Genomic DNA, 504,691 nt, shown 5'->3' with positions numbered 1-504,691 from the left:
GAAAATGACTAAAGAAAAAGGGGTAGCTGAAGAAGTAACTACTGAAAAAGAGCCTCAAGCCTAAGAAAATACCAGTGATAGGAAAAATCCATTGTATCCACTAGGGTTTACTCCACCTTATGCTCAAACCTCTCATTAAATGCATCCACAAATGACACAGCCTGAAAGGTAACCACATGCTTAGTTTAATTTACCTCCCTTCACGGTTCAACCACATAGTCAAAGACATGTTGATTTAAATATTGGAACAAGTCATGTTGAACCCATTATGGTCTTAGATTTAGATAATCCAAAAGAACAGGAGAAACTAAAAAAAGGCATGCCTGAACAATATGAAAATACAAAGGTACAGTAAAAGTTAGATCTCTTAGAAAAAAAGCTGCGAGCTATTGAAGGTGTACATATTTTTGGCATAATTGATGCCAGTGAACTTAGTTTGGTTCCAGATTTGGTAATCTTACCAAAGTTTAAAGTACCAGAATTTAAAAAATATGATAGAACCGAATGCCTTCAGGCACATATCACTATGTTTGTCAAAAAATGATTGGGCATACAAACAATAACAAGTTGCTTATCCATTATTTTTAGGATAGTCTTACAGAATCTGCTGTTGATGGTATATTCAATTAGACAGGAGTTATATTCATTCATGAAAAGATCTGGTCAAAGAATTTGTTACTCAATACAAACATGTAACAGACATAGCTCCAGATAAGTTGTCCTTGCAAAACATGAAAAAAAAAACTAATGAAAATTTTAAAAAATATGCCCAGAGATGGTGAGATGTTACCGTTCAAGTTCAACCTCCTCTCACCAAGAAAGAAACAACTATTATGTTCATCAATACTCTTCGAGCACCATACTATAATAGGTTCATTGGTCATGCCATGAAAAATTTTACTGATATGGTGATTACGAGAGAGATAATAAAAAATGTCATTAAAAATGGAAAGATTGATGGAGGTAATGTTTCTAGATAAAAAAAAAAGACCATCTAAGAAAAAAGAAGCAGAAGTTCAAGTTGTCACCATTAAAAAACTAAAGCCAAGACTTTTTATCCCTTACCATTCATATCTTGTATACCAATCTTCTTACCCAACCATTTCTAATATTTTCCAAAACCCATACCATTACCAACCAATGCAAACCCAGACACTTATTTTTCAAGCCAATGTTCACCCCCGAGCACCTTCACCATGACTTTTCCTTTAGGCAAATACCATAAATTTTAATAAAAAAAAACCTCAAAATAATCGAGAGCAGCAACGATTTGATCCAATTCCTATGACATACATAAAATTGTTCCCTCAGTTATTCCAAAAATACTTATAGCTCAACAGCTTACAAAGCCTTTGAAACCTCTATATCCGAAGTGGTATGATCCTGAAGCTTCATGCGATTATCATTATGAAATTCAAGGTCACTCCGTAAAAAATTGTATAGCTTTCAAACGTAGGGTGCAAAGCTTGATTGATAACAAAATTTTAAATTTCACAACTAAGGCTGAACCAAGTGTGGAGGCCAATCCGTTACCTAATCATGGTGAATGATCAATAAATATTTTAAATAATGAGACAACTCAAAATATTAAAAGAGAAGTAAGCGAGTTCAAAACCCCTATGGATGAAATATTTGCTACCTTTGTGAAAATAAATATGATTCATCCAATACCTGAAAACTCAAATGATGGAATTTTTTATATAATTCAGATCACACTTGTGAATTCCATATGAGGATGGTTGGTCATTCATTTCAAGATTGTAAAGTATTTCAATAGGAGTTACAGAGAATAATGAATTCTTTCTTGGTTGAATTTTATGAAAAACATGAAGAAAGTTTAGTGAATATTGTGACGAAAAACTTGTCTAAAAATAGGCCTTATCGAATGAATTTGAGCATGTTACCATATTCTATAAAGAAAAATCAAGTTTTAAGGTTAATAAGCTAGTTCATATGAATTTTGAGCCTGTCACGATCTTTTATGATGAAAAATTAATGCTAAAATTGACGAACTAGTTTATACAACTATGCCAAAGGTGATAATTTAAGTCCTTAGCCCATTCATATACAAATAAGATAAAGCAATCCCTTGGAAATATGATTGTAATATCATATCACAAGGTTTGGATAATGGTTTTCTTCAATATGGCTCATATGATGCAAGTACAGTAAACATAACTAATGTTAAGGGCATAACTCAAAGTGAGCGTTATTATACCCCAAAAACACTTGAAAGAGTACACAAAAAAAAAGAAACGAGCTTAGAAAAAGAAGATAAATTACCCAACGATTAAGAGACTCACCTAGTCTTAGATTGAGAATGTAAAAATTCGATTACAAAAAAAAAGGCTTGTGAGTTTTTGACATTAAGCACAATGAATATAGTGTGGTGGAGCAATTAAATCGCTTACCAGCTCAGATTTTTATGCTCTTATTATTGTTAAATTTTGAACCTCATAGAAATGCTTTGTTCAAAGTACTCAACAAGGCTTATGTAACTCATAATATATCTTTGGAGAAACTTGATCGCATAGTGAGAAATATCACAGTGGGAAATTATATATCATTTAGTGATGATAAAATTTCACCTGGTGGTAGAGGTGATGCTAAGGCCTTACATATCTGCATAAGATACAAAGATCATACACTGACAAATATGCTCATTGATAATGGATCTACTTTGAATGTCATGCCTATAACTACACTATCTAGATTGTCAATTGACATGTCTTACACGAAAATGAGTCATATGCTTTTGATGGGACTCATCGTGAAGTGATAGGTGATATTGAGCTACCAATCCAAATTGGATTATGTACTTTTGATATAATCTTTCAAGTCATGGATATCGCTCCTTCTTATAGTTATCTTTTGGGAAAACCATTGATTCACATGGTAGGAGCTGTTTCTTTCATTCTGCATCAAAAGGTAAAATTCATAATTGATGAAAAAGTGATCATTATTGCTGGTGAAAAAGACATGTTGGTGACTAAACCTTCTACTGCATTATATGTTGAAGTAACTGAGAAATATGTAACCTATATGAGTGAAGAATCAAAAGTGCCTATTTCATGTCTATCCAAAGTTTTCAAAATGGTACTTAAAAAAATGATAAGGAAATGACAACAAGTGTGGCTAACTTACAGGGGATACAATGACAATGGATGATGCCTAAGAAAGATGATCGATTTGGACTGAGGTACAAGCTAGCTCGAAAAGGAAGAATAAAGTTCATAGAATAAAACAAAAGGTTGGCTCATTTTTTAAGGTAAAAAGTAAAAATTGAAAGCCTATCTTTTTTTCCCCTTTTACGAGACTTTCATCTCAGCTGGTTATATCCATCCAGATGTAGCGGGCAACATAAAAAAAGAGTTCACACCATCGTTAGAAGATATCTTCGTTGAATTTTTAATACAAATGATGGGTGAAAAAAAGAAGAATGAAGATCCAAGCTGTCCATGGGTTTATCTTACTCATCCTGATGTAGAACTAAAAAATTGGCATGTTGAGGAGCTACCTATTATTTTTAAATTTCTCCAAAGTAATGTGTTGAACCTAATCTAAATGCTTTTGTTAAAAGCATTAAATGTCTTATGTGTGTTTGTTTCCTTATTTTCAATTGAATAAATGACAAATGTAGCATATTTGTCCATTTCTTTTGCCTCTTTCATTTCAATTCCTTGCATTCTATACATCTTTCTACATTTCGTCCATTTCATTTATTTTTAGGTATCTGAATAATGAATATGAAGATCATCATGACAATATTCTAGGATTTGATTTTAAAAATTTTATTTATATTGGTGAACTAGATGATGAAGAGAATGTGAAATACCATGCAATATTCTCAGAATTATTAAAATTAGTGGAACAAGAAGAGAAGCAAATCATGCCTCATCAAGAAGCCACTGAAGTTATTAATTTGAGGGATGAAAAAACTAAAAAAGAGGTTAAGATTGGTACTTCAATGTCATCACTAATAAAGTAAAAGTTGATAAAGTTACTACATAAATATGTAGATGTATTTACTTGGTTGTATCAAGATATGCCGAGGCTGGATACTAAAATTGTAGTGCATAAGCTATCGCTAAAACTTGAGTGCAAACCAATTAAATAGAAGCTGAGAAAGATGAAACCTGAAATGTTACTGAAAATAAAAGAAGAAGTGAAAAAGTAATTTGATGTGGGATTCTTAGAAATGGCCAAACATCCCAAATGGGTGGCAAATATAGGCTCAGTACCTAAGAAAGATGGTAAAGTAAAAATGTGTATTGATTATCAAGATTTGAATAGAGCAAGTCCAAAAGATAATTTTTTATTACCTCATATTGATACTTTAGTGGATAATACCATTAAGTATTCTCTATTTTCATTCATGGATGGATTTTCAGGCTATAATCAAATTAAGATGGCACAAGAAGATAATGAAAAGACTACTTTTATAACAGTATCAGAAATATTTTGCTATAAAGTCATGCCCTTTGATTTGAAAAATATCGGGATAACTTATCAAAGAGCCATGATAACTCTATTCTATGATATGATGCATAAAGAAATAGAGGTGTATGTAGATGACATGATTGCCAAATCTCGTGAAGAAAAAAATCATGTAACTAATCTCAGAATGCTATTTAATCGATTAAGAAAATTTTAGCTCAAGCTCAATCCAGCTAAATGCATTTTTGGTGTAACCTCAAAAAAATTACTGAGATTTATTATAAGTAAAAGAGGAACAAAGATGGATCCAGATAAGATACATGTCATCCAAAAGCTACCACCTCCGCGCACATAAAAAGAAGTAAGGAGATTTTTAGGGAGATTGAATTATATTGCTCATTTCATTTCTCAACTTACAACCAAATGTGATCCCATATTTAAGATTATTCAAAAACACGGGTCAGGAGAATGGGATAAAGATTATCAAATGACGTTTGAAAAAATTAAAGAATACTTATCAAACCCGATAGTATTAATGTCGCTTGTCCCTGAAAGACCTCTTATCTTGTATTTAACAGTACATAAAAAATCAATGGGATGTATTTTGGGGCAACATAATAAAACAGGAAGAAAAGAACATGTCATTTATTACCTAAGTAAAAAGTTTACTGATTACAAGTCAAAATATTCACCATTGGAAAAGATATGTTACGCACTAGCTTGGACGGCTCATCGACTCAGACAATACATATTGTATCATACCACTTGACTTATTACAAAATTAGACCCAATCAAGTATATTTTTGAAAAGTCTTCATTGTTAGGAAGAATAGCAAGATGACAACTGTTACTTTCTGAATATGACATTTTATATGTGTCTCAAAAGATAATTAAAAGAAGTGCTATTGCTGAATTTCTTGCAAAACATGCTTATAAATATTATGTGTCTGTGATATTTGATTTTTCAGATGAAGACTTAATGTCTGTAATGCACATAGATAAAGAAGAGCATAATGAAAGTATATGAAAGATGTATTTTGATGTTGCATCAAATGTTTTGGGGCATGGAGTTGGAATAGTTTTGATATCTCTAAAAAGGGATTACTACCCAATCACTGCGAAACTAAATTTTGATTGCACTAATAACGTGACAGAATATGAAGCATGTATTTTGGGTCTTCAAACTGCTCTTGAAAAGAAGGCCTATACTTTAAAAGTTTATGGAGACTCTACCTTGGTCATATACCAATTGCCAGGAGAATGAAAAACCAGAGACTCAAAATTGATTTTATACCAAAAGTACATATCAAAATTGATCAAAAAATTTGAGAATATTTGGTTTCATCATTTACCTCTAAAAGAGAATCAGATGGCTGATGCTTTGACTACATTGGCAGCAATGTTCAAATTAAATGAAAATACTGAAATCTAACCCATCAAATTAAGTTTGCGAGAGAAACCTATTCACTGTTTAAATGTTGATGAAAGAGTTGATGAAAAACTATGATATTTTGACATCTTACAATATGTTAAATATCAACAGTACCTAGGCACATATCAGAGAATGATAAGAGAACTTTGAGAAGATTGGCAATGGGTTTATTTCTAGATGAAAAAATTTTATATAAGAGAAGTCGAAACAAACATTATTGAGGTGTGTGAATGCTGCTGAAGCCAAAAGTTATTAGAAAAAATTCATTGAGGTGTTTATGAAACTCTTGCAAATAGTCACATGATGACTAAGCAAATAATAAGAGCAGGATACTATTGGTTAACAATGGAAAAAGATTACATTAACTATGCTAAAAAATATCACAAATGTCAAATTTATGTAGACAATATTCAAGTTCCTCCAACATCCTTGCATGTTATGTCAACACGTTGGCCTTTCTCTATGTGTAGAATGGATGTGATAGGGCCTGTTGCACCAAAAGCCTCAAATGGACATCGATTCATTTTAGTGGTAATTGATTACTTCACAAAGTGGGTAGAGGCAGCTTTATATGCTAATGTGACAAGAATGGTGGTTTATAAGTTCATCAAGAAAGAGATCATATGTCGATATAGCCTTTCAGAAAGGATCATTTCGGATAATGCTCTTAATTTGAATAATAAAATGATGACTGAGGTCTGTGCTTAGTTTAAAATTAACCACCATAAATCAGCACCTTATCATCCAAAGATAAATGGGGTAGTTGAAGCGACCAATAAAAAATATAAAGAGAATTATTGAAAAGATGACAGATGTATATAAAGATTGGCATGAAAAGCTATCATTTACATTACATGCTTATTGAACTTCGATTTGCACATCTACAGGAGCTACACCATTTTCATTGGTATATGGGATGGAGGCAATGTTGCCCATTGAATTTGAAATTTCTTCCTTGCGCATTCTCATTGAAGTTGAGTTAGAAGAAGCTGAGTGAGTTCGCGCTCGATATAAACAATTGAATCTCATTGAAGAAAAGAGATTAGTTACACTTTACCATGGCCAACTATATCAAATAAGAATGATGCAAGCTCATGACAAGAAAGTTCACCCACAACAATTTTGAGAGGGAGAATTAATATTGAAGAAGATTTTTCCTAACCAATAAGATCCTCGAAAAAAGTAGACTCCTAATTGGGAAGGCCTATATGTGGTGAAAAAAGTTTTTTCTGATGGGGCACTGATCTTGGCAATAATGGATGGAAATGATCTGCCAAATTCAGTCAATGTCGATGTAGTAAAAAAGTATTATGCTTAAAAAAATTAAAAAAAGTCAAATGAATTGAAAAGATATCTAAGTTAAAAACCTGAAAGAGCAGTTTAGATAAAAATAAAAGAGGATAATGAATGAAGTGGCTCAATTCTCAATATGTGCCAGAAGATTTCAATGGTTTTGGACTAGTTTGGTTTGTTGCATTTTTGAAAAGTCAAGGGCACCAATCAAAAGTCTTTAGAAAATAATCCACGATGAATTAGTTCATGATGTTATGAATATTTGTTATGTGATTACTTATTGTCCTTGTTATATCCTTTTTGATAATGCATGAAACACTTTTCCTTTTTACCGAAATAAAATATCATTTTGTTTATCCTTCATTTTATCCCTCTCATTAAAAAAAGAAATATGTAATGTGCTATAATTGTTTGAAATTCAAAAGATGATGAAGGAATAACAACGACCATAAAAGACACACACATTATTTTGAAAAAGATTTAAAATGATAAGCAAAATAGTAAGGAACAAAGGTTAATGGGAAAAGTGGCCTATAAGTCATAAAGTGGTTGACATGGAATATGAGATATAAAGAGAAATCTTTTTATTTGAATTTAATCAACTGCTAATATGCATAGGATTCAAAAGAAGAAGAAAGGAAACAAACTTTGAGAAATTTTGAAGATTAAAAGAAAATGACAACGAAAAAAAGAGAGAAATAATATAGTCTTTTCATTTGCATAGTAAGTGCATTTGCATCATGATCATCATTTATTGTATGGCATTGCAAAAACATGAAAATGTCATTCACGCATTCATGTGACACGATAGAGGTATGGATCTAAGATAATTCAAAACCAACAAAAAAAAAGTCAAAAATAGGAAAGATGTGAACCCTCTATTTAGAGAAATCTTTCAAATACCATTGCCTTTCAGATTTTAACATTTAAAGTTTATTGCCTTTGGTTAAAGGAGCCTTTTAACATTTAAAGTTTGTTGCTTATGGTCAGAGGAGCCTTTTAACATTTAAAGTTTGTTGCCTCTGGTCAGAAGAGCCTTTTTGAATTTAAAGTTTGTTGCCTCTGATCAGAAAAGCTTTTTAATTTTAAGAGCCTCTGGTCAGAGGATTCTATCAAAATTAGGCATGATTTGTAAACCAAATGGCATAATCTATAAGTCCTCTTAGATCTTTAATTTAAAGTTTGTTGCCTTTAGTTAAAAGAGCCATTTAAAGTTCGTTGCCTCTGGTCAGAAGAACCTTTTAACATTTAAAGTTTATTGCCTTTGGTTAAATGAGCCATTTAAAGTTCGTTGCCTTTGGTTAGAGGAGCCTTTAGAATTTGAAGTATGTTGCCTTTGGTTAAAGGAGCTTTTTGGATTTAAAGTTTGTTGCCTTTGTTTAAAGAAGCTTTTTGGATTTAAAGTTTGTTGCCTATGGTGAGATGAGCCTTTTGAATTTAAAGTTTGTTGCCTTTAGTAAGAGGGACCTTTTGAATTTAAAATTTGTTGCGTTTGGCTGAAGGAGCTTTTTGGATTTAAAATTTGTTATCTCTGGTGAGATGAGCCTTTTAAATCTAAAATTCATTGCCTTTGGTTAAATGGGCTTTTGAATTTAAAGTTCATTGCCTCTAGTGAGATAAGCTTTTTAAATTTAAAATTTTTATTGCCTCTGTTTAGAGGAGCCTTTCAAATTTTCTTTCAAAAAAAAAAATTTATATTCAATATTTCATTTTTTGTATGTGTTTACTTGAACAAAATTAGTGTATTTTTGTCTTTACTTTATTCATGATTCTCAGAAACAAGCAAAGAAGGGTAGTTATAGACACCAATTTTGTTTTTTTTAATTTTATTATTATTTAAATATAATTTGTTTATATTATTATTATTATTATTATTAATCTTTAAAACAAAAGGAAAAAAAAAAGGCAAAAAAAAGTAATCTTAAAACTTACCAAAATTTTTTAAGATTTTATCGAAGAGTCGGGATAATTTTAAAATTTGTTTAATAAATTTCGAGAACTCACCAAAGAGTCGGGATGTTCCTAAAATTTATTTTTAAAATAAATAATTAAAATCTTATGACAAAGTTTTGAGAATTTTGTGAATGATTAATTTTCTTGAAATATTTTCTAAATAATGATTTTTTATAAATTTCACCAAAGTGTTGGAGAATAATAATAATAATAATAATAATAATAATAAATAATAATGTTAATTTTGTAACAGAAAAAAATGTTTTAAAATAAATTTTAAAAAATTAAACTTAAATAAAAAAATAACGTTATTAAAATTATAGGATTACACATGTTTAAATGGTATTGTTATTTAAACAGGTGATATGAAGGTGTTAATATCTTCCTCACTTGTAACCGTATTCTTGAACTTAGTTTTGATTTCGCAGACGTAAACTTTTTTTAGTAAGTTTTAATTAATTTTAAGATTTTTATTAAAAGACGATATTTTTTGTGGCCAATCACATTCTATAAAAAGATTGATGGTAACTCCGAAAATTTTTATCATGTTTAATGATCGAGTTCTCCTGAACATAAAATCATTATGACATGAATAATTTAAAAGAGTTAACAGGTATTAAGATATGTATATATACATATATTTAAAAATGAATGTATTGATATAATAAATATAAAAATACATTGTCGAGGGTATTTTGAAATATGATAAGTTGGAAGTAATTCGGACTAGCAGCAAAAGAGTACAATCAAAAGGCGTTAAAATTTAGTTTTCGAAATGTATTTCGAAAATCAAGTCAATAAACTATATAAGATTGAGATTAAGAAAGAAGATGATGAATTGCAAAAAATATGAAAAAAAACTTAAAGGACAACAATTTTAGAATATATTAGATACATGTGAGGCATGGGACAATAATATGACGTAAGTAGGTAATAATTGATGGGAAGTTTACATGAAATTCAAGGAAAGTTTACATGAGCTAAAATAAATTGTATTTAATAATTTTATACAAATTAAAATAACGTGAGATAAATTATTGATGATACGTTAGTGAATATGTTAGAGTTAGTGAATATGTTAGAAAGATAGTTAAAATGAATTACATTTAATTATTTTATACAAATTGGCATATTTTGAAATAATTTATTGATGAATCGTTAGTTGATATGTCAGGCGAGTTGTCTCCCCATAAAGAAGCAGCTCCAGTTGTGTGGTGGCAAAGAACCTGGTTATCCATCTTCTTTTATTGTGACGTAAAATCGAGAATGTGTTAATTTGATGAATATGAAAATTAAAGAAATTAGGCGTAACACATGTAATTATATTTGATTCATTAAATTTAAATTACGTATGAAATAATAATCCTTGTTATATATACCACATAAACCATCTATTGACTTCCATTATCATTACTTGTTAAAGTCAGCACACTACGCACCGTCCAAAGACAAGTTTTAGGACCATAAAATCCAGTGATTAACATGTTGCGTGTCTAACTTTAATTCTTTGGCTGCTAATTTTACTATTACTCCACTAATCTCCATTTCTTAAACATTTTTTTTTGGGTGGAAAAACGATTAACCATTTTTTAAACATTCGTCACTATTATTTTCATCATTAGCGACACTTTTTCAATTGAGTTTTGTAAAATTTCCTTCCTGTTTTGGCCAAGGTTATCTTATAATCTTATTTAGAGTCAAAAAATTTTTTATTTTGAAGATAAATGTCGTATTTTATTCGTCCTAAAACACGGAAATCATATCCTGCTTTCGAGTCATCTTTGAATAAGTGATTCAATTACCAATAAATTTTAAATTTAAAATAAAATAAAATTTGTCAATTTGTACACAGAAAATTTTATGACGTCAACATGTTGGAATTATTTTAGTAACCTAAAACGCACAGCATCCAGTATTGCAAGTGAGAAAACCTTATTTGGTCCAAACTCTTTCTAGCCATACTTACTATTGTTACGCCCCGACGAGATAGACTATTGACCTTTAGATTAATTAGTATAATATTGGAATCGATATTTAAAGGTTAGAAATTTAGAAAAATTTATGTGTAATTTTTTTAATTAAATAAATTTAAAATTTAAAAATAAATTAAAATAAAAAAATTCTGACCATTTGAATCATTCTAAAAAAATTTCAAAATTTCAATTCATTAATAATTATCCTTTTTTTTTTTTTTTTTCAATTGGGGCTTCTCGCAGTCTCTAGTGAAAGTGAAGAAGCAGTAAGTTTGGAAAAGGATCTTCATGGCCTACAATTTGAAAGACAGATTTGCCCTAAATCATTGAACATATAATGTCGATCATTCAAAGGGTGGTTTAGACATTTTATAATATTACTGATAACTAATTGCCCAAGACCTATATGGGAAGCTCAGAGTCCAAATTTAGCAGCAGTGAGTTACCATTACGTCCCATATTATTCGGTATGTATTGATTTTTATAGAGTTAAAAAATAATAATTTTAATAAATTTAATATTATAATTTTAAAAAATTTAAATTAGAAAAATAAAAATTTTAAATATTAAATATTAAATATTAAATATTAAAAAAATGACATATTTTAAAAATACTCTAAAAAAAAAAAAAGAACTGCGAAAATATTAAATTAAATGGACAGAGGTAAACATCGTGAATGAAGCAAAAGATCAGAGCTGGTACAGGCTTTTTCTTTTTTTCTTTTTTTGAAAAATAGGCAACATTTGGGGAAGCGTGTACCATCTTGGGCTGTTTTTCCTCGAGTACTAAGAGAAACTTTTTTATTTTTATTTTTTAATTTAAATATTATTTTTTGTTTCCCAATATTTGTCTGGATGTATAACTTTCTTATCAAATATACATTATAAGATCACACAAAAATTGACAAATTTTTTAAAAGGTTTTTTCTCAACTAAGAGCACCCAATAGTTCAAATTTAAAAATTTTTAAAGTGAGAGTCTCCAATTAGATCAATGTATGTAAAACATATTGATTCTAATTTTTTTAGGGGTAAATATGAAGAAACTTAAAAGGAAGGAGGGAGAAATTTGAAAATTTAAGAATATTTTATTTGAATAAAAAAATTTAGTATTATAATTTTATTTAAAATCTTTTAGAGTTGGATAATTAATTTAAATTTTGATTGATTCATAATCGAATTGAATTAAATTTCATAAAAGAGATAAATTTTTTTAAATTTATTTTTTTATTCATAAAATTCAAAATTAAAATTTTATTAAAAAAATCGAATTCTTTACTAATCAAATTAACGTCGTAGCACTATAATTTGTCTTCAATAACATATGAAATATGAAGTTACTTTAGCAAAATGTTGCCTTTTTGCAGTTTAATAATTTTTGTTAATTAATATAATTTTATTTTATATTATTTATGTTTATTTTTATCATACTTTTTAAGAATTATTATAAAATAAGGCAAAAAGTGATAAAATCAGCAATAAAAAGGAACATAAATGTTAAATAAGTCAAGAGTTTTTCATGCCAACTACATTAGAAGAAATTTATAAGAAAATTATTAGATACACTATCAAAATTTTAAATTTTATTAACAAAATTAATAAAATGACTCATACTCATTAAGGAATAATAAAAAATAAAAAATTCAAATTACACATATGACATTTATAAATTTATTTAAAAAACAGGTGAAAAGCACATATTGTTTATAAATTAAAAAAAATTATTTACATAAGTCTGTCACTATTTCTTTATCATACTATCAACCAAACTTTTATAAGACGTAGATAATAATTCTTTTTTAAAATAAAGCATTATTAACATGATATCATATATGTTACATAATCAATAGACTTCCAATCAATTTTCTTATAAATGCTAAGATAATTTTATGCTTAAATTTTTATTTCAAAATTTTTTAAACAAATTTCTTATTTCATTACTACTACTATTTTGGGGTGAGCTATCAATTTTCTACCTCTGAATTTGTATGTAAAATGCTTGATTTGCAGTAACAGTTTGATGAAATAACTACAGTTACCCACCATGATATAAACTGAGAGATAGTTTCCCATTAGATGTATCCAGTTGTGGAGCCATCTCTCTCATCCTCACCTCACATGTCCCATCAACTTTTTTGTCTATGGGGAGATTCCAAACTTTTTATTTTCTTTTTTATTTTCCTTTGCTTTATTTGTTTTTTCTTTCATTTTCTCAATCTAATTTTTTTTTCTTTTTTTACATTTTTCTATTTTTTAAATCAAATTTTCATCCACTTGTTGGCTTGTTTTTTTCTTCTATAAAATCAGCCTCCATTCAGTTAAGGAACTCTTCTACTTTTTCTTCCCTTCTCTTATCAGTCCTTTAGCATATTTTCCAGATTCCCCTTGTTAGAATTTTTTCTTTTTTCCTTTTTTTTTTTTATATGTATCTTGAGTTCCAGCTTTCAACCCAAGCTGTTTTCATGTTCTTCTCTTTGATCCAAAACCAAGTTATGGGGTTTTCTTGTTGAAGTCAAAGTTGAGTTCTTTTGGGTTCAAAGTTCATTACCTACCATTAAAAATCTTTCCTTTTTATCTTATTTTTCTTTTGGAGCTGCTAGGTTGGTGTTCTTGAGACCGTCTCAAGAAGTATTAAAGTCTTTTTTTTTTTAATTTCCAAGGAGAGGTTTTTTAACAGCAATATCTTCATGCTTAATCTATTGTTCTTGATGTTTGAGATTCATGTCTCCAATTCTCAGTGAAATATTTTTTTCCGGGTTTATGATCAATTCCACATTCTTTCGCAGAACCCATCTTGTTCAATCATTCTCAGTTGTTTTCCTCTACTGGTTGTATTACGTTTCATGATTTTGGCTTTAATTTCTACTACATAGTGTATAATCTATAAATAAATTTACTACTACTATCTATCTGCCTTATTTATCATTATTAGGAGTGTTTTTATTTTACTTTGGGTCCTGCTATTATTATAATTATCTCTTTCTTGAATCTTGATTTACTCACTGTGTGTTAAAAAAAAGTTTAAAAAATCTGCCCAAAGTGTCTGCAATTTCCACGGCTCCCTCCAGTGTTACATCTTCAGGGTCATCAACTTTGATAACAAACTCAGGGTCTGAGGAGGATTTGCAGGCATTGATGGATGAAAGGAAAAGGAAGAGAATGATATCAAACAGAGAATCAGCAAGGAGGTCCAGGATGAGGAAGCAGAAGCATTTGGATGATCTCATGGTTCAGGTAACTCAGCTGCGGAAAGAGAATCATCAGTTCATTACAAGTATAAACATCACCACGCAGCTTTACGTGAATGTTGAGGCTGAGAACTCAGTGCTTAGAGCTCAAGTCAATGAGCTTAGCCACAGATTACAGTCTTTGAATGAGATCATCAGTTTCCTGAATGGAAGTAATGGTGGTAATTTTGATGCTGAAGATTCAACAAACTTTGCTTTCACTGAGCCTGCTGACAGCTTCCTTAACCCATTCAATTTGGCCTACTTGAATCAGCCTATCATGGCCTCTGCGGATAACATGTTTTAATATTAAACTCCATGAGCTTATTGGAATTCAATCGAAGGGAGTAAAATCTAAAAAAAAAAAGATCAAGAGAGAAGAGAGTCCTTTTAATTTTTAGTCTTTTTGTGTTCGTTCAGAGTCACTTTTAAGATATGATTACCGGTGGGCAGTGGTGATATATAAGGGCAAAGTGTAGGACAGTTGGGGTTGTTGGTTTGTAAATGGGGTTTAACTATAATTATGTGATGTAAGCTTTGTATTAGCTTATGGGCAGTTTCTACTTCTGGTGTGAAAGCTCTTGTAGTTGACATCAGTTCTTTTGTTTGACCTGATATCAAGAAAATATCAAAGAGCTTAGAATAATGGCCACAACTTTTAATTTGTTTTCTTTATTTTGCTTCTTTTTTCTTCACCTGATAATAGTTGAATATTGTTTGCGTCCAAAAAAATAATTACCGCACCAATCTTGTTACCTCGTTTTACATGAATGGATTTGACAATTTTGAACAGGAAGGAAGTCTATGGTTGTGGATGGTGACCCCTTTCTTTTTCTGATTAATTGAACAGAGAAAACCTTGATTGCTTTTTAAGGATTTGTAAACTAATGGAATTTCAATTGCTCTAGTTGCTTTCACACTTCAACCCTTGGTTGACATATGATAAAATGAGCATTATTTGCTACGTTGCTCATAAAATCAAATGATTTGGAAGGGCAGTAGAAATGAATTTCATTGCGATGGAATGCTGTTTTAACATTGAATCCATCATATTTTCCAAATTAAACTATAACAAAGAGTGATGTTTATGCCCATCTCTTCGAAATCTGTCATCTCATGCCTTACTTGTAAACTTAAGAGTGAGAGTTAATAATTAAAAAAGACAAAATTGAAAACTCCTAAAAGTGCAGAAATTGAATGAAGATTTAAGTAACAGAAACACGTTTTCACACTTGGACAAGATCGATGGAGATGCGTTTGCAGGGTTTAACTCTTTGTGGAAGGAGCAATTCCAAACATGTCCAGTGTCATGAGTCACTTTTGTATAGGGTCATGATCGAGATTTAGGTTACCACGAGCCACTCATATATAGGGTCATGATCGGGTAAATTTTTTGTGCTAGAAAAAGTGTCCCCATTTCAAACATTATAACGGTTACTGGTAGTATAACTCTAAAAGTTCTAAGGCTCTTTAGGGGGTGAGCCGACAGCATAATGTTGGGCTGTCTCACCGGGTGCTATGCGAGCTTAGGCCACCCACCAAGGGCTGCCCCCTGGCCTTGGTGATGGTGGGAGGTCCCAATGTATGATTTTCGTTTATAATATAATTCACCCCGATTGAATGCCCGATTGTTACCTCGATGTGTTTCTTTCTTTCTCGATGTGAATGTGCCTTGTTATGTGTGTATGCTTGAGATTGACCTCGATATATTGTGTCTTATTGTGAATGCTTGAGACTAACCATGGTTTATGGTTATTTGTTCAGATCTCGATCTATTGAAGGCTGACTTGGGTGGAAGCGTCCATTCAAGTGCCACACGGGCTAGTGCTTGTTGAGGGAAAGCTTAGTCCGTGACACGTGGTATCAGAGCACGATTGAGAAGTGCTAGAGAAATGGATGAGATAGCCACAAGTGGTGGACCGGATCATCAGCAGAGAATTGAGGAACTAGAGGCCGCGGTGGCCGCAATGAAAACTCATATGGTGACAAAAGACCGAGTGAGAGAGATCGAGACAACCCAGCGAGAGTTGTCCGAGACTCTCCACAATGTGAGCGAAGAGGCTAGAGATGCCTTGAACATTCTCTAAAAGGAGTTTGAGGAGCTCAGGGCCCAGGTGAGCATCCTACAAATGGCTGTGGCCAGATCGGGTTTGAGCTCAATGGACAGGGGACAAAGGCCCAAGGTGCCGGAGCCTCGATGCTATGAGGGGGCAAGGGATGCTAAGGAACTTGAGAATTTCTTGTTTGACATGGAACAATACTTTCGAGCTATATACACAAGTTCAGAGGAAGACAAGGTGACAATGGCATCGATGTACCTCGCAGGGGATGCCAAGTTGTGGTGGCGCTCCAAGTTTATCAATGACGAGTGCCTGATTAAGACTTGGACGGATCTGAAGCGAGAACTAAAAAACCAATTTTTTTCGGAAAATGTGGAGTATATGGCTCGAAAGAGACTTCGAGAGTTGGTGCAAACCGGAACGGTGCGAGAGTTCGTAAGGAACTTTTCTACCCTGATGCTAGATATTCGAGACATGTTCGAAAAAGACAAGATGTTCTATTTTCTTGAGGGCCTCAAGCCGTGGGCGAGGACAGAGCTACAAAGACAGAAAGTGCAAGATGTGGCCACGGCCATGACTGCAACGGAACGTCTTCATGATTACAATGATGGCTCTTTAAAACGAAAAAATCCTCCATCAACTGGCAGTAGCTTTAACCTTGAGAGTGGGGGAAATATGACTAGGTTGGACCGACCCTTCAGTGGGGGATCAGATAGGAGGTCCTTTGGGAGAGATAGCACCCAGCCCAAGATAAACAACGCAGGGATTTTTAGGCCTAGACAACCGCTAGCTTACTTTTTTTGTAAGGGGCCGCATCGAGTGGCTGAATGCTCGCACCGAGGAGCCCTTAATGCCTTAAGGACCTCATCCCAAGAGTCCGCAAAAGTGCCAGAGAACGTTGAAGAAGCTGAAGAGGAGCCAGCCAGGATGGGCTCAATAAGGTTCCTCAGTGCCCTTCGCACCCAATTGAACACTATAAAGAAAGAGCAAAGTAGAGGCTTGATGTACGTGAACTTGACGATTAATGGGAAAGCCACCAAGGCCATGGTGGATACGGGTGCAACCGACACTTTCATCACACCAGAAGAAGCAAAAAGGTGTGGTCTTCAGATTAGTAAAGACTGTGGGCGAATGAAAGCGGTCAATTCACCAGCCTTTACGATCAGTAGAAGCTCAAAAAGTGTGACAACCCAATTAGGGCCATGGAAAGGGAAGGTAGACTTCACAGTCTCCCCTATGGATGACTTTGATGTCGTTCTCGGATTGGACTTCATGACATTGGCTCAGGCGATCCCTATCCTTGCTGCTAGTTGCTTGTTGTTCTTAGGAGAACACCCATGTGTGGTGCCAGCCAATATCTTACCAAAGAGTGGGAAGAAAATGATTTCGACTTTATAATTCAAGAAAGGGGTAAAGAGAGAGGAACCCTCGTTTGTGGCCATGCCGATCTACAAAGAAGGGTCGAAAGTAGAACCAATACCCGATGGCATCAAAAAAGTGTTGAAAGAATTCGGAGAGGTGATGCCAGAGATGTTGCCTAAGGTTCTACCCCCTCGACGAGCAGTGGACCACGAAATTGAGCTCCTCCCAGGAGCAAAACCCCCTGCTAGAGCTCCCTATCACATGGCCTCGCCAGAGTTGATCGAGCTAAGAAAACAGTTAGATGAGCTTCTACAAATCGGGTTCATCCGACCATCAAAGGCTCCTTTCGGAGCGTCAGTGCTATTCCAAAAGAAGCATGATGGAGTTTGTGCTTATGTGTTGACTACAGGGCACTGAACAAAGTCACCGTAGGAAACAAATATCCTATCCCGCTTATAGCCGACTTATTTGATCAATTGAGCTGGGCCAAGTACTTCTCCAAACTGGACCTGAGATCTGGATACCATCAGGTCAGAATCATTGAGGGAGATGAGCCAAAGATCACTTGTGTAACACGGTATGGTGCATTTGAATTTCTTGTTATGCCCTTTGGACTAACCAATGCTCCTGCCACATTTTGTACATTAATGAATCAGGTGTTCTATGACTACCTTGACAAATTTGTAGTCATTTATTTAGACGATATGTGGTGTACAGCTCCACCTTGGAAGAACATCAAGAACACCTACACCGGGTTTTTGAAAGGCTGCAGGACCACCAGTTATATGTAAAAAGGGAGAAATACGCGTTTGCTCAGACCCAAATCCACTTTTTCGATCACATTGTCGAACGTGGCCACATTCGAGTGGACATGGAAAAGGTTAGGGCCATTAAAGAGTGGACTACACCAAAGAATGTTAGTGAACTTCGCTCATTTTTGGGACTAGCCAACTATTATAGAAGGTTTATGGAAAGGTACTCTCACAAGACCACGGCCCTCACGGAGTTATTGAAGAAGGAGCATAAATGGTGTTGGACCAACGAGTGCCAAGAGGCATTTGAGAGATTGAAAGATGCTATTATGAAAGATCTCATCTTAGCTCTCCCCGATATTGAAAAACCTTTTGAAGTTCAGACGGATGCATCAGATTTTACTATTGGAGGTGTGCTTTTACAACAACATCACCCAATAGCATTTGAAAGTAGGAAGCTAAGCGAAGCGGAGAGGAAATATACGACCTAGGAAAAAGAGCTCCTGGCGGTGGTTCATTGCTTGAGGGCTTGGCGACATTACTTGTTGGGTTCACACTCTGTCGTGAAGACGGACAACGTAATCGTTAGCCACTTTCTCACCCAACCAAGGCTTACGGTGAAACAAGCTAGGTGGCAGGAATTTTTAGCGGAGTTCGACTTTCACCTTGAGCATATCGCTGGAAAGACCAATCAAGTGGCGGATGCATTGAGCAGACGACCAGAGTTGGCGGCCCTCAGAAGAATGGCCTCAATGGCAACCAGTATAGCCACTACGGACATTCATAAGTTGATTGGAGATCATCTAGGGAATGACCCGCAAGCCTGTGCCATCTTGAAGCTAGTGGAAGAAGGGAAATCCAAATACTTCTGGCAAGAAAATGGTGTCTTGTGGACCAAGGGGCCTCGAGTGTTTGTGTCGAGAGCAGGAGGGCTGAGACAGATGCTAATGAGGGAATGCCATGACACCCCATGGGGGGGACACCCAGGCTGGCAACGCACTTTAGCGTTACTGAAACAAGGATACTATTGGCCCTACATGCGACAAGATGTGATGGACTACACGAAGACTTGCCTCATTTGCCAACAAGATAAAATCGAAAAGAAGAAACCTACGGGCATGCTGGAACCATTATCGGTACCCACCAAACCGTGGGAAAGCATCTCCCTCGATTTCATTTCGAGCTTACCCAAGGTTGGGGATCTTGGAACTATCTTGGTGGTAATTGATCGGTTCTCCAAGTATGCTATATTTATCCCCGCTCACAAGTATTGTACAGCAGAAGACACAGCTCGACTATTGTTCAAACATGTGGTCAAATATTGGGGCCTCCCTCAAAACATCGTCAGTGATAGAGATCCGAGATTCACGGGGTCCTTTTGGAGGGAACTTTTCAAGATTTTGGGGTCCCAACTCAACATCTCTTCGAGCTACCATTCTCAGATCGATGGCCAAATGGAACGTTTCAATGGATTGTTGGAGGAATACTTGAGGCACTTTGTCCAAGCCAACCAAAAAGACTAGCCTTCATTGTTGGACGTTGCTCAACTCTGCTTCAATTTCAACAAGAGCTCTTCCACTAATAAGAGCCCATTTGAGGTGGTCACTGGACAACTACCAAGGCTACCCTACACTTTCCTTGGAACAATATGGAGGAAAGAATCCGAGAGCTTTCAACTTCAGCAAGGAGTGGAAACAAAATACAGAGATTGCACAAGCTTACCTGGAAAAGGCATCAAAGCGGATGAAGAAATGGGCAGACAAGAATCGCAGAGCTTAGCAATTCCAAGTTGGTGATTTGGTTTTGGTCCGACTAGTTCCTGAACAAATCAGGTTCTTAAAAAAGAGAGATCGTAGACTGGTGCGCAAATATGAAGGTCCAGTAAGGGTCATTTCGAAGGTGGGGAACGCTTCTTACAAAATCAACCCACCGAAGTGGATGAAGGTGCACCCAGTATTTCATGTAAGCAACCTGAAGCCTTTCCATGCAGATCCTACAGATATTAGCCGAAGGGAGCCAACCAGAGTCGCCATCACCATGAAGCCACCCTCAGAGCGTCGAGTCGAAGAGATCTTAGCCGACAGGGAAACCAAGATATCTCGAAGACTAGTTCGGGAATACTTAGTGAAGTGGGAGGGCTTAGGACTAGAAGAAACCAGTTGGGAGAGAGAACACGACCTCCAGAGATTTCAGAGGAAGATTGGAGAATTTCAAGCCAGTAAGTCGACGAGGACGTCGATAGAATAGGTGGGGGAGGATGTCATGAGCCACCTTTGTATAGGGCTATGACCGGGACTTAGGTTGCCATGAGCCACCCATGTATAGGGCCATGGCTGGGTAGATCCCTTGTGCTAGAAAAAATGTCCCCATTTCAAACATTGTAACGGTTACTGGTAGCATAGCTCTAAAAGTTCTAAGGCTCTTTAGGGGGGGTGAGCCGGCAGCGTAGTGTTGGGCTGTCTCACCGGGTGCTATGCGAGCTTAGGCCACCCACCAAGGGCTGCCCCCTGGCCCTGGTGATGGTGGGAGGTCCCGATGTATGATTCCCGTTTATAATATAATTCACCCCGATTGTTGCCTCGATGTGTTTCTTTCTTTCTCGATGTGAATGTGCCTTGTTGTGTGTGTATGCTTGAGATTGACCTCGATATATTGTATCTTATTGTGAATGCTTGAGACTAACCATGGTTTATGGTTATTTGTTCAGATCTCGATCTATTGAAAGCTGACTTGGGTGAAAATGTCCATTCAAGTGTCACATGGGCTAGTGCTTGTTGAGAGAAAGCTTAGTTCGTAACATCCAGCCTGTTATGTCTCTCTCGTGTCCTTGAAAGCCACTTTGGTCAAAACCAACATTAAGACTTAGAATAGTTTCAGCTCCTACACCTATTTCTGCTTCTGCACATGGCAAATAAAACCAGAAGAAACTTGAAAGCTCGAGCTCTCTGATTCTTCTATTCATTTGACCACTATTTTTTTTTTTTTGAAATATATATATATATATATATATATATACACACACACACACACCAATGTTTGAACATAGTTTAATTTTGTAGCTGCAATTTGTTATCAAATCTGTACTCAAAATTTCATTTCCAGTGAATGTTAATTGCCATTTTTCATGTTCAAATCCTGGGGTCATTACAAATTATAAAGTCTAGTTGTAGTTATTTATTGTCATTGTGAGTGATCACAATTGTTCAATGCTTGTGGCCAATAGAAGTGAGATTTGTTAGTAAAATGTTAAGCTTTTAATTTCAATAATCAAGGTTCAATCTTTAACAGCATCATGCATAAAAAAAAAAGTTCAATGCTCGTAGAAAGAGAAGCAAAGGGAAAAACAAGAGACATCCCATGGGATTGGAGCACAAAAAGAAAGATAAAAGAAGAGAAAATAGTATTTAAAAAGCTTATTAAATACATCAAAATATAGGTAAAGCTATAGCAGAGTGATGGAAAGATGGATTTAAAGTTAAAAAAAAAAGGTAATGGAATGAAAAGTAAAGAAAAGGAGACATGATTTCTTAAGGGAGGTTATAATAGTGGGAGTACTCTTCTTGCATTTGTGAAACCCAGTCGCATGGGCTGGGGACAATGTCTTCAGTACGAGTACTTAATCACATGATATCTGAATAGACTAATATTAATTCTCCGAGATTTGCCTGTTCTCTTATCTCAAAATTAACAATGGTCTTTCTTTGGATTTCCCATAAAAGGAAAGGCTAACACATTAACAGGAAAACTTGGTAAGCAGAAATGAAAAGAATTATAAAGAAGAATCTAGAGTTTAATGCCGGTTGATCATGCTATCACTAACATTTCGTAAATTTGATATTCAACTCTTAGTACTTACAATTATTTTCATAAAGAAAAGATGAAGCAAAAGTGTTAAGTCTTAAAAAAGAAAGCAGAATGGATACTTTGTTTCAAATTGTGGACAATGCATAATGGAAGCCTTTCTTCCATTTAGATTAGATGCCTTGCCAACCAATGATCCTTAACTTGTACAAACAGACAGCAAGCCACAGGAGGAAAAAGGAAATTTGAGCTAAGCACTTGCCTCATATAAATGGAGAAAAAGCCAAAAGGAAATTAACTTGGCTTATGGGCTCCATTATTTGAACCTGATTTTTATAGAGAAAAATAGAGGCTCTAATTTTCTTAGATTCCCATAACTTTTTGCATTTCCCATTTCAAAAAAATTGGGAACCAACAAAACAAAATAATTGAACATGATCTCTCTCTTTTTCCAAGGACATTTGTCAAATATGGCCCATTTTTGTCTTTTAATACCACAAATTTTCTTCCGTAAAATTGCAAAAACATTGAAAGGGGACAAAGGGTTACAATTATTTAGTCACGATCTAATGTTTTTAGCTAGCAATTGTAACCATGTTAGGCAATCAATAATCAAAACAAAACACAAGAAAAAAAAAATAAAAGAAAAAATAAGCAACCCTTTGAACATGACATTATCACATTTGAGTCAAGGTCGAATTCAAACCATGCCACCTACTCTTTTAACAAATGCTGCTACTACTACTACTATTATAAGTCTATATAACACTTGACACAAGTAAGATGGTGAACTTAAGTAATTAATTTCAAATATCCGAGTATTTAATTAATAATTGATACATGATCTGCTTAAAAAATAAGATTCGATTCTATTTAATTTAGATATAATGATCATATTTTGTTAAAAAAATAATAATAATCACATATCAAATAAATAAATATGTCTTGGTATTAATATTTACCTTACTAAATAAATAAATTAAGACCTAATTATAGGAGAGCAAAGCTTGTTAAAATGGAGAGAGGATGACTAGATTCAAACCCAAACCCTTGTGTCTTTCTAAGACTTTTTTATTATTAGGCTAAAAAGTGGAAGACAATCAACCATTAAGATTATAAAATTTGCTTCCTTGTTTTATTTCATATTAGGGAAACCAGACAAAATTAGGTGAAAAAAATTAAAAGATTACCACATCGATCTTTATTGCACCAATGGATTCTCAACACGTGATGTGAAGACGATGATATTTATTATGGATGTAACATCATTTCTTTGTTATATTCCACTAAGTATAAGAAGTGCAAAACTGCATATAATAATAAAGTCAAAGAAAAGTTATGAAAAGCAGCTAAGAATTGAATATTTTGTTTGTAAACTTTAGTTAAATTTAATTTTTATTATAAATAATTTTTTATGGACGATATATAAATTTAATATAAATTTTGATTGAGATTACATCTTATCCTAATCCTAAAATAAAATAATTTCTTTTCATCCAAATCTTTTTATTCCCAAAAATGTTTAAAGAAAAAAAAGTTGGCGCATTTAGACATGGTGGTCTGGTTTCCATTTCTAATCTAATTAAACCCTGATAAAGAAAAAAAATTTGTACTTGCACATTAAATCAGAGACCCGTAGCTTTAAAGAGGGAACAAGGATGATGAAATCTATATTCTAAGGCTTTATCGCCTTAATATTAATTTAAAAATTAATGTTACGAATTATTTATAAATTATAATAAAATATTATTTTAATGACAAAAGAAAGGGCCATAAATGAATTAACTCTTATTAGTTGGGCATGAACGGTGCGTTTGTAAATGACATTCTAATTAAATATTAAATATATCATTGAGAACTAATAAGTAGTTAGTTCAATTAGTTAAGTTCGTCTTTTTTTATAAAAATGTATTGGATTCGAATCTTATCGGTGATCACTTGTTGGGATCATCTTAAATGCACGACCTGTAATTATTTGTCTTAAGCTATCAGGTACGACATATTTTACTTGACCTGTGAGATTGAACAATTTATTTACTTTCGGATTATTTTCTTACAAAAAAAAAAAAGAATATATCAATAAGAGGAGGGAAGAGATAAAGAGAAATCGGTCTTGGATTTTAAGTTTTAACCACATTTTTTGCAAAAAATCATTCCTTATTTAGCATTGGGAATATTAGCTTCTTAATGGCTTTAGTGGAAAATAGAATTTCAATCAAGCATAAAAATGATATCGAATTGCTTGATAATAGATAATATTCTGTTCTCTTACAAAGAGTGCGGCCCCATTTTTTTTTAATATAAAACACATGAATGATGAACCTCCCAATATTCTTCGATTCTTCACCTAACATGCATTCAACGCAATTGCACAGCCATGAGTTTTGATGTAGACATAAAACAGAAAAATATGCTGACCATCCATATTCAAAGGCTCCCCGGGCATTGGCTGTTAGATATTATTTTTTTCAATTTTCTTTAGGTTACGAATGTAATGTTTAATTATTTAATTGGTTAAAGTTTATCATTTTCAATGAAGAGATCTTGGATTCAAATCTTATCGATTGTTATTAATTGAGATCATCTCGAATGCACAATTTATAACTACTTATCTTAATCTGTCAGATACGATATATCTTACATTTATTTAGAGGATTGAATAATTTATCTATCTCGAATTTTTTTTTACCTAAAAAAAGATTATAATGTTTAATTTAATTGATTTATATAATTATATTTAAAAAATAAATTTTAACAAATTTAAAATTTAAATCTTTAACATTTACAATTATTTTTCGAGTTTACTTATTTTCAAGCTTTAACATCATTGTAAAAACAAATCCGCTTGATACTTTTAAACGAGTCATATGTGACATGCGAAAACTATTCCATTGTTTAATAATGTAAATTAATTACCACACAGCTTCAAATTCACCAAGTATTCAATAATTAGTAATTATTCATTTAAATATGTGATTAAGATTAATTAAACCATTGTTTCTCATTTTTAAGAGGAATTAAGATTTAAAATTCCAATTTCATCTCTCTTGAATGTTTCTATAAGTAAAATTTGACCAAAAATCAGAATCATTATTTAATTTTTATTATGATAGTACCATTATACCACAATAACTGAGTCAATATGCATGGTCTGCAACTTCTGTTACAGACTGCCACATTGTCAATCATTTTTAATTGATGCATTCTCTTGTCTTTATGTTACCATTTTTTTTATATTAAAAAGAATTAATGTTTTTGTTCATAAAAATTTCATTAATTTATCAATATTGGTATTCAAAATTTATGCGTAAAATTTAAAAATATTATGAGACAGTGTATTAAATATCTTAGTACTAAAAAAACAATGAAGGAGATCTTAAATATATTTTTGTTTTAACCTCCTGAAAATTTTCTCACAACCAGCTGCGTTTGACCATGTAATCTTAGATCTAATCATGGGTCCGCTGGGCCCTTCATGCTGTTATAGCCCAATGGAAGCTCTGAGATAACTAGACATGGGTCTTTGCTAATGCTCCAATGGAAGCTGGCTTTTGGAAGGGAAGAGCCACAGGCCCATAACATTCAGAGCCTGTCTCGTTTATATTTGTTAGACCCATAATCATTAATCAGGCTGCCATTCAGACTGTTTAGGGGTGATAGGGTTCGATTTGGTTTCGGGACAAAAATTTGATGAATAAATTTGTGTAACGTTAATCTAAACCTCGGATAAGAAGTTTTCCATGGCAGTCTGCCATAATGAGTTCTAACATGGCCAAGGAACGCGTATGGCTGGGCTGGCCCGTCGAAGCTTCCTTTCAAGCTTCTCTTTCCTCCAGAAAGTACAACGCTGTTGTTCTGTCCATTCCGACGCGACATGTTCACAATTGCTTAGCACAGGAAGCGATGTGGTTTCAGACAACATGGGACGTCGTTACTTAACATTTTATTGGCTGACACATTTGTAAACGTGTATTAAAAGACCCATGTACCGCCACGTAGTCTTCTTTATATATCTCTTTAAATTGAGATTGCCAAAATATAAATCTGCCTTTAGTTTAGGTTGTTTCTTTTCTGGTTGGTGGCTGATTTCCTGGTTCATAGCGATCTTCAGCTTCTTTACAAATCATCAACCATTCCTTAACCAGTTCATCTCACTTTCCATAACATGTGAGTTCAAGATTCTTCTTTTTTTTTTCTTTTCTTTTTAAATATGAATTTATAATGCGTATTTCCCCCTGAAATTTAGAGATCTGAATTGATTCTTATGCCATATATTTCTTGGTTTTAATCGCTGAAAGATTCATTTATTTTCATTTTTTGTGGATACCCATTTTGTTTAAACTCTAAGCTTTTCCGTTTTTGAGAAATTTCTCATTAGTTTTTTATCTTGTTTTTGTTGTTGTTTTGTTTATCATGAAACTGATTGGTTGTATTCGGGTGCCTAATTCTAATGCTAAAAGCAGTGCCAAGAGAATACCAATGGTGAAAGACACAGCATATTATGATGTATTGGGTATCAATGTTGATGCATCTGCAGCTGAAATCAAGAAGGCTTATTACCTCAAAGTAAGTTTCTCATGTTATCTCCATCATGTTTAGATTTGTGGGTTTCTTGAAATATGTAAAATTTCAGAAACGGATATGAGATTGATGCTGTACTTGAAGGGAAAAGAGTTTATCCCTTTGTCTGACAAGAATTAGGGTTGCATTTGTTTTTAGAAAGTACTTTTCTTTTATTCTTGTTTATGTTGTTTTATAAACATTTTTCAGCAATGCCTTGAAGTATAAATGAACTATATTCTGGTTGTAGGATCTGTAATCATAAAAAAAATGCATCTATGTTTGATAAGGTTGGCCTTATTGGTTGGACTCTTTTTGGATGAAAAAGTTTTCCTTTGAATGAGTTTTATAATGGGTTTGTGTTGAAACTGTAACAAGAATATGAGATTTGGGTAATGAAATTTGTTATGTATTATTGTTATATGATTCTATTATGTGGTATTTTTCAGGCAAGGCTAGTTCACCCTGATAAAAATCCTGGAGATCCAAAAGCTGCCGAAAATTTTCAGGTAAGCTATCAGATTTAACACTTTTGACTAGTTTAGTCAATTCTGAAAATATAGTTTTGTAGATTCATAGAAAAGTCTCCTAAAGGGAAATAGAAGAGCCAGCAGGCCTCATTAGGAACTGAATCCATAGCTCTACCACTGGTTTTTAAATACTTTAAAGCAGTATTTGTATTGAATTTGCCCATACATGTTTCTCAAGTCATCTTAACTGTTCAAATTGAAAGCCATAGTAATGAAACCATAGTTTTCATCTTCATTTCATGTCTTGTATTTGGTACTTATTGTCAGTGTTTGATATATGTGAAGGCACTTGGTGAGGCTTATCAGGTTCTAAGTGATCATGAAAAGCGTGAAGCATACGACAAATATGGAAAAGCAGGAGTACAACCGTAAGTTTATATGCTTTTAAGTATGATTTTGAAAGTTCTGTTTATATAAAAGATAGTTATGTACCTCACAGTTAAATATTGCTTAGGACTTAGGAGTACATGTTTTTGAATATACAAAAAGACTTATTCACATACACATTGACAGTCCTAATTCTTAAACAATGTTTCCCTTTTTGTATGTTTGATTTTTAACTGATGAATTTATTCTATGAAACATCATGAAGACTATGAAAAAGCTATTAAGTTGAAGTTGAATAATATTTTGATTTCTTGTTTTAATCAAAGTGCTAAATTAGAAATAGGCTACCAAATTATAGCTATTTTTATGGGAAAATAAGTTTAAATGTAAAAGTAAAAATAATGGGATCATTATTTTGGTTCAGCCCTGAAAGTCTCAGGCTGCCAAATACAAGTGCATAGTTTTTAAGTCTTGTGCAGAGCCCTTCATTTAAGGGAAAAATGTTGCAGTTTTATCTGTTTAGGTCTCCCATGTTTTTCAAAGTTAAGCATAGTAGAGATGGAGATGCCAATAGTGCATGAAGAAAAGCACAAGGAAAAATGAAAGCTGGACCAGATATCCAGTTGAAGATAAGAGTGATTCTACTAGAAATAAGACAAGAGGACTACTATTCAAAATGGTCTGGATATTTTCAATGTAGACCTACGAAATAACCCCATGCAATGGATTCCGAAAGAAGTAGCAGAATTGACAAAGTTGAGAATAAATATGTTATTGATGGATTTAATTACCCAGACATAAAGGGGATATTGATCGACATAGAGTAAAATGGTTTAAAAGAATTTATGCAGCCAACATTAAGTCCAGATCAATGTTCATCTAAGTTGTGTTTGCTTCTCCCCTTTCTCAAAAATCTTACCTCTAGTATAGTTAAATACCGGTACAACTACCAAAACCTATAAAGGGAGAAAAAGAAAAGAAGAAAAATAGATTATCATGTTACTCCAAACAAGTTATGTTCATCCATAAAATTATCTTAGACACTAATTCGCTAGGATGTTATATTCATCAGGTTTACAAGCAAGCTTTATTACCTTCGTAGCGGTTAATTACTTTACCTTTTTTTTGTGACAGGGACTCCATGTTGGATCCTTCTGCTGTGTTTGGGATGCTTTTTGGAAGTGAATTCTTTGAGGAATATGTTGGCCAACTAGCACTGGCTTCTTTGTCATCTGTTGAAATTGAAGATGATTCACTAGATAAGGAAGCTTGTATGCAGAAACTTCAGGAAAAGATGAAGGTAAAAACCTTTTTCAGAAGTTTTATTTCACGTCTAAATGTTTTTCTTTCAATTACACTTATTTTCCTTTTTCCTTTTTAATGATGCAGGCACTTCAGAAAGAAAGGGAAGAAAAGCTCATCACAATACTGAAAAATCGCCTTCAGCCATTTGTTGAAGGTCAAACTGATGAGTTCAGTAATTGGGCAAATTCAGAAGCACGGCGACTTTCAAAAGCTGGTAAGCTTTTTCTTATATTCTCCTAAACTAATAATAGTAGAAAGGTTATTTTATACTTTAGAGGTATTTACTATAGATGTCTTCCATAGTCCTTGTGAATTTACATGATGCTGATTCAAATATTTTTGAGTAAGAGGTCTGTCAGTTTTCAAAATCTGTTTGGATATTAGTCTTGTTGAATTCCAGTTAAATTTAAAGTTAGCCTGATGGCTTAGTCCGGCCCAATCAATACTAGTAATAGTTTAAGACCAATGGTTAAAAAAACCATGCATTTATCTTATAAGTTATCACTTGTATGATATTATTTTTTGTAACTTATTTAGCTTACTACCATACAAGACTACAGGTTCAGGGATTTAGTACCTCTCTAAAACATTTTCAGTTTCTCATTCTTTGCCAAAATGCTTCACCCGTTGTAGTCACTGACTTATTCCTAAGAACGAGAAAACCAATGCAGTATAAACTTTTCAATTTTTTTACTAAAGAGACAAAAAAAAAGGAAGAACAAGATGCAACATTTTATTAGATTTGATTTAAGTACTTTTAGACCAAAATTTACTCTCATATTTGCTTGATAAACATGCTAGATAACTACTGCTTTCATTTTGCTTCCTAGTTATTATTATTGCCATTAATTTGTGTTTTCCACCACTTTCAGCTTTTGGTGAAGCTATGCTACATACTATTGGGTACATTTACACAAGGAAAGCTGCAAAGGAACTTGGAAAAGACAAGCGTTATATGAAGGTACCCTTTTTAGCAGAATGGGTGCGTGATAAAGGGCACCGCATAAAATCTCAAGTAATGGCAGCTTCAGGTACAACATTCCGCAATTAAAGATCTAGATCTTGTTTAATGACATTCAGGGCCTTTCCATTTTAATTGAACTACGAAATTTCAAATGAACCCAGCTTGTATGTGCATCTCCTTGTAGGTGCTGTTAGTTTAATCCAGATACAAGATGAGCTGAAGAAAGCGAACCAAGGAGAAAGCAATGAAGAGAACATAATGAAAGCCCTTGAAGATAAAAAGGATGCCATGCTTCAATCCCTTTGGCAGATCAATGTGGTTGATATTGAATCAACTTTATCTCATGTCTGCTTAGCAGTGAGTAAAAACATTTTCTTCCTTAACTTTATCAGTGTGGTTCATACCTAAAAGCAATGCACTTGTGGTGTCTTTTGCGTGTGTTTTATGTGGGTATGGGTATTTATGGGTAGGTAAGGAAAGATGATTGTCTGCAATGAATTTTGTCAGGATGGGTTCCTCCAATTTCATATGGAGGGCTCAGGGCTTTTATAATAATTCCATCTCGACAAACCTACTATTATGAGCAAGACAGCAAGTATCGATAGATTTAGCTAACTTTATAGCTTGAAATTGTTGAGATTAGAAGATAGAGATGGAGCTGGAGCTGGTAACTGAACTTATTTTGTTTGCTCTGCTTTAAATGATTTACAGTAACATCCATTAAAACTAAGAACACAAAATTTTTTCGCTTTCCCTCTATTGGTATAATGATGACCCCAATGAAGTTATTGACATTTTTTCTTCACGCTGCAATTAAAATGTTTTAACCCACTTATATAACCTTTTAGAGGAGCTGCCAAGCATGCCTTGTTTGGGTTGCTTTGTAGCTCTTTTTGTCTTTCTGTATTCAATTTGAATTAGCTACAAAGATATATTCTCCTGCAGATGCCAAGTGACTTGAGCTTTATTGCATAAACTTGCTAGTGTTATTTTAACTCACTTTATCTTGATTAAAGAATTTAAATAATGTTTGTTATCCAGGTACTTAAAGACCCTAGTGTATCCAAGGATGTTCTGCTTTTACGGGCAAAAGGGTTGAGAAAACTTGGAGCAATTTTTCAAGTAAGTATGACTTTCCCTTCCACAAATTAAAAAACCCTACAGTCATTCCAATGAGTCTCGTAATTCAGCTTGATTTTGAGTTTTGTTTCAAATGGCATATGTGTCACGGGCTGGCACAGGGTACCAGGAATATGTAATTATTTTTCATTAATATTTTTGGTTCATAATCACCTAGGAATTTATGTTCCATTTTCAATTTCTCAGGGAGCAAAAGCTGCTTATAGTAGAGAAAACAGCCTGCGACGTGAAAATGACAAAGCAATAAGTGGTGGTTCCTCGTCATAGTCATCTTGATACTCCATGGATGTTCACTTCGTTGTTGATGTATGTGGTGTGTTAAAAGTAGTTGGCTTTTATTCTTGTACAATATGTTGAATTTATTGAGGGTATTAATTCAATAGAATATCGAATTTTAGACAAGAATTAAGGTGGGAATCTTTGTGTATTCATCACTGCAGGCTTCAGAAGCATGTCAAAATCTGCCAGTAAGTTTTCCTGAGACAAGTTCAATGAGCCTAAAACCATACTACACAAGCTTGTAACTTACTATTCGCTGATCAATTTCATAATGTAAACTTGCTCAGATGTGTGAATATTCGATCCTCTACCAAATTTCAGTTCTTCCAGGGCATTTTTGCACTTTAACTTTGATGCTCAGGTATACAAGTTGCCCCTACATTACAAAGCTCATCTAGCTGCAAGTAGGTGGAAGAATAATTATATCAAAGGCACAATTGGCACCGATTCCCTGCCAACCTTTTGCAATCACAATGCAATAGTTAAAAAAGACATTATCAGCAAATCTCTGGACATTTGTTTAATTATCATGGAAAGATGAACCAATCTTCCTTTCCAAAAGATTATTTGTCATCATCTGCAACAATGAGCAAGACTTAGGCCACTAGCATGTTCTATGGTTCATCAAAGTCACGAACTCCACTTTTTACCCATTAATAAAAAGTTTGATACATTTTGATAAGATTCAAGTTTACCCTCCGGGAGAATATAAAGAATATATCTTTCCCAAATAACAAGCCTACAGATGAAATAACAGCATAAACATATCTGATATCACACTCAGAATCCATTAAAAGCAGCATGCTAAGATTATGACGTATACATAAACCCATTCTACCTCCTTTGCTAATGTTAATTCAAGCAACTAATAATAATATTATTGTTGTGCCAACCATTTACTAATCAAACTTGATCCATAGCCAATTATTAAGAGGGGAGGAGGGATGTACTTAATCCAGGGGAGGATATGTCCCAAGTCCTAACCCCACCTTATTTAGAAAAGAGAACAACAAAGACAAAAGAGCATATTAAAAATCACACAGTGCCTCTTTTCTCTTTATTCTCCACCACTGTCCTTTCGGTTGTATTTGGTGCGTTGTCACTGTCGTTAAGGATAATTGAAACCACTAGTTTTCCACAAAATGTTTTTTTAATGGCAAACTAATTAATCCTTTAGGCACGGCCCAAGGCTAGGAGGCCCCTCCCCCAAAACCCTGGCCAGACATTTTTCCCATGTTTCCCCTTGTAGCCCTCCTGATAGTTTCACAATTAAACTCAAAATGTCCCTCTTTTAATCCATAATATTTAGGATCACTTTTGGATTTCTAAAATGGATAAAGTTTTTCTTAATCCTGATTTTTATTTTTTTAATTTAAAGTTTTCATTCTGTGTAATAATATTATTTTATAATTATTAAATTATATTACAATACGATAAAAGAGAATTCATGGAACTGTTAAAGAGAACTTAAATACCTAAATAAATTTATGAAGGACAAAGAAGAAAAATAAATACTGGCAATTAATATGATCATCAATGAATTAATCTTTGGTATAATTTAAGAAAAGGGAAGGGTGTTTTGATGATTTCCACTAGGTGTCACACTCTCTACTGTTACTTTAATTAACTATATAATCCCACTAACTTGTGAGACTAAGTGCCCCAACAAAAGAAAAGCGGTCTCCTTCACCTGTTCTTTGCTTTTGAATATCTAAACTTAGATAAATAATAAAGTAGCATTCTTCGCAATAAAATACAATCGATTTGTTGATTCATCTCTAAGGCCGCTTTTAGTAATTATAATGATGTTTGGGATATAGATAGATAGCCCTCATTTGCTTCATATACATATATATATTCTCTATCAGAAAATCGCTTTGAAAGATTAGTAAAAAATAAATTTACTTAAACATGCATTTCAAGAAGATTGTTCTACTTTTCCTCCTGGTTTCAGCTTTTCTTTTATCAACTTCTCTGGCAGGTGCGTTCTTCTATGTCTTTTGCTGCAGCTTTAATCTGGTGCAAACTCATGCACGCTTTGTCGACCAATGTTGAAGCTTTTAGTAGACAAGAACGAGTAAAATAAATTAAAGCAGCTGCTTTGTAAGATTAGTTAATGACCTATGTCGTGAATCTAAACCAAATAGCAAGTTCAACCTTTGATTTCAGTGTAAACATGCCTGCCAATTTTCATAGAACAAAAAGTTTCTATATAGCCTTGTTTAGGGTTTAAGATGCAAATAAATATTTTGCATGTTAAATGACATGTTTCATACTGGGATAGATTCAACATTTACATGCTGAAATTGGCTCTTGCAGGTCGACGATCCAAGTTCCTGAAGATGTTGTCTGAGGAAGGTGATGATGCAGCTTTTGAGGTTTGTGCATTTGATCTATCCATCCTCAAATATATATATATATATATATATATATATATGAAACTCTCTCATTTACTAGTAGATGGTATCGTAGTTTGGGTTATTCACTCTGTGGCCGTTTTCACCAACTTTTTAGAGGAAGAGGAAGTTGGCAATGGAAAGAAATACTACTCTTGAAAAACTAATTGCTTCTGCTTGAAGAATCGGTGACCAAAAATTATGGCATGCACCAGTTGATTATGGATGGTAAACATGGTCCAGTTATCATTGTTGTTGCTAGCTCTCGTCGTTGTTTTCTCCTTAATTTATCTTTGATTTGAAAGCTTAACCAGCTGCTTCCAGGGTTGCTAGCACTACCAGAATTTGTCAACACAGATGGACAGTAGATTACCGATCAAACAAATAAAAAAAAAAAAATCCTTTAACCAAATTAAGTCCTCAAGTCCAAGAAGAAAATACAACAAAATAAACCTAACTCTTTAACCAAAGTCCACATGTCCACAGTAAATCAAAATCAAATTACTGTTTTCTTCTCTCACAAGAATGGAGGTTTTACCTGCTCAAAAATATTAACCAATCCCATCCCTCCTTCTCTCTTAATCACCCTCCAGGGCATATTAATTTTCATTTTGGTTGTTTCATTTTATGATTTTTTTTTTTTCAAATAACAGGACGGTGGAGAAGCAACTGATCATGTCCATGAAAGGGTGCTTAGGGTAAACGCCAAAGACTATGGAAGTTATGATCCACCACCAGCTCTTGTCAAGCCTCCCTTCAAGCTCATACCTAATTGATGAAGACCTTGACTGCTTCATCATATATAGTAGTACTTAAATAAATGAAGCAATATTATAATTATCATCTACTCTCTCTATATGTAGTATATTATTATAGTACTAAGTTTTGAAGCTTAAATAATTATTATTAAATTTTAAAATTTAATTTAATTAATTTATATAATTATCTTTAAGATGTGATATTCAATAAGTCTGAAATTCGAATTTTAATATATGTAACGCTTCTCTCTATACTAAAATTACAGCTTCTTATGTGTAATAAAATTTACTTATATATATATATATATGCTTTATGTATAATTTTCTTATTAGAACAAATTAAGATACCAATATATCTTGTTTGTGTCATCTTTATAATGTGATATGTATGTGAAGCCATTTTAATTTCGAAGTCGCACTGCTTTTTTAATGTAAACTGTGTATGCGGATATTGAATTTTTTTATTAAAAATGAATTAAAATAAGTTTATTTTATCTAATAATTAAACGAATTTTTCCGAATGCTTCAAAGTTCCACCACGGTCTAAAACATATTTTATTTAAAATGTCAAATTTGTCCCGAAGTTTATGTCATTGTTTGGCCAAATGTGAGGATATATTTGGTACCCAAAATAGAAAATTTGTCATAAATATATTTGACTTCACCTGCTCATTAATCATTAGGTATCCTCATACATCGAAAAGAAAAGCACTCGAGCTTGCAGTGATAAAACTGGCTTTAATTACTTTTTATCCTAGTAATGTTGAAAGGTTCAAAGCTAAATTAGCTGGCTTATTTGGAAGTTTAATTAGATAATAACAAAAAAAAATTTTTGAAACTAATACATTTTGACTTTAAAAAATCACTTTTACTTTTAAGTTTGCACTCAATCATCTATCTTAATATAGAAATAAGGAAAAAACGATAAAATTAATTTTGATAAAATTAAAAATAATATTAAAAATTAAAAAAATAATGCAGTCCAAGCCAGTGGGAAAGAATCTTGAAATTATGAGTGAGAATAACAATAATAAGGACTTTTTAAACAAATTTTTTTTATTTTTTATTTTTTACCAATAATTTTTTTTTAGTTGAAAATGATAATTAAATAAAACATTTTTCATGATGGTACTTTCGTTTCGTGTGACGCGAAAAGCACGAGAATGCGTACTACGCACTCCGCGTACCTCGTAAGAAACCACCGTTTCTGTTTGTTCGCTCTCTTTTCCAAACAAATTTAAAAAAAAAAAAAATCTCAATTAACCGCACAAATTTTCTTTTTTATTATACTCCCAAGGCATCTGGGGTAAAAAAAAAAAAAAACCTCCTAAGGTACAAGTTAATATAAGCACGGAATCACTTGCTCTAAAAAGTATCACTCGACCCAGCACAAATTCCGTCAAAAGAACGGCATTAAGGATTAAGCCAAACGGATTTTAACGACGTTAATAAAACCGTCTAAAACGACTTCACTCCGCCCCTCTTTCTCCCTCCCCTGAAACAAAAGAGAAAAAAAAAAGAAAGAGCAGCATATTAGTCTCCTCTCCCTTTTTTAACCTCTTTCTCTCAAAACACTCGGCTTTCTATTTCCAATACGCCGTCGTATTTCGGATCTCAAGCAGGTACGTTTCGATTGCCTCAGGTTCTGATTTTACCTGTTCCGATGTGGAAGAGTTGTTTGGTAGTCATGCTATCTAAATTCATCAAAATTTTAAATTTCGTTTTTTTTTTTGCTCCTGGAACATTTATATTTTAGATTTTAATTTTGATTTAATATATATTTTTTGCTATGGTTATTTTGACCGTGAGTTACTGTTATTTAGGGATTTATTTCGGATCTCTTTTTGACCTTTATAGTGATTTCGATTTTTGTTCGTTTTACTATATTTAGGTTTTTGAATTTTTTTCCCAATTAAAAATATATATGGACACACACTTATTCAGTCCATAGAGACTAGTAAATTGATGGTTGGGGCTTTTTTTTTTTTTTTGCTATTTTTATATTTTGGTAAACTGTTTTTATATTACACTGTTTTTGTTTTCTCTTGAGTTTTGAGTGAGTTGGTGTGGATACTGAGAGTGTTATTCTGAGCCTATAAACTCTCTCACTTTGTCTTTCAACTTAGCTTTTAGCTGATTAAAGCTCATTTTAGCCAAATAATGGTAATTTCTTTCTTTCTTTTTTTTTTTTTTAAAGGTTTTTTGGTTGGTGTTTTGGTTAATTTCGGTTTCTTTTCTTTTTTTTTTTAATTTTAATTTTAATTTAGTAAGGATTAGAGTTAGGTTTTATAGTCAAGTGCGAATTTTGTTAGTATTTTTTATTTTCTATTATCTATTTTATCAATAAGCTTATTGATTCTTTGATTTTTTTTTTTTAAACTTAGTAAGCAAAGAATACATGGCTGGTGGCTTTACTTCTAGGGTAATGCTGATGGTAATGTTGGTTGAGTTTGTTTTCCAGATCATGTGAATGATGGTTGTTTGAATACTGTTAGAGAATTAGTTTTTAGTGTGGTGGATCATGGGGGCTGCTTGTTGTGTTGCTGCTGGAGACAAAACTATAGTAAATGGATCAGGTAGTGAGGTTTTACATAGGAATATAAGGTATTCACCGACGTGGAGTGTTCATTGGGATAATCGAGGGCATGTAGCAGGTGAAGACACTTCTATAAGTTGGTTTTCGGATGCAATTAATCAGAATGATGGATCAGAGATCAAATATGAATCGGCATGTGCATCAGTGGATCGAAGCCTGTCTGAGAGTTTTCAGTCTCGTACATGGCAAAAGTCCCCAACTTCTGAAGGAACTGATGGACAAGTGAGAACTCCCGCTTCAGGTAAACTCCTGGGATGCTGGAACTAGTGTGAATCATACTGTATTTGGAAATGTTGAAGTTAGTTTTGAACGTTAAGCTATTTTGCCTGTTATTACTTTACCATAAGGACGCATAGCTGAATTAGATAGATAATAACTTGCAGTGAATGAAAAAGTATTAGGAATATAGACATAAAAAGGTGCTTCTGACCAAAATTCAGAACATTGCTGAGCTCAGGCCCTTATATGTCGGGAAGGGAGCAATAATATACAAATTCAGTTAAAATGTGAAAATTTTCTGAGTCTTTCTTTTTGCAATGTGGACCATTATTACTGTAATTTTCTTAGGTTACATTGCTTGGTAATATCCGGAAAATCTTGTTTAGTTAAGGAGTTGCCTACATAACAGGATTACCCTCTATCGGTTGGACAATCATGGGCCAATCAACCTTAAGAGGTCATTGCTTCTGGCCTTTCTTTGTTCTTCTCCGAGCAATCTTTTGCTTCTTGGATGGTCCCACACTACCTTATTTTACACAAACAGTGCGATTAGTCTGTGAATGCTTTATCTTAATTCAGTTTGTTTTTGTCGTGGAGTTTTATAAAGAATGCAATACAATTTTTCCAACAATTGTATGGTATGGGGTCTAAACACTAGAGGGTTTGTTCTTTTTTTAAGAGGGGGGGGGGGTGATTGACGAGGCCTGAGGTTTTTCACGTCTCTTTGTTTGTGTTAATCTAATGGTAAAATGAAACAGGTCGTCTGTTAAATGTTGGCTATGTCATTCTATCATTTTTGTTGGTTTGCCAACCTTTACATATGAGAAAGATCCTCTTAATAAAAGGGTGTAAGAAAGGTCCTCTTAGAGTTCTATCTAATGTTCTTTTACATATATTATGCAGATCAATCTATTTCAAGAAATGTCTCTATTGATGTGAACTTAGTGCAGGTAAAGCTCTTTCCTGTAGGCAGTTTCGTACCTGCTTCCAACTCTGTGATATCTTCCCCTTTATATGGCTTCTTTTGAGAAATCTGGATTGTGTTTCAGGTGAAGGAATCGGTAGAATCCCCTGCAGCCCCATCTCCCTCAAAGTTATCACTTTCTTTGCCATCTGCCTCCTCAGCAACATCGCCTTTGTCATCCCGGGGTCATGTGCATCCTACCAGTTCAACTACAACAAGGTGGCTTCTCAGATCTCCTGGACATCATCTATTGCGTCAAGTATCTGATAACCGAATTTTGGGGTCAAAGTCACCTAATAGATACTCGGTCGGTGAGGAAAGGCTAGTGATGCCTTCATGGAGCAATGAATCAACTGGGGGCTCTTTGGGTGGTTCTTCTGACGGTTGGTCTATGCATGCCTCTTCTGAACTCATGGCTACATCTCGTAGGGAAAGGTGGTCTTTTGATAATGAGACATGGGGTTTTCATCATGAGAAGATAAGCAAATCCAGTGGCCAAACCTCAGCATCCCCCTCTGTTGATCTGCAAACATGTGGTGTTTGCTCAAAGCTGTTATCTGAAAAATCTTTGTGGAGCAGTCAGAAGATTATTATTAGCAATGAGCTTTCTGTTGTTGCTGTTCTAACTTGTGGGCATGTTTACCATGCTGAATGTTTGGAAAATATGACCCCTGAAATTGACAAGTATGACCCTGCTTGCCCAATATGTAGTTTGAGAGAGAAGAAGGCACATAAATTATCTGAGAAAACATTTAAAGCAGAAATGGATTTTAAGGCTAAAATCAACAAAAGATCAAGGAGCCGGGTTGTTGATAGTGATATGGACGGTGATCCTGTCGTATTTAATCATCTGAAAAGTTGTGGACATGAAGGGAAGGCCTCCAGTTCAAGCTTGAAAAATTCCTTAGGCAGGCCTTTCCTGCGGAAACACTTTTCTTTTGGATCAAAGAGCTGTAATTCCCCTTCAGAGAATCACTCTACCAGGAAAAAAGGATTTTTCTGGACCAAATCTAGCAAGATGTGAACTTCGGGTCTGCTGTTAGGAGGTTAGTATCTCTTTGACTGGGGAAAAGATCCTCTTTAAGTAGTGGAGGTTTCCAGTAATTTATCTAATGGTCAATAATGCACATTCACCTTATTCCATGGTTGAAATTTAATGATTTTAAATTGAACATGAAAATAAACAAAAATTAATTGAAAAAGTAAAATGATTTGAACAAATATCAATTATAGATTTAGGTGAAGATGCATTATTGACCCTTAAATAAAAGTTTTCACTGTTTTTTAAGTATTGGAGAGGATCTTTTCTTGACTGATGTACTACTTTTTTCAGTACAAGCCTGAAAAGATTCAGTTTTCCTTTCACTAGATTTACAAAATAAAACTGCCTTCTTAGCTCATTTTCACAATAGTGACCACAATCTGTCTTTGCTTCTGATTGCTAGGAATGGAATTTAATCGATTTTGATACCTCAAAATAACCAAAAGCTCGTTATATAAATGTTTGAATCTTTGGTCTCTTGGGACTTAGTATGACAGTGATTTGTTATTTTTCTACCATACAGATTCTGGTTTTGTTCTGCTCTGCTATCCTGTTGGATAGGGATTCCACATGATGTGCAGGATGTCAATCTTGAATTCTTGACATCACTCTGAAGTTCTGACACGATTTTCTTGTGGGACTCACACTGTAAAGAAGAAGATGGAAATTATAGGTGAAAGAATAGCTCATCATGAAGAAAAGTTTAAAAGAACGAAAAATATATAACATAACATTGGTGATCTTATTCTTATTGTGTACTGATTGATCTGTTTCTTGCTTGGATTCATACACGAATTGATTCATATGAAATTCTGTATGGCTAATTGATTCTGGATCTTCCCAGAAGGCAACTATCTTTGTCTTTAGGGCTTTTAGTATATTTATCCATTTCATTCAACGTGCTTCAAGGCGAGACATGGATTTGTTTTGCTGAACAACTAGGTGATGAAAATGTTTGATCTATTTGGACTTTTTAGGTAATGTCGGCATTTTTGAAGTTGCTATCTCCTGCATTGGTTAAAAATTGTGCAAGCATTATTGTTGTTGTTTATTATTTTGATTTGAGCCAATTGTGGAGGTAAATTATAGTAACCGATAAACATTTGGGCGTCGGCCATCAATCATTAACCTATTTACCCAAAGAGGCGAAGACTAGACGTGCCATGCAATTTGTTTTTACCAAGCAACGATAGCTCAACGGCAGTGGTAAGTGTTCATGCGTCACTTTTTATAATTATTTTTATTTTAATTTTTTTTATGTTGTTGCCGTCTTTTTCATTTTTATTTTTTAATTATATAAATTTTAAGAAAAAAATTGAGGTATTTACGTGTCATTTTCATTTAACTTTATTTTTTTATTTAGTTAAATTTTATAGTAAAAAAACTAATAAATAAATATGATAAAATAAAAAAAAATTTAACTTGGAGCAATACATGAGTATTTATTTAATCAATATATAAATTACTAAAAAGTGTATTAAAGGGTATAAAAATTGTATAAAAATATTATAAAAAATAATATTGAAAGATACATAAATTTTAAAAGATTACCAAAACTATAGCAAAAAAGATCAAAATTAATAGAAGATTACTAAAACTATATAAAAAATTATCAAAATAATATCAAAAGTTTTCAAATATTTATTTCTTAAATATTCATATATATTAAAAATTATCAAAATTTTATAAAAAATTATCAATATTAATATAAATATTACAAAAATGTATTAATAGCTATTAATAATGTATTAAGGGTTTTCAAAACAATATTAAAAATTATCACAATTATATTAATAAATACAAAAAATATATATAAAAATTTACTAAAATTATATCAAAGGCATAGTTTGTTATAACGAGCATTTTAGCATCTAGGCGTGCGTATAAAAGAATAATATTTTTGAATTGAGTGAAGATACACATTTTCTGTTTTTTTTACAAAAATAAAAATAAAAATAAAAAACAGGTTTGTTTTAATTAATCAAACTCACACTAAAGCTTTCGGTGCATGTTTCTCCTTGCACTTTCCCAGCAGGATTTTGTTCTTCCAGTACACTTTGACAGTTTTTTTTTCTCCAAACAGAAATAACAACTTTATAGAGAAAGTGGTAGTCTGATATCCTTTTCGACTTTCAGTTGATATTTTTTTTCTCCAATTTTTTTTTTTTATATATATAACTATTTTGGTAATTTTAAAAGAAAAGAAACAGTTAACCAAGAGGGGGGAAGGGAGGGGCATCCAACGGTGCAAAACTCGTCAGCCTCCGCTCCTCGAAGCATACGCCTCTCATTCTTCCACTTCACTCTCTTTCTCTTAGCGGTCTCCCGCCGTGAAAATCCTCTCTTTCTCTTTTCTGCATTCCACTTCCCGCCTATTTATAAACCCCTTTTCCCTTCCAAATGTTCTCCCAATCTCAATCTCAATAACAATCCCATTTCCTCCTTTCTACTCCCTCCAAATCCCTCCCTTTCTCTCACTCTTCTATCCTCCCCAAAAAGAGTCCCTTCCTCTCATTTCCTTCCTTCAAAAGCCCCCAAATTTCTCTCCAGACAAAACCCATGATTTCCTACTCCAAACTTTCTAATCATACCGACACTCCCTCATTAAACGACACCGACCTCGACCTGTTTGCCGAGGTCGGCAACAAGCTTGTCGATGCCGCCGGTGAAGTCATTCGCCATTATTTTCGGAAGAAATTCGAGATTCTTGATAAAGGTGATTTGACTAAGTCTTTTAGCAATTTGATTCCTCAAAATTTAATTTAAACTTAAAAAATGTGTAATTATGTTGATGTTATTGAATAGGTCCTGTGACAATTGCTGATCAAGCAGCTGAGGAATCTATGGTTTCGATTGTATTGGAGAATTTTCCCTCTCATGCAATGTGAGTTTTGGGTCTTTGTATTATCGTTTCAATGGTTGATTTTCATTTGGAGTCGTAAAGATTTGTTTTTTATTTCCTGTTGCTGAGGATTATCAGAATTGTAATTGTAGTTATGGGGAGGAAAAAGGCTGGAGATGTAAAGAGAAATCTGCAGAATATGTTTGGATTTTAGACCCAATAGATGGCACTAAAAATTTCATTACTGGTATTTTTTTTTCTTTCGTTCTGTTTTTATTCAAATTATTATGGTAGTTTCATTGTTGAATTTTTGCTTAAAGTGAGTTTATGTTTCTTAATTTCCAGGAAAACCAGTGTTTGGTACTCTCATTGCTTTGGTGAAGAAAGGTAAACCGGTAAGTTTCAATTATACCCTCTGTAGTACTCTGTGGCTTATGCTAATAGTTGTTGATTTGTGGGGAAAGTGATGCCTTCCCTCTCCCATGAGGGAGCAATCTTAGCTTGCTCAGCAGTAACTGAAGGTTATTAGTAATGAAAGCCCCGTCATCATAATAAAACCAGTTTTGCAATATTGTCCTTTGAGCTTGCACAAAGCGGAATCATATGACTTTGTATCAAGTGCGTTTGATGATTTTAATTTTACCAGTTGACATGAATATGTTGTCCACTTTAGCTATACTTTTCTGCTGTTTTTTATCCGTTAACCATCTGTCTAAGAATACAATATCTATCAGTTCTTAAATTTGTTTTTGATAGTTTGTGCCTTCAGTTGAGAACATCCTCCAATCTTCAACCATGCCTGCCTCTTGTATAAGAGTTGAAGGATCTAATTTGACCTTCAGTTATGACTGCATCATAAGTTCCATTTAATTAAATTTTTTTTTTAATCTTTTCTATGTTTTCAGATTCTTGGTATAATTGACCAGCCTATTCTTAGAGAAAGATGGATTGGAATAAGTGGAAGGAAAAGTACATTGAACGGACAAGAAGTGGCTACACGAGCTTGTGCAGAATTGTCACAAGCATATTTGTATATTTTCCTCAACTTTGACTAGTTTTTCTTTAACAAAGTTATGTTCTGAGGTTTATATGATAGAGTTTTCTGGCAAAACCTGAGTCTCTAGTAGGTTCCTTTTTGGCTTGCAATGTTTGTGTGTGTTTGAGGTGGTGGGAGGGGGATACAGAGAGGTTGGGGTTAGTTTTTACAGCTCTCAAATCCAATGGCTAGAATGTGAAAAGTTGATGATTTCAACTGAAAACTCAAAAGGTTGGGGATACTAATTGTGTTACAGGAAGTAAACCGAGTGATCCCAATTTAAAGTATTTTGGCATTTATCACTAGAGTAATAACTACATGCATGCAAGTCCTCTTTATAGTAGTAAGCTGATATCTTTTTACCTTCTTTTCTCTTGCCTTTTTAACTTTTTCTTTATTTGTTTAGGTACACCACAAGTCCACATCTGTTCAGTGGAGATGCTGAAGAGGTCTTTGCCCCGTGTTAGAGATAAGGTCGTATATTTCTATTTCAAGTGGATTGTATAAGGTGTTGTGTAAATTTTCCCATTAGTTGATATAAGATAAATTTTCAAAGGACTCCTATCCTCTGACGTATTTATTTGATTCTTATCACTTTACGCCTTTAAAACTTTTGGATTTTCTGCTAATATGTGTCAAAAAATTTAAAATATTTAAGATAATCAAGGGGAAAAGCCTAGGTATGAAGAATGAAATCTAATATACAAAATCAAAGACTTTGAAGAATCAGGTTTTGATTCTTTTGGCTTGGTTTTCAATATTCTTACAACACAATTGAAGATACCAAAATTTTCCTTTCATTTTTACATTATGCTGGGTGTTGCATGTTTGCTTTTATAAAGTTGTTTTATAATAGCTCAGTCTTGATTGTTTGCTCGATTTCTGTATTTTCAAAAAATTTAGTTTTATTTATCTATGTTGATCTTTGTTTTTTTCTCGACTCGGGTTTGCTTATCGTAGTTCTCAGTTTGCTTCCTTTCGACTTCTGTTTTCAACAGGTGAAAGTGCCGTTATATGGCTGTGACTGCTATGCCTATGCTCTCTTGGCTTCTGGTTCTGTGGATCTTGTCATTGAGTCTGGTCTCCGGATATGCATTTCTTATTATGTACAGAGTAAATACCAGTTAAAAGATAAGGGACTGCAATGCCTATGCTCTCTTGGCTTGTTGTATTGACATAAAGAGAGCACTACTGATTGCATTACTAAGATTGTAATCTGGTATGTTTTTCTAATTAAGATTGTAACCTCTTTGTCAGCCATACGATTTCCTTGCACTTGTACCCGTTATAGAAGCTGCTGGGGGTGTTATTACTGACTGGAAAGGCCATCAGCTCGACTGGAAAGCTTCTTCAGATTCACGTGCAACAAGTATGCCCATGCTCTTGAAATGTTGGATTAAGTAGTTATTATTAAAGGTAACATTTCCAAAGTTTTGCGGGTAGGACATTGCTGATCTAGTGTTTTTGTCTTCTAGGCTTTAACGTAGTGGCAGCTGGAGACAAACAAATTCACCGACAAGCTTTAGATATCCCGCAACGGCGGTGAAGTTTTCTTTTGTGTATAACTCTTTAACTTCCATACAGATTGTAAATTTCTTGAGCTCCTTTGTTTAGTTCTCGCATCATTTCGAGTACAATGGCACAAGAAACCAACTAATGAGATGAACTGAAAGAAGCTGGTGATTAAAAATAATTAAAGTGGGGTTGCATTTATCATTTTCTTATCTTGTATATCAAGACAATATTTGTTGAAGGCAAAATTTTTGTTTTGATATATGTGTAAAGACTACTATGAATCCAAAATAAAATTGCAAAGAAACCAGCTGTGACAGTTTTGCCTTCATCATCCTTTATTGCCTTTTTGCATTTTCTGTAACCGATCTACGCATGGGCTACAAGTTTGCTGTAACTGTCCATTTTCTCCACATGAAAACTTTCCATATATCTGAATAAATGAATAAAAGTTCAATTTTCTCTATTTTAGTTTTTTGGGAAAGCAGTGACAGAATCCCACCTTTTTCTGAGAAAAATTATTAGACTTACCATTTATTGCAGCTCTGAGTCTCATTAATTACTCCAATGTTTTTGTAAACCCTAGTTTCAGTTTTTCACCAATCTCCTCCATTTTGATCTCCCTCTTTCCTCCTCAAATTTCCTAGTTACTAATACTTCCAGCCATGGCTACAGAAAATCGAAACGGAGTTGTGATGGGTATTCCAGCAGATTACTTCCGACCACGACCATGTAACGAAGAACCCATCATTATTACTACTGCCCCAGAGCCATTGCCATGCAACAATCCTGTGCAACAATCCTGATCGAAAGCTACATCTATGTATGAAATGGCTTGTTCTCACTTTCTTTGTACTCTTCGTGCTTTTCATCTACCTTTCTTTCCCCGGCTTCTACTTAAAGAACGGGGCTCCAATTATTCAGATTGAATCCATCACTCCTTCCAAAATTGCCTCTTTCAACAACAATACCATTTTCACCGACTGGCTTCTAGCTTTCTCTTTAGAGAACCCGAACAAGTACGTTTCCATTCGTTACAAGAAGATTCAGGTTTCTGCTTCAGACAGGGACAAACGTCTCTCTTCCGGCAATGTGGATTACTTTTATCAGGATAAAAGGGAAGTGGGACGCATGAACGTGGAGATTCTTGGGTTGGTATTCAATTTGGAGGAGAAAATAAATGAGGCTGGTGAGATGGTGTTTACTTTGAAGCTGGACGCTGTGGTTTGGCTTGAAAAAAAATATATGAAAAATCATTGGCAACTGTTAGAAGCCAATTGTGGGGATGTTAGAATTCGGCCATCGATGAGCCTAACGTTGGATGGATCAGGTCGGTGTAATGTTAATCTCCAATGAATGTTTAATTACTTTCCATTGCTTTCTTGCGATCAAAATTCATCCAGTTAAGAATATTAGAAAATGCCTCTAAACTAAAATGTTTTGGGCCATTGGGGACAACAGAATGCTTTATGGATTTTGCCTTTGTATGTAAAACTCCATTTCCTATCTCTATTCATATTGATCTGATTTTGATTTAATTTACTAAAAAAATATATAATAAAAAAAGGGTAGCCATTGTCCGAGTAACATTGCTCATTTTGGAGTAGAAAATTTTCCCCTACTATTTTTTGTGATGGCATTTCCTATTTCTAAGCCAGAGTTCACCACAGCTAACGTTTTAAGCTTTTAATCAGCATACTTCGAAAGCTGCCTCAAGCCTTCAAGGGAAATGGGAAATAAGGAGGGAAAGAGAGGAAGTTTGGTTGAACATTGACCATGTCCAAAGCTCTTGTAAACCTTTATTTTGTTGGCAATTGCTAAAAATGGAGGCCGGAGCAACAAATTCTCAACGAAACAAAAAAATCCTTCCCCGCAAACATTGCCTCATAATTGGGAATGCAAAGTCCAATTCTGCTGTCATTTCCTTTCCTCCACTGATATTCAAGAAAATAAAAGTAACAAACCCTGTTTTCAGATATAACACCATTACCCTTTTTCTCCGAAGATCCTTTGTTGGCTCATTTCTGAGCATCCCTCTCATCCAGGAGGGATGGAGATAGAAAAGAAACCAAAAACATATCAAACCAACTTTTTTCTATCCTCCTTTTTGTCATCTTCTTCATCGATGGCTATCCTCCTGGTGATCTTCTACACCCTCATTTCTTGCCCCACCATTTTTGCCTTGCCGATCAGCAGCGGTTCCTTCACTCCCCTTGATAACATTCTCATTGATTGTGGTGCCAACTCTCCACCCACACTCCCTGATGGAAGAGTCTTCAAAACTGACCAACAAGCCTCTGAGTTCTTGCAAACCAAGGAAGATGTTCAAGTATCTGTCCCCTCCGCTGATGTTCCTTCACCTTTATATCTAACCGCGAGGGTATTTGCCCAAGAAACCGCCTATACATTCCAGTTAAAACGACCTGGTTTTCATTGGGTGCGTCTCTATTTCTTTTCAATAAAAGATAACCGGTTTGATCTTCAACAATCAACATTCTCCGTCTCCGCAAATCAGTATGTTCTCCTTCACAACTTCAAGGCTTACAATAACACTATACCTATCCTCAAGGAATACCTCCTTAACATGACTGATCCTACATTTACCCTCAAGTTTTCTCCTATGAAGAATTCAGTTGCTTTTATAAATGCCATTGAGGTTGTTTCAGCACCGGATAGCTTGATTGCCGATGAAGGCACTTCCCTTTTCCCTGTTAACAACTTTCCTGGCCTGTCCAATTATGGTTACCATGTCGTATACAGGCTTAACATTGGGGGACCTCTGATCATCTCACAGAACGACACGCTAGGACGGACTTGGATACCTGACACTGACTATCTTCGAGACAAAAAATTAGCTAAGAGTGCCTCTGCTTCCACAACTTCTATCAAATACCCTGAGACTTTAACACCACTGATTGCACCAGCAACAGTTTATTCATCTCTTATTCAGATGGCTGATGCAAAAACAGTGAAACCAAACTTCAATGTCACATGGCAGTTAGAAGTTGATACAGCTTTTGATTACATGATTCGGATGCATTTTTGTGACATTGTTAGCAAGTCACTCAATGACCTGTATTTCAATGTATACATTAATGGTAAAATGGCCATTTCCGGATTGGACTTGTCAAGCCTAACTGGGGGGTTGGCTGTTCCATACTACAAAGATATTGTGGTGAATGCTTCCCTCTTCAGCAATGGACTAACGGTTCAGATTGGTCCGTTGAATCAGGATACGGGATTGACTAATGCAATTCTTAATGGCTTGGAGGTCTTGAAAATGAGCAACTCTGTTGATAGTTTGGATGGGGAATTTGGTGCTGATGGAAGGGTAGGCATAGCCAACAAGGGCACAGTGGCTGCAGTCGGTTTTGCCATGATGTTTGGTGCCTTTGTGGGTCTTGGTGCAATGGTTATTAGATGGAAGAGGAGACCCCAAGATTGGCAAAAGAGGAATAGCTTTTCTTCTTGGCTGCTTCCGCTCCATGCCGGAGACACTAGCTTCTTGAGCAAGAGCTCTGCTGGTTCTAACAAGAGCAACTTTTGCTCATCGACCCTAGGCTTAGGCCGTTATTTCTCTCTGGCGGAGTTGCAAGAAGCAACCAAGAACTTTGATTCAAGTGCTATAATTGGTGTTGGCGGATTTGGCAATGTCTATATAGGTGTGATCGATGATGGGACCAAAGTTGCTGTCAAGAGAGGGAACCCACAATCTGAACAAGGTATCACAGAGTTCCAGACAGAAATCCAGATGTTGTCAAAGCTAAGGCATAGGCACTTGGTGTCACTGATTGGTTACTGTGATGAGAACAATGAAATGATCCTGGTTTATGAGTACATGTCCAATGGACCTTTCAGGGATCACTTGTATGGAAAAGACTTGCTACCATTATCATGGAAGCAAAGGCTCGAGATCAGTATCGGAGCTGCTCGTGGACTTCACTACCTTCACACTGGTACAGCGCAAGGGATTATTCACCGTGATGTTAAGACCACCAATATTTTGCTTGATGATGCCTTTGTTGCTAAGGTTGCCGATTTTGGGCTGTCAAAAGACACACCTATGGGACAGAATCATGTTAGCACTGCAGTGAAAGGCAGCTTTGGTTACTTGGACCCTGAGTACTTCAGGAGGCAACAATTGACAGAAAAATCAGATGTTTACTCATTTGGGGTGGTTCTGCTTGAAACCTTGTGTGCAAGACCTGCCATTAACCCACAATTGCCAAGAGAACAGGTTAACTTGGCTGAATGGGCAATGCAATGGAAGAGGAAGGGCTTGCTTGAAAAGATTATTGATCCTCAGCTTGTGGGTAGCATCAATCCTGAATCAATGAAAAAGTTTGCTGAGGCTGCAGAGAAGTGCTTGGCAGAATATGGTGTTGACAGACCTTCAATGGGAGATGTTTTGTGGAACTTGGAGTATGCCTTGCAGCTGCAAGAATCATTCTCAGAAGGAAAATCAGAGGATGAGACTAAGTCGTCTAACACTGCCAATGCATCCCCTTCTATTGTGGTTCCATCCAGCAGTCCTCCATTTGATAATAACCATCCAGCTTCTCATCCAGAAGACAATAAAGGTCCAGCTGAAGTTCAAGCCATTGGTGAACACTCAGGAACTGCAATGTTTGCACAATTTCAAGCGCTGAATGGTAGGTAATACAGCTGCTTGATAAGTGGAATATAATCCTACCATTTGTGAAGGCCTTGGGCAGGCATTTCTTTTCTCTCATAAAATATGCGCTTGCCTATGTAACAACTATTTCACCTCTCTTTCCTTCTTTGTTGTGTGGGGTATTCAATTTCATAGTCAAAGATACGTATACCAAAATATACGGTATGATTAATGTACTGGTGTCAAATGATAAATGCATACAGTACCATTAATCTTATGTGTCAATTAATTCTATCATATGAAAGATCAATAGCAGTTTGCAATTTTGTATAGTGTTTTAGCATAGTAGTGTAAGTTTTTGAATTCAGTTTACCAACAATTTCAATAAGAATTGGTTCAAGTTGCAATTGTGTCAATGTTTAGTTGTATGAGACCAGACAGATATGCCAATTGCAAGTAGCAATTTTAACATTTGGATTGCATGGTAAGTTTAGACAAACAAATCTATCTTCTAACCTCCAAAAGAACACTTTCTTTTTACTTTTTGGAGGGTGTGCTTCTGTCTAAGAATCAAGTTTTTTCAGATTAATTAGAAGTTAACATATTGACTTAAACTGCTGTGAAATCAGACATCTAGAGATTTGAGACTTTAAGAATATTGGTTGATCATACTCATATCAGGTCATTCCTGCTAAAGCGATCAAGTTCTTTATAATTGTATGAAAATAATATTTATATTCATTTACTTAGTTTTATTGTTTAGATCTTCACTTCTGTAATCACATGATTTAACCACTTGACATCCAGCTAACCATAGCTGCAACATCCATAGGACATAAGAGCAGTTACACTATATGTTTGGCCTGACTTTAGCCGTATCTGAAGCAACTTAATCATCATTGTTAAGAAGATGGAATTTATACAAGTTTACAGTAGTGTCATGAATCAAAATCAAGGATACTATGTTTCATTAAGTATTTCTACCGAGATAGCAAAACAAAGAGAGGTTGGTTCCTCCGTTTTAAGATGCAAGATTGAGATGATTATCGCTCAGGACACCAAACATTTCTGAGCATTAAGCCGCTGTATAAATGGCCGAAAAATAATAGTAATTCAGAAATCTCCTTCAATTTCCTTGCTTTGTGATTAAAATAGGATTATATGGAAGGAAAAGGAAAAAAAACAAGGTATGGCCAAAATGGTGGTGGATTCTATTTTAGGTAATGGCCAAAATGGTCATGATGCTCGATGTCCTGATCAAAAGCCTCAATTGAAGTAGGAATCTGAATATATTAAGGATCCAAATGGGTTTCAGCTATTGCCTTCAACTTTTTCTTTGAATCATTTTTGCATAAAATCATATCCTTAATTCAAAAACCAATTGCCAGCCACAAATAGGTTTAACACTAAGCATTTGAGACAAACAAATTGCACTAAATATTCATTCTCCACCATCACCACCATTGAAACCGACAATGGAATGGGTAACATTGATTCTCCACCACCATTAAATAATGAAAGTTAATAGGTAGTATAAAAGAATGTGTGGGCGTTATAACGTAGAAAAAAAAAAATGTGAGAGATGCCTTTAACCTTTTGAATGAACAAGAGGGAGTTTAGATAAGGATGTGGATATCAATTTGTATCTATCTTTTTCCTAAACCGAAAAGGAAATGCAAAGCAATCCATATTTGTAGAAACATAAATGAATTTCTATCCATGACGTGTGAGCTCTTATCCCCATTACTACAACATGACCGTTACGTTCCCTTCATAACTATTTCCCATACACAAACTTCCATATAAATCTCCAGCAGTTAGACATTCTATTTTGATTCTGAAGCAACAACTACTCTCTCTTTTTTCTACATTCTATAATGGAGAGTCAAACTGACATGGGAGCTTTTGACATGGGAGGCTTGAGGAGCAACCTTCCCCAAAAGAAAGGGTTTGATTCATTTGTGCTCTGCTTATCATGTTCTTTTTATCATTGGAAGAAAAAAAATGCAAATAAATGTTTGATGATTCAATTATTCAACATAATAGATATTGTTTGTTCTTCAGCGGGAGAGGGTTGTCAAGGTATTACTCAGGTAAAGCTAGATCATTTGTGTGCATTGCTGATGTTCGCTCCGTCGAGGATCTAAAGAAACAAGAACATCCTGATGCTAAGAAAAGGAAGAAATATTCAAAATCAAAGATGAAGGAGATGCAGCTTTATACACCTTATCCATGTCGAAGAGTATCCAGTAGCACTCATTGTGCTTCACCTTGCATTGGCGTGTAAAAACAATCAAATTTACACCGTCTGCTATCAGATTGTATGGATCATGAGTTATATTTATCTTAATCAAAATCTAAGAGAGAGTATTTAGATTTGAATTATATCTGCAGAACGCAAGAAAAGTAGATTTGAATACAAAAACTTTGTGATGGTAATAATTAAGATGTAACTTTCTTCTTGACATGATCAAATATATTTTCATGCCAGATAAATTAGGCAATACATTTGAACCATTGCTTCAGGCTGGAGGTCGCATGACACGACCATGAGAGGTATTGCTTCATGCTGTTTATCAAAGAATCCATCTGAGAGATTTTTTGAAATCAGAGGAAGCAATTGCCACTTAGTTCTATTACTAATTTCATTTCACATTGATGTTCAAAGAAACCCGAAAACATGCAATGTTACAACCCTCGGTTAAATCTAAAAAACTAGGAGGAATACACATTGTTGCTACACTTATAAACCACAAAAAGGGAATAGACATAACAATTAGTAATATCTAATCAAACAAAATACTACACTCTGTCCTAACATAACAATTATGGCCTCCAAAAGAATCACCATTTAACCTAATGATACAAAATCAGAGGTAAGATGCTGTCCACAATCATGACAAGTCAAATGTACTACAACCTTTTCTTCTTGGTGAGTGATTCCCAATCATCAGATATGATGAGTTCATCATCCTCGTCATCAACATCAATCTTTTCGAGTTGATTGTGATATCTACTTTCATCAGAAAGGCCTGAATGATCAGGAGTGGTGCTTTTGGAAACCTCAGACAGTTTTCTTTTCTTCCCGGTAACATTTTCAGTCCCCTCTGAAGTTTCCTGAATTTCAACATCCTTCTCACCCTCCATAATCTCTTCTGGCAAAGCATTGGATGTACTTTCACCATTTCCAAGAGGCTTATTATTGTCCTTATCAACAGGAGCTTCAACCCATCCAGAGAGAAGCATTCCATCAGGTTCCTTCTCTTCATCAAATTCTTCCCTGTGAGCATAGAGAAAATATTTTAAATTGGTCCTCGTATTTGAGGACAGATGTCCCCAACCCAGGATAACAATTGATGCAACTCCTATTGACAATACAAACATCATGTACAACATTCACAAGCTGGCCATATTCCAAACAAAGAAAAGCAAATTAGAGAAGGCATTCAAAATAAAGGAAGTACATATCAAGCCACAACTTGGAGATCAGCCCTTACTCATCATGATTTAATAATGAAAAGATAATAAGTCTAATCATATAATTAGACTAAAACGGATTTTAATTTAGTAGATAAGTTCGCCAAAAGTTTTTTATGCTTTAACCATGGGTATAGTACAAATGCCAAGAGCAAAAGATGAAACAACTATGCACACAAGTACACCAAAGAAGAAGACAGGCTAAAAAAAAATTTAATTTGATGAAGCCGGTCTAACATTCATCATATATTCTTAAAGCGCATAATAGAAAAGGATTTTTAAATATTATGGTTATCAACATAAAGACAAACCTATGCTTGATATTGATAATGCATGAAAACTCCTGTTGAAGATCCTCTATAGTAAGCACAGTCCCACTAGTAACTGGAGAAGGAAGCTCAGATAAGGCCTGTGAAGAACAATAACTCACAATTATCACACTATCTTTCATGCTAAAAAGTAAAAGAACAATACCTGTGATTTCAAGACTTGAACCCACAAACAATTAATTGCACACAGGCAACCAAATTCATATTATGGATTTTATTTAAAAGCAATGAAGGGGAGAAAAATTTTACTTTGTCAAGGTTTGCAGCATAAATTGCTACCATATCCTCTTCAAGATCTTCACCAACTTCATAAAGAATACTTGCCCCTAGCATAATTAGCGGAAAGTTCATGCCAAGTTTGGCTTTAACAATCTTTTCAACAAAATCCCGCAACTTAGAACAATGAGTATTAACCTCAAGCGATAGTGGTGTCTGTTTTCAAGATATTAAATGTAAGCAAGTATGATTTGAAATATTTCCAAAGAAATTCCATTCATACATGCATTTTAGATATACCTCTGAACAAACATAGCAAGACTTGTTAGGTTCATACGGTTCCACAGGCATCAGAAGCAACTTTTTTGAAGGATGTTCCAGACAATATGTCATCCTGCATAAGCATCAAAATCAGATTAGAACTGACATACAGTACAATTATCATAAGAAGCAATTTGCTTATGAAGCAAGAAGACAACAATCCTTTCTTAAATAATCAAAAGAAAACAAATTCAATAAAGAAAAAAGAAAGTGAATTAAACCTGTAATTGCTGCTATCCTTTTTTAAAACCTTAATAGCTTCTATCACGATCAACCCAGCTATGATAGCATTTGTTGTTGCAACAGCATGCACAATATTACCAGCAATTCCTTTAGCTTCAAAAAGACTATGTAAAGGAATGTCAAAAGAAGAAGCCCTAATATTTGCAGCAGCAGTAACAAATTCCACAGCCAACTGATCATCTTTATCAAAAGTCAGGTTCCCTATTTCCTGTCAAATGGTAAAAATAAATCAGTATAACTTGGTAGAAAGTGATGATCAATCAGTTTTTCAAAAGCAAGAGATTAAAACTGACCTCTTCTCTCTTCAAGAAAAATAATCTCAAAGATTCGAGGAAAACTCTTGAATTTTCTGCAAGGCCCCATACGTCCTGAGGATTCTTCAAGCCCAGAGATGCCATGGCAGAGACATCATCGGTTGCACAACCATTTTTAGTGTTGCCATTCTCTTTAGTTAGTTTCTCAGGCAGGACATCCTTAATATATATAGGCCGTGGTTTGTTACGGTTTTTCCATGTTTCTTCAGTAGATAGAGCCACTTTTATGTTATGACCAAATACATGATCATATATTCTTCTTCCATATTGTTCAATATCTTTATCTTTTCCACATTCAAATACATCTTCTGAATGTTCAGATGAGTTTGCATCATCATTAGAGCGCAAATTCAAATCATTTTCCTGATTCTTGTCCCCAAACAACTTTGCAAAAAGCAGGTCCTTTGCCCACACAATACAATGAACAAACTACAATTCAAACAATATGATTAGAACTTGTGGCATAGCAGTTTTCTTAACAACAACAACTAGACTTCAAATCATCACAATTTCAGTGACTACTGGTTGCTCAAAGCCAATAGAAGCAAATGAAATCCCACCCTACCCCCATCCAAAAGAAAATCTCTCAGCAACGAATGATTACCTTTGACGGAGTGCTTGTAATTGTACAGACAGGATATGTCTTTGGGGCAGGTTTTGGCTGACATTCATAGCACTCTGTTTTTCCCTTCAAATGTACAGTAACCTGCATTCAGGAGACTTATAATCAAACAATATGGTCATCATAAAAAACATGCAGACAACTTAATAACATAAAAGTTATGCCGAAGCCAAAAAAAAAAAAAAAAAAGAGGAGTAAAACCAGAACATAATCTTATAGTGTCCATGAGAGACAGAGAGATCTTGATAAGCCAAAGAAACACAAAAGTTCAAGTTTTTCAAGTCAAATAACCAACAAATTAGGAAGTCTAACATAGGCAAGACTTATAAGAAACCTTAAACCTTCGGAACCCAAAGCAATCATAAGATTAAGTTACTAAACAAGTAAAGATAGAAGGGAAGCAAATACATGCACATGTTAAAGTAGAAGCAAAGGAACCCTTCAATTTTTTTTCTAAATTAAATTGCTTAATGCACTTGCTTAAATTAGTCAAATTTGAATTATGCACCACGGAAAACAGTAATGTTTTCCGCAAATGGAAGAAAATAAAACAAAAAGCTTTTCAATCATATTTTAGAGGTGCATCTCTGCAATGATAATATGACTATAGGACCCATTTGGCTAAAAATTTTATGAAGCCTTCAATAACACTTACCAAGGGAAACATACTCTGTCCAAACAGAAACTCAAGATGATACGTGTATATAGGATAGAACAGGACACCTGCCCTAAAAGTGAGTTCCTTCAATAAGTAATTATTTTCATAAAATAGAGGAACTTAACATTATTGGTTGTACATCATGTAAGATCAAAGCAAATTGAGTGGATTTCTACTAGCACGAACTAAGAAAATTAGGTGAAGCATGAAAATGAGCAATCCAGACATGCAACCTAGCTACAAGATAAGAATAAAATATAACTGCCTAAAGACATGTAAAAACCTAAATTACCTGTCCGAGGAACCCTGTGGTCCCACTTTCAACCAATGGGACATCAGCTGCCAAGCAAAGACGGTTTACATGGCGCCTTGCATCTAAGTTATCCAGCCCATTCAGAACAACATCAAATTCTTTAAAGAAATCAACATTGAAGCGAGAATCCTTAACATTTGCATGGTATGATGTAATGCTTATGTTGGGCCTAAATCTTAAGACTGCATCTCGAGCAACCTAATAAAAACATTGATAAAATACAAATCATCAACTTATAACTACCAATGCAAGAAAACAAGGAAAAATGTTTGTAAATGTGCTTGCCTTGGCTTTAGGCTGCCCAACATGGGATTGACGAAACAAAAATTGTCTGTTCAGGTTGCTGACTTCTATAGTGTCCATGTCAATCTACAAGCAGATAAATGTAATTGCATGATTAAATAATTTCCAAAAAAGGTACCAGTTATTGAAGCTAAGTTAGTTACCCAACAACAAAAAAAATCAGTTCAAACCAACATCATCAAATTGACCTCAAAACACATAATGAATAACATAACAAATGAAACAAACATTTTTACAACCATCAAATTCCAAGTAAAACAATAACACCCAAGTACCATCCTTAGCAACACCATCACCACCACCACCTATAGAATTGATAGCCCCCCTTTCACTGATAACTAACACCCAACACATCAATAACTTACTATCAACACCTTCTTAGAAATATGCATCTAACTTCTGTATCATCATAAACAAACACCACTGTAAAAAAATCAGCAGTACCATCACTACCAATCAAGCCAACCTAAGGGCAACATCATACTACCACCACTCTAAACGTTTACTATCTCCCGCCATTTTGATGTTATGCTTCCCAGCATAATTACCTCTACACAGCTACAATTTTCACTGTCCTATTACATGCACCAAAGCACCATATACTCCACCTTGATTTCCACTATCACCGATACCAATCAATTGCATCTTGCCAATTCCTTCTGAAACATGCATCCATAAATATCCAGTAAACTAACTAAACCTCTAGGACTAATCAGCGCCATCAGCCACAGAGACAAAAAAAAAAAATCACTTGACAACATTTTATGATTAGTATTTCACTAATTATTATCAAATTATAGACATAGCTCCATTTCCATAAAAAAACAAAGACGAAGGTAAAAAAAATTTCAGACCAATTAAATAATCCCCGTGAATTTTTCTAAAAACTAATTTCTGCCATAGCAAACACAAATAATCATCACCCTAAGTCCAAAAAAAGGAAAAATATATATATAAAAAAAAAAACAAGGTTTTAACGTGAACACATAATTAGACTGTTTAAACCCTAGCGCAAACTCCAGTTAGACAAAAATTTAAAAACAAAAAAAAAGTATAACCCAGAAAAAGAAAACCCTACTCATCACTAAACAATGGGTAAAGTGAAAACAGGGAAAATAAAAATAAAATTCATTTTTAAGAAATTAAAAAAAAAAAAAAGGCAATTGACTTACTATATGAATATCTTGAAACCCAGAAAGAGCAAGAGTCTTGAGAAGCTCACAGCCAATCCCTCCAGCCCCTACCATAAGAACTCTCGCCACCTACAATTTTTATTTAAAAGTTAAATCATAGTTAAACTAAATGCTTATTTTTGTTTTTGGTATATTTATTTCGTACCTTAATGGCGGATAACTGTTCTTGAGAAGCCATCCCGGAAGTCAAGCCAGAGAGAAAGCAAGAGGAAGAATAAGAAGAGAGAAGCAACGAAGAGTAAAATACAAGACCAACCGACTTATTTAATCATGTGCGATCCCTGCATTAATCAGAAGTGATATTTATTGTACAAATATATAAAAAGTATGATTTTATTAAAATATTTTAATTTTTAAGTTTAAAAGTCTCAATATCATTTACCGATCCTTATTAGTAAATAATTTACAAATTTAAAAAAAAATTTATAAATTCTCTTATAAATTAGCCTTTATGAGATAGATAATTTTTCTAAAAAAAAGTCTCAACATGATTTATGCATTATTTTTATTTTTATTTAATATTTTTGTAAATTACATAATAAAAACATATTGTTTTTTTTTTTTTTTTTATAGAATCAAGGGGAAAGAAAGGAGGGAGATGTTTTCATGGGTGTGGTAGGGAATCGAACACGGTACGTGAAACAATATTTTAGGGAATCCAAATGGCCGCCATTAGAAGGAGGCGGCTAATTGAGTCACCAAATATATATAAAATAAAAAATAAAAAAATAGGCAAAATCAAACCTGTAGAATCGGTAAAAAATAGGTACACACCTGTATGATCGGTAAAAAAGCCAAACGTTACAGTAATACTGATGGCTACAGCATAACCCAAAAAGACAAAAAAAAAATTTCTACGGTGCTCTGCTGCTCTTACAGATTCTCTTTCTCTAACTCGGCTGTTGAGGCAGAGAGAAAAATCACTGAAACTGAAAGCTAGCGCATTTTTTTTTTGTTCATTTCTTCAATTAGAGCAGCAAAAATTGTGAGTAATTTAATTTTAATCTCTGCTTTAAGGGCTCGAAACTCTGATTCTAGAGTTTTAGTTCCTGTTTATATTTCAAGGTCATTCCTCTTATTTTGCTTTTTTTTTTTTTTCTTAGCTGCAGCGTTTGACCGAATAGAGCCTCCCCTGCCCATTTTGCCAACAAATTACGGAATCTCAAACGGTATTTACATGTTTAATTACCAAGTTTTATTAATACGTTTGAACGCATTTTCTTTTTAAATTATTTTAATGATACAATTTAATCTTTTGGTATATGATCTTCATTCTTATTCTGTTTATCTGTTTGCCTGGAATGTCAAATTGCTTTTTTGAAATTGTAATTTGTTTCATCTAATTGTATAAACGGCTAAAATATAAATTTGAGAAAAAAAAGTATTAATATTGACTTAATATTTGGTTTGTTTGGCTTTTGTTTTAGATTTTTCCTTTTTATTGTCTTCTGATAATGTTGTTTTTCTATTTGTTTATAGAGTTCTATTCTAAAGGTTGTAAAAGGACTCAAATTTTGAGTGAGTCTAAAGATTATGACATTGCCATCTCTGCTGCAAATCCTCAGGATGAAACTGGAAAGAAGAAACCAAGGTCTCTCTCTGAATGCTATCAGTTATTGCGACCCCTTTTCATATGCTAAATGCTTGAAACCTTTAATACTGGTGTTAATTATGGAAGTGTTACAAAAGAATTAGAAGGCCTTATTTCTAGGAATACGCAGTTGGTAAGCAAGGTACTTGCTTTGCATCCTTGTCTTTCAAATGTGTTAGCAGATATGGAAAAGAGCCCAAGGAAAGATGTTTTAAAGATGCCGGAATAATTTTATAGACTTGGAGGATGACTCTGTTGGAAATAGCTAGAAACATTGGCAAGAAACATTAGAACACACAAATGACCATTTACACACCAAGGAACGAGAACACTGATGTGTTACAATCCCTTGCAGAAGTGCAAACAACTCAAAAAGTAGTACCTTCGGGAACTCTCTATCAAAATGATGTTAAAAAAGGTATTTAACATATTGGACCTTGTTCGACCAAAGTTTCTTAGGTGGACAATTCAAAATCAGTCATTAAGTGGATAATGAGCAAGGTGCATATATCTGGAGTGAAGAAGCAGTTCAAAGCTGGAGCAGATGCTGCTTTTTATGATTTGGTGGAGCACACACTGCAGAAGGATGAAAACTTTGAGAGGAAAGTCTCAGTCATACATGATCTACGTGAGATGACCAGCAAAGTTCTTCATTACTACAAGGAGATTCCTTGGATGAGCTTCCTGGATTTGTTGATTTCACTGTTGTACTCAGTCTTAGTTAGGCTGAAGGACGAAGTTCAGAAGTTAAAAAGGTTTCTAAGGAAGTTCAAGATTTCATCTGTTGGTAGTGCTGTTTATCTAAGACCGAAACTGAATTCTTTCTCTGAGAATTCTGTCACAGCAGATGATAGGATGGATTCTTATTAGACAAACTAGATGTCAAAGAGGGAGTCAAAGCAAAATATTTTCTTAATATGTTAAATTTATCTGAGTCAGCTGGTGGGAAGCCCCTTGTTTTAAGTCAGTATCTCATCCCCTTGAATCTTTTAGAGAGATAGTCCGTGAAAATGAAGGGTTGGCATCCTGGAATTGATATTTTTTCAATCACAGATGAATCAAGTACTGATCATTGGGACTAGTCTATGGAATGCTTCAACAACTCTCCTGATGAGTTTTCTTTGGATCTATTAAGGCTTGTGGAGAGGGAATTTCTTTGGTGGGGGCATCCTGAATTGTAATCTTGGATGTTCATCTTAATCCATCCGTGACCCGCCAACCAATAGGCTGTGCATTTTGCCCTGGCCAAAAGAAGAAAGTGTATGCATATAGATTGATTGCGGGTGATTCTCCTGAAGAGGAGGATCATGGTACTTGTTTCAAGAAGGAATTAATTACAAAGATGTGATTTGAGTGGAACAAGTATTGTGGTAACCGAGGTTTTTATATGGAGACTGTTAGTGTGAATGAGTGCAATGATCTCTTTTTGGAAAGTCCCTTGTTAAGGGAAGATATTAGGGTTCTGTACAGAAGGTTAGTCTTTTTATTCAACGCCATTCTCATTTATGTTCTCTTGGTTCTTGCATTCCAACTTCTATTCCCATATTTTTCAGGTGGATGCTGGGACCATGGACCCTGGCTGTCATGGGCACAAGAACAGGATTGGGCTGTTTCCTTGTTATGCACAAGTAATTTCTCTTTTTTTTTTTTTTTTTTTTGTAGTCATTCAGTCCCTTGATATGTTTACTGGTTTAGAAACATCTGAAAGCAGTGTAGGCAGGTTGCTTGAAAGCAATATTAAGTCAATTCAATGCTATAGAAATGACCTTTTTTTGACAGTTCTTGGTGACTTTTCCCTTCCCTGGAGCTGACGAGGCTTTTATAACATCTGTAATGGAGCCAGGAAACATCAAGTAGATGCTTACTTCAGTACATAAAAGTTTTGTGTACTAGTTTTATAATGTGTTAATCTGCAAGTCTTTTTAGAAGCAGTTTTCTCTTACTATTTATAAGAACCCTCCTCACATCCCATGTAGGCATGTAAATTCTGCTTTCTGAAAATTCTGGTTGACTAAGGGTCTTTTTAATTCCATATAAGCTCTAATGTTAAGATATACAATTTATGTGTGGAATTTCCTGGTTTTGGGTTAGTTGTGATATTTTTCGTGCATTTTCCTGTTTGACTGCCTGCTTTCACCTGTTCCATCTGGTGTTATTTGCTATATTGATGAACTGATACAATCAAGGATGAATGCAGTTGGGTCTGAGTGTTTGATGAGCTTAACCTCTATTTCCAGGAGTAGCCATAAAGGCTCATTTGTCATCCAAACTAGGCAAATTTGAATAAACTTCTAGTCTTTTCCTTCAATTTGTTTTTCCAAGTTTGGGTTAGAAATCATACAGGAAATTTGATCATGGGTTATTGGCTTATTGCAGGTATTTGCCGAGTGCCAAATGCTTCGAGCTGATTGAGTAGCCCAGCCCAGCCCAGCCTGAACCATCTCTATGTAACTTCCTTTCAACTTCTAACCAAAAATATGGATTAGAAATCAGATTGTCTCATGATTTAAAAAAAAAAATCCTATAACTTTCTAATTCTATCTGTAAAATTTAGTTTAAGAATTTCACCGATCATATATTAGATAACTTTTTTTGAAATAAAAATCCTTAACAAGTTCAATAGAAGAGGGGCATCAACTATTATCATGTATAATTTCTAGCCATGTCATGAAAATTATGCATTATCTTTTATCTCCACAACAGAATGAAGAATTTCAGGTTTTCCATAACAAAAAATGTTTTCTAGAAATAAAATGGCTTTTTAGAAAGAGATTAAGGGCTCAAGTCACTATTTGCCTTCAATTACACCTGCTCTCATAGTCTTCAACTAGAAGGAAAAGACTCAGTGATTTGTTAAATCTTGGAGACTGGTTTGAGTGTAAAACTGAAATAAAAATATTTTTTTAATTATGACAGTTGATTATCATGTTTCATTTTATTTTCATCATTATATTTATATTTAAACATATATTTTTATCATTAATTTTAATCTTATTATTATAATAATTTTTTTTAATATCATTAAAATTAATCTTCAATCAGACAAGTAATAAAGTATAGGGTAGATTAAAATAAAAAAAATAAAAAAAAAACCAATTCAAACAATACAAATGTAAGCCTAAAAACCCCAACAATACAAATGTGGGTACTTAACAATAAATAGGGGAGTTTCAATTTACAACTTTGGCAGCTTTTTTATATCGCGTGTGTAAGGATATAATCGATCAAGTTCGAGTTAATACAGTATCAAGTTCGAGTTTGAGCTCAAGCTTGACTTAAAATTCGAGACTCGAAACCTCGCTCGAACTCAATCGAGTTTTTTTTTTTTGGCTCGAGCTTAACTCGATTAAGCTTGATTAACATATAAATATAAGTTCGATTCTTATATTCGACAAAAGTTCAATTATTTTTACTTGAACTCGAATTCGAGATTTTTATTAATTAAAATATAAAAGCTTAATTAGGCTCACAAATTACTCGAACTAGGTATAAGCATACTTGAACTTGGTTCGATCGATAAGTCGAGTTACATGAACTCGAGCTCAACTCGATAATAATCGAGTTGAATTCGAGTTTTATTTTATTCGAATCTGAATAACTTGCGAGTACTAATATATCATTTACCTCTAATCATGTTAACCCTAACTCCCTCTTAAGGAAACCAACAGCCAAGTTGCTAACCCAGGCCAAGGCAGGAGATTTCTTCATTCGCAAGCAAATGCCAAGACCAGTAGCAGAAGCTGAAAAGTTCACTCTTTTAGCAGCATAAAAACGTTACATTTCCCCTGCATATCTCCTTAAGCCACAACAGAAGAGCAAACACGAAGAACAGAGCAACCTCAACCTTTTTGCCAAGTCATTTGTCTTAGCAAAATATGATTCGTTTTATATCTTTCTCATCAAAAACAAAACAAAGCAAAGACATTTACTTTGTTTTTAACCTTTATAGTTTAAAAGAAGTGCACTTTTTTCTTCAGTTTTTTTAGCTATAAACTAATCCTATGGACCCCAAAATCGAACAGAGCTCGTTTGCGGCCAAGTCTAGTATGTTTCAAATCTTTTTTCTACTGTTTTGGTATATTCTTTAAGGCTATATTTTCTGTTCTTTTTGTGGAAAAAGCTTGTCGAAGTGAAACTTCTCACAAAAATGTTGCTCTTTATCGTTTTCCATAGAAGCTAACTTGTTTTTTTAACTTGCATTCTCGATGGGTTTTTCCCCCATGTTAGGATGGCATTCTGGCAACTAGGATATAACATGAAAAAAAATGCATAGCTATCATCTTTTTTTCTTTTTTGGGTTACAAGTTACAACCTTGGTAGCTATCTGAAACTGAGAGCTCTGATACTGGTAACAAGATAAATGAAAAAGGATAAGCCTGGAAATGGGTTAAAACTTAAAGCATATGCTTAATTGTTTCCGAATTCATTCTACTATTGAGAATGAACTTTTAAATGAAAATGTTCTATCATAGCCTGCAGGAGGCGCATTGGCTTAGGTAGTGTACAAAAATTTGGACACCCAAAAACGTCAAAGGCCTCTATTTTTCTTGAGACATCAGTTTTAGTGACATGGTTATCATGTTTTTTTCAACCTCATCGTTTACTGTCTTAAATTCTTAATTAGTCGATGTTGTTAGATTCTTGGTAATATAATAGGTCATTTATATGGCAATGCATAATTTTGATGTTGAGAACAGATGCTTATATGGAGGGGTATAAGAAGAGGAAGAGAATCCTTAAAGAAGGAGAAAATTGTGCTAGCTATTCCTTTTCTGGGAACACAGATTGGGAACAGAAAGAGAAGATAAAAAGAGAAGCATCAATAGTTGTTGATTCTTTTGATCCATTTGCCATCCCCAATTTGTTCTGAGCTTTAGATATGAGTAAGTTTGGTAGTGTGACAGATGAAATTGTGGCCCTTCGCGCTATGAAGTTAAGACAGCTGAATCATAGTTCCCAAATGAATCCTACACGGTCATTTGTGTGTTCAGAGGTGGAAAACACTAAGAGGAGGAAGAGATTTTCTGAATTTGACAGAACAACAGGACACTCAACCAGCATATCAGAATGTCATTAATAAGCAGTTATCTCCTCCTGTGCATGCGGCTGTTGTTGATCAGTGGTTTAATCATCAAACAAGTGAAACTCTCAGTGATCAGTCAGCAACTCAGCCAGCACAAGATATAATTCATTTGGAGGATGACCATACTGGAAATGATGATAAAAAAGTAACAATCCCCATTGTAATCATCGACTCAGATGATGAGGATAATAGGATTGAGAGGCCTTCTCGTCAGTGCCATAAATGTGAAGTAACAATCCCCATTGTAATCATCGACTCAGATGATGATACTTGCTTTCTCTCTTTGACTCAGTCTAAGGATCACCCCTGCATTTTCCAGGGTTGAGTATGTTTTATAGTTATGATTTAGTTGCTAATCATTCCACTAAACGCTCTTCCACCACCGTCACCAAAAAGAAAAGAAAAGAAAAAGCACAGAAGCTGAAATTCATAAATTTCACCTATTGAATTGCCCAGGATTATCATGTTGAGATAGATCTGACCACCTGGATGATGAGTTTTGGAGAAGAGAAGGGAGTAATCAAGAATGAGTTTTATGTTTTAAAGTTACTGATTGATTGGAATAACTGCAAATAGAACGAATAGTAGTTGCTGAATTAATATTTAATACATATAGAAGAACATTGGAAATGACTGTTCCATAATTGAGGTCAAAGATAGAATGTTGTATGGGGCATTAAAATGAAAAGGAACATGTATACTCTTGCTTTCAAATTTCCATCCTCTTTAATTCAATGTTCTTATTTATTACATTTATAGATTTGCAATACTGATCACTGTTATCACCTTCAGGTTGATATTGAAGATGATATGGGAAGAAAGCCTTCTGAAAGTGTTGATCAGGTTACTTGTTGTTCAGAGAGAAAAGCCTCAGAAAAAGTGGAAACTGTCTTGAATATTGATGTTTGGTCATCTAAATACTCATACATTGAAATTGACAACAATATGATGATTAAAGAAGACAATGATCAGATTGATATTGCAGATGACATGGGAAGCAAGCTTTCTGAAAGTGTTGATCAGGTTACCAGTTGTTCAGAGAGAAAAACTTCAGAAGAAGTAGTGGAACTGCCCCTAATATTGATGTTAGGTCAGCTAAAAACACATACATTGAAGCTGATGATAATGTGATGATTAAAGAAGACAATGATCAGGCTATTTGTTGTTCAGAGAGAAAAGTTTCAGAAGAAGAAGTGGAAAATGTACCTAATATTGATGTTAGGTCAGCTAAAAACACATATATGGAAACTGATAATAGTATGATGATTAAAGAAGACAGTGATCAGATTGATACTGCAGATGACATGGGAAGCAGCAAACCTTCTGAAAATGTCATTGAGATGGATAAACATGTTGATCACGTTGAGAGAGAATCTTTAGGTGAAAAATTGGAAAATTGTCCTGATATTGTGGTCATGACGGATAAAAGCATGTATATTGGAACCAATAATGATCTGGTGATTGAGGACAACAATCAAACTGTTACTGCAAATGATGTTCTGGAAGATATTTGGAATGAGATGGCATTTGCATTAGAAGGCTCTAAGGTATTAACATTAGAATTGATTATTTAGAGTGACAATAGCAGCTTTCTTGTCATGTACCAGGAACTACCGTTTATAGGTTGTCTCAAGTCTCTTTCTTTTGATACTTTGGGCAATGGTTTCTGTAAATGTTTAAGAAGAAATTATTAGAATATCCTGCATAAATTCTCAGGTAAGGAACTGAATCAGTCTTGCAACAAATATCCCTAGTAAGAGAAAATTTAGTCTTGAAGAGATGAAAGTCTTTTTCTGGTAGATTTGACAGTGTCACAGTCTTATAGACGAAAACACACACCATTTTCTTTTGCAGCATTTCAGATGGCAAAATGTTTTAAATATATGTGTAACATACTATGTGTCAAATTTTTGTAAGGGAAGAATAGATTTATCCTGAATATTGTACCATAGTCCAAATTTCCCATGGCAGATTTTCTTTATAGTTGGCTAAATGTTATGCTGCTTTTACTAGGATATTGCTCCAGTTCCTATAGCAGTGAACATTCAAAAGAAGATGAAGACTGTGACCATTCATTTGTACTTAAGGATGATCTTGGATATCTTTGTCGCATCTGTGGAGTCATAGAGAGAGGTATTGAGACCATAATTGACGTCCAATACAGTAAGGTAAGTTTCTTTGGCTTCATTATTTTTCTTTCAATGTCCAGATGTTAAGATGAAAAAAAAATTGTGTGTAATTTTTTATGTTCATCAAGATCACTTTGTTTGAGAAATTTAGATGATTGAACTTGGATTTGCTGTGTATATGTTGTCCATGTAATTGAAAGTCTGGGAAGCATATCTGTCTGTGCTAGTTCTCTTACAAGATATTTATTTCCACATTTGAGCTTTCTCTTCCTTGATACTCAGGTCAAAAGGACACGAATTTACATATCAGAACCTCAAAATATGAGTTACAGAGGGTTGAATAGTATTCTTCCTAGTGGAGTTAACTCTTTTGGAGATCATTCAATGCTGACTGAAATCTGTGTTCATCCAAGGCATCAGATGCAAATGAAGCCTCACCAAGTGGATGGCTTTAATTTTCTTTGTAGCAACCTGCTGGCTGATTATCCAGGGGGTTGTATCCTGGCCCATGTGTCACGGACCTAAGGAAGAGTCCTGAATCCCACATCAAACATAATAGGAGGGTCCCTGGGGTATAAAAGGGTTCACACCACCTCCGTCTTGTGAGGCGCCTTTTGTAGGACAAAATCGTGAGGTCAGGGGGGCCAGAGCGGACAATACCTCACAAGGGTGTGAACTGTGGCAGGAAAGCTGATCCGAGATGCCGGAAGGGTGAATGCTCGGGTCCCGGAGCCGCGCGGGTCGGAGCTTAAGTTTCGACCCGTGACAAGTGGTATCAAAGCCAACCATAAACCGTTCGATCCACGCCAAGCACCTCAAGGGAGACAGGCAGGGTAGTCAGCCTCCGTGACGAGGGCGTCACGAGGTTGGGTGCGGGAGAATGTCACGGATCTAAGGAAGAGTCTTGAATCCCACATCGAACATAATAGGAGGGTCCCTCGGGTATAAAAGGGTTCACACCACTTCCGTCTTGTAAGGCGCCTTTTGTAGGACAAAACCGTGAGGCCAGGGGGTCAGAGCGGACAATACCTCACAAGAGTGTGAACCGTGGCAGGAAAGCTGATCCGGGATGCCGGAAGGGTGAATACCCGGGTCCTGGAGTCACGCGGGTCGGAGCTTAAGTCTCGACCCGTGACACATGCACCTGGTTCCAGGAAGACCTTCATGATTATAAGTTTTATACAGAGTTTCCTAGCCAAGTATCCATAAGGCAGACCATTGGTTGTACTACCTAAAGGCATCTTGGCAACTTGGAAGAAAGAGTTTCAAACATGGCAAATTGAGGATATCCCCTTACTTGATTTTTACATTTCCAAAGCCGAGAACCGATAGCAGCAGCTTGATGTATTGCTGCAATGGGAAAAGCAAAAAAGCATTCTGTTTTTAGGGTATAAGCAGTTTTCTGCAATTGTCTGTGACAATAGAAGCTGTAAAGTGGCAGCTGATTGTCAAGATAAATTGCTAAAAGTTCCCACCTTTCTTATTTTAGATGAAGGTCACACTCCAAGGAATGATGAAACTGATGTACTTCAATCACTTGCAAAAGTGCGAATGCCTCGAAAAGTGGTTCTTTCAGGAACTCTTTACCAAAATCATGTGAAGGAGGTATTCAATATTTTGAATCTAGTTCGCCTAAAGTTTCTGAAATTTAAGACTTCTAGAGCTGCTGTTTCTCGCATCATGAGCAAGGTACAGATATCAGGTGCAAGAAAGCACTTAAAAGCTGGAAATTATTTAGCATTTTTTGACTTGGTAGAGTATACATTACAGAAGGATGAAAATTTCGAAAGGAAAGTGGCTGTCATTCGAGATCTCCGTGAGATGACCAGCAATGTGCTACATTATTACAAGGGAGATTGTCTTGATGAGTTACCTGGTCTTATTGATTTCACTGTTGTGCTAAACTTGAGTGCAAAACAAAAAGAAGTTCAAAAGTTGAAGAAGTCGTGTAAGTTTTCACAAATCGTAGATGGGAGTGCTTTGTATGTGCACCCTCAGTTGAAATACTTTTCAGAGCAGAATCCAGCAGTTGGAGATAGAAATTCATCTGTAATTAATGAGAGGATAGATCAGATGTTAGAAAAAGTTGACGTGAGACATGGAGTGAAAATGAAGTTCTTTCTTAATATACTTGGTTTATGTGAATCCACTGGTGAAAAGCTCCTGGTTTTCAGTCAGTTTATCTTGCCCTTGAAACTTTTGGAAAGAGCATCAACGAAGAGCAAAGGTTGGAATCCAGGAAAAGAAATATTTTTTATAAGAGGTGATTCAACTTCTGAGCAGAGAGAGTGGTCCATGCAACGGTTTAACAGTTCTCCAGATGCTAAAGTCTTCTTGGGTTCTATCAAGGCAGGTGGGGAAGGAATCTCTTTGGTGGGAGCATCACGCATCCTGATATTGGATGTTCACGTTAATCCATCAGTGACCTGGAAGGCAATAGGACGAGCATTTCGACCAGGGCAAAAGAGAAAAGTATATACCTATAGATTGGTTGCTGCTGATTCACCTGAGAAGGAGAACTACCTTACCTGCTTCAGAAAGGAGCTCGTTTCAAAGATGTGGTTTGAGTGGAGTGATAGCTGTCAATTTCAAGACTTTGGAGTGAACACAGTTGATTTGGACAAGTGTGATGATCTGTTCTTAGAAAGTCCAGTGCTTCAGGAAGATATAAAGGTTCTATACAAAATGTTAATGTTTTTCATTTCTCTTTCAAATTCATTAAGCTATGTAGTGTGCAAAGTTATACTGAAATTTGTTCTATTCTACAATTTTCATGTGAATCCTGACAATGTAGCCCCTGAGGTATCAGTTTAGATGTAGGTAACTCCTTGAATCTTTTTTTCATTGGTAGCAGAGGCTTGAAAGGGAAAGTATCAATGATGAAATAGTTTACGTGGAAAAAATTAAAAAATAAAATTGTGTGAAAAATTAAGAGTAAAATTGAATATATATTGAAAAATTGCTCATTCAAAATTATACAAACATTTTATATTTATATACAATTAATTAGTGGGTAAATTAAAAAATTAATTTTTTTTAAAATTGATCTTATAATTGAAAGATTGTTTATCATAATTTTTTATCCTTAATTTTAAGAATACAAATATTTAATTTTAGATATACAAATATAAATATACAAATTACAAGATTACAATCAGTTGTAAATAAATTTTTCTTACACTCTCTCTCAAGTTGGTAAATAGGTGTTTTTCATTCTCAGCTTGAAAATAATTTATTGAAATGTTGCACTACTGAGACCTTTAGTTAACACATCTGTAAGTTAACCTTTGATTAATACATATAGTGTACAAATCAACCTACTGTCTAGTTTGTTGACCCTTGGTTGATAAATATGGTGTCCAAATCAACTCACTGTGTAATTTTTTCTTTATGAAATGTTGGTTTACTTGAATGTGTTTTGTTTTGTTATATTGCACAAGATTATGTGCAGTGCTTATTGTAGACTTGTTATCACAAGAGTCTCATTAGTCCATCCCATTTAATTTTTAAATCTTTTAAGATAATTTTTAACCATAGTAATTCATAAATTCCTTGAATCATTGCTCTGAACTATGCTTTAGTATTCGATCTTGCCATCACATTCTGTTTTTTACTCCTTCAAGTCACAAGATTACCACCAAGAAAAATGTAGTAACCTGAGGTGGATCTTCTATCAGTTACTGAACTTACATAATTCGTATCTATATATGCCTCTAAAACCAATCCAAATTTTTTTTGAACAAAATACCTCTTCCAGGTTTACCCTTCAAATAATACAATACAAGGTAGATAGCCAACAGGTGCATTTCTTTAGGATTATACATAAATTGACTTATCATACTCACAGCATATACTATATCAAGTCTAGTATGTGAGAGATAAATGACTTTTTCAACTAATCTTTGGTACATCTCTCTATCTACAATAGTATTTTCATTTGCGTTTTCAAATTTATAATTAGGATCTATAGGGGTATTTACAAGTTTACATGCGAGCTTTTCAGTTTCTTTTAAAAGATTCATCACATATTTCTGTTGTGAGATGAAAAAATCATGTCATGAGTGAGCTACTTCAATTCCTAGGAAGTACTTCAATCTTTTTAGCTCTTTTATCTTGAATTCTCTAGCGAAATACTATTTTAGAGATTCTCTCTCTTTTTCATCATCTCCAGTTATAATTATATCATCAACATACACTAATAGAGTTGTGACTCTTCCTGAATCAGAGTGCTTGATAAATAATGTGTTATCTCTTTGACTCTGCTTATATCTCATTGCTAGCATCAATTTGACAAATCTCTCAAAACAAGCCCTAAAAGATTGTTTAATGCCATATAAAGCCTTTTTAAGTTTACATACTTTATTTGCTTTTAGATGATCTCCAAATCCTAATGGAACCTTCATATATATTTTTTCTTTCAAATCACCATATAGAAAAGCATTATTTACATCAAATTGTTGAAGCTACCAATTGTAATATACAGCCAATGATAACAAAATCTTAACTATATTTATCTTGGCAACCGATGCAAAAGTTTCCTAATAATCCACTCCATAAGTTTGAGTGTAGCATTTACCCACCAACCTGACTTTATACATTTCAACAGTACCATCTGCCTTGTATTTTGCAATGAAAACCCATTTACACTTAATTGAATTTTTTTCTTTTAGGTAACTCCATCAGTTCTCATGTCTTATTTTTCTCTAAGACTTTCATTTTTATTTTCATGGCTTGCCTTCATTTCTTACTGGATAATGCCTCGGATAATGTAGTTGAAATAGAAATAGTGTTTATGTTTATAAAAAAAATTTTGTGAGATGGTGAGAATTTTTCAAATGACACAAAATTAAAGATTGAGTATAGTGGACACTTAGTACATTCATTGGTTCCTTTCCTAATGGCAATAGGTAAAACATAATCTCTAATTATAGTTTTACGAGATTTATGCTCATTTTAATAAATAGAGTCAAAGGTTATAGTTACCTCATTTCTAAAGTTAGGATTAAGTTCTTGAACTTGCACTAGTTCAGGATTTGAAACTTTTTTTCTTAAGTATACATGTAATTCCTTCATAGAATCAAGATTAATATTATCTTTTGTCACATCTTCTGTGTTTAATTCAATGTTTAACTTGGACTTAGAAGAAACAAGTTTAAACTTAAAAAAATTAATAGGTGAAAATGTTGAAGAGAATGACAAGTCAAGCAAAAAGAAGACTTTATCCTTATCTTCCATGAATAAAGTCTTCATTTGAAGATAAGGTTGAGTAAAAAATGATTTACTTTCTTCAAAAGTAACATTTACAGATACATAAAATTTTTTGGTAGGAGAATGATAATACTAATACCTTTTTTAAGTTGATGAATATCCCACAAAAATGTATTTAATTGCTCTAAGTTCCAACTTTCTCATATTATGACTGTGAATATGAACAAATGATATACAACCAAATATCTTAAATGTGAGGTTATTTGTGGTATTAAAGTTTGAATAAAATTGTGAGAATAGTTTCATATGAGTTTTAAATCTCAAAACTTTTGAAGGTAATCGATTTATAATGTATATGACAGTGAGAACAGTAGGGTTGACAACGGATCAAGTCGGGACAGATTTTTGCTCACTTCGAACCTGACCCAAAATTTTTTTTATACCCGATCCGATTTTATATAAACAATACCCGATCGATCGAAAATTAATAAAATATTTTTTAATATAAAATATTATTTTTTAAATATAAATATATAAATATATAAATATATATTAAAAATAAAAAAATAAATTTTTTATATAATATCGGGCCAGGTCAGGTTTGTCTAAAACTCGAATCCGACTTTTCTTTAATAATACTCGACCCGACCTGAAATCCAATTTTCAAAAAAAAAAATCGACCCGAGGTAGGGTCGGGTCGAATCAGAACCCGTCGGTTGCGGGTTGAGCTGCCAACCCTAGAGAACAACTTCTTCCAGTAAGATTTGGATACGTTTGCTTGAAAAGTAAAACTCAAGTTGTGGCTAGTAAATTGTTATTTTTTCTCTCAACCACTCCGTTCTATTGCAGAATATTAACACAATATAACTCATAGATAAATCTCTCCTTTTAAAAATAGGTAGATAAACTCTGGCTGCAATAGTCCTTGCATTATTAGACTTAAATCTCTTAATTTTCGCTCCAAATTGGTTTTGGATCATATTTTTAAAGTTTTAAAACACATTATTTACATCTAATTTGAATTTAAGTAAAAATATCTAAAAGACTCTGATACAATCATCTATGAAAGAAATAAATCACCTTGCACCAAAAATATTATGAATTGTAAAAGTACCCCATATGTCACTACAAATCAAGTAAAAAAGTAAAACTTCTTTTATTACTAACCGAAAAAGAGCAAAGATGGAAGAAACCTTTCACATGACAAATTATAAAAGGGCAACAGAAGAAAATCTTGACTCTGATACTATGGAGAAAAAACTAAGAAATAAAACTGCATAAAAAAACTAAGAGTAAAACTGAATGTATATTGAAAAACTACTCATTCAAAATTATATAAGCACCTTAAGTTTATATACAACTAACTAATGAGTAAATTAGAAAATTAAATCTTCCTAAAATCGATCATATAATTAAGGGATTATCTATCATAATTTTATGTCTTTAATTATAGTGATACAAATACTTAATTCTAGATATGCAAATATAAATATATAGATTACAATATTACAATCAACTGTAAATAAATATTTTCTTTCAGTTTATATTTGATATTTTGTGATATTTGGATCTTTCACTTAATATTTTGGATGTAAAAATTCGGAAGTAGCTATATAGTTTTGTGCAACTGTGATCTATATGATCACAAGGTTTGTTTATTAGCAAAAATCAAGACCAAAATAATACAATATGATCTTCATTCTTGTTGATCTTTGATGGACAAGAAGCCTCACCCTGCGGGCCTCCAAATTGTGTTCGGCAGATAAGTGTTCAAGTTTTTTGAGTTGTTAATAGCCCTTCTTCGAGCACTTACTGAACTCTTAAGTCAATTTTAAAAGCAGTGACAGGTTAGTGGTACACGGCTGGAGACTTGGATGATCAACATCATCAAGAATGGCCGATTGGAAGATTACACTTTGAAAGCAGGAACCTGAAGCTTTCTAGAAAGCTGAGAGAACATGCTGGAGTTTGAACCTTGTAAAAATGTTGACCAAGTATCCTGAGTTTTTTTTTTTTTTTGGCCAATCCTCAATCAGCATGCCCATTGTAAGGGCCCTATCTTGCAGAAGAGGAAATTGGAACTTGAATGAAATTGGTTGTAACATCATAATGCCAACGAACCGTCACAAAAATAGCTACTGACTTAGTCAGTTCAGTCACCAGTGAAAGAAGAGGCAGCCATAAACGAGGCCCTAAGAATTGTCACTTTCTTTAATACCGAGGCATCCAATATCCATATGAAGTTTCTGAACATGCGGAAAGTTTGATTCTTCCTTTTTTTTCAAATTATAACACTCAAAAAGGTAGAAAAAATTAGAGAAACAGGATAGCCATTCGGATTCAGTTCTTGTCATTAGAAAGTTGGGAAAATAGTAAAAATTACAGAGTTAAGGAGCAGAAGTTGCATCAGTCATAGTTGAGTGAATTTGCACCTGTAAAATGTTAATGTGTCACCTGGATAGAACAAGCCAATTCCTACTTTTATTTCAAATCATGAGTGTTTTTTTCTTCAATACTGAAGCTGCAATTAATTGTACATTTTTCCTTCACATAATGAACAAAAATTATTATCTTTACAAATATGCTAACCCTCCAATCAATTTCTTGATATATTACAACTGTGTTTTATACTTTTCATATTCAGAGGTCTAATATTTCCAATACCTAGGCAACCAAGGTGAACGTTCAGAGGAGTTGAGAACCTGGCTCTCGCTCTCCTGTTTCTTCTCTCCATAAGAGAAGAATATGAACATTAACCAATTTAAATCTTCAGTAAAGCACATTTCATGCTACAAAATCATGTAACAAATGAGGGGAACTGAACCTGTGCTGCCGGTTACCAGGATTTATGCATTCAAAATCTGCTGTTTCGGTTCCCACAGAAGATGCTGCAGGATTGTATGTGTCGTCTCCTCTCATTGCAACAAAATTTTGATGGCCTCCACCTGACATAGGTACACTACCACCCTCACAATGCTGCAATCCTAAAGTGAGAGAGACACCAGTTCCCCTTCCAAACCTCCCCAATTCTGACATGTGGTAAGCAGCAGCTGCCATAAACTGATCACCACCACCATCAGAATGACGAATTGCATCAGGGAAGCGGTTAGAATCATCCAAATTGGGACGCCGCTCCTCCCTTAGCTTCAGTAATGCATACTCAGTTTCAGCTTCTCCACGTGTGACATTTAGGAAACCAGCTCCAGTAGTTGATCCTGCCATATCTACATCAGGAACATGGTCGGATTTGGAATCTATCAACTGTCCAGTGCTACATCTCTCTGTGGCTGATGAACTCCCACTTTGTTGCACATCTTCACCTCTGTCCTCAGAGGTCCTTGAATCACCTTTTGTTGCTTTGACTGCATTTTCAGAAGAAGAATTTGAGTCCATTCCTGCATCCACAAATTCTTCCTTGTACATCTCTTCAACCATAGGCTTCCAGAGACGCACCCGTGCATTTATAAACCAATTGGAAACCTGAGTAGATGCAAATGTGCTTTAAGGCAACAATAATGAAACATATAGAAATGATACCACCATTTGAGGATATTGTATAAAGAGATGCTGTCACACACTGACCAATGTTAAAAACTCAAGCAGTACAAGGTACACAACATTAATTTATTATATTCTAGCCATTAGTAACTTGCAAGTAGAGCATGTGCTAAGGATTAAAAGGCTACTGAATTTCTCACGGCTATACAGCTGGGCAGAATAGGTTTAATAAAATCTATCGACTTCCTCAATTTGGAAGAATTGGGGCCCATGTTTTGCAAAAGAGGTTGCTTTAGCCCTACTCGTTAAAAACTACTTGTACCATATATCCAGCATTTTAAGCCACTGCTTCCACCACTGATTTTAACCTTTATAACACTTTCCCAGCCAAGTTTCAAGTGAACACTCCTTACACCTAACAATTTGCTATAATCCAAAATTAGAAAGCACTGTTAATCACATCTGTTCCATCCTATGTTAGTAAGATCATTACTTTGTGATTACCTGACTTCTTGTCAAACCTGCTTGTCTTGCTAGCATGATCTTATCAGAATCCTTTGGGTAGCTGGAGCACAAGAAAAATAACAATAAGCACAACTTAGGCATAGAGATCTTTTTGAAAGAAAAATATTTGAGAAATCAGTAAGGAGGGAGTATTATGTCAAACTTACGGATGAAGAAAATGCTCAAACAGCCAAGCACGAAGTATTGAAACAGAACTTTCAGGCAGGCCCCTCTGAGGCCTCCATGCATGTTGTTGCATCATACCAAGCTGCTGAAGAGCTCTCTGTTGCCGGAGCTGCTGATCCACATAACGCAGACGAGTAATTCCTACTCCTTTACCGTTTTCTGAACTATCCTGCTCCCCAAGACTTTTACGGGTTGCCCGAATTTGACCATTAATTGCATCACGCAAGCATCGAAAATGGCGGGATATAGTCTGCAGCGCAAGTGCTGTGTAAGGCTTAGCAGCTCCACACCCTGCTATAACATCAAATGATGACACTACAATCTGCATCTGATAATAATACTGTTTATACCTTCTATCAACCTGCAGCAACATCCATCAGCATTAGACACAATCAGAAAGAAAAGCAATAAAGATATAAACAAGAGAATAGGCCTAACAGCATTGACCTTTCAAGACGACTTTATCTTTATACATGAATTTGCTTACATAATAATGGAGAGATTTATGTACATACATTAACAACGAGAACAATGATGCCACATGAGATGCTAGTGATTTAATCACATGTACCAACTGACATAACAACATTCATAAAAGAAATTTTTATGGCAAAGAATATAGATATCAATGTCATTTCAGTTGCACCAATCAATCAAACAACAGAAAAGAACAAAGTTCAGCTTATCAATGCTTCTTTGTGAAACCAGGATGAAAAGGATCCAATAGCTCCTAGGCCTCAGGCTGCAAGAGTTTCTCTGAAAAGCTACCATAAAATGTAGGAAGCTGAAGTGGACATTAGGTAACAAGTCAGGATGTCCTTCAGCAACTATAACCAATTAACCATCCAAATATAAGTTGCAATTCTCAGTTTATTAATATCCTTGGGGTCAAGACAAATCTCACGCCTTGTAACCCAGGGAATAAAAAAGGAAAACAAACATGGGATTTTTCTCCCTTGAACCTTACTAAGTTTGATGAAAAATTTTACGCTCATCTCTCCTAGAGAGAAGAAACCAAGTTTCCTTTTAGATGCTGGACATTTATAGCTTACATAAGATGGAGATCAGAAAGCACCTAAACTCATGCACATGTGTGTGCGTGCACATAAACATGAAGAGAGGGGACGGGAGGTAGAGTTTGTGCACTCCTCAATTAATTGAATTGAAAACTTTTTCTGATCTCAACTTTAGAGAATTGTAGTTTTATAAATTCTGTCACAAATTAATAAATAAAGTGACACCAATAGGAAACAGCCAGACATTACATCAAATAAAATTCATTTTGCAGTGTAAAAGACATGCGCAAGAGAATGTGTTTCCCTTGGCAAGAGATGAGAAAAAACTACAATCAAGTGATCTGACTCTTACCTCATCCAACATGGACAACAGCTTTGTTAACTTGCTTTGTAGTTCTTGTTTTTCAGCGTGTGAAAGCTCGTTTGGAGAGTTATTGGAGGATTCTTGCTGGTTTGAAGGTACATTCTTTGATCCCCCATCATCTTCCTTGAAACTCTTCATCCGGTTGTCTTGTGAGCTTTGGTTTTTCTCTCCATCAGCCTGCTTTAAAGCCTTTCGAACATTAACAACTTCATCAAGCAGTTGCTGAGCTGCCTTGAGATATTTGGAATTAGGAATAGTTCTTGCAACACTCGGCATTCCATATGCAGATAAATCCCCTTTATTTGAATCTTGGTTACCTCCAGAAAAACCAGGTGGCAAATATTCAGCATTTCTCAACTGTTCATCTCTAGAAGAGCTATTCCTGCTGCCACCCTCCCCAGTAAGTGATGGATTAGGACTCAAGAATGAAGCAAAACCTGAATTGGGATTTCGATAGGGGATAGAAGGTATTTGAATTCCAGAGGGAATTTGAGTTCCAAGGCTTAGGGATAATCCTTGACCTTGCAGGTTTTGACCACCGTGAAGGATGCTGGTAGTACCAACCATTGGATGCATAACTAGAATTTCATTTCTACCATCCCTCCAAGCACCAAAATCATGTTGCCCAACTCGTGAGCCACCAACATTTGACAAGATTTCTTGCTGCTGTGAAGTTGAATCTGAAGCTTCCACATCTTGAATCTCAATGCTGTTATTTTGCTGCTGAGAATTCCCAGCAAATGCATCTGTGTATGACACAGAATTCATATACATCATTGTATTACCAGGAAGAACTGGTGCCTCTGGATATGAACCAGGCATCGATTCTCTTAAATAGATCATTGGAGCAGTATCCCTTTGATTATTGGATCCAGTGTAATATGTAGCCATATTCCTCTCAATCTTTAAACTTTCCTGTCCGCCCGTTCAAGTCAGATTACATAGTCACGCTTCGAACTGAAAGTAGACAATTCACATGAGTTCCATTATAAACAATTTTGAACATTAGTAAATAGAGTTATATAGAATTCAAAACTGAAGTAGAAATATCTTATAAGCAATAATGCACACCATGTTCTCACCCAAATACATAATCTCAGAACATATACAACAGAATAGAATATTTCATATAACCATATGATTGATATCCGAGTTTGTAAACGGCAGAGGCTAAGCTGCTTGACAATCTATAATTATCAGTTTCTAACTTTCTATTACAAATAGAAGCTTTAGAAGTGAACTAAGGACTTTAAAACTTAAATAGTCTGCACTGCAGGAAACAACACTGAAAACTTTAAACAGAAAATTACAGAAGAATCAGATATAGAGTATATTCTCTATGCATGAGCTCATCATATTTTCTGAGATAGAAAATTTTATAGATAACCAAAAACTACGAAATCTACAATCACTTTAAAAAATACCATGAATGTTCAAACAAAAACTAAAACCACAGGAAACATGATCAAAAAGAAGAAGTCTGAGAGCCATCAATTATTTATCAACCATCTAACAAGGAAAAAAGAATGAAAAACAAAAAAAAAAAAAGAAAAAAGACCCAAGAAACAAGACAAACCCAGAATCTGTAAATCCCAATAAATAACTTTCTTATGATGATCATCTTGTCCAGGCATAAAAGAGAAAAGAGAAAGATAGTGGAGAGAGATTCTTGGGGAAAAAAAAGAACAAAAAAAGAATTTAAAAGACAACATCTTCATCTCTTTGGGTTAAGAAAATGAAAGATAAAGTCAAAAATTATATACATATGAATAAAAAATACCTGAAAACCAGTAACAGTTGTGGGAGTTGTGGGGAACAAGAATTCTCAAAGACACTACCCGATCCGCTGATGGTAACAAAATCCTTAAGAAACCAAACACTTAGTGATCCCAAGAACCCAGAACAACAACAACAACCCAATACTTCACTTTTCATCGAAATTTTTTCACATACCAAACAAAAAAATATAAAAGCAAAATAAACCCAAACTTCAAAAAAACTTCATTTTTTTTTTGCTCAAAGAGAGAGAGAGAGAGAGAGAGAGAGAGGGAAAGAAGAAAAAGACAATGAATGAACTATATCACTTTTTTTCCTCCTTTTTTACTAATCATATATTCTTTATCCATCATTTGCATCAAAAGCCACGTGAGAGATTCACACACAAACTTGAATCCAATAACTCTCTCTCCCCCTCTTTCCCTTCCAAAGATGACAGCTTTCTCTCTTCTAACTATTTACCTCTTTTTGGAGATAAAAGAAGAAATAAAAGAACTTTTTGCTTTTTGAGGTTATTTGCTTTGAAACCCAGTTGTAGTAGGTGGTACTACTTGACCCCCTTGTCTCTTTTTTTGCTTCTTGTTTCAAATTCTTCCTCTTCTTCTTCTTCGGGTGTTGTTGAGCATATGTTTGGTTAAGGAGTTCTATCTCTAACTACCAGTTGGTGGACCTAAAACCCTCCCTTAAACCTCCTCTTTCATCACCATCTCTCTCTATCTCTCTCTCTCTCTCTCTCAATCCCCTTTGTTGTCTCTCTCATCCTTCAGCATTGAAGCTCTGGTTTTTCTTTTGCTGCAATATCCACCATATAACCCCATATTCTATTGTATTCTGTTTTTTTTTATTATTATTATTTACTCTACTACTAGTTTTTCTATACTCTTTTTATTTATTTATTTATTTATTTATTTATTTATTTATTTATTTATTTATTAAATGGGAAAGGCGCACCAGTAGGTGCCCTTATCACTGCAGTTGTCCTTTTCTTCTAATTTAATGTTTAGTTTAGACTCCATGGTTCTCTACTTTTCTTTATTTATACTTTTATCCCCTTTATTTTTTATTATTGCATCATTGGCACCATAAGTTTTAATCCTCTCAAATATGTAAATTAGGTTAGTTGTGTTATAATATTTAACTTCTTTCCTCGTTGATAAGGATATTAAATTTTTTCGCTTCAATTTATTTTTGCTTCTTTTAATTATCTCCACCTAATTAAAAAATTTTCAGACCAAAGAAAAACCTATTAAATATTTAACCTCAAATTTTAATTTATTCTAATCTAGAAAATTTTTTTATTATAATTATAATTTTTATTGATATATGAGATTTCATTTTAAAAAATCCAGATAATCAATATGTAAATTTTTTTCCTAATCTATTTGACTTGCCTTTTTTAAAAAAATGATTTCCCGTGAAAAAATGCATTAGGTGAAATTGAATGGATGAGAACTAAAGATTCGAAAAAGTGGTGTGTGCCCTTTAAAAAAGGTAACATTCAAGTTTTTTTTTTTTTTTACATGAATGCAAAAAAAAATGGGATAATAATAAATATAAATATTGGCCACAATATTTTATTTTTTTTATTAAATTCAAATAACTTTTTAAATAAACATGTGAAACTTCTTAAATAAGTTGATAGAAGTCAAAAGACATAAAAAAATTTCCAAATTTTTCCATAAGTTTGAAATTTAAAACCAATAATTTTTTATTAAAAAAATTAAATATGATTAAAATGTGATGATTTTATCATTAGTTGTGGTGGTTTTGTCTAACTTGATTTAAAGGAACCAAGGATAGGTTAGCCGTACAATTTAGGGTGATTAGATTTGTCAAATCAAAATAGTAGAAATTAAAATGTAGGCTTAAATTCAGTTATAAATAAGCTAAACTTCATATACCAAACATTTTATGTTAATTATCTCTACTCTAGGAATCCTTACATTTCTATACCTACTATGACAAAAATAAAGGGAGACATATGTTGGGTTTTTCACGAAAAATCCACCAAAAATTTCTCATAGTTTTCAATTCGCTGACCACCAAAAAAAAATAATCACTTGTCTTTATTTTTTAATTTTATGATTATTTAAAAAAAATCACAACATGAGAACAAATAAAGAAATTGTAAATATTAAATTTTAAAAATATTTGTATGAATTAATTAAATTACATTCTGTATTTCTAATCTTTTTTTATGGTATATAGTTTTGAAAATAGACCCAATTATTTTGTAATTGGAAACAAAAAATAGTATAAATGTATAAAATGAGGCAAATTTTGAAAGATTGATAATGGGTAACATAATTTGTAAGGTAAGGCAATTATAATATAGGTATTATGGACCCCATGCAGTTCCAATTGCTATTGTTTTTTTTTTTTTTTCCTTTTTATTGGCTGACTTAAGGAAAATAAACTAATTTAGATTGCCTCCATCATATAGTTAAGAAACAAAGATTAATAGAAAGTTGGTCCATTTCACTATTTTATGCAATTTATATTGCTATAAAGTTTGAGTTGTATACTTTATAGGCATTCAAAGTTCATAGGAGAAGAGGGCTCAAACTTAATTGAAGTATCATTTCATGAAGTAAACTCATGTGAGTAAAGATTCAATGACTTGAATGATTTAAATAAGCTTGGATTTTTTCTAATTATTAATAAAAAATTTATTAAAGTTTATTAAAATTTAATTACTTGAATACTACAAATTAATGACTAAAAATATACTATATTTGTATAGGAAATGTGAACCGATACTCAATGATAATGATTAAAATAACATATAAAAATAGATATGCAATTAATGCCTTTTTTTATTTTTAATTAATCAATAAAATCCTTTAAATTTTATTAAGACATTAGTTAATGAAAGGCTAAAATAATAAAAAAAATATCGAACTTTGCCAATTTTTTAAAATTAATTTTTATAATTTTATTATATCAAAATAAGTTTTTCTTTTTTATTTTATATCCAAAAAAACCTATGAACTTTAATTTATATAAAAAACCTTTAATATTTAATTTTTATCTAAATAAGTATTTAATATAAATTAATCTTTTATTTAAAATAATAACTTATTTTGATACAAATTAAAAAATAAAAAAATAAAAATTTATTTAAATAAAATGATAAAAATCATGAATTTTTTTATATTTTAACCTTAATAAAATTCATTAAATTAATCGTTGCAACAATCATTCATTAAGATTTTTGGTTTTTAATAAATTATTTATTTTATAAATAATTGGGATACCGTGTCCCAACTCCCACGTTTTTCTCTCTCATCACTCCAAAAAGCCTAATTAAACTCATTGTTTAGCTTAGAAGACAAACCAAACCAACAGACAATAATTGTGGCTTAAAAACAAAGATCAAACGTAAACCAAACCTTACTAGTAGCTGAATGTGAGCGGGGCATTTTAGTAATAAAAGGAAAATCATAGGACTAAACTGACAAAAGGCCAAAAAAAGCTGCCCACAAGAGAAGAATAGCTTTGACGTTTGGGCGCAGGGAGGGAGAGAGAGAGAGAAAAGAGATGTCGTTGGGATTGGCGAAAAGAGCAAAGGAAAAAATCTAACGTCAAATAAGTGGACAGATGTGATTGGTTGGAGGAAGCAGGATTCCACTTTCAATACGTATGATTCAGTGTTTTTATTTTATTTTATTTTTCGTTGTTTTATCTGACACAAAACGGTCAAACCTGCCAACTATCATTGTTGTTTTTGTTTTGTTTTGTATTTGATTAAACAAAAAGAGTGTATACGCTTGAACAAAATCACATTAAGTGATATTTAAAAAAATTGTAATTAATTTGTTTCGTATAATCTGATCAAAGTAATAAACATTAAATATATAATTATTTTAATTAATATTTTAACTATTCTCATCCGATATCTATTAGCATCATTAATCAAACTCTTAAAAAGTGATAAATATGAAATAATCACTTAAAAATTCTAATAATTTATGAATCGTAATTATTTCATTATGTTTTGATAAATATTTGATCATTTTGTGTGGTGATGATTTTAAATCACAAAAAGCGATAAAATCATCATTTTTTAAAGTGATTTTATTTTCATTTGAATTGATAAAAAAAAAAATTTCCATCTGATATATAAAATAAAAAATATATAAATTAAATTTTTTTTTCAAAATTTTATTTATTTTATATTATACATATTTATATATTTAAAATAATATTAATTGTAATAAATTCAAAAATAATTCATGTGCTTTCTCTTAATTTTTTTAATGTTGTATATATAATACAATAATTTTTTATTTTGTTATGGTTTAAAAATTTAATTTTATATTCTAATTCAAATATTTTTTACATAATTTATATTATAAAATTTATTTTAATTAATTAATATATATTTAATTATTTTCTTATGAATTAAATAAAATACTACTAATATTTTTTAAATTACTATCTTTAAGCAATATAGAAATCATTAACTTATATAACTATTATTGTTTGATTTTTAGTATTTTCAATCAAAATAATATTTGATTTTTAGTATTATCAAACTCAGTGAGCTTTAATTCATAAGAATTAATGATTATTAATCAAATAAAATAATTTTAAATCATGAGTGATAATATCATCTTAGTAATCAGATCACATCGGTAATTAAATTATCATAGTGATATTGAAAATAATACCAAACAAAATCTTATATAAATTAAAAATGATTATAGATCACCAATGAAATTTATTTTTTTTTCTTCCAAAGAATGTAATTAATTAGCATATTTTAAAAATAATTAATAAATTAGTATAATAAATAAAAAGTACATAATAATATTTTATCTATTAGTCAAATTTAAAATTTCATTAACCATGTATATAATAAAGGTTTTATTTTTTAGTAGATATCAATTTACATTAGCATAAGTTATATTTTTATTATCTTTTGACCAAAATTAAACTTATGATTTATTTGGATTAAAATAATAGTTTTAATGAAAGACTAAAAAAAATGTAAAATTTTATGATAGTGTAAATGAGTCTCTTTTATAATATAATAAAGGTTTTATTAATGAGTGCTTTTAAGTTACTTTTTAAGGTTATTATATTAAGTAGTTTTTTTTTTTTTTTTTTTCAATGCATTAAACTTGGTTGAGTGGTTAGATTGTTCATTCAATTATACTTACATATCACATTATGTAATGCAAAGTGACATAAAGCCAATTTCAGTCACATTTCTTGTAAGTTCATGATCATCAACTTCCAACATCCATGCCTTGTTTAGGAAACATTGGCCCTGCCTACATTTTGTATGATTGGACTTACATTTGTAAAACAAATATCACTTTCTTAACTCCCTTTCAAATAGTTAATTAAAAAAAATAAAATTATTTGTGCACAAGATTAAAAAATATTTTTAGAGCAATTTGTATTAAAAACTAATTTTTAAAAAAATTAAAGATAGTATGACTCGATAATCATTTGAACTCTGTAATATTTTTATTCCAGTTAATCAAATTTTTAATATTTTATTTCAACTAAATTAAACCCTTAATTTGATGAAATTTAGTCACGTGATAAAATTGAATTAATAAATCTTTGATATATAGTTTTATTGGACCATTAAAGGGACCTTTAACAAAAAGATGAAGAGAAAACAAAAAGAAAAAAATTATTTTATTTAAAATTTACATATATTAATTAGGCAAAATTTAAAACTTTCATATATTTTATCGATGTCATATAAAATTTTATTTTAATTGACAAAAAAATTATCAATGTTGAATTTTTCATCAAAATAAAAGTTTAATTGAATGCAAATAAATATTAAAGAAATTGATTGATTGCGGTAAAAAATAAAATACTTGAATTATTTTTTTAATTCTAATTTATAAGGTTTTTATACTCTTTTATTTTATTTTATTTTATTTTATTTTTTAAATTTAAACCTAACATCACTTTGTAGGATAAAGGCTATACTAAGTAATATTAAGTGGTCATTCCATTTTGACAATAAATCAATGAAGTATTTGGTAGAAGTAAATTAAACTCTAGTAGGATTACTGGTAGCTAGATAATAAATTCTTTGAAATTAATCCATCATTCATTAAACCAAGAGTTTTATGTATAATAATGGAAGAAAAAACATTTACTTTATGGAACAGAAAAAAAAGAAGTGAGGTAAAATAAGCAACAGTTGACAAATTATTTTTAAATCTAGAAAGAATTTTGGTCACTTCTTAAATAATACTTTGTCGAAATAATATATTATAATATTTGTTAGCTCAAAGATTTGGAATAAACCCATAGGGGGTGAATTAGTTTTAATGAAGTTTTCAAAAATAATATTTAATAAGCACAAATTTTGCTAAACAATTAAACACAATAATTGAAAGTAAATAAAATATAGAGATAGAAAAAATAACACCGCGATTTATAGAGGTTCGGTCATTCTTTAGGCACCTACGTCATCTCCCTTAATCTCTCTTGTCAAGGAGTTCAATCTACTATAAGTGTTGAAGATTACAACCAAGCTTCTCTAAGCTTTACAAACTCAACACAATATACTCTTAAGGCTTATCCTCCCCCTTAAGCTTACAAACTCATAAAACAGAAAAATGAAGTGTTTTGCAAACTCTAAGAACCTCACAAAGGTTGAGTGTTTGCTAAGTTGAAGTACACAAAGGTATAAACAAGAGAATGATGAATGAACAACAAAAATAGTTTGGATACAATAAATACAAAGATATAGACTTTTCAACTCTAAAAACTATTGATTATTTGATAAAATGAAAATATTGCTTATTGACTATTGCTCTCTTGATTCCTTTGTCTTCTTGGTGTGTTGAAGTGCCTCATTTATAGAAAAATTGATGAACTAACCGTTGGGGAAGCTTGGAGTGAAGAAATGCCCGTTGAAAGCATGAAAAAGTAGCCGTTAGAGCATTCTAGGCAATAACCGATCGATCCCTTCCATGAAGGGATTGATTGGTTCATGTTCTGAACCATTTTTCACTTGAAAATTGCCTAACCAATCGATCCCTTATGTGGGGGGATTGATTCCTTTTCTGAAAATTCAGTCCTGGGGCATTCTGGTTGAAAACCAATCGATCTTTTCTAGAAGGGATCGATCTTATCCATGCTGGGTGATAGTTTCATATTTTGTACTCCACTCACTAATTTGATTATAACTTGAGTTATACAAATCCAAATTACAAACTGTTTAAAGATTTAGAAACTATACTTATAGGGCTTTCTATTCATATAAAGTTCATCACCTAATTCACTGTGTATGAATTATAGTCAATTTTTAAAGTTACCCTATGTGCAGTTTTTCTGATAACTATAGAGTGTCTAGTAAAAATTCAAAATCTTTTTTGTAAAAAATTTGGATTTTGATTTTGTTTAATTCATTAGAAAGTAGACTCAAAGAGCTTTCCAACCATATAAAATTCAAATATTAAAACATTATGAATTAATACAAAAAAATAAAACAAATTCAATGTTGGAAAATTGTGTTATTATAAAATAGCTTTCTTAAGTTAATCTATTTTTCGAAACCAATATTGTCAAATTTGTATTAAGTTCAAAATGAATAAGTTCACTTTAAAAACAACAATTGGACTTTCATTTAAGTTCAAATAAATAATCTTTAAAAGTAAATTTGGTTTGAGAAATATGAAAAAAAAAAAAAGGTTTGTTTAAGCTTTGAAAATCATATTATTTATTTAGTATCAAAATATAAAACTTAAGAATATGTGCTAAATAAATCTTTTTCAAAATCTTGATTAAATTTATTTAACTTTAATGTTTTGTCATTTCAAAATAAGAATCGATTAAAAGCCAACGATCTTATTCCTTAATTAATACGAAATTTGCATTTGAATTTTTTTTGCAAAAGATACTATACTTTGAAGATAAAAAGATTATAAATATTAAAAATTAAATATAAATTTTGTTAAATATTATTTCATAAAAATTACATAAATCAATTAATTTAAATTTAAATTCATACATCTTAGAATTTTAAAAAAAATGATAAAATGAAAATTTGTCAATGAAAACCGAAGACTTTTGAAGATTCTCAGATTTTTTAATTTTGTATTTATTTTATGGTAGCAGGAAAGAAGAGTGCTCGATAAATCAATTAAACCATATTCTTATCTAATAATAAGCTTTTTAAAATCCCACTGAATGTCCATTGATCGTTACTTAAGCTTTTTGCACCAAACCTTGATTAATAAATTCAAGAGGGACCATCTAGCAAATTCTCACAGAGAAATTATTTTAATATTTTTAAAATATAAATCCAACTGCACTTAACAATTTAATTTTTTTAATATCTAATTCTAAACCAATTATACAATTTTGTTATTATTCAACTAATTCAAAATCATAGTGATTTTTAAAAACAAAATTGCCGACTGTAATCTCGCTTATATTAGCTTAATTAGTCGGTAATCCTCAATTAACAATTAGGATATATGTCCCAAAACTAGTTCAAGTTTATCTTTCTTTGACAAGTAGGCAGAACATGGAATTGACACGTGCACAAGTGGTCGATCAGTGGATGATATCAGCGATGATAATAGAGAATAATGCGGGTGGCCCCCACCAGAGACGCAAAGTCTAGGAGGCTTTTTTGTCGTTCCGCCATGCATTTTGTTTGGTCAGTGAAATAATAAAAATGAAATGGGCCGCCCCTCCTTTTCCTCTTTTTTTTTTTTTTTTTTTTTTGTTTTAACCTTAACCTCAAAGTTGGGCAGTTCTGCTTTAACTTGGCGTAGGTTTTGCGTTACTTAAACTTAAAAACAGAAAAAAATATAATTAAATAAAGGCAAACTGAGTCCGCTTTTGTTTGTAGCTCCTACCTACTGTCAAGCAGTAATTACTTATTTATTGTTTTATTATTTAGGATTTTGATCTTAACTTTTTAACCTCAAAGATTTTAAAGAGTTTTTACTCTACAAAAGTTTAGCATAAATAATAATAACAAAGTTTGGAGCCTGCAATAGAACGCTAAGGTTTTTTATAAAGAAAATGGCGGTGTAAAGAAATTAAAAACAAATTATTAACGTTAGTGATCAAATCATATTAAAAATTCATCTCCTTAAAAAAATGGATGAATTATCGTGATTAAACTTCCTATTAAATTTAAGAAATATAATTTTATTTATCATAGTTTTTAAATTTTACAAAATTAATAAGATAAAACATATCTTTTAAAGTTTGTTGTAATGGAAAATTTTGAAATTTTAAATAAATTTGGAAGGAATGAATTTTAAAATATATATTTTTTAATTCTTAATTTATCCTTAAATCATTTTTAGCCGGCTACATATTTGTCTGAAAAAGATATTATAAACTTAAATTTTCTTAATCCTGTAATCTTTAAATGCTAATTTCAATAAAATTTATCATTTTAAATTGTTAATATTTGTAATTATTTTGTTTGAATAAATATTTATAAAAATAGTTTATTGGAATTTATGTAATAAAAATAATAATAATAGAAGAATATTGATATTAAAAATAATATTTATTTCTATATATACGAATAAATAAAATATACAATATGAGCATCAGTTGTATAAATATAAAATATTGTTAATAATATAAAAATAAAAAATATATTAAAGTTAAATAAAATAATATTTTCTTTTTTGATTTTATATTTTATAATAGGCTAAGTACCATGAGGAGATGAAGGATTTGGATAAATTTTAAAAAACTACCTCTTTAGGTTAAATTTTCAGGAGAAATTTGAGCACTTTAAGATTGTGTTTGAATAAAAAATTTTAGGGAGAGATTTCATTTGTAAAAAGATTTTTTAAAATGTTAAAATAAAATTATTTATTTTGGTAAAATAAAAAATTTTTCTTACGATTTTGCTTAAAATTTGAAATTCTCTATTATTTTTATTCAAACAAGTAAATTCAATTTGATATTTATGAAAACCTTGATTAAAATATAGTTTCTCTTCTAATTTCCTTATCCTAATACATCTATAGGATATATTTTAAAAAATAAAACATATATTAATCTTTTAATTTTGCTTGTAAAATTAAAAAAATTAAACTTAAAAATGTATCAAATGCTAACTCAAAATTTAACGTGAAATCTTTGTAATGAATTTTTGTGACTGAATTTATTACATCCTAGCAACCTAACTTTCATATGTGCAAACTTTGTTAGTTACAAAGACAGTCGATTTTGCAAAATTTAATACGAGCATTATTACTATTGCTAGGACTATGTTTTTACCTCTCTGCATTTATTTTCCTTAAATGTGGCTTTTCTCTCACCCTACTTATCTCATAAAATTACGTCATTTACTGGTTTTTTTACTTTTATTTAGAATTTTCTTTTCACGAAATTGCCTAAATTAATTAAAAGAAGAAAATTCCTGTCCCAGTTTCTTCATGGACCACACAATGAACGTAACAGCTCAGTACTATGGGTTTCATTAAAGTCTTATAGGATGGCATTAGCCTAGCGCCAGCTGCTGCTGTAAGCCTTAATGCGAGCTATCAGAGAAGAGAGCCATTTGTTTCTTTCACTTTTATGAGCAATGTTCTATTTTATAGCAGGAAAAAGGAAAAAAATGGAAAAATGGAAAAATATAAGAAGTCCATTAAATGTTTTATCTAAATGGTAGTTTGAACAAGTAAGAGTAGAAGATTTTGTAATGAAGAAACCCTAGTTATAATAAACTATGAATTATTCTTGGTCACAAGAGATTTTCTCGCTGAAAAAAGGATAGAATTGCAGCGGTAACTTGTTCAGCTTTCTCTTGCTGGATAAAATGGTGTCCATCGATGACAACAACTTCAAGGTCAGTGACAAGGCTCCTAAATTCTTCTCCTTGAATATAGTGTTTTGTTCCAAATGATTCAAACCCTGTATCCTTGTTACCAACTATGAATTTTGTAGGCACAGTAATTTTTGATCCTTGCCATGGTCCAAGAAGCTCCCAGTTCCTAAGTTCATACCAGGGAATGAAAATTTGGAAAATAGTGCAGGCCAGGAAATTAAGTTTAATATGTAAACTGAATTGTGCCTCTAAAAAGGAAAAAAAAAAGGTTTTTCTGTATGATCTTACATGTCCATGGCACGGTAGTAGTTCAGGGCACCAGTAAAACCAGATTTTTGGAATTTGATTGCCTGCAATTCAAGGTCTTCCTGGGTTATCCAATCAGGCAAGGAATGTGGGGTCTCAAGAAAATCTATAATTTCAACACCAGGAGGAGCAGCTAGAAGATCAGGGGCGTTGATGAACAAAAACTTCTTAAGTATCGTCAAGGAGTCGTATTTTGAGAATGATTTTTCAGCTCTTCCTGGCTCCTATATATAATAAAAGAAACACCCACGTCTGTTATGGCAGATTATTATGGTTCAAAAAGATCCAGGTGCAAAGAACTTTTCCATATATGCTTTGGTTTTACCTGGAACTGGGAAATGTAGAAACCTTCTCCAAATGTTTCAGTCATGAACTTGATCGGTTTGATTTTTGGTGAGCGTGGGAAGTAAGGCACGCTTAAATTTACCAGGGCTTTAACTCTATCTGGCCTGAAGAGGCAAAGGTGCCATGCAACTTGTGCACCCCAATCATGTCCCACCACAAATGCCTGTCCAGAGAGACCACATAGCTTTGTTTGTTGCGTTAGTGCAAAAAATGGAATATTCGCATTTTTCTTTCTTCATGGAACACAGCAGGATCTTTTTCCTGGTAAAAAAAGAAAGAACATAAATTAAAATGAAATTTGCACCTGTTTTATGCCAAGCTCATCAAGAAGGCCAATTAAATCTCCAACAAGATGGAGAACTGTGAAAGAGGCTGGGTTTTCGGGGCAGTCCGAGTCACCATAGCCTCTCATATCTGGCGCAACAACATGAAAGCCATGGTCAACCAAATGATTCATCTGATACTTCCAGGAGGACCACAGCTGAGGAAAACCATGAATAAGGAGTACAACAGGTCCTTCTTCTCCTTTCTCTGCTATATGCATCCAAATTCCATTGGTCCAGACCCTTCTATGTTTAATATCACTCATGATTTCTCCTACTTATTTTCTTTCATAGAACTTCATTTCCTTTCGTAGTACAGCTGTTTGATGATTTAGAGCCGTGGAGGCTTGGACTTTTCAATGCCGGTAGGTATTGATAATGACTTATTCACCTGGAAGGAAAGTTCAAAATATTTGGCCTGATAAATTAAAAAACGCCTCTAAATTTTATTATTTTATTTAAATGAATTTTCATAATTTTTATTATACTTAAATAAGTAATTGACGTTTAATTTGCATACAAATAAATATTTAAACTTTAATTTGTATTTTAATAAACCCTTAATTTTTAGTTTATATCTTAGTAAGTCCATAACTTTTAATTTAAACCTAAATAAGCTCTCACTGCAAATAAATCTTTTCTTTGACATAAAAATTTATTTGAATATAAATAAAAAATAGGTTTATATAGATACAACAAAAGTATAATGATTTACTTTAAAAAATAAAATAGTTTCAAAACTTTTTTGGTATTTTAGCCTATACAAAATTATTGGCATAAGGGTAAAAAAAACTCTCAAACAAAAATTCATTAATCATTAAAATTTTGATATTTTATTACAATTAATTAAATCTTGAATATTTTATTTCTAATAAGTTAAGTCCTTAAATATCTATTTTCTCTTAATTAAAAATTTTTTAATTTTACAAATGAAATTAACACTCTATCAATTGTTTTATCTTTTAATTATTATATTTTTATTTTATATTATATCTTAAGAGATACGTATAATTCTATTAATTTTTTTGTGAAATTTAAAAATTTTATTTTTCGTGAATGTGATAATTTCTTTTTAATATACGTCTTTAGAAAACAAAAGCTAATAATTTTTTTCTGGTGTGAGATAAGATTTGATAATTGATTTGAAGAGAGGAAATGACAAATGAGTGCACTAAAATGATAAAAAAAAAACAATTATACCAGTTTTTTTTTTTTAAATTATATTGCTAATAATTTTAAAAATTTTAAATAGTTGGATCAAATTTTAGGGGAGTGGCGGTGCATCAAAATTAGGCCCATAAATTCATGGACCGAAGCGTATTTTGGGCCTTAATCCATAAGGGAGCCCTACACCAACAAACCTAATCCATTTTCATTCCCGACCCGTATCAAATTATAAACCCCACACGCTCCTACGTTCTAAGAGCGGAGGATTTTAGGATTTTAGGTTCCAAATTTCATTCACCGGCTCAGCATCCAAAACCATCAATGGGGAAAAACAAGAGATCGGAGAAGAGACCCGAATCCGAACACTCACCTTCCACTGTCTTCGTCACGAACTTGCCCTACTCTTTTACAAACTCTCAGGTATTTTCCATTATAGAAAATTAGATTGAGGAATGATTCTTAAGTTCTTTTATATATAGAAAATCAGTAGTAGTAATTTTTATTTAAATGTTTGAATTTTTTTTTCCAGCTTGAAGAAACATTCAGCGATGTCGGTCCAATCAGGCGTTGCTTTATGGTTACAAAGAAGGGTAAGTGACTTACTAAGTGCTTTGAGGGTTGAGGCACGCAATTTAATTTTTCGTAATGATTTTAATCATTGGTTCGTAAGAATACTGATATGTTCTTTATATTGTTCATAGGCTCAACTGAGCATCGTGGTTTTGCTTTCGTTCAATTGTAAGTTATTGAGGTTCATTTTTATCTTTTTTTTTTCTTATATTTTGTTTTACAAGCTTTATTAATTTGAAGGGTTGGGCTCAATTTTCATGCTTTGTTTGGGGATAAACTTTTTCCTTTACCTTTTGTTTAGTATTTTCATCTCTTTTTGCAGTGCTGTTATCGAAGATGCAAACCGTGCTATTGAGTTGAAGAATGCTTCTTCTGTTGGAGGTCGGAAAATTGGAGTTAAACATGCTATGCACCGTGCTTCATTGGAACAGCGACGGTCAAAGGCAACCCAAGGTTTTTATATTTCAAAATAGTTCTGGAATTATATGTACATGTTCACACAAATGCTAATTAGTGGCTGTCTCAGATGACACGACAAAGACACAGACAAAGAATGACGAGGATGGTGTTACCTCAATTGTAGACGAGCATGGTTCAAACCTGCCAAAATTAGGTTGCAAAAGCTTTTATATTATCTAATTTTAGTCATTTGTTGTTAATTCTCATTAGTGACTTGTTTCATTTCCTGATTTTTATTTGATATTTTGACTGTAAATATAGAGAAACCTGTGCAACCTAGAAAAGCAGCAACACTTTGTGCTGATCTAACTGATAAAGAGAATTGTTCAGAAAAGCAGAGGTACTGAATTCTTTTGCCAATCTTTGTGATAAAATACTCTTTCTGGTCTATAATTCCCAATAATGGAATTAAATATAGATCCTTAACATCATTGTCTAGTTCGTGGCAGTCAATTTTGAATTAGTTTTCACTCATAAAATGAATCTTTAGAGTGCTTTATGTTCTTTTTTCAGATCATATTAGAGACACTTGTTTTCTCATGCACTTTCAATTACTGTTTGACAATAATGATAATCACTTTCTGACGCATCAAGGCTTGACTTTTCTGTTCCCTTGTCAATGTTATGAAGGGTTGCTAGGACTGTTATATTTGGTGGTCTTCGTAATACTGAGATGGCAGAAGATGTTCACCGACGTGCAAAGGAGAGTGGCACAGTCTGTGCTGTAACTTATCCTCTTCCAAGAGACGAGCTGGAACATCATGGTAAGTGAAAAAGTTGTCCCCTATGAAACCTGGAAAATGAAAGCTCAGTAATAGACTAATGTTATATAAAGAGCTCTTTGGATAGTTTGATAGGGAACTGAAAAAATTCCTAATTTCTACATTGTCGGTGTGCAATATGTTCTTTATAGACATATTATCAGTTTAAATAGCTTGTGATATAAGCAAGCTGGTTGTAACATGTGTACTTGATATAAGCATCTAATGCATTTTGTATATGTCTTTGGCATGTGCATACACCATTGCTGTAATGGCTTTCCATGCATACTTGGATGCTTTCATTGCCTGATTATATTCATTCACTAGTAATCTATTAAGTTGCAGTATTTTGGTGCTTCCAAATTCTTCATAGTTATATTTTGTTAAGACATATGACATGGTTTCTGGATTGAAAATTGACTGATAATCCAAGTCTTTGTTTGAGGATTACTTTAATTGTTGTTGATAATAGCAAACCATAAAATGCAAAATTTACTAGGTCTTGCACAAGATGGATGCAAAATGGATGCTTCAGCTGTGCTTTTCACAAGTGTCAAATCAGCTCATGTTGCTGTGGCAATGCTGCACCAGCAAGAGATACATGGAGGCGTTGTGTGGGCACGCCAACTGGGTGGCGAGGTAAAGTAACCCTGATGAAGCAGTCATGCTTCAACTGGTACTTATTTATATATTAATGATTTACTAATGTAATTCTTTAAGTTCATTTTCTGAGTTCATACTTTTAACTATTTATGCTTGAGATGATTTTATTATTTCTCTCTTTTACTTGTGGTCCAGGGCTCCAAGACTCAAAAGTGGAAACTAATTATCAGAAATCTTCCTTTCAAGGTTGTTTGATACTAATAGAGTATTACCCCTACACTTGATTTTACTGGTTGAGACTTGAAAGCCCTTGACTTCTAAAGTAGTTTACCTTACATTGTTGCAGGCTAAATTGAATGAGATAAAGGATATGTTTTCAGCAGCAGGGTTTGTCTGGGATGTATTTATTCCACATAATTCTGAAACTGGGTATCTTCTCATGATACAGAGTCAATTAAATTTTGCATTTTTTCATTCATGTAATGGTTTTGTCCTTTTTTTCCAGGTTAGCTAAGGGTTTTGCTTTTGTCAAATTCACAAGCAAACAGGATGCAGAAAATGTACTCTTTCTGGGTTGTCCTTTAGTCCAAGATATGAAGCTTTAGAGTTTTTTGTTACCTGTTTTTACATTATTTTTCATTTTCAGGCCATTCGAAAGTTCAATGGGCAAATGTTTGGTAAGAGACCCATAGCTGTTGACTGGGCTGTTCCTAAGAAACTTTACAGTGGTGGTGCTAATGCTCCCGTTGCTTCAGATGATGGTTTGAGTCCTAACTGAATTTCGTCTACTCAAGGATGCTTATTATCTTGTTTTCTCTGAGCCTTTGTCCGTATCGCCCTGAGCTGAATTAACTTTATGGATCAATCATCCATATCAATTATCTAATAAAGAAGTTATATTTCTTATGGTTATAGAATGGGAGAAGATGAACATATGAGAGTAGAGAATTGTTGAAAAGTATTAAACTATGTTCTTCCTTAATTATTTTAGGAAATTAATTGCACATATGCAATAAGTTTCTTCTGCCATGAATGGTTTTTTGATAGTTTGTTATTATTGACTATCTGAATGGTGATTAATTCTCTGCATTTTCAAGTCACATATATGTATGTTTGTGTATCACACACACAATAGGGATTTTTGATTTTTGAGTTTTGTATATCAAATATATAGTGATGTTCCTGATATATGTTGAAGTTGGTGCTTTTCCTTCATGGTAATTGATGTTTTTTTATTTTGTCACTCCTCTTCTATACTTGACTTTTTATATTTCATGCCATTTTCTTGATAATTTCTTCTTTTATTTTTGCATTTAAGTTTGTAATGGGATATGTATCTCATTTCTATTGTTTTACAGGGCAGCTGAATGAAAGAGACGATGAAAGTGATAGTAGTAGCATTGATATGGAGCATGAAGGTGGGAATGGTGATAGTGATGGTGATATTGCTTCAGATGATTCAAATATATCAGAGACAGAAAGAACACCAAAAGCAGTTGATTTTGATAAGGAAGTAGACATTGCAAGAAAAGTTCTGAATAGCTTGGTGACATCCTCTTTTAAAGATTCTCTTTCTCTCCATGATGATGCCATTATGCCCAAGAGGGATGACAAGTTGAATGTAGATGAAACCACTAACGTGCTAAATAACTTACACAGTGAATCTGCAGTAGAATCAGATATGACTAAACCTGAAAAATCCAGCAAAAATAAACAAACAAATGTTAAACAGATGGATGGAGAAGATGAATTGCGAAGAACAATTTTCATAAGCAACCTTCCATTTGATATTGATAATAAAGAAGTGACAGAAAGGTTTTCTGGATTTGGGCAAGTGCAATCCTTTCTTCCAGTCCTTCATCCAGTTACCAAGTAAGGATTCAATCCAGTTTAAAATGTTTTGTTCCCTTACTCCTTTAAGTTAGTAAATACTTGTGATTTTTTTGCTCCCCTGGCAGGCGACCGAGAGGAACTGGTTTTATCAAGTTTAAAACAATAGATGCAGCTACTGCAGCAATTTCAGCAGCAAACACTGCATCTGGTTTGGGTATTTTTCTCAAAGGTAGACAACTCAAAGTGTTGAAGGCTTTGGATCGGAAATCAGCACATGATAAGGAATTGGAGAAAGCCAAAGTTGAAGAGCATGACCATCGTAACCTTTACTTGGCAAAGGTTGCTTTTCTTGACAAATAACTAAATTTCCATTGATTTAATGTGTTTGTAGTATAGCCTTGACATTCTTGTTTTTATGACTTAATAGGAAGGTCTTATAGTTGAGGGAACTCCTGCTGCTAAAGATGTTTCAGCTAGTGATATGGAAAGACGCAAAATGTAAGAATTTTTTATTGGTTTTATCTTAGTTGGATACTTAGCATCAATTGGTTCTGCCTATAGTGTTGCAATGCAAATGTGTGCTATTATTTTGACTGCATAGTAGTTAACGGGTCTCTGGTTTGGCCAGGAATGGTTTAAATGGCTACTCAAAACAGAACAAGTATGCAAGGGATAAAGTCAGTTAGATGTTGTTTTCTGAATGTTTTTATTTTTGTTTTTAATATGGAAAAATGTTGTCACAGTTTTCTTCTCCCTTGTAGAGTCCTCTTTGTTTATGAAAGAATGCGCAAAGTTTGTTGCAAAATCCTTAATTTGACCTAGCTTTAACTCTTGAAATCAACTTAATAGTGGAAGGAATTTTTTATGGTCCTTTTGATTGTCTTTTGAAATTTGACTTTACTATTATTCTAAAGCTTTTTGGACGCCCTGCAGGTTGCATGAAAAAAAGATGACCAAGCTTCAATCTCCAAATTTCCATGTTTCAAAGACAAGACTTGTTATATATAATTTGCCAAAGTCTTTGACTGAAAAAGAATTGAAACAACTTTGTATTGATGCAGTTACCTCACGAGCTACAAAGCAAACACCTGTAATACGACAGGTTAGATAAAGTTGTTAATCCGTTATTATAAAAAGTTTTTTTCTTTTAATTCTTTCTATAATTTTCCACATATGTAGAGTACTCTCTTAACTCTGATATGACTTATGCAGATTAAGTTCTTGAAAACTGTGAAGAAGGGAAAGCTTGTTGTTAAGAATCAGTCACGTGGGGTTGCCTTTGTTGAGTTTACAGAACATCAGCATGCACTTGTGGCCCTGAGGGTTCTTAATAATAACCCTGGTAATGCGCTTCATTGGTATTTTTCATGTGCACGATTGGCTTTAATTTCAACACAAGATTTATCCTGTTTTTGCTTCTAGCTTGCATGCATTGAAGGGTGGTTTAACCATAACATATTGGGAAAAAAGTTACTTTGAAGTGCATTGTTTCTTTTCTATTCTAATCCAAAATTTTCATTGGTTATTTATAGAAACTTTTGGTCCCGAGCATCGTCCAATAGTGGAGTTTGCTGTTGATAATGTGCAGACATTGAAGCTGCGGAAAGCTAAGTTACAAGCCCAGAAGCAGAATGCTAGTGATGATTTGAACAATGCACAGCAAAATGCTGAATCACAATCATTTGATGCTCACCCTATCAAATCCAGAAAACGGAAATCTAGAGATAAGAAAAGGGCAACGAAAAATTCAGAGTTGAAAAAGACTGAGATGGAAGACACAGTTGCCACTGGAGAAGGCCAAGCATATAAGAAGCCAAAGCACAATCCAGCGGGTGAAAAGACAAAACCCTCTTCTTCCAAAGAAATGTTGGAAGGCTCCAATCAGAAGTTGAAAGGATCAAATTGTAAAGCCAAAGATCGCAAAGGTGGCCTGAAGCCTTCTGTTGGAAGTTCAGATAAGGTTGAAACAAATGTTAATGATACCGGCAAATTAAAGTTGAAGGAGGTGGAAGCAGTTTTGCAGCAAAAAGAGAGGTCGCGACAAGAACAGGCAAAGCGGCAGGAGGGAGAGACAAATTCGAAAAGAAAAAGGCCAAAAAGGAATAAAGATCCAGCAGGGCGAGATGTGGTAGACAAACTTGATATGCTAATCGAACAGTACAGATCTAAATTCTCACAGCCCAAATCTGAAACATCTGGTGCTGAAAAGCAAGGTTCTAAAAAGCTTAGAAGGTGGTTTCAAGCTTAATTTCCTGTTATCAGGTTTTAGCTAGTTTTGTAGCATATCTCGACAGATCCATCTTTAGAAAAATGAGAATTTCTTGAGGCAATTGATGTTAACGCAATTGCTATAAGTTTTGTACATTGTTAAAATTAACAATTCTGTGCACTTGTAACATATAGGTAACAATTTCATGCTATTCTGTTTGTTGTTAGTTGTTACATACATACAATTGAGATGAATCCGGCATTTTATGACAACTTTAGTAAAAAAGGCGAGAGCATGTTATCGAGTTAGTGTTTGTCTAGGCGACTCGTTTTCTCTTAAATATTCTTCACAATTAGTTTGAACTTGGATGGCCAAAGGGCAATATGTTTTTTTTTTTTTTTTGAAATAATATTAGGCACTTTGTTAAATCAAAATGCAATTGGTATCGATCGCATTTTCACAAGTTTACTCACTTTTGGTTAATATCTACATTTGGCGCACACATTCCCTAACGATAAACAAAAGAATATCAAATCTAATCCACTATGAACCTGAACATTCTTTTAGGATAAACAAAAGAATATCAAATCTTATCCACTATAATTGTAGGAAGCTCTCCCTGCCACTTTATCTTGAAAGGGCAAGACATGCAGCCAGGAAGAAGATAATGAACAAAAATCAAAATCTTTTTCTTTTCTATTATCTGTATACACCCCACAGGTTGCAAATTATAGAGAAAAAAAAAGTGTATAAAAGGCAATAACACAACCATCATTTTTAGATGGGTGGTTGAGATCATGAGATGCATGACTGATGGCTCCATTCACAATAAAGAATTAATTGAAAAGTGACCTTTATAAATTTATTCTTTTCTTTCTCCTTCCACTAGCTGAAAATTCTCTAGTTATCTTATAACTTACTCAACACATGAAATAAATTAGTTAATTATATGCCCTCTTTTATTATTTAATTAAAAAATAATGCCTCCATTTATGAGCTCTCTATAATGGTGACTAATAAGGAAAGTTTTGAATGTATGGAAGGTGAGAATTATATTCTCCTTAAGTCAATCATAACCATAAATTGAACTGAATATATATAAGCTCGTTTTAATAGAAAACATGAATGATTATTAGAAAAGATTAGTATATGTACGAGTAATTATAATTTTTTTTAAAGATGCTTCAAAAAATCAACACTTTACCATTAAAAAGGCCTAAAAAGGAAGGTACTGGATAAAATTTAAGAATCCCAAATCACTCAACAAAAAAAATATATACAAAAATTGATGTGATCATATATTTAATAGCAGGTGATCATATTAGTTTATTGAAACCTTTAGTTGAAAACTTGGAATGGTTTAGTTGATTTATTCCTTCATCATGACATTTAGTTAAGGATTGAATAAAATGTCCACTTGTCTTCCATATATATAACTCTGTTAAGGTGAAGAAGGATTGCAATATTGCCACTCACATGGGGCGAATTAAGGTGGGTCACCCATGACTCCATTGTTTCAAAAAAGCGGCAAAAATTTAGCTCTAAATGCCCATTTTCTGTCAGTTACTCTTTTTCTTTTAACGTTTTCATTTGACTTCATTGCTCTAATGAAATCAGAAGAGATAGATTGTCAAAAAAAGAGTTTGTCAAGGCACATGCTGTTGCTCTTGTTTTCACTTTTCTCCTGTCTGGTACATGCCGTATTGTTTTATATGAACTTGATTTCAATGGAGAAACTGTAAAAACATGCAAAAGAATTTGACAACTGCACTACCAAAATGTTAAAAGAAACATTTTCTGTGGACAAAAGTTTTGTGTAGAAGTTAGAACATTGCCTCCTCATGAATGCTTTTTTCTTCTATTTTGTCAATGTTGCCGCGCGCCACCCCCCCGAGCCAGCTGTATGGTATTCGTTTTCAACATATACATTATTGGCAGTGAAAGAAACTATAATGTGGAGAAACTAAAAAAGATGATAAATGGGACAGAACAAAACAATTCTGAACTCAAAATCTTTTGATTCCCTTGTATATGATAGTTTTCACTTAGTTTCCCTTCCTGTAAAATGATTCAAGACAAAAATGGATTCTGTTGTCTAGTGAAACAGTAATCATTACTATATAAAAAACTGTTCCTCCTTGTCAAATTCTTTGTTTCCTCACACTTCACACATTGTTTGCTTACCTTTCAAACCTCTCTTTCTTGCTTTCTCTTTTGGAAAAAATGGAAACTAACCCGGCTTCCCACTGGTTTTTTCTATGCATCGCAATGTTGTTTCTAAGTGTTCAGGTGACCTATTGCAGTGTTACCTATGACAGAAAGGCTCTTATCATTGATGGGCAGAGGAGAATTCTCTTTTCTGGCTCTATACATTATCCTAGAAGCACCCCTCAGGTACATTATTTTCTCAGAATTTCATCTTGTCCCGCAATTTTCTTGGGAAAATATTGATCTTGTAGAACAACTTTGAGGCAACTTCAGATAATGAAACGATGTGAATGTAATGCAGATGTGGGAAGGTCTGATACAGAAAGCTAAAGATGGTGGTTTGGATGCTATTGACACCTATGTCTTTTGGAACCTCCATGAACCTTCTCCTGGCAATGTAGCTTGTTTCTCTCAAAGTTCCCTCTTGTAAAACTTTCTTGCTTTTTCCTTATGAATTTCCATTTTTCTTTTTTGGGTGTTAGTATAATTTTGAAGGGAGAAATGATTTGGTTCAGTTCATCAAATTGGTCAAAAAAGCTGGACTGTACGTTCATCTTCGCATTGGGCCTTATATTTGTGGAGAATGGAATTTTGGGTAATGAAAATTTTTCCATGGTGAAGGCAACCTTATAAGAGATGTTCATTTTCTATATTTCATTGATGTTGTTCTTTTGTCCTTTCCCCAGAGGTTTTCCTGTTTGGTTGAAGTATGTTGCTGGAATTAGCTTCAGAACAGATAATGAGCCTTTCAAGGTAAAGAAGTGTCATAAGTAGAGTAAAATGACAAAAAAAAAAAAACAAAAAAAAAAGATAAGAAATGCAAACTTTCATGTGATCCATTTCAGAATTGATCTTTATTGGCTTTGGAATTTTTGGTGTTTCAGCAAGCAATGCAAAAATTTACCCAAAAAATCGTCCAAATGATGAAGGATGAAAAGTTGTTTGGGTTTCAAGGTGGCCCCATCATCCTCTCTCAGGTATGGCTTAGGTTATGTTCCCTTTGATTTTTAATATAATGCTGAAGTTTTGCAAACCATAAAATGAGACAGCCATTTTGCATCAAAACTTGTTTCTGTAAACGTTCTGTTTGTTCGCAGATCGAAAATGAATATGAACCTGAAAGCAAGTCATTTGGACCTGCTGGTCAAGCTTACGTTAAATGGGCTGCAAAGATGGCTGTTGGGCTGGAAACTGGTGTCCCATGGGTTATGTGCAAGGAATATGATGCCCCTGATCCTGTGGTAAGCAAAATAGACAGCCATCGACATTGTACTTGAAAGCTTCATTCATCTTAAGCCTCGCAGTACGAGAAAAAGTTTTCAAGTTTCTTTTGAAATCCTGGTGACAGATAAACACATGCAACGGTTTTTATTGTGACTATTTCTCTCCAAACAAGCCTTACAAACCCACATTATGGACTGAGGCATGGACTGGCTGGTAAATTTCGCAACCATCAGTCATCAATCAAAATGGGGTTCTTTTCTTCTGTATTTTTCTACTACAAGCTTACTAGGTGGTCCCCCTGTTTAAGTAGGTTTTCAGACTTTGGTGGCCCAAATTACCGCAGGCCAGTTGAGGATATAGCATTTGCGGTTGCCAGATTCATTCAAACGGGTGGCTCCTTTGTCAATTACTACATGGTCTGTTTGCAACTTTGATTTCCCCACATAGTTGATACTGTTGGAAAGTTGCAGCACATTATTGGATAACCTTCATGATACATTTTAGTTAAAATGTAGTTTGAAACTGACTCGCATGTGCTATTTTCCAAACAAAGGAGAAGAGAAAATGAAATTCCCTTTATTCCGTTTTCAATTCCCTGAAAATCATGAGGAACATAGTGAAGTTTGCATCTGGCAAAGTTTAATTAAAATTGCACCAAGCATTTAAAGCTCTAATTTTCTTTACTATTAAAAGGAATATTCCTGCGGTATAACTAAAGTGTATACTTTTCTCCAGTACCATGGTGGTACCAACTTCGGAAGAACTGCCGGAGGCCCTTTCATTACTACCAGTTATGACTATGATGCTCCGATTGATGAATATGGTAAGAGTTCTAATAAAAAATTTTGCACCCCAAATGATCTCTGAACCCGAATCATCCTGTTCGCCATCTCTATTTCAAACCAAGCATTTTGACATGTAACTACTGGTATATTGTAATTTGACAGGCTTGATCAGGCAACCTAAGCATGATCATTTGAAGGAACTCCACAAGGCTATTCGGTTGTGTGAAAAAGCTTTGCTGACTGCTGATCCTAACGTCGTAGCTTTAGGAAGCTATGAGCAGGTGCCTGGACATTCAGTCTAGAATCTTTTTCTGCTTCTTGAACAAGTATACTTGTTAAAGTCTTGCTAGAAAATCAAACTCAATGGTAACTATTCTCAGGCACATGTTTTCTCTTCCAAGTCAGGCGGCTGTGCTGCATTTCTTTCGAACTATAATACACAGTCAGATGCAAGGGTGACTTTTAATAATATGCACTATGATCTTCCCCGTTGGTCCATCAGCATCCTTCCAGATTGCCAAAATGTTGTTTTCAACACTGCCAAAGTAAGTGATCGGACAAAAGTCTTATATTCTATTTTGATTGGTCTACTATCTTAGTTTCTTTTCGGTTTCATTTAATGTGATGAGATGATAAACCAGATACCATCTGTCTTTCCAGGTTGGAATTAGAACATCTCAAGTGCAAATGCTGCCGACAAATGTGAAGTTGCAATCATGGGAGACAATCAATGAAGATGTATATTCAATGGAGGGTGAGTCACCAATGACAGTCAAGGGTCTCCTGGAGCAATTAAACATCACGAGAGACACCAGTGATTATCTCTGGTACACAACCAGGTAAGATTTGAATGAATGTTTGATATCTCAAATAAAGTCAAATATTTCCAATTATTGATTAGGTGATTTTTCCAGTGTCCAAATAAATTCAGCCGAATCATTTCTTCATAGAGGTAAACTCCCCACCCTCAGTGTGCAATCAGCAGGGCATGGCATGCATGTTTTTATCAATGGACAACTTTCAGGTACATTATCAAGTTTATCATTCCTGAACTAATGCTCTTGGGTTGAGTTACTGAAAAGCTTTCCTGCTGTTTAAAACTTACAGGATCAGCCTTTGGGACTCGGCAAAACAGGAGGTTTACTTTTACAGAAGATATAAACCTGCGCCCTGGAATGAATAAAATTTCAATTCTCAGTATAGCGGTTGGATTGCCTGTTGGTTCTCTGAATTCCATTTTAATCATAGACTAATTCTGACCATATTAAAATATATGTGCATGAGAAAAAGATAGGAGTTATATTTAACCTGGTATGTGCTAGTGTCACAATCCTGAAGTGAAGTAAGGAATCTCACATCGGTTGAGTACTAGAGTTGATCTTGAGATATAAGGGTTCACACTGTTTTCTCCTTGTGAGGCAACTTTTGTAGGACAAAATCGTGAGGCTAGAAGGGCTAGAGCGGACAATACTTCGTAAAGGTATGAACTGTGACCATTAGATTGATCCGAGACGTCGGATGAGTTCATGCCCCCAGTCACCGTCCTCGTTGGAGTGGGAGAAGATGTCATAATCTTGAAGTGAAACCAAGAATCCCACATTGATTGAGTACTAGAGTTGATTTTGAGATATAAGAGTTCACACCGCCTCTTCCTTATGAGGCGTCTTTTATAAGATAAGAGCAGATAATACCTCAAAAGAGTGTGAACTGTGACTGTTAAATTGATATGGGATGTTGAGTCCATACCCCAGGTCCTGAAGCTATACGGGTCTAGAGGTTGAGTCTCGGCCCGTGATACTAGTGTCATGCTAAGCCCTCTAAGGGGGTAAAAAGGATACTTCAATCTCACATCGGACATGAAAGATGAGTCACTAGGGTATAAAAACATTGATACTGCACACCTTGATAAGTGTTTTGAATAAAGAGTCACGTCGAACATGAAAGATGAGTCACTAGGGTATAAAAATAGTCACTAAGGTATAAAAACATTGATACTGCACACCTTGATAAGTGTTTTGAAGAAAGAGGGTAATGGGCATGTGACAAGTAGTATTAGAGCAGGCCTTGGACTGTTCGACGCACGCAAAGCGGCTCTGCACACCTTGATAAGTGTTCGACGCCCGATGAGTCAATGCCTCCAATCCTGGAGCCGTGCGGGTCTGGAGGTTAAGTCTCGATCTGTGACAAGTGATATTTGAGCCAGTTTTGAAGGTATTAGCGATGTGCCATCGAAGACTGTAGATCTTCGTTGGAGTGTGGGAAGATGTCACGATCTTGAAGTGAAACCAAGAATCTCACATCGGCTGAGTACTAGAGTTGATTTTGGGATATAAGGGTGTACATCGCCTCCTCCTTATGAGACGTCTTTTGTAGGATAAGAGCAGATAATACTTCACAAGGGTGTGAACTGTGATCATTAAATTGATCTGGGATATCGAATGAGTCCATGCCCCGGGTCCTAGAGCCGCACGGGTTTGAAGGTTGAGTCTCAGCCCGTGACACTAGTGTCATGCTAAATGTTCTAAGGGGGTAAGAAGGATACTTGAATCCCACATCAGACATGAAATATGAGTCACTAGGGTATAAAAATAGTCACTAAGGTATAAAAACATTGACACTGCACACCTTGATAAGTGTTTTGAGGGAAAAGGGTAATGAGCATGTGACAAGTAGTATTGAGCAGGCCTTGGACTGTTCGACTCACGCAAAGCGGCTCTGCACACCTTAATAAGTGTTCGATGCTGGATGAGTTCATGCCCCCAGTCCTGGAGCCACGCAGGCTTGGAGGTTGAGTCTCGACCTGTGAGAAAAAAAAATTGGGTAAAAAAAAAAGCCATTTTGAAGTTTTATCAACAATTTTCTTGTGTAGGCGGGGATCCGATATTTTTTGAATCCTTGTGTAAGGAATTACAAAAGAAATTCTTTCAGCAAAGATGTGAATTAGGAAGGATTGGTCGATGAAATATGAACCAGAGACTGAATCTTAATATACCTCAGAACAATACATTTTTGTTATCGCGAGATATATTGGCAGCTGCGGATCATTTGATTGGAATGAAATTTGGAATGGGTACACTTGACGATATGAATAATTTGAAAAATAAGCGTATTCGTTCTGTAACGGATCTCTTACAAGATCAATTCAAATTGGCTTTGGTTCATTTAAAAAATGTAGTTAGAGGAACTATACGCGAAGTAATTAGGCATAAATTGATACCGACTTCTCAGAATTTGGTAACTTCGACTCCATTAACAACCACTTATGAATCCTTTTTCGGATTACACCCATTGTCAGGTATTAGCGATATGCCATTGAAAACGGTGGATCCTCGTTGGAGTGGGGGAAGATGTTTGAAGTGAAACCAAGAATCCCACATCGGTTGAGTACTAAAGTTGATTTTAGGATATAAGAGTTCACACCGCTTCTTTCTTATGAGGCATCTTTTATAGGATAAGAGCGGATAATACCTCATAAGGGTGTGAACTGTTTCCGTTAAATTGATCTGAGACGTCGGATGAGTCCATGCCTCGGATCTTAGAGTCACATGGGTCTGGAGGTTGAGTCTCGGCTCGTGACACTAGTGTCATGCTAAGCGCTCTAAAGGGATAAGAAAGATACTTTAATCCCACATCAGACATGAAAGATGAGTCACTAGGGTATAAAAATAGTCACTAAGGTATAAAAACATTGACACTGCACACATTGTTAAGTGTTTTGAGGGAAGAGGTTGGATGTGGGAGAATGTTATGCCAAATTCTCTAAGAGAGGAAAGGTAGGTACTCCAATCTCACATTGAATATGGACATGAAAAGAGGATTATGAATTATAAAAATGTTGATGCTGCATATCTTAATAAGTTAATTTTGAAGGAAGAAGGTAATGATCATGTGACACTAGCATGTAGTTAAAAGACAATAATGGGAGACAGATAATTCAAAGATCTAACAATTAGGCTGAGGTTTTAAGCATTAGAATCCAATTTTCGCCATATAAATCTTTTGACTGATTTCATCTTCAAAATTTTCTGTTGTTGAAGAATATTGGTCCGCATTTTGAGACATGGAACACAGGAGTCCTAGGACCAGTTGTTCTTCATGGGCTAGATGAAGGACAAAGGGACTTAACCTGGCAGAAATGGTCATATAAGGTTGACCAATTTCTCTTTTGTGCTTTCATGGTTTTCCAATAACTTTCTTCCTCGTGATTGATTCCCTTGCACATACAGGTTGGCCTTAAGGGAGAAGCCAATAATCTAGGTTCTCCAAATTCTATCCCATCAATTGATTGGATCAAAGGATCCTTTGCAGCTCAGAAACAACATCCATTAACCTGGTATAAGGTAAGGAAACGGATATGAAGTTATAATATATATATATATATATATATATCTGTTCATTGAAAATGTAGCTTAACCAAACCCTTACAGCCCACGCAATTATAAATACGAAACTATGAATTGAACCTCCAGGCATTTTTTGATGCTCCGGAAGGAGATGATCCCTTAGCTTTGGACATGAGTAGCATGGGAAAAGGCCAAGCATGGATCAATGGACAGAGCATAGGCCGATATTGGACTGCTTCAGCAAATGGTAATTGCAGTGAATGCAGCTATGTTGGTTCATTTCGTCAGACCAAGTGTCATTTTGGTTGCGGCAATCCAACTCAGCAATGGTACAAACTCTGAGAAGTCAACATTCATGAATGAATGATTGAAATGAGAACTAGTTAACTGTCTTCCAAACGTGTCATGTTTTCAGGTACCATGTTCCCAGATCCTGGTTGAAGTCAACACAAAATTTATTGGTGGTTTTTGAAGAAACTTGGGGAGATGCATCAAAGATTTCACTTGTAAAACGATTGGTAACAAATAACTAACTTTAAACATTAGGTAGCTTCTCATTTAAAGTGCCTATAAGCTCTGATGATGCTATATGACATGTTTATCCCAAAAAGAAAAGAGTGAAGCAGATAAGAATAAGGATGATGACATTCGCATCATGTCAATGGAATTTAATGCCAAAGTAGGACATTGGCCATTTGTGCTATCACCATATGTAATAAGGTTGATGGCTTCCAACTTTTATTCTTGTGGGATGAAAATTTTCCAGTTTTTTCCCTTGAATTAATGGGCAACTTTTGGGGTCTCCCCATTCCTTTGTACCTAAGAATTGCATTAGAGCAAATTAGCTTTAATGATTGTCTTTAAAAAAAAATAATTAATAAATTTAAATTTCAAATCCTAGCTTTTTTTTTAATTCTGGTTTTTTATGTACAAAAAAAAAAAAAAAAACCAATGAAGCTTGATTTAATAGCAAATAAAAGATCTTAAAATTTTGATCTCTTTTATTCAAACTTCACTATGTGTTTTTATTATATATTTTATTTTAATTAATTAATTAATAATTATAATTTAATTAATAATAATTATTAATTATTAATTAATTAAATATATTTATTTAATTATATAAATATTTAAAAAAATTCTGTTGGAGTAGGGTTAGATATTCAAGGACAACCAAGGTTATGGCCCACTTCTTGTAAGGAAGTTGGTACAGCCTCTTTTTAAACCTAGCTCATGGTCATGGGGTTTGACTATGATTCACCCATGAACAAGACTGTTTTGATCTTACTTGGATTTACATAATTTAAAAAAAAAAAAAATCCAATTCCTGATTCCAGACCAAAATCCAAAAGTATATTGTATTTTACAGTGTAAAAAAAGACACATGTACAGTTGTAGAAATTAATCAACTTGATGATTACGCTGTTTATTCCTCTTTTGGCAAAGCTTTCTGCTGAAAATTGAACCATCCAAGAATTTCATTTTGAATTATGCGGTCCAGAAATATGGTTACTTTGACTTTTTTTGGCTTTGCTCATTTATTCATTGTTTGCTCTTGAACTTGAAAATTGATTTATTTCAACTTATATATTTCTTTTCTTTTATCCGGCATTTATTACCAACCAAACAGCTTCTTGAAACACCTAACGTTTGAGTTTGCACAAAGAATTCGAAATCCAAATAATAAACAATCTCGTTCGATGGAGTCAAAACAAATATCCCGGGCTTAACAAGTCAACGTTTGATTCGCCGACATTACTTACGACCATCTCCCTCATCCGTTGGATTTTCTTTTAGGCATTTATTCTCTGTGCTCGTTTCTACGCTTAAACTTAGACATTCCTCTTCCTCACTCTTTTCCTAATATAAATTTCAAAACCTTCCTCTAAAAACTGAAATTAATTCCTTTAAAAAAATGTTGATACCAATTTATTAATCCTTTTTTAAAAATATAATTTTTTGGGGGAAAAATAAATTAGAATATTTGGTAAAAAATATAAAAAAACAAATGCTAAATATATTTTATATATATCTAATGCGGCCATATTTAAAGACAGCTAGATCCAAAGAAAGCTTGCGTGGCAGCATCATAAACATTTTTTCAAGAAATGATTACGTGGCAACAACGAAGGTAAGCTCCAGAACTTTCGTAAAAGTAATTCTGGTTGCACCGAATCCGACCTCCCAATTCCCCATAACGTGAAACGTCACCGCTCCCACACGCTCCCTCGCAGCTCGAAAATCTTGTGACCAAATCCAATCACCAGCTGACGTGGACCCTCACTCATCTTTCCTTTTTATCTCCCGTAAAACCCCCCCAACTTTCACCTCAATTCCAATCTTATCCCCTTTTGAAAGCATTTCAACGCTGATTAAACCCCCAAACACAACTTTTACCATACCCACTAAAGACACCGGAACTCACCTCCCCGCCAAAAATAAATGGAGTTTAACAAAACAGAAAAGAAAAAACAAAGAAATAATTATTTTTTTAAAATTTATTTTTGTCAGTCCACAATCTCTCTCTTGTCCTTGTGCATGCCTTGGTAGCGTATTTCTCTGATCAATCGCATATCTGATTTTTTTTTTCTTTTGTTTTTCTTCCATGGCCAAGGCCAAAGCTCCAAGGAGAACTCTAGACTCTTACACAGTCAAGCACATCAACAAAACAATCAAAGGTAAGCCAAAGAAGAGATGTTAAGAAAAAAATAAAGAGAGAAATTTGTAGGAGGTAAAGGTTTTTTTCTAAAAGGTTTAAGGTTGTGGTGATTGGCAGCGGGGGATTGCGTGTTGATGCGACCAGCGGATCAATCGAAACAGCAATACGTGGCGAGAATCGAGCGGATCGAGGCGGACTCACGTGGGGGAAACGTGAAGGTGCACGTGAGGTGGTACTATAGGCCGGAGGAGTCGATCGGTGGGAGGAGACAGTTCCATGGATCTAAAGAGGTTTTCTTGTCTGATCATTATGATGTGCAAAGCGCTGATACCATCGAAGGAAAGTGTACGGTCCATAGCTTCAAGAGCTATACCAAGCTTGACGCCGTCGGAAACGACGACTTCTTCTGTCGTTTCGAATATAATTCCTCCACCGGTGCTTTCAACCCCGATCGCGTTGCCGTGTACGTTCCTCTTCTTTTTTCCTTTTAACTTTTTGTTTCAATAAATGTTCTTGATTTCTGAGTAGATAATTAGTAATTAGGCTTATTTTTCCCTTTTATTTTTTTCTCAAATTTCATACTTTAGTAGCCTAATGAGCGATTTTCTTGTTAATTTTTGTCTAATGATGTTTTGATTAGTTAAGCACTTGACTAAGGTTAGGGTGGTCAATTTAAGTTGATTATACATTGACTTGAATATTAGAAAAGAAAATTTTAAATTTTTATGCATAATTTTTAGATTAATTTATGTTCGGGATCACTAGTAAGTGAAATTGCTAAAATTTCTGCATTTTGAGAATTAAGGTCGCAAATTTTAGTGGTTTTTCATAGCTTAATACTTTGATTAATTTATGTTTGGGAAAAATGTTAATTTGATTTTGCTCATATTCCTGCATTACATATATAAGGGTACTTAAATTCAAGTTTTCATATGGTTTCTTAGCTTACTACGTTATTTGTAGGTGTAATTGCATATGAGTTGCTACTTAAATTATTGGAATTTTATTGATCAAAATGAAAAACATAAGGGAACCGATTAGAGCAAGTAAATGTCTTTGTTTAAAAGGAAGATGGGGTGTTTTGCAACTTTGGATTTTAGGTTATTCTATTTAAAATTTATTTGAACTTTTCTAAATTGTTTTTGTAACGTGGCAGTTATTGCAAATGCGAGATGCCTTACAATCCTGATGACCTAATGGTTCAGTGCGAAGGTTGTAGTGACTGGTAAGTTGGATGCTTTGGGAGATAGCTATTTCTGTTGAGCCTTTATTTTCACATCTTATATGTCAGGTATTGTTGATGTCTGGATGAATCTTTTGTATGAAGTTGTCAAAATATGCAATAAGAGTTCTTTCCAGAAGGCTTTTCTAGCTATAATTGATTTTTCTTTTAAATACTTCATCGTTTATAAGCTTGCACAAATCAATTCTCAAATACATCTATGCAAGGATGTAAAAGCAATTTATTAGAGTTGTGGATAGGCTATGGTTTTAGCTGTTGTTAACCAGCAGTCCTTTTTGAAAAAGATTGGAATGGTATTATTTTCGCTGCCACTTGAAGTTGGAGCAAAAATGGGTAAAGAAGTTTAAAGTTTGGACCTATAGTGGAATGATGATATTTTATTTGCTTCTGCATGTCTGCTGTGGAAACAGAACATTTTTCTTTCCGCTTTGTTCAATGCTAGTATGGCTATGGTTTAATTAGCTTTTTCTTTTAAGAAAATAACTCTATAGAAGCTCCTTGTCAGCCAATGTAGAAGCATTTATACAGTTGTGTTGCAATCGAAGTCTTTGTTGTCCTTTGCTGGACGTGAGACACCTGATTTTCCATGAGAAGGTTATATCAAAGTGCTGGACCTAAGCTTGACTTTATTCATCCCTTTGAGCCTGAGTGTGTGTTTTCGGGGGGGGGGGGGGGGGGGGGGTGGATGGTCCTACTGGTCTATAGGCCTTTAGCCTTTATATGCTCTGTGTAGTTGATTGTCTTGATATAAATTGTTTTGATACGTGTGGTCTTTGCTGAAATGCAGGGTTCACATCTATAGCTCCTGTGGATGTAGAAATAAAAAATTATTAGCATTTAGTTGGTAGATTTTAAATTGAAAACCCAGATAGTATTATAGGAGCAAATTTTGGAGAATTACTTGCTAAACTTTATGAATTTGCATCTATTGATACTTTTTTTTATTCTTGTGTGTTATAAAGAAGTAATACACATTAATAAAGATCCAAGCAGTGTTCAGAAGTCTGACTGTTTTCTGTGAAATACAAAACATTAACATGGGGTGATGTCTCATATGGTTGGGAAGCATGCTATAGACACATAGAGATTGGCTAGATTTTCACTTTTATGTACCTTCTTAGGTTGAGGCTTATGCTTGATCGTAGTTAGGAAAATTAGTTTTATAGACTTTTAAAGGCCAGTCTCGGAAAGACTTTTTGTCTGGTTTACTTTCATGTCAGATTTAAAGGTTTTTTGTTTACAAATTCTGTGAATTAAATGCATCCAATTTATATAGTATGCTGTAAAAGTTGTTGCCATATTCAGCTTACTACTTTTGATTCAGGTTTCATCCTGCTTGTATAGAAATGACCACAGACGAGGCAAAAAGACTTGACCACTTCTTTTGTGAAAGTTGTTCATCTGAAGGTCAGAAGAAGTTGCAAAATTCCCATTCCGCATCTAGACACTCAGATGCAAAGGTACTACTGCTTCCTTGTCCTTTAATTTGGTAGTCTTTGCTAGTTATTCAGCACATAGTTTATATCTTGCCTGGACTCGAGGCAACTTGGATGCCTGATGGATTTCGAGTTGGCATTGAAATGCCTTTTATGTTATCCACACAAGCAGAATTATTAGGTCCCATTCAAAGTTGTAATTATTCACCAATGCATGATCATTTGACCTTCAGGATGAATGTGGGTCAAAATCTATGTTCTTAATTAGTAATCAGTTGATGACGCAATGATAAATAACAGGAATAGTCACATTAAAATCCAGCTTTTTACCAAAAGGAGGCAGAAGAGCCTTCTAAACTTGGTGTTGTTTATAATTCCCAAGCTATGATCCCACCTCCCTTTGCTTTATTAACTATAGTCACGAATTTAGTTGTTCATTTGCCATGTTTTATCTTTTTTGTATATGCCTTGTTATTTTGTTTCAATTTCTGAATTGAGAAGATTCCAGAACCATGGAGTGATGGCAGTCACAGATATTAAGATAGATGGATTGATGACTTGATGGGTAAGTGAGAGTCAGTTATGTGCATGCTAGGGAGTTAGAAAATGGAGAATGCGCTTATCTCTTAGGAGAATGTTTGGGTAATTTTTATTTCTTGGTAATTTTTATTTCTTAAGAGTTGTTTGTTGAGTTCGTGTGGCAGCTGTGCGTAAATACAGTAGTAAACTTCTGCAATGAAATTTTTCAAGGCCATGTATGACAACAGCGAATAACATAGTGCGAAAGGAAAAGTGTACAATGGGGTATGCTCAAGTGTTATTAGTTTATGTCTTCATGAATCTAGAGCTCATGCCTTAATGAGAGATCCTAGTGGTAATCACTGGTTGTTGTCCTTTTTAATGAGAATGAATAGGGGTTTTTGTGACTGCTTGTATTAGTTTAAGTTTCTGATTGAACTGTATCAATGGTCTTGCTATATTCTTCAACTGGTATGTTTTTGTTATAACTGTAACATCAACATTGTGTTTCAGGTGGATACAAAACGACGACGGAGGTGACAAAAAGTACATAAACCTAGTGTTTTAGTCAAGACTCTGGAGTCGGTTCTCGGTTTAACCATGCGGTAGGCTTGGAGCAAACATGGAGACAAATATATCTGCATCCAAATCTATAGCCTTGTGAGTTCATGATAGTTGACATTAACTGGTTTGAAAACCTTATGTCATGTTTATATGGTTTGAGGGTCGGTCAGTGGAAGTCAACAATGTGTTTGGTTGTATGTAATCTCATGACGTAGGTTTTCCTTCTCTCCCTCTCTCGCTCTGGTTTATAAATTAGGGTTGTGTATAATCGAAAACTGTTTCTAGCTTATAAAAAAGAGGCATAGATTTCTGGATTTTGTCACCTGTCTACATTCAAAACTTGAGCAAAACGAATGCCCTTATTGACAGTCCACAAATGCGCTTTATTGGTTGTCTTGTCTGCTTGGAGTCGTCGTTTTCTTCCCTTGGTTCCCTCGCCTTGTTGTTGGCTCCCTTCACAGTTTCACCTTTGCCAATCGGGGAGTACTTCTTATTGAGTGGTAATATAAAAAGCCATTGCTCCTCCTTTTGGGGATCCTCGTCCGTTGGATTGACATTTGATGGAGACGTCAGCCAACTATTCGAGTAAAGCGTTGTAAAAATGGATTTAAGCTTTTGAAGAGGAAAAAAAAGGACTACGAACGGCGGCCTCCACAAGCTCTATGTTGCCAAACTTGGTGTATATTGATGGAGACATTTAACTGTTGGATGGAAATGCTTGTAAAATGTAATTAATATTACAGAGAAAACGAATATCCCAAGAAATTGGCAGTAAATTCTAGTAGGGGAAAGAAAAAGAATTTACCAGCAATAAAGCCACAATCCCTCTATTGGAAGAGGATAAACTTCTCACTTCAAAAGTGAAAAACCCAAAGCAGTGCTGATAATGATGAGAAATTTTCTTAAAGAGAAAAAACTTTTCCGTCGCCGGAACTGGAACCCGGGTCTCTGTGGTGGAGGCTGGGAGCCAAGAATCCTAACCAACAAGACAAAAACAAATCCGTAACTTGTGTAATTCCTCGTATTTATTGGAACTAGATTGAAGACTGATTCCAACGAAACAAATACGAATTCTGACAAGTGACAACATTGCACATATGACGAGATGACGAAAGTGAAGTGTATTTGGCCGTATTGGTGAATGATGGTTTGCCAATTTGCCATCAACCCAAACAACAACGTGAATCTCGTGTAAGTCACATCAACAAGACAGTGTCCTTGACATTTGGTCGTGTTTTGGTTTGGATTTTTTCTATTCTATTCTCAGTTTGCACGTTACACATGATGGATTTTTTCTATTCTATTCTCAGTTTGCACGTTACACATGACAGGACCGAGCACTTCGCGAGGATCCTATGCTAAGTGTCAGTGTCAGAAGCCTGTTCATGTCCACCAAATGAACAATTACAATGCTTTTTTCCTCCCTTGAATCAGAAGCTCCTGGTTTCCCATCATTACTGCCGCTGTAATTAAGACAAGTAATGAAAAAACTATTTGCCCACATTAAAATCAATCACAGACAAGGAAATTAATTCATAACAAATGTATTCTACAATTTTGGTGCAATGGCTGAGTTAACACAACTTAGCAACTAATCTATCTCCTTTTTCTTCCGGCAGGCTTACCCAAATATCATTTTGCAGGTGCAGTTGCAATTGAGCCTTTAAAGAAAATGAAATAAAAAAAAAATCATGAATACAAAATTTGAGACTGAAACAATGATCACATGGTTTCCTTATCAACCGCAGACAACGAAGAATGAAATACTATCACTCGGCATGCTTCGAAGGGTTCACCACTTGAACAAAAAGCTGATTTCCTTCTTCAGCCCATGCAGGTATATGTTTCAAAGCAATTTTTTAATCTTTTATCCCTGTATAATTGTGTTTGCTTTAGCTTGTTTTTGCTCTTTTCCATACTATAACAACGCCATAAAGGTCTGATGAAGCCAACAAGTTCTCTCCGTGGTTCCAAGCTACTCCTATAACTGGAAATCGATGACCCTGCAGACACGAACGATTTGAGGCGTTAAGACTACATTAGCAAAGAAGTTGGATGTGTATCCACTGTATACATGAGGGTAGAACCTGCAGCTTATTTACACATGTATGCCTCGGCCGAGTTAAGTCATAAAAGTAGACATTTGAATCCTCACTCCCGGCAACTTCACAGCACAATAATCACAATGTCAGCAAAGATATATAACTATAATAGTCCCGTTAGCAGAATGTAGGATTCTTCGGAAAAATTTGTATAGCAAAAGTATCAAAGAGTTGACGCTTGTTGATTTGAAAATGGAGTCAAATGTTTTAAGCGAAATTTAAGTTGGGCATACAAACCTATATATTCTCCCTTATCAAGGGATAGCAAAGGGCAGAAGGATGCTCGAATGCTGTGTATTCGTGGACTTAATTTGAGCGAGCACCGCAGGGTCAGATAACCTTGTACTTCCAAAGCAACACTGCAATGCGAACATACCATCTATCAATTACTCAAAATAAAGACTACCAGTAGAAAATATGCTGTTTGAACAAACCTAAAGAAAGAAAGACTTCCATCTTGAGTACATGTCAGCAACACAGGGCCCCCGGCAAGCAAAGAGAAACTTCGGTACTGCACAGTTGTAACCGGACATTTCTGCTTGTTGCTACTTCTATGTCGGTGAGATCGGGACAATGCACCTGTGTGGGAGTCCATACTTATGGAGTAAATGCATCCCTGCAAATATTATCCCATTAGAAACCTTCCAAAGAGCTAAAGCAAATTTCTTTAATTACTCTGATTATGACATAAACACATAAAAGAAAAACCTGTGCATCTCCACAGAAAATGAGCTGACCAGCATGGTCATGGTCCATTGAGGTAACCGCACCATCAAAGACTGATTTAGTAATAATCCTCCCAGTGCTGAAATTGAAGACCTGGTGTACATAAAAAAGTGCTATCAATTAAATGATGGGCTTGATTGAAGTGGAGACATGTATGCAGTTTGTGACAGAACCTTAGATTCCTAATTTCTGATAACACAAATATGAAAACTGAGAAAATTCACACACACACACACACACACACACACATTGATGTAAGGAGTTAATGAATACTTGAATATATGGAAGTAGCCAACCAGCTATTTTATTACAGATTTTTAAACAGGCGGAGGCTTTTCATACATCAGCTAACCATCTAAATTCAAAAAACAATTTAACAGTGACAAAGAAAGCCATAAGTTTAGCTAACTTATCTACAGTCTGATGAGTGATGATTATAGACAAAAACATTTAGCATATCACATCCATCAAACTAATTGGTCATTAAGTTTGACTTGAGACTATCAACAAGTTATTTTTCACATTGTGGTTAGGAGTTGTAACTATACTTGTCTTTTAACTTTCTTAATAAGAGTAAGCAAAGGTATGGACGAGTACTTACAGTGATCTCTTTATTTGCGTTGCCAACTGAAAGAAAGTTGTTATTTACCTGCAGCCATGAAAAGAACAGAGAAGAAACATTTTAGTTACCAATTAACTTAAAATAGAACATACATAAGCCTTTACATCTGCAAAATTTTTCAAGATATACATTATAGTTAAATGAGAGATGGAATGGTTTTATTGCAGCCTCACTTAATGAAAATTAGTTCAGATAAACCAAGCAATCTTGGTTACAGGCTGCAACAGAATTTGTTTCTTGATTATTGATAACAAGCAAATGCAGAAGAAATAACCATAAAAAATTTCCATAACTTGAAAGGGATGAATTATAAATGCTTATATGCACTTACAGGATGAAAGCGAATACACATTTGTGAAGAGACTCCATATATTACTCGAATGCAAAGGCCTTTCAATAACTCCCATACTCGCACAGTTTTATCCATTGACGATGATGCAATATATTGATTGTTTGATGAGAAGTCAAAATCTGATAATGCAGTGGCAAATCAGAAACATAGTTAATAAACAGTAGATACAAATCTTCTAGAATCATAGTTATCAAAATAAAACAAAATCTTAGTTACTGACATCTAGAAATTTAATGAGACTATCAACAATGTGTAGAAGGTAAATTAGCATCCATTTTATATCAAGAGGGATATGTAAAACTAATTGTTTAAAGATTGGGTTATATGTAAAACAAATTGTTTAAAGATTAGGTTAAGTGGATGATTGCCACAACAAGCCATTAGGTGCCATCTTAGGTACCATAATGATGGATGCTTCACCACTTTTTTTCACCTTCTATATGAAAATAAGGTTCCTAGCAGATACAAAATGACAAGCAGTTCTGAACCCACTGTCACAAATTGTTTTTAAGAAAACTAAGATCTGAAAGTCTTCTAACTTGATTTATTGTTTAGTAACAAATTCCTAAACAGAGCCACAAGACATTCCAGTATCTCACTGATTCAGCTTAAACTGTGAAAGAACCTTCACAATATGGAGTATAAGTGTCTACCTTTCTGGCCTAGTTCAATTCCACAAAAACTCCAAAGAGAAAATAAAGAAACTGGAATGGACGAAGTAAATCACACCTGAACTTGACCATGATCTCGTTAAATGAAAGAAATTAGCAGATAGCATGGCTACAAATACTTTAGTCTAAGTTATAAGAAAGACTACAAAACAATACCAGTTAATCCAACCTGTGACATCTTTTGAATGCCCTTTTAATTGCTTGATAACTGAAGGTGGCTCAGTGACAGTGCAAACTGTTAAAGTCCCATCTGATGCCCCATATGCAAGTAGATCAGAACTCATGTGCCCAAACTTCAAAACAGTTACTGCATATAAGACCAAACATATAGCTTCATTTTAGAAAGATTTAAGTCCACCGAGCAAAATAGTATGACAAAGAAGAAAGAGGTCTAGACTGCATTAAAGATTTAAAAAAAGGTAGGTACCAGCTGCTTTGCACTGATCAAAGATGCAGTGCATTCCTACAAAAGAATATGCAGGTTCATCTCCTTGACGTCGTGGGCGATCACTATCACTCATGCTAGAGCTGAAACTTGTTCTATGATTTGAAGCCAGCGTGCCACTTCGTAAATCCTGAAAGGATGAAAAAGTATGCAACTCTCCTCAATTCTTTTAAAGGCCTATTTAAATCAAGGTTAAAATCTTATAAGAACTGCAACATGAAAACAAATAAGTTTCAAGCTCTTGATATCCAAGAAGTTCCTTTTTGATGGATGAGAAAATTAAGATCTTCTTTTCTTTCATTTTCATCATCAAGAACATGATGAATGAGTCAACTTTAAAAGTGATCAGAAAAATATCAAAAGAACTACTCTCTGATTTCAGGAGCAATACATGATGAAAATTAAAAACATAACCACATGCCCCAAACTGATTGAGAACAAAAAATCGCATGCTAAAATTAGTAGTCTTGTACATACCTTGCTAGAGTTCCAGCTTTCCAACTCGAACAAATGCGAGAGTGGACTTGGAGTTGAAATCCATCGCCCACTGATGCATCAACCAGTAAATTACCCTGATGTCAGAATCGTATAAAAACATAAATTTTAAAACAACACTCACAAAATTAGCAGTCGGTCGTTCATAAAACATCCTTAGCCCTAGCCTCTACATAATTTTGCCACTACCATACATTCAATCTAACAAATGTGACTGCAATTGGTAGCCTCAGTTCGTGAAGCAAATAAATTAATATTAAAAAAAGGAAAGTTCCGGATAAATTTTAGTACCTGTTTCCAGGAGTGCTCGAGTGGCTTGGTATTTGCAAATTTTCCCAGTTTCTTGGCCTACGAATGTAATTTCGATAAGCCACATAACCTTTTCCATTACATCTCCAATCCTTCAAATAAATCAGCAGATTAAGCCAAATTTTAGACCAAAAACAATGAAACGAAGTTAAAAGGTTCCATTTAAATACAAATAAATTGAATATTAAAACTGGCTCCATAATTCCCCTAAAACTAGCTCAAAATCATGCTCGCAAACAATCAAAACACAGATCCGCAACTAAAACGTACACATAAACGAAACCGAATTGACAATAAAAATATAGCTTACAAGTCGGCAATGAAAACCGGACTCGGCTTTGCGAGCGAGAAGAAATCGGCGAATACCAACGTAATCGAGATCGGAATCGGAAGTGGCCGGTTGAAGCAAGCAACTGAAAATTTCCGGATCCTTCACATTCGCTTTCTCTATATTGATTTTATTGGTACCGTTACCGGTGCCGTTAACACAATTGTTGTTATTTTCAGTTTCGGTAGCTCCGCCTTCCTTGGAGCAGTTGTTCGTGATTGTATCTTCCGCCATTGTATTAGACCGGCTGTGGCCGCTTCATCAGAGACCGTTCACCGGAAATCAACGGGCCACGAGGATCGAAGAAAGCGGCTTATAATCACTGATCAGGAACAAGATCGATTTGAGTTAGGGAAAAATAGTAGATGTAAATTTGCATGTAGAAACCAATACCAAAGACCTTTGGCTCTTGGGATGTTCAAAGTTGAAAACTAGGCTTTGGAATTTGGAACTTGGAATTGGATCTCAAATCAAATGAAACTGAGACGAAAAGACGACATTTTGTTTTTTACTGGTTTACCCTTTACAAACCCGCCCCCATAAAGAAGTACCGACTACTTAAATTATTTCATTATTAATTATTAAAAGAAATCAAATTTTTTTTTTATAAATTAAGAAAGAAATAATCGGCGTTGGCGTTGGCGTTGTCCATGAAAAATATTTTGACTTTTTTTCGAAGTCAATTAAAAAAAATATGAATCTTTTTTCTTTTCGGGCGCTTTCTGTTCTGAGTCTCTGACAGCTCAAATTGCTGACAAATGAATAGTACCAAGTAGTTAGGGTTGGGCTTGGGCTTCCCTTATAATGTCGGTAGTCCAATTCCAATCTCCCTCATTTCAATTAGGTGAGGCCCAGCCCAGGTCTCTATTTTTCTCTTCAATTTAAAGATTTAATATTTGAAAAAAAAATAAAAGGATTTCTTTTTAGAAAATAGTTTAGGTGAAGGGAAATAAAAGGAATTTATTCGTAATATTTTTCCACGCATGACCGTGGAATTTTTAAATTTAAAGAGCAAAATTAATGTGTAGCCACATGTTCTTTTATTCCTCATTAATTTATTGATTTTTTTTAAAATTACATTTATAATAAAACTTATAATCATAATAAAATATTATATTTATATAACTTAATTAGACAACTCAAACATAGCCGGATCAACTCCATCTTGTAATAATACTAAAAATTAAATGAAATATATGATATTTTTTAATGTCGTTTATTAAATTAAAAAATTTTATTATTAGTGTGTAAAAACAAACTCAGCCCTTTAATCCTATTGGTGGAATTACAAGAACCGTACCACCAAAGTTACATTAGATTATTTTCCTTTATCTTTAAACATACATTTCCAGATTCTCCACAGCAAAGGTCAGACATGGAGGACTAACTACTCGGCTACGCCATCCTACTGACTGTAATTCTGTATTTTAATTTTAAAAAGGGTACAAGACAAATTTTATTGATTGTAATTCTGTATTTTATTTTTTGAAAAGGTTACAAGAAAAATTTTAAAATGGAAAAGAACATGTTAACCTCATTGAGAGGTTGGAGACTCATCAACTGGATGCCAGAATCTGTTGAAAAACCACATTGAATCAGCTTCAACGGCAAATCCATCATGGTTGCGGTGCCAACTATAATGAGCATGAGTGCGGTTCTTGATATCAAAAATGGCATGACCAAAACTGGCTTCACGATAAGCAGAATATGCTGGCTGTGGCTCGCTCATGCTACAATTACAAAAAACGACATTGACATCAAAGCCGAAACAATCATGCATGAAACCACCACACGAGAGAAGAGCAATGTATAATATAATATAAGAACAATCTTTACCTGGTTGCTAAGCCTTCAATATTCCCTCCATCACCAATAGTGATGTATACAGGTGCAGATTGATCCTTCACAGGAGTGCACATACCATTTATGATATTGTATGCGATGTTGGATACACGTTCCTGTAATATACATACATAAATCAGTAATCAAGTAACTTCAGAAGAAACTCTTTCGATGAGCATCCTATGATATGGTGGATAATCATTTTAAAAGAATTTCAGGCAATCAACAGCTCTCTTAAGACTTTAAAAGCTGTGAATGAAGTAATTTTACTCAAATTTAGTTGCTACTCGCGCACACTGCAGATTGCAGAACCAAATAATATGGACAAAGGGCTTACAGATCGCTCATAGGCATGGACATGACCAGCAAATACAACATCAACTTTGTACCGCACAAACCACGGCTCATACATTACTCTCATGGTTTCTCCTTCCATGTAATGGTAGTTGTAGCTATTGTACCATGGGGAATGCATAAGAACAATTAACCATGGTGTTTCTCTCCTGTTAACTTTTGGCAGCTCCTGTTCAAGCCACTGGTTCTGAGGAGTGTATTTACCTGTGGAAAAATTGTAGATAGTTACCAGATGGATCCAGCAAACATCTATGCTATACCATTCACTTCTTCAATTATGCGAAAGATTTATATTCTTTACCATATGCAGAATATGAAGACAAGACTATGATATAAGCCGAAGCTCTCTTTATTGAGTACCATAAGGGAGCTGTACTTTTTGATGCTCGATAAGGAACATGATAACGATGAGTGTAAGGCTTAAAAGGCGTTGTTTCACCCTGCAAACAGAACCATAATCATGTTGTTACCAGTTCACTCTGCCAGCAGTATTTGAGGGTTCAAGGACAAAGTAGTAAAGAATAAAGATGACATAAATCAGACAAAGCTACAGATGAAAATCAAAACAAAGAAAAGCATCTGCACTGCTTTTTTGAGTAGATTAGTCCCAGAGAAGGGAGAGCATCCATTGCTTTCTTAAAACTCGTGTCCCTTCTGTCATTGGGTAACCAAACAAAGGAGGTGGAGGATAGTCATCGGCTGCCAAATGGAGGATTCCATAGGAAAAAAGCTCATAGTTTCTACAAGTTAATCACAATTATTGGCTGCCAAATGGAGGATTAATCTACAAAGGAGGATTCCAGACAAGAAAAGATCATGGTGTTTAGAAGTTAATCACATCAAAAGAATGAATGCTTACAATTTCAGGGGCAAAGTCAATTTCATGATTCCCTGCAGTCCATATCCATGGTTGATATGCAGCACTTCTCTCAACAAACCTTGCCCATGTATCCCATCTTCCATTATCATGATAGGGATAGTTATCTGCGTAAGAAAGATCCCCAACAAACAATACAGTTTGGCCTTTCTTCGGGTTTTGTTCATAATGAGTTAGTGTGCTATTTGAATCAAAAGTCTGTCCTAAATCCCCTGCACAGTGATTTCCAATTCCAATACATCAGAACATCTAAACATAAGCAATACATATTTACTCAAAGTACAAAGAAAAGACATCCCAATATAGAGCAGCAAGCCAGCAACGACACAAACAAGAGAAGCCCAGAATTATAGAATTATCGTGAAGATCAAATAATAGAGTTCCAAGTTCAAAGCTTCATACATGTTGCAGTACTAGTGAATGTCATCTCTCCTTTTTAATTATACTTCAAAATTCTAACCAGTAACCTCTTGAACTATGAGAAACTATAGAGACTGTGGACTATTTACAGCAGTAAATCAACCAAATCAAAATAGTTAGCAAGCTTTCACTTACCAATGAGACCGAATGTATATGGAACGTCTGGACCAACTTTAGGAGGAGTTGTAAACCAGAATTTTCGCATATTATGACCAACGCCAACCACATAGTAGTATTTGGTGTTGTGCTGTACACAAACAAATAAAGAGACTCAGAATTGAAAACCAAGTATCACAGTCACACTGATAGTACTCGTTAAGAATTTATAATGCTCAGTACTTTTAGTTTTATCCAGAAGAAAGAGTATAGATTAAAGTCTTACAGGCATAAAACAGAACTGTAACAGGGAAATTATGAATGCAGCAATTCCTATGAAACAATTAGATCGTACAAGCTAGAAAGGATTCAATTATACCTCCAGATTTCCGATGGTGCAGTGATGAATGAAACCAGAGGTGTAATTGTAGAATTTATAGGTTGTGAATTGGCCCTCTGCCTTTTTCTTATGCTTGCTGTTCTCACTCCAGTAAAGCACCGTACTGGAGCCTGGTTCATCCTCGGTCACCCATGAAACAATCACAGCTTTTCCGACATGATCTCCTTGTGTTATATGAACCTTAAATTCAGGACATGACAAAACATCCAAATAAAGTCAAATTTAGATAAATGTCAAACAACCCTTTTAAAAAAAATGCATTTGAATAAATGCAATAACCAAAGCTTTTTTTTTCTTTTTTCTAGTTTTTATCCAAGAACAAGAAATAGCAATCAAGACCAACAGAGAGCAATAACAAAAGAAAATTATTGATAAAAACAGAAAAAAAAAAAAAAAAAAAAAAGAAGGAGAAACAAGGAAGTACCTGTTGAGGTGCATTATAACCAGAAGGGACTCGAAAGACATCACTTTCCAGAGGCATATCAACAGTTTTTTCCATCTTCCTGACATAGATGCTGGTTTTTCCTCCATTAGAGAACACTACTGAATTAAAAACCAATGTTAAAACAATAAAGGCTGCCATACAAAAATAAAAAGAACCCATTAATGTTATCTTCAAAGCCAAACTGTTGTAAGTCATGCTATTTATACGAAATAAAAAAAAAATGCGAAGAATGGGCAACAGAATACGATACCAAGAATATTCGGGTTACAAAAATTATAACATATCACTCAAAGCTATTAAGGAAAGAAAACTTGATAAAATTATTTCCTAACAGCATTTGACTTGTCATACTGTTTTGGACTTTGGAGTTACCAAGAAAGGTAAAACTGATATTTTATTTTCTGAGATGGGTTCTGGTAGTCCTTGCTGCAATGTTGTTCAACATGCTATCGGGTTGTCACTGCATCACTCACCATTGGATTTCAAGGGATATTATGATCATGCCACCTTTGGATTTGTGGTGAGCTGTGAACATGTTTAATTAAAAATGAGAAAAAATCGAAAAAATTTGAAAATTGATTTGAAATTAATAGTGTCTGATTTGATTTTGAAATTTTTTTATTTAGTTTTGATCAAGTTTATATATTAAATATATATTTTAGATTTGAATCAAATTTTAAATAAAAAAATTTAATCAAATCGAATTATGTATATTTTTTAATTTATAAATATTTTAAATTTTTATAAAATAATAATTTTATATTAAAATTTATTTAAATATATTAAAATTATATATATAAATTATAAATTGATAAATTTAATTCAAATCAAATAAAATTTTAATTTTAATTTTAATTTTAAATTTTTATAATATTATATAATTTTATAAAAAATCAAATCAAATCTAAACTAAAGTGATGTTACCATCCTTTTTTTTATTTACCAACTCACATCATCGATGCATTGAATTTTCCCATTTTTCTAGAATAGGGCAGTGTACATTAGAAAAGCTTTAGCATTTAATTAGCCAGCTACAACTAGGGAGCGTTTCATCTTACTTAAAATATAACTAATTATTTATAGTTTAGTACTGCGAAGAGTACATAAAAAATTATGTAGAATTTAAATTTTTAAATGATAAATTTTTAAATAATTAATTATAAAATTATAATAAAAAATCATATGTGAAATATTATCCTGCCAACAATACATTTTCTTTCTTCGTTAAAAAATTATAAACTAGTTCATACATATTATCACTCCCAAATTAGTAATTATTCATCATATGATTTTTACTAATTTAACACTAAAACAAAACATTTTTACTCAAGTGTTTTAAAAAAACATAAAACATTAGTGATAATTATAGATTTTAGATTTTTTAATGATTGTTTTCTGAAAGATGTTTTTGTTATTTATTCTCTTAATTGCACTGTTAATAAAAAATGTACTCTAAAAAAAGGTTAGTTAGACAATATTTATTAAAAAAAAAATTATGTAATTATTATATTGTCTCATTTTAATTTTGATAAAAATATTATTTGATAAAAATAATATATAATTTATAGATGCCTTGATTAAAAAAAAAACATATACCTCGGTTTTTTTCAAATAGAAAAAAAAAAGTAGTGATTATAGTATTTTATATTCCAATATGATATTTTTGTATCCCCACGTAAGCTCTAAGATGCGTTTTAATCATATCCTCTTTTTTTTAATCACTTTGTGGAAAGAATCTTGTCCTTGCTTTTTACTCTCCTTTATGATTCGTGCCTAACACATTGAAACCCGTCGAATACCTTGTTTGCTTGTGTGGAGGATGTGAAGGACACGTTCGAGAGATGCGGAGAAGAAAAGTGGCCCAAACGATGTGGGAAGGGCAGGTTGGAGAGCAAGGGCAGCAAGCACCGGACCAGAACGCTTCGTTGACCGATCCAAAATGGTTGGTCCCTGATTAGTGAGCTATCACTTCAGGTAGGAGAGCAAGGGCAGCAAGCACCGGACCAGAACGCTTCGTTGACCGACCCAAAATGGTTGGTCCCTGATTAGTGAGCTATCACTTCAGGCTCACTTTTTTTGAATGTGCGCGTATCGAGATTCGTTTCGTTATTGACTTTTCTCGCATTGGTTGGGCTTTTCAACTCGTCCTAAAAGGAACAGCTTCACGGCTTGGTTTTCCTCTCTTTCTTCGCTTAAGATTGCTTCCCAAATCCTAGCGGATGTATATGTGGCAGTCAAACTTTCTTTTTTTTGGTCATATTTTTTTAATTTATAAGGGGTCAAACGCAGAGAATTGAGGTTACGTATCCACATGCCTTCCTTAAAAATAATTAAACTAATTAAATTTAATTTTATATTCAATTTTTAACACAACTTTAATCGTCATTCACAATTTATGAATGGAATCTACACATGTGAATATCATTAATGATGTATTGACCTTGTAGTTATTCATATCTAACCTCCAAGAGAAACCATTATCACTCAAATTATGGTCGCACTTTGGAAACTTTTTCATTTCTTTGTTAAAGTGCATGGTAATATAATATAAAATCCTCTTAGAAAAAGCATGGAAAAAAAAAGGTATTCCAAAAGTTGATGATTGCAAACCACAAATGTTAATAATGGTAGTTGTTGCCTAATTAACAACAGGTAGAGCACTTTTAGAACTAACGACGTGTCTCTAAAAGAGAAAGGATGAGGTGCTAACCTCATTCTTTTGGGTCTAATCTGATAAGCCAAGATTGGGCCAGCCTAGATGAAGCATGGACAGAAACTGTGAGCGCCTTGGGCCTCTGAGCCGATAGCAAATCTTGGCCCTACCACAATATGAATTGGAATACTTGTATTTTTTAGGGATTTGGTAGTCATCATTTCGCATTATCTTACTATGGATGGTTCAAGCCACCGGCCATGGCCCTGCCCCTAAGCAAATGCAAAAGCCGGCACAAAGCTAAAGGAGACAACTTGAAAATGAAGAGAATGTTGTTTGGATAATGAATAATTTGCATGGGATAAGTTATTCCTAAAATTATGACCAATATAGTATGAACAATTTGCTTATTAATGTTTGGTGGCCACAATTCTTGAACGATGAACCTACCTAATTACTATCATAAATATCTATGACAAATGTATATATATGTATAAGTCTACATATTTCATTAAGCTTACCTAATTATTGATGCAAAATGAATTAGGAGATTCATGGCAAAATATTACAAGACCAAAATTTAAGGCTTCATCTTTCATTTGTACCAATTAAAATCCAAATTTTCAAAATTCTTTCAATACATTATTTTGTATTTTATTTGAATAATTTGAAAATTATAGTTGCATTTAAGAAGTGTTTTTTGTTTTATAACAAAATCTCATTATTTAAAAAATTAAAATGCATATTATTCATTTTATGAACGTTTAAGAAATAAATTATTACTGAATTTTTTGAGAGTTAATACTCTCTAAAAAATTAATACGTCTTATTGTGATGAGCATAATAAAAAAAAAAAAATCTTATTTGATATAAGTTTTATGATATTGTATAATAAAAGAGTTGTACATCTGTTTAATGAATTTAAATTTTATTAAAAAATATATAAATTATTATTTAATTTATATATTTTTTAAAATTCAAGTATAAAAATATAATAAACTCTAAAAAAAAGTGTAAAAGGTAACCCCAAATTCCCCGATCCAAATCGAACCAACCCAACCTCTTCGCCATATTTCGCGGAATCCAATTTCCTTCAACGGTTAAGAACAGCTCAAAATTCAAGAGCAACTACCATTCAACAGCAGCACTCCATTCCACGACGTATCTTCCCCCCGTTGGCTATCCTTTCCCTCACACCTAAGCAATCTTTCCAAAATCCCTAAAATACCCCTACGACTGTTAGTTTTGAATTTGGAAGTACCGCATTGATGTTTCTATAAAAAAAGGTACCTTGGTTTCCCCTTTTTTTTTCAACTTTCGATTTAAGAAAGAAAAAAAAATGGATCATCGCATTGTTGTTTCTCTGTTTGTTTGTTTCTCCTTTTTCTTCGTTGGCGTGATTTCTACGGAGACTTTCTCGGCCGAAGGATTGGAAGTTGATCCGTTGATCAGGCAGGTAACAGACGGTCACGATGGAGCCGAGCCACAGCACTTGACCGCAGAGCATCACTTCTCGCTATTCAAGAAACGGTTCAAGAAATCGTACGGGTCGCAGCTGGAGCATGATTATAGGTTCAAGGTTTTTCAAGCTAACCTGAGACGAGCGGCGCGTCATCAGAAGCTTGACCCGTCTGCGACGCATGGAGTGACTCAGTTCTCTGATTTGACTCCGAGCGAGTTCAGGAGGACATATTTGGGATTGAGGAGATTGAGACTGCCTAAAGATGCGAATGAGGCACCGATTTTGCCCACCGATGATTTGCCTGAAGATTTTGACTGGATAGAAAAAGGCGCCGTTACACCCGTCAAAAATCAGGTTTTTTATTTTTAAAAAATTGAAAAATTGGCCTTTTTTTTTTTAAATAAACGAATTGCGTCAAGTTTTTTATTTTTTATTTTTTGGTGGTTAGGGTTCATGTGGATCATGCTGGTCTTTTAGTACAACAGGAGCTTTGGAAGGTGCTAACTTTTTGGCAACTGGGAAACTCGTGAGCCTCAGCGAGCAACAGCTCGTGGATTGTGATCATGAGGTTAGATTTCTTTTACTTTCTTTTTTAATGTTCTTAATGTGTATGTATGCTTTGGATTTATGGGTTGAGATCGCAAATGCTAATTTTAATTACATTCATTTAAATTTCAACTTTCTTCATTTACATGCTCATTTGATCTTTAGTTTATACCGATGGGTATGTATATTTACCTTGGAAGGTTGCAATTGGATCCAAAATTTCGAATTTTTTTTGTGTTAATGATTGTTTTTTCCTTTGTTTTATCATAATTCATATTAGTAGTAAAGCTTCTGAGGTAATTGTAGCAATACTAATTGCTAAATACAATGATTAAGAAACTACAACGTTAAAGGGTTATTTTTATACTCTTTGGTTTGCAGTGTGATCCCGCGGAAGCAGGTTCTTGTGATTCTGGATGCAATGGTGGGCTCATGAATAGTGCTTTTGAGTATACCCTCAAAGCTGGTGGACTTATGCGTGAGGAGGACTACCCCTACACTGGCACTGATCGTGGGACCTGCAAATTTGACAAGACCAAGATTGCTGCAAAAGTGGCCAACTTCAGTGTTGTTTCTTTGGATGAGGATCAAATTGCTGCTAATCTTGTGAAGAATGGTCCTCTTGCGGGTAAATGATATAAGTTTATTAGTAGTAATCTTTCTTTTTATTATTATTTTGCTTTTCTTACCTACTAACGTTATTGCTTTTAATGGTTTTCATTGTCCTTATCTGTTTCTTTGTTTGAATGCAGTGGCTATCAATGCAGTGTTCATGCAGACATACATTGGGGGAGTTTCATGCCCTTATATTTGCTCAAAGCGACTTGATCATGGAGTATTGTTGGTGGGGTATGGTTCAGCTGGCTATGCTCCAGTTCGCATGAAGGATAAGCCATACTGGATCATAAAGAACTCATGGGGAGAAAACTGGGGAGAGAATGGATTCTATAAAATCTGCAGGGGTCGCAATATTTGTGGAGTTGACTCCATGGTATCAACAGTTGCTGCTGTTAATACCAACTCTGAGTAGCGTACGAGTTGTTCATTACACCAGTTGTTTTGTATATTTCATGTTACAATTACTTGGGAACGTGGATGCTAACATAAGCTTTAAATTTCTCATGTTTCAAATTGTAGTTTAAAACAACTTAAAATGTTTTTAATTACCCTTTTTCATGTTCCACCGTAGTTCACACCCCTTTAAATCATCGAAAATGAGTTAAATTCTATGTTTCTAGAAAAGTTGGCTTACATTACTAAGCTGTAAGAATATGTTATGCTATCTTATCCTCGATCATGGATATAACATTTCATAAACGGTTGTCTGGCCACTTGGTTGATTCGACAAGTGCATGATCTGCCCAGAAGATAGCAGTTGGACCCCCGCTCTATGGACCCGATGATATTAATCATGATATGATACTAAAAATAGGTACACATGAAAATAATACAATTTAAAATTTTAACAAAAAAAAATCAAATATAAATTTGATAAAAATCAAAATGAGCTTTGATTTTTACATTTCACACGAATTAAATACGAAATAAATAAATGCAAATTCTTTAATTATCAAATCTATATTTACACATTTATAACACAGCTTTTTTATGTCAAGTCGAATCTATAAATTATGGCACATCTAGGGAAGAATGTAATCATCATTATCACATTAGAATTAGACAACCACAGCAACTAAAACAACCGTAAGTTCTTGATATATATATATATATATATATATTTATTTACTTATTTATAATATTTAAATAGAAAAATAAATTAAATTAAGCATTATTCCATAACTGCTACCACATACAAAGATACCAGTAGGCCACTTATTCCTTCCAATAACAAACCACCACCAATTGGAAGGTAAAGAAGCAGTGCTGAGGCTGTAGAAAGCTTCCTCAATTCCCCGTACGGGGTGCATCTAAATCGACTTCTCCACATGTTCGAATGAAAAAAAACAACAAAAAAATCAACATAACTTCTTCAATGTCCACACTCAACTCCAACATAATTTTTATTCAATCCAGTAGATCAATCATCTTGATCATCGAGTAATGCAAATGAAAATGGATAGAACTTATAACCATCTCCCTCGTAGAATTTATTTTGGAATTCAACCCAGTGAAGTCGCAAAGCATGTAGGAAAGCACTAAGGGTTTCCATAACTAGCAACACACCAACGGTTGCAAATATAAAGACAATGATGCCAACAAGGAGGATGATTATATTGTTAAACCTGTAGGAAGCCAAAAACACATCATCATTACGCATATCCCCAAGCCCCTGAAGTTTAGACTTTAGATCTATGAACTCAAAGAACTCATTGAACAAAAACAAATAAGAAATGGAAGGGGTCATAAGAGTAATATCATAAGCTATAAAGTGCCTAAATTTGTTTTGCTATGCTCGTTGATAACATATAAGCATAGATAATGTGCAAGACGTACCCCCAAGCAAGGAGAAGAACCTTCTCATAGAACACAACTGACAACTCTGCATGAGCAAGACTGCAAAAAGAAAACAAACAGGGTGCAATTTCTGAGTTAGGCTTTACTAAAATTAGACAACTTTCATACAAAATAACACAGAAAATATATAGAAATGTATAAATGACTATAGCATATCTTGCGGAACATACGTTAGAAGGCACAGAGCAATTTCTCTATGAAGATCAGGTAAATGTGTCAAAGAACACTCTGCCTGTTATAATTAGTAATAGGGAGAGGAAAACTTGTATTCATGGATTTTTCAATAAGTTTATACAATCACATGGGCTGTGTCTGCATAAAATGAGGCTCAAAAAGACTTTGCTCTTTTTTAAACTCAAACCAAAAGTAAAATTTTGATATAGTGTTATTTCAACCAAACACAGTTGACTCCAAATATAAATTGCAATTACTGAAGACATACCTGAGGGCCCATAATCGAAGGTATGAGGCTGTATTTGAAACTGCACCAAGCACAAACTCTATGGTATGTATGAGTTGATGCACAAAGACTTCACTAAACTCAAATTCTTCATGACCATGACCATGGGAATCATGATTTGCCTCTGAATGAAGAGTTTCATCTGTGCTTTGAATTGGTGTGTATGATTGGCCTTGATGCCTCTAAAGAAAAGGCACATATAATAAGTGATGGAAACAGGGTGAAAATAAAACTTAAAATATGTTCAGCAAGATATGAGAAAGAGCAATATAACATACATTTTCGTGTTGTTTCTTTAGAAGGAATGGCTTTGGTAATAGCATCCATGGCACAGAAACCAGGGCAAGTAATAATAGCACAAGCTGGAAGAAATGCACAAGAATATCAAATTGGATGTAAAAACCTCTAATGAATGGTATTAATTTTAAAAAATAACCAAATAAATAGAAAGAGAAATAACCTGAACTGTTTTTTGGCCAGGAAAAAGCTGATTTTCACCCAATTCATCAGTAGGGCTCAGGAACATGTATATCATTATGTGGTACAAATCAGCTTGTGAACCAGTACACCATTTCACAATGATAAGGAGTGATAGATAGCCAAAGAGGCTGTTCAAAAATATCATCTGGGGAATAAATTGAAACCTGAGCAACACACAAGCAAAGGCAACTTTTCAGTTAGCAGTCACGTTAAAAACTCCGGAATAACAGAGTGAGCTAAGATCTTGATTGGCATATCAAACTTACCAAATGTTCAGACCATTACCAAAGAATGTTGCATTAGAGTAACTCAAAATAATTCCAAGGTTCATCTGAGCCACCCCAAGAAGGATTGACATTTTCATCTTCAGAGAGTTCAGGAATGGCAGCTCACTACGGCTACCATGCCATGCAGGATCCACCCCAAATGGGTAAGTGTCACGCACCTTAATCAAACCAACAGTAGTAGCATCCCTACAAAAAAGGCAGTAAAAAAGCTGTCACAAAGGGCTTATACAACGATTGTATGATCCACAAGTGTAAGTGAAATACCGGCAAGAGAGATCACGGCAAGCATAAGCTGAACGACCAAATAATTCAAAGGGCACAGAGAAGAACTCGTTATAGACCAAACCAGTAAAAATTGAGAAGAGTGACATCATCATAATAACGTAACGACCACCAAAGGTCATTTCCGTTATATCCCCAAGCTTCTGCAGTTTCCAAGAATTATAATTTACTTAGGTTCCATCCATAGACACAATAGACCAATAAAGACAACGACTACAAACAGGGAAAACTAACAGGTACTCCTATTTCGGAAAGTAACCCATCAAACCAAAAGCCCAGACATCGGAAGGTCATTTTACCACAAAAAATCCATTACATGATATTGTTCATAGTACACCTCAATGTGACCCCTACCAATCTTTGCTGATAACAAGATAAGGTAAACATGTCTTTGGAATATAATCCCATGTCACGTCTATTTACCATGTTAGCAAAAATAATATGAAATATTTAAGAGATTGTTAGCAACTTTGCTAGCCAACTAAAAATCACTGAATCTTATTCCTTCGGCAGTTCAATCATTTATGAGACCCACAAAGAAGTAGCAATTACACAGCCAGTGAAAAGGAAGCTAATATAAGGAACTCTTAACAGAAAATAAAACATTAAATAAGCCTCACAGAAGAAGATTAAACTTGGAAATCATTTTGTCCAAATTAAATGGGACAAATAGATATGTTTTCCAGGTAATCATTAACCTTAGAGGTAAAAATGAAAATAGCTTTTTTCTGTATATAACTTAAAGACAACCAAAAAAAAAAAAAAAAGAAGAAACCCAATGCAGGAATGAATATGCCCTCAAATTGTTTTCACCAGCATATAAGCTGTAAGGTTGTATAAATTCAAAAGTTGATTATACCATCACAAGAGATTACCTGACTGGACAGTTTCTTTTCCCGGACAATAAAATATAATGTTACAAGTAACAAGCATATTCCATGGCCCCAATCACCAAACATAACAGCAAAAAGGAAAGGGAATGTAATAATAGTGTATACACCAGGATTTGCTTCTTGATACTTTGCCACCCTGCAATTAAATGCAATAAAAAGTGTTATATTTCTGTTTTTTAGGGGCAAATTAACACATGAACATATGCAAAAGATACAGACAAAACACATACTCCCAAACCAAACATTTGAAAGGAACCTAATGATAAAGTTAATTTACCATTAGGAAATAAAAACTGAATAGACGATAAGAATAAAAAATGTACAAATATAGGTTAATTAACACAAAAATGAATACCGAACAATCTCTTCTTTGAATTCATTAGTAACCTTAAACAACTTTTCAGGATCTTTATGAATGAATTAGGAAGGGCACTTATACCATAATTCTCTATTTTGCTGACCCCATGATGCTTGGTAGAAAATATTTATCAATCAAGCCATTACTAATATCTCCTTAATATCAACAGGTTGTATTGTAGATCTTACCCTTTCCATAAAATCATTGCATTGAATTACAGTGGAAAGCAACAGATAGAATGTCTGCTCCCAATTCCCTAATCTGAAGGAGGTCAATACTCATATTTAACTTGGACATGCATGGTCTAAATAAGTAGACAATTAAAAAGCCACATCAATAAGCACAAAATGCCTAAAAAGTATGCGCATGTTATAAATTAGATACTATATCAATTAGTATACAGACATACGCACACAAACTCAGCACACATGGATATCACTTTTGATGGATATCTGGTTTTCTTTTTCTTTGTAAAAAAAGCAGCATCAGTTCAAACAGTCTTATTGTGAACTTACCCATATGCATCAACAATTTCCTGAAAAGCAGAAGTAAATTTATTTGTGCGGAAGTAGGTAGGTGGTGAGTCTCTTGTATGCAAGACCTGGAAAATGGCTCCAACTTGAGAGTTGGAGTCAAATGCAGCCCGCTGCAATGCCTCCTGAATCTGCGGCAAAATAGCTCAAGCTCATACATAAATAGAATACTATTAAAAAAAATCTTTATTAGATCATAGAAGCCAACCATAATCCAAGAAATATCAGTATGACACCAATTAAAATTTTCAAGCAAGGGCAAAAGGAACATCTGTTGACATGTAAAGCACAAGGGGCAGAAAACTAATACCTGTTTTGTGGCAAAAACTGGGCTCCATCCCTCAGCCACAAGACATTTCTTTGTTACATCAAGGCTAAGCATATTCAGAGTGTGATAGATTGATTTCTCCTTCTTAACCTTCAGGAGTTAAAGATAATATAGTTTACTCACTGAACTTAATCCAAATGATTCAGAATATCAGTTAATGACTGCAACAGTGAATTAGCATCTCAATGCATCTCACGTGCAAGAGGAAATTATAAGCATATGTTACATAATCTATGAAAAATTGAAAAAAGATCATCCGCAGACCTTAAGGTTCCATTGCTCAAACTGGTCTCCAATAGTTCGCAACAAATTGTCCCGGTGAAGCAATCCGGCATCTATGGTAGTTTTCAGCTCTGAAATTCTTCCTGAAACCTGAAATTTATAGCGATCATAGAGATCAATCAGGTAAAAAAAATTCACAACAATCACAAATATATTGCAGAAAGACTCAAGTTTTATTGACGCAAGGAAATAATTGGAACAAGACCACAAAGAAAGGAGGGGTGTTTCCTCATCAAGCATTAAAATGGAGAGAGTGGTCTGTGCAAGAAAAGATCTAGCATACAGGCATATTCAGATAATCTACATAATAGAGAATTGGAAGGCCTGGAATGTCATAGAGGAACAAACATATGGTGTTAAGGAACAACCAACCACCACTCTGCCAAACCATTAAATGACAGTTTAAAATAAAAAAAAATAATCCATACCTCGCTAATCATCAAAGCCTGTTTGCCTAGATCCTCAGCAAAAGGATAACGATTAGCTCCAAAAGCTTCACATATCTTGAGAATTTTGTTCCTTGCTCTTTCTCCAGAGTAGAAAACTACAAATACATTTTTCTCCATCTGCACATTGACATTTGCAAATCAAAGACAACAGAAAAGATGGTACAAGATTAGACAATGATCTTATCTTAATAAGTCCAAAATTCAGAAAACTACACCAGCTAAACAACATACATATGCATATCTTGAGCGGATTACATAGTAAATCCTACACTAAGAGTGGTACTGTTCTCATAAACTAGAAAACTAGATCAATTTTAACATCCAGCTCCGTAACAGGTTTGCTATTTGCAAACATTCAATTGTCCATGAACATATGCACAAATGCAAAATAATCTCTGTTTGACACTCTTTTGGAGCATAAAATCTAAGGTCTTAAACTAAATGGTGCATTGTCTGCACAATAATTTTTGTTTGATACTCTTTCAGAACATAAAATCTAGGTCTTCAAATAAATGATTAATTGTCTGCACAGCTCACGATGAATTGGCCATGTCTGAGTAACATAAAAAACATAAGATACATTCTTTCAAATGCATGTGTGCGCCTATCCATCCACATTTTTATGCAAATAATGTGCAGTAAACATGACTTCATATATATCGTGCATGCCATGGTTAAATTATGTTCCTTATTCTCTTCTTTCTCAAATATTTAAACTATTTGAACAAAACCGCAAAAACAATTATCACCTTCTCTCCAGAAACAGGATCAGTGATGGGCTCCTCCACAGGAACCTGCTTGAGGAACACATTACCCCTAGTTGCACGAAATAAAATCCTCTCAAAGGCCATAGATATTTCCCTAGGAACAAGGCCAGTAACAAACCCCAGCTTCACTTGCTTCGACAAATCTATTGAGGTTTCCTACAAAACAGTGAGGAGATTTTATGAGTGAAGGTATGAGATGATTAGCTGGATAGTACAACATACTGAAAGAAAGATGGTGCTATACTTGCTCCTGTAATAAAGGAGTTTCTATGGATTCTTCACCCATTTGACATGATTCCATTTCTCTCTGCTGAGCTGTAGCACTGTGTTGAGCAGAAGCAAAAAACTCACCAGCCTAAACAGAAAAGCAAGTTAGCATTTTATGCAATTATTATAAAGCATTAAATGCAGGAAGGAAATGAAACTTTGAAAAAAAGATATCCACCTGATCATAGAGTGACAAATATTAAAAAATACTTGAGGTACAAATGAGAGCAAGTTAACGTTTGAAACTCCATTAAGAGTGTTTTATAAAAACAAGGACATGATATGTACAAACTCTGGTATTGAATTAATTATCTGATTGAATATGAAATAACAGCGTCTATAGACTCTATCCAATTAATAGCCCCTTGTCTCAACTCTCGACCGCGAAATGTTTAATTCTTCCAAACATGTATAGCCTTTTATTGCAAAAATTAGCAACTTTAACAGCTATATTTATGTTACTGTTTCTCATGATGTAAAAATATCAGTAGGAACTAGGAACAGAACCAAGGCAAATGTCACCAGATTAGGGCAGCAAACAAAGTCATACCTTTTGCCAAACAAGCTTATACTCAGCCAGCTCATTATAACTACGTTGCAATTTTTCACCATTTGCATTCATTTCAATCAGCTCCGCCTCAAAATCTCCAAGTTTTACCTAGCACATAACAAAGAAAAAAATTTGAATTCAAGAATAAAATTAAAAAAGTGTTTTCTTGGCAATAGATGATGTACCTCTAGGTCATCCACATCAATGTCAGCTCCTGCCACAAATTTTGTTGAAGAGGAGAAGCCAGCTTTTAGCATTTGCTCCTTGAAAAAACGCAACTTGCGCGCCATCTCTCCACATTTTTTAATCTTCATGAGAAAGCAATGTTAACAAACAATGATGATAAACCAAAGTTTGTAAATTTATAATAGCATGTTATGGCAACAAAATATAACATCATAAAAAAAGTTTGCATAGCTCATATGAATAAGCATGGTACTTCTGCTTCGATCAAAAGGTCGTAGGGTTAGCTGTTTCAAACAAACATTCATCTTTTGAAATCCTATGAAGACAGTTAAACTCTTCTAGTATTTGCTTAAATACCAGCATGTTCTACAAATTGCACGTAAAGAATCAGAAACCGACCTTTGGGTTAAGTAACTAATGTAGTATTATTTATCACCAACATTTTTCAGGCAGTTAAAGTTCTATTTTCAGCCATTCAAGAATTTAAATTTCACTAGTATATAATTTCCGAGCCTATAGTTCTTTAAAGTAGAAGAAGAAGAAAAGGAAAGATCACACAAATAGGAATTTCAGCAAATGTTAAATGTGAATGTATCAATCACTATTAAAAAAGCAAAAAGAAAATACCTGAGCAGCATAAGTTCGCTGAAATGGACTCTTCTCCGAATTCAGCTGTAAGACATCACACAAATGGGAAACATCAGTCTTAAATCCCCACCAATTGACCCATCAAATCACAAAGAAATTTAAAAATAAAAAACTAGGTTTTCATGAAATCCAAAAACAAAAGTAAAAAACAATGAAATTGATGGATAAAACTAAAACTCTAGCATAGCAATCATAAAAAAAATTGTAATAATAATAATAATCAAAATCGAAAAACCGATCTCTACTAGAAAGAATTCTCCGCACACAGTTAAAGTCTAGGGTTTTTACAAACTACGATTAAGAATCAAGCACCGAAATTCCAGTTTAATTCTGAAGTAGAAGAAAGCAAGAGTGGATAATTTCAATAGAATTGAGCATTAAGAAGTGTTCACAAGTAAAAGACAGTGCACGGACGTCTTTGAATTGCAGGAGGCCGAGGTCGCCGAGATAAGAGACGGTGAGGTGAGCGGACTCCATAGGAATGATAAGCTGGACCAATTGCATCGGCTCTGAACGGAACAGATCCATCGGTGGACAGCATCCTCCACGGACGTCTCCCATTGAGTCTCGACTGTTCGATTATGTTAATTTCGATCACAAGAAAGCACACAGATATCGATCTTGGGCTTTTGTTTTTTGAGTTCAATTAATGAGCGCGTAGTAGAAAACAAAAACGCAGAAACCGAGAAGGAAACTGGGGGAGGCTTGTAAAGATTTCGTCTTCTACTTTCTTACTGCCACAAGCTTCTACGTAAGCCTTTTTTTTGGCCGTTCGAGTTACCTATTGCTTGGGATTTTTTGGAATAGTATTATAAAGGTAGTTTGGGCCATGAGCCATGAACCATTCAATGCGTAATCAAACCATTACGTTACAAAGCCCATGCTATAGTATAGGCACCGGAGTTTGGACCCTTTGGTGGCCTCCTCGAAACCAACATAGTTGAAGCTTATGGGTCAGAAATTGGAAAATGAACAGGAACGACGAAACAACGCAATTGGTCCGTGAATGAATTTTACCACGGCCCGCAATTACCCGCAGCGTATAAAAAGTACTAACGACCAATAACGCTTTTGGTAATAATTCAATGACCAAAACAGTGCTAACATATTTTAAATATAGCATGATAATATAATAAAAAAATAAAAATAATATAACTTAAATTTTAATAAAATCATATATAAATTTTAAAAAATAAAAAAATTATATTTAATGTCATAAATTATAACATTTTATATTTTATATAAAAAATACAATATTAATATACAAATTATGAAATCTATTATCAAACCATATTCATCAAACAATCGACAGCAGTCGTTTGCTTGGTTCAACCTAAATCCTGGATTCGGTTAGGTTCATCACTTCACTTGCTCAGTTTCTCTTGGACTGTTTAGTCATTCATTCGAAGCCTCAATCGTTTACCTTGGACTGTTACATTTCTAGCCTGCTTAAAATAGAAAAGGATTTATGTGAAGCGTGTTAGATAAAATTTGTAAAATTTGTTGTTAAAATTGATTAAATAAAATTAATAAATTAATAAATTCAAATTTTTATAATATAAATTAAATATGTAAATTTTGAAAAAAAAATTAATAAATCTTAATCAATTTTTAATTAAACATTTTTAATAAAAATTTTAACAAAATTTTTATTAAATTTAATTACAAATAAAATTTTTAATAATATTTTTTTACATATAATTTTTTTATTGAAATTTATTATCCTATTGATTTAAATTTTTATTAAATTATTTTTAATAAAAAATTTCACACTAACATTTTACAAATTTCACCTAAAAATTTTTATTTTATTAATTTCCTTTAAACATTTACCATCAACCATATATATACTGTTGGATGTACCCAAAGAATAAGAAAAACTAGATACAATTGGCTCAGATTTCGCCATTAAAATTTATCGTTTAATTCAAAGAATACGACATTAACGCCATCATAGGAAAAAAAGACATGAAAGCATAAGCTCTGAGTTACTAGCATTAGTTAAGAATATGATACATGTCACGGTCTACTGCTTAATGACATACCTAACACCCAATTTATCTTCTTTCAAAACCTTCTACGAGCATCAATGTAAAAAAACCACAGGCGGAAAGATACCCCGACTAAATGCTTTGCTGGGGTAACTACCTCGCAAGGCAGCAGTCTCAACAAACACGCTAGCTGGCTATTTCAATCAATAATTTCCAGTTTTCCTCCAATCCTAGCTCCTCATCTTCATATTCTCTTCACGCTGTCACCTTGAAGAACAACAAATCCCTCACTGGCTAGAGTTGCAACTGCATTTCTTAGCTGAATTGACCAAAAAAGAAATAAAAAAGGTGTATTCATTATCGGTTTGATCATATTTTCCTTTTACTGGGGAATGCAAGGAAGAAAGAGGCTGGATACTCACATCATGAAGGTGAATTTCACTGCCAGAGCTCTGTTTCTTCAGTTCATCCAGTAACTGTAGGATTAATCAAGCACATTGATCAGTTAATTGATTTCAGGGACTAAATGAAAGCATCCAACTTTAAATCTACTAAACCAGCTTACCTCTAACAATCGTACTGATGGTCCCCCAAGCTGTATCTTCTCCATTATTATGTTGCGAGTTGCCGCTAACACATTCTCCCTCCTCATCCTTTCACTCGCAGAAACTCCAGTGGTGATAAGATCCATATCAATAGTTCCTTCACAAAGAAAGGACACAAAGCGAAGTAATGGAAGCATCCATTAGATATTGTTCTTGTGGGGAAAACATGAATACAGAATAAAGGAGCAAAACAGTAGCTGGAATATTACCAGTGGAGTGGTCAGTTGCTGATTGCTGCATAGCAACTTCCAAAAGCCGGAATGCCTCAGTTACATCTCTCATTTCAACCTACAAATATCAGAATGGAATTTCATTGTTCTGTTACACAATGAAAAGATTATAAGCTGCTAAGATAAACGTAACCTAACCCATTCAGAGAAGCGAATACGAGCTAAGGCTTCACTAAGGCGTATCAGACTCTCAATTTGCCTTGGTGTTGCAGTGATAACCTGTTGACATTATGAAACGTGGAAAAAGGAGGGGAAAAACAAGTTAACGAGCAGGTATGTCTAGATCATACTAGACCCAGAATTCAAGATTTCGATAGCAATACAGGGTTGCATCTATCTACCATTCAATGATTACACAGAAAGGTCAATAATGACGAAAAGAACACGGGAGAGGAAAACTAAATACACCATACCTTTTTACTACTGCCAGGAAAATTACCTCTTTTCCTCATCTCAACATATCCTCGGGTTAACTCTTCAGCAGCTTCATCAGACAATTGTGGGTGAATATTCTTGCGGGCATAGCTCACATATGCTGTTAAGGTAGCAAGATCTAAGACATCCTGCTCAGCAATCTGCACGTAGAGGCAAGGAATTACATTGACAAACCAAGGAAAGAAGTTCCTAAACATGATACAACATAAGAGTTCACCAAACCTGTGTGTCCTCAAAATGTAAAGAAACAATATGCTTAGCTAGGCGCCTATCTGTCTGTTCATCAGCCTTGTCGAGAACCAAGTAGATTAAATCAAATCTGGGAAACTAATACCAATTAGGAAGGAATTGTAGTTACAAATGTACTTTTCAAGCAACATCATACCTAATTCTATTACAGTGCCAATTCATAATAGCTATAACTGACAAACATGATATAATGAATAGAATCACAAAGACTATGGAAATAACACCTCCAACAATATTTGAAATTTGATATATCACTTTAAGCGTTCGAATAAAAAAACACAGGCAAGGTAATAATTTTATGGTAGTATCACAGACCTTGAAACCAGCTCAAACTTCAAGCTGCAAGGCACTTAGTAGCTGGTATGTATTTTCTTACCTGGACAACAAGGTTGGAGGCAGGTGTATGTTGTCAATCACAGACAATCGTGGATTATAGCGTGAACCACTAGGATTTGCACAAGCCAAGACTGAAGTCCTTGCATTAAGAGATGCAATTATACCAGCCTTCGCTATTGAAACAGTTTGTTGTTCCATTACCTGTAAAATTTAAGTAGAGTCGAGGAAAGTTGTCAACTTTCATAGCACGTACAAGAAGAAAATGATGAATGGTTAAACTATGGAAAGCATTTTAAGTCCTGGTTTAAATATTCGGCATCCTATTCTTGTGAAATAACTTCTTTCTCCCAAAAGAAGAAGAAAAACATGAAGCAACCTATTCATGAAGATATCCTAATATCTTGAACTCCCAAAACTTGGGAGGAATCTCAAGCATTTGTTAGCACCTACAATTTTCTCATCTTCAACTTTGGAGCAGAGCACAAATCATGTCTTAACAGGGAATAAGAAAGGCAAAGCATAACCAACCTCATGCAGCATGCTCCGTGCGTTATCAGACATTTTGTCAAATTCATCAATACAGCAGATGCCTCTGTCACTCAGAACAAGGGCTCCACTTTCCAAAACCTGAGAGTTAAATCATATATGAAAACCAACCACCAAATTCTGACATTCCAATTAATACCCAGATAAGAAAGAGTAAGGAAAGCATATCATACAGTTTCCCCTGTTTCAGGATCCTTGGTGACATAAGCAGTCAAGCCAACAGCAGAGCTCCCCCTTCCACTGGTGTAAATGCCACGCGGAGCAAGCTTGTGTATGTACTGGAGTAGCTGGGACTTGCTGGTTCCAGGATCACCAACTAGAAGGATATTGATGTCACCGCGGAAGCTGGCACCAGATGGCAACTTCAAAGCATTCCCGCCAAAAAGCTATGTTGATGGCAAATAACTAGCTATTACTTCCCCAGCAAAAATGAATGGCAAACAAGGCAGATAGTGGATCATACAGTACCTGGCAAAGAAGACCTTTCTTTATATCATCCAGCTCCCAGATGTTTGGTGCCAATGACCTTGTCAATCTTTCATATATATCTGGTTGTTTGGATAACTCTTTTAACTCTTCCACCTAAAATTTCAAAAAAAGGACATGATACAAATAGCCAATATAACTGAATTTTGGAAGAGAAGGATAGGAAATATATTAGACCTTGTCTTCATCAAACTGGACATCATCCTCAACCCTTTGTGAGCCCTTATCAACTTCCATAGGATCCTCAGACATCATTCTTGACTTATCAGTTTTCTCTATATGAAGACAATCAATGTATGTCTTCGAGCAAAGGAAAATCAAAACAAAATTATATTGAAATACTTGGAGAGCTACAAACCTAACACATGAATAATAGAACACATACCTTGAACAATGATTTCACAGTTCTTTGTGTTGGCCCAACTCTGACACTCATAGCCCTGTAAATCCCAGTGATCTATTGCAATACAAAGAACATGAGCAAACAAATAAAAGTGCCAGAATACTACTTGTGATTACATAACATTATAACATTATTTCATCAGGGTCCAACCTCAACCCTGTCGCCAGGTTTTCCAGCATCCACCAGCTTATCATGCATCAATAAGCTCACTGTGTGAGGTGTCCCTCCTTCAGGGATCTCATCTGGTGTCTCCTGAAGCCTCACAATCTGCTTATCAGCAAACCTGATGTTTGGAAAATAGAACCAATTAATTTTGGTCTCATAGTAACTCAAATGCAAATCTTTGATTTAAAGTCACCAAACCTACTTCTATAAACAGGTTCAAGTTAAAATGAACTCAATAATGTATAAACAACCTCCAAACCTACAAATGACATATAAAATGAGAAGATATTTTGCAGTAACAAGGAATTAAAAATTAAGAAGTTCCTAACACCAATGCAAGTTCACTTATTACATTGACATTCGCTAAACAGAATGAAATTTAAACAGGTAGTTACCTGCACCGATTGTGAACCAAAGTCATGGAGTTCTTGGCAAGGCACTCTTGGTTCGAGCATGTGGTAGGCTCAGTTATTCGTCCTTATAGTACCAAAACCAACAAATAAATCGATTAGCAGCATTACTCCAAAAACTAAATCTTAAAAAGAACATCACAAGAAGAATTACCTCTATCCACAACAACAGGATCAGAATGGTACCCACAAACAATACATCTGAACACTGCTTCCCTAATCTCAGGAATTATCGAACTACATCGAATAACCATCCCCTTCAACGACACCATCTTCTCAATATCTAAACCAAACAAGCAAACCCAAAATCAATCCAATAAATACACACACACACACACACACAAATAATATAAGGAAAATGAAAGCAAACTGACCAGATGGGTTGAGATTTCTCATGGAAGTAGAGCTCTTCAGATTATGAATCCGAACTTGAACGTGTTTATCAAACAAAGGGTTAATCAAACTAACGATGTCCATCAAAACGATATCGAAAATGGCTAAAACCTCGAGGGGATACCTCACCATTTTATTATACAAATCAGAGTCATAATTAAAAACATCATGAGCATCGACGTCAATCCACTCTCCCTCTATTTCAAGCACTCGGTGTATCAATCTCATATACTTTCCTTCTCCATAGACATCATTGCGTAATTCGTGGGTTTCTCTGAAATGCTTGATGAACATTTGGATGGCATTTTTGACGTCTTGGACGCTAATATTGGTACCCCAAACGAAGGTAGGGGTTGCCTCCTCCATGTCATCGCCACCATCGGATGATGGTGGTGGGAAATCGTCGGTGGAAGATGGGGTAGCGGCGGCTGCGGGGGTCGGGGATGTGGCAGGGCGGCGACCACGCCTGGTGGAACGGGATGGGGTTGGGGTAGATGACGAATTCGCGAAGCGAGAGGGATTTGGAGATGGAGTTGCCGCGGCAGAGGAAGGAATGGAGGCTTGGCGACGGCCACGCCTGCGACGGTGGGCAGGGGAGGAGGAGTTTGCGATGGGGGTGGAGAAGGAGTCACCGGGAGAGGAAGGACCTGCAAAAATTTAGATTTAAAAATAAAACCCTGTAAATTGTACTTTAAATATTAAAAAGAAAAAGAAATCAAGGTTTTAAAGAGAGAAAGTTACCGTTATTGAAATTGGCGGGAGAGGAATCGGAAGCCATGGCTAGAGAAGAAGAGAGACAAAAAGCGATGGAGATTAATTTGGAACTGAATAGAGAGAGAACGGTACTGCCTGCTGGTATGCTAGGAGAAAGGGGATCTTATTTGGCGGGAAGTGGTAGATGATTTTCGCGCCATAATTGATGTGGCCTTTCATGGGCTTGGATTTAGGCCTTTTGTAGATTCTAAGGTTCGGGCCGTTGGAGCGGATGGTGGACTAGATAGCCCATCATTCTCAAATGATCATTATTAACCTGATAGGCGATAGCCCATTGTGATTGGGCCTACAGGCATAACGGTCCGTAATTCACAAATAAACTATTCCGTTTTATTTTGTTTTGTTTTTTTAAGCTTTTATTTTTTATATTTCGAATTTGTTTTTCATAATTTTTAATTTTCAGCATTAAAAATCATAAAACATCAATTTAAATTAAAATTTTAATATAAAGTACACTAAAATAATTTTTTTAAAATTTTGTCAAAGTCAAAGAGTGACATACAAATGAGATGGAGGGAATATAATTTTATTTCCCTTGAAATTATAATTTTCTATGAATAATTGATTGAAACCAACTTTTTGTCTATCTGATTATTTTTTAATTAGGTTCTTTTGGTAAAAAAATAAATCATACTACTTTGTAAATTATTACAACCTTATTGAAAATCTAATTCATTTTTTATATTGTACAATTTAATATCAATTTATATTTCACTAAGATATTGCATGAAGAAACCTCCATTAATACTTTTTTTGTACAAAAAAAAAATTAAATGAAAGAAGATTACTCCATTTTAAAGGCTGTTTATGCTATAAGCCTTAATAAAATTTTATATTAAACTTATGAATCGTCCAAATAAATAATTAGCAGTGAAAATGGAATTAAGCCTTAATCATCAATGAAGATTATATGTACTTAAAGCTCAATAGTATAAAGGTGTGGGGGGTTTTTTCTTTCGGCAAAGCCGAAATGCCAGGATTCTGAAATCTGAACAATAGGTCAGAAGACCTCCAGCATCAAAGGAGGGAATAGGGACACAAACACAACCATTGGGTTGGACAACAAACCAGCGGTTACAGAGTTGTGGTTTACCGTCTGCCATAAAAGACCATCAATTAATATGGGTATAGGGTGATTTTATTGAAGAGCTTTGAGGGGAATACAAAGGAAGACAACAGTAGTAGTTTGCATTAACAAGATTTGGTGGAGATATGATACGAGATGAGATGGCTTAAATTTCACAGAAACCCCAACCTGCTGGCTGCTGGAGCGGAGCCTGAATGAACAGAATGAGTGCAATAATGGACTAATATTGGTGGATCTGTTTGCTACAAAATTAAAGGGAAGAAGTGACAAGCAAAACAAGGAATGCGCAGGTGAGTGCGTCATTAGATTAGGGTACTCAAAGCCCTACGGCCGCTAATCGAAACAAATGCAAGCCCCTCTCACTGAATCAAGCAAACAAAACAACTATTGGGGTAGTAGGTACATCCTTAAGCGCATGTACCCAAATTTACTATAGCAAACAAAGCAACTATTTGGGTAGTACGTACATACTTAAGAGCAAGTACCCAAATTTACTATAGCAAAAGGCAACAATGGAGTAAGAAATGATCTCACTCTTGCTGTAGCAGCAACATAGGGTAGGTTAGAGTTACCACTGTTAAAAAAAACTAGGGTTAGAGTTACCACTGTTAAAAAAAACTAGGGTTCATCACAACATTTTCTTTTACTTGATTTCTCTAAAGTATGTACATGGCCTTTTGAAGGCGATAATAAAAGTTCTGTCTTCCCTGATTGAATCACTGAATCACGTCAAATTTGAGAGATGTCACTGTATGACAATTTTCTTCTGGTAACTGTTTTTAGACTGAGTAGCTAGGACCCTTTCTTTTCATGGAAATTAGGTTTTCAAACAAATAAATGAAAAAAAAAAGTAAGGGAGAAATTTTGTATGTCATGATTTCTTTTACCCAACCTTTGAGACACTGTTGAATAGACAGAAGCTCTCCTGTGATTAAGCAGCGGTGAATAATTAGCTGCATTTTTTGTCTGTTTTTGTTGGCAAAAATGGAGAAACATAAAGTTGCTCATATCTTACAAGAAACATGGAAGGAATTATTAATGTCGGTTTCAAAATCTATTTTCTGGCACGGAAAAGATGTCTGCATTTGGATCAACAGTCGACAGCCATGAAATCTGATGATGATCAACATAATAATAGTAGCATAATGGAATCACTTATCATGGACATAACAGCGGATGAGTTAATCGAGAGAGTAAAATCAAGGGGAAGAAACGAAAACCAACCATATTTGACTCCAACAAGATGGATTATATGCATGCTTTTTAAGGTAAAATTGATAATTCTTTTTTACATCGAAATAATTAATTTGATTTTATTAAGCATCTAACTTAAAATTAATTGATAATAAATTAAAATATTAAATTTGAATATAAAATTATAAAATATTAAATATTTATTAAATGTGAGATAATCTATTTTAACAAACTCTTATCATGTATAAATGAAGATAGAGTAAGCCTATTATGTGATAAATTTGAAAAAGGCAACGGATACTAATTGGTTTAAGCAAATTTGGAAAAGCAACAGAAAGAAAGTCTTGGCTCTATTATCAATTAGTTTTAAGTGAAGGAGTTCAATCTGAATATAAAATTATAATATATTAAAATTTTATTAAATATATAATAATCCATTTTAACTTGCCCCTGTAACTTGTAGCTAGAGATGGAAAAAGACTTCGTGACAAATTTAGAAAAGGCAACAGAATGAAGAAAACTAAGTGAAAAATTTGAAAATGGCAACAAAAAAAGAGCAACAGAAATAAATCTTGACTTTGATACCATGTTAAGTATCCAACCTAAAATCAATTTGAACGTGACAAATTTGAAAAACACAAATGAAAAAAAAAAACTTCTAATTCTAATATCATTTTAAGCATTCAATTTATTACCGATTGACAATAAATGAAAAAATTCAACCTGAATATAAAATTACAAGATATTATATATTCATTAAATGTAAAATAACATCACACTAACAGATTTAATGCATTCCAGAGTTCATGGCCTAGCTTCCAGATGATGATCAACTCAGATTCATATACAGTGAGAAGAATCGGCTAATTTGAAGTTTGTAATTAATACCATCTGTTTGATACACACAAAATAAAATACTTTAAGAATCGGCTGTTTCTTCCTCGTGTACTTAACAATTTAGCACTGCCATTAGCTATCTTTTTTTATCCAATCTAATTTGTATGGCAAATTCACATTTTTTCCTGTTTTTCATATATAATCGATACTTTACTCAACACTTTAATGTTGGTGTTCATGTGTAACTTTCTAGTTTACTTTTCATTCAATTTAAAACACATGCATCAACAGCTAGAGCTTATATTTGGCATAAAGGTCGAGTAATATCAATATTTATGTTTGGTGGAAAGGAAAGAAAAAAAAAGTGAGAAACGAACAACTTTTTTCTTTCTTCGCGAAGGATGAAAATAAAAGGAAAAAAAAGTTAAGAGTAAAATTATAAATAAAATTGTTAATTTAAATTAAATGAATGTTTTCTTTCCACATTTTGAAAGATTGAATGTGAAAGAAGAGAAAAATACAAATTTATTCAGTTTTCTTTATTTTTTCTATATTTTTCTACCAAACAAAGAAAATAATAAAAATTTTTAATTTTTCATAATGTAAATCATTTATTCTTTTGCTGGGAACAAACCCAAATGGACCAAGACAGTTCAAAGACAATAGTCAAAGAAAACTCCTCTAAAATGTTCTAGAGCCTTGTCAAAACCTTATAATATACACTAACCCCTCAATCATATTGTTTTTAATTATTTTCAGTACATAACCCTTTCAATTATGTTCAACAATCAATGCTTTCATATTCATCCAATCATCAACCTTAATAAATTTATAACAGTAAAAAAAATTTCGTACGTGCACTAAAAAAAATCCTTAAAAAACTCGCAAAAAAAAAAAAAAAAGAAAAGAAAATTCATGTCAACTTTGGTAATATTAGAGTCAGCTATTTCCATCCGCGGACACAGCCAAAGAACGTGCTGCTGCTGCTACACTTGGCTGCACCAATATTAAAGGAAAGCTACATATAGTAATCCTAGTGCAGTAATTATACCAATGAAAGTTAATATTCTATAACTAAAAATGGAATGCTTAGTCTCACTGTCTCATGCTCAATGTTCAACATAAATACTTACATGAATAAAAATTGACCTTGCACGGGCTGAGAACTGGTTTTGGAGTTCTAAGATTCTGACAGCAAATTTCACAATAAAGAGAGGGCAGAAGAGCAGAGAAAGTGTCGGTCATCATCAGATTAAGTTTAATAGTTCTTGTTTAGTTCAATTAGCCAGGCCTTAACCAATAACCATCCGATACAATGAACTGTGAGGTTGATTTCTTAATTGATTAAGATCAATGCTTTTATAATGTGCACCAAATATCTCTTTCTAATACTGTTTTTCTAACTATAATAGGAAAGCCATCCATAGAAGTGGAAGCTCATCACTTGGGAGAGGAATCCACTCCATAACTTTCTGAGGCAGTTTGATTCTAGATGCATTTAAGCAGAATATAACCACTGCAAATATAATATTGACTTTGTTACCTGGTTTCTCTTTCAAGTACCAAGGATATATTCCATTTTTTATTTTTTTGGTGATTGAAGGGGCATCAATCTTTTCCTATAGTTAGTGTGATTGTGTCTTTACCATAAAAAATAAAATTTGAAGCTTATAATGTATTGCTTTCTAATTAAAGTAATTCTACCATAAGATGCCCCCACACAGTCTTTTTTACCTGCTAAATTATAAATTATTCATCTCAAGAGCTTAGCTCACGCTTTATAGCTATAGCTAGGGTCGATTCCCATGCCACAAATTTGATTAAATTCATTTATAATTAGGTGTGTGCCGCATCAAACCAGGATTATACTATATATTATTTAGACACAGAGAAAAGATTTTATAAAGTTTTGTGCAATGCATTGACAAGAAAAACATAGTATAATTCTAAACAAGAAGATGTGCAGTGCATATGACATTATGCAAATTCAATAATTTAAGTCTTTCTATGTATTAATAAAATAAAAAATTGAAAAAAAATGTGACAAAGTGTGATAAGTTTGCACATGAAGTGAACCTTGCTCATCTTTCTGCAGTTTTAGCAGCTAGGGTAAGGGTCATGATCATAACCTGATCAATCCTTTTGAACGTTTCCTTCAGAGCTGATGTATTTTGAATATAGCTAGATAAGTTTGATACCCTATGCATTGGGAAATTAAAACAAATGGAGCAAGCTATAAAACATATACTAAAAATTTAATCATCTCAAAAAATCTTTGTAGTTTTGGAACATGTAAGAAGTGCTTTGTATGTCAGGCGGCAGCTGGTTCTTAAACCAGCAGAAAAACGGATAAACAGGAAAAAAAGTGGCTTTTTTTTTTAAGTTCATAAACAAGGAGAATGCAGATTCAAATTGAACTAATAAGAGAATATGAATAAAAAATAAATAAGCAAGAAGACAAACAGCTAAACCAATCTGTAGTTTACACCGCATTTTAATATTAGAGACAAGATCATATAATTGCAGGCCTTGGAGTTTGGAAACAAAAATACAATAACTAAATCACTTCACCCCCTTTTTTATTTCTTTAAACTTTGATGAATATCAGATATGTACTAGGGCAGCTACAAGTGATGATCAGCTGCTACGACAAAAGAAGGCAGGGAAATAGGATTTCTAAGTTCCAAAAGATGATTAAAACTGCTGGAACAAAAAGGCTTTTCTAAAGCAATTTTTTCTTTCAAATTTTCTCTTTCCCCATATACAAAAAAGTTGCTAAGATTTTGGGTGGAGGAAAAATTGCGTACCAGCTGACATGAAAGCATTAAAGGGAGATGCATATGCAAAAGGAAGAAGAGTTTCTGCAGCAACCGAAGTCGAAGATGTTGTAGTGGTAGTAGCCATTGTTAGAGCAGCAACATTTATTTGATTTGGCTGCTGCCGCTGTGTCTCTCGAGAGGAGCATTCGCCTAGAGAGTGATGGCCTTGATCAGGGCCTTGATCATAGAGAATACCCTTAAAAACACGCCCTCCAATATTCACAGCCGTACGATAAGCATACTGATCAGCTGCATCTTCAATGGAGCTCACTCGAACACATCGAAATGTAGCGGGGGAAGTCACTTCAGCCGGAAAATTTCCCACTTCTAACCCTAAAAAAGGACACTCAATAAAAAGAATGGAAAATTTAAACTAAGCAAATCAACTTTACAATAGAAAAAAGATTGAGACATGGCGGCTTGTTTTCTCTCCTCGTATGGTTATGTCCTTGTCAAAATTTCACTCTCACAGTGGCATAGAAACAAAAAAGAAAGAGAAGAAAAGAGAGCTGTTAGGATGGAAACTTGCTATGAATATATCTCAATCCCACACGCAAAGTGATAGTAAATAGATCTATGTATAAATATGATGTATGCAAAGTGGAAAGCTAGCGTACCTAAAGAAGGATTTTCTCTAAGCCTTTTAGGGTTCTGTAATGGGATTGGCAGGTGCTGTTGTGGAACAGAAGAGACTTGTTGGTGTCTCTGACGCCTTCTATAGGCAGGAACCCAAGTGCTTTTAATGTGAGTTTGGCATTCAAATCCTTTGCTCCTACAGCAAGTCCTGCACCTCATGTAACCACAATCTTTCTTAGCTTGGTTTCCACAGTCTTGACACCTTGTGCCTCCAAATCCACCTTGCCTCGACATCATCATTCATTCAAGCACTTGTAGTAAAGCTACTCATTTCCTGGTTTCCAAAATCTTGTTTTTCTTCTTCTTCTTCTTCTTCTTCTTCTTCTTCAGCTTTGACAAACCTCTTGTCTTCTTTTATACTGCTACACTGACAAGGACGATGTTTGTCTATGTGGGTGGTTGAGGTGGTAGAAATGATGTTGGTGTTTTATCTTTATAGGGTTTGTCTTTGTGGGTGTTTGGACATGATATTTTTGAGTTCATGGCTCATGTAATTTGCTGGGATTTCTCAGTTTTTCTTTTTTTTTTCTGTTTTTTCCCCTTACAGAGCTGTGAAACCAGTAAGAGAAAGTCTTTCCTTTTGGTCTCTCATCACCAAAAATTAAGGAATTCAAGAGTTAAGAGATGGAATCACAGTCACAGCAGTGTAAACAGCCGCCACAGGATCGTCACCTACACAAGTGTAGTTGAATTGAAACCACTCTCTAAGAAACATAAAAGAACACAAGAAAAACATTAAATTAATATAAACAAATCTATATATTTGTTTTTCCCTTTTTTTTTTGGCTTCCCCTCATATCACCTATACCTGATTACATTGGTAATAAACATTATCGTACAATTTGGCTTTTCCTTGTGTTTTTTATTTATGTGGAAAGTGGAAACTGTTAGAAAAGATGAGGAAAGAAAAAGAAAAAAAAATACCTGTTCCTCAGCATTTTCTCTTTGGAATAGCTACTAAGAAAGTAGTAATAGATTATAGATCTAATCATTTAAACAGTTTTTGATGTTCAAACAACTCCTGGTATGGTCCATATTCCCACCCTTCCACAGATAAGTAGAACTTTGGATAAAGAACTGACAGCTTTCACTTTCAATTTGTCCTTTGCACCCCAAAAACCCGCCTTTCCGACCCTTGGCTTCAACTCTCCTGGAAGGGGTGGCTGGGTGGGTTTTTTTTTGGGGCTAGATCCCCTTCTACTCTGTAAATTTTCACCTAAATGAGAGTACGATGTAAGGGTTAAAGTGGGATCTAACATCTAACTTGTGGTTTCGATCTTTTTCAGTGGAACTGGAACCAACTTAATGAAAAAGGAACACTGTTTCCTTGCCTTTTATTAGTAGCTTTCTTTCCATGAAAGAAAAAAATTTAAAAAACCCCAATGACTCAGACCACGACGGACCTAGCTGGTTCAATTCTTACCATTTTCTTTGAATCCAATGTCTTGTATCCAAGTTTTAGTTTTTTTTTCGAGACACAAAATCCTTAGTTTTGGGGGAAAAGTCTGCTACTCTTTCTTTTCAAATTTATATGCTTGATTTAACTTCCCTGACCAAATTCCATGAAAAAGAAAATTTCCTTTAATAAATTCAATTAGGTTGTAATTTTATAAGAAATGTATTATAACAATCTCATCTTATTTTCAGAACTTAGAATTCCCATCTTATGTTATGCAAAGCCTGAAATGATATGTGTACAGTAATACTTACCAAAAAGTTGTAACTACTACATTCTATCTGAAAACAATAATAAAATGTTAGCAGTACATTAACTTCTTATGAGTCAATAGTATTCGTTAATAGAATTCAATAAAAAATGAAATTTAATTAGTATTTATTAAATTATAAATTTTATGATAAAATTTGTAATAAAAATATCTATTTAAAAATATATCAATTTTTTAAAAATTTTTGCACACTTAATTTTTATAACAAGATATTTTAATATATCAATTTAAAATTTTTTATTTAATTATTTTTAATAAAAATTTTATTAATTAATTTTATCTAAAAAAATTTATTTAAATTTTTTTCTTCTACGGAATTATGGTGTTTCAAATCATGATAATGTTTTATGTTGGCCAAAAAAATAAGATAATACATAGAGTTGTAATCTAGATATATATATATATGTATATAAAGTAGTAATTTGTGATCATACCTTCAAATTTCTGCGCTTGATGTATTATCTTATTTTTCTGCACATAATGTAAATTGACGAATTAAAAAGGAAAAAAAAAAAAAAAGATGCCATCCGAAAAGTAAAAGAAAAATTTTGCTAATGAAGGCTTTTACAAAAGAAAACTGCTGTTAAAAATCAAATCAATCTTTTGTGTATAAAAATGATGAAAATTGGTCGTTACCCTTGACTAGACCATGTGTACCTTTTAAAAAAAAAAAAAAAAAACCAGACAATGAAAAGATATATCTAAGCTGACAATTTCGTAAAGTAACCAGGAGGTCCAGGACCCAAAAAGTAACTTCTTTTGGTGCCATTTAGTAATGTTCTCCCTGTTAGTACATTGGTCTAAGCTAATGGAGTACAAATAAATTTGCTTTAATTACATGAATTACGTTGGGAAAATTTTTTAAGGGAAAATTTTTTAAATAAAGTTTGTAAAATTAAAAAAATTTTAATAAAAAATATAAATTAATAAATTAATAAAATTTAATATAAAATGAATAATATGTAAAAAATTATTAAAAATATTATCAATATTTATTTAAGATAAAAATTTTATTAATATTTTTATTAAAATATATATCTAAAAATATATATCAAATTTATTTACTTAACTGTGTAACGAAATTTTTTAATTTTAATTTAATTATTTTTAATAAACAAATTTATGAATTTCATCTAAATCTTTCTCTTAAGTTGATATCATATTAAAATTTAAGATTTTTTTTTATGAAATTAAACATGTTTATAAATCCAATTGAATTATATTTGATAAAAAAATTTTGCTACAACATGCATAATGTTTTAAAAATATGGAGACGAGTCTTTTAAGCATTTGCCACGACATGCATTATTCAATGCATTGAGGCAGGAGGGTCAATTCTTTGGGCACCCACGTTGGCAATATCTGGTTGTATGATTTCTTCTGTTGTTTTTCTATCAAACGACTGGCAATTCAAGAAAAGGCAATGGTTTATTTTATATTTTTTGTAGTAGTTTTTCTGTAATTAATTACTATTTTAGTGAATAAGTTGAAAAAAAAAATGGCAAAAGAAACAAATAAGTTGGAAAAATCTACCCCCACGTGAAATTATCTGAAGACAACTTCAGTGGTACTGCACCACCATGCTAGCAGCTAGCTATGTTGGACAGATCTTTATCCGAAAACGAAACCCCATAAAAAAATTAAAAAAAAAAGGTTTGGGCATATTAGATGTTGATAATATTTTATTATTATTGGATTCTTGCTCCTTTTTTATTGTTAAGTTTTTTTTTTTGAAAGGCAAGTATTACTTAATAATTAATTAAGATAAAAGGCATAAGTTCTGAACTAATGGCTGCAAGAAAATATATATATATATATAAAAGAATTGAACAACCCTAAGTTGTTCATTTCATGTAAATTAAAAATAGAATTAATAAATTCAAAAATCAACCAAGTTATCATTAAGATTATACTCAGTGGGGAAGAATATTTACCATTTAAAAAGAAATCAAGAGTTGCTTATTGTACTAATTTCGTTATCTTTCATATTTTTTTTATATAAATGAAATCGTAAATTTTTAAAAATTTTAAATTTATTATATATTATTTAAAAAAATAATTGTATCAATCAATTCAGATAAAATTATGAAAGGGCGATGATTCTCTTACAACGTTTACATGAAAAACCTAATGACAGCAAAAAAAATGAAGTGAAATTCTGGTGGGGAAAAAGAAAATGAAACTCTTTTTAATAATATTTGAAGATTTTCTCCTTTTGGGATTTGAAAATGATAACCGTTGGAGCAGCTGCTTGCCGCATTAAGAATGTTTCTAATGTTCAAAAATAACAATCAATGAGAAAGAAGGAAAATCATCATGCAGTCATCACCACATGTGCAATTCCTGTGATTACAAAAATCTTTAGCCATGAAATTTATGTACTGAATATCACTAACTTAACCAAGGGTCTATGAAACTATAACTTTATCTTTGATTGATGATCAATGCATTGAATATTTAAAGGTTGAATCAAAATTCCAGATCAATGGTGACAGCTGATGTTTGGTTTCGATGGAATTGCCAAATCTGTGGCATTTTGAATGGCCAAATTTGCTTTGGGTATACAGCAGACCGTAATTTAAAAATAAAATATATAAAATATAAATATTGAGATTCAAATTTTATAATTATTCTCTAATTTTAAACCTTAACGGAAATAAATATGACAAGTGACTAGGTTGAACAGACTAGATTGAAATTTGGGCAAGTTTTTAGAGACTCCATCTGACCAAAATCATGGAAAATACTTCTGCAACGCATGTGGCAGGAAACTATAACAATGTGAAATAATAAGCATAAAATTATGGGATCCAACAATTGAGTTGAGCAATAATTTCATTTTAAAAAATTTGGTACCACTGTTTAACCATTATCAAGCCAATCAGTGGAGACTCTTGAATTTCGACATGAAATGAAAAAGGCAAAGATGAAGCACTAGTTAAAAAAAGTCTCCGGGCTGTGGTGGTTAGGCCGGTGGGTGGGCAATGAGCGAGAATTTGGGAGTCTTTGAGTTTTTAGAAAGGTTAATATCATGAATAATTCTTAAATTACAATGAATTATTTAATATAGTATTTGAATTTCAAAAATCTATAATGTAATACTTGAATTATAAATCTGTTAATTAATATGATATTTGAAAAATTATTTATTTATCATATGTTATCATTTGAAGTTAATTACATTAGAGATAAATCATATTAATTTAAAAATTTTATAATTCAAATGTCACATTAAAATTTTTTTAAAATTCAAATATTACATTAAATATTTTATTATAATTTAAGAATTATTCATGTCATTAACTTTTTTAAAAAGTTAAACCTTAGTGTCTAGTGACATAATGTAGTAAGGTGGAGGCAGCAGGCTAGCACAAGGTATTGAAAATGATAAGCAAAGTGGTGGAAATGAAGTGGAAATGTCGAATTTTGAATTGACAAAACGCTTTATCTGATTCCATTTTCTTCCCAAGCTTGAAATTTTATTGGCACCCCCACTTCCTTTTTTGATAATTTGCATCGCAAATATCAGGATTCTCTAGTCATTTAAGACAAGCAGGAAATGAGATGGAAGCCCTATACGAAAATGCACACCTTGCTTTTTAGTTTCTTAGGCTCCCTAGGGATTTACATGTAACACTAAACCTTCGTTTAGATGAAAAAAAAAAAAAGTGTGAAGAAATGAAGGGCACTACGAGCACTACGAGACTGCAACATTGTAATTTTCTCTGCTATGGGTCAGTATCACATCTTTTCTTTTCCAAATTTAATCTAAATCCATGGTGATTCTGACTGTTAGAGTCGATGGTGTTTCCTTCCCTTCAGTTTGGATGGCCAAAATTTTCCAAGGTTACTCTGGCTTGTCACGTCTTCAGTCTTCTTCTGTCGCGGGAGGTTAGGGCCAGTGGTCAGAGTAATGAAATGATGAACTGATACTACCGAGTACCGATGGATTTGGCCCAATCTGGAGTAAGTTTTACTTGAATTACTGGAAACTTGGCAGATAGTAGTAGGGAAGGATGGTTGGATGGGCCCTAAGTACAAAGGATTAGAGAATATACATACATACATATATATATATATATATCTCATCCTTTTATTATTGGTGATGAAATATTAAGGGGGTATTGCAATGTTCAATCAATACTTCAATTTCAACATCTTCAATGGGGAAAAAGGAAAAAAAAAATCCAAAACAATCACAATTTCCTTCCAGCTCTGTTCACTATAACTTCCCAACCACCCTTTCGAACCCTATTGTTTCTTTGCTTCACAAATTCAAATGCCACTCCCTATAGCACAGAATCCAATCAACAGAGTCTCGGAAGAAGGTAAGCCCTACCCTAGGTATATCAGAGTTAATACTTAATTGAGCATAACTCATGCCAAAAATCACCACGGATAAAAGGCCATTTAACTTAGTTTGACAGTGAAGCACTGGCTTTAAAGTTAGGCATTGGCCTGGCCAAGAATATGAATTTCAAGAAAGCTGTAGCGGAACCAGATTCTGAAATTCTATGCAACGAGTTTCGTGGTGATAGACAATAGTGTTTATTGGAAAGTGGAACCTGTTCTCAAGTTTATCAGGGCTTGCAGGCATTATTTTGAAGACCTTAAGATTAGTTGGGTGCGTAGGAAAACCAATATGGTTGCTGATTGGGTGAAAAACCAATTTAAACAGGGAAAGTGCCTCTCTAATTGGGTGTTAGTACCTCAATCTTCCCTGGAGTGCATACTAAGCAGGAATGGCTTGCCTGCTCCCAGTAAGGGATGGTTGTTGTAGCCTTAGGTTCATGAGTTGCTATGTTTGCTCTCTTTTTCCTTGAGGGCCTTTGTACTGGGATGGTTTTGATTCTAGTTAATATCGCTAACACTCTTATTTTCTGGCCAAGAAAAAACTTAACCTCATAGAGAAAGAAACTGATATAATCACATCCACATCAATTCAGAATATATATCTAACCCAAGAACAGATTTCTCTAGCATTCAAGCCCAATCTTTGACAATCAATACTTAATGTCAAAGTTCCACTCAAGAAGTCCATCTTGTGGCTCTTCAGGCATCTCAATTCACAAGAACCATGCCATTACAAGGACTTTGAAGGGGCAAAGAAAGATGACCACTCGGCACACACCAAAGTTCATAAATTATTGACATGCATTTCATTTTCATGGTCATCTTTGAATTTCACATCACACATCTATTTTCCCACAAAATTCCTGAGATGCAACTTAAACCATTTAAACAACATACAAAAAACATTAAGATGGTTGATGTACCTAATCAACAATGAAAATATCCTTATTCTAACCAATATGAAACTCCACTAGATATCCATTTCCTCTGAGATCTTTTCAAACCAATTTCTTCACAAATATCCGAATTGACCTTTACACATCTAGAACACACTCCGTATGGAAAATAAAAATGTCAAGGAACAGCAAAGGGACACAAATAGAATCATTCTGGTATTTCGCAATCTCAAGACGCTCATTTTCCTCAGAATTATCAGCATTCAACCAGACAAAAACACAACAGAGAAGGAGAAAGAGAGGCAAGAAAATCAGAAGAGCACCGTGGAGGTTACGGAATAGAATTTTATAAACACCAACATAATAATTAGGTAATTGACAACCAAATGAGCCAAGTCAAATTGAATTAAAACTAATAATTAAGCAATCCAAACTAGAGTAGTTACAACCTAAATCAAATGAAGGTTCCAACAAGTACCCAATTAAAGATGGCGCATTTCCTCCATGAATCACCTCCAAAGTTGCTAACTTTTTCTCTTTAGAAACTGTGCTTCAATCCAAGCCCATGCTTGCCATGAACACACCCAGGCTTCACATACAAAAATGGTGACTTTTTTGAAGTGTGCATCTTGGCAAATGCCCTCTTCCCTAATTTCCTCATCCTTTGCCTTCCAAACTTCCCTCTCAATGCACGTGGCACCAACTCATCATCCAAATCATACCCATCAGCGTCATCCTCATTATCATCATAATCATCACCATCATCCTCTTCCTGATCACCTATGTATGGCTCACCATACCCATCACGGAGTGGCTCATAATCGAGGTGATGTTGATGATGATGATCATCATCATAATCTTGAATCAGGTCAGGAATCGGGCTGTCCTTTGGGGAGGAAGAAAGGGAAGAGTGCCAAGAAGCATCAGAGAGAGAGAGGACATCATCAGCATCAGAATCAGAGGAGTTAATGAATTCCCAATTTGAAATATCATTTTCGTCTTCTTCTTCTTCTGTGAAGAAAATTTTTTCTGGGTCTTCCTTCGTGGTAGGGAAAACAACAACCTCAGATTTGGTTTGCTTCTCCATTTTCCCTCTCTTCTTTTCTCTTTCTTTTTCAGTCGGTTTTTTTTACAGTTTTTTGCGGTTGCAGTTTGATTTTATTTTTCGATATTTTATGTAATATGGCACGACTCTCTCAAAGTTTCTCAAGCAATCCTGAGATACACGTTGCGGATCACGTGTCAATGTTTTTATCTAGTAGTCCACGTCTTTTCAACCAATAGATGCCTGCCACGTGGTAAACATTTAACTTTCCTTTCCTCCGCCCCAAAGTTTCTCTTTCTTTCCCCTTTCACCTTTTTTTTAATCCAAAATGGAAACTTTCGGTCCTTTTCTCCTCCTTTTTGTTCTCCTCGCGAGTGTGCAAGGGTTTTTTGGGGGTTAAAATGGGTAAGGGTTCAAACAACTAGGCCTAATATAATGGGCATGATAAAAAATATTTTAAGAAAATATCAATGGTTTGAAATAATGAACAGAAGAATGCATGATAAAATTTGAATTTAAATATGTTAAATATAAATTATTAATAATGATTATATAATTCAATTAAATTAAATTTTAAATTATGTATATTTCACTCTTTTTCTTTTTTTAACCAAAGGATAATTTTTTTTATTAAACAATAAAAGGATTGAATTTTATCTAAACCAATTTAAATAAATTTATTTATTTCAGACTTAATAATTTATTATTATTATTATTATTATTATTATTATTATTATAAATCAAAAGTATTAAAAATTAAGTTTCAAAAAATACAACCAACCAAATCCTAGTCTTTTATTTTTAATATATAAATCTGGTTCGGTTAACAATTTTAAAATAGTGCTATTTCTTCTATCTAAAACTAAAACTATATTTGGTAATTTGGCAAACTGAGTAATGTTTATAATAAGAAGTTGGCAATATCGTAAAATTATTTGTACCAATAACTTTGGAGGATATGTTATAGCCTGGAAGTAATAGCTAGCAATAAAAAAACTTTTCTCCCATTTTCACCAAGACACGTATGTTTAAAGTAACCGAGTGAAGTACCAAAGCCATACCCGATACCTTCTTTCGCAGAGAACCTAAACAGGAAACACTGCTGGGGAAAAGTAACAGAAAAAAGGCAGCGCACAACATGTACAAAAAGCTTCAGGTATTAATAGGAAACGTCGTTTTGCTGCCAACCAATGGAAAATCACAGGAAGTAAAGCAATTTTGCCAGACGACATCTGCATATGTTGACATGTAAAAGTCCTACCTATGACCATTATATATTTTAAACAAGGGCCCTCTTGACTATTCTTGCCCAAGAAAGAATAACACCAATAGCCACAATCAAAATTCCCAAATTGTTTATTACATCTGAATATCATAATGAAAACAAAAAGGCTAATAAAAAAGTATATGGTGTAAACAATTTAATTTGATATCAAATTTTCTTCAGCATTTCTTACCTTTTACCTGCAGATAAGAATCAATCAACATGATTGGTTCTGCTGCTCAGCGGATAAGTAAGAGGAAGTCTGAAACAAGCCTGAATTTAAGCAGCTCAATCATCGAATTTGTGAAGCAGAACAGAGCAATCCTGAAGCATCTGCCCCAACAACAGCGAGATCACAGACGGCACACAGTTGTCCTTCCTGGTTAGGCACAAAGCGAGCGGTACAATATGGGCAAGATATATCCTTCTGTCCTCGGTAAATTGGTACATAAGTTGCCCCACATGTCACAAATGGGTTCCTGAAATCATAATTCAACTGAGATGCATCTGCCATATTCCTCTCTGCAGCCTGCAGTACTTGCCTGGCTGTCCTTGAATGGCTCTCATTTGTGGGGTTTGTTTCTATTAGACGGCGGGCAAAGTTAGCTGCTGTAGCCAGATTCCTTGCCTTGTAGCAGACGGTCATTGCATTCAGCAGAGCAAGTCTGAGGTGAGGCAATTGAAGGTTGCAGTGGGTGAAGTAGGCAGCAAGCTCCTGCTGGCGTACTGGATTGTCTCTCATTTCTCTTCGCTCCAGCTCCATCTGCAGACCTAGAACATACTCCTTAGCAATAATAATCAACTCCTTGACTTCATCAACTTCTCTCCTCGACTCCACAACAATCAAGGGAATTGTATGAAGAATGCTGAGGAAGAGCCGAAGAGCCTCAGTAAATTTTCCAGCTGTTGTGGCCTTGTAACCAGCCTTCAGCTTTTCATCCAACTGAGAAAAATTGAACACAAGGGCTGGTGGACCCCTCACATTAGGACTAGCAGACTCAGTCCATCCCCTCTCAATGGCCAAGGACATCACTGGCACTGATGAAAATGCATGAAGATAGCTATGGCTGCCAGTGTGCAGATCAAGAAACATGGATTTCAAAGGAGTAAAGTTTCTTATGCCAAGTTGCCTGCTCAACAACCGCATTGCTGTATCAAAATTGCCTGCTGCAGCATGATCAGCAGCAAGAGATGATCTTTGAATCCAAATTTGACTCACAGGCATACCGGGAGTCGGTGCCACAAAAACAAAAGAACGAGCATTGACAGAAACCCTTGGTGTCTCTACTTCAGGGGGAAGTTCCAAGTCATCAAGGTCCCATCCACCCTCCTCTTCGTTTTCTTCAGCCACTTCCCCATCTTCCAAAATTGTAGTAACATCCCCATTCTGTAAGCCATCAACATCGACCATGTCAAGATCTTCACCCCAATCACCTTCCACACCCTCCTCCTCGTCATCCACAGCACCCCTGCCAATACCATCCAATCCACCTTCAAATATGCCTTTCATGACTCTCAAAAGGGGCCAATCACCCCCGCACATAACGGGGGCAGGTGGCATCAATAGGGAAGGTTCTTTCCCCTCCGGCAAATGAGGGACATCACCTCCCAACTCAGCTGCTAACCTTTCAGCCACATCCTGTAGCCCATGAATGGATGCTGTGACATAAGCAAGAGGCAAGTGACCAGCATTCTCCAAGATTTTAACACGTTCCTGGATATCACCAAGATACAAAGCATTGTGAAACTGGCCCATAACATCGTTCTTAACTTCCGCAATTTTCAGCATCTTGGACAGCTTTTCCAGGTTACCATTTATGAGATAAAGAAAAGACAACCTCTCAAAGTTCTTTGTCCTCTGGTAGGCATATTCCACTATACCTGCATTGCCTTGGCGAAGGGCCTCCACACCCAACCTATACCAGTGATCCTTGTCATCAATCTCCTTAGCTGATGCAACAGCAATTTGAATGTTCCCACTCTCTAGAGCCAAATTAAAGCGTGTTTTCTCATCTTTGACAAAATGGAGAGCCACTTCAGGAAACCCCTTCTGTTGCAGATAAGCAATCATGGCCTCACCACAAAGCTGGGAGTTTCTTATCATATTCATAACCTGATCATATCTCTTTCGAAGCAGAGAGAGCTTGAAAATGTATTCTGTAGCATCAACGACTATAGTCTTATTCTTCCCATCACGATCCAGGCAAAATATAGCATTGCCTGAAACCTTAGTTATATATATTGGAACCTCAAGCGTTCGAATGATTCCACTATCTCCATTAGGAAGGCAGTATTTTATATGGTTTAAGGTGGCATAAATAAAAACACCATTGTCATCCCAGGCTCCACTCTTAACGCGTATTGTCTCATGAAGAGTGCACTGGTGCACAAGCTTCTTGTTAGCAATGACAATGGAATGCTTGCTGAGAAGAGCAACACTCTCCATGTCATTAGACCAAACAACATATTTCACAAAAGGCGTTTGCAGATCACCAAGAACGAGCCTCTGCTGGAGATCAAATATAACTACTCTATCCTCTGATCTACACAACAAGCTGCCTGTTCCAGCATAAAATATTGCATCCGTAGGCACTGGGAGGCCACTCTTTTTAACCACCTCATTTTTTAGATTCTTGATTAAGACTTGGTTGTTGCCTTTGTCAAGCACAGCAAACCGGTTCCGAGCCACAAATATAGCAGAACTACCAGGGCCTCTCTTTGCATCCTGCAAACTGTCACCCCTACCAATGCTGTCTTTTGGTATCACATACAACTCATAAGATCCTCCATCCACATCTAAGCAGATAAGAACAGCATTTTCGGTAGGACTGTAAGAAAGAGTCCTTGGACTTTGATTCAGACTTGTGGAACCAGGCCGCCGAATTGGCATTACTTGTGTCTCTCTTTGAGTTGAAAAGTCATAATACTTTAAAAACCGATCCTTGGTATAAAACAGAGAATCCCCACTCACTGCAAAAGCAGGTCGTTCTCTCTCTAGCTTGAACACAATCATGCCACTGTCATGTCCAGCCGCCAAAAGATTCATCTCAGGATGAGCAGCGAGAATCCAGAATCTGTCCTGTTCTCGACGGAAAGTTTGAAGTCCAGTTCGCTTTGTTGCATCCCACACACGAATACTTTTATCCTCCGAATTAGACACAATGATGTCTTGTTTGGCATGGAACATAACACATGAAACATTATTCATGTGTCCTCTCAAGGTATCCACTTCCCAAGCCTTTGTATCTGCAAATAAATAAACAATTTACTCAATCACATAACAATTCAGGAGTCTAAATTCCCTGCTGCACAAAAACTTCATCCAACTACTTTAGTAGGTTGTATATACACAGTTACGGTCATAAAATAAAATGGAGAAGTTTAGTAACTTGGCTCAAATATCAAGGGCTATGTAGCATAAATCAAACTTAAAGAAGAAAAAACATTGTAAGTCTTTATGAAGATTTTAATTGCAAAATAAGTGTACTAAAAAAAAGCTTTAATCAATATCCCTAGCAAATCAAATATGCATGGTGAAGAAGGCACATTTTTCCTATAATTACCATTCATACGCCACAATTTCACTTGGCGATCATCTGCTCCAGAAACTATCAAAGGTAAGGTGGGATGAAATGCAGCCCAATTTACTCCTCGATCATGACCTTCCAGTACATACTTAACAACTGCATCAACACCACCGAAAAGATCTGTGTTCATCTGACTTAACCGTAAAATGTCATCTGCTGGGGAGGCAGTCTTCTTTTTCAAAGAACCAATATCCCAAACTCGAACAGTCTGATCAAGGGAGGCGGACACAACAAGGTCTTCTTTAGGATGGAATGCGGCACACATAACATAGTGATTATGACCAGTTAACACAGATATGCAAGTTCGTGACTGCCAGTTCCATATGCGAATGGTCTGATCATCACTGGCACTCACAATCCATGGATGCTCATGATGAAATTGCACAGTACGAATATAATCAAGATGTCCAAGGAGGGTGAAAAGACATCTATGCAACTTGTGGTTCCAGACCTTTATCTTGTAGTCATCCCCTGTAAAAAACCATCAATTTTTTTTTTGTATCATTTGTATTGCACAATTACCCTATGCTTTGTAAAAGAAAATCATAGCACTATTTGAGCCAATAAAATTTACAAATTCAGACCTTCCTTCCCTGTGTTTTCCTGTTCTAGAAAATTTCAAATTAATAAACTCAACAGCATCCCTTTCGGCAATAAATCTACTAACACAGAAGTTTAATATCTAAGGTGCAAGATTGAACAGCAAGTTAGTTGTCTTAGTTAAACAAGGAAAAAGTGTTATAAAGTTATTTCTAGACAGTGTGGGCTGTCAGCCAAAAGAACGTTAATATTTGTTATATTCATAAATTGTCCTTTCATCATTTTTATTTATAAATAACTGAAGTTTTGATTGGTCAACAAACCTTATTCAATAAATCTATTTATGTTTTCTTAATTCTAATGATATAATCACTAATAGGAGAGAAATGTAAATCTCATTAACATTGAATTTAAATTGTAATGAAATTTTATAAATTCCAATCTATTTGTATTTAGAAATTCTAACTTTATTATAAGCTCAAATATTTAAAACCATTTCCCCCTTGCTTTGTATTCAAACTTTTTATTTTAAGAATCTTCATCTTCAAAAATTATGATTATAGTAATTTAGCCAACAAAAAGCATCAAACAACATAAATAGAAAACTATTCATTTACCAAATCACAGGTTTTATTACAAAGTTTTTGACTCTCTTATACAGAAAATCACAAGTCGTATTACCAGCTGGGCCGTTGAGTGACTTTCCCATGCTGGCAGACTTAAGTTAATTCTGTCTATTCTATTCAGCATACACAACTAGGGGTGCTATATCTTTGTTCTTCCAGCTAGGGTGATTAATAAAATCAACCAGCTTTGCTCAACATTCTTGAGGAAAGAAAAAGAAGGGCCAGCCAAGGAAGCCATCGTCGGATGGGATATATTTCGCTTTCCTAAAAGTGAAGGTAGTTTGGGACTGAAAATTTAGAGGATTGGACATGTTGCCTATATCTTAAGGCACATTTGGTCTCTCTTTTGCAGACCAGGCTCTCTTTGGGTGGCTTGGGTGTATGCTTACTAGCTTAAAGACAAGAGTGTTTGGCAGATCTCCATCCCAAATAACTTTAGTTGGCATTGAAGAAAGTTCTTGCATTTAAGGGATACTGCCAGGTCCTTAATTTCTACTGGCCATGACTCTGATGTGCATATCAAGAAGATGAAAGTCTAAACCTAGTCCAAGTGCATGAAATCTCAAATAGTAAATCTAGATCCAGCATTATTATTCATACACATCAGATTTCTCAAATGTCATACAGTTACAAGAATAAAAGAGCTCCAGAATTTAAGCTAATCCAATCCCAATTAATTAGCACAATTCACAATTTCACATTCAAATCCATAGATCACTAAAATAATCAACGAGATTTATTAAGCAGATATAAAATTGAGAGGAAAAGAAATGAAATCAGAACCTCCAGAGACAAACAAAGGCTGAGACATGTGGAAATGGACGCCGCGAACAGGGCCATCGTGTTCGTCGAATCGATCAATCAGAGTTCCCATCCGATAGTCCCATAACTGGATAACGCCACTGTGGAGACTGGCTAAGATCCATGGCCTCTTGGTGTGGAAACTCAGTCCCTTCACTCTATTACTCTTCGTCTCAAACTTGGTCAACATCTTCTTTTTCTTTCTCTTCAACCGCCAATTCTCTGCAAATCCAACACCTAACAAAGTTATCCGCGTAATCAAACAGGGAGAATTGGATTTGGTAATTGAACAAAGAGATGAGTAAGAAATTACCTCAGATCTGATTCAGCATCTAAAATTAAGAACAAAAATTAACAAGAAATTATCTTTCAGAGAGTTTTCTTTTCTACTTCCTCCTTCAAGATCTGAGAGTCGTCTTTATTTGAAGTATTGGAATTTTGTTATCGATTCTACAGTCTTGCTCCCCAGTTAAAGCTTTTACGACGACGTTATGACTGAGGTAAAAATGTTACTGTTTTAAAGGTTAATGGGTCTTGCCGTAATAAAGCAATTGTTTAGGGTGCTAATAAGAAAATATTTTTATTCAACCAAAGTTCACCGACTTCTAAAAGTGGTTTTTTACGTGGATACTTTAAAAACTGTTAATTAATTAATTATTTATGAACACCTTGCTGTAAAATTTTACATGTTGAATTGAATAGGTACAAATTCTCTGCTTCTGGAACAGCATCAGACTCGCACAACAAAATTGTTCACTAAATGTACATTTCATGGCTCCAAAATCTGTAAATTGTCCTTTCTTTGAAGAGGAAATCTAGCTTCACATTTTGCATGCTGAAAACACCTCGGGTCTGGAGTCATTTTCACTCCTGTTGAAGAACCTATTCTGCAATGCCCCGATGAAACTGGACAATCTCCTTTGCTTTTGATTGGATTCCTTCAAATATTCAGTAAGAAGACGTTGCCGGTAATCTTAAAATTTCCCATGATAATTCCTAAAACAGATCAAAGAAATTTTCTATCACACTCTCTCCATTTGCTCAAGAGCCTCAGGGGGCCAACCGGCCAAGAAACTCTTCCTCCACATTGGCTAGAGGTAAATTTCAAAATCCTCTTGGGAACATCAGTTTCCTAATCAATTTTTTTCCTGTCAAAAGGGGAAAAAGGATCAAATAGAAAAAGGCGAGAACAGAGCTTTCCAGAAACCAAATTTCTTCCCCTTTTATCCCAGAGAGTTACATGGGTCTCATGAAGCATATCAAAAGCAACATAACAATTACAAAATCTGGGGAGAACCTTGGAAGTATTAATTAACCAACCCGAAAACCGTGCTTTACCGTCATCTGATTTGCAGGTTTCACGGTTAGTGGCCCGCACCAAGACATACCCAGAAGCCCTCATCGAAAGCAATGATATTTTCAACAAGTTTCTGAAGCTGTCCACGTACAATCTTCTACTCCAAGTCATAGCATCCAAATTAAGTTAGACAATGGAAAGAACCAAACCCCATATCAAGTCAGAATAGTTGCCAATATAGCCATAGCTAAATGGATGGAAATGTTTCCCAAAGCCTATTGAGAACAAATCATTGCAATCATACCATTGGTGTCAACATTCTTGCCACAAAAACCATCATTCCTCAAAGGAGCAAGTAGGAATAATTCATTCTCCAGACAAGACTTTAGCTCAATACCATAATGGAATCTCCATTAACATACGCATAAAGTTTCAGACGGTTCATGAGAAAAAGCCAGAAAGAAATCTTACTTCGTTCGGATTTGCCTCTCTCAGAATATCTATGAGGCCGTCCAGTTCCACAGATCAAAGTTCTCCTGTTTTATTAGGATTCAGAGCACTTACCATCAATACACAAGAAAACAATAACATTACTAAACAGCTCAAAGATAATTGCTGTCACAAGAAATGTTTTTGAGGTGTTGATATCAAACTGGTGCCCAAATGAATGACAAATATACAGTAATTTTTACCCCATCCACTCTTTTGAAGTTGTTGAAAAATAAAGGGCTTGACCCCCCCCCCCCTTTCCGTAAAACCCAGGGTTCCAACCTTTCAGCAATGGACTTTGCATTACAGAACAATGAAACACCTATTAAATAAATTCAATTAGAAAAAAAAAGGAGATAATTAACACCATGAGAAAATTTTAAATTGCTCTAAAATGGAGAAATAATAATAAAAAAAGATATGTTTTATTTTCCCAAAAAAAAAGTACATAGGAAAAAAAGAAGTTCCAGCCAATGTACGAAAGATTGAGTTCTTAACTTCAAATTAAAAGCAAGCAAAATTCAAGCACCACAAGATTTTAAAAAAAAAAAATTGAAGAAAATGAAAGAGAGAACACAGAAAGACCTGGTGATATTTTTGGAAAAGTAAAGAGAAGGGCCTGGCACGGGGCGTTGGGCAGAGTGAAGATTGCAGCCATCCTTTTGCGTACGGACGATAAGGGAGAGCGGGCGCCAGTGACCAACTGACCACAGCTGAGCCGCCTTGGACCGAATCTTCTTTTCTTGCACGCGTAGTTGCATCGCGTACGGTACAGGTTTGTAACCGCAGCTTTAGTCTGATTAATGGGCCACGTCGGGAGCATCTTCGGCCTTCGCTTTTGGAAAGGTTGGCTGGGAGGAGAGTCGAGACTGGACTTACGTCCAGAGTGGTTTAAAGGAAGAACGCCCACTTGAAACATATGGGCTTCATAATTCCCCAAAACCTCTTTATCTCTATGTTTGTTAGAAGGGAATTAAGTCCAGTAAAATTCTTTTTTTTTTTATATATATTATTTGTCATATTTAGCAATTTCGTATATAAATATACACACACAAAAAAAAAAAAAGCTTCAAACTATTTGAATTGGAAAATATATTCACTACCACCGCCCAAGAAGTGTCAATCGATCAAAACTCCTGACTAATGAACGAGTATCACTGGAATCACATCATGCATAAATCAATTTGTAAGTGCTACCTATGACACATCATCAGGCCTACATGACTATTCTTGTCTATGAAACAACAAAAAACACGAATGGCCTGAAAATTACAATTCTAAATTCATTCTTACATATGAAAATCATACTGAACTCTATTAAGAGGAATAAAACAAAAGGCAATCGAAAGGAAATAGCACAAACAAATTAATTTGGTTCTCAGCTTTTCTTCAGTAATCTGACCTTTTAACATGTAGATATAATCGATCAATGAGGCCTGTTTTGCAGCTAAAAGTATCAGCAGGATAAAGTTCAAAATTAGATACAACTTCTGCAACATCATCGTATCTGTGAAGGAGAACAAAGCAACCCCGAAGCATCAGCCCCGACCACCGCAAGATCACACACCGTACACAATTGCCCTTCCTGGCTAGGCACGAAGCGAGTGGTGCAGTATGGGCAGGATACATCCTTCTGTCCTCGGTAAATTGGCACATAAGTTGCCCCACATGTCACAAATGGGTTTCTGAAATCATAGTTCAGCTCATAGGCATCTGTCATATTCCTCTCAGCGGCTTGAAGCACTTGCCTCGCGGTCTTTGCCTGATTCTCATTTGTGGGGTTTGTTTCTATTAGACGCCTGGCAAAGTTAGCTGCTGTAGCCAGGTTCTTTACCTTGTAGCAGACGGTCATTGCATTTAGCAGAGCAAGTCTGAGGTGAGGCAATTGAAGGTTGCAATGGGTGAAGTAGGCAGCAAGCTCCTGTTGGCGCACTGGATTGTCTTTCATTCCTCTTCGCTCCAGCTCCATTTGCAGACCAAGAACATACTCCTTAGCAATAATAATTAATTCCTTGACTTCATCAACTTCCCTCCTTGACTCCACAACAATCAATGGAATTGTATGAAGCATGCTGAGGAAGATCCGAAGAGCCTCAGTAAATTTTCCAGCAGTTGTGGCCTTGTAACCAGCCTTCAGCTTTTCATCCAACTGAGAAAAATTGAACACAAGGGCTGGTGGACACCTTACATTAGGACTAGCTGACTCACTCCACCCCCTCTCAACTGCCAAGGACACTACTGGAGCGGATGAAAATGCACGAAGATAGCTATGGCTGCCGGTGTGAAGATCAAGAAACATGGATTTCAAAGGAGTAAAGTTTCTTATGCCAAGATGCCTGCTCAGCAAACGCATTGCTGTATCAAAATTGCCAGCTGTGGCATGTTCAGCAGCAAGAGATGATCTCTGAATCCAAATCTGACTTACAGGCATACCAGAAGTTGGTGCCACAAAAATAGAAGAGCGAGAACTGCCAGAAACTTTTGGGGTGTCTGCCTCAGGGGGAAGTTCCAAATCTTCAAGGTCCCATCCACCCTCCTCTTCTTTTTCTTCAGCCGCTTCCTCATCCTCCAAAATTGCACTAACATCCCCATTCTGTAAACCATCAACATCAACCACATCAAGATCTCCACCCCAATCACCTTCTGCACCCTCCTCCTCCTCCTCATCCACAGCACCCCTGCCAATACTATCCAATCCACCATCAAATATGCCTTTCATAACTCTAAGAAGGGGCCAATCGCCACCACAAGTAACAGGGGTTGGAGGCATCAATAGGGAAGGTTTTTTCCCCTCTGGCAAAGGAGGGACATCATCTCCCAACTCAGCTGCTAACCTTTCGGCCACATCCTGTAGTCCATGAACAGATGCTGTAACATAAGCAAGAGGCAAGTGACCAGCATTCTCCAAGATCTTAACACGTTCCTGGATATCGCCAAGATACAAAGCATTGTGAAACTGACCCATAACATCGTTCTTAACTTCCGCAATTTTCAGCATCTTGGAGAGCTTTTCCAGGTTACCATTTATGAGATAAAGAAAAGACAACCTCTCAAAGTTCTTTGTCCTCTGGTAGGCATATTCCACTATACCTGCATTTCCTTGGCGAAGGGCCTCCACACCCAACCTATACCAATGATCTTTATCATCAATCTCCTTAGCTGATGCAACAGCAATTTGAATGTTCCCACTCTCTAGAGCCAAATTAAAGCGTGTCTTCTCATCTTTGACAAAATGGAGAGCCACTTCAGGGAACCCCTTCTGTTGCAGATAAGCAATCACGGCCTCACCACAAAGCTGGGAGTTTCTTATCATATTCATAACCTGATCATATCTCTTCCGAAGCAGAGAGAGCTTGAAAATGTATTCTGTAGCATCAATGGCGATAGATTTATTCTTCCCATCACGATCCAGGCAAAATATAGTATTGCCAGAAACCTTAGTTATGTATATCGGAACCTCAAGCGTTCGAATTATTCCACTATCTCCATTGGGAAGGCAGTATTTTATATGGTTTAAGGTGGTGTAAATAAAAACACCATTGTCATCCCAGGCTCCACTCTTAACACGTATTGTCTCATGAAGAGTGCATTGCTGCACAAGCTTCTTGTTAGTAATGATAATGGTATGCTTGCTGAGCAAAGCAACATTCTCCATGTCATTAGACCAAACAACATACTTCACAAAAGGAGCTTGAAGATCACCAAGAACAAGCCTCTGTTGGAGATCAAATATAACTACTCTATCCTCTGACCTACACAACAAGTTACCTGTTCCAGCATAAAATACTGCATCCGTCGGCAGTGGGAGGCCACTCTTTTTCACCACCTCATTTTTCAGATTCTTGATTAAGACTTGGTTGTTGCCTTTGTCAAGAACAGCAAACCGGTTCCGAGCCACAAATATAGCAGAACTACCAAGACCTTTCTTTGCCTCCTGCAAACTGTCACCCCTACCAATGCTGTCTTTCGGTATCACATACAACTCATAAGATCCTCCATCCACATCTGAGCAGATAAGAACAGCATTTTCTGTAGGACTGTAGGAAAGAGTTCTAGGACTTTGATTCAGACTTGTGGAACCAGGCCGTCGAATTGGAATTACTTGGGCATCTCTTTGAGTTGAAAAGTCATAATACCTTAAAAACCGGTCCTTGGCATAAAACAAAGAATCCCCACTCACTGCAAAAGCAGGACGCTCTCTCTCTAGCTTAAATACAATCATGCCACTGTCATGTCCAGCAGCCAAAACATTCATCTCAGGATGAACAGCAAGAATCCAGAATCTGTCATGTTCTCGGCGGAAAGTTTGAAGTCCAGTTCGCTTTGTAACATCCCACACACGAATACTTTTATCCTCGGAATTAGATACAATGATGTCTTGTTTGGCATGGAACATAACACATGACACATTATTCATGTGCCCTCTCAAGGTATCCACTTCCCAAGCCTTTGTCTCTGCAAATAAATAAACAATTTACTCAATCCCACAACAATTCAGGGGTTTAAATTCCAGCAGCAGAACATATAATGGAGTTGAGAAAACATCAACGGCCATGTAACATACATCAAACTTAAGAAAAGAAAATAACTAGGTAAATTCTTATGAATATTTTAATCTGCCAACAAGTAAACTTAACAAAAAGCTTTAATCAATATGTCTAGCAAATGAAATATAAGTTGGAGAAGAAGGCACAGTTTTCCTATAATCACCATTCATACGCCACAATTTCACTTGGCGATCATCTGCTCCAGAGACTATCAAAGGTAAGGTGGGATGAAATGCAGCCCAATTTACTCCTCGGTCATGACCTTCTAACACGTACTTAACAACAGCATCAACACCACCAAAAAGATCTGTGTTCATCTGACTCAGCCGTAAAATGTCATCTGCTGGGGAAGCAGTCTTCTTTTTCAAGGAACCAATATCCCAAACTCGAACAGTTTGATCAAGGGACGCCGACACAACAAGGTCCTCTTTAGGATGGAATGAGGCACACATAACATAGTGATTATGACCGGTCAACACAGAGATGCAAGTTCGTGACTGCCAGTTCCATATGCGAATAGTCTGATCATCACTGGCACTTACAATCCACGGATGCTCATGATGAAATTGCACAGTACGAATATAATCAAGATGTCCAAGAAGGGTGAAAAGACATCTATGCAACTTGTAGTTCCAGACCTTTATCTTGTAGTCATCACCTGAAAAATAAAACCATCACTTTTTTGTATCATTTGTATTGCACAACAACACTATGATTTGCTTATATCTACCACATTTTGAAAGCTAGGAATCAATGCAGATATTCTGGAAAAGTACCATCTCAGGCTTCTCTTCTCAAGCAAATCGTGAAGGACATTCAAGCTAAGGTTCAAAACTGACCTGCCCATACAGCCACTAAACGAGATTATGGGCTAGTTGGAATCCCTTTCAGTCTTAATTTCTATGTTTTGCTTGTGTGAATTTTGTTTGCTTCTTGTTGTCACTAGTAACTTATTTTTCTGCTTACTTTGGGTGGTGAAATAAAATTTTTCATTTATCCAAAAGACACAAATAGATTTATACTTTGGAAGTAACACGTTATATACATAAAACGACACTGGATAAATGCATAGGATATGTATTCATGCAGATATCAATGTATCCTATATAGTTCCATTGACATTCATTTCTCAAGAACGTCAGATCTACAAGGTTTGAACCAAGTCTAACTACATGAAATCGTTAAGAGCGAATCTAGGTCCAGCATTATCATACATATCAGATTTCTCAAGTGTGATATAGAATTTAAGCTAATCCAATCCCAATTAATCAGCGCAATTCACAATTTCTCATTCAAATACATAGATCACTAAAATAATGAACGAGATCTATTAAACAGATATAAAATTGAGGTGAAAAGAAACGAAATCTGAACCTCCAGATACAAACAAAGGCTGAGACATGTGGAAATGGACGCCGCGAACAGGGCCATCGTGTTCGTCGAATCGATCAATCAGAGTCCCCATTCGATAGTCCCATAACTGGATAACGCCACTGTGGAGACTGGCTAAGATCCACGGCCTCTTAGTGTGGAAACTCAGTCCCTTCACTCTATTACTCTTCGTCTCGAACTTCGTCAACATCTTCTTTTTCTTTCTCTCCAACCGCTAATTTTCGCCAAAGACAAACCAAATCCAACGTCTAAATAAAGTTACCTGCGTAACCAAACAGGAAGAACGAATCGGATTTGGGAACTGAGCAAAGAGATAAAGGAAGATTAAGGTTTATAAGAAATTACCTCAGATCTGATCCAACATCTAAAAATGGAAGCGCCTTTGAATCTTTGGATTTATATGAAAAGAAAAGAGAGAGTTTTCGATTCTCTCTTTGTTTAAGATCTGAGCCTTTTTGAGTCGAAGTACTGCAACTGTGTTATTCTTCGTAGAGTCTTATTACGGAAGGGACTCCCTTCCCATTTCACTTCTTTTATGATGACGCTTTTGTGACGGTAAAAATGTTTTTTATTTTTTGGGCACTGTTTTAAATGGGTATCATCTCAGTCTGATAAAGCAATTGTAAAAAGTAAAAAATAAAATGTTAAATCACCCACTTTTTTAATGATTCTTTTATATGGATACTTTAAAATATATATATTAATTAATGTTTATAAATATAGACAAAGATAAAATTACCGAGATTGAAATTAAAGGTTTAAGTTTGAACTTCATCATAATTTAAAAAAATAAAAATAAAATTAGATTGAAATTTTATAATAATTAAATTATATATTTATTAAATGTTAAACGAAAAGAAAACATTAATTTTCATAAAAAATTTAATTTAATTAATTTATATAATGACGAAAATCATTATTAAAAAAATGTAAACAAGCTATTCTCAAGTCAAAATGTAGAGACTTTATAGATTATTTATTTTGCCTATACAATAAAAGGAATAAACAATGAAAATGGAAAAAGGCAAGCATGGGCAGTCCATACCAGTACCTAATTACGGTGATTCAGTCGGAGTCATGATTTTGAGACTTAATTACATGCCCACGGACCAAAATTGAAGAAAAAGATATGGGCATTTGCGAAGGAACCTAGTGGGGAGAAAGATGGCCAGGTACTGTGGGATACTCCTTAGTTTATTTGCTCGTGGAACAGGATCGCTCACAAAATATGCATTTGATGGCACCAAATCTGGAAAATTTTCCTTCTCTTCATTAAGGACAGACCTACTTCACATTTTGCATGCTGAAAACACGTCGTGCCTGGAGTCATTTTCACTGTTGAGGCACCTATTCTGCATTGCCCTGAAGAAACTGGACAATCTCCTCTGCTCTCGATTCGATTCCTTTCAAATATTCAGTGAGAATACGTTGCTGGTAAGAGCCTCCCTCCTGAGAGCGAGAGAGAAAACAAGAAACAGAAATAGGGAGAATAAAAAGGAGGGGTTGAAAAGAGAAAAGAGTTGAATCTACAGCCAATAGAAATTCAAGGCAAAGGGTGCCTCTTACAGTTCGGATTAAAGTCCGCTCAATCCGTTTCTTGATTACAGCATAAAATTCTTCTGGAGAAATTTCTCCTTTACCAACAGTTAACCCATCAATCAAAAGCTTATTCCACTGCTGCTCAGGAGCTGCACATAAATATGACAAGAATGACTAACAGTTAACTCATAAATATGAAAAGATCATGTTATCAGAAGGATAAATTTAAAGACGATATGGAAACCTTTTATCACAGTTTCAAGAAACTGCTCAGCTTTCAACACTTCATTCCCTGCACCAAAAACATTGATAGAAATTAGCTGTTCAATTTCTGACTCCAGCACATGAGGTAAAGCAAGCTGCAGGACTATGATAATCAAAAAAATATTGAAATGGTTATCTGAAAGAAAAAAGAGAATAGGTACACAAAGTAATGAATCATGATCAAGAAACTAAAAGTTACCGTTGCATATATCACTACTAGAAATTAAGGGAATGAAGTGGCAGTATTCAACAATGAAATTTGTTATTGACAAATTTCATATACGGCTAAAAAAGAGAAGGAATACTAGCACCACGACTTTATGTATCTGCACTCAAATTTTACTTTTTTTTTTTTCCTGTTTTTTGACCAAACGAAAGGTGAACCACCTGGCACACACAGCCAAGTTAAGATTCACAAATCCTAGAAGAAAAAATGGAGTATTTAGCATATTGGTTTTACCTCAATCCATGAATTTTCTGCATTGTGACAAAAGAGATGGTGTAGCTAAACTCAATGAAAAGATATGAGATGATTACCTTTCTTTGCATAACTACGTTTTAAGAGAACTATAGAAGCATAGAGTTGCAGAACCTTTTGCAACATAGCTTCGAGGCCTGGCTTATCACCATCTTCTTTTGACTGCAAATCACTAAAACACATGTTACCATTTTAAGAAAATAAATTACGAGGACAAACACAATGAAGCGAGGTGAACCTCAGCAGTATTGTGATAGAAGTTTTATTATCATAGTTAATATGTACCATTGAAACTTCAGAGAAGTACAGTGTCAATTCAAATATAAACAATTTCAAGCATCTTAACAGAAATTGAAGGATCAAAGAGATCTGATAGATCAGCATGAAATATCCATAACAATTTCTTTCACCAGGTCAGAATCAAGAAGAGTCTCAATATATTAACATACCATCTTAAGATACAAGCAGAACAGTTTTCTATTACCATTGAAACAATATGATATAAGCAGCAGAATATACTCACTTGTCGTAATTGTGCACTGACTTCTGAAAGGAAACCTTCATCTAGTTTCCCTTCTTGCTCCATTTGAAACATTTGCTGACAAGAATAAAAAAATATTCTTAGATGAATCAATTAAAAGACCAATTCCCAAATAGAATATATGATAACAATTCACATCTAGTAGCAATCAACCTAAGTTACTTTCGTTAAAAAATATCTCAGCCACTATTCCATTACTATGTTAAGGGTGAAATAGATGAAACAGAACTAACTCAGAGAAAATTATTTAAGCATCTGAAACATAGAAGTAAATTGACCATATAAAATCCAAAAACTGATTGATGAAATTTTTTATTATACTTTCTCCATTTGTTTGAGAGCATCGGGATCCTTAGGGGGCCAAGGAATCTCTTCCTCCTCAGTGACTACAGGTTTCAAGATCTCCTTGAGAACATCAGTTGCTGAATCAATCTTTTCCTGTCAAAAGGAGAAAAGGATCAATTACAAATAGAGAGACAAAAGGAAAGAACAGAGCTTTCCAGAAACCAAATTTCTTTTCCTTTATATCAGAGAGAGATGTACATGGGTCTTATGAACAATGCGATCCACTATGCTCATTACAGCAGTAGCCAATTCCTCATAATCTTTCTGCAAGAGGACAAAACAACAGCAACATAAGAATTTTAAAACCTAGGGACTATAATGAGGATGGTATAATTGAAACAGTAGAATTAACCAACTCAAAAACCGTGCTTTATCATCATCTGATTTGCAGGTATCACTTCTTGCAGCAATTCGTATCCAGAAGCTCTCATTGAAAGCAAGGATATTTTCAACAACTAGTTTCTGAAGCTGTCCACAAGAGAAAGCCAGAAAAAGCAATGTTATGAGAAAATAAAATTGGTAAATAGACTCAATCACATACAATCTGCTACTCCAGACAATAGCATCCAAATTAAGTAAGACAATAGAAAGAAATGAACCCCATATCAAGTAAGAATAATTGTCAATATGTGCATGGTTAAATAGATTGATGCCCAAAGTAACAATCCAGTGCATATGAAGACCAAATGATTGCAAGCACGCCAGTTTCATCTCCTAAAAAAAGACTAATAGCAACCTATTCCCAGCCCAAATTCCACCCAAACTAATTAAGCGGATAGCGCCATTATGATCTTCTTTCAAGGTCCCTTAAACATTTCAGACAAATCAGCACACTTGCCACAAAAACCATTGCTCCTTAAAGGAGCTAATATGAAAAATTCATTCTCTAGACATGACTTTAGCTTAATAGTCATGGAATTTCCACTTACATACATGCACATGAAATTACAGGTGGTTTACAAGGAAAAGCCAGAAACAAATACTTACTTCCTCTGGATTTGCCTCCCTCAGCATATCAATGAGTCTGTCCACTTCTACAGTCTTTTTGAAAGCTTTCTCAGCATCTTGGTTGACTGCACAGATCAAAGTTCTCCTGTTTTATTAGGATTCAAAACACTTACCATCAATATACAAGAAAACAATAACATTACAGTCACCAAAAAATGTTCTTGAGGTGTTACTATCAAATTGAAGTTCTAATAAATAACAAATACAGAGTAATTTTTACCTCCTTCTCCTCCGCTCTATGGAAGTTATTGAAGTAAAGGTCTTGAACGTCTCCTTTCGGGAAAACCCATGCTTCCAACCTTTAAGCAATGGGCTTTGCATTACAGAGCAATGAAACACCTATTTCATAAATTAGATTATAAACAAAACCATGGGATATTTTTCAATTGCTCTAAAAAGGAAAATTAAAATATAATAATCGATTTCCTTGAAAGAAGTGTTTCCATCTCATTAAAAAAATTTAAAAAAAAGTACACATGAAAGAAAGCGATTCCAGCCTGTTTAGAGGATTTGGGTATCAACTTTCAAATTAAAACAAGCAAAATTCAAGCACCCAAAAATAGAAAATAAACAAATTTTCCAAGAAAATGAAAGAGAAAAAGAGAATAAAGAAATACCTGGTGATATTTTGGAAAGTAAGGAGAAGGAGTTGGGCGTGGAAGAGTGAAGATTGAAGCCATTCTCAGGCGTGTGGACAATGGCGGGAGAGCAGAGCAGCTGCTACTTGCTATTGACCGTTCAAGCCGAGCTGCTTAAAACCAAATCTTCTTTTCTCGTTACTGAAATTGAACCGCAGAGGGTTGGCTGTGACTTACACGCCAAGTCGCATCGCGTACGATACCGGCTGGTCGAACTGTGGTTTGGGGCTGATTAATGGGCCACATGTGGCCTGTATATGGAGGCTCTACTTGGGCAAATGTTAAAGAAGGCTATAGCCTATCAGTCATTCTTGGGCTGAACAAACTGAAACTTTGGGCTTATTATTTTTTGGGTAGAGTTTTTTTTCATGGGACAATTACAAAAACCTTAATAAAAATTTTTTTTTGGAAATTTTTATTAATTTTTTAAACAGGAGGATAGAGTTAAATATTTTCTAAAAACATAAATTGTTTCTACATAAGGAGAAGAAAGAAAACAAAATAAAATACTTAAAGTTAGAGATGACAATAGATTACGTAAGCCCTAAAGCCTTCCAACAGCTACTCTTTTTGCCTTGATCTTGCTTTTATAAAAAAATATATATGTAAAGAGATAAAAAATTTTAAATATTAAGATTTAATTTAAAATTTTATTAAATATTATCTATTAAACGTAATTATATGAATTAATTGAATTAAATCTCGATAATTATTAAATATGATAAAGTTTTCTTCTTATACTTATGCATATATAGGAAGTTAGCCTTATGCAATTAAATAGTTGTACCTATTAGCATATTTTCTTTTTCTTTTGTTGGGGTTGCTTAGTTTAATAGGGTATTGTGTAAGGTTGGGTAGTTAATTATTCAGGAGGACCCTCCATTGATAATGACTTATGTTTGTTTGGCAGTAGTTTTTTGACATCTATTTTAATTTCTTCTGCTAGCTTTGTTATTGTTGAGCCACTTCAATTTGTCTGTCCAATATTTGACCCGGCCCATTTAATAAAATTTATTTAAATTCATTATTAAAACATTAAAACAATATGTTCATACTTTTGCATATGTTTCTGAATTAAATTTAAATAAAAAATTAATAATTTTTAGTTATAAAATATGTTCAAATCGAGTCTAAACTTAAAAATTTATTTACAAAATTAAATTCAAATTAAGCTTAACCTATGAAATTATAGAAAATTCAACATATGAACAGGTCCATATAACTTTATTACTATTGTTCTTCTTTATTGTTTCTCGATTTTATTTTTAGTATTTCTAACCTTATGAATAATAATAATATAGCAATTTCACATGTTACATGTGGTTCAGAAAAAAAAGACTGGAAGACTAATTCCAAGTCATGTGTTTCCATTCCAAGAGCTAGCAATGCTTGAAAAATATTATCATTTGCCTTTTTTTATTGATTTGATTTGGGAAAATATGACTGACAGGCACGAAGGCCGTCTAACAAGCATAGTTGTAATTTTAAAATTGTCTGATGTCCATATTTGATGGAGGAATTCTTATTAAAGAAAGCGCTGAAAAGTTTATTTTTGATGTATTTGAGATGGATTCAAGGATCAACAAGTACAGTTTTTAACCTATATTTTTTCATGATTTTTTGCTTTTTTGTTTCGCTAATTTCTTCAATGGAATCTATTTTCTTCATATTAAAATTTTATTTTATTAATTCATATAATTATTTTTAAAAATTATTTTTAAATCTCAGCATTAGGCATCCCTTATTATCTTTTCATATCATGACTTTCTTAATATAAAACTAAAAAAATCAAATTTCAATTTTTTAAAGTAAAAATAAATGCATTAATAACCAAATCAAATGTTTTACTTTAACCCAAACAAATGGGGTATTCAGCACGTGGTATTTTCCTCCTTCTCTAGCAGTCTTCCAGCCCATTTTGAGAGTTGAAAGGAAAAAAAAAAAAAAAACCAAGAGAGAGAGAAAAAAGAATTTCCCACACGATTTTTTTTTTAAAATTTTAAAACACTGGAACTAAGGCCCCAGATTATGAATTATTTTTCTCCAAAAATCTCTCCACCATGCGAGATTTTTTTTTTTAATTTAAGATGTGAGGAAGTTTTTCAAATCCGAGATCAAAGACAAATCATAAATTTTTAAAAATATATATTAAATTTACAAATTAATTATCAAAATAAATTATGAACATTAAAAATCAAATTTAAATCTTATAAATAAAATATTTAATATCTACCAACTCAATCAGTTTCAATCATTGACCATACGAAAAGTATTCGAATTATATATATACGTTCAAATAAATGAAAGTGCGATCTTCTCTTTTTCTTTTCCCTTTTATCTTCTTTTTTTATGCTGACAACAAGTTGCTGGCATCCTTACATTCTCGTTTATTGGTTTTTAATAATCTTACAAGATCATCCATATCCAGCTCTGAAAAAGTCATGTTTTGTCGTCTTCTGTGTCCGCCGATTTCCTTGGCTTAACTAAAGCCTTTCACAATCTTTTTTTTTTTTTTTGCCGTCCCAATTTATTACAACGGGGATTTTATCAATTGTCAAATGTCAGATAGATGATGTAGACAGCCAACAACCACGTTTTGGTTGCTTTTTTTAAGCAAAAGCAATTTCATGTCGTTTGCCAATTTCTTGTTTTGAAGTTTTTTTTTTTATATTTGGTAATTATTTTAAATTTTGATTAATTTTAAATTTTTTAAAAAAAATTTGAACATTTATTTTTTTATTCATAAATTTTAAATTTTAAAATTTATTTTAAAAAATCAAACTCTTAAAATTCTTTATTATATATTATATTATCACCTTACATTTTAATTCATTTCATAAGAGAATGAAACGTTTACAAAAATTATTAAAAATATTGATAATCAAATCAAAATTTTCCGTTAACATATGAACATATAACTCAATGATAAATTTATATATTTTTATGTTTGAAAAAATGAGTTTGAAACTTTGAATTTCTTTGGTCCAAAGCAAAGAAAAAAACATTCATATGAATGTATTCAACGTCAACAGTACATGACATTTAGTGAAGAAAAAGAGGGTTGACTAATAATAACGGAGGAATAGGCAGTCAGCCAGCTTTGCTTACGAATTCTTTGAAGTTGATCCAAAGACAACGGACAAGTAATATCCATGCCATGAAAAACTTGTGGTGGTAGGGGTGGGAGACCAATCTCCAATATATCTTATTTTTCTTACAATCAAAAGATCTTAATCGGTCATCCTTGGCGAATTGAAATCTAAGTTTTAAACTTACCACTTGAGAGATAATAATTGCACGAAATCATCATTAATCAAAAGATCTTAATCGGTCATCCTTGGCGAATTGAAATCTAAGTTTTAAACTTACCATTTGAGAGATAATAATTGGACGAAATCATCATTATTTTATATAATATAAAATACTTCTATTCTTATTTAATATAATAAAGTATACAAAACTTTCTTATATAAAGTTAAAAAATAAAGTTTTCTCTTATTTATAATAAATTAATTATAAATTTTACCCAATTATTTATAATCTATTTAAACTAAAAAAATCCATACTAATAGGTTCATGAACTCGGCCATAATTGTATAAGTTTTTTTTTTTTTTTTAAATTACACTCATAATCAAATTTACAATGAAGTATTATATTTATATTATCAATTAATAAATTTTAATTTTAATTAAACAATCATATATAGATATAGCGAAACTTGAATCTAAGACCTTAATCTAATTTTTTGTTAAAAATTTTAATTAAATTGAATCATATAATTATTTTTAAAAATTAATATTCAACAAATATTAATTCAAACTGTAATACTTTTTTTTTTGTCTTTAAATTATTATTTTTAAAAAAATTGCTAGAAAAAATCGTAAATGCTGGCCAAAGGCCAATGCCCCAAAAATTTTCAGACATACATTTTGAGAACGAGAGTGGATGCGTCGGCAAAAAGAAAAACTATAATAAAAACTCCATAAAGCCAAGTTGGTCCTTCATCAAGAAAACGGTGGCAAAAATGGTGTCACCATTTTGGAAAGTGGAGCACCAATGGTTTAAACATTAATCATCTAAATTATTCCCTTTCTCAACGAGGACTTTTTCTAGGTTTCGAACCTTACCTTTTGATAAATAAAATCCACTTAAAGTCTTATTGCTTGTCGTTGAGCCAACGCCTTCTTGGTAAGTTGGTCCTTCCTCTTTACTCAAGAAAGAGAAATTAGTCTATAAAAAGAACGGAAAGGGAGAGGCTAGGCATATATCCAGGCTTTTTTCAAAGTCAGATAGAGTTAAACTTGGCTTTTTATCTCATCGCGCTGCCCATAATGCTTTTGTCTGTATTCGGTTTCGACTCACACCGAAGCCTTTGAACAAATCAGAAACGAAATCAAATTAAGGAAAGAGCAGGGGGAGAGAGAGGAAACCAGTAAACTAATTAAAGATGAAGATTTTGTGTGATGTGTGCGACAAAGAAGAAGCCATAGTCTTCTGCTCCGCTGATGAAGCTGCTCTTTGTGAAGGCTGTGATCGTCGCGTTCACTATGCAAACAAGCTTGCTAGAAAACACTCTCGTTTCTCTCTTCTCCATCCTTCATTCAAAGAATCCCCACTTTGTGACATTTGTCAGGTAAAACCCTCTATTCTTTACTGTTTATAATGATTCAGAAAAAGAGAAATCTTGGTTTTAGTTTTTCTTTCATATCTCACAGGAGAGACGTGCATTTCTTTTTTGTCAACAAGATAGAGCAATTCTTTGTAGAGAATGTGACCTTCCAATTCATAGAGCCAATGAACATACCCTGAAACATAACAGGTTTCTTCTCACGGGTGACAAGCTCTCTTCTTCTTCCCAATCTTTAAACCCAACTTCATCTTCCTCTAATGGCTGTGCTGCGACTATTGACTCTGAGACTAAAAGTACTTCCCAGTCTTCCAAGAGATTCCGTTCAGTTTCTAATAATGAAAACTTCATCTCTCCTTCAATTGAGAGACCATTGCCTTCGACAACTTACAGGGTTGAAGATAATTACACTAGTGACAATGCTTCGATTTCAACTATCAGTATATCAGAGTACTTGATGGAGACGTTACCGGGTTGGCGCGTGGACGATTTTCTTGAGCCTTCATCTGCTGCCAATGGTTTCTGTAAGGTTTATATCTAGAATTAAGATTCAGATAGAGCCTTTTTGGTGGTTGTGACCTTATCAAGGACCTTTTCTATAATGTTTTGTTTATGGGATTTCTTTCATGCAGACTTTTGAGCAACTATTACCTTTGAAAGGACAAAATTTTGAGAATAATCTAAGTTCTTTTTCATCTGAAGCAATTAGGGTATCGGGTTTTTTCCTCCTCAATCCACTCAGCTTTGTTCTTTTTATTCCTTGAAATGGTTTGATAGATGGATCCAAGAAGTTGAGAGAGGCAAAGGTTTTGAATTTTGGCTGTGGATGGAACGATGATGAAAATTTTTTAGTTCCTCAAATCAGCTCTTCCTCTCTTAAGAGATCAAGACGATTTCGGAAAAAAAATCCGTGTTCAAGCTGGAGAAAGAGAATGTCCATATCGAATGTTTGTTCAATCAGTTTGTCTTTGGATCAGGGCAGTTTTCTCGTTCTTCTGGTTCTCGGCGATATTCTCGCTGTTCGATGGGGATAGTTTTGCTATTTGTGTAATTCATCAATATGTTTCAAGAAAATAGAAAGTTTCATTTTCCTTCGTCGACCTTATTGTCCCCTTGAATATAATAAACCCATAATTCCAAACTATCAAAATAGCTAATTTTAATGTTCTTATCCTGGTTAAGGTTGGCAGTGAGGCGAGGACAGTACTGCTTCCGTTGGAAAGAAAAGGCTCAATGCCCAAATAAACCTTTAATAAATTTCTTTGATCCTTAATTTTATGAAATTAAAGTTATAAATTTTTATTTTATTATAATTATATGTTTTAAATTTTAAAATAAATGAATAATATTCAATTGACATAATTTTAAAAGTAACATTGTTTTAAATATTTATCATTCAGCTCATTTAAATAAATATTTTCTACAAATTGAATCGTCAAATAAAAAATAAGAAAATTAAATATTTTATACCCTAAAAATCTAATAGCAATAAAATAAAATTTTATAACCTTAATATCATGTAATAACATATAAAAAATTTATTTACATTTTAAGTATAGTTTTGAGACGTATTTAATTATAATCGCAAAAAGAAAAAAGAAACTCAAGATCACCCACAAAAAAGTTCTACATTAAATTAGTAAGCCTTGAGATACTGTTACATTCGTTATTTGTGTTATGCACTTCTACTTTCACGTTTAGTATTTAACAAAAAACCAAAAATAAAGTAAAAACAACTGAGTGACATTTTGAAAATTGAAGAATAATAAGGACTGAAAGAGCAGTAATACAAATGAAAGTGACATTCGTAGATTTAAACCGAAAACTTAAGTAGACGAGGCTTTTATCCTTCTATTTCTTTGTCATTGACCTGGACCTGATTTCACTTTCGTTTGCACTACTCATTCATGTCCCAGGGTACAGAATTAATGAATCATTTCAAGAAAATGATCAGATTAATCATAAGGCGAAAAGAGTTATGACTCGTAAACAAAACATTTTATAAATGGTCACGGCACGAAAATTTGCTTTATAGGAAGCGTAAATCGTTTCTGTACATAACAATCGAAAGTTTAGAAGACAGATCACAATCTTTGCTGCAAAATTTAAAACAAAGCAACATCTTGCGTCTGAAATTTCGGATATAGTGATTTTACCTTTCTTTTTTCCTCTTTTTTTTCAAATATTTTTAACCTTTAATCTCTTATTTTTACAGCACCTCAGTGAGGTAGAAAACAACTATTGATATACCTTTTTAAACAGTTGCATACAGACAAACCAATGAACATTGATACGAGAAAACTGGTGATCACGAACCCTGAAAACAAAAAGATTATAAAATGTCAATTTCATGGTATGAACAGCTCTGTTCTTGATGGGCCGGACGGCAAGAAGAGCGATAATCAGAGTTTCATCATTCTATTCAATTTATTTCAGTATAGAAGATGAGTCGGATGCTAAAGAATAGAAAAGAATTAAGCATGACCTTCATTAGGAGGGTAAAAATAGCAGTGTCAAGAAGTGAATGCGAAAAGCCTATCTGCAATCTTTGTGCGACAAATTGGACACTCGGAACAAGCAAGCGAACAAGATTTACATACTGCAAAAAGGCAAAACATAAGCATTTCCAAAAATAGTTGATAAGCACTAAGCGGAAAAGTATAGAATTGCTTCAAAGATGACTTACAACAAAAATGCCGACAAGGGAGAAGAATTGCTGCTGTTGGTGATTCAAAACATACTTTACACATATGGGAATTGGCATCTCCATTTCCCAGGGATTTGAGCTCTTTTTCCTTCATCTCTTGCATTCGGGCCTGTAAGTATTGAAATCTTTTAAGTTGCAGTAGTCTATGTAAAACAATTAACTTCAAGAAATAATGTGATTATGGCCACGGAATAATCACACAGAGAATGCTCTTTCAAGAAAATTTTTATGTCTCCCATTAATGAATCAATCAGAAGCCCCTAACCCTATCAACATTAGCAATATTATTCAAATATGCAGGATATGCGTTCACAATTCTAAACTAAACTGCATCATTTGACAAGTATAGAGAAAAAGCACAATAACTTCTAAACGGGCATTCAAGACTTAATATAAGCAAAAATGAGCCCATGGCTAAATGTGTCGCATGTAAGTATGAAGCCTGGAAGTCTAGCACGGCATAATGGTTATGTTGGGAATATTCTTTCTCCAAAAAGAAGCCTCTGAAGTTAACATGACAGTGTAGCATGCCCAACCAGAACACAAAGGTTTGGTGGGGGGTTGACAGGAAGAATGCATGAGTCATGGCAAAGACCTGAAAGCCTCAAATAAACAGTTACAATCTAGTGTCTGAGAAAGTATTTGTTGTTTACAGATGCAATGGAGGTCCCTGATCTATGGGTTTGATCTCACCCAAGCATAGACCTAGTTTAGTTCAAAAACAGGAACAAACATGCCATATATCAGAAAATCTTAAAGTAGCCTATGGGTGAGGACTAGAGTGAAGGAAATAAGCCAAGGGAGATACAAAAAACTGAAGTCAGCACACAAATGCAGTACTTGAAAAGTATGTACAGGAACAAACCTTAAGGCGAAAAACTAGGGGTTCTTCCGTAGGTATTTCATTGGATGGTTTTGATGACACTTCTGAAACTTGTCTCTCTTTCAGGATATCGTTACTCTCATTGTTGTTTGCTTTTGGATCATCAATATTATCCATACCATTACTATGCTGCTCATCTGTATTACTCTCAGGGGCAGCAGCTCCCTCTTTCTTCAGCTTAGCAACAAGCACCCACATGTTAGCTAAATCATTCTCCAGAGCTTCCTCCCTCTTCTTTGCTTCTTCAACCTTTTTCCTGTATTCATCTTCTAGGAATTCCTTCTCAGCTAGGGCAGCTTGAAGAGCTGCCTCCCGTTGTTTCCTAGCCTGCAGTTCCATCTTCAGATCATCCGGATCAAGATTCCACGACTCAAAGTCAGCAGCTGCTCCAGAAAGGTCATGAGAGCGGCCAGAGAGCCGACCCTTCCTCCCAGGTCTCATGCTGTCACTATACTTGCGGTTGACACCATTGACAGTTTGATTAGCAGAACCTCTAGAGTGTGCCAACTCTGGAGCAGCCAATAATTCCTTCTCCAGTTTTGCATTCTGTACTGAGAGTTTGGTCACCTCACCAGCCAAATTCTTTAACTCAACAGCAGCAGCAGATGCCAATTCTTTTGCATATGAAGCTTCTTCAGCCAGTTTTTGATTTTGGACACGCAACCCACTGTTCTCCTCTGAAAGCTGCACCTGTTCTAGTTTTAGTTTTTCATTCTCAATCTCCTGCATATATAAACACAACTTAGATCATTTCAAAGGTGCAAGGAAAACAAAGTCATACCATAAAGACAATCAAATCTTTTCTCTTTACCTGTGGATGTTATCATATTATATAATTAACCATGTAAGGCACACTACTGAATCATCTTAATGCAACTCTGCATACCTCCATCAAAATTTAAAATTTGATGAAATATTTAAGAAAAGAAAGACAAAGAACAGAGTAAAAGCCTTGTATATAATAGGTGCACCTTACAATTTCATAGCAAGGATCTTACAATCAACCAACAATGCTACTGAGTTATGGGTAAGTAGTAGAAGCAACATTCAATAGGAGAAAGAAGCAGAGAAATGCTTAAAAGATAGTGCATGCCATCTACACTAAGATATCAAATCGCATCACAAAACTTTAGTTGCAACTCGCAACCATTCTGCTTTGACTTGTGCTAAACATTCCCAAGGTGTATGAAACAAAAGAGACAAGCAAGTGATAGCCACATGATTAAAAGGATTTTCCTTCTTTTATTTTTTATTTTTTTATTTTTTGCAATTATAATAGATGTGAGTTCAGGTGGAGGCAAGTTGGTAATATTTCATGAAATCATATGAAAATAAGAAGTACTACATGCAAACAAACCAGTTGAAGACCAAAACTTGTGACAGCAGAAAGCTAAAGCCATTAAGAGTTTACAAACCAGCAATAAGTAGATTACCTGAGATTGAACCTTTTTTCTTAACTCATCAGCATATTCTTCAGATATTCCCTGTTCAGAAGACAATGATAATTTGTCACTGGAGATACATGCCAACCGCTGCTCCAGGAGATTCACCTTTTCTTGCAATTCCTCATTCTCAGAACACTGCCAACAACCAAAACCATACGTGAAAAACAGTTCCATGATAATAGGAGAAACTATCAACAGGTAGAACAAATTGGTTTAATAAAGAAGCTAGCAGCATCAAAAGAAGGACCAAATGCTACATTAAATTTTCTATTAGAGAGATAACAAGTCATTTTATGAATAGATGAAAAAAGGCAAGCACAAGGCATTCACCTTGTTCTGCAGTTGTTCTTGGAGGATACGGTTATCTGCTGATTTTATCTGTATCAAGGAAAAGAATCAACTTGATTACACAATGAATCTAAAGAATCCTGTTTATCAAAGCCACACTGCTTACATCAATGTTTAACAAGCCTTAATCAATGATGAAAAAGTGCCCATCAAATGTCCTTTAACTCCATAAATCAGAAGAATGGGACAAAATCACTCACCTCCAGCTCAAAACTCTTTTCATTACTCTGGGTCATCAATCTCATAACTGTCTGTTGCAACAAGAAAGCATTTAGAATTAATTAAGCGAAAATCAACAGCAAAAAAACACTAACAAATAATTTAACATAAAATTTAAAATATTAGTATAAACAACATTATCATAAACAGGATAACAACACTACCTGCTGCATATCAACAAACGATGCATTAGCAATTGAAGCTTCACCGCTCTCAATTATGTGTTGCTCTAAGACCCTCATTTGCCTCCTCTTTTCTTGAATCTCTCTTTCCAAATTCTGAATCTGTGGTTAGAAAACACCCACATAAGCTCATTAGGATCTTAAGAAAAAAAATATGTAAATTTAATATTGAGTACATAGGTACTGGAAATACAAGTAAAGTTTTGTCTAGATTGTATTCCCCTTTGCATTAATTAGATTCAAACTTAATGTTATAACTCATGGACATCCAGATAATACTAAAATTTAGTCATTGACTCCCAGAAATGGTAGATGAATGGGAACTAGACTGGAGAATAAGTATTACTTTCCTCTTTACCATAGAAAAGTTACCCCTAGAATACCAACAAAACCCCCAGTTCTTCCAGCCACAGGAACATCCGTCGGTACTGCCTCTGAATTAAGATGTGTTATAGATGTAAGACAGAGGAAAAGAGTACCTGAGTTTTTGAGCTATCGGGGTCATTTCCGGACTGATCCACCAGGCGTTTCAGGGTACTGGTGCTAAATGCAATTTCTCCAGCTAGCATCTTAACTTGCTCAACAAGAAGGTCCATCTGATCTGATGTCATCCCACCCTAGAGTGTTTGCTTTTATCAGTAGATTATCAACAGCAATCAAGGAAAACTAGAAAAATTGATATCAATGAAGGCAGTTCTGATTTTTGATTCACTGAAGAAATAATGGATGCTGATATGGTATTATATTATGATTTGTAAGAATATCTTTGCACAAAACTGTGTATTGGTAGCAGGGGATGTCAAATTTCAGCTACAGATAGCTAAACTGGATGAGGGCAAACAAAGTGGAATAGAATAAGAAAGTCAAACTACTCTCGGGCCCTTGCTGAAATGATGCTTCTCCACCAAGGTATGAATGCCTAAAAGAGTAACTTAAAAAGAAGATAGCAAAGGAACTCCCCTGATGGTTTTCGCACATTCTATTTCCTAATGTTTAGCAAGACTCGTTTATAGCACATTCATATATTATATGCCCCTGAAATTTTTAACCAAATAAGTCTAAAGGCACATTGTTTTGTAGGCTAGGGCGCTAGGCAAAAGGTGAACCAAAGAGACTAAAAAATAGACAATCATAAAAACATAATTAAAGAAATAAAAAGATGGAGATGACTGAAATTTCAGCGCTAATTATGAGGGTCTAAGCCCATCCAACTGTCAAGTTAGAAAGAGAGAAATTTAATAAAGGAAAATAAAAGGAATTCTTTTGAAAAAACAGAACAAAACGACACTTGAAAAGGTTGGAATAAATTAAACAAGCGAAACATACTGCCAGCAGTTTAGTCCCACTAATAAGTTCACCCGCTTGAGTTGACTCAGTGACGGTACTGCCAGTTGGTGAGAGCTCATTATTCATCCTGCTGGAGGATCTTCGATGTTTAAAATCACAAGAAGGATCAGAAGCAAAAGCTGCAACTGAAGATAGAGAATCTTTTTGATTCTCACTATCTATGAGCAAGGTTCCATCTGCCAGTACATCCAGATTCTGATGATGGAAAAGTGCCTGAAATTAACATCATAATCACATTACTAGATAGAAAACCAGGACCTACAAAAGGTTCTCATGACTAGATAATACAGTCCAACTAAAGAAAAACAGACAAGGACCGTAAAACTCTGTATCAGATATATATGATATAGACATATAGATGCATAGCTGAGATATCAGCACTCAAAATTTATGTTGCATCTTTCTCATCATTTGAATAAAATGGGCCACTGGCCCTTTTCGGTGTAATATATATACATATACATACATACGTGTGTATGTGAGAAGGCTATTCGTATAATGTTACTTCCTCAACCATCAGAATAAAGGAATCACGGATTTTTTTGACCTCTTTATGATAAAAACTTACATCATCCTCACCAACAGAATGACTCCTTTGATGACTTGGTACATCACTCAAACATCCAGGGATGGTATTTTTGGTAGAAACAAGTATAAGCTTTGTAAGCCTTTGGATTCTGCTCATTAAAGCAGCTTTGGCTTCCTCTTCTTCCTCTAATCTCGATTGCATTTTCACCTGACCTTCCTCCAACTGTACCCCAAACAACACATAGCTATGAAGAATACAGTAAATAGTTGTGCCATCAAATAGAACAATGACTGTGGAAAGGGAAATGCCAGACCTGTTGCCTCAAAATCATAAGTTCCTCATGATTAACACCAACAACCATTCCCTCCCTTAGCTGATCAAGTTCTTGTTTGAGGACTGAAATTTCTTTCTGATACTTCTTAATCAATGATTTTTCATCAATAATCTGGAATAAAATTTAGTTTTGAAAGCAGCATAAGATTGGGTCTTAAATATATCTCAGTATAACTATCCAATAGAAATAACACTGAGGCTTTAGAAACCTTATTACGCGAGGCGTAGATTTCCACTCGCTTTGCCCTGCTTGCAAACTTCAGGGTATTATGAGTTTCCTCCATATTACTAGATGCAGGTGTAACTGTGCAAATAAGCTGTAATTTTAAAGAAAAAATTGCAAAATAGATTAATAACTTTTTGTCACATGTTGATAAGGATACATAATTGCAGACAAAAACTATAGGATTAGAGAGATAATTAAAAGATAGATGAAAATGAAGATATTATGTTGGAGGAAGGTAAAATCAATGAACCTATAATAATTAGCACATTATGCCCAGTTACAAATAAGATATACTGATCAACTCACCGAAACATGTCCATGCCCACTTAGTGAAGACTGCAAAAGGCGGGTAAGCTTGGAGTCTCGATATGGAACATGGGATGCTTTTCCTTCACTTAACTTTCCTATTACCTTCACATTGAAACCAGAAGATCTATTTATAAAACTAAAAACAATAGTCATAGATACCAGCCATCAGAAATGAATAATTTGACCAGAAAACTTATTATCCACTCCAGAATTGTTATTGCCATTACTAATTAATTGAGATTGTCGGAGAAATAAATCTCAATATTCAATTCCTTTTCTTCACAAACTTAACAGAATCTATAATCCTGAAGAGTAGTTGAAGGGACATACTCAAGGCTTTGTATGTTTTGCCCTTATAATAGACTGCAGGTGTTCAACATGGGGAAAGTAATAAACATTCATTAATAAAATGCTTATGCAAGACACCTACAGTTCCAAGGGTCAGAAGACTTTTGTTTATGTAAGATCCTTCCTTTCTCCTTAACCCGGTTGTCTCAGTTTTTGAACTCTCAGATCCAGCTAAATCAATCAAATTCTGGACAAAGGAACAAAACAAGTAGCAAGTCAAGCCACTAATTGGAGAGGAATATTCTTTCTTGAAAAGGACAGATGAATTTTATCATACAAGTTGAGAAAAGACCACTCCATCATATTCATCACCATGAGCACTACTCTCAATCATCTGCAAATTTGTCAGCAGTTAGGAAAGAATGGACATGAACAACATAAGTGTCCATTCTGGTTCAGAAACAATAAAAAACCAGACATCCAGAAGCCCTCTAAGATAAACTAAAAAGTAAATAAACCAATTTTGAAATTTACCCAAAGTTTTGACATGGAAATGAGTAAGTTCCGATATCAAGAATGTTTACCAGTGTGAATATAGTGTGACTTCGGCTACTCAACAGATTGAAGTTATTTGAACCAACATGACGATGCTCTGCCCACCAACACACAGATGGAAACTCAGTAGAAAAAATCTCACAAATAGATCATTCATTTTATATAACAGTGGAAAAAGATAGGAAGGAGAAAGGCAGGAAAACAACTAAAGGAAGCCAAGAAAGCACCTTCCCCAGCAGCAATAAAAGAAAGGGCATGCCCAGGAGACAAAACCACTTCTTCCTTTATACCCTCAACATAAGTTCCCTAGAAAGATAACACTAACATAAGCAAAAGTATTAAACCAACTTACATTAATTGCAAGCCATTCCATCAGCAACTTTATTGAACAATTTCTGATAATCCCAACCCAAAGCCACCCAAAAGAAAAAAATCTTTTATAATGAATACTCATTAGATTGATATTAAAAGTGAAGAATGGTGTGCCTTTGTGTGCACATGACTTTTTTGAGAGAATGAGAGTGAGGTCATAAACTAAAATAAACACAATGCAAGAATTTGAAATAAGTAGAGCAAAAGACCTGGGCATCTTCTCTGACGCGCAAATTTTGACCAGTTGGATCAAGTAAGTCATTTATCACCTGACATAAGAAGCAAAATAACACAAAATTGTATTAAAAGAAATTCTAATTTAAAAGGATAGGAACTGAAGGCCAGAAATTGAACGACATAGGTTATAGTATTAACAGTTGAACAAAACCATTCTCACTAAAGTAACATCATAAAATAAACAGCAGCAATAGATGTGAAAGCTGAAGAAAGAAATTCTAACTTCAAGGCCATTTCATAAATTTAATCATAAAATTAAAAGTATGACTCACCTCATTGTAGATTTCAAGATATGACACACGGAGTAAGAATTCTCGCCCTGGAGTCTGAATTATAACCACAGTTAGTCATTCAAACTTTATGCATAGAATACTACGGGGGAAATAATTGAAAGCAAGTAAAGTATGCTGCTGCAAGTAAGCATTTTTGTGGTATGACTACTATTATCCAAGAAAATCAATGTCACTGAATTTTCAGCTTTGGATAAACGAAAATTATTGGGAAAAAGAGGTATTTAGATAGTTGCCTAAGAAACCAGTAAATGTAATTTCACTTTTATAAGACGAAGCACATAAACCTTAAGATTGCATCAAAACATAAAAGACAAACAAAAATAAATAAATCCATGGAGTTAAAAAGACAAGAAAAGACCATTTGATAATCAAGTGCCAAAAGGTAACTTCTATAAAGGGATGTTGTCCCTACTCACATACTTCAAAGCATAACATGTTATCAAAAGTTCTATAACTAATGAACCAAAATTCAAGGAAGAAATTGGGTGGTTTGTTTCAAAATGGAGCAAACAAGTTCAAGTCAAACAGTTGCCAATGTAGGTTAAAGAAACCACACTTGATGAAAAGGAATGGAAAAACGGCATTCATCTTACAGTTCTGTACTTAGGCCTAATGAATGATGTCAGAACACTTACATCTTGGATACTGCTGAACACGTCCTTTATTGCCAATGGGATAATACCAGGAGCATTTTGATCCCCCTGTGCATATTATCAAAGAAACAAGTCAAAATAAGATGACTGGAAATAATTATAATGTTATATGACAGGATAAGACGCATAAGACTCATATAAAAGAACAGATGGAAGCTATTGATGATTCTCTGGATGTATCATGCCGAGAATACAAAATCATTTTTTCTTTTGCCTTTTTAAAGTATATGTCATAAGCGATGCAGAGAGTAAATTTTGAAGCTAATAATGAACACACTGTTTGGTTTCATTAGTACTTATATACAAGTAAAGATGTTCAGATCGATGAACATTTCCTGAAACATTACTCATGCTACACATGTGATTACTAACTTTTGTGACAGGAAGACTTAGCAAATTTAGGAGTTGGGATTAAGGATCTCAAGTTACAAAGTTCATGAAGAGTAACCATCAACTATAAACACAAAGCAATAAAAGAACTCCATTAATTTGATGCTTTCAAGAAACTCAAATGCAATGCTTATGCCTACAAAGAGGTTTTGCTATGTGTAATATCTATACAGTTTGCAACTGAATATTTGTTACCATTTGTGGAGGAAACTCCACAATTATTCATTTTAAAAGTTCCCTTCCCTAGCTGCGCTATCAAAAAATTTCAATCAGATGCAACATAAACTTGCAAATTTGCTACACTTGAAAATCTATATGAATAGTTAGACAACCAAAATTGATACTATAATGAATAAAGAGGTCTACTTCAAAGAACAACAAGCAACAAAAATTGACCCAACTAGATTTTATGAATTTCTATATACTCCAATTAAAAATAGGAAAACAGTAGATAAAAGAAGTTTGATGGGAGGCAACTAGACTTACATGCATAGTGTGCGTCTTTCCACTACTAGTAACACCATAAGCAAAAACAGTTCCTATAATTCCAACGAGCCAAGTTTAGCGTCAATTAAATACATAATATAATTTCAGAATTGAAACAAACCAACATATTTGAGCAACATGGCAATAAATAACTTCGAATCAATTAATTTTTTTTTTATATTTTTAGTTAAAATTTAATTAGCAATCAACTGAAGCAATCAATATAAGTTCCATTGATTAAATTTACATACCATTAATACCTTCCATTGCAGCCTTAACTACAGGTTTACCAGCTACTTCATAAACCTCTTGAGAAGTTGAATGAGGTCCAAATACTCTGTCTGTCAAAAACAAATCCAATAACCTTCATATGATATCCACATTCATTGGCAGGCTTAAACATCATATTCGTGCTAAATCATTTTAACCAAAATTAGCATATATTTATAAACTCCCCAACAAAATAATATGAATTTCTTCATTTAATTGAAATACTTTTTAAAGAGAGATCCAGGCAGTTCAAGAAACTGACGATTAAAAATAGGGAAACAATTAGCAATAAATTTCAACCGTAGAAGTCAAAATCGAATAAGGCAATTACCAAATGCGTAAGCTGTAGCTGGATTATACTCATTTCTCACGGTCTTATCCCCGTCGGCATACCACCCGATCTCATCCCCTCTCTGGAATTCCCTTTCACTACAACCAGACAAAATAAAAATGAGTAAATAAGTCAAAAACAAACTGCACTACCTGAACATAAAACTCCGATTACTATTAATCGAAAAAATCCTCAACTTAGATCTAACCGGCTACACTCAGATCTACACTTACTTCAACGGCCGAAACCGAATCGTAACTGAAATACTATCCCCCGATCTCGGCGCTTCCAAAGGCCCGCCTATTATCTCCTCCGGCGCGTATGCCACTGGTGTGCTAGCATTGTAACCAAGTGAACCGTAGTACATCGAATCGGACCTGGACCGACTCGGCGTCATGGATCGAGAACCATATCCACCTCCCGAGTTGAAGTACGAAGACGCCGACGACGAGCACGTGCGAGGCATTAGTTTGCTGTTCATAAATGAGGAAGTTGAAGAAGTGGATGAGAACGGACTTGAAGGTTTCCGATATGAGAACGGCGAGCTGCTTCTTGCTCGAGAAGAAGACGCCATACGTAAGAAATTAAGAATATGAAGAAAAACCCAAGAAGAAGAAGAGAATGTGTCAGTAAGCTCAAATGGCTTGACACACAAAAGCGAAGAGCATTTCTTTTTTCTTTTTTTTATTTTATTTGAACTCGCTTTATTGCAAAGAGAGTAGCTATAGAAAGTAGAAAAAACAGAGAGAAAGAGCGAGATTGTTTCTTCTTCTTTAAGACAAAGAGGAGCTGCAGGGAATAAAAAATATAAAAATAAAGGGTTTAAAACTTAAATTGAAATTAAGGACACCAAGGACCGACTGGTAGGAGAAGAGAAAGACTGATTTGTTTTTTTGTAATTTTTTATGTTTTGAATTTACAAATTTCAGGTATTTTTTTGTTTTTTACTGTGGAGTGACGTGGAGATTGGTGGTGACGTGGAAGGTGAGGACGGAAGTAATGGACCCGCGGCCTCGGGGTAGTGGGATTTTTGAAAAAAAATAAGTGCCAAAATGAGCGGGAATAACTGCGGGCCGGAGGGTAGGACAAATTGCAAAATGGCGAATGAGGACAAAGTAGTTGGAGTATTGACGGCTCGCTTAAACAAAATTAATATCTATCTGCCAACTGTGAATTCGGTTGACATTAGGTTTATATCATTTCAAATTCAATTTATTGAATTTTAAAATTAATTCAGTTAAATTTAAATTATTTTTATTGAATCAAATTTAAATTAAATTTATTTTAAAAATATGAATATTCAATTAGAAAATTAATCACTGGCAAAAAATTTTAAAAACAAATCAATACTTTTATGAATAACGTAACTTTTTTCACGTATTTTTTTATTTTACTTTTAGTTACATAATAATGTGTCAAATTTTAATTTATATTCAAATTATTTTAAATTAAAATCAAACAAATTGAGATTATTATTTTTTTAATTGAATTTGAATTTGGACGAGATTGAGTTGGAATCAACTTTGTGAACTTACATATAAAAAAAAATGGGGGTAGGTTGGTAATAAATAGTATAATGTTTTGGTATTTTGCAAAATTAGGAAAAATCTACGACCGTGACAAAGGAGTGGAAGAGCGTCGTGGGGAGAAAGTGCTACTGGCTGTTTTCGATAAGATTGCGACACGTCACGAGTTAACCGATTATATAACTTCCTCAACGGTCCCAATCCCATTTATTTCCTGTCGAATTCCTATTTTTCAAGCTACCCCCTTTTTTTTTTACCTTTTTTTTTAATTAAGCAGTTAAGACATAAATGTCAATAACATAATAATATTTATTTTGAAATTTTAAAATTTATAAATAAAATTCACATATAAAATGTACTATTTTGAATATCTCAAATTAACATTTAATTGATATCAAATCAATGTAAAACTTTACAAATTAAAATAAATCACTTAAATAAACATCCTAAAGATATAAATTGAATTATAAAACAATTAAAATTAACGTGTAAAATAAACAAAATGTACAAAGCATAGGCTTATGCTTAAAATAAAAAATATATAATAAGAGCCCAAAACAATTTATGTAAAAAATAAAATAAAATAACAATAATAATAATAATAATAATATAATGTTTTAGCCTTCGGGACATTTATGGTTTTTTTTAATAATTTTCTTATAAACACAACCTTTTTGCACGTGAAGTTGGAAAAAATAGATGCCGACTCGCATGTGAAGGGTGTCTTTACCTGTCACGCATTACACGCTTTACACGTTGGAATTAGATCGGTGACGCGAGGCCGAAGTGGAACGTAAGCAATCCCATGTCAGCCGGAAGCAGTGCCAGTGGGGCCACCGTAGTCCATTTAAGCGGGTGAAAACCCGCCCGTAGAGTGAGGGTGCACCAGGGTTGATGGTGGGTTAACAACCACAACTGCCCAGTGCATTTAATTTGCATGTGGAAGTGATTGTTCCAGTGCAACCACATCCACCGTAAAATCAATATCATCTTTCATCAAGTGTTGCATTTCCATGATTGCAGGCTAATTGGCGATTAATCAATCAAAACTCAGATATGATTGTGCAATTTAAGTAAAGACATTTTTAAGTTGAGTTATAAATGTTAATCATTAAAGTGTTTCACACTGCTAATTTTTTATGACAACAGTGGTAACTTCATAATTGAATTTAAGAAAATACTAAAGTTTATTAAAATAAAATGTACCCCACTTTTTTATTTTATAAATCATTATATTAACAACGAAATTCATGATTTTTTTTATTTTTTTTAGAAATACATTAGAGCTTTAAATTTATAATTTTTTAAATTTAATTTTATTAATTCATACAATTACTCTTAAAAAATGATATTTAATAAATTTAAATTTTAAATCTTAACATTTATAACTTCTTTTATCTATTTTTATATTACAATATTTTTTATAAAAAAATATAATATTATAAATAACAATTAAATCAAAATGAAATATTTAATATGATATTTAAAATTTAAAAAATTTTATTAAATTCTGAATCTACTAATTAATACAATAATTGATGAGATATTTATTCATCATTTATCATCGTTTATATTATAATTAAATTACATTAAATAATAAATTTATAATTTATATATTACATTAAAAAATTTTAAATTTTATATATTATATTAAATATTTTATTATAATTTAAGAGTAAATCTAACACTAAACATAAAAAAGTTTGTGTATGTTGCTTCTTGCTGCCTTTATTTCGTTTTCATTGTTATTAACTCTTTAATTGTTATTCTTTTTCTTCTTTCATTCTAACTTTTTTTTATCTCTGCTTCTGATTCCATCCAACAACCACCATTTCCTTTCACCTAGGTGGAGGGGCTGAGACAAACAAAACTTTTGATGCACATGAAACTAAAATTAATATATAGTGTTTAGTAAATCAAGTTTAATGGTATAATAATCACTGTAACGTTGGTTTTTCTTTTTTTTTTCTTTTTTTTTTTTTTAAGGAAGGGGGGAAAACATAGTGGAGTTGGTGGTAATTAAAGTTTCCCATGCATATTGTTTTAATATTTGATCACAAGATTCCAAAAGCAACGGTAATTCAGAGGGAAGCAACTCTCGATCTCCGGGTGTTATCAGAGCCGCTTTTATATTGCTTTTAAAGGTTATATTTGATATATGATTAATATATAAATTTTATATGTTATTAATAAATTAATTGATGATAATTTATTAATAAATAAATATTAATTTTTAAAATAAATGTACATAAATTAAAATTATTTATTTATTATTAAAATATCATCATCAAATTTATTTTATTAATAAATTATTAACATATAATTTATTAATAATATATAAATTTTATATATTGATAATATATTAAATATAAACTTTTATTTTTTTTTATTTCCTTACTGACCCGCTTCCGCATGTAATGTAAGTTGACGGAACAAATAGCAATGTTTGCATTTTGGCTACCATTCTGGTGGAATATCCTATAAATGCCTCCAATAATGCGACTTCAAAGTTCAAACTTCAAAGCCTGGAATTATTTTTATGTTCAGTAAATTAAAAAAAAAAAAAAGAAAAAAAAGAAGAGTGCGATCAATTCTCACTTCTCGCCTTTATTTTGTTTTTACGTGGACACCAGCATCCAGTGTCTGGCAATTGGCAACATCTCCGTATTCCCGCAAGGTTTTTTTTTTTTTTTTTGGTCTAAAAAAACGTTTTAAACATTGGGCACAACAATTTTCTTACTTATTCATGAAAATGTATCGTTTTATGAGCAATAATATATATATATGTATACATGCATGGAATCATGGATGTATATATTTTTATATATAGTAGTAAGTTTTTTAATTAAAATTAAAATTAAAAATTTTATTTTTTAATATTAAAATTAATTTTAATATCATTGAGCTAACAATTTGTACATATGAGATTAAAATATTAAAAGAGTTATTAAATTTTATCGTTTTATTTAAATAAAATTTTATATTTGTAATATATTCAAATAATTTTTTAATTTTTAATTTGTATCACAATATGTCTTTATTTCAAATAAAATATTAATTTATGTTAAATATTATTTATATATAAATTAAAAGAAAATAATTTATTTAAATACAAATAAAAATTTAAAGGTTTATTTAGATGTATAGTAAAAATTATAAACTAATTTTGATATAATAAAAATATAAATATTTGTTTAAATAAAATAATAAAATATAAAATTTACTTGATTATTTTAGCCCACATATAATAATTCCTTTTTCTTGTTCACTTGCATGGATATATACTTTCAATTTTATAATGCGACAGCGATCATTAAAACGCGCAACAATGACTTAAAGTTACAAATGGTAAAGTTTTGTTTGTTTGCAAGAGGAAAAGCCAACACATTCATAATTATTGCTTCAAAACCAAAATTCTCATGCAATATTTATGGAAAATGAAACTTTAAGATAGGAGTTGTGACAACAATGAAAGCCATAGGCTTAAAAACAAGGCTAAGAAGTGAAAGACAAAGAAATGGAGTAAACAAGGAAGAGGCTGATCATCTGGCATAAGGTAAAGGTTAATTGAAAGGACATTGCTGCCCTTCTCATCACACCTTTTTCCCCTCTGGGACCCACCAGAATTAACAGTGGTGCGTCTGTTTGAACTAACCAACAACTTTGTGTTGAAATCCATTTTGCCTTTGATTCGATTCAACCACTCGTTTTTTACGGGTTAAATCATCCCTTTCCTATGCAAACTTTTTATGCTAGATGCTCCGTCAGAAAAAGAGTGCAAGCAAAGGATTGGCTGGCAATGCGATGCGGTGGGCTTATCATTTGTTGACCCAGTGACTTTTCTTTTTACTGATTGGCACGTGCAACCTCCTCGGGGTGGTCCTGATGCGGGAATGACTTTGAAATGGTTAAGTGCTGCGTGACTATCTGTATTATATTTTATACTGTATTAGATATGAATATGATATAAATTATAAAATATATTTAAATATTAAATATAAATATGATATATTTATTATATATAATATGATATAATTAATATGAATATATACGAATAAATATAATTAATACGAATATATATAAATAAATATAATTAATATAAATATATAAATATAAATAAAATAATAAATAATTATAAATTATTCATCGTTTATAACTTAATAAATTAAACGTATTAATAATATAAATATGTACTTACATGTTAAAAAAATAATAATAATACTCATTTAACATGCTTTTAATATATATTTAAAATTTAATATATATTACATAATTATATTAATTTTTAGTGTCAAATTCAAAATGATAAATTATCAAATATTAAAGAATAAAATAATAATGTATAAGATTAATATTAATATTTATATTATTTATATTCGTAATATAAAAAATAATTTTATAATAATTATTAAATGAGTATTATAATTAAATGTTGAAAATAACTTTTATATGATATTAAATTACTAATTAAAATCATAATTAAAAAATTAAAAATTAAAAATAATATTTTATATATTTATATTAAATTAAACTAAATATAAAAGATATGTTAAATGTGTTAAATACGTTAAATTGATACTTGCATGATAATATTAAATTAAATATTATTTGTATCATATTGTATGTTTAGATATATTAACATATATAAGATATGAATTATATTATATTAAAATAAATAAATACAAAATATATTTTTATAAAATATATATAATATTTTTTTATGTTATTTTTATATCATTTTTATATCATATTACGTATATTAATACGTATGTAAGCCCTGTGAGGCCGTGACTGATAGCAGAAGCTAAATTAGCTGTCACAAAAATAGCTCACGTGCTAACCTGACGTGTCTCGTTCACATGTGGGGTGCCACTCCAGTTGATGTTTCCAAATTTTCCACCGTCTCCTAATGGTACAAGTTCACATGCTACAAGTATCATTTCCCAGTCAAATTGTCCCTATGAATTATGATTTCGATTTGGTTTGTTGATTGAATTGGCTAGAAATGAACATCCATACAGCTTTTTATGTTTATATTGATTGATGTATATCTAGCAAAAGGTCAAAGGTTAAAGATTATTTAGAATCAATCAGTGAGTAGGACAAATGATTAGCACCTAATTATCCATAAAAAATGGATTAATAACTAATTGTAAAAGAAACCAACCGCAGCCTATATATATGTATATATTATTTTTTTTCAATGCATTTGTTAATTCTACATGGAACGCATGTATGTTGATAACAACCAATTCCTTGAAGACCCTAATCCAAAAGCATATCATTGCCGAGCATATAAAAGTATAATGACACTAAACAATGACAAAATTATAGTACATGATATCGGAAATGTTTTTGTTATATTAATTAATATAATAATTTTCATATAGTTGTATCTTGTTAAGAATATGAGATTACTACCACATACACGATAAGTAAAATGGCTTTTATGTTTACCTTGCGTTTGGTATAAATAATAAAAATAAAAAGGATTTTGAAGTTTAATCCAAACAAATTTTTACAATAATGAGATTCGTTCGATAATACTTGTTTATCTTCTCTTACTTCTTATATTTTGGCTGCTCTTGCACAAAAAATGAAAAGAAAAGAAAAAAAAAAAACCCACCAATTTTCTTCCTCTCTTTTTGTTTCCTTCTTTTCGTCTTCAATCAAGTGGGTGTTTGGTTCACAAACAGCCCTCGGGCTAGACTTTTCTGTTTCTTTCCCATGATTGATATTGGAGAATGTCGTTGGAGCACTGGAGTCCAATAATTTGCCAATTCAGGCAATGATAGAATGGGGACTCGAGGGCATAATCAAAATTCAATTATAGTGTTTGATTATTTTTGGATGGAGATAGCATTTGAAATTTTTAGTGTCATGGTTTTGTAATTTTCTGAGAAATGACTATTTACAAACTCAAAATCAATTTTATTTGGGAAAGGTAGCAAATTTTATCAGTGCTAAAATCAGGTTAAGTATTTCAGTATCAATATTTCTGGCTTATTGAAACTAATGTTTACCGTAGGAAGTAATAATCGAGGATATTTTAATCATTGAAACTAAAAATTTAATGGACTGGGTCAAGCCTAATTGCTACTAGCCCAATCCAATTGAAGGGCCCATCTCACGAAACAAACAATCGGTCCAATAATCCTACAACAGTTACGAACTTCAGAGTGAAAGATAAAAGAAGCACATGCACCAGAATAGAGGTGCCGAAATATGCAGGCTCAATTCGCCATTCCTCCCTCTCCACACTGGTTCTCTATCCATCGTCCTCCAAACCAGGTAATGTTTTTCCCTCTTAACCACCACTTCACACGTTTGTTCAATAAATTTTAGTGTCAGATATCTTAATTTGTGTAATTTTTTTTTAAATATAGCTGTTTGAGGCGCATAAAATGCGAGTCCTATGGTCATTCAGGGATTCACAGAGTCTAACATGATATATATATATATATATATATTTATTTATCCAGGATGTTGTACTTCAAGGAAGTTGAATGTAAGAACTGGGCCATTCAAGAATAGTGAAGATAAATCAAAAAAGCGGAGAACAATGGTTGTTGGATGTAAGAAAGAGAATCAAGAATTGGGTTTCAAGCCGTTGAGCAGCTTTATCTTGGAGTGGATTTCTGTACATCTGAAGCTAGGTGCGCTTTGATTGACAATCAAGGGACAATTCACGCTGAAGGGAAGGGAGAGTATCCTCATTCCTCAATACATGGTAAGAAGCCTCGACAACTGCATTTTAATATAATATTTTTTATACTAGTATTAGTTATAAATCTTTTTTTGAAGTTACTTGAACATTTAAAATTTACATAGAATTGGATACCTTAGAGTTCAAATCGGAATTGTTTATTTGCTTTTGTTTTTGTTTTCCATGTTCTTAATTATGTGCATGAACAAGAGGAAAATGGTGCTTGTTCGTACCATTTCTGTAAATGTCTTTACCCTGTCATATTGAGGATGTTGTTTCTGTTGTCTAGAAGGAAGAAACAATGGATTGGACAAGGTCATGGAAAACAACCCTTTTCTCACTGCTTAAAGGTGTTCCTGTTCATCTCCATCTTCTCATTGCTTCCATTTCGCATGATGGGACTTCTGCAACTACTCATTATTGACAGGTGATTATCTAAAAGATTGTTTGCTTATCCATGTGCATTCTCCTTCTCGATTACTGGATTGAATTTCAATGTGGTATCTGAATTTATCACCTGCAGCAATAGAGGAGAACCGTTAGCCAGCCCTTACCTCTACAATGACAGTTCTCCAGATGCTTTACCAGTGGTAAAGTCCATTGCTCCTGTAAACCATTTAGTGTGCTCTTGTCCCTTTACTCTGTGCAAGCTTGTTTCATGGTGGAACAATGACAATTCAGACTAAAGATGTGCAATATTATTGCACCAAGCTGATGGGGAGCTTGGAGTTTCTTATTACAACAATGCTTTGAAGGTATTATACAATAAGTGATTAGTCATAATTTTAGGATTTTAACCCCTACTGGCAATCTACAGGCTACAGAAAATTTAAGCAATGAATGATTAAGAAATTATTCCACATGTGTATAGATTGGTTATGGCCCTGAACTTGCCTCCTATTAACCTTGGCTGTTATCTCAGCCTTATTCGTGACTTTTACCTATGGTCAAGGCCCCTGTAACTTCAGACGGTCATTTGAAAGGGGATGTTATAACACAATTTGGTATAGGTTGTTCCATTAAATACCTTCCTATGCCTCCCTAGATGGTTCAAAGGGCAGTTAATTGTGTGGTTTAAGCATGATACAACTCGTTTCAGTCAAAATGTGATATTTTGCATTTGTTAATTGTATTAGAAAAAGTAAAACTTGAGATTTTGCACCCCTTAAAGAGTTTAGCATTATGAAATGATAATGATTTTGTGTTTTATATTTGTTTCTTATGAAAAGAGAATTAGTTGGAAATTTGATGAAGAAAAAGTTGGAAAATTATGCATTAATTGTTCTGGATTTATATCTGCATGTTGTTGGTTCTTGATTGCAAGTTAAACCTACCCTAAACTTCTGAAACTGCAGTTAATATTTTACAAAATGCATCATAGCAGGTTTTTCAGAAGATGGTATTGTATGTACTAGGACCACTGATTACAGGGCGGCCCTTCTTGCAGCACATGCAACAAAACCTGGGAAAGCGGTTAGAAATTTGTGACTTGTCTCTAATTTGTGTTTATCAGGTAATGTGAAGTGGCTTTTTGTTGTTTGTCATTTGGCTGTCTCTAATTATCTTTATAATCTTCTGCAATCTGTGTCATATTTGGTTCATTATTGCCGAAGTAGATATGGAGAGACATATTTCTGCTATTCTGTTTATAATGCTCTTGTTTAGTCTGGCCTGCTATGTTGCATTTTACATCTGTTTTTAGAGACCTTAATTGCAATCAGCATGCCTTTTCTCTGTGAGTTTCGTGTGGTCACCTCTCTGGTTTCATACTTGCTTGGTATTTGGGAATCCATTGCCCATATAGAGATGGCCCCTTGTTCAATATTTATTTGATTGCAGAAAGGAGGCATGGATTGCCATTGGTGACAGTTATTCTAAAATGTACCTCCTCTTGGTATAATATTCAGGCAAAAGTTTACATCTTATTGAAGGATCTAGGAGCAACCCAAGTGGAAGAAGAGTTTACTGCTGGGGGTGGTGCAAAGAACGACAAATGGACAAGGATTCGAGATAGAGTACTTGGTTTACCTGTGAGTCGAGCAGCCCAGACAGAAGCTGCCTATGGAGCTGCTTTATTAGCATTGAAGTGTGCCCAATGAAATTAGAGGCTGGTGAGAGCAGGTGACTATCGAGTTTATAAAATATGTGGAGTCATTATTTTATGGTGAAACAATTTGTGATTATGTGTCGATTTAGCATGCATAATTAGTTACAATTCCTCCCTGTGATTCCCTCTTGAATTTTAAGAATCATGTCGGGTAATTCAACTTGAACCTGTTTTTCCAAGAAAACCTGCACATGCCAAAATAATGAACTTGAGACATCAATCTATAGTTGATCAGTGCTGAGAATAGATGTACTTGCTGTGTTGGAGTGTTTGTTTAAATCCTGAGCAACTTCGTTTGTCCGTCCAATGTGCCACTGCCCACCACTGTAGTTATTCTTTGCCTCCGAAATCCAAAGTAAAAATACACCGACCGCTTCCCAACATCCCAAAGGAGCAGGAAGAACAAAGTAACAATTTGCAACAAATCCTAGAGACTAGCTTTAGCGGCCCAAACCCCAATGTGAAAATTGGAGGAGGCTTAGGCCGATTTGATCGCCATCCGTGGGGTCATGGGATGAAGATTTGCCAGGGATGGCTAGTAGCGGGGAGAGGAGGCTAATAGAGTACCAAGTTCTGACAAACTGAGCAAGAGCTTCTTGTCTAATAAATGAAGGAGGGAACATTCGCAGACAAATTTTCACATTTTCCGGTTACTTCTCTCAAGCAATCAGAATTTCAGACACTTACAATCTTTTCTTTGGGCCACCAAATCCAGGCTTTCAATGGCTCATCTAAATATCTAATCATCACGTATATCTTTTCTTGATAGATGGTTTCATGACGCGCATTTTTCTCACGCGCTTGCTGCCTTTCTAGCATGCTATGTGCTATCTCTACCTTCCGCCAACAATTACAATTATGTAAATTGTGCGAGACAAAAAGCTTTTTTTTCTTTAAAAAAAATTTATACTTGATACATGCTGCATAAATTTTACTCGTAATCAATAAAATAAATTAAATAATATTATTTTATTAATATATAAATATTAATTTTTAAAATATATATATGAAAATTAAAATTAAAAAAATCACTTACTAATAAAATAATATTATTTTATTTATTAATAATATATAAAATTTATAAATTAATAATACATCAAATATAAATTTTTAAAAAATTATTAGTGAAGATCAAACATTTTTCCATTTTAAAGCTTCATTTTTTATTCTTTTTAGTGTAGTTATTTCATAAATTATTATTGTATAATATACCGACAATAAAGTTTTTAAATATCATAATTAATCAATTTAGATAATTGATATATAATCATTTAAATAATTATATCAATTTATTGATTTATTTAAGAGAAAAATAACCATTATCATTCTGTTTTTGTGATGTTAAAATATGGATTTTTTTATAATAAAAAATTTTCAAGTAATTTATTTTTTTGAATTAAGAAACAAATCATTTTTAGTACGGTAATAAAGAAAAGAAAAGGCATTATAGTACAAAATATTGGAAATTAGTCAAGCTTATTGAACAATCCAATATATAAATAGCAACAATTTTGGTAAAATATTTTTTTTCTAAAATAGACATTTTATATGGTTCCATAATGATACCTCGAGAAATCTTACTAATTCCAATTTTTTAATACAGTAGAGTCTTAATTATTATCATTTAAGAATACTTTAGTGAATTAATTTTTGGATTCTGACCATATGCAAATTTCATTATTATAACAATAATAAGAAATACGTAGTAAAAAAAATCGATCATAAGTTCATATAACTCTTGTTAACGAAAAAATCGTTCATTATTTTTAATTGATTAATAGAACTAGTAATTAATTTTAAAAAAAATGGATTGTAAGTTCATTGAACTCTTGCATTCAGTATTTTCCAAATACCGGATAAATTTGAATTAGATATACAGTGAGAAGAAAAAAGAATAGGGTACTATATATAGGTTGCAGGGGATTGATCAATGGCGATGCTTTGGAAACGTGTTATTGTTACATTTGAAAATGGTGATCATGAGAACTGAAGCTTCTCAAAGTTTTCCTCAGAACAAGGAGATGAGAAACTGGAGCTTAAACCCAGAAGCGCCAGAGTTTTTCCCTGCCAGAAATGCTCTAGCTTCAGCTCCTTCTCCCGTATTTTCACCCACAAACCTACCTTTTCTTCATTTTCAAACCCTACCATCTCCTTATCCCCAAGCTTTCTCAGCTCCAATGTTCTCTCACCCTTCATACCCATATCCTCATCTACATGCAGTACACGCCCATTTCTTGATCCCAGAGAAGGCTGCTGCTGCTGTTGCTGTGTCGATGACTGAACCAGTCTGTTCCTGGGTGGAACCATTCAAGACTAAGATGGTGCTTGAAGAAGCGCAGGAGCCCAGAGTCGTGGCTCGAAAGGAAAGCGTCGGAGGTACCAGGAGAAGGAATAGAGATAAGTGGGGAAGGAATAAAAGATATGGGAACGAAGGGCTTGTAAGGTTTGATCACAGTACTCAGGCTCGCAAGAAAGAATGGAGGGCGAAGCCTAATAGTTGGAGTAGTGGAGACAACAAGCATTTTAGTAGAAATGCTGATCAAGCTTCGTTTGAGTCCCCAGAGAAGGTTCAAGGTCGGGCAGCTGGGAATAACAACAGAGAGAAACATCCACTGATTCCGCTGAAAGATGATGGAATGGAAACGACGGTCATGATAAAGAACATACCCAACAGATACACGTATATAATCTTTTGGTTTCTTCTAATCTATGTACATTTATATCATTTTCAGCCCTTTTTTTACCCTTTAAGGTAGCTAATTAAATTGAAAGATATGTGATTATGAATCTTTTAGTTGCCTTTTCGTTCTCTGTGATTTTTTTTTAGCGTTTATTGATCTAGTTTTGTATTAGTATTTGCTATTGTTTAAGACTTGTGAAGGATGGATCTTTTGGGTTGCCTAAAGCGTTAAGCAAATTGGGACATATATTTTGATTTCATTGCTCAAAACATTTGAATGAACTGTTCCTGTATTCCTTGGTTGTTGATATTTGTTTAAATAACTGATAGGTCATTTTTTTTAGTTTGCCGTTTTCATGCTCACTCTTGCAACTAGAAGTTTTGGGTTTTTAGCACTGCTCTGAGTACTGTATTTTGGCTTCTTGTAGACGGGAGATGTTGAAGGATTTTCTGGACCAGCACTGCATGCTTATGAATAAAAAGGCAGAGTTCCAGAATGCTGGTGCAGATGAAGAACCTTCATTGTCAGCGTTTGATTTCTTGTACCTTCCGATAGACTTTGGGTATGTTACAATAATTCATACCCCTCAATAATTTTTTTTGGTTATTTCACATTGTTCATGTTACATTATATTGCTTGCATTTTTATGCTGTCTATTTCGAGTTTGATGAGAGTGATATTGCCAAATTCACCATTTTTTCAGTACCAAGTCAAACAAGGGTTATGCATTTGTAAACTTCACAAACCCAGGAGCTGCCAGGAAGTTTTTTGATGCATGGCACAATAAACATTGGGATTGTTTCCAGTCAAACAAGATTCGTGAAATATATTGTGCTAAACTCCAGGTACATGTATCTGCAAACGGAATTACAATCAAATAAGCGGTTCACTTCAACACAACTTACGTTGATGATTGAACATTTAACAGGGCATGGAACAGCTAGTGAAGCACTTTGAGAGGATGGAATTTCCTTTTGAAGACTTTCATCCACTGGCTTTTAGTCCAGCTCGTGATGGTTCAAAGCAGCTGGTGAAAGAAACTATAGTTGGAAGATGCACAGGCTCAAACTTGTACTAGACCAAATCTAAGTAGCTGATGACTTGACTGGGATGCGTATGGTACAAAATAGTGGCGTGGTTTTTAAATCTGTTTTTCAGTTCTGTTTGGGTTCAATTTGGTTCTGATCTTAAAGTTTTTATTAGTCTTCAGACTTTTTGGTCACGATGTTGCAGGAGATTGAACAAAGGGTGGACCTTGGCACCTGGATCTGACGATCTGATGAATAATCAAAGGGCAGGTGGTGGGGTCCACCCCGTACTTGGTTGGCTGTGACATGTGGGGGGTTGGTTTGTTCGTGCAATGTCTTTTCCGAGTATTTTTTGGGATAGATTTTGTACCAACTGCCACGACTTATTGTGACCTTATTTTTAACATGCCTACAGCTTTGTACTTCCGTGGCAGAGTTATTTTCTATTCTGACTGTCGAGTCCACTCTTTTTCCTATTTTTGGTTTCGTTTGCCTTCACTGTTAACCCACTGTCTAATCCCGGTTTAGCTTTCGTTTAAAATAAGCATTCAGGCAATGTAGTAGAAACATAAGCATGAAAGTAAACCTAATGCCAGAATCCCTTTCTCCAATTTAACTGAAAGCTGTGCATAAAAAAGGTTGGATTTTCTATGACAAAAATCGCTGTTTCTACTTTCTATTATAGCACGAAAAAAAGACTCTGAACATCCGTTTGACCAAACGAGGAATACAAAACTTTACATGCAGCAATCTTTTCTTTGAATGGATCGTTTTAAGAAGCAGTACCTCCTTACAAATTGATAAACTTCATCTCCGTCGGATTTGGTTCGTGGTTTCCATCCATACTTATATTTTAGATATTCAATTTCAAAAGAAAGTGTGGGCATTGCAAACGACCGATTTTGGCTGGCGTTTTAAGGCTTTCAAATGTAAACGGTGGATGAAGAAAAGTTGGGAGAAAGTCGACTCTGAAACGGAAGTTGGGCTGAAGACTGTGAAGTCCTGACTGCTTATTTCATATTCTTGAGCAACCAAAAAAATTGATATACACAGCTTTCTCGGACGCTTTAATCATTTATACCTATATTTGGTGGGGTAAAAACGCGATGAGATGGATAAACCCCCTCGAGATGGGAAAGACTAAGACGCCAAAAGTTCGAAAATATTGCACAAATTGTTAGCAAATAGGGGTGTTGCGAGAATCGAACTCGCGACCTCTCGCACCCGAAGCGAGAATCATACCACTAGACCAAACACCCATGGTGACTTCAAAGTGATTGATTCAGCAAAAAATTTAGCACAGACGATGCTATCATCAAAACTTAAAATATCTTTGTAGCCAGGTAAAAGGCAAAAACAACATTTCAGTGACAGTAATGGCGGCAACACTTAGCTTCTTCCTGAGACCCATTTGCATCTCAATCTCAAGATTCCACAATAAAATCCCAATCATTCACAAATCCATTCGTTCTTCTTCTCTTTACTCTTGCTCTTCCCTCACTTTCCCTCAAACCCAATCTCTCTCTCTCATCAATTCCTCAATTTCAAACCAGAATGGCAATTACCCTTTATCCCTGCTGGACAAAGAACCTGAACAAGAATTTGACTCCGAAGTTGAAGAATATGGTAGTAATGATAACGAGGATGATGTTGGGATTGAAAATGGTGAAGAGGGTAGTCCGATAAAATTGGGTTTGGAGGTGGTTGCCGGAAATACCGAGGTTAAGAAAGTGAAACTACCGAATCTAACGGTTAAGGAAAAGAAAGAGCTGGCTTCTTATGCACATGGTTTAGGGAAGAAGTTAAAGTGTCAACTGGTGGGCAAATCCGGTGTTACTGATAATGTCGTTTCCTCTTTTATTGAGACTCTTGAAGCCAATGAACTTCTAAAGGTACCATCTCTTTTATTTTTCCTTTAAAGGGTTTTTGTTTTCTTAAATTTTCTACTTAGGGTTTTAAGTCTTTGACTTTTTTGCTTAGTTTTGATGCTTTCTAAGCTATGGGTAGCAAATATCAGATTTTTTTTAAGTGCTGATGGCTTGGGTTAAACTGTCTTTCTTGAGTCTTAGTTCATGCAACTCTAGGCTTTAGAATTTAATTGGTGAGATGCTTGTCACTGCTACATCTCCTTTTGCGTAGAGAATTTAAGCAGGTGAACAAAAATGAGTATCAAACATGCCGACTTGATTTTATGTTTATTGGGAAGATAAGTTCAAATGAATGTTCAATGTTTGTTAGAGATTGATTGGTTAGCGGTGAAGAGGCAGTGAGATTCCCTGGTAATTTATCTTTGATTTGAGAAATATCTGGTATATCTATATTTATATTTAATCTTTGTGAACAGATCAAAATTCACAGGACCTGTCCTGGAGAGCTAGAGGATGTGGTGAGCCAACTGGAGCAGGCAACTGGTTCAGTTGTGGTTGGTCAAATTGGCCGGACTGTGATCATATACAGGCCTAGTCTCACCAAAATGAAGGCTGAAGAGAAAAAGAAAGAGTTTAAGAGAGTTTTATTGAGAAGGCAATCAAAGCTGAAACCTGCATTGGTAATGACAGAAAAGAAAACAACTACATATTTGGAAGAATTGCTCTGTACTTTCTGTTAACTATTTGGATAACAAATTATGGTAGCCTGTTCCACGACCCCTCTAATTCCCTTTGTAAAATATGCAGAATAAAGGACAATCACCTTTATTGTCCGGACGTGGTAGAAGGGGAAGCAGTAGGTTTAAAAGTTGATTTCTGGTAATGTTTTTCTTCGATCGTGCTGGCTTGCTGTTTCCATGATGCCATTTGTTCATCAATAGTCTGTCCCCGGAAATACATTTTTGGTGAAATATTTGATGATTCAATTGAAGTTAGGGTTTACTTGATGAAAGAGACCATTTGGCTCATTGACAAATATGATGCATGTAATGTTGAGATAAATTCGAGATGGATTAAAGGAAATTGTTAAGTCAAATATATGTTTATAGTAGTTTCTAGCTTCCAAGTTTGTGTAGATTTGATATGGGATTTGGACATGTGCCTCGACAATTGATGCTCAGTTGAAACAGTTTCAAGGTGAAAATGGAGGTGTAACACAATGGGCCAAGCTTAAGTAGGTTCGGCTTGGGCCCAGCTTGGGCCCAATGTGGTTCAGGTCTGGAAGTTGTCTATGCCTAAACATGGGCCCAAAGAATTAATGTCAAAATATTTTATTAGTTTTATTTTAATTTATCTTTGAATTAATTTAAACAAAATGTATTAGATAATATTCCTAGTTATATAATAAAACAACGATTACAAGATAGGCCCTAAATCTGGCCCAGTGCCATCTGATGTTTTGGGCCGTTCACCAGGGCGTTATAACTATATTCCAGTCTGAACTTGCAATAACTCAATACAAGTTAATGGTATTGGCCGAAAAAATACAATTGGATGGTGAGAAGTGAGAAATTTGGTTCTCCAGAAAATGGCAGCAGATCGAATGGATCTCATAAAGAAAATAAACCAAGCAGCTTTTAGCTTCTCCTGTTTATATTTGTTCAAATCCTCAGAGTGAAATATGCCATGAGTTGGGCTTAATTGAATTTAGTTAAGTATATACAGTAAAAAGTTTAAATTTGGCTTGAAATTTATTATCGGAAATTAAATTTTAATTTTCAAGAACGAGTTTGATTCAAAATAAAATAAAAATTGAATTATTTGAGTTCATCAATTAAGCTTGTTTATCAAAAAAAAAAAAAAAAAAACCTTGATTCTCCATGCTTGATTCTAAACTTAATTTTTGTATTTGAACTCAAATTTAAGTTTTAATTTATATATATATATATATAATTTTTTAATTAAAAGAGTAAAAAAATATTAAAATATAAAAAAATTAATTAAATTTATTAATTATTCAAGTTAAATATTAAAATATTTATATTCTATTTATTAGATTAATTAAATTATTAATAAAATTAAATTAAAAATTTATTTAAACCGAACGTGAATAATTTATGAATATTGAAATATCATTACTATCCCTAAGAGGTGAAATAAGGTGTTGGAGCGAGGAAAATTCGAGCTTGGAAAAGAAAAGAAAGAGTACATTCAAGTTGACCCAAGAATGCATCATTGAGTGCCGATGACATTGGCCTTACCCATCAAAACCCGGTGTTTATAAATGCATTATCGTTATCTCGCTTTACATTTATTTTATGTTTTTAAAAAATTATTTTTAAATAAAATTTCTTAGTTACTTTTTACACTTTTAAAAGATTTCAAACATTCATATTCACTAAATCAAATAATTTATCAGATATACATTTTCATTAAATGTATAATTTATAGAAAATGCATAGTCAATAAATTATTTAACTATTTAAATATAAAAAAATCTTAAATTCTAAATTCTAAATTCAAAGACTTAAACTTTAAATCATAAATCAAAATATTCAATTAAGGAAAAAGAACCTAAACTCTAAATTCTAATCTCATCAAGCATAAATTTTATAAGAATTTAATAAGAATATAATTATAAGTTTTAAATAATTATAATTTTTTTTTTTTTATAAATTGGTAGATAAAAACTATATATTGCTTGATTATAGTATATAAGCTTTTAGATTTTTTCTTGATTCTAACAATCTGAGGGAGGGGAGCGAACAATATTCTTAATGAGAATTTTAAGCTTTAGAGTAAAAAAATTTTAGAAGTTTTTAGTTAAGGGAATCAGGAAATTTTAAAATTTTTTGGAGGAAGAAAAATAATTTCACGGAGAGATACTTTTTTTAAAAAATTAAGTGTGGAGACAAAAACTTTTAAAATTTTTCTGAAAAAAGATAATTAAATAATTTTGTTAATAGATAATTTAAGAAAAATTAGGTGTGAAAAGTCAAAAAGAAAAAAAAAATAATAAGGGAAAGTGGTGCAAATATAGCCACTCTTGAAACCTAAGTAGTTAAATATTTGCAGCAGAGTCCAGAGAAAGTAAAAATAATGGAGAAACGTGAATAGCAGTTGAAAGCGTCAGTTAATAAATTTCTTTTAGGGCAGTGGGCCCCAAAAGAGATCCCACGTTTGGAAGAATCTGAGCATCTGGTCCAACAAACCTGGTCTGTCTCACTTTCCTGTTCTGTAAATTCCAGGTTTACTATTACACCACATTCTTCCTCTTCGAAATCTGACAAGGTAAAAGCTCGAGTCAGGATGTTCCTGTTATGCTTGTTTTCACCGTGGCCGATGAGGGGCCCAATGAGAAATGTTGCGTACACGATCAGCGGCTTTTACTCCTCTCGCCCCCGCGCTAAATTTCTGAATAAAGCAGGGATTCAGAACTTTCTCAACACTATTTTCTTCTTCACATTAAAGAGTAATAATATATTGTTACAGTTGATCTCCCAAGCATCATATGCTGGGAAGAACAATAAGACATAACATGGCTTACGCCAATATGCTTCTTTCGGGCTCCTCATTAAATGATGAATTCTGGACCATTTACTTTAAAAGAAAAAGTCCGAGATCTTTGCTTGCCAGGGTGAAAGCTCAAGCCAGTTTAACAGTAATTCAATCATATTGTTCATATACGTAGTAAAATGCATTCCATCATCTGATGTTGGATTCTGAAGCTAAACTGCTCTCAGCTTCTTCGCTTCATACCTACTCAAATCTTCAGAGTAGAGTATGCCATTCGGAGAAAGAAGACGTTGAAGGGAGACGAAGAATCGAGCCTGAAAAATGCTACAATTTCAGCATTCAGATAATCTGAAACAAATGGCCTGAATGCAAATGGTTAGTCTTACCCATTGAAACCCCACAAGTGCAAACCAGCAACCTGGCAAGCCATATCCTTTAGTACTCACAAGCTGGTAACACATAAAGTTAGCATGACTCTACTGCAAAATCCGTGCAGTGTATGAGATAAAGAGTACAAGGATAAGGAAATGGATTTCTACCAGCAGTACAAGAGCACCAAAAGCAAAGCATCCACTCGTTGACAAGCTAATAAATCTAAGATCTCGTCCTGCCTACAAAAACAAATACATTTGTGATAATAGAATGTAAATTTAGAGAAGTTAGCACAAGTTTCTCATTAATGCTCCACAATGAAGTATGATAGGCACAACTAACAAACCAAGTTATTTATAATTGAGATATTCAAACTTAAATTACAGAAGCATACCAGCAAAGTGCCTTCAAGGCTGAGAGTGCTTGGTGTCACAGCTAATGCAAGAAAGTATGGTAGCAACACCTTGTGCATCTGTATGGACACAATTGAAATAGCAAGGATCAAACAGTTAAGAGATCCACATGCCATTGATGCATAAGAGTCCTTTTTATTCATATCCAAGACAAACAGAAAAACTCAGCTTACAATGGAATATTGCAACAATATATAAGATATTAGCAAATGGTAAAACATTCAGGTTAGAATTTCTTGGAGTTATATCACAACAGGACAATTAACTCCATCTGGAATCTTTTTGTGCTCATGATGCAACCCAACCACTAATATTTAAAGCAGCAATCGGTGGAAACAGGAAGGATGGATTACACATTCGATGAACATGAACTAACCTCCTGTATGACCTCTGGATCAGGTGTAAAGATATTGGGAAAAAACAAAGGAACTGATGTTCCAATAATCCCCAATACCAGTCCTAGTGTAGCACCAATAGTGGCAAGTGATTTTAGCAGCATTCTAGCCTGTTTGATATCATAAACAATTCAACACACGTTAGAGGGCAACATCCACATCGAGAGATGCTGTAAAGATACTCTAGGCTATACATTAATGCTGTTGAGGCAGGGGAAAAGGCAATCAGCATAAAATTAAAATTCAGATAACAAACCTTTGCCAAACTACAATTGACTCCATATATCAACTCGGGCATAAATGACTGTGCAGTTTGAGAGAGAGGCTCACCCCAAACGGTGCACATGCCAAATGTTTGAAGCATGACCTGGTATGAAAAGCAAGTTGCAATAAAATGGTTATTGATTTTCAACAATGCAAGCTAAGAGCAGCCAAGAAAGTGACCAAAAATCACGTGATTAAATCTAACCTGGTGAGCAGCAACAGTGTGCGTGCCCATAGATGTGGCGAAATATATAAGGAGAGAGTAGAAAGCTACCTAAAACAACATCAAAATGTCTCAGATGAAAGAAAATGATAACAGAGTACCAGATATTGCTATTAAATGAAATTGAATGTAAACCTTTGACATAAAAGTTACAAATACTGGAGCAGCAATTGCTAGCACAGTCAGCAGCTCATTTAATGATGGAAAGGAGATGATAAATGCATTGTACCCTTTCTTGTTCAGAGATTCAATCATCATAAAAGCTGCAACAACCTAGAAAATATGCTGGTAAGTGGCGGTGTAAAAGAGTATTTCGGGTCAATGAACACTTAAATTTTACAAATTGGAAATTTGGGTGCGTCTCATTTTTCAAATGTTCATTCAGAACCTGTGAAACCATTGTTGCCCATGCTGCCCCAGCAATACCATAGCCTAAAAACATGCAGAGGACAACATCACCAATGCCATTTATGGCACTGGCAACCGCCAAAGCTTTCAATGGTCCCCAGGAATCTTTCATGCCAAGACTGGGAGACAGAAAGAGAGAATGAGAGAACCAAAAAGGAAAATGAAATAACAAATATTCACAATCTTGGCAATTCAACAACAGAAAATCCATAATCAATCAGGACAGAATAAATCGTCCTAAAACAGGTATGCCAGTATAGGACATAAAAGATATTGCAGAGTAAATATATGCGTGTGAATATCTCTTTATAGATAATCAATCCATAAGATCATAAGTAATCCAAATAGCTTCTTTATTAATATCCTTGGTTATAGCTGGACACAAAGGAGTATAGCTAAAGTAGCTTCATTCACAAACAAATAAAATGAAAAACAAACTTTGTGCATGCATCAGATAGTATAGTGTGTCAAGATTCCCAAGAACTCACAAAAGACAAAAAGAACAATGCACTATCAGTTTACTCAAAAATAATTCATGGGAGAGGGAGAAAATAAAATATATATCACCACCTGGCACTTTGAGTCACCCATCCAACAAGAACTGCTGGCCATGCTAAACCTCTAATCTACACACAGAAAAGACTTTGTTTAAAGGTAATGGGAATAAACAAGAATGACAAGCAGAGAAGAAGCCCTACGAATAAAATATTAGACAAAATTCTATTCAGCTAGTTGCAGTGGAAGAATATCTAGTGGAAGGGGGATATCTTATAAAGGCTGGTAGTACTAGGAATTCAGTAACAGTTACTACCCGTGGGATGCAGATAGTAATGGAAAAATTTATGTTGCCTAACTCCAGTTAGGGCAGTATAGGCTCAACAAGGCGATTATATACCTTCTTCCCTCTATCCCATGATGAATATATGAACAAATAAAAGCAGATATAGCACTTCAAATTCCATCACCTATTGAAGATGGAGAAAACTTAGGGGAAACTTTAACCTGGTACATATAATTGCGCATCGCATTAGATAAATATAACCTATAACAAAGAAAAGTAAGAAATTTACTTCAGTAAAAGTGTGCTTCAGTTTGCCAAAGAAGAGCATGCTCTCAAATATCTCTAAAGTCTGAACTATGAACAGTCAAAGAGGAAAGGAAGTAGAAATGGTGGAAGAAAAAAGGGCTCTGATACTATAGTTACCTTTCCTTCTTACAAATTCTAAGGTTTATAAGTATAAGAGTTAAGATAGCCTAATAATAGAGAATATCTGAAAGGTAAAATGGGAAAGAAACATAGAAGAAAATGAACCTGAACATATGTGTTTCCAGCAGGTACAAGATGTGCATTCTTTGGCCCAGAAAACACTGAAAAGATCAAATGATAGAAGGAATTCATTATTTATTTGGATTCTTGCTATCCAATATGAGTGAAAACCATACATACGGCTGATCAACAAAATCAATAAGCATTCTATTGTAATAGTTTTTGGACCACTAGACGAAAAGAATTTTAAAATCGAAAAAGTCATCATCAATTTTTTTTAAAATATGATTGTCTATCTAAAAGTTTATTTTATAAATAAATTATAAAAATGAGTTTAAAATTTATCAAAAGATAAATTTTGGTCAACGAAAAGTAAGTTGGGTCCGAAAGTCGATTACATATAAAGAATGATTAGTACCCCATAACGCCCATAAATTTGTACCAATTAATCATATGTTATTTTCGGTATTGGATGAAATAGTTTTGATTTGAAATTTAATAATAATTTTTTTTATTTAAAAAAAGAATTAATTTTATTAAAATTCTTTATTTAGGATTATGGATGAAATTTTTAAGTTAAAAAATTATCTTAAAATTCTCTAACATTTAAGCAGAATTTTAAAGAGAAAGCTTTTAATTGATATTTACCACGATATTTTTTTAAAATGAAAATAACATTCTTCAGGGATAATAGTTGTTGATGACTCTCCAACATTTAGATAAATTACTAAGAATTATTTCCCTTTAGATGTTATTTTTGTTTTATTTCATATTTTTAAATTAAACACATTTTTTAATGCGAAAATGTCAACAATAGTATTATCAGACAACAAATGATAACTAAAGGCATAAACGTGCTAATTGAGTACAATTGATAACAAATAGATGCATTAATAGATGTTATGCATAATGATGAAATGTAATTTTAAAATTTGAGTTTTTAAATATAATAGGACCATCATGAATCTTCAACATCTAGATAAAATTTAAGTGTGATTATTTATATTTAAGATCTCATTATATCATTATATTTTTTTATTAAAGTTTTAATCTCATTGTTCAGGCGAATCAAGCATGAAAAACTTAATGAAATAAAATTTTTTAAATATACCATCCTCTAAGCGACATTCGAGAATAAATTATTTCAAGTAAAATTTTCATACGTACCATTAGGATTTTGGAATGATCTTGAGTAAAGCTTAAGTCAAGGTTTTAAAGTTTGAATGATTTTTAGGTGATGATTCGAAGTTGTATGTCAAATTTATGGTTTAAGTTGAATTTAGAGTCTTAGTCAATTTTTCAAGATTTAGGATATGGCTTTAGGGTTTTAGGGCTTAAATTTTAGGGTTTGAAAGATTTTGGGGTTTCGAGAATCTAAGATTTGAAGGTTGAGGGTTTAGAAATATTAGGGTTTCAAGGGTTTTAAAGATTTTAAGGTTTTGAAATTTATGGTTTTGAATTTTATGATTTAAAGGGTTTAGAATTTCGATTTTAAGGTTTAAAGGGTTTTAGAGTTTCAATTTTAAAGTTGAAAGGGTTTAGAGTTTTAGTTTTAGACATTGAAGAAAACACGAATATATCGAAAAATTCTCAATATTTAGACAGATTTTTGAAATAAATTCGATTTTTGTAATTTTAAAAAATGAATTAAAATTTTTCATATATATTTTTTTATAAAAATTTATTATTAATAATATTATTAATTTATTTATTATTTTTCTTAATTTTTTTATTATTATTTAATAATTTCCTAACATCTAAACAAAATTATTTTTTTAAAAAAAGATAATTTTTATTCTCTCCATTATCTAAACATGAAAAAAATTTATCATTTTATTTTTATTATCATTTTTTAAAAAGATTTTTTTGCTTCTTTTGGTTATTATTCTCTTTTATTTTTTTAAATTTATTTTATTATTATTTTAAAAAATAAAAAAATTAAAAATTAAAATTCATTTTTCATTTTTATCATTGTTATTATTATTTAGTTATTGTTATTTTGTTTATTATATAATCATTTAATAAGGTTTCTTTTAAAAGGTTTTACAAAATTATAGAAAGTTTAATTTTATTACTCATTATTTATTATTTTTATTATTTATTTATTTAATTTTTATTAATTATTATTATAAAACAACAAATATTTATTATAAAAAAAATTTAAAAACTTTAAACATGTATAAATAACAATAAAACTAAAACTAATATAAATAATATATATATAAAAATAAAAAATATCTAAACTGAACTAATCAAGAGTTCAATTAATGTCGGTTCAATTAAATCGATAAATAAATGATTCGATAAACGATTCAATTGAACCGATTCAAGACTAACTGAAAAACGAATCGCTATATCGGATCACACAGATCTTAGGTTGAATCTAAGTCCACACGTTGATCCCCTTACTTAAAATGATATCGTTTTAAACTTTATGTTTTTTATATAAAACCTTTTTTTTTTCCTTCATTTTCACCTTTCAGCCAAAAAAAAATTTCCTCTCTCTTCCAAAAAAGCTAAAACCAGCCAGCCTCCCAGACTCTGGTCGTCGAGCCACCATACCGACTGCCATCAACCATGCCGTCGGTCACCGAAAAGTACCAAAAGGTTTCCAAAAGTTTTTCTCAACGCCTTCTTTCCAGATCCAGTCTTTCTTTTACCAGGAACAACCCCGATTGGCATAAATTGAAGTTTAAAGTTTCGATCTTTTTTTTTTTTATGCTTTTTGGCAAGGGTTTTGGTGCTGATGGTTCCTCTTTGCTAAGAGGACTGTGTTTGTAATTTTTTTTTTTGTGTATTTTTTTGGCTGATATTTTTTTGTTTGTTTTCTAGTGGTTTTTTTTTTTTTTTTGGCTTTCTAGTGGGTGTGGGGTTTTGTGGGGTTGATGGAAAGGCTTGGCTGGGTTAGAGGTGGTATTGTGTGGGGCGAAGGCGTTGGGACGGCTTGGGTGTTTGGTTAGTTGGGTGATTGGGGCCTCGCGGGGTGCATGGAGGCTTAGGGTTTAGTTGTGACAGAGAGCTCAAGTGCTTGGAGTTTGGGACTTTGATGATTGGCGCTGGTTCCTTCTGCTAGTAGCTGGGTTGTTTTGACGTGGAAGCTTGGGTGCCGGCGTATGGGTAGGACGAGATCGGGTTGGGAGTGCACATGGCTTGGGCAAGGTGATTGGTGAGAGAGATCTGGCGCAAGGGAGGAAACTTGTTCTCGTACAAGCGAACGCTTGGGCATTGGGTCTGAAAGTGCAGTGTGCTGAGGTTTTGGTCTCTCACGGGTGAAGGCCTAGGCACGAGGTATAAAGGTGCAGGGTGCTGAGGGTGAGAGGGATTGGTGCCTGGAGGTCATTTGGCTTAAAGAAGGGTGTGGAATTTTTAGGCGCTTCAAAGAGGGAGCAGGTGGTTTGATAGGGTACGGGTGCTGCCAGTGCAGGGTATGGTTGCCAATGGAGTAGGTTGGGTAGTTGGAGCAGGCACAAGGTGTCAGGCTCTGGGTACAGGTTCAGTGGTATCGTATACGATACCATTGTCTTTTTTTATATATAATTTAATTATTAATTTTAATATTAATAAATAAAATTTAAAAACGAGATTTTATCCAGTAAACCTGGATAAAATTTGATATTTACACATTTTATTTTTGAAAATTTGGGATTAAAATATATAGATATGCTTGTTTGTTACCTGTTAATGCCCATGAACCAAAAAATCTTGTAAAGAAAAGCATCAAGAAGCCACAAATCAAACCAATAAAAAGCAGGATAGATATCTGATGTTGCACTTCATTTTTATCCTACAGCAACACGACATTGTTAAAGAGTTAAGCCTAAAATGCAGCCTTAAACACAGAGAAGTAAGTAGAAACTGATTATACAAAGGATCCAAATGCCAGAGTGTCATAAAAAAGAAAGAACAGTATACCACACTTTGTACTAAATAGTTAGATACAATGAAATAATCATGCTATAACAAAGTATCATAGCATTCATGCGAACAACAGAACAAATTTCTAATCTGAATGCTAAATGAATTATGACAGCCAGTCGTTTAGGTTATATAAAAGCCATTTAAATGACTTCTTGATGGACAGTTTAATGAATACGCTGAGATTACATATTAGTTCCTTTGTCTTCCGTAACCTTTGCTAGTTAAATCAATCAAGAATCATTTTAAATTACAAAATTTATCCTTATTTTATAGTTACACTTACATTTATCAATTGAGTTGATATTTCCGACACCATCAAAGCTATGACACTAAATTATTAGTAGTACTGACTGACAAAACACAAAAGCAACAACACCCACAAATGTTCAAAAAACTAACCTGTCTAGCAAGGGAAGTAGCGACCATATTGGAAGTAGCAACAGAAACGAACATAAACATATAACCCATATAATCACAAACAACCGTTGCAGGACCTGGCCATCCAAATTGAATCAATCATTATCATAAATAAGTAACCACTATTCATGTCCACTTTTTTACTTCTTTATCTCCTTTCCTTAATTATAAAAAAAAGTTCCAAATAAAAAATTTTAAAAAATTTATTTAATTACCTAAAGCAGCCAGCTCTAGTGAGCTTCCTTGACCAATAACTGCAGTATCAATTAGACTCATCAATGGTCCACAAATCCAAAGCCCAGTAGCGGGCCCACTAAACGCCACAATCTCGTTAATTTGATTCCATATACTCTGATTAGCTAATCCATCTCCTTTAACTTGTACTCCCGTTTCCTCTTCTTCTTCCTTTTTATTTTCTTCTTCAACCAAATTTTCGTTGCTTTCACAATTTAATTCTTGGATAGGGCTAATGCAGTAACTTTTCGATCTACGGCTTTGATTTTTTGGTGCAATACTGCGGGAACAACAAAGTAAAAAGGATTGGGATCGGTGGAAACGATGAGTTGAAATTTTGGGTTTTTGGGGGAAAATAATTAAATGAGAGGATTTGAGATTAGGGTTTTGGAGAGGAGCGAGAGAAAGTTGAATTAGGGCTTTGGTTAGCATTTTCTTTGGTTTTAGTTTTATGGATTTTTGGCGAGGGATTGAAGTAGAAAAAACCCATTGAAATAATAAAGAGAAGATTTGAAAGAAATGGAGGCAAAAGAGCCAGACAAATAAAACAGCCTTTGGCGGTTACGTAACCTCCAACAGCTGATTAACGTTACCGTCTTAAATAGGTAAACCGTGGAGACTGGTGACTAGAGGCGGTTAGTTTTTAATTTTAACCGTTGCCTTGCGTATTTGATAAAATGCTTGACCGTTGGTAAAATAAATTAATTTTTTTTATTTATTTGATTAAAAAAATATTACATGCACAAATTTTTTTTAAATCAATAATTTTCAATTGTCAACTGATTCAATAATTAATTGATGAGAAACTATTCTTTTAATTTGACATAAAATTTTCAATCAATAAATAAAAAAAGTAAAATTGGCAATTCTTAATGTGTTACAATAATTAAAAACTATGGAACTTTTTTGGCCAAAATAGCTATGAAATTAATAAATCACTTAATTTGATTTGAAATTAATTAAATAAAATAGGTTAATAAATTTGATATATAGAACTCTAATAGTATTATTTTTTATATAAATTTAAATCTTAATTGTATTGAATGCTACTTTTTAAAAATAATTATATGAATTAATAAATTAAATAAATTTTAATTCTAATATTATTGTTGAAATGGAAGGGAAGATACATATGAAGTCTATCGACGAAAAGGCAGAAACAAGAAAATTTGACCCAAAAAGGGAGAGAGAAACTATAAGAGCTAGCTAACGGCCTGTATTTCTCAGATGCTTAAAACCACATTCACCCTGAATTGCATCAATCTTGGCTAAAAACCACACTCCTCCGATCCAAACATGTGATAATAAGTATGAATTCAATGTGTTATCCGAGAAGACAACAAAGCCCCACAACTTGAACCGTAGATTAATGCCAGAAAATGCCAATACAACTTGCTTTTTCTTTTGGTTCAGTACTGACCCACCTTTTTCTGGCTTTTTCCGAAGCCATCTGAACACTAAAATCTAACAAAACTTGGTATTGCTGATAATTGAACAGGAAAGGGCTCTTGAAAATCATGGTTCAAATTTGCTACGTGCAAGATTAGTTGTTTATGTGGAGACAAAGCAAATTATTTCTGGGCTGTGCGCGTATGTGAAAACTTTAGATTTATGACATAGTAATTGATAATTACAGTACAATCTTTCAATAAGACAGGTAAACCGACATGAACCCATTAAAGAAATAAAATTTTAAAAAATAAGAGAAGCTGCTTTCAATGAAATCAGCTGGGAAATTGGAAATTAGCTAGTTTCTTCCAAATTGCTTCAGAAATGGGGATTGAAAAACAAGATGATAATGACTCATATAGCAGGTATTGTTGCCGTGCCTTGCTACAAAAAAATACTATGGTTCCTCATCAAGGCACTCAAGAACGACGACAAGTCTTTGGCAGCTAGGACACGCCTGCTTGCAATAATTAAGCACGACTTGCCAGTAATACATAGTTGGATATACTTGAAATATCCTTTTGAATTTTACCAATGGGTTGGATCTTCAAAAGCAAGCCGAGATACAACACGCCTAAAGTCGGCTAAAAGCAGAAAAAAAAACCCAGCCTGAAAAAGTTGTACGATAAAAAAAACGTTGGAATCAACAAGCCAGCAACCTGGGTTTTGACATAAGCCGCGACTGCTCACTCTCTTTTTTTTTTGACATAAATTGTTTAAACATTTTTACATAAAGACTAATTCTAACAATTGTTCAATACCTCCATTTAAAGTTAACAAACAGTTAATTTAATTAATTCAATCGTAAATTAACTAATCAATTTAATTTATTATAAAAATTAAATTAATTAATATATAAAAAAATCTAATCAAATTAAAATGATCGATTTTTTTAAGTGAATCGATTTTAATTTTTATTTTTTACATTAAATATACATATATCATATTATTATATATACTTATATCCTATATTTTTTAATTATTTATTTTATATTAATTCAAGTATTTTAATTTATTTGATTAAATATTTTAAAATAAAAAATCGATTATTTTAACCATTTAAACCGAAATACTCATATAATCTAAATTATCCGACTACATTTTTCCTAAAAATTTTATTTTTTAAAATTTTTTTTATTTTAATCAAATTTTGCTAAACCCTACCTCTATTTTTATTTGCCAAAATTTCCAATCTGTTCACATTCAATCACAAAATATACCATTATTTGTTGTTAAACCAAAGTCAATAACCTCAAAAGCTTGAGATTAAGAATATTAATAATATAAATCGTGGTGGACTTTTCCACTGTTTAGACCAAAGTCCACCATTTATTATTATTTTTTGTCAAAGGATGATTCATGTGCAACGGTTGTCGTCGTCTGATCAGCAATGGTTAGTGGCACATTGTTTTCAGGTTTTCTTCAAACGCAGTCAGTGACTAAAATTTTAGGCAGCTCAGCACTCTTGACTATAATCAATAAGACAAAGATAAATGACTTTATTTTGTAAGTATAAAAAGAAAGGTGCTACTCCATCTAATAATTTTCTATATTTTGCTGAAAAGAAAACAAAAAAGTTTGGTATAAATTACAATCTAAGAGTCTTCTACCGTCCAAGTCTAATCTTTCAATGATTAGTAATAAATAATAAGTGATTAGTTAAATTAGTTAAAATTCATCTTTTTTAATTAAAAGATTTTAGATCCGAATTTTATTAATAGTTATTTGTTTGAGTCATCTCGAATGTACGATCTGTAATCATTTATTTTAAATTATTAGATACGACATATTTTACTATAACTTGATAAACTGAACAGTTTATCTATTTTAAAAAAAATTTTAATTAAAAAAGAGAAAATAGAAACTTTTGTTGTGTAAGCGGTATTTTTCCTTAGTAAAACAGAAAATTAATACTATTTGTCTATTGATTTAATAAAATATTTTTGAAACAATTTGGTATAAGCGTAAGACCAACTCAACCTTCAATTTTCACTTTTTATCGGAGTACAGGAGTGAAGGAAGGGAAGAGCCTCAAAACCGAGGTCTCAATGTCTCCCTTTAGCATTTTTTGACGGCAAAATCAGGAGGCGGTTCATTGGAATGAAAGGTGAAAATGAATATTAACATTTCATCTTAATATTCAACGAAACATTAATTAATGTGATTAATGGTAATTGGTATTACTAGTTCTTTTTTGTTAGGTAAAAATAATAATGACAAAATTTTATAGGCGAGGAGGTAGGAAATTAAAAAGTAGGTTCCTCTCATTGATCGTTTACTTTTCCTTTTTATATGTAGTTTTATTTAAAAAATAAACTATAGGAGTTTATTTTTTAAACAATAATTACATGAGATTATTAATTTAAAAAATCCCAATATCTAATTATATATTTCAAAAAAATTCCTATAACTCCCTAAAAACATGTTGGTCGATTCATTGTTTTATCAATATAATTCCATTGCACTTTCATACTCAAAGAAAAAATAAATTAAAATTTTCAAATTTAAAAAAGAAAATAGTACCCAAAAAAAAAAAAAAAAAACACGGTTTCTTAAACTGTTATACACCAGTGTGAACTTTGTGCACATTTTCTTTGTGGTTTGTCAACTGTAATACCTGCTGTTTTACGCGGGTCAATGCGAAATTAGTTGCCACGAAAACACGTTTGGAAGAGTTTTAATCGCCGTTGCAAGGCAGTCATTTACTATGCATTCTCATCAAATAAAAAAATACATAAATTATAATATATTTTCTGTGTCATATCTTTTTATTTATTTTTTTAGGATGTTTTAAAATTATTTTTTTAAATATCTAGAACTTTTTTTATATTTTAAATTTTTTTTAATTTTTTGACATTAAAAATCATTAAACTTTATTTTTATAAAAAAATTAATTTTAATATTAAATACATTAAAATTATTTTTTAATTCTATTAAAATAATACATCTTAAATATTTTGAGACAAAAATAATATATATATATATATATATATATAATGCCTATAGTAAACACTCTTTACTCAAGTTTGACAAATTACACCATTTCGCACAATTAAGTATTGTATGCAAATTCAGGTACGCCAGAATAGACCAAAATAATCCCAAGCTACGATTGTAAATCAACTATAAAAACCCCCCATCATCCCAAGCTACCATTACACTACTTCTGATCTCAGTTTTTTTTTTTTCCCGGAATCTTAGATTTGAAGAAAAGAAAAAACAAATTAAAAGAATGGGGAGTCTGGGAACACTGGTGAAACACCCAGGTGATTTTTATCCATTGTTGAAGTTGAAAATGGCTGCAAGGCATGCTGAAAAACAGATTCCTTCGGAGCCTCGTTGGAGTTTCTGTTACTCCATGCTTCACAAAGTTTCCCGTAGTTTCGCTCTCGTTATTCAACAGCTTCCCCCCACGCTTAGAAACGCTGTAAGTTCTAAAAAAAAACTTATTATCCAGGTTTAAATTATAATTCTTTGAACTTTATACATGACGTTTGATTTCATGTTTTTTTTATGATATTCATTTTATTCCTAAACTTGGGAATTGAGGATTTCTGTTCTTTAATTATTAGATTGGGAGTAGTACTCAAAATTATCTTTATTAATTGATAGGAAAATTTTAAATAAAATTATTTAAATGAATTTTATGAAAATTTTTATTTAATATATCGACCACTCCGAGCTGAGAGCCGGTCTAAAGGTTAGGCTACCTTTCTTTGACTAGCCTAACTTTAGGTTTAGGTTAAATGATTATCAAACTTTGAAGCATTTGATTTTATGACGGTGACCAATATCAAGGTATGATATATTCTTTACTCAATGAGTAAATTTTGATTTTTTTTTCATTTAAAAATATGAAGTGATTGTCTGATTGCGTAATATAATAATCACGAAATTAAAATTACCAAGTTTATGCTCTATTTTTGTAAATAAAATGTTTTCTCCTCTTTTTAATTAGATTGATTTATTTATATATTTGTATTTTATAAAATATTAATATTTATATCATATTTTATATGAAAATTACGTATTATGATTTATATTAATAAAAAAATAAGATATAATTTTTAATTTTATTAAATATATAATTATTATAATTTTAAATAATATAATTTTTATATTTTATTTTTACGTTATATTCATATCATATAATTATATCATATTTTTAATTATCATATTTATTTTTAATATTTACATAGATAATTGGTCAATTTTCTTTAATTTTTAAATTTTTTGGTGCACGAGTTTCACGACGTGGAGTGGCAAACGTTGTCTAATCTAATAGTAAAATATTTGATTGTAATTTTATAAGGGTCACACCGCATCTATTGAAATATCTTTAAAATCGTTAGAAAATCACGTCAGGCTTTCAAAACTGATGATGCATAATCTAACAGTCCTTACATCAATGCACGTTGTATCAAATAAATGATGAAACTTTCTTATTGTCAGCATTCATAGGTCATTCTTTCATTTAAAAAAAAAACAAAGAAAAATCCCAAAATCGAGATGTTTCCGATCTAATATCAGATTGCTTGATCCAAAATAAAATAATTGTCAAATCTTTACATAAAAAAACAACTAAAATCTAGCACCTCATTATTTTTATAGTGAAACATTAGTACTACTATGTCAACTAACACACATAATCTATGATTTATCAGCTGCAAAAGCCAAAAACGATGTTAATTAATGCTTGATTTCTTACACCCAATATTCAGTTTTTGAAAAAAAACAAAAAATGGGGAGTTTGGGAGCTGTTCTGAAACTCCCCAATGATTTTTATCCATTGTTGAGGATCAAGAAAATTGCGGCTGCATGGAATGCAAAGAAGCATGTCCCATCAAAGCCTGCATCAGGTTAAGGTTTGTTCGTCACGATTCACAAATTTAGACGTTTTGCTACCCTTACTTCAGAGATCGTGAAACACCCAGCCGAGCTTTACCCATTGTTGAAGCTCAAAATCATGGCTTCAAGGCATGTTAGAATGCATATTATCCCCGCAGACCCTCACTGGGGTTTCTGCTTCTCCATAATTCATAACATCTCTGGTTTCGCCATCCATACTCGACCGCTTCATTGTGAGCTAAGAAAAGTTGTAAGTATCTTTCCAAAAAAAGAAACGTCGTCCTAGCCTAGTCGTAATTGACTTTTGATTTTATTTTTCATTTTTTTTTAAATAAAATGGGTACATCTAACTAATTTAGACATGCAAACACGGTACAAGAATAGATTTGTCTATAAATTAAACTATGTTCGTAGTACAAGTTGACTTGATTTTTATATGATTTTAGAGTTTGTTAGAAATAATTATTAAAAAATTACTATTTCTCTTTAATAAATAGTTATTTTAGTGGTAATAATTAGTAAAGGTTTTTTTATCCACACCCCTTTTGTAATTTTATTAAAAAAAAAATGATAGATCTATCGTCTATATCTTTTAAAAAAATTTTACAATTTACCGGTACCACATTTTCTTAATAATTACTTTTATTATTAGAACAACATATAATTAATTTGATATCGTTGCCCTCCTTTAAAATTCTGCTTTGTTTTTGCTTTAAGTATCAGAAATTACCTCAAAAACATTATGATTCCTTAAAAAAAAAAAATGGGAACCTAATTGAATATACTATATTCCCATAATTCAACCAGACGTCATTTTCACAAACTCAGCTTCAAATCGCAATTCGTTTGAACCCACCCAAAAAAAAAAAAAAAAAAACGAAAATATCAATTAAGTTTCGTACCACATTAATTTGGCAATTGGTTAGGCAATTCTCGGACGCCAGAATAGGCCAAATCCAAGCATCATTTAAAACCATTTAATCATCTCCCCAGAAATATCCTACTACTTCTTCACTCGCTCTTCAAAAGTGGTTGGTTTTGTATACCCAGATTTTATTTTGTTGTTTTGGATCGGATTTGACGGGATTTTTTTTTTTAAATGGGGAGTTTGGGAGCGCTTGTGAAACACCCAGATGATTTTTATCCATTGTTGAAGCTGAAAATGGCTGCGAGGCATGCCGAGAAACAGATCCCATCACAGCCTCACTGGGCTTTCTGTTTCTCCATGCTTCACAAGGTTTCTCGTAGTTTCGCTCTTGTTATTCAACAGCTTGACCCCAAGCTTAGAAACGCCGTAAGCAATCAACTTTTGTTTTCGATGGTTAATTGTTTGATTTTGATCAATTTCTGGTCAATTTTGATGATATTCTTTATGTGTATTAATTCTTAAGGTTAGACCAATTATTCTTCAACCTTGTTGCTTTGTTTTGTTGTCATTCATATGTATTTCTCTCACAATGTTTTGATTTTCTAATCCCAATTATACCTTTTTGTGATTTTGCAGGTCTGCATATTTTATTTGGTTCTTCGAGCCCTTGATACTGTTGGTTTGTTCTTAATATCTTCAACCTTTAATTTTTTTTTTAATGTCATTTTCCTATCATGTATATTTTTTGCTCATTTCTTTAGATCAATATATTCATGTGTTTGATCTGTTCTCATGGTTTTTCTTGCAGAGGATGACACTAGCATTGCAACAGATGTCAAAGTTCCTATCCTTAAAGATTTTTATCGCCACATATATGATCTTGACTGGCACTTTTCATGTGAGCATCTTGAAATTTTGCTTCCTTCACATTGGGAGTTCTTGTCTTTAATTTTTCTTGAATATCAGTACGTTGTTGGAATTGGGCTCATTTTATTGCTGGAAATTTTACCTGTCAAATACAATCTTGGTTCACTTGCTTATATAGCTTTCTCTCGTTTCAGGTGGTACAAAGGAGTACAAAGTTCTCATGGATCAGTTTCATTTTGTATCTACTGCTTTTCTGGAACTTGAAAAGGGGTCAGTTATTAAGTTTTTATTGATCTTTCTTGTTTATGTCAGTATTTCAATGTGATGCTGGTTTTTTTAGTATGTGTTTAGTTAATTTACTTTATGTGTTTATCTCCTAACTAGGCTAACATAAATACATGGTTCAAGTTGTTTTCGCTTGTAGATATATAATCAATAGTTCTCAATTGATTCTGCAGTTATCCGGAGGCAATTGAGGACACAACAAAAAGAATGGGTGCAGGGATGGCAAAATTTATTCGCAAGGAGGTTTGTCACACTTGCATTATTTATTTTCTCCTGCCTTATTCTTGATGAACACTGATTTTCCTGTAGAAGGGTGGGAAGGAAAAAACAGGGTTCTATTTCAGTCAACAAAATTCAGGTTTTTCCCTTAAACAAGAAATATCAAAAAGCTGAAATAAATTTTACAGAAGGCTTTATCCCATGAATGTGAAAAAGGTTTTTGAGCTTTAGATATATGACTACTCGTAATTGAAGTTTTCATTTATAAATATCAAACACCGGTTTATCTCTTCTAGATTGTCTCTTACCATATATAAGAACTTGGTCTCTCAAGCACACCACTAAATTTGCTCGATATGTTATGCATCAATACAACTTTTAAATGTACTTACATTATCTTATATATCACTGGGAACTTGTGTTTTTATTGCAGGTAGAAACAGTTGATGACTATGATGAATATTGTCACTATGTAGCAGGACTTGTTGGATTAGGTCTGTCTAAACTTTTCCATGCCTATGGGTCAGAAGATTTGGCTCCAGATTCTCTGTCCAATTCAATGGGTTTATTTCTTCAGGTACTGCTCTGATATATAAATGAACCAACACTTTTCATGCCTGCATTTCGACATTTGTTTAAAGATTTGATTCTAAAACCATGTGTGGGATCTAACCAAATGACAGAAAACAAATATTATCCGAGATTATCTAGAGGATATTAATGAGATACCAAAGTCGCGCATGTTTTGGCCTCGCCAGATTTGGAGTAAATATGTCAACAAACTTGAGGTATGCCTCTGTTGCATCTTGTATCTCAATTTTTGTCCTAATGTCCATTTAAAGTTGCAACAAAATTTCATTCAAGTTTGAGTAACTTTTCAATGTGTATGAATTTAGTTTTTTGAATACCTGTCAAATATGCGCTTCTTAAATTATATTTTCACCTGTAGGACTTAAAATATGAGGAAAACTCAGTCAAGGCAGTGCAGTGCTTGAATGACATGATCACCAATGCTTTAATACATGTGGATGATTGCCTGAAGTACATGGCTGCTCTAGATGATCCTGCAATATTTCGATTTTGTGCTATCCCTCAGGTTGGAGAGAGTATTCCATCAGTTGTCTTCACTCTTGTATATTATTTGCACTGCATGTCATTTCATTTTTGCTTGAAGTGTATTAAATCAGCTCCTTTTTTTAAATATTGATGACTTGTTCAAGCTTGTCTCTAATTTTCTTGTGTCTTGCTTTTACTAGATTATGGCTATTGGGACACTGGCCTTATGCTACAATAACATTGAAGTCTTTAGAGGAGTTGTAAAAATGAGGCGTGGTAAGATATTAGTCTATGGAATTGTTTTCTTTGGAGATTAAACTTTAAGGCACAGACACTGACTAGGGGTTTGAAAGATTTCTTCAAACATGTTTACATAAATAGAATCATAATAAACCTGATCTTGGTGCTTTGCTCATTCTATGTCAACCCTTGATCATTCAATTTTACATCTAAAGTTTGGTCCAGGGAATGTATAGTAAACAGTTGTAAAGCTTATTATCTTGGGTTGATGTTCAGTTTATCTTGGTCATGTTTCCAGGTCTCACTGCGAAAGTCATTGACCGAACAAAGACAATGGCTGATGTCTATGGTGCTTTCTATGATTTCTCTTGTATGTTGAAAGCCAAGGTATGTGGTTCTCCTTAATATTAGATATAAGATATACACACCAACCATGAGAATGTCATTGGATGCATCATATTTGTATCCCATTCGCATTAGTTTTATCTCATGTATGTGTCATTTCCTCTGGGTTTTTCTTTGTTTCATGACACAAAAGTGCTTGTTCTGCTATTGTAGGTTGACAATAATGATCCGAATGCACAAAAGACATATAGCAGACTAGATTCAATCCTGAAGACGTGCAGGGACTCGGGAGTCCTGAACAAAAGGTTTGTAAATGTTTCAAATTTCTTGTGGTTTTTTCTTTTCATTTTCATCCCTTCATACTTGGCCATTTTTTATGGTTTTGAGCAGGAGATCTTACATAATTCAGAACCAGTCTAACTGCACTCCACTTCTGGTGAGTTACAGTGACTTTTTTTGCGTCCTTGTATCATATTCCAAGAATATTTACTGATTATTCTATCTAACTCTATGCAGGCTGTCATGCTTTGCATTATGTTGGCCATCTTTTTGGCTAATCTGAGCCCCAACTGGCCTAATAACTAGTAAGTTCGATTACCAAATAAATGAAATGATTAGTCTAGCAATTATCAGAAATAGTTCCCATCATTAATTTCCCTCCCTTTTGTTCTCCTTGTTTTCCGTTGGAACAGGACCATGCTTTATCCATGTGTTGTGTCGTGAAGTTGTTTCTATGTTTGTATAGAATGTTATGAAGCTACACTTTTACATCTGACATTGTTCCTAATGTGCAAGCACATTAGCATGACGCTGTTGGATCTTTTTCTTAATCATTGGAGAGGAAATCAAGCTAGTTTTCAACCGGAGAAAAGAGGGGAAATAATGTATCAATTAAGAATCTATTTTGTAATTTTCTTTCTGTAATTTGTCAAAATTGTCGGATATTGATATGGCTGTATTACCTATTGTGGCTTCAATATAGATATTCCGAGAGGATTTAAGATATTTTCCTCAAGTAAGATCCAAAATTTCCTTTTTTTTTCTTCTGCCGAAGGGTACATCAATTGTCCCTTTTTTTTTTTTCCTTTCTGAAAATCGCCATCGGCTTACGAAATTACAACTGGAGGGTGATGGACAATACGCAGTTAGCTACTGAATCCGAGGAGCTAAACTTTTAATCATCATATGCATTGGTAGGCCCCGACCCGGACCTAAAACTGTGGCGGTGACTGGTCAAGCACCGAAGTCCACACAGAAGGTCCAAAACACATTAAAAAAAAAAAAACAAAAACCTTTCCACTTGCCAGTAGTTGGCAGTTGGAACTTCTGTTTTCCTTTAGAAAACATTAATTGTTTTGTACTGAAGACACTCGAACTCAGGGAAACACGAATATGTTCAATTTTTAAGTGTTTTCATATATTTAGACGATCGAACCTTTATAGTCTGTCATGTCCGCAGAAGAAATGTCGTTTGATTTTTTTTGGTTGGAATAAATAAGTTAAAAGTTACTTTTTTTACTTTTTTTTTTTTAACTCTAATCATATAATTATAATAAAAAAACTATATAAAACTTTACTATTAATGAATGTAAACTCTATTTAAAATTTTGATAGATTTTATATAATTTTAAATTATAATTAATTAATTTTATTATAATAATTTAAAGTAAAATGCTCCCTTAAAAGAAAAAATTTCAATCATCACTTAAAAAACTAAATACAAACATAAAACGAATGCACATATTGATGGGAAAAAAGTGTTGGTATCTATATCACATAAAAATTAGGCCAAGGACAAGAATTCCTCCATTTGCAACAACTCTCCACCTTGAACACATAAAGCACCAAAAAAAAAAAAGTAAAAAGAAACACAGACATACAGAATCCTTTTCTCAGACGCCAACAAGCAAAGAACCCTAGAAAACTTCTGCTACTTTGCTTGCAAGAACACGTTCCCTTCTTTCAATGTATCCGAAAGGGAACCAACCTGCTTTCCCCTTGCATTCTCCTTCTGCCCACCCATTGTTTGTCACCTGCCAAAGAGCATATAGAAATTGAATCCTTATTGCGACAAGTTTGAAGGAAATAATACCATACACTGGAAGTTATATATGAATGTAAAACTGTTAAACTCGAGTCATTGTTAAACCTTTCGCACAACTACATAGTCACCAACTGCCAAAGAAAGCTCCACGTCAGATTCACCATTATATGGATGCATAACCTGCAGTAATACATAAATTAGTCAGCCCTCATAAAGATTACAACAACTTGGCAGTCCACATGTACCAATGGTATATAGGACAAAGTTACATACCTCGCCTAAAAAGTATCCCATGGAGTCTGTTGACCCATTATGTGTTTGAGAAGCATAAACTCCATTAACTTCTTCATATGATGGAGGTGGAGGCATACTCTCCAAGCTTGGGGCAGGAGGTGCTTCAATTCGTTGTCGTTCTGATATCATCTATTAAGAAAATGGAGGAAACATCTGGTCATGATATTGTTGGTCAATTGCAGCAAAAGGATTCAGTAGCACAGCTGCGTACCTCGCCTTCAAGCTGATCAAGTATCTGGAGGACTCGTTGATGATATGTGCGTTCAGCTTCAACCTTCAGGCCCAAGATAAAATGACAGAAGGATAAAATTTCAGAATTAAGTTCCTACAGCATTTCATCCAAAACAAAATTGAGTTTACATAAAAGGAAATTTGCAGTACCATCGCAATAAGTCTCTGAAGTGTCAACCTCTGTTGTTGAGCTTCAACAGCAGCCATCGCTGCAGCGGCTTCTTTTCCCAAAATTGCCATGTTTGACTTCAGATCTTGCAATTTTGTCTCTGCAGATTCCAATTTCATGACACTCTCAGGATTTCCTGGTGTTTCCCTCACTCTTGCTTGGCGTTTGGAAACTTCAATTGCCTGTCTAAGTCCAAGAGAAGGTGAAAATACACACTTGTAGCACAATCAACCTTTCAAATTTAAGCTTTGATAATCATCAAGCACAAAGGTTAAGTATTACCCATACTCCATAACACATTGCAATAATAGATGAAAAAAGGAATATCACTCTCAACAACTCTTTAGAAAACACAAAATATCATGTATAGACCTGCAATGAAGCCCCATCTTCACAACTGATTAGCGGGCTTCAAGCCTTTCACATCATGGACCTAAGTGTTTGTAACTATCTACGCATAAATGAGTAAATATTCCTCTGAAATTAAAACAAGCAGATATCCAATGGATTAGAAAGATAGTGATAGCCTACAAAACCTGTGCTTCAGCTTCTTGTCGCATTCTGTCATAACGCTGAGCAAGATGTCGTGCATCCTCCAAAGGAGCTCCCATTACCATTGCTCTTAGTGGTTCAGCAACCTAACAATCAAACAATTCAAAATATTAGCCAGATGATTGTATGGCCTACCATGATTAGGGGGAAGGTAAAAAAAATCTAAAAAATGCCAAAATGAAGAATCCATGTACAGTCATCATATGAACCATGAACATAAAAGTCTTCTTCCATGGATTAATGAACTTAGAAACCTAACTTTCTAGAATTTTTTGTTCTAGTACCGAAAATTCTAAACAAACCTGTGTGCCAAGAGCCTTTAACAGATTCCCACGTTCCTTCTCCATTTGGGCACGAGCACGTCCATAACCTAATGCAGCTTTTGATAATGTATTGCCACTGGTGCAAGTATTTTCAGCTCCATATTTCCTGCTATCCTCAGATAACTTTGTTCCTGTTGAAAAAAATGTACATAACAGAATAACAAATGTCAAGTCATTAAATTCCAAATGGAATTAAAAAAAAAAATGACAATGCTTCACCAACTCACCTATTTCAACTTGTTTGGACCCAGTGACAATATTTCCTTCTACGCCACGGACAATATCCCTTTGAAAATGCTGAAATACAAAATTGACCATGGTGAACAAAGAGAGAACAAGAGACCAAAGTTGATTCAACTGAACAACTTAGCAACCTTGCCAGCACGCGTTGAGATATAAAGCTTCTCAAGTTTCTGATGTTGCTGGAGCTCCGCTTCATCAGTAATTACATTGTCTGAACCTCCATATCCCCCAGCACCAAACTGTTTGAGGACAGCCTGAAGTAACATTCAGCAAAATATCATCCTTGGCAGCAAAACTTAGCAAAGAAGTTCCAAAGTCCAAGAACATAGCCAAGCATTTGAATTACAACACATTAAGCAGCAAGTAAACAGCAATCCCAAACAAATAAAACACATACCGAGGAGTTTCTAGTTGATTTCAAAATACAAGAAATTTCCAATATTTTACATTCATTTTCATTTTTGTCATTCAATTGAAATGTTAATTAAAACGAAAATTTACTGACTCCAATTCCATTCTCCAAATTTAATTTCAATTCAGCTGTTAATATAACTTTCATTAGCTCATCATTCTCCGTTTATTATTCGAATAACAATTAATTCCAATTATTTCTACATTCTTTTAAATCTATTCACGAATTATAAACACAATAAGGCAAACGGAATAGATCCAGCATTTAATTAAGAAATCGAGCGAACGCATAATCAAAATCACACAGATTAACAGGAAAATCAAATCTAAAACAAAACGCTAAATAACATTAGTAAAGATTTACAGAGAGATCATAGATGAAGCTGAGAAAAGGACGTTGACTTGGATCTAAAGCAAATTACGAAAAAGGAAGTTAGGGTTTGGATAGAGAGAGAGAAAAAGAGAGAGACCTGTTGTTGGCGGGCTACTTGTTCTCTGAGCCGCGTGGCTTGTTTTCTGATTGCCTCCATTCACCGGACAAATTGGCGCTTTTTCGATGGATTCTCAGAGCTGCAAACGGGGAGAGAGAGAATTGAAATCGTCGAATGCGTTTGTTGTTAGGAGGATGGCTCAAGGAGCCTTTTTTGTGTATCGCCGTGGGCAAATTTTGTATGCGTTTGATTTTGAAAAAAAATTTAATCAGACAAGAAGCAGGTTGTTATGGTGCACTCGTTCTCATTTTACTCTTACTGAGCTCTTTCTTCGTGCTTTGAATTTTCAAATATTCTCGCTCATTTAATTTTTCTTTATTTATTAATTAGTATTAGAATAAAATTGGCTCTAATATAACTCTTTCTGTAAGCTTTGTTTATGATTTTCTTTTAATATATTATTTTTCTAATTTTATAAAATAATGTTTCAATTGTCATCTTGTTAATATCATTTGTGAAATTTAAATATTTTATTATTTATGGATAAAATAATTTTTTATTTTCTAATTCTTAATAAAAATATTATTAATTTTGAATGTGTAACTGAGACAATTGAAAAGAAAAATAGACTTAATTTATGTTAGAATTTTTTTTATTAATGTTAGTACAAAAGGAGTAACAATGGACGAACATCTTTTTTTTTTTTTTTTTTGGTCGGGCCAACAATCACTTGTGTCTGAAGCAAATTTGAGGGCAGAAAGAAATAATTGAGTGTGGACCTACCACATTGGCTTCGATATTAAGTCTTCTTTTTAAACTCTTCATGAAAATGGAATGATGGGAGTTTGTTAATATAAATGCATCAAATTCTTGTCGCCTTCCCTTTTCTATAAAAAAAAAAATTACAATAATTAAGCAAATTCAATTATGGTAATTATTTCAATTATATAATTTATATATTTATTTTTAAAATATAATATTTAATAAATATAAATTTAGATCTCAATTTTTATAATCTTTCTTCTTACTTTCAAATTATAATTTTTTTATAAAAATGGAAACAATTATAAATAGATCCATAAATATTATTATAATTATACTTACCAATGATCTATAATTCTATATTCAATGCTAACACATCATTGTACTCGTGAAGTTTTCGTGAATATAATTATACAGAATTTTCTCAAATTTGGATAAAGATGGCCACGATGGTGGTGCACTCATGACATTGATTTTTTCTTGCTTACATTATATCTTTGCATAACTAAAAAAATCTCCCTTTTTCCTCTCAATTGCCCCGTTTGTCACTGTGACGTTATGGAATAAATTTATTGAGGAATTAATATTTTTTACATAGATGGTAAAAAGGTTTTTTTTATATATATACAAAATTAAAGGTTTATTTAGGACTAAGACAACTGTTTTATTTGCCAGATATAAAAGCCAGACGGATATACTTATGTGAATTTGTCAAACTAATATGGAATCTTTAATATGATAGAGTAAAGAATATATTCATGTGTCAATTTTGCGTTAGTTCTAATGATGGTATGATGTAATGGGTCAAACTCTTAAAAGGTTGCAGGTTTAAAATTATTTAAGCATAGAGTGTTGTTTTATTAAAAATATAAAGATTGAAAGTTAAGGGTAAATTAAAAATTAAAAAAAAAATCTAATTAGAAAATGAGAATCCGTATTCAAATTTTGAGGTTTTAAGTTCAACTCCTAATATGTGTTGATTTGATTATACTTTAGGTTGGAGTGGTTTAGTTATGTATCGATATATTTGTTTAATTTAATCTAATATTTTTTATATGATGTAATATTATTGTAACTTTTTTATAATTATAATTTTATAAAATATATTTTATAAAAAAAAAGTAAAAAGTTAAAAAATGTTTTAATATGTTATGGATTTTTTTACCGTTCAAACTATATAAAAATGATTTTATAAAAATTATAAATTATATTAATTTTAATTTTAATTAAATTTCTTGAGTTTTTATTATAATCGAAATCAAAATTAATCTGTTATGATTGTTATCAATGATACTTAAACAAAAGATCTGCACCATTGATTAAAAAAAACTATTTTTAATCAATCGGATTAACATTTATCATAACATAATTTAAATTTTTTGATACGATCATTAAACCATTTTATGAATAGTTTAATTTAACGAGATAAATATTTTAAAACTTTAAGTTATATTTGGTGTATAAGATAATAAATAGAATAAGATTATAATTATTTTTATTGTATATTTGATTTATATTTAAAAAAATAATAAAATTGTAAGGAGGATTAATTATTCTTTTGACATAAGATGATTCAATCCTCCCAAAGTGAATATAATTATTTTTAATTCATGATATTGAATTTACATATCTCGTTATATTCTTAAAAATTATATCAATAATTTATATTATATAAATTTTAAGAAAAAATAATTTTGACAGATAAATAAAATTATCATATCATAATTTTTATATACGTCAAACATAAGATAGGATGATATTATTTAATCTAATTATATTTATAATATAATTTTATCTTATATTATCATTATTTTTTTGCACAAAATCTAATATATATAGATGTGTATATATGTGTGTGTGTATATATATATATATTATTACAACATACAAGGTCACATAATAAAAATTGCTTATATAGATGTTCAAGTAGATAGTCTCTTTTAATGACATATAGAATAAAGCTTATATTATTTTATTTATCAAATAAATTTCTCTAATAAATTATTTAAATTCAAATCAAAATATATCCGATATTGAAATTTCTGTATAAATTTTGAATTCAAATATATTAAATCTAATTTATATTTTTTAAAAAATTTAATCATAGATTTAAATATATATGCTAAAATTCTATTTTTACCAAATAATTATATTTAATAAATTATTTAAATTTAATATTTTTTAGATAATTATTTAAATTCAAATCAAAATCTATCAAAATTTGAAAATCTAGCACAAATTTTAAATTCAAATATATTAAATATTAATTTATCATATTTTCAATCTAATCATGGTTCTATATATATATAGATATATATATCTATATATATCTATGTGTGTATGTGTGTGTGTGCATTATAATTTAAGAATGAAAATAAATAGTATAAGAGAAACCATCCCATTCAAGTCAATATATTTTATTTGTTGTTATTAGAATTATAAATTAAAGAAGATAAATTTTATTTATTTGATGATTATGATTTATTGGTTTGACAAGAATTTACAAAAGTTGAAAGAAGTAAAAGTCAGGTTACACTCATAAATAGACCTGCTCATAAGTCGAATCAGATCTAACATGATATTTTAACATTTTAAACAAGTTCAAGTTCAGTATTGCCTGACCCGATTTTTTAGCCTTCATTTTTTATTTGAACTAGTTTTTATATGTAATAATAAAGTTTAAACTCGCCCAAAACACTAGTATTTAAAATAAAAAAAATAGTTTTTTTTAATTATTAATTTAATTGAATTTATGAGTCATTATAATAAAAAAAACCAAAGCAAATGGGCTTTGTCTCATTATGATAAAAAATATTTTTTAATTTTCAAGTCCAGTATGAGTCTTAAATAGTGAAACGTAAACCTGACCTTATTTTTTTTATCAGATTCTATTTATTATTCAAACCCATTTAACGGGCTTAATATTTATATTCAAAACCTTCAAAATTTGGAATAGACTTTCAAGTTTGGACAAACTACCCGGCCCATGAATAGGTTTACTCATGAACAAGTAAATCCATTTTCTACCTTTATTTCTCCTCAAAATACGTTTATATTTAAATTAATAATTAAGCAAAAAAATGGAATTTGAATTGGCTAGATATCAGGACTTATTTAGAACTTATATGGTGGTTGACTTTAAATTAATGAATTATTAATTGAAAGTATGTATTACTAAAGTAATAAAGGGCATGCATTTTTATATGAAAATACGAGATATTTGAATGTTGCTGAGAAGTTAAATAAAAGTTTTTTTTTTTGTTTTTTTTGGAAAAATATAATGGTTTATTTATGCTCTAATTCAAATATTTTTATATTATATATTTGATTAATTGATTTATTTCTATTTAGGCCATTACTTTTGTTTTATTTTGTTTAGATTGATTATAATTAACTTTTGATATTATATATATATATATATTATTCATTTCTTTAATATTTTTATCTATATTAATTCGTTAACATATTTGCTCTTCTTATTATATGTTTTTAATCTCGATAAATTAATATGTAAACTTACATTATTCATTTCCTTTTGCAGCACTTTTTTATTATTGATTTTTTTTTTATCTACAATGAATGGTTCCCACCAAAAATACTCTATCAATTATGTTAAAAATGATTAAAAATAAATAATATTTCAAAAAAATATGATATGTTTTTAAGCATAATATAAAAAATAATTCTTTTTCTTTTATCTAAAAGAAATAACTTTATTTAGTTGACATAGAAATAATTGTTACACCAATATATTTGTGAAATAATTACTTGAAGTATGTCAAAAATAAGAATTAATAAAAAGCAAATAATTATGACTAAATAAATAATTGTGATTTGTTATTCAATTATATATATAAGAAATTATAAATTATTATGATTAAATAGTTTAGAAATTCTACTAATCTAAAATATTTTTCACAATTTAATTAAATGATATATATATATATATCCATATCAATTTTATCATAAAAATAATTATTAATCTTAACTATTTAAAGATTGATTCTTAATTTTTTATCAAATAAGAAAGAAGTGAGTGGAAAACTTTTAGTGTTTAGCAATTGAAGAAAATTTTTTTTTTATAATTCTTAAAAATTTATTAAAGCTTAATTTTTTTTAAATAAACAGTATCATTTATAATATATTATATGTAAATTATTATTTAATTATAGCTTACCATTTATGAATATATAATAATATATTATATAATAAAAAATTATATTTTTTATTAAGATAATATAAAATTATATATTCATAAATAGATTTAAAATTAAAGTTAATTAAAAAAATAGATTTAAAATTATAAAAAATTTCGTGCGTCATACGGATTAAAAAAGCTAGTATATCCTGAAATCATAACAGATTTTGTTTCTGAACGCGAATCGTTGATAATCATAAAGAGGAATGTTATAGGTTTGATGCTAAATCATAGGCATTACAGGTGGCAACCATTAAGGTTGGAAATTTTAAAACAAATAATTTTCCATTTGAAAATTGATCAAATATGAACATATAACAGGTGGAAATTTCAAACTACTACTGTTCTTTTTGCTGGCAACACGTTTTAGGGAAGATGAGATCAAACAGATACCAATTCACTATCCATTGTTCCGTTTACAGGGAAAATTCGGTCAACCCAAATTCAAGTCAACGTTTCTTCTCCACTTATGCATTTTCCCACTTTGAAAATACGATCATTAGAAGCAAACAGACGACAAAAACTCCATCTTCAAATCATGATGACTATGAAGATTGTTAAACAAAACAAACAAGGTCTTAAATGACACTGACAAATGGCATATATCCATCGTGCACCATATGCACCTTTAAGCGTAAATGCCAGTAGCAGTGGAGCAGGTATCCACTGCGGTCCCCGCATGCTTTCAAATTAAACATTCACTTGCACCAGTTTAAGCAGCAGCTGATAGAAATCACTGTGTAATCTTCTTTTCATTGCCTTTGTCTTTGATATCCTTTTTGAGGTCTTTCTTCTCTCTCTCATGGCTTCTTTTTCTTCTTCATGGCCATGTGGTGCTGTTCTTGCTTTGTTACATTCTTTGTTTCTTCACGGGCTTGCTTTAAGCAATGTGGGTTTTCTTTCTTTTACTTACTTTTTTCTATTTTATATTTCTTGCTTCAGTTTATGATCATTCTTTTCCTTTTTCTAACAGTTTCTTTTTCTCACAGGTTTATATTGTATATATGGGAGAGAGACATACAGATAAGCCAAATCTACTTGAGGATTCTCATCATCAGATTCTTTCAGACATTCTTGGAAGGTTTTAATTTCAACTCTCTTAATCAGAAGTTGTTCAGTAGCTTTTCTTTTCAATATCTTTATTCAAATTAAAATAGTAAAAAGTTGTTCAATTAATGGAACTAGTACCTATATGTACACTATTGATACACAAGAATTTATTATGTTTGATTAGTTGCATTCCATTGACAAGTTCATTCTTCAACAGGAGACCTTTTTATTTGAAAATTAAAATAACACGTTATGATCTTAATTGGACAGCAAAGAATCTGCCAAGGAATCCATTTTATACAGCTACAAACATGGATTTTCAGGGTTTGCTGCAGTCCTCAGTCAGTCTCAAGCTAAGCTTATTGCAGGTGTAACAATGTTGGTGAACTGTAACCTCTGTTTTTTCTCCTTTAGTATTCATCTCTAATTAGCCTTTTAGTTGATTTTCTGTCTCATGAAATATATTGATGCAGATTTCCCTGGAGTTGTTCGTGTAGTTCCAAACAGAATTCTAAGTCTGCACACCACTAGAAGCTGGGATTTCCTGCAAGTAAAGCCTCAAATTGTGGATGGGATTCTTTCAAAAGGCCATTCAGGCGTCGGGACTATCATTGGTGTCATGGATACTGGTCAGCCTAGAAATTCTTTGTAAAAATTAAAAGCACCAATCTATCTAACTTTGTGGTTCTAGGACTTTGACAATTTTTTTAATCATACTTTTTGCTGAGAAGGTATATGGCCAGAGTCTGAAAGCTTTAAAGATAAGGGCCTGGAAGAGTTTCCATCTCGATGGAAAGGGATATGCCAGGAAGGAGAGGGATTTAACCGTTCTCACTGCAATAGGTATAACCACTTTGATCACTGCTCATACTATTCTCTTTGGAATCGACCTTTTTGCTGTCCTTTATCAAATCAGTATCAAAATTAGGTGGATCATGTTGCCCGCAGCATCCTTCTTGAGCAACTAAGTTGCTTGCTTCACAAGTAGAATCATTAGTAATAAGCATAAAATAAAGCATTCAATTCTGTCGACTCATGAATTCAGGGTTTAGGTTTTGAGAACTTTTTACCTATGTGTTTTGGTCTAACGTTTCTCAAAATAGGAGAATTACTTCGTACGACTTACTGTATATTGCAAGTTAAAGTTTCCAATAATCCAGCAGTATTTTTTTAGTAAGAAACAATTTCCTTTCTCAGTCACACTTGTTTTAGCCGCAGGTTTTCGAGAATGAATGCAGTTTAAATCCATAATTGGTTTAAGTTTACTCAAACACATCGTCTGTTCTATTCCATTGTTAGTACTTTTGCAATCAACTTAGAATATAATTTATGCTGTCAAAGTCATTTGGGATCAAATTTTCTTTGATGTATCTACGTTCATTGTCATGGTAACATCTAATAGTTCTGTTAAAGGGAAGTGCTGGTATACAAATTAATATATCTTAGTTCGTATGAACTGTATGTATTTGAAACAGGAAAATTATCGGTGCGCGTTGGTACATTAAAGGGTACGAAGCTGAATTTGGAAAGATTGCCCTAAGTGATGGGGTTGAGTTTTTGTCCCCTCGAGATGCTTCAGGCCATGGTACTCACACCTCATCTACTGCAAGTGGTGCTCTAGTAGAAAATGCAAACTTTAGGGGACTAGCCCAAGGATTAGCCAGAGGAGGTGCTCCTTCGTCGTGGTTAGCTATCTACAAAGTTTGTTGGGCTACTGGTGGCTGTAGCTCTGCTGACCTTCTTGCTGCATTTGATGATGCAATCTTTGATGGTGTCCATATACTTTCGGTATCTTTGGGCTCACCTCCTCCACTTTCCACATATGTTGATGACGCATTGGCTATTGGTTCCTTCCACGCTGTAGCAAGAGGAATTTCTGTTGTGTGCTCTGCTGGTAACTCTGGTCCTTTTCCTCAAAGCGTCAGTAACACTGCTCCATGGGTTATAACCGTTGCTGCAAGCACCATAGATCGAGATTTCCCTGTTGTGATCACCCTGGGGAACAACCAAACTGTTGTGGTAATTCGTAATTTTGTTCTCAATGATTGAAAAAGTTGTGCAAGGTTTTGTTGACATGACAGGAAAAGAAAATCTAAATAATCGAACCTAAAGAAAACTGCTCAAAAGATAGTAACTTATTGATTGGTTATTGTTTTCGTTATGCTTGGCTCTAATGGAATTAAAATGAGTTCAAGCATTTAACATCAACAAAGATACATCAGTTTACCTCTTTCTCTAACAAGCCTCCTGTTGCAAAATTCTTCTGCTACTAGTATTACCATGAGGGCACGAAACTTGGGTTAAAGTTCCCTTGCTGATGTCTGTTGGTCCATCTTCTTCTTTGGAGAAATGGATTAAAAGAAAATCTGGTTTCTGCTGATTTAAATATGCATAATTAATTCGTGTAGGTGATTTGATCAACCATGAGCTTTTCTGTTAAAATTTTTAGAATTTAATTGATTCCAATGTCATGTAAAATCATTTAAATGTGAACCTAGGAATACATATGAGATATACATGTTCGGTTTGTAATAGAACTACCGTCTACAGGTACATTTTAGTTCGTAAATTAATAAATAGAAATACAAATTTACTCTTTATTTAGCTGTGATCTTTTACTTCTTTTTTTTTTTTTCATACAGGGTCAGTCTTTCTATACAGGAAGGAAAGTAAACAAGTTTCATCCTATCGTGTATGGAGAAGATATTGCAGCCACCGATGTTGATGAAAACAGTGCTGGGTAAGACTTGTACTTAGGTTCTTGTTCATATGAATCTCTGTGATCTAAAGTACGGTGTAGGAATGAATATTCTGATATTGTATGCTTTTGCAGAAGTTGTGATTTGGAAACTCTGAATGCCACTTTAGCGAGAGGAAAAGTAGTTCTTTGTTTCCAATCCCGGTCACAGAGATTGGCTGCCATTGCTTCAAAATCTGTACTCATGGTTCAGGGTGCTGCTGTTATCTTTGCACAGTTTCCTACAAAGGATGTTTCTTGTCCATGGAGTTTTCCCTGTGTCCAAGTGGACTTTGCAGCTGCGACATCTCTGCTGACTTATATGGGAGCAAACAGGTTATTTCAACATTAGAGGACTGCTGAAATATTTCAAATTTGTGCATCTTTTTTCAGTAATTTCTCGTCTTCCAGATATGAATTGAACCCTAGGCCTTGACATTCCATTGGAAGGTCGTGATGTTGTTATTTGATGAACTCTTTCATGTAACAGAAAACCAGTAGTCAAGTTTAGTTTCTCAAAGACGGTTATAGGGCAACAGCTAGCCCCAGAAGTGGCGTACTTTTCATCACGAGGACCCAGTTCCCTTTCACCATCTGTGTTGAAGGTATTACCATTCTTCTTTTTTAAAGAGAAGTTACATGGACCATTTTTATTAACATATGTCAGTGCATTGTTCAGCCAGACATTGCTGCTCCAGGCGTTGATATATTGGCCTCTTGGTCCCCTGCTTCTTCCTCCAATCTGCTGAATTCACGTCCTAATAAAGCATCTCCAGTTAACTTTAAATTTGATTCAGGAACCTCCATGGCTTGTCCCCATATCTCTGGCATTGTTGCTCTGCTCAAAGGAGTCCATCCCACATGGAGTCCTGCAGCAATTAAGTCTGCACTTGTAACAACAGGTAATAAGAAACAGAAATTTATGCATTTTGGTTTGCTCTTACAACTTGTTAATGCAAGTTTTTTTCTCTTTATCTTTGGCTTGCGAAGCTACTGTGAAGGATGAATATGGCCAAAATACCGTAGCCGAAGGAGCACCCCACAAGCAAGCTGACCCATTTGATTATGGAGGTGGACATGTTAATCCAAATAAAGCACTATCCCCCGGGCTCATATATGACATGGAAATCCCTGATTATGTCTGCTTCCTTTATGCAATGGGCTACAACAGCACTTCCATCAGCTTAATGACTAGGGTTCACACCCCATGTCATAAATCAGCCAAGTTCCTAGTAAATCTAAACTTGCCTTCCATCACTATACCTGAGCTCAAGAAGCGGTTGACTGTCTCAAGGACAGTTACAAATGTTGGTCCGGTAAATTCTGTTTATGTTGCTCGTGTTCAAGCACCCGCAGGCACGTATGTGAGCGTCAAGCCATCGATTTTGTCATTCAATTCCACGACAAAGAAGCTGAAGTTTAACGTTACCTTTTGTTCTCAACTAGAAGTTCAAGGAAGATACTCATTCGGAAACTTATACTGGGAAGATGGTACTCATGTAGTAAAGATTCCTCTGCTTGTTAGAATTATCATTAACAATTACTTGTACGCAGAAACATGATTGCAGGTGCCATAGTTTTGCATCACTGAATAATAAACTTAGCATCAAATAATTGTTCCTTTGTCTGATTGCTGCATCCTTTCAAAATGTACTTAATCAGATTCAATGCATTCAGAACAAAAATATAGAAGAAAAGTTAATGGCCCTTGTTGTTTTCCTTTCTTTTAAGGAATAAAAAAATAGAAGAGATTTGAAGATTGGGGTCCACTCGATTGTGAATATGCGGATGAGGGTCGTTGAGCAACATGTGCTGGCTTGCAGTATTTGTTTAATGACGAATGAAATGGGAATGGGAGAGACTATGCTTTTTTATCTTGATGCTTTAACGTGTTGAAAAAAACCAAGTAGTGGCGGGGTAGTGAGTGATGACGAAGTAGCTAGATAAGCCTCTAAATTAAGAAAAAAAAAAGAAAGAAAGAAATCAGCTTTTTTCATAAAGAAAAATCAGGGGAAACCATAGATGCACTGTGGGTCCAAGCTTTTGAACTTGTTTCCCTCGTAATCTTAGATAAACTAGATGATATGATATGTCAATAAAAGAGAAAAGGCTTAAAATTGGCTTCATTTACAGTTCTAATTACTTTAGTCAAATCATTTATCGATGAATTATTTGTTTAAGTAAAAATTACAACACTTGAACTTTATACGTTAAAGTTTTAAAGCTTTTTATTTAACATTCAAAATTGTTGATGTAATTTTTGGTTTTGCCAAAAGAAAAGCTGATTGGAGTCTAAAGTAGAAAATGTGTTAAATTTGTCATAAAGAAAATAGCTAAGGGATGCCGAAAGTAATTCTCTAAAATGCATTTCGATATTCAAATTAATTAAATATAAAAAATAAAAAATGATTTATTTAATTTTTTTTATAATTTGTAAATGATAATGTAATTAATTGAAAAATTATTTATATTAAAACTATGTGCGTGTGTACTGAGATGACAGTCAAATGGCGGTAAGGTAGCTATGTCTGAATTACCTAAGATATAGCAAGAATAAAACATAATTTGTTTAGTATATAGGACAAAAATGAAAGGGGATGGAAACCTTTTTTAAAAGCGAAAATAAAGGACAAGTAGGGTCATTATATAAGACAAATTAGTTCAATTGGGATATTAATCACTGTTTAAAAAATAACTTTGGTTACAATAGAATTAGAGACAGGTTGAGACAAAAGTTGAGTGGAGTGAGTAGTCACTTTGCTGAACTCGTCACCTGTTTAATCGTGGAATCATTCACAGCAAATCACATAAATATTTGTGAAATGACCGGATCAGAATTTGGTAAACAACCAACCGAATCAGTTTTAGAATTTGTTGACTTTAGCCATGAAATATTATACATAAAAGCATTAATTAAGGTTCTATGACGATAAAATTTTTTTTATTATTTTATTTACAGGTATTAGATGCTTATTCAATTAAATATATGTTTAAATTTAATGATTTTAAATTAAATTAAAAAAAATAAAATTAATTATAAATAAAAATTATTTGAATTAATTTCAATGATAAATTTAATTGAAAGTTTATCTAATATTTTTAAATAAAGTAATAAAAATTATTTTTCTTTGTTTAATTGACACTTTTTTTTTAATAAAGGACCAAAAGCAAATTTTTTAAAAATAAAACGACAGTAAGAGACAATTAGCCTAATTAAATTATACTATTTCGTTCAGAAATAGCCAATGGAATAAAATTAAGTTTTTTATTTGGCTAAAGAAAATGATAAGTATTGGAAATTCAACAATGAACATATCAATTTAATGAGAGAGAGAAAAAAAAGTTTTTATTTCTTAAAATACATAAAAGCCATTCATAATTAAATTATACTTTATTCATTGCAATGAAATAACTTTTTTTTTAATGAGGACAAACGCTCGTATAAAGGATAAGGGAGATAGATAAGATTAAAACCCATACCCACATATCTTTTTTAAAGAAACCTTTTAACCAAAAGAGAAAAGACCTTATTGCAATGAAATAATATTAATATTTATAAGGGGCATATACCTTATTTATAGCCTAGAAGGCTTTATTAATGGGATATTTAGGACATAAATTAGCATCTATATCTATGTATATATTATCAACATAATCCCCAATTTTGGTATTTCTAAAATTTTGCTTTGTGTTAAAGACAAAATAATTTCCTACTAAAATTTATTATTATTATTATTACAAAAAGAGACGTAATCTTCCCGTATTAATGAATTGAATTGCTATCAACTTCTAAGTGTTAGATTGTTTTTTTTTTTTTTTGGCCAATATAGATTAAATTGTTATTTAATTATCCAATTAAATAGTAATTGTTAGGTTAATCCTAAATCTAATAACTTTTTTTTTACTTGAAATTATAAAAAAAAATTGAATTCTTATTATTAAAATTAAAAATAAAACATTCTCCCAATAATTTTTTCTTTATTCGTTTATGCTTATCTAACTTGATTGTTTGGGATCATGGATAATGCTCCTTTCTAGGTTTTATAGCTATCCTTTTTAATAATTAAAAAAATAGTAATATTTGTGTTAAAATGAAAGCAGTTAGATGAAATTAAAAAAAAAAAAATTTATGGTCAAACCTTAATGCTTTCATTTATCTCATAAAAGGTGAAGTAAGATTTGGACCAAAAATTTTGAATTCGAGCTTTAAAAGGTTTTCTAATGATAAAATTAAAAAATATATATATAATTATAATAAAATATTTTATTTTATTTTGATTATATTAAATCAAACAAATAAATTAACATATAATTAAATAAATTTAACATAAAATTAAATCAATAAATCTGCGATGAGGAAGTTGAATATGGTATTTTAAAATTTAAATGTAATTTTTTTTTATCATTAAAATAAAATCTCATTGACAAAGCTCTCTTTTATATATAAAAAAAATTATTATTTGAGTTTGTGGCTTCAGTTTTAAATATAATAGTATTAATAATGGGGTTGACCACAAAACACAAACCACCGTTTAACATTTATTGACAATTGGTGGAAAATAAAGACAGCTCAGCCAAGTAGACGTGGGAGGAGGGGGACAGGGAGCATGTCATGCACGTGACTGTACTTAGAATTGAATTGTCGTTTAAGCGTTGGTAGCAATAATAAAATATTTCAAAACGGCATGCCATGTTCTGATGTTCCAGTAATTCCAATTGAAGAAACTAAAAACCAAAAATCCTGTAACAAACGTCACGTTCAGTTTTGATCGGACTATTTGTTAGTCGTTCTTTCGTCAATGCTGGTTTTTTTTTTTTTTGTTTTTGTATAGCCGCCTTTTTTTAAACAAAAATAAATATGAAATAATTTTGGCCATCCTTTTAACTTTTTTATTTTTTAATTTCTTATGATATCTCTTAATTACACTTTTAAATTTAGAGAGAAAATATTACTCAAAAAAAGTTTAGAAAGAAAATAAAAATTAAAAAATAAATAAAATCTACAGCCACGTTTGACCTTCTAGAATATTTGCCATAAATAACAATGTTTTTTCTTTATTATTTTATATTTTCAGAATATTTGCATTGTTAACAATTGTTTAATAAGAATCAATTTGATAATTTGTATCAATGATCATATAATTTACAAGTAAAATATTATATTATTAGTTTTAGAGTTCAATTCCTAACAATTTCAAATATAAAAAAATATTTAATTAAAAATATTTTTTTATTTGAGGTTATTAAAAATCAAATCATACTCATTAAAATTAAAATTTAATATTTTATTAATAGATTATATGATTGTTGGCATTTTTTATATTTTTAGTAAAAAATATTTTTAAAATTTTGAGATAATCCAAACTTTGATTTTTTTTTAAGGGTAATGATAACTTTAAACTATATTTGAGTTATTAAAAATAAATATCTTTGTACATATTACGCATTTTGTCTTCCTATTACTAAGAATAACTATAAATTTAAGTCAGTAAAATTTTAGTTTTGTGGTAAAAAGTAAGTTTTAAAATTTTAAGATTTTAATTCATGTTTCATTGTGTGTGGATTTTATTTAATTTTATGTTAAATTAATCTATTTTAATTTATTTGTTTGATTATTCAATAATTTTTATATATAAATGTAATAGTTAATTATAATTATAACTTATACTTCTAATTTCATAAAAAAATAATTATAAAATCAACTATTCCTAATATTTTTATTTTTAAACTGTTCTTTTTACTAAACAATATATTTTTGTTTGCTAAGCAAATATATTTTTTTACCAAATAAACCATTTCAAATATAATTCAACTAAATGTTCAACTTTTTTGTTTAGTAGTTAAAAAACTTTTAAGATAATATATTCATCTTGCTCCTTCCCTTCCTCATAATCTATACTCATCTTATATAACATAAAAGAGAGGGATTAACTTACAATAGTGCAAAACGTTTTAGTTTTATACTTTTTTAATCATTAATTTCAATAGATCAAATGGAAAATATTACACCATTTTTTATTTTTTTACTTGTTTGTTTTTTATCATTTAGATCTATTAAAATTAATTGTTAAAAAACTATGTAAAAGTACAAAATTTTATGATGATATAACTTGATCTTCACCCATATATATATATATATATATATATATGAATGATCAACTTGCATTAGGATAAAATCAAAAAGTTTTATACTTTTTTTAACTATTAATTTTAATATGTCAAGTGAAAAAGAGAAAAAAATGGATTAATCTTATTCATTAAATCTATTAAAATAAATTATTAAAAAATATAAATTTTTTTAATATAAGATGATCTCTCTATATCATATCATATATCATATATAATATTATATTACATATTACAAAGTACTTAGATAAAGTGTTGCTTACATTAATACTTACGTGGATAGCTTTGTTATTTGACTCATAAGAAATTATTTAAAATTGTTGCTTACGTGGATATTTATGTTAATAACTTTTAAATTGTTGAAAACAAAAATATAATTTATTGTATTATCTTTTAAATTAATTTAATTTTTTTAATAATTTATAAATATATTTTTTAAATATAAGATTTTAAAATATAATAATACATTATCTTTTAAAGTTTTTTGTTAGATTTAAGAAATTACTCAATAAATTTACTTATTTATATATCTACGTAAATAAGTTAAAATTGTTGGTAATATAATTTAATTTAAATATATTATCTTTCTAAATAAATTTCATAATAATATAGATATAGATTTTTAAATTTAAAAATTTCAAATGTAATGATATATTATCATAAATCAATATGCAGATAAATTTTTTTAATTTAAAAAACTCAAATATAATTTTTATCTTCATAAATTTTCTTATAATTATCTTTTATTATTCGATTTTTTAAAATAAAATAAAAATAAACATATCACATATTATTTTTAAATTTAGAATATAGTTAGTAATTCTAAAGTCATCTATTCCCTTGTTTGTCATGCAAAATTCTGTTATATAATAGTGTATCCTTCATCATTTTTAAATTTGCAATTTATCTTTTAAAAGTGCACAACTTTTGTGATCTTGTTCTTCAAATATCATATTTTTTCAACTCGTTTTTTATTTTTACATTAATGGTTTTACCCGCTTTCTCTCAGCTACTAGTGGCTTATGTAATGAAAGGCATTCCTACGTGCTCAACTATACGTGGCTCGGTATCTCCTCATGTTCCTAATTTTTTTTTTTTTTTTTTTTTGGAGTAAGATCTTTGATATGAGTTTGTGAATGGTTAAACTAAACATTTACATGTTTTATTCAATAATTTAATTGAGTTATGAATATATTTGTTCTTTTTAAATAATTTTATGTACATTAAATTTTTAATACATTTTCTTATTTTTTTAAAAAATTCAGCATTTTGATTAAGATTATAATAATAATGATATGTCAAATAATTTTTTATAATTTAATTAAAAAATTTAGCACAAAAAATGATTTTCCAATGACTCCAACAGGGATATGATCTATAGTAAGCACACTTTATAAAAAAAAATCAAAACAAATTAAACTCAATTAATAAATTTTTTGTTTTATTTATTTATTATGATATTTAAAGTAATAAGAATAAGAACAAATTTAATTTGTATTTTATGTATATGTATTTAAATAAATAAAATTAATTTATGTATTACAAGGGTTATAAACTAGTATATGCATATATGAAAAATTATCAAATACAATAATAATTATTTTTAATTTCACAAATAATATTAAAATAAAAATAAAATGTCTCATTAAGACTATAAATGAACCGAAAATAAACGAACAAATGTATATTTGTATTTATTTATTTATTTTTAAAGTTATTTGTATTCGATTTGTATTCGTTAAGAAAATTATTTTGTTTGTTTATGTGCGTTCATTTAAATCATAGATTATTCATTTTTTATTCATGTTTATTTAATTAAGTTAAACGAGCTTATTTGTGAGCATTAAACAAAAATGATCATGAATATATTTACAAACATATATAAATGAACATATTTATGAATAATAAATAAATAAATCTTAAATAAATATAAACGAACCAAAACAAATATAAAATGAACTTTAAAATAAAATTAAAGTAAAAGATAAAAAAATAATTTTATTAATATTATTATAAATAAATAACAAATGAACAATAAATAAAAAATAAACGAATAAATTTTAAATTAATTATAAATAAATTTATTTATAAATATAAATAAATATTTATATTTAATTCATTTAATAAACAAATGTTTAAATAATATTTAAAATCGTTTATTAAATTTAATAAATAATTATAAAAAAAAAATCACAAACTATTCGTAAAAAATTTTATTCAATTACACTGTTACATGTCATTTTTTTTAGTCCAAGATTCAACACGCTTTGCACGCGTGAACATTTACACGCAATTTTGCTACCTAATCAAAGACCCACAGATGTACGTATGCGCGAATTCTACTCGACTTATGAACCGTCCGATAAAAAATGTTAAGCCCTCTCTTCCGTTGGATTATACACGGTTGATCCTAGCGCTTGCTAGTAAAACATCCCAAAATTAGAGAAGAAGGAGCGGGAATTGTTCTGCAAAATCCACCGAAAAAGGGCCGAGATTAACGCGACAAAGCAATCTAGTCCTGTAAATAATCTCAAAATAGGGTGTCAAATTTGAAAAAAAAAAACAAGAAAAACACAAAATAATGTCGATTTCGAGGATGTTCATTACGTTTTATAGTATTTGAACTTATCTCAGCGCCAGCAGCCGCCTGTCACTATCTACGCTCACGGACCAACCATCAATCTTTAATTAATCTTCGTTTTTTAAATTATAGTTTTTTTAACGATTTGATATTTATAAAAATTTTATAATTAAATGATTACATTTTCTTGGATTTTTGCACAAATGGAAGGGAAGTACAAGTCAAGCATGAAACAGTTGAAAAATAAATAAAAAAAAAAATCTGTGGAGATTATGATTCGGTCCAAACAAGACCAACACCACAATAGTCAAGCTCTATAAACAAAACTCAATTTTTTTTATTTGTGTAAATAATTGAGAAATTGTAAAAGAAAAATGAAATTTTTGCGTAGAGAGACATAAAAAGATAAACCATTAACTCTAGCATTAGTTTCGCCTACGAACAAGCCTCAACCAACTCCTCACCTTTCCATCAGTTTCCTACTTTCATTCTTCTTTCTCATTCTCCTTCATCTTTATCAGGTAAATCATAATTTATATATAATTAATTAACGCTTTCTTTTTGTTGTTTCAAAATTTATGGGTTTAAAGAAATTAATGATTTTGGAAACTTAATTGAATTTATTTTTGGGTAAAGAAATGGAGTACTGCATGGAAGACAGAGCATTGAAATCAAGTGTAAGAGGAGAACTTACCATGCAAAAGACCCAGCATGTTGTTTTTGATGATTGTTTTGTCATGAATGTTGTGAACGGCGCCGTTGGGTGTGAAGATTTTTCCGTTGATTGTTTCTTTGATTTCACAAACGGAGAATTTGAAGAAGGTTACCTTGAAGAGGAAGAAGAAAAAGACTCTGTTTCTATTTCCTCTCAAGAACGTGTAGCAGATGATGATAGTAACTCTAATTCTAGTAGTTTTTCCTTTGATTCTCTCCTTCCGGTAATTATAATTTCTTTAAATAAATTATTATTAAAAAAAAATCCCTTTTTTTATGCAAAATTTTGATATTTTTTAATTTGATGTTTTTTCAGGATGATGATGAAATAGCAGGGCTTGAATGGGTATCTCATTTTGTGGACGATTCGCTTCCAGAGCTTCCTTTATCATGCCCTGTTTTTAGGCAGCAAAGCGAGAACCATGCAAAAACTCGATTTGAAAAGGAACCAGAGCCTGACTTTGTGAAAACCCCATGTTTTTCATCATCGGTTCCGTCTAAAGCGAGGAGTAAAAGGGCTAAACCCACCGGACGTACATGGTCAGTTGGGTCAATGCCTCGTTCTGAGTTGTCGTCTTCGACGGCATCATCTTCAAGTACTTCCTCGGGGTTTTCCATGACTTCGACTGTTACAGAGTTGGCTAATGATTTCACTGACCCGCCAACAAAGAAACAGAAGAAAAAACCTGCGGCTCAAGCTAGTGGGTTTTCAAGTGGGAACCCTTTTCAGCGTAGATGTAGTCATTGCCAAGTTCAAAAGACTCCACAGTGGCGAACCGGTCCTCTTGGTGCCAAAACCTTATGCAATGCTTGTGGTGTTCGTTACAAGTCCGGTCGGCTTTTTCCAGAGTACAGACCGGCTTGTAGCCCCTCTTTTTCATGTAATATGCACTCCAATAGCCATCGGAAAGTTTTGGAAATGAGGAAAAAGAAAGAGTTAGCGGGACAGGACTCCGTTGAGTTGACCCAGATGGTCCCGAGTTTTTGAAGTTAGGAATAGCAGGATAGGTTGCAGGTGACCAGGGGTGAACCCGGTTTAACTATTATTGGGTTAGGTTTTGTTAGGCTTATACTTTTAATCATGTTTAGGGTTTATAGAAATCGCAAGTCTAATGATGGAGTCTAGGTAGGGTTTAACTTTTTCATTTCTATTTTTTTTAAAAAATTCCTTTAGACTTTTTTGGTCAATTTATTTGCAAGTTTTAACAAAGAGGTAGAAATTTACAAGTTTTATTTTTCTGCTACTTTGATATTTCTTGGAAAGTGTTACTTTCAAGTGGTTTTTGACACGTTCAAAATGATTCACCTGGCCCTTGCTTCTTGACAATTGAGAAGGCAACGGGTCTGAGTTTTTGCTTGTTTTGAATTTAATTTGATTTTGTATTTATTAAATTTAAATTTGATTAGATTTAATTTTAATTTGATTTGATATTATATAAATTATATTTTAATTTAATTTGAAATTAATAAAATATATTTTTTAAATATAAATATTTAAATATATATAAATAAATAATTAAAAAATTAATTTTTATATAAATATGGATTGAATTTATTTAAAATTTGAATTTGATTTTAATTTTTTTAATAACATTTGATTTGATTTGATTTAAAATTTCATTTAAAAAAAATTAATTTTATGAGAACGATTTAAATTAAAATTTGTCGGGATGAATTGAGTTATCGATCTTGAATGGGCATTGAGGAAAAAAAAGGGTACCAAAACTTTTTATAAAAATGTAGTAGCTTTGTTTCCAGACCACGAAAAGGCAGCTGGGTAGATTGGCCAAGTTGTTGAAATATCTGAATCCAAAGGGTTATATGTTAATGGGTGCCGAGTGCTGACTCAATCAGTAGTGGAAGTTCCTAGTGCCCTGACCAAGAAGCAAGAGGTCGGGAGTCAAATGTGTCTCCCAACACCATTAGTGGACCACAGTGATGACAAAGAAACGGGTACACTTGGTTGAGTAAATGTGGTCTAGCTACCTTTGATGTGACGGGAAATATAAAATTTTGCCATTCTTTAGTTTATTAGATTTCCAGCCACATTCTTGCCTTGGGGTTTTTCAAATATCAGCATAATAAAAGCTCTGATTGTCACATGCAATTAGGATGGATTTGCTCTGTCGACATATAGGCTTAATGCAAAGCTAATAAGAAAATTGTCAAACAGGGAGGCTGGCCTAAGGATGTGTTTCAAGATTACTTGAGTTTGACCCCCTAATATGTTTCAAGAGAAGTCAAAACTCACATATCCAAGAGATTACCCTTTGCTAATCCTAGTTTTATTGACGATAAAATAAGTACGGCCAATAAAAATATTATAGCATAACTTGATTTCTGCAGCTTTTGCAAGTACCAAAATGCAGACACGATTTAATTGTCGAAGGACTGGGTCTTTTTGAAAATGAATATTGGACGGCATGCACAATTAGCAATGGATTTGATTTGAGATTTGACAAACTGATGGGCTCTGGTAGAAGCCTGAACAAAAATATGAACCCATGGTTCTGAAGAAGTCGAGGTGCTGTAAAGCCCCAAACGGACCCCATAATCTGCGTCTTTCTTTTATTCGGCGTGATTTGTGGCAAAGGTTGTCAACGTGTGTTAGGCGAACAACGGACAAATATAGGTCATTAATATAGTAATTAAAATATCCCATTAATATAATAAATGTGATAAATCATAATAGTAATTAAATTAGCAAAGAAAGGTAAGGTGAATGCATCTATGGTAGGAGAATTAAAAATGACAGCAAGAAATCTTCAGTTTTTTTTTTTTATTGATTAAGAAAATTTGAAAAGATATTTAAGGTAAGAATTGGGTCATTTGATTTTGACTCAGACTTCATAAAATTTACACTCTGATATCTAAACAAGATTTTTCATAACCGACCAAACCGACCCATATATATATATATATATATATATATATATATATCTAAAATTAATTTCATAATTTTAATTTAATATAATATTTATAAAATATTATTTTTTAATAGAAATTACATAATTATATATAAATATAATATTTTTATTAAGTTAATATTTTAAATTAAAATATTAAATAATAATTTTATTAATATAATACATGTATATTAATAAAAAATAAATAAATATATAATATATAAAATTGGATAAAAGCATGTTTAAATAACTCAATTTTAATCCTGACCTTGATTTAAAAAAAAAATTAAGCCAATTAAAAATTCAATTTAAAAAAATTTTTAAACTTTATAAATGTAAGTCAAGTCGAAACTCAATGATTTCGGATAGATTTATCATCCCTCAGTGAGAATATGAATTCCCACCAACTTCGTTCCCTTATCTCCTTGGGAAAAAAAAAATTGACAACAACAAGGGAATATCAATTCATTACCTTCTGTTATTACCACAATATTCTTTATTTTCATCAACTAAATTATGTTGTTGCTCTTATATATCCGTCCATGACAGGCAGCTAATATAACTTGATTAATCTAATATCATACAAGGTTCTTAAGTAACACCAACCTATAACTATCCATTCTCAAATACCAAAATGAAACCTCTCTCTCTGTATGTATTAGGATGATTCTATAATTTTGACCCCTCGATATATTAGATGAAAGTTTATAGATTGCAATTTTATGAGCATGATGGTTGCTGGTATTGGCCTGAAATGCACTGCCTAACACTAACCTAGAAAGTCTGGTTCGTAATAATATATATATATATATAAAATAAGAAGAAAAATAAAATGCATAGGGAATGAGTAAATATTACAACAAAAGGTTTCTAGATGCACTTAAAGTTTGAATATGGATGAACAGTTGGTCATGTTATTGATTTTAAAAAACCAAACCCCAAAAAATTTATATTAATAGTATGCTGAAAAACATAGATTGTTGGATTGTAATACTTTAGATTAATTTTAATCATCGAAATTAAAAATCAACACTCTAACAACATTAAACAATTTGGACATATATGTTAATCATTCTATCAATATTTTGAATTTAGTTATAGTTCTCGAGTTCTCTCTTTTTTTTTTTTCTTCTTTTCTTCAAGAGGCAGAAAAGCTTAAAAGAAGCATAAACTACAAGTAATTAATTGAGGGCACCAACTAAATCATATGAAATTGAAGTTGCTTCAAACCCTCACATTCGAGTCTGTCAAGTTATAATTATATATATATATATATATATAAGGTCTATCAAGTTAAATTAATTTATATTTTATGGTATGAACAAGGTACGATGAAAATTTTGCTACGAACAAACTAGAGATAAGGTGCTAGGCAATTTCCTTGATCCCATCTTAGTTTCAAATGGCTAATTTTTCTTTTTATTTTTATTTTCACCAAATAGAATGCTTTGATAGAATTAGAATCTAAAATGGTTTCCACTTATCAATGTGGAAGCAAATAAAAAGAGAAAAAAAAATGGGTTATTCCAATTTGGCAATTCACTCTGGGGTAGCTAAATTTACCAAATATGGTATTGTGCCTATGCTATTTATGGGAAAACAATTGGGCACCTATCAATTTTTACCATAAAAAAGAAGAAAATAAAATCTTTTGTCAATGAAATTGATTTCCATTGGTAGCAGAAAAGGAAAGATTGTTCAGCCTAGTGAAGCCCAAAGGTATTTGGACATTTAATTAGTGACAACCACAACCAAATTAAGAGGAAAAAACCTCTAAATGTAGGAAAAAAAAATTTACCATAATCACTTTCTAGCTGTTGCCTCCTTATTTTAAGCCCTCACTCTTATCGACTGCACTGTTTAGTCCTTTAAAAGGCTAGCTCTCAAGTTCTCTACCCAAAAAAAAAATAAAAAATCCATAAACCAAACTAACCATTGTGTAGAAATTCATGATTCCAATGAACTTTGTGCAAACTTTGTTCTCTCTTCAATCTTCATCAATGTTCTTTATTCTTTCATTCTTGGTTTTCTTGATTTTTTTGTTGGGCCTCCGTAGGAAACTCCCATACCCTCCAGGCCCAAAAGGTTACCCGATTATCGGCAACATGAAGATGATGAACCAATTGACTCACCGTGGGCTAGCTCGGTTAACGGAGCAGTACGGTATGGCGGGTCTCCTCCACTTAAGGATGGGCAAGCTTCACATAGTGGCCGTATCGAAGCCGGAAATTGCCCGAGAGGTCCTCCTGACCCAGGACAGCATATACTCAAACCGGCCTGCAAACGATGCCATAATCTACCTGAGCTATGATAGAGCTGATATGGCCTTTGCCAACTATGGTCCATTTTGGCGTCAAATGCGTAAGATCTGTGTCATGAAGGTGTTCAGTCGAAAACGGGCCGAGTCATGGGCCTCCGTACGTGAAGAAGTGGGCTCGACTGTTGAAACCGTGATGAAAAAACTCGGTTCCCCTGTTAACATCGGCGAGTTGGTATTTGCTTTGACGAGGAACATTACTTACAGGGCTGCTTTTGGGTCGTTTTCGCGTGACGGGCAAGATGAGTTTGTCAAAATCTTGCAAGAATTCTCCAAGCTTTTTGGAGCTTTTAATATTGCTGATTTTTTCCCATGGTTGGGTTGGATTCATGGGAAAGAATTCCACAAGAGGTTAGTGAAGGCTCGAGCATCGCTGGATGGGTTCATTGATCATATCATTGATGAACATTTGGTGAAGAGCAAGAAGAATATTGGTAAATATGGCAAAGATCAAGACGTAGAGGAAGACATGGTAGATGAATTAATGGCGTTTTACGGCGAAGATGTTTCCAAAGGAGATTATGATGAGCTCTCCCAGTCTGCCATTAAGCTCACCAAAGATAACATCAAAGCTATCATCATGGTATAGACTACAGACTCATCTAGAATTAATGTTTCTATATGTATGTATGCATGCATACAGGCGTGCATGTGTCAAAGTATGATGTCTTTATTCAACCTACTATATGTATGTATATGACAGGATGTAATGTTTGGTGGAACTGAAACCGTGGCATCTGCAATAGAATGGGCAATGGCGGAGCTGATGAAAAGTCCGGAAGACCTTAAGAAAGTTCAGCAAGAACTCGCCGACGTGGTTGGGTTGAACCGGGTCCTCCATGAATCCGACCTTGAAAAATTAACCTACTTCAAATGCGCTATCAAAGAAACTCTACGCCTCCATCCACCTATCCCTCTCCTCCTCCACGAGACTGCCGCGGAATCCGTCCTTGCCGGATACCGAGTGCCGGCAAAATCACGTATAATGATCAATGCATGGGCTATCGGGCGTGACCCATCATCATGGAAAGAACCGGATGTGTTTAAACCTGGTAGGTTTTTGGAAAATGGTGCACCTGATTTTAAGGGTAGTAACTTTGAGTTCATTCCATTTGGGTCGGGTCGGAGGTCCTGCCCAGGAATGCAACTCGGGTTATATGGGTTGGAGTTAAGTGTGGCTCATTTGCTTCATTGCTTTAACTGGGAATTACCTGATGGAATGACGCCTAGTGAGCTTGACATGAGCGATATATTTGGACTCACTGCTCCAAGAGCTACTCGACTTGTCGCTGTGCCGAGTTACAGGTTGAGTTGTCCTTTTTCTGGAGTGGGAAATTGATGGGTTTGAGAAGGCAGATATAGAACCACAGCTAAAGCACAAATTGCTGGGTTTTATTTTTATTTATGTAGAAGTAAAGCTATATCATATATCATGGACTCAATTGCCTTTTATGAGATTATCGTCGGGTGTGGAAGAAAATGGTTTTTTATAAACATTGTTTCATGTTTATAAAAATAAATAAATAAAAAAATAAAACCAAGCAAATCATGTAAAACGATTCAAATTTTTAAAATTGATTTTCAAAGAAGATTGAAATAAAAAAAAATTATAGTGCTAAAATTTAATCCTCAAACTTGTTAAATGTCAAATTTTAAAAATAATTAAAATAAACCAATTAAACTAAACATATTGAGTGATACATTTGATCAAACTTGTATGAATAGAGGCAAAGAAGCCTTTTACATGGTCTAAAAAGAACTAGATCAAATCATGCATGCTACCAAGTATCTCCTTTGCCTTCCTGGAATGGCATAAAAACATACCAAACAAACAGAGTTGAACATCCTAAAAGAAGCACTAAGAAATAATAATTGTTCCGACCAACTGGGATTTGTCCTTCCTTGCCAATTTAGACAATCTCACAATAACATAGTAATTCCCACCCTTTTTTCACCAAGTAATTCAGTTGCCAGAAAAAGAATGAAATTTGAGATTTATGTAAGAAAAGTTGGTATTACTGAAAACAGATGTAATGCTACATCAAGATGCGGACTACAGCTAGCCCAACAGCAGATATGGAGACAAGGGTACCTATGCAGTACTTAATCACGTCGTATTTTGCAGCTTCCAACTGGGCTCTTAAAGCATGAATTTCCTGTTGATAAATTCAACAGATACTGTATGTCAGCATCTAAATACGGATTTTCAAATGAAATAAACAATCTCACCCTATCTAGCTTGTTTGTTAGGTTGGTAGTTTCTGCATTCTGATTGGCCAGTTCATCACGTATGCGCCTAAAATCAATTAGAATTAAGAAAATAAATGCCTGAAATAACTGAAGAAAGCATGTACAGTCATGCATTGAAAATTAAGTATACCCACCCTCTTTCAAGATTTAAATCCAGACGCTGCCCAGCAGTGACCTTGTCAATTTCATACCTGTTAGAGAGACCGACCAGTTGTATAAAATCAAGCCATCAAAATTTTCAGAAAAATAAGAAACCATTTCCATTATACTACACAAAACATGCCTTAGTTCACTTCGCATTTTTTCTATGTCACCCCGTAGTTTTTCAGTTTCACGTTGCAGCATAGAAAAATGATGCTCCTGCATAAAAAGATATAAGAAACCACAAAGGACTACAAAGCATTTGCAATATAACCATCTGATGTTCCAATATCAATGATAATTAAGAATATATGGGTTAAAACTAAAAGACATATTTACATGAGAAAAAGTGAACAAAACAAATTTGGCCATCAATGAACATTAAGCATGGTCACGGATAAAACATGCTCCACGTTGCAATGAACACAACCATATTTCAACTGAAGAAATCATCAGTACTGGTTTGACTAGAATAGCACAAAATAACATCATGATAACAGAATGGGAAGGGCAACATTCAAGTAAATCCGAATAATTAAATACTTTAACCAAGTAAGACTGAGACGACCAAATCAGATTTATATATATATATATATATATATATAGGGGCCAAAATATTTGTGCATTTATATGGTCGAAGTTTCTGATTAACAACATAAGTTTTATACGAACGGTGCATATCAACAGACTCATAAAAGGAACTGCTATCAAGCCTAATCATATGACAAACCTTCCTACTAAGGGTTCAGAATCTTAAAAGTTGATCCAAACAAACTCAACAAGAAGAGCTTTTTCTTGCAATTTCAACATTTATCTGATGGAAAAACTACCAAGAGACTCTCCATCTCACACACACACACACGCACTCTCGATCTTAGAATAACTTTTGAAAAATAAACTTAATAAGTTGTCAATCGCTAAGCATAGTTTAGTTCCAAAACCTCATAGTTTTCCTGTGTTGAAGCATCTTTACCTGTACTTTAAAACATGCATCCAATTTTAACCCATCCTGTAGCGTTCTCTAACCTACACCTCACTTTTGATACAAGATTTGTCATCACCACTTTCTGCTTCACCTCCTTCCTTATCTACACCTGAGCTATGGCCCAAAAAAGGGCAAAAGGAGAAAGTGCTAGGACAAAGGGGCACTCAAATAGCAAACAGAATCTCAATTACCTAAGCCTAATCCAGCCTTGCAAATAGCAACATTGAAGTTGACACACAAGAAAGCAAAAAGAAAACAAAAGCTTCAGCGCCATGATATCATTAATTCAAATTGAATGAGCTGCGATTGCAAGAATACATAGTGTCTTCCACCAAAGGAATTTCTAAAGAATCCCAAATACTAGACTCGATAAGAGATTGATTGTTCACTTTTTGTCAAATAGCAATATCTAAAAAATGAAATGCGCACATAACACAAATTTCTTCTTTCCACTTTGTGGCTTCATTCTTAGAAAAGCATATGGATAAAGAGTACCTGGGAACTTTTTACTTCCGACTTAAATTTTGACAAATTAGCTTCTTGAAGCATCTCAGTCTACAAAAAGGTAAAATAAAGCAAAATTTAGCATCAACGTGCTCAGAATGAACATACATCAGCATGAAAACATAGAAAACATTCTGACAAAACATCAAACAATATGAGTAAAGAAAACAAAAACAAAGGAAATTAATAGAGATATCCATACCTTCTGCATTTCTGCCTTCGAAACAAAAGAATGGGATACATTCTCCAAGCTGTCGTTTAATACTTCGGTGATTGCTGCTGTTATTGCCTCCGCTTGTTTTGATGGCACGCCTTGAGCTTCCAAACTCCGAACCTATGAGTGTAAAAATAACTCAAAATTAACAAAAGAGACCCAAAAAAATAAAGAATTTTCATTTCTAAATTTTTTCGAAAATAATTAGTTGTAGAGATATAAAGAAAAAGCGAAATAAACTGAAGTTTTCAGCAAGAAAACCAAATCCACTCGAATTAAGTATAATACCTAAAAGAATTAATCAGGAAATAGAATCTAATTGTTTTCCTAATGAAAAAAGATTAAAACATGTTCACTTTCTTCCCTATTCCTCAGTTTTCTCGGCAACCAAACAGGAAATTCTAACGGAATAATATAATACAAAGAAAGGGAAAGGAAAGGGAAAGAAGTACCAAAGCCAATGTATCGACGAGAAACGCACGCTTCCCATTGGATTTGACGAGTTGAGAAATCTGCCGGTGTCCAACCCTATTCGCAAGGGAACTCGAACACGCATTAAACCCTAATTGAACCACGCGCTTATACGCGCTCATTTTTCTTCGAATCTAAAAAAACTCCGCTGCTCGAAACGGAACAAAAATAAAAAGAAAAACTCCAAATTGGCTACAAATAAAAGGAGCAAAACTCGTTGATTTCTGTGGATGAAGAGAACGAAAGAAAGGAACAGAACGAAATCAAGAAAAAAAGAAAGAAGGTCAAAAGAGAGAGAGAGACTTATAGATTCGCCACTGTTGAAAGGAATATTATTTTCTTTTTTCGGGAATGGGAGGCGGCGAAAGACGCGGATTGTCGAAGGTTGGTCGAGAAATAAGAAGGAAGCTTTATTGTTGAAATATTTTTGGGATTATGAAAAGCTTATGATTGTTTGATCTTAGTTATGTGCTTTTTCAGTTTTGGTTTTGGTTTTCGCTTGCCCCAGACGTATTGGCAGCTTTCACGTTCTCATCTTGTCCGTGTTTTTAACACATTGTTTGTTGGTGTGGAAAACAAGGAAAAAAAGAATTATATTTAGATGTTTTAATTGTTTTTCCTCCATTCTTTTTTTGACCATCCAAACAATAAACATTCATCCAGGATGCAAAATATTGCCTACCAAGTTTTACGTAAACGGCACCTTAAAAACGAAGGAAAATGGGAGAAAAATCAAAAGGCCCGAAAAAACCCCCGAAACTTATACTCGAGCATTTGACTTTTATCAAGAGGTTAAAAAAGCTAAAAACTTTTGGCTCCTAATTTTTCACTTAATAATTATTACATAACACCGGTTTTTACACTACCATAAAATTTTTTAATTTCCCAAACAAGTTTAAAAAAATTATCATATATCTTATTTTATTTTTAATTATTTTTTTACTATACCTTAAAAAGTATGTCATTTCTCCATGATTCAAATCTTTCTTTTTTAAATACAAATAAAACCCTAACCCCAACCACACATCATTTCTTTAATGCAAAGATTAAGCAAAATAAGGAAGCAAAATCCTTAAAGGCTAAACTAAGAACAGAAAGGAAGTTTTCTGCAATCCATGAATTAATTAGGAGAAATTAAGAGCATAAGAATTGCAATGACTATTCTATGCATATCAGTAGCAGCAAACATCAAAATTCTTGAAAGTTATCAGGATATCAGTATAAAATTATGGCATCTAGCAACACATACAGCTGCTTTGGAGCTGGCAGTTTACTACTATTATTATATCAAACGTTGAGCTTTCTAAATAAACAAGCTCCATTACAGGGAATAACTTCATATACTTAAAAAAAAAATGAGTTTATTAAAACTGTCAAATGCTTCATGCTCCAGGCTTTAAGAGAGAGTAAATAATTTGATTCATATCAGAGATAAAAACAACAAAATTCCTTCTCAGCATAAATGTATCATAGCTGTACTCGGTTATCTCACTTCGGTCGCCTATACAGAATGTCATCCAGACTTTCTTTGATGCGGTTTCCAATTTTATTCAGATTCTTGGCAACACCGGATGCTACAAGGCCTGCATTCCTTTTAAACCTGTATATTCGGTAATCAATAGTTTAGGATTCTGGCTTTCTCTGAAAATACAGACTAGGAAGGAAGAAACAAAAAATTATCTGGAATTGTTAACATATCAAGAATTTCCAAATTTCAATCAGTGCTTGCCTGTTATAAAACTCATCCCCTGTTGATTGCGTTGACCTGTGGGTTTGAGGCTGAGGAAATGTGTGACTATCTACAAGAGAGCAAATTCAAGAAACACTTTATCAGAAAAGAACCAAAATCTAACATTGAAATTTTCCTCCCTTACGTCTCTCTATTCGCCCCTATTCTTTTATCTCTCCCGTTAAATTCCACTATTTTCTTATTTTTTCTTCACTTTTATCTCTATTCTTTATTCCTCTTTCTTTCCCTCCCTTGTTCTACATCACATATCCTCTCTTCAGAGCATCTTTCCTAATGAATCATCAAACCCAAACAACAAAAGCTATTGCTTCTAGGAACTCTATTATCACTGATTTTAACTCTAGTAATCTGTGCTTCTACTTTTTAATAAAATTGCATGCATGAACCCTGTTTGGGCATGCTTAACCTAAAACTTTTGGACTCTGCACACTCCTCCAGAATTCTAACAGATGATTAAATCCAGCACTAGTCTCATCTGTTACGACTATATCATCAGCAAATAACATGCACCAAGAACTAGCACCTCGAATATATTCTTCGCAAGTTCCATCAAGAAATAGTGCGAAGAAGTAAAGACTTGAGTTATATTAGAATAAATGCTTATTTTAGGACTAAACATTTAGGTGGCTGTTTAATTCAAGACTGAATGTTTTATTTTATATGAATAAGGATTAAATGTTATTAACCTGTAGCAATGTAGGACAATTTCAAACAGAATAAAGAGAATAAAGCATATGCGCCATTAACTCTGAAATGGCAAAAAATGTGGCGCAGCTGGCCAAAAAATCAAACATAAGCTGACTCATAAAAAGACGTAAAAAATTTTAATTTTCTACTTTAATTTCCTTCTCCCTCTTCTCTCTCTACCATTCTCTGTTATATCCCCATCCTTTCTTTAGTTCTTCAAATTCTCCATAGCCACCATAACAACTCAGAACCCACACTAGACTGCCTCCTCCAACTACCGGTTGCCAGCGATGATTTTTTTTTGGAAAACAATTCTTCATTCCACATCTTCCTTTTTCTTTCTACAGGTTTAGGTTTTCAAAGAAAACAATATGAAAAACCATAGATCAGAAAAACCAATTTTTATGCCTCTCCGTTAAACTTCCTATGAGATCAATCTCTCATCAACATTTTTCTGAATAACTTGCTCCAATCTCTTCGTTGTCTCTTCCTCTAATAATTTCAGTTCACCCTCTTGTTGAAATCTAAAAACAAAACTAAAGCAACAAAAGGTAAATAAATCTTCTTTGCTTATTTACTCAAAAAAAAACTCCTTTTTTTTTTTCATTTTGATTTTGCTTTGTAATTTGCCCATCGGTAACCTCCCACGTGAACCTGTTGATGTGTTGGGTGGAGGGGAGGGTTTGGCTAAGGAATAGCCATTGATTGTGAAACTGTGGGAGCTGTCCATAGCCTTGATTATAAAGTGAAAGCTTATGGTTGAGATTAACAGATAGGGCATGAGTGGAAGGGAGGGTTTGGCGTTTTTTGGAATTTTATTGTTTCCTGAGAAAATGAAGGAAATGTAAGGAAATAAAACAAGAATGATGGGTCGTTTACCACTAACAGTGGTGTTTTTGGATAATTGTGTGTGGGTTTTGGTTGTTGTGAGTAGTTGTGGTGGACAATTGGTTGCTAGTGTGTAGGAGATAGTATGGTCTGGTTAGGTAGTGAATTGAAGGTGCCGGAGAATGACTTTGTTATTTAGTTTGTCACATAGGCAAAAAATATTGGGATGTTGAGTTTTTGTTGATGGTATGTTTGGGGTGTTGAGTTTACATAGAATGATTGAGAATAATTTAAGAAGAAACAAGCAAGGCAAAGGAAGAGATATAAATGTGGAATCTGTGGAAGAAACAAAGGAAAAAAAAGAAACTAGAGGAATTTGTGGAAGTTGCTAGAGACGTAAGAAGTTAATTAATTAAATCATGATTTTTTTTTTCCAAAAGTACGTTTGCAACTAAGTTATTATCATTTTGGACATGTGGACAACAATGTTGCCATATTAACAAAAAACATACCCTTGAACTAAATAATTCAATATCACTTGAGTTGACAGTGCGTGTAGTGCACATTCTCAAGTCTGTTAAAAAAAGTCCTACATTATTATAAACCAATAACGTTTAATTCTTATTCGTATAAAATAACGCATTTAGTTTTGAATTGAACAACCACCTAAACGTTAGTCTTAAAATGAGCATTTAGCCGTTATATTATTAGTGTAAAAATTTTTCCCTGACTCATCACTATTCCCTCACATATGCCTATAAAAAGAAAGAAAAGAATTCGATTTGAATGACTATAAATACCTTTGTTTTTATGGATAGGGGTAGAAACATGGTCAGTAGAAGCAGCTGTTCTGTCCAACAATACCTTAAGCAACAGGTAACCATAGTCGAAAATTATTTGACAGAAATATAACAGACATAAACATAAAAGTTAAACCCCTGAAAATAACATATTCTATATGTGAAGAAATCTATGTTACACCATGCTCATGATCCATTCCAATCTTTGGGAAAACCTAGATTATTTTTAATGGATGATTGAGTTACCCACCATATATTCACAAGTAATCTACAAATCAAACCAAATGACTGCAAAGTAAACATATAAGAAATTTGAAATTCATAAATTTTCATAAGCCTTTCAACACAAGTATTCATGTAGCATCTTACAAATCAAAAGATAACATCCAAACAATTTGAATACAAAATACTCCCCATGCAACCAACTTGTTGCCAAAAAACCCACAATCTCCAAATATAGATTAGAAGGAGAAAGAAATAAAAAAGGAAAAGGAAATACCTCGAGACCGACACAGAAAGGTAATTCAGCTTGTTTACCAGACTGATGAGTTGAAGAATCTTTGTTATCTAAGTAAACCGAGTAACCAACACAAGCATACTTGAAATCCGTAAGAGTGCGGCCTTCCTTGGAAGCTTCCAACTCAGATTCCCCGATTATGTAACTAGGTACTAATCAAAAGCTTCATTCAGTACATATCCATTTTTTTTCACATTTTAACAAATAAATCCGATCCAATATAATCAAAGCAATCAATAAGAATAAAAGAAATAAAGAAAGTGAGATTGAGAGAGAGAGAGAGACCTTGTTGGAGAGTTCTAGGGATGCCAACGCAAGTGGGGTTTTGGGATTTTGATTTAAGAGCGGAAGAGTAATAAAGGCATCCTTTGCAAGACTTGCCTTTACCCTTGGATCCTTGGCTTTGATTTTGATTATTAGGGTTAGCAGCGTTGGAATTAGGGGCTTGATTTAGGGCTTCTCGTCTTGCTTCTTCTTTGTTCATCTTCCTAATCCTACCTTAAGATTGATTACTCTTTGCAACTCCAACTCCAACGCGCGCGTTTTAGAGGAAGGAGACTGTCTCCTTATTCTGTCTCTTCCCTTTTTTAGTTTTTTTTTTTCGGCTTGTCACCTGAGTCTTCCACCCTTTTTATGTGGGATTTTAAATATTTTACTATCGAATATTTAAAAATTAATATTTTATTAAAAAAATGAAATATTAGAGGGACTATCGAATATTAAAAAATAAATAATTTATTAAAAAAATAAATATTAAAGGGACGTAAGGGAAAATCTAAGATTTTTTTATAAAGAATTTATATTTATAAAAATATGATTTTTATGTTTGGTTTATAAATATCTTATTTTTGTTGTAATTTTAGATTTTTAAAAGTTCAAAATTATAAATTCACTTTTTCATATAATTTTTTCAAATTCAAATAAAAATTATTTTTATTTTATATTTGACTTGAATAAAAATTATTTTTTATATTTTATTTTTTAAAAAACTAACGAATTATAAGAATATTTTTTACAAACGTAAAAAATTTAACATTTGTTTTCAATAAGCGCAAGAATTATAAATATTTTTTATTAAAATATTTTGTAATTAAGTAAATTTTTATTTTGTAATTAAGTAATATTAATTATTTTATTTTTTAAAAAAATATATAACATTTGACGTTTATTTTTTTAATACTAAAATGTTGCGTTTATTAATTTTATAATACAAAAATTGATAATTTTTACTGCATTTTATTAACAAAAATGCAATATTCAATATATTTAAACGGATACTACTATTAGCTGATATAGCTGATATAAAATGCAGTAATTAAGATTAGTTACTGCATTTTCAGTAAAGAAAACGCAGTAATTGGGTGATGATGTGCGGGCGGGTGGGGTCATCGGATAATGTCACGTGCAGCCACAAAACTTTTTATTTATTTCATTTTTTTGGGAGAGAATCTTTTATTAGGATCAGGCCCCTTCAACAAGGAAAGTTGTTGAATTTATTAAAAAAAAAAAAAAAAAAACATACACGCACAATTCTAATTTTGTATATGTTTTAGTTTATTTGTATACGATGGATGAAAGAAATTTTTACCATGTTATTGGTATTATTTTAAAATTTTAATCATAAAATAATATCTATTTAAAGATTTTCTTTGTTAATTAGAGACATGCAAGTTACGATAAACATGCAATGTTGCTATTCAAATTAAAAATGTTAAAAATGTGCTTCTTGGATGGTTTTCTATGTAGTTAGTTAAGGAGAAATTCTTTTCAATTATTACGTTCACTCATCATAATTGATAAATTTAATTTTTTTAATTGATTAATTATTAACTTTTTTTTAAATGTAATAAATATTTATTGTAATTATTTTACAATTATTAAATATTGCATTGTATAGTTTTATAACAAAGTAATTGATTATTGTAATTTTTTTTTAAACATTTGTTACTGTGTTTATAGTTTAGGAAATGCAATAATTAATAATTTTAAATTTATTTTATTATTAATTATTATATTACTTTATTTTATAACAAAATAATTGATAATTGTAATTTTTTTTAAAACAATTAATTATTGTGTTGATTTCAATTATAATACAGTAATTGATAATTATCAATTTTTATAATGATCAATTAATGGGTTGTCTTATTATATAACGCAGTAATTGATCATATAATTATTTTAAAATAATTATTTGATGTGTTTATAAGTTTTAAAATACTTGAAAAATGCATTTACATTATTTAAAACATGCATTATTTATCGACTATTTTAATTAAAAAATGATTGTGTTTATTATGTAGGAAATGATATTATAGTAAAAATATAAGATTAAGTAATCTCATATTTTTTCAACTAAACACGTAAATCTAAAAATAGAATGTTATGAGAAATCATAATTTCTCTGGATTCACATTTTTTTAAAAATCATGTTTTTTTCCCAAACTAAATGCTCCCTATAATATTTTATTTAACAAGTATTTTATTTCAAAATTGATGCTAATTTCTTATTATTAAATAAAATAACATTTTATTTATTTTTTATAGTTAAAGAACATTTTATTTCAAACCAGGATCTTGAATTTATTTCTGTTTGCCCTCTTTATAAATTAGTTTTATTTGATTTAAGAAGTGCAAATTTGAACCTTCCTTGTGGAACTTTAGTTTATAAATTTCACATTTGCTTAAACGGGTAGCCCAGATAGCAGTAGCCATCACTCCCAGAGGCCATAGGTCATGGCCATAGTTCACCTGTTTGAGCCACATTTAGTAATTCTAATTTAAAGGGTTTTCAAAACATGACTACATCACATTAACTGATATCGAATATGAAATAAATTATTCAGCTGAAGAATTAAGACGACATTCCGTTGGAACAAGAAAAAGAAAAAGATTTTACAGGCATAAATCATCCGAAAGACAATATAATGTGAGGAAATTTTCAAAATGAAATTTTACTGTACACATATAACTACTCTAAGCTGCTCTAAATTTGCCAAAATTTAGTTGTGCATATAATCACACGAAGCTCCTTTCTTGCAGTGCCCATTTTCATGGAATTTGCACACTCTCTGCCCTTTAAAGGGCGACCTTGAAGACCCACCTCCACTGCCAAATGATGACTGCCTGCTCCAAGGTTTGACCCCACCAAAACCAGAATCACCACCCTGAGAGCCCCTATCTGTCTGATTCGAGAACTTGTCTCCGTTGAGATTCTGTTCATTTCCCCAAATGCCTGAATTTCCGGAGGGTGCCACATAACCAGGATTTGCACTTCCGGATGCCGCTGCTCCTTGCCCTGCTGCAACCCATCCAGAACTTGCGTTAACAACAGCAGGCCCTTGGCCAAGTGGTGCCCACCCTTGCATTGCATTCCCAGGAGCAGTCCAACCTGAATTTGCATTCCCTGGTACTGGTACTTGGCTAGGTGCAGCCCAACTCGGATTTTGATTAACAGACGCAGAGCCCTGACTAGAAGCTCCCCAGTTAACATTTGTAGTTGCAGGGAGAGGTGCACCCCATCCCATGTTTTGATTCCCTGGCATTGGTCCCCAACCAGTGTTCTGATATCCTGGTGCCTGTCTCAGGGCAGCACCTTGGTTATCTGCAACAGCCATACCCCAAGGTAGATTGGGTGGAGCAGGAAGCTGATGATTTGACTGAACTGGAACAGTAGGCCTCCAAGAATCCGATGGCAGCATAATCGGTTGGCTAGGAGTAGGAAAAACCACAGCAGGATTTCCTGTGCCGAAAGGAGCAGAATTTTGACCAGATTGTGACGTGTCATTCCAGTGACCATAAGCAGCAGGTTGAGCAAGCATGGCAAGTGAGGGATTTGGCTCTAGCTTCTGAGCTGAAGCATTTCTCCATGCTTGATTTCCAGTTGCAGGTATAGAGGATGCAGCAACTGCTTCTTGCCTTGAGACTGAGCCAGAACCCCATCCATGAGTATCAACAGAAGGATTATGAGCAGTCACAGATTGAACCAAATTCTGAAGAGATACACCTGCATTTTTCATATCAGCACCTAAATTAATTGAAGCTTGAGCATTGACCTGTGTCCTGTGTGATTCACCTGACACCATCATATGAGAATGCACTATAGGAGCAGCTGGACTCCCACTCTCTGAAACAACAATGGGAGGTTGCAGCCCTGTGGATCCTCCTTGGAATGGATTAGCCACTGTAAGAGAACCCGATGACTGAACAGGAGTAGGTGACTGTTTGCTTTCATTAGCTTGTGCCTTAGTCCCACCAGTGGGATTTTGGTTTGGAGTGGGAGAAGGTAGATTTGTGTTGGAGCCCCATGTATCTCGAGAATACCTTGGGATCTCTAGTGAAGATGGAGCAGGTCCGACAGTGGAAGAACTGACTTCTGTTTGAGATTTCCAACTTCCTCCGGCAGATTGGCCAGACGTGCCTAATGAACGCTGAGGACTCCAAGCTACATGATTCTGATCAAACCTTGATCTTTCTCCAACTTGGCTTTCCATTCCTTGCTTCAAGGTTGCTCCAAGAGAATTCCCATAAATGGCCATTTGAGAATTTGGAAAGCTATTATCGGCTACCGGAGAGTCTTTCTGAAACTTTCCAGCCAAGGCATCAGTCAAAAGTATAGAATCATCTTGCTTCTCATTAGTTCTCCAAATTTTTAATTCAGCAGGGAAATATCCAGTGTTACTCCATTTCTGCAGCTGCACCATTGAAAATGGTCCTTGAACCTTGCCAGATGGATCCTGGTAATGCCAAATTTTCTCTGTCTCATTAATTTGGACGGCAGTGGTTACTCCTGCAGACAGAGGTATAGCTGAAATTTCTGATACAACCTTCGCAGACGGCTCCTGTACTACAATATTACGAGTATTCCTTGTGCCGATTTCCAAACTAGAAGCAGTTTTTGGCTTGTCCCAGCTGTTTGGTTGTTGTGTTTCTCTCTCCCGTCCTAGGTTCCATAAATTTTCATTCCCGATTTCACTAGCTCCAATGGAATCATCCCCTTTGCTCGTAAATCCTTTATTAGATAGGTTCCTGCTTAATTCCCGATGCATGCTGGAATTATTCCTAGTGCCACTCCAAGAATCACTTGAATTGAAACCTCCCTTCCGAGGAGAAATTGGCTCCCTCCCTCTCCTGCTAAAGCCACTACTTCTTGGCCTCATAAAGTTATCTGTGTGAATCCAAACATTATCAATCTGAATGGCAAATAAGAGATATATGAGAGGACATGAAAATTTGACAAGAAAAAAAGACCTTGTCTCTTATCATCTTCTCCTTCATCTTCTTCAGATTCGTAACTAGGATCCATGTTGGGGTCTACATGTATCACGGGAATCTCCTCTAATCTACGCTGTCGCTCCTCAGGTGTCTTTAAAATCTGCAATTTCTCTACACATTCTCTAAGCCTGAACACAAGTCAAGGACTACATTGAGATTGCTTGAGACAAACAGTCATTTTCATTAGAAAAAAACATATGATGCAGATAGAAACTGTAGATGAATTCAGCAATCAACATGAAATTCTAATTATAGTTAGAATCAAAATTAATCTTTATATCAGTTCAATTCATCACTCAGCCATAGGAAAGGTATTCTGCAGCAGTTACATCCATCAAATAGTACGATACATTCAGGTTTTTTATTAGAACAATGCAAACAAATTTTTTTTTCAGATTGTTCACGAGTAAGGCTATGCAAATATTAGTACTTTTTAGAGACCAAAACCAAAAATACTAAGGCTTAATGTTGAAATGAAAGGGAAAGTGACAAACCACACCATAGAGCTCCTAGAAGGAGTTAGTTTAGTAACTAAACATGAATCCCACTGCAATCTAACTTAAATCACAGAACAATAGAGAGATTAACAAGCACAAGATTACCATGTATTGAACATGAAAGATAGAGATTGATGAGCACTGAATTACAACAAACTTCACCTTTATTATTCACACAAATGGCTTAGATTGTTCAAAAGTTTTATCTTAGTATATTGAATCTATCACTTCAAAAGCTTAACCAAGCTTGAAGTCCCTTGTAAAATATGTTTGCATAAAGTATTATTCAACACTCAGTAGCTAATAAACGTCCTGCATTGTAACTATAACGGAAAGGGGAGAGGAAACAAGGATGCAGGTAAGGTTTCTGTTCTTGGGATTGCTTAAAGAGGGAAAGAAAGGAAGGGCTATATCTCCAACCTTGTCTGAGGAATGAAGGGAAACAGAAACAAAGGATAATTTATTATGTTGTTTTAGAATTATATACTTTATAAGTTATATTAAATGTTATCAGGGCAATTTTCTGTATAGTAAAATATTTTTAACGAGGAATCCTCCCCACCAAATCCCCCCAATTTGAAGAGCTGAAAAAACCAAGTTCTTCAGGTTTTGGAGGGACCTCTGTCCCTTTCTTCTAAACAATGTTCGGAACAAGGGTGAGGCAACTGGTCGTCCTCCATTCCCTCAATTCAGAAATCACAGTCAAGCCTCATAGCAAATCCACATAAATGTCAGAAGAACGCTGTAAGCCATAAAAAAAAAATTGACAAGCAAATAACTGCAATGAGAAGAATAATCTAACAGAAAATAAGAATTACAAGCAAAGGATATTCCTTTCTACGTCCTTTTTCACTGGCTCGATCACGAAGATGACTCAGACGCATTATCTCTGATTCCAACCACTGCATTATGATAACAGAGAAACTCAGCTTATTCCCTTTTACTAATAAAGCCATGAATACTGATATTAAAATGCCAATTATACTACCCAAGAGGATCAGAATTAAGAAAGATTGTGATCCGTTTTTGAATATCATCAAGAGGATCAGATGCCTTTCTTTTCAGTACACAGAACTTAATCAAGACCACCCAACAAATAATTTTGCACATTATGCTTTTCAAGATTGCAGAACATACTAATAAACCATTCTCCACAAATAAAATTATGCATGTGTGAGTCTACATATCTATCTATACTAATATTATTACACCTGATTGAGTTGGTGTCATGAATCAAGTGACACCAACTCAATTGGGGAATTAATCAAAAAGACAAATCATGAAATAAAATATGTGTATGTATTAATAAGGTTATTATTGTAATTTCATTTGCCATAAAAGTAGAGTGAGAATCTGTATTTTGAAATCCACCTCTACTTACGATTTCTCCATTTTGAAAACTTCCACATTTGTTATTCTTTTAATTTTACCAAACAGTTAAAATTTTAATTTATTTCACCCACAAAGTGGGTGTTCATAGTAGGGATGGCAATGGGTTGGGTCAAGACGGGTTTTTGCTCGTCCCAAATTAGACCTGATTTTATATCCATAAAACCCCAATCCAACCCGTCCCAAGGATTTTTTTTATTTTCTTTCATACCTAAACCCGACCCGATATTATATACATCATATCCGATCAGACCCGACCCGAAATAAATAAAATATATTTTTAATATATATAAAATTATATAAATATATAAAAATTAATTAATTAAATAATTAATTAAAAAATAAATATATATCAGGTCGGATCAGGTTGGATTTGCCTAAAACCCGACCCCGACCTTTTCCTACAATTACCCAACCCGAAACCTGATTTAAAAAAAAAAAACCGACTCTATGAGATCGGGTCGAAACCCACCAAGGGCGGATTGGGCTGCCAGCCCTATTCATACGGCTAGTACATATATGATAACCCTAGTTCGAAAGAAAGATATTTACATCTTTGACTCTGACTGCCTGGATTGCCATGGCCTTGTCCTGTATATCCGCCTGCAGCAACCAATTAATCTTCTAAAAATGACTCCAAATGAAATTTAAAAGGAAAAATAAATAAATAAAAGATCACTATTGGATAGTACATGCAAATGTGATATACTAAAAGTGAAAATTACCACAGTCAGCCGGTTGATAAGTCCACACTTTATGCTCTGGCGAAGGCGCTTGCATTCATCCTAAGAGATCAAGTGGCTTAGAACATTTTTAACAAGAAATAAGATTAAGTATAATAATTAAAAAGAAAATACTAGCAACAAGGCTCCAAAAGATAGCAACCTCATAATACGACTGATATGAGGTCTTTTATTCTCTCCATGTTCAAGAGAAATAGGTTTTTTTCTTTTTTTTTACAAGCCAAATAAATAAATAAATTAAACAAGCCTCCAAGTGTCAGCCAAAGGGACAGATTATGAAAAAGATTTAATACACAGAAAAGCGAAGCCTCAATATTTATACTCGAAAATTTGTTTATAAGATCAAATTGACCTTAACCAGAGAAATCGGTACAGAATTCCATAAAAAATGCAGACGAAAATCAACAAAAGGGAGAAATAACATTTATTTCCATCTTCAGCTAATAATTACCTCAGTGAACTCTTGATTTGATATAATATCAATTGATATGACCTCTGTCTTATTTAAATTTAAAATCTCTAGTAGAAAATCAGTTGTTCTTTTGCCAACTCTATAAGGTTCAGCAACTTTGCTTGTACCTGTACAACGAATCATTAATGCGTTAAACAACTTATGAGATTTTGATACTTGTATGCTGAAGTCAAAAACATGTGCAGATAGACAGTTATCAAAGTATTTACCAATAACTTGCACTAGCCTATACAAATCTTGCTTTTGACCAGCACCAGATATTCTTAATCTCACAAAAGAACCAACAACCTTGTCATGGAATGTTTCAGTATCTTCAATCAAATCCTCCACCAAATTTCGTCGTAAATAAATTAGATTGATATTATGCATGTCGATGGCAGCATAATCATCTAAATTTGATTTAAGTCCCCTGGCATCACCCCTTTTACGTGTTTTACGTTTCTTATCTTTCACAGTCTTTGTAAAAGCATCAGAGTTCCAATCAGCCTGTAGTTGATTAACTTCAGCATCAACAACACTCCCTTGAAGATCATCTGTCTGAGAATCCTCCTTTGTGAAAAGAATGTGAGGGTCAAGAAGATTTAACATTTCAATATGCCCCACTCTGGCTTTCCCAAACAGATTCTTAAGCCTCAAGTCACAAATGACATAAGACTTACTTTGATGATCTCGAAGTTTGTGCTTTTGAATGTAATCCAGAATAAGTTGACTTAGTTCCATTCGAGATAAAACAGATTTGTCGCCATTTCTCATGTGCATGACAACTTCCAAGAGCTCTTTTGACGCCCACTCAGCACTTTCATCTGTAGATGCCCCTTCACCCCTAGCTGTCACAGTGTTTGGTAAATCACCCCCCCTTTTCCATGACTTTGTTTGACTCCTAGTCTTTCTTCGCTTAGAAACAGTTACTTCCGCATTCCCAGAAGAACTATCCGAGCCAGACCCTCCACCATCATTAAAACCATAAGGTTCATTAGGTGATTCCTTTTTAGCAGAACGATATTCAGATCCTTTCCAAGGATTTTTAGACTGAGCAAGTTCATCTGAAGTTATTGATAATCTCCCTTTTAAATCAATCCAATAGTCCTTGAATAGATATTCCCAGCTACTTTTATCATCAAAATCTACTTGTGCCTGCAAAAGTAAGAACAAAATAAAATGGAGAACGACAAAAAGGATATTTTCCAACAATTGACAGCAAGAGAGAGAGATATAGAGAGATCTTTTGAAAATAAAGTGACTAACATACAGCCCTAAAACCCAAACAATGAATGAATCAACTTTCATACATGAATACAGCTATGAAATACTAAGCCATGATAAATTTTCATTTACTGAATTAAGAAGAAACATCTCTTGTCGACTTTTACTTACAAGGAACTCAAGCAACTGAAAGCAGAAAACATTGAAGATTACAACTGAAAACAATGCCAATAAGAAGGGCAAGAGGCTTGACACAGCATATCTATTCAAACATTGATTATTTGTTCTCAAAGATTATGAAACATTTACAGCCCAGAGTTATCCAATGAAGAAACATAGACTGCTACACAGACCATAATGAAGAGAGGCGTACTAGCAGTTAAAACCAAAATAAATCACACTAAATAAAACGAAGTTTAAAGAGACCGAGTTACTTGAAAAGTGAACAGAACTCCAAAGAATTGTAAGAACACCTTCCCACCAACCACCCAGAGGAAAGAAAAAAAGAGCTCAAGAATGATATTTATTATTTTGATATTATGTGAAGGAAGAAAGGTGACGCTATGAATTGCGCTGTTACAGATTTACAACTAACCACATAATTATAAGACTATTAGCACAAAAAAAAAATCAAGAGAAACTAAAACTTCAAATTGAATAGTTATAGCAAGAGCAATTGAGAGAACTGCAGTAATGGTTTCAAATATGAGCTTCCCACTATCAATTGAAATCATGGAATTATACTCAGAAGACAACAGCAGGACTAATACATACTTAATGTGCATATAAATAAAAACAACAAAATCAGCTGTAAGTATTTCAACAAAGAACAAACAAAGGAAGATAGCAAAATTAAAGAATAAATGCACAAAATAATAAAATTAACAGAATGATATAACAATTCCATTTCTCCATTTACCTGTTCATTCCTCTCAATCAACATGACGAGATTCATGCATGACTCACAGAGGCCTTTGTTACCCCTAACACATAGGATTACAGCATCTTTGATGCATCCCTTGCATAACGAAAAGGTACATGTGTAACACATATAATAGGCATTCTTCTTACAGTTGCTGCACAGATGCCAACCTAATTCACGGAAAGAACATTACTCAAATTAGATAGAGATATATAAGACAACACAATAAACCGGTTCTGAAAACATAAGAATCAAAATTGATAAATGAAATATGGATATTGAGCAAGAACATCCAAGAGAAAAATCAGACCACAGGTCAACTAACAGATATTATGCCTGAAACACTATAACAGAAAGTAACAGCAAACAAGCAGTGACATAAATACAGGAAAACAAGATGAAATTTATAGAAGCATATTCTGAGATTCCCCTAAGTGACACCCTTGCACCTCGAAGGCTTGAACAAGCATACTTGCATCATCAGGAACTCTAGAACTCACTGAGCCAATCTATTACTTTCTTCAGACATTGAAAAAAGATAAATGCAACTGTTTGAAAAACAAGTTGCAACAATGGTATAACCTTGAACATGCATATTTTGTAGACCCCTTTTTCACTCAATACAGAATGCTCATCATTCTTAGATTATTCCAAAGTGTATACACATCCGCAAATTACATGTTTCCCACTCAGTGAACCATGCCTCAAAATTAGCTTATCTTACCTAATGTATCCTGAAATTAATACAACCAGTTCTGTCAACTGTCTTGGCTATTGCTCATTCAAGCCAAAAATTTATTCTCCCTTCTACTCTTTTCTTACATTTCTTAACAAAAAAAATGTTATACTTCTCAGTTCCCATTGCTTTTTCTCATACTAATGAACATCTAAAAGTATAGCTACAAAAGAAAAAGAAAAGATAATTTCTAAGACGACCTTAATCCAAAAGATTTGCCCAGTGCTTGCAAAACAGTAGCCTCTAGTCCCATAATCAATTGACACAAGTTCTGAAATTGTAAGTTCTTATTCCCTTCAACACATGTTCATCACATACTAACAGTTTAAACAAACAAAAGACATGTATTTCCTGTCGGCTCAAGTAAAGTCCATTTAGGGAAGATCTATATTGCCTTTTGTAAAGATAGCTCATGTCATTCTCGGTCAACTTTGCATAAGAAAAATAAATTAACCCAGAGTTTCAGCATCCATTACATTCCATGAGAAATTTCAACAGTACTTATCTGTAGGACATTCACAACTTTTAAAAGTTCCAAATATATATCAGTTGGCCCTAACTGCAGATTAAGCATGCAAGTGTACATCTGCCACTTAATGCATGAACCTCAATCATTTTGCAGATGCCACAATGCTATTATTTCCCGTTCATTTATAAAGTCAAAATACAGCAGTTGATTAGCTCTCTGTTTATGTCTGCACAAAAAGGCTGGTAACCAAAATCCTCTCACACCCTTGACAAGTTACATTACAAATATAAACACAGAGAGTCACTTGAAAGCTCAGCCTTCGAGACCTTGAATTGGATTTTTCATAAGCCAAGGGCATCTAATGACTAAGAGAAAACCACGTTCTCGGATAATAGTTACAACTTGCAGTTTCACACTACTTTCACTAGAAATCCAAGCATTGCCAGTAGCCATTGCCGTGACTTGAAATGATAGATGAACCCTAAATCCTGCAGAAAGATACTACGCTTCGAATGTTCTTTTGGGAACAATTAAAACAATTTGAGGAGATGCAAAACTTAAATGGCGTGCTGGGCAAAACTGGATATTGAACTTCCTTTGCCTTCACAAAAGCCCACTCCAGCAAGCTTCTCTGTCATGTAAATCAAACCTTTTGCAAAGAAAAGAAGTAACAAATTCAATAATGATGCAATTCAATAAGAAAAGAGAAAGGGATGTCACAGTTCAAATTTTTAGGTGCTCATGTTCCCAAATTTGTATCAGCCAACTATCAAACATCTATCTTTTTCCCCTAACTATTGCAAAAACTAATCATGAGCACAAGGTATATGAGAAAATAAACTACCATAATGGGCAACATTTCAAACTTCATATCCCAGAAGACCTCAAAATAAAATTCAAATATTAGAAGTTAAAGAGTGCACACAGAAATTCGGAAACTTACCACAATTCCATTTACCCTTTGCTCGAAAGAATGCCTCATCTCGACCAACACAAGAAGTGTGGTAAGCCTTAGGGCAACCCCTACAGAGAAATAAAAACAGAAAGCATAATATTATGACAGTGAATAAACAGATTACACCGGCAAAAGAACAACTTTGGTAGCCTCACCTGCGGTCACAAAGCACAAGGTCACCACCATCAAAGCAAATGAAACAGACATCCTCTTCCACCTTCTTCCTTGATGGAGCTCTTGCCAGAACCTTAGAATTCAAACTCTTTCCCCGCTTCCGCTTGCCACCGCTGGCTTTACTAGCATCTTCTACCTCCTCTGTATCTTCCGTCCCCTCTGCTGCCTCCGTTTCTACTTCTTCCGTGATGTCAAGCATCTCAGTGTCCGCTGCTGCCTCCATCCCCTCTGCCGCATCTCCCATCTCTGCCTCTGTCCGTTCTGCTTTCTCAACATTCTCTACTACAGTTCCTGTCTCTCTATCTTCTGCCTTCTCTGATCCCTCTTCCATCACTATGTCCTTCGCCACCTCAGCCATATCCATACCTGAATCCCTCACTGCATTAGAATCCTCCAAATTTCCAGTTTGCTCAGACACATTAGCCACCAATTTTTCTTCCAAAATTTCGCTTTTGTCAATCATTTCAATCACTCTTGTTTCTTCCAGAACTCCTTTTTGGTCTGCCAAATTAACCTCCATTTTATCATCCGGCAACCCCCTTTTCGCAACCATGTCAATAACCCCTGTTTCTTCCGTAACATCAACAACGAGTTTCTCCTCCAGCATTTCCCTTTCCACAGCCACGTCAGCCACCTCTCTTTCCTTCGTAATTCCGGTTTTCTCCATCACGTCAGCCACGACTGTTTCCTCGATAACCATAGTTTGCTCTGTTACATTAGCCACCTCTGCTGCCTCGACAATTCCTCTTTCCTCCAAATTTCCCGCTTCCTCAGGCAACTCAGTAACTGTTTGCTTCGCCAAAGGCACCTTCATCCCTTCCGCTGTTCCTCTTTCATCGGAGACGTTAGCCCTCTCCATTTCCTCCATCACACCATCCACTGTCGTATCCTCCACCATGTCAGATTTCTCCTCCACCTCTGCCACGTCGCTCTCCCCTCTGTCAGCCAAGTCCTCACCTTCCTCATTACCATCAGTCGGAGATGAAGCTTTTATTCCATCACCAGCATCCAACATCTCGTGCTTCTGCTCTCCAAAGATCAAATCCTCGCCGCCCTCTTCGTCACCAACCGCCGCCTCCGGAACAACCTCCACATCAACGACTCCCTTGCCGTCACCTTCTTTCTTCTTTTCAGCAACAGGAAATCCGGCGGACGATGCTGGTGGTTCCGACTTGTCAAACTCGGCAACGGTCTCGAGCTCGCATTGTTGTGACTCAGTCTTTTCATGCTGTATCTCGGAGGCCGCAGCCGTAGTCAGAGCATCACCTTCCAATCGAAGAGAAGACTCAACGTTGGGGACGAGGAGAGGCTCTTCTTCCTCGGCATCCATAGAAGAAAAGAGATTTGGAAGATTAAAAGAAAAAAATCGAGGGAAATCCAGGAGATTGAAAGCCCTAGGGTTTTGAGTTCGGGGTAAACTTTTTGGACGTCGTTTTTTTTTCAACAATATTTTTATTTTCTAATGAAAGAATCGTGAAGAGAGAGAGAGGGAGAGAGAGAGAGAGAGAGGGAGAGAGGACGAAAACACTACTTAGACTCCTAGAGAGACAGCTTTTTTCTTTTAATTTTTGTTGGTGACTTCAAATGACGATTTTGTCCTAAGTTTGGTTATTTAATAACGAATCTACCCTCCTGGGCATTGCCTTTATTGGACTCCCCGCTAGAGGTGGAGGAGGTGGTTAACTAGTGATTGCGGGACCTTGATGTTGAGTGGATTTTGGGCATTTCGGATGGCCGTGGTATTGAGTGCATACATTATCAAATGGACTACTGAAATGAGCTCGCTAACAAGGGAATTCTCACTGTAAAAATGATGACAACAATCAAGCTGGAAAGGCAGTTGCTGCTCCATTCATATTCTGGCAATCTATGAACCAAGAGGCCAATGGCTGCACACACTATGCAGGCCAGACGAGTAGGACCCCTGAAAGATGGGAAACTCTTTATAAAGAACCACGTTGGGGAAAGCATTCTGCTCCTTCAAACTTGAAACAATTAGCAGGAATTTAAAACATCAAGGGAAAATCAGATTGGGGTATCCACAAGCAGGTTTTGGTAGTAATAGATCTTTTATTCCAAACAATTTCACCATGATAAATAATATATGCTTCACATTAACTCCGGCAAATTACTAAACTCCAAATCGAAGTCCATCTAGTTCCAAACCTTCAATCACAAGTAAAGCATAATACTAATAATATAAATTGCCACTGACATAAGCTGCATCATCAGTACCTCCGAGGATACCGGTCCAAATACCTCCCAGAAGGACACTCATATGCCATGTGTCCTCTTCCACCACAGTTGTGGCAGATCATCAAAGGGCCCATGCAATCCCGGCTCATATGACCAAGCTGATGGCAGTTTCGGCACACAATGTCTCGATGATCACGATAACCACCACTACGGCCACCACCACCACCTCCTCGATCTCCAATCATGTTGGCTTTTGGGCAATGCCTAGCCATATGTCCAGCTATATTGCACAAGTTGCAGATCGGATCATTTGTACAATCACGTGCCAAGTGACCTGGCCTCCTACAGTTGTTGCATGCCTTGTCATTTGTACATTCAGCTGCAATATGACCAGGCTTATAGCAGTTATTGCATAACCTTACATCCCCAGGTGGCATTGGGGGGGCAGTGCAGTCTCTGGCCCGATGTCCAGCCTTCCCACATGTATGGCAGATTCCCTCATTTGGACAGTTGCTAGCTGTGTGGCCAGGTTCACGGCAATTCCAGCATAGGGACTTGGTTGTGCATTCTGAAGCAATGTGCCTGTTCAAATAGTTCTTGCTCAGTTAGGCAGCTCCACAATTGCAAGATTCAGAAAATAAAAGTAACATAGCAGGTCCTAAAAGCTCCATCACAAAAACACCACAAGATTACTTATAAAACGAGAGATGACAAAGAATTAACAAATAGCAACTGAACTTCCAAATTAGACCTAGTTTATTTGCTTCAAGAAAATATTCCAAGAGGGAAAAGAGTTAAACAAAAGAAGTGGGGAAAAAATTTAATCCAAAGCATAAAGCACAAATCTCAGGAACTTGATATACATGCAGCACAACACTATTTACAGAAAATTACATGTTTAAACAAAACAATAGCCTATAGCTCTTTAGACACCTTGAAAATAAAAATACCACCTAAAAGGTCAATTAAGCAAAAGAACAACAAACTCAAATTAAATCAAAAGATCTATCAGATTTAGCTTTAACTACAACAAGAGAAGAATGTTCCTTACCCAGGGAGATTACAATTGTGACAAATTGCCACATTAGGGCACTCTCTAGCATAGTGACCTGGTCGTTTGCAGTTCTTGCATAGATTGTTTTGGCTGGAATGAAAAGAGAAGCAGAGTTAATATTCCAACGATTGTTAGATCACTATTCTTTAAGGAGATTCCAGTAGACAAAATAGAGTAAATCTATATACTTAGAAAAAAGGAAAGGAAAAGTGGGCACGATATTAAGGGAAAAATTATAACATATATCCATCCAGAAGCCAGGTAATTACTTAACTTTCTGGCACATTCCATCAGAAAGCAATAAGAAAATGTGTCCATAAAAACCATGTTATAGGTTCATGTTCAGTGTGAAACTGAGGGACAAATTATCCAGAGCCAAATTATTTTCACTCAACCACCATGACTTAAAACACTTGAGAAACATGGGTTATTTTATTTGTGAAACCAACCAAGTAAATTCCCAGACAAATAGCTCAGATTGAAAATGACATGCAGACCCATGTACTTTCCTCTATGGAGTTATGACACTCAATATTCTTTAAAGATTTACATTACAATTATAGGGAGAAAGAAATTTTTTTCAAAACCATACATTAACACTTTTTTCCTCAGGCCACTTAACTAGGTGAGGAAAGAAATATAACTAAATGATTGAAAATTAGAAAACCTGAAACCCCGACGAGACTCCCTCCTGTAGGGTGCATTACGGTAAGAAAAGCGATCAGATCGGATCTTACGATCCATGGGGCTGCGGCTCCTGCTCCTGCTTCGACTCCTGCTGTCTGAACTCATGTTCAAACTTATGTTTATCAACACCTACCACCACCTCAACCAACACACTAACTGCTGCTGCCTCCTTCCTGTCCACAGCACAACCACACACCCATCATCATCCATGACCATATCAAACCTCTCACTATTCCCTCCAAAACATAAACACCAAATCCCAAGAGTAAAACATACAAACAGTCAACAAGCAATCCATCTTATCGATTTAAAACCACTCAATTCAGCACCAGCTACTTGTTAACCCCACAACTCAACCAAATTCCTCATGAAAAGTTCAACCATCTCTTGCAAATGGTCATCACCCCAGCATGCATTAGGTCCAGAAACTCGTGAACAGACATATAAACTCCAATTCACATCCATCCATCCATTCTAGACAGACAAAGTTCATTGGCCAGTATCCAAGAGATGATTAAAAGATTAAAAACAGAAAGAGAGAGAGAGCGCGATATTGTTAACTATGAAAAAAAGGGAATGGCTGATTGACAAGGAGCTTCTCCATCCACAAGGAAAACTGTTGTGGTTCAAAATAGAAAACAAGGAGAATGAAGAGAACACATAAGATAGCAAAATGCAATTGGAAACATGCTCCTAATTTCTCTCTGAGACTTTCAAATTTAATTGTAACAATATACTTGAAAAGCGATACAACAACTAAGAATTTTCAGAGGATAATTGGAACCTCTAGGTGGTTGGAAAAAAAGTCAGTGAATTAGTTTGCATAGGAAGATATATTCTGTATTAAAACCATATTAAAAACTATTAAATGCATTTAGTAACCTCTGGTGAATGCCTCCTCATTTACCTTATCCTGTGAAATTGTTTGTCACCTGGACTCCTTTTCCTTCCCCAAAAGGACTCCAAACCCAGCAACAAATGCCCTCTTATCAAATCTCAATATACAATATGAGTAGCAGTGACAATTGACAAATTCTTAATACCAACCACTTTAAATAAGTACCTCAGTAACATCCTACATTTTGTAAGTTGCACGCAGTCCCATACACATCAAATCACCTCCCCATTTCCCCCACATTCATAACATTAGCAAATACCACGATTCAGGCATACATGTCATCACATTCAACCCCCAAAAAAAATCAACTATACTTGGAACCTTACAAAAACAAAACCCAACAAACTCTTTAAAAATATGAGAAACCAAATAAAAGAAACAACAAATACAAGTCCATTTACAAATTAATGGAAAAAATAACACTTTTAGAGTTTAACCTGCTCCAACAGCAATAAGAGTGACGCAGCGAGCCAAGCATTTGTTTCCCTCTCTATTTCACAATTTTGCTCTCTAATTTCCTTTTCTTCTTTAATTTCATGTTCTTCGAGTTACATGCAAATAATACTAATAATAATGGTAACACATTATTATAGAAACAAAAGCTCAAACCTCCAAAAGCAATGATTTAACACAAAACTTAAGATAAAACTTAATTTCACATTTCAAAGGCAAACTAACGACTAACCCCTAATTAACAGATTCAGAACCGAAATTAATCGAAACTGGAAAAAAAAAAAAGACGAGAAAAAAACCCTAACCCTAGCAGAAGGAACAAAATCGAAATCGAAGGAATATAAAAAGGAACAAACCTGAATCTACTGCGCGAATTGTACACGTTCTGTAAGGTTACGGCCGAGAAGGAAGATGCATAAAAAAAAAAAAAAGTTCAGACTCAAACTGTACGGACCACCCGCAAAATTTGTTTATCGCATGAGGGAGTGGATTAGGAGGAGAAAGCTAATTAATCGCGCGTTTTGAAGCGAAGGGTAAAGTCATGTGATATTCTTGTAAGTTCACTTATGAAGTTAAAAGATTCTAATCTAATCAAATAATGGTTAATAAAATAGGGTGAATGTTACTTATTATACAAAATGATGATTTAATGTGTATAGATTATTCAATTTTGAAAATCGGCACATAATAATATTTCAATCATTTATAAATAATAGTACATTGGATACTCCTACATTAAATTATGAGGTTGGATGAATTTATATTTAAATTAATTGATTTATATAATTATTTTTAAAATATGATACTTTATAAATTTAGATTCAAATTCATTCAATTGCAATCTCTTTTTATAAAATTAAATTTGAATTTGAATAAAAATTTATAAAGAATCATATTTAAAATTTATAAAGTATAAATATAAATTGTAATTTTGAATGATAAAGAATTTGATTTTTTAAAATAAAATTTTAAATTTAAATTTTGTGAATAAAAAAATAAATTTAAATAAATTTATTTTTTTTATGAGATTTAATTTAATTCAATTTTTAAATTAATTGAAACTTAAAATAATTTTTAAATATTAAAAAATCCTACACTAAAAGAAAAATAGTTAAGTTTCATATTCATTTTCATATTTTATAACATCAGTACATCACCGTTTGAATTAAAAATGGTTCCTTTTTTTTTTTTACTTTCTATATTTCACACCGACCAAAGATCCCCCCCGGCCCTCAAGGCTTCCAGCGAAAAACCAAGACGTTGATTCGTCAAAAGCAGCAACTGCCCAAAGGGAAGCATTTGGAGATGAAGAGTTCTCGGTCTTTGTAATCTATTAAGTTTAAATCAATTAAGTATTAAATTTAATTTAATATTTAATTAATTTTTTTAATTTAAATTTGATTCAAAATAAAAGTTAAATTACTTAAATTCATTTTATTAAATTTAATTAATATGTAAAAATAAATTTAATTTTTATATTTAATAAAAATTTAATTTTTTATATTCGAAATAGATATATTTTATTAATTAAAATAATTAAAATATAAAATTTTGATTAAATTTATAAATTATTCGAATTTAAATTTATTTTGATAATAATTAATTTAAATTTAAATTTAAATAATTTATAAATATTCATATATCAGTTTTATACTATATGACCCTTATAATTGGGCATATTGGCAAGAGAACGTTTATAGTGCACAGACCTCACTTATCTCTATGGAGGCCCGATTGGTGGTCTAAGCCTTAACTTTAGATAGGATAATGGGCTTGGTTTTTAACTATTAACTCGGATTACTCAGATTTTGTTTTAGATTTTATGAAAAATATAATTACTTTAATTTGCATTTTTTTTTCTTAACAAATTTTCTAATTTTTTGGTAAAAAAAAATTAAAAGTAGATAGATTATTTAATTTTTTTTTATAAAATAAGATATGTCGTATTTAACAGTTTTCGATAAATTATTACAAATCATACATTCGATATTACCTCAATAAATTACTTCAATAAATTATCACTGATAAGAGTGAAATTTAAAATTTTTTCGTTAAAAAAAATAAATCTTAACCAATTGAATCAATCACTTATTAATAATAAATTTTTGAATTGATCTAATTTTTGATGGGCAAATGACTCTTCGTTTGTAAATTACAACTACCCCATCCACATTATGTACTGCACAAAATTGATGAGGTTGGTGCCGATTTGCCCGACTGATGTGATGATCTGTTACACTATTACATATCAAAAGTTTTTGAAGTCAACTGGCTGATAAAGGCATCCATACAGCTCAACAAATCATAACCTCAAGAGAAGGGTAAAGAACAGCTAGCTGAAAACAGTTAGAATAAGCCAATAATGGATTCCCTTGCTTCAGGCAATGGCAAACGCACCCGCCCCCACCCAAAAGGAAGTAAATAACTACGGCAGACAAAGCCGGACAAAGTTTCAAAACACCAGTAATCTATATTGTAGATTATAATGGTATGATATTTTCATATCAAGAAATACATAAGATTTTTTTTTATCAACTTGTTATTACTAATAATCCAATATGCAAAACAAAAAATTCAAAATAAATATAATATTATTATTTTTGCTTGAAATTGTTAATATTTTAAATTTTATTAATTTAAACAAAATTTTAATATTTTATCTACGGATGATGTTACTGTTGACCATACTGCTTTTTATTCATAATCTCCTATTCATTAAATTTTTGTTGTGTCTAATTATTCTCAATTATGATCTATCCAGAGTCCGCTAGCTTACAAATTACTTGAAATGTAAAAAAAATGGCAGGCACAAAGCACCAGCACCGCCTCTTTTCTACGTCTTTGTCCTGTCCTCTACATTCTTGGGAATGCCCACTTGCCTATCAAATTTCAGGGACATACTTGAAATTTTTTCTCTTTTATAAACGGTGCTTGGTTCCACGTTCAATCCATTGTCGTCTACGCCACACAAAGATACCCCTAAGCTATGTGTTGGTTGCTTTTGGATTTTTCTTTTTTTTTTCTTGAAAAGTTAGGTTTTTCTTGTTTGAATCTTTAATTTTAAATGCAAGTGTATAAAAAAAAAAAAAAAAAGCTTAAATTTACAGTACAAATAATAATCGAAATTGTCATAAGTTAAAAAAAAATGAAGGGGCAAGGTTTAACAAAAGTTGGAATTTTATATTTTTATGGTATGATATTAAATTACAAGACTAATAACATATATAAGGCAAATCCCAATGATTTTGGGCCAAAAAAAAAATACATACTATTCAATTTTTCAAAATTTTTAATAGTCTTGAGAGTTCTGATTTATTTATCAATTTTGCAATTTATTATGAGTTACCATTTGTATTTATAATTGTGTGATAACTCCCACGGAAATAAAAACTCTATTTTTGATTTTAAAATAGATTGGAGTTTAAAAATTCCCTTAACAACATTGTTAAGTTAGATAAATCAAAGGTTAATTAATTAAATTTAAAAAAATCAGAATTTAAATTTTGATTCTAAATCAATTTAAAATTCAAATTGTCCAGTTATCTAGGTAAATAAACAGCCTAATTTCTTATAGTTATATCATGTGATTTATATTTATTTTAAACAATTATTAATTGTTTCCTTAATTATCACAATTTCTTATAATTTTCGAAGAAAAGTCTTGAAAAAGATGTTGGTGACTGCAACATGGTGGAGCCACTAAACTAGGCATTGAAACTGTTCCACTTCAAGAACCGTTAAACGTTCGAGTGTTACAGACATCCTTCAAACTGAGAGTAGAACAAATAGCAAACCCTGGCTGTTTCCGTTTCAGCATCTTCACTATTTTTTAACAATTCAATGAACAAAGGGACCCACAACAAAACGACCCTCACCCTCCCCAGCCTTTTTGGTTTATAATACAAGCAAATTGTTCCCTACTCACGTTTTGTGATGCATGTGAAGTTCACTGACAAAAGCCCAAATCAGTGTCGGCGCTTTTCCGCTTTCCCCTCACCCACGCTCTGAACAAAACTTTCACTCTCCGTCGTGACTCGTCCCCTAATCTATAATGCATTTCCCAATACAAAAAACCAGCCGAAAGGGATGAACCACGGCACTGAGACCGAGTGACCGCCCCCAAAGCCATGAAACTTTCGCTTTTTCTTTTCGTTTTCCTTCCTTTTTTTCCAGGATTCTGCCCTTTGGTTCAATCCAGCTACCATGACTACTCTGACGCATTGTCGAAATCGATTCTGTTTTTTGAGGGGCAGCGTTCGGGTTTTCTGCCACAAAACCGACGTATCGGATGGAGGGGAAATTCAGGATTGAGTGATGGGTGGATGTATAACACGGACTTAACCGGCGGATACTACGACGCGGGTGACAATGTTAAGTTCGGGTTCCCTATGGCTTTCACGACAACAATGTTGGCCTGGAGTGTGATTGAGTTTGGAGATTTAATGCCGCCGAACGAGCTGAGAAATGCACTGGTGGCGATTCGTTGGGCTACTGATTATTTGCTGAAAACTGTCTCTCAGCCTAACCGGATATTCGTTCAGGTAGTATTAATTAGCAAATTTATTGTTACTTTTATTGTACTGCTCTACCAGTAGCAGTGGCTTGTCATTTCTGGATTGGTGAGGGCAATTTGGAAACTTCAGTCATTGCTGCTGGCTGGCTTTCCTTTCAGTTGAACTAATCCGTGACTGCGTAAAAACGTGGCTAGTGTCTCTTATCCATGGCTGTCGTTTACTAACCAATTTTTGACCCGGAAATCTTACTTTTCATTCTTGGGATGCGCATTTGGCAGAATCCACCTGCTCTTGAAATCTCAGATGGAGCTGGTAATATTTGTAGAAATGAAAATGAACCCAAAGTGTAGTTTGGTCAATGAATAGTAATCTACTAATCCATTAACCCAAATCCATGTTATTAGATCCAACACTTCCCCTCTCTTGCAATAAAAGAATCTATAAACTTTTTTTTTTTGTTTCTTTACTGTCTTAAGTCAGCTTTCACTTAAATCAAAATATTGAAAGTAACAGGGCATGTTTGTTTACTTGTTAAAACAAAAACTAATGTTTATTTTTATAGTATTACGGGTGTAACAAAGGTTTTTGATGCTTGTTGGTGTGGTCACGTGCGTGACTATTTTGTGATTAAGAACCTCATTAAAATTAAATAAATTTCAGCTTCTTTAACATGGAGGCTGGGGTGGGGTGGACCAATTTTCTCTTCTAGTAAACTAATGACGATGTAAAGCTGGAATCTGGACCATATACGTATTTCCCTTTTCTTCGTAAAGTCTTTAAAATGCATGGTTCAAGTTTCGTCCTTTCTGATCGTATAGATAGGATATGTTTCTGCGCCTTTTTTGATCTCCCACGCGCTGATTTTGCACGTAATGTTACTAAATGCCAGTAGTTTTAGTTATTGTTTGGCATTGATATGATTTTTATGGATTTGGCATTTAGGTTGGGGATCCAAATGTAGACCATAGCTGTTGGGAAAGACCTGAGGATATGGACACGGCCAGGACTGTTTACGCCGTGGATGCACCAAACCCTGCTTCTGATGTGGCCGGTGAGACGGCAGCCGCCCTGGCAGCTTCATCCATGGCATTCAGATCAGTAGACCCAGGATATGCCCAGACATTGTTAAGGAATGCTGTTCAGGTTTTCCAATTTGCTGATAATTTTAGAGGTGCTTATAGTGACAATTCCAATATTAGAGACGGCGCCTGCCCATTTTACTGTGATTTTAGCGGATATCAAGTAAGTAAATATTAGGATAGAAAATAGAAATGGCTTAAAAATACTCAAGTTGGTATAATTTACTTTGATTGGGTTTCTTTCTTTTTTTGGGTTAGGACGAATTGCTTTGGGGAGCAGCCTGGTTAAGGAGGGCATCTGAAGACAACTCTTATCTTAGTTACATAGAAAACAATGGCAAAACGCTTGGTGCTGAAGACAATATTAATGAATTCGGATGGGACAACAAGCATGCTGGTTTAAACGTTCTTGTCTCCAAGGTCAAGCCTCGTTTAATTTCTTACATCTTCCAAGCATGTAATCAGTTATACTTTTCTGATATTGACTTTGGTCCCCTGTGTTTCAGGAAGTGTTGGAAGGAAATATGTACTCTCTTCAATCATACAAATACTCAGCTGATAGCTTCATGTGCACATTAATCCCCGATTCATCTTCATCCCACATTGAGTATACCCCTGGTGGCCTCATCTACAAGCCTGGAGGCAGCAATTTGCAACATGCAACAACAATTTCATTCCTCCTCCTCGTCTATGCTAAATACCTTGATCGTACTTCACAAACAGTTAACTGTGGGAACATAATCGTTGCTCCCATTTCTCTTCGGATGCAGGCAAAGAAGCAAGTTGATTACATTCTAGGTGATAATCCAATGGGATTATCATATATGGTTGGTTATAGCAACTATTTCCCCCAACGGATTCATCATCGTGGCTCATCTTTACCGTCGGTAATTGATCATCCTGAATTTATTGCTTGCAAGGAGGGTTCCATTTATTTTAATTCAACGAATCCTAATCCAAATGTTTTAGTTGGTGCTATAGTGGGAGGGCCTGGAGAAGATGATGTTTATGGCGACGATAGAGCTGATTTTAGGAAATCAGAGCCGACGACCTACATCAATGCACCATTTGTTGGTGTATTAGCCTATTTTGCAGCTTATCCCAATCCTAGTTAGCACCAAAGCCAACTAGATTTTGTACATATTCAATGATTTTTTTTTCTTTGGGTGGGGATTTTGATTTTAGGAAAAGGTGTCTCTAATCTTGAGTGAAGCAAAAGAGGGAAGAGGCCAATTCATGAAAATTTTTAAAAATATTTAATCACAAGAACTACTTGTGACTTTCAAGAAAGAAAGGGAATTAAAGAGCTTTTTTCTAAAGGTGTAAAATCCCAACATATACTGCCTTTAAATTTGATGAGTGAAAATGCCATTGCCAACCCTACTCCGAGTAGTGTTTTTTCATTTATTAATTTTCAATTAACTGTGACAGGATATGTTTACATGAGGAATCTAATGAACCAACACTCTTCCCTTTCCTACAGAAGTTGGAACATTGATTTTTATGTATCACCTACCATAATTTATGTGCAATTATCCCCATCCTCCCCGTACATTTTTTTCCCGCTAGTCACCTACCTTATTAAATGGTCTCACGGTCATCTTCACCGGCGGCAACAACACCGTGGGTCCATTTTCTACGGCAGAGTCTTACTTTCCTCATTATTATCTCACTTTTTTTGGTGGCTTAGATTAATTATGGACCGCTCTCACACGTGGTGGTGTCGAAACACCTGTGATAATCTAACCTAAGTTTGTCATATATGACCGTAGTGCCAATTTTTCAATAATCTGATATGTTGGTAGGTCATGATTTTAGAAATGCCTTGTTTTTTTTTTTTTTGGTAAACATTGTCTTGTATATATGAATATTCCGAGCCAAGAATTTGTTTTAGCGACAAGTTGCAATTATTTTTCGTGGGTTTAGTTAAAGTTGAAAATTGTTGACTCTATTTAGTAATATGCAAATGAAACATTCTTGGTTCCATTCATATATAAAGTTTAGCTGTTAATTGAATTTGGGGTTTATTAAATTAATTTACATAATTACCTTAAGAGGTCGAATTACATATGATGATCTTGTGTAAATATATAATAATGACTAATGACATGTTTGCATGTAGAATCACAAGGGACACACAGCTTGCCGCTCAGAGAATATTAAATCACATGCTATTTTGAATATTTATATAATCACAACCTTTTTATTTTCGTACATAAAATGATGGTTTCATCCCCAATCCCCTATCTAGTGGACAAAAAAAAAATGATGGTCATGTGAAGTAAATTTATATATATGCTTGATTATTAAACAATAAAATAATATTATATATTTTTTATAAAAAAATCATAATTTGTAAATAAAAAAAAAAAGAAATACATGTGTTAGAGATTTGATTTTAGTCTTATTAAATATTATTCTTTAAGAGTAGTTGTATCAATTAAATTAAATTAAATTGAATTTTGAGGTCAAATAATTATATTAATTTTGAGAATTTTCTTTTCAACAAAGTGAAAGCAAATAACTAATTAAAGACTAGAAAGATTTAAAGGATGTTGATGGAGAATTGAAGAGGATAATATAATGTTTAAGAATGAAAAAGAACGCAATTTACGTGATAGGGACTTCCTCTCTGTGGCCTACACCCTGTTTATAAATTTACAATGGCAAAGTTAAAGCCCAACCACTAAACTTTAGCCTCTGCGGTTGGACTTTTATCCGGTTCGATTAGGTAGGGCTCAAGCTGGTTTTTTTTTTTTTTTTTTCTCCTCCTTTTTACGCCAATTCAAAAGCATCCAATTAAGAAATTTTCAAGTGCAAAATTGAATTTAAATTCATATTTGAAAATATCCATTTACCTGAGTTTGCAATTAAGGTGAAAATAGTTTTTTATTATAGTTTTAAATAGGGAAAGTGAAATTTATCATTATATTATGACTCAATATTAAATTTTGTTGATTTTCAATAAAAATTAATGAAATTGATATATTTAATAGAATATTCCATTAATGCAAATGATAATTTTTGTTACTGTACTATTAGTGTTTGTTAATTTTTAGACAATAAATAATGAAAATGAAATGTTTATAGCAATCTTTGGTTAATGAAAATGGTAAATTTCGATTAATTTAATTATTTTTTATTCATATATTAACTAAATTAAGCTAAAAATAAAATAAGTGAAATGAAAATTTAACACAGTCAAAAATTAAAGATTTAAAGTATTTGAAATAATTAGTTACCGGCAACTTCCGTTGTAGTCTAGTTGGTTAGGATACTCGGCTCTCACCCGAGAGACCCGGGTTCAAGTCCCGGCAACGGAAATCGAAGAATCATATCGGTTCCGTTTTTTACAGCCGAAGCCTTTGAGACTTGAGAGCTGGTTATTCCTTGACACGTTGCCTTGTTTGAACGTCACGTTAGTCCATTCCCTCAAATTCAAGTCTTCTTCGGTTCTTCTCCAAGTCTAGAATAGAAAGGTGCCCTACTTTTCTTATTCTGCAAAATAGGGTTTACAGTTTTCAAAATAATTTCAATTTGGTATGTATATTTCCCGCTCTTTGTAAAGTTTTCCTACTTTGTTTTACCATTTCATCGAAGTTTTGAAATTGGAATTTTCATGTATGGCTTTAGAACTCTTTATCTTTATTTTATCTTCGATTTTGATAAACCAAAAAAGTTTGTATTCGTATGGAAAAAATTCGTTGAAGTTTATTATTTGATATATGGAATCGTTTAAAGTTCTTGCTGTTATAGTGATTTATTTGATCGTCAATTTATAAATCAGTTTTAATCTTTTTGTTTTAATTTCAACATTACATCAATTTTATTCAAGGTATAGTAGTGGCTGATGTGAGAAGTTGCTTGATTAGTATAACTTCTGCTCCTAGATATAGTTATTTGAATCATGCCTTTTGTTCTTGGACAAAATGGGAAAAAAAAAAAAAAAAAGCTTTTTGGTTGAACTTGTGTTGTTCTGATGAGGGCATTATTGTCATTCCGAATTCTATTCCCTTGGATCAGGGATGGATACTATTTGGGGTTGTTTAGAGAAATTTGCTGCACTGTTTTATAATTTGCTAGTTTGAGTAGTTGAAATCAAACTTAAAACTTCAGATTGCAATATTGAAAAGGTGTTTGTGCCACCTTTCTTAGTTGAACTGGATTATTTTTTATTCTTAAATTGTTTATCTGGTGAATGGTTATATGAAAATTTATAGAGGGGAATCGGATGAGTACATTTATACTGATGCCTATTTTTATTCTGGGAGTATCTTAACCAAATAATAATATTACCTGGTTGTTTTATGCGGTTTGTCTTGTGTAAAATTCAACATTTGCAGAGTGAAAGCATCATAGTTGTTCGACTTTGCTCCTGAATCAAGTATGTTTGGTTTGATGAAGTTTTTCAATGTGTAAACCTGTGTTTTCTTCCTGTTACTGACATTGTTTATTGTAAACTTTGTAGCAATGGATGTAGAAGATGACACAAGGGACGGCTCTGTTTCTTCTGTTATTCTTGAATCTTTGGAATCTATCTGGGAGGGAGATAAGCTTTCTGATGAAGATTTGGCTTGGGTTAATTCTTGCCTGGTTACAGATAATGAAATTGTGGAAAGTAATTGGACTTCTTTCAAAGATGTTTTGCTGGAGATCATTGGTGACCAATCTGAGTCACTTGATTCTTCTGCAACTGGAAGCAATGGTTTTTCTGGGGCAACTGAAATCAGGATAGTTCCTTCCATTGAGGAAGCAGATGCTACCAATTACTCAGGAAGAACCGATGACTATCCTGTCGTCGTTCCAATTAATGGAGACACTGAAACAAACACCAATAATATTCCCATCAAAAAGAGGACTGGTATTCTGTCACAATTTTTTCAGGAAGATCCCACTGAAACATTTCAGGGAAATCCTTTCCTGCCTACCTACAATGAGGATGAGAGAAAGGATGAAGCTGTTGATTTAGGACTTCAATTGAGTTTGTCTGCAGATGAAATGAATTCATCAACTGTGGATATCTTCAAGGTGTGGGATTTGGACATTCCAGCTGAGGAAGGTGATCTTATTAAACAGTTGAACAAGGCTGTTGCAGAGACAGAGACTGCCTTTCAATCAACGCCATTGGCTTTTGATGATTCAACAGCATGGAAAGACTTGAAAGATGAACCGCTAGATAATTTAATTGCTGGCATTGCAGATCTATCTTTAAATACTAAAAGTTTTAGTTAATTTGTCAGTCCATATTAGAATTTAGGCACATACATAATGTAGATTTGTTGCATTGCCAAGATCTATGTTGCTGTGATCTTATGACATCAACAATGAGGTAACAGGTCTTTGAAATTTTTAGTTGTAGTAATCAGGACTCAATCTCTTGAGTGTCTTATTAAAAAATATCGAGCTTTGGCTCTAATGTGTCCCGAGGGGCCATATTGCTAATGGTTCGCAGTCACCATAGCAAAACAATGATTTTTGGTGAATCTTAACCACAGATCATATGTTTTTTCACATCTGCCATGTCTAGCACGCCAGATGATGGGGTCAACAAAATCAAATGACTTGGGACAGATCATATTCTCCATGGTCAACATGGCTAGAAAAATCTCATGGACCGGATGACTTGGCATTCTGTCAGTCGTCCGGGGTTAACTCACAACTTCATCAGAACCCTAGACTTAAACCATGGCCATTAATCTGAACAAAATTAGAACCTCATGTTTGTTTTCCGGAGAAATCTCTCAAACAGCTCCAAGTTGGACAGTACTACATAGTGAATACGATGCATTTGTCTATACCCTTGATGACATTAGAAGAAGAAAAAAAAATCTTGGTTTTTCAAAACCCTATTTATATTTCAAATAATTTTTACGAGGCGAGTATAAAACCGTCCATACCAACCACGCATGCAGCTTGCCAAGTGTGCAAAATTATCATGCACATGGCACGACGACATTGGTCGACGCATGACAGCCTCAAATGTGACATCTTATGACAATAGACAACACATCTATAAATCCTGTGAGTGAGACTTGCATGTGTGGTAAAGGAAGACCAAGATTGAGGAGATAAGATTATAGTGAAAAAGCCGTTATAGCCTGCTCCAGCAGCTTCAGCGGTTAGCCTCTTTCTCTCTCAAAGCCAAAGAAAGGAGATAAAAAAATGGCATCAGCTTCGGCAACTCTCCTCAAGTCTTCACCTATCTATGACAAATCTGAGTGGGTTAAGGGCCAAAACCTCCGCCAGCCTTCAGTGTCTTTTGTCAGGTGCCACCCCACTTCCTCATCAGCCTTCACCGTCCGAGCTAGCTCCTATGCTGATGAGCTTGTTAAGACCGCAGTATGTACTAAATGCTAGTCCACTTTTCTTATAAAAATCTCGTGATTTTAGAAATAGAAGTAGAATTAATCTAGTCTTGAACCATCTTTTATGTATTAGCTTAGCCTAGTCATAAGTGAAACTCCTTACTTTATCTAGTTAGACAATTCAGATTACTAAAAGGAATACAAGTCATTGCATGCTCATATTGAAGAGTTTGCCAGTAAAATTTAAGTAATCTATGAAATTTTCAGAGGCTTCGATCATCTTCAATTTATCGATTAGATTGTATTGGTACGTTGTGAATGAGTCTGAACTATGTAGTTAAGACGCCATTTGACGTGGGTTTTTTTTTGTTCTTTTTCTTTGGATGTAGAAAACCATTGCATCCCCGGGCCGTGGTATTTTGGCCATGGATGAATCAAATGCTACATGTGGGAAGCGACTTGCCTCAATTGGTCTAGAGAACACTGAGGCTAACCGCCAAGCATACCGTACCCTTCTCGTGTCAGCCCCTGGCCTTGGCGAGTACATCTCTGGAGCTATACTTTTCGAGGAGACTCTCTACCAATCTACCACCGATGGAAAAAAGATGGTTGATGTTCTTGTTGAGCAAAAAATTGTCCCCGGTATCAAAGTTGATAAGGTAAAGCCAATAATAATTAACCATATAGTATCCACACATGCATACATATTTTCAAGGTGGCAATAAAATCTGTTTGATCAGAATTATACTAACACATGAAATTCAATGATGATAAAAACAGGGTTTGGTGCCCCTCCCTGGTTCCAACAACGAGTCCTGGTGCCAAGGTCTTGATGGTCTTTCCTCCCGCACAGCTGCCTACTACCAGCAGGGTGCTCGTTTCGCCAAATGGTATGACCATGTTTGATAAATACTCACTCATAAGATAGTGAAGAAATAGCATTCTTATATAACACTAGCTCTTTTTGATTAACCAGGCGTACTGTTGTGAGCATTCCCAATGGTCCATCTGCCTTGGCAGTCAAAGAAGCAGCTTGGGGTCTTGCCCGATATGCTGTAATTTCTCAAGTAAGTTAAGAAAGCAGCAATTATTTTGCATATGCTGCTTGTTATTTTCTCTACCACAGTCTGTTCGTGGATTGTTGCTAAAAAAATTTTGTTGCTTTCTGTTACAGGATAGTGGATTGGTCCCAATTGTGGAGCCAGAAATCTTGCTCGATGGTGAACATGGAATTGACAGGACTTTCGAAGTAGCCCAGAAGGTTTGGGCTGAGGTTTTCTTCTACCTTGCTGAGAACAATGTCATGTTTGAGGGTATCCTCCTCAAGCCCAGCATGGTCACTCCTGGTGCTGAATGCAAAGACAAGGCCACCCCTCAGCAAGTTGCTGACTACACCCTCAAGCTCCTTCAGAGGAGAATCCCCCCAGCCGTACCCGGAATCATGGTACATTTCTGTACAAACATTGTTGATCTCAGAATTGCTTGTGTAAATTGGTGAATCTAGTACTAATCGTTGAACCATTTCTGTTGAGCAGTTCTTGTCTGGTGGGCAATCTGAGGTTGAAGCAACCCTCAACTTGAACGCAATGAACCAATCTCCCAACCCATGGCACATCTCGTTCTCTTACGCCAGAGCTCTCCAGAACACTTGCTTGAAGACATGGGGAGGCAGACCCGAGAACGTTAAGGCTGCTCAAGATACACTTCTTGTCCGTGCCAAGGCCAACTCACTAGCTCAGCTCGGCAAATATGCTGGTGAAGGAGAATCAGAGGAGGCCAAGAAAGGAATGTTTGTCAAAGGCTACGTGTACTAAGAAGCTGCAAACAAAACTACAGATGAGATTCTGAAGATTGAAGATGATATTTTGATGGAGATATCTGGATATGGATTCTCTCTCAATGTGTTAATGCTTTATAGCCCTGGAGACTATTTTTGCACCTGATTACAATGTACCTTTAGCCACTTAATAAACTTCTTGTTAATGAGATTAGTTTGTGTGTACTCAAGTATGCATCATCACATACTAAAATGCTTGAATCTGCATTTTGCACTATAATTCGGTCAACTCTAATTAATTTTTGAATTATAATTTCTCAATCCTGATGCTGCTGTTCAAATACTGTTTTGTATAGTTATATAGATCATGCCTGCCCACTTCTATTGTCTTTAAGAGTTAGTACCGAGTCAAGTAAGAGTTAAAGAAGAAATTGCCCAGTTTCCATCTCTACACGTTAGAATATGCTTGATGAATTGAACTGAAGATGTTTAACTTACACTTTGCTTCTCATATTATTGTTATGTCTAAAATCAATTTAACTAGTAAGCAAAAACTATAGTCAAACATTTTCAGCCGCTATTGTGTGGCGAAAATAGAACTACTCCAGAATGAAATTGAACCAATTGTACAATGGATGCCATTTTCAGTTGCCACAGCTTGTTCAGCTTTTCATCCCCAAGATCCCAACGCAAAGAATTCACAAGAAGCATAATATTATGAATTTACCTGTCAAAGTGAACATTTTCCCCCTCAGTTATTCGTATATTTTTCACTTAAAATTTGATGTCAACTTGTCTTTCTGATCACCAGCAACAATGTTCAAGAAATTTAATCGCACGAAGATGTATACTTGGCACTGAAACAAATATAAATGTCACAACTTCACTACTACGGTTAGGCAAGAATATTGATTTTGATGCATGATAAAAATTATCTTCAACAGTTCTCATTTTTGTATATAGAATGGAATAGGCAGACCCTAATCTGACAGTAATCACATGACAACCCCTTGACTCAGTAAATACATAGATGTGAGAGAACCCATCCAGCAATATCTGCAGCCCAAAAAAAAAAAAAGTGATTGACAGTGTTATTTGATCAATTTCAAAGAATCATTATCGGCAGAGTCGAAAGAAGGGTTTGAGTGTGCATATTTGGAGGGAAATGGCAGGGAGCCACCGTAGGAGAACTACAAACAATTGCTACTTGGTTAAACAACTATATTTTCCAGTTGTTTTATATTTTATTCTAACCAAAACCAGAACCTCTACCATAGACCGTAGTCAAAGCAAATATCCCGAGAAAATGAGATGGTAAACATGGCTGTCGAGTAATTTTATAAGAAAATCTCAGACATGATGGCAACAAAACTTGAGATGTAAAAGTGTACCAATGCATGGAAGATTTTGATTGAGAGCTACATCCCAACCAACAAATTTCTAAGAAGAGAAGTTATGTAGACAGGGAAATTTCATCAAAAACAAAGGAACTATCAATTGCAGTTACAAAACATTATTGCTTTTTCAACCAAAATTTGTCCTTGCCAATGATAAATAACAGTAGTACAACTTTTGTAGACCTCTGTCACTACCCTATTAGTATTGTTTTACTCATGCCTAAAATAAGAGAGACAATCAATGAGATAGGTAGGCAAGCAGAAGCCAACATGTTACCGTCATTTTTGTTCAAAAGTTATTTAACTGTCTTATCATGCAAGAAGGTTGCTTGCATTGGACACCATTTCTTTTGAAGATATTAGCACAACTTACCCCCAAGACTATAGCCTAGACCTTCTTACTCTATGGTTCATAATTTTCATATACAGGTAAATGTGAATCCTTTTGTTTCTCATGCGATTATAGGAGTCAGGAACTGCTCAATGGGTCAAGCTCTACTCTGAAAAACCTGACAAGCCTAAACACCAAGGTCAACTTTATCAACTTGAATAGAAAAGAAGTTTCTTTGTTTTTGTTGCTTACAGGGAATGCCAACCTATATTGACTTCACTGCATGAAGTCTCCAACTTTCTGTCATTCTATTTCAGTGTTAGTAAATAGTAATCTGTATTATTCATGTTCTAGTAGCATCAGTGGGAAAGGACAAATTTTATATCCTGGTGGCAGACTGGCACTTGTTCATATGCAACTTCACCTTCAAGAGATTATGCAATATCCCAAGACAAATGCTCAGGATACGAGCAAAGAATCGATATGTTTCTAAATTATTAATGTATTGTGATTCTACAATACCTTACAATGGTACTGGCAATAATCCATCACAAAATAACCAGATAACCAAGCCCAACTTCCCACTAGGGGAAAGCTAAAGCTAGAATCTAGAATCTAGAATCTAGAATCTAGAATCTAGAATCCAGAATCCAGATTTCAACCCAAACATATGGGCTATAGCACTATGAACAAGACCCACTTTCACAGAAACAGTTCAAGATCTACACCACAATGAGTAGGACATACATGCAGACAAGGATAAAAACCAAAAACATAGAATATCAACCACGTATTTCAATCTGCAACCCAGTAGCAGTAAAGAGTACATGCTAACTTTGTCAAACTTGACAATAGTGAAGGAAATTCCCTTTCTCAGTTCAAAGTTCACATGTAGTTGACAATTCCTTATTTCATTCAGAATAACTCTGATGTCTGATCCCGAATAGACAAACAAATTATGACAAGAAAATGTAACCACAAGTTGTTTTAGAGACACATTCTTTGTCTTTCTTCAGGTCAATTACATCTCATCAAAAGAACAGAATGAGCTCTCAGGCAATAATAACCAGTGTCTTGAGCAATAGCCTTTGTCACGTGAGAGGAAGCCAACCTGCTTGGGCATTGCTATTTGTTATTTTTGCACACTTTATTAACTTTAGATCACACATATTCAAATATGTAACGAGCACACATAATAAAGATCAAGAAATGCACACAAAACAGAAAAATCTCATAACCAAATGTTAGCAATGCTCTTAAAGAAGTGAGCATGAGTCGGGGATAATAGTTATACCAACCTCAGTTTTCAGGCTCTCTTTCGAAGGATCCAACAGGGACCACACTTGCAGAGTCATGATTATTGCCACTCGAAACATCCATGGCTTGCTCCTTAAACATGAAGCAGTCACTACATTAATTAGGTTTAAAAAAGCATCCAACCACATTGCTTAACATTTAAGGTTAAGACTTAAAAACAAAAATGCAAGCAAAAAAAGGACAGAACTTTGGAAAGAATGAGACCTGATTGGTTGAAGCTTGCCCATGCATCCTTTGGGGCTTGGCATTTAGATCAATCAATTTATTCCCCACTTTTCCATCCCCATCAGCATTACCATCAAGCACTGGAACAGGAGAGACTCTATGATTTTGCCGGTTCTCTCTCACCGCAAGCTTAGGTTGCTGATTCTGATCCTTCCTTACTTCATTTTCATCATGTGGTTGCAACCCCAGTTCCTCCAAACGACCAGGCTTATCCCCTGGAAACTACAGCAGAGGGAAAGAACTTTAGCAGGCTATCTAAATATAATAAAAAGATAAAATCCTGTCTACCAAAGAGTCACAAACCTCAACTCTTTGCCTCAACAAGAGATATCTCTCATGGGTCCTTTTGCCTCCAACATGTACAATCATATCACATTGCAGGCAAAGGGAACTACCATCTACTTCACAGTAAAAAAAAGCTGCATACAAAATCAACAAATGAACAAATTTCCAAAAAGCAAAAATAAAATAAAAATCGGAACAATTATACTATTAAAAAAGAAAAAAAAAAATCATACCAGGTGCATTTTCACATATATCACAGCGTGGAACATCGCTGGGGTCCGCTAACCCAACTCTCACATGTCTACTTGCAAGCTTGTTACACATGTGAACCTGAAAACTCCCAATAAAGCTTCCTTATTGATTTAATTTAACAAAATATAAAAGAAAATTCACAAATATTCATAAAATACAACCACAGCAATCATAATTCATCAAGCAATAAACAGACTTCCCATATGCAATGGAGTGCGATTTACGGATCAGATTTTGCCCTTTTTAACTATAAAGACGATTTCAATAATTTCAATTTCAAAGCTCAACGTCGATTTTGAGAGCACCTTAAAAGATTATATGGGTATGGTATATGCAGAGTTTCAAGTCAAGTTCAAGTAAATCAAACTCTGCGTACATCAAGTATCGTATACGCATACGTAGACGTGCATAAGTAAACAGAGATTAATTAATAGAAATAGTAATAGTAATGAAAATAAAGAGACCTTTTCGTCGCAGGAGCGGCAAAGAGCGGCCTCGTCGGCGGCGCAGAAAAGGATCGCGGCGGCGCTCTCGCAGACGTCACAAAGCGTTCGCATTCTAGTTTATCTGTTTTCTTTTCCGTTTACTCCTCCTTTCTTCTCTTCGACGGCATTCTTCAACGGAGCGAAAAACACTTCATCAGAATTTCCAAACAGGAATTCAACGATTCAACAAATGATTATTCATTCAAATCGAAACAGAGAAAGAGAGCGATGCAGTGATTGAAACGAGAGAGGATCAAATTGAAAGGAAAGGATCTTGTTCAAAAGAAGAGAAGCAAAGACTCTTCTTTTTGTTTCAAAGCATCGGAGAAACTGCGAGAAAGAAATTGCCAAGAACACAACTAAAAGCTGACTCGCCGAAGTATGTAAATCTCCGTACTCGCTACTTGTTTCGTATTTTCTTTCTTTTACAATTTTTTAACTTTTCAAAAGATTGAAATTGCTCGTTTATTTTAATTTAGATAAATATAAATTTTTAGATAATCCTTTGTTATTGTGTGGACGTGTCAGCACATGAATCGAGTACAGTGCGAAGGGCAGTAAATCTGCGAGTGCTGAGCTGTCGTCGCCGTGATCTGTTCCATATTTTCAGCCGATCACCTTAAGAATAACAATCATCGACGCGCTTATTTAGGATGTGGAAGGCACGAATATCCCCAATAGCATGGCCCAAAGCACTCCTGGTAGGTGCGATTCACTCGCCTCGCTGGGCAGTCAGCTTTTCTTTGAAGTTAGCGGTATTCTATCGTTTTAAGGCTCGGTGGATAGCCATTAGATTTCCATACATCCTCTCTCTCTCTCTTGGATTTCTTTTAGAAATTGGGATTGTGTTGTCGAAATTTTTTTTTTTTCATTCACAAAAAAATATTTTCTTTTAATTTTAAGAAAAAAAAAAAACTTATGATGGTCACGTTAATAAAATGTTAAAATGAAAATTCATGACACATGGATTGATTTTCAAAATTAATACTATTATTATTTTATATGCAAATAGAAACAACACATTTTTTTCATTGAAAAAAAAACGCATTATTAATTATGTAAATAATTAAAAAAATGAATGATAGAATAGAAACGAGAAAAAAACATGGGTTTTCGTCATAGATTCGAGAGGGTGTGATGGCACTATTAAATAAGACAATGGACATTCAAAAAAAAAAGTTGAAAAGAAAACAAAAGAAGAAAGAGGTGTCATCAATGTTATGAAAGGAAAGAGCCGAAAAGTCAAAAAAAAGAAAAAAGGAAGGTTTAAAACGGGCATTGTGGTGCAGCAACTTACATATGGCCACTAGATTCAAAGGTGCAATGAAAGCTCCCCCCAAAACAATTATCGTCCGCCAATTTCATATCCTGCATCGATGGTCGACCCACCCTACATGTTTTAAGGCCATTGCTTTTGGACAGTTAGGTTGCGTTTTGCTTTACACAGTTGAGCGCGGCCCCAGAAACTTCTGGATAAACTGTCAGAAGAATATGCACTGCCTAGACCCATAGCTTATTAACTAAAGTCATTATTCAATTAGATTTTACATTTGCAGATTAAGCACTTTGAAATTTGTTGGTAAAGTGTTTAAGAGTTTTTTTTGCATAAAAAAAATCACAATCTGAAAATAAAATAATGAATTATAAGTATTGAAATTTAAATATTAAATTTATTAACTTTAATCCCTTTAAGATAATTATTTAAATTAATTAAATTAAATTTTGAATCTCAAAATTTTTTATATTCTTAAATATATATAAAAAAAACATAATGGGTTAATCGTCTTGTTGGGCGGGCTATAATGGTTTCTTTGTTTTCTTGAGGACTCGCCCACTTGGGAAAAGTGGCCCACTAATATGTCATGCAATTGGATCAGCGGGTCTACAACGTACTGCGCTTCAAGCAAAAGAATTGGGCTGCAGTCCTTCACATTTCAGGATCTTACTTTTGCTAACTCATCTCATTATTTGGGCCTTTCCCGTCTCTAGCTCGTCTCCAAACAATGTCTTTTTATTTTTAGTATAAACAAAGCCATAGTTTGCTAAAAGAAAAATGGGTTGCAGGAGCTCAGATAGTCAGATTTGAATTTTAAGTTATTTTTAATGTTATTTTTAAAAAATATTATATAAATTAATTGAGTTAAATTTGAATTCGACAATATAAAACCGAAGTTATATATCATATACAAGGTTAGTATTGACTATGGAATAATTTCTTTTTCTACATTTATATATGAATTTGGGATAAGAGAACTGATGATTAGATCAAATACCCAAATTAGCATTCAATAAACTAGCATTTGAGTAGTTGATTATTAGAACAAATCATCAAATACTCTAATGTTATTTTATTGAATATTAATGGTAAATAATTCAACTATCCTTTGACCTTCAATCCATGTTTCATTTGTTTTTTAAAATCTTTTGGGGCACAAATATCATAATTTAAACTTTGAAAAATCCATATATGTTTTAAAATGTCTTTGTGGTCAATTTTTTATTACAAAAAAAAAAAAAAAAAATTGTATTCAACTATCAAGGCTGGTGGGTGGTATGTTAGTAAGAGATGACATAAATGAATTGAGACATCTTTGCTACTCTTAAAAAAAAAAAATCCCAAAATATTCAATGAGAGTTGAAACTCGAAAGCACAAATGATGATAATAATACTTAATTAAAACGTGTTTCGTAAGTATTTAATCATAAGATTTATATTATATGTGTGCAACTAGAAATTGCACAACTTCTTTAAATATAAACCTACTTGAATTGAAGATCTGACCAAAAATTTGTGGTCAGTTTCAAGCAGCGGCACCATTACATTTATTCTAATAGAAGAAATACTTCATCGATAAATATTTTTTTAAAATATAAAATTCAAATATCAATATTTATAATTTTTTTTTAAGCTACGACGTTGATTTTTTTTTTATATATATATAAAAAGATAGATCCTACATTCCTGGCATGACCTTCGGGGAAAATGCTGAAGAAGTGTGGTAGTTAATGATTATGATAGTAGCTTTTGAAAAGAATATCCAACTACTACTGTTTTCAATAGATTGTTTCATTATTAATGTCAAACTTTATGACATTAAATCATTATCTCTTTCCCTCACCCATATCTCGTCCCCCAAGAGAGTTAGAATCTGTTCTTACGCTTTTTATTGCCCTAATCCAACATATATAGTTTCTAAAAAGCATTTATGCTTTACTTTCCACCAGGATCAAGGGAGAGATAGGCATGGTTAAAGGTTCACTTAACTTGAACATCACAGGTTCCGGAGAGTTGTGTTGTCATCAGCTAGTTTCAAAGCTGATTATTTTTTATAAGAACTTTGTCCAAGCTTGCCTATCACAGCTTCTTGTGTCATTACTAACGTGGTTGAAACCATGTCCTGTGATCAGTCAATGTCAACTTAATGCTTCTGGTTTTAACATGGTTTCTCTCCGATGTAATTTAAACTCAGAAATACATTTGCAAAACTAGCTCAAATGAAACTTGTTTCATACATATCTGGTTTAACTTTTGAGTTGGACAACTTTGTTAGATTTGGGAGCCCTTTGTTAGGTTCTCTAGTCTCTCTTTTTGCAGGGCTAGCTGATTCATTACTCTAGCTTCTTGTGGCCTTGCTCTTTTTCTTTTGAACTTTGCATTGCCTTAGTGAGGCAGCCTTAAATTAAAGCCTTACTTTTGTTGGCAATTAACCTATCAGAAAAGTGAAAACATTATCTAATATCTTTCAATCAATTATTGTACCAACTGACATATTTTCTAAATTACAAATATTTCTAATAAATTTTTATGAGCAAAAATACATGGTACTTTTTTATTAAAAATAGTGGAAATTAAAATTTTAATTTTTTTATTAATAAATTAAGTAATTTTGAGTAATATACAAAATACATTTTTAAAATATAAACTTAACTAATGCCCTAAAAAAAGGCTAGATAATCCACCAACATGACGGACCCATCAAATAATAGGTACGCGTGCAACCTTATGATCATATCACATTCAAAAGAAATCTATTTGACCTGATTTTCCCTTATTTTTTATTATTTGTTAAAGATTTTGTTATTCTACATTTCTACTTCCGTGTCTTCCTTTTTCAGCATTTTACCATGTCCCAGCCCCAGCATCATTCATGCCACATAGTGGGCCCGCCTTTGATTGACAAAAACCTCAAGCATTAACCCAACAATTGTTTTTTATTAACATTTTCGTTGCAAAGAATTGGTCGTCGGCTTAAAATTTCGACCCACATCGAGGACAGGCTCCTCAGGATTGACTTTTTCCAACACTGGTTTGGTTTTTCAATTGTTTTTTTGGACATAAAGGACAATGACAACCCTTCAGAAGCTGTACGCAATAAGGAAACAAATTTCACCGTCATTAATTATTTTGATAATTTAATTACTGAAGATAATAACCCCAATCACACAAATCGATAACACTACATAATGAAAAATGTTTCTTGATCCTACATTTTTGTCTTTATTTTTTGTCCTTTCCTATATCATAAAATTTCATCGGTTTAAATTTAAATATTATGTTTATGATTTATTTATTTATTTTTATTGAATATTAGCAAAATTTTTAAATTTCGTTTAGTTTTTTGAAATTAATTCAAATAAATTTACAATGGTCTAATGAATTGAATTCAAACTCAAAACAATAATAGAAGAAACCAATTTTCTTTCCCCTTAAATAACAGTCATTAATACTTAGTACTATAATTTTATTTTTCCATAAAATAATATGTTTTTTAAAAAATTTAATACTAAGGATAAAAGACAGATGAAGAAGCAGTCTGGCATATAGTACGTCACCTCATTATAGTTGGCAGTTAATCTAACCAACAAAGCGGTGCGGGTGAGCTGTTCACACTTATATATAATTGCTAATAACTTAGATCCACCTTCAATGAACAGCCAAAAAAAGGCGACGATCCTTGATCTACGCTATAGAAATTGGGGAATTTTTTATTTGTCATTCAAAAAGGATTTTAGATTTACAACCCTTCCATTTTGGTTTTTCCCTTTTGTCCAATTGTTTCTGTCAATCCTTCTCCATGTAACTTTCACAATTGTTGGGGATTTTCAATGTCAATTCCTATCTATCTATAATAGAATAAATAATATATATACATATATAATATAAATGTTAATAGAACTTTTATTGACATAATGAATATATTTATTCATTAATTTCTAAATCATCATTTTAAATTTTTTTATAAAATTTTTACTATTTATTTAATTCATAAATAAAAATTCTAATTTCATTAAGACATTGTTATTAACTTGATTTATTTGATTTAGAGTTAATTATATTTTTTGCATGTGAATTATGAAAAATGTACGGTATTTAAATAAATAAAATATATAATTTGTACCTCAAATTTTAAAGAATATATTATTTTTATTATAAACTTTCAAATTATGTATTATATTAACTTAAATTTTAATCTCACTAAATATATTAGCTTATATAAGTAACGTTTAACAAATATTATTAAATTATGTGTGCATCACACGTATTATCAACATATTTTTTTAATATAGGTTACAAATATATATTATTTTTACTTATATCGTAAAAATAATCTAATATCAGTCAATTATTTTTTTACCACGTTACATTTACAATAAATTTTTGTAAATATTTAATATTTTTATTTAATAAATAACATCTAGATAATAAAATTATATTGATTAAATACTATGAAAGCAAGTTAAATTGACAATATTAAAATTTATATTAAAATAATATATTATTTAAAAGTTTATGATGCAAATTATATATTTTAAATTTTTAGGCACGAAATTATATATTTTTCAAAGCTCAAATATCATAACTGTAATTAACTGTTGAGTTTACATTGAATTATTTTGTCCTCATAGTTTTAATTTTACATTAACAATAAAAGGCAATAAACTTTATGTTAATATGATATATTTTGAAAATGTAACACATTTTACACGTTAATGTAAATTCCAATTATTTATATAATATAATTATCATTTAAAAGTAAATTAAAAGAAAAAACCAACGCAATCCATGTGTTTATAATTATAATTTAAATTTAAAACAAATAAAAGACAAATATTCAATTGCATTTCACATGACAACAAATACTAATATTTTAAAAGTAAACTTTTTGTTTTTTTTTTAATCCATTTAATTATATTCTTTCTCCTCATTTTTAATTACAAATTATGCACTAATAAATGGAAAAATCTTAATTAATTATTTCTTATCAAGCTAAGCATGGGAGTCCGGGTTTTAAATCTTGATGGAACTGACCAAAACTTGGATGCTCCTTAAAAGAATGTTTTCTAGGTACTAAACTTTTTATTTAGTTAGTTGCAATTAGAAACCTAACTTTCCACCAACTACTTAACAAATTATTTTGGAAGTTGAGAAACGACTCAACTAGTTTTTTTTTTTCGTGTTTTACCTAATTTCTCCTCCTTCTTTATTTTTTTTGTCGGAATTTACGGTTGAGGGTCTAATTCTATAATTTCTCACGTTTTTCTCTTTCGAGGTTACAAGTTGTCCTTGCTATTAAAATGGAAAATCTAATTATAGAAATTCCTTATTTTCTTTTTCAATTACTTTCTAAAACACAATTATAGATCGACGGTCTCTTTTTTTTTTAATCACCAAATTATGTTTTTTTTTTTTATAAAAAATAGTTGTGGATCATATTACTTTTTTTTAATAATGGCTAGTCCCTTCACTCATAAATGCAATCAATAAAAATATTTTAATCATTAATTATTCTAATAAAGTATGCAATAAAAATGATCATCTTTTATTTTATAAATCTCTTTAGTTCCTTTAAAGAATACGATGTTTTTAAGCGTTGGAATGTTTCATTGGATAAATATTACAATGTTTTAAAGCGATTTGATATAGGAAACTAGTTATTTAGAATATATATTTTTTTCAATATTTTACACTGTTTAATTATAATATAAAATTTAAAATTCATGAAAAATTTCATAAAAAATTATAATGGATGAATGTGAATATATTTATGCAAAAAAATCATGGAAAAAAAACTTAATATTGATTGAATATTATAAATATAAAAAAATTAAAATTTAATTTAATTAATTTATACAATCATCTTAAAAATTTGATATTATATAAATTTAAATATAAATTTCACAACTATATATCTTTTTTAATTTTCACTTTTTAAACTTCTTTATATAAAAAATATAAATTTGTCCCGGATTTAATAGTGTTAAAATTTTCTTTATTTATGTTGTTATTATAATCTTTAACTTGTTGATTTCAATCACAAGTTTATAATTTTTAAGATTTTAGGTATTTTAATGGAAGGATCAAAACAGCCAAAAAAAAAAATCGGAGCTCCTCGTAAAGAAAAAAAGTATTGATATTTAATAATCTAACGGTAATAAGATACCGATCGAACGGTGCGATGAGAAGCTACCTGACATATACATAAAGACCACGTGGGGCGAGATAAACATTTGCCAATCTCCCTTCTTCACGTGCCTTTCCCTTTAGAAACTCGCATAAAAAAGAAAGGACAAAACCGTAATTGAGTTACCAACGACCAAGGTGTCATGATCCGATTCCCACCGCTGGTCCACAACGCGCAAGGAAGAGAAACGTCAAAAGACGGTGACGCCGCATCAGATTTGCAGGACCACTCGTCCCTGACAGAAGCCGCTTACTACCACTAAAAAACGCTCCCTCTCTCTCCATGAGAATTTTCGTTTGATCGCCGGTTTTAACTGTTTCATCACACCGTACATCTCCGGTTCGGATTTTTTTTCCCATTTTAACCCTTTGTTTAAATTTACATTCTCCTTTTTGTCCTTCGTTTTCAACTTTATTCTACGCGTAAAGTCACAGCACCTTTGATTTCGCTTCTATTTTTGCTCTTCTTCCAAGTTACCTCAGTTTCTCTGTCTCTTCGATGAAGTTCGTCTCAACTTTCACTTCACTAAAACTCTTTTATTTCTTTAAATTAAATTAAAATACGAACTGAATTTAATTCAGTTTATGACAGATTGACAAGTGGCTTTTGTTTTCGTTAAGGAGGCGGTTGTCTTTTTTTTTGTGTTTTTAAATTTTAATATCTGAAATTAACCGTTGGAAATTAAATGTTTCTTACATTAAAATGCCCTATTTTGTCGTTTTTTTTAAATCAAACTCTGTTGTTTTTATACGGGTTTTTAGATGATTCAGTTTGGTTTTTGCAGTGCTCGAGTTTCGAGGTCGAAGAGGACGGTTAACCGATTCAGATCAGACTTCAGAGCATAATGGAGGGAAAACGACAGTGTTTTGGTACTAAGGTTGATACTTTATGTTCTTTTAACTGAGAACCGCCATTCTTCTTCCTTTTGAGGTAAAAGAAAAAAAAAAGCAGAAATTTTATTTATTTATGTGTAAAAAGTTAAAGATTTTCATTGCTTGGCATTTAAGCTTAGTTGGTGGCCACTAGGGAAAGTTTTCTGGTCTGTCAAGAATTAAAAATCAATATTTTCTTTTTTAATTTCTAAAAAAAAATTGTTTATTTGGGGGTTGAAGATTAGGGAAGGGGCTTTCTTTTTAACTACCAGCTTCATTGAAATATTTTTTTTTCATTTTTAAATGTTTAATTTAGTTGATGTTTAACCTTAAAAATAAAATATAATATCAAATCATTTTCAGGTTTGTTGGATAAAGCCTTATGTCTAGCTCATCGTTGCTGACATAACCCGTAATTAGCCTTAATACTCATGGATCATTTTCTTTAGTTAGTTGGATTGATAATCATGATTAGCTTCTTGTTGCAGATAGACTATGGTTGTGAAAGGATGTGCTTAAGCTTTGTATACCTTTGGCAACCATCACAACAGCCTTGCTATTAACTGATAAACTGTCTTGCATTTTTTAGGAAAGCAAGAATGAGCGTGTTTATTTGACCTCTTGAGTTTGATTTTTTCCTCTTTCTGAGACTATGCAAATGTATGGGTCTTTTTTTGATTTAATGTGTGGTAAGGTGAGTAACAACAAAAGAGGAGCGTGAAAAATGGGGGCAATTGGCGGGGAAGAGTTAAAGAAGTTGGAGAAGGAGCAGAAGGCACAAATGGCAAGTGCTCGTGAGGAGAGGATTCTCGTTGTGGTGAGGTTGAGGCCTTTGAGTGACAAGGAAATTGTAGCAGATGAAGTTACTGATTGGGAGTGCATCAATGACAGTACAATCCTATATCGGAATACGCTCCGGGAAGGGTCAACATTCCCGTCTGCCTATACATTTGGTAAGCAAATGTCTCTGTTTTCATGTTTTGGATGTGATCTAATAAATTTTGATGCATTAAACTAGTGATACTGATAACCAACTCTTAATTTCTAACTCAAATTTGCTGAAGTTGGCATTTTTTACTATCGGATAGTTAAATGGATGTAATATGTATCCATTAATATGCCTGTCTAACCTAGGACAGCTTGATTATCGAGATCTCTATACCTTTTTGCATAACATACATTGTTGGCTTAAGTTTTAAAATTAGGTTTAAAAGCATCAAACTTGAAAATATTTATTTCTGTTTTTTTTTTTTTTTTGGTTGAGCGGTAAGGGTTCCTGGGCTTCTCCGAATACATCTCCTTTCTATGCCTCCAAGCAGGCTTATCTATGCCAGGCCTAGCAAATTCATAGAAAATTACCTTTCCACATTCTCCCAGTGAATTTGAACTTGAGGCAGCCAAGAGAGGAGCAAACTCTCTTGCCACTTGAGCTAACATCTGTTGATATATTTATTTCTGTTATGTGCTTGGGATTTGCAAGCAGTTTTGATTAGTAGATTGTATGAGATTTATGTTGCTGTCTCTTTCTTCTTCCTTCTTATGTTGGGGACAGATAGAGTATTTCGGGGTGACTGCTCCACAAAGCAAGTGTATGAGGAAGGCACCAAGGAGATTGCTCTTTCAGTTGTTAGTGGAATTAATTGTAAGTAAGGGTATTGGCGTCTTGGTGTTTGTTCTCTGTTGATAAACAACTTTGTGAGAAAAAAAAGTTTTCTCTAACAATTTATCTTCCTTCTGTTCCCCAGCTAGTATTTTTGCATATGGACAAACTAGCAGTGGGAAGACATACACTATGACTGGAATAACTGAGAATACCGTTGCAGATATATTTGAATACATAAACAGAGTAACGAAAGTTTTAACTCATTTTAGTTCCATCATTTTGCATTATTTAAAGCATTCTTTACATAATACTGATGTCATCATAGCAGCATGAAGAAAGAGCATTTGTTTTGAAGTTCTCAGCAATTGAGATATACAATGAAGCTATTAGAGACCTCCTAAGCTCCGATAACACTCAACTTAGGCTGCGTGATGATCCTGAGGTGAATACCAAAATCAATATTAGTTTCTTTTTATTGAGTATATGGTTGCTCAAACAAGTTCTTTTTGTCAGAGAGGAACCATTGTGGAAAAAGTCACAGAGGAACCGCTGAGGGACTGGAACCATTTGAAAGAACTCCTTGCTATTTGCGAAGGTAAAGCATTTTAAACAGTCCTCTGTTTACTGGATGATGTTGCACACTTGCACCTTATGTATTATTATTAATTCTTTAATGCATTCCGCTGTTGCAGCTCAAAGAAGGATAGGAGAGACCTCCTTGAATGAGAGAAGCTCCAGATCTCATCAAATTATAAGATTGGTACACTATGCTCCTCTACCCTTCTCTTTGTATTGCTTGAACATTTAATTGCTAACAGCATATGTTTAGTGATGTTGAGTTTTTCCTTTCCTTTTTAGCTTACCATGATGTGAGTTCTAACTTTTGTAGACAATTGAAAGCTCCGCTCGTGAGTTCCTAGGAAAAGAAAATTCAACAACACTTGCAGCAAGTGTGGTATTGTTCATGGAGTTTACTTTTACATTTGCGGTTCACTTCATAAGTAGTTCTTCTCAAATGAAAAAAATAGTAAGTCATTCAAAGATGGTATTTGAGTGCAGAATTTTATTGATTTGGCTGGAAGTGAGCGAGCATCTCAGTCATTATCTACTGGGGCAAGACTGAAAGAGGGTTGCCATATAAATCGTAGTTTACTGACACTGTCAACTGTTATTCGCAAGCTAAGGTTGATTGGATTATCATATACTCAGAGTGCTCTATTTTTTTTTTTTTTTTCGTTTCAATCATCTGCAAGAGATTATTTAATTTCCAAATTCTTTGGGCATAGTTGTGTGATTGTTTAAGCAGTTATTTTATTACTGTGAGGTTGATTGATTTCCTATTTGTTTCCTTTTTGGTTGTCTTTTTTTCAATTTTAATTAAAACAAAGAATTTGGGGCATAGTTTTATGATGGTTTGCTCATTTAGATTCAGAGTTGAATCATTCTCGATAACACTAATATTTAAATCACTATTTTTGAGGGTTAGTTCCTTCAATCCAGTTGGATATTTAGTAATAATTACCACAAGAATGTGTTCATATACACAATATTGATTATTTCAGAAAAAGCCAATTTCTCTTAAAAATATTTGTCACCTACTAGACTGCTCAACTCACCAATGTGGTGCTATGGTGGATGCAGTAAAGGCAGACAAGGACATATCAATTATAGAGATTCTAAGCTGACGCGCATACTGCAGCCTTGTTTGGGTGGCAATGCCAGGACTGCCATTATATGTACCTTGAGCCCTGCACGAAGCCATGTTGAACAAACCAGGAACACTCTTCTGTTTGCTTGTTGTGCAAAAGAAGTTACTACTAAAGCCCAGGTGAATGTGGTCATGTCTGATAAGGCCTTAGTTAAGCATTTACAAAGAGAGGTGGCCAGGTTAGAAAGTGAACTCAGGAGTCCTGTCCCTCCTTCCTCAAACAGTGACTATGCAGCTTTACTGAGAAAGAAAGATCTTCAGATTCAAAAGGTTATAATTTGCTTTCAAAACTCATTTGCAAATATACCATCTGCCACTATATGTGCCTGAATATAAATGAATTTCTGTAACATATCACATATTTATTGCTGAAATGCTTCCTGCAGTATTATCCTTTAAGTTCCATTATACTAGGAGTAATATGCTTGCACTCGATATTGACTGGAAGGTTTTGGGGTTTGACCTTTGAAAGCATTTCTTGATAACTATTTAGGTGAAAATAAAATAAAGCATTTTCTCTTCTCATACCCTGTGTTACCTAGTCATGTCTTTTATGTATTTTATATCTTGGTGTTTATATGTTTTCACACTTCACTTGCCCGATTTGAGACAGTCATGCAGGTTCCAAATGTTCTGTCCGATCTTACATAAATCATCCCTTTTAGAAATTTAGGCAGGATGTCAAGGGTCCTCTTTAAAGAGCAGAATTGATTCTTATTTTTCCAAAATCAATGGATTAACAAATTTGCAACATATGAATATATGCCTCCTTATCTTTTCTACGATGATCCCATTGAACATAAACCTGGTGGTGAATCAGCATTCTGGTATTAAAATTATAAAGCTTGGGTGATATAAAATTGGATGCAGGATGGGTGAAATTTAACTATAGCATACATATATAGATACTTTTGCTTGTGGAAAATTAGGCTGCAATCAGACTGTATTACTTTCTGATTAAAAAGCCTATTTCCTGTGCAGTATCACATCTGGGGTGGCTGACACGTAAAATGTAAAAGGGAAAGCTTAGGCATATGTTTGTTACATGTTGTCTAACCTCTAACATTGATTACATGACTTTGCACTATGCAGATGGAGAAGGAGATTAGAGAGTTGACTAAGCAACGTGATCTTGCTCAATCTCGGGTTGAAGATTTGCTAAGGATGATTGGAAATGATCAAGATTCAGGACAATCCGTATGTGTTATTGCGTAATTTCTGTATCTTTACATGCTATGCTTTTCACTGAATTGCTATTTTATTCATTAGTTTCTTTTTGAAGTATATTGTTGATTAAATTTTAATTGCTTAATCACTGGTTAATTGTTCCATTTTCAGCCACTAACCCTTCTTTGCCTTTCTATGATCAGACAAGGATCAATTACCATCCCAATCAACAAGCAGGGGATGCATGGGAAGATGACTATTCAGCATCAGAGTCATCATGTTTGGCTGATTCTAATCGATTCGATGTGCGTGTTCGAAAATTTAATTCAATCAATTGTTATGACACAGAGAGTGGGAGTAATCTTGAGGAGCCCTATCATGAGCCTCTGAACAATCATGAAGATCATTCCATGTCTGATTCTGGGCAAAGCCGGGATGAGACTCCAGCTGAAACTGCTGATGACCCTGATGAATACTGCAAAGAGGTTCAATGTATTGAGATTGAAGAATCAGGCAGGGATAACAATTCTGAATCTCGTGCCTTACCAAATGGTGAAAGTGAGGGACCATTGGCATTGACACTGTATGGAGATGATGGTTTGGCAGGCCAGGAAACAATGTCTACCCCAATGAATGGAGTTAGAGAAGCAGATCATATTCAGAATGGTTTTACGTATGATGCATTGGAGCAGAGACTCCATCATGTACAGAAGACAATTGATTCTCTTGTCAGTCCTTACCCGGATAAGTCATCCCCAGATTCCTGGGTAGCAGATTTGTCAAGTTCTAGAAGCCTGAAGTTGAATAGGAGCTGGAGTTGTAGAGCAGATGTCATGGGTGGTACATCTTCTCCCTATGCTGACAGAGGGCTTATTGAAAGCACCCCACCTAATGGATTGGAGAAAAACTTTCCTGGAAGACCAGAAGGTTACCAAAAGAAGTTTCCTTCACTCAACTATGGTGACAAAAATGGAGTGCTCACTAGGAATAATTCTCAGTCTTCGCTTGGGAGTGCTTCTGTCAAGACTTCTGCAGATGAGGATATTCCTAGCATTCATACTTTTGTTGCAGGACTGAAGAAGCAACTTGCCAATGGTCAGGTGAGAATATGCCTCTCCTTTTCCCTTCAATGTCTGGTGAAACTTTAAAATGCACACTTGGGCATTTGTCATTTGATTTATTTAAAAATGTTTGGTACATTCATAATAGGTTCAGGGCACGGGGCTAGAAGCAGATGAGTCTGGAAAGAGTATGAAAGATGTAGGATTGGATCCAACGCATGAAGCATCAGGTACTCCTCTGGATTGGCGCCTGGAATTTGAGAGGCTGCAGAAAGCAATACTGGAGCTTTGGCAAACTTGCAACGTTTCCTTGGTTCACAGAACGTATTTCTTCCTGCTCTTTAAAGGTGATCCTACTGATTCCATTTACATGGAGGTAGAGCTTAGGAGACTTACCTTCCTCAAGGAAACATTTTCTCAAGGAAATCAAGCTGTAGAAGATGGTCGCACTCTCACACTGGCTTCAAGGTTCTCTCTCTCTCTCTCTCTTTTGCAAGCATCGATAGTCTAATGGACTTTGACCAATGATTTATTCAAATACAGAACTTAATATCACATTCCTTGTTTGAACAAAAGACATATATCTAAGTCTGAATACTCTGCCAACAGAGCAGAATTTTCTTCTATGAAAATTCCGTGAGGTTTCAGTATCTATTGTTGGACAACTGAATATTGGAAAGATATCCCAACCAACCATTTGTGAAAATCTAGAAAAACGCATTAGAGCCTTAAGTTTTTAAAGGTTTTTTCATGGTGACATAGATGATGTTTTATGCATACTTTCCTGGAACACATTATATATTATCCCTTGCTTCTAATTTCTACTTAAATAAACTTTTCTAATCTGTTGATTTGTTGAAACAGTGTGAGAGCTCTTCGCCGAGAGAGACAAACCTTGGGCAAGCTGTTGCGTAAAAGATTTACGGAAGGAGAGAGACAGAAACTGTATCAGAAATGGGGCATTGAATTGAACTCGAAGCAGAGAAGGCTCCAGCTGGTCAATCAGTTATGGAGCAATAACAAGGACATGAATCACATAATGGAGAGTGCTACTATTGTTGCAAAGCTGATTAGATTTGTAGAGCAGGGACGGGCCCTCAAGGAGATGTTCGGGCTTAGCTTTACTCCTCCACGCCCAAGGCGGAGATCCTTTGGTTGGAAAAACAGCATGGCGTCCCTCTTGTGAGCTATAGAAATATCTTTATACACGGCTATAGCGGTAATTTCTTGAAAATTATAGGCCATATAGCATTCTTTTTTGTGATTGAAATTGTAACAGATTGTGATGACCTTTCATAGAGTGGTGTAAAAATGTAGATCTTAACCGGAGTGGATTAGAAGTCGAAACTGGGTTTGATGAAATTGCTTTCAGCCTTCGAGTTGCCTTTGTATCTCTGGACACCATGATAATCTGTATTAATATTTAGTGACACAATTGGATTAATATTTGGGTTTGAAAATGTGGCTTTCTGGTTTTACCATTACCATTTTATTAATAGGATCTGCTGCTGCATTCTTCTTCTCCTCCTCTATCCCTTTGACTGACAGCTTCGAGCGTTAACATCTCCCTGTTATTCCAGAGTGGTGAATTGCTAACTGCCTTAACCTTTGTGTTCACCATCAGTTGAATTTTTTTTTTTTTTTTTTGTGAAATTACTATCAGTTGAATTTTAATAACTATTTTCAAGTATTTAACATTTATTAGTCTTAAAACTAGATAGATGAACCAAAATATAAAACTAACAGTTAATTTTGATTCAATTGCACCAACAAGCATACAATTGTCTTTTGAGCTATCCACATTTTATAAATACATGTGTGAGCAAATAATAAGAATCGACTCAAAAGTGCCTTCTTTCTTCAAACATTTTGTTTTAGCAAAATTGAAGTCAAAGAGTTTTACATTTTACAAACGAATTAATAATAAAACGTATAATTTAAAAGTGTTCGTAAGCAAGATTAAATTCGGTTAACATTTAAAAATTCTTACATACTCAGCTCGACTTGTCGGGCTTAGAAAAGCCTATTACAATTTAAAAATGTTAAAAAATAAAAATACTATACTTTAATAAATTAAAATTAAATTAAATTAAATTTTATTAATAAAAATAATATCTCAAGCCCAGCGACAAGCCGATTACAAGGAAAAAAAAAGGGAAAAAATTCAAAACGGTTTAAACATAAAAATTTACTATAATTTGTAAGAAGAAAAATCTATTTGATATATTTCTTTTTTTTTTTTTTATAAATTAACGTAAATTATTATCAACTAAATCCCTTTAATTTAAACATTAAAAGCTGCATTGAATGATGACAAACGTTGTCGTTTCACGATTAATCTGTCCATGTTTACAGTCTTAAAACTTTTACAATAAATTTAAAATTTATGACCTTATTATAAAGTTATTAAATAATAATAGTTAGATATATAAGAATTAATATAAATCATCATTATTATTTAATTATAAAAAAATTAATTACCTATTAATTTATTAACTTAAATTTAATTTATTAACATTAAATATTATTTATTAAATAAAATAAAAAAATTTAAAACTGCTAAGATACTTTTTCTTTTTATTATTTTTTATGACTTCTTTTATTTTTTTTCCTTTAGTTTTTTTTTTTTTTTTTTTACGTTTTGTTTCTTTACAGATTTCTAGTTTTTTTATCAACTTTTTTTTTTAAGTTTTTTGAAATTATATCTATTATCTTAAATTCAAAACATAATTCTAAACCAATAAATAAGTATTAACATAAAAATATGAAAACAATCATAAAACTTGTATCTTTTGACATAAAATATGTTAGAAGTATCTTAACGTAAAAATATGAGAATAATTGTAAAATTTATATCATTTGACATAAAATGAGTCAGAAGTATTGTAACATCTAACAAAGAATTTTAATAATTCTAAACATAATAAAAGATAATAACAATCATAAAAAGTTATTATTATAACATAAATAATTAAGTTAACAATATAAAAAATTATTATTATAAATAAAAATAAAAATTAACATCAAATAAACGAGAATAATCGTAAAATTAATTTTGTTTAACGTAAAATGATTAGAGGTATCATTAAACCTTAAAAAAATTATAATAATTTTAATTGTAATGAAAAGTAACAACGAACGTAAAACAATATTATTGAAACGTAATAAATTTGTAACGTAAAAAAATTAGTATTATAAATAAAAATAATTATATACTAAAAATAAGTATTAATATAAAAAAATATAAATAATTGTAAAATTTGTATCATTTGATGTAAAATATGTTAAAAGTATCATAATAACTTGAGAAAAAATTGTGATAATTCGAATATAATAAAATGTAAAAACAAGCTTAAAAAATTTTATTGTAACGTAAATAATTATATTGACCACATAAAATATTTATTATTATAAATAAAAAATAATTTTAAGTAAAAAATACATGTTAAAGTAAAAATGTGAGAATAATTGTAAAATTAAAATCATTTGACGTAAAGAGTATTATAAGTGTTATAACATAAAAAGATAAAAATAATTGTAAAATTGATATCACTTTGTGTAAACTAGATTAGAAGTAAAAAGATAATAATAGTTATAAATTTAGTATCACTTGATGTAAATTGGATTAGAAGTCTCATAATATCTTAACAAAGAGTAGTATTAATTATAACATAATATAAATAAGACCATGTATAAAAAATGTTATTTTAATAGAAATATTATTCTTTGGCACTTAAAAGAATAATTATTATAAATAAATAATAATTTTAAATAAAAAATAAGTATTAATATAAAAAATTGAGAGTAATCGTAAAATTTATATTATTTAACCCAAAATGGTTAGAAATTTTATAACACCTTTAAAAAAAATTATGATAATTATAAATGTAATAAAAAGTAATAATAAGCATAAAAAATATTATTATAACATGAGTAATTATGTTGACAATATAAAAAATTTATTATTACAAACAAAAAATAATTTTAAACGAAAAATAAAAATTAACATAAAACCATGAGAATAGTCTTAAAGTTAGTATTATTTGACATAAATGATTAGAAGTATCATTGCACATTAACAAAAAATTGTAATAATTTTAAACGTAATAAAAATAATAATAAACATAAAAAAATTTATTGAAACGTAATAAATCTGTAATATAAAAAATTAGTATTATACATAAAAAATTATAAATAAAAAAATAAGTGTGGAAGTAAAACTGTGAAAAGAATAGTAATTTTGGTATAATTTAGCAAAAAATATGTTTGAAATATTGTAATACTTAATAAAAAATTATAATAATTTTGAATATAATAAAAAGCAAGAACAAACATACAAAATTTATTGTAATGTAAATAATTAAATTGATCACATAAAAATTTATTATTATAAATAAAAAAATTTAAAACTAAAAAATAAGTGTTAATGTAAAAATGTGAAAATAATCGTAAAATTTGTATAATTTAACATAAAATATATTAAACGTGTCGTAACGTAAAAAGATATAAATAATTATAAAATTAGTATCGTTTGGTATAAAATGAGTTAAAAGTGTCATAACACCTTAAAAAAAGGTTACAATAATTCTAAATATAATAAAAGGTAATAACAAGTATAAAAATATTATTGTAATGTAAATAAATAACTTGACAATGTAAAAGAATTATTATTATAAATACAAAATATTTTGAACCAAAAATAAATGTTTATATACAAAATAAAAATAATTACAAATTTTGTATCATTTTGCTTAAAATGGATTAGAAGTGTCATAATACCCTAAGAAATAATTATGATAATTCTAAGTATAATAAAGAGTAAGAACAACTATAAAAAAAATATTATTGTAATGTCAATAATTAAGTTGAATAAATTATTATTATAAATAAAAAAAATTTTGAACAAAAAAAAGAGTGTTAATGTTACAAAGTGAGAATAGTAAGAAAATCTATCATAAAATAAGTTAAAATTGTTATAACATTTGAAGAAAAAATTATAATAATTCTAAACACATGAAATGTAAGAACAAATGTAAAAAAAAATTATTTTAATGTAAATAATTAAGTTGGCAACAAAAAAATTTTATTATAAATAAAAATATTTCAATCAAAAAATAAGTTTTTATAAAAAAAAAATGAAAATAATCGTAAAATTTAAATCATTTAACATAGAAGTGTATTAGACGTATTTTTACACTTTAAAAAAAATATCGTGATAATTCTAAATGTAATAAAAAATAAATATAAAAATATATTATTATAACGTAAATAATTAAATTGATAACGTAAAAATTATTATTATAAATAAAAAGTAATTTCAAACAAAAAAAAAGTATTAAAGTAAAAAGTAAGAATAATCATAAAATTTATATTATTTGATGTAAATTGGACTAGAGCTATTGTAATACCTTTAAAAAAATTATGATAAATTTAAACAAAACAAAAAGTAAGAACAAAAGTAATAAAAAATTAAAATACAATAAATAATTAACTTGATAATGAAAAAAATTGATATTTTAAATTAAAAGATTTTAAATAAAAAAGTATTAATGTAAAAATATGAAAATAATTATAAAATTTATATTATTATACGTGAAATGTTTTATCTAAATTTTTTTTTAATAATTATAAATATAATGATAAGAAAAGTACAAAAATATATTATTAAACGTAATTAATTAATTTAATTTTATAAAATAAATTAAAATTAAAAAATTAAAAAATATATCGTTTTTATCTATTAAATTAATAAATTAAATAAAATTATATATACTTTTTTAATATTTACCTATGAACCTATTTTTTTATTCAAAAAAAAAAATATTATTTTTATAATTTATCATATAATATTTTATAACCAGTTCTATAGACAAACCCTACAGTCTAGATCAACGCTTCCCCACCTGAACCAAATCGGAAGAGCCTTGGAGAGAAAGGCCAGACTTCAGAGAAAACAAAAGCAACCGAAATGAGCGGAGCCACTACGGCAGCGTATTTAGCTCGAAGAGCAGCTCAAAAAGAGAGGGTTCGAATCCTCTACCGCCGTGCCCTCAAAGATACCCTCAACTGGGCCGTCCATCGCCACCTCTTCTATCAAGATGTAAATCCTTTTTTTCAATCTACCAATATCTCATCTTTTTCACTCTCTTTTTAATTTAATTTTTTTCAATTAATTGAATCTTTGATTTTTCATTTATTTATTTTTATTTTCAGGCCTCTGACCTTCGCGAAAAATTCGAAGCCAACAGGCATGTGGTTCGTCTTCCTCCTTTCCCATCTTCTCATTTTATCATAATCTTTATTTTTAATTAATAAAATTTATTAATAAATTTGAATGAAAATTTGTTTAGTCTTAAATTTTCTTTTCACTGTACTGCATTCATTTTTTTGGGGGGGGGGGGGATTTCTTTTTTTTGTGTGTGTGTGTGTGTGTGTGTTTGAATGACAATTTGAGCTCATTGACATTCTTCATTGAACTTATTAAGGACTCATGTAAATGATGGTTATCCTAGTCGAACTGTTTGGGTATTGATGGTTTAACTTTGTGGTTATTTGGGCTTTGATGTTGCATTGTACAATTTGGGTTTTTGCAGGAAGATCTCGACACAATTGACAAACTGGTAGCTGCAGGTGAAGCAACTTATGATAAGTGGCGGCATCCTGATCCTTATATTGGTAAGTACCTTACTAGTGGGTTGCTGGTTTTATAAGAGAATTATGGTTTGAATTAATGGGATATGAAGAACTTCTTTTTTGTGCTGATGTTTGGATTTATCTTAAAGAGACATATCTATTAAAGAAGGGGGGAGTTAATGGATTGGATGTTGAATGTTTATGTCATCTCAATAATTCTTGTTTGGAAGGAATTTGTAAATGCATTTTGGGATATGTTATTTTGAACGTTCTTGTGAAACAATTGGGCGGAAAATAGCTCAAAATTTTGAAAATGGGATGAGTTCTTGTATATAACTAATTAACTATTAGTTAGGATTTCAATATCTTCTCAGATGATAGTTTGATGATTACCAGTGAATCATTGTCTGAGAAACAAGATACATTAGAGCCAAGCCTTGCAGATGTAGGTGATGAGAAACACTACCAAACTATTACTATGTGACTTCTCCTCTCATTGCTTAGTGTCATATCTTTTCCACTTACATTTTTTTATATGATCACAATAGTTGGTTATTACTGATTTTTTTATTTGATCACAATAGTTGGTTATTACTGATAAGGTCTTGCTCTTGTTATGACATGACTGGTTGACTGTGAATATAGGTAGGTTCCTTATGAGGTTCTTATTTTCCAGTTTTAAACCTATTATGCTCTTTGAAGCTCACATATTATGTCCATTTGCAGTTCCATGGGCTCCTGGTGGTTCCAAGTTTACTCGAAACCCTGTCCCGCCATCTGGGGTAATTGTTATAATTCCTTTCTTGCTAACCAATTGCTATTTCTTTCATTTTAATTTGTTCCCTTACTTATCTACAATTCTTGTTGTACTATATGCGTTCCTAATTTTGAAGTATTCATGTGTCTTAAACCTTTTTAAGTGTAAGTGACCCCTTTCTTTTCATTTATAGTAGACATGCACTCTAGATTGTTCATAGTATTTGAAAAGTCCTGTATTTTAACTAGACAATTTGAGATTGCTCCCCTTACATTCCATGCCGTTCTGCCCATTGCCTTTCTCTATGGTTGTCCATTGTTCACAGCGATTATCAACCCATTAAACTGAGATTAGAAGAAGAAAAGGAACTAGAGAAACCTCTTTGCTAGTCTTGTGTTGCTACTTTATAACAGATAGTTGGCTTCTTTCTTCCTACTATTTTACAATAATTTCTTCCTTTTAAGTAAGTTTTATTTTACCTTGATCAAGTGGCAAAATTTGATCTATATTGCTGGAGGAAGTTGGGGTGAAGAGAAGGGGAAAAGTCATCTTGTCCTGCAATGGGCTTTTCATGTTGTAGCTTATCTATTTAACCTAGATTTTTTTGGGTGCTGTCAGCAACTATTACTAAATTTCTGATTAGTTTTGTTGCTTTTTATCCTGTTCTGATATTTCATTCTTGGTGCAGATTGAGATTGTGTATGATTATGGAAGAGAAAACAATGACTAAAACATGCATCTTTTCTATCGCTAGAAATAAAGGTTAGCCATATACTTTGTTATTTAGATTTACATCATTCTTTGTATAATTTCCTTGTTGAAGTTTTCGTTTGTTTCAAATAACTGGCTACTGGTTGGCAGCACTTTTCTTAAAGGTTAAGTCGCAATCATCTCTTGGATTCATATTGAAAATACTTTTTTATGTTAAGAGAGGAGCTTCTCTCCTGTGCAGCAGGGTTTAAGTGTGAAAATGTGAAGTTTGAAACAAAATTGCATGGCTAGGGAGATTTGTGTGTTGAAAGTAGTAAAAATTATTTTTGATTTGATCCGAGAGAGTTTTCGTTATATACTTTCCTGAAATTATTTAGGTTATCTAGGAAGTGATTAATGTGTTCTTTTGTCACCAAATCGGATTATGGGAGTGATATTTTACATGTTTATCTCTTCCGAAATTTGAATGGTGTTTGCTCTAAGGTTCCAATCCTCTCCCAAAGCATCCTATGAGAAAATCCCATGCAGAATCATATATTAAAAGTCTTTCTCCGCTGCTCTCCCCATTTGAATATTTCTTTAACGTTGGAACTTCTAACTTTTGGTTGATGCAGGTCCTGAGCGTAATGAGGGATCAAGCGCAGCAACTAGTTTGCATTCATTCAAGTGAAATGTGATGAAGCTTTAATAACATTTATGTCGATGCCCCTTTAGAGTTATTGTTGTGTGTCTGCCTTTTTTGTATAAGATCATTGCTCAGATTGAAGGGTATCAAAAGGTTGTTGACATTGCATAGAAGTATGATGATCATTAATCCTTCTTGTGATACTATTTTTCTCTAAATCTTATATTGCATCTTTTGTCTTTCTGGCTACCGTGGGTCTTGTCAATTGCGCCATTGGAGGTTGCACTCTCGAATTTGCTAGTCATCAGCGACGGGGGTGCAGCCTATGAGCTTTAGGCAAACTAATTTAAAGACGTATGTACCTGTTTCTAATTAGTATTAAAAAGGTTTGGGAACCTATGCTTCATTTGTAGGTTCAGTGGCAAAACGATAGCTTCAGCGCTTCCGACTGACCGTCCATCCAAATGAAGCCCTAATCAAGGCTAGGCTGAATGGCAAATGGAAAAGAGAAACCTCTGAGGAAACCTAGTGAAGGTTAGTTTGCGATTTGCATGACAATAGTGCGAGTCCTTACCGTTTATGACAAAGGCTTGAAAGCTCAACCATTACAAACTGATCGAGATGTTTTGTTTGACAAAACAAAATGGTACAGCCAATGTATGACTTGATTCCTTGACAACTCTTGCTCGCACCTGGCCACCTTCCTTAAAAGTACACGATAACAAATTACTTGAATATATCATTAAACACCTATGGGACTGACAGAACGTCCCTATGCGCCAATAGAACAAACAATACACAAATGTTCCCTCGAAACTCCTAGCATTCACCATTTGCAATTTGGTGGGTCGCACTCTAATCCTACGTAGAAAAAGTAGAAATCTTTCAGCAAATGGTGAATGCGAGAGGCCAAAAATTATCATGATAAACATTTGATCACAATTCACAACCTTAACATGACAAATCTTGGGTTTAAGCTCGTCTGTTCATATCCATGCAAATTTCATATTCTATCCCCCCCCCCCCCCCCCTCAATTAAATGTACATTTTTTTCAAACCAGTACCACAGGCATTAACCAATAAAAACGCTGAAAAGCTACTCCTATTTCGACATAGCGTCGGGGATTCCTAGAATGCCCGGACAAAAGCACCCATTGCAACGTTTTATGTCATAGTAAACTCCTCCGTTTCTTTTTCCTTCTCTTTGTTTTCTCTTGGGAAGACCAACAGCGATGGAGGATGAGAAATTTAGGACGAGGATGAAGGAAATGAAACGCAGGTATGCTACAGCTACGCCTGATTTGTTGCGTATAACAGGCTCTGTGGTTACGATGGTATTGCTGTTATGGACCATTTGCTGCGGATTTGAATTGACAATGGAACCTTGGCGATACACTACCGTTGCAGTCCGGGCATTCCATGTTGGAGTCACCACAACGATCTTTGGTTTGTTGTTTCTGATCGTCGGGTTTTCCATTCTGGCAGACTTGTTTTTGAATATATCAGAACAGTTGCCACAGCTATCTAGCATGCATGAAGGTTAGAACATGGGTGCTTCACGGTTTTATTTTGTTTCATTTACTTTGATGCGTCTGGCTTTGGAAAATAAGTTCCTAGCAATAGGAATTTGCTTTGCTTTAATTGCTTATACTTTCACTGTCGCTCCCATGAAACAGGGCAGGAGACAAGGACGATTTCCAAAGCTATTGGCAAGGCCCTCGTAATTGTAATCACAATGTTGGTGATCTTATGGGAAATGCACACCAGATTTAGGCTTGCAACTGAATCAGGAAAGAGCAAACAACATCTCCTGACGGTTTCAATTGGAGTCACCACCATTTTATTTGGCTTATGTCATCATTGGACTCGCCATTGTTCTGGAGCTCGTACAAGAATTTTGGACACGTTCACAATAGAAAGAGAAAATAAACCAGCTTTCATCGCGGTTGTAATGAAGATGTTTAAGTGTTTTCCTTGACAATTCTCTAGTAGTCCAGCATTGTTTCCATGTACTAATGCTGAGATCAAAGGAGAATTGAAACGCTAGAACCTTAAGGTCTCAAGCAGATGTTTGTTCCCTGCCTCACACTTTGCTTCATCTACATTGGAACATACAGGTTAAAAGGTGGAAGATAACAAAACAATGTTTGGGAAGTATGGACAGGAAAAAGGGTTTTCAATACACAAATGAGGTCTCATCACTTCTTCCACTTTAGATTCAGCAGGTGCTGTTTGTCCTGTGAAGCAAATAACATCTGTATCCATGTAGATTTCATGAGTATAGCAATATTCAGAAATCACATCCTTTGGAAAAATCTGGACATGAGATATCTTCCCAGGTCAATTAGGTCATGCTTTATGTTAACACTGTATAATGCCGCATATAAAGACTAATTAAGACCTTCAATTATACCATCGGACATGCATCAAATTCATATCCTTCTTCTATCCATGAAATCCATACCAGATTTCCAATAACGAACCATAACCTTCTCCATCCTAGAACCATAAATAATTTACCGATATGACGCTTAACCACAGCAGGTTTTAGGTGCAGTTCAGCTTTTGATTTTTTGTCAAAGAATTAATCAAACCATAAAAATCATCTCCTTCATTAATTCCAGTTATAAATCATGAGCAGCAAGTTGTGATTCAATCTAGATGCCATATATTCTAGGTTTCTCTAACCATTCTAAATCTGCATCTTCCAAAGACTCAGTAATATGTGCCAATATCCTAGAAGAAGAAGCAAGTATTAGATGGGCATAAAAAATATGTTCTGCTTCTTGCATTATAGTTAGGGTTTTCTCTGTTCTTAAGGAAAAATTAATTTAAGGCATGGAGGAATTTCAAATGGCATCCATTGACAGTAATCAGCAGCTTCTTCACTCCTAAGTACTCTGAAAATGAGGGCCATAAAGAAATCTTTGAAATTTCTTTCTAATACATAACAACAGTTTTCACAAACAAAAACCCATGCCTAAATTCATGAAAAAGACGGAAATTTTTTAGATAAGCTTGAAGGGAAGAGGCCATGGAGTGGACCTGGGAACCTCGACCTTATCTTTGATACGCTCTATCTTCTTCTCCTTCTTTGGTCTGCAGTTCCCATATGATCCTTTGAATCTCTTCCCTTTCTTTGTCTTCTTGTCACCCCTGCCGCATAGTATCGGCGCTCCCGCCGCTACCCCACTCGGCGAAGCAGATGATAGAGGAGGCCGCTGCGTCATCATCACTCTCCTTGCCAGTGCGCCGCACCACTGCATCATCGCCATTTCCTTCAATCTACTTCTGCTCGTAATCTCTCACCACAGTATAAGCCTAGAATCATTTATTTCATAATTGGGCTTCTTGTTTCTTTTAATTTCATAAATTAGGCTCAATATATGGACCAAACCTGGGTCCAAATATAAGTCATTCCAGCCCAGAGTTTTTCAGGAATTGGAGTCTGGATATTTGATCTGGGCCACTGAAAATAAACAAGAATTTACTAGTTTTGTTTCGAACGATCTTTTTTCCCGGTGGAGATCAATTACAGGAAATGAATGAAAAGAATTGTCTGTCCGGTTTGGTTTTGTCCAGAGTCCACACTAGGAACGGGCGATGGAGATGGGGTTGAGTTTGGTGTGGCTTCCAATTAAACACGACCTTCGTTTTTTTTCAACTTTTCAATGCACAAAAATCTGTATCTAACCAGGAATTACCGTAACATTGTTTAGTTTTTCTTTTCAGCTAACAGGCTGACAGGAAGAGTTTCCTTGGAAAAGAAAAATGAAAATGGAGGTGTTTTGCAGTCACATATCTCTTTCATGGACTCGTTTCATCTCTCCTTCTCTTCACATACCTCACTCTTTCTCTGTAAGTTCTGACTGCCCCAAATTCACTATTTTTTTCCTCATGTTTTATCATAATCGTTTTTGCTTTTAAGTAGTACTTCTTTTTCTTTTTGGTTGTTTTCTTTTTGGTGGGTAAGACTAATAGATTCAGGGTTTTTTGTGGTTCTGCTCAGTCCCAGAAGTTTTGTTCTGACAAATTCTCACTCATGTAACTTGAAAGCAATTTTTTTTGTCTCCCAAAGTTTGGGAACTACAATTATATTTCAGGGGCCAAATGTGATACGGCTTCATGGTCATATTGAGTGTTGTCAATTTGTCATGCTGGATCAATTAAGTTTCTTGGAGTTTTTTTTTTTTTTTTTGACTCTTTGTAGGTTGTTGTAGGCAAATCAGATGACTGTTTCAGTGACAGGAGCAACTGGTTTTATAGGTAAAAGATTGGTGCAAAGACTGTATACAGGTAACAATGATTATAATTGAAAACTTCTATTCTATTTAGTTTGTTTCAGATTTTTTTAGCCTGAAACTTAACTTTAATATAATTGAAATGCTGACAATCATAATGCTCGTGTTTTGACACGCTCTAAATCCAAAGCAGAGTTAATATTTCCGGGTAAGAAGGTAATGAGTACTTTTGGGTTTTGCTCTATATTGCTTTCTTCATTTGCAGGAAAGGGTGAACCTTTGAGATATGAAACAAAGCATGCATTCATGCAGATGTACATATACACATACTTAACACGTATGCATAGAGATGCATATACTTATAGTTGTTTTTCCCCTTACTTCATTGTTCTCCTGGCGTTTGCAGTAAAGGACTTTCCCGGAATCATAATTGCAGAGGAGGCAGGGTGGAAGGGTTGCATTGAAGGATCAAATGCTGTTGTAAATTTGGCTGGAATGTTCATAAGCACAAGATGGTCTCCTGAGGTTGGTGTTGGAAGATCTTCCATCCTAGTTTTTATATTATGTGGCCAGACTGACATAAGCTTTTAGCACATCAGCAAAGTAGCTTGTTTTTATATATTCCTCCTTAAGTCTCACTTCATGAGACCTAGATCTTTTTCATCTATTGTGGTTTTTTTTTAATTGAAGGTTTCAGACGATGCAAGGATACAGAATTCTGCTCCCAGCCCCTGATGTGCGGGCACACACACACACACACACACACACACATTTGATAGATGGCATCTGCTAACTGATGCAACGGATTGACATTTCTTGAGTCTTTAACAACTTTTAAATTAAGCGCCAATGACGCCTTATATCAATTAAGTCTCTGTACATCACTGTTAAAATGGATATGTCTGCGTGTTCTCATACATCCCTAAATGCTGGATCAATCAATATTCTTTAACTTTATTGCAGATTAAAAGGGAAATTAAGCAAAGAAGGATCAGAGTCACTTCAAAGGTTAGTCTTTATCTTTTTTGTCACTCTCTGCATGTTCGAAGCACTTCTTTTGAATCTATAACATTCTATAACCCCGTAACTGTTTTCCACTGCCCATTTTTGCTGATTTTGAAGGTTGTAGATTTAATAAATAGTTCACCTCAAGGTGTTCGGCCTACTGTGTTGGTTACTGCGACAGCTGTTGGTTATTATGGTTTGTATCAATCACAGTTTCCTACCTTTTTCCCCCATACTGTCATGAAGCATTGATTTAGGATGGCCAACCTTTTCATTTACTCACACAAACACAGATGAGAATTGATCCAGTCAGCCATAAGGTTTTTAAAAGTGGAACAGAGTCCATTCCTACATGAAAATTGATCCAATGAGCAATTAAATGCTGCAGACTTTAACTGCAGCGGGGCTCCTCTGAATGCTTAATTTCACCTGTTTTTTTTTTTTCCTGAATGCTCAGGCACAAGTGTAACACGAGTGTTTGACGAGAGCAGTCCATCAGGAAGTGATTACTTAGCTGAGGTAACAAAAGAAAATAATTACTTAGCTGAGCATTGTTCTTGCCTTTTACTAATGCAATTTATTTGCTCAGGTTTGTAGGGAATGGGAGGCAACAGCTCTTAAAGTAAGGACGTGAGACTAGCTCTTATTCGCATTGGAGTGGTACTTGGCAAAGATGGCGGTGCTCTAGGTATAACTGATTTTATTCTCTGTCCCTCTTACCCCCTTCACACACGCCTGTTATAATTAAAATCAAAATCAAAAGGATGCACATATTCAGTTCCATCAACTTCAAAGAAATTAGAATCAAATGCCTTAATATCTTACATCTTTGAGCCTTTGCAGCTAAAATGATCCCTCTCTTCATGATGTTTGCCGGAGGACCTTTGGACTCTGGACAGCAATGGTATGCTATCAACTGAAGAAATAACTTATTTTATTTTGTGTTTGACATCTGTATGCTGCTAGAGCACCAATAAACGAGCATTTGTGAAGAAAAGTTTTCATCAGCCTCCCAAAGATGTCAAAATGCTGTTTAAATTGGCTTGTTGATTTCTTTCCTTCTGCTTATAATATTGCTTTTTCATGTCGACATGTTGATTGCTTTTCTTCTTATATAGGTTTTCCTGGATTCACTTGGATGCAATAGTAAACCTAATATACGAAGCTTTATCCAATCCATCTTATAAAGGTAATCTTCTAAGCATTCAATGGGCTTAAATTTTTTGTAAATCTCCAAGACAAAATTAGGGTGAATAAATCATTGATTTAGGAGTAAAACTGACTTGAAATTTACTAAATCCTTTGTCTACCCCTGCCAGTATCTATATGTTGAATCATGCTATGAGCCAACTAGCACATAGGATGGGCTATATCATATGTTCGTTTACTTTTTCTATTATATTACTATGGAGTGGTTGTTCGATCACCCTGCTTTACATACCTAAATGTCAGGAGTCATAAATGGCACTGCGCAAAACCCTGTTCGATTGTCAGATATGTGTGATCAATTGGGAAATGTCATGGGCCGACCATCATGGCTTCCTGTGCCGGACTTTGCCCTCAAAGCAGTACTAGGGGAAGGTGCTTCAGTGGTAGGTGTTTTATTTATTTATTTATTTATTTTTATATATCTTTGTTCTTCTATTTCCTCCTTTTACGTGTTTTCTGTAACTAAATTTCATCGAAAACACATCCAACTGGATTTATTATATTGCAGATTCTGGAGGGGCAAAGGGTGGTTCCTGCGAAAGCCAAGGCGTTAGGTTTCCCATTTAAGTACCCTTATGTTAAGGATGCACTTAAATCCATTCTTTCCCAAGACTACAAGATATACGCCTCGTTCTTTTCTTTTTGGTAGAGGGTTTCAAGATTTACCAAAGCATGGCTAATCTTTTCCCTCTTTTTTACACCCACTTCTTTTTCTACCAACAGGAACGACACCTCAGACATTTTGTAGGTATAACCCCTAGTTATTTTTCCCTGCGAAAAATAGAATCATTAAATTTGAAGCTTTCGATCTTCTGCTTCTTTTCATTCGATCATAAAGACCACTGCAGTTGGATATCGAAATACCCGAAATCTACAGAATGTCGAATAAAGATGCAGAAGACCTACACATTCAAATAAACACAAGTGCAAGTAATAGCAGGTCAATTTTTTAGATCCTCTTTTTTTTTTTCTTCTTTGTACGGCAACTCTCCAGGTTCACAACAGAATGGAATATAAGTTAGGGCTTCCTTCTTCTAATTTGACATAAAAACCTACATCGTTTCATAACACAACATCCCAGATGTATATATAATTCTGTTGCTTTCATCTACGGACAAAAGGCCGGTAAACATAACAAGTTGTGGATTAATTTAATCAACCCTTTAATGAGTACTTTCTGCCGCTAAATGGCTGGAACTTGGGATCTTCCTTCTTTTCAGGCTGCTGCTGTTTAACCTCTTTTCCAGATCCCTGCAAAATCAAAGAAATAACCATCTTATATCTTCATTCTTTCCTAGAAAAAGAATAAAGTAGGCTAAGTGATAAGCAATTTGATGAAAAGCAGAGAGCAAAAAGAACGCTGTGCACCTGTTTTGTTTCCTTAGGACGGCTGACACTTGATCCAAATACAAGCTTGCCCTGAGCCTGGCGTGCGGTATTTTGTGAACTAGGTCCTGAAGAAGGTTGCCTCTTATTGCCATTGGAAACAGCAGGCCCCTTGTCTTTGGACCCAGATGAAGAAACTGGTGGAGGCTGCTGCTTCAGAGGCTTCCCATCCAAGCGTCTAGCTGTACCAGTAAAGGCGCTGAACTTTGGTTCAGCCTCAGCAGGAGCTTCTTCAACTGAGAGAACAAAGATGGATTTCCTTAGAACAGAATAACCATCACTAAGATCAATCATGAACTAGAGTGCACTAGCCTACACAAATGTATAATTGGATCTTTCTAGATATCTCACTAGTCTACAGAGATCCTTAAGTTCCCATGAATTAGAACCACTAGAGTACAACAGGACGGGAAAAATATCTCAACCAAGCATAGTTGTAGAAACAATTAACATACTTAAAATTGTACCAAAAAATCCTTAAAAATGAAAAATAGAAAGAAAAACTGACATTAAGATAAACCATTAGAATCCTGAACAACGAGTTAAGAGCAAGATAAACATTCAATGATGTTTAGCAAATTAGCTTTTAACCTTGAGACAGTGCCTTGCTTGAAGAAGTGGGTAGAGCAGGCCTTTCTGGCTCCTTGTAATCCAGGGGAGGAGCAAAATCCACCTCACAGTCTGTCTCAATGATACTTATTGCATTGGATGGCTTTGTCTCTACAATATCTATGTAATACTTCTTATTGTTATATGCCACCATAATACTGTCCCCAGTGGTTAAACAGGAATAATTCCTCAATGTTGTCTCTAAGCTGCATAATAAAAGAAAAGTAAGATTATAAATGAGATGTCTAAATCTACTTGGAAAGCAACAGGTAGAACATGAAGAAGATGTCCATAATAGCTACATTATACAGCATGGAACAAAAACGGATTCAAGGAGCTATGTTACTCACAAGTCCAGGCCAAATACAGAAACTCATTTGGCTTACATGAAGCTAAATTACACAAAATTGTCAAGATATATGATACGGTATACAAAATGATTACAACATATATCTCAATTTTGAAAATTCCCTTCTAAGCTGACCATCATACATCAAAGAATCAAGCTTACATATATCCACAAACAATCCACTCACATAGCTTTTGGGTTTGAAATATCCAAAAAGTCCTTTGTGTGGGGTTGCAATTTAACATAGGTTCCCTTTGGAAGAGTTACATTTTTCACCCTCACAATATCTCCCTCTTGTAGGAGCAAATTCTCCATCATCTACATGAAAACATTGAAAAAAAAGGGCAAGAATCAGATAAATAGAAGATTTCTTACATCTCAGTGGACCTAAAGGCCACAATACTACTCATGTTCAATGGACCTCAAGCAATGCCACAATACTACTTATGTGAAGCATATACAAGCCGAAAGATGCAATGCCTACCCAATATGGCATATAGATCATGCCTTCTTCTGCAATAAACTCTAGCACTCCACAATGAGAAACACGCTCAGCAGCATCATTCCGAAGTTCAAATAACATTGGATAATCAATATGCAGAGATGCTGCATGATTTGAGTCAAACATTAGCATTCTGGATTATAAGGTCATGACCCAAGCACCAAGACTAATTACACGAGTTAAATTAGTGCCACTATTAAACAACTTACCTAAGCGATCAAGGGCGGATGGAGGCATTATAACTGAAACAACAATGAAAAAATATATATCAGGAAGTCGCACAGCAAAAGGAACATATTGCAACAACCATGGGTCTGAAAACTTACTTTTATCTCCGCTTTCAATTTGTGACTGCAGGAAAACAAGGAAAAATATATAGGATTATAATCATTAGAAAGCAAAGAAAACTAAAAAATTCTCAGGACTAGAGATCAGACCTTATAAATAACCAATCAAATACGATAGGTTTTCCAAACCAATAACGGAATACCGACGTATCACTATTGAAGCATATCAGTAATCTAAAGCAATACAAGACAAAATAACATTCTATTTTTCAGACCTTTTCAATGAAAGATGCAGGGTAACATCGGTAACTTTGCTCAAACGATGTCCCATGATAGCCATATCCATCGAAAAACTGTGAAATCAAGCAAAGAGACATTAAAAATTACCAGTATCCACTGCCATCTCTCAAGTAACCCAAATTTCAAAATTACATGTTGAGCTAACAGCAATTCCAATGCCACAAAAAACACAACATTGAAAGCTACCCATTACCCAAAAAAGCATTCACTGACACTAGAAAATCAAAAGAATTTAAAAGAAAATTGTAAAACTTACCATTTTGTAATGCTTATAAACGGTCAAACCAGATAACTTATTGTTCAAGTTCCCTACAAGAAGAAGATCGAATGGGTCAAAACCAAGAATAATATCCAAAAAAATTAATGTGCACAATTTCTAATTTTCTCGAAATCTTTCTCTTTAGAATCAAAAGACCAGCAATTAAAATCAACATAATTTTTTTTTTTTAAAAGGACTTTCGAGTGGGAAGGTTGTATTTTTTAACTAAAATTCAAATAAAATTTCCTCTTAATTTAGTAATCGAAAGGCGAAAGTGAACAGATCTAAGAAAACATTGACACAAAGAAAATAGTGATTGAAAGAAGAAAATGTAATTACCTGAAAGAAAACAGAGAGGAAAAAAAAAAGAGAGGCGCTATTTGGCGTTTGGATCAGTGAAAGGAAATTGGTGGCGTGAAGAAGAGGAAAGATAAAATCGTGGGGAATGGAATCGCCTATGATGCGCTTTCCCTGCGTTGTTTGCAAGCCACCACCGATTCGGCCACGTGTTCCTTTAAAAGAACTAATTCTTGAGTTTATGATCATTTTGGGCTTGATTTCAGATTTTGGGCCAATTTTTGAAAATAGAAATTTCCTGTGGGCCTATTTGTCCATGAAAGATATGATGTTTTGAACTGGCCCAAACCAAAGGAGATTTTTCAGATTAGATTACTTTTGGGCCCATAAATTTAAGATGCCCGATGTATCATAGAGCTTTTCCTTAATCAAATTGGGGCTTAATTTTTTTAATAAAAAAATCTTAATACATGAATTAAGAAAAAATTTACAGATTATGAAATTTTAATTTTAGATGTGATAATTATATAAATCAATAAAACTTAATTTGGTGTTCAATTTTTAATTTTTATTATAACTATAATATTAGGCTATATATATAAAAAAAAAAACTCTTTGTAAGAGTGATAACAATTCGAATTAGATTAGTTTCGATTTAATTTTTTTTAAATATTATATAATATTATAAAATTTTAAAATCTAATCCAAATTCTAATAAATTTTTCATATGATTCAATTTAAATTAAGCTGAATTTTATTGATTCAATTTGATTTATTAATTTTTATATATTATTTTAATATAAAATTTTAATATATTTAAATAAATTTTAATATAAAATAATTATTTTTTGTAAAATTTAATATATATATTAATAAAAATATATAATTTGATTGATTTTTTTTTTAACTTTTATTTCTCCATTCAAAATTTAATCCAAACCCAATATATATTTAATATCTAAATGCAATCCAAACTAAATAAAAATAAACTAATTCAAATCAAATCAAATGTTACAATCTCAAATTAATTTGACTTTTTTTTTTCCACCTGCCTCTTTCTGATTTTATAAAGATTAAGTTAAAAAAATTTTTATGTGAATATAGGATGATAGGCCCAATGTCCTAAATCAGGAGGCATCTCCGTCCCCTGCCTCTTCTTATTACTTTGTGATGAACAAACGATCGCAATATTTAGCAAGCTGAAAGCCAATCCGAATCAAAATTTGTTAAATAATCCAAATAATAAGAGCTGCACCTCATTCCTCTTCTCGTCCTTGACCTCCATAGATTCAGCATATCACTCGGCAATAATCAAATATTTTTCCTATCTAAAACAAAACTGCGTCAAAGCTTCGAAACAATCCAATATATATATATGTACATTCCTAATTTGATTCAACGTTATCAATCATATGATGCCAGAATTATCTGCAATAGCTGCCCCATGATACATGTCTGCCATCAAATTCAACTGTAAAATCATTAATATTATGGGCAAATCTATCTTCATTGCTACAATTATATGACATTCTGCAACCAAGTAAGGTAAAACATCATCGATTATATCTGGTTCCAGCTAACAAACACCCCAGCAAATCTACATCTAAGATTATGCTCTTACCGTGTGTCCCCACTGAACTTTTAACACTCCGTTTGGTAAGAAAGAAAGAGAATGGAAAGCAAAAGGAAACATTTTATGAATCACAATCGTTAAATTATAACTTTTTTTTTTCCTTACCGAACGGAATCTGTAATCATTCAAGACCTGAAAATCTATCTATCCCCTTGTAAAAATAAGGTAAAATATCAAATAAGTGCAAGTTTGATTCAGTTCATAATTATCACAAGATGTTGCTGAATTTTCATATTTGGTCGATGCTTCCATGTGTTGCACTCAGCAATAATAATGTTATGCCGATTCCATGTTTAAAGTAACCTCCCATAATTCTGGTCAGTATTGTTTATCCTTGATTTGACATTCTGCTAAAAAAGTTGAATTATCATTCTATTATTATTTTTTTCTCCCTAAATTATTTACTTATTCTTTCTTTAAAAAAGTATCGTACTAAATTATCATAGAAATTATTAATGCTCCACACACTACAAACAATTTCAAGTACCAAAGAAATTATTCAAGCTCATAATATTTTACAAATATATTATAATAATTCAATTCTTTAAATATCTGGTTGGAAAGTTGTCACCTCCATTACCAATGGAGAAACTTCAATTACAGTGAAAAAATTTTATTGTCAGAATTAATAAATTAACACGTATCCACAATAAAAATAAAAAATAAGTAAAAAATAAAACATATGATAATTTTTTTAATTATACTTATAAAATTAAAAAATCTCACTGTCACATTATAAAAACCAAACTCTATTTGGTATGCTCCACGAGGTAAAAAAGATAAATTTTCGTTGCTTTTTTCTTAAATTTATCTAGTCACTAATTTATATTTCTAAATCATCGTTAAAAATGTTAAGGAATAAGAGAAAGCATTTTTCACTCATATTTTTTAATTTTTATATTATATTCATTATTATATTTATATTTTATGAATATTTTAAATTTATATTTATTTTTATCATCACGAGTATTTAATGAGTATTTTAAAAATACATTATAATAATTCATTTCTCTAAATATCTAGTCGCGGAATTGTCACATCGTTAACAATAGAGAAACTTCAATTATAGTGAAAAATTTTCATTTCCGGAATTAATAAATTGACACATATTCATAATAAAAAATAAAAAATAAAGTATGTGATAATTTTTTTAAATTCTATTTATGAAATTAAAAAATCTCAATGTCACGTTATAAAAACCCTAACTCTATTTGGTATACTACACCCACAAGGTAAAACAGAAATGTTCATTACCTTTTTCTTAAATTTATTTAGTCACGATTTTTTTTTCTCCAAATATTTCCAAATCATCATTAGGGATGTTAATGAATAAAGTAAAGTATTTTTTATTAACATTTTTAGATTTTTAGATTATATATTTTTATATTCATACTTATATTTAACGCATATTTTAAATTTATTATTTTTTTTATCACCACAAGTATTTAATAAGTATGAATAATTTTTATATTCATATTTTGTATATTTAAGTAATTCTTTTATAAATATATATATATTTTTAAATAAAATATATTAATTTTAATTAATCTAAAATAATAAATTATATTATTTAATAAAAATTTATTTACTAAATATATATAAATATATATGATACGAGTACAAAACGGATAATATATTACTCGTTTTCATCTTCATATCTAATAAAAATTTAAAATTATATCAATCGCATCCCTATATACATAATATAATATGCATCTTTATTCTTAATAGAATAAAAAAATTAAAACTTTCATTATATATATAAATAAAATTGACATCTCTAATTACCTTAAAGAACAAATTGACACATCTTTAATTAAAATTATTGAAAATACTTAAAATAGAAATTCCTAATCATAATTAAAATTATTGAAAAGACTTAAAATTAACATCCTTAATCATTATGAAGAATAAATTGAAACAGCTTTAATTAAAATTATTGAAAAGACTTAACGTTGTAACAATCAAAGCTCAATATGCATGGAAAAGCATCCAAAGTCAAAAATAGTATACCCATCGAGGAAGCAAACAAATTCAATTCACATAAGCTTTGAAGGCTTAGCCATCAATAAAGAAAAAATCATGGGATCTTAACCGTTTCTCCTTGAAAAATTATCCGTATATTCGATGTGTTCAAAAACTGCACTCACTTTATAAGCCACAATACTGAACATTCAACTTTTTTTTTCTTTTCATTTTTGTTTTGTTGGAATCAAATGATCTTTCATTATGTTTCTTTTGCGTCATCCAAAGACAACAACCACAGAATCTCGAGTCATAATGTGACAGCTTATAATACAGGTTCGAATTTCTATTGTGAGTAGATGATGTATAAGTTTAAAAATTTTTTTAATAAAAATTTAATAAATTTATAAAGTTTAATTCAATTGATGTATTATCTTGAACTTGGAGATGGAACAGCTACCCAGCTCCTAAACTTTTTTCAACAAAAAAGAAAAGAGATATTATTATTTTATAACGTGATAAGAATTTATATTTCTTTCAAAAGAATATGGTTTCACAAAGTTTGTATGTCTCACGACTTAAAAAGCACCAAAACTTTACGTCTTTTAGCTCTACATTCAATCTTAACCACAAAGCCGACCTGAGGCTAAACCAGAAGCCCACAAAATTGTGGTCAACAAAATGCAACCAGAAGTGACTCGAGGTAGGAGCTACCGAATCATACCACGCTTCACAACGAGCTGAAGGCAGGCACCCCACATTCATTGCAAAAAGAAAAGAAGGCAAAAGAAAACCTATCTGGCATTCAACGAATTCAAAATTGAAACATATTCACAAGCTTCAGGCAATTGGTCGGACTCTGCTTGGGGTCAAATGGGCAGGCCTAGCCGCTAAAGCCAAGACAAGATACAAGACAACCAGACCCCACACATCATGATTTCAGAATCTTGGTATCTAAGCGTTTTCCACAAGGGGCTGACCCCGTTTACGTTTCTCTTTGCACAGCACAACAGAAACCCTGCTAAACCGTGCCCTATTAAGATCTTAAACAAGATCACCATCGAAGAAACAGAAAGCAACCAAATTCAAAAAGCAGCCCATGACACAAACCTGTTGGAAAACATTCATGGTAACATGCATAATAAAGCTCAAAAGAATGAAGAATAGCGGAGCAACACAAACCAGAGTGAAGCAAAAAAAAAAAAGAAAAGAGTTGAGCTAGAACTGAGAGTCCACTCAAAGGAAACATAAACAAGAGGGATTAAGATCCCGAATTTACAGAAAAGGGTGGATTCGGTTCCCATCCCTCCTACCCGACAAAATGCAAAGGACCTTGTCTGCTAACATCTTCTTCTTACTAGAGATGGAAATTAAAAATAAAGATGAAAATTAAAAGGGAAAAACTAAAATAACCAGACATTCAAGGACTGACAAGCCATGCAATAAGGCAAAAGGTAAAATGCTGCCTCAGGCGCAGCAATAGGACCACTGCTCGTCCTCGCTAGCCCCAGTCTCCACAGCAGCATTATAATCTTCCCCATTGCAATAGTAAAAACCATTGTTATTCATGGCAGTCAAAGAACAAGAATACCCCGCTACGAGATAAGGCATGTTGTGGAAGGAACGAGCAAGGCTGCTAGCTAAAGCAGCATTGGCGCCATCATTGCCATGGTCCTGTCCACAAAATTCTTCGGCGCGGTGTTTGAGGGTCTCGAACATGAGCTCGGGCTCGTGCTGCATCACCCGGAGGACATCCCCACATGATGGGCCAGGCACCGCCCGCGTAACCGCGAAGCTATGTGGACCATCACTCTGCGACACCCTAACAACACTTGGGCCGCCAAACAGGTTGTGAACTCCACCGAGGGCCTCCTCGTAAGCCCCACCCAAGAACATCCCCAAATAATACCGCCCATTAGCAGTACCACTGCCAGCACCACCGTTACCATCCAGCTCATGCAATGGCAAGCTTGTTTCACCTCCAATGAACTTATCAATCTTCCCATCACTGTCACAAGTTAAATCAGACAAGATCCCCCTCACTTCAGGCCTTTCATCCAATCGATGAATGGGGACTATAGGAAAAATCTGACCAATGCTCCAAAAATCGGGGATCGAAGTGAAAATTGACAGATTAACATGGTATGTCCTAACAGGCTCAGATGCACCAATCACTTTTGAAACCAAGTCACATAACCCATCAACAGCAGCAAGTTGTTCAATCCCCAAAGTCCCTTCTTTAAACTGTTCCACACACCTTTGCTTCAACTGATCGGCATAAAGCAAACAGGTCTCATTGTCATTTCTCATTGCTGCATCACTAAAATTCGAATAATCAGCACGAGCTTCCTCCGACAGCCCCGAAATGAGAAATGGAAGGTTAATTTGGTTAATTGCCGGGGTAGTAGGAGCAGTAGCAGACATAGCGTCAAATATCAAAATAGAATGATGAGAAACAATAGCTCTCCCACTTTCACTACAAATAATCGGATGCTTGATAGATTTACGGTCACAAACAAACCGAATTGCATTAACAACAGCTGAAGCATATTCCTCAAGACTATAAGAAACAGAGAGATCCGAATTACCAGATTTGGACCCGTCGTAATCGATTCCAAGGCCGCCTCCAATGTCAATAACCTTCATGTTGGCACCAAGACGGACTAATTCAGAATAGATCTGTGCAGCTTCACCAACACCATCTTGAAGCAAAGCAGTTGAAGGGATTTGGGATCCAATATGGAAGTGTAACAATTGAAAACAATCAAGCATCCCTGCATCATGGAGCTTTTTAACAACCCTCAAAATCTGGGTCGTTGTTAACCCGAACTTCCCTTTCTCACCCGAAGTCGACCCGAAATGACCCGAGTGTTTGGTTCTCAGCTTAGCCCGGACTCCAATCACGGGTCGAACCAAAAGCTTATTGCTTATGTCAACAATCAAATCCACCTCCTCTTCTTGCTCAAGAACAATTACGGTGTTCAAAGCGAGCTTCCTTGCTAGCAAAGCAAGCGAAATGTACTCAGCATCTTTGAAACCATTGCAAACCAATAACGCTTCAGGGTTTCCTTTGCAAAGGCAGCTCATGGCAAGAAGAAGTTCGGGTTTTGACCCGGCCTCCAACCCAAACCGGAATGGCGCCCCGAATTTGACTATGTCTTCAACAACGAACCTGTCTTGGTTACATTTCACGGGATAAACGCCTTGGTAATGAGACTCGTAGCCTTGTGCTTGGATGGCAAATTCAAAAGCCGATTGAAGAGACTCGAGCCGGTTTTTCAGCACATCGGGTAAGCGAACAATGAGGGGAAGCTGTAACCCGAGTCCGCCCACAGATTTCGGATCCGAAACTTTCTTAACAATTTTCAGCAAGTCGATTTCTTGATGGGCCAGAGTGTCCGTACCGTAAGGACGGACGGTGATATTACCAGAGTTGTTAACGGAAAAGTAGGGGGCGCCCCAGCGGTCAATACGGTAGAGATTGGAGGAGTGAGCAGGGGACCAATGGGTTGAGTTTGAGTTAGCAGCGACGGTGGTGGTGGAGGAGAAAGAAAAAGGGACCGCCGCGGGAAGGGAGCTATCCCCAGCAACGAAAGCCACGTAGCCAGGAGGCGCTACGGCAGCATCTACGCAGCAAGCCAGGGCCGGCATCCCTATAACGAATCCGCGACGATCTAAAAAAAGATTTGAAAAAGAAAAAGGGAAAAAAATAGGTTAGATTTGAAAGATTTCAAAAGGTGGGGGCTTTAAAACCCGCCGAGGCCGAGGCCCCGGCTACCCCCTCAAAAGAAGCAGTAAAAGACCCTATTACAACCGGAGCAACACCCTCTTTGTACCCTACACTTCGAAATCCCCACGCCGAACCTTCAGAAGAAGATTTTAACAGACTTAAAATTTAAAATTCCTTTTTTAATATAAAGCAACAAATTTTATGCTGCGAAAATGGAGTTCACCATGCAGATCCAGAAAAACATCAAAAGAATCTGTTTTTTAAAGAAATAATATTTAGGGAAGATAAAAGAAAATGAGGTTAGTTTAATAGGGAAGAGAAAAGAAATAGATTTCCCGGAAAATGAGGGAAAATTGAAGGAAAATTAGGGTTTTGGTGTTATCTTCACAGAAGACGTTAACGAAGCTTGAAGTGGGCGAAATTGCATGAGCGGAGATGCTCCTTTATATAGGGGGTTTCACGGGCCAAGCTGGGCTGCGGGCTTGGACTTCGGGGGCCCTAATAAATATCTTATCAATTTCTTGTGCTCAAAAAAAAAAAAAACAATAAAACTGAAAGAAAATTTTTCTTTTTTTTTTTTTAGTTTTTTGAATTTATAAAAAAAATAATAAAAATATTTTTTGGTACTGAGATACCCTCTGGTAACGACTAATCAGCGTCGGGTTGCCGCGTGGCCTGAGAAATGTGGGGTTCCTTTTTACTTTCCCTCATCAAACTCATGGAGCGAGAAATCAGGGCTAAGGTTTTTCGCAAAAATATCGTGCGATATCTTGGGGAGGAAAGCAGCACGAAGTTTCCTGTGATATGGATTCCAATAAACGGCTGTGATTTTACCACGTAATCATTAGGGGTAGTTGCCCTCTTCTAATTTTTTGACAATTCTTTGGCATTTTCCGCCGGAATAATGATAAATATAAAATTTATTAAGTTCTTGTTAGAGATAAGCACGTGGAATGGAGTCCATTCCTTTTTGGATTGCACAAGTTCTAAATTGTACTATCCTTTTTAATTCTGACCTTCCTTTTTTATCATTGGTCCAATCCTGTGTCTACTTGACAAATTGACATGTGAAAAAATTCCTTATTGAATTGTTTTTTTTAAAGGAAGTTTTGACTTAAATTTTACTAATTAAGGAATATATTTATATTAATTTATTGTAATTTTTAAAAAATTATTTAATACATTAATAATAAAATTTTTAATTTTACAAATCAAATTAAGTTAGTGACATATATTTAAATTTTTTTAAATTAATTTTTTATTTTTTAACATACATTAAAAAATATATGTTATTATGTTAACATGTTTACAAATTTTACTATAATATATCAAATAATTTTTTTTAATTTATTTTTTATTATGTTTTAGTACTAAACCATTTCTTAAATAGTAGTATTTGGTAATTACATGAATTCTTAATATGAGTTGTAAATTACTAATTTGGGCTCTTGAGTTATTTTTTACATGGACTAAATACTATGAAACGGAACTCCGAACTCCAAAGACGCGTCTAACGGGCTCCTCATGGAAGAAGAACAAAACGAGATATGAAAGAAATCGTGAGAAAATGAGGTGGGGCAAGCACAGCATTGAATCAGTGAGCAACGTTTAAGTGACGGGAAGTAAAACCTCATCCCCTGAGAGAATCTTCAAATTTGACCCTTGACACGTACCGGAGGACCATTTGTTTGACGCGTATCTAACACGTAATTGCTTACAAACGTTAATGAGACACGGCCACGTTCAAAATCTCTATAACGGAAAAAATAAGCTTTAATCAGCAGTGAAGGAAAAGGTAAAAAAAGATGGCCTTCTTTTTCTTTTCTTTTTGTTCCTTTTCTACCCTTTAGGATCCAAAACAAGATTTTCACGTTAAAAAGGCTTTTGATTTTTTTAAGGATTTATTTAAATAAAAGACGATATCAGATTGGATGACATTGAATATTATAGTTAAAATATGTGTTTGAATATAAATATTATAATGAAATTGAATATAATGAAACTATTTTAGTGAAAATAATTAATTTATTATAATTAAAAAATATCTTTAATTTTTATTTTTCAATCGTTGAATCCCTTTTTTTGTTTGAAAATTGAAGATATATTGCAATCAACTGCATCACTTTATGGTATCCATGGCGTAATTAACCAAACAAAAAAAAATTACATCACGCATGACCCCAAAAAGAAATTTGAAGTCCATTAGACCTCTAATGCGATGAATCCAAACTAACCCCAAGTCTTGCTGGTTGCACCTGGCCAGGTTTATTCGGTATAAAAATAAAATCTAGACGGCAACGTCAAATTTATTTGCCAATAATCAAGCGACGCCTGTGCTTGTGTGTTGGGTGGGTTGACTGGACTCCCCCAGTTACTAATATGACCTTTTATCCTTTTCTGTGGCTGCCCCAACCCTAAAGCTCTAGATTCTGATGAATGATCGTGCGGATCGTATTGCGAGGGCTTTGCGTCCCATGCCGTCGTGTCCTCAGGATGGCCCTCACCCACGATTATGGCTCATCTAATCTTATCTTGCTCCTGTCCTTTTATCCTTTTTTATGCCTTCCTTGAACATTTTTAATGTAATATTTAAACTTAAATATTTTTAACGTGTCTTGATGAGAATTAAAAAAAAAAGGTGAGTTTGAAGGAAAATAGTGATGTAAACGTGAGGACCAAGTAGACCGTGCTCCATGTGCCGAGACTAGTCGCTGAATATGACATTCAGGTTTTACCCGTAACTAATTGTAATTGACCAATTGACTAGGGAATGTGCATTGCCCAATAGCCACGCCGATGTTGATTTTAATTTTACATGGGCCAACCTTTGAACATAACTAATCATTGGCGACAACTAAGCTTACAATTAAGGGTTGGATTAGCTTTTTCCGACATGGAACATGGAACAGTTAAATGACTCAATCAGCCTTTGCAATTATCTCATTGTTAAGGGCTCCCTTGTCTTTTTACCTCTTTCAACTTCAGATTTTTTTCTAAACATATGATTTTTTATTAATGTTTAATTAAATAAGATAAACTAACATATAATTAAGTGAAACAAAATTTGTTGTAAAAAAGAATGGAGTCAATAATAAAAAAAATTAAATGTTAAAAGTTAAAATTTAAATTTATTGAATGGAATTATAAAAGTAACAGAATGAATTAAATAAAATTTTAAATACTTTTATTATAATAATTTTCCATTTATATCTACAAAATGCATCAAAAAAAATTTTTACTTGTTAAGAGATGGGAAAATTCGAACATAATTCTTTGAAAAAAACATATATTTCAGTTATTGAACCAAATAGTCTTACTCCAACGTAAGTTTCACTAATACTACTTGTGATTCGGCCGTTTCTCACATAACATTTTGCGCTTTTTTTTTTTAAGCAGCCTCTTGTGAAAAGATATTGACGATGTGGCAGAACATGATAGGGTTGGAGGAATCCAAGCAATCGAACTTTTTGAAGCGGTTATTCCGGACCTGTGATCCAGGAGAGTGGGACCCGAAGTTGACAGAGGATTTGCTCTTTTTTGTAATGCCCACTGTATATAATTTGCGTTTGCCGCAGGGTTGAGGTCACTCCGGATTTCAAATATGTTTTACATCCCAAAAACAAAGTTTTGAAGATACCTTCCAAATCCCAATCCTAATCCCACGGGTCATGTAGGTCTGCTACCCTCCCCTCCCTAGTCTTTTTTCACTGTAACAGACCCGTGATTTTGGAACACAAAATACAAACTAGAAAAATATGCCAGCCAACTCTCTGTTCTTCAGTTTCAGACAATTTGATTTTTTTTTTTTAAATCTTATAAATTAGAATTGAGAGAAAATGTGAAAACGATTGCATCAATCATTCAAGTTTTAGAGCTGTTGCAAGCAAAGGCTGATAGAGTAGTCTGTCTTGGATTGTAGTTTTGCTTTCTTTTTTCTTTTTTTTTTTTTTTTTATCTTCTGCTAAAAAAAAGTTCTGAAAGAGATTTCAGAACTTTTTTTTTAATGACGGTCAACATATCATGTGCATTTAATAACATTACAAAATGCGAGTTTAATAGGTTGGAGTTTATAATTTAATATATTATTAGTGTATATATTATTTATGAATCAAATAATAATATTTTATAAAAAATTAATTTTAAAATAAAAATATAATTAATCTTAAAATATGTATTTAAAATTATTTTTATAAAATTTCATTGCGTGGTTTAAGTATATCAAATAGAATTAAAAATAGGATATCACTTAAAAATAGTTATAACCGGATAAATAGTTTTTACGAATTTTATTTTATTTTATTTTATTTATAAAAGTTTTATTTATATTATTACTTAAAAATTAAAAAAAAAATAGTTGAAACTAGGTAAGGTAAGGGCACAATAAGATTACAGCGTTAGGGAGGGGACCTTGAATCTATAGTGAAAAAGTCGGACACTTGTAAGGCAGATACCGCAGCTTTCACGACTCCAAGGGGGACCTAATGGACAATAGCTGCAACATTATTTTTTAATAAGAAAAAGAAAAACAGTTAAACAAAGTCAAGGTTTTGCGGCTCATGATTTAATGTTTCACTGATTAATTTAAGTTAATAAAATAGTTTTTGTAATATTTAATTCTTTAGTCTTTTTTACCCTTTTTGGAATCCCACCGTTTTGGTGTAATATTTAATTTAAATTAATAAATTAGTTTTTGTAATATTTATTATTATTTTACTTTGAAGAAGAGAGATTTTACATCCATAGCTGAGCTTAACGCTGTATTTGGTAGGAAAAAATGTTAGAATTCAAAAAAAGAGATGAAAATTTTTTTTTATTGTATTTAGTGTAAAAATGAAAAATAAAGAGAAAGAAAGAAGTTATAAAGTGTAAATAAATTTATTAGAATGATTGAATGTTAAAGATGACCAAAAAATGTAAATATATTGTTTTCTTTCTTTTTTTTTAATTTTATTTTTATTGAACAACAAATATTTTTTTTTCACGTTTTTGTCATCATTTATTTTTCCCTACTAGTATACATCACCACAGTGTAAATGTTTCGATGTATTTTTTTTATTTTTAATATTAAAACTCGAAACTTTAAATTTAAACATTTTGAGAGTTTTTTAAAAAGTTTTTTATCTTTTTAATATTTTTATTTTTTATAATATGTATTTCAAATGCATTATTTGATAATATCATATAACAAAGTCAAGGATAAGTTACATGGACTTCGACGTCTTGATAATGGAAGATTATTACGAGTTTTTAGATGGTGCAACTGATAATTCACGAGCCCAACCAAGTCAAGGCAATTTGTGATGGTATTAGGATATAAATAATATATTAATATCTGTAAATTATTTTAATTTAATTTAAGTTTAAATAAATTGATTTATTAATCAATTTAAATTTAAGTATTTTTATATTTAATTTAAATAATTTATGAATTTAATTAAATTTTTATATTTTAATTATTTTAATTAATAAAATATTTTAAATTCAAACTCAAATTTAAGTATAAATAATCAAATTTTTATCAAATATAAAAATTAAATTTATTTTTACATATTAATCAAATCTAATTAAATAAATTTAGGTAATTCAAATTTTATTTTGAATAAAATTTAAATTAAAAAAATAAAATCCAATTAAATTCAAATTAAAATTTGAATTTAACGTTTATCAATACGAATTCAATCAATTGCCCTAGGTACTACTACTATGAGTAGCTTCCATGTGATTCAGGTCAGGAGGACTTCATTTCCAAATTCCAGTTCATAATGGCTTTTGCCTTTGGACCACCACAACTTGTTCGTAATTAAAAACACAAACTGTACCAGAAAACCATTTCTCTCCAGCAAAAAACAAAATGACCTAAGAAACAGCACTTCCAACTTCAAATTTAATTTTCACGATTGTGTCACGAATCTCATATTAAAAGGAAAATGAATGACAATAGGTTTATAAATTAGGTCTCTTTTTTTTTTTTTTTTCACTTGAATATATATCTTTTGATTTGAAAAAGCTAACTGCAATAAATAATATTAGAATTTACTTATATGAACCAATGTAATTCAGTATTATAATTTACAGGTGAAAGATGCAATGCTACGAGGATTTTGTTTAATCGCATTAGAAAGCATACCATGAATCTCACATTAAAAAAAAAAATCTAAATAAAAGTTTTTTTTTTTTAATTTAATAAACATGCCTTTTGCATTGAAAAATGATTACATGACGACACTTCCTGGCAATGAAAGCAGCATTTATCGACTGATCTCCAGCCACAAGCATTCATATATATATATTTTTTATATAAAGAAAAGAACATGTTTCTAGAGGCAGACAAATTAAAGGGCCATGGTTTCCAACGTAAGATGCATCTCCACCAAATCGTTATCGCCTGTTGTTACTTTATAATTCATTGATGACCCAATGTACCGAAAATTTGATGTTGATAAAAAAAAAGTTCAATTAAAAAAAAAAAAAACCCTCCCTCCTCAAAAAATTGTGGTTTGTGGTTCAATAGAGTCATCTATGGCTTCATATGTGTTTTATAATAACACTACTTTTGATCTTGTTGGGTTAAAAATAACTTCACCTAAATTCACATTTGTGTCCACAACTCTCTGCCACATAATATATATAATTATCTTACTATAAAGAATTTTTTTTTTTAATTCTATAGAATTCATAAAATTAATTATCAATTACCTAATTTAATAAAAAAATAAATCTCAAGATATAATATTTAACAAGTTTAAAATTTAAATTTTAATGTCTAATTGTTTTTATCTTCAAATGACAATCTTATTTACAAAATATTTTTTTTCATGTCTTTCTAATGCCTAATTGATTATATTTTCGAAAGTGTTTACTTCTAATATATAATAATTCAATCAACATTTTATTTAATTGTAAAACACGAAAAATTTTTTAATTTTAAAACGCACAAGTTTATTTATTTGAAAATTGTCAACGGATAAAAAAAAAGATAAAAAATGTCAATATATTATTTAAAACGTCATAGTTTTATTGTTTTTGGATTTGTGGTGTCCATGATTAAAGAAATATCAATAGAGAGAATATTCAAAAATAATTTTGAAAATATTCATTTTTTTAATTTTTAGTTATCCATAAACACACTATTCTAATTTCTTTAGAGGTGATAATAGTTCGGATAAGATTGAATTCGATTTAATTTTTTATAAATAATGTATAATATTATAAATTTTAAAATTTAAATTTAAATTTGAATTGATAATTTTTTGAAATTGATTTGATTAGAATTAAATTCTATCAACTTGGTTGAGTTTGGTTTATTGGTTTTTAAATTTTTTTTATATTTAATAAGATTTTTATTATATTTAAATAAATTTATATATATAATATTTTTTTATTTTATAAAAAATTAATAAATATATAAAATTTAATAAAAAATATATAATTAGTTTGTGTTTTATTTTTTTTATTTTTTACACTCTGATCCAATTTGATTCGAATTTAATATATATTTAATATTCAAATTTAATCAAAATTAAACAAAAAGATCCATCCAAATTAAATATTTTTTGAATTAATTTATACTTTTCTCAATTTTTTTCTCAGGAAAATACCGCTGAAAGCCCAGCACTATGAAATCATGTTCGCTACAAATAAGGTAACAAACAAGAGAAACGGATGTTGAATTTTATTTTGCATTTACAAACCATTATGAAGCCGTCAGGTTTCTTGGAAGAAGAATCGTTTCATGACAAAATCATAAATGCATTTTGAAATCGAAAACACAAGAGATTAGCCACGTTGAAATGGTGCACCAAAAAAATGGGGAAAAGAAAAAGACTGGTGAGTTCAAAATCTGGCCTACCCTTGCAATTTGCATGTTAAAAGAAAATGGCAAACCAATGGAACCAAAACAAAAGAAAAAGGATATTTGAACATGTGGCCTTTCCAACTTCCAAGCTCCTTCATTACAAGCTTACAAAACATGACCTAATTTTTTCCGGTCATTTCAACATCTATTCATGTCGACTGGTCCATGTATATGTACCGAAAATCCATCTGCTTAAAATGCTGTTTTGAAGAAAATATAAGTTAATTTAATTAGTTTATATAATTAAATATTATATTTAAAATTTAAAATTTAATACTCGTAAATTTTTTTTTATATTACGATCTTTTTTATTGAAAAAAAAATGTTGATTATAAGTTTAACCGAAAATGTACTGAAAAATCCCACTACAAAAAATGCAAACAAAATTAGAATTCATACCTAAATGTAAGGACAAATATATTATAAGTTTTGATGATTGCAGCAAACCTTCCTTTATAGCCAAGATTACTAAGTGACCTGTTCTGTTCCACTAGTTCTACACAATGACTCACCACATTCTTTCTCATCATCCAATCGGAAAATCTTTATATAATAAAAGATGTCTGCAATGGCAAATGACAATGCATATAAGAAACAAAGTTTGGAAAAGATATTGCCTTGCTTGCCTTATTTTGTTTCCTTATTGGGTTAGGAAAATGCTGCTCTATCTCCTTGTACCAAAAGTTAGATGCTTTGCGTTCCTACATCATTTACCTTCTTTCTTTTTTTCTTTTTTTTTTTCTTTTTCTTTTGCTTTTCGTCTGAATATTTTGATTGGATTACAATGACGGAATGCAAACAATATTATCTTCTTATCCCTTTGTGCACTAATTTTTCATGACATTGAAAGGTGCTTCAGTTCTACCTAATCTAAAAGGCAGCTTTAACCCTTTCATTTTTGAAACTAATAATTAAATTATTTTGCACAAAGTGGCTGTTTAAGATAAGGGAAGGAATTATAAATATTAAAATTTAAATCACAAATTTATTAAATTTTAATTTTTTAAAATTGATTATATGAATTAATGATTATTTTTTTTAAAAATAGCATTTAATAAGTTTAAATTTCAAATTTTAATATTTGTATTTTTTTCTTATCTTAAATTACAGCCTCTAAAAAAAAAATCTATTGCAAATGTGGGATTGGGTTGAACTTAAAAGGAGAGAAGAGTCGGTGGAGGATCAATGTCACTTGTTTCACGGCAACTTCCAATAAGGGAAATTGCAAGTTTTGACGAGGGAGGATAAAGTGAGAAAGGATATGAAAAAAAGAATGCTTTAATCCAACTTGAAAAAGAATTCTATATATTAGTTCTCTCAATGCCTAACCAATTTTAATGAAACTTGCACGTTTTTACCTCTTTTTAGATAAAAGATAATTTCATAACTCAAAATGTAAATTATTACAATCTGCAGCAGTAACACTTCTAATGAAGGGAGTATTCTTCCCCTCCAAATGTAAAAGTCAATGTTATTTCAATCTGATCTTTGATGGTCATGGAATAACAAGAGGTATGCTCTTGATAAAATTCTACCGGAACCAAAATTCTAGTGGATTTCAAAGGATTAGTATTTTGGGGTTTGATGCATACTCTGAGGGGGGCTAACACCAATGACAGTAGACAACTGAAAAGAAAACAAATGTAACTGGAAGCAACCATATAGAAAAAATATTGGACCACACACAAATTATCTCCAAAATTCAACTTCCATTAATAGTTTCAATTTCTGCAAGATACATTGACAAAAATCAAACAGGGAAAAGCTTCATGACATTTTATTATTAAGAGAAACTCAATTCTACTTCTACAAGGAGGAAAGAGCAACCACCAAATTACTGCTCAAGTAGTTGCTTTCAAGAAATATTAACCCGAACCCTGCATTTCCTGTCTGATCAGAATTAACCTGAGCATAATCAATACTCTTTCCCGTACATTGATACCAATAAGCAATGCAAGAATACTCAGCAGCTCTGTGAGCATCTTATTCTGCTCTGGATTGGCCAGCTCGAGAAGACAAGATGATGCCGATGATAAGGCCATAAAGAGCCAAAGCTTCAGCAAAGATGAGGATAAGGATCATTCCAACAAAAAGTTTTGGCTGCTGTGCATTAGCTCTGCACGCACAATCATTCAAACATTATTTGACACAAATTAATTGAAAGAACATGTTGTATCATTGATAGCAATAGATAAACAAAATATATATCTTTGTATCATGTCAACATAACATTATCACTTTATCAATAATTTTCTTATGATTAAGACACTCAGTCTCACAAACTATATATTTTATTAGATTTCAATGTCATGAAAGTTTCTGATCCCTTTAATAACTTAAAACAAAAATAATCTACCATAAGTACCTAAGACCCAGAACTGCATCATTGTACGAAGAGCCGTGTCTAGAGATGAAGCAGAATAGATTTTAAAACAAACTCAAACCAAATGTGGAGAAAAGGCACATTACACTGGTGTAAACTCCACAATGGCATAAAGTAACCATGAAAAGTATAAATCAACATTTTTACACCAACTACATCTGGTGTTAATCAACAACAAAAATGTCCAATGCAAGTTAAAACCATGGGGATAAGAGCATCATACCTGACACCAGCATCACCAACAATTCCAATTGCCATTCCAGCAGAAAGACCAGCAAGGCCACAAGCAAGACCGGAGGAAAGATGGGCGTAACCATCGAAAAGGTAATACGATTTGGCCTTAGGATTGATCCCAGTACTAATAATAACAGCAATAATCAGCCCATAAATACCCAAAACACCAGCCATAACAACTGGTACAATAGATTTCATCACCAACTCAGGCCTCATTACACCCATTGATGCCACACCTACACCACTCTTAGCTGTTCCATATGCAGCTCCCATACCTAAATTCACAAGTAAATATATATTTCAATTTAAACCATTTTGATTTTATTTGAATGAAATATTCTTATTAGATCTGCATCTAAAAAGACTATAATTTACATGAATTCTTGTATTTAAAGCATAAAATTTACTCAACTGAATCAAACTAATCATTTATTCCAAAATCTCCATATCCCAACATCAAAGATCCATATCAAATGCCACTAAATTTATACACAATTTACAATATAATAAAATAAAAATCATGACTTATTTTTCAGTTGGTTCGCTAAATAATGCTAAAAACTAGAAATAGTGATCCATTAATTCTCTATCAGATAATCACATAAATGGAAATTCAACATAGATCTGATATTAAAAATAAATAATTTACGAGAAATTTAAAGAGAGGGGGTTAGGGATTCGCTACAAGAGAAGACGAGAGCAGCAGCGGCGCCGAGGAAGCCGAAGAAGGGCGCCGTCTCATCGCCGCTGAAAGTAGAAGACATTGTGGAATTAGTGAATCTGAGACGACGTCGTTTAGATCTGAGGAAAACGAGTCGAGAGAGTTCTTGATCTCCCTCTGTCCGGTGTATCTGACTCTCTGGTTTACGTTGCCGTCTTAGATAAAAAAAGGAGTGGAAGCATAACAGCAACCAAATTTTTATAGTCACTAGTCGCTCTTTTTGCGTGCTGTTAATGGGCTGAATGGCCCAAACTAGCCCATTAGGCCGACATTTCGTTGTTGTTTCAAAGATACAAAATGTCCAAACCTGATATGTTAGGCTAATCCACGAGAAAATGAATCCCCTTTCAATTTCATTTATATCACTCTACATTTCATAGCTACCCTGCAAATCTCCATGGTAGTAGAGTCTAAGAGCGGAAAACTATCTTCTTTTTAGAGAGCAAAGGAAAAGGAAAAAATGGCAACAACACTGAACGATGGATTCAAGATGCCGATAATTGGCCTTTGTGTATGGCGTACGGAAGGAAAACACGTTAGAGGCCTCATCATCAACTCCACAGTTCAGCATGTGCTCGCTGTGAACCATAATGAAGACTCAACATGTTAGCTAATGGGAAGGTAACAAAAAATACAATAAATATTAATCAATTATTAGTTTTTTATAAAAATAATTTAATATAATAATTAATTATAATTTAAATGTTAAAATTGATTTTAATTTTTATTCTTATATGTTATTTCAATAAATTATATATCTTAATTTTACAATAATTTTATAATTTTAAAAAATGAAATAAATGAAAGCATCAAAATAATATATGATTAAATAATAAATTTAAAATATTTACTTATTTTGTACTTAATATATTAATTGTATATAATAAAAATGATATAATGCATGAAAATTATATCCATGTTTAACTTTATTTTTTAATTTGAAAGAGGAGAAATTCGAAACTAGCTAGCTCTTTTATTTACATTTCATTTTATTGAATTAAACTTTTGAGTATTTTAATTAATTATATCAATTCAAATATGTAAAAAATATAAATATTTAAAAAAAAATTAAAAATATATTTAAATAATAAAAATTTTCCTACAACAAAAGCATGGGCAAAATTTTGTGTATATTATTATGCAGGCAAGTATATATAATTTTAATTAGCTTATGGAGTAATTTTTTAAAAGAAAACAAATTAATTATATTTTTCACTTGAATATTTGAGCATATATTGGACAATTAAATATAAAATTAAATCAAATTCACATATATTCCTCATTTGCACTTGAACATTTGATTTAATAATTGATATATTTTTTATTTGTGGAGTTTATTTTATTTTCATTATTAAATTTTGTAACAAAAAAAATCTTAGTCATTTAAAATTTAATATCTTTCAATATCTTTGCTGATATATAGATTAATAAACTAACTCAATTGGCCAATAATTATATGGTCTACTAATACTGATTTTTTAATTTTGGTAATTAAGATTGCTAATTAAAATGAAAATCATATGAATAATTAAAGAAATTAAAAAAAAAAATTGCGATGTATTACAATTAGTAAAAGATAGAAGAGAGGGAAGAGAAAATGACAAAAACGCCTACGTTTTAATCATTAGACCAGAAAAGTTAGAACGCTGTCGTTTGGAGGAAAGCAAAATAAATTATTTCAATTTTCAACCTTTTTTACAATCATTTAATTTTGTCTCTGGCGATCGACGTCCTCTCTGGTTCCCGTTTTCAGAACAAAATTTCAGCCATCTTCGAATCATTGCTCCACTTCTCAGTTAAAAAAAAAAAGGAGTAAGTTTTATTATTATTTTTTTTGTTGAACATCTCCCAATTTCTTTGTTTTATCTTATGTACAAGAACTTTTTAGGGTTTGAAGATCAGCGTTTTATTATTAAAAAAGATTTTCGATTGTCGTCAAAAACCCTAACTTTACTGAAAATTAGAACTCACCTGAGTTCGAACATTTTCTTTATTTTTTTTATCATTTTTTCATTTTATTTTGCTTATTTCTACAGTTTATTAATAAGTATTAGGATCGATTAAACTAAATATTTTAAGTTCGCTTTCAATTTTATGCTCGTTAATAAACTCGGATTAAGAAATGTGCTTAATTAGGGATTGTATACATGCTTATGTGTTGGTCTCAAGAGTTTTTTTTTTTTTCCTTTTGAATTTCATTCAAAGTGTATGAAACTGCTCTGTTAAAGAAAAAAGAAGAATTTTTCTTCTATTTTTTTCGTTAATACAAGTTTGGGAGATTAGGAATTTGCATTGTTAATTGGAAGGGAAAGGAAATATCAACAAGAATTATTTGGGATCTTTTAAGATTTTTTTTTTTAGTTTGTTTGCCTGTGTTTTAATAAATTTTCGAATTCGGGTTTGTGCTAAGAGGGATACCTATGAAACTTATAAAGGTTAGCAATTGAAAAAAGTAAAATTGAGTTAATTTTTGCATAGATGTTGTCAGTCTTTGCTCTCGCTTATACTTGAGCTGCTGCCTGCTCATCGCTTTTTGGTGCCTACTTTCCTTATTTGTGAACTAACCAATGCAAGTGTTAGTAAGTACTAGAACATTGCTTGACTGCATTCATGGTAGGTACTGACTTTCTATTTTTTGCAGCCTGGATGTTCATCAGCCACTAGAGGACGTTGTTCCTTCTTTGGATGCTTGCCTTATTATTGAACTATCCTTCATGCATTTAGTCTTTTATGATGAAGATTCCATTGTTCTGTTTGTTTCATGTGCTTCCTTAACAGCTTTAAAATTTTTGTAACTTTGATACTCTGTATTTTTTGTTATTTTTCTTTGTTTATCGTTCATAGCTGTTTATTTTTCCTTCTCTGAGTTTCCTGCTTTCAAAGTGGAATAGCTGATTGTTTGGTTGGCTATCTAATTTTGGAAGTTATGTGGTTGCACTTTTTTGTTGATCTAGTCATTTACTTACCCTAAGATTTAGAGGGGAATTCTGTTTACTTCATTTCTAGTTGCTTTTGCAAATCACTCGAAATTTAATTTTGGGTTTTTCCTCATATAGACGGATAGAATGTGCGGTGCCTGAAACTCATTGACTTTTGTGTTTGCATTAAAGTTCAAGGAGTGTATTGGCTTGTGAACATTTTTAGCACAATTCAATCAGACTTGATACTAGATGGATGGTGCTGGGCAGCAAGAAAATGGGAGATATAAGCTGGATTACTACAAAGGAGCTCACCCTCCTCCGGTATGAAGAAAGCAAACAATTCCTCACTGGACCATGTTGCTTATCCTGTATTTTATTGTTTCATACTTTGATTGATCTAAGTAGGATGCAAATGATAAATGCAGTGGAACATGATGCCACAACATTACATGAAGGAACCAAATAATGCCTTGGTCATGAATAAGAAAATCATGTCTATACTTGCTGAGCGGGATGATGCTATTCGAGAGCGAAACATAGCTGTTTCTGAAAAGAAGGAAGCCCTGACTGCACGAGATGAGGCCCTCCAGCAGCGGGATAAGGCACTTGCTGAGCGGGATAGTGCCTTAATGGAGAGAGATAATGCTTTGGCTGTGCTACAGTATCGGGAAAATGCCATGAACTTCCCTATTGGTAGTGGTATCCAGCGTGGAGGAAAACACATGCACCCCACATACCATTCAACTGATATGGGGAAAACTCTCAAGGGTGAAATGCACATTACTGATGCTCTCCCAGTATCTACCATTGCTTCTGAAGAAGGCAAGCGTTGTCCTGTAAAGCAGACAAAGGAGAATAAAACCGTTTCATCGAAACCACCGCGAAAGATGAAGAAAGTGGCTGAGGATTTAAATAGGCAAGCTGGTACTGAGGTAAAGAAGTGTAAATCTGAGTGGAATGCTCGGGATATTGGGTTGAACATGGTAAACTTTGATGCAACCACAATGCCTGTGCCAGTTTGCTCCTGCACAGGAGTTCGCCGTCAGTGCTACAAGTGGGGAAATGGTGGATGGCAGTCATCTTGTTGCACTACCACCATGTCATCATACCCATTGCCACAGATGCCAAACAAGCGCCATGCCCGAGTGGGTGGCCGGAAGATGAGCGGTAGTGTCTTCACAAAATTGCTTAGTCGTCTGGCTGCTGAAGGCCAAGATCTTTCAATACCACTGGATCTCAAGAACTATTGGGCTAGACACGGGACAAATCGCTACATCACCATCAAGTAGCTTGTATAATTATTTGAGCATGGACTACGGTTCTGTTTTGGAAACCCTCACACTGGTGCAGTCTAACCCAAAGATTCGATGGAGCTAGGATTGAATTGCATGAAAAGGGATGGAGCTTTTTGGTAAAAGGATTTTCTTTGCTCCATCGATGTAGGTTTTTTGTGATTCCTATAATGTTAATCTCTGATTTATTGGAGTTTACACATGTTGCTGTCTAGATGGCCAGAACAAAGTGGTTCTTTTATTTTCAGTCACTCATATTCTCTTGGTAATCTTTAGAATCCAAATGGCCTTCTGGCATCCTACAAAAGATCATTTCATGCATGCAAACAGACCCAGGAGCAGATGCGTCTTCACGCTACAATATTTAGGCCTGTGTGTTACGTGTTGAACCCATCAACCTTTGAAAAATGCTTAGGTTATAAACGCATTGATAAGATTGACACGCATGATAACAAATCACTTGCCGTTTCTCATTGATGCTAATGTTAGGCCTATCAATTATCATGCTGGTTGTCTTGAGAGCAAAATGTTATCGAAATTAAAGTGAACCTGGGGTTGAAAAACTGGTAAGAAATCTGGTTTCAAAGGGTAAAAATGTACAGAATCATGAATCGTGCTCGTATGCAACAATGCTTAACCATTTTATTGATGACAGCCTAATGTTTTATCAGAATAATGGAAGATGAAACATCTGATTAGACTCATCATGGTCAAGAGGCCTTAAGTTCTTCTCAGAGGCATCAAGTTTAACAAGTAATGACCAGAATCGAAACTAGCATGTTTGTGCTGAAGTTTGTTGACCCAAATATAGGTGTAACACTTATCGTTAGACTTGATACTTGAAAGCCCCGAAAAGATAGTATCAAAACGATCATAACTGCATTGATTTTCAATATTGGAATTAGGATTTGGTGCTTATCTTTTGCCCTGTTTCAAATTTAAATTTTGCACCAATCTTATCATCCTTCTTTACTGTCCATCTTCAATCCAACAACGTCTACTTCTCCACATTTGCTCCATCTGACGTTCCTTCATGCACGCTAATATGATCCAAGAAGCTGGTCCTCATACCCAAAGATCGACGTGGATAACCAATATTAACCATTTCTTTCATCTGCCAAACCGAAAAATCTACACCCTCTTCATCATCAGCAGCACTGCCACCTTCTCTTTAGGCATTGCAATGATAGTTCAATGGGTCTTGTACGGCCAATACCACCTAGAAGGTTTCCATTGGATGGTCTATAGTGCTTCGGCCATAACATCGTTGCCCATCCTCATATGGATCATCTTTCTGCTCTTTGCCATACGCTTCCATGCATCACCATCCTCCAACCTCCCAAAACCGCAGGCTCATCAGCAGACAGACACCGAGGCAGCCGCTGCTCAGGATGACCTAGCTATGGTGCAAACAGAAATTCTTAATGATCATCCATCTGGCTTGAATGAAGAGCAGCCTGCATGTGAAAGCCTGATACCAGTTTCTCAACCAGGGGACAATATTGATAACAAGCAAGCTCTGAAACGAACACTTTCTTTGCCTTTGTCACACGTTCCTGCTGATTATAGCAACTTTAAGCGTTCAACGAGTCTTAAACAGTGAATAATATTATATCAGGTAAGTTGCTTTAACAATTTTTAGTTCCTATCTCTTTGTTTATTGATCTAGTATTTAATCTAAAATGGCAATTGATATAAATTTTGTACAAAAAAATAACTATTTATGTTGTTTATTTTGATCATGCTAATCATGATTGTTTTGATGGCAACGGTTTGGATATACGTTTATTTTCAAATATCTATAACCGAAATCTTTTAATATTAAAATATCTACAATCTATCCAAAATTATTTAATAGTATCTACTAATTATCCAAAACCATTTATTTTTTAGATATTCATTTAAAAACCCAAACTATTGATTAAAATTTTAACTCAAACTTTATTTCCAATATGTTTACCTTAGTTTGTATTTCAATTTTAACTTTTAGGGAATCATACACATTATTTTGTTGTATTTTAATAAAATTATAACTCAAAACTAAATCATTAAGTGTGAAAAGAATGAATGGTTTAACAAAAGTTCAAATCTCTACATTTATAAAAAAATTTTAAAAAAAATTTGCCTGTGTGGACATCGACGGAAATAATTTATTTTAATTTACATACCGACAAATGTGGCACAAAAAAATTATAAGGGGTAAACTCAAAAACCTTACCGCCCATTAAAAAAAAAAAGGGAGTACATTTGCTTTTCAAACGACGTAGTTATAGCGTTTGCCTAAGCACGACGTCCTTGTCCTTGTCTTACAGGCCACATCCATGAAAAAGCGGCCTCTCCCTATCACATTATTAATGGGTTTGCCTAATTCTAAAGTGGGCCCAGCCCAAAAAGTGGGCTGTAATTTTGCTTTAGTTGTTGCTGATGATTGACAACTGCTTAAATTTAAGTGGATAAGCTTAGCATGGTCTTCGACGTACCCAAAATTGCCACGTGTTACAGGCGATATTAAGGTATTTATTAATACGTGTCAATATCATCGACCCCTCGGTAATCCTGTCAAACGTGAAGATGCCATCAACGTTACGCTCGTGCCACGTGGATAACTAACGCATTTTCCGGGATATGTGGATCAAAGTTTTAATTTGTAAATCTCATTATGACAATTTACGTACATCTCATTTTCTTAGTATTTTCTTAATCTATTTCAAAATTATTTTTCATCTTTTTCTAATTTTTGACATAAAAATATAAAATATTAATATTATAAAACATACATCTCATTTTCTCTGTATTTTCTTAATATATTTCAAAATTATTTTTCATTTTTTTTAAATTTTAACATAAAAATATAAAATATTAATCATATACAATTTTTATAAAATTTAATATTAAATATATTATAATCATTTTTTTAATTCCACGATTTAGATATGAGATTTTTATAAGTTTTCACAAAAAATTTTAAATTTTGCTAATAAAATTGGAAGTTTGTTTCATTCCATGTTCATTAAATTATAATTAAAAATATATATAATTACATTGACATGCAAAATCTTTTAAAATTTTTATTATGAAATTTAACAATTATAATGTTAAATATATAAAATAATAATTTTTTTATCATAGCACATTGGTACGTGGAGCAACATTGGACCCCAATTTTTTTGGACTTATGTTTCAATAATTGTGGCTCACTATTTTATATTTAGATGATTTGAAAGGTGAAAGGTTGATATGATAAATTATGTGTTTGTTTTGTATAAAATATTAATAATTTGTATATTTATATTATATTTATATAAAAATTTTATATTATAATTTATATTGATATAAAAATATAAAAAAAAATTTTGGTTAAATTTTTATATAATTTGTATTAAAAATTTAAATTATGTTAATATTATATTTTTTTATTTATATGGTTTTTATGTTTTAAATTATCAAATTAATAAAAAGTGAAGAAGAAAAAGTTTGATACTTTATGTATTCAATAATTTTCATTCATTCACATGTGAAGTTGTTTGTATTAATAGACATCAATTCAGCCTTTAGTTTTGAAAATGATTTCAGATAATTTTTATCAAGCTATAGTAACATGGTACTGTTGTAAAATTCATAGATAATTTAAAACTACCGAAATTTGAATAAATATTTAATAATAGTTCTTATTTAAAAATGTCAAAATCATTTTTATTATTTTTGGTCATATGTGCATTACCCTTAATTATTCAGTCATTAACCTTTTTTAATGATGACAATAATAACAATTATTCATTTTGTTAGCTATAAATATCTTTATTTTAGGTAAATTTTACTATTTTTTTTAATAGAAAAAGTCATAAAATCAAGATGGAAGATTGAGTTATAAATATTAAAATTTAAATTTTATTACATAAAATGATTATATAAAATAATTAAATCAAAATTTGAATTTGATTGAATTTATCATTTATTTTTTACAATTTGGTGAAAACATATTAAATTTTTTTGCTGAAAATTGTTGCGTATGTAAGCTCTAAGTTACAGCAACATTGTTATCCGGTACAACAGACGACAGAGTTTGGTTGATTACAATAGAAAATATCTGTCACTTATTGTTTTTGTCAAGAAACATTAATAATTTGGAAAAGACTAAAATGAAAATGCAGAAAATTTTAACTTATGAGACAAGCAATGTTAATCTTCACGAATGTTAGTTAAAAGGCTAGTGGACAACTAAAAAGGAAGTCTACTATCCTTGTATTCCACGTTTTGCTTTAAATAATATATATATGCATTTCTTGCAATGGGGATTTAAAATTTACTAAAAATATACATTACTTTATTATTATTATTATTATTATTATTATTTAACAATGGACAAAGAACTTATTAATTTAAACCAATGTCAAACAATGTACATTCTCCCATGATGTAATGGTGATATCCACATTTTTTTTTTTGTAAATAATTTTTTTATGGAAATTCATAATACGAGAATAAATAAAAAATTTTAAGTGTTGAAATTTGAAAATTAAATCTATTTAATGTTATTTTAAAAATATATTTATATAAATTAATTAAATTAAATTTTAAATTCAATGTATTTTATTTATTTATTTATTAATAAATTATTTAATATATTAATAATAAAAATTTTTATTTCATAAATAAAATTAAAATGATAATATATATTATTTTTAAAATATATATTAAAAAATATGTGTTATTATCTTAATTATTTTATTTTATTACGTGAAATAAATTTTACTTTCTTTCTTTTGTTTTGTCCTTTTGGTCAAAGACAAGGTTTGAAATTACACATCAACCCAGTGCCAGAAACAAAATTACACATCAACCCACAAGATATTTATTCTTGTTTTTGAAATTTCTGAAACATAAAACAAGGTTGTTGAACACATTAATTTTTGGCTAGAGACAATGTTTTCCTTACAGTAGTATGTACTATTTGGTAGCACCACTTCTTTTCGGACTATACCATTTCCATCAGGTAAGACAGCAAGTTTTTTTTTTTTTCTTTTTTTACGAACAACAAAGGGAATGGCCATAATGAATAACAATGAGCATATTTTAGATCACAAACCTTTAAACAAACCACTGGTTAATGTTGCATAATCTTGATGCAACATAATCACGATAAATAAGTTTACATCGAAGGTAGGTTTTTAATACAAAATTTAATTTTATCCAATTAAAATATTTAAATCAGAATATATAAATTTTGTGATTATAATTAAATCACTTCAAAATTTCGTGATAATTCTCGTGAAGTCGGTCTATTCGGATAAATAAAAAAATAATACTGTTAATTAGAGTTTTGCTAAGAAAAAAAAGGTGAGGTAACTCTGTTTAACATTCCTTTACGTAGGGAAGTGGAATAAAAATAATATAGTAATAGTAAATTATCAATTATTATAGGAAAAATATATACATGTACCTTAAACTTAATTAATCTTATTGTAACATAAAAAATGCCAAACCCATATCGACAATTGATGGGACAACGTAAAACCTCGTTTGCAAACATGTCCTTTTCCTTACAAGAATCCATTTTGAAATGGGGGACTTCCTTCCAATTTCGGGGTTTACAGTGAAAACTACTGTTGTAATTTCGACCACCAACCATGTGCATGCTGCAGCAAGAAACAAAAAAGAAGAGTTTTCAAGAAGAAATTCGAGAAGGCAAGCAAAATGATTGATTGGTTGGTTGGCTGGTTAAAATTTCTCCATTGGGAAACAAGTTCTTGGCAGCAAACTTAACGACTGGCAAGAATTAAGGAAAAGTTGTTACCATTCAACATTGCATTCGTGAGTTTGGTGATATTGTGAATTTGTAATCCTAACTTTTGAAGCCATTTTTTGAGAGATTTTCCTTTGATTTTCTCCTAGAATTGGAAATAAATTTTCTTTCTTTATTTCAATGGATATGCTTTGTAAGGCTAATCGGATTAATTGCACACGATCAAGAGTACTATGGGAAATTCCAAACACTTTTTCTTAAAATTTTGTCTTTATGATTCTCAGTGTATTAAATTTAGTGACGGATTTTGAATTTTTAAAGTGTCTAAAATTTATTCATTGAAAAAATATCGATAAGTTTATCTTATTAATACATTTGAATTTGATTAAATTATGATATCGATGAATTTAAAATTTAATTTAATTAATTTATATAATTATTATAAATAATATTTAATAAATTTAAATTTTAAATCCTATCATTTACAAATTTTTTTAATTCTTAAATTATGGTCTTCGTTATGCCCAAAAATTAATAATGACATAGACCCGAGCAGCTTCATCATTTTGGCGAATGGTTGTGAGATATTATTGAAAGAAAAATCTACAAATGATGGATTCTTTTACTTAATTAAAAGAAAAGGCAAAGATTAATATATATCCTTTTGGTAACAACAGCATGGACCTGTCTGTTGGTAACTTAGAACTAGGATCAATGACATAATATTTTTAAACATTATTTTTTTTTATAAGAAAAATTTAGAGATAAATTATTCAATTTTTTAAATTAAAATAAGATATATCATATTTGATAATTTAAAATAAATTATTATAAATTATACATTAAAGATAATTTTAATAAATAATTATTAAATGATATTAACTTATTAAAATAATCATTTATTGATATTTTAAAACATTATTAATAGAATAAATGGGGCCATCCATTTCTTCTATATCTTTATGTCAGTCAGTCACAAGAGTAAAAGGCAGAAGAAGGTGAAAGTTAGGTTGTAACTTTTTCTCATTATAATTTATTATTTCTCTTTGGTGGTGGGGGCTTAGCATTAATCATTACTGATCATCAAATGTTTTAAGTCAAAAAATAAAAAAGTTTGCCCAATCAAAGGCAACTCTTGAATTATTAGAAGTTTTAGAATTGATAATTAAAAATATAATATAATAATATGATATAAATATAGTATAAAAATAAAATATAAAATTAGTATAATTTAAAATTTTATTAATAATTATATATAAATTTAATAAAATTTAAAAAATATATCTTATATTTTTATGTCAATATAAATTATAATAAATAATTTTTATATGTTCTTATTTCGAGTTTTTACGTTATTTAAATTGCAATATCATACGAAAACTTAAGATTTAGTGTTTGATTTTGATTCAATTAAATATGAATTTTAGTAAATTTAAATTTAAATTAAATTTAAAAGTTAACAAATTTAAATTCTTATAATTTCCAATTAATCTTTTTGAACTTGGATAAAATATTTAAATCTGAATCAACTTTGCAATATTGACGAGCGAGAAATATTATATCTTTATCTTAAAATTTTATATTATTTATATGTAATATCATTATTTTTGTTTTTTATTTTTAAATATGGATTATTTAACACGAATCAAAGAAAAAATGTAATATAAAGTAATATTCCAACTGATTGGAATTGATAATGATGATAAGGATAAAAACTTTTCCCCTTTTCTTGATAATATTGTTAGGGATTGCTTCTAAACACTAGTAAATTGTAATACAAGTTCATTGTACATCTTATCTAATGCATTGAGGTTAAAATATTGGAATGATAATTTTTTTTAATCTATATTATTTGGAAAGAATACCAACAACAACTTTGTTTCTATGTTCCAGAAAAAAAAAAGTATAATTTAAAAAGAGTCGAATCCATAAACAAAACGTGCATGCGTTGCTTAATTTGAAGTTACTTGTTCCATTGGTCAAATAGAATAGCTTCTTCTTGAAGTTAAACTGTTGAGTTAAATAGGAGCTTTAAAATACAAGAAATCCCTAAATTCATAATTTGAAAAATAAATTGGATTTAATTGTTGTTGTTTAAAAAAAATAATTTTTTTTTATATTTGAAGTTATAAAAATTTAAAATTTAATCGTGAAAATAAAAAATTTAATAATTTATCAAATATTAATAGATTTTGTAGGGTTTTCGAGCATTTTGTTAGGAGAAAATCATTGCTGAATGAGCTGCGGAGACAAAGGTGTGAGATTGTCAAATTAGGTCGGAATCAAATTGAAATGCAAAACCCAAATGCAAATTCAAACCAAATTTCATTTCACGCGTCGATTACGTGCATGTCATGAAATCCGTGTCCCATCCAATCTCCCAAACCAAAAAAAAAAAAAGAAGGGATTTTCATTTTTCTAGAGAGAGAGAAAGCATCCTTTTCTTTTGTCAAAGTTTCTAGAGCGAGAAACCCAAACCAAAAAACGATTTTTTTTTAATTTTAAATAATATTTTCCATTTTAAAATAGATTTTCCCCTGTGGAACAAGGAGAGAGAAAGCGCCTGCCGCTAAATTCGGCGGAGATTTTAGTGGTAGTGCCACCTTGCTAACTTGCACCAGCTCTGCCCACTGGATATTGCTAAACTACGCTGGGCGGCCATTTTTTCTCTTTGTTTTTGCTCATTTACCCCTTGCTTTGACCGTATATTTACAAGGTACTTAAAACATTACTACCATATTCTTGCTCCATTCTTATTAATCTTAATGGGTTTCTTTACTTCTCTTCCTTTTCTATTATCTCGTTCTAAATTCAGCTGATTTTGCCTTACTTTTTTATTTCTACTGTGAAATTTTCTTTATCTCTCATTTTGCAGATTCTGGCGGGTTTGATTTTGTTATATTGTTGCTGTTTTTGTTTTGGAGTGAACTGGGTTAAGCTTGACTTGACCAAAGTTTTTATCTTTGGTGTATTTTTTTTTTTCTTTTTGCATTGTTATTGTTTGTGAGGAAGAAATGGGTGACAATGAAGAAGGTAACGCTGATGTGATGCAAAGGATTCAGTCTTCATTCGGAACATCGTCATCTTCAATTCCTAAACAACATTTATCAATGAACCATCTTGAAATACCTCAGTTGAATCCTAATGAAATCAGGGCTGCTAGAAATTTCTCTCATTTTGGCCAAAACTTTAATGGTGTTGCTGATGCTACTAATAAAAGAGTTGGTATCCCTCCTTCGTACCCTAACCAGATCCCACCCATTTCACCTTATTCACAGATCCCCGTGTCCCGCCCGTCAAACCAGCAAATGGGTTCTCAGAGCTTTAGTCCGGGACCTACTCATTCTCGGTCTCTGTCTCAGCCTTCTTCCTTCTTTTCACTTGATTCATTGCCCCCCTTAAGCCCTGCCACGTTTCGTGATTCTTCACCTATGGCGGTTTCAGACCAAATTTCCACTGATGTGTCTATGGAAGATAGGGATGCAGCTTCGCATTCTTTGTTGCCACCCTCGCCTTTTTCTAGGGGTAATTCTCCACGGGTTGGAGAGAGTTTGCCCCCTCAAAAATCACATAGGCGGTCTAATAGTGATATTCCATTTGGATTTAATATGATACTACAATCTTCGCCACCTCTTATTCCGTTAGGAGGTGCCGGTGGTTTGCAACGATCGGTGTCTGGTAAGGAAAATTCGGGAGTGCCTAAGCCAGCCCAGTTGGTGAAAAAGGAAACGAGTTGGGAGAGAGGTGCTGATGGCAATGTGGAAGGAATGGGTGAGAGGAAATCAGAAGGGGAAGTCGTGGATGATTTGTTTTCTGCTTATATGAATTTGGATAATATTGATGCGTTGAATTCTTCTGATAATAAGAACATTGGTAATGAGAATCATGAAGATTTGGATAGCAGAGCAAGTGGAACAAAGACCAATGGAGGTGATAGCAGTGATAATGAAGCTGAAAGCAATGTGAATGAAAGTGGGAACAAGGCACCATGGGGTGGAATAAATTCAACTGAGAAGAGGGAAGGGATCAAAAGGAGTGCAGGAGGAGATATTGCTCCGAGTGGTAGACATTATAGAAGTGTTTCCGTGGATAGTTTTATGGGGAAGTTGAATTTTGGTGATGAGTCTCCAAAATTACCACCTTCACCTGGAACTCGTCTTGGACAACTCTCGCCTAGCAATTCAATTGATGGGAATTCTGCTGCCTTTAGTTTGGAGTTTGGAAATGGTGAGTTCAGTGAGGCTGAATTGAAGAAAATTATGGCGAATGAAAAGCTTGCTGAGATTGCAATGACTGACCCAAAGCGTGCAAAGAGGTATCCTAGTGTTCAAGTCTACTGCTTTACCATACATAATAACTTTTTAATCATAGAAAAATATTCCAATTAACTTATTGGTTGGTCCTTTTAAGGATTTTGGCAAATCGTCAATCAGCTGCCCGTTCTAAAGAACGGAAGATGCGGTATATTTCAGAGTTGGAGCACAAGGTTCAGACTCTGCAGACTGAAGCTACCACATTATCTGCTCAACTAACACTTTTGCAGGTGGGGGATTTAGAGCACAGCATGTTATAGCAATATTCCCTACTTTCCCTTTTCTCATTTCTCATCTTCAACTTTAAATTGATGTAGAGAGATTCTGTTGGGCTGACAAATCAGAACAACGAGTTGAAGTTTCGTCTTCAAGCCATGGAGCAACAGGCACAACTTCGCGATGGTATAATCTGATTTTCATTTTTCTTAGAACTTTAGCATTTTTCTTTTGACAGAAGAAGTATTTAGATTTTTATGTTATGCAGTTATGGATGACTGATTAGATGTGTAAGGCAATTTAGCTCTTTGATTAGCATGCTTTAAATGAGTGTTTTTAATACTTCTGTTAGAGTGTCAGTTTTAATACATTGATCTTCAAGTTATTGTATTGAGAAAAAATTCACTTGTATGCTCCCAGCTGTTCATGCTACAAATTTGGTCCTTGAATTATAGCTGTTTCAGGGGAACAAAAAGGAAAAAAGCTCTCATATGCTAGTGTCACATGCTTCTTACTATCTTATGTGCTGTTTTTTGTAATACTGCAAATTTGCAGCTTCTACTTTTATGGAACTATTGAGGAAGAAAGCTTCATAATTTTTCGTGTGCAATGTTGCAAGCCTTCATAATTTTTATGGTATGCTTTAGGAAATATATTATTGTACTTTAAACCAATTATTGTTACTCCATTGCTCTTTTTTTTTTTTTGTGCCCGGGGGGGTGTGTGGTGGTTCAGAGTTCATTGCATTTTCTTTGCACTTTCCAATATCCTTATATTAAGTATCTTTGAGGGGAAGAAGTTTCAAAGATGGGAAGTGAGGTGCCAAAATATGAAAATATTTTTATGCATTAAGGTTAATGCTGTCAAGAAATTTGAGAAGGTGCTATTCGGAAAGTTGTGGGCACTTTGAAACAGTGCAGTTTCACTTAGAAAATGCTAAGATTTGCTGGATCATGTTGAAGGTACATGTTGGATACAGTCATTTTTTGAATTGAAATTATAAATTTTTATTGTATAATGGCCACAGCTGGAAGCTTAAAATGCACCCAAAATCATATTGTATTGTTTAGGCCAAAAGTCCTGGAAACCATGTCGTATCTGTTTGCATAGCTCTAGTAAGATGGTGGAAATATCATAATATTTGTCTAATAAAATAAATGCCGCATGCTTGTGCCTGCTTTTTTTTGGGGCCACTGCCTTTGCCGGCTGTCTTCAAAGTCTCATACATGGTAAAAGATTAAACCTGCTGATCTTTGTGGTAGCTTTTCTCAGAAGTGGAGGCAGTGGTGGGCATATACATCTTCCTAGTTCGTTCTTTTAATAACTAGTTTGAATCTGTTTTATCAAGTTGAACATCCTACAACCGCATTGCATGAAATTTTATACTTCAATAACATATCCCTTATTCTATTGTTTTGCGTTTGGACAGCTCTAAATGAAGCATTAACTGCAGAGGTCCAGCGATTAAAGCTTGCTACTCAAGAGCTACGTGGTGATTCTGATCCCTCCAAGGGCATGGTTTCGCAGCAGCTTTCTGTTAACCACCAGCTGTTCCAGCTTAACATTCCTCGTCCATTCCAGCAGCAGCAGCCGGCACAGCCCCAACAGCAGAATGTTAACACAACCGCAAAAACTGAGTCGAATCAGTAGCCTGTGACTCTTGGAAGAGTTAAAAAGTCAAGATGCGTATTCCACTATGTTATTATTCCGTAATATCTTTCACATGCATTCATTCATTAGTTTTCGACCTCCAACTTCAAGGAGGTTTATGGTTTGTGGTAATTACTGTTCAACCTTGCATCAAATATCCATCCCGGATCCTGGAATGAAGTAACATACAGCTTTAATAATCATAGCTTTTATTTATTTATGGTAGATAATCATATTGGAATGTAATCATTAAGTTGACATGATTTGTTGCATAAACATTAGAAGAGTTGATTCAGTTTTTTTTTTTGTTCCTTTATCGTTTCGGTAAGGAGTTGGGTATTTGTTTAACTGTTTGCCTATTGTCTCCCTGTTTGTTCTTCATTTTCACTTATCGGTGCTTCCATTCAACCTGTAAATTTCTGGTTTCGAAGTTCAACATTGCACCAAATGAAGCAAATCAAACTTTTATTCTGTGAGGAAAAAAAAAAAAAGAAGCTTGTGATTCATGCCTCATTTCTTGTTTTTGGATGTATCCGAAAGATGTTAAGGGAATCCTAAATTTGAAGCCACCTTAAAATGTTGGTCTTCGAGAATCTGTCTAAGCAGACCATCATGCATGAAATTGGGGATTTGAAGCAATTATTCTGAAACCTTTCCTCCTCAAAATCAGAGAAACAAAGATTTATAGAATCTGTTTGTATCATGGTTACCCGACACCATAAATGGGATTGGAAAAAAAAATAAAAGTAAATTCTATGTATACCTTTATTGGTTTGCACTTTTTTATAAACATTTCATGTGAATTGTTTCTCACCGATTCATTTTCGTTATCATAAGAAGTAACAGCGTGAAAAATAAAGATAAAGGTAATTTTGTAATTTCACTAACATATAGTTGACTTTTGATATTGTTATCCATTTTAATAAAGGAAATGAATCATAATGTTATAAATAAAAAAAAAAATCACAAACAGGTGTAAATAAAAAAGATGCAAATCAGTGGAGTTAAAAAAAACCGATGGGAACTTGCTTGTGTTTGTTAAGGGAGCGTTTGGGGGCTTTTTCTAGGCCTGGCTTGATTCATTGCATTTCTAATCAAGATCGTCCATACCACGAATTTATTGGATTTTGTGTTTAGGCCCACAACTAAATTTAATATTAGTAGTAAGAATTATGGAAATTCCTTAATCTGTCAGGATGGCCGAGTGGTCTAAGGCGCCAGACTCAAGTTCTGGTCCTCGATAGAGGGCGTGGGTTCAAATCCCACTTCTGACAATTCCCTTTTTAGCTTACTGTGCTATTAAGGACGTCGTTTGGCTTCTCGCTACCGTCATTGAAGAAAACGGCACCTTGTCCACGTCGTTTTGGGTTGCCCCCTGGCTCGTTCAACCAAAAGAAAAACCCCACGTAAGATACACACTAACCAGTAACCACTCCTCCTTACTGGGAACAAAACTTACTGACTGCTGGAAACAGACGGCGAATTGAGTTCGTTCACCGAGTGAACTCGCCAGCGATGGACGAGTCACCAAAAGATATCTATGTTGTAACAAGTTTGGAAACGAAAGCGGTCCCATCTTCGCACCCGCCTTCAAACTCAAATGGAACTACTCGACAAACACCGGAAGAGCTGGTGGCCCGAGCCATTGCCCCAATAAAACGAGAGTTTCTTCGACCCCCACTGCCCTCTAGAACTACCCAAAACGACACCGCCTCCGACTCCAACGCCAAGCAATCTCAATCCAACGTAGTCAAGGAAAAGAAATCGAAACGACAGCTCAAACGAGAGCGTCGTCAGGTTCCAAATTTCTCAACCTAATTTAGTTTCTTATGCTACAAAAATGCATTTAATTTAATTTCTCAGGCAGACTTTTTTTTGGGTAGTTGCAACTTAAGTGGTCATTAAATATCGTTTTTTTTTTTGGTCTTCAGGAACAAAAATCTGCTTTAAATCTATGTCCAGAGATAGCAAAGACCGGAGATGCTAATGCTTGTCCCTATAAAGATAAATGTCGTTTTAGCCATGACATACAGGCCTTTATGGCTCAGGTATTTTAGTGTACATTTCCTTAATTTAGAATTTGATCAATTTTAGCTGATTGGATTTTTTTTTTTTTTTTTTTTAGAGATATAATAAGTAGTTTTTGTTTTGTTGGAGGTAGAAACCGGCTGATTTGGAAGGTGAGTGCCCATTTATAAAAGCAGATGCACCGTGCCCTTATGGTTTAGCCTGTAGGTTTGCAGGCACGCATGAGGATGGTGCTTCTGCTGCAACTGCTACTGCTAATGTGTTGAAGAAAAACTCTGAGGTCAATGGACTAAGCAAAGATGTTCAGAAACTTTTGTGGAAAAACAAAATACGCTTTACTAAAGCGGATGCTGTAATCAAATCTCTTGGACTCACGGTATGATGAACCAACAGTTTATTTACTGATAGGCTATTCTTAATGTTGTCACTTATCCATTAATAGGCTTTATTTTGACGTTACTTGCTATTATATGCACTTTGCATGTATTTGGTTAAATTTTCTAATGAACTCCAACTTCCTTGATAAATTTGTGTTTTTAGCATTTCCACATCTTTATCTGGTTCTAATCCTAATGAATTTGTTTGAAGATCTTTATTTCTGCTGTGTTTGTTCATTCCATCATGTTTTATCATCATGATTTGTTGTTATTATCAATACAATAATTCAGGGGCCCAACTGGAAAATTAAGAAGCTGATAGATAAGGAGGAAGACGAAGTTGTTTTAAATAGTTCCCACGTTGCGGATGATTCAGTTGATTGTTCTGAATGTCCTCCAACACTTTCAGCAGCAGATAATGCTCAGGAGGCATGTGCAACTAATGAGCTTAGACCTTCAAAGAAAGCAAAATCTGTAGTTGATGAAAGGTGCTCTGTTGAAGTGGTGGATGGTAGTCTTCTTGTGGATTTTATTCTATGCTAATTTTTCCGCAATTTAATGATGTTCATGACTAAGTTATGTAATTCAACAGGTGCAACTGTTCTGGAGAAGGATATTGAAAAAAATTCTACAGATACTGAATCTGTTCATATGGTCAATGATTCACTTGCAGAACCTGATAGGAGCCTCAAGATACACCCTCGTGAAAAGAAGCTTATTGATTTTAAAGAAAAGCTGTATCTTGCTCCTCTAACCACTGTTGGGAATCTTCCTTTTCGTAGGGTTTGCAAAATGTTAGGAGCAGATGTGACATGCGGTGAAATGGCAATGTGCACCAATCTTTTGCAGGTATGTATATCACTTCTGCCTAGTGATTTGTGCATCAGGGGCAAACTGCCAGTTTAGCTTTCAATAATAGTTGGAAATTGGAATAATAGGCTGTGATTTGCAGGTTAAGTACAGCCAGTGGAATGAATAGGCATAATATTTTTTCTCAGCCAGGCAACGCAAACAAGAAATTAGTGATGTGTCTTGCAATAATAAGCTTGCTATTGGTATATGCATATTGATCGGGAACTAAAATTTAATAGTTAAACTTCTTTTGTAGTGGTTCTTCTGGTGGCTTTTTCTTGTTTTAATTTTTGTTATTATAAAAATGTATTCTATGCTTCGTATGTGAGGTTCTCTGAGACCCTTATTCTGTGGCAACAGGGTCAAGCTTCAGAATGGGCTCTGCTGAGGCGACATTCATCTGAGGATTTGTTTGGAGTCCAGATATGTGGGGCACATCCTGACACTACAGCACGCACTGTTGAACTTATAGATAAGGAGTGTGCACTGGACTTCATTGACATTAATATGGGGTGCCCAATTGATATTGTTGTTAATAAGGGTGCTGGATCTTGTCTTCTCACAAAACCTTTACGTATGAAAGGCATCATTGAAGCTGCTTGTGGCACTGTAGATAAACCTATAACTGTTAAGGTACTTGGTGACATTTAGATTATTAGTCTATTCATATGCATGCCTATGTCATTTTACATGTAGGCTCAGTTGCTCCTATTTTGTTCAACTTTTTTTCAACCTTTGTTTATCAAGCTTGCTCCTTTTTCCCTCTTCTTTACATGCACCCGTTACAATCATCAGGCAATTTCAAGAAAAATAATTGTAACTTTTATTATGCCAGGTGAGAACAGGTTATTTTGAAGGTAAAAACCGCATCGATTCATTAATTGCTGATATTTACAGTTGGGGTGCTACTGCAGTGACAATACATGGTCGATCACGACAGCAACGCTACAGTAAACTAGCTGATTGGGATTATATCTACCAGTGTGCTCAGAAGGCCCCTAGTGCACTGCAAGTTTTGGGGAATGGGGATATTTTCTCACATTTAGATTGGAACAATCACTTATCTGACTGCCCCAAGCTCTCTACGTGTATGATTGCTCGAGGGGCATTGATTAAAGTATGGTATTTAGATTTTAACATGTTGAATCTCCTTGACATTCTATCTGAAAGCATTCCATTATTTATCATACTGCTGAATTGTGCTTTAGAGAATTTTAGCTGGTTATAACAGCTAAGGTGCATTGCAGCCTTGGTTATTTACTGAAATCAAGGAACAGAGGCACTGGGATATCAGTTCTGAGGAGCGGTTGAATATTCTGAAGGACTATGTGCGTTTTGGCCTAGAACATTAGGGATCTGACAAAAAAGGTATGCAATAATACTTCAATGGACATTATTAGACATACAACATTCAGAATGAAATATATATATATATATATATATAATTTAGTTCAAATTCTTGTATATTAGCTTACTGAAGAGTTAATGACAACATTGTGCGGGTATTATGTTATGAGAAACATTGTTCTTTCTATCTGTTGTGAATATTAAGTTGATAAAATAGGAACATGTTTCTTTCTATTGTAGCCTAAACTGTTGATATTAGCCTTATCCTTAATTAGCGTCAAACAACCCCCATTCAAATTTTGGCTTCCTGATTGAAGTTGTGAAAGCATTCTGAAAAAAATTTATGATATTGTTTCTAATAAGGTTAGAGATGCCAAAATGTCTTGTAAAAAGTTTACAACCATTATTAGTACTATTTATACCTGCTAGTTATGAACATATACTTTGTTATTGAACAACCATTATGGTTTAAAGTTTTCTGGAATTTGACTGAATTTGCAGGAGTGGAAACAACTAGGCATTTTTTGTTGGAATGGCTTAGCTACACATGTAGGTATATACCTGTTGGTCTTTTAGATGTCATCCCTCAACGGCTGAACTGGCGTCCTCCTTCCTACTATGGACGTGATGACCTTGAGACACAAATGGCCTCTGATTCCGCAGCTGACTGGGTATGTCCAGTTCTCTTGAATTACATCTCAGACTATAATTGTGCTACACACGATCCGCATTAATTTCTTCTTCACTTGTGCAGATCCGAATATCTGAAATGCTGCTTGGCAAGGTTCCAGATGGTTTCACATTTGCACCAAAGCACAAATCCAATGCTTATGATCGAGCAGAAAATGGATAATTTTATAATTTTGATAACTTCAGTTTCTGAGTCGCAGTTATATCACGGGAAAATATTCCGAGACATGTATCAATGAGAATAAAGAAACCTAAAGCAATAACATTTAAGTGCCGTTTGTGACTAGAACGATATATGTGCTTCATAAGAAATTTTCTTTTTGGTGGTCATCTTTTTTACGATGGTTTTGTGAATTCACTTATCACTATTCTTCACGTCTGTTATGAATAGAATATTGCCACCCATGAGCACTGCCCAGTTCAAGGCCGAAGCACTTGGTCCGGGGCATGCCGCAGAGGCTCAAGCACTAGATCGCGGGAATGAGCCCCAGGGTGTAAGCTCGTGACACTTGCATCGTTTTCATTGGCAACCTTGGCCACCCATCAACACACAGGGTCATTGTTGCAAATTGATCAGACCACAACCAAACCAATGACAAAATGAAAGAGCTTGCTTTGATGTAACTAAACTGTTGTCTTTTCCAGCTGTTCTAGTCAGACTGATTGGAGGAGACATTAAGGTTGTTGGTGGGCCTAGATCTTGAATGGTACAAGGGATTTTCTGTTCTTTATGCCAAACAAAAAAACAAAGCTTGCCTAAACCAGCAAAATCATTAACCGACCAATTAAATTCACTTCATCTAAAATCAGAAAGATCTCCCCTGGGGCAGATTTTATAGTCGCCATTTGTTTGGAAAGCAAGCTATTTTAACACCAAAATAGTTGAAAATGCGACGAAATTCCATTACTACTTGCCCAAATTAACATACTACAAGCATTGATGCAGCCATCATCCATCCCATCTAACCGTGACACTACAAAATCTGAGTCACTAATACAGCAGAAACCTTGCAATGGGTCCTTGCACCATACGGCCATACCATTAATAGAAGGGTGGGATATTCATGCCTTCCTCTTCCGGAATAAAATTACCAGATTGACAGAAGGCTATCCCAGAAAATAGAATGAACCATGACTAGGAAAAAGCATAAACAAACACAAACATTCTTATAAAGGTAAATGCAAACAGCGGTCCACTCATTCTACAGACCAACGCCATAACGGGTTACTGAAAACTGCAAAAGCTCAGTCCGTTGATATAATTTCAGAAAAAGCATCAGTTATTTATTTATTCTCCTCAATTCCTCTCATAAACAAGAGCACTATTTGTGGTTCAGGATTCTTTAAGAATAAAATAATATAATTGATACAACCACCATTAAAAATCTGCGAAAAGAAACCAGTCAAGATGTATCAACAAACAGAGCTAGGTAATATAGATAAGATAAAGAAAATATTTTAAAAATCTGTTAATATAATTTCAGTGCCTACTCCTCCATTCCATCTGACATTATTATCCTTATATCTCTAGTTTCAATAAAAACAGAAGCTCATACCACAAAGTGCAATGAAAAGGAAAATTTCAGTTGATTAATCATCTTCATTAATCTCTTTAAACAACATCATACCTTTGGCAAGAAGCAGGCTCCTTGATTTTTGTCCAAAAACTAAAAGGAAAGAAGTTGTCACTAAGAGAGTTCCAATACAACAAAATCCCTGTATAATATTGCATCAATCAAAAGTTCATCTAATTGCCCATTGTCTATTAGCAAAGAAAACAAACCCATATGTTAATGAGATTAGTTTGCAGAAGTGAACGATGGGACAAAATTGTATAATCTTTAGATTGTAGAACCCTAGCTTGTTCAAGGAAGAAATAAATACTGTGATCAATTACCCAAGACATCTATCACTCACCACAAACATGCTTGAAACAGCTAAATCTTGCTCTGTTGATACAGGGGATCAATTTCTTTCTCTACATTGAAATTCGGTGGACCTTTAACCCAACCTCCATCAATGGAATCAATAGGTCCATTCAACCCATCGTCCAAGAAATCACCAACGCGTTTCACTTTAACCTCCCTTGGCATGACTGGGTACTTCCCAGAGAAGCAAGCATAACAAAAATTTGGAGAATCACTAGCCAACATCTTTTTCAGGCTCTCAAATGGCAGAAAAGCAAGTGAATCACATCCGATGAACTCTCTAATCTCCTCCACACTCATTCTATTAGATATCAACTCCTCAGAGCTTGGTGTGTCCACTCCATAATAGCAAGACCCAATGATAGGTGGGCTCGCAATCCTCATATGAACCTCCTTAGCCCCTGCCTCCTTGATCAACCTAACGATTTTTGAGGATGTGGTTCCTCTCACAATTGAGTCATCCACTACCACGACCCTCTTACCTTCCAATACACCACGAACTGGTGAGAGCTTAAGCTTCACGCCAAAGTCCCTAATCTTCTGCGAAGGCTCGATAAAAGTTCTTCCAACATAGTGAGACCTGATCAGCCCTTGCTGAAATGGCACCCCTGCTTTGGATGCATAACCAAGAGCAGCCACCACCCCTGAATCTGGCACTGCAATCACGACATCACAGTCGACAGGAGCCTCAGTGGCAAGTATTTCCCCAAAAACATGTCGTGACTCATAAACAGACCTTCCAAAAACAACAGAATTAGGCAGAGCAAAATAGATATGCTCAAAAATACATTGTTTTGGTTCAGGGTGGCGCATCAAGCAAAGTGATTGAACTCCATCTTTTTTATCCACCACCAACACTTCACCAGGATACACCTCTCTCTCATATGTGGCCTCGATCAAATCAAGAGCACAAGTCTCAGATGCAAACACAACAGCACCATTACTCCTCCTTCCCATTACCAAAGGCCTGAATCCAAAGGGGTCACGCACCGCAACAAGCTTATCCTCAGTCACAAACACCATTGAATAAGCCCCTTCAAGCTTCTCACAAGCATCAACAATCCTCAAAAAGAAGGGCCTAGCCTTTGAAATAGCAATCAAATGAAGCACAACCTCAGTATCAGAACTAGTATTAAAAATTGAACCATTATCTTCAAGCATAGCTCTCAAAGCTCTATAGTTTACCAAGTTTCCGTTGTGTGCAACCCCAACAGACCCAAACCTGTAACCAGCAACAAAAGGCTGCACATTTTTTAACATAGAGGAACCAGCAGTTGAATATCTAACATGTCCAATAGCCATTTCACCAGGCAATTGATCAAGCTTAGACTCATTAAAGACTTCAGATACTAAACCGACCCCGGTAACTGATTGAAGAACATTGTTATTCACTGCTACAATACCTGCACCTTCTTGTCCACGATGCTGAAGCGCGTGGAGGGCCAAGTAGCAGAGACGTGAGGCTTCAGGGTCACCAAAGATACCCACAACACCACACTCTTCACGGGGCTTATCGTCATCATCATTAAAAGAAGAGACAAAATCGTCTTCTGGGTCACTTTTGTTTGTTGAAAAGAAGTCAGAGATGGGGTTTTTAGAAGAGATGCTAAACTGGGGTTTCTGGGTATGAAAAACAGGTTTGCAAGGGAAAGAAGTCGGTTCTGGAAGGGCTTTTGGAAAGAGAGAAAATGGAGTTTTTTGAGATGGGTTCAGAGCAAAAGAAGGGTTCTTGAAGATGGGTTTTGAGATAGTTGATGAAGAAGACAAAGGAGAGAGATTGGCGGTGGCTGCCATGGATGGTATCTGTTCAGTTTTAGGAGTTGCCTTGGAAGAAAGGGAGAGGTTGAAAGAGTTTAGCAGGAAGATGGTTTAAAAAGTAGAATGAATCGCTCTCTTATATCTCTCTTTCTAGGTTTTGGACTCCAGCAGGATCAAAGGAGCTTTGAGCGAGGTGGCTTTGTCACCACGAGATTCTCATTCAATTGAGTTCTGAGAATTTTGTTTTTAACTAATCTCACTGTTAGTATCAACACAAATAGTCTTTGTTCTTATTCTAAACTCCCAATAAGTAAGGGAAAAATCTGACCTTTATAAATAATTATTTTTTTAATTGAAGAATGTTATTTTTTTGGACCAGGAGGAATGTTAAATTAATAATTTATATTTTCAGTTAAATAGCTTCATAACAAATTATAAAAGTGTAATTATTGATTTTTTTTTTATATTTCATCCTTGATATATAATTTTATTTTTTTAAAAAATAATTTAATTATGATAATTTTTTTTAAGACTTTAATTTTTCAAAGTATTACAAAGTAAATAGAACTCAATTTAACTTTGCATATTTTAATAAATATAAATTTTATGTCAAATAGATTTAAATATTTCTTCAAAGGTTTCAATTAACATTCAATACATGTGAAATATTAAATTTTCATTGTTAATGAGGTTTTATAATCTTATAACCCAAAATTTCGTACCTATATTTTAAAAGACTCGCAAGTAAAACTTAATTTAAACTAAAGTTCATATTACTCATCTAAACTCGAAAGCTTCTCAAGTATAATTTTTTTTTTATTTTGTTTTTTCAGGAACCCATTTTCTTTAAGGGTGATTATTATTCAACTTTAAAAAATTACAGTCAACCCTAATCTAAGGAGTGGTCCAAAGATTAGCAAAGAGGGCGGTCTAAATGTAGGAAAATATGTGATCTGAGGTTGGTTTTTTGAATAGAGAAGTGCTTTCGTTTGTAGGACACGCCATCGTTCTATAGCAACGAGCAGCCATAGCCCTTAACGCACGCCAAAGAATTTGGGCTCTTTGACCGTCGAATTTATCTTTTACTAATTCTAAGTTTTGTTGCATATTCTTTTTTTTTTTTTTTTTGATATATTTCACATTTTCATGACAACCCGGCTCTTTGCATCTGTCTTTTGATGAATGTAGACTCTCAAATTGCATTTAAAATTAACATGAGCTAAATGTTCTTAAGTCTTACTAGGTGATCGGATTATGTGTTTATATTCCAAGTGTTTATATACTATGTTTTATTCAATGTATTTATATTATTATTATTATTATTATTATAATACTTTTAAAATTTTCATCTTAAATTATTTTTAAAGTAAATATATAAATTATTAACATTTATGTAAAAAATATATTTTTAATTTTCTATGTCTAACGAATTTTTTCGTTTTTGACAATGGCTTTATTTGGCATGTGATTTTAAAAGGAAGCTTTTGTATAAAAATGGAAATGGCTTAGGTGTTGGGGGAATGAATTGTGAATGTACCTGAAAAAATCCAGCATGATTCCTTTATTTGAATGTAATTTACTTTCTCGGATGGAAGGTTTTGAAAATGAAAAAAAAAAAAAAGCCAACCTGGAAAATCGCATCCGAAGAGAATCAAAACGAAAAGGACTATTTTCTTTTTGAAAGCGAGCCGTGAGTTCCCTCCGGTCAATGACTAACGGCTAAAAAAATGTACGCACTTTTACGGACAAGAGTGGATATACCCACATCACTCTCTACCTTTAATTTCAAAAAATTAAAAAATAAAAGTTTTAGTATTAAAAAAAAAAATATTTTTTTTGAGACATAATGGAGGGAATAATAATAAAGGCTTTCCAGAGTATAAGTACAAATCTACTTAATATTTTTTTGCGGATTTAGAGTCAAAAAAAAAAAAAAAAAGCAACCAAGGTTGTGAGTGCCAAGCCCAATAAACCAATAGGAACGAAGTTGGTTAACCATTTTTAGAAAAGCCCATTTCAGAATCCGTGTTATAAAAAAGAGAAAAACGTCATCGTTTCGAGATCAGCTCCACAGACATAAAAATAGGAACAACCGCACTCAGTTAATATAGTCTCGTCAGAGTCCGATTAAATTCTTAGGGCAAGAATTTTTTCTCCGTCGGTGCGGCAGGATATTTCTTCTGAAACAAATCAAAGCAAAGCGATGGCGCCACCTCCTGGACCTTATTCTGGCACTAGCACTCTCGCTCTCGTAATTTCTTTTTCTTTTTTTTTTTTGGGTTAGATCAAATGCAGAAAAACAAAAAGTAAAAAATATATATGTATGTATAGATAATAGTTCTCATTTTCTTTGTTCCCGGAAGAATCATCTAAAATCAGATTTTTAATTGATTAATTATCATTTATGTGATAGGTGGCTCGTGCATCTGCTTTCTCTTTTGGACTCGTTTATGGGAGCGTCAAGCTCAAGTACCTCAAGGTATTTATGTTTGTCCTTCTATTTGAGATTTATCTTCTTTTTTCTTTCAATTTATTTTTTCTGTTTGTTTGATTGTAATTTAATAATGTATTTGGAATTCATGTCATGTAATTGCAATTGGATATATATATTTGATGGAAACTGTTAATTTTGATCTGGTTTTTCATGGTGGAAAAGGGTGTTGGTCGTTATAGCAGCTGCTAAGAGGCATTCTTGCAATGTTTTTGCTTTGATTTCTTTTGTTTTCCGAGGTTATTATTATCAGAATTATAATCTAATGTGTTGCTATGATCTGATTGGTAGGATGAGATATTAGGAATGGTTGTTTGGTTGATAAATCCTACCTGCTTTTGTTGTTTTGAAAGTATATCTTGAACTTTTTTGGAACTTTTCTTTCGTGAAGACAATATCGCGTTTCTTGCTGTGTCTGCATATTTACAAACATGTATAAGTAATTTGAGAGGATTTCGAAATATTGTTGGTAGAGTATTTTGTAAAAATAATCTTTGTAAATGTACATAACAATGTGACAAATGTATATAATTTTAGAGGATTTCGAAACGTTGTTTTACATTCAAATGCATTTCCATATGGAGTTTGGACATTTCATATATGTTGACAGTTGTTAATTGTGAGTTAGGCATGAACTGCTATTGTATAGCACGTAAAAATGTGTTTTATGATTGGCGGCTTCTTTTTTTTTTTTTTACTCTGAGATATTTTGAGAATAATATTCTGCCTTTGGTTTAGAGATGAGTCATGACAAACATCCAAATCAAATGCATACTTATTGCTTTATTTATACCCTCAGGCAAAGGCAAAGTCACAAAAGAAAGCCGAAGCAAAAGCTGCAGCAAAGGCTCACCACTGAAGCAGAGGGGTTTTGTTCATAGTTAGTTGCATGCATGAGTTGAGTTTGGTGTAGGAATAATGCATATATTAATGGAACTGTACCAGGTTTTCATTGTGGCCTGCAGCTTCTGTGGACCATGACATTCCTTCTCTTAAAATTTTTTAAGAGTTATCAACTTGGCCCTTCAAGTATTATGCCTTTTTTGTTGGCAATGGCTCTATGGATGTTTAGTTTCTTTTCCGTAGTTGACAAATGGGCACAGCTGCTGAATTTTATATGCTCCCCGGTTCAAAGTAATAATTCCATCACTCTTTGGCTTCTGAAATCTGGTGCATCTATTAAAATTTGTGTTATAAATCTTAGTCTTCCTGCTGCAATGTTTCTTACTTAATCGTGCCATTAAGTGTTAACACCTGCAACATCTGCTTAACTACACTTAAAAGACCTTTTGGGCTTGTATTTACTGTACTAGCAGGCAATTCCGTCTAATCTGTCAATCTGGTTTGCACAAGCAAATTCCTCTTGGACCACTGGCTTAAATCGAGGCTTCTCGCTCCAGGCACCATTCTTGTGCCCTGTAAAGCTACTCAGTTTCAAAAGATTGATAGGCTTATAACCTTGTATGAAATCCAGTTCCAAATATTGATGGGCGGATTTACAGAATAGTGCATACAATCAAAAGTATCTTTCTTTGCAAGTTCCAAAATCGTTGTGGAGGTATGAAACTCGAGTAAACCGAAAGTAACTCTTGCATACCAGACCTGGGACCAATTCTCGTGTCGGCATCTGCTCTAGAAACTGCCACAAGTGAAACACTCTATAGGTTGTTACCATACCATGCTTTTGAGTAAAAAGTTGGCAAAGTGCTTCCCTTAACTAAACTAGAAATCCAAGACTATAATAAACAAAGCAATTAAGCTATGCATGCAAAGAAATAATCCATGAGCAGAAACATATTTACATAACTTCATTGAAAAATTATCAGTTTTGAGTGCTCTCAACATCCAGAATCCTCCAAATTGATCTTTACGTTATGTATATTCCACAGGAACGAAAAAGGTGAAAAAAACTAGGAAAAATTTTGAATAGATTCATGTAGAACACTTCAGATGAAGAGATGCTTCTGATAACGGCTGTAGCACTAAATGAGAAGACTTGCTTCTTTGCAGGTTAGGAAAATCCACACTGCAACACATTAACAAATGCTTCAAACAAGTAATCTTTCATAAACCAACAGCAAAGTAGTAGTGTAAAATGGAAATACATGCCCTTGCCATGTGCTGTTGAAAGGGAAGTACTGAACAATCTCATTGTATATGTGGTTGTTTAAGTATGACCATAATCATCTTATCATCATCTTCCCTAAACCATCGACTATAATCATCTTATCATTATCTTCCCTAAACCATCAAGAAACCTGTATCAGAATCCCAACATGTTGTAGACCTAAACCTACTAGTCTACTGGGACACTATTCTCAAAGTATGCGCACCTTAGGTTTCTAAGTTTCAGCTTAACAAGGATGAGATTTTCAGAATCTTATTATGAACCTACCAGTTTTAACCGAAATGGTGAATTGTTCCTGGACGTTCCAGTCATAATTTTTTTAGTTATAGCCCCTCACTAATTAATTTAAAATCAAGTAAGAAAGACTGGGTTCAAGCAAGAAATCAGCCTCAAACACCATGGAGATAAAACTAAATCCACAAGGAGAAACAAACCTGTAAAAATGCTGCTACAACAACGACTTCATTCTGCCCTCAAGAAATGCAGAGTAACTGATAAGGTAACTACTTTACGTAAATAATATCTTCATCACCTTCCCAGTCTCTATCATCTTGAGGTGAATCAGATGATTCAAATTCTTTTTCACCTTCATCGGCTGCAATCTTTTTCTCAGCCGTTATTCTATCTAATATTGCAATTACCCGAAACAGGTTATCGAATCAGTATCAGTTAAGGACATAAATGTGTCAATTAGCCACACTTTACAGTAACAACCAAGTAAAATTACCATCACTAAAAACAATAGATTACAAGCACTTACCTGCTTCCATTCATCTTCAATAAAGCGTATCTCTGGTGTAAGCCGCAACTTCATACGCTTTCCCAGCTCACTTCTAGCATATTTAGCTTTTGATTTCAATCCAGCAAGTGCAGTCTCCTTCCCTCTCTCATCTCCAAAAGCAGATATATACATACATACATACATACATATATCTATATCTATATATATATATATATATATACACTTTAACGACCTACTATCATGTATATATATATATATATATATATATATATATATATACACACTTTAACGACCTACTATCATGACAAGTAACAAAGTATGAATTATTCGATCACATCATGCTGTTTGAATAAATTCAACCAGCAATGCACTGCAATGTTGTATTTAACTTTGATGTGTCTGGAAACAGAGATTTCTCAGTTATCAGTTTGGACATAATGAAGCCCTTGTCTCCAAATGTCAACAACAGTTTGTCAATTCAAAAGCCGCTTAAAGAAGAACGCAGAAAACAGATATATATATATATATATATATATTTATATAAAGATATATAACACGCACACACACACACACACACACACAAATGGGTACCTGAAAATCAGATGAAACTTCAACATCACTTACAGTAGTAAGAGAAGAGAGGTAGCGGTCGGCTCCCAAGGCGGCTTCAGTCAAGAAAGCGTATTGCAATACTTTATCAGTTAAGAGCATGTCGGAAAGCTCTCTCCTTATCTGTTTCGCTGCTATTTTAACTCTCCTGGGATTGGCCATGCACTTTATGGTTGCTCCTCTTGTGGGGTTGGTGCGAAGGCGAACATAGGCCGTTGGTTTTGAGGTGGGGAAAGAAAATGGTCTAAGATGGACGGGGGCGATTGGGAGGTGGTGGTGGAGGAGTATGTGGGGCATTGCTACAGAGGATTGTTTGGGTCTCTCTTCTGGTTCTTGAGAGCGTACTAGATTGAGATAGAAAAGAAATCGAAGAGGAATAAAGTAATTTCCTTTTCTCTAAATTAGAGGGGTTTTTTGGTCAATTCAAAATAAATATAATATTTTATTTCAAAATATAAGTTGATAAAATATCCTAAATAAGTTATTACTCCATTAACTATTTATTTAATTTTAAATTAGAAAATTTCTTTTAGCATAATTTGAAATTGATTTGAAATTACAAAATTTATTTTATATTTTAACATTTTGTTATAAATAGTGAATTTCTTTTTTAAAATTTTCACTCTAAAATGCTATAAAATTGCCTTTGTTTTTAATGCTTTAAAAATAATTATCCACATTTATTTTTTATTAGGTGATTAAAAAGTTTATTAAAAGTATTTTTTTAATTTTTAATTTATTTTTAAATTTCATATCAAATTATACGTATAAATTTATATAATTTATAATTTTTAAACATCAATTTCAATAATATAATAATTACTGCAAAAATCAATCTGACAAATTTATTAAAATTTTAAAAAATAAATGTGAATGTCTAATATTTTATCTGATTTTACTTTTTATAAATAATAACATGCGATGTTAAATTCGTTGAAAATTATTGACCCTTAGTGATGATCAAAGATATAACAACACAAAATTTTTTTAAACAAAATCGTCCAAGTAAACCAAAAAAGGTGAAAATTTGAAATTTCATTGAGAAAGAACGGGAAATCCCGTGGAAACAACGGGTTTTTCTTTTCTTCGGTCTTTTCCACACTGTGACTGACATGCCCGTGTATTGAAAGCGTGATTTCTCCAAAACACCCTTCCAGGCTTAAAAATCTCAATCCTTTTACGAAGATTCCACTGGAAACGGATGTTCAAGTCTTCGAGATGAGTTTGATCTCGTGACCCTGTAGCCCAAATCCATCTATCTATCTCCTAAAATACGCTATTTTCACTCAAATTCTCGATCCAAATTCGACCATGGAAGAACCAGAGACAACCATGGTTGAAGTGAGAGAAGAGCTCATGGTTTCACCAACTGGCCAAAACCAAAACCCTTGTACAAGAACAGCCCATTTTCTCAAACCCATTTTCAGTTCCCTTGAAAACCGACTTCCCAAGCTTCCTTCTCAATGTCTTTCTTCTCTGGAGCAACCTTCTTTTGAACCCAAAAACCTGCCCTTGAGAATCAGTTTTCATGGGTGGAGATGTAGGGCAAATAGTTGGTCTACATGGATTGAGAAGATGGCTGCTTTACATGAATCAACTTGGAAGAAAGCTGGTATCTATGAAGCCATCATGAATTCAACTTACCAGATCAAGAGAAACAATGATTTGGTTCTTGGTTTAGCTGAGAAATGGTGTTGTGAGACCAAAAGTTTCATCTTTTCATGGGGTGAAGTTAGTGTTACACTTGAAGATGTCATGATTCTAGGGGGTTTCTCTGTTCTGGGTTCCCCTGTGTTTACCCCAATCGAAACTGAAGAATTGAAAGAAGCAGAAGAGAGTTTAAAGAGCGCAAGAATTGAAATTGTCAGAAGCAAAGCTAAAAAGGCTTGCCCTCGTTTGTGGATGCAGAAATTCATGGACACTGGCAGTGAATTTGAGCATGAAGCATTCCTTGCCTTTTGGCTTTCAAGGTATGTTTTTACCAATGCACATGAAACAATTAGGGAACATGTTTTCTCTATTGCAGTTCACTTAGCTAGAGGGACAAGACTTGCGTTAGCACCTGCTGTACTTGCTAGTATTTATAGAGATTTGTGTTGGTTGAAAGATGCAATTACTGCTTCAACTAAATTGGGGAAAGAAGAGGTGTCTACGCTTACCATTTGGTCACCATTTCAATTAGTTCAGGTTTGGGCTTGGGAGAGATTTGTAGAGCTAAGACCAAAACCAAATTTGATTGAAAAGGGTCAGCCAAGGCTGTTTCAATGGCATGATGTTAGCTGCAAGGTTGAGAATGTCAGGTTAGCTCTCGAGTCAGCTTCTGGAAGTTTTGAATGGCGTCCTTATGCTCTGCAGATTGATAACTGGAAACAACCTAAGTTTTATAGAGAGAATGAAGTTTGTATATCGATCACTGCACGTCTTGACAAAGAATTAGAGTCCTTTGCTCGATGCTTGAAGGCCAGTGAGCTAGTGGGACTTGACTGTGTAGAGCAGTACCTTCCACATCGAGTTGCAATGCAATTTGGAATAGATCAGGATATTCCAGGTTTTGTTCCTCAATCAAATGAGACTCCTGAAATTGCCTGGCTCAATTACTGTGAATCACTCACTGCTGTGAAATTATACATTCCATCTCGTCTCTATAAAGCTGGTGTTTCTGCTCGATACTTGCAGTGGTGGAACCAGTCAGTGTTGGAGAGCAAAGACACAGCTAAGGATTTGAAGAAATCAGCAAAGAAGCCTAAAGGAAAGAAACAAGGGAAAAGTTCCTCTGGTTGCCGTGGCTTTCATCAGAAAATAGAGAGTTTCCATGGAAAGATAGACGCTAATGATCCATCTGTTTCTCCTAATTGGTCTATGAAGAGCTCAAAGAAACCAGGAGATATTGTCAACAGGACTAATAATGTTAGCGGTTCCCTCTCTTGTTTTCCTCTTAAGAAATCAAAGAGTGTATCCCAGATTTTGGAAGAAAAGCAGCTGGGCAACGACGGTTCTATTTCTTCTGGTTATTGTAGAAGGAACTCAAAGAAATCAGCCAAGAATCTGAAAGGAAACAAGAAAGCCAAGGAAGAATCTTCTTCTCCCGCTGTTCCTTTAGGAAGCTCAAAAGAATCAGCTCAGACTTTGAAAAGAAAGTATAAAGATGACAACGAATCTGCTTTTCCTGGTTTCAGTAAAAAACGTTTGAAAAAATCAGCACAGAATTCTAAAGGAATGAAGAAACATACTCCTGTGTCTGCCTCTTCTAGATTCTCTGTCAAAAGCTCCAAAAAATCAGCAGAGGTTATGAAAGACAAGGAGGAAGGTAGCAGCGACTCTGTCTCTCATGCTTTACCTTTGGTGAATACAAAAAAACCACCACGGACTGTAAAAAGAAAGAAGGGAAGCAATTCCTGTGTTCCGATTGGTTTCATGCCCAACATTGATGGGAAGGAAGCAGAGCATTCTCCTGAGGATAATAACCCAACGATTGCGGAAATGATGAGATCTTGCAAGAAGCGTGGAAATATTGGAACTAAAGATTGTGAGGAGGATGGAAACCCATCAGGTCATTCTCAAAGTCTTTCATCAACAGTTGCAGATGATGAGGCTGTTAAATGTTTGGAGCCATTAGCAATATTGGCAGAAAAGGTTATGCAGGATGAATCTGTGCTTAGAGGAGTAAGGGGAACTTTTGAGGGTGCCTTCACTGATCAGAGAGAGCTACAGATGGTGCAGGAGGAAGTTGTAATGGCAGAATTAGAAAGAACAGTGAAAGATGCAAAGGAGGGCAATCCAGAACGTCCAAGTCACAAAATGCTAAGCATCAATGGTGTTGAAGGGGAATGCAGTTGCTGTGCCGTTGACATACCCAGATTAACACTTGAAGCTCGGATTAGCAGGCTTGAGAAACTGGTTGAAGAGCTAAAAGCAATGAGATCTGCTTGCAAGTAGCCAATCTAGCCATTAGCATCAAGATGTACTTTTACTTATTTTCCCTTATTTTATTTTAAATTTATTGTTGGACTAAATGCATATGATTTTCTTTGGTCGGTTTGATTAAGTTGACAAAAATACAGTTACGAGAACTTGCTAAGCTTTAATTTAGCAGAGCATTATATGTTAAAAAAAAGCTTATCTTTGTTGATTAGGATAAATTATGGCTGCTTTTACAAACTGATGATCTTCACCTAGTCACAACGATGCGTGTTACTCTAATGCCAGAGATATTTTGGGGTTCAAAGTTATTTCATGTGCTCAATCATGTCACTTATCAAATAAGTGATCATAGATTTGATGTTTTGTGCTATTCTGTGCATGTTTCTTTGAGATATGATGTAAATTGTGACAGGCAAACGTCTCTTTGATTGAACATTGTCAATCTTTAATGTTAACAAGTAACATGGAAGCTTTCTAGGAAATTGAAGATCCATGCTCTCCATCAGTGGAAATTTCAGGATCATATTTGCTGATTATAAAAGATATTTATCATTGTTATCTCACCATCTTTGGAGGCTGCGGACTTTCAAAAGTTGTCATTTAAGTTGAGATAGCTTGCCCGATGATTGGGACGAGGGGTGGTGGGGGGAAGATGACTTGACCAAAATAGTTTGGACTTTGAAGTGTAGTGACCCATTCTAATATATCAACCATCGGTCAACAAATCCAAAGACACAGGTCAATAAGGGCCTCGACCTTGAGAGCGGCAGCAACGGGCTGTCATCCAGTAGGCTATGAGACTCGAGCATTCAATTTTGTACACAAAAAAGTATTAATTATGCGCTCGCAACTCAACCTAGCAGCCAGCAAGCTATGTCTCTAACCCATGGAAACTATATTTTAACTGAGGTTGTGCCTTGAGATCAGAACAAACCAAAAAGAAGGGAAACTTTCAAAGAATCCAATTTAGTTTTAATAATATATTATACTTTTTAACCAAACATAATCACTAGACTGCATATTTTATGCCTTGTTGATGGCAGGAAGCACGCCCCGTCATGTTTCCTTCTGTCAGATTTTGACTCTGAGTAACAAAACAGTAATAAATCATCTCATCACATTAAACAAAAAAAAATCTAGTAGTCATAATTAAAGATTCCAGTCTTTTATTGAATGATCGATATTTGTTGGATTAATTGATAAAAAAAATTGATTTTTTTAAAAATAAAAATTTGATTTTAAATTTTATAAATAAAAAAAATAAATTTAAAAAAATTTATTTATTTTTTTATAAAATTTGATCTAATTTAATTTCGAATTAATTAAAGCGTAAAGTGATTATAAAAAAGTCTTAGAAAAAAAAAATCTTTTATTGAATGATCGGGCCTGAAAACAGAAGGCTATGGCTTGGACGAATTTAAATAGTTGGTATGATGATTTATATGGAGCTATTCTCTCTACAAAGTAATGCCAACTCGGTACCTTAAAGAGGCACAAAGAAGGTTTACAGATGGAAGAAAAGGTGGAGAATCCATGACTGGGGCTAATTATGAAAGCTACAAACTTAATAATAAGAATTTTAGCAGATAAATTAATTAAATGCCGGATGGTTACTTTAAACAAGATGATTCTTCCAATGGAAATGGGTGGGATGATTTGTTGGTATCAATCATTTCAGATTATCGTTTTCAATAAAATATCGGCTTCTTGATCTAACCCATACTTAATCATACAAGCAATGTAAGTAGACCTCCCTATGAATGCGGTTACCATTAGCTTGTGAGTTTGGTTTGATTTGATTGGGTTTTGGATATGAATTTTGAAACTTAGATTCGGTTTAAATCATTGTCTATTGAATAAAAATGATTTTTGTTTAATTTTTAATTTTAAAAATATATTAAAAATTAATAAAAATTTTGATATTTTAATATTTTTAATCGTAATAGAATCTCGATGGACCAAATCAGGCTTTGGACAAGAAATTTCAAAATTCAACTGAATATGACCCAATCCATAAATAAGTATAAATGCAAGATTGTGTTAATATTATTTGTTAATTTTTGTGCAAGATAAAAGAATTGTATTAAGATTACAACATAAATTAATAAAGAATGTATAATCAAGCATTGCAATGAAAACCCATTAATCCAAAGTTTCATCCATTGTAATTTATGGTAATTTGCACTCCTAAATAATTATGAAGCATGGTTTTATCAAATGATTGAGGTTTTTTTTTTTTTTTGGCCACAGCAAATGGTAGAGATTGAACAAAGTCCTTTTGACCAAGTGTTTTCTCTTTATTCAAAGGCATGGAGCTTTAGGTTTACTTAGTTGCTTTACACTTGCTTTGAAATTTGCTTATTTTTATTAGTTTATTATGTAAAAAACCATTCTTAAAACTTAAAAACTGGTCCCATAAAATATGACAAAATCTCAGAACTTGGCCTTTTCTTCAGCTCATAATCTTCCTGTCAGGTTTTAGTTCTGGTTTTTTATGTGCCCCTAACCAAATTGAACTGGTTATTCAAGGTTTAAGTTTAATATAAAATTCTAAGTTGCTTTCGCTACAGCAAAAATCACTTGAAACTTGAGTAATTGTCCCCTAAAGTAATCTTTAGATCCAAAAATAACCCATCCGATCAATTTGAGAAAAAAAAAAAAAAGAAACAGGTCCCGTCATATATTCCCTAAATCTTGCATTAATTTGTTATCTTAATCAGGATTGCTGTGTTAAAAAAAAGATAATGGGGGAGACAAGAGATCATGGGAGTGGCAAACAAAACATGAAACAGCAAAATATGTGCATGTTATATATTGTTTGTGTCCTTTTCATCGATCTTTAAATTTTCTTGTTAGTTGAGCACTGATGAGCAATGATCAAAATTGAGAGGCATGAGAAATGTTGTTGCCCATAATTCATAAGTACCACCTTGAATTCAATGTTAGAAAGATGTGTTCATGTTCCTAGCTAGTCCAGGAAAGCTATTAGGTTAATATGATTTGAAAAAGAAACAGATACATGCATGTACTTGCATGTTGTGCCTTGTTTGGAATTGAATATATATATATATATATATATATATATATATAAATAATTGTTATGTATATGGAGCGGGTTGTGGGAGCAAGGCAAGCAAGTGAAGGGCAGTCAAGGAAGATTTTGAGATGATATAGGGTTTGGCATTTCAAAGACAAACAGAATCCTATCAAACATATCATTATAGTTATAAACAAAATTTCAAAAAAGGAACAAGAAGAATAATGTTTCATTTGAATAGTCAACGCAAAAATAATGGTCCAATCCCAAAACTTTAAAATCAAGTAAAATTATTTGGATTTAATTTAGTTTAATTTTTATTTTAATTTGGATTGACTCGAATGTCAAAACTTAAAAGCCAAGTATTTTGGTTTGGTTTTACATTTTGAGGAGGAAAAAGGAAGTAATTAAAATTCCTTCTTCTAAAAGAAAATCATGTGCTTTAAGATATTTACTTTACTCTAAGTAAGCAAGTGTGGAAATTTCCCCCACCCTTCTCCAATTTGCAAGTTAGGTTGCCTTTTTGTTATTCTTAATTTCTTTTATTTATATCTCTCAAAAAAATTTATTTTATTTATATATATTTTCTTTTTTCATGTTAATATATAAAATTAAATCATAATTAATGCTAAGTTTGTATATATGGTATAAAGTATAAACAAATTAATTATTTTAGTCCATCACCATCTTGTTAATTTTAATATCATCAAAACTAACTAAAGTCACGTTAGCTTACTATATGGTCACATGGCCATGGCACCAATCAGAACAACAGACACAATCTCGTAATTATCTCCAACTCCAAGGGCAATTCTTTATTCCTGGACCTTATAATACCTCCCTCCGCCCTAAATTCAACTCATAAATTGAAAAAATTTACTCGCGCCACCACCAAGTCGCTCCCAGTCGGTTAACTTTTTCTCTCACTTTCTCGGAAAATCTTCTCTTTTTCTACTAATATTTCTTGCTCTTTTGCTGTCACTTTCTTGGGAAAAAAATGTCTCATGAGATGGGGAAGTGCCAGAAAATTCGTCGCATTGTCCGAATCCGACAAATGCTTAAGCAGTGGCGAAGGAAGGCAAGCGTAAAGGCCAGCAACAACAACAACAGACACACACCGTCCGATGTTCCTGCTGGACACGTGGCGGTCTGCGTGGGCACAAGTCTGAAGAGATTCATCGTACGCGCGACGTACCTTAACCACCCAATCTTCAAAAAACTCCTCGTACAAACAGAAGAAGAGTACGGCTTCAACAACGTAGGGCCGTTAACCATCCCATGCGAGGAGTCGGTCTTCGAAGAAATTCTCCGAGTCGTGTCCCGATCTGACTCATCATCAAACTCAGGCCGTTTCTCTACTTTCGAGGATCTTCAGAGATGCTGCCACGTCGGCTTGAAGAATAAACTCCGGTTTTTCAGCGAATCACAACCGTTGCTTCATGGGGTTGCCGGTAAATCGGTCTACTAAAAGCTCCTGGCTTGTTTAGCTGAGTTACGAGATGGAAGCCCCAACAGCTATATTTTGAAACTGAGTTATCTAGGTATTAGTTGTTAATTATTTGAATGATTAGTGGGTAAATTTTAAGCTATTTTAATTTTTAGCGTTATGATTATATACATATGTAAATCCAGTGCACTAATTCTAGGAATTTTAGAGACATATAGTTTCTCAAAGATTTGTAATTAATCATATATATATTTTTTGGAGCAATCATATCATATAATGTAGCATGGAAAATTACAGTCATATATGCTTTGTTTAAATTTGATTCTTATCAATGGCGGTTGAGGCAAAGTGAAAGCAGAGCCAAATGAGACAATTATTATTATGTGAATTGATAGTTGAAATTTTACTTTAATGTAATGATAAAAGTGAAAAAGTGTTTATCATTTTAGGTTTGAGGTGAAGTTGGAAGAAAAAAATATATAAAAAAATCTTTTGTCATTTCAGAGATTACTTTGTAATCTTATAGGTGGAACTTTGTAAGGGAAGATAAGGTTAATGCACTATTGAAAGTTGCGTAGAGAAAGACCAAGGAAAAAGAAAAGAAATTTGATTATAATCCTGGCACGGCACTAATGCTTCTTTCTTTTGGTGGTTATTTTTTAAAATTTTATATTTTATAATATCATAATTTAAAATTTAGTATTTTATTAATAAATCACTTAGTTATTAATTTTGTTAAATTTATTTTTTTGTATAAGAGATCATAATTTGTTGAAATGTAAACTTTAAATTTGATAATATCATTTCTTAAAAATAATTATACGAATCAATTGAATTACATTTTAAATTTATATTGTTTACGTTTTGCATCCACAATTTTTCATTTTAATGAAGGGTTTGGTTTTTTTGGTTTTATTTTTAATAATTATCATGTGATTTATTAATAAAGTATTAACATTTTAATTTTAATAATTAAGATTTAATCTTTGATAATATTAAATATAAAAAAGAAAAAGTTAAAATATTAAAATGATCATGACTAGGACATTATAATGTTTTTACATATAAAATCTATTTATTTACGAGATCAAACTTTCGAACCCGAATAAAATTTATGAGATAAAAAGAAAGTTATTTTACATAGTATAATTCATCTAAATTTTATGCATCATAAAGAACATTTGAATCAAAGTATGTACGCCTGTTGAGTTTATCTCCCAACTCAAACTTTTTTTTTTTTTTTTTTAAATTTTAATCAAATCTTTGTCAACCAAGAAAGAAAAGACATTCCAAGTGTTCATAAGGGTAATCTTTTTCCAAATAAAAATGAAAGCTGCTTTATTAAGGAACTTCCATATTCTCGCAACCACAAATCATATGCGAGCTTTTCCTTATCAAACCATATCCGTCAGTTGATTGAATTGGGATAATGTTTTAGCCTTTTAGATGATTAAAACATTTGTCAATGTTATTGTCATTTAAAATTCGTTTAAAGAAGGTGACAATTGATAAGATTCCATTCCCATTGATAAAATCATACTTAAGATAATTTCAATTAAATAATGACAATATCTGAAATTAACAAAATTAATAAGACGAAGATGACGAAAATTTTGCTACGTAATTAGATTCATAACTTATTTTTGTATATTAATTAAATATATGATATGGAAAATTGTTATATTAATTAATAATAGAGTTTTTAAATTTTATAAACAGAATTAACAGAATGATTATATGCTTTTAAAGTATAGAAAAAATATTTAAAAAATAATTAAAAAAGTTGGCCATGTGGATATATACTTAACAAGAAACTAAAATGCCATCAATCAGGTTTAACTTAAAACTCAACCGAGCAATTGTTAACTTATAATATTTTTAATCAAAGTTGAGTTTAGAATGCCATAAGCCCCTATCCCAAAAGATGAAAAGAAAAATATTCAGCAATTGTTGAATTCAAAGGTCGTTTAGAAGTCTTGTTTGGTCTGTAGGTGAGGAGGAGAATCAAATCATAGGAGCCCATTTAGTCGATCGTGGGCATGAATTAAGCGCCTGAGCCCAAATTTATTTTCCCTTCAAATTGTACCATGCCCAAATAGTATAATAATATTGAAGTTATTTTAATACCCAATGTCAAATAGAATATTTTTATTAAGTTTATTTAATTGTGTCCTCAAACCATAAATTAAGATTTTTTAGTACTAATATCAGAGTTTTTTTATTTAAAAAATTAAAAATTTACTAAATCATGCATCGATTATTGAATCAAAGGTATGAATTTCTAAAAATGTCCAGATTTTCATGATGGAGAGGTAAGTGGAGTAAAGTAAAAGAAGAAAGATTGTTTACTTCCTGATCCAGGGAAGTAAAAAATGTCTAAATTTAATTATAGAAACCATTCAGAGAAGTGTATGAAGGGCATTTGCCATTTGACCATATTGATTGCTGAAACAGAAAATTTTCATAATGCAATACAACAAGAGGTAGTCATCACTCAGCTTATTGTTTCTGTCTTCTTTTTTTATTATTATTTTGTTTTGTGCATAGGCTCCTGTGAAGGTCTGACCATGTTTCCGGTTAACCTCACAAGAAATATTCTCTCATTTATTCTGCCTATATGAATATCAATCAAAAAGAGGAAAAACCAAAATGCAGAAAAGAAAGAAGCTTGGACCTTGAAGGTTTAGGTCCCAGCTGGCTCAACCTATAATCTATCTCTATAGTTTGCATTAAAACAGAATGAACAGTTCTTTTTGAAAATGGGATGCACCATTTTTATGGAAAGAGATTGAGATAAGTTACTATGGATAACTGGTTTAGCAGCTGCTCAAAGCATGGATGGATCATGGACAGCTATGGGGTCCAATGTTGGTTATGATGGAACTGAATCTGTGGTCTGTCATAATCACTGAATTTTCTCAGTAGTTGGTTGGAAGTGTTGCGTCAAGGATGAGTTAGGATTGGGCGATTAGGCCAGTGACCAGCTAAGTTTTGATGGGATAAGGTTGTACACATAAAGACTTCTCAAAGATTTAGATGGGGTCTGCCTTCTCTAGCATGCCGCCTAGGGATCCACATCTGCAACTTTTATCATATGCCCCATTCCCAAGGCCCTTTAATTCCTTTCAAACATGCTTTTCAAAGTCTTTTCGATCCTCCATGTTTATAATTAGTTAATTACATAGAGCTTTCCTATCACAAAAAACAATAAAATTAAAATTTTTTTCTTGAATAATTTTATATGTATCTATTATAATTAGGTATCCCTAAAAAAATTCTAAACCCATTACTGCATCAATTGTGTTTTTAACACCATTAGAGAAATTTTTATTATCTGATTAGGTAAATTTGATATGAAAATATACGGTACGTGGTACAAAATTATCCTTAAATGATTGCATGCATGGTAAATGTCATGCATGCATGATACTAACGTCATGATGGGTCTACGTACCCATACATTCATACATACTATCGTACGTCAAATTTCCCAGTTGCCACTGGTTAACGATCCGTGGGGTACAAATCACGTGCTTATCATCCGCAGCAGAAGTAATGCTGATATAACTGGCTGGGGACAAAGAGATATATAACAGCCCACTTAGAGTAACGCAAACCTTTTAACTGTAGCTTTTCCAAAGGTGAACGGAGGTGAGTTTGTGAATTGCTCTGATAAAAAAAAGCATATTTTTTGACAAAGAATGACAATCACCATTCAGTACAGATTCGTACCTATAAAATATTTTAATAAGACAATTTTGTCCCTTCCTTTGGGATAAGTATGAGACAGTTTTGGTTAAAGTGGTAAAGAACATGATGTTGCCCCCTCATACAACTTGTGGGATTTATTTTTCTTCGATATCACTCAAAATTTAAAACTAAATAATAAAACATTTTTTAATAAATTAATAATAAAAAATTTTAAAATATCTTTTAATATGAAAGTATGACTAATTCATAAAATAGTTATCTATTACGAATGATTTATTAATTAAATAATATTAAAATCGATTTCAAAAATAAAAATTTTAAAGTCAAACTTTAATCATAATTTAAAAGATAAAAAATAATTATTTGTTATCTTTTACCATTTGAGTTTAATCAAAAAATAAAATAATCACTAAATAGCATTATTCAATAAAATACAATATTGTCAATCTTCAAAAGGTTCGTATACATATTTTATACATTCAGAAGAAAATTAACTTGTTAGTTGTTAATGTTGGATCAAAATCCAAGCCCAAAAGAAAGAGGATGGCTAAATCCATAGCAAACGATTGTTAGTTTACCATATCTAATCTAATTAAAGCCTTTTAATCCATTGTTATTTTCATTTTTATACTGTTGAAATACTATTTTTAGGAGTACTAATCTGTTTTACCTTTTTTTTTTAAAAAAAAAAATTGGACTGTTGAATTATTTTTTTTCAAGTAATCGGACCATGCACCAAGCACTAAATTAAATATTAAAGCATTAGCTGCTGCATGATTTCAAGCACATGGGATAATTATCATGAACCGACTAAATGTTTCATCCATCTACCCTCAAATGCATGCGTCCGAGTTGTGTGAATAATAGAGATTGAGACCTTACCAAAGCTATCATCATCAATAGCATTTAAGCAACAAGGGACAATTTGGACATTCCACCCCCTCAAAAAAAAAAAAAATTTGCAGTTCTATATATGTATAGGATATATCAAATGTCCATAGATTACATGGGAATGATTGAATTTGTAGGAGCAAAACATATACATCAATTATAATTGGCTGAACAATTTTTATCTTCCTAGCTAGAGTTAAGATCTATGCTATAAATGAACGTTTATGATCTCTTTCGGCCTTAAGCCCTTGATACCTTAAAAAAGAAAAGGAAACAAAATCACGTGAGCCATTAACCATATATAAATTACCTATAATAATATTTCAAGTACGAAGAGTGAATATAAATAAAATGGATCAATAACGAAAGTATCAAAGAATTTATAATTGAATTCGACTGATATGATTTACCTCGGTTCATGCATTAAATTTTAAAAATTGATATTTAACATGTTTACGGTTTAAATTTTAGTACTTATCTTCTGATTATGATCATTTTTAAATAAAAAAAGACGTATCAAAGGGAGAAACCAAGGCTTGGTTAATGATAGAGGAAAAGACAAGTTTATTTCTTCTCTTCCTTGGTGACATGATGATGCATGCATTCGTAGATTTGAGTTTTAATTATGAAATTGTGTGGAGAAGAGAAGAGAAGATCCGAAAGATGTGATGAAAATTTTGAAAATGAAACAACCAAATATTAGATAACCCCACTGTCGGTCCGACAATGGCTGCTCATAATATCTTGAAATATATATTTTTTGAGCCCAACATGTCTTCCCCAAAATGAACTCCTAACCAGTGGTTCTCCTTACAAAGAAAAGACAACGGCGTATAATTTGAAAATAACAACATTAACAATGACGAAAACAAAAAACAAAAGCATTAAACTATCTGTTGCATGGAATATTAATCTCTTTCTAATGCCTAAAAAGGGACTTTGTAACAATCTTTTTCTTTTCGTTTCTTTTTTCATGACTGCGACCTTTTTTTATTGAACGTAATCTTATTGATCAGTGGTTTCTTTGTTGGCTATAAGTAGGATTTAAAAGGGTGAAAGCTCCCAATGAGATTCATAACACTCAATTTACAGATAATGCTCATCCGATGATGATAACTCGATATTTCTTGAGGATTTGGATTCATGCTCTTCCTGAACATCGCACATTGTGTTAACAGAGGGCCATTGCATCTGTATTATGAGTATACGGACCGAATGATATTCAACATATTCTCTGCTGTGGTGGTAAATTAATCGGCTATATAAATGGCAATAACAACAAGATGTCCCACCCATGCACATCTATCTCCAAGGAAAATTAATGTTAATAATGTAAGAGGGTAGATGTAAAAATATATATTACTACTTGGAATCGTTGTTAAAAGGTTCATTCACATCTCAATTAATCAATTTCTTCAAAATATTAATTTGTTCTGATGTCAGACTAAATTTTCTAGCTAGCTAGCTAAAGGTGAGCTTGTAAAAATATGCAGGTAACCTGAAAGTTTTATACTAGCTTGCATTTGTCTGAATAAGAACAATGATTATCAAATTGTGTCAACTTGTTCCCAGATAGATGTATATATTTGTGCAAAGAGAAATCAACATGTCATTAATGTCCTTCCCTTTTGCTGTGGATGCATGCTGGAAAGTGATATGCAAATATTGAGTTTGAGGCCGGAAAAAACCCGAGCTGGTACGGGTATTAATAATTTGTGGGGCATGTTTAATCTTTAATTTTTTTTCTATATTTGATTGCTGAACGACCTTCAATGCCATCATCACTTCAATTCCCCTTAATTTGTTAAGCATTTTGGTCGTTGGTACTTGGTATTCATGAAAATAACCTGCAGCAGCTCAAGAGGTCAGCAGTTTGCATTTTGACAATTCGTCCACTATCAGCATATGCAATGTTGGAGGATCATTCACATCTCAATTTATCAATTCCTTCAAAATATTAATTTGTTCAGATGTCAGACTAAATTTTCTAGCTAGCAAGCTATAGGTGAGCTTGTAAAAATATGCAGGTAACCTGAAAGCTTTATGCTAGCTTGCTTTTGTCTGAATACGAACAATGATTATCAAATTGTGTCAACTTGTTCCCAGATACATGTATATATTTGTGCAAAGAGAAATCAACATGTCATTCATGTCCTCCCCTTTTATTGTTGGATGCATGCTTGAAAGTGATATGCAAATATTGAGGCCAGAAAAAACCTGAGCTGGGACATGTATTTAATAATTTATGGGGCATGTTTAATCTTTAATTTTTTTCTAAATTTGATTGCTGAACGACCTTCAATATTTTCATCATCACTCAAATACTCCCTTAATTTGTTAAGCAGTTTGGTCGTTGGTACTTGGTATTCATGAAAATAACCTGCAACAGCTCAAGAGGTCAGCATTTTGCCTTTTTACAATTCGTCCACTATCAGCGTATGCAATGTTGGAGTTCGAGAGAAAATGATGGTATGAAGTATGGCGTGTTTTCCACCAGACATAAGCTTGGCTGGTTAGGGGTGGAAATAAATGAGAGTTACAAAAAAGGAAAAGGGTGAATTCCTGATTGTATTTCTGAATTCTGAGATGGGGGGGGGGGGGGGGGGGGGGGGGTGTAATGGAATTTAATGGGAGGGTAACATTGAACTGACAAAGGCTGCTTCCATGAATTTACGTAGAACGTGGGGTGGGACATTGGAGACAACTGCAGAAGAAACATTGCAGCCAACTGGAGACTATGTATCTCTGCAGATTTAAATTTCCAACTCATTTTCTGCAATTGATGTGAAAGACATGACCTCTTTTTCATTAATCAACCTATTGATGCATGTGAATTTTGTCCCCATCTTAATCAAAAGTGGGTTTAAATAATTTTGATTAACTAAAACATGATGCCGTCCATGCAGTGATTAATGCAAATTGAACCCTAGAAAATGAATGGATTTTATTATTAAGTGCTTATTAACAAATGAAAATGAAGTAATTCTATTCTTTTTGTTAGAAAATGAAGAGGGTAAAAGAATAAAGTCGATGTTTTATTTACAGTATGATACATGGGGACCAAAGCAAAGGAAGGTGAAGCACGATGAGAGACAATAGCTTTCTTTGTTTATGTGTTGGGATCAACTTAGGCAAGTACTCTGCAGATCTAATCACAGGCTTATAGACTTCAAGAAACTAGAGGTACCTGAGCCAGATTCCTAGCTTTGTTATCAAGCAAAATATACCTTCGGTCTTCAGGTGGTTGAAGTACACTTAGCTTTGGAGCTTCCATTCAGGTTTCCATGGTTTTCAATTTTATATAGTTCAAGTTCAAGTTCGTATGTCTTTGGGGTAATTTTTTTCTTTAAAATAATACTATGAACTTCCAATATATGATACAAATAAATCTGAAACAAGAACAATTTGTCTAAGATTCTTTAATTTAATTATTTATATATTTTCAATCAGGACAGCTAAGACCCATGAGAGAGAGAGGGAAAGGAGCTAGCATGGGCAGGGCATGAATCAACAGCAAAGCAATAAATGTGGCTTTTGAAAGATATTTTTCTAAGTAAGAAATTCTCAAATGCATTTTGTTTTAGCAGAAGATATATTCTTATGGTTGAGGAAAGTTGCCTGAAGCAGTTATATTGAAGAGCTGTGGATGTCAGTAGGAATTTTGTGGCTAGAAGGAAAAGAGGCAAAAGATTGCATTAAAAGAAAAGAAGAGAGGACCAGCTAACCGGAGGCAGCCTTTGCTTCCTAGTTGGTCCATGTATAGAAAAACAGTTATAATCAGGGATCATATAAATAAATACGACTCAATGGTTTAATCATGGTCCCGAGCTTATACCACCAAACTACAATATTACTCTGTTTGTTTTGAGAATTAATTTTTGTCCATGTGAAAGGTGATCTAGGCAGATAACAATGCATGCGTTCCCCGCTTTTTCTTTATGTGCCAAACACTGCCAAAGTGGAGGGAGAGAGAAGAAAGAGAGATTTATGCAAGTCATGTATGAGTTATGTGTCAAAACAACAATCATGTAGAAGGATAATTAGATCAGATCAGATCAGACCCTAAACCGGAGTAGTCAATTAACTGTTGATAATGAAATGGATAATGTTGTCTTTGCTGCTTAACTCATCAGTTCTCTTCTCCCTCCTTCTTTTTTCACTCTTTTTTCTTGGTGTTGAAACCATGCAATTGCAGTTTGCGGCCAGTGGGACTCTCTCGCTATATTTGTAGACAACACTGTCTTCAATCACATTTTTGGGGTTCAAAGAAAAATAAAAGAATGAAACCATTGAGAATGACACGAAACAAGGTGAAAAATTATTATTCTGTCTGACTCAAAATGTATATTAGTCATGATTGGCAAAATTATTCTCCTTAAGATGGTACTCCACTTTGTTTAGAGTATGTCGGTGTTATCACATTAACTTGATTCAAAAGCCATGTTCCTTTCCTAATTTTAAGCTTCCAATTTTTACTCACTTACCATGAAAGGAAAAAAAAAAAGACCCAACAACAAGAACATTTATAATTCTTATTAGGTACATTAATTTCAAAACTTGGACAAAGAAACCTTGTGGTCCGTACTTTCTTAGGTACCCCACATTCTCTGACAACCAATGTTGCTGTGGATGCACATTCTAACGTTTTTCTTACATGTCCTTCGCTTGATTTGACTAAGGATCCAGGTTTCTGTTTTTCCAAGCAAAGCTAGCAAAATTATTGATATTGATTTCATAATATGCATGGAATTAACCAGTGTGAGAGAGAGAGAGGGAGAGATAGAAGAAAAGAAGTGAGAGATGGAACTTGTGAAGTTATATACCCTTGATTTCCTTAACATTCAACTTCTCTCACAGTTGTGTGACAATCCACACAATCTGTGAGGAAACAAACTTTATATAAATGATCTAACCCAGAAAATTTTATAATTCTTGGGTCTAAGTTAGAGTCACTAGTAACTAATTAAACATAAAAAAAACCCAAATTAATGGGTTCGAAATAGTAGAAAAAACCAAAAATGAAAAAAAAGAAGGGACCAAGAATCACAATGAAGAATGATGTTAAAAAAAGAGAAGGCTGGCTATACAATGCTGCTGTGCTTCTCTTGGCCATCTTTCTCCAAGGCAAACCCCTTCACTTCACAGCCTTTCTGTTCCATTTTTCATCTAAGCATAGATGTGAGAGAGCGAAAAACAACTTCTTCACAAGGGATTGTAAGGCCCATATCGTGGTCAAACCCAAACTCTTCCTCAGCTCGTCGAAGCAAGCATTGGAATTCAGGGTGAGTCAAGAATGAGATCGGGACAATGTATCTGCTTCTGTTTTCACCAACATAAACGGCAAAGTGACCTTTTGGTACGTCAAGAGGGAGACCATCTTCGTCATACCCATGTTTCTTGCCTAAGCTTGAACATCTCTTGAGAATTTGCTTGAGAATTGCGGTTTGAGGCAGTTTGGATGATTTTCTAATTGCCATTGTTGCTGGTGAGACTGAAAAATAATAGGCTTTTTGTTGGTGGTTTGAAGCAAAGGGAAAGGAGGAGATTTAGAGAGGAGATAAGACAGTGAAGTAGAAGAAGTGAGAGGGAGTGATATGGGTGGGATTGAGAAGGGGAGATGGGGGGGTATTTATCTATGAAGAGATCAGTTGGAAGGAGAGAAAGGGGTCATGTGGGGGCAAAGCTAAAAGGACAAACCATGGGCGCTTTGGGGTATGTGTTATATGTGCAAAGGGCATGGTGGGAGCCAAACTCCATTTGGATTTCTACCCTTTGTTGGCCCTCCTAATGACATGGACCCTCCCTTCCCCCCCCCCCCTCTCCTATCTAGGGCTTTAGCTAGTTCTAATGTTGTAATTAATCTTCAAAATTTTCTCCCTCTTTCCCCATCTTTGCCCTTTACAAGTTGATAGCAGTAGCTATTTACGTTGCCATTCTCTGATGCAGATCTATACTTTTTTGGCCCCTTGTATCATGTAATCACAATGGCTGTGGGAGACAAAACACTCGGTTAATTATAAGTACGTGTACACGGGTAAGTGAATAGATACATGAATTCAAAAAAAAAAAAAAAGAAGTTCAAGTAACATAGTCAATTTGCTAAGTAGTACTCTGGCCCATCTCAACAGTATAGTATAATGTTCATTTCAAAGATTAGATTCTCTTACGATCACATCCTAGGTGAAAATTTATATTTCCTGGTTGTTTTTCATCTTTTGAAAGGACAAGACTTGTTGAAATGAGGTTACTCTAAAGGACACCCTACCAAGTTTTAGACCCTTCTTTTCAAAAAGTTTACTTGATGAAAAAAAGGCTATGCGCCCTAATGTGTAATCTGTCTTATTGTGTTTTATTAATTGCTAAGCAATATCATCTCCCTGTCTCTCTCTACCTGAAATCACGGACCGATAATTAGTGTACTGGAGGGTACAGCAGTTTTGTTGGTTTGGATTTTTCTAATTGTTTTGGCTTGTGATTCTGTAGTCTGTCATGCAGAAAAAAACAACATTTCTTCACTGCAGTATTTTTTTTTTTTTTGCAGAAACCCATGTGTTTTTTACAGCTAGATTTGCAGGTTTTGACCATAGTTGCATTGGTTTTTTACATGGCTATTACTCAGTTCAGTTAGTCATATTTCATCCGGAATTGCAAATTGAGCCAGACCAGGACATAAAAACCCCCCTCTCTAACATCTGCCTCTTCTGGCATTATTTATTACAGCCTTAAATTGCTTAAACCAAAAAAAAAAAAGGAATTAAATGTGAAGAAAGATCCTTGAGGACCTTGAACTATAGGACTACCCGAGTATTCTCCATCCTATACTGTTTAATATTCTGCTTGAATATGAGTGATCTAGTTTATTCCATCACCAATAGTCCAACACCAAACTGTGTAATTGTCCCTCAATCTTCATGCTTTAATGGTCTCATTATGTTTCTAATGGCAATGAATTATTGAGGCTAAGGCAATAAAGACTTTCCAAGAGAAGCAAATGACTTTACTTTGTTATAGTAGTTCCTTCTCTAACCGTTTGATGGAAAAGGATGAGAAAAATATTAGCAATGATATTTTTCTGAACTGAATTGTCGGTTACCTCTCAAGTTGGCCGTTGAGTCTTAATCAAATTGGTTGCTGCTGCTGCTCAAACTTCAAAAAAATGCAAGGGTTCATTGTGAATATAAAATGAGCAAGAAAAGAAATTATGGTTTTGTTTTTTTTTGGGTTATAATTCGATTATCCATTAGAGCAGTGTTGGCTGCTGGGAAAGAATGTCCCAAGGGCAGATGGGTTTGCATGCATGTGGTCCAGCTGAAATCTCCACTACAAATGTGCACCACTGATATCTTCCTGTCCTGGTTTTCTATTTCGAAAAAGTCGTATCTCCATGTTCTAAGGCTCAGAAAGTGATCCAAAAAGGCTAGATCTAATGTCTGATACGACAATGTCCTGCATTCATCTGTCTTCTCTTTTTGTTCATTACAAAACAAATTATAATTAATAACCCCAACAAACACAAACATAAGTACATTGGTTTAAAGGTCTTAAAGGATTCCATTTAAATGTAACAGACAGTTCATTCCTCAACTTAATCCGAATCTATAGCCACATCTTCCTTAATCTTAAAAAGTTGATCAACTACTACCAATGGCATTATTCTTTGAGATCCAGAAAAGTGAGTGAAAGTTGTTTTACTTTTATGTTGACAGGTGAGAGATTGAATGCATGATTTACGGCTAAAACAAGGACAAAAACAGGCATAAAAAATTACCCCATAGGTCACCATCTGTGAAATACACACTTGCATGTTCTGGGAATGAGATTGGGTGGGAGAGAAATAGATGAAAAAAAAATCTATGACGGGAAAGGCCCACCATTGCTCACCGAAATACGGTGCCCTGTTAAGCCAGGAGAGGCTGAGAGAGAGAGAGAGAGAGAGAGGCATATTTTTTTCTTTCACAGTTGAAAAAGACTTTGCCTTTTGTTGAGCACATGAAGGCCATGTTACTCTTGCCCCCCCAAGCTCTGTAAAGACAACTTAGTAAGGTCCTCTGAGGTCATTCACCAACTGCTTCAAACCGCAAACACATTTTTTTTAGCCCAACCATCACTCAAAACTGTAAACTACCCTCTTGGAATCTTTTATCAGTCTCTCAAATTTGTAAAAGTCATCAGTTCCCTGAGTCATGTTTTGTCCTTTCTACCAGCTGCTTTTACTACTTAACTGATTAACTGATATTAGTAGTTGGTTTATATAATTTTTTTTATTTTAATAAATTTAAAGTTCAAATTTAAATTCCTACAACCTTTCCAAATACTTGACCGCGAAGCCTCTTTGAAAAAAAATCATTGTACACCATTATCTACATCAGTACCTGTATTCCAATTGTATATATCAACATCCTCAAGATTATTTCATGCACAACAAACCAAAATTTGGTAATGGGAAAACACATATTTGTCAGAAATATTAACAAAAGATTGATAGTCTATGTTCACATATATAGTCCTTAATCATATGACAGAAATGACATCTAAGTGAAAATAATTTTGCTCATGTATATGCGATAATTTAAAATAGATTATAATGATATGATATAAAAGTAATATAAAAAATATTAAAGTTATACAGTCTAAAGTTTTAACATAATATATAGATTTGATAAAAAAATAAAATTTTTTATTTGATGTGTTCATATAATTTGATGCAATATATTTTTATATAAAATAAATATAATATAAATATATAAATTATCAAATTATCAAAATGATGTAGGGAAAATCATCTAAAAATTACATAAAAGATGAAGAGTGATATTATAATCAATCAGGTAGGGGTTGTAATTAAGGACTTTATCATTATTAACAGCTCAAACGACCAATGGAACAAACATGAGTAAACATACCTTGAGTATAAGAAGCCTAGACAAGGAAGGTCTCTGCAAATTGCTCGGTTTGAACCCACTATAACAAATTTAGAAGATTTTTGAGATTTAAGGAATATAATATATATATATATATATATATATAAAGAAATCAAGTTACATTAACGTAGGATTTTTTAATTTTATATTTTTTCACTTGTAAATTTTAATAAATTTTAAAGATGGAATTAAAATTTATTTATTTATTTCTTTTATTGTTTAAATTTATTAAAATTAATAATTAAAAAAATATAAATTTTTTTATGTAACTAGACCCTAAAATATCTGTGCCTGATATTTGCAAATCCAAGAGGATAATGACAATGGAATCATATTGAAATGACATTGACAGCAAAGACACGACCCATCTAAACGCTAGAGTTGATGACCCCATTTCCATTTACAACCTTGACTTAAGAACATCGAAAGGACTGATTGAAGTACCTGGAGGGGACACTCCAATACGAGAAGTCATGCACTTTGGGAAAATAATGATACAAGTTTGGAAGCCAAAATATGCCATGTTAAGAGTAAAACATTCAAACGAAATTGTAACCTATCAAATACAGGATGAAAATGATACTATCATCAAAAAGTTTGATCCATCCAGCAAAAAACTGATATACTAGTAGTAGAACCATAGAGACTCATTAGCCATACACTCTGGCCCAAACAAAAGCAGAAATCCAGGCAGTTAATAAAAGGAAGATGACTATATTACCTTTTTAGCCATTAAAAAGAGAAAGAACAGTCATCCTCCTGATTTCAACACAAGTTCCGATTCCCCTGCATAATTTTTGGTTTCTGGTAGCGTATACTTGTACATCTAAAGAGCTTCTGAGAGCACTCAACTCAGCAGAAACTGGCATTTTTAGGTCAACAAAATTACCTTCCATTAAAGAAAGAAATAGTACAACTATTCTTTTTGCCTTTCATTTATAAGTCCAGAGCTCAAAAGCCATGAAAAAGAAAAAAAAAAAAAGAAATAGACAAAACTCTGCAAAGTCTAGAAAAGACATAGTACAGTTACTATGATATCATGTGCCTTTGCCGCAAAACCGATTTGAACTGAAGTGCAAGTCTCAAAATTTCCAGGACTAGTATAAATTCACTGGTCAGAGGGAGGTTTCAACTGTTGATTCTGCCCGTCAATCATGCTAATCTGTCGTCGGAGCTTAGCAATATGAGCTTGTACCTACAAATATGATTAAAATGTTGAAATATTTAAATTTGTTGGCATCTGTGTAACAATGAAATAATCCATTTTGAAAAGATGTCGTTGAACAAGTCTGAGAAAAAACAAACTCTGACTGTGGATGCTGAAAAAGTAAAGAGTTTAATGATTCACATTCCACAAATATAAACTCATCCTACGAAGTGCAAAATGCTGGGCATAAAACCCAACAAAACCCAGCAATATACTGGCCAGTAAAAAAGAAAAGCAAATAAATAGTTTTTCTTTTTTGACAAACCCCGCAATAGTCGAGTATTAGAAAGCACTGCACATGAAAATGCAGGGGCGGAAGTTTAATCCTTGAATCGTTGGGAAACAGTTCGAGATTGTTGGAAGAAGTTATCTTTTTGCATTATATGCTTGCTAATGATAAAAGTAAAAGCTATACAATTCAAGTTGTATTTTTTTCTTACTAACAGGAAAAAAGTCCGGAAAAAGTGTACATTTTAAGCATAATTAACTTATAGCCCCTCCTTCAAAAAGGGTTTAGCCAAGGCCTCACAACAGATAAAATTTTACAGCCAAAATGGAAGTCTTTTTGAAGTACAATACGTCAATAAGAAACAATTCAGTTGCATTTTTAGAAAAGAAGTCAACATGATCAAAAGCCATTTTACCAAACAAAGTGATGAAATAACTAAGTTTAGTACACTACATGGCACTGGCACTGTCAGCAAAACCGGGTGACTGCAATTGTTCTATTTCAAAAATGAATCCCGTTTTGTAGTTTCAATTTAATGCCTCATTGGTCCTACTAACTCCTTGATGCAGTTTCAATTTAACGACTATCTCTCATTTTCTTAACATTTTCCATCACTTTACTCCTTCCTGATGCCAAAATAAGGAAATTAGAATCTACCCAAAGCTAAAGGAACTGTCATCATTTCCAAGTTACTAAAAACTTTCTCTACTATAGTTAGGAAGAGTGCCAAGAAGCCAAAACTAATGCCATGAAAATCGTATGCACTGGCCATACTTGAACAGTTAGTTATGGGATGTGAAGCACAACATTCTTGCTTACCTGCTGACGTGCAGCCGCAAGTTGTAATAGCTCATCTGCTTCTGAGAAATTCAAGAACCACTGGCTTAGTGGATGGTCCTTAGTGTCACCTCTATTCCTTTTGCTTTCATCTTCAATTGGTACTGCAAGCAATTTAATTAGAAGTATGCTCATTATCCAAAAGCATTACCCAGAATAATGCTTAGGTATATACCAGGGGGAGGTAATGTAAAACCAGCTGGTAATCTGGGGAAGGTAACAGCCGGATGATTCTGCACGCGAGCTAAAAAACTCTCTGACGGTTCTGTGAACACAATCTCATCGTAGAATTCCACAACAACAGGTTTCTTAGTTGACATAGGGCCAGATTCATCTTCTGGGTATAACTTCAAATGATGAAATCTGAGAACAAATTTTAAAATTAATATTTGATCTTGAGGCTTAGTATAGATTTTTGGTTTCAACCGATAGAGCAAATGATATGACGTTTTAATCATGAGAGTTGAGTCAGTTAAAAAATGAACCGTTGTTAGAAAACTCCTATAATCACTAAATATCTTCAGTTCGAGAAGAAAAAAAAAAGATCAGAAAATCCAACATTTGATTGGTCAAAGTTAGAACATTGTATCTGTTGACTACTTCAAATGTTTCAGTTTGATACCAATAAAATTTTTTAAGAAATTAAATGACAATAAAAAGATGACATACGGCAAGTAATTCATATATCTCATAGTTATACCTCATAAAATGAAATTCATTTATTTTCGACACTTGATTTACCATCTGATACACATTAAAGATAGAGTGTAATCTTTCATGCTAACACGAAACAGCGGAAGCAAGGTATCCTTATTTACATCAAAGACTATAACAAGCAGAAGTCATTTCTAATCCAACATATTTGTATTATTTTTCTTCTACACATTTTAAACTTTGATATACCGATTTTTACCAATGTCGTAATTGAACAATGACCTTATTTGGCCTACATTTATGTTATTTCTGAAACACCCCAATTAAATTAAAAACCAGATTAAAAGGCAAACAACTCACAGGTTCAAGGGCTTCTCACAAACATCGCTATGGAAGTAAAGTGTAATTGCAATCTCAAATTCACCCCACCCAGATTCTGATAACTCAAATGGAGCAGACTCCACCACTCTTGTAGGGTTATTGAAACTGGAATGCAACTGAAAAACAGCCCGCTTTACCACCACACTGAGATCCTCATTTGTTGCCCCGCGAACATATACAGTCCATTTATGAGATTGATAACTGAATTAAGCATTCAAAAACACAAACCAAACGTATATCGAAACGTGTAAATAACAAACCAAAGAGCAAACTGAAGTTCTAATAGTTTTTAAGTGTTTAGAAAATACTCACTCGCTTGCCTTTTTACCAAGCCAAAATGCAGCGTTACCAAACACAATAGGAACACTTATTTCAACATCTTTGAGCCTCTTCTGCACAAAGACTCATAAAAAAAGACAATAAAATATTCCTTAAACAACTTTGTTTTAATGCTATAATAATAAAACTTCAGAACATAGTTTTATAGTATAGTGCATTCAGGTTGAAAAACTAATTTTATTTTATAGGTAACATCATTTGATTACTGAAACAATGGGAAAAACTCCAAATCTGAAATGAAGACAAATTGTAGCTACAAAATTCAATTAAACACCATTCAAATAGCTGAAACAGAGCAATTTGAAAACAGAGTTCTAAAGAAACTGTTTTGAAATGACAAAAGCCAGTTTTTTGGCTTATTGGGTTATGATATTTCGGTGATTTGAGAAGCAGGTGATTGTCCAAATTTATATTGAAATCTTCAACATTACCTTATTTTCACTCTCTTCCGGTTTGCCCATTTGTGCTCGCTGTGATTTGGCCGTGGGCCCGCTTATCTCCTGCTGATCCGTACCGTGCTTTTTCGACGATGAACTATTTATCATATCATGTGAGAAAATTAGGCTCAAACTTGTAAGAAATGAAGGTTCGATTCGAAGAAAATTAGGGTTTTTCGTTCTCCTGCAGTACAGGGTCTGGTTTGCAATTGCAAGGAATTAGGGTTCGAGGAGTTGATTGCGTAAGATAGGTTTCTACAACTGTTATTGTATTAACCAATAAGAGAGCGACAAGTAATGTCAAACCAGAATAGTTTACAATATTGAATGACAAAAAAGCCCTTAATTTTAATGTTTTCGGCCCTAGGATTGGCTTATTTGAGTAATGCATTCACTACTAAATATTATATTCCGCTTCCTTTTCCCGTTAATTTTGTCGGATCATCCCTTGCTTAAATTACATCTGTTACGACAACAGATTTTGTTAAACCATACAAGCACAGAAGTACTGACTGCCCTTAGCTTAGCATCATCTTTCAAAAGAGAAAAACATAAATACTGCCCTGAATATTTAGCTGCTTAGTAGTTTGTCCTAAAACTGGAATTGAAATCCAAACTTTCAGATTTTCTGGGAAAAAGAAAGCCAAAGAGTTCAAACTTCTAAGTGGATGCCAAAGATGTCATGCAACCGTGAGAGTTTTTCTGTCTTTTTCCATACATTTCAAAGGGTGATATATTTTAAGAAACATATCTTCAAGGTATGCGTTTCCTTTTCCATTTTGTCATAAGTATACGTCCTCAAGGTAATTCAGAACCGCCAAAGTGAAGATGCTAACATGAACATAATTACCCTCTTAAACCGTTTGATTTGTCCCTAGCTTGCCCACAGTGCCCATTGACATTTCAAGAATCATCAGACAGATTATGAGGATGATAGATACAGAATCTGAATAATTATGGTCAATTTGCCAAACTCTGTGCTTCAGAATCTCATATGTTCATTCAAATAAAACCATCGTCATCCTGTAAGTTTTCTACAGAGAATTAATTTCTGCTCCATTCAACTAGTGACTTCAATCCAACTAAATGCAACATCTTTCTTTAATCCTCTCTGTTTCATCACCTCTCTTAACTGGCAAATCTCATCCCACATTCCAAATCTAGCATATAAATTAGATAGCTTAACATAAATTCCAACATTCTTGGGATCAAACTCAAGTGCCTTTTGAGCAGCAAACTTACCCAACTCAACATTGTCATGATCACTGCAAACACTAGGGAAAGCCACAGCCATTGTTGTGGCCTTTCTGAAGCATCTCATTAACCAACTTCATTGCCTTCTCCAACTCACCAGCCCTACATAGTAAATCAACCACACAACTATGGTGCTCTGCGCCAGGAAACAACTTGTAAACATGAGTCATGGAATCAAAAACTCAAGACCTAGTCCTATTTGACCAGTGTGACCACAAGCTGAGATGACTGTCACAAATGCCACCTCATCTGGTTTGATCCCTTCCTTCAACATCTCTTTAAATAACAAAACCACTTCTTCAAAGTTTCCATTTCTTCCATAAACACCAAGCATTGAAGTCCACGGAACATCATCCCTCCTTTTCTCCCCTCCCAATCTTAGCTCTGCCAAACTGAAAACTTGCAAAGCCTCCACCACCAGCCTACTTTTTCCATACATTTCAATCAATGAACTTTGCAGGAACACATCCTCCCCCACGTTATTAATGTACTTGCCTCGCCAATTCAATAGCTGAAAGCCCTGCTCATGCAAGTAAAATAGCTGATAACGTGAAATGATCACAACCCAAACTCAATTCAGGCATCTTCCTAACTAGTTCAAGTCCCTCAACCCACGATTTAGCTTCACAAAATCCCGATAGAAGCGCATTTGCACAAACAGAGTTCTTAGCAGGAATTTCATCAAACACCATTGCTGTATCAGCAATAAGTGACAACTTCTCATACAAATCAATAAGAGCACTGCCCACAAAGACACTCGGAAGCCAACCAGATTTTGCCACGTGGGAATGAATTTTTCTACCAAATTCAACATTTCTCGATGGGGATGAAGCTGTTAAGGAACTACACAAAGCATAAGTATCCAAAAAAAAAGCCACTAAAGTGCATAAAAGAGAAGGTTTTTAGAGCAAAAAAAGCAAACCCATTTTTTGAAAAATCAGATATTATTACATTAAAAAGCAAAGCGTTTTTGGGTTTTATGGATTTGAGGCAGTTGGTTAAGATTTTAAGGTTAGGTTTTTCTGTCAAGGCATGTGACATGTACAGAGCAAGCCTTTTTAAGCAAGTCAGCATGAAGGATTTTGGCGGCTATTAGATTCTTTGTTTGAGAACAATTTTGCAAAAATTTTGTGATGGATTCAAAGCTCATTAAAACTGGAAGAATAAAAGATTATGGAGTCTCTCAAACGCATTTTCTTCTTCCGAAAGGGTAGTTTGGTCATTTAATCAATCATAGCCGTTATGACAGCCCCTTGATAAAAATTGAAAAAAGAAATTGAAAAAGAAAACGTCTCAATTGTGGAAAAGGGAACAATTTTCATTCCATCCGAAGGATAAAATTTTCAGCCTTTTTTGCTAAAAAAAGAGAAACAAATATATTAACAATGAATTAGCTTTTCTTGATGTACAAAATTTGTTGGTTGGCTTCTCTTATGATCAATTCAAGCGAGAAGTAACATCCATGAATGCATCTTCATGGCATGGAATTGTGACACCTCCCATTGGATGATCAAAACCAAACTCTTCTTCAGCTTTGCTCAGCAAATCTTGAAACAAAGGTTGGTTCAAGAAGGATAGAGGAACCAAAAATCTCTTCTTTTGGGATTCTCCAACATACACAGGAAAGAAGCCCTTTGGTACATCTAAAGATGTTAAATATCTTTTGTTTGCAGTTAGAGCAGACCGGCGGAGGATATGCTTAGCAGCATTTGGCAGACGAATTGCCATTGATTTTCCTTGATGTTTTCTTTGAAAGAAAAATGAGAAGAAAGCTTTGTGTTTGTAATTCAATGAGTTGAGTTGATTGTGGCTTGTGATCAGAATATGTTGGTGTGTAAATATATATAGAACGATGATATGTGAAAATCCTCTAAAATCTTTGAGTGAGTGGCTATGAAACAATTGGTTAGGACATTGCTCAAGAGGGTACCACATGGTCTTGTCTTCCAATACTTCCACAATTATTAGGGGCAGAAAAATCATACTGTTGTCTGTTAACAAAACAATGTGCCCTACAAATTAGAAAATAGAGCAATCTAGGGCCATGAAAAGAAAGGAAGGGGATGTAGATGTAGAACTAAAGGAAAAAGGGACAGTTGGATTTTTGATGTAGATCTTTAATGAATAAGTGATTAACCCTTTGATTTAGGCTTTTGGGAAAACTGGTGGTATGTTGGGTGTTGGTTGCAGACTTGCAGTTGTAAATTAAGACCAAGGACATAAAAAAAGCAGGTGGATGAATCACTTTGATTATCCTTCTACATGAGGTTGTCATGCAAACCAATGACAGCAGTTATTGTACTAGTGACTAGAGTGAGTGCCCATGACATTGTTCCCGAGGTTGTCTTGTCTTGTCTGTCGATTGCTCAGAAAGATTAGACTGAAATTGTATTATTATCCAATTCATTGACAGATTTTTTTTCTCAAATTCAATTTGAATAAATTATCTCTTCAACTTTGGAGTGGAAACCCGTCTTAGGGCTTAGACATGAAACAAGATTTTTACTGCATTTGTGAAGTTTAATTGGAGATGAAAATAAGTAGAAAAGATAAAAAAGAGAGATGAGCTGCAAAGCTGCATATATCAAATTATGATTTAACATTAAAGTCACCAAAAAATAATGGATGTAGTAACGCTAATTACCACAAACAGCAAGGTGAATGACATAAAAGCCTGTAAAAAAGAAATATATATTTATTTCTTCTGATTATCATACAATGATCTGTTTCTGAAGTAATAATCTAGCTCTACGTTGGGAATTTTTTTACCTTTTATGTCCATTTGTCTTTGGTTAAAAGAATATTAGGAACAAAAGTCAATTGATCTGTGACTTCAAATTCAAAATTATTTGATTTCCTATTTCATATACAGGAGCACCATTGCAATCGGTTAGCAGAATATTAGGAACAAAAGTCAATTGAGTAAGATGTTAAAAAAAAGAGACAATTTCTATTCCTCTCATTTGGGACAATTTTTTCCCCTTAACAAATCCCATTTTGGCGAAAAAAAAAAAAGAGGGAAAAAAATTTACAAATGGCTGTTCTTTGTACACCAAAAAAAGTAAGTATTTGTTGCCTTCTCTTACGGACTATCCAAGCGAGAAGTTATATCAATGAACATCTTCATGACAAGGAATTGTCAAACCACCCATTGGATGATTAAAACCAAATTCTTCTTCAGCTACGCTTAGCAAATCTTGGAACAAAGGTTAGTTCAGGAATGATAGGGGAACAACAAATCTCTTCTTTTCAGATTCTCCAACATAAACTGCAAAGCAGCCTTTTGGTACATCTAAAGATGTTGAAACTCTTTTATTTGATGTCAGAGTGGAGCGGCGTAGAATTTGCTTAGCGGCAACAACACCAGGCAGACGAATTGCCATATCTTTTCGGTTGATAAATTCTTTGGATGAAAATTATGGGGAATGGATTCAATGTATTTGTTCTGTAGGGAGGCTTTTGAGGTTGTAATGTGAAGACTTGAGTTGGCTGTGATTTGTGATCAAAATATGTTGCTATATATAGGAGAATGATAAATAAAAATCCTCAAAAATATGGAAATGAGTGGCATTGCTCGGGCTTCCTTAGGATATTGCTTAAGAGGTCTCACATGGTGTTGTCTTCCAGCTCTTCTATAAGATTAAGGGCTGAAATGATACTGTGGTCTGTTTGTTGACAAACAATGTGCCCTAAAATTTTGAAATAAAACCAACCAGGGGCCATTGAAAGATTGGAAAGGAGCAGTTGGATATTTGATGTAGATGGAATGAGAGTTAGATATGGATGTAGACGGAGAAATAATGGACCGACATGATTGAGAGCCTGAGGCTGCTACCAAGGACTCTTTAGTCTTGAGGTTAAACTTAAGTAGACAATGGGGTCAGGCTCCTAGATTATCACAAGCATTCTCCTTAATTAGCTCCAGGCTGCAAGAGGAAAACACCCGGAACTGCTTTGGACATAGATCAAGAGGATAACATGTGGTTCTGCCTTCCAACCATTGACAAAAGATTAGGTGCTGAATAATTATCTTGTCTCCATGAACACACTCTAGTCTGGCCTAAAACTTAAAACATAAAAAACCAATTGAAAACAGGCTAAAGAATGGAAATGGACAGTTGGGTGCCCCCGAGATTTAAATGGATGAAGTTCTTTCAGCTTGGCTAGAACATGCTTAGGACATGAAGGAAATATAAACAAGCAAAATGTTGGAAGCAGGGGGGGATCAGACTAATTGGATAAGAAAAGAAAAAAAAAAGAATAGGATAAACTGCACAATTGGATATAGAGAATAATTTTTAATATGGAAGCAACCAAGAACTAAATGGATGTGATAAAGGGTTGTCACCCTAAACCAAAAGTTTGAAATATAATATCAAATGAACCCTAGATATAACCTAATTGATTTGTGTAATATTCTTAAGAGATGGCATCCCGCGTGATTGCGTTTCAAAAAAATATAATATCAGAACTAATCGAAGAAGATAAGGTTATCCATCTAAGACAAATAGTAGTGCGTAAAATCTACCTTTTCCTACTATTGATAAATCTAAGGTGAATATTATTGATATCTTCTGTGACTTCATATGATGAGGGAAACAAAAAAAAAAGTTCGCTTCTATTTTATATCCAATCCATGGCAATGCCTTGTCCAAGAACTTTGCCACTGCTCTCTGCTCTGCATACATGTCAAGCTGTCATGTAGCTCAAGGCTCTTCATATGCTCTAGTTACGGTATACAATCCACAAAGTTATTTGAATTGTTCATTTCAATGAGGTGGACTGGTACGTACTGAAACCAAGATATCAACATTTATATCTCCAAACTTACCATCCAATTAGGACAGAGCAGAACATGTAACTTCTTTCAATTTAAGAAAATTAAATGATATACCTTCATTTCTTTAATACATGATTTTAATTAGGATCCGTTGCTTATCAAAAGTAAGAACAAAAAAGTCATTGAAATGAAATGACATATCTGCGCATATGTTGAAAATAGAAATCAGAATGAAAAATGGGTACAAGCATTTTTTGCACATAAATGGAAGAAATATTTGTCTGAATGATGTTCTTTAAATGTTACAACTCACTAAAAAGTGAGAAAAGAGTAAACGTAAGTGAGCTACTCTTTAACATTGGTACATTTGGTGGACTTCACCACCCCATCTTTCTTCTGTCAAAAGAAAGGGAAAATGTACATGAATTTACAAAATTGTCTGCCATTTCTTCTGCCGCACATCACAAGTTCATAATCCACTCAATCGGGAAGTAAGATCAATGGAGTTCTCTTTTCGGCAGGGAATTGTGGAACCACCTATCGGGGGATCAAACCCGAATTCTTCCTCATCCTTGCTTAGCAATTCTTGAAATGAAGGCTGATTCAAGAATGATATAGGAATTACAAACCACTTCTTTTGGCTTTCTCCAACATAAATTGTGCAGTAGCCTTTTGGAACACTGTTAGAAGATACTTGATTTGCAAAATATTTTGATTGGCGTAAAACTTGTCTAGCATGCATAACACCAGGAATTCTAATAGCCATGGCTTTCAATTTGTTTTCCTTTTTCTATTTCCTTTTTTTTTTTTTTTGATGATGAAGCTTACTTGGGAGAAGAATATGAAGGCTTGATTTGGCTCTGAATGTGAATTATGTATATATAGATGGCTAAGTAAACAAAGAGATTTCCTGAAATCTTGAGTGAGTGGTCCACGACTCTAGAAGCATTTAAGAAGAGACATAAGCATCTGAAGTTTCACATGGTTCTGTCTTCCAATTTATCATCAAGAAATTAGAGGTGTTTAGAATGTATGTTTGTTAGAACACATCAATTGCTATCAACCTAGAATGGTCCCTATTCAATTTGGAATTGAGTTTCAATTAGATGACAGAAACCACTGGCCTTTCACCAAACGCACTAGTATTTGTTTCTTTTTTGTTTGAACTTTTAGGATAAATGCGAAGAGCATGTGAAGTATTTTCTGCTGCTAGTATCTGTCAGCATACTCCACCTAAATTGCATAAATGTTATCAGTATTCTTGGCATCAAAATTTGAACAGTGTAGAAGAGGGGATAATGGTGATCTGATAAAGGTTAGCCAAGCACATTCTAAACCACTCACAAGGGTCCCCGGTAAATATACACTTCCACATGTCTTTACATGCATCTGTTGGTGCAGAAAATACCAATATAGACCTTCTACTTACTAAGTTATGTTTTTGTACAAATGAGTTGTAATCTACGAATAGCAGAATTGATTGCAAATGTTGAGATTTGAATCTCAAATCTACTGAATATTAACTCTTAAGGTTGATTACATGAACCAACCAAGCTACGCTCCATGTTCTACTTACCAAGTTATGTCCAATAATATTTAAATGCTTGATTTGTTTGAAGAAAGGGGATAAAATGTGTGTTAACTAAGGCACTAAATTGTTTTAGTCGATATATCAAAGAAAGAAGAAAAACCGAAAATCTTGGAAAAATAAAATATCAAAGCAATGTCATTTGAATAATATTCTGAACTTTACAATTGATTCAAAACGTGAGAAAAACATTGACAATTTATGTTTAGGATATCTGTTCTTTGAGTACAAAATTCCATCTCATCTTCGGTAAGAAGGGAAAAATATGCACATGAAAGAACAAAGCTGCAGCTTCTAATTGATTCTAGTGCCAGTCAAAATCCACCCAGTTGAGAAGTACGTTCGATGAAATCGTCTTCCGTGCAGGGAATCGTTAGACCACCCATCGGATGATCAAATCCATATTCTTCCTCTGACATGCACAGTAACTCTTGATAAGAAGGCTGATTCAAGAATGATATTGGGATTATGAATCTCTTCTTACTCTCTCCAACATAAACTGCAATGTAGCCTGTGGGAACATCCAAGGATGCTGAATGATTTGGAAGAAGATTTGATCTGCGGAGAATCTGATTTAGCATGCATAATTCCAGGCAAACAAATAGCCATTGTCTTTGTTTAATGTTATTGCTTTAGAAGATGATGAGGATCACAAGTAAATTGGAGAGAAGAAAAGAAAAGATTTGCTATAAGAGATTAATGTGATGACTTGAGAATTGGCAATGAATACTATAGTACACAAATAGATCAAGGGTTTGCAGGAAAAAAGTGAGATGAGTGGTGAAGAAAGCATTTAGGTGGATTTTGTCTGGGACATAAGCATTTGAAGAATTGCATGATCCCGTCTTTCAAGTTGTTCTCAAAGACATCATTAACAGCGTGGAAAGGTTATTAGTTGCAGCACATGTTGCCCAACCATTTCCAGGAGAACAACCTACAAGTGACCCACTAAAATTGATGAGATGTTGGGAGGAGAAAACTTGATTAAACCAAATCAAACGACTTACATGCTATGGAGAAGTAACTACAGAGGTTGCAGAATCAATTATTTTTTGTTACAGATACATGATTAGTGATATGTAAAAATCCCCTTTCTGTGGATCACAAATTCTGAATCCATGATTCTCTCGAAAAGGACCGAACAAATTTGATTTCCCCCCACCCCCCACCCCCGGCAAAGAACAACTAATATCAATTGGAATCCATAACCTACTTTGAATAAATTTGGGGCTTGTTCTTACCTAAAGTTCATGAAGAAATCCGAGATGCTATTCCTTAAGAGGGCTTGGGTAAAAAAGAAGGTAAATAGCCTTTATACTTTTAAGGTGCAAAACGGCTTGGGCAGGGATCTTTTCACTATGCCCTTTGGCATATGATATTAAGTTGAATTTGTTTCAAACCCAAATTTAATCCAAGCGCATCTTTCCCAAATTGTTACTCTTTCAGGATTTTGTAAGTTGGATTCCAAAAAAGAAAGGCTTATCAGGGAGGGATGTGAATAGAAAGGGTATAAATAAGATAAGATATATATATTTTTATTTTTAGAAATTTATATTATATTAATCTTCATAATTATATTTAATGAGTATTTCAAACATATTTTTATTTTTATTTTTATTAATATTTAATAAATATGGATAATTCATAAATCAATAACTTAAAAAAAGTTAAAAAATAAAAATTTTTATTTTTATTTTATATATTTAATTTTTTTTATAAATATATTAATATATATTTTTAAAAATATATTAATTTTAATTAATTTAAAATAATAATTTATATTATTTAATAAAAAATTTATATATTAAATATAAAAAAAAATTATATGTAAAATATAGATACGAAATGTATGTTATATTATTTAATTTTATTTTGATACTCAATAAAAATATTTTTATTCTGATAAATTTCGAATTTTTTGTTGGATACGGATAAGATTGTCATCTTGGAGGCTAACCGATCTCATAGCAACAGCGTATACTGATATCCGCTTCTGTGTTATTCGTAATCCTGATTTTCTTCCTTTCCAGTACCAAGGTTTTCTTGTTTCTCCGCACCCATTTTCCTAGAAAAATTAGGGTTTAATTTCCTTAGAAAAACGAGTAAGATTCCAGGCTTGGGTTGGAGCGAGATTGATATTTCCAGGTAAGCTACGAATACCCTACATGTTCATCAGACACGAAAATTGGAGAAAAGTTGGTTTTGATAGGTGGGTGGATCTTGTTAAGGCTCTAGAAATTGATGGTTGTTGTCATTCTTTATTCCAATGATTAGCAGTGTTTGAAAATTCGTCTCATTGTGCCAAATTTTGAAAGATAGGAAAATGTAACATTAAATCCTGGAAAGGAGCAATATCAAATTATCAAACCGTAACAATGTTTTTGATAAGAATAAATGGAAGGTAAATTGAGAATAGAACAGTATAATTTGTATTAAAATAATTTCTCACAAGAGTATACATTTGGTCATCTCTTTCTGCCAAAAAGAACAGAAGGATGTGCATGAATAGACACAAATTGTATTGCTGATGAGGTTTTTTAGCTGTTGGCGACTAACGCAAGCGGGAAGTGAGATCAATGAAGAAATCTTCTCCGCAAGGAATTGTGAGTCCACCCATAGGATGATTGAATCTGAATTCTTCCTCAGCTATACTTAACAACTTCTGAAATGAAGGTTGCTTCAAGAATGAAATTGGAACTACAAATCGCTTCTTTTGGCTCTCTCCAACATAGACTGCAAAGTATCCTTTGGGAACATCCTTTGAGGTAGAGGTTGCTTGATTTGCAAACAGTTTAGACTGACGAAGAATCTGCTTGGCATGTGTAATTTTAGGCACACTGATAGCCATTGCTATTAGTGATTTGGAGTATGAGGAAGATCAGATAAGACTTGAAAGAAGGGTAAGATTTGCTAGTAGTGGAGGATGTGAGAATAATGCGTTGGCTCTGGTGTGGATAATGCACTTGTATATATAGATGGAAGAATGTATATAGGAAACTAATGGCTTGCAGACTGATTGGTTACGATGCATTCTGGTGGGGTTTGGTTGGAAGACATAAGAAGCTCAAGATCACATGGCTGTGTCCTTCAACAGATCATCAAGAAATAGGTTAATGCACTTGTATATATAGATGGAAGAATGTATATAGGAAACTAATGGCTTGCAGACTAATTGGTTACGATGCATTCTGGTGGGGTTTGGTTGGAAGACATAAGAAGCTCAAGATCACATGGCTGTGTCTTTCAACAGATCATCAAGAAATAGGTTGATATTGAGACTTTACATCTGTTACAATGCATTATTGCACGGCCATTCCGAAAGAATAACCAACAACGGACCCACTTGAAATCAAGGAAATTTGAGATAGGAAAAGTTTATTTTGTTGATGTAATTCTACAAAGAATTGTTGATGACGTGCTTAGTTAGTAGATATATCTGTGATATCAACCCATTTGGGGTCGACTTAACGGGCCTCATTTGAAATTCTGTCTGCACAAATCGGTAATCTCCACCTGACTTAGTTGTCCTTTGTTCAGATCAATGGGCCGTCCTAGTTGGAGTATTTTTTTTTTTTTGTCCTCTTGAAGATTTAAGCAATCTACCGGACTTTTTCCAAGGCAGATATACAACCATACGAGAAGCTTAAACAGTAACAAGCAACTGCTAAAGGCAAGAATACATCGGAATCTTATAACATGTCCCAGCGCTAAATGACAGGCATGTGTTCCTTCGGTGCAGTAACTTGTAAGACAAAACCTTCTGAAGAGCGTCTGAAGTGTGTCCTACAGGCTACAACTAGTCCTCATCAGAACCCAACTCATTGCCATTTATCATAGTTGTTGTCTTTGTCCTGCTGCAATTGTGCCCTGGGAGAGAAAGACAATATTAAGCCTGACAACTCACGAAATTTCTGGTATGTTGCTAACTATATGGGTAAACCTTACATGGAATCCTGTTTTAACCCACATTTCTGATGGCATATTTGTTGAGTTATCGGCATATATTGATTATTAACTATTAAACCCTCATTCTCACCTTTTTTTTTTTAATCTTAACTGTTTGGCTAAAAGATTGGATAAGGGGAGACACGATGTCAGGTCAAAAGGAAATTAGTTTTAATTTATAAAAGGACATACTTGAGAGCATCTAGATCAAGTCACTCTGTCTAAATAGTTATTTGAGCTAAAAATGGATATCTGGTTTTTGAAGAAAAATGAATATCATAGTATTTGAGCTAAAAATGGATGTAACTGAATCCTGTTGATTATAAGATTGTAGGATTGGATGGCAAAAAATCCTGATGATTATGGCCCCTTACATTCCTGTTGCTGAGCTTAAACTGAATCGTATAATTACAGACATCAATATAGCCCTTGGCGGAAAAAGGGAAAAACTAAGAGATAAAGAGGAGAAAAATGAAGAAAAAAATACTCATCTTCGGATGGTGAATTTTTACTATAAATTTCCTTTACAGAAAAAAATGGAGACAAAAAATAGAGAAATTTACAATAAGTTGGATTATGTAAATACTCTGACTGCAAAACTGAGGTTGACCGTTTTCAGTCAACAAAATCAGAAAGCTTTTGTTTTCTACACTAGCCATCATTTTGCCTCTATTTAGTCGTCATTCAAACTACAAGCAAGTTCAATGAAGGCTTCTTCTGCATAAGGGATTATGAGAACCACCCATTGGATGATCAAAGCCAAACTCTTCTTCGGTCTGATTTAGTAGTTCTTGAAATGAAGGGTGTTTCAAGAATACAACTGGAACCGGAAAGCGCTTCTTTGAGGATTCACCTACATAAACAGCAAGGTGGTCTTTGCGTATTTTTGAAGCTGCAGTCACCCTTCGGATAATCTGCTTAGCATGAAGAAGTGCAGGTACTCGGAAACCCATAACTCTTATGTAACTGAAAAATGTAATCCCAGGATATGTATCTCCAAGTGCAGGATGCACCCTTTCTACTGTTATATATAGGGAAAATGGTAAAACCTAGTATCCTACTTTCCTGTGACAAGTGAAGTGAAACTTGTCTACCATCACAATTCACATGGATTTTGTCTACCAGAAAGTAAACAAAAGTTAACATAAAATTTCCATATTGCTTTCTATTATATTGAGATTTATGATCATAACCCACCACTTCCAGAGGCTGCCTGACCCTGAATTGATTTTTGTTTAGACGAGCTGCTTGTAATGTAATCCCCCAGTTTTATTAATGGATAAATTGTAGGGACAATTATTTGGATTAGTCTATATCGTCAGTCGTACTATCAAAACTGATTGCAATCTCTACGCTGTTTATTTTCAGCATCGCTAGACACAATAACAAACAAGTCGATCAGCTCATGAGATGATGCTGCTTGACTTTTTGTTCTAGAGGAGTGATGATAAAAACTGGGCCTAATACGAAGAGATGAGAGATTTAATGGGAACATTGAGTCATCTAACATGTGATATCGTTCTCAGAATTGTCAAATCCAGCAAAAATTGTATTTCATTCTACCGGTCAACTTGGTAACATTTATAGGTGCAGAATCACAGGAAAAATATAAAATATAAATCATTTCAAGCTACATTTCATGGTCCTTTTATCTATTTATTTTTTTATTAATTCTTTGAGTTTCTTGAACAATTTTATACCATTTTGTGGAGGGATTGAATTCCTCGGATGAATCTATGAGTAATCATTTGTTCAACCATTTTTGTTATGAGAAAGGAGATCTTACAGCCACGTTCCAAGTATATGGTAAAGGAATAGTACCATTTAATCACATGCAGCAGAAAAGCAAGGAGTTGGTAATCCTCTGACTCCATCTCAAAGTAGTCTAAAAGCTACTTAATGTTGCATTCAGTCATTTGTCTAATTATTTGGTTACATATACACGAGTTAAGTGAGAAATTTGAAAAATTTTCTTGAACATGACTAATGTTGATTAAGCATTAACAAGGTTAAAACCAAAAAATGCAGAAGGAATGATGTGTAAAGGAAGTCCAGATAAGGCGAAGTTTAGTTTCTATTGATACTGATCAATGTACATAAGGGAACCTATCTTCCTTTTCATTTCGTTTTTTTTTTCCCCGAATTTTCTTAACTTACGTTGAATTAAATGACCTAGTCCCCTGCTTTGAGATGGCTATGCCCATCCACCTGTAAAATAGCTATAGTTGGCCCCGACAGCTCAAATCTTTATATATCTTTTTTTTTTAAAATAAAAATCTTAATTCATTGTCAAATTTACATAAAAAAATCTCCTTTGAGAATTATGAATGAATTTGACCTTTTGAGAACTTTATGAATGCAAAAGAAAACTGATAGTATGAAGTAATTTAGACCAAGGGAAATCACGTAATTTTAAATTAAAGATAAAACAAGAACAAGGCGACCATAAGAAATTCTGAAAAGAAACCAAAATTTCAATTGAACGATGCTTTTCATATTGTCATTTTCCATACTGATTGAAAAAAGTTACAGTAACCACCATCTCTAATTTGCCACTTGTGGAGACTTATATCTGCTCCCCAAGGCAAAAAGGATGCAGAAAAAGTGTTTACATGGTATTAGTGATGTTTGCTTTACAAAATTGTATAGGCTGATTTGTGTTAGTTCTCTCACAATCAATTCAAGCGAGAGGTAACATCAAGAAAGACGTCTTCATCGCAGAGAATTCTGAGACCGCCAGTGGGATGATTGTATCCGAATTCTTCTTCCGATAAGCCTAGCAAATCTTGAAATAAAGGCTGGTTCAGGAATGACACCGGTATCACAAACCTCTTCTGGTTTTCTCCAACATAAACTGCAAAGTAGCCCTTGGGAACTTTCTTAGCACTAACAATACGAGGCAAGCGGATAGGCATGGTTTCTTTTTTATGGATGTGTGCCTTTGGAAGGGAAGAATAGAAAGATGTCAGAGAACTTTGAAAGTGAAGTTAAACAACTTTGGACTTGAGAATGTGAAGATAAGTGTTGCCAATGAACTTATTCTTACTTGTATATATAGATGTAAGGGATACAAGGAAAATGATGCTCTATTAAGCATGGAATGTGGAATGAGAGGCTAAGAAACAATTGATGGGGTCCGATCAGTAATGAGAGACGTGGGTTCATGAGGGGAATCACATGGTGTTGTCTTCCACCTCAGAATCAAGAATTCCTTGGCAATGACTGGAAAGGAAAGTTTGCCTACCCATTCCGGCAAGACAAACCGACTTAGGACCCGGTCAAACATGGAAGAATTAGATTCGTAAAAGACTTGTTCACAGTAATGGAGTAGTACTACTTCGCCATTTGTGTTAGAGGCAAGCTTGAAGCATATAAGCTGTCATACAATGACAGGAAACATATAACATGGGCTACCTTGACCTTCTATGGAGACTCAAGGAAAAAAATGAAAATAGAAAAGAGATAAGAGTTTATCTGCCTTTTTTTTTTTTTTTTCATCAGAAAGGAGATCTTACTCAACCACATTCCAAGTATAAGGTAAAGGAGACCATTTAATCACATGAAGCATAAAAGCAAGGAGTTGCTAGTCCTCTGACTGTCTAAAATGGTCTAAAAAATATTTGATGTTTTATTCGGTCATTTGTCTAATTATTTGGTTACATAATCCTAAAAAAAAAAAAAATCTATTTGGTTACATATACGAGAGAACTTGATCATGGCTTTTTCTTTTTTTTTCAAAATTTTTTTAATAAATTTGAGAACATGACTAATGTTGATTATGCATTCAAAATGATAGAATCAAAACATGTAAAAGGAGATCCAGATTAGGCAAGTTTAGTCTCTAATAATACTGATCATGAAAAAATTAAATATTCCTTTTACATGTTTGATGTATCTTATTATTGAATAATATTACAGATTAGGCAAGTTTAGTCTCTAATAATAAGGACATTATTCAATGTTTGATGTATCTTATTATTGATAATAAGATACTAAACATTATTCAATTATAAGATAATAAGATAACATTATTCAATGTATCTTATTATTGAGAAAATGTTTTTTGTTTTTATTTTTTATTTTTATTTTCTAAAAAATAGTTTTTATTTTCAATTTTTTGTTTTCTAAAAAATGCATTTGGTAAGAGAAAATAAAAATTATTTTTTAAAAATGTAAAAATAAGAAAATAAATAAAATATTCAATGATATTATTATTAATGTCATCTAATAATAAATATAATATATATTTATTAATTAATGACATAAAATGTGTACAAATATCATAACTTATAAAAACATAACGAAAAAAGTAATTTATATCCTTTGTTTTCATAAGTGAAAAATTTTTTTGTTTTCATATTTCAACCCATTTTTATTTTTTTTTCTAAAATATATTTTCATTTCCAATTACCAAACATGTTTTTACTCATATTTTTTATTTTCTAAGAAAATAAAAACAGAAAATGTTTTTGTTTAACCAAACACTACCTAAATATTTCATTTTTCATCTAAATATTGAATCATGTTTTTTTTTTTTTTTGTTAAATTGTAACAAGATAACCATAGAAAAATTATAAAAAAATAAATTATGAAATTGGTTTGTGATTTTGAAGCACTTATTTACGGTTACATCAAATCCACCTCTAATTTCCCACTTAAGAGACTTGTCTACCCTCTCCCAGGGCAAAAGGAAGTGGAAAAAAAATTGTAAACGGTATGGTAAATTAGTAATGGCGTTATATTTGCTTTACAAATGAATACTGTATTCACTGATCAATGCCAGTTGCCTCACAATCCGTTCAATCGAGAAGTAAGATCAAGAAAAACGTCTTCACCGCAGGGAATTCTGAGACCACCTCCAGGATGATCGTATCCAAACTCTTCTTCTGATAGGCTTAGCTGATCTTGAAATAAAGAGTTGTTCAAGTATGATACTGGTATCACAAATCTCTTCTGCTTTTCTCCCACGTACTTGCCAGAGGAGATGATGCCCGAAGAATTCTTTTAGCATTGATGATTCGTGGCAAACGGAAACCCATGTTTTTTTATGATTAAAATTGTGAAAACTTGGGATTGTTGATGAATGGAATCATAGGATGTATATTTATAGACGAAAGGGAATGATGGGCAATTACTTTGGGGTCTAAATGGGCGACATGGGCTCATAAGGGGTTCACGTGGCGTTGTCTTTCCAACTCATCATCAGGAATTCCAAAGCAAGCCTAGAAGAAGACCTGCCTCACCTGTTCCAGCAAAACAACCGACTCAGGACCCACTCAAATACGGAATGGAAGTTATGGATCGGTGAAAAAACCTGTTCATTTTCCAGGTGTAGTGCTGCTTATTTACATTAATTAGAGGCATGCGTGAGACATGTAACACCTTTCCTTCCTGTTGTTGTGAATACTGAGAACATGTAACATGAACATTGAAATGCCATGCCTGATATTAATTTGTCGAAACTTGAAACACACTTGGAATTCTAAGGAACTCTACAAGAATTTTCATGAAGGTCAAACAAAGTACGGATTATCTTTAAAAAAAAAAAAATCTTGCTTGATAGTACTTCTTAGTTGTTAGACACCCTGGACTCAATTGCACGGCCAAATGAGTAGCCTTGTTTTCTCTTGTAGATATGCTGTTCGATGGCTATCAACACCAGGTAGCTCAGAGGAAGGTGTAGGGGAAAAAAAAGAAAGAATGGAAGAAAAATTAAGGAAACTAAGAATTGGTAGCGTAAATGCCTAATTCAGAAAATCGAAAAAGGAAGAAATTCTCAAATAAGTTATTAGTTATATATCCGGGAAATTTTATCACAGATCAAGCGAACATGAGGTTCAAAATGTTGACTGAAATTTCCAATTTGATGATAATTTTGACTGGAGGCTCAAGGGTAAATTGTAATAACCAACTAATTGAATGAGGTGTGCCAGCGAAAAGGCTTATGGACAAGTGAAGTTCACATGAAGCGATGGTCTACTTCTAGTCTCTTGCATCGTCAGTTCGATAGTTCCAAACCCCTATTTTGACCAAAATCATTTAGACTGAAAAGCCAAGAGGTTCAATGACAGCAAAGAAATAGGAATCAACATTCCTGGAATGAGAAGCTGCCTTTTGGATGGACCCTTAGGCCTTATAAAATATTTCTTTATGGAAATAAGTTCCAATGGACCCTGTTCATGCAAGACCAAACTTTTTCAACCAGAATGACTGACAGTTAAAAGATAAACAATTACTGTATTTGATACCATAAGTGATGACAGACTATATATCCACATTTGTTGTGTAGGTTAGTGTCCTTGTTAAAATGCATTAGTAAGTATCCACCCTGGTTGATTTTGAGTTCAAATTGATTGTTTATTTGTATTGTTACACAACCAACATTAGAAACAAAATTGATGAGAAGAATACGTTGGGTTAAAAATATGTCATTTACTGCACATTGGTTACAAAGAAGAATTAAGTTCGCAAAGAAATGGGATTGCAAAAAACAATCCACCGTTTAAACTTGGTCCTATAAAAAATTGTTATTAATTGTCTGATGAACTAGAGAGTTAATCTCTGCTTGGTTAACCATTTTCATGTCAACTCTCATGAGCTTTGCAGACTGCATGTGAGATCAATGAAAGCTTCTTCGCTGCAGGGAATCGTCAGAGCACCCATAGGATGATTAAATCCATACTCTTCTTCAGCTTGACTCAATAAATTTTGGAAGGACGGATGGTTCAGGAATGAAATTGGGACAATAAATCTCTTCTTTTCATCTTCTCCAACATAAACAGCGAAATGGCCTTTGGGCACCATTGTGGTCTCTGAGGATGAAAGAGTCCGTTTTAGACTCGGCTTAGCATTAACAATTCTTGGCAAGCGGAAACCCATGGTTTTGTGAATTGAGATTGTATTACTAGTACTAGATCGAAGAAAGGTATGTGTAGAACTTGAAAAACTCGGCAAGACTTTTGGCACTGCAGGATGACTATCAATGGAATGTATATTTATAGGAAGTAAACGCTTTATGGTTGGCAATCTCAGGCTGATTGAGTGGTGAAGAGAGAACCCCAATGGAAGATCTTTAAAAACATAGGCTATGAGGAATCACATGGCCTTGCCTCCCAAATGATGATAAAATTTTTGACAAATTTTCGCGCCTTAGTCTATTCCGTTGCATTCTATCATGGCTTAGCATTCAAGGAAACCAACAATGATGGCCCATTTAAAATAAAATATCATTGAATCATGGCCTGAGGATAATAACTCAGTAGATTATATGGATGAAGAATTTTGAAGCAAAATAATATCAATAGCGACTATATATGAGTTCGTTTGCTAGCCCTACATGTCATGGGCTTTTTATTTATTTATTTATTCTTTCTTTTTATCTATGAGTTTCTTGAACAATTTTATACCATTTTGCGCCGGGATTGAATTCCTCAGCTGAATCTATGAGTAATCATTAGACTTGTTTGACCATTTTTGTTATGAGAAAAGAGATCTTACAACCACATTCCAAGCATATGGTAACGGAACAGTACCATTTAATCACATGAAGCATAAAAGCAAGGAGTTGGTAATCCTCTGACACTTATCTCAAAATGGTCTAAAAGCTACTTGATGTTGCATTTAGTCATTTGTCTAATTATTTGGTTACATATACACGAGTTGAGTGAGAAAATTTGAAAAATTTTCTTGAACATGACTAATGTTGATTAAACATAATAACGTTAAAACCAAAAAATGTAGAAGGAATGATATGGAAAGGAGGTCCAGATAAGGCCAAGATTAGATACTGATCAAAGTAGATAAGGGAATTGGTATTTTTTCCCCGAAATTTTCTTACCTAACGCTTGAATTAAATGACTTAGTCCTCTGGTTTGAGATGGCTGTGCCCATCCAGCTGTAAAATAGCTATAGTTGGCCGTGACAGCTCGAATCTTTAATTATATATATATATATATTTAAAATAAAAATTTTTATATATCTTAATTCATTGTCAAAACGACATAAGAAAATCTCTTTTGAGAATTATGAACGAATACCTTTTGAGAACTTTACTAATGCAAAAGAAAACCAGTAGTATGAAGTCATTTAGACCAAGGGAAATCATGTAAATTTAAATTAAAGATAAAACAAGAACAAGTCAACCATAGGAAATTCTGACAAAAAACGAAAATTTCAATCAAACGATGCTTTTCATATTATCATTTTCCATATTGATTGATAAAAGTTACAGTGACCACCATCTCTAATTTTCCATTTAGGGAGGCTTATATCTGCTCCCCAAGGCAAAAATGATGGGGAAAAAAGTGTTTAGATGGTATTAGTGATGTTTGCTTTACAAAATTGTATAGGCTGATTTGTGTTAATTCTCTCACAATCAATTCAAGCGAGAGGTAACATCAAGAAAGACGTCTTCATCGCAGAGAATTCTGAGACCGCCAGTGGGATGATTGTATCCGAATTCTTCTTCCGATAAGCCTAGCAAATCTTGAAATAAAGGCTGGTTCAGGAATGACACCGGTATCACAAACCTCTTCTGGTTTTCTCCAACATAAACTGCAAAGTAGCCCTTGGGAACTTTCTTAGCACTAACAATACGAGGCAAGCGGATAGGCATGGTTTCTTTTTTATGGATGTGTGCCTTTGGAAGGGAAGAATAGAAAGATCTCAAAGAACTTGGAAAGTGAAGTTAAAACAACTTTGGACTTGAGAATGTGAAGATAAGTGTTGCCAATGAACTTATTCTTACTTTTATATATAGATGTAAGGGATACAAGGGAAATGATATTCTATTAAGTGGGGAATGAGAGGTGAAGGAGCAATTGCTGGGGTCCGATCAGTAATGAGAGAGACATGGGTTCAAGAGGGGAATCACATGGTGTTGTCTTCCAACTCATTATCAAGAATTCCTTGGCAATGACTGGAAAGCAGAGTTTCCCTACCCCTTCCGGCAAGACAAACAGACTTAGGACCCACTCAAACATGGAAGAATTAGAGTCGTAAAAGGCTTGTTCACAGTATAAGAGTAGTACCACTTCGCCGTTTCTGTTTAGAGGCAAGCTTGAGACATATAATCTGTCATACAATGACAGGAAAAACATATAACATGGGCTACCTTGACCTTCTATGGAAACTTGAGGAAAAAAAGAAAATAGAAACGAGATAAGAGTTTATCTGTTTTTTTTTATTTTGGTTATGAGAAAGGAGATCTTACTCAACCATATTCCAAGTATATATCGTAAAGGAATACCATATATTTAATCATATGAAGCAGAAAAGCAAGGAGTTGGTAGTCCCCTGACTATCTAAAATGGTCTAAAGTTATTTGATGTTTTACTCAGTCATTTGTCTAATTATTTGGTCACATAATCCTTAAAAAAAAAAATTATTTGGTTACGTAAACGAGAGGACTTGATCATGGCCCTTTTTTTTTTTTTTTTGATTTGGGAACATAACTAATCTTGATCATGCATTCATAATGACAGAATCAAAACATGTAAAAGGAGATCCAGATTAGGCAAGTTTAGTCTCTAAGGCTGCATTTGGATTCAACTGGGAAACCAAAAAGCCAGCTTTGTGATCCAAATGAAATCATGGTGAGGCACGGTTGGAAGAATCTATCGCACCACACATCCAATTCGCCACTGAATCTTTTCGGTCCAGTGAAAAATTATTTCTTCTACCGCAGTTATGTATTTTAATATTATTCATATTTTTTCTTTTTGGCCCTTGAAGATATGGTGTAAGGACCAAAATATTCTTGTCATTTTATCTTTCATTTTTTTGTTCAAAAATTATAAATAATTTTGTCAATTTAGTATAATAAATATATATGTTTTTACAATTGAGTAATTAATTAAAGTAAATAATTACATAAAATACTTTTTAAACATTTTTAGTTAAATAATTTAAATTTTTATTACATATAAATTTTAAACTAATGTTCTTAATGATTATTTTTTATCTTGTTAAAATTCATGTTACTGTCACTATTGCGTTTATATCAAAACATATATTTTTATCATTAATTTTAATTTCACCATTATATTAACTAATCTCATTATTATCATTTTTTTTTTTAATTTCACTGGACTTAAACTCATTGCTTTTCTAAATGGACCCTAATACTATTGATCAATGTGAATAAAGTAACCTATTTTTATTACTTTTTAAAAAAAAATTTAAAGATTAATATATAAATGATCCTTGAATTATATTATTTTTTAAGATTTGGTACTTTAAAAAAAAATTCACGATCAGATACCTTCATTTCTATTTCATCAAGGGCTTTATTCTATACACTAATAAACAAGACCTTATGTAATAGCTTGGGTAATTTAGAGGAATTTTAGTTTTGTTTATTTTGGGTTTTATTGATTTGAACATTATGTTTTGTATCATTTCATCCAAGTAATTTTTTTTTCTCTTTCTTTGGGTTATTGAAATAAAATTTTTTAATTATCCAAAAAATGAAATTACATATTTTTGTTTATTCTTATGGTATCAAAACATTAAACTCGAAGTTGTCATTTAATTTAATTGAAAAAATCCGTTTATGGTATTATCAAGAATTTGAAATTATAATTCATACTTTTATCTTCTAATCTTATTATTGAATTATGGTCTTTTTTTTTTTAAATTGTAACAAGATAGCCATGGAAAAGTTTTTAAAAAAAATTATGAAATTGGATTGTGATTTTGAAACAATTATTTGCAGTTGCATCAAATCCACCTCTAATTTCCCACTTAGGAGACTTGTCTCTGCCCTCTCCCAAGCCAAAAGGAAGTGGAAAAAAATTGTAAACGGTATAGTAAGGGCTTTATATTTGCTTTACAAATTAATACTGTCTTCACTGATCGATGCCAGTTGCCTCATAATCCTTTCAATCGAGAACTAAGATCAAGAAAAACGTCTTCACCGCAGGGAATTCTGAGACCACCTCCAGGATGATCGTATCCAAACTCTTTTTCTGATAGGTTTAGCAGATCTTGAAATAAAGAGTTGTTTAAGTATGATACTGGTATCACAAATCTTTTCTGGTTTTCTCCCAAGTAAACTGCAAAGTAGCCCTTGGGAACATCTGTTGCCAGAGGAGATGATGCGCGAAGAATTCTCTTAGCATTGACAATTCGTGGCAAACGGAAACCCATGGTTTTTTTATGCTTAAGATTGTGAAAACTTGGGATTGCTGATGAAGGGAATCATAGTATGTACATATATAGATGAAAGGGAATGATGGGCAATTACTTTGGGGTCTAAATGGCGACAAGGGCTCATAGGGGGTTCACATGGCGTTGTCTTTCCAAGCCATTATCAGGAATTCCAAAGCAAGCCTAGAAGAAAACCTGGCTCACCTGTTCCAGCAAAACAACCGACTTGGGACCCGCTCAAATATTGAAGGGAAGTTATGAATCAGGGAAGTTATGTTCAGGCGTAGTGCTGCTTATTTGCATTAATTAGAGGCATGTAACACAATTTCTTCGGATTGTTGTGAATACTGAGAACATGTAACATGAATTTGAAACTTGAAACAAGTTTGGAATTCTAAGGAACTCTACAAGAATTTTCGTGAAGGTCAAACAAAGTACGGAATGTCTTTAAAAAGAATCTTGCTTGATGGTACTTCTTAGTTGTTAGACATCCTGGACTCAATTGCACCACCAAATGAGCAGCTTTGTTTTCTCTTGTAGATGTACTGTTCGATCGCGATCAACACCCACTTCGAAAGGACAGTGGAAGGTTTAGGGGAAGAGAAAAGAAAGAATGGAAGAAAAACTAAAACTAAAGAAACTTAGAGTTGGTACCCTAAATGCCTAATTCAGAACAACGAAAAAGGAAGAAATTCTCCTATAAGTTATTAGTTATATATCTGCGAAATTTTATCAGAGATCAACGGGACAAGAGGTTCAAAATGTTAACTGAAATTTCCAATTTGATGATAATTTTGACTGGAGGCTCAAGGGTAAATTGTAATTAACCCACCAATTGAATGAAACGTCCAGCGAAGAGGCTTATGCACAAGTCCATGAAGTTCTCATGAAGCGATGGCCTGCTTGTAGTCTCCTGTATCGTAAGTTCGATTCCAAACCCCGATTTAGACCAAAATCATATAGATCGTAAAGCGATGAGTCCCAATGACAGCAAAGAAATAGGAATCAACATTCCTGGAATGAGAAGCAACCTTTTGGATGGACCCCTTATCCAAAATAGCCCAAAATATTTCTTTACGGAAATAAGTTCCATCCAAAAGCAAACGAACCCTGTTCATGCAAGACCAACCCTTTTCAACCAGAATGACTGACAGGCAAAAAATAAACAATTACTGTATTTGATACTGTAAATGATGACAGATTATATATCCACATTAGCATTATCGCACGTTGTGTAGGTAAGTGTCCTAGTTATAATTCATTAGTTAATATCTGCCCATGGCTGATTTTGAGTTCAAATTGATTGTATATTTGTATTAATACACAGCCACCATTAGAAACAAAATTAATGAGAAGAAAAAGTTGGGTTAAAAAAATGTCATTTACTATATATTGGTTAGAAAGAAGAAATAAGCTCACAAGGGAATGGAATTGCAAAAAACAATCCACCATTTACACTTGCTCCTATATAAAATCGGTATTAATTTTCTGATGAGCTAGAGAGTTAATCTCCTCTTGGTTAACCATTTTCAGGTCAACTCTCATGAACTTTGCAGACTGCAAGTGAGACCAATGAAAGCTTCTTCGCTGCAGGGAATCGTCAGAGCACCCATAGGATGATTAAATCCATACTCTTCTTCAGCTTGACTTGATAAATTTTGGAAGGAAGGATGCTTCAGGAATGAAATTGGGACAATAAATCTCTTCTTTTCATCTTCTCCAACATAAACAGCTAAGTGGCCTTTGGGCACCGTTGTGGTCTCTGAGGATGAAAGAGTCCGTTTTAGACTCGGCTTAGCATTAACAATTCTCAGCAAGCGGAAACCCATGGTTTTGTGAATTGAGATAATTTTACTAGTACTAGATGGAAGAAAGGTATGTGTAGAACTTGAAGAACTCGTCAAGACTTTTGGTACTGCAGGATGACTATCAATGGAATGTATATTTATAGGAAGCAAATGCTTTATGGTTGGCAATCTCAGGCTGATTGAGTGGTGAAGAGAGAACCCCAGTGGAAGATCTTTAAAGACATAGGCTATGAGGAATCACATGGCCTTGCCTCCCAAATGATGATAAAATTTTTGACAAATTTTTGCACCATAGTCTATTCTGTTGCATTCTGCCATGGCTTAGCATTCAATGAAACCAACAATGATGGCCAAATTGAAATACAATAACATTGAATCATGGCCTGTGGATAACAACTTAGTAGATTATATGGATGAAAATTCTTGAAGCAAAATAATATTAGTAGCGACTATAAATGAGCCAAAATTTTTTTTTGTTACTTTTTTCAAATCTATCATGCAATAGATTTTTTTTATCTCCGCTTACACATAATAGAGGCCTGTCAGTGTGGTATTATCCTACATCATAGTATGCTTCTTCCATCTCCCCTTACATATGATGGGAGTCTATTAGTAAGTGGAGGGGCTTAACTTAAATATAAAATTACAAAAAATTAAATATTTATTAGATGTGAGATAACACTACAATAACAAAACCCCATAAAATGTAGGTGGAGATGGAATAAGCTTACTATACGACAGATTTGGAAAGAACAATAAAAGAAGCTCAACTTGAATATAATATTACAAAGAATTAGATATTCATTAGATGTGAGATAATACCACACTAATAGGTCCCCATCACGTATAGGGAGAAATAAAAAAAACTTACTACATGATAGATTTGAAAAAGGCATAAGAAAGAAATTAAATATCCAATTTAAAACTAATTAGTTATAAATTAAGGAAATATAAGAAGTCTACTATGTGATAAATTTGGAAAAGGCAATAGAGTGACAAATTTAAAAAGGACAACAAAAAGAAATCATTGCTATGATACATGTTAAGCATCCAACTTCTAATTTAAAACCAATTGGCCATGGCTCTAATACCATGTTAAAATCTAACTTCTAACTTAAAATTGGCTGTAAGTGGATGAAATAGAAGAAGTCTACTATGTGATAGATTTAGAAAGGGTAATAGAAAGAAATCATCGCCTGATACTATGTTATGCATTCAACTTCCAACTTAAAACTAATTAATTGTAAGTGAAATGGCCCAACTGAATATAAGATTACAGAATATTAAATATTTATTAGATGTGAGAAAATATCATATCAATAATTAGGATAAAAAGCTAGAGCAACTAGTACCACATGATATATGACTACGTTAAAATTAGGTTGAAACAAGTTATCGGTATCCAACTTTTAACTTAAAATCAATTGGCTATAAGTTGAGGAGATGAGAAAAGCTTATTACTAGGCAAATTTGGAAAAAGCAATAGAGTGACAGATTTGAAAAAGACAACAAAAAAAAATCATGGCTCTGATATTATATTAAGCATATAGCTTTTAACTTAAAACCAATTTGCCATCATTCTGATGTCATGTTAAGTATCCAACTTTCAACTTAAAACTGATTGGTTGTAAGTTTTAAGTGAAAAAGATAAAAAACCTACTACATAACAGATTTAGAAAGGGTAATAGAAAGAAATCATAACTTTGATATTACATTAAGCTTCTAATTTTCAACTTAAAATCACTTGATCGTAAGTGAAAAAACTTAATTTGAATATAAAATTATATGATATTATATATTTATTAGATATGAGATGATATCTTATTAACAATTAGGATGAAAGGCCAGAGCAACTAGTACCACTTGTTTAATGACTATGCTAAAATCTAGTTGAAATAAGTTATCAATTCATGTGAGATTGTTTCATTACTTGTACAAGTAAGGAATGGGAAATTCTAGGAACTTGGTTGGTTAAGCCTAGAATTTAAGGGTGTATAGTAAAACCATGAGGCCTTTGGGCATGATAGTAAAAAAATAGTTATTAATTGCATTGTTAAAAGATGCTTAATCTTCTTAGGTCGACCTCATATATTTTGGAAAATTTTTTATAAAGTTGATAATTTTAAATATAATAGTGATATGATTAAAAAAATATAAAAGATAAAATAAAAATAATACAGTATAAAATTTTAGAAAAAATTGTATATGATTTGGCAAAAAGAAAAAAATATATTTTATATTTAATTTGTTGACACGAATTTAATATGATAATTTTTATATTTTACACATATTTAATATAAAAAAGATACAATATGATGTATAAATTATCAGATCTATTTTTTATTTTTTTAAGAAATAAATTAAATTTCCATGTAAATATGGACTCTGTTAATGTATGAAACCTTTTTTTAACCTGGCAGAAAGAAAAAAATAAAAAGCTTCTTAACTTGGAAAATAGATTATGGCAGAAAATATCCACCTTTCCGAATTCAAATTGCAAAGGTACGCATCATAGGTAAAGTGATAAATTATATCACACAGAACCATTAAAAAATATAAAATTCATAAAAAGAACGAGTCAATTTCATTTATATATTGGTTACAAAAAATAACTAAGTTCACAAGGGCATAGAATAGCAGAAAATAAATCCTCCATAAACGCTCGCTTCATTACAATAAAATTGGTAGGTGTCAGTTGAGCTAAAAATCAGTCAATCTCTGCTTGGTTAGCCATTTTCAAATCATTTCTTCTCATGAGCTTTGCAAATTGCAAGTAAGATCAATGAAAGCTTCTTCGTTACAAGGGATTGTCAAAGCACCCATAGGATGATTGAACCCGAACTCTTTTTCAGCTTGACTCAACAAATTTTTGAAGGAAGGATGCTTCAGGATTGAAATTGGGACAACAAATCTCTTCTTTTCAGCTTCTCCAACATAAACAGCAAAGTGGCCTTTTGGCACCACTGTGGTCTCCGAAGACGAAAGAGTCCGTTTTAGACTCGACCTAGCATTAACAATTCTAGGCAAGTGGAAACCCATGGTTTTTGTGAATTGAGATTGTTTTACAAGTAGTAGAAGTGGAACTTTGAGAACTAGCTTGGAAAGGCTTTGGCACTGGGTGGCTGGCTATCCATTAGAATTTGTGTTTACAGAGAGCAAACAATGCGTTATGGTCAGCAGTCGCAGGCCAAATAAGCGGTGAAGAGAGAATGCTATAGAGACAAATGTTGGGAGGAATCACATGGCCTTGCATCCTAACAAATAAAAACATTTTGATAAACTTTGGTGGTATCTTAGTCTATTCTGTTGCAATCTATCAGGCTCACCATTCAATGAAACCAACAATACTGGCCCATTTGAAAAACTATATCATTGAATTATGGCTAGATGATAATGACTTTACTTTGCAGGTCATACGGATGAAATATTAAGAGCATAATAATCGAAATAATCATATCCACTAGCTAACTATGAGATGGTATGCTAGCCCTACATGTTTGCTCACGATAATGGGATCGAAGACAAGAGCAGCTTGTACTGCTTGTTCTATGACTGTTGAACGCAGAATGAAATAAGTTACCAGTCCATGTGACATTGTTTAGTGACTTGAACAAATGAGGATCGGGTGATCTTTGCAAACTTTGGTGGGTGAGCCTTGATTTTATTGGATGATAGGTTGAACAAGAACTAAACCAACCCAGTAATGATGCTATGCCAATTGTCTAGAATCACAAAATCTAGACAGCAGAGATCTACGGATTAGACAAAGAAATCTTTAATTTTAAGTATACTACTCTCATGCCATCTGCCAATGCCCCTTTCATATAATGAAAACTAATGGGTAAGTAAGAAAATCCGAAACAGAGAGAAATGATTGACCACGGGCAAATGAAAATAGTTAAGAGGCAGAGTGATGACCTATGTAAGGTATAAATTCTATAACCTGATTAATCCCTTACCATCTGGTTGAAGTTTAATAGATATGAACTGCACCTATTTTCTTACACATTTCTGTAGCTATAATAATAATAATATGCAAAATCATGGTGATTTCTAGGATACATGCAAACCATGGAAAAGAAGGTAAGAGAGATGAGAAAATTCTTTGTACCGGAAATAGAGATCAGAATTTACATTATATCTGTTACTGTGGTAAAGCTTACATGTGAAAGAACAAACACAATAATCTAAATTTGTATTACTAAAACAATTTGGATTAGGTCAATGGGGTTTGGTTGTAAAATGAATTCTATTGAGTCAGGTCTGGTCATTCATAGATACATTTTCCATGTCATAGGGACTTTTACAAATTGCAAGTGATGTAGAGGAAGACTTCTTCACTACATAGGATAGTGAAACCACCAGTAGGATGATTAAACCCTAACTTTTCTTCATCTTGACCAAGCAAGCTCTGAAATGAAGGATGCTTCAAGTACGAGATTGGAACAACAAATCTCTTCTTTTGAGTCTCTCCAGCATAGACAGCGAAATGGCCTCTAGGCATGTCAGGGTCTCTGGGGACAAAAGAATGCTCCATACAAGCTTCTTAGCTTTAACAATCCTAAGCATACGGAGAGCCATGAATTAATTAATTTGCAACTCTTTAAAGTTTGTTGGATCTTGAGATGAATGTACAAAGTTTGGAAAACAGGTTAAAAGATTTTGATGATGGAAATCCTTGAAATAGGTGCATTTCTATTCTAAAGTTTCTTTGACCGGTAAATGGCAGTGGATTGAGTGTCAACAGACGACCCACTTTAAACGGGTCTGTTTAAGGACATATAACATGATGAGTCACATGGATTTGCCTTCCACTAGCTATATATTGGTAAGATTTTGATAGATTTGCTAAAAAACTTTTGCAATCATGAATTATCATGGCCTACCAATCAATAGAAAAAAATTATGGTGGTCCAGCTGAAATTCTTATGGATGTATCATGGACTTTATGATTACAATTAAAAATGCATGTCCTAAAGATGCATGTCCAACATACCAGTTGGGTGAAAGAAAACTGCCATAGACTATAATATGCAGATATAACCAATCACTATTTTGCTAAAGTGGCATGTCAATGTAGAATGTACGTGTGTTATCTGATCGTAATGCACATTGGGTGCAAATCAGATGGATAGAACACTAACCAGTAGACATCAACATTCAGATCAAGTAGCTGATTTTTCATCAGTAGTACCGATCAAACAAAAATATATAATAGCCTTCAGCACCATATGTAAAAGTCCTGGGACCTTACTGATTAGACTCACAAACAAATTATTATCAGCTCATGTGAAGTTGTTTCATGACCTGTACAAGTGACGAGTTGGTGAACATTATAGCCTTTGGGGCCTAAATAAAAAAGGGGTGATAGGTTGAATGGAAACATTGAGCCAACCCGGTTTATGGCAGCTCCGATATGCTGCCATTTCTAGTCCCAAATTGATGAGAACTGCCGAACCTTACAAGTCATGGCTTTGGTAGAGCCTCTTTTAGAAGTGTCTGCATATTTCAGTGGTTAGGTCTAACATTTTAGTTGATAGACACATGTGGCTTTCACAAGTAGTGACATATTTGGTGGCTGGAAATGGTTTAAAAAAGAGAACTACTGATTATTGACTCAATATGACCATTAGACTTGCAAAACTGCAGATTCACTAAAAGAGTAATTCAATTTGTATGAAAATATTGGTAGGGCATTATGTTGGAGCACACAAAACCATGTGAACTCCCAAATTATGATGTAGGATGAACAATGTCATTGTGGTTTAGTGCATTCTTTTGAATCCAATGTATCTCTACTCTTCTTTACTATTTGGTAAATATGACATTGACAATCAAAGACCATAAAAATCTTCCGACCAGCTCTTACAATGTTTTCTGTCTTAAATTTCTATGTTTTCTTGTACTTTTGGGGATTTGTCTTAAGCATAACAATCTCTTGTTATGTTTCACAGAAAATGAGAATCTAGTATTGGTTCTTACATGAACCAAGAACCGTACCTGCTGGGATCCACCAAGGAACTTACTGCTGTCATCCACTGCATTGCCTTTCCTGTGGCACAAATGAGTTCACCGTCAATATTGCCGCTAACCTACAAACCTCAAAAGAGTATGACAAAAACATCAAAATCAATCTCCTCTAATTTGGTGCAGGCAAGAGTTAAACAGTTACTTGAATATTTTGGTTATGTAAAGAGAAACAGAATTTTGTGGAACTAATAAATTGCAATTTAAATGTTCTTTCTATATTGCATAATTTTTATCTACAGTATATTTAATTTACTGCTTCTTTAGTTGTAACAGAGTTCTAATGGAAACTTTGATTTTATTCCTCCCTGTTGGTTAACTTTAGGCATTATAAAGAAAAAGCAGAATTAGGAACTTTCCAAAGCAACCCGTTGTTGGGAATCATCTTATATTTCCCAACAATAACAGTTTAAAATGGGCATTGATGCTTACACTTAACCTTGATGCATACATTTGACATAGACCATTCATTCACATTAAATATTTAACGGTATAAGGATGACGTTGATGCATATATTTGACATAGAACAAACATTGAACATGCAAAGATCTAATACGTGAATATATGCAATTGACATGTCAACAAGATATTTTAGACGCTAATCAGATCATCCAACAGAAAAAACCTGATTAAATTAATCAACCATAAAATCATCTTGTCATGTTATGTTATAGTCCCAAACAATTGGTTTTGCAGCCCAAACTTATATATATTATCCTTAAACACAGAAGTGAAAATAGGTTAATGCTACTTGTGTCAGTGCTTGTGTATGTTTTCTGAAAGTGTGTTGGTATGTTGCAAGTTGTGACCAAACTCCAGAAAATCAATAAGGTTAGAGATATTGCCAAAAAGGAAATAGTACTTGCAATTTGGAAATAACTTCTTTTAAAAAATTAAATCATTAGCTGAATTGAGTCCGACTTGACCAAGTTAGTCCACAATACCAGTCTTAAATGAATGGATGAGGAGAATACTAATACTATTACAAAAGTTAGCTGATCTTAAATGGTCTTAAAACATCGTTTCAGACAAGTGGTAGGGAACTGCAATAACCCTCAAAAGCATGTTGGGTAGTTGGCACAAAGAAAAGCAACTAAGGAACAAAGTCTAAGTTCAATGCTTTAGTAAACAAATGAAATGAATCTTCAATGCCCTAAGATCAAGACGAGTGTTTGGTGTCAAGGACATGCTTAGCATCGTAAAGTCAGTGCTTTATAATTTCAAAACATAGGGAAGATATATCCACATAAAATTTCACAAGTTGCACACTCCTTTTTTGGTTTCTTAAGGTGGTAGGGAAGGATGCGTAGCAACAGATAAAGCAGAACCATGTGAAACTTTAACTAATTGGTTCACCTGATATGTTTCTAAACATTCTTCAATAATATCTCACCATTCTATCCAGTTTTTTAAGGTTTGCAAATTGCTACCTTCCTCTATATATTTAGACACTAAAGATGCCATAATTCAAACCAAGTCTTTAGTCTCCAAAAATCTAAAGCTATCTGTCACTTAAATCAAACCTTTGAGCTTCTTTTCTCTATCTTTTTTCTTTTTCTTTTCTAAGATGGGTATCCAACTAATGGGACTAGCTCATGCCAAACAAACCCTTTCAGGAAGAATTGGGAGTGGATTGGCAACATCAAATGTTCCTAAAGGCCATATTGCAGTCTATGTTGGGGAAGGCAACAGGAAGAGATTTGTGATTCCGATATCTTACTCGAATCATCCTCTGTTTCAAGATCTGTTAAATCGAGCTGAGGAAGAATTCGGATTCAACCATCCTATGGGTGGTCTCACATTTCCATGCAGTGAAGAGTACTTCATCAGTCTAACTACATTACTGAATTGTTCATCGATGCTTCCAGCTTCAAAAAGGATGCAGGAACATTTAATTTCTTCCTTACTCGCCTACATTGAGAAAACTTGATTTAAGACAGTAAAAGCAAAATAAGCAATCTGTTCACAAATTTTGTTCTGTAGGTCTTGCTAATTCAATCCCATGTAAACATTCTGTAATTTGTCCGAAAAAAAAAAGGGCAAAAATTGTTTGCCAATAAGATTATGATTCTTTGCTGACAACAAAACCTGTTGTTCTGAGCAACTTTGATTAATGATCCATCGTTTTATTCTATTTTCATGACAATTTGAAGGTATCAGGTACTAGAAAACCAAAATATGCCTGATTTGCATGATAAAGTCAGATTAAAACACTTCAATTACAAAGAATTTAGAGATCTAGTTTTAAACATTCAAAAGAAGAAATAGAATAGAAATCAGATAATGTATTCATAAAGAGAGACTTAAAGTCAACCTTACCCATATATTATCATGAGTAGTAGTACTAGTACTAGCTTTTGTCCTTTGCATTTTGCTGTTTAATATTTAGCATTCAGTTCAACATCAAACGGAAATCTCCCCGGCTCTCACGTTGATATTCTTGAAACCTGTAACAGAACCAACCACTAGTACCATATTTCCTTGGCCACAATCGGTAAAAGAAGCCACTGATAACCTCATCCATCCTTGTACGCTACTAGTAAATAGTAATAGTAACAATTAATTACTTATAACAGATTAAGAGTCTGCATTTTTAATATAAAAAAATAAATAAAGAACTTATATCCAGTTCGGGTGGAGTTTTTTTTCTTTCTTTTTTTTTTTTTCCACATACATATCCATTTTATTTAATTTTTATTTTTGAAATTTTTTTTTTTTATCTATTTTTAGCTCTTCAACCTGTATCTAGGACATTAATGTCACTTTGATCCTCAAACCCGCAAATTTTAAGTGTCATTCCCGCGCTCATACCATCTTAGCTAAGCTTATAAACAACATTTTGGATCTTTTTACAACAAATCAACGTTTGTTTGGGCTTTCTTGTTAAGAAAAAGCAATTGCAATTTAAATATGATATTTAATTTAATTAATTGATTAATAGTCATTTTTAAAATACGATATTTAATAAATTTTCATTCAAATTTTAATATTTATAATTTTTTTCTATTTTTAGAGTATGATTTTTTTATATAAAAATAATTACAATTTTATTTTTTATAGCTTGTAACTATATATATATATAATTAAACTCAATTTTGTTTTCTAATACACATGCATAAATGTTTAATTTTTTACTTATAAAAATTAAAAAAGCATCCATATGTGGGGGTGAACAATAAAAAAAAAAAACGTATAGATTATAGTTTTACCATGTTAAATAAATTTTAGTTTTAAAGAGTCAAAATCGTATAGACTATAACTTTTCCAAGTTCGACGAATCCCAAGTACCAATTTGGTCCACAAATATTAGCTCTAGCAGCTCAACTTCTGTAGTAGCAGTTCTTGAAGACAGTGAGAATCTTGTTTTGATAGATTGGCCCAATTCATCAACGCCGTTATGGCAAAGTCTTGATCTTCCCACACACACATGGCTTCCCGGTGGTGAGCTTAGCTTAAATAAACGAACCAATCAAAGCCAACTTCTTACTTCATGGAAAAATTCAGAAGATCCTGCTCCGGGTCTCTTTTCCCTTGAGCTAGACCCCAGTGGAACCAATCAATATTTTATTCTATGGAATAGGTCGGAAAATTACTGGACGAGTGGTACTTGGGATGAACAGACAAGGATTTTCAGCTTAGTTCCAGAAATGAGATGAATTACATCTACAACTTCGGCTATGTTTCGAATGAAAACGAGAGTTATTTTACTTATTCGCTTTATAATCCTTGTACCATATCTCGATTTATTATGGATGTTTCGGGGCAGATTAAGCAACTATCATGGCTGGAAAGTAGCAAGCAGTGGAATTTGTTTTGGTCACAGCCGAGACAACAATGCCAGGTGTATGCTTTTTGTGGGGCTTTTGGCAGCTGCAATGAGAAAGCTCTGCCTTTCTGTAACTGTTTGACAGGTTTCCAGCCAAATTCAGTAAGCGATTGGAATCTGAGCGATTATTCTGGTGGGTGTGAAAGGAAAACCAAGCTGCAATGTGAAGATCCCACTCTAACTAATGGGAAGAGTGATAAATTTCTAGAAAGCCCCAAGATGGTATTGCCTCAAGATGCCCAGTCTATGACCGTTGGGAGCATGTCGGAATGTGAATCAGCCTGCCTCAAGAATTGCTCTTGCACTGCTTATGCTTATGATATTGATGGGTGTAAAGTTTGGATGGGAGATCTCTCGGATCTACAACAACTTGCGGAAGATGCTAGCAATGGAAAAACTATATATATCAGGCTAGCGGTATCTGAGTTTTCAAGTTCCAGCAACAATAAGGGAATAATTATTGGAGCAGTTGCAGGTTCAGTGGGTTTAGTCCTAGTTCTTGTAATGCTTGCAATCTTGAGATGGAGGAGGCGAACGATGATAACTCCAAAAGCTGTTGAAGGTTCACTTCTAGCTTTCGGATATGGCACAAGGATAGAACTATAATTAAAATTGTCATCGCTCTTAGTTTCAAAAGTTGGCATTCACTCAATTTGATTATAGTAATGCTGATACAATTTTCCCTTCCTAATTAGGAATGGAAATTTTTCGTTTCCTTCAACTGATTCCATTGGCGCCGAATGAGTGGCTTGATTTGGATAAAATAGCTGTTTTTTTCCTACAAGAAACAGCATTAGTGGCCCCTATATGGGACAGAATCGGAGAATTCGAGGTACCATGACTACGTTTTTCTTCCCAGAAAACAGGCTTCAATGTCAGAAGGATAGCTTGGATTCTGAGAGTCGATGCTTGTTCAATGTTCAGATGGTAGGGCATTATGCTGAAGTGCACAAAACATGTGCGCGGTGACTCCCCAAATGTGACAGTGATATATCACTGGAAAATCATTGCATATGACAATTATTCCAAAAAAAAACCCAAGGAAAAATCATTCTCAAGCTCCTCACATACCATTTTGTGCCATAATTTTCTTTGTTCTCTTGTCCCTTTGAGGACTCCAATTACTCATTTGTCTTAAGCATAAGCCATAGAACACTTTGTCATATTTGACAGGAAAAGAAAATGAGACTACCATTCGCTATCATACGTGAACCACAAACAGTTAAAGGACTTGCCATGTTTTCAACAATGAATAAAAAACATTGCATTGCATTGCCTTTCTATTTTGGCTCCTCAGACTTTATCCGTTGCTCTTGATCCTTAAGTACACTTGCTGGATCAGTACAACAAATTGCATCAGCCAATCGCCACGAGATTGGAAAAATTGACAACTAGAGTTTTCTTCTCGGAAATACTTATGATTGCATTCTTTTTCCTAATCATCTTTAGTCGTGATAGATCCTGCTAATGGAAAACTTACTCTTATACCTCAATCTCTCCTTGATTAACTTTTGGAAGAGACAACTGATATAGAATACATAAAGTTCTGTAGTCAACTAGGCAAAATGCACTATAAAATGGGAAATTCAAACTAAGTAATGCATCAACTAAAGAGGAAACGACTCATTCCGTCTAATTATATAGGTCGTGTTAAATCCATGCTTGAAGGTGGGACAAACCCAAATATAGGAAACTAAGAAAATTTAAAAGAAAAATATTTTCTGGACACCCCAAAATTTTTTCTGACACTTTCTTCATATCTGTATTATAGAGTAATTAGATCCGGTGGACTGGAAAAAACCAAAGTGGATATCCATTTTTTTAATTTAGTTCTAAGGAATCGGTTTCCCAAAGAAAATATACTAAACAGATTAAGTAGTCAACGGTGCATGATGGTACCTAGTCTTAATTCAATCAGCAAGCAATCTAGTTATCAGATCAAGAAAATTGCAATATGTTTCTTTAAAACACAGTAGTCTAACCTCGGTAATGGATATTCTTAAGTGAATAAGCGAGTTACCTGCATTGCAAGTTATGAATCAAATCTAGAACATTAATAAGGCGCAGAACTAATAGCTGCCTGCAATGTTATTCGCAATAACCCTCAAACAAACATGTTGTCTAGTTGGTACGTACAAAGATGAGCATATCGGTAAACGCAAAATAGAGTTGAATGACATTTAAGATTGAGATGAGTATTTGATGTCAATAAATTAACAACTAAGCATATCATGAAGTCATTGCTTAATGTTTTAGTTCAAGACACACAGATATTCATGTAAAAATTGACAAGTTGCCTTAAGCTTTTTTTGAGTTTCTCTTCAGATGGTAGGACCGATATAGGACAAGATGTCTTGCAAAAGACAAAACAAAACCATATGAAACTTAACTGATTCCTTCAGCCGATGTGTTTTTAAACGTTCTTCAATGGCGTATACTTCACTATCTTATCCAGTTTTAAGGTTTGAAATCTTCCTATATATATGTAATTAGAACTAGAGATGCAACCCAATAAAGCTCTCTATCACTTTATCAACGTTTGAACTACTCCTGCACTCCCCTGGAAAACAAAAAATACTCAAAGATGGGCATCCAGTTAATCAGATTAGTTCATGTGAAGCAGAAGCTCAAGCGAACCCTATCAGAAACAATAAGGAATGCACTGGTAACAGCAAATGTTCCAAAAGGCTATACTGCAGTTTATGTTGGAGAAGGCAACAGGAAGTGATTTCTTATTCTTATGTCTTTCTTGAACCATTCTCTGTTTCGAGACCTGTTAAATTGGGCTGAGGAAGAATTCGGATTCACAATTCCATGCAGTGAAGAGTATTTTGTTAGTATTACTACAATCTTAAATTGTTCATAGATGAAGCAGTAGTGCCACAAGGCTGCAGCAACCTATGTAACATAATATGAGAACTGAGACAATCAATTCAAGGAAGGCAGTGTATTCAATTTCTTCTCTGGAACATGCAAATTCAGTCCCACGTAATCACTAGTAATCAGGACTGCTTGTAGTTTTACCCTAGTTTGCAGAAGGCTTTAAAAGCGCCATTGTGAAGTTGAAATAAATAAAGGTTCGTGACTCCAGTCCCAGTGGATAAAAGGGAATTAAGGTACAGCCTGGGTGACAAGGATGTACTATATGGCGTGTTTTAATTGATTCTGATTTTTTTTTTCCTTTTTTCACATTCATAGAATAATTTTCTGATTTCAATGCGCGCGCGTGTATATATATATATATACATATATATATATATATATATATATTCAAGAGAACAGCTGGATGAAAAAGAAAATTCTGGACTCTACAATAGTACGGAACTGATATATATCATGAGTTGGTGCTGAACATTAAAATTTTTTTAAGGGATGATAAGTTGAATGGAAACATCCAACTAGCTAAACCCAAAATATATTATATTTTCGCTATGAATTGCAGCCATAAATGCCCCAGAAGTGCCATTTGCACCATGGCTTTGAGTTTGAAAAAGACTTATTTTATTCTCTAATACTTGTCTAGCTGCAAGACTCAGCATATTGCAATGGGTCGTTTCTACTATTGAATCGGCACACCATTTATTACAACAATCTCAGCGCAACTTTCAATTTCAAAACAAAAAAGGGTGACGGGTAAGAAATTACTAGCTCAAACCTGGTATTTCACTAGTTTTTCTTTTGTATAGAAAAATGGCTTCTCATTGATTAGATCTTTCTCAGGGATTTCCAACTTTTGGATAAAATTAATTGCTGCTCTTTTACGAGTTACAGTCCAAGTGGCCCCTTTACGTGCCAGACAATTACAAGTACGATGATGGCAATGACACTTTTGTCTTTTATGGAACAATCTTCAATGTCAGAACTCTGAGACTCCGTGCTTGTCCGATGTAACAGATGAGAAAAAGACCACCGTGCCACATCAAGGCATCCAAATGGGTGCTAGTGTAATTTGCAGACGCAAATGGCATCTCCACTAGAAACTGGAAATTCGATCGTATACAAATCCACCCGTAATTGATTAAATTCGTGCTTGGTCTCAGTGATTGTCCCACACCTGAGGCGTAGGATCAATGCTCACTAGATTAATTAAGTGTATACTCACTCTGTCCATGTGTATAGTGTTTTGGTTTATCTGTACAAAAAATTTAGGAAACTTTAATTTAAAAAATTTTGATTGGTTAGTTATAGTTAAAAGGGTAATAAGGAAAAGTTTTTTTTTTTTTAATTTTCAAACAGAGAAATTTTTCGGTATGTGGTATAAACAAAGAAATTAATAAGGCATCTTTAGTACTTATTCATTTTCGTACAAAAATTATAATTGATCATTAATTATGATGTAATAATTGATTATTTAATTAATTATATAGATGTAATATTTAATTATTATAATATAAAATCATGCAATGAAAGATAGCAATTATATATACTACTATTCCCTTTCCCAATTTTTTAGTGAGAAAGGAAATAAAGCAATTAAAAAGCATGGAAATATATATTTATTTGTTTATTGTTACCTTGCCTTGTTAATTGTTGTGCTGATATTTATGGAAAATATTTTTAGATTAATTGAGCATTATATATCTACTTCCTTTTACCTTTTAAATCTCATCCCATCTTAGGTCAGTTAATATTACCCTAATTCAAGAAGGCACAAAGAATTGAATATTTGCATGGGTTTCCCAGAAAAATAAACAATCCCTTAAGACATTACTTAATTAAACCGATAATAGTGTCATCAAAATCTCATTAGTTTTTTTAAACAGTAATTTTTTTTTATCAGAGACCGAACACAGTTTTTTTTAATTATTTTTTGAAATATTGATGTATTCATGATTTTACATAAATCGTCAATACAAAAGCTTAGGGTACAGTTTAAAGATAGAAACTATCAAAATTATTGCTCCCATATAAAAACAATATTAACATATTTTTTATACTCAAGAGGAAATCCAAACAGGGAGCAAAATTTTAGATCCTGCAAGCTCATTTTCATATCTCAGAACTATACTACAATGGAAGATCAAACTACTAAAAAAAAAATCAAAATCCAGCGTACGTATAGCTTAATTATTAGCTCATTGACTTACGCATTGTTTATTCGAGAATTGAGATTGATGAATTCATCTTCAGCGCAAGGAGCCATCAGACCACCCACTGGACGATCAAATCCGAACTCTTCCTGGGCCTGGCTCAACAGGGTTTGGAATAAAGGAGCTTCAAGTAGGACGTTGGGACCACGAACCTCTTGTTATTCTCTTCAGCTCCGACATGCACAGCGAAACGGCCCTTCGGGACGACGTTCACTGCACTCTATGTTTTGTAGGAGCACTGGTGCTTAGAATGTGACCGTCTTTGGATAATTTGCTTTGCGGGAAGCATCATTTCAGGCAAATGAATCCCATTCTCCTCCACTGATTAGGAATATTGCAAAGTAAAAAAAAGAAAACAAAAACAAAGTTTTTCTTTCTTTCAAGTAAGGCAGTTTTTTTTTGGTTTTTACCTTTCTGGTCTTGGCCTTTAGGTATATATATATATATATATATATATAGGGGAGACAAATATGAAATATCAAAGGGGAAGCCCAAAAATTAATGCAATGATAATTTTGCATGCATGAAAAAATCAACATGTACTTTGTCTTTGCGCTTGGAAGTTGTATAATATTACAACACCGGCAAAAGGGACCCACAAAATAGTTCCTACTTTAGAAAGCCCCGTCCACTGGTTTTCACGTCCAAAAATGGATTTCTCTGGTGCTTTTATGCTCCTTATGTCGGTAACGCAATTAAACGGTTAGTTTTCTGTAGATCCCAGAATTCATGATGCGTCAAGATTCATGGGTTTTCTCTTTTCTCTTTCGTATAATGATATTGATAGCTTGGAAAGTTTGATAATGGCCTTGAACTTGGCCTCTTCTTGTTCTTTGAACTGCGGCCCACACCTATTGCACGCATGCTTAAGGGTTTGAAGCAGCCTTTTTTCTCTCTCTTTTAAATGTTTTCCAATTCTCTAATAATATTGATACATTTTAAAAGAGGCAACCAAAGCGCGTACTAGTGAAATTGGTGCCCAATATATGGCGGATGGTTGAGTCGGTCAATCAGTTTGGTGCACGTATCACGGACTAAAGTAAGAATTTTAAATTTCAAATCGAATATAATAAGAGGGTTACTGAAGTATAAAAAAATTCACACTACTTCTTCTTTGAAAAGCGCCTTTTGTAGGACAAAATCGTGAGTTCAGAGGACAGAGCGAACAATACCTCGTAAGAGTGTGAACTATGACAAGTAGGTTGATCTAAGACGCTGATGAGTGGATGTCCGGATCTCGTAGCCGCGCAGGTTCGGAACTTAAGTCTCGAGTCGTGATAAGTGATATCAAAGTCAATCTTAAACCGTTCAACCCACGCCAAGCGCCTCGAGAGAGGTAGGCATGGTGATCAGCCTCCGTGAACGTCACGAGGTTAGGTAGGAAAGAATGTCACGAATCTAAAAAAGAGTCCTAAATCTCACATCGAACATACTAAGAGGATCATTAGGGTATAAAAGCACCACCTCTTTCTTGAAAGGTGCCTTTTGTGAGATAAAACTTTGAGGTCAGAGGACAGAGAGAATAATATCTCACAAGGGTGTGAACCATGACGGGTAAATTGATCTGAGACGTCGAATGAGTAAATGTCCGAATCCCGAAGCCGCGCAAATTCGGAGCTTAATTTTCGACCCGTGACACATGCATATTCTTATGAATTGTATATTATCCCAGAAAAATGGCATTTGTCCGCACCTGCTGCAATCCACTGCAAATGGGCCTCTGGCGCAATCTATATACTTTTATCTGTTGTTCTTAAACCAATATATGTCTCTTATCTCACTTTGCTGATAAAAAATCAATAAGGGTTTAAGACATTGTAAGACCAACATAAGTCTTACTCCAAAAATGACTGTTAAAACCCACAGATGGAGGTAAACCACAATTAAAAGGGATAAATGTTAATTGCTAATATTCAGTTTATATAATTAGGTTGATGTAAAAGTTGTAGATACCGCCGCTGCGCACTTGGCGATACCAGCAAGAACACATGAACTGTTTTTGTTTTTGTTGAGCATGTTACTCTGGATTTTCCAATGTACGGTCCTCTGTTTTGTCAAACATAATGGTTTATAACCTGCTTTGGGAGCGAGCTTGTTTGGACAAGAAGCAAGTGGATGTATTGCACCAAGGCAGTAGCAATTCGTACATGAATTATAGATATAACAGACTAACTGCGAGCTAGAGAAAGCCATGGCAGCCAGTGAGCAAAGCCATGTGATTCTTTGATGCAGTGGATCCTCTCAGGAATCCCAGCTCCAATTTGGTAACAACACGAATCCATTAATTTAGGTCTTTGTTGAATTTGAAATTTATGGCCCTTCAATATCTCCGCCTTCTCCAAACTCTATAAATACCAAACATTATCAGCTTCCCAGCTCCAGGCACCTGACAGAATCTATAAGCTCTACTACAAATTAGTTCAATCTCATCATATTCTCAGAATCCAATCTATATCTATTTTTTTTCCTTTCGTGAATTCGAATTACAGATTATGGGTTTTCATATACTATCCATGGTTTCCGGTGCCAAGCAAATTCTTAAGCTTCAATCTCTTGTTTCAAGAGAGAAAGCAGATGTTCCAAAAGGCCATATTGCAGTTTATGTTGGAGAGAAACAAACGAAACGATTTGTGGTTCCAATATCAGTTGTGAACCATCCTTCTTTCAAAGACTTGCTTAAGCGGGCAGAGGAAGAGTTTGGCTTTAATCATCCGACTGGTCGTCTAACAATTCCATGCAAAGAAGATGCCTTCATCGATCTCATTTCTCGATTGCATGCCTAATAATCACGATTCTGTTTTTAACTTTTTATTAATTTTTTTAATATATGTGAAGAAAACATTAGCTGTAGTATGTAAAATCATTTTAACTATAAGTTGGCAGCGCCAAATAAATTTTTCTCCAATGAAACCATAATTGAATTTCTTTTTTTTTTTTTACCTTTTATCTAAATCCTCTATAATTTACAATATTGATTTTTTAACGTATTTTGTCTCATGACTTACCGTTTACCAAGCTATATTTGATCGATGCATAATTACTTTGTAATACTCTATCAGTTTTAGTTAAATTGTCATGCAAATGGACAAGTGAACATGAGTAAGTGTTACTACACAAATACTTGTAAAAGATGGCGGTCACCGCAACAAAATTTAAGGAAGAAAAAACAGTTAAATTAATATATAGTTTTGTCTGATCAAAAAGTTGAAGACTGCCGCATAAAATGTGATAAGCATCATACCTTGTCATTTGGCAATACCAATAAGAACGCATTAATAAATATGTTTTTTTTTTTTTTTTTTACAAACAAAAAAATGGGGTCACCTGAGCACGTTGGCTCTGGATTTTCCAAAGTACGGCCTTCTGTTTCTCAAACAAAATGGCTAACCTTCTTTTGGAGTGAGCTTGTTTGGACCAAAGGAGCCACTGGGTCTAAATTGGACCCATTGGTCCAGAGCAGTTTGATAGATGCATAAATGCATCGTAGATTGATAAAAGTTCAGTAATAATGAGAAAATGGTTGTCTAAAGCCATTTTTCTCCTGCTTAATTTCTAATTTCGGTTTGATCATTCATTTCCTTTTTTAATATTTTCAAGAAAAATAATTACATTGACCTGATTTAGTTTATTGATACGTTGTTTTACCTGAAAATTAATAAATCGTTTAAATGCTTTACATGGCTTGGTAATTGATATATTTTCAATGCATGAGTTTTTAATTTTTATTTGTTTAAGTTATACTATTCATATAATTAATTATTATATTATTAAATAATCAATTAATAAATTATAACTTTAAGTAAACAATCAAACCTATATATAATGGGATTTAAACTGAGGACCTTAAGATTCTAGGATCTCCCTTTTGCCACTAAACCAAGACCTCGTTTACATGCTTGAGCTTTTAATTTTGAGACAAAGTTATATTCAATTAAATTATAGATTTTGTTAACGAAGAATATGTCTTACGGATATTCTTGGAGTTTATTAAGTTACAATTTATAACAAAATTTATGAATATTATAAGCAATTCGATAGTAATTAATAATTTGTAAATGAATCCTTTGAAGACTGATTAAATATGGTTCAACAGATAGATTAATACCAATGTTATCCGCACCAGTTTCGATTTTAAGAAAAATTGATACACCAAAGTGTATGTACCAGCCAAATTTGGAATTAAGAATCCCACAGATTATATTCTTACTATAAATAGCAAGTTGCTTTGCTCAGAACTTTCGCATAAAAAAGGCCGTCCTTGCTGCTTGGTGCATTACGTCAGTGATTCAACTTGATCGGTTAATTGGTCTAGACTCTAGAGCCAAGAATTCACCCTGGAACTTTCAACATTTCGAACCAGCTTAAATGCTACCTTTCTCTTTCTTGCTTGAGTTTCACAATATCCAAAACATTATCTTGCTTGCAACAAATGAAGAATTTCCAATGCACGTATAGCAGGCACAGATCGGAGAGATTTCAGGCAGTCAATCAGTACAAATGCACGTACATGTGCTTGTCAAATTATTGCCCTGAAAATTGGCAGCCTGCTGCAACCACTCTTTCTATCAATAGGGGTTCGTGACCCCAATTATTGATCTATCCTATAATCCATTACTGACAAGTATGCGTGAAATGGGAATCAGCAGCATTAGTAAATAGTGACTGTAGACTAAAATTTTTCGAAAGTAGATCTATTGAAATTTATTTGGAGGTGAGACTCATCAAAATAAATCAATGAAAAAGACAGATGCTAGTATCTGCAATTTTGACCAATTTGAAGAAAAGTAACTCAACTCAGCACTAATGCTTTCAACACCAAATAGTTAGGATTAATATTTAGTGAGAATATTCTATCAAAAAAATATTTAGTTAGAATACTATTAGACCATATATCGAATGGTTGGAACTTGAATGGTAATTAGGTTGTGCAAGAGGATAAACATGAACATAGTTTCAAAGTTTGCAAAAAAAAAAACTCACCACATACGAATACATATGCTACTGAGTTGCTTTTAGGCAACAACAAATTAAAAGCTTACCTCCTCCAAGGAGCTGCAAGTGGGTTTGCTTTTGCACCATAAATTTGGGAAAGCCATGTTGGGTTTTGGGGATATGGGTCTTGCTAGGAACTGGGAACCAGCTGACAACAAAATATGCTGTATATAAATACAAACACGACGCCAGCCTTCCAGCTTCAAGCTCTTTCTCTACACAATACCAAGTTCTTTCAGCTATTTTTACCTGCTTGGATCAAATTGTTCCTTTCTAACTTTTTTTGGGTCTCAAAAATGGGTTTCCGTTTGCCAGCCATGATCCACAGTTCCAGGCAAATTCTGAAACGTCATTCTGGTTTCTCTAGGAAACCATCAGATGTGCCAAAAGGCCACGTTGCAGTTTATGTTGGAGAGGCACTGAGAAAACGTTTTGTAGTTCCAATTTCGTATTTGAACCATCCTTCATTTGCAGAATTGCTCAACCGAGCAGAGGAAGAGTTTGGTTTCAATCATCCGACGGGCGGCCTGACAATTCCGTGCAAAGAAGATGCTTTCGTCAATCTAACGTCTCAGTTGAATTCCTCATCATGATAGATGATGGATACAGAGCTGTTCTCCCAATTTTGACAAGATAGTTCCATTTTCCTACAAGTCAGTATGAAATTCCACACAAGAATAGAGTAAGTGTAAGAGGAAGTGTAAACTTTAACACATTAACAAATGAAGTCCTTTTTCATGCTCTTGTTGGTGAAATTTCTACTTTAATTAGAGATTGAGAAACATGGTCTTGATATTTTTCAAAGAGAAATGCAGATACCTATGTTCATGAATTAGCAATGACATAAGGAAAAAGTCGTCCTGTTGCTCCATAAATTTGTTCAAATCAAGGAATTTTCTTTCCGCTGGTTGAGGATTGAACCAAACCCTATCCAAAACCTGGACTGTATATAAATTCTAGATTTTTCACTACACTAAAAAAAAAATTGATGGGGGAGGGGGCATAAAATATGCAATTGATTTTGAATCCAAAAATGTATCTTATATAAATGAATCCAGGATTGTAATGATCAGTTCATGATTTCTCTCTTTACATAGAAACCTAAGTCCAAATTAACCGAAGTCGGTTCCGCAATTTGTCCTATTAGCGAAAATTGGACTACTTTAGGATGTGAAATGTATTGTTTGTCCTCATATAAAGGGCGGAAAATGTTCTGTTTCGAGATAATGACAAATCACATACTACTATGTTTTGCTTGAATATATTGCTAAACTCTAGCTGCTCTACATTTTAAGTGTACGACCCTTTGATTCAAGCATTAAATATCTATAATTTTTTTTATCCATATTGAAGCATTAAATTTTGGTACTGCTTTGGCAGTGCGCTTGTTGTAAGTTGTAACCTTTGGCTTCCATACTCCAAAGGAACATGTAAGTGGGTCTACGGCACCTTTGGCGGTATAGGTTGGTGATTGAGCATTGAACAAATAGAGAGAGAAAGAGAGAATTTTAATTCTTAGAGCTAATTGAGCAAAACCATGTGAATGTGACCTTTTTTTATGAAAACTCGTTAACTGCACCTGATTGTTAAAATTTGTTCCAAATGAAGTTCAGACATTTCTTCTGTTGCAATCATAAGCGGCTGCACTGCTCCTGATTCTTCAGAAACATGAGAACCATTAGCATTAAATGCAAGACAATCATTTGACTCTGGTGCTTTAGCCAACAAAAATTATCACTCACTACGGTAGTTTCTTAAAACTCTGAAACCACCTCTTTACTTCCAGATGCATTACTCGCTTCCCTCCTTTTCTCTGTTAAACCATTGCTTTTTCAAAGGGCTCCCTTTGAAGATCCCCGATGTTCAAAATCTGACTGTCAGCACTCTCAGAACATCTTTTCCTTCTCGTTGTTGAGGCAAAGCAGAACGTGAGGAACCGGATACCTATGCAGGAGCATCATATTAGAAAACATAGTCACTTCCAGAAATAACCTCAAGTAAACCCAAAGGTAACCCAAATTTTCGAATTTGGTGAATCCTAATATAGAAAGCAAAGTCATCATAATTACCATGAAATAAACTGTACCCTCAAGTTAATTCTACTACAATTACAATACGGGGCATCAAGGCATCTCATATTGTGATCAAGAACTTGTTCTGAATGTTTAAAACGAATCCAAACTTTCTCATTTGTCTTTGGTGTTTGAATCAGATAGTTCTTTCCATAATTACCATAATTGGTCCCACACTTAATAAAGAGCCAGATAGTGAAAAACCAACTAAAAAAAGAACCCAATTAAGCAAAAGATAGTATAAACCAAAGTAGAAACCTCTCATTCCAATTTACCAGAATTTTCAAAGGAAGAGGATTGCGAAGCAAGAAATGATTTTTTTAACATCATTGATCATTACTTTCTCAGAACCACAATTTAAGTTTAATGAAGAAACAACTCACTAAACTTATTCCGAAACCAAAGAAATCACTATTAGAATAGAAAAAATTAGATGAAACTAGCCCGTAATGATCCTGTTCTTTTTCTTTTTTTGTAATTTTAAGATTTAATCTTCAATTGGAAATTCGACAGCAATAGAAGGGCGGTTAGTGGAAGAGAAGAATAGATAAGAAGGTTAGAGATTTTTAATTTGGAATTTTGAATATAAGAAGATTGTGTTGAAATCTTCAATAACACATAGAAAAGAAAAGAAAAGAAAAATAGCATAGAATGGAGAAGGAAAAAGAAAGCAAGATGTTTTCAAGTAACCAATCAACGATGCTCTTTTCAGTTAAATACCAGGGATATTTGTTGCTGACGTGGAAAATCTTTTATATTAATTTTGCATTAAAAAATGGAAAGTAAATTGAAGAAAAAGATTAGCAGTGTGGATAAAACAAAGGAATTGTGGGCTGATTATCTTAGAAATTTTGGTTTTAAATTCTAAACTCTATAGTATTTTATTGTACACTTAATATAAATTCGACAAGAATTAATCTCATCCAAATTTTTTTGTATACTTAATATGTATTTGACAATAATTAATTTTAGCTTTTGGATTGTTAGGTAAAAATTACTCATAATTTTTAAAATAGTAGGTGTAAGATTTAATTTAGGTGAGAATTAATTTTGATGATTGAAAAGTTAGACGACAAGATTTAATACTCGTAGTTGAAAAGTTGGGTACGATTAATTCTAAGCCATTAAATGAAATTGGTAGGTGGGTGAAAAGGTTATAAATAGATGTGTTGCTGTAAGTATGTTAGCTAGTGAAAGAAAATAAGAAAAACAAAGACAAAAACCTTTCTTTTTTTTCTTTTGTAATCAATTTTACTTGTAACTGTCACGTTAGAGTGCGGTTAATGAAAACGAGAATAAAAAAAACAAAGAAGATTGGAGATTTTAAAAAACGAAAATGAAGAGAGAAACAAAAAATTAAAGCTGTGAAAAATCTCGAGTTAAGGTGTTTATGAGAGGTAAAAGGAGAATGAGAATCTATGACAGGATTTGGTTTTTTTTAGGATGATTTCTTTGATTTTCTTTAATAGCAGAATTCTGTCAATTTTAAGTGAAAATGGGCTTGAAATTGCTTTATATTATTTGAAAAAAAAAATTTTTAAACAAGAAAATAATAAAATTTATTTTTTATTAATTTATTCAAATAATAAAAACTTCTATTTTTGTTCGAAAACTATAACATCTTTTAAAAAATATTTTTATAAAATAAATTTTCACAAAACAAATACAAACTAAATTTTATAAGTGAAATATTTAAATTTTATTAATTTAATTAATTCTGTTAATACCTTAAATCAACTTTAATATCACATCTCATTTGCTTAAGGCAATATTTGAATAAATATTAATAAAGAAAAAAATAAAAATAAAAATAAAATTTTTTAAAAGAAAGAAAAAAATATATTTATATCTTGTTTGGATAATTAAAATTAATATAAAAAAAGAATTATAATAATCACTATTTAGATAAATAATGAAAATAAAAAAAAATGATTCATTATAATAATTTTTTTAATTATAATTTTTTATTACCTTTAATTTTAGAGTACTTTTAGATCATTATATGTTTGCTATTTTATTTAACTTTAAAATTGTTATTATATCAATGATTTTTAATCGAAACAAAAATATGTTTTACAAACATGCATTAATAGATTGTGATGTAGTTTGATTTTTTAATTAAGTTTTTAATATTAATAAAAAGTAGATTTAATAATTTTTTTTCAAAAATAAATTTTTTCAACTTTTCTTTAGTTAGTTTTTCTCTCAAATTAGAGTATTAAAAAAATAAAAATTACAAAAAAAAAATAAAAGTTATTGAATTTTTACATCTTTTTTTTAATTAAAAATTTATCTAAATAAATGAAATATTTTTTTTATTTATTTTTTTTCCTCTCCTCAATCCAAACATACAGTAAAAATTGAGTTTCAAAATTCGAAATGATCATTTATGTTTAGGGATAGATTTAATATTTTAACCAAAAGTAACAGTAGCTAATTAGTGATTGATACAAATATTAGAGAAAAAATTATAATTAATGCGTTATTAAAAAAGTGTATTCAATGTGAAAAGAAAATTTTAATGAGAGATCTAAATCTAAAAAAGCTGCTCCCTCGTTTTTCTAGTTTTCTTCCACTACAACATTGCAGAAATTGCTCCTCCATCCCCACCACACATCAGTGATTAATTGTTTTAAGCTCGTTTCTGATTGCAAAAATTAGACGTGCATCCATCACAGGTGACAAGTAAAATGTGTTCCATCGATGGTTGCCATGTAAGAATGATGATGGCAGAAAACGAACAGACGCAGTAATCAGATTTGGGTCGACAAGATCACACGTCACCGATGTGTTTGGGAGCGACAAAAGTAAATAGGAGGGACGGACTTTATATTTTGTGTATTGTGCTTCTACTTGTATCAAGCCTTTTATTTTTTCGGCTCCGTAACCGCCCTACATGTCTTAGCCACAAATGGCTTAGTGGTCTCCACTCCATATTCCGTTGCTTAGGATCTGTTTGACTTTTTAATTTTTTCGTCAACTTCTCAATTAGCAATTTACTTTTTTCTAGACTTTAGTTAAATCTAAATAATTATTACTACTTTTGTTTGTTGTTTCACCCCTTTTAACTAGTATATCCTTTTTTTTAATTATTTTCCATAATTACTAAAAAAAATATAAAAATTTAATTTAATTAATTTATATATTTAAAAAAAAAGATATTTAGTAAATTTTAATTTTAATTTTAATGCTTATAATTTCTTTGGTTATCTTATTTTGCAACTCTTTTTTATTATTTTAGCCTTAAAAAAATTAAAAAGCCGTTTTCATGAAAATGAAACCGAACATGCCCCAATTTTTTCTCACTTGGCTTGAAGAAGAAAAAGACGGTACCAAACATGAAACAAAACAAACACTGCCCTCGATCTCTCTGATGTATAAAACAGCCTGAAGCCAAAGATCCAATATTATAGCTAGAAAGAAGCAAAGGGGAGACTTACCCAAAGGCCAAAGCTGAACCTCTAATAACTTTAACTCGTGTTTGACTCACGGGACTCGCAACAAAAACAAAGGGCTAGCTGTGATTCACAAGAAAACCACCGGCTTTTGATCCAAAAAGGAAGAAAAAGGAGGAAGGCAAAGAATTAATGGCAACAAGTACAGGAACAACAGGAACCTTCCTAAAGAAGAAAAGTGAGCAGGTACTAGACGGTTCGGATATAATGGAGTTGGTTGAGAACGAGGAGGTGTTTAGCAATTTCGTGGATCATAAGTTCAAGGAGCTTGATAAGGACAGTGATGGTCAGCTCTCTGTGAAGGAGTTACAACCTGCTGTTGCTGATATTGGTGCTGCTCTTGGCTTGCCTGCTCAGGGTTCTTCTCCTGATTCTGATCATATTTACTCTGAGGTTTGTCCCCAGCCCTCACCTCATTTTCTCTCTTTTTTACCCATTTTTGCCTGGTATGTAGTTTGGTTTTCTTTGAGCCTTCATGGCCTGGAAAAGTTCATCCATGTTCGCATTCTTTTCCCATAGTTTATACCTGTAACAAGAGAAATCTGCTAAAGAAAATATGATCAAAATAATATGCCCAAAGATATAAGCTGCCAGACGGTGAAAAAGATAAGGGGTTGCAGATTTGATATTGACCCTTCATTAGTCTCATAAGCATTCTAATTCTACCATGCCTACATCACCTTCTATAAATTACAGTTTGAATATCATTTTCTAGTCTTTCAATTTGCAATAATCCTTCGCTTTTTGTCGTCGCTTTGTCCTTGTAAATTACTTAACAAACAAAAAGGAGAACATACAGCCACAAACTCACAGATGTTAACGTGTTTTATGTTACATAATTTTGCTTATGGTTATCCAAGTTTCAATAGAAAGCGATTGTACTCTGACTATTTGCCTTCTTGGGGCTATTCAGGAAACTACAAATTGTCAAAATTTCGATTTCTAGCTAGCTCGAGAAAACTCGACCTATTGTTCAATTTGGTCGGTGTTATGGGCGACTTTCTGCGTTTCCCACTTGGACTTGTTTTTGTTTTTTCTTTTTCCTTTTCTTTTTGTCTTCATACGAGGAGGAATCTAGTGACGAATATTTTGGAGACTATGGCTGTCTTGTTGGAACTTTGCTGTGCATTTAATTCACAAATGACTAATGTTACGAAAGTCAAGGTGCTCCATAATTTTCTGAGGTTACAATTAAATTAATGAAGCCTTCTTTCTATGTTGTGAACATCATGATTATTGGGGACAAACACAACTAATTTCTTTAATATAGGACTTTGCTTTTGTACCTAACTTGTTAACCATTTGCTCAAATTTGCCATCAAATACTACTGTATATTATTTTTGATGAGATCAATTATAGCAATATACTATAAGCATGTAATTTAATTCTAGTTACTTGGGTCCTTCCCTATGTTAGGGAATGATAAACTTGGGGACAAAGCAATGGAGCACTATTCCCCTGCCCAAGAAAAAGGAAAAGCAGGTAGGTCTCTGGACCACGTCCAAGGTCTGCACTCTGCATAATTTCCCATCTTTGTTCACTTGTCTCGACTCTTAAGATATAAAAGAAGTGCATAAGCTGCTGAATGTATATGTGGTTTTTTTTTGGTTAGTAGCCTTTCGGCTTTGAGATTGGAAATTAGGAACTGAATTATCATAGGTAGGTCCATCCGAGTGGTGATGGGATATAGAAGCTGACATGTAGACATGTTTTTTCAGGTTTTGAATGAATTCACCCATGGAAAACAAGAAAGAGTGAGCAAGACAGAGTTTAAAGAGGTTCTTTCAGATTTTCTGCTAGGTATGGCCGCAGGTTTGAAGCGAGATCCTATTGTGATCCTCCGTATTGACGGAGAAGACCTCTTGGAGTTCAGCAACGGTCCAAGTTATGAAGCAGAGATGGTGTCCATATTTTCACAGATAGGGTCAGATGATGCATCGCTGCGTGATTGCATTATTAAGGCTTTGGAGAAACTTACAGTTGACCAAGGAATGCCCCCTTCTTCAGATTCTTGGGTAATTGACTTTCCACATTTATAGTTCAGTTAGTAATATTAAAAAAATGTAGTGAAAACTTAAGCCTTTGTTTTCATCTTTCTTTTCCCACTTCTTTCTGGCTTCTGTTGCTTGTGTAGGTTATGAGCAACGTAGTGGAACCAGCTTTGGTATCATGGGATGGCAATGATCAAGAGAAACCTATATCTCAAGAAACATTCTTGGAAGAATTTAAGAAAGTAGCAGAGCGTGTGGCTCAAAATCTCAAGGAGCAGCCTGTAATTGTTGCCCATAGTGAAAACACCTTTGATGGAAGTGGCATTAAAAGACTACTATCCAACAAGTTTGAACTAGACAAGGTATATGCTCTTTTTGTTTCATTGTCTTTAGTCTCCGTGAACGTTGGGTCTCCGATGGAAGGCATTTCCCTTGTTCTACCATTACTAATCAATTCTTTCATTTTGCAATGAAGTCATTGAATACAGCTATAGAAAATGTGCCAAAAGATCGCAATGGGAAAATATCAAAGGAATATTTACGAGTGGTGCTAGATTTGGTGGCTTCATCAGCTGATTTACCTCCAATCGGTGCTGTTGATCAGGTATTGCAATGACACAACAGGCATGCATCTTCAAGTTGATCAATAGATATTAGGCAAGCTTTGCAAACTGAAATTCTTGGCATTGATTTCCCAGGGATTGCTGGGGACTCCTATAGTTTTGTTCAAAGAGAAATATCAGAATAGATTGCCTTTCTTTTCTTTTGTTTTTAATAGATAAGAATACCCTATTTCATTCCACTAACTAAAATTCTTCAAATACTCCAGATCGATAAGGTTGTCGCTGATGTTTTCAACATGATAAACGCGGATGATGGGAAGGTGGTTAAAGAAGATGAGTTCAAGAAACTATTGACAGATATCCTGGGGAGCATCATGCTGCAGTTAGAGGGCAATTCTATCTTAGTTTCTTCAAATTCTGTTGTTCATGAGCCGCTTGCATCATCCTCGTTGCATTTGCAGCCATCATCCTAGTTGCCAATCGCCAGTATCTCTTATATGTAAGGGGTAACAAAATAAAAAGGGACAATAAAGTTTGGTTGAATTAAGTAAATTACCACTAGCTTAAGTTGTTGATGTGCAGTTCACTGGGTTGTGCCAATGAAATATATTACTACGATAACATATACATGCAAATACAGAATTAGATTGAAGCAAGACTTCTATCAGCTAAAAAAGGCCCTTGACAGACATCTGCAGAGACATTATTTGCAATATTGACATTCATTACAAACACCGTCTAGCCACGTATAAGTATTGACATTCCTCACAAACCCTGCTTGGACGTGTACTTAAACTATTAGCGTTTGTTCTGGCCTTATGTAAATTATAATAAACTATTAGTATGTCATAAGCTCCGTTAATGGCGCGTCTACTGTCTAGCAATATGTGAAAATCCACCCACTTACCAGCTATTAGATCGAGAATGAACTTAACCTGATAACCTCCATCAGTGACTCGGTGTAACAATTTCCAAAACCTTCCCATTAGGTTGACTTCTAGGTCCCCAACAACAAAGTGCAGGTGCCGCCAAATTCACGAGGTCACGCTCTCCTTCTTCCCAAACCAAGCCTTCTTTCGGTAAGCCCTTGGTGAAACCGTAATAAACGATGCAAGCAAGACAAGGTCCAATCCAAAACACCCAATGCCCATGCCATAATGAACCGCCTCGCAATAAGGCCGGGCCTAAGCACCTTGCAGGATTAAGCCCCACTCCCGCGTAACCGGCGTGCCCAGTCACAGTAATGGATACAAAAACTGCCACTGCCATTGCCCCTGCCACCACGACACAAACCATTGCTAAGCCTAGCTCTTTGCTTCTTCTCGTGTCAAATGCTATCGTTACACCAACAAAAAGCACCACAAAAGTACAGCAAAATTCCAATATCAATGCCGTTCCAGGGCTAACCCCGGATGTTGACCCATTTCCATCAATGGTACAGCCTCCCAGGGAATACGTTTTTGCTGCATCATGGTTCATCACACGGTTGAGTATGAGAAATCCCGTTATTGAGCCTACACACTGCGCCAGGATATAGATGGAAGCTCGTGCTAGAGATATGATGCCCTTGAGGGCAGCAATGAATGTAAAAACTGGACTCATGTGTCCACCCGAAAGAGGAACTGTCACCATGAGAAATAGAAAGGCAATAATAAAGACTGCAAATGGGACAAGAAGCTTGGGATCAGTCTCGTGCGAGTCCAAGCAGGAGACAATGGATGTTGTTAATATGAACATTAGTAAAGCTGTCGTCACCAACTCTGTAAATGCAGCCTTCCACATCTAAAAGAATGAATCAGGAAAACGTTAGAGCCCTTTTCTTCTCATAATGAATCAAGCAGAATAAATCATTTGTCGATGAAGATTATTTACCTCTGGTGAGGAAAACTCATGGACACCAATGCAATCAAAAAATGTTGCTTTTAGAGATATTCGTTCTTTCAGAATTGTTGCCTCGTGGTTTTCAACTGAACTTCTTGTTAAAAGACTATGATCAGATTCACGAGAGATAAATGAATCCATGTCTTGATCTTTAGAGAGTTTACAGGAAAGAATGCTTTCCACTTGAAGGAAGGAACCATTTGATCCATTATATAGAGAAAGAATATTTAGGACGATTGTCATACTGTTACTGTCACTGCTTCTCAACGGCTACGTGGTTCTAATTTCAAAATGAATCATCAGAAAGCCTTTCGAGACTTGCCAGTTGCAAGAAGACAAAGGCCGATCTGGTGTGAGGGAAAGACCAAAAGCAAAAAACCAAAGAAACTAAAAATGGGAGTGCATATTCTGTAATATGCTTTATGCAACTGTCCTTTTGGGAGGAACTTAAAACAGAGGATTCAGCAATGTTGCTTCATCCGTTAAGAATATCCATTTTTGATAACAAAGGATGCTTAGTTGCTTACGCTAAGGATTCTTAAGCTTGGCAGCTTGCACTATAAACCTCTATATTTTGAAAATGTCAATTACTATAACAGTAAACACTAAACATTAATCAATTCCAGCTAATAATCCAATTCGCCGTAAACAATTGCCTAGAAATTCCATATCACCACTAAACATTAAACATTAATCAATTGCAGCTAATAATCCAAATCACCGTAAACAATTACCTGAATCATATGGTTAGCTCCGCAATTTTAAGAAACATAAAGACTCTATCGTGCTTACGCCACCTTATTATTACATATAATATAAGACAAAACATGGCAGGAAAACAGAGGAAAAATCCCCTCAAATAACATGCGCATCATATTTTGTCAAAAATTATTGCAAAGGTTTAACTTGACAACGATGATAACTGCAACCATATAGTTAAAATTTCCGTTTAGTTAGTAGCTGTAAGGATGCTCACTTGGAATCATTTTAACATATACAGCAAAAGCTACACATCCAATAGCTGGGCCAATCCAAAATATCCAGTGTCCATTCCAAAGGTGACCCCCTCTAACAACTGCTGGACCCAAACATCTTGCTGGGTTTAGCCCAGCACCACCATAACCTTTCGTTGCTGTAACTGTAGTTGAAATAAACACCAGAAGACCTAACACAATTCCCAAGATAACGCAGATCATAACTCGGCCTACAGCCTTGGCCTGGCGACGATCAAAAGCCATCCATACTGAGGCGAAAAGAAACACAAAGGAGCAGATAATCTCAAGCCAAAGGGCCTGGCTGGTCTCCAGGCCTATCACAGATGGCCCATGTGGGCCTGGTGCAACAATAGTCACGGTGCATCCTGCTAGTGAATATGTTCGTTGGATGCCGCTGCTAACCACGGCTTTGAGAGCCAGTGAACCCAGTATGCTACCAACACATTGAGCCAAAATGAATATGGCAGCTAGGGAAAGTGAAATGAGACCGGTAAGTAAAGCAGCGAAGGTAACAATCGGGTTGATGTGGCCGCCGGAGATGGGATAGGTAGCAAGGAGGAGAACTGCAACAACAAAGGCAACTAAGACTGACATTACAAGGTTTGGTGTTTTTGTTTCGGTCTGTAACGTGGAGATAACTATTGTGTCCAACGCAAAAACAAGCACTGCCGTCCCAAGAACCTCTGCCAAAGAAGCTCTCCATACCTATAAATCCAACACCAGTTTGCTTGTTAAGCTATATTGTAAGGGAACTAAATAGAAGATCTAATAGCTACCAGTACATGAAGTTGCAAAACAGTTTAAAAATAATCTATTCAATGCCACCTCTTAACCTCTTAATATTACTATATAATGTAACTGATTTAAACTTCAGATTCGAAGTGATTATAATTTGTTAACTACATATAAGTGATTACATATCATATATACTAACCTCCAAAGAGAAAAGCTCTTCAAGGCCTAACACCCTAGTTAATAAAGGGGCTTTTGGCTCTTGTCCTTCCTTAAATTGCCCTGGCCTGCAAAACAATATGAAAAAGTAACAAAATTAAGAGACGTAAACCTGTTTTTTTAACAATGATTTAGGCCTCAAAATGTACTAAATGAAACTTGGTATACTTAATTACGTTGGAGTAAAGGCAAAAGGCTGAACTTTATTGCCACCTTTGATGCTTTCTTCATCTTCAACAATTCCATTTCCTGCCATCTTTTTATTTAACTCTATACCCTCAAACTCTTTGTTGGATGAATCTATTTGTTGGCATAATTGAACTCTGCATTCTGATACATCTATATATAGCCTGACTCATCAGTTTGTACAGGCTGGAAGTTAAAATATGATGGTTGTTATTACAATAATGTTCATTTTAATTCCCAAGTTCCTTGATCCTTGGACTACAATATCCTCTACAAAGATTTTTTAATATATACTTAAAATTTTTAACTTATCCATGTGAATTAATTTTCTTGATGTCATTCTAATTAGGACATTTAGATTACTCAACATTGTGCATATCGTGTCGAATTTAAAAGGAGTTTCACGGTTATGGCAGGGAACCAAGTTGCCCTATACTCTCACTACGTTGCATCTTTTTCTTTATTTTATGTTTGCTGCTGGCTGTTGCAATCTTTATTTTGAACAGATTTTTAACGCCTGTGTTTGACTTGCAACCCAAACGAATGCCATTCAATCATGCCAGTTGAATTATTGCATGAACTGCAGTATCATTACAGATCATACGTCGATCGATCAAATCCCTGCAGTTACGGGATCATGTTCCTCCAAAACAGATTTTGTTGTTTGATTTTGAAGTGACCAATTAAAAGTGTATATATATATATATATATATATATATATGTTTCATTTGAGTTATATTATTATATATGTAGTAATATACTAAAAAAATAACAAACTTATAAAATTTTAAAATTTTTTAATTCAAAATAGAATAATAAATAAATAATTTATTTAAAATTGTGAGTAATGTCCATTTTTTAAAAATAAAAATCTTCAACAATTTAATTTGAACTAAATCTTTCTTTTTACGTTGACAACCAAGTTACTCATAAAAATACTAATCTTTTATTTTATTTTATAATTTTATTTTGATAATTTTCATCAGTAAAACTATTCGCCTAGCTCCCTAGTTATTGTCAAAACTGAAAAAAATTAAAATAAATTCGATCAATCTATTAATAAAATAATATATATTTTTAATTTTTATTAAAATAAGGTACAATTATAATAAAGAAGATAAAATTTGATATTTCATATCATTTTGCATGTCACACTCAAAATATTTCAATTGAAATTTCAAATTTAATTTATTTTACTTTGTAGAAACTAAAATTAAAAAAATTAAATTAAAATTTTTTAATTCATAGGAATTATGACTTAATATTTATTACAAATCAATTAAGTATTTATTAATAATAATTAGTATGTAAATAAAAAGGGAGATATCAATTTAATTTTATCTTTTTAATTTAAAAAGTCTAAATTAAAAAAAATTCAATTTAAAATTTTTTAATGCAAATATACATATATAAATAGAGGAGAATTTTAAAAAATATCGGCGTCTTAGCCCCCCTAGCCATGCTTACCGTCAGCCCCTGCTCTAGAACTCCACCAGGTTCGGTTTATAGTTTGCGAAAGATTAATAAAATATACATGTTAAGTTGTTCACATGTGAAAAAGATGTTCATTAATAGTTAGACAATCCTAATTTGATACAAAGCATCCTCGAAATCATAATAAAATGATTAAATATCCATTCTTATATCATCATTTATATTATTTTCCTAACATGAAGATCTCTAGAAATATAGTTCATGGAACCGTGCTTTCAGGCATTCAGTTGTGCAAAAGCTGACTTGGAATGAGCTTTGTATAGAGGGCAAATGCTACACAAGCAATAGCAGGCCCGGCCCAAAAAATCCAGTGCCCACTCCAAAGGTGGCCACCTCTAATTAGGGCTGGACCCAAACATCTTGCTGGGTTCATCCCAACACCTGCATAGCCCTTAGTGGAAGTTACAGTTGTTGATATAAACACGATGAGGCCCACCACTGCGCCTATGATAGAGCAAACCATAACTCGGCCCAGGTGCTTGGCTTGGCGTTTGTCAAAAGCAATCCATATTGAAGCAAAAAGAAACACAAAGGTGCAAATTATCTCGAGCCACAGGGCCTGGCTCGTCTTGAGGCCGATCACAAGTGGTCCATTTGCACTTGGTACAACAATTGTGAGGGTGCAACCTCCAAGTGAAAATGTTTGCTCAATTTTGGTGCTTACCACAGCTTGTAATGCTAGCGCCCCTAGTATGCCCCCAACACATTGAGCCAAAATGTATATGGCGGCGCGTGAGAGGGATACAATGCCGGTAAGTGCCGCGGCAAGGCTGATAACAGGATTGATGTGGCCACCGGAAATGGGAAACGTAGCTAGAAGGAGAACTGTGATAGTGACAGCAATAAGAAATGACATTATGAGGTGGGGTGTTTTTGTTTCTGTCTCATAGGAGGAGATGACTATAGTGTCCATTGCAAAAACTAACACTGCTGAACCAAGGAGCTCTGCCAAAGACGCTCTCCAAACCTGATAATTCAGTAGCATTGTAGGATTACAAATGCTCTTTAATAACTGCACAAATAAGTATAAAATAGAAACTCCACAAACCTCCAAAGAGAAAAGCTCATTGAGGGAAAAAAATTTTTTCAAGGTAGTGGGACTTTGCTGCTTCTCATCCTCAAGTTTTCGTTGCTCAACCCTGCAAAATCATTTGAAGAAAAAACAATTAAGTTTTGAGAGTTTATAAGTTATAGCAATTTGATCTTCAAAAAAATAAGGTCAAGAAAGAATGAGAAAGGAAGTAAGAAGGATTTAACGAATTTGTGAGACTTGCCTTGGTGTGGAGGCAAAGGGACGGACTCTAGTTCCAGTGTAGGCATTCTCCTCATCTTCCATAACTCCAACATTTCCAGTTCCAGCCATCTTTGGTTTAACTCTCTTGCTGCACTATTTGCGCTGTATCTATCCTGTATATATAGTCAACGTAACTGCTGCATGAAATCTTAACCTTAATTATGTAACATAGTTTTGTCTTGAACTACTTAGTCGGTGCTATTATCATGCTACTTAGTTAGTATGTGATGTCTCAGCTTGCTTTATGCCTTTATCGTCTGCCTTTTCAACCACAAAGATGTAGAGTGGAACTGTTTTTGTAAGGGTAATAATCCGTAGATAAGTTTTGAGGATATTTACATGGTAAACTGCTATATTATTGATCCTTCAGGCCAATGAGATCCGGTTCGAGCTATTACAGAAGTCAGCGAGCGCAAGTATCTTAACAATTCGGAATTCGGATGCAACTTGAAAGAATTAATAGCATCACGAATCACATTAGGCGCTCAATTTCTAAGAGTTGCTACCCGTTTTTAATTGGCTTGATAAGTTGGGAGAGTGCAATTAATGGCAACTTGCCACACATTGATGGTTTGGTTGCTGGTCAATATCCTTATCTGGCAACTAGCCAGTAGGCAGTGTCATTAAATTCCCAACAAGAAAAGAAAAGGAAAAGGTTAGTGACTTGTGCAAATTAATTGGGGTTTGTTGCACGGGAGACAAGTGCACTCAACTGTTAGTACTTGAAGGTTTTAAATTTTAATTTTAAGAGACAGTTTAATCCGTAAAAATCATAAATTTTGAAAAAAAAGTGATTATTGAAAAAGTACGATACTCAAAGGATTTTTTTATTTTTAAAATATTTTGTATTCAGATTTACTCATTCAGTTAAAAAAATTTACGTATATTAATTTTTAAATAATTACTGTAATCTTCTTGACATATAAGATAATAATTTTTTATTAACTTTTATTAATAATAAATACCCAAATGATAAATAATACCTTTAATAGCAAAATAAATAAATAAATATTTTTATGATTGCTATTTTTATTTACAAAATATCATCAATAAAAAAATATTGAGAATTATTTAAGGAATTTTTGGTTGAAAGACATTTTAAATAATCCCCTTTCTTATTTTAAAGGAGATTATTTAAGGTATTTTTTAACTAAAAACGTCTTAAATAATTCTTAATATTTTTAAAAACTAAAAAAAATTATTGAAGGTATTTTTTTATCCAAAAACACTTTAAATAATGCCTTCATATTTTTTTAAGGGCATTATTCAAAGCTTTTTTACCTAAAAACACCTTAAATAATACCTTTTAAAAAAATGAAAGAGATTATTTAAAGTAATTTTGTTTAAAAATACCTTTAATAATCTCCTTTTAAAAAATGATTGTATTATTTAAGACATTTTTTGACCGAAAATACATTAAATAATGCATTTTAAAAAATATCAAGAGACTATTTAAGGTATTTTGGACCAAAAACACCTTAAATAATGTCCTTTAAAAAAATGAAGGTAATTATTTAAGGCGTTTTTGGTCTAAAAATGCCTTAAATAGTTCCCTTATTGTTTAAGACATTTCTAGACCAAAAACACCTTAAATAATCCTTATTAAAAAATAACAGGAGATTATTTAAAACATTTTAGGATTAAAAACACCTTAAATAATGTCTTTTAAAAAATAAAGAGATTATTTAAAATGCTTTAAACAATGCATTTTAAAAAAATAAAAAAAAATATTTGAGACGTTTTTTATTAAAAAAATACCTTAAATAGTCCCTTTTTAAAAAATAAAAAGGATTATTTAAGGTATTTTTGTCTAAAAACGTCCTAAAAAATCTTCGTAAAAAAATATTAAGAGATTATTTAAGGTATTTTTAGATCAAAAACACCTTAAATAATCCAAACGCCTTAAATAATCCCCGTTAAAAAATATTAAGGGATTATTTAAGGTATTTTTTGATAAAAAAAACCTTAAATACTATCATTTAAAAAAATATATTATTTAAGGCGATTTCTATTCATAAACACCTTAAATAATCTATTTATAAAAATATAAAATGATTATTTAAGGCATTTTTCATTCACAAACACCTTAAATAATCTTTTTATTAAAATATAAATGGATCATTTAAGGCGTTTCTTTAAGCAAACGCTTTAAATGATCATTTTTAAAGGTTAATTCTCCGTGTTTGAACCTTGAAAAACCAAATGGCTAATATAGTAAATAATAAAAGGCTACATTGCACGTAAACCCCTAAACCGTTAACCCATTTAATTTGCCTTTTGGTTTCATCATCTCTCTCGTCGTTGCCAACCATCAACCACTCAATGTCATCGCACCTCTTTTTTATTGGTGTGTGTGTTTTTTATTCTTTTTTTGTACTATTTTTCTGGCTTGATATAAGTATTTTTTTTCTTTCTTTACTATATATATATTTTTTTATGTTTTTATGCATATTCCAATCGTCACCTACGTCGCCCAACCACTTTTTATTGCATGCATAGTGTTTCTTTGTTGTTGATTTAAGTATTATGGTTTGCTTAATGGTTTTGCGAAAATTAGTTGTTATATTTGTACTCATTATTTGGTTTGTAGGAAACTCTTATTTAAGGTGAGAATCATTATATGACTTGTACTCGTAAAATATTATTGGACATAGGATGTTTTATGTATATTGTTTAGTAACTGTAGTAGATATTGATTATTTTTTACTATTTGATATTTAGAGAGATAGTTTGATGTATCTCGTATAATTATGATCAAAATCACAAGTATTATAGAATCTGAATAACATATATCTCTTATTGCTGAACATGAAGATGACACACTCATAGTAAAAAAAAAAAAAGAAAAGCAAGGGAATATGGTAAATAAATTAAAGCGAGTAACACAAAAATTCACATCAACTTCAATCAAAATAGGCAACCTATGTGAGATGGAGCTACCAAGTTAGCTAGTCACATTGGAACGGTTGCCCGTAGTAGTATTTCTATTACTTACCATAATTGGCGGCAAGTTTCTGATGATCAAAATGATTATATATGAGAGTCGGTTATGATATGTTTATTTAATAATATCTAAAAATTTGTTTTCAGTTGAAATTTTAATTGAAATAATATGTACATACTAATTGTTTTAAATTTGTTAGGAACGGTTTGATGTCCCTAATAAATATAAAAAGCTTGTGTTGCAATCAGTTAGAAAAACATTCAGAGATTTTAAGAGCAGATTGACAATCTAATATATTTTATCACTTGCTAATAATAGTGATTTGTCAGCTGATCCTTCATTGTTATATGCAGATGTTATTAGTTATTAAGAGTGAATGTATTTTATTCGAGATCTCTATCAGAAGAATTTTCGGTATGCATACCCATTTTGTCAAATGTTTATAATATTTTGTGTAATATATTTGATATCTTAATATGTGATTTACCTTCTTTTAAAAAAAAAAAAAAAATCAAAGAACAACAATTGACCATTCTATCCAAACAAGTATATCATCATCGAACATCGAGAAAAGGTTATGCAAACATCAAGCATGATCTTGTAAGAATTCACACGTTTGTTTTATACTTATATATAAATATTTATAAACATTCAATTAATAGATTTTGATTCTTATGTTGCCTTAATTATCAAGAATCATCTAGCTCTAGAACCAAAGTTTCTAAATAGGTTGTATGGAAACAAGGACATATACGGAAGGATGGATCGTTCGTAGATGATGCAACTAAAAAAATGACTAAAAAGATTATATGTATAACTAATTAATTTATCTCATATGTTTGGCTTTGTGCTTATATGGATGATTATATATTGTATAACCTTGTTGTTACACGTTATCTTATTGTGTTTTAAGATGAATTTACTACTAAATTTGAATGTGGTGAACTACTAACGATTATGAAAAAGATCTATTATCTTTAGCATTAAGATCAAAAGAAATTCATGATCGAGTTCGTGGATTTAGTAAATTTGTGTTGCCATCAAAGTTCTTCAATAATCAACCCAAACTCCCTTCAATGAAAGGTACAAAATATGAAACAATCATTTAGTAACAACAGTAAAGATTTGATAAGTAAAGGCAATGCCTGAATGATTAATAGCAACAACTCGCAGCATTAGAAATGATGTTAGCAGCAATGTAGCCTAACATACCTAGAGAGCAGTCAGTTACTAACATCTAGCAGGGATAATTATTCACGAATCAAGTCTTACAGCAAATCCAAACTCTGGTAATAATCATTATTTTCATTTTGTTTATTCACTTAATATTTATTTATATTTATATTTATTGATTTGATTTTAATACTTATATTTTATTATATATTATAACAGGATGTTGAGACTCAAAGGATGACCCATGCTGAAGCTGCCATTGATGCGTTATCTAATTATGCACTTAATCATTTATCTGTAAGAAACATCATTACCATTAAGTTTGAGGATGGGTTATTTGATCATCCAACCATTTCTAACATAAGGGAACCTAAGATCGAAGCACTTTATACCCTGGATGAAATATCAATTTCTGGTATTGTTGCCTATATGAGGTTAGTTTATCAATTAATTTAAATATTCAAAGTCAATATATATTATTCTATATTAGGGTTTATTACTTACTAGTACTGTTTATTGTTATCTTGTAACTTCTTACATAGAGAGATTAAGGTAAGACAAATGACCCATAGATTTAAATTCATTGACCCAAATGTGATTAGTCAGGAGAGTGGCACTGTCCTTATTCATGGTTGTCATGTGAGTAAATGTATGCAAAAACGGGCTAATTATTTTTTGGTGCCTTACAATGCTGCGTAAATTCTATTCATCCAACAATAATTCCAAATTTACATCTAATATGATGCCCGATATTTGTGTATCATGTGTTTTATTTTTCAAGCATCATTGGCAGTTTATTGTAATTGACGCTAATTTTTGGATGTCATATTTATTTAACTCTGCTTAACCAATAACAATGCCTAACCTTGATATTAGTAATTTAATAAAGAGGAATTAATCAAAGATAGTTAAATGTATATTGTGTTTCTTCATAATTACTTATATTTTTGCACTTACTATTGTTTTTCTATTCAATTTAAGGGAATGATTGTAGTTGATAAGAAAACAAAGATAAATTGGGTGTCATTAATGGTAAATGTAAAATAAATTCTTTTATGCTGAGTTTGTTTACATATATATATTTCCTAAACCCAAATGTTATTTTTTAGGCACCTCATCAACTAGGAGTTACCGAATATGGATATTATGTCCTTCATTTTATGAGAAAGATAGTTTTATATAATTTTATGAGTACACCATTCAAGGTTAGTATTAATTCCATACAATAGTATTATCTTTCAACAAAAAAAAAAGAGCTAAACTTTATGCTCGTTTAATAACATTGATGTCTAATTTTTTGTATATAGTAGGAGAGTAAACGAAACTTCATGAAATATGAACTTACCAAAGTTTGCAAAGATTGGTTTGATTATGTATTATCATTCACTACACCTTAAGGTTGGATAATGTTAATTGGCTATAAATATATGCATTAAATTTGTTCGGGTATTTTTGTAAAAGAATTTTGGTTGGATATTTTTTAATTTTCGAGCAGCAGTATCAGTCATCATTATCGGTATATATTTGTTTTATATCAATCATATTATATGAAGACACATATAATTTCTAGACACAAATCTGTGAAATATATTTTTAAATGCCAATGTTATCAGTTATAAATCCAAATTGTGGCTTAATATTGAAGTATTATGATGTTTGTAATAAAAATACAAAAATAAAATTTGTAGTATCACAGACCCAAATGTGATTCACACAAGTACATTATCTATTATAAATAAACCCATGCTTAACATGCCATATAATTTGTATATTTACAATCTTCCCCTTACTGCATTAATTAAATAAATAAGTTCACAAAATTATACAATAAATTTGTATACAAAATGTAGTGCAATCTACATGTATTCAGTAGGAAGAAAGTCAAATGATGGTCAATATGCATTACGTTCATTTAACTATTTTCGAATGTAATTATTTCTAAATACAATTGACATTGTAAAGAAAAACTTAACTTTGTGAATTTCTTTCAACATATACTCATCGGCAGCGAGTATTTCATCAGGCATGAATTCATCAAGTTGTATTATTTCATTGAAAATTGACTTTCTTCTATCCGTATTATCAACTTTTGTCTAAAATTAAGTTGAAGTACCCTTCATCACATTCACAGCCATATCATATAAAGCACCAATATTGCCAATTTGATGCACGAACTCAACAATTGGTCCATCCTTACTCCTAGAACGCTTTTTGCCTGACAAAATCATCTTAACATTGCTCAAAGCAGTAGAATCAATTTTATCATCATCATCTCCTCTTTTCGCATTTCTTTCAGGGTTGATATTAAACTTAGAAAAAAAGTAAGCATCGTCATTAGCATTCAATGATTCAATCGCATCGACTACTGTTTCACCTTATTGATTGGTTACTTTATTAAATCTGAATATCACTTTAAAATCATCAAAAAATGAGAAAGGTTTGTTCCCTACCCTTTAAGCATGTGGGTGTGATTGGCATAAGTCAAAGCAAATATGAATAAAATTAAACTCATAAAAAAATAAAAAAGATAAATAAGCCATAATATAATCTTAAAATATTTACCTGAACCCACTCATCAAAAACTTTTTTTCTCGGCTGTGATACGTTTTTCTTAATCATTCCACCCAAATCCACTAGAATTTGTTATACCATAAATTGCGTAATATTATCTCTTAAGCAGTTTAACCCTAGATTCAATGTAGGGGTTGGTTTTAAGTTGCGAAGTATGAATGATTTACTCCAGCATTAATTCAATATAACCTAGATGTTTGACGTAAAATGTCCAATTATCCACTCTCCATCTAGGATCTTCAACCAAAGAATACAAGCATTGAACTAGATAGGAATCCTCCTCTCGAGTCCATAAATAGTTATCGACGCTCGAAATGTCCAATCTTCTTCTAGAGATGCCTCAAACTGATTACGGTGGATTGGTATGCAATGAAAACATGTTCAATTTATAATCATATGGTTGGACATTATGAAACAATAGCAATATAATAAATTAAAAACAATCAAGGGAATGAAATGAACGAATATAAATGAAAAGAAAGCAAAGAAGTGTGTACTCCAAATTGTAATATTCATTGGACAATCAATGAACATCTAAATATATTGTAAAGATATATTCAACATTGATATAAAGCAAATCATTAGATTCACTCAAACATATGGTACATACAATTAAAACTAATGGGTAAATAAATAATAAAATACAAAATATATCTATAATATTATTATCTTTGTGATTGCAACCAGTGGGTGACATCTCACTAGTCAGATTATTTTTAAACTAAGTCTAAGAATCAGATGGTTAAACATGCATAATCAAATCTTGATATTCGATTCATCTGGTTGAAAAATAATTTCTTCAGCAACATCCCTTTCAATAGGGTCAAAAACCATCTCAAACCTAATAAAATTATAGATAAGGCAACAATTAGAAATGATTTTATACTGTCTTAATTGAATAAAATGACTTCTCCCTTAAAATTACTCATCTAGCTTTCAATATACCAAAATATCTCTTGACACAATTTCTTACTTGAGAGTATTTCATATTGAAATATTCTTATGAGGTCGTTGGTTAGAGTCCTACTTTATAATCACTAAGATGGTATTGTTGACTTTTATAAGGTGCCAAGAATATTTCCCTATTTCTGTATCTGGCATTACATAAATAGTAATTACTTGTTAGATTGTTCAACAACATTAAAAAATATGGAAATAAAGTGTCTTAGCATTAACATTACATAAACATAATAAAAATACTACCTTATGGATCCTCAACCCATTATTATGTGTAATTACATCCTTTAACACTCTGTCATCTACTGTAGAATATTTTCATATCAGTAGAACATATATGAATTGTATATCTGGGGTGTAAATACCAAGGACATTGGTAGCAATTTTATTTTTTCTAGTCTTGTATCTAGACCTGTCAACTACGTCTACATTGACTTTGATGTATGTCTCATCTAAGGCACCCAAATAACCTTTGAACTATTTTCATCTCTTATCTATTGAATTTTTTGGTATGGGTTTGGGTTTTTTAAATAACAGCTTATGCAATCTTAAAACAAAATTATACACAAAATGAAATTGTCTACTAATTTTCTCTCCAAATCTGACCACTTGATGCTTCATAACCTTATTTTTTGTTTGATGGACAATTATGTGGATGAAGCTAATTACTAGATGATTGTAACCATTTTTTTTGTTTTAAGCAAATGATATAATTTTGTAAAAGTTTTTTTATCCATTCTCATATTATTTAGACATTGTATATCGTTGTCAAATATTATTGCATTTAACTCCCTAATATGTAGCCTATCATAAAATGTTCCACCATAAGATAGTCTATGTTATTTTCTTACGTCAATATTTAATAAAGTTACAGTAATAAAACATAACACATGCGACAAAGCCTCTATCTAATTCAAATGTATCATAAATAATGTAACCAATTGCATCTTTCTTTTTAGTGATAAACCAACCATAACTGTTTAGAAGACAGAATATCGTTAAAGTTGAAAATATAATAAAAAGCAAACCTTGGCATATGGTAGATGAAATCTATCAAACATCATCCAATAAAATATAAATTACAAACAAAACATTGGAAGATTTGAAGGAACTAAAACAAATTTACCATAAAATAAGGCATTTATATCATAAAACTAAATCCATGTATAAATGACATCTAAAAAAATAAAAATTAAGTTTATTGGAAGGCAACATCAATTATACACTATCAATCAAAAAGTATATACACCGTTTTGTGTAAAAAATGAAGATAAACTTAACAGGACAAAGATTAAATGACAAATGAGAAAGCTAGTATTTTTTCAAAGAGAAAAGTAAATGCTATGAGCTAAGATCAGTTGAAATATAAATCAGAAACATATTGGTTATTGAAACATGATGAAGACATCGAATAAGGTGTTAATTATATACAAACACCTTATTTGATATATAAATTATAAGCTTTTCTACTTCACGAATAGATGTTAGAATATTCATATTATTAGAACACAGTTATTAAGAGGGAAAAAATTTTTAATACGGGCAATTAAGGCAGTTATAGGAAGAAATGCCTCATATGATAATTATTTAAAGTGTTTTTTTCATACAAACGCCTTAATCATTTGCTTATAGGTGTGTCTAAAAAAGATCATGTCATAACATTTTGATTAATGAAAATAAAAAAAAATTATTTTAAATTATCAATTAAGACATTTCAATTGAAAAAATGCCTTAAATAATTTAGGCAATGATTATTTGGGTATTTAAAGAAGAAAACACCATATTTGATAATCATTTAAGGCGTTTTTTAGGGAAAAATGTCTTAAATGATCATTATTTATGACGTTTCTTCAACAAAAATGTCTTAAATTATATATTGTAATAAAAAAATAAGATATTTGATGGTCATTTAAGGCATTTCTAAGGAAAAACGTCTTAAATGATCATCATTTGTAGCATTTTTTAAACAAAAATGTCTTAAATAATAAATTGTTATAAAAAATGAATATTTGATGATCATTTAAGGTGTTTTTTAATGTCAAACGCCATTAATTGCAATAAAAAATAATTTTTTAGCAGAAAAATATATATATGAGTTATAGTCACTTTCAAACATGCTTTTCAAAAGGGTAATGGGTATTTTATAATTTTTTATTCAAGTCAAATTTAAAAATAAAGTAACTTTTCTCTCAGAATCCTAAAATATCATTGGGAGATATGGGTTTTTAGTTCCGAAACTTTGAGTATTGTTAGTAATCTATCACTTTTTCCTATAATCGGATTACTCTAAATCAAACATAAGAATCAAATACTCATTATCAAGATTCAAAAGGAAAATTTATAAATTCTCCCAAACCAAACACCCCCTAAAGAGATACAAAGCCAGAGTTCCACTGAAACCCTTATGCTAGGACCTTTTTTTTTTTATCGAATGTCACTATAATTGTTGAGTAAAAGACAATAAAATGAAAATTTACAGGCATGAATGGTTTTTGTTCTTATTTACATAAACAACTGCTATGGAATAAGTCACTCAATGTCAACATTCAAGTAGTGAACTTTAATTGAAACTTTCATCAACAAGAAAGGTTGATAAGTAAATGGACAATGTAGACCTGGTAATTTGAAATACGTTACGGTGATATGATATAAAAATGATATGAATAAAGCACATAGAAATAACACAATTTAAAATTTTTTAAAAATCATAAATAGATTTAATAAAATCAAAAAATTATTTTTTATATTTTTTGTTGACACGAATTATGACACATAATTTTTATATAAAATATAATATAAATATAATATTTTATACGATATAGTAATATGAATTGCAAAATCAAACAAAACTTTTTTTTCTTTTTATTAATTTCTTACGACTATAAACGTTACTATCTAGGTGGAGGATGGTTTTGACAACTTCATATTTGCCAAATCTGGCCCTGAACTATAATAGATTTGACTTGGTAAAAGGAACTAGTCCTTATCTTGATTATGTGGGTCTGAATTCTCAATTTCAACTTGAGATATCAAATCGTGGAATCTATTAATGACTGTTGGGTTTAGAGTAAAGGGTATGTACCTAGTTACAACAGCTAAAACAAGATCTTGGGATGCTGCGCTAGGGCATATGCTGGAATTGTGCTTTAAAGTGCATGTAAGAATAGGAATTATTATTATTATTTTGTTTCTAAGAACAAGGAAATTATTTATAGATGTCTGGAATGCATGTGTTCTTGTTGCTTCTACAAGATTGAAGACGTATTTGGGAAGCGATTTTTTTTTCTTTTTTTTGGAATTTATAACCGCAGATGATAGTAGTCTGTGTTTTAAGGCTTCTATATTATGTTCTTTTGTTTGTACCACCTGCACGGGGGAATCTGTGCCTTTTAATGTATGTGAAATTATGTAATTACAGATAGGCATTTGATCCGAAGTAATTTTCTTAATTGTTATAGAGGCATCCCTCAAAACCTTGGACAATTGATTGGTTCCATCTATTTGAAAAAATTAATAATTAAATTAATTAATTTTTATTTAATAAATAATTAAATCAATTAAAAAATTATAAATAATTAATTATAATTAAATCAATCAAAATCAATTTAGTTTGATCGATTTGATTAAATAATTAAAAAAATTATTTTTTTTTCTCTTACTTTAAATAATTATTTTATCACAAATTTAATTTAATAAAACTTAAACTCAAGTATCATTTAAATTAAATCATCAAATAATTTAATGATTTTGACAATATTTTATAAAAAAAATAAAAATACTTATATCGATTTTTTTACTTTTAATTATTAAAAAGTTGATTAATTTGATTGGTTTGATTATCAATTTTAAAAATTAAAAATAAATTAAATTAATCATTTCAAAAAATTAATTATAATCAAAATTAAATAAATCAAATCAAATCAATCAAAACGACTTTTACTCACTCCCAATCCAATGTTTTTATTTTTTACTGGTTTGAACGTTGATATCATAAGGACAAAAAATGCTTCCAAAACCGAAAGGAAATCCTCTTTTGCCTAGTATGATATTCAAAGAACCTTCTAATTGGATATTTGGGATTTGTCTTTTCATCTCCACTTTAGATATTTACAATGATTTTAGTTTGTTCCTAACGAGCATTGTGTAAATGATGAGGATTTGGGTCTACATACATGGAAACACCGCCTTTCTTCCTATTTAGTAGCTTACATGAGGATGTAGCTTGTCACATTCAACTATAATTTCTAGTTTTCTACCCTATCTTCAACTTGCCGTTCTTCAAAAAAAATGGGGCCGTTCTTTTCTCGTGTAAGGTCCCGTGCTTTGATGTTGATGTCAATAATCTCCGTTTGCACTTTATCAGGCATCAAGCTTCTTCTTCTTTGCATCTTAGATTTTTTTTTGAGCAAAAATAAAACCAACAATTAATGTTACTGATTCTTTGAATTTCTTACTGGCTTTCAGATTGCTATGATCCTTTGGATCCCAACGGGAACATTACAGTTACTTTTGACATTAATCAATGGACACGAGATGGCTATATGGTTAGTATGTCATTTATAATCACTTCAGGAAGAAAGAAAGATAATTTTTTACCTTAGAAACCTTCCAATACTTTGGGCAACCACAGTTTTGCAACAATAATAGCTTTCAGGCACTCTAGAATTTTACTTCACCGTATTCATCTTTCACTATCTGATTCTTCAGCATATTTCTGCTTTTAGGCAAGGGTAACAATTCAAAATTACTATCAATATCGCCATGTAGATAAATCTGGTTGGAAATTGGGTTGGACATGGGCTAATAATGAGACCATCTGGTCTATGTCTGGCGCTTTTGCCACTACACAAGGGAACTGTTCATCGTTCAAGTTCCAGATCCCGCACTCCTGCCAGAAAAGCCCTGTCATTGCTGATCTCATGCCAGATGCCCTGCCAGAAAACAGAACAGATGATTGTTGTAAAGGTGGCCTTCTTGCTGCTTGGGCTATCAACCCTTCTAAGTCATTCTCCTCCTTTGAAATGATGGTTGGCAACTTGGGGGCGAATCCTAAGGTTCAAGCACCAGTCAATCTTACTTTAATGACTCCAGGTCCTGGATACACTTGTGGCTTAGTTGAGGACACTGATCCCACAGTTTCTTCTGATATTGGGGGTAAAAGACAACTCCAAGCTTATAGTAAGTACCCAATTTAACTCCATCATTAGCCAATGCATTCAATATATACTCAAAAGCCACAAAATGTCAACCTGGTTGTGATCTTAGAGGTCCGAACTATGACATTCTAAGGATTGTTAGATAAAAGAGTAGACTATATGATGCAACTAAATCATGCAATAATTTGAAAATTGGCACCAAAGAGAGGAGTGAGGACAATTTAATTCCAACCAGACAGTTTTTGCTATTATTATGCTTCAATCTCAATACAATGATTTCTCTGCTGGTATGCCGTGAAATGAAATCCATCTGCATATGAGATTTCACAAATCAACCAAGCTGTGTTTAGAAATTTGCCTAATCAAGACTTGTAAATATATTGGAGAAAATAATTTACTGTCTTACTTCTTGAACAACCCGTGATCAGGTCTTATTGTTATCTGATTTGCTAGTTGATAATTCTTTCACTTTCAAGGAATCTTATGTTAGCCAAAAGGCTGAATCCAATCACATTAATAAAAGCGAAATCAAACAATTAATCAAATATACAAAAAGACAGCAATTTAGTATGATTTAATCCAATTAATTTACGTTCACGAATGAGAAATAAAATCCACTAGTTATAGAGAATTTCAAACATATATCAATCATATCAACTATTCAATAAACAATACCCATAAGCCTTCCTAATCTTCTTTAGTCTTATGAAGTATTTTCAACCAAAATAAACATATACTCATATACACTCATGCATCAATAATTATGTAGACTCTTTTAGTCTGCTCTAATATACTCACAAACATAACATTTATACATACCCATAAAACATAAAATCTCCAGTAGTCTCATAAAATATCTATCTCATAAAATCTTATAATTTTTTTATATTTTTTCTCATACCTAATCTTATATATAAAAAATTCAATCAATTTCTTTTTAAAATTCTTTTTCTGTAAGTCAGATTTACCTATTAAAAATTTATTTTCTCTTAAAATTCTTTTTCTACAAATCTTTCTGTCTATCAAATAATATCTAATAAATCCTAAACAAATTTCTTATGAAATTTGAATCACTATTGCTAACGTAAACATTTAAATTTTGGTAGCATGCTCCTTACCTCAACAACCTTAAAAAGTCACAGGCAACAGACTAATAAACCTAGATGAAGTTCTCTTCCTAATGTCAGTTATCAATGAAATTGTTAAGCAAACCATTCAATGCTCTTATCATCAACTTTTCAAGAACATTTATCTTAAGATATTCTGATTTCCATATTGCTGGTCAGTTTCGACATTTCATGATGTTCCACAACCCGGATATGCCTACAGGAAAATTCAATTGATTAATAACTGACTCATTAATTCAAATGTTTGAAAATGTGTAGACTATAACTCGTTTGGTCCACTATTCTCCTGCATTTTCTTGTGAAGTCAGGAAGTGCTGCCGAGATAGATTTCATCTTGTTTTTAGAATGCATCCGAATGTGAAAACTTAAAATAGTGCTGCACCAACAAATTACTTTTTTTTTCCTGTTCACCAGGAACGTGGAAATCAACATGTACTTATTCCAGCTTTGTTGCCAATCAATCACCGATATGCTGTGTTTCACTCTCAACATTTTACAATCCCAAGGTCACATCATGCCCTAGTTGCAGCTGTGGATGCAGAGATGTCGATACAAATACAATTTCATGCGTAAGGTGGTTTCTTAGAATTGATTTCACTCGAAATCCAAAACCTATATATATAGCTCGGGTCTATTTACAGCATCATTATTTATCTATATTTTCCAACTATAGTTTCCAAGCCTGCATGCCACTCATCTTTCTTTCATCATGTAATGCCAGAGAAGGTTTTTTTTCTGCACCAGAATCAGGTCCTTTGGATAATTATGACATAGTGCAATGCACTGATCATATGTGCCCAGTTCGAATTCACTGGCATGTTATGAAAAATTACTTTACACATTGGAAAGTAAAGCTGACCATCTCAAACTACAATTACAAAAGAAACTATTCAAACTGGAATGTGCTGGTTCAGCATCCTGGTTTCAGCCAGAATACAACAGCATATAGCTTTATCAGTACAATGCTTCCTTCTTTTGGATTCTCAGGTGCCTGTTTTATAACAAAATATTTAGCTTAAGTTTCCGCTTCTATTGTTTCCGACCTTTTTTAACTCATTCAGAAGGAAACTCTTGCAGATGATGTTGCTCTATTTTCGGGAATTGAATACTATAATAATGAGCTGGTAAATGCCGATAAGGATCAATTGGGTGCAGTATCCACACAGATTTTACTGAGGAAGGATTTAGATTCCTTTACACTTGGAAACGGATGGGCACTACCTCGAAGAGCATATTTCAATGGGGAGAACTGTCAGATGCCTCTTCCAGACATTTTCCCCACGCTACCAAATGGCAGCTCCAGCTTGAAACCTGCTCATCCCCTTTTCCTTCTTTTGATCCATCTTACTTTCAAGACATTTGTTACCTGGCTCTGATAAATAAAGCACTGTAATGTTTTCTTCCTGCATCAAAATTTTGAGCCATCTTGATGTATTGAGTGTCAAAGGGTGAAACTTTTGTACATGTTTGCCTTAAATTCATGCAAAGTGTAAACGTCTGATAATCTCTTGGGCTTCCGGCTCAAGGACAAGGTCACAATTCATTGTAAGGTCTGACTTTTTTCCGGTGTGTCCATGCATTGACAAATTGATTGTACTATTTGTTCATTAATGTGACTAGATAGATGTTCCAGCTAACAAATGTTTAAATTATGGCACCTCTTTCCCTCAAATTTAGATATTGTTCAGTTGGTTCTCCATCTGCTTTTCTTCTAACTTCTAGACTATCCCATTGAAGGCTACAGATACACTGATACAAAATTCTTTATAGCAGCAGACTGTCAAAGACCGGCTGCGCAGCAAAGCTCACAATATTAAATGACCCTTTTTTTTGGGGGGGGGGGGGGGGGGGGGGGGTTGTCAAAAAATGAACCATATTCAAGTCTAGATGAAATCCCTCTACCTAAATTATGAAATACAATGATTTCTCTCCCAACCAAGTCTCCTTGAATTGGACTGCCCCTTGACATTGATTGATACGACAGAGAAACAAACAACGTAGCTACAACATGCACGAACCTACCAGAAATATGCCAACATAAGAAATTTTGGAGGGCCTAGGTTGTTGGATTCAAGTAAAGAAACAAAAAAAAAAAAAAAAAAGATTGATTGTTAGCACCGGCACCATGTGCTTCCCTTAACGCGTGGTAAAGACAAAATCATTGTGTTCCTATCTTCTTTCCTCATTCCACAAGGTGAAACCCTGAAGATTATGATAATGTTTTTGAGTTGAAAGTGAGTTTTCTTTCTGTGCCATTCACAGTTATAATCACATCTTTCCATTATCTTTCAAAGATTTTAGTCCACTTTCTGGCAATCATCATATCAAATCTCATGCCATAGAGGAAAAGAAAAAAGGGAGCCCTAAACACAATATTTTATGAGTTATTTTCAGTGAAAGGAAGCCCTAAAATCATTAAATGAACTACTTCAAAAATCATGTCTCACATGTTAATTTATGTTTGTACATTTCACATGCAAGTTTCCATTATAAGAGAGAGAAGATATTGGCATGAATTATTGTAAAGATGACATTCAAGTCATTCCACCATTTCATTCTATTATGCCAAAAAAAAGCAAAAAAAAAAAAAATCCAAAAAATATAATTTTTTTTGTAAACTCTTTTTAAAGTTTTAAGGATTATGAAATGAAGAAATATTCTTTTTCTAATATATTGGAATGCATTGTTTTTACGAATAACATTCCTTCTATTTTTTTTTTCCGATCTTAGCCTAAAAATTTTTTTTAAAAATTAAAAAGAAGAAGAAATACTTTTTTCTTTGCATCTACAAAGTTAAAACATTTTTCATTAAATATGAAAAGAAATACCAGCATATAAAAGTAGTTTACTTTACCACTTTTTCCTCCAATAAAATTAGGCAAAATAAAATACCTTCTCTTTTTTATTCCAAAAAAAAAAAAGAAATCCTTCTATTTTTCTTTGCTTATTATAACAAACTATGTTGATAGAAGCCAACATTGATAGCGAAATTTTTTAATTTCACAAGTAGGATTAAAATAATGACACATATTTTTTATATATTTAACAAAATTAATTTTAAAAAGAAGTTAGACATATGCCATCATTTTAACTTCATTATAGAATTAAAAAACTTTACTATTAATGTATCAAATAGTTTTTATATATATTTAAATTAGTTCCTTATATATTAGAATTATTATTTATTTATTTATTTTATGGTTTCGTAATTTAATTTTATGTACTAGAATTTAAGAATGATTAAAATTATATTACTATTTATATTTATCAAATTTATTCTAATATTTATAATATTTATTTTTTAGTTTCATAATTTAATTTTATACATTATAATTTAAGAGGGATTAAAATTATACAGCAATTTTTTCCTTTTCTTTATAATTTACTATAATTACTCCTCTCCATATAAATTTTTTTACTTTTAATTTTACTTTAGATTTTTATTTCATGTTGTTTTGCAATTTATTTTTCAAAAAAAAAAAAGGTTAAAATCATCTTATAAAAGATTTGATCATAACTTTGAACCTCAAAACTTTAACTTCATTCTTTTGTAAAATGTATTTATTTTTCTTGTTTTGATACCAAAATATTGTTTAACAACTAATTTATTTGTTTTTTTTTTTTAAACTATCAAAATAATAAAAAATTTTATAATTCATTGAAAGATTGTGTAATTAAGTATTCCACCATTAATTTGAAAGTACTGATGCTCTTTCAAATTAAATTTTGTTATAATAATATTTTTATTTTATAATTTTATGAGCTTATTATTAATATATTGTTTATATGCATAGATATATGATATTAGAAGTTCTATAAAAAAAAATATAGTATTAATTATTCCTTCAAAATTAAGTATTAAAATCTGCCATTGAATTTAAGGTTATTTATTACCCTTTCAAAATTAAATATCCAAATCTGTCATTGAGTTTAAGTTTAATGTAAATAATTTATTTATTTTCTCTGAAAAATAATTTTTTTTTAAATTAAAATTTGATATCAGCGTGGGTCCTTGTACAATAAAAATCATTAGTATTGATAGACCCCCTCTAATGGTAATTTTCGAAATCTGTCATCGAGTTTGAGTTTAATGCAAATAATTTTTTTTTAAATAATTTTTATAAAATTAAAAATTGGTGTCAGTGTGGGTCCTTGTGCAATAAAAATCATTCACAAACCTTCCTTATATGGAAAATTACAGATAGGACAGTTTTAAATGTTGATGATAAAAATATTTCAACTTTGATCTACACTCATAAATAAATTAAAAAAGAAAAAATAAATTTGAAAAAAAAATGATGACTCACCCCAATTATATTTATTCATAAAATAAGTTAAAATAAACACATGCTTGCATGGGCCATCCGATCAAGAAACTCTTGTGGACCCCATTTCAATCAACGGCCATCCGCCAACTACCAGGTTTTTGACAAGTGGTAAAATAGTTTTATTTTCTTTTATTTTATTATTATTATATAAGTATGGTACAGCTAAGGCAATGCAAGCTGTGTTCAATCGTTCAGTTCCCTTTGACTTTCTCTACCTCCTTCTCTGACCTTAGATTTTCGTGGGAAACAGAATCTTACTGGAAAAGAAACGAAGAGGCAAAGCAAAAGATACATAGAGAGGGAAAGGAAATAAAAGAACAGCTATGGCTCCTCATGGGCAGGGAACAGATGCTATATTAGAACCCACGGTTGCTCAAGTTGAAAAGCACCCAATTTCATCTATCCTTATCATCATCGGTAAAAACCCACGCTCTCCCTTCCTCTCTTTCTCCATATTTATATGTATATTTATGGGATTGTTTTTATTTGGGGAGTTTGTTTTTGTAGCTATGCAAACAGAAGCTTTGCCAGTGGTGAATAAGTTCCGGCTGACTGAGAACCCTCACTCTTTGTGAGTTCCTTTTTTTCCCGTTTGTTATTTTTAGTGATTTTGGTTGAAGAAGTTTTTTTGGGAGGGTTTAAGCCTTTAAAGTCAATAAGTTTGATATTGGGTTAATCTTCTAATCATCAATAATTCAGTGGACAGAGAGGTTGCAGGATTTTTATGAGCAAAAATGCTTCCCCTTGCTATATATGAGTTTTTTAACTATGAAATACTTGCAAAAAATTGTTTCTTTTGTTCATTATATATATATATATATATATATATATATTTGAGTGTTTCATTTCACGATCAGATGGGTATGTGGCATTAGCAAAATGTCACCGTTAAATAGAGTGGACTTGATTATCTGATGATTGTTTACTGTCTAGTTTGGTTATTATTCAATATTGCTTATTTGGTTTTTCTTTTTACAAGTCCATGCACAATGGTGCAGGTTTCCTAAAGGGGTACCGTGGGTCCATTATCATGGTTCATACAAAGAAATTACAATAAATCTGGTTTGGCCTGGAAAAGATTTAACTTTTGGTAAGGACTTTGTTCTTGCAAAAATTTTTCTTCTTTCTCTTGTTAATCTTCCTTTTGAAGTCATCTGTCAATTTTTCACTTAGCTGCGGTTTGAGTGGAAACTTAGGTGCACTGATTAAGACCTTTATAGAAAAACTCGGAAAAAAGAAATTACATAGTGAAATGTTGAAATGTACTTGGGTCCGATGCATAAGGCACATTGACATCTGACATGTATGTAATGGACATGTCAAGGAATGGAAAGTTTCTTAAATCTGTTATTCCTATTTGTTAAGTTATCTTATTAATTCTTTGCAGGGGTTGATAATGTTGGCACAATTTCTGCCTCTCTTTTGACCTATGCATCTATCCAGGCGTTGCAACCAGACCTGATCATAAATGCAGGCACTGCTGGTGGTTTTAAGGTAATTCCAACCACTAAATTTTGCTCCTTTTTTTAATTAAAGAGAAAAAAGCATCATAATAACAATTATCTTTAGCTATCTTTCTATTGGATATGCATTGCTTTTAATGATTGTTGTCCCTCTACACTAAATTTTTATCTTTTAATTCGATGTCTACAATAATGATCTACCATGAAATTTTCTGTCAATCTCCCTTCAAACTACTGAGGAATGCTTACTGCTTATGAGTACATTGAAGACTGTGTTTACCTTTCAAAAAGGCTCTAGCTTAGAGGTTCTGAATTAAGCTATAGTGCCAGATGACATGTGCAGGGGACTTGTAATTAAGTGTGTATATGTGTATTGTTTTGTATATTGATTCTTGAATTCTTCCAGGCAAAGGGAGCAGTGATTGGTGATGTTTTTCTTGTATCTCATGCTGCATTCCATGATAGAAGAATTCCAATCCCTGTAAGTGGTACTGGCCCTCGCTCTTCAATTCATTTACTTATCATTTTGAGTTAATGGGACATGGGATCAGAAATTCATGCAGCAACCTGTTTTAACTTTCATTGCAATTTTTTCATTTCTTCAAAAATGAATTTGAAGGGTTACAAGGAATCCAATCACTCTCATGTTCTTTTTCAGGGCTTTTTTAATTGGTTATTGTAATACCTTTGTATTTAAAATGTAAAAATAATTCATTTTCACTTCAAATTTACATGATACATAAACTGGCATTTAAACACTACAGGCATCCAATAATATTCATCATTTTGTTTTCTTTATTCTTCTTTCTTTTTTTTTAGGGGTTGCTTTGATTGTTATGGGCAACAATACTCTGTTAAGATAACTTCTATTCTGTAAAAACTGTTAATGTTCATGAACCTTGAACCTAATTTGTGCTTGGCTAAGCAAATATTTTGTCAGCTATATGTACTAAATTGCTAGTGATATCTAGGTAACTAATTTTTGTTTTTATTTCTTCTTCTATAGGTTTTTGATCTATATGGAGTTGGTTTGCGGCAGGTCTTCTCAACACCCAATCTCTTGAAAGAACTTAATCTAAAGGTAATAATTTTGTTTGTTTTCCTCTTTGTCTGGCAGGGGGGCTGGGTTCTTTTCCATGTATTGAACTTCTAAGATCCCTTTTTCATTTCCTTGTTCTAAGTGTCTTTTCCCTTGGAATTTGCTTGTCGGTTTGTTAAGACTGTTGTTTATCTTCCCTAGATAACTTATCTACTCATTGAGTGTATTTAATATGTTTGCCATTGCATTTACTTTGTACAAGTATACACCAATTTTGCATAGGGAGGATGGTCATTCAGTTTTACTTTTTAATGTAGTTAATCATTTAATGATGTAACTACTGGTTGATTAGCAATATGCATATAGTTCATGATGGAGCATTGTATCATTATTTAAGTAGCACTTGATCTTTCAATCTGTTTTTGCTTGTTGACTTCATAGATGTTGGTGATTCCAGACAATTCCTGCCCCCCCCCCCCCTCTTCTGATCCTCCTTTTTTCTTTTCTTCTTCCTTATGAAGAGACACATACAAGGGCAATTTTCATTATAACTTACTCTATGTTTCAGATTGGCAAATTGTCCACAGGCGATTCTTTGGACATGTCCCCTCAAGATGAAGCATCAGTCACGGCAAATGATGCTACAATCAAAGACATGGAGGTAATCACCAAAACACCTCATCTCTTAATGAAGAAGAAAAATGGATCAAGCATCCTTGCAAACAATGCAGTACTGCTTGAAACAGATTCTTTTTGTACTTTAAAAGTTTACAATGCATTGAACCTTAATTTTTCTATTCCTTTGTTTCAGGGAGCAGCTGTAGCCTATGTGGCTGAGCTTTTGAAAGTCCCTGCAATATTTATTAAAGCAGTGACAGATATAGTAGATGGTGAGAAACCAACTACAGAGGAATTCCTGCAGAATTTGGCCTCAGTGACTGCCGCACTTGATCAATCAGTCACTCGAGTCATCGATTTTATCAGTGGGAAGTGCCTGTCTGAACTTTGATTTTGTCTTATTTCTCATTACTTTCATCTGGAAATATGTGACAATAAAACTTGCTATTCTTAGATCCATGAGATGCCAACATTATAGATTGTTTTTAGGATAAAAACAAACAACAATTCATAGTTTGACTGGGCACGTGTTTGAATAAAACAGTCTTGAAGGTGTTATATAGTTAAGTTCATTGTACACTGGCTTTGGGGTTTCCTTGAATTTTACTACTCTTTGATTGTTTTTAAGGGGTTCCTCCTCTGGAGCCAATTATAGCCTAGGGAAAAACTCGGCTTGATAGCTGCCATGTGATTATCATGCTTTTCTTTGCATTGTCTAAATAATAAATGTAAATTCTTTGTTTTAGCCATAGCTCGAACCGGATGTGTTTTTGCCACCGAATGTGTTTGCTATGGAGCTTCTTGAGTGGAAGAAATTGAACCATGGTATTGAATGAGAAGTAAATGATAGCATTGGTGGTGATTTGAATTGATATCTCTGTTATTTTATGCTTAGCTCTCGTGCATTTGGGACTCCACTGTTCGTGGTATGATAGGGGGCCAATCAGGAACTGGCAAGACAGAAAAGAATTCTTTTCCATCCACAGGGCTTTGGGGTCACTAGTTGGTTTTTTATTGGGCCAAATGCCATTGGCATCAGCGGTAGTTGAATATTTAGTATTTGCTAACTTAGTAAAGTGGTAAACAATCCGTCAATAGCCCTGTACTTGGCTTTCAAATTCTTCAACCCTGCCATTTTTTTAACAGATATTCTTCGATAGATCAACTTACAGTGTCAAAGCGTTTGAGTAGATGGCAGCATATCTTGGCAAGTGATTCAGGTCACGAAGATTTGTTTTTCTTGATAATTAAAACTTCACCAAATAAATTAATGAATATGGAGTTCATATTTACGTTTTATCCAACCAAGCTATCACTACAGTAAAATGCAGATTCAAACCTCATACCAAACCCCTACCAACGCTTGTTAACATCACCTGCATGAAGGTCTTGCTTCTCAACAAAACCCTTTCTCCATATAATAATAATGGTACCCTTGCCGTTTTCAATACTTGGAATGAATATTCCATGGCTCCCTTTAAGCTTATTCTAAAAAATTAGGGCTGCAGGTGCAGCAGCACTGTATATATAGTAGCATCCGATCAATGCTCCTTCGCAGGTAAAAGAGTTCCTATACAACCTCCCTTGCCAGCAAATTCACTAACGTTTCAATTGAAAGAAACGGGAAAGAAAATATGGGGAGTGGAGAAGCACAAGAAGGATTCCCAAAGAAGGTGAACTCTGGAAAAGCCACAATTCTGGCTCTCGGCAAGGCCTTCCCTCACCAGCTTGTCATGCAAGATTTTCTGGTTGATGGGTATTTTAAGAACACCAACTGCGATGACCCAGATCTCAGGCAGAAGCTAAGCCGACTCTGTAACACTATGAACTTCCCTCTCTAAATTTGTGCTTACCTTTTGATGCATTTGGCTTACTAGTTACTAGTTTCCCCTCCCCCTCCTCCCTTGTGCAGCCAGATTATGAATATGATTGTCAACTCTCATTGCCCTTGTGAAAATTAGTATTTTTCACTCTTTGACTGAAATAACTGTTATTAACTTATTTCCTGCATTTTGGCGCTTGTCAGGCAAGACAACTACTGTTAAAACAAGGTATGTCGTCATGTCAGAAGAAATCCTGAAGCAATACCCAGAGCTTGCCATCGAAGGCCTCCCCACCGTGAAGCAGAGGTTGGATATCTGCAACGATGCGGTCACGGAGATGGCCGTTGAAGCGTCACGAATTTGCATCAGAAAATGGGGCAGGCCCATATCAGACATAACCCACCTAGTCTATGTCTCCTCAAGTGAAGCTCGGTTGCCTGGTGGTGACCTTTACCTGGCAAAAGGACTTGAACTCAGCCCTGAGACGCAACGGGTCATGCTCTATTTTATGGGCTGCTCTGGAGGTGTGGCTGGCCTACGTGTAGCGAAAGACATTGCTGAAAACAATCTTGGGAGCCGGGTCTTACTAGCGACTTCTGAAACGACCATTATCGGTTTCAAACCTCCAAGTGCAGATAGACCATATGACCTGGTTGGTGCGGCACTTTTTGGAGATGGTGCTGGAGCTATGATCATAGGCTCTGATCCAGTTTTCAGCATTGAGAGGCCTCTTTTCGAGCTTCACACGGCAATCCAAAATTTCTTGCCCAATACTGAAAAGACAATTGATGGGAAGCTTACAGAAGAAGGGATTAGTTTCAAGCTAGCAAGGGAGCTTCCTCAGATAATTGAAGATAATGTTGAAGGTTTCTGCGAAACGTTGATGGGAACTGTTGGGTTGACTGATAAGGACTATAACAAGATGTTTTGGGCAGTTCATCCTGGTGGGCCTGCAATCTTGAACCGAATAGAAAAACGACTAAACTTGTTTCCAGAGAAACTTAATGCCAGTAGAAGAGCTCTGATGGACTACGGAAATGCTAGCAGTAACACAATTGTGTATGTGATGGAGTACATGATAGAAGAGAGCTTGAAGAGGAAGACAGAGAGCAAAGAAGAGAGTGACTGGGGCTTAATTTTAGCTTTTGGACCAGGGGTTACCTTCGAGGGTATTCTTGCCAGGAACCTGACAGTACAAGAATAATGTCTTAGCTAATATTTCAAAGCAGCTGGATCTTCTACTATCATTATTATAGTGAAAATCAATTCTCTCATAAGCAAAGGGAAACCTTAATCATTTACGGTTCCAGAAAGAATCTTTTAAACTTCCCCGTAACTGAAAACTTTCAAGCTATATGACTACATCTATATGAAAAATGTTAATCATTTATTGTATTTTTCTTTTCTAATATTCTATCATTTCAATCTCTTGACTTTTTGCAAACAAGTCCAGTTTCAATAAAAAATTTTATTTTTTTAGGATTGAATTGTGCAAGTCGTACTGCACTGCAGCCTACTCTACTGTAAAACCTAACCTCCACTCTCTCTTTTTACTTACAGAAGGGATGGTAAATTCTTAATTAAGAATATAAATAATATATTAATGTTTAAAAACGTTTGATTCAAAAAAATTTTAAATTTAACTCAATTATTATCTAATTAAATTCGAATTCGAATAATTTATTTTATCCATCGAACCTATTAAAACCTATTAGAACATTCTTATACCTAACTCAAATTATTTGTAAAACTAATTATATATTTATATTTTAATATATTTTAATTAATAAAATATCTCAAACTCGAATTAAAATTTAAATATAAATAATTAAATTTTTATCGAATATAAAAATTAAATTTAATTTTACATATTAATCAAACTTAATCAAATAAATTTGAATAACTTAATTTTTAACTCGAGTTAAACTTAAACTAAAAAAATAAAATTCAATTAAATTTAAATCGAATTTCAAACCTCAAATTTAAAATTGAATTTAAGTTCGAATTTAATACTATATTAACTCAAACTCAATCAATTACATCCCTATTCTCAATTCTCAATGTCTAACAAATAATTGTCTAAAGCTTCAGCAAATGCTCACTCCTCCACAGACCCAACACCCAGCTTTTATCCATGTATAATAATACTCTGATCACGAAATTTTGAAACGGTAATGTAGAACTTTTCTTCACTCCCACACCGGTCCCATAATTACTTCAATGCAACAATTGTAAGCCAATGTAAGAGCCTAAACACATCATCACATGTAGAAATAGCCTATAATAATTAAAGACAAAGAACATCATCAAATGAACACCAAAAATTTATCCATCTATCAAATGTTTACCCAACCAAAGTTTCTGCCTCCCGAAATTTACAAACAATCCACTAATTTCCAGTCACAAGAAACGCGTCGAGAGCAAAAACCAGAACTTAAACAATGACACCTAGTCACATTTGTAACAGGAGTTATACTTTTTTCAGCAGCAAGTTCATCGACCACACCAAAACATCATCTTTACTTATACCACTCCAGAGGGAAGACGGAGAACAAGCTGCCCTCCAAAGACACTGCAAAGCATAAATGATTATATAAGTAAACATTACTGATGTTTAGGCTCACCAGAGTATTTAGTTATACTTGCATGCCACACATTATAATGGTTTTAACTAACCTCTTGACATAATAGTAACAGAAGTCTGCTAAAATGAAAGTTTGGACAATTTCTGATATAAGAACCATAGAAGGCCACAATCCATAACCCAAGGCTACCAGCAAGTGTCCTCGACTGTCTAAAACCTGTTGAAAGCAGTAGAGAATGAATTAATATCTTAATGCAATCACCCTCATAAAATTCACAATAACACTTCACTAACCAGCATCATAAAATGGTTTCCCCTCCACGCAGAATGTGGCTAATTAAAATGACAACAATTAACATCTAAAAGCAACAACCAGACTCATCTTAGGCAATAGACATTCAATTCAACTTTCAGGATCATTCATCATGCAGGCTCAAGCTGTCAATTATTTCCAAAGCAGATAAATTTTACAATAAACAGACTAGCATTAATTAAATGCTCAAACTGGGTCTCAATCTCAAAAATACTAAACATTGATAAAAAATTAACCAAAACCAATCACATTCAGCTTCACGTCACAAGATCAAACCTGGAGAACCCAGTGAGCACAGCTGAGGAACCTTGCAACGCCCAAAGCAAATACATAATGAGCTGTGAAAGGCTCAACAATCTGAAAGCACAAAAAGAAGATAGGTTACGGACATAATCTTATAAAGCTTCTAAATGTATCTCTACCATTTAAGTTATTTTTACCTTTGTATTTTGCATCACTCGCAACTGGGGCAAAACTGAAACAGCTTCCAGATATACACAGAAGGCCCAGAAAATCCGGTTCAATAGATTATGAGATGTTGATGGGTGAATACCCAGAGCTAATACCACACAAGGGATGACCTGCATCCAAATTCAAAAGCAAGGTTATGACTTCTAGAAACTGTTCAGAAAAAGAATCCACTTGTACAACAAAGAAGATAATTGTGCAGTTAATATGAGTCCATGCATAGCAACCAAAAAAAAGTAACACCTTTAATATTTTTTGTTCAATTAGTTACATGATTGTATCTATTGAATCAAAAGAAGGATAAGGCATATGGTGACTTTCAAAGTGGAATTTGAAACAAACAGCACTAAGAACAACAGAAGACAAATGAAAGCTCAATAGCCAGTTAGAAGACTAGCAATGATTCAAAGAGCAACACATGAAAGGAAAAATAATAAAACATCTCAAAAAATAAGTAGACGTCTTATGTATGAAACGGATTAAAAAGGAATGAGATTTATATTTTTAATATGCAGATCCCCAAGCAAATAGAAGAAATAATAATTTAACAATGAAACCCTGGAAAATACTATCATGAAATGGAGAAACTAGTTAGCAATTTTCCTCTGTAAGCATCAACATATATTTCAAGATTACATACATCTCAGACAATAGATAAGCTTTACTACAAAACATGAACATCTCTTGACTAGGGAAACATGAAATACAAGAGACAAAGCCAGTAGTATTCACTTCTAAACCCAACAATATGTAAGACAGGGCTGCAAATATATAATTGCAAGTAAAGAAAAAGTTAATATGACTGATAGAAACTCACAACATAATATATAGCAAAGTTGTCCTTGTCTTCCATGTAGCTGGACTTTAGTTTGAAACGGATCATATAAATAACCCACAAGGTTGTAGCCAATGTGGCTAAATCAAGTAGGGTGTGTATATCATATTCCATGACAAAGCTACAGTACAGCCTAACAGCTAAAAAGATAGCTGTTAGTTCCTGGGATTTGAGTGATAGTCCTGCAACCATTCAAAAATATTTTTAAAACAATTCAATTGAATGAATAAAACCAATATTTTCACCAATAAATACTTTCTTTACTCAGATAAATCATAAAACACACTTAACCAATAATCTAGGGTTAATTAATTAAATCATTTATGTAGTGTAAACAAATTAACAAGATTAATAGACATACTGCATTTTAACAGGAACAAGTATTACGCATAACAGGAAAGTCACAAAAGAGAGAAAAGAAAGAAAGCAACTCCTTTTTGCCCCAAAAACAACCTTTATATCAATCAAACATTCATGTCCTACAATACAGTTAGGACAAACCATAAAAATAGAATATTTTACTCGTGCAAAAAAATTAGCATAATGCACAAATAAAAACAGAGCAAACTTAAAAAATTCATCAAACCGGTGAGACAAACAAAAATTGGATTCAGCAAACGAATTGGCATAGCATAAAAATAATAACAGACTAAACACTTAAAATTCATCAAACTGGTGAGACAAACAAAAAAGGGCTTCCCTTTGCATCAAGAAAAAAACCTTCATTAAAATTGAAATGACAATGTAGTAAGATCATTAATACTAAAAGAAAAACTTATAAATTCTAGGCATCAGAATTCAATTCAAAAACCCTCAATAAAATAAAATAAAATTCAATCAAAAGCTGCCACAAAAGCAAAATGTCTCATGAAATTTCGACTTCACCAATAGCAGCATAACTCTTCCACTTCATGATAGATGAGAAAAATTAGGACAAAGCAGTAAATTTTATAAATCAAGAATTGAATTCAAGTCAACAAACAAAGAAACAGATATCTTAAATCGAAAGAAACGAAAAATCAAGACAGAAACTCAACCCAGAAGCAGCAATAAAAGCTAAAATCTACCATCGATCGGCACAAAGTTGCCAAACCCAAACCTTTAAAATTTTGTAAATTAGCCCTAACCGTTATCAGCTATTGAAGTTACTAAATTAGGGCAAAAGCATCCATGTATCATGCATTAAAATTTAAGTTACAAATTAATCAAAAAAATAGCAACAACAAAATCTACAATTTCTTATCAATTGGAAAGTTATAGCTTTTTTGCGAATTACCAGCACAAGTCTTCTCCTTTGTGAGCTTATAGATGAGGACAGAGATTCCGATGGAGTGGACAGCCTCGGCGGCGACGAAGAGGTTGTCATGGTCGTGTACGATGAATCGGAGAAGAACAAGAGCTGCCATCCCTGAAACTACCGCCAAAAAAGCCTTCACCTTCGGCGGCTGTCGTCTCACCCACATCGACACCGCGTGGATTGGCCTCTTCTGTGCCCTCATGTCTTTTTTTTTTTTTTTCTGAGAGAGGGAAAATCTTGGGATTTGGAGAAAGTGGGATTCTGGATTGTTAATGGAAGTCTTTTCGGGTCGGGTGGGGATTTTAGGGTCCGGGAGAGAAATCAGGATCCGAATTAAGTCATGTTGGGTGACCAGTAACGAAACTACTTGCCTCTTTAGCTGCCTGCCCTCATAACTTTAGTACTTTGACTATGACTTTAACTTGAGTATTTTGACTGAGGTTTGCATTTTAATATATTTTTTGTGAAGTTGGTTGAGCTTATTGCATCGTCATATAAATTTAAATGTTAATTTTAGTTAAATATATGCGGTATAAACTTTTTTATAAATTTTTTAATTATAATAATAATAATATTTTTTTAATCATAATTATAATAATTTTTATCATTATTTTTAATTTTATCAAAATTAATCTTACAATTTATCCAAATAAACTTTAGTTAACTTTACTTTATTTATCATTAATAGTATATTTGGATTGAAGAAAAGGAAGAAAAAAGAAATGAATGAAAAAGAAAAGAAATAAAAGAAAATACGAAATTTTTTTATATTTGTATATGACATAACTAAAAATAAAAGAAATGAAAGTATGCTTAACTCTCCTTGATTTTTCTCAATTTTTTTTATTTTTTAATTACTTCAAATTGGGAGAAAAGGAAGCGAAAGAAAAATAATAAAATTTTTAAAATATAAAATGATTATTACATCTTTATTAATTTTTTTAAAATTAAAAATATATGATTTTAAACTTTAAAATTAAATTAAGAATACAAAATATTATTTATCAGTAAATTTATTATCTCTATTTTTTTCTTATTTTTATGAATTTCATAAATTTCATTGATGATTATTTTTATGAAAAAAATAAAAGAAAATTGAAAACATAAAATACATTAACATAAACATATAAATGATATAGTAAATACAAATATTATCAAAGGTTATAATAAAAAAATAATATAATAAATTATTTCCTTCATTTTTTATTATTTAACAAAATAATGATTGATAGAATTTTTTTTTTTTGGTAATTTTAACTATCCAAATAAAGAGTATATATATTATATATTTTCTTTTAAAAACCATCTCTTTCTTTACTTTACTTTTTTTTCTTTTCTTTTACTAATATTCCACCAAACATAAGGTAAGTTAAAAAGTGGTTTTAGTATAAAAAATTACTTTTCAACCAATTTCAATACTAAATAATAAAAAATATATATGAGTTTTTATTTTAAAAATTTGGCTTGGAAACTCAATTTTTAAAAATGCTTTTGCGACTAATAGTAATTTTTATGAATAAAATAATTTTGTCATTTTTATATTTTCAATTTTTCATTGTTTTTTACATATATATTTTAAAATATTATAATTCATCACATCACTTTTTTATAACAATATAAATACTTAAAATTCTTAAACTAGACCTCTATGAATAAACTAAATGAAAATTACATTTTATTTTTGC

General features: G+C 33.3%; 72 protein-coding genes, 1 long non-coding RNA gene, 3 other non-coding genes and 19 pseudogenes across 152 annotated transcripts; 46 read left to right on the top strand and 49 right to left on the bottom strand.

Annotated features, from left to right (window-relative positions):
• Positions 1–13,376: 13,376 nt before the first annotated feature.
• On the top strand, positions 13,377–14,989 carry LOC111308025 (bZIP transcription factor 44-like). The gene has a single exon (XM_089746110.1). It carries the CDS (start codon positions 14,223–14,225, stop codon positions 14,619–14,621), a length of 399 nt encoding a protein of 132 aa, XP_089602236.1. The 5' UTR covers positions 13,377–14,222; the 3' UTR covers positions 14,622–14,989.
• A 10,938-nt stretch (positions 14,990–25,927) lies between these two features.
• Positions 25,928–31,682, top strand: LOC111308845 (chaperone protein dnaJ 10-like). Of its 7 annotated transcripts, XM_089746105.1 has the most exons (11): positions 26,212–26,456; positions 26,753–26,855; positions 27,299–27,358; positions 27,665–27,747; positions 28,841–29,006; positions 29,096–29,225; positions 29,884–30,042; positions 30,160–30,332; positions 31,017–31,097; positions 31,302–31,421; positions 31,556–31,682. In XM_089746105.1, the coding sequence occupies exons 2-10, from the start codon at positions 26,769–26,771 to the stop codon at positions 31,380–31,382; spliced, it is 1,020 nt and encodes a 339-aa protein (XP_089602231.1). In that variant the 5' UTR covers positions 26,212–26,456; positions 26,753–26,768; the 3' UTR covers positions 31,383–31,421; positions 31,556–31,682. The 7 variants fall into 7 exon arrangements, 6 of the variants coding, with proteins under 6 accessions (XP_022763230.2, XP_089602231.1, XP_089602210.1 ...); XM_022907495.2 differs by having other exon boundaries at positions 25,928–26,456; positions 31,302–31,682; XR_016329055.1 differs by lacking the exon at positions 26,212–26,456 and having other exon boundaries at positions 26,483–26,855; positions 27,647–27,747; positions 31,273–31,421.
• A 1,362-nt stretch (positions 31,683–33,044) lies between these two features.
• LOC111308255 (protein CASPARIAN STRIP INTEGRITY FACTOR 1-like) lies at positions 33,045–34,977 on the top strand. The gene is made up of 3 exons (XM_022906568.2): positions 33,045–33,375; positions 33,714–33,772; positions 34,444–34,977. The coding sequence occupies exons 1-3, from the start codon at positions 33,306–33,308 to the stop codon at positions 34,564–34,566; spliced, it is 252 nt and encodes an 83-aa protein (XP_022762303.1). The 5' UTR covers positions 33,045–33,305; the 3' UTR covers positions 34,567–34,977.
• A 1,020-nt stretch (positions 34,978–35,997) lies between these two features.
• LOC111308844 (uncharacterized) lies at positions 35,998–40,692 on the top strand. Of its 2 annotated transcripts, none has more exons than XM_022907494.2 (5): positions 35,998–36,170; positions 37,010–37,385; positions 38,267–38,313; positions 38,413–39,373; positions 39,893–40,692. In XM_022907494.2, exons 2-4 carry the CDS (start codon positions 37,070–37,072, stop codon positions 39,349–39,351), a joined length of 1,302 nt encoding a protein of 433 aa, XP_022763229.2. In that variant the 5' UTR covers positions 35,998–36,170; positions 37,010–37,069; the 3' UTR covers positions 39,352–39,373; positions 39,893–40,692. The 2 variants fall into 2 exon arrangements, with proteins under 2 accessions (XP_022763229.2, XP_022763228.2); XM_022907493.2 differs by having other exon boundaries at positions 36,017–36,170; positions 36,933–37,385.
• Positions 40,693–41,420: 728 nt separating this feature from the next.
• On the top strand, positions 41,421–44,963 carry LOC111308024 (bifunctional phosphatase IMPL2, chloroplastic-like; annotated as a pseudogene). The gene is made up of 9 exons (XR_016329050.1): positions 41,421–42,085; positions 42,175–42,253; positions 42,364–42,458; positions 42,557–42,606; positions 43,117–43,241; positions 43,654–43,721; positions 44,246–44,353; positions 44,505–44,616; positions 44,723–44,963. The product of XR_016329050.1 is annotated as a bifunctional phosphatase IMPL2, chloroplastic-like (transcript).
• A 296-nt stretch (positions 44,964–45,259) lies between these two features.
• Positions 45,260–49,695, top strand: LOC111308254 (putative receptor-like protein kinase At4g39110). Its single transcript, XM_022906567.2, has 2 exons — positions 45,260–46,089; positions 46,454–49,695. The coding sequence occupies exon 2, from the start codon at positions 46,810–46,812 to the stop codon at positions 49,417–49,419; it is 2,610 nt and encodes an 869-aa protein (XP_022762302.2). The 5' UTR covers positions 45,260–46,089; positions 46,454–46,809; the 3' UTR covers positions 49,420–49,695.
• A 1,396-nt stretch (positions 49,696–51,091) lies between these two features.
• Positions 51,092–51,880, top strand: LOC149519885 (protein OXIDATIVE STRESS 3 LIKE 4-like). The gene is made up of 2 exons (XM_089746070.1): positions 51,092–51,322; positions 51,439–51,880. Exons 1-2 carry the CDS (start codon positions 51,252–51,254, stop codon positions 51,659–51,661), a joined length of 294 nt encoding a protein of 97 aa, XP_089602196.1. The 5' UTR covers positions 51,092–51,251; the 3' UTR covers positions 51,662–51,880.
• Positions 51,881–51,982: 102 nt separating this feature from the next.
• Positions 51,983–57,596, bottom strand: LOC111308841 (SUMO-activating enzyme subunit 2-like). 2 transcript variants are annotated; one of them, XM_022907490.2, is made up of 11 exons: positions 57,509–57,596; positions 57,343–57,432; positions 56,153–56,236; positions 55,847–56,065; positions 54,879–54,980; positions 54,254–54,703; positions 53,939–54,168; positions 53,697–53,790; positions 53,430–53,612; positions 53,163–53,260; positions 51,983–52,654 (listed from the first exon to the last, which is right to left on the bottom strand). In XM_022907490.2, the coding sequence occupies exons 1-11, from the start codon at positions 57,539–57,541 to the stop codon at positions 52,288–52,290; spliced, it is 1,950 nt and encodes a 649-aa protein (XP_022763225.2). In that variant the 5' UTR covers positions 57,542–57,596; the 3' UTR covers positions 51,983–52,287. The 2 variants fall into 2 exon arrangements, with proteins under 2 accessions (XP_022763225.2, XP_089602167.1); XM_089746041.1 differs by lacking the exon at positions 53,430–53,612 and having other exon boundaries at positions 52,044–52,654.
• A 545-nt stretch (positions 57,597–58,141) lies between these two features.
• Positions 58,142–61,516, top strand: LOC111308842 (protein CHROMATIN REMODELING 35-like; annotated as a pseudogene). The gene is made up of 6 exons (XR_016331854.1): positions 58,142–58,298; positions 58,467–58,532; positions 58,843–59,214; positions 59,246–60,427; positions 60,508–60,582; positions 61,331–61,516. The product of XR_016331854.1 is annotated as a protein CHROMATIN REMODELING 35-like (transcript).
• A 5,702-nt stretch (positions 61,517–67,218) lies between these two features.
• Positions 67,219–69,016, top strand: LOC111308840 (protein CHROMATIN REMODELING 35 pseudogene; annotated as a pseudogene).
• Positions 69,017–73,829: 4,813 nt separating this feature from the next.
• On the bottom strand, positions 73,830–79,497 carry LOC111308839 (BEL1-like homeodomain protein 6). Of its 2 annotated transcripts, none has more exons than XM_022907488.2 (5): positions 78,723–79,497; positions 76,931–77,899; positions 75,544–75,923; positions 75,377–75,437; positions 73,830–74,854 (listed from the first exon to the last, which is right to left on the bottom strand). In XM_022907488.2, exons 2-5 carry the CDS (start codon positions 77,831–77,833, stop codon positions 74,159–74,161), a joined length of 2,040 nt encoding a protein of 679 aa, XP_022763223.2. In that variant the 5' UTR covers positions 77,834–77,899; positions 78,723–79,497; the 3' UTR covers positions 73,830–74,158. The 2 variants fall into 2 exon arrangements, with proteins under 2 accessions (XP_022763223.2, XP_089602154.1); XM_089746028.1 differs by having other exon boundaries at positions 73,854–74,854; positions 76,931–77,864; positions 79,025–79,497.
• Positions 79,498–89,309: 9,812 nt separating this feature from the next.
• On the bottom strand, positions 89,310–90,828 carry LOC111308838 (epoxide hydrolase 1-like). Its single transcript, XM_022907487.2, has 4 exons — positions 90,466–90,828; positions 90,142–90,324; positions 89,799–90,040; positions 89,310–89,676 (listed from the first exon to the last, which is right to left on the bottom strand). The coding sequence occupies exons 1-4, from the start codon at positions 90,748–90,750 to the stop codon at positions 89,427–89,429; spliced, it is 960 nt and encodes a 319-aa protein (XP_022763222.2). The 5' UTR covers positions 90,751–90,828; the 3' UTR covers positions 89,310–89,426.
• A 1,081-nt stretch (positions 90,829–91,909) lies between these two features.
• On the top strand, positions 91,910–98,297 carry LOC111308836 (uncharacterized). The gene is made up of 18 exons (XM_022907484.2): positions 91,910–92,071; positions 92,181–92,241; positions 92,353–92,389; positions 92,544–92,674; positions 92,748–92,834; positions 92,942–93,020; positions 93,311–93,444; positions 93,941–94,080; positions 94,240–94,290; positions 94,391–94,473; positions 94,550–94,604; positions 94,691–94,805; positions 95,403–95,916; positions 96,003–96,216; positions 96,305–96,375; positions 96,811–96,979; positions 97,090–97,219; positions 97,410–98,297. Exons 1-18 carry the CDS (start codon positions 91,973–91,975, stop codon positions 98,123–98,125), a joined length of 2,886 nt encoding a protein of 961 aa, XP_022763219.2. The 5' UTR covers positions 91,910–91,972; the 3' UTR covers positions 98,126–98,297.
• A 1,322-nt stretch (positions 98,298–99,619) lies between these two features.
• On the top strand, positions 99,620–107,319 carry LOC111308837 (beta-galactosidase 3-like). Of its 3 annotated transcripts, XM_089746003.1 has the most exons (19): positions 99,620–99,777; positions 100,376–100,480; positions 100,596–100,691; positions 100,777–100,889; positions 100,981–101,047; positions 101,179–101,271; positions 101,392–101,535; positions 101,643–101,731; positions 101,829–101,934; positions 102,254–102,341; positions 102,466–102,584; positions 102,684–102,848; positions 102,964–103,142; positions 103,218–103,327; positions 103,411–103,520; positions 106,341–106,451; positions 106,530–106,643; positions 106,773–106,975; positions 107,062–107,319. In XM_089746003.1, exons 1-19 carry the CDS (start codon positions 99,694–99,696, stop codon positions 107,177–107,179), a joined length of 2,214 nt encoding a protein of 737 aa, XP_089602129.1. In that variant the 5' UTR covers positions 99,620–99,693; the 3' UTR covers positions 107,180–107,319. The 3 variants fall into 3 exon arrangements, with proteins under 3 accessions (XP_089602129.1, XP_089602135.1, XP_022763220.2); XM_022907485.2 differs by lacking the exon at positions 99,620–99,777 and having other exon boundaries at positions 100,266–100,480; XM_089746009.1 differs by lacking the exons at positions 106,773–106,975; positions 107,062–107,319 and having other exon boundaries at positions 106,341–106,600.
• A 1,802-nt stretch (positions 107,320–109,121) lies between these two features.
• On the top strand, positions 109,122–113,381 carry LOC111308835 (chromatin remodeling protein SHL-like). Its single transcript, XM_022907483.2, has 5 exons — positions 109,122–109,324; positions 109,423–109,768; positions 110,462–110,530; positions 111,873–112,008; positions 113,017–113,381. The coding sequence occupies exons 1-5, from the start codon at positions 109,252–109,254 to the stop codon at positions 113,041–113,043; spliced, it is 651 nt and encodes a 216-aa protein (XP_022763218.1). The 5' UTR covers positions 109,122–109,251; the 3' UTR covers positions 113,044–113,381.
• A 1,189-nt stretch (positions 113,382–114,570) lies between these two features.
• Positions 114,571–119,650, bottom strand: LOC111308833 (uncharacterized). 2 transcript variants are annotated; one of them, XM_089746016.1, is made up of 13 exons: positions 119,518–119,650; positions 119,100–119,439; positions 118,772–118,881; positions 118,463–118,532; positions 117,968–118,115; positions 117,710–117,847; positions 116,849–116,988; positions 116,497–116,544; positions 115,878–115,988; positions 115,604–115,785; positions 115,407–115,528; positions 115,155–115,231; positions 114,571–115,070 (listed from the first exon to the last, which is right to left on the bottom strand). In XM_089746016.1, exons 2-13 carry the CDS (start codon positions 119,349–119,351, stop codon positions 114,960–114,962), a joined length of 1,509 nt encoding a protein of 502 aa, XP_089602142.1. In that variant the 5' UTR covers positions 119,352–119,439; positions 119,518–119,650; the 3' UTR covers positions 114,571–114,959. The 2 variants fall into 2 exon arrangements, with proteins under 2 accessions (XP_089602142.1, XP_022763215.1); XM_022907480.2 differs by having other exon boundaries at positions 119,100–119,650.
• Positions 119,651–120,361: 711 nt separating this feature from the next.
• LOC111308834 (purple acid phosphatase 2-like) lies at positions 120,362–123,747 on the bottom strand. Its single transcript, XM_022907481.2, has 8 exons — positions 123,531–123,747; positions 123,086–123,286; positions 122,746–122,857; positions 122,173–122,402; positions 121,615–121,753; positions 121,297–121,517; positions 120,954–121,075; positions 120,362–120,847 (listed from the first exon to the last, which is right to left on the bottom strand). Exons 1-8 carry the CDS (start codon positions 123,744–123,746, stop codon positions 120,652–120,654), a joined length of 1,437 nt encoding a protein of 478 aa, XP_022763216.1. The 5' UTR covers position 123,747; the 3' UTR covers positions 120,362–120,651.
• Positions 123,748–127,516: 3,769 nt separating this feature from the next.
• Positions 127,517–129,395, top strand: LOC111308832 (cysteine protease RD19A-like). Its single transcript, XM_022907479.2, has 4 exons — positions 127,517–128,020; positions 128,115–128,234; positions 128,594–128,840; positions 128,965–129,395. The coding sequence occupies exons 1-4, from the start codon at positions 127,544–127,546 to the stop codon at positions 129,240–129,242; spliced, it is 1,122 nt and encodes a 373-aa protein (XP_022763214.2). The 5' UTR covers positions 127,517–127,543; the 3' UTR covers positions 129,243–129,395.
• A 590-nt stretch (positions 129,396–129,985) lies between these two features.
• LOC111308831 (V-type proton ATPase subunit a3-like) lies at positions 129,986–138,055 on the bottom strand. The gene is made up of 18 exons (XM_022907477.2): positions 137,872–138,055; positions 137,437–137,481; positions 136,809–136,931; positions 136,624–136,731; positions 136,051–136,161; positions 135,789–135,962; positions 135,019–135,156; positions 134,573–134,680; positions 134,291–134,398; positions 133,963–134,111; positions 133,072–133,225; positions 132,179–132,339; positions 131,894–132,100; positions 131,608–131,791; positions 131,426–131,509; positions 131,130–131,329; positions 130,667–130,726; positions 129,986–130,455 (listed from the first exon to the last, which is right to left on the bottom strand). The coding sequence occupies exons 1-18, from the start codon at positions 138,016–138,018 to the stop codon at positions 130,251–130,253; spliced, it is 2,466 nt and encodes an 821-aa protein (XP_022763212.1). The 5' UTR covers positions 138,019–138,055; the 3' UTR covers positions 129,986–130,250.
• A 1,274-nt stretch (positions 138,056–139,329) lies between these two features.
• MCM4 (Minichromosome maintenance (MCM2/3/5) family protein) lies at positions 139,330–144,557 on the bottom strand. The gene is made up of 18 exons (XM_022906565.2): positions 144,448–144,557; positions 143,688–144,353; positions 143,468–143,596; positions 143,299–143,380; positions 142,889–143,021; positions 142,721–142,792; positions 142,513–142,635; positions 142,318–142,431; positions 142,023–142,235; positions 141,832–141,930; positions 141,344–141,504; positions 140,941–141,037; positions 140,697–140,858; positions 140,422–140,502; positions 140,263–140,341; positions 140,014–140,150; positions 139,871–139,924; positions 139,330–139,767 (listed from the first exon to the last, which is right to left on the bottom strand). The coding sequence occupies exons 1-18, from the start codon at positions 144,482–144,484 to the stop codon at positions 139,693–139,695; spliced, it is 2,514 nt and encodes an 837-aa protein (XP_022762300.1). The 5' UTR covers positions 144,485–144,557; the 3' UTR covers positions 139,330–139,692.
• A 5,683-nt stretch (positions 144,558–150,240) lies between these two features.
• On the bottom strand, positions 150,241–151,425 carry LOC149519884 (protein SHI RELATED SEQUENCE 1-like). Of its 2 annotated transcripts, none has more exons than XM_089745965.1 (2): positions 151,035–151,425; positions 150,241–150,750 (listed from the first exon to the last, which is right to left on the bottom strand). In XM_089745965.1, the coding sequence occupies exons 1-2, from the start codon at positions 151,291–151,293 to the stop codon at positions 150,374–150,376; spliced, it is 636 nt and encodes a 211-aa protein (XP_089602091.1). In that variant the 5' UTR covers positions 151,294–151,425; the 3' UTR covers positions 150,241–150,373. The 2 variants fall into 2 exon arrangements, with proteins under 2 accessions (XP_089602091.1, XP_089602092.1); XM_089745966.1 differs by having other exon boundaries at positions 150,241–150,744.
• Positions 151,426–158,360: 6,935 nt separating this feature from the next.
• LOC111308251 (uncharacterized) lies at positions 158,361–159,226 on the bottom strand. Its single transcript, XM_022906563.2, has one exon. It carries the CDS (start codon positions 159,114–159,116, stop codon positions 158,568–158,570), a length of 549 nt encoding a protein of 182 aa, XP_022762298.2. The 5' UTR covers positions 159,117–159,226; the 3' UTR covers positions 158,361–158,567.
• Positions 159,227–160,313: 1,087 nt separating this feature from the next.
• On the bottom strand, positions 160,314–166,299 carry LOC111308829 (coatomer subunit alpha-1-like). Of its 3 annotated transcripts, none has more exons than XM_022907470.2 (4): positions 166,206–166,299; positions 165,875–166,129; positions 163,902–164,396; positions 160,314–163,584 (listed from the first exon to the last, which is right to left on the bottom strand). In XM_022907470.2, exons 2-4 carry the CDS (start codon positions 166,080–166,082, stop codon positions 160,631–160,633), a joined length of 3,657 nt encoding a protein of 1,218 aa, XP_022763205.2. In that variant the 5' UTR covers positions 166,083–166,129; positions 166,206–166,299; the 3' UTR covers positions 160,314–160,630. The 3 variants fall into 3 exon arrangements, with proteins under 3 accessions (XP_022763205.2, XP_022763202.2, XP_022763206.2); XM_022907467.2 differs by having other exon boundaries at positions 165,875–166,114; XM_022907471.2 differs by lacking the exon at positions 163,902–164,396 and having other exon boundaries at positions 165,875–166,114.
• Positions 166,300–166,523: 224 nt separating this feature from the next.
• On the bottom strand, positions 166,524–168,619 carry LOC149519883 (uncharacterized). 4 transcript variants are annotated; one of them, XR_016329015.1, is made up of 4 exons: positions 168,264–168,619; positions 167,661–167,725; positions 167,231–167,346; positions 166,524–167,040 (listed from the first exon to the last, which is right to left on the bottom strand). XR_016329015.1 is itself a non-coding variant. In XM_089745953.1 (4 exons), exons 1-3 carry the CDS (start codon positions 168,595–168,597, stop codon positions 167,690–167,692), a joined length of 489 nt encoding a protein of 162 aa, XP_089602079.1. In that variant the 5' UTR covers positions 168,598–168,619; the 3' UTR covers positions 166,524–167,346; positions 167,661–167,689. The 4 variants fall into 4 exon arrangements, 3 of the variants coding, with proteins under 3 accessions (XP_089602079.1, XP_089602075.1, XP_089602080.1); XM_089745953.1 differs by adding an exon at positions 167,882–168,000 and having other exon boundaries at positions 166,524–167,346; XM_089745949.1 differs by adding an exon at positions 167,882–168,000 and having other exon boundaries at positions 166,524–167,725.
• Positions 168,620–168,753: 134 nt separating this feature from the next.
• Positions 168,754–174,120, bottom strand: LOC111308828 (coatomer subunit alpha-1). The gene is made up of 4 exons (XM_022907466.2): positions 173,963–174,120; positions 173,600–173,879; positions 172,389–172,883; positions 168,754–172,133 (listed from the first exon to the last, which is right to left on the bottom strand). The coding sequence occupies exons 2-4, from the start codon at positions 173,805–173,807 to the stop codon at positions 169,177–169,179; spliced, it is 3,660 nt and encodes a 1,219-aa protein (XP_022763201.2). The 5' UTR covers positions 173,808–173,879; positions 173,963–174,120; the 3' UTR covers positions 168,754–169,176.
• A 438-nt stretch (positions 174,121–174,558) lies between these two features.
• Positions 174,559–178,574, bottom strand: LOC111308830 (uncharacterized). Of its 3 annotated transcripts, XM_022907474.2 has the most exons (11): positions 178,410–178,570; positions 178,013–178,131; positions 177,772–177,877; positions 177,154–177,252; positions 176,983–177,048; positions 176,761–176,877; positions 176,422–176,496; positions 175,958–176,060; positions 175,401–175,448; positions 175,184–175,305; positions 174,559–175,066 (listed from the first exon to the last, which is right to left on the bottom strand). In XM_022907474.2, exons 1-11 carry the CDS (start codon positions 178,470–178,472, stop codon positions 174,965–174,967), a joined length of 1,020 nt encoding a protein of 339 aa, XP_022763209.1. In that variant the 5' UTR covers positions 178,473–178,570; the 3' UTR covers positions 174,559–174,964. The 3 variants fall into 3 exon arrangements, with proteins under 3 accessions (XP_022763209.1, XP_022763207.1, XP_022763210.1); XM_022907472.2 differs by having other exon boundaries at positions 174,559–175,305; positions 178,410–178,574; XM_022907475.2 differs by lacking the exon at positions 178,410–178,570 and having other exon boundaries at positions 174,559–175,305; positions 177,772–177,857.
• Positions 178,575–182,476: 3,902 nt separating this feature from the next.
• Positions 182,477–184,158, top strand: LOC111308250 (B-box zinc finger protein 20-like). Its single transcript, XM_022906562.2, has 2 exons — positions 182,477–183,064; positions 183,147–184,158. The coding sequence occupies exons 1-2, from the start codon at positions 182,879–182,881 to the stop codon at positions 183,597–183,599; spliced, it is 639 nt and encodes a 212-aa protein (XP_022762297.1). The 5' UTR covers positions 182,477–182,878; the 3' UTR covers positions 183,600–184,158.
• Positions 184,159–185,064: 906 nt separating this feature from the next.
• LOC111308827 (kinesin-like protein KIN-7D, mitochondrial) lies at positions 185,065–196,254 on the bottom strand. 2 transcript variants are annotated; one of them, XM_022907464.2, is made up of 25 exons: positions 195,695–196,254; positions 195,462–195,559; positions 195,112–195,201; positions 194,861–194,913; positions 193,967–194,032; positions 193,311–193,364; positions 193,011–193,070; positions 192,657–192,735; positions 192,459–192,526; positions 192,212–192,268; positions 192,017–192,121; positions 191,584–191,688; positions 191,261–191,368; positions 191,032–191,163; positions 190,758–190,940; positions 190,169–190,402; positions 189,322–189,459; positions 188,825–188,944; positions 188,642–188,692; positions 188,424–188,471; positions 188,082–188,228; positions 186,631–187,371; positions 185,745–185,874; positions 185,544–185,657; positions 185,065–185,375 (listed from the first exon to the last, which is right to left on the bottom strand). In XM_022907464.2, the coding sequence occupies exons 1-24, from the start codon at positions 196,033–196,035 to the stop codon at positions 185,572–185,574; spliced, it is 3,294 nt and encodes a 1,097-aa protein (XP_022763199.2). In that variant the 5' UTR covers positions 196,036–196,254; the 3' UTR covers positions 185,065–185,375; positions 185,544–185,571. The 2 variants fall into 2 exon arrangements, with proteins under 2 accessions (XP_022763199.2, XP_022763200.2); XM_022907465.2 differs by having other exon boundaries at positions 195,121–195,201.
• A 5,955-nt stretch (positions 196,255–202,209) lies between these two features.
• LOC111308023 (uncharacterized) lies at positions 202,210–206,069 on the top strand (annotated as a pseudogene). The gene is made up of 8 exons (XR_016331848.1): positions 202,210–202,288; positions 202,393–202,454; positions 202,731–202,772; positions 203,107–203,278; positions 203,470–203,717; positions 203,983–204,120; positions 204,217–204,448; positions 205,078–206,069. The product of XR_016331848.1 is annotated as an uncharacterized LOC111308023 (transcript).
• LOC149519882 (D-ribulose kinase-like) lies at positions 204,089–205,792 on the top strand. Its single transcript, XM_089751294.1, has 9 exons — positions 204,089–204,120; positions 204,217–204,336; positions 204,565–204,651; positions 204,739–204,799; positions 204,923–204,995; positions 205,078–205,092; positions 205,207–205,305; positions 205,396–205,470; positions 205,533–205,792. Exons 1-9 carry the CDS (start codon positions 204,089–204,091, stop codon positions 205,790–205,792), a joined length of 822 nt encoding a protein of 273 aa, XP_089607420.1.
• Positions 206,070–208,709: 2,640 nt separating the features above from the next.
• LOC111308022 (protein terminal ear1) lies at positions 208,710–210,070 on the top strand. The gene is made up of 3 exons (XM_089751287.1): positions 208,710–209,064; positions 209,185–209,326; positions 209,410–210,070. Exons 1-3 carry the CDS (start codon positions 208,916–208,918, stop codon positions 209,557–209,559), a joined length of 441 nt encoding a protein of 146 aa, XP_089607413.1. The 5' UTR covers positions 208,710–208,915; the 3' UTR covers positions 209,560–210,070.
• A 626-nt stretch (positions 210,071–210,696) lies between these two features.
• TRNAP-CGG (transfer RNA proline (anticodon CGG)) lies at positions 210,697–210,768 on the bottom strand. The gene has a single exon. It is a non-coding gene; the product is annotated as a tRNA-Pro (tRNA).
• A 50-nt stretch (positions 210,769–210,818) lies between these two features.
• On the top strand, positions 210,819–212,486 carry LOC111308249 (uncharacterized). Its single transcript, XM_022906561.2, has 3 exons — positions 210,819–211,401; positions 211,854–212,057; positions 212,185–212,486. The coding sequence occupies exons 1-3, from the start codon at positions 210,886–210,888 to the stop codon at positions 212,248–212,250; spliced, it is 786 nt and encodes a 261-aa protein (XP_022762296.2). The 5' UTR covers positions 210,819–210,885; the 3' UTR covers positions 212,251–212,486.
• Positions 212,487–214,491: 2,005 nt separating this feature from the next.
• Positions 214,492–223,383, bottom strand: LOC111308826 (protein DETOXIFICATION 46, chloroplastic-like). 4 transcript variants are annotated; one of them, XM_022907463.2, is made up of 14 exons: positions 222,786–223,383; positions 222,553–222,647; positions 221,911–222,019; positions 218,281–218,336; positions 217,539–217,594; positions 216,949–217,087; positions 216,696–216,833; positions 216,543–216,611; positions 216,330–216,440; positions 216,055–216,183; positions 215,660–215,737; positions 215,433–215,504; positions 215,280–215,342; positions 214,492–215,207 (listed from the first exon to the last, which is right to left on the bottom strand). In XM_022907463.2, the coding sequence occupies exons 1-14, from the start codon at positions 223,234–223,236 to the stop codon at positions 215,106–215,108; spliced, it is 1,668 nt and encodes a 555-aa protein (XP_022763198.2). In that variant the 5' UTR covers positions 223,237–223,383; the 3' UTR covers positions 214,492–215,105. The 4 variants fall into 4 exon arrangements, with proteins under 4 accessions (XP_022763198.2, XP_089602012.1, XP_089602019.1 ...); XM_089745886.1 differs by lacking the exon at positions 221,911–222,019 and adding an exon at positions 217,971–218,010 and having other exon boundaries at positions 222,786–223,370; XM_089745893.1 differs by lacking the exons at positions 217,539–217,594; positions 221,911–222,019 and having other exon boundaries at positions 222,786–223,371.
• A 4,042-nt stretch (positions 223,384–227,425) lies between these two features.
• Positions 227,426–233,996, top strand: LOC111308825 (squalene synthase 2-like). 3 transcript variants are annotated; one of them, XM_022907461.2, is made up of 14 exons: positions 227,426–227,680; positions 230,606–230,648; positions 230,778–230,867; positions 231,031–231,106; positions 231,295–231,364; positions 231,774–231,917; positions 232,024–232,128; positions 232,290–232,436; positions 232,597–232,672; positions 232,935–233,023; positions 233,195–233,286; positions 233,372–233,417; positions 233,498–233,565; positions 233,674–233,996. In XM_022907461.2, coding segments are annotated over exons 1-14 (1,242 nt in total). In that variant the 5' UTR covers positions 227,426–227,485; the 3' UTR covers positions 233,675–233,996. The 3 variants fall into 3 exon arrangements, with proteins under 3 accessions (XP_022763196.2, XP_022763195.2, XP_089601986.1); XM_022907460.2 differs by lacking the exon at positions 227,426–227,680 and adding an exon at positions 229,844–230,395; XM_089745860.1 differs by lacking the exons at positions 227,426–227,680; positions 233,674–233,996 and adding an exon at positions 230,064–230,395 and having other exon boundaries at positions 233,498–233,566.
• Positions 233,997–234,699: 703 nt separating this feature from the next.
• Positions 234,700–237,925, bottom strand: LOC111308824 (SH3 domain-containing protein 2-like). Its single transcript, XM_022907458.2, has 10 exons — positions 237,719–237,925; positions 236,969–237,091; positions 236,822–236,891; positions 236,574–236,725; positions 236,256–236,357; positions 235,701–235,901; positions 235,531–235,593; positions 235,299–235,448; positions 235,131–235,205; positions 234,700–235,014 (listed from the first exon to the last, which is right to left on the bottom strand). Exons 1-10 carry the CDS (start codon positions 237,776–237,778, stop codon positions 234,898–234,900), a joined length of 1,113 nt encoding a protein of 370 aa, XP_022763193.1. The 5' UTR covers positions 237,779–237,925; the 3' UTR covers positions 234,700–234,897.
• A 5,208-nt stretch (positions 237,926–243,133) lies between these two features.
• LOC111308823 (subtilisin-like protease SBT3.9) lies at positions 243,134–248,132 on the top strand. Of its 2 annotated transcripts, none has more exons than XM_022907455.2 (11): positions 243,134–243,528; positions 243,629–243,720; positions 243,960–244,057; positions 244,163–244,318; positions 244,421–244,532; positions 245,165–245,708; positions 246,332–246,429; positions 246,523–246,762; positions 246,917–247,031; positions 247,106–247,328; positions 247,417–248,132. In XM_022907455.2, the coding sequence occupies exons 1-11, from the start codon at positions 243,442–243,444 to the stop codon at positions 247,986–247,988; spliced, it is 2,337 nt and encodes a 778-aa protein (XP_022763190.2). In that variant the 5' UTR covers positions 243,134–243,441; the 3' UTR covers positions 247,989–248,132. The 2 variants fall into 2 exon arrangements, with proteins under 2 accessions (XP_022763190.2, XP_022763191.2); XM_022907456.2 differs by having other exon boundaries at positions 243,250–243,379.
• A 7,206-nt stretch (positions 248,133–255,338) lies between these two features.
• On the top strand, positions 255,339–257,091 carry LOC111308822 (GATA transcription factor 5-like). Its single transcript, XM_022907454.2, has 3 exons — positions 255,339–255,654; positions 255,770–256,071; positions 256,164–257,091. The coding sequence occupies exons 2-3, from the start codon at positions 255,772–255,774 to the stop codon at positions 256,833–256,835; spliced, it is 972 nt and encodes a 323-aa protein (XP_022763189.2). The 5' UTR covers positions 255,339–255,654; positions 255,770–255,771; the 3' UTR covers positions 256,836–257,091.
• Positions 257,092–260,668: 3,577 nt separating this feature from the next.
• Positions 260,669–262,691, top strand: LOC111308820 (cytochrome P450 84A1-like; annotated as a pseudogene). The gene is made up of 2 exons (XR_016328954.1): positions 260,669–261,653; positions 261,774–262,691. The product of XR_016328954.1 is annotated as a cytochrome P450 84A1-like (transcript).
• Positions 262,692–262,907: 216 nt separating this feature from the next.
• On the bottom strand, positions 262,908–266,244 carry LOC111308821 (protein FMP32, mitochondrial-like). 2 transcript variants are annotated; one of them, XM_022907452.2, is made up of 7 exons: positions 265,617–266,233; positions 265,153–265,284; positions 264,942–265,001; positions 263,604–263,680; positions 263,455–263,511; positions 263,300–263,366; positions 262,908–263,226 (listed from the first exon to the last, which is right to left on the bottom strand). In XM_022907452.2, exons 1-7 carry the CDS (start codon positions 265,755–265,757, stop codon positions 263,107–263,109), a joined length of 654 nt encoding a protein of 217 aa, XP_022763187.1. In that variant the 5' UTR covers positions 265,758–266,233; the 3' UTR covers positions 262,908–263,106. The 2 variants fall into 2 exon arrangements, with proteins under 2 accessions (XP_022763187.1, XP_022763188.1); XM_022907453.2 differs by lacking the exon at positions 264,942–265,001 and having other exon boundaries at positions 265,617–266,244.
• A 585-nt stretch (positions 266,245–266,829) lies between these two features.
• Positions 266,830–270,833, bottom strand: LOC111308819 (uncharacterized). Its single transcript, XM_022907449.2, has 5 exons — positions 270,503–270,833; positions 270,200–270,369; positions 269,701–269,764; positions 267,365–267,434; positions 266,830–267,235 (listed from the first exon to the last, which is right to left on the bottom strand). The coding sequence occupies exons 1-5, from the start codon at positions 270,699–270,701 to the stop codon at positions 267,124–267,126; spliced, it is 615 nt and encodes a 204-aa protein (XP_022763184.1). The 5' UTR covers positions 270,702–270,833; the 3' UTR covers positions 266,830–267,123.
• A 2,172-nt stretch (positions 270,834–273,005) lies between these two features.
• Positions 273,006–284,961, bottom strand: LOC111308817 (zinc finger CCCH domain-containing protein 19-like). 2 transcript variants are annotated; one of them, XM_022907439.2, is made up of 10 exons: positions 283,033–284,961; positions 282,866–282,945; positions 280,715–280,887; positions 278,802–279,726; positions 278,572–278,699; positions 278,103–278,162; positions 277,930–277,980; positions 276,820–276,890; positions 275,468–275,619; positions 273,006–275,384 (listed from the first exon to the last, which is right to left on the bottom strand). In XM_022907439.2, the coding sequence occupies exons 1-10, from the start codon at positions 284,379–284,381 to the stop codon at positions 273,220–273,222; spliced, it is 5,154 nt and encodes a 1,717-aa protein (XP_022763174.2). In that variant the 5' UTR covers positions 284,382–284,961; the 3' UTR covers positions 273,006–273,219. The 2 variants fall into 2 exon arrangements, with proteins under 2 accessions (XP_022763174.2, XP_022763175.2); XM_022907440.2 differs by lacking the exon at positions 277,930–277,980.
• A 140-nt stretch (positions 284,962–285,101) lies between these two features.
• On the bottom strand, positions 285,102–288,914 carry LOC111308818 (uncharacterized). Of its 4 annotated transcripts, none has more exons than XM_022907448.2 (4): positions 288,696–288,914; positions 288,324–288,450; positions 286,299–286,391; positions 285,102–285,829 (listed from the first exon to the last, which is right to left on the bottom strand). In XM_022907448.2, exons 2-4 carry the CDS (start codon positions 288,362–288,364, stop codon positions 285,280–285,282), a joined length of 684 nt encoding a protein of 227 aa, XP_022763183.1. In that variant the 5' UTR covers positions 288,365–288,450; positions 288,696–288,914; the 3' UTR covers positions 285,102–285,279. The 4 variants fall into 4 exon arrangements, with proteins under 4 accessions (XP_022763183.1, XP_022763178.1, XP_089601936.1 ...); XM_022907443.2 differs by lacking the exon at positions 288,324–288,450 and adding an exon at positions 286,969–287,161 and having other exon boundaries at positions 288,696–288,909; XM_089745810.1 differs by lacking the exon at positions 288,696–288,914 and adding an exon at positions 286,969–287,161 and having other exon boundaries at positions 288,324–288,452.
• Positions 288,915–292,260: 3,346 nt separating this feature from the next.
• Positions 292,261–295,831, top strand: LOC111308816 (endoglucanase 24-like). Its single transcript, XM_022907438.2, has 4 exons — positions 292,261–292,880; positions 293,796–294,095; positions 294,191–294,352; positions 294,439–295,831. Exons 1-4 carry the CDS (start codon positions 292,467–292,469, stop codon positions 295,045–295,047), a joined length of 1,485 nt encoding a protein of 494 aa, XP_022763173.2. The 5' UTR covers positions 292,261–292,466; the 3' UTR covers positions 295,048–295,831.
• Positions 295,832–297,182: 1,351 nt separating this feature from the next.
• On the top strand, positions 297,183–297,255 carry TRNAE-CUC (transfer RNA glutamic acid (anticodon CUC)). The gene has a single exon. It is a non-coding gene; the product is annotated as a tRNA-Glu (tRNA).
• On the top strand, positions 297,196–299,374 carry LOC111308814 (uncharacterized). Of its 5 annotated transcripts, none has more exons than XM_022907430.2 (3): positions 297,202–297,411; positions 298,276–298,316; positions 298,401–299,374. In XM_022907430.2, the coding sequence occupies exon 3, from the start codon at positions 298,403–298,405 to the stop codon at positions 299,162–299,164; it is 762 nt and encodes a 253-aa protein (XP_022763165.1). In that variant the 5' UTR covers positions 297,202–297,411; positions 298,276–298,316; positions 298,401–298,402; the 3' UTR covers positions 299,165–299,374. The 5 variants fall into 5 exon arrangements, with proteins under 5 accessions (XP_022763164.1, XP_022763165.1, XP_022763163.1 ...); XM_022907428.2 differs by having other exon boundaries at positions 297,202–297,472; XM_022907429.2 differs by lacking the exon at positions 298,276–298,316 and having other exon boundaries at positions 297,196–297,411.
• Positions 299,375–299,972: 598 nt separating this feature from the next.
• LOC111308813 (fructose-bisphosphate aldolase 1, chloroplastic-like) lies at positions 299,973–302,228 on the top strand. The gene is made up of 6 exons (XM_022907426.2): positions 299,973–300,271; positions 300,627–300,896; positions 301,018–301,127; positions 301,214–301,304; positions 301,412–301,681; positions 301,773–302,228. The coding sequence occupies exons 1-6, from the start codon at positions 300,095–300,097 to the stop codon at positions 302,049–302,051; spliced, it is 1,197 nt and encodes a 398-aa protein (XP_022763161.1). The 5' UTR covers positions 299,973–300,094; the 3' UTR covers positions 302,052–302,228.
• Positions 300,883–306,841, bottom strand: LOC111308815 (B-box zinc finger protein 19-like). 4 transcript variants are annotated; one of them, XM_089745830.1, is made up of 6 exons: positions 306,286–306,841; positions 305,803–305,899; positions 305,588–305,703; positions 305,264–305,506; positions 305,041–305,131; positions 300,883–302,871 (listed from the first exon to the last, which is right to left on the bottom strand). In XM_089745830.1, exons 1-5 carry the CDS (start codon positions 306,376–306,378, stop codon positions 305,042–305,044), a joined length of 639 nt encoding a protein of 212 aa, XP_089601956.1. In that variant the 5' UTR covers positions 306,379–306,841; the 3' UTR covers positions 300,883–302,871; position 305,041. The 4 variants fall into 4 exon arrangements, with proteins under 4 accessions (XP_089601956.1, XP_022763168.1, XP_022763169.1 ...); XM_022907433.2 differs by having other exon boundaries at positions 300,883–302,741; XM_022907434.2 differs by lacking the exon at positions 300,883–302,871 and adding an exon at positions 302,883–303,070.
• A 7,149-nt stretch (positions 306,842–313,990) lies between these two features.
• LOC111308812 (kinesin-like protein KIN-7E) lies at positions 313,991–321,676 on the top strand. Of its 20 annotated transcripts, none has more exons than XM_022907425.2 (15): positions 313,991–314,108; positions 314,554–314,646; positions 315,336–315,594; positions 316,194–316,283; positions 316,387–316,487; positions 316,573–316,686; positions 316,758–316,839; positions 316,937–317,004; positions 317,134–317,199; positions 317,304–317,428; positions 317,886–318,222; positions 319,045–319,149; positions 319,323–320,219; positions 320,329–320,648; positions 321,045–321,676. In XM_022907425.2, the coding sequence occupies exons 3-15, from the start codon at positions 315,366–315,368 to the stop codon at positions 321,364–321,366; spliced, it is 2,856 nt and encodes a 951-aa protein (XP_022763160.2). In that variant the 5' UTR covers positions 313,991–314,108; positions 314,554–314,646; positions 315,336–315,365; the 3' UTR covers positions 321,367–321,676. The 20 variants fall into 20 exon arrangements, with proteins under 20 accessions (XP_022763160.2, XP_089601882.1, XP_089601911.1 ...); XM_089745756.1 differs by having other exon boundaries at positions 316,570–316,686; XM_089745785.1 differs by having other exon boundaries at positions 315,130–315,594.
• A 4,361-nt stretch (positions 321,677–326,037) lies between these two features.
• Positions 326,038–329,155, top strand: LOC111308809 (NADH dehydrogenase [ubiquinone] 1 beta subcomplex subunit 9-like). The gene is made up of 6 exons (XM_022907412.2): positions 326,038–326,280; positions 326,394–326,435; positions 326,774–326,855; positions 327,540–327,595; positions 328,259–328,332; positions 328,896–329,155. Exons 1-5 carry the CDS (start codon positions 326,149–326,151, stop codon positions 328,298–328,300), a joined length of 354 nt encoding a protein of 117 aa, XP_022763147.1. The 5' UTR covers positions 326,038–326,148; the 3' UTR covers positions 328,301–328,332; positions 328,896–329,155.
• Positions 329,156–330,108: 953 nt separating this feature from the next.
• On the top strand, positions 330,109–331,028 carry LOC111308808 (uncharacterized; annotated as a pseudogene). Its single transcript, XR_016328932.1, has 2 exons — positions 330,109–330,445; positions 330,583–331,028. The product of XR_016328932.1 is annotated as an uncharacterized LOC111308808 (transcript).
• A 785-nt stretch (positions 331,029–331,813) lies between these two features.
• Positions 331,814–332,245, bottom strand: LOC111308811 (small ribosomal subunit protein bTHXm-like). The gene has a single exon (XM_022907415.2). It carries the CDS (start codon positions 332,179–332,181, stop codon positions 331,915–331,917), a length of 267 nt encoding a protein of 88 aa, XP_022763150.1. The 5' UTR covers positions 332,182–332,245; the 3' UTR covers positions 331,814–331,914.
• On the top strand, positions 332,234–336,163 carry LOC111308021 (epimerase family protein SDR39U1 homolog, chloroplastic-like; annotated as a pseudogene). The gene is made up of 12 exons (XR_016328929.1): positions 332,234–332,530; positions 332,626–332,764; positions 333,127–333,202; positions 333,554–333,672; positions 334,111–334,155; positions 334,270–334,348; positions 334,610–334,671; positions 334,742–334,840; positions 334,996–335,056; positions 335,271–335,341; positions 335,605–335,744; positions 335,870–336,163. The product of XR_016328929.1 is annotated as an epimerase family protein SDR39U1 homolog, chloroplastic-like (transcript).
• Positions 336,164–336,292: 129 nt separating this feature from the next.
• LOC111308807 (ubiquitin fusion degradation protein 1 B-like) lies at positions 336,293–339,450 on the bottom strand. Its single transcript, XM_022907408.2, has 10 exons — positions 339,393–339,450; positions 339,051–339,103; positions 338,770–338,847; positions 338,534–338,558; positions 338,417–338,449; positions 338,190–338,311; positions 337,893–338,023; positions 337,339–337,562; positions 336,730–336,983; positions 336,293–336,612 (listed from the first exon to the last, which is right to left on the bottom strand). Exons 2-10 carry the CDS (start codon positions 339,051–339,053, stop codon positions 336,517–336,519), a joined length of 966 nt encoding a protein of 321 aa, XP_022763143.2. The 5' UTR covers positions 339,054–339,103; positions 339,393–339,450; the 3' UTR covers positions 336,293–336,516.
• Positions 339,451–344,161: 4,711 nt separating this feature from the next.
• On the bottom strand, positions 344,162–347,095 carry LOC111308806 (arginine decarboxylase-like). Its single transcript, XM_022907407.2, has one exon. It carries the CDS (start codon positions 346,597–346,599, stop codon positions 344,416–344,418), a length of 2,184 nt encoding a protein of 727 aa, XP_022763142.1. The 5' UTR covers positions 346,600–347,095; the 3' UTR covers positions 344,162–344,415.
• A 9,127-nt stretch (positions 347,096–356,222) lies between these two features.
• Positions 356,223–358,029, bottom strand: LOC111308805 (V-type proton ATPase 16 kDa proteolipid subunit-like). The gene is made up of 3 exons (XM_022907406.2): positions 357,836–358,029; positions 357,140–357,425; positions 356,223–356,649 (listed from the first exon to the last, which is right to left on the bottom strand). The coding sequence occupies exons 1-3, from the start codon at positions 357,912–357,914 to the stop codon at positions 356,517–356,519; spliced, it is 498 nt and encodes a 165-aa protein (XP_022763141.1). The 5' UTR covers positions 357,915–358,029; the 3' UTR covers positions 356,223–356,516.
• Positions 358,030–359,561: 1,532 nt separating this feature from the next.
• LOC111308803 (protein BASIC PENTACYSTEINE4-like) lies at positions 359,562–362,353 on the top strand. 3 transcript variants are annotated; one of them, XM_022907402.2, is made up of 3 exons: positions 359,562–359,683; positions 360,928–361,113; positions 361,218–362,353. In XM_022907402.2, exons 2-3 carry the CDS (start codon positions 361,042–361,044, stop codon positions 362,079–362,081), a joined length of 936 nt encoding a protein of 311 aa, XP_022763137.2. In that variant the 5' UTR covers positions 359,562–359,683; positions 360,928–361,041; the 3' UTR covers positions 362,082–362,353. The 3 variants fall into 3 exon arrangements, with proteins under 3 accessions (XP_022763137.2, XP_022763138.2, XP_089601850.1); XM_022907403.2 differs by having other exon boundaries at positions 359,578–359,683; positions 360,982–361,113; XM_089745724.1 differs by lacking the exon at positions 359,562–359,683 and having other exon boundaries at positions 359,764–361,113.
• Positions 362,354–370,366: 8,013 nt separating this feature from the next.
• LOC111308802 (bZIP transcription factor 29-like) lies at positions 370,367–374,317 on the top strand. Of its 2 annotated transcripts, XM_089745723.1 has the most exons (6): positions 370,367–370,543; positions 370,703–372,142; positions 372,238–372,370; positions 372,458–372,542; positions 372,912–372,992; positions 373,786–374,317. In XM_089745723.1, the coding sequence occupies exons 2-5, from the start codon at positions 370,842–370,844 to the stop codon at positions 372,950–372,952; spliced, it is 1,560 nt and encodes a 519-aa protein (XP_089601849.1). In that variant the 5' UTR covers positions 370,367–370,543; positions 370,703–370,841; the 3' UTR covers positions 372,953–372,992; positions 373,786–374,317. The 2 variants fall into 2 exon arrangements, with proteins under 2 accessions (XP_089601849.1, XP_022763136.2); XM_022907401.2 differs by lacking the exon at positions 372,912–372,992.
• Positions 374,318–374,469: 152 nt separating this feature from the next.
• On the top strand, positions 374,470–379,635 carry LOC111308801 (tRNA-dihydrouridine(47) synthase [NAD(P)(+)]-like). 2 transcript variants are annotated; one of them, XM_022907400.2, is made up of 10 exons: positions 374,470–375,803; positions 375,938–376,054; positions 376,168–376,410; positions 376,703–376,922; positions 377,004–377,260; positions 377,624–377,896; positions 378,099–378,380; positions 378,511–378,631; positions 379,112–379,281; positions 379,365–379,635. In XM_022907400.2, the coding sequence occupies exons 1-8, from the start codon at positions 375,522–375,524 to the stop codon at positions 378,613–378,615; spliced, it is 1,779 nt and encodes a 592-aa protein (XP_022763135.2). In that variant the 5' UTR covers positions 374,470–375,521; the 3' UTR covers positions 378,616–378,631; positions 379,112–379,281; positions 379,365–379,635. The 2 variants fall into 2 exon arrangements, with proteins under 2 accessions (XP_022763135.2, XP_089601847.1); XM_089745721.1 differs by lacking the exons at positions 378,511–378,631; positions 379,112–379,281; positions 379,365–379,635 and having other exon boundaries at positions 378,178–378,316.
• Positions 375,197–375,280, top strand: TRNAL-CAA (transfer RNA leucine (anticodon CAA)). Its single transcript has one exon. It is a non-coding gene; the product is annotated as a tRNA-Leu (tRNA).
• Positions 379,636–380,448: 813 nt separating the features above from the next.
• On the bottom strand, positions 380,449–383,306 carry LOC111308800 (amidophosphoribosyltransferase, chloroplastic-like). 3 transcript variants are annotated; one of them, XR_016328897.1, is made up of 3 exons: positions 381,218–383,306; positions 380,929–381,016; positions 380,449–380,686 (listed from the first exon to the last, which is right to left on the bottom strand). XR_016328897.1 is itself a non-coding variant. In XM_022907398.2 (2 exons), the coding sequence occupies exon 1, from the start codon at positions 383,020–383,022 to the stop codon at positions 381,238–381,240; it is 1,785 nt and encodes a 594-aa protein (XP_022763133.2). In that variant the 5' UTR covers positions 383,023–383,306; the 3' UTR covers positions 380,449–380,686; positions 381,218–381,237. The 3 variants fall into 3 exon arrangements, 2 of the variants coding, with proteins under 2 accessions (XP_022763133.2, XP_022763132.2); XM_022907398.2 differs by lacking the exon at positions 380,929–381,016; XM_022907397.2 differs by lacking the exon at positions 380,449–380,686 and having other exon boundaries at positions 380,869–381,016.
• A 1,771-nt stretch (positions 383,307–385,077) lies between these two features.
• On the top strand, positions 385,078–386,517 carry LOC111308248 (uncharacterized). The gene is made up of 3 exons (XM_022906560.2): positions 385,078–385,237; positions 385,400–385,465; positions 386,277–386,517. Exons 1-3 carry the CDS (start codon positions 385,190–385,192, stop codon positions 386,334–386,336), a joined length of 174 nt encoding a protein of 57 aa, XP_022762295.1. The 5' UTR covers positions 385,078–385,189; the 3' UTR covers positions 386,337–386,517.
• A 330-nt stretch (positions 386,518–386,847) lies between these two features.
• On the bottom strand, positions 386,848–389,304 carry LOC149519881 (uncharacterized). Its single transcript, XR_016328888.1, has 3 exons — positions 388,366–389,304; positions 388,040–388,230; positions 386,848–387,503 (listed from the first exon to the last, which is right to left on the bottom strand). It is a non-coding gene; the product is annotated as an uncharacterized LOC149519881 (long non-coding RNA).
• A 664-nt stretch (positions 389,305–389,968) lies between these two features.
• Positions 389,969–393,113, top strand: LOC111308018 (uncharacterized). The gene has a single exon (XM_022906382.2). The coding sequence runs from the start codon at positions 390,268–390,270 to the stop codon at positions 392,890–392,892; it is 2,625 nt and encodes an 874-aa protein (XP_022762117.2). The 5' UTR covers positions 389,969–390,267; the 3' UTR covers positions 392,893–393,113.
• Positions 393,114–396,776: 3,663 nt separating this feature from the next.
• On the top strand, positions 396,777–397,678 carry LOC111308784 (protein SMALL AUXIN UP-REGULATED RNA 12 pseudogene; annotated as a pseudogene).
• A 9,079-nt stretch (positions 397,679–406,757) lies between these two features.
• Positions 406,758–407,590, bottom strand: LOC111308786 (auxin-responsive protein SAUR50-like). Its single transcript, XM_022907386.2, has one exon. It carries the CDS (start codon positions 407,438–407,440, stop codon positions 407,126–407,128), a length of 315 nt encoding a protein of 104 aa, XP_022763121.1. The 5' UTR covers positions 407,441–407,590; the 3' UTR covers positions 406,758–407,125.
• Positions 407,591–411,752: 4,162 nt separating this feature from the next.
• On the bottom strand, positions 411,753–415,473 carry LOC111308783 (transcription initiation factor TFIID subunit 14b-like). 2 transcript variants are annotated; one of them, XM_022907379.2, is made up of 6 exons: positions 414,963–415,473; positions 414,505–414,584; positions 414,172–414,393; positions 413,333–413,520; positions 413,140–413,261; positions 411,753–412,079 (listed from the first exon to the last, which is right to left on the bottom strand). In XM_022907379.2, the coding sequence occupies exons 1-6, from the start codon at positions 415,074–415,076 to the stop codon at positions 411,993–411,995; spliced, it is 813 nt and encodes a 270-aa protein (XP_022763114.1). In that variant the 5' UTR covers positions 415,077–415,473; the 3' UTR covers positions 411,753–411,992. The 2 variants fall into 2 exon arrangements, with proteins under 2 accessions (XP_022763114.1, XP_022763116.1); XM_022907381.2 differs by having other exon boundaries at positions 413,140–413,249.
• A 146-nt stretch (positions 415,474–415,619) lies between these two features.
• LOC111308782 (putative pentatricopeptide repeat-containing protein At3g23330) lies at positions 415,620–417,445 on the bottom strand (annotated as a pseudogene).
• Positions 415,620–418,051, bottom strand: LOC111308792 (auxin-responsive protein SAUR22-like). The gene has a single exon (XM_089745704.1). The coding sequence runs from the start codon at positions 417,948–417,950 to the stop codon at positions 417,660–417,662; it is 291 nt and encodes a 96-aa protein (XP_089601830.1). The 5' UTR covers positions 417,951–418,051; the 3' UTR covers positions 415,620–417,659.
• Positions 418,052–419,033: 982 nt separating this feature from the next.
• On the bottom strand, positions 419,034–419,934 carry LOC111308787 (auxin-responsive protein SAUR22 pseudogene; annotated as a pseudogene).
• Positions 419,935–421,179: 1,245 nt separating this feature from the next.
• Positions 421,180–421,858, bottom strand: LOC111308790 (auxin-responsive protein SAUR21 pseudogene; annotated as a pseudogene).
• An 852-nt stretch (positions 421,859–422,710) lies between these two features.
• On the bottom strand, positions 422,711–424,066 carry LOC111308788 (auxin-induced protein 15A-like; annotated as a pseudogene).
• Positions 424,067–424,996: 930 nt separating this feature from the next.
• LOC111308789 (auxin-responsive protein SAUR21 pseudogene) lies at positions 424,997–425,471 on the bottom strand (annotated as a pseudogene).
• Positions 425,472–425,919: 448 nt separating this feature from the next.
• Positions 425,920–427,844, bottom strand: LOC149519880 (auxin-responsive protein SAUR21-like; annotated as a pseudogene).
• Positions 427,845–429,007: 1,163 nt separating this feature from the next.
• Positions 429,008–429,571, bottom strand: LOC111308798 (auxin-induced protein 15A-like). Its single transcript, XM_022907394.2, has one exon. The coding sequence runs from the start codon at positions 429,448–429,450 to the stop codon at positions 429,211–429,213; it is 240 nt and encodes a 79-aa protein (XP_022763129.1). The 5' UTR covers positions 429,451–429,571; the 3' UTR covers positions 429,008–429,210.
• A 1,752-nt stretch (positions 429,572–431,323) lies between these two features.
• On the bottom strand, positions 431,324–431,907 carry LOC111308016 (auxin-induced protein 15A-like; annotated as a pseudogene).
• Positions 431,908–432,673: 766 nt separating this feature from the next.
• On the bottom strand, positions 432,674–433,709 carry LOC111308795 (auxin-responsive protein SAUR21-like). The gene has a single exon (XM_022907393.2). The coding sequence runs from the start codon at positions 433,412–433,414 to the stop codon at positions 433,127–433,129; it is 288 nt and encodes a 95-aa protein (XP_022763128.2). The 5' UTR covers positions 433,415–433,709; the 3' UTR covers positions 432,674–433,126.
• A 922-nt stretch (positions 433,710–434,631) lies between these two features.
• Positions 434,632–435,275, bottom strand: LOC111308799 (auxin-induced protein 15A-like). The gene has a single exon (XM_022907395.2). It carries the CDS (start codon positions 435,147–435,149, stop codon positions 434,910–434,912), a length of 240 nt encoding a protein of 79 aa, XP_022763130.1. The 5' UTR covers positions 435,150–435,275; the 3' UTR covers positions 434,632–434,909.
• A 2,023-nt stretch (positions 435,276–437,298) lies between these two features.
• On the bottom strand, positions 437,299–438,196 carry LOC111308797 (auxin-induced protein 15A-like). Its single transcript, XM_089745676.1, has one exon. It carries the CDS (start codon positions 437,681–437,683, stop codon positions 437,405–437,407), a length of 279 nt encoding a protein of 92 aa, XP_089601802.1. The 5' UTR covers positions 437,684–438,196; the 3' UTR covers positions 437,299–437,404.
• Positions 438,197–438,940: 744 nt separating this feature from the next.
• LOC111308794 (auxin-responsive protein SAUR21-like) lies at positions 438,941–439,620 on the bottom strand. The gene has a single exon (XM_022907392.2). It carries the CDS (start codon positions 439,510–439,512, stop codon positions 439,225–439,227), a length of 288 nt encoding a protein of 95 aa, XP_022763127.2. The 5' UTR covers positions 439,513–439,620; the 3' UTR covers positions 438,941–439,224.
• A 2,454-nt stretch (positions 439,621–442,074) lies between these two features.
• Positions 442,075–443,214, bottom strand: LOC111308793 (auxin-responsive protein SAUR21 pseudogene; annotated as a pseudogene).
• A 328-nt stretch (positions 443,215–443,542) lies between these two features.
• LOC149519879 (auxin-responsive protein SAUR21-like) lies at positions 443,543–444,072 on the bottom strand (annotated as a pseudogene).
• Positions 444,073–446,970: 2,898 nt separating this feature from the next.
• LOC111308785 (auxin-induced protein 15A-like) lies at positions 446,971–447,650 on the top strand. Its single transcript, XM_022907384.2, has one exon. The coding sequence runs from the start codon at positions 447,087–447,089 to the stop codon at positions 447,447–447,449; it is 363 nt and encodes a 120-aa protein (XP_022763119.1). The 5' UTR covers positions 446,971–447,086; the 3' UTR covers positions 447,450–447,650.
• A 980-nt stretch (positions 447,651–448,630) lies between these two features.
• LOC111308015 (G-type lectin S-receptor-like serine/threonine-protein kinase At2g19130 pseudogene) lies at positions 448,631–449,951 on the top strand (annotated as a pseudogene).
• A 1,978-nt stretch (positions 449,952–451,929) lies between these two features.
• On the top strand, positions 451,930–452,478 carry LOC111308791 (auxin-induced protein 15A-like; annotated as a pseudogene).
• Positions 452,479–456,927: 4,449 nt separating this feature from the next.
• LOC111308781 (auxin-responsive protein SAUR23-like) lies at positions 456,928–457,555 on the top strand. Its single transcript, XM_022907378.2, has one exon. It carries the CDS (start codon positions 456,928–456,930, stop codon positions 457,216–457,218), a length of 291 nt encoding a protein of 96 aa, XP_022763113.1. The 3' UTR covers positions 457,219–457,555.
• Positions 457,556–458,553: 998 nt separating this feature from the next.
• LOC111308780 (auxin-induced protein 15A-like) lies at positions 458,554–460,281 on the top strand. The gene has a single exon (XM_022907377.2). It carries the CDS (start codon positions 459,589–459,591, stop codon positions 460,018–460,020), a length of 432 nt encoding a protein of 143 aa, XP_022763112.2. The 5' UTR covers positions 458,554–459,588; the 3' UTR covers positions 460,021–460,281.
• Positions 460,282–464,780: 4,499 nt separating this feature from the next.
• LOC111308778 (uncharacterized) lies at positions 464,781–468,178 on the top strand. 2 transcript variants are annotated; one of them, XM_089745640.1, is made up of 6 exons: positions 464,785–465,347; positions 466,372–466,437; positions 466,674–466,970; positions 467,090–467,308; positions 467,422–467,550; positions 467,776–468,140. In XM_089745640.1, exons 1-6 carry the CDS (start codon positions 465,087–465,089, stop codon positions 467,980–467,982), a joined length of 1,179 nt encoding a protein of 392 aa, XP_089601766.1. In that variant the 5' UTR covers positions 464,785–465,086; the 3' UTR covers positions 467,983–468,140. The 2 variants fall into 2 exon arrangements, with proteins under 2 accessions (XP_022763109.2, XP_089601766.1); XM_022907374.2 differs by lacking the exon at positions 466,372–466,437 and having other exon boundaries at positions 464,781–465,347; positions 467,776–468,178.
• Positions 468,152–469,918, bottom strand: LOC111308779 (aquaporin TIP1-2-like). The gene is made up of 2 exons (XM_022907376.2): positions 469,382–469,918; positions 468,152–469,291 (listed from the first exon to the last, which is right to left on the bottom strand). The coding sequence occupies exons 1-2, from the start codon at positions 469,631–469,633 to the stop codon at positions 468,458–468,460; spliced, it is 1,086 nt and encodes a 361-aa protein (XP_022763111.2). The 5' UTR covers positions 469,634–469,918; the 3' UTR covers positions 468,152–468,457.
• An 81-nt stretch (positions 469,919–469,999) lies between these two features.
• Positions 470,000–471,704, bottom strand: LOC111308013 (uncharacterized). Its single transcript, XM_022906380.2, has 3 exons — positions 471,513–471,704; positions 471,320–471,404; positions 470,000–471,090 (listed from the first exon to the last, which is right to left on the bottom strand). The coding sequence occupies exons 1-3, from the start codon at positions 471,590–471,592 to the stop codon at positions 470,344–470,346; spliced, it is 912 nt and encodes a 303-aa protein (XP_022762115.2). The 5' UTR covers positions 471,593–471,704; the 3' UTR covers positions 470,000–470,343.
• Positions 471,705–473,072: 1,368 nt separating this feature from the next.
• LOC111308247 (uncharacterized) lies at positions 473,073–474,442 on the bottom strand. Its single transcript, XM_022906559.2, has 3 exons — positions 474,291–474,442; positions 474,065–474,155; positions 473,073–473,983 (listed from the first exon to the last, which is right to left on the bottom strand). The coding sequence occupies exons 1-3, from the start codon at positions 474,377–474,379 to the stop codon at positions 473,240–473,242; spliced, it is 924 nt and encodes a 307-aa protein (XP_022762294.2). The 5' UTR covers positions 474,380–474,442; the 3' UTR covers positions 473,073–473,239.
• An 11,636-nt stretch (positions 474,443–486,078) lies between these two features.
• Positions 486,079–489,879, top strand: LOC111308246 (COBRA-like protein 1). Of its 3 annotated transcripts, XM_022906557.2 has the most exons (6): positions 486,082–486,318; positions 486,420–486,499; positions 486,680–487,133; positions 488,653–488,812; positions 488,960–489,225; positions 489,316–489,879. In XM_022906557.2, the coding sequence occupies exons 1-6, from the start codon at positions 486,243–486,245 to the stop codon at positions 489,612–489,614; spliced, it is 1,335 nt and encodes a 444-aa protein (XP_022762292.2). In that variant the 5' UTR covers positions 486,082–486,242; the 3' UTR covers positions 489,615–489,879. The 3 variants fall into 3 exon arrangements, with proteins under 3 accessions (XP_089598572.1, XP_089598567.1, XP_022762292.2); XM_089742446.1 differs by having other exon boundaries at positions 486,079–486,318; positions 486,723–487,133; positions 488,653–489,225; XM_089742441.1 differs by having other exon boundaries at positions 486,080–486,318; positions 488,653–489,225.
• A 2,866-nt stretch (positions 489,880–492,745) lies between these two features.
• LOC111308777 (5'-methylthioadenosine/S-adenosylhomocysteine nucleosidase-like) lies at positions 492,746–496,431 on the top strand. 2 transcript variants are annotated; one of them, XM_022907371.2, is made up of 8 exons: positions 492,746–492,983; positions 493,074–493,137; positions 493,565–493,656; positions 493,954–494,060; positions 494,436–494,510; positions 495,036–495,110; positions 495,637–495,729; positions 495,880–496,431. In XM_022907371.2, the coding sequence occupies exons 1-8, from the start codon at positions 492,890–492,892 to the stop codon at positions 496,075–496,077; spliced, it is 798 nt and encodes a 265-aa protein (XP_022763106.1). In that variant the 5' UTR covers positions 492,746–492,889; the 3' UTR covers positions 496,078–496,431. The 2 variants fall into 2 exon arrangements, with proteins under 2 accessions (XP_022763106.1, XP_022763107.1); XM_022907372.2 differs by lacking the exon at positions 494,436–494,510.
• A 145-nt stretch (positions 496,432–496,576) lies between these two features.
• LAP5 (Chalcone and stilbene synthase family protein) lies at positions 496,577–498,988 on the top strand. 2 transcript variants are annotated; one of them, XM_089745626.1, is made up of 3 exons: positions 496,577–496,765; positions 496,847–497,501; positions 497,713–498,988. In XM_089745626.1, exons 2-3 carry the CDS (start codon positions 497,321–497,323, stop codon positions 498,711–498,713), a joined length of 1,182 nt encoding a protein of 393 aa, XP_089601752.1. In that variant the 5' UTR covers positions 496,577–496,765; positions 496,847–497,320; the 3' UTR covers positions 498,714–498,988. The 2 variants fall into 2 exon arrangements, with proteins under 2 accessions (XP_089601752.1, XP_022763105.2); XM_022907370.2 differs by having other exon boundaries at positions 496,577–497,501.
• A 787-nt stretch (positions 498,989–499,775) lies between these two features.
• Positions 499,776–503,386, bottom strand: LOC111308775 (uncharacterized). Its single transcript, XM_022907369.2, has 6 exons — positions 502,986–503,386; positions 501,692–501,891; positions 500,847–500,987; positions 500,683–500,763; positions 500,186–500,310; positions 499,776–500,081 (listed from the first exon to the last, which is right to left on the bottom strand). The coding sequence occupies exons 1-6, from the start codon at positions 503,206–503,208 to the stop codon at positions 500,033–500,035; spliced, it is 819 nt and encodes a 272-aa protein (XP_022763104.1). The 5' UTR covers positions 503,209–503,386; the 3' UTR covers positions 499,776–500,032.
• Between the last annotated feature and the right edge of the window lie 1,305 nt (positions 503,387–504,691).

The sequence above is a fragment of the Durio zibethinus genome, chromosome 2 (genome assembly GCF_047325235.1).
Source record: "Durio zibethinus cultivar Kanyao isolate XHJ-2024 chromosome 2, ASM4732523v1, whole genome shotgun sequence".
Classification (NCBI taxonomy): domain Eukaryota; kingdom Viridiplantae; phylum Streptophyta; class Magnoliopsida; order Malvales; family Malvaceae; genus Durio; species Durio zibethinus.
The sequence above is the reverse complement of the archived record's forward strand: the minus strand, read 5'-3'. Positions and strand labels throughout refer to the sequence as shown.

Excerpts from the sequence above, each read along its gene's own strand:
- LOC111308835 (XM_022907483.2), top strand. The coding sequence starts at position 109,252 with ATGGCCAAGGCCAAAGCTCCAAGGAGAACTCTAGACTCTTACACAGTC. Across the intron at positions 109,769-110,461 it reads AACCCCGATCGCGTTGCCGT|TTATTGCAAATGCGAGATGC; the intron begins GTACGTTCCTCT and ends GTAACGTGGCAG. Across the intron at positions 112,009-113,016 it reads CTAGACACTCAGATGCAAAG|GTGGATACAAAACGACGACG; the intron begins GTACTACTGCTT and ends ATTGTGTTTCAG.
- LOC111308841 (XM_022907490.2), bottom strand. The coding sequence starts at position 57,541 with ATGGCTTCTCAAGAACAGTTATCCGCCATTAAG. Across the intron at positions 57,433-57,508 it reads AACAGTTATCCGCCATTAAG|GTGGCGAGAGTTCTTATGGT; the intron begins GTACGAAATAAA and ends TAAAAATTGTAG. Across the intron at positions 54,704-54,878 it reads TTACAAGCACTCCGTCAAAG|TTTGTTCATTGTATTGTGTG; the intron begins GTAATCATTCGT and ends TTTGAATTGTAG.
- LOC111308022 (XM_089751287.1), top strand. The coding sequence starts at position 208,916 with ATGTTGAAGGATTTTCTGGACCAGCACTGCATGCTTATGAATAAAAAG. Across the intron at positions 209,065-209,184 it reads TATGTTACAATAATTCATAC|TACCAAGTCAAACAAGGGTT; the intron begins CCCTCAATAATT and ends CCATTTTTTCAG. Across the intron at positions 209,327-209,409 it reads TATATTGTGCTAAACTCCAG|GGCATGGAACAGCTAGTGAA; the intron begins GTACATGTATCT and ends AACATTTAACAG.
- LOC111308025 (XM_089746110.1), top strand. The coding sequence starts at position 14,223 with ATGGATGAAAGGAAAAGGAAGAGAATGATATCAAACAGAGAATCAGCA.
- LOC111308845 (XM_089746084.1), top strand. The coding sequence starts at position 26,703 with ATGAAACTGATTGGTTGTATTCGGGTGCCTAATTCTAATGCTAAAAGC. Across the intron at positions 29,007-29,095 it reads AACTTCAGGAAAAGATGAAG|GCACTTCAGAAAGAAAGGGA; the intron begins GTAAAAACCTTT and ends TTAATGATGCAG. Across the intron at positions 29,226-29,883 it reads ACGGCGACTTTCAAAAGCTG|CTTTTGGTGAAGCTATGCTA; the intron begins GTAAGCTTTTTC and ends CACCACTTTCAG.
- LOC111308821 (XM_022907452.2), bottom strand. The coding sequence starts at position 265,757 with ATGAGCGCGTATAAGCGCGTGGTTCAATTAGGGTTTAATGCGTGTTCG. Across the intron at positions 265,285-265,616 it reads TCGTCGATACATTGGCTTTG|GTTCGGAGTTTGGAAGCTCA; the intron begins GTACTTCTTTCC and ends TTACACTCATAG. Across the intron at positions 263,227-263,299 it reads TAACAAACAAGCTAGATAGG|GAAATTCATGCTTTAAGAGC; the intron begins GTGAGATTGTTT and ends ATTTATCAACAG.
- LOC111308794 (XM_022907392.2), bottom strand. The coding sequence starts at position 439,512 with ATGGGTTTCCGCTTGCTGAGAATTGTTAATGCTAAGCCGAGTCTAAAA.
- LOC111308831 (XM_022907477.2), bottom strand. The coding sequence starts at position 138,018 with ATGGGAGACGTCCGTGGAGGATGCTGTCCACCGATGGATCTGTTCCGT. Across the intron at positions 136,732-136,808 it reads TTGATGTGGATGACCTAGAG|GTAAAACTTGGAGATTTTGA; the intron begins GTACATCATCTA and ends GTTATGTGCTAG. Across the intron at positions 130,727-131,129 it reads CTTCGATTATGGGCCCTCAG|TCTTGCTCATGCAGAGTTGT; the intron begins GTATGTCTTCAG and ends TTCTTTTTGCAG.
- LOC111308250 (XM_022906562.2), top strand. The coding sequence starts at position 182,879 with ATGAAGATTTTGTGTGATGTGTGCGACAAAGAAGAAGCCATAGTCTTC. Across the intron at positions 183,065-183,146 it reads CACTTTGTGACATTTGTCAG|GAGAGACGTGCATTTCTTTT; the intron begins GTAAAACCCTCT and ends CATATCTCACAG.
- LOC111308807 (XM_022907408.2), bottom strand. Across the intron at positions 338,450-338,533 it reads AATTGAAAGCGGAGATAAAA|TTATAATGCCTCCATCCGCC; the intron begins GTAAGTTTTCAG and ends TTGTTGTTTCAG. Across the intron at positions 336,984-337,338 it reads AAGCAAGGCACTGTCTCAAG|TTGAAGAAGCTCCTGCTGAG; the intron begins GTTAAAAGCTAA and ends TTGTTCTCTCAG.
- LOC111308800 (XM_022907398.2), bottom strand. The coding sequence starts at position 383,022 with ATGGCAGCCACCGCCAATCTCTCTCCTTTGTCTTCTTCATCAACTATC.
- LOC111308828 (XM_022907466.2), bottom strand. The coding sequence starts at position 173,807 with ATGTTGACGAAGTTCGAGACGAAGAGTAATAGAGTGAAGGGACTGAGT. Across the intron at positions 172,884-173,599 it reads GCCTTTGTTTGTATCTGGAG|GTGATGACTACAAGATAAAG; the intron begins GTTCAGATTTCG and ends TTTATTTTTCAG. Across the intron at positions 172,134-172,388 it reads GAAATTGTGGCGTATGAATG|AGACAAAGGCTTGGGAAGTG; the intron begins GTGATTATAGGA and ends ATTTATTTGCAG.
- LOC111308806 (XM_022907407.2), bottom strand. The coding sequence starts at position 346,599 with ATGCCGGCCCTGGCTTGCTGCGTAGATGCTGCCGTAGCGCCTCCTGGC.
- LOC111308818 (XM_022907443.2), bottom strand. The coding sequence starts at position 287,093 with ATGAGTTCAGACAGCAGGAGTCGAAGCAGGAGCAGGAGCCGCAGCCCC. Across the intron at positions 286,392-286,968 it reads GAGTCTCGTCGGGGTTTCAG|CCAAAACAATCTATGCAAGA; the intron begins GTTTTCTAATTT and ends TTTTCATTCCAG. Across the intron at positions 285,830-286,298 it reads CACAATTGTAATCTCCCTGG|GCACATTGCTTCAGAATGCA; the intron begins GTAAGGAACATT and ends CTATTTGAACAG.
- LOC111308775 (XM_022907369.2), bottom strand. The coding sequence starts at position 503,208 with ATGAGGGCACAGAAGAGGCCAATCCACGCGGTGTCGATGTGGGTGAGA. Across the intron at positions 500,764-500,846 it reads GAGTGATGCAAAATACAAAG|ATTGTTGAGCCTTTCACAGC; the intron begins GTAAAAATAACT and ends TTGTGCTTTCAG. Across the intron at positions 500,082-500,185 it reads TGTTACTATTATGTCAAGAG|TGTCTTTGGAGGGCAGCTTG; the intron begins GTTAGTTAAAAC and ends TATGCTTTGCAG.
- LOC111308254 (XM_022906567.2), top strand. The coding sequence starts at position 46,810 with ATGGAGATAGAAAAGAAACCAAAAACATATCAAACCAACTTTTTTCTA.
- LOC111308833 (XM_022907480.2), bottom strand. The coding sequence starts at position 119,351 with ATGGCGGAAGATACAATCACGAACAACTGCTCCAAGGAAGGCGGAGCT. Across the intron at positions 118,882-119,099 it reads CCGGTTTTCATTGCCGACTT|GATTGGAGATGTAATGGAAA; the intron begins GTAAGCTATATT and ends ATTTATTTGAAG. Across the intron at positions 116,989-117,709 it reads GCATTCAAAAGATGTCACAG|ATTTTGACTTCTCATCAAAC; the intron begins GTTGGATTAACT and ends CTGCATTATCAG.
- LOC111308018 (XM_022906382.2), top strand. The coding sequence starts at position 390,268 with ATGGAAGAACCAGAGACAACCATGGTTGAAGTGAGAGAAGAGCTCATG.
- LOC111308798 (XM_022907394.2), bottom strand. The coding sequence starts at position 429,450 with ATGCCTATCCGCTTGCCTCGTATTGTTAGTGCTAAGAAAGTTCCCAAG.
- LOC111308246 (XM_089742441.1), top strand. The coding sequence starts at position 486,243 with ATGGGGCCGTTCTTTTCTCGTGTAAGGTCCCGTGCTTTGATGTTGATG. Across the intron at positions 486,319-486,419 it reads CTCCGTTTGCACTTTATCAG|ATTGCTATGATCCTTTGGAT; the intron begins GCATCAAGCTTC and ends ACTGGCTTTCAG. Across the intron at positions 487,134-488,652 it reads AAGACAACTCCAAGCTTATA|GAACGTGGAAATCAACATGT; the intron begins GTAAGTACCCAA and ends CCTGTTCACCAG.
- LOC111308838 (XM_022907487.2), bottom strand. The coding sequence starts at position 90,750 with ATGAGTGATATTAAACATAGAAGGGTCTGGACCAATGGAATTTGGATG. Across the intron at positions 90,041-90,141 it reads TCTACATTTCCCAGTTCCAG|GAGCCAGGAAGAGCTGAAAA; the intron begins GTAAAACCAAAG and ends TATTATATATAG. Across the intron at positions 89,677-89,798 it reads TACTACCGTGCCATGGACAT|GAACTGGGAGCTTCTTGGAC; the intron begins GTAAGATCATAC and ends GTATGAACTTAG.
- LOC111308822 (XM_022907454.2), top strand. The coding sequence starts at position 255,772 with ATGGAGTACTGCATGGAAGACAGAGCATTGAAATCAAGTGTAAGAGGA. Across the intron at positions 256,072-256,163 it reads CCTTTGATTCTCTCCTTCCG|GATGATGATGAAATAGCAGG; the intron begins GTAATTATAATT and ends ATGTTTTTTCAG.
- LOC111308783 (XM_022907379.2), bottom strand. The coding sequence starts at position 415,076 with ATGATAAATAGTTCATCGTCGAAAAAGCACGGTACGGATCAGCAGGAG. Across the intron at positions 414,394-414,504 it reads CTTGGTAAAAAGGCAAGCGA|TTATCAATCTCATAAATGGA; the intron begins GTGAGTATTTTC and ends TGCTTAATTCAG. Across the intron at positions 412,080-413,139 it reads TTGCGGCTGCACGTCAGCAG|GTACAAGCTCATATTGCTAA; the intron begins GTAAGCAAGAAT and ends TCATATTTGTAG.
- LOC111308779 (XM_022907376.2), bottom strand. The coding sequence starts at position 469,633 with ATGACAATCGTCCTAAATATTCTTTCTCTATATAATGGATCAAATGGT. Across the intron at positions 469,292-469,381 it reads ATGAGTTTTCCTCACCAGAG|ATGTGGAAGGCTGCATTTAC; the intron begins GTAAATAATCTT and ends TCATTCTTTTAG.
- LOC111308815 (XM_089745830.1), bottom strand. The coding sequence starts at position 306,378 with ATGCGAACGCTTTGTGACGTCTGCGAGAGCGCCGCCGCGATCCTTTTC. Across the intron at positions 305,704-305,802 it reads TATATGTGAAAATGCACCTG|CTTTTTTTTACTGTGAAGTA; the intron begins GTATGATTTTTT and ends TTTTGTATGCAG. Across the intron at positions 305,132-305,263 it reads GGCAAGCTTCAACCAATCAG|GAGCAAGCCATGGATGTTTC; the intron begins GTCTCATTCTTT and ends TTCATGTTTAAG.
- LOC111308834 (XM_022907481.2), bottom strand. The coding sequence starts at position 123,746 with ATGACTTACAACAGTTTGGCTTTGAAGATAACATTAATGGGTTCTTTT. Across the intron at positions 123,287-123,530 it reads GTTATAATGCACCTCAACAG|GTTCATATAACACAAGGAGA; the intron begins GTACTTCCTTGT and ends CCTGAATTTAAG. Across the intron at positions 122,858-123,085 it reads GCACCATCGGAAATCTGGAG|CACAACACCAAATACTACTA; the intron begins GTATAATTGAAT and ends GTTTGTGTACAG.
- LOC111308780 (XM_022907377.2), top strand. The coding sequence starts at position 459,589 with ATGCTGTATATAAATACAAACACGACGCCAGCCTTCCAGCTTCAAGCT.
- LOC111308247 (XM_022906559.2), bottom strand. The coding sequence starts at position 474,379 with ATGGCTGGAACTGGAAATGTTGGAGTTATGGAAGATGAGGAGAATGCC. Across the intron at positions 474,156-474,290 it reads CCCTTTGCCTCCACACCAAG|GGTTGAGCAACGAAAACTTG; the intron begins GCAAGTCTCACA and ends ATGATTTTGCAG. Across the intron at positions 473,984-474,064 it reads ATGAGCTTTTCTCTTTGGAG|GTTTGGAGAGCGTCTTTGGC; the intron begins GTTTGTGGAGTT and ends CTGAATTATCAG.
- LOC111308013 (XM_022906380.2), bottom strand. The coding sequence starts at position 471,592 with ATGGCAGGAAATGGAATTGTTGAAGATGAAGAAAGCATCAAAGGTGGC. Across the intron at positions 471,405-471,512 it reads CCTTTTGCCTTTACTCCAAC|GCCAGGGCAATTTAAGGAAG; the intron begins GTAATTAAGTAT and ends ATTGTTTTGCAG. Across the intron at positions 471,091-471,319 it reads AAGAGCTTTTCTCTTTGGAG|GTATGGAGAGCTTCTTTGGC; the intron begins GTTAGTATATAT and ends TTGGATTTATAG.
- LOC111308839 (XM_089746028.1), bottom strand. The coding sequence starts at position 79,077 with ATGCAAATGATGGATAAAGAATATATGATTAGTAAAAAAGGAGGAAAA. Across the intron at positions 75,438-75,543 it reads TTTGAGCATTTTCTTCATCC|CTACCCAAAGGATTCTGATA; the intron begins GTAAGTTTGACA and ends CTTGTGCTCCAG. Across the intron at positions 74,855-75,376 it reads CAGGTTTGACAAGAAGTCAG|GTTTCCAATTGGTTTATAAA; the intron begins GTAATCACAAAG and ends GCATCTACTCAG.
- LOC111308825 (XM_022907461.2), top strand. The coding sequence starts at position 227,486 with ATGGGGAGTCTGGGAACACTGGTGAAACACCCAGGTGATTTTTATCCA. Across the intron at positions 231,365-231,773 it reads CAAAATTTATTCGCAAGGAG|GTAGAAACAGTTGATGACTA; the intron begins GTTTGTCACACT and ends TTTTTATTGCAG. Across the intron at positions 233,418-233,497 it reads CTAACTGCACTCCACTTCTG|GCTGTCATGCTTTGCATTAT; the intron begins GTGAGTTACAGT and ends AACTCTATGCAG.
- LOC111308249 (XM_022906561.2), top strand. The coding sequence starts at position 210,886 with ATGGCGGCAACACTTAGCTTCTTCCTGAGACCCATTTGCATCTCAATC. Across the intron at positions 211,402-211,853 it reads AAGCCAATGAACTTCTAAAG|ATCAAAATTCACAGGACCTG; the intron begins GTACCATCTCTT and ends CTTTGTGAACAG. Across the intron at positions 212,058-212,184 it reads CAAAGCTGAAACCTGCATTG|AATAAAGGACAATCACCTTT; the intron begins GTAATGACAGAA and ends TAAAATATGCAG.
- LOC111308812 (XM_089745756.1), top strand. The coding sequence starts at position 315,366 with ATGGGGGCAATTGGCGGGGAAGAGTTAAAGAAGTTGGAGAAGGAGCAG. Across the intron at positions 319,150-319,322 it reads ATCAAGATTCAGGACAATCC|ACAAGGATCAATTACCATCC; the intron begins GTATGTGTTATT and ends TTCTATGATCAG. Across the intron at positions 320,649-321,044 it reads ACTCTCACACTGGCTTCAAG|TGTGAGAGCTCTTCGCCGAG; the intron begins GTTCTCTCTCTC and ends TTGTTGAAACAG.
- LOC149519882 (XM_089751294.1), top strand. The coding sequence starts at position 204,089 with ATGGGACTTCTGCAACTACTCATTATTGACAG. Across the intron at positions 204,121-204,216 it reads CAACTACTCATTATTGACAG|CAATAGAGGAGAACCGTTAG; the intron begins GTGATTATCTAA and ends TATCACCTGCAG. Across the intron at positions 205,471-205,532 it reads TCTGGTTTCATACTTGCTTG|AAAGGAGGCATGGATTGCCA; the intron begins GTATTTGGGAAT and ends ATTTGATTGCAG.
- LOC111308799 (XM_022907395.2), bottom strand. The coding sequence starts at position 435,149 with ATGCCTATCCGCTTGCCTCGTATTGTTAGTGCTAAGAAAGTTCCCAAG.
- LOC111308805 (XM_022907406.2), bottom strand. The coding sequence starts at position 357,914 with ATGTCTTCTACTTTCAGCGGCGATGAGACGGCGCCCTTCTTCGGCTTC. Across the intron at positions 357,426-357,835 it reads TGCTGCTCTCGTCTTCTCTT|GTATGGGAGCTGCATATGGA; the intron begins GTAGCGAATCCC and ends TTGTGAATTTAG. Across the intron at positions 356,650-357,139 it reads GTTGGTGATGCTGGTGTCAG|AGCTAATGCACAGCAGCCAA; the intron begins GTATGATGCTCT and ends TTGTGCGTGCAG.
- LOC111308255 (XM_022906568.2), top strand. The coding sequence starts at position 33,306 with ATGCATTTCAAGAAGATTGTTCTACTTTTCCTCCTGGTTTCAGCTTTT. Across the intron at positions 33,376-33,713 it reads TTTATCAACTTCTCTGGCAG|GTCGACGATCCAAGTTCCTG; the intron begins GTGCGTTCTTCT and ends TGGCTCTTGCAG. Across the intron at positions 33,773-34,443 it reads GTGATGATGCAGCTTTTGAG|GACGGTGGAGAAGCAACTGA; the intron begins GTTTGTGCATTT and ends TTCAAATAACAG.
- LOC111308817 (XM_022907439.2), bottom strand. The coding sequence starts at position 284,381 with ATGGATGCCGAGGAAGAAGAGCCTCTCCTCGTCCCCAACGTTGAGTCT. Across the intron at positions 278,700-278,801 it reads TAGGCTAGTGCAAGTTATTG|GTACAAGCAAAGTTGCTGAA; the intron begins GTAAATACTTTG and ends TTCGTTGTACAG. Across the intron at positions 278,163-278,571 it reads CAAATCAAGAGTTCACTGAG|GATGAATGCAAGCGCCTTCG; the intron begins GTAATTATTAGC and ends TTGATCTCTTAG.
- LOC149519884 (XM_089745965.1), bottom strand. The coding sequence starts at position 151,293 with ATGATGATGTCGAGGCAAGGTGGATTTGGAGGCACAAGGTGTCAAGAC. Across the intron at positions 150,751-151,034 it reads TAGAGAAAATCCTTCTTTAG|GGTTAGAAGTGGGAAATTTT; the intron begins GTACGCTAGCTT and ends GTCCTTTTTTAG.
- LOC111308829 (XM_022907470.2), bottom strand. The coding sequence starts at position 166,082 with ATGTTGACCAAGTTTGAGACGAAGAGTAATAGAGTGAAGGGACTGAGT. Across the intron at positions 164,397-165,874 it reads GCCTTTGTTTGTCTCTGGAG|GGGATGACTACAAGATAAAG; the intron begins GTTCTGATTTCA and ends GGTTTTTTACAG. Across the intron at positions 163,585-163,901 it reads GAAATTGTGGCGTATGAATG|ATACAAAGGCTTGGGAAGTG; the intron begins GTAATTATAGGA and ends ATTTATTTGCAG.
- LOC149519885 (XM_089746070.1), top strand. The coding sequence starts at position 51,252 with ATGGAGAGTCAAACTGACATGGGAGCTTTTGACATGGGAGGCTTGAGG. Across the intron at positions 51,323-51,438 it reads AACCTTCCCCAAAAGAAAGG|CGGGAGAGGGTTGTCAAGGT; the intron begins GTTTGATTCATT and ends TTTGTTCTTCAG.
- LOC111308832 (XM_022907479.2), top strand. The coding sequence starts at position 127,544 with ATGGATCATCGCATTGTTGTTTCTCTGTTTGTTTGTTTCTCCTTTTTC. Across the intron at positions 128,021-128,114 it reads TTACACCCGTCAAAAATCAG|GGTTCATGTGGATCATGCTG; the intron begins GTTTTTTATTTT and ends TTTGGTGGTTAG. Across the intron at positions 128,235-128,593 it reads TCGTGGATTGTGATCATGAG|TGTGATCCCGCGGAAGCAGG; the intron begins GTTAGATTTCTT and ends TTTGGTTTGCAG.
- LOC111308781 (XM_022907378.2), top strand. The coding sequence starts at position 456,928 with ATGGGTTTTCATATACTATCCATGGTTTCCGGTGCCAAGCAAATTCTT.
- LOC149519883 (XM_089745949.1), bottom strand. The coding sequence starts at position 168,597 with ATGTTTCAAGTGGGCGTTCTTCCTTTAAACCACTCTGGACGTAAGTCC. Across the intron at positions 168,001-168,263 it reads TTTTCCAAAAATATCACCAG|GTGTTTCATTGTTCTGTAAT; the intron begins GTCTTTCTGTGT and ends TTTATTTAATAG. Across the intron at positions 167,726-167,881 it reads ACTTCAAAAGAGTGGATGGG|GAGAACTTTGATCTGTGGAA; the intron begins GTAAAAATTACT and ends CTAATAAAACAG.
- LOC111308811 (XM_022907415.2), bottom strand. The coding sequence starts at position 332,181 with ATGGCGATGATGCAGTGGTGCGGCGCACTGGCAAGGAGAGTGATGATG.
- LOC111308826 (XM_022907463.2), bottom strand. The coding sequence starts at position 223,236 with ATGCTAACCAAAGCCCTAATTCAACTTTCTCTCGCTCCTCTCCAAAAC. Across the intron at positions 216,612-216,695 it reads TTGTAACTTTTATGTCAAAG|GTAGCTTTCTACTCTCTCCT; the intron begins GTTTACATTCAA and ends ATGTTGTTTTAG. Across the intron at positions 215,343-215,432 it reads TTGGTGCTCTTGTACTGCTG|CTTGTGAGTACTAAAGGATA; the intron begins GTAGAAATCCAT and ends ATGTGTTACCAG.
- LOC111308792 (XM_089745704.1), bottom strand. The coding sequence starts at position 417,950 with ATGGCAATTCGTCTGCCAAATGCTGCTAAGCATATCCTCCGCCGGTCT.
- LOC111308814 (XM_022907429.2), top strand. The coding sequence starts at position 298,403 with ATGGATGTAGAAGATGACACAAGGGACGGCTCTGTTTCTTCTGTTATT.
- MCM4 (XM_022906565.2), bottom strand. The coding sequence starts at position 144,484 with ATGGCTTCCGATTCCTCTCCCGCCAATTTCAATAACG. Across the intron at positions 143,597-143,687 it reads GAGAAATCTCAACCCATCTG|ATATTGAGAAGATGGTGTCG; the intron begins GTCAGTTTGCTT and ends TGTTTGGTTTAG. Across the intron at positions 141,038-141,343 it reads CCTCCAACCTTGTTGTCCAG|ATTTGATTTAATCTACTTGG; the intron begins GTAAGAAAATAC and ends TTAGTTTCCCAG.
- LOC111308819 (XM_022907449.2), bottom strand. The coding sequence starts at position 270,701 with ATGAACAAAGAAGAAGCAAGACGAGAAGCCCTAAATCAAGCCCCTAAT. Across the intron at positions 270,370-270,502 it reads CCCTAGAACTCTCCAACAAG|TACCTAGTTACATAATCGGG; the intron begins GTCTCTCTCTCT and ends GCTTTTGATTAG. Across the intron at positions 269,765-270,199 it reads CTTTCTGTGTCGGTCTCGAG|GTATTGTTGGACAGAACAGC; the intron begins GTATTTCCTTTT and ends CTGTTGCTTAAG.
- LOC111308778 (XM_089745640.1), top strand. The coding sequence starts at position 465,087 with ATGGCAACAAGTACAGGAACAACAGGAACCTTCCTAAAGAAGAAAAGT. Across the intron at positions 466,971-467,089 it reads CCCCTTCTTCAGATTCTTGG|GTTATGAGCAACGTAGTGGA; the intron begins GTAATTGACTTT and ends TTGCTTGTGTAG. Across the intron at positions 467,309-467,421 it reads ACAAGTTTGAACTAGACAAG|TCATTGAATACAGCTATAGA; the intron begins GTATATGCTCTT and ends TTTGCAATGAAG.
- LOC111308809 (XM_022907412.2), top strand. The coding sequence starts at position 326,149 with ATGAGCGGAGCCACTACGGCAGCGTATTTAGCTCGAAGAGCAGCTCAA. Across the intron at positions 326,436-326,773 it reads TCGAAGCCAACAGGCATGTG|GAAGATCTCGACACAATTGA; the intron begins GTTCGTCTTCCT and ends GGGTTTTTGCAG. Across the intron at positions 327,596-328,258 it reads ACCCTGTCCCGCCATCTGGG|ATTGAGATTGTGTATGATTA; the intron begins GTAATTGTTATA and ends TTCTTGGTGCAG.
- LOC111308795 (XM_022907393.2), bottom strand. The coding sequence starts at position 433,414 with ATGGGTTTCCGCTTGCCAAGAATTGTTAATGCTAAGCCGAGTCTAAAA.
- LOC111308823 (XM_022907455.2), top strand. The coding sequence starts at position 243,442 with ATGGCTTCTTTTTCTTCTTCATGGCCATGTGGTGCTGTTCTTGCTTTG. Across the intron at positions 244,319-244,420 it reads CATTGGTGTCATGGATACTG|GTATATGGCCAGAGTCTGAA; the intron begins GTCAGCCTAGAA and ends TTTGCTGAGAAG. Across the intron at positions 247,329-247,416 it reads GTCTGCACTTGTAACAACAG|CTACTGTGAAGGATGAATAT; the intron begins GTAATAAGAAAC and ends TGGCTTGCGAAG.
- LAP5 (XM_089745626.1), top strand. The coding sequence starts at position 497,321 with ATGGGGAGTGGAGAAGCACAAGAAGGATTCCCAAAGAAGGTGAACTCT. Across the intron at positions 497,502-497,712 it reads GCAGAAGCTAAGCCGACTCT|GCAAGACAACTACTGTTAAA; the intron begins GTAACACTATGA and ends GGCGCTTGTCAG.
- LOC111308816 (XM_022907438.2), top strand. The coding sequence starts at position 292,467 with ATGAAACTTTCGCTTTTTCTTTTCGTTTTCCTTCCTTTTTTTCCAGGA. Across the intron at positions 294,096-294,190 it reads GTGATTTTAGCGGATATCAA|GACGAATTGCTTTGGGGAGC; the intron begins GTAAGTAAATAT and ends TTTTTGGGTTAG. Across the intron at positions 294,353-294,438 it reads TAAACGTTCTTGTCTCCAAG|GAAGTGTTGGAAGGAAATAT; the intron begins GTCAAGCCTCGT and ends CCTGTGTTTCAG.
- LOC111308824 (XM_022907458.2), bottom strand. The coding sequence starts at position 237,778 with ATGGAGGCAATCAGAAAACAAGCCACGCGGCTCAGAGAACAAGTAGCC. Across the intron at positions 235,206-235,298 it reads TGGGATACTTTTTAGGCGAG|GTTATGCATCCATATAATGG; the intron begins GTATGTAACTTT and ends GTATTACTGCAG. Across the intron at positions 235,015-235,130 it reads ACTATGTAGTTGTGCGAAAG|GTGACAAACAATGGGTGGGC; the intron begins GTTTAACAATGA and ends GCTCTTTGGCAG.
- LOC111308251 (XM_022906563.2), bottom strand. The coding sequence starts at position 159,116 with ATGGAGAAGCAAACCAAATCTGAGGTTGTTGTTTTCCCTACCACGAAG.
- LOC111308836 (XM_022907484.2), top strand. The coding sequence starts at position 91,973 with ATGGGGAAAAACAAGAGATCGGAGAAGAGACCCGAATCCGAACACTCA. Across the intron at positions 92,072-92,180 it reads ACTCTTTTACAAACTCTCAG|CTTGAAGAAACATTCAGCGA; the intron begins GTATTTTCCATT and ends TTTTTTTTCCAG. Across the intron at positions 92,242-92,352 it reads CTTTATGGTTACAAAGAAGG|GCTCAACTGAGCATCGTGGT; the intron begins GTAAGTGACTTA and ends TATTGTTCATAG.
- LOC111308844 (XM_022907494.2), top strand. The coding sequence starts at position 37,070 with ATGGGGGCTGCTTGTTGTGTTGCTGCTGGAGACAAAACTATAGTAAAT. Across the intron at positions 37,386-38,266 it reads AGTGAGAACTCCCGCTTCAG|ATCAATCTATTTCAAGAAAT; the intron begins GTAAACTCCTGG and ends TATATTATGCAG. Across the intron at positions 38,314-38,412 it reads TTGATGTGAACTTAGTGCAG|GTGAAGGAATCGGTAGAATC; the intron begins GTAAAGCTCTTT and ends ATTGTGTTTCAG.
- LOC111308827 (XM_022907464.2), bottom strand. The coding sequence starts at position 196,035 with ATGGCGTCTTCTTCTCGAGCAAGAAGCAGCTCGCCGTTCTCATATCGG. Across the intron at positions 192,122-192,211 it reads GAGTGGTCTTTTCTCAACTT|AATTTGATTGATTTAGCTGG; the intron begins GTATGATAAAAT and ends TCCTTTGTCCAG. Across the intron at positions 191,164-191,260 it reads TCTACGCCTCGCGTAATAAG|ATTATTGATGAAAAATCATT; the intron begins GTTTCTAAAGCC and ends ATTTTATTCCAG.
- LOC111308786 (XM_022907386.2), bottom strand. The coding sequence starts at position 407,440 with ATGGCAATTAGAAAATCATCCAAACTGCCTCAAACCGCAATTCTCAAG.
- LOC111308837 (XM_089746003.1), top strand. The coding sequence starts at position 99,694 with ATGAAATCAGAAGAGATAGATTGTCAAAAAAAGAGTTTGTCAAGGCAC. Across the intron at positions 102,342-102,465 it reads TGCTCCGATTGATGAATATG|GCTTGATCAGGCAACCTAAG; the intron begins GTAAGAGTTCTA and ends GTAATTTGACAG. Across the intron at positions 102,585-102,683 it reads CTTTAGGAAGCTATGAGCAG|GCACATGTTTTCTCTTCCAA; the intron begins GTGCCTGGACAT and ends AACTATTCTCAG.
- LOC111308802 (XM_022907401.2), top strand. The coding sequence starts at position 370,842 with ATGGGTGACAATGAAGAAGGTAACGCTGATGTGATGCAAAGGATTCAG. Across the intron at positions 372,371-372,457 it reads CTCAACTAACACTTTTGCAG|AGAGATTCTGTTGGGCTGAC; the intron begins GTGGGGGATTTA and ends AAATTGATGTAG. Across the intron at positions 372,543-373,785 it reads ACAGGCACAACTTCGCGATG|CTCTAAATGAAGCATTAACT; the intron begins GTATAATCTGAT and ends GCGTTTGGACAG.
- LOC111308785 (XM_022907384.2), top strand. The coding sequence starts at position 447,087 with ATGGGTATCCAACTAATGGGACTAGCTCATGCCAAACAAACCCTTTCA.
- LOC111308803 (XM_022907402.2), top strand. The coding sequence starts at position 361,042 with ATGGATGGTGCTGGGCAGCAAGAAAATGGGAGATATAAGCTGGATTAC. Across the intron at positions 361,114-361,217 it reads AAGGAGCTCACCCTCCTCCG|TGGAACATGATGCCACAACA; the intron begins GTATGAAGAAAG and ends TGATAAATGCAG.
- LOC111308801 (XM_022907400.2), top strand. The coding sequence starts at position 375,522 with ATGGACGAGTCACCAAAAGATATCTATGTTGTAACAAGTTTGGAAACG. Across the intron at positions 375,804-375,937 it reads TCAAACGAGAGCGTCGTCAG|GAACAAAAATCTGCTTTAAA; the intron begins GTTCCAAATTTC and ends TTTGGTCTTCAG. Across the intron at positions 377,897-378,098 it reads ATAAACCTATAACTGTTAAG|GTGAGAACAGGTTATTTTGA; the intron begins GTACTTGGTGAC and ends TTATTATGCCAG.
- LOC111308797 (XM_089745676.1), bottom strand. The coding sequence starts at position 437,683 with ATGGGTTTCCGTTTGCCACGAATTGTCAATGCTAAGAGAATTCTTCGC.
- LOC111308248 (XM_022906560.2), top strand. The coding sequence starts at position 385,190 with ATGGCGCCACCTCCTGGACCTTATTCTGGCACTAGCACTCTCGCTCTC. Across the intron at positions 385,238-385,399 it reads GCACTAGCACTCTCGCTCTC|GTGGCTCGTGCATCTGCTTT; the intron begins GTAATTTCTTTT and ends TTTATGTGATAG. Across the intron at positions 385,466-386,276 it reads TCAAGCTCAAGTACCTCAAG|GCAAAGGCAAAGTCACAAAA; the intron begins GTATTTATGTTT and ends TTATACCCTCAG.
- LOC111308777 (XM_022907371.2), top strand. The coding sequence starts at position 492,890 with ATGGCTCCTCATGGGCAGGGAACAGATGCTATATTAGAACCCACGGTT. Across the intron at positions 493,657-493,953 it reads TGGAAAAGATTTAACTTTTG|GGGTTGATAATGTTGGCACA; the intron begins GTAAGGACTTTG and ends AATTCTTTGCAG. Across the intron at positions 494,511-495,035 it reads ATAGAAGAATTCCAATCCCT|GTTTTTGATCTATATGGAGT; the intron begins GTAAGTGGTACT and ends CTTCTTCTATAG.
- LOC111308830 (XM_022907472.2), bottom strand. The coding sequence starts at position 178,472 with ATGGCTTCAATCTTCACTCTTCCACGCCCAACTCCTTCTCCTTACTTT. Across the intron at positions 178,132-178,409 it reads ACTTTCCAAAATATCACCAG|GTGTTTCATTGCTCTGTAAT; the intron begins GTATTTCTTTAT and ends TTTATGAAATAG. Across the intron at positions 177,878-178,012 it reads ATAGAGCGGAGGAGAAGGAG|GAGAACTTTGATCTGTGCAG; the intron begins GTAAAAATTACT and ends CTAATAAAACAG.
- LOC111308813 (XM_022907426.2), top strand. The coding sequence starts at position 300,095 with ATGGCATCAGCTTCGGCAACTCTCCTCAAGTCTTCACCTATCTATGAC. Across the intron at positions 300,897-301,017 it reads CCGGTATCAAAGTTGATAAG|GGTTTGGTGCCCCTCCCTGG; the intron begins GTAAAGCCAATA and ends TGATAAAAACAG. Across the intron at positions 301,128-301,213 it reads GGTGCTCGTTTCGCCAAATG|GCGTACTGTTGTGAGCATTC; the intron begins GTATGACCATGT and ends TTGATTAACCAG.